The following is a 543,076-nucleotide window of genomic DNA, read 5'->3' on the forward strand; positions in this document are numbered from 1 at the left end:
TCGATCCCTTGAAATACCCCACGGTTGATTTCCCCCGATTTTTGGCGCGCATTTTTGATCCGCGATTTCTCCGAGCCATGGAATTGTTTCCTCTTTCGTCCCGACGGACTCCTGACGGACGAAGGATGGACAACTTATTGTTAGAACGTAGTTTAGAGGCCGAGGACGGTAAAAAGTTGGGGGAGCTCCCGGCAGACGGCGTTCGCGTGCCGAGCGATCGGCGCCCCGTCCCAGACTAACTTGCGGCGCCTTAAAGCTCTCCGCGTTTCAACCCGCCGTCAGCTTGTCAGTTAGTGCCGCGGCGGCGTCGAGGACGGAGCGTCGATGCGTCGCCTTTTTAATCGAGTCGAGGGTTGCCAAGGATTCGTTTGAAAGTTGTTGTGTTTACGAATGAATTTTCGCGCGTATCGTAATTAATTGTCCGAGTTGCACCGGCGACGATAAATGCGGGGAACAAAAGTGCCCATGGATTTAAACCGGATGAAAAATTGTTTCGAAAATTATTATATCCCATAATCGTGTGATTTAATTATTGTAAATGACGTTGCTGCAAAAGTTATTTCCACACATGTGAAATATATGTGCAACTGAATTAATTCGTTTGGTTTGTTTATTGTTGAATTTTAAATAATTTGCGCTGGTACTTCTTTTTAACGAGTTTTAATTCAATTACGTGTGGGCTCTTTGGATAATTTTTTTATTTTTTTTTTATTTTTACTATTGTGATGAAAACGACGATTATTACCGTGATTTAACAAGTTCGATGTAACGTAGATAACATAATTGTAACAGTGTGTGCGGGATTTGTTATCTTCTTGGCTTTTCGGATACAGTGTCTGCAAAGGTGAGGAATAACATCAATATGGAAAGAAAATTGCTAATCTTATCGATGGCGTTGAAATACAACAATCAAGTTATTTTCAAAGTCACTTTTGAAGCGTCTAAATTTTCTCTTCAAAAAAATTAATTAATACTAACTAAATGAAAATGTCGATTACTCGAACAATGGATCTTCAAAGTCACAAAAATCTAACTGAGAAGAAGAAAAAACAGATTCAAGCGGGTTGATAATCGCCGGCTGATAAAATTCTTCAAATTCTTGCGAAATTGAATTCCGTTCTAAGATCGCGCCGATTTTTAAATCTGGCGATAAATATAAGAATATCAATGTAGCGAAAAAGTTATCTCGTAAATGTTGAGCGTTTCGAAACGACGTGTAGTGCATGCATAAAATCCGGATGCATAATATTACACGTTCCGCCGTTCTCGGTGAAATTGAACATTCTGATATTACGCCAAGTTCCCATCTTTTACATTACTTTTACACCCTTTCGTCAAGTCGAACCCCGCGGTTTGAAGTTGAAATTGCGAAATTTCTTCACCGCGATATGTCGGATCAGTTTTTACATTCGTCAAGCTCGAAAGTAACACCTATCCTACGGTTTGAAAAAAATTCTCCAAGACTCTTCGAGTTCAAGGCGAGGATGGGAAGAAGCATGCTCTCCGATAAAATGCATGTCCTAGCGCATCGCTGCGCCGTCGTTTGCATAAATCAACACCTCGGACTGGTTTACGCAGAGCGCTCGGAATTAATTATATATATATATATATAATACTTATCCATGCAGAGACGCTCCAAGCGAAAACTATCGCTTTAAGGAGGCTCCACACCTTCGCTGACTGAATACGATGCCAAAATCCACAAATTGAAAAAAAAAAAATACATTATTAAAGTTTCGTGAACTTCAAAATGTCAGAATTACAGACAAAATTTAATTCGAATTTCATCGTTTCGCATTCCTAGAAGCTCACGATTTTCTGTAACGATTATAAACACACGGTGTTTCAAAAGTTTCGTTACTTGGACACGAATTCCCTGTAGAAAAAAAAAAAAAAAAAAAAAAAACTTCACATCTTTTCAGCGCTTTTATGACACTCGTTGTACTTGCTACAATTTATCACGGATATACCGTCGTCATTTTTTAGAAGTCGATTTTTTCTCATCAGTATATACATTGCTTGAGTCGTTTTCCTCGACTAAAAAAAAAAAAAAAAAAAAACAAAACGCGACCCCTTCAAGATGCGAGAAATCTTCAGGCGAGCTTTGATCGAATCCATGTATTTTAATGATCTCAATTAAAGCTGAACATTCAAAAAAGGATGCGAATGCCATTGTTTTTCAATTCGATTTATCATTCTTTTTGTTTTCGACTGACTCTTACAGTGAGAAAAAAAATGGCACTTACAAAAAAATGGCACTTACAAAAAAATGGCACTTACAAAAAAAATGGTACTTACAAAAAAAATGGCACAAAAAAAAATGGTACTTGGCCATTTTTAGTTCTCCTCTTCGCTTATATGAGAATAAACGTGATTTACGGCTGCAGACGAACCTTCTTGAATGCACGAAACAAATCGGCGATAATAAGTCGGTATTTGTCATCCATCGTTAATGGAATATCGGCGTGTAGTGTGCAGCAGGTGTGCCGATCTCTAAACACACAGTATAAGGTTACTTGCGTGAAACTGTGCGAAACGTTTATACTCCCTCGTTTGCTAATGCTCGGCCGAACTCGAATCGACTCAATGGTGTATTAAACCGATCGTAAATTTCATTGGCTTACGCCGTTGCAGCTGAGAGTTGTCCGCTGCAATCCGAGGATTTCTTGAGGACCTCTAAGGAGGTCCTTCTTCTTCCCTTCCTTCGGAGCACCTGACGCGAATTCCCCCAAAAAGATGAGACAAACGGTCGTAATTCATCCCGAATATCACCGTCTGTGCTAATTCGCACACTTTTCATAAATTTTATTACGCTGTCTTTTTCGTTTTTTTTTTTTGTTCAAATTTGTCTATGTATTCATAAACTGCGAAGATGTATTCAAAAATGTAGAATTGAAATTATTGAAAGCTTTATGGATGTAAAATATTCGTTTCGAATCGCTTGAAGAATATTTTTAATAATCTGTTGGATGATTGTTTAATTTCATACAGAAAAAACATGTTTTCTACAATTTTATCCAAACGTTGTTTTTCGTCGCTTTGCATCATTTTTTGTCTCGGTATACATAAGCTGCGAAGATATCTTTGAAGATACAGAATTTAAGTTATTGGAAGCTTGTGGATGTTAATTTTTAGTTTTGAATGGCTTTAAAATTTTGGATATCTTTTTCTAGAAAACTATGCTTCCGATCATTTTACCCGAAAGGTTATTTTTCATCACGATCGTATCGTTGAGTAATTGTGATTTTACGTGGTTATGCAACTATTAATGGAAATAAAAAATCAGCTTCAATAACTCTGCGAAATTATAATCTTCCGAATGAAACGAGACACTGTTAAGGTAAAATTGAACGAATTTACCATGTTTTTTAATAATTTTTGTACGATTTGAAACGCAGCAGAACGATATCCAAGCTTTTATTTATAAACACCAATATTTTGTATTCTCATAATTTCAGATAGATCCTCGTAGCTCAGGAATATGATATTTTTACAAACACTCTGCGCAGTATTTGACTGTCTCGCAATAAAGTTTAATAAAAATTCATCGATTCTTGGTTAACCCGTATTTTTAAATCTAAAAAGTGTAAAGCTCCTCGCATGGCGATGTCGCGTCGATTTTCCTGGAACCTACCGTCCATTTGTCAGAATTATAAGCTCGAAACCTGTTGTATGTATATAAGATGAAACGCAGGTGCAACGGATCCGTATTTCAACGTTCAATTAGCTACCGTTCGCGATGCTTTTTACGAAGCCGATATTTTTAATTTTTTATTTATTTATTGACACTTTTTTTCTCCCTCTTTACTTTTTTGCAAACAGCTTTGGTCTCCGGTATAACTGCTACGGTTATTACTCACAATTCGCGAGGATTTATGCGTGCGAAGCGCGTTAGTCCGACTTTATGATCTTACCTGTGCGAATTGATTGGAATTTATGCGTTCGTACCTGCGGTCGGATAAATTTGCAATCAAGAAAGTATCGCATAGACGCAAATCAAGTTTCTCAAGTGGGTGTGCAAAGTGTAATGTGTAAAGTGAGACTTTGTAGCAGGTTGGTTGTAAAGTTATTAATTGTGTACATTGAAACGAGATAAATTTTAATCCCATGGATAACAAAAGCTCCGCCACTTTGCAATGTTTGAACAGATATTCTCGTCATTAAAGTTCCGAAAGTGCCTAATTCCAAATTACTTGATTGCAAAACTTGAGTGAAATTCCGAAAATTAAAATATACTCGCACAGCGTAGTTTACTCAACGAGTGGGTGTAAAAAGATCAGAAAAACCGAAAGTCAGAATGACCAGGATTCCGAACGTAAAAATATCGAAAATAGAAAACAAAGAAAGATCAAAGTGGTGAAATTTCACGGAACTGAAAATCTTCGATCATTCGGAATTCCGATGCTTCGGATTTTTAAATCTTCTCATTTTCGCACTTTTCGAACTTTCACTCATCGGAGTTACGCCCTTCCGAAGTTTTGCCCTTTCGAAACTTTGAGCCTCGGGTTCCGGACCGTTCGAAATTTTGATGTACCGTCAAAGTTTGATTTTTTTACTTCAAGTTTCGTTAGCGAAAAATTCAGAATTTGGCACTTTCGGAACTTTTCAAAATCGGAATTTCAACCCCGTCCCGTCACGTGGTGGAAATTGTTGTATAAAAAATGTTCCGTACGGTAATACCTGCGATGTAAAGTACGACGAGGAGTATAATAAGGAGTGGCACGATATAAATCCAGGCGTGACGGTGAGTGGGAGGCGATTTCAATTTATCTTGAAATTTCAACCTCTCGAATGACCCGGAGTTGATTTTGTAGGCGGAAATTTCTTGCGACCGGGTGACAAAAAATCCTCCGGATTCAGTTTCGCCAGAATTTAAAACTCGACAAGAAGCGAGCTTTTTACCCAGCGTTAGAACACAGAGACCGAAAGGAAACGGAGGGCGAGGAGAGCCTCATTTCGTATTCAATTTCCACACCGTATATTCCCTTTACGAAGGGCTGCATTGCCCCATTGTCTGCTTTTCCCATGTCGAGAAGCGAGACGCAACGGCTTTATAATACGAAGAACGGGCTAATTATCAGTGCGGGGGATTTTTTCATGGCGTTCGTTCATTTCTAAACACACTGGAGGACTAATTGACGGGCCCCGTTCAAACAGGGGGCCCTGTTCAAACACCGTAAACTGACACCCCCAAATGCGATCGTCGCCCTTCTTCGCCTTCGGGTCGATCCGTTTTTCCGGTCATTCGAAAGCACCGCCGGTTAGACCAAAAACTGACACTAATTAACAAAAAAAAAACAGAAGTAATTCACTCTCGTATAGATCTTTGATTATTGCACGATAAGGTTTGTTTTTGTATGAATTTTTCATCGTAAAGTTAAAGTTTGCCGGAGCGAAGAAATTACGTATGTCTTGTGTTACTTTTACACTTGTAAGAATTTACAATTCAATAAAATTGTTTATCTACTACATAAATTCGAATTAATTTCTTGAGTCGTGAATAAAGTTTTGCATCTTTTTCTCGATATCAATTAAATATGCAACATGCATGGTGTAAATTTTACCGAAAATTGTACTTTTTTTTTTTCTTTTTTTTTGGACACTACCCTGGAAAAAACATCAAACTTCGGTTGTTTTTTCGTAAATCCTTGACATAATTCTTTTATCACATAAAGCAGTAGTAAAAAAATTAAAATTTGAGAAGATACGCTGTTTTTTGATTTTTTTATTTTTCCCCACAAAACCCATGTAACTCGTCGAACAAAAAGCATTCTAAGCACGTTTATTTTTTTTTTTTTTTTCCCCGACCGTAATCGAGAGAGACATTTTTCTCGACGGTGAACGATGAATTTTTGAGATGAAAAAATTGGTAGGGAAATATCGCGACAGCATCCGTCTGTGACAAATTTTTTCACGCGTATCACGCGGCCTCTGACTTTCCGGTTCGAATATACGAATCTGTGAGTCGAGTCGAGGCCGTGTAAAAAGCGACCGAAGCGCCGAACGGCATCCTGATCTCATTTATAACCGGGCCAATTACCGACTCCCCCCCGAGTAGGTTGTAGGTTGTACAAGGATGGCGAAGCGGAGCCCGCAGAGAAGTGAAAAAAGCTACCGACCCCCGGGTTACTCCCGTAACTCGATTCCCGGTTTTGCGCAATTACCGCTCCCGGAGCGACGACACCTCCTGACGAGATTACCGCCCCGCTTTCCTTCGTCGATCCGACGACGTGTTTTTAGACGCGCCGTTTAACCTGTTAAACAGATATGCAGGGGGGGGGGGGGGGGGGGGTGATCCACTCGCTGCGAGACGAGTCGCGCCCCGCCACTGGGCCCATATCCCCGCCAACTCTACGACACAATGGGCCCTAAGGCCCCGTCGAGTTGACCCAGCTGCCCGCATGCTCGCATGCTCGTATCAAGGACGGATGAATCGGTACGGATCGAAAGTCAGGAGGAGCTTGAAAACGGTTCTCAAAATCCCCGCACTGAGTGAAATTTTTAGTTCCAGTTACCGCTCGGTCCTTGACTATTTTCATTTTTTACCGCGATCGAATGATATGGTTTTAGGTAGAATAGAAAAGTATCTTTTTGGGTTAGAACTCGTAACACGAATGTTAAAAAAAATAAAATTTCACCAAGTATATACAATCAGGAACCAAACGCATTGTTGAAAAGATTTTTTGTAGGCAAAAATTTCGGTATTGAAATTCAAAAATCTAGCCACGATTTGGAATCATCGGAATTTCAAGAATCGGAGAGTAATTTTTGTAATATATAAGCTGTGCTCACTCTGTATAATATATCGCATTGACTCGGTAATTCTTGAAATTTCCTATTCGTACTGAAAAACGGTTTAGGTCAGTGTTTTTTTTTTTTTTCAAAAGAAAAAATCGATCCTGAAAAAATAAAATGACGAAAAAGTCGTGAAAAGCGAGGGATTAAGAGTGTACGAAACGCGCGGAAACCATAACTTTTTGAGGTAATGATCGGATTCCTTGAGTTTGCAAAAATGTTCAAAAGCCATGCTTTCGAAAGTAAACATACACCTGAGACAGCATAAAAATTGAATCACTTTACGAGGCAATTTCGCAGTCTTCGGCACTTACGGCCCGACGCATCAACGACGCCTTGACACTTGAGAGTGGTTAATTTCCCAAGGAGTCCGTGTTTCACCCTGCACTCGAATGCTAATTCGTTGAAACAGCATGAATTCGCTATCGTAGAAGTTTGAATAACAATTCATCCGTAGTGTTGTTCGGCAACTGCAGTAAGAATAAGAGAATAATCGAGTTATTATTCGACGCCGGGTGGAAGAGAGTCTCTTAAACGGAGTACACGTCGGTTGATGATATTAGGCCAATATGGCGCTCGGTCCCGGGGATATGGATTGATACGTATATAACTTTATAGACCACACCGGCCATATTGCAGCTCCCTTCTGTCGGGGGGATGGAATTGCGCGAGCTGGGGTAGGTACGAGACAAATGTGTTTGTGTGCGAAAGCAGGAGAAGAGAGAGAGAGGGAGAGAGAGAGATTCGCGCCGAGGGTTGCACCGGAGACTCGAGGCACCAGCTGTCCCGTTTAATAGAGCAATAAAGACGAGAATGGCGCTTTGATTTATATCCCACCTATTATTAACAACCGAGAACCAACTGAGCACCGCCGATTTCTATAATACGCTAGCTGCATGCAAACCTCCCCCCTTCTCTTCTCTTCCGAACGCGTACCAGAAATTAACCCTTGCCGTCACCGGTTCCGCGGGTTTTTTCCTTCAACCCCTTTCTTTTCATCCCCCCCTTTAGCTTCTTCTCGGGCAGAGGAAGAGAACGCGCTGGGAAACCGTGGTGGGAATTGTGGAAGATGAAGGTGCGGAGGAAAGGAGAGAGAGAAAAAGCTCGAATTCGGATTCGGAAATCATTTTTGGATTCAGCAGACTCGCAAGTATAATATTTACCAAAAACGTCTCACGCAGCTGAAGAGAAACATTTTTTTATCATTTTCAATATTCAAGTTCGTCAAAATCGAACCCAGCGAGCTTTTTACACGCCTATCTTTTGTTTAAACGGTTCGTACAAACGCCTGTCAGAAATTAACTCTTGCCGTCACCGGTTCCGCGGGTTTTTTCCTTCAACCCCTTTCTTTTCATCCCCCCCTTTAGCTTCTTCTCGGGCAGAGGAAGAGAACGCGCTGGGAAACCGTGGTGGGAATTGTGGAAGATGAAGGTGCGGAGGAAAGGAGAGAGAGAAAAAGCTCGAATTCGGATTCGGAAATCATTTTTGGATTCAGCAGACTCGCAAGTATAATATTTACCAAAAACGTCTCACGCAGCTGAAGAGAAACATTTTTTTATCATTTTCAATATTCAAGTTCGTCAAAATCGAACCCAGCGAGCTTTTTACACGCCTATCTTTTGTTTAAACGGTTCGTACAAACGCCTGTCAGAAATTAACTCTTGCCGTCACCGGTTCCGCGGGTTTTTTCCTTCAACCCCTTTCTTTTCATCCCCCCCTTTAGCTTCTTCTCGGGCAGAGGAAGAGAACGCGCTGGGAAACCGTGGTGGGAATTGTGGAAGATGAAGGTGCGGAGGAAAGGAGAGAGAGAAAAAGCTCGAATTCGGATTCGGAAATCATTTTTGGATTCAGCAGACTCGCAAGTATAATATTTACCAAAAACGTCTCACGCAGCTGAAGAGAAACATTTTTTTATCATTTTCAATATTCAAGTTCGTCAAAATCGAACCCAGCGAGCTTTTTACACGCCTATCTTTTGTTTAAACGGTTCGTACAAACGCCTGTCAGAAATTAACTCTTGCCGTCACCGGTTCCGCGGGTTTTTTCCTTCAACCCCTTTCTTTTCATCCCCCCCTTTAGCTTCTTCTCGGGCAGGGGAAGAGAACGCGCTGGGAAACCGTGGTGGGAATTGTGGAAGATGAAGATGCGGAGGAAAGGAGAGAGAGAAAAAGCTCGAATTCGGATTTGGAAATCATTTTTGGATTCAGCAGACTCGCAAGTATAATATTTACCGAAAACGTCTCGTGCAGCTGAAGAGAAACATTTTTTTATCATTTTCAATATTCAAGTTCGTCAAAATCGAACCCAGCGAGCTTTTTACACGCCTATCTTTTGTTTAAACGGTTCGTACAAACGCCTGTCAGAAATTAACACTTGCCGTCACCGGTTCCGCGGGTTTTTTCCTGCATCCCCTTTCTTTTCATCCCCTCTTTAGCTTCTTCTCGGGCAGAAGAAGAAAACGCGGCCGGGAATACCGTGGTGGGAATTATAGAAGACGGAGGCTTGGAGGGAGGGAGAAAAAGCTCGGGAAACGAGGGACTTTATTAAGTTTCAAGAACTCGGGCGCTCGGCCCGATCTCACTACGTGGATATTATTATTACGCCGCTGCAACTCGCTGCTGCTCCTGCAATGCGTGGGTAAAAGTTATATTAGACGGCTACCAACCCTCGAATATCGTAGCTTGGCTGTTTATTATTGTTGTGATATATACGTAATTGAAAAATCGCGTATACCGAATGCAACGCTGCGGTTTCGCTCCAGCTTATTATTATTCATGAATGCAATGCTTAGGCTGATTATAATATAACGAAGAGAAAAGTAAAAGGAAGAGAACGAATTTCAGATATATTAAGATTTTAATTGAACGAAACTGAAACTTGAAAAGTGATTGGAAATTGAAAAATGCAACTCAGTTTTATCCTTATAATTCTGTAAAAATAATTGGCTGTTCAATGTATTTTAAAAAATATTCATTTTCAGACTTCGATACTTTATTTCAACGAACATTAGAACCTCTGGCTGCTAGTTCTAGCTCTTTTAAATTGATATACTTGGCTCGAATTTTTATTTTTATTTTCTCTTCCACAACTTAACAAAGCTGAATAAAATATTTTATATATACGTATTTAATCTGAGAAGTAAAAAAAAAATATTTACAAATGTCTGGACAGGGTGTAGAAATTTTTTCAAAAATACTATGAAAAAAAAAAAATAAAAATTGTAAAAGTCTGGGTGGCCAGTCGATAATTTGAATTCAGAAGCGTTGATCGGGCGTTTTTTGTATTCCGTAGATAATATCGGCGTAGTATACGTACGCGGTTCGGTTAAACGTTCGTGAATCGAAAAAAACAAGGCCCTGTTCAAGGGAGTGTGAGAAAGTGTAATATAGGTACGTATACGCCAAGGGGCGGATAAAATCGTGGAGCTAAACTTTTTTCAAGTCGCGTCTCCCGTCATCAATCTATGCCCGGGGCATTAAAATGCATTAGGCTTAAAAGTTGAGCGAGAGGACAGAGAGATAGATAGATAGATAGAGAAAGAGAGAGAGAGAGAGAGAGAGAGAAGCTGCGAGTTGAGGAGGGGGGAGGGAGAAAAAAAGGTCTAATATTACGAACTCGAAAACCCATCAGAACCGCCGCGTGGCGAGTGGCTATATATTTATACGAGGGTGAAAACTTCCCTTATTTACTCTTATATTACGAGCTTTGGTGAAAAACAGGAGGAGAAGAAAAAGGGAATAAATAAATAAACGAAGATATAAAGAAAGAAGGAACGAGAGAGAGAGAGAGAGAGAGAGAGAGAGTAAATTTATATAAAACCACGGTGTCGCATAATTTTAACGAGGCACCGAGGCAGTTTTTTTTTTTTTTCTTTCTTTCTTTTTTTTTTATTATCTTCTTCTACCGCAAACCGCAATATATCGCAATTACAGGATGAAGCCGCATCGCGATGACTTGTGGCTGCAGAAATTGGGTGTCAGAACTCGGTTGAGCCGCTCCGAGCTTCCGTAGTGGAAAGGGAAAAGTCAGTTTGCGAGAACTTTGGGTATTCTCATCACGTATATACCAGAAGCCACGCGGCTTCCGCCCGAAGCGATTCGATTCGATGTGAGAAACCCGCGCAAAAGTCGCGTGAAATAAAAGGGGGACACTTTTCTAATCACGTTCGAGAACGTTCTCGTAATTATTTAATTACGTAGTTAATAACACGTGTCCGCGGAATAAAAAATTGCAATTTCTTTTTTTTTTTTTGTTTTGCATACTTCTGCAACGAGACCGTTTCGATTATTCTCATCGAAACAGCGAAGCGCATGATTAAAATCCCGTGTTCTCAGCTTCGCCTCGGTCCGGAATCTCATCGGTGGAGTCTATTTAATTACACTATCTCACCCAACGCTGCTGCGCCTTGCCCTCAGCTAATAAGCTGAGCTATGTATTTTACGGGTCATTTCCGAGCGCTGGAACTGATAGGGCAGAAATCGCTGCGCTCGCTGCTTTTTCAAGTGATTTTTTCAAGTGTTGCATCATCGAAGCTCGATAGCGAGCCGGGAATTTATGTCCATTTAATTGAGTAAGAATCGTGAACGGAAGATTATTTGACATTTTCAATATTCAACTTCGTCAAAGACGGGCGCAACAGCGAGCTTCTAGACGCCTGTCTTTTGTTTAAACTGCTTATTTATTTATTCGAAGTATACACCGACAAATCAAGTGCCCTTTGAAGTTCAAACTCAAAATGTTTTTTTTTTTTCAATGAGAATAGAGTAAAATATTCGAAGAATAGATCCGAAGACTATACCTTCGAACCGTTTTGTGGACACTGGGGATCGTCGAATATCTATTTTAAGATTCCACCCGCTGCATGAGCAGCCTTCAAGATTGTAATATCGGGATCGCATTCGGGGCGCGTCGGGCTGAGTGATATTTAAATGTGAACGACCGAGATAGAGCACAAACACTCGTTGCAAACTGGTCTCTCAGAGCTGCGCCATCGGCGCAAGATCACGACTCGTAGTTACAACAGCTTCCTGGGTTTATACCTGGATCAGGATTTTGCAAGAATCTAATTCTTCTCATTTCATTTTCGTTGTGTACACGTATTCAAGCATATGCACGGAAAATTTCACGTCGATCTGACAAATATTCTCAAAGTTACACGCACATTTGCAAAAACCTCCCGGAGCGTTTGAAAGTGCTGTTGAAACTTTGAACGCGTTTTTCTCAAAACTATGTTCGCACCGCGAGACACCTTTTTTAAGAAATGCTCCCAGAGAACGACTATACCAGCTTTAACAATCATTATTTTTACGAATAAAAAATAACCGAATGAAGTTCAATGTCACCCCAAAATCTACATAAACGTTTGTATTAATAAATCGAAACGTCTCTTTGTAAAAATCCTTGAAAAATCGCATGTTTCCGCCCTTCCGTCCAGGTACAACCCCTTGAAGCTTTTCGCAGCTTTCGCTGTGCTCCAAATACCCGTTGCAGCTCAATTAAAACCGCGACACAATGCCGGTTTAATCCAAAAATTTCCACCACGTTACCAAAAAAATTTACTTTCTTCAAAGCTTCTCACAGGGTGCGAAAAAGCTTCCAAGAAAACTCAGGCCCCGGTTGTTATGAGGATCCTCTCCGGCCGTCAAGGGTGATTAATGCCAGCTCCGGCCCGCGGAAAATTGGCTCGTCGCGTCGGAGTGACAAACGAAAAGGAGAGAATAAAGGCGGCGAGGAGAGGGAAAGGAGCCCGTTTTCCCAGGGATTAATGCGCCTCACGTGCCCCTACAACCGCTCACACTCAGGTATGACTCGCCGGTTCGTCCCTGATGGCCGAGGGGGGAGGGGGGGGGGGGGGGGGGGGGGAAGGGCCAGACGGCGTTACGCGTTGACGCGTTCCCAGGTTGCAATGCGCGTCGTCTCCGGTCATGCGTAAGTGCGACGTGAAGAGTTCGCGCTCTTCGCTCGCTCGCTCGCGTCTGCGCATGCGCAGCTTGAGGGGGACTCACACTGGCGCCAACTTCCGGTCGAACATCCCAGCTCTCAGGCGTAAATGACATAAATATGCAAAACTGATAGAAGACTAGTCATCGTCCTGCTGGTCAACTACAGTTCGTTCCAAGTCTCGCCCTCTCCTTCCCTCTGTCTCTATCTTACTCTTTCGGCTTTCTCACTTTACATTTTTCACGACGCGATCCGTATAATAAGAGCTTTTGTTCGATGATCGTTGAAGGATCGTTTTTCTTTTTTTCTTACGTGGAATCCGAATGCTCAACTGCCGTTCGAATACCTTCCCAGAATGAGGCTGAAGTCAGCAACGTCATTTGCGGCAGTGATATTAATGAGCAGGAATGAAACATTAACATACCCATCAGTATGCATATGGAAAGGAATTTGAATAGGTAAAACAAGCCAAGATGTCAGGATTTTGATAAAAGGTTGTAACCGCGGTTGTAACTCTCGAAACGAATGAACTCCGGTGTCTTTGATCTAATTCATAACGTACACAGGTTACATATAAATCTCCATTATAATTTTTTTTTTTTATTTTTCAAACCGTTTTTTCTCTCTCCTTCTAACTTCTGATTCAGACTGTGGGTCACATACTTCTCATCCTTTAAACGAGTATTGACAAATACATGGTGCGGCCCGGGTTTTGGATACCGGAAGTGCGTGGCGCGTGTCTGTAGCCGAGTAAACAACCGTTCGTAGAACGGAATTGCGATAGCTGCAGCCTGTGGATGAGCCAGATAGCGGAATGGCGATACCAGCGCAGCAGCAGCCTGATGTCACCGTTCACCAGACAAAAGAATCCTATCTGTACGGACGTGGTGGTCGAAAGAACGATTTTTCATTGTTCCAACGGAGGACTGCAGTCATGCAGCCCGTCACGGTGTAACGTTTTTCTCATTCGACGCGTACAATCGCGGCCTGAGTTTGAAACCAGCGGTGGGAAAATCGCTTTTTCAGTCTAGGAACGGGGTCAGAAACCGCCTAGCCAAGAATCTACCCGGCTGTCTTGACGTCAGTGTCGTTAATCAACCGCGAAATGATGCGAAACGGACGCCTCTCCGTCCGATCGGGTCGTTCAACTTCGAATCGTGCGGAAGCGAATTCAGACGGAGTTGTTTGTCTCCCGGTTAGGTAATTAATGTCATTGCTGAATTTTAATCGTGAAAGCAACCGGGACTACAAACCGATAGAAGGAAGATGGCATAAAAAGTTGACGAATCAATGATTCACATTCAATCATAACGCGGTTTCAGTTCCCTTTCAATTTTCAGATCATACGAGGTTCATATGAACTTAGTTTGAAGGAAACAGAACCTAAGAATCCTACATTGATCGTTAAACTGGTAAAATTTTAAGAAGAAACCACACAATGAACTTCCAAATCTTAAAAATTAAAGTACTAAAACCTAATTTGATGATCTCAGTAATCGATTAAACCCATTTTAACGCTATTCAATCTACAGCACCATCATTGGGTCTTTAAGTTTTCCTCTACAAATATATTATTACAGGGATATTCAAGTGTTCACAATGAATAACCCAAGTCCTATTTTGACGTCATTTTGATTCAATAACATTTCAACTGCATTTAATCAACGTTTTTAAGAATAACATTCAAGTTAATATGAGTACAAAATTGAAAAGTTGATTTTTACATTGAACTCTAATACCTCTGGAGGGTTAAAGCAGGTTCTAAACAGACCCTACTTCGATCATGAACTTGGCAAATCTTGGAAGTTTCAGACATTTTTAGCACCAAAGTAGAGTTTAATGTTGCATAGAAGATAAACCTAAATTTCTACTGGTGATGCACATATCATTATGCGACAGGATCGTACTTCACGGGCACCGATCAGGGCGCCGTTGTGTCATCGATATATATTGACCTCCATTGAACCCGCAAACGTTACTGAGAATGGTCGACGCAGCATTACATTGCGAAGATCAAACCGACAATCAGTCCTGCAACGCCGAAGCAACGAGGCAGAATTTTACCGTCCACATTTCTATCTTCATTGTTGCACAGACTCCGTGTGTTTTTCCTCATGCGCGCAAACGGTGCAGGCAATCGAAAAGAGACCCGATATCGAATCGTGGATCCCTGAAGATGATCGATATACTCTGTATACGCCTACCGCACGCAGTGCATCCGTCGAGTGACAAAAAACGCCCAGCGGTCCGACTCGACGCTGCGAGATATCAATCAAGCCCTGGGTCCATAGCAGACTAGTTTTTCTGACCCAGAGTCTCCGACCTGACTCGCATTTCGTTAGCCTTACCACAGCCGAACTTCCGCCCGACTGCGTATAAATCGCTTCTCTTTTCTCCGAGGTATGATTATTCGTCTTGACTTCGATCCTCGTTATCCACCAAGTAATTGATCCGCGAAAAGACAGATGGCGAAAGGATGGACGACGCGGTTGATCTGAAGCCGAGACACGCCGCGGGATCGGAACCCAGCATCGGATTCATCTGCCCTCCTAACAAGTCCTAATTGAAATCTCTCTACTTAGACGCGGCCGAGATATGCCCCCAGTTTCTCACGTCGGGTTACACAATTGGCTCTATTGTCGCCTCGAACCGGCTCTGCATGAACGGAGACTTACTCCAGGCGCCGGGCATCCGCCCAGCTCCGGCTCTCACTGAGCTTTCGTAACCCACCAACGGCAAATAGAAAATTCAAGTACCGTGCCATGCATCCGCTGCATCGAACGTTGTTTCGCTGCTCGAGTCTAGGCCAAATATGTACCCAACGGGACGCGACCTCTGCAACTATACGACCCCGTATCAATATCCTCGGTTAACCGACGCGCCATTCGTGATCCATGGTCCAAAGATACCTACTTGTTCACTGGTCTCCTGTTGATCGATACTCGGAATTACCTTCAAAGACGCGGTCATACTGATCAAAGTAATTGAATTTTTGAGTAGCCTGTCGTCTTTCCAAGCCATGGTAATTAGTAGCTTCTTCAGGTAACTGCGAAAGAACTCCAATTAGTCATTCGGTACGTGAAGTTAGTGGTAAGAAACTGTGTACAGATGTTAATGTTTCAATGGTTCGGTAACAAGTCACACGTCTACGAACCTTGAAGCGTATGCTTGTTCATAATTGAAACTAGTACCATATCCATTGAATCTTGGACATTTTTTTGGTTACTCTGTTAGCGACCCCCCTTGACGGATCCAGGGTCCAGAGATCCATGATCACTCGACTAAGGTTTACAGCTGAATTTTTGAGCAGCGGATCCTCTTTCCAAGCCACTATAGTTAGTATCTGCTCCATGCGACTTAGAAAGAACTACGATAAGTGATTCGACACGTGAAGTTAGTGGCAAGAAACTGTATACAGACGTCAAAGTTGCAAAATGGTTCGGTATCGATTCACACTTCCGCAAACCTTGAAACGTGCTTTTGTTCATAATTGAGACTAGTACCATATCCATTGAACCTTGGACATTTTTTTGGTTATTCTGTTAGCGACTTCCCTTGACGGATCCAGGTTTCAAGAGTCCTTGATCACTCGGCAAGGGCTTATAGCTGAATTTTTGGGTAGCCCATCCACTTTCCAAGCCGCGGTAATTAGTATCTTCTTCATGCAACTTAGAAAGAACTCCAATCAGCGATTCGACACGTCAAGTTAGTGGCAAGAAACTGTATACATACGTCAACGTTGCAACGGTTCTGTAACAAGTCACGTCTACGAACCTTGAAGCGTGCGCTTTGTCATAATTGAGAATAATACCATCTCCATTGAATCTTGGACATTTTCTTGGCATCTCCGATTACATAGATGCGATAAAATATACTGCGGCTTAAACAGCGTCGAGCGCAAAAGGAAGGGAAGTAAAGAGTTCGGAGTACAAAGCGAGCCGTCGTAGAGATAGCGCGTCGGTTGTGCAGGAACGGAGACAGCTAGTCTTAATTCAACTGACGTCATGGCAAGAAGACGACAGCGGCAAGGAATCACGAAGGGTGACTAATAGACTCGGTTTCCGAGCGCGGGTTATGTGTGTATAATTTATATGATCAGCAGTGTTCTCTTGTGTTGTTACACGTAGTGCGACGCATAGTCGACTCTACTTGACTCTAACGACCGACCTTTGAGATTGAGCCCACCGGCAACGGACTTACACATTAGTACAGTATAATATACGTTGCAGCGAATGCATAGAGAGAGAAAGAGAGAGATAGAGAGACTTGGTACTGAATAGTTTTCGACAATAAAACACCGCCGCCGTCTCTTCATCAATAGAAGTGATTCACTGCACCCGGTCTGTTGGAGTATCATCAACAAAGTACTGCGAGCCGCTCACAGTCCTCTACTGATTTATTCCTCGAACAGATATCACGTCCGATATGGTTGGTACTACTTTGAAGCTACGGAAGGCTGCTGTGTAGGTGTACGTTCTCCGTTCGATTCGTGATACTTTGGGTACCAGCTGCACTTTTGGGGTGTAAGAATCTGGAATACGGGACGAAGACTGGAGAACAAATTACGGAGAGATGCTAATAAAGAGGAGCTTGCTGGAAGCGAGGGAGCGGGTTTCATATCCTTCGCTACAAGGGCAGGCACTTCATCGGGGGTTGCGCGCTGATTAGCCAGCAAAGGAAGCAAGAGTAATTTCATGCGGCTGCTCGACTTCAGACCAAGCTGGCTCCTGGATGAGGGCATCCTGGAGCCGAGACTCGCTTCAGGATAGATATGACAAGAGTTAACCCACGCCGTCGAGATGCGTGTAATTACATCCAAGTTTCGGCGAGTTCGCGGGTTCCGCATCCTGTCCAACCCCATCCCATCCTTCCAACTTCGTCCTCGTCTCTCCCTCCGTCGTGACGTCAGAGACCACGTCCCTCCTCCACCCCCGACGTTCTCATGGTTTTCCGGACGTTGTTTTTCATCTTTCTTCCAAGGAGTCTTGCTCGTCGTTTGGTTATCAGTAATTCGTACAGATCTTCGTCGAAATTATGTATGTACCTATCGTCAGGTTGGGTCCTTCGACTATCGTACCTCTCCTTTTAACCTCCTTTTCCACCTCTGACTGCGCATTTTTATGATTGTTTATTCACGAAGCAGCGATAACAGCGGAATACGGGCTGAAACGGAAGTGTTTTAGTACATTCGCGCGATTTCTATTGGAAGGATTATCGCCAGTGAGAAGTGGAACGTTGCATTGTCATGGTGGTGTTATCGGTGTAAGTGTGCGCGTGATTGATAAGCGGTGAAGTAAAAATTGTATAACTTATGTATCGGTGATAAAAGTTCACGCTTTACGAAGCCGCCTTTCCGCGAACGTTCCGCTGCAGGGTTAATCTCTGTGTAAAAACGATGCGAGACTTTTCTGCCGTATGGCCAATCAAGAATTACGTCGAGTTCACGCTCTACTGACGCAATCGGTGATACCGGGGTGAAAGAAGCCTGCACGAAAAGAAAGTGTGAGGAGGACATGACGAGGGATTGAGAGGGAAGGAAAAGGAGGGAAAGGAATTCAACAACGCGAATGTCTGTTCATCGCCGCAAGCTGTGATTCAGCTTCTCGCCCTCCGCATCTAGTCTCTGTGTATGAGACTATTCACAGTCATTCTAATGTCGACTTGTAGACTCGAGTGCTTATCTTTTTCTTTTTTTTCTATCATTCGTAATGACAACCGACGTCGATCAATGTGTCCAATTAGATTATCGCAACTGTCGGGAATGCTCTAATTTTAATAACAACACTTTCCTGCAATGTCTTATCGAACAGAGTTTGCTCTTTGCGTGAATTTCCTGCCGCGGAATTGTAGATCGCAAAGTTCTAGATAAAGATGACTATGTTATGATTCCGTAAACGGGGCCAGCTTCGTTGAATTCTTTTATCTGGTTCGAAAAATGGGAAGGGGAAATAACGAGAGAGAAAGAAAGAAAGAAAGAAATAAAGAACGTGTAAGTCGTCGAGGACATCTGTTGCTGCCGCTTCTCAACAACGGCAGGAATCTTCATCGTTGTTGTTTTCCGCCTTCTTTTTATCGCTCATTGTGCCCTTTTTTTTATGTTTCTCCCTTTTCTCCGCCTGCATACAACGCGGCATTTGCATAATTATAATCTCGCCTTCTTCGTAAAATCTGTTCAAAACCCGCGGACGCGAGACTCGCGGTTAAAGACAGAACTAATTACACTCGCGTGCGTGAATCTCCCTTCGATAAAAAACGAACTGTACCTTAAGGCTCTGAATATAGGTATAAAAGAGTGGGAGGGCGACTTTTTCAGTCTTTTTATATTAACAAGCTGCGCAAATGGCAGAATCTTGTATTCTTTGTTAAAAAATGTTGAAGGGTGAAGTTTTTTACGGTGAAAATTTCCGCAGGGTGATATATCGCGTTTATCGTTGATTTTCGATTATTCACGCGAGCACCGGAAGTACCGAAGTGCTGAAATTGCGCAGCCGAATCGTTATACGCGTGAGAACAAGCAAACTGCAAACGAGAATATCGGACGTAATTTTCGAAGCGGTGATTATTTAGGAGGCTGAAGTTTGTGGCGTTTATGTATCGGAACGTTGATACAAAAATCACCATTTTTCACATTCAGAATACCGAAAGAACTTGAATTTACAAAATCTGAGTTTATCGACTTGCCGTGTTAACAATTTACACCAAATTTCAAGTAATCCTAAAGTTGCAAAATAACGATTTTTTCCAAACACGCGTTAACGTTACAAACTTTTACCCTGATGATTATTATTTATTACATCGGCTCCGCGGATTTCGCGATCTGACGCTGTTGAGACGAAAATCCCCGTGGTGAAGGGGGGGAGGGGGTGGGGGGGGGGGGGGGCGGAAATAAATATACCGGAATGAAATAGAATACAAGAAGGGAAAGCCGGGGTTGATTCGGATTCTCGACGGGTTAAGCCGGCTGTCGGATCGCGTCCGAACCTTCATTATTTCGCAGCCAAAGACCGCAGCAGCCTCGTTTTCGGCCCTCGAAGATTTCCGGCTATTTTTTTTTTCTACCGCCGGTCTTAAGGGATCGGCCGTCCCTTTGATATAATTCTTCTTCTCGCCTGTCTCATTCTCTGATCCCTTCAAACCACCCCTCCCCCCCCCCCCCCCCTCCATTCCCACCCCCTCAATGGCCGACAATGGCAGTGATTTCTATCCATTCAATTTCTCCCACGTCTCTGCTCTTTTTCTTACTCTTTATGATCGCTTTACTTCGTCCGCGGGAAGCTGCTGGCGCTGGTCTATCTAGTGTCAAATGATGCGCGACGAATCGACTGGAAAGCTTTCTAATATCGATCCGAGACGCCGCGACGCTCGAAGACGCCGGAAGTCGAGGCCTCTCGCGACTTACTTCTTCCCGCTTAACAATTTTCCCTCACCTCGTCGGCTTGCTCGTGCTCGAATTTAACCGTCCGAGTCAGTAGGCTGCAGACTAATTGAATTCACTGCACTCGGTTTCACCGGAACTTAACACTGTTAACAAACAGGCCGCGGCTTATCAGCTATTCGCGATTTTGCTTCGTACCGTTAAATCGTCCTGAAACGCTGCGAGATTTCAGGCGCAGACGGATATTGATATAAATAATGATAATAATAATAATAATATACGTGGGCTGGGGTTGAAATTCCGAATTTGAAAAAAGTTCCGAAAGCACCAAATTTCGTATTTTTGGGTGGCCAAACTTTTGTCGTTTCTTCAAAGTTCAATTTCTTCGCTTCAAGTTTCACCACCGAATGATTCGGAATTAGGCGCTTTCGGAGCTTTTCAAATTCGGAATTTCAACTTCAAATCTGCGTATATAACCAGTTAGCGCTGCGCTTAGCGGCTAAACACCTTTTATCAGCGCACACGTCTCTTGCGCACCGTGGATCTCGACTATAAGCGAGGGGATTGAAGGGGATTGAATCCAATTAAGGCCGCGCCGGCTGCCCGCCGTAACAGTCTTAATTGAAATTAAACCGTAAATATTTATCGCAACGCCACCGTGCTTAACACGCGTCCACGGATCTTACGACCCGATCCGAATTGCGCAAACTTTTGGAAACGAACCAGCTGTCCACTCGTATCTGATCATCGTAGAATTTTTATAAAAAAAAAAAAAAAAATGAAGAGCTTTTACTTTTTGTTGTCAAAGTACAAATTCTTGCATAATTATTCCGCTTGAATATTTCTGTTGCAAAATATCAAGTGAATTATTCGTAGCAATTGATTTTTTATACATCTGTATGCAATCTACGAAAAATTTATCTAGGATTTATCAAACAACAAGAAACAAAGAAAGGAAAAATTCATCCCTGCAGGTTCAACAGTGCAGAATTAAGTATATACGACAGATGCAGCGTTTACGCGGGGGATTTTTCGGCAAATTTATTACGCCTGATTATATTATATACGTCGCAGGATAGATTTCCCCACAGACAACGCCCTCGAGAAAATACAAGGGTCACGTTTAATGCTTGTATATACGTGTGCTTACCACCTTTGAGCTCATGTGCAACAGACGTTTCGTGTACAGGACCTTTGACCCTCTCTACCGTTACAGCACCGAGAACACATATTGGATTATTATTATTAGGTCCTTGTGTATACACGGATAGACGGATAGTGGAGATCTATGCGTGTAAACAGACACCCGGTTACGTCCAATTTATTTATTAGGGTCGTTCATTAGTTTACTCGATACACGCTCTCGGAGAAAACGAACGTACATTAATTCGTTTGCTTGAAGTTGAGTCGCGATTTTTTCTATTTATTCTAGTATCAATTGGAATGTTCTTTCCGTTAAATTTTTCGTATATTTATATGGTCGATTCGTGATCTGCGATGTGACGTGCGTAGGGAAAAAACTGTCTCGTGGTAACAAAATTCTATTCCATTCTCTCTCTCTCTCTCTCCCTCTCTCTCTCTCGCTCTGTTTCTGTAAAATAACCTTTCAGACGAACCATTAACGTTATATAGCTTGTCAACTTGTGTGTGTATAATATTGTTGAGAAGTAACACTTGAGTTCGAATCGAGTTAAGGGGTTGAGATTCGCGCGCGCTGCGAACGGCGGGCTAATTTTCGCGTCTCATTTGATTATTATTCGCGCGGTTGGCTTCGGTGTGAACACAATTACCGGGCTGCATTTACCTGCAGCTTTACTGACTGCCTGCCTGCCTGCATGCACGTCGGTACGAGTATCGAATAACACGTATTAAGAGGCTGCAGTGCTCGGAGGGTCTAATGAGCGGCTTCTCTCGAGTAGAAAGAGACCGAGAAAGAGAGAGAGAGAGAGAATAAGAGAGCCACGGGGCTTCTTCGATCCCGCAAAGGCGCCCATCTTCGGTCATTGATCGCAATCTTCTTCTTCTCGCTAACGAGCTTAACGCAGGGTGTGAAAATCCAGCCTCAGGCTCTGAGGAGCTGGATTCTGATTCGTTGGGTGGAAAATCCACGGTGGCTTCCGGTTTCGCGGTATCCTTAATCATTCGGGTTCCGGGACTGCGTATCGCTGATTATAATCGATCCTGTTTTGCCAAATATCCCCCAAGGCAGGTTCGATTATAGTATATGAAAATTCGTGGCGAGTGACCGAGCCGATCAGGCTATGCGATCCGATTCGCCACATTGATTAGTCATTAATCAACACCGAGAACCCTCGAGACGGGTCCTTACGGGATAGAATATTATCCTCGCCAAACCTTCGCTTCAATTCCTCCGACCGCGTGAAATCCCCCTGTGGAATATATTGGATTATCAAATGCGCGGATGAACTTGATCGGAAGAGGATATCCCAAAATGGAGAGTTTCCAATTATTAATTCGGATGATTTCGTTACAATGATGTACGAGTAACGAGATGAAAGCGCGAGAACATTCTATCGGGGCTGTGTCTACGAAGATGAGGAATCGTTCGACAATTCAATCACCGAGATTTTTAGGTGAAGCCGAATACGTGGGCGTATTATACCGGGACAATCTCTTGAGACTTGAAAATCAACCGCGCGTGCGTCAAATAATTCAATCTCATTGGTCGGCGAAAACTTCCCGCAGCGATATTCTTGTCCGCGATGCAGGCGGGCCAACCTACGCAAAACGTGGACGTTTGAATTTTCAAAGAGTTCTTCGAAGAATCAACTTTCCGACCAAATAACAAATGCTTTCCAAACCTTTCCGAGTCACCGCCTCAATTATTCGAGATTCTAACCTCGAAAATTCGTATCAACTACATCGCTGGCAAAAACAGTTTGACAGCTGAAAACTCGGGACGGCAAGCCTGCGCGAAGAGCCGATAAAACTCGCGCATGCGCGGTTGATTTTCAAGTTTCAAGATATTGTCCCGGTTATATGTGCACCATAATAATCGGCGGGTAGTCGGAAAGAGCGGCGCTCCGAAGCTTTCAGACGTGGTACGCAGATGGCACGACTCCATAGTAGTTAATTTCCTCAGTCCAAACAGAACTAATCCTCAGTGACACAAGCCAACTGACGGACGGAACGACGAGCCGCCTGCAGCGCCCTTGGCCTCCTGATTTTACCGTCTGTCTCTCCTCCTTCTTCTCTTTCTCCTCCACCTCCTCCTCCTCTTCTCGATTCCCCAGGGAGCCGAGTGCGTGCATAGCGCAGCGCTGGACGTGACGCAGTGTCATCCCATTACGGATTATTGTAAGCCTATTTGCTTAGGATCTGAACAGTTACGAGAGGCGGTCGTATTGTTGTCTAATTGTTGGACCGTGGGGCAGAAGGGCAGGGGGGGGGCGAGGCCGGTGAACAAGTTTGGAAATAGCGTGGATGCGCAGGAAAGTCTTTTGCCTGTAGTGGGAAAAGAAGGATGGCGGGTCGGGGGGGGGGGGGGGGGGGGGGGGGGGAGCCGGGAAAAAGTATTTACACAACTAACAAGGTGAAATGGTTTCGAGGAGAAGACGCAGAGGAAGAAGAAGGAGGAGGAGGAGGAGGAGGAGGAGGAGGAGGAGGAGGAGGAGGAAGAAGAGAAGGAGGAGGATGCGTCCCAACTAAATATATAAACTCTTCTTCGGCCACAAGCTGCATCTAGGGCGTTTTCAAGCAAGTTGGAAGAGACCTGTAACACGGTATGTTACCTACCTGCAGGGTGAGCCGCGCCTCGAGTCGCGTTGGTGTTAATTAATATTAGCCTCGAAAGCGTCGTTTAATAACCGACGAGGCGTTGCTGCTGCTGCTGCTGCCGCTCATGTCGGGAAACCTCCTCCGCATCTATTTCCGGACGCACGAAAGATGAGGAATCGACTGTACGCCGTAAAAAATGGTTGTGTCAAAAATCACGAAAATTTTCCGACGGGGAACGCTGTAAAACAATTTTCGATGTCGGTGCGGAAAGCCGGTATCGTACGTAGCGTTGGATTGACGTCGGACAGTCTTGGATTGACCACAGAAATGTTGTTTTGAACCGACATCGGATTGACTTGAATTGACATCAGACTGTTATGGACTGACAGATTGGATTAACAATAAATTTTCCAGAATTGACATCAAATTTTCTAAAATTGACATCAAATTGGCTCGAATTGACATCAGATTGTCCTGGATTGACATCAGATTGTCTTGTATTGACATCAGATCGTCACGGACTGACATCATATTGTCTTGGATTAACATTAAATTTTTAGGATTGACATCAGATTGTCTTGTATTGACATCGGACAATCTTAATTTGGCATCGGAATACGGTGTTGAAATGTCGCTAGGCAGCATTCGATTAACATGAAATAACATCGTACCGACACAAATCTTACATTGACATCAGGTAGGTTTCAATTAACGCCGAATCATAGTTCGAAAAAATCGTTTATTCTCACAACGTAGCCATATCTCCCAGTTTCTCCGGATTCTTCGGATCCTTCAAACCCCGGAAAATCACTAGTTACGCAGTTTGGCGTTTTTCGAACTCCGTGGTAAAAGAGGATGGAAAAAAAAAAAAAGGTTGAGGGATGAATCAGTCGGAGAAAGACGGTAAAAGGGGTGAGGAATTTCTCCCAAAGAATAATGGCCACGTTCCGGGTCTTGTAATTATAATCCCTTTCGTCGTAAAACTTTCCCGACGACTCGACTCGACTCGACTCGACCGTCTCTGCATCCTGCATCTGCTATATTTAAATTGGCGACTACCGTGTACCGCTGCATTACGGCAGTTCGTCATTGTCCGCGGATCCTCCGCCCCTGCGATGTTTCCTGCGAACCGAGGAACGTGCTCGTCACGCTCTCCCGGCTCTTTCTTAATGGAGACCCCAGCCGTGTTCCCGTTGATCCTCGGTGTCCTCCTCGCCCCCTGAAGCCCTGGGGGTGATGCAATTCCGGCGTGCAATCTTCGCACACTTTTACCGCGACTTCATTATGACGCGCGGCTCGGGTTTCTCGATATTGAGGAAGCCCGACCGCCGTCACCTGCTGCTGTTTCCACCCGTTGAACACCGTCGAAAATCGTCGAGGGGTCGACGAGAGTCGAATCGGCGAGGTGGAAACTACTCCGAGGAAGTAGTTTCAAAGTGGCGAGCACGGTTATATAAGGAGTTGACTTTACTCGAGTGCCGCAGAATTCGCTGAAGCTACCTACGTATTAGAACCGTACCTACGTCTAGGTACCCTCGAACCCTGGGGGAGGAAAGCCGAGGAAGTGGAAGAGAGTTAGTCGGGCTACGGGGTGGAGGTCGGGACCCTTTCCTTATACTCGCGAAGCTCTCGAAATAAGGGATGTCTATGGCTGGTCATGCGAAAAGCGAGCGAACGAGATTGCCACGATTCCTCGAATGGGCCTGTCCTCCTCCTCCTCCTCCTCCACCTTCTACTGGTCTATCCATACGTCATCCCGCCGTCTCCTCTTCCGTCAAACACCGATTTCTTCATCAGGCAGAACGTCCGGATTATGCGATAAAATTCTGAAACACCGCAGCCCTGCCAAAATGAAACCTCCAAGATTGTATCCCGGGACTAATTCGACACACTCCGTATGTCAGTTCAATCCATTCAAAGCAACGCTGTGCAGCAATTTGGAATCACGCCAAGTCATTCAAAGTCTTTGGAGCTCATTTCCGTCACTGGGATTCCGTCGTAATGACACGGTTGAAAAAACAAGTCAGCATTTTCAATTAAACTTTAATGTTGAACGACTAGTTTTTAACCGATATTATATAAGTTACCATGCGTTTCGTTAATACTTGAAAACCAATGAAATTAAATCGATCAAATTATTTCCATTCTTTATAACTGAATAACGTCTTTAAATCAACAAACGATTTGATTGGTTCAACCTGACCAAACAATTTGACCAGATCAAAGAAAGACTTACTAATTTACCGTACAACAGAAAATGCAACAACGTATTCCATCGACGCAACAAAATTTTAGCTGATTGGTTAGAAGGTCCGTTTGCTGATTGTGATCAATGAATTCAATCAATCGGGTAATCGAATCGAGGAAACAAATTCGAGCAATATGCGAATGAAAATAAAAATAAAAAATCACTCGATTTCACTCTCGTAAAATCTTTCTCTGCACCCTTCGCGTATATTCTCTGCAGTTTCGAGCTTTTACCGCTACAGTTCTCCGACTTCGAAACGGCGTTTCTTCGATCCGTTTTCCCGACGTAGGACGCTGAGAAACGTTAACCGAGGCTGCTGTAATCCCCCCCCCCCCCAGGACGAAGACGGTCGGTCGGTCTTCCAGTCTCGTCAAGCTCGCGGCGCCGCGGGGTTTGAACCGGGATGCAATTACGGTGAGAATTCAAGGCACGCGTACTCTGAGCGATGGAAAGCTCGGCGCACGCGGCCTCGGAACCAGCCGAATTCCTACCGTGATATAATGCAAAAAGCACTCGGCCATGCCGCCTGCAACCCTTCGTCGGGCGAATATCCTCGGGGGCGCGTTAATCGCGTAATCAAAAATCGTGGCTCAGGAAAGCTCGAAAATCTTCCGTAGTACGTAATATATTTTGTGACGTAAAGAAATGATCCAACCGGCACAAACAAATTAACCAGTGAAAAATGATTTGACGACGAAATGCGTGTTTACAATTTAAAATCAGAAACAAGACTGTTTTAACAATAATATTATAAATAAAAGGGGTGATTTCACATTTTTTTACAACATTTTATTTTTTTGGTTTTTTTTTTTTTTATACAAGCGACGACCAAGAAGCTGAGATTAATTTAAATTTATTACAATTTATCGTTAAAGGATGTTTTGCAGAGATGAAAATCCTCGAACGGTGAGGGAGAAAAGGAGAGATAGGAATAAGGAAAATGTGTAAGGAGAGAATAAGGCGGGGCAGAAGCGCTTAATAAGAATTCCAATCGCAATAAACTAGGATTTGCATCTGATAACCATAACGAAAAAAACGCAGCGCAAGGTTATTATCATCCATTCCGGTAGCTCGACCCACGTAAAAACCGCGAGGTTGCGTTTATATCGTATACATATTATAATAATATGTACATACATGTTGGCATATTACGAAATTATTACTATCAGTTCACCAGTCTCTGCAATTCTCTCTCTCTCTCTCTCTCTCTCTCTCTCTCTCTCTCTCTCTCTCTCTCTCTTTCTCCCTGCAGTTTCTTTTTCCGCATGCAACGCGAGAAATTGAAATTCACCCTCGAGTTTTAAGCCGAATATTATTCCGCACTGCAAGCTTGCTCCCCGATTTATACTACCGACAATTATATTATACAGGTTAAAGTTATGATGAAAATTTTCTTCAATTCCGCCATGAAATAAAGACTTTTTAAAATAATGCTTCGTTATTATAAATTATACGGGGCGAGGGAGGTTGGGGGGGGGGGGGGATTATTTTTCTCTTACAATAACAATAAAGAATTTCACTGAATCACGAATGAAGCAGAAAATAAGAAAAACTAATTTGCAGCTCGGTGACGTTAATGCATGTAATTATATACATTGCGGGTAGTTCTGACAGCCCTTTTTGTTATCGCAGAGGGTGGTTTGCTACCGTTTCGTTGGGGGTGCAAATATTGGTACGCTTTTCATTTCTCCGCAGCAACAACAACAGCAGCAGAAGCAGCAGCTGAAACGCGAGGCAAAAAGTAATTATTGTGCACGCGACCTGCAGCCAGCGTAACGTCAGGTACATTGAGACTTTGTGAAGTGGAAAAATATCGCGGATAGAATTTTTTACTCCTCGTGCACACGGTCAGTAGCCGATCTCCCTGATCGCGTGGAAATCTCGGTGAATGTAATTTTAAAAAAATTAAAACAAAAAAAAGAAGCATGAAACAGCAGTTGTAAAAGTTTTTTCGAAGGAAATAAAAATATCGGATACTAACGTATAATAAATCGGTGGGAAAAAGACACGAGTCGAAGCTTGGCTCCTACACAATTTCCCTCCATCTCTCTCTCTCTCTCTCTCTCTCTCATACGCGTAAATAACGTATGTAAATACTGTCGGTTCACGGATGTAGGAAGTTGCTCGCATACGCAGTGCACACTTATAAATAACGCGCAAGTACGTGTATGTTGCGTTTTCTCTCTCTGTCTCTCTCGTTTTTGTTTTTTTATTTTTTTCATGCTTCGTTTTTTCGTACTCCGAGCACGTCAAACGCAGACCTGTTTCTCTTGTCGAGTGTGTAAAATTATTACTAGAGAGGAATCCGCCTGTTATACTACTCCCCGTACGTACATACATAACATATATATACACCCTCCGAACATCGTGCATACCTGCGGTGTATTTTCAGCCCCTCCCGAATCTAACCGGTGACTCGAATGTACGATTCCTCAACTCTGATCGCGACCACGGATTCCGAGCAAGACCGTATCGATAGAGTCGAAAAATTTTAAGTCAAATTTGAAAAAAGAAGATCTTCAAAGTTTCGATGCTCTGCCTCAATGTTAAGGGTTGCCGGTAATCTTTTTTTTTTTGTTTAATTTTTCATTCATTTCTCTTCTCGTAAAATAAGATCCTTCTTTCATCTCAGATCTTGATCTTTTTCAATCTTATATAACGATACAAAAAACATCAGACGTGGTAGGCAAATTAATCTGTGATTGAAAATACTTTTTTACTCTTGACGTTTTCAATTTTAATGGTTTCAAAACTTTTGGTTTTTTTTCACAAATTTTCAAGGTTAACTTGAGATTTTTCTACTTGAAGCGTGAAAGTTTTTTTTTCAAACGGCCAGTCCAACGTGCCTATATGTACATAAATTTTTGAATCCCTCTCATCTGCACCTTCATCTTCTTCTTCTTCTCTCTGCTTCTCGTTTTTTTTTTTTTTTTTTTTTTTGACGCTCGTTTTTGAACCAGTGCCAGTAGAGTAGGCCGGGATACTCGTTGCTCCTGTTGCTCGCCCATCCCGGGAGTAATATGGGCGGGTGCTTCTTTTTCGCTAATAACATGCACGCGACCGAGGACCACACGCGTGTCGAGGGACGCGATGCGGGCTCTAAACGTGGGCGTGTGCCTGCGGTCCCTACATCTGCTCCTTGTTACTACCGGGAACGCACGGGACCAGGAGTTGTTATTAATTAGTAGCTGGACCGGGAACGGAGTAAGCCGTAAACGCCCTGACCAAACCAGACGGGCTCCTCGTCCCAACCCGACTTTGCGAGGCAGCGCTGACTCGCCCCTAAAATTAAGGGTGGATTCCGAGACAAATGTTGAAGGTGACAAAAGCGTTGAAAATAACCTCTAGCAATTTTGTATTTCCGTAAATGATGGTGAAATAGAATGAAACCGTTCCCTTTTTACGTATCTGATAAACACCAAATTGTTTAATCCTTTCAGTCACAGAGGCCACTGTTATGGTAACATCTTTGTTGCTTTTCTTTTTCTTTTTTTTTGTCATTTTCGGGTATAAAAAATATTTAAACTTTGGAAAGATTGGGATTTTTTGAGAAACCGTAATTGTTTGTAATTGTTGTAAGTAAACATATGCAAAAAAAATAAATAAATAAACGTATTTTCGTGAATGTAATTCGTTAGCGGAGAAATTTGATGGTATAAGTATACTAAAAACGCTTGGAATTCATTGGTTGACAAACAGAGATCTCGGAATGGACATTAGATTTGCAAAATTCAATGCAAAGGGGTAGTTTTCACCCTCCTTGGAGGTGCTTATTGATAGTACTGGGGGTTGCACCTATTCTCGGCCTAAAATCGTACTACCTCAAAATAAATATTAGTATAAAACACTGTCTAATTGTATGTTGACAATTCACCCTGTTTTCATCCCATTTTAGGGTTTGTTTGTAGTTTTAGTAAATTTTTTACATCAGTATCGCATTCAGCGTGGAAAAATTGGTAAGAAACGTATAATTGCATTTCCATGCATAAATAAAAAAAAAAAACAAACAAAACACTGAATTGCGTGACTGAAAAGGTTAAACAAAATTTTCACCCTCACCGTCATTAGTGCAGTTGAAGAACAGCGCTGGTGATTTTGTAAACGATATTTTTCTCCCACTCTGTTCCTACAAAAGCTTTGATTCTGACAGTTTGATCCATTCTTTTTCCTTAATTAATTCCTTCGAATCGTATCAGTTTCTCTGTTCATCAATGATATAATTGTAAAATCAGCTCGCCTTAATTCCGCTCGAGATATCAGCGACGTTCGAAATAAATGTTCGTAGAATCGACGGTGGGATTGATTGATAATCAACCGATGCTGGATCGATTGAAGGGGGAGAAATCTCAGTGGCATGACGTGGTGAAACCTTTCATCGTGACGAGCTTTCGTTCCATTGGGGTTCTGGATCCGAATGGACGGTCAGAAATGTAAATACCAGTTGGCCAATCAGTCCGATTGGTCCCGTTCACTCGGGTGAATTTTACTCGCAACGAACAATGCCTGCGCCGATGTTTCTCCGACAGTAAAGACAAGCCGTGACGAGCATCGTTCTCCCAAACATCGTCCTCTATTCGACTATTCTTCAGCCTCGATTCCAAGCCCCGATTGAATTCTCGCAGTTTCGTTCCGTCTGTCGAATTGATTTCGATAAAAGGGCTAATCACCGCTTTGAAAACGACGCGCCCTTGCATCGTCGTTCGAACAACCTAAAGGGGCCGTTAAGGGTCGATGTACGTCCGGTGGAAGAAGAAGCTTGGAAGGCTTATCCGCGTCTCGAAGAGTCGAGCCAACTTATCCGAGATACCGAGAGAGCAAAGTTTCCGGTTAAATAGCGCCTTTGACCGTTGGTGGTCTTCGGTCATTCAAAGATGGCGATCTCTCTTCGACGATAAGCTCTCCTACTGGTAGGTACTTTTATTTGCACTCTCCTCTGCGGGGACGGTCTTTCAGAATATACTCGACGCCGAGACGCGGCTGCCGCGCGTTATCTCGCCGCCGAATGAATGGCCCCGAAAACCCTTTCCAAACCCTCACCCAAAGTCCGTCCGCGACTTAATGGTCGATTGAATTTTCCACGCTGTCTGATACCCCTCGTATCCGCGTCGCCGGCTGGTTTGTCTGGCGACCGACTTCCGGACGTTCAATGGTATTTGATGATAACGATGATTGGAACCTACACTCGGACCAGAACCAGGACCACGTACTCTTTGAACAAAGATGCGATCGGACAGAGATTAGCAAGTCCGACTCCGAAGCTGTGAAATATGAGCATAATCGTTCACCCGACCTTGGTAGTAACGAGTTGTTTACAGTTTAACATTCTTTTGTCCGGACTTCTTTGATTCCATTCAACTTAAACCACCCACCCTCTTAACTAGCTTCAGTAACACTTTGGAAACCTTTATCTTGACTGGATTTCATCTGGTCCTATTACTTGACTGCACATCCGATGTATCTTCAATTCCAATCCGAAGAATTGTAGCGAAGAAATTTTCCAAAGACCAAAGAAATCCGTCGTCGGTTAGGAGTCTAGGTACAAGCGAGGTGTTGATGAAAATCTTGGGTCCTGTTCGTTGCTATAAATCGCACACACGTGCAGAGCTTACGAACACCTCGTAATGGGAGTATGAATAACCAGTCTGGGCACTCGATAGGTATGTTACGAAAATTTGTCAGAGGATTAAAAATTCCTGAGGTGTCTGCACATGCTCTTGACAAGCATGATCTTCGAAGCGCGTGCGGACTCGAGTGACGACCCAAGCAGCTGGCCTTAACCTACAGTCCTCGTCTTCTTTTCCCTCATCTCAGACTCCTGAGAGTGCGATCCAAAGACGAGATGCATTTCGTTTTAACGAGGAGTCAAGCACGCCCGGGGCTGGTAGCGTTGCGGTAGCTTTTTTGGATTCTTCAAATCGTCCGAGTTCCGAAGTTCGAGGAACCCGAACCGACGAAGAACCGCAATTGCAGCAGGGATGGATGGAGGGGGGAGGGAGGGAAATGAATGTCGAGCGATATTTCACCCGGTAAACCGATCTCCAAGAGGGATAGGGGTTCCACTTTGGTCCTCCTTCCTTCTCATCCTTATTCTCCTTTGAATCCTGAGAGGCGACGATGACTCGCGTGCCTGGTTTTCGTTAAAACCCTGCTGAACAGCCTCTGGCCGAGTGTTTTCTTAGGCACTCGGAGCCCTTGAAATATTCCCAAATATTTACCCTCGAAAAGGACTGTAACTGTGCAGCCATGCGGACGTAGGGACGTTTTAAAAAGGGTATTTTTCGGCGACATGCGATTACCGGCTGCCGGTGAAGTCGAGGTTTTTCCCTCAAAAATTTTCTGCCAATGACGTTCGGAGCCAACCCGAAAGCTTTTCCTTGTTCACCGCCGCGCTTTCGCAGCCCTCTCTTTTCCGTGCCGCGGTAGAAACTTTCCTCCTTGGAAAGCTATTTTCACACCGAACTTTCTACGCTCCTTAAGAAAATTCTACCACCGTCGTCGTATTGACACCCTGCATTAAACATGGATAAACGATTTATGGAGCCGTCAATTGATCCCGGTAAGAATACGCAACGCCCCAGATTTCTTCCCCTTTTCCGAACAACCAGGTATAAACTTTCCCCCCCCCCAATTCCTTACATCGACGAATCCACTTTGCGCACCACTTCAACGACTGTCTCATCCTCCTCCCTTATCCAATCCCAATCGTTTCCACGTCGTTCTTACATTCCCTTGGCTTGTTTGCATTTGAAGAAGAATTCTTTCCTGCCTTCGTACACTCGACTCTGGTTTTTCAATACTTTCTTACACCGCGGAGCGGACTTTGGAACCCATACGCAAGTAGTTACCCATTATCAATGGATTCAGGGTCCGGTGGATCTGCTGATGGGACGATAATCGGCCGATAACTTTTCTCCGTGTGTAATAGGCTGTGGGTATAGGAAGAACCGAGGAGAGGTATATTCTCGACGATGCGATCGCTCATCCTCACGCAGCTGTGCAAATACCTGATTATACCCTCAAACGAGCACGGATATGTGTGCGTATGGGTTATACCTGCATGCCCGAGGGCCTCGGTTTTCAGACGCAATCTCACACGCCCGTATAATTCCATCGCTTCATCGATACCCTCGTTCCAACCTGTACGCGGCGCGTTCTTTTCCTTCCTTTTTACCCATTTGTTTATTTTTATTTTTTTATTTTTTAATACTTCTCAAAGCTAATAAACCTCTCGTTTCATTTTTACCTCATGCATATTGTGCATATATGTATATATATATATATATATATATATATATATATATATACATATACATATATATTCACGTACATTTATACCTGTGTATAGTAATTACAGAGGCGTGGGCTCAACCCACTTAAATATCTTTTACACCCATCGTCCGACGATGCAAATTCCTCGATCCGATGATACAGCGAGTGAAGATAATTGGCAACCGGTGTCAGAAGTGTTTGTTGTAAGGTTGGAAAATTTATTACGAAAAAAAAAAAAAAAAGAAAAAACTTTCCCACTCTCTTCTGTTACCCATCTACGTTTACACTGTTATTCATCTCTTATCGTGGAATAAACGTGATTCCGATTAAATCCGAAGAGACATTTATTTTTCTCTAAATCGTCTCGAATTCTTATCTTACTTACAACTAAAATAATTAACCAAGAAAGTTGAGATCTGGATGGCGAGACGTGCCGGAATTTCAAGTTAAACAAACATCTCTCGTTTCCTCGACGTGATGCCGGAATCTGCAGGGTGTAATCTAATTATTATTATTATTAGTGTGTTCTTTTTTTTCTTTCTTTTGATTTCTACATTTCATTTGCGACGAGCTTATCACGTGGCGATATTACGCTTGTAATACCGATACGTCGTTGACCCATTTTTTTTACTATACCTCTATTTTGACAATTTCCTTTTCATCCCATAAACAGAGAGAAATTTTTATTTCCGGTTACCGCTCAGTCCTCAACTATTTTCATCTTTTACCGCAATCGAAAAATACAGTTCCAGGTAGAAAATGAAAATTAGTTTTCTAGCCGTTACCGGAAAGTCTAGTATCCGACACTGTTCTTTCTCATTACGATCGTTGTCGCTATATTTTCTTGCAACTGTTGCGAAAATTTAACGCTTGTGTAAGAATAAATTCTCGTTAAAGCCTTGTTTGACTAAAAAAGTAGAGTAAACCGATGAAACCGATTCAGCGTTGCAATAACCAAAAAAAGATCGACGATAGCGCAAAATGTCTACGCGTACCTCGTTTTTCGTAATTCCAACAATATTCAAACAGTTTTTTTCAACGATACCTGTTTTACTCAATTTTTCTAATTACCGTAACAAATGAAATTTTTCCCAGTCTACGTAATATCGGATATAGAACAAGCCGCAACTCGGCGATGGATTCTCCAAGCCTTCTGGTTACCAGTAAAAGCCGGCACGTGCAGCACAGTGTGTACCATATATTAAAAATCTTGACGGATGTGGACCCTCGTCGAATTTCATCGCCTTCAGTTTTTATTCATTTTTTTTTTTTTTTGTTTCTATCTCTCTCTCTCTCTCTCTCGAAAAGAGAGAGGAGGACACCCGGGTCCGGTTTCCGTCGAGTGGCAACGCGCCGTTTTCTCTCGAGTCGATCACTCGAGCCCTTTTCGGAGTAGGTATGAAAAGGACAATATTTCCGAACGGTCGTTTATTGGAATCCGGACAATTCTTTCCTTCCTTTCTTTTTTTTTTTCTTTTTTTTCTTTTTTCCACCTACTCTAATTCCCTTCTCTCTTCTCTTCAACGTTTCCGCTTTCTTTTAACCGCCGTTTCTTGGCCCCGACTCGAGCTTTTTTTTCACCGCGTATTATACGCACTCGTGTGTATAGGTATACGTATACACACGACTTCCTCGCTTCCCTATCTTCCTTCCAAATCCGGAGTCACGTTCCCTCCCTCCCTGCCACCCTTCATCCCCTTTCTCTCCCCCCCCCCCCCCCCCCCTCTTCCCTCGTCCTCCTCTCGTACTCTAGGCGGCTAGATTGAACCCGAGATCATAAAAGCAGCCCTGTCTCAACCCGCTGCTGCTGCTCCGCTAACGTTCCACCATCCACATCCTCCGCGAATCGTTGAGTCCCGTTAATTGGGCGAGATTTGATCTTCTAGGAGATTGCTGCTGCTGCTGCTGCAGCTTCTACTCCTCCTCACCCTTCGACATTCAACCTTCAACCTTCGCCCCCTGTAACACCGTCGAGGGACGCACGCGAAGAGAGAGAAAAGCTTCGCAGTCGTTTTGTTTCCTTTCCTTTTTTTTTTCTTTTTTTATTTTTTTTTTTTTTTTTTATTCACTCACGAATAAATGAATTTCCCCGATGCGTCCTGCATTATATGCTGCACGGATCGAGTAAATTCCCTGTCATTGACGGATGTTTTAGTCCGTAATAATCTGCTTATCTTCGCCCTCTGTGACTATAAACCGACGAGCGTTTTTCGGTCCGTTACGAATTTCGATTTTCGAAGGGGTTATACGCCGTTAGGAGGACGAAGAAAGCGATTTTTCAAGGATTTTTCACGAAGAGATATTTCAATTTATTGATATAAAAATATATACACATACTCAAGTAACATTGAACTTTGTTCTGTTGTTTTTTTCATTTGTAAAGATGGTGGATTTTTATACAGCTGTTGTAGTCGATCTCTGAGAGCAGTTATAAAAAAAAGGCGTCTTGCGGTGAGCAAGACATCCTGGACTGGATCATCCGAAATGAAAAAACAAAAAATATTTAGTTGATACTAGGTATTATCCGGTCCTTGATCGAAGTAACAAGCAAAATATTAATTTTTAACAAAACGACCGGTTGTCAAACAAAAAAAATGTCAATCTTCCGGAAAAATTTTCGCCCTAATTTGTTTATCAAAATAGAAAATATTTATCGGCGAGAAAAAACCTTCGGTCAAGGATTGAAAGATATATTCATAAAGCTCGAGTAAAAATTTGAGACTGATCGGTTCAGAACTTTCCGATAAATCCTGCTCATCGACTTTGAAAACATATTTTCGAAAAAAAAACGCGTTCAAAGTTTCAAAAGCACTTTAATATTTGTCGTATCGACGTGAAATTTTGCTGTGCACGTACTCGAATATATACACATTACGAAAATGAAATAAAAATAGATAGATTTTTGAAAAATCCTTACTCCGTATCACCCCTTCAAGCCAGACACGTGGCCATGTGAAAGTTTCGATCGCTTCTGGTTTCGGCCACGCGTGCAGCAAAGAATGGCGAAGACTAGGGTGCAAGTCAATGCCGGCCCCTCTCTTTCTCTCCTTCTCTCTTTCTCCCCTTCTCGCCGTCTCTCCTTCTCTCTCTAGACGGGGTGAGCTGCATAATTCATGGCCTCGTCTCCTCGCCGCCCCGCATTGCATGCATTGTACGTCACCGCATATACGTGGGGATGAAGTTGAGCCGCTCGGAATATAACCCGTCGTCTGCATCGCCGAGTTCGAATCGCCTTCCTTGTTTCCTTCCTTACGCCGATGCGTTTCTTTATGCAATTTTCCCCCCGATGCAGTGTTTGTATTATAGGTACTTGTTGTTTGGCGAGCGAAGATATTGTGTAAAATTATATGACACTCTATACAGGTTTGAGAAATATTTTACACAGAGTCAAGGTTTTTTTTTTTTTTTTTTAGGTATTTTAAAAAAGTCACGTGTTTCCAAAGATTGCGAAAGGTAAATATTATACGTCGATAAGCAAAATCCCCGATGAATCGATATACCGAAATTATGATTAAAAATTTTCTCCTTCCCTGAAACAGACGTGACGATGTCAAAAAGTGACAAAAAAATATGAATAAGATTGATCAATTTATCGGATATATTTGTGAAATTAAAGAATTTTAGATTTTATTACTAATATTTGTAGTTCGACTAACTGTTATTTTAATAAACTAATTCTTCTCGTTAGGAATATTTGCTGATATATTATAAAATTACTTGAGAGATCATTGCTCGCTTTTCAGCCACTTGACGAATTAAAATTAGTTGATTCATTTTAAAGTGTAAATTATTGTAATTCTTTCAATAAGAATTGGTATAAATCTATGATTAACTCTGCGCAAATTTCTGAGCACTGTCCAAACATTAATCCTGGCCGTTTATTTACGAAATTGCATCAATTTTTTTTTCCAATTCTACGGATTGTTCAAGAGTGAATTACGTAATTTTATGTAACAATTATACGTAGTTGGGTATTTAATGAAAAATAATCAAAAAGAATGAAAAATAATAAAGAATAATGACTAGATAAGGAGACAATAATAGATAAACGTAAATAGACCGAAAGAGAGTATGTGCAGAATAAAGACAGAATAATAAATAAGATGAAGAAATTACGAGTTGAAAGAATAAATAAATAATTAACGAGGTTGAAACATGAGCAAAAATATAAGACAATAGATAAAAGTGACATAAAATTAATCAGAACAGAAAAATTTATATATCAATTGGTCAGGTGTAAAAAAATAAAAACATACAAACGGCATTAGCGAACGATAGAACAGAGTGAATGACATAAAATTAGTACATACCGCAAAAGTATTTGAGCATCACACTCGGAAGACATTAGAAAAACAAAATAGAAATGTAGATGAGTGAATGAGTGACAGAAAAGTAATGAAATAAATAACTAAAGTAAACAAATAATTAAATGAATAAACAAACTGGCCGGGGCGAATATTTTATCTCGTGCAATAGTAAAAAGAGAGAGAGAGAGAGAGCCATAGCTACCCTCTTATAAAGCTCGGGGTGTTTTCACCACCCACGAGAATACCGAGCGTACATTGTAGGCGCAATATAATCGCGTGGTTATATTTTCCGCTAGAGGCATACGTGCACTTATACACACGGAGCTTGCACCTAACCAGAAAAGAGGAGAGAACTCGGCACCCTGTGCAGTTTCACACGAAGCCTTGCGTGATCGTCGCGTCTGGCCGAGCGAGTCGGGGTGCAGCGGCGGCGCAGGGGTGAAAAAAGATATCGCATGTTTCGACGCTGTTCCATGCAAGCTTTGCGCTTCGCGGAGGTCGAAGGTGCGCGTTGAGCCACTGGCAAAGCCACTCTGGGTACGTTGCAATCTACACGCAGGCTGCGCGGCTTTAATCCGGCTTCGCCGATCGAAGGGAGGAATTATGTCGATGTGAAATTTTTAGAATTTGCGAATTAGGGATGGAGGGAGGAGGGGTTTGCTCTGTTTGTAGATTTTTTTGGGCGGGGTTGATGTTCCGAATTTGAAAAGCTCCGGGAGCGACTAATTCTGAATTGGATGGTGGCGAAAGTTGAAGTTAAGAAATTGGAGTTTCGAGAAATGATAAAGTGCGAATGGTCGTTACGAAATGCAAAATTACGAAAATTCAAGTTATGATTGAGCAAAGTTTCGATAGAGGGAAATTCCGAAAGTTGAAATATACTCACACGGCGTAGTTTGCTCGACGAGTGGGTGTGCAAAAATTAGAAAAACCGAAAATCGGAATGACCAGGATTCCGAACGTAAAATTATCGAAAATCAAAAACAGAGAAAGATCAAAGTGGGGAAACTCAACAAGCCAGAAATTCACGGAACTGAAAATCGTCGATCATTCGGAATTTCGATGTTTCAGATTTTTAAATTTCCTCATCTTCGCACTTTCGGAACTTTGAGCGTCGGCTTTCGGACCATTCGAAACTTTGATGTATCGTCAAGGTTTGATTTCTTTACATTAACTTTCGCGACTAAGAGAATTCAGAATCAGACGCTTTCGTAACTTTTCAAATTCGGATTTTCAAATCCGCTCCAATTTTTCAAAGCTCACCTTGTTTCAGGACTAAAATGACGACTCAACGAAGGAACCCAAAATTCAGACTCAATATGCGACCATCCTTTCGCCGTTTGAACTTGGTAATACCAAAAAAAAAAAAACTGCAAAATAATGAAACCTAAAATTCCAGGGACAATTTTCACCCTGCATAGGCTGTGAGATAAGGATCGCAGGATGAGTCAAAGAAGCTCGAGTCGGGGTTAATTAGCCAAAGAGTATAGCCGAGCCGCTTTTTGCCCCGCCGCAAGCTTCTCTTTGGATTCTCCTTATTCCTACCGCGTTTTAATTCCCTTTGGCTTGTGTATTTTGCTCGTTTATTTTTTTCATGTTTCTTCGTTTTATTTTTTGTTTTTTTTTCTTTATATTTACATACAACAGCGATCGCGACTCGGTAGTTTCGGTTCAGCTTCCGAGCTGTTTCTCTAACGTCGCCGTCAGGCAGCTACTACGATCCTAATCTCGATAATGACGCGTAATGGCTCCCAGGCCTGAATGTAACTCTTTGTCCGACGGACGGTCCGCACCCTGATTTAACATGGCCACTGGGGCGGGTGCGCGCTATTTCACTTGCAAACGTCGGCGGGGAGAGAAAATGAGAGAGGAAGAGAGGAAGAGAGAAAGAGAGAAAGAGAGAGGAGCACCGAACACAAGGGAACCATTAACCGAAATAAGCCGCCTCCCCCTGCACTATGGGTAATAAGGCTCCTCTCCTCTCCTCTCCTCTCCTCTCCTCTCTTCTACTCTCTTCTCTTCTCATCTCCTCCCCGCAATCTTTTTCTCCGATTTCCTCCTCCCATTTTAAAATTCCTCGATCTAACCGAACGCTTCTTCGCGCTCGTATTTTCCAGCACCCGACATGGATCGTCGATGACTGTTGTGGCCCTTCAGCTATTCTTCGGAATCAGCCGTCTCTTCGTCATGGGCGAGTCGAGACTCAACATGATTTTCCTCGTCGTCTTTATCCTCTGTTTCTGCGGAGCAGGTGCCATCGACATATGTAAGTACATGCTTGAATCGTTGTCCAAAATTTATTAACGACGTTATTTGAACACTAAACGAAGTGTTGCCGAAGTTAGTAACGTAGGAAAAAATCATCATCGCACAATTTTTTAACGACGACTTTCAACGAGTTGAATTTTCTTTATCATAATTTACTCAATTTCGTACCTTACTAACTTCATTCTCATAAGACCAGTACACGGTAAATACCGGGACAATCTCTTGAAACTTGAAAATCAACCGCGCATGCGCGAGTTTTATCGGCTCTTCGCGCAGGCTGGCCATCCCGAGTTTTCAGCTGTCAAACTGTTTCTGCCGGCGATGTGGTTGATACGAATTTTCGAGGTTAGAATCTCGAATAATTGAGGCGGTGACTCGGAAAGGTTTGGAAAGCATTTGTTATTTGGTCGAAAAGTTGATTCTTCGAAGACCGGTCGGAATTTAACGCTTACGCTCTTTGAAAATTCGAAACGTCCACATTTTGCGTAGGTTGGCCAGCCTGAATCGCGGACAAGAATATCGCTGCGGGAAGATTTGGCCGACCAATGAGATTGAATTATTCGGCGCACGCGCGGTTGATTTTCAAGTTTCAAGATATTGTCACGGTATAACACGACTCAAAGAAGACCGAGATTTTGTTGTTTTTATTTCTCGCAATCGGATGGATTTGGTTGAACGCAAAGTCATCGGTGTTACTGAAAACTGTTAATTCGCTTCGTCTCCACCTTTTCAAACCAATCAATAAACATCGCAACCACATTCTAATAATACCACGCATTTATCAAACCCTACTTCTCGACTTCCGGTTACTCTTAAGCGGAAAATCGATGTTTAAAACCAGTCGCACTTTATTCCTTACATAATAAATAACCAAGATTAAACGAGCCTCGAGTCGTTACATCGTTTAAAAAATCTCATTCTAAAAACACGGTTGGAGTTCAAGTTTCTCTCTCAAACATCCGCAGGAAGTATATTAATAAATTTTTATTAAATTCCCGCAACCTTTTCGTAAATACTTACGCATCGGACAATTATTCGCTTATTTCGATACCGGATATCGATAATACGCGGACGTCGTCTTAACGAGACAACAAACAAGAACAATGAATGATAAAAAAAAAAGATTAAAAATAAAAAAAAAAAAAAAAAAACAAGGATAAAGACTGACGAAATTTGAATATCAACTGTGTATAAATAGTATCTCTAGCTGTAATAATAAAGCAAGTCGAGCCCCCCGTTGCGCGCGGTGAATTTGCGGTCGTGTAAGGGTTTTGCACTCGGCATAAATCGGGATGTTAATGCTCGCCGCGGTGCATAAACATATCTGACGCGTGTGGATACGGGCGTCGGGACGCCGCCGGAACGAGTCGCGTTATCGCCGAATTTTCTCCCTCCGGGATCGCCGTACTCGACGTCAACCCTATTTTGCAATCACCCCTGCGGCTCCGTTAGTTTGACCGAAAGGCTGGAGTTATCGCTGTAAGGTATGGATACAAAATGCGAGATATCGTTTCGATCGAAATACCTGTTTCAGTCGTATTTCAATAAAATTTATCATAATTTTTCACGTTACATTTTGTGTATTTATTGAATTGTATTTATTGATGTTCGAAGAAACTTTGTGAATTTTTCGACGAGGAAATATTGTAGAGAAACGAAAAAACAAGTCTAGATATGATGTATCGAGAAGCAAAGAAACAAGAAATTAGATTCGTATTTTTTTTTTCTGTTCAGCTCGTAAAACAAAAACTATCGAAGTAATCATGATTAATTCTAGTTCACGTGATTGTTATGGATGTAATAAAAATGCTGTTAAAATTTTAACAGGATCGGTTCAGTGCTTTTTGAGATATCGTGTCTACATTTTTTTCTACACAAGTTCCTATCGAGCAGTGTGTTTTAGGTTATGTTCACATATTTTTCCTCCAAGAAACTAACAAAGTTTGTTTACATGTCGATAAATATAATGTAAAAGTCATGAGAAATTTTATAAATTTTATTTCGACGGCTTGTCTTAAAAGAAAAATACTCGTAAAAAACTTTTAAAAAATAGCTTTCGCACTAGATGACACCGTTAATCGATTAATCGTAAACTTCGATTTAGCTTTTCTTCGATTAACCGTTTCCCGATTAATTGAACGAGATTCAAGTTCCTGATGACGTAAGAATCTAGACGAGAATCGATATTTTTACCGTTTTTAACCACAACGAAGAAATCAAGATTCCGAAATATGTGCATAAATTGTGTTATTACGATTTAGTCTGTATGTGTATTAAAATAATCCTAATAAGTTGCGGGAATAATTATTAATTTACCAGTAAAATTCCGTCGTTGAATCAACGTTACGAGCCATTCAACCTCTCAATACAGAAACGTCAAGAACTCGGATGTCAAAATTTGTAAAAAAAAAAACTGTACAATTTCAATTCAATCTTCTAAACTTTTTTTATTTTTATTTTTTTTTTTATCGTTCATCCAATCATTTGATTTTTAATGTGACCGATGAGGAATGAAGAAACTTTTTCAACCCTCCCTGACGCATTTCTAGCCTCGGAAATGAAAAGAAACCGTTTCTTCTGCAATTTCGACAAATCGATTTATACGCAGGATGAAATTTGATTGTTTCTCCAAAGATTCCGAGACCTCGTTCCATTTCTTCTCTTTTTTTTTTTATTTCAATTCCTATATCCCAAGATTCAGAGTGAATCAGGTATATATTTTAAGCTCATCTCTTATTCATGCAGCGTTACAAACCGGCCAATGTACGTTACAAAAAGAAAACGTTACAGAGGGTTTTGAAACACCTGCGGGGATCATCGAGCGCCACTTTCAATCAATTTTCATTCAATCAAAAACGCGTTTATCCCGGGCACACCGCCAACTGCAGCATTGCCACAGCCATTTTCACTCCCCCGCAGCATCGAACGTTTCAATTTTATACGTTTTTATTTCGGTTTATATTTCCGCGCGAAAGTTGTTTGTTTTTTTCTTTCTTTCTTTCTCTCAGTTTCCCCGCATTCGCCAGTTTAGTTTTCTCGAAAAAAAAATAATTCTTTTTTTTTTACTCTCATTTCCTCCATTTTCATCCCGTTTTTTCTCTCTCTCTTTCTCTCTCTCTCTGATCAATGTTACAATACCACGTTCTGCGGGAAGCGTCGAAACCGTTGAAATTGAATTTAAATTGCCTATTTGCAAACGATGTGTTTTATACTAATACACCTGTGTATAGGTATAGTTATACAGATATACGTATGGATAACATCTACGCCTAGATATATTGCATAACAGGCGCGCGAAAAAAAATTTACCCCCTTTACATTTTTTATATCACTGAGAGAAATTTTTAGTAGCGGTTACGGCTCAGTTCTCAACTATTTTCCTTTTTTTACCATAAACGAAAAATATAGTTCTAGGTAGAAAATGAAAATTAGTTTTCTAGCCGTTACCGGAAAGTCTAGTATCCGTTGCTATTCTTTCTCATTACGATCGCTGTTGCTATATTTTCTTGCAACAGTTGCGAAAATTTAATGCTTGTGCAACGATAAATTGACGTTAAAGCCTTGTTTAACTAAAAAAGTAGAGTAAACCGATGAAATTGATTCAGCGTTGCATTAACCAAAAAAGGATCGACAATAGCGCAAAATGGTTAGCCGTACCTCTTTTTTCGTAATTCCAACAATATTCAAACAGTTTTTTTTTAACGATACCCGTTTCACTCAATTTTTCTAGTTACCGTGACAAATGAAATTTTTCTCAGTGTAACTCGACGTGAATCGTCGAGGTGATAATTTTTAAACCGAAGCTTCGGGCGCGGAAGGGTTGCTCGCCCTCGTTTTCGTTCTCGTTCTCGTTCCGGCGTCGGCGTCGTCGGCACCCTAACCCCGCGATATTCCGACCTGCACGCAACTTGAGACGAGAGGTGATTGCGCCGTGAGCTTATAGAGCTTTCGGGGCTGCGGCGGGGTGCGTAAAAGTAGTACTTCCGTTACGCCTGCAGCCTACCCGGCGCCGCGACGCCACCGACGCCACCGACGCGGCGTGCACACCTGCACCCCTCTTACCCCCGACACCTAAGACGCTCTCGGCTTTTCGCCTGTTTATTTTTCTTTAAAGACCTGGAAACGGCTTTGTACCTAGCAGCTCAGGGACTCGGAGAGACAGGGGAAATTAAGAAAGTCGTAAGGATGAGGATAAGGGCGATGTGAGGGAGGGGGGGGGGGGGGCGAGGGAAAGGGGAAGAGGAATCGCTCGCGACGCCTAATTACCAGATTCACTACCGGCAGTTAAAGAACCTGAAACAGACGAAGCGGAAGAAAGAAAGAAAAAGAAGAAGGTGAAGAAGTTTATTGTACTTCGGGACACGGCGGCAGTGTTCTCTCTAAAAACAGATACCCGGAGAGAGATCACAATTTGCCTACTGCGGGGCAACAACGAGTCTCCCTGCACTGAATTGTTGACGAGTTAGCTGGAAGCGAACGCCCTTGTCTTACTTCTGTCTCTCTCTCCAATGACTCAATCTCGAGAAAACAAAAAATCAGAAAATCGAGAACGCTTATACAACTAACAAGATAGGTTGGGTTAGGTTAGGTTAGGTAAACCCTAGAACGGTATATCGGGGTAAGTTTGTAGCCCCCACGGTGATTTTAAATCTTCCGCCAAAGTAGAGATCGTTAGGAATTGAGTTTAGTTCAGGTCGAATTTTGACACACTTTTCCGAATTTTTCAAAAACTCAAACGGTACAATCGTTTTCTTTATCATATATAGAAACAAAGAAAATACAAGGGAAGAAAATTTTTTTTTCCCCGTTCATAATAATGATAATCGTTATCGATCGCGAATGGGTTAACTAGGGGGTGGCATCATCGAGAAAAGGGTCAAGGCAGGGATGGGGGTGGAGGTTAAGTTACGTTAGGTTAGGTTCGCGATGTCGATCGCCGCACGGAAAAAAAGAAACTAGTTCACGTCAGAAGAAATGATAAATCTCTCTCGTCAATTTCAGTTGGTAATGAGATTCTTTTTATTTTATTTATATATTTTTTTTTTTCAATTTTGAAAAGGAAAGGAGATGAATAGGTCAAGAAGCAAGGATACAATGTAATAATTTGAAAAGAATATATTAGACAACCTGCATCGGGGAAACATTGGGTCAATTAGGGGTGGGATATTCGAGGAAAGGGTGAAGGGATGGATGGTGGTGGTTGGGGGTTAGTGGCAGCACGTAGAATAAGTAAGTCGTGATTTATGGTTTAATATCCCGGCGTAATAAGGTGCCTCTGCATAATATGTTTTTCGCTAAGGGGACCGGGGAGTAATTAATTTACATTCACGCCCGTGAACAAGAAAAGTGGCAGGCAGGCCTAGATTCGGCCAGGGGAGGGGGGGTTAGGAAGAAGAAGAAGAAGAAGAAGAAGATGAAGATGAAGGGAGAGGAGAGGAGAGGAGAGGAGAGGAAAAGGCACCCAGTGTTTCTGCTGCCGTCCCGCTTCCTCGCCGCACGCAGGCAGTCGGTCATTAATAATAATCATTGAAATAACAAAGAAGGGTGGGCGAAATTAAATTTACCGAGCAGAAAATCTTCTGACGTAGATTTATGCGCATTTCCTGCGGTCGGCGCGGTCGTCGGTTCCTGGGCACCCTGATGATTTTCCTCCTCCCTGATATCATGTTTATAAGATACACTCTGATTTCTAAATCACGGATGATTTAACAGCGCAGATTACCTACCGCGACGCTATGAAACGAACAATTTTGCTCTGCAGGTATAGTCGGTATTTTTCGGGTATTGTTTACGACAAGGTTTAACCACTAGTCAATTCTTTTCTACAACAGGTTTGAAGATCGTTACACTTACGATTTCAAAGATTCCAGAGACTTATTTATAAGGTTTTTAAAAATATTTCTAAGAATTTCGTACGGTATTATAAAATTTCAATATAATTTCGTATAATTTATCGTTATTTAATTTAGTAACGCCATCGTAACGATTAATGCGGATGAAAAACCGTGGTTCCACGATCATGGAATTATCCGACATTCAGTAAATCACTAAACCATGACATAACAAAAAACGCACATACATACTTCAAAATCATAGTTCGTTACAGATAGTTTTAAAATTAAAAAAATAGCAACTTTTTTTTTCCCCAATATTTCCTTCCGATAACGTTACTAACTTGAACCTCGTTGTAATTTTCAAGATTTCAATTCATTTCACACGATTCCCATGTAAATAAAAAAAAAATCAAGGGTGATCAATCCCTCGCATCCATGCTTTTTCCCCGTTGTTAGAATTCTTGAGAAGCGTAAAGTCGCATGTGAGCGCGCACGCGCGTCGTTACCGTAAATCGAGGACTGCTCTCAGGTGCGGCACGCGGCGGATCGCTCGCCTGGAAAAAAGCGGTTATCAATTTGACAGGGGATCTAGGGAGTGGATGGGCGGGGTGGGGGGCTCGCGTAGGCATTCAATTTCCCTCCCCCTCCTCCTCCTCCTTCTCAGTATTTCCTCTCGCCATCCGCCCTCCCGGCTCTTCGAGTCGTACACACCCTTCCGCTCCCGGCTGTCACTCCGGAGAGTTATGGACCCCGAATGAGTGGCTGCAGGGGCGGGCAAATGTCGCATAAGTTACTTCTCTTACTCACTACTTCTTCTTCTTCTTCTTCTTCTGCTAGTTCTGCTTCTTATTCTTGCAGGATGCAGTCTATAAATATAAAATCGAACCGAGCCGGCATCTCGGCTCCACTTCCCCCCCTCTTTCAGGCATGTGGACGCGATTGATCATTACATATGTATCATCGGGCAAACGGTGATCTAGAAGTTCCAAAAAGGGGGAGAAAAATTTCATTCAACTACTTATGTAAAGAAAACTTGGTCTGGATTAGTCTGATTCGTTTTCATTCATGCTTTTTTCCGTCATGTTTCTGATTACAGCTCAGTGCATCGCTCCGCTGGGAATGGAGTCTGGGGAAATTCGTGACTCTGATATAACGGCCAGCTCCAGTTTCGACAGTGGAAACGTCGGCCCCCATCGTGGACGGTGAGTCTCGTAACTTATACCTTAGATGCCTATATATATATAGTTTATATGTAATCATCAAGAACCTAGAAACTGATGGAAAAACAAGAAGAAGTCATCGAGTCTATTTTTTGTGAAAACCTTGACCCTTGCAAGCATACATTTTTCCTTGCAGTTAAATTCCTTGAAACTTGGTATGCAAGGGATCTCGAGGACGTTGGTTTAAAAAATGGGTTCAGAACTGAGAACCTTTTAAAATTCAATATGGCGGATCTAATGTGAGCGATTCGGATCGATTTTTGTACTTTCAGTCCTCCATATTGGAACCTCCATCTTGAATTTTGAAATTCTGACCTTGGATTCGCTTTCAGCGACCCCGAAAACTCCCGGGTAACAAATTTCAAGTGAAACTGATCGATTTTTGTATCTTCAGTCCTCTATATTGGACCCGCTATTTTGAATTTTTGAATTTTTACGCTGGTTTCGTTTTTAACGACCGATTAAAAAAAGAATGTCTCATGTACGAAACGTTGCACTGGGAAGGGTCAAACTGCAAACGCCGATCCATCGAGGTCTAAAATTGCCGAGTGTGACTCCAACGACGCTTTTCATTCGAATCGTGCATTAGTCAGTTGGGTGGTTGGTTCGTTAGTCAAGATGGGTGAATCAGGTAGATACGCCCAGGTCGCGTCGTCCTGGGATAAGGTCCCGGGTCGGGATGGTGATTGCCTTTTAATCTGAGTAATGAGCGGCGGTTAAGTCGAGCTTCGAGCAGATAGTTGGAAGCCTGCCGCCGCACCTGTAAATCACTCGCCACGCGGTTCTTGACGCTGTTATTTATATATATGATGCGCACACAACTCCGGACTTGTGTATAAATTTAATCACCCGGTATACGCTCGAACGCCTCTTCATCGCGTGTGTGTGTGAATTGTAAAGTGTACGTACATCCCGAGCTAACGATTCAATCTTAACGTAACGATTAACGGGCGGGCAGAGTACAACTCGTTTTATCGCAGTCCGTTTAAAAGCTTTTAGAGTTAATTAAAAGTTTGGTTTAATCCGTATATACGGTTCTTATTTAGCGCTATATCGGGTATTAATTTGCGAGACACTGTATAAGAACGTTGTCACAAATCAGCTTGCGACGAGTCTCTTCGTTATAACTTTCATTCGCGATTCTTATTGGGATTTTCACTTTGCAATGCGACATCTGGCGGGGAGGAATTAACCTTATACAAACAGGCTTTTTTTCGTTCTTTCGCGTGTGGATAGTAGAACAGGAGTATTATTGATTAGGTTTCATTGATTTATGTGATATGAGGAATTCGAAAACCCAAAGATTACGATTTCCCTTCGTTAGGAAGTTATAACATACCCAGTCGGGATTATTCAAAAATCGATTTTTTTTTTTTTTTTTAATTTCATTCTCGTTGTGTACATATATTCAAGTATATATACAGAAAATTTCGTAACGATCCGACAAATATGCTCGAAGTTACACGCACGTTTGCGAAGACACCCCGGAGCGTATTAAAGTGCTTTTGAAACTTTGAACGCGTTTTTTTTAAAAATATGTTTTCAAAGTCGGTGAGCAAGATTTCTCGGAATCGTCTGAACTGATCAGTCTCAAATTTGTACACGAGCTTTACGAATGTATCTTTCAGGCCTTGACCGAAGGTTTTTTCTCGCCGATAAATATTTTCTATTTTGATAAACAAATTGAGGCGAAAATTTTTATGCAAGATCGAAATTTTTTTTGACAACCCGGCGTTTTGTTAAAAATTAATATTTTGCTTGGTCCTTCGATCAAGGACCGGATAATACCTTGTATCAACTAAATATTTTTTATTTTTTCATTTCGGATGATCCAGTCCAGAGATATCTCGCTCACCGCCAGAGGCCTGTTTTTATACATGCTCCCAGAGATCGACTATAGCAGCTTTAAAAATCATTATTTTTACAAATAAAAAATAACAGAATGAAGTTCAATGTTACCCCAACATATATATAAACTTTTATGTTAATAAATTGAAATGTCTCTTCGAAAAGAATCCTTGAAAAATCGCTTGTTTTCGGTCTCCTGACTGGGTATAACACCTTTAAATCTAAAAACTTAGGTTACCCGGTGATAACAGAGCACCGACAACCAGGCTCTGACGTCACGATCAGATTTTCCAATAGTTATTGATTCCCGTTGCTATAATCCGCGGTATAACGTAGTCGAGAAAGGAAAATATACTGAAGTTTTTCGATCCGAAGACCATTTGTCTCGGCGCGTGGCGTCGAAAATAAGCAAAAGACGAAGCAGTGGTGCAGAGGAGGATGCAGCAGAGAGGAGACGTACGCCCCTGGACAAGATCCTCGGGTTGAACGTGGCCGCCCTCTCGGTTTTGGTGAGAATTTATCGCCTCTTCCTTTCCACCACGTTCTTCACTCGAAATTGTTCCAGCATCTCCAAGGAGGAGATGCTCAACGTCCAAGGACCGCGAGTCGTGATTCATACTTTCCTTATCCGGTTCGTCTTACCGTAGTTTCCGGCGTGTAGGCCGCCATCTTTTGGTCCTTCCTCGCTGGTCATTACACCGTCTTAGTTTGGTATTTATTTTCGCGTTGAACGGAGCCGATTCGCAGCTGCGAGGTATCGCGGAATCCAAAAGCGAGCCGCGAGCGATCGTTGCTCCGAGATTTATTGAGGACACTGCTAACCGTGGAATGTCTTTGATGCAGTTCTGTATCAAAGTAGCGCTGAGGCAGTTCCAGCTCTCTTAATGGGGTATGAGTTATGGACCAAACTGAATCCGTGCTCATCCCAACTCCCGGTTCCACGAGTCTAGGCTTCTTCCTTGCCATGCCTGCTCTCACTTAAGGGATCCCGTCAAAGCCACGCACTATGCTCCGTCATTCCCGCCCCGACACTTCACAGGAAAACCTGGCAGCCACTCCTCCTTTTTCATCGCAAATTATACTCTCCACGCTTTGCACTCACGGATAGACTACGCCGCACGAGAAGACGACTCTCCTCCGCACTGTGCATCTGGATATATCCGAGAGCCAAGGCTTTCCTGCACTTTCCATTTTCCATTGCAAAACACCCGGTGACTTCTCTTATGCTGGTGCACATTCATGCCGGGCACGTCGCTAGCGAAATTAGAGGATTCTATTCACATGCCGGGAATCCTTCACCAAATTCTCAGACCCTCCGTTTATAAAGGATAATAATAATAATAATAATAATAATGATAACAATAATAATGATAATGATAATAGCTCCATGGTTCGTACGTTTTTTATTCTTACCCAATTGAAACGATGAAATATGAGGTATCTAACTGATATCGCGGGGTTTGAACAAATCGTTATTACGCTCCTCTTTTTCTTCCTATTCAGTTATTGCGACTCCTGCGGTAAACAATTATTATTTTACAAAGTGAACGTCGGACCGGCAAATTGCTAGTAATAAACTTCCATTTTGCAGAGAGGGAAAACAATTAGCCGGGACCCAAGGTACATGGTGTAAGACCGCAGCAGCAAGTTCCTGTCCCAAGTTGCTCCCGGTGGGAAACCCCCTCATCTTTAATTCATATCATCCGGTCTTTTAACTCGATCAATAAATTATCATTTCACCGCATATTATATTTTACTCCCCTCGACTAACCGCGCACAAACGCTAAGTGGCGGTATCTTCCTCCGTCTCCGTTGTCTGCAGCCAAAAACGCGTCTTTGGCCTCGTTCCCCAAGCTCCTTAAACCGACCCTCCCTGATTTAGATGAAAAAATCCGATTCTGATTACAGGTTACGCCAGGAGAGCCTGGGCGGTGCGTGGTGTCCGAAACAGCAGATCACAACTGACTCCAAAGAGTGGCTTGAGATCGACCTTCACACTGTGCACATGATCACAGCCACGAGCACTCAAGGTCGATTTGGAAACGGACAGGGTGTCGAATTCGCCGAAAACTACGTCCTTGACTACTGGAGACCGCGACTTGGAAAGTGGGTTCGTTACAGGAGCGCTCAAGGAGACGAGGTAAGAATGAGACCAGAAAGAAGGGAAGTTGTAGTAGAATCGGAACGATACTGCAACCGTGCTAATCCATCCATGCTATACTTTCTATCAGGGTGGTTAATTTTTCAACTTTTATTTTTTTTTTCCACAAAGTGTGACAAAAAAGGGGGTAAGGTGTACACATAAACATAAATTTTAATATTACAAAATTTGGTAGCGATCTCTAAATATTTTCCTACCTCCTCCATGTTTTACGAAAGTCTTCTTTTTTTCCAATATTTGTCACAAATTTTTCGAATTACACCCTAAAAAAAAAAGTTAAAAAATATACCACCCTACTTACTATACTTGATACTATACCTATCACGTTTATGGACTTTTGATACACCCTTGATTCCAAGGGAGAAGACTATTCCCGAAATTCATTTCTTCCACACCGTTCCGGAGAACTCGTTTTCTCGAACTTTGAGCAGTCGTAACTCGGCCGTTCAACGTCGGGTCGAGGAAACCCCCTCAAGGTAGAGCCGGAAAGAGATAGAGAGGGGAAGGGCGAGTTGGAGCTTATTTGTATAGGAGGGTGGATCAATAGAGTGAGGGAAGGTCGTCGCGTGCTCGCGGGTCAAACGCGCGGCTCCGTCAGCCCACGACGACCATGACGCCTGAGCAGGGTGAACCATTATCCAAATAGTCGCTCCTCCAGCTCGATCCTGAATAATACCATCGAACCGGTCTTTTCTATAGACAGCCTCGTGACCCGGATGATTGTGCCCTTCGAGGTATTTTCGTACCCCTCTCTCTTACCGGGGATCTAGCTTCCTTGTGGAATCGTGGACGTCCTATGAAACCAAACTTCGCGGTGAAAATGCAACTAATAACTCGAGACCCGCGTCTACGAGTAATGCAAACACCTGAAGATGCTCGCCGGCCTTTTACCGGCTCCCGTCGGCCGAGCACGAGCCAAAGAAACGGTAGTCGGTCTCGTCAGTGAGAACTATTAACACCGTCCATTAACATATAACGAGAGTTGGGCGTTGGCTCTGCTCTTAACACTGTTCTCCACGACGGGTAGACGGTACGGTGAGGCCGCACCCTTTTGGTTTCGGTGAACCGAGTTATACCGTACCTGACGTACCTCTACCAAAGGCATGTGTGGCGGCAGCGGCACCTTCCGAATAGGAACTCGTTCACCACGAGCTTTTCCATTCTACGGTGTTGGCTCTCCGTTTAATGGACTACGCGGTCGCGATGAGGTGGTGAGAAATAGAGACCCTGCATCCGGTGTAATTTATAAGCAATTATGCGTCGCTGTCTTACCTCACGTCGTGAACCTTGTCAAGTGTTCACGTGTCGTCACAACCGGTAACGTGGGCGGATGAATAAATATTAAGATATGCATGACGACGGGAGAAGAGTAAACTTTGACAAATTAGGAAAGTGCTGATTCAGTCACGGTCCCTGTGTAATCAATTCACGTGAAACACTGGAGGTGAAGAATAAATCAGTGACACGCGGTAACAGGATTCTCTTGGAACTCTTCTCGAACCTCAGATTTTCCTGCAATTCTCCTTCTCCGAATAAAACTAAACGTTTCCACAATTTTACTACATCGAAACTACTTTACACCGGTAAATGGTGTGGAATTATCTTTTTCAGGTGATAACCGGAAACACCAACACCTATCTCGAGTCCAAGCGTGAACTGGAACCGCCGATTTGGGCCAGCAAGCTGCGCTTTTTACCCTACAGCTTCCACCGACGAACGGTCTGCATGCGCGTCGAGATCTATGGCTGTTCATGGAACGACGGTATCGTATCGTACTCCATGCCTCAGGGTGACAAACGCGGCAACTTGGAGTTCTTCGACGCTACTTACGACGGCCATTGGGACGGAGTCCAACTGCTCCGAGGTCTTGGTCAGCTTACGGACGGACGCACTGGGGCCGACAAGATCAGGATGGGGTACTACGACGATCGAAGACAGGGTTGGGTCGGGTGGAAGAACGACACCAGGTCTGGACACCCCGTTGAAATCAGGTTCGAGTTCGACCAGGTCCGGGAATTTTCCGCCGTTCATATCTACTGCAATAACCAGTTCACCAAGGATGTTCAGGTGAGGAACATTCGATGTTACCGGTATTTTATCTCGTTTCTTCCTCCTTTCATCTGCGTTTCGAATTACAAGACACGGGTGCATTCGATGTAGTCAGTCCATGTGTGTCAGGTATCAAAGATGGTCAATGGTACCATTTGGTGCACTGGCAATGAGCTCGGTTTATTTCTCGCGGTCCAAGTTAGTAACTTCATCGTAACGAAACGTCGATTTTGATGGTACTCGCATTGCAAAATATGTTTACTGACTTGGACAAACAGCTCAAAAACTACGGAGTAACGTTTTTTCCTCAGAAAGAATCGCTACGATAACGTCACTAATTCCAATATGATTTCATTTCGACGCTCTAAATAATTCGGAACGGATTCTCTTCGCGAATGATCTTGGAATAGTGATGTAACTTCAGAGACTAGACTCTCTATAAACTACTGGTCGGAAGAAAGTCCTCGAACGTAACATTTGCCGCATGGCAAGCTGGTCTCAAGAATCCGAACTGAAAGGGGACTCGTTACATTGTATAAAGTCAGGGGTCGAAGCCGCGGAGTGAATTGCCGGTCGAGCTGTTGAAAAAGTGTACAACGTTTCGGGGAGGAGGGAAGGAGGTAAAAAAGTCGAAGCGTATAGTCGAACAATGGTATCACGCGAGGAGGAAAGAACGGCCAGAGAGAGCGAGAGAGAGAGAGAGCGAGCGAGAACGATGGTTGAGGGTGAAGAGTGGGGTGGGCGCGTTGCACTCCGCGCTTTTCATAATGGTCGGTAAAACACGCGGTGGTATCAAGATTTATTTGAATGGAGCGCCTCATTACCCAGCTCGGCAATTGTGCCCACTACGCGGAGCTTTTTCCAGCGACGAGAGAACGCTTTTGACAATGCAAACGGCGTTCGGTCCTCGCGATGTAAGCACTGGTACCTGCCCCAGCCAGCCAGCGCAGCTGATACGCCACGTATATTCAAATACAATACACACTGTGGCGGCTGTCTGCAGCGACGAGTCGGCACGGGAGGGGTTCGACCCTTTCTATTAACAAGCACCACAGATAAAGCACGCCACTGCCTCCTGAAAGACAGCACTTCAAAGTCGAGACCGTGCCTCCAGCAGCCGCCAACCACCCTCGGAAATCCATACGGAGTCTCCTTCACCCCGCTTGAAACCAACGGAGTCGAGATCCGTCCGTGAAATTCCAGCGGTGATGCTTCTTTAACCCACCCCTCGCCAACAGTTTGCAGCTCTATTTCTCTGTTCCAGATCTTCGCCGAGGTCAGCGTGCTCTTCAGCATCGGCGGAAAGTACTATACCGGTGATCCGATAGTCTGGACGTCGATGGAGGACAAGATATTCGAGACCTCGAGGAACATAACGGTCAAGCTTCACCACCGAGTAGGGAAATTCGTCAAGCTCAGATTCTCCTTCGCCGCTAAGTGGATGATGCTTAGCGAGATTACCTTCGATTCCGGTGAGTCGATCAACCACCTACCCACTACCTCCCTTCCAACTTTGACAGAGTTCGTCACAGTCCAATCGTTTGATCACAACCAGCCCGGAATTCCAGGCTCATATACATGTAACAAACTACTCTTTGAACTTCGCCAGACGTTGTCGTAGCGACCTATCACGGTGACTTCGGGCATCGAATCAGCCGACTGATCGATCCCCGGACTAGTCACTGGTTCTATTGTTCCCCGAAGCCCCTGCAGTACGTCGTAAAGCTCTAGCCGGGAGTCGGGGTCGATGAATCGAGGTGTCATTTCGTATTCTTTCCTTTTTTCACCCCCGTCACGCAGACGTCGCCCACGGCAACTTCACCCCAGAACCACCACCGCCAACGGAGGCCGCGCCGCCTCTTCTCCGCGGCAATTCCGCGCGAGACGTGCCACCCCAGGTGGAAGTTCCCGTGTCGACCGCTAAGCAGGACGACCCTACCTACATGGCGGTGATCATCGGCGTTCTCACCGCTGTGATCCTGCTCCTGGCTGTGGCGATATTTCTGATAGTGTCGCGGCACCGGCAACGCAAGAACTTCGCCAGTCCGCTCGGAGCCAAGAGCTCGATTCCCTCGGGTAACCAGCACCTTTCTCCCGAGTCTGCTTACGGCACCACCGAGAAGGATCCCTCCCTCATGACCTACAGGGTCGAGGAAGTATACGACAGGTACGCCGGTGCCAAGCTTACCACTCTTCCGCGAGAGCTAAACGACCGGCTTCTCGGCGACGTCAGACTCGACGAGTACCAGGAACCCTTTCACGACAAGTACAGGGAACCCCCTCACGCCGCCTACTACGGCTACAGCACCGTCGTCATCGACAGCAAAGACCTTCACGACAACGTTGAACATTCCGGTGAGTACCAAGGTTCTCTACCAATTTCACTGGTCAGCAAAATTTTTTTTCACAAGAAAGGTGCTCGCTCATTTTGAAATACCTATATACCCCCATTGTAAAACGATATTCCTTTCGATTCGATCAGGTCTAATTTTTGTGTTACAGCTACTACCAATAAAATTGAATGTTTATCGTTTTGACTTGCCTTTTTTGATTCAGGGTGTTTGGCAATGTATTGTAGAATTGAAGATCGAATTATACTTTTTTCAAATGATCTCTTCTCCACCGATGAAAATGACACTAGTCCAGGATTCCTCTCGAGGTTCTAATCGATCGCCTCTTTCGCCGTTTGTGTTCTCAGATGCCACGTACGACTACGCGGTGCCAATGCCAGTTCCAAGTGTGAGCAGTGACCAGGACAGCGTATTCTCCAAGTCCTCGTCACGAGGCAGCGCAAAGGTATCACTGTAGTACTATATAAACCATTTTCTTTCCACTCGAATCATTTCGCTTCCCTTTGACGTGCGGCTCGAGCGTGAGAAATCACGCCACGTGTCTCCGTTCGAACAGCCCTGCGATTTTTCCGATAACAAAGAAAAGGGAAATACATAGAAGTGGGTCAGGGTCAGCCGCCCTTAGAGGCCTTTAAGCCCGCTCCTGAGGCTCACAAGGAAGGTATCCAAGGTCGATATCTCAGATTTCATTTCTTTTGTAATATGTTACAGTAGACCGAAGACTAAGCGACACATATTTTTTTAACCTGCCATTGAACACATTAAAGGGGTGAAACCACCCTCGATAGTAAGACATGTCAAGGGGTGACTTGACGGTTTTTTTTTTTTTTTGTTAATTGTTATGAGAAAACTTTTCCAGTTGAACCGGTTAAAAAATATTATTTTCTTGTTGGTGAAACTGCCAAATCGCCCACTTGACATGCCTTACTTTGTAGGGTGGTTTCAACCCTTCAAAGTGTTTAATGGCACATTAAAGAAAATTCGTGTCGCTTAGTTTTTAGTCTACTATAACATAGTAGAAAACAAATGAAATCGGAGATACCGACCTGGGACACCTTCCTTATCAGTGGAACGTTTCGCGCTCTCTAACGCGACGCATGCGCGTTCCGCAGGCATGCTTACAGAGCTTCTTCCCGCCGCCACCGCCGCCGATGTCAGCGCCACCACCGCGAGGCTCGAACAATCTCACGTACTCGAGTCCCCCGAGTCCGGAACCGATTTCGGAGCGCGAAAGACGGGGAAGCAAACGCAGAGAACACTCGCTACATCGGTACGCGTAGAGGAAAAATTTTAACCCTGAGATCCGGATCGTCTACGGACGGTCCCGAAGGACGAAGATGGATCTGGACGAGGATTCGGACGTGACTGACCGAGTGCCGCTTATCCTTCTCCTTTCCTCTCCCCCTTTCTCAACCACCAAATTGTGACTTCCGAGGAAAGGTAAGGCATGTACGGTGTTAGTTCGAAAACCCTCTTCGTCGTCGTTTTCCTCCTTTATAATAGCGAAATTATTATCGATGTGGCGAGAATCATTCAACAAAGACTGACGTCGTATCATATAATAATTAGCAAGCGTATTATGAGATATAATTACGCGTGATTTTTCTGTTCGAATTTTCTTTCCTCTTCGCTATAACGTTTTCATATTATACCTGTAATATAGGTATTTATATAAGAGAGGCGCGGAGAAATTAATAAAAGTAAGATTAACATTATCGTATAAGAATAGTAAAAGTTATGTATCGACGAATAAATGTGTTATATTTATTCCGGCATGCGCAATCGCGTCTGCATTTAGCCTTTATTTTTCACTACAATCTCTTTTCTAGATCTTCGACTATTTTTTATTCATGCCCCCCCCACCCCATCAATTAAGCTAGCAAGCGATATATGAATTACTGCGTAAGATTTTAGAGCTATAAATATATATATATATATATATATATATATATAAATCATGTATGTGTATATATATATATGGAAGAAAGAATCGTGATAGAGGATAAAATTCATAAAATAATCAAAATAACACGGTAGTAAAAAAAATAAATAAAAATAATCGATGATTTTGACCAATTTCCATTGAATATTATAAAACTACGCTCCGCGTAAATTTAACCGAGATCGCCTTGAAGCAACGAAGTAAAATCCAAAATCCAATGTATAAGGATCGACAATACAGGGATGAGACAACAATAACGAATAAACATTATGATATACGATTAATAAAAATGAGAAAGAAACGAAGAGAAAAAAAAAAAATATTAGCGACAAAAAATATGATAAAAAAAAATAAAAAACAAAAAAAAAAAAACAAAAAAAAAACCAATAACAATTTGTACGTGTAATATAATGTCTACGTGTACATGTTATATTGTATTATAACCCGACCACATTGTGATAACATATAAACGCGTATGTAACGGTGACAAAAATTCGAGCTATAAAAATATGTATTATCGAACGCGTGATCTAAAAACTTACAATTATTGAGAACGGTTTGAATAATTTTTACAACGATTACAGGATATTGTATAATAAAAGAAAAGTGACGGGATAAAAAAAGAAGACACTCCGAGATAAGATAGAAAAAGATAATTCCCCAAATGAAAAATGGAAAATTGAAAATTAAATGCACATATACATATATATACATGTATACGCCAATTATCGGTTCACCTGAGAATAAATTTTCTGCGTTTCTCAATTATTATTGAAATATAAATACGATACACGCGACGCGTGCGTGGGATAATCTGACGCGGCTTTTAAATACGCTTTTGTGTAAATATTTATGCATATGTATATATCGATCAAACGAGAACGCCCTGCACGATATTTTCGCGAAAATATTCCGATACCGCATAAACGTCGCAGATACGAGACGGTACGAGACGAGAATACCGCGATACACGTATCATTACGATAATTGAAGCTTATCAGTCGACGTTCGTTCGCCCCAGGCGTTAAGTCAAGCCTCCGCAAAATAAAGCTACGTATGCAAATTGCGAACTGACTGATTGTGAGGACTCGTCGCGCCGACTGCATCGCGCATACCTGGATATCTGCACACGTATACATACGACATGTATCAAGCAAATAATAATAGTGATAACGATGATGATGATGATGATGATTTTATCGCAATAATCTCTTTCTATTCTTTCACTAGATATTTGTATATATATATACGTGTGAATATTTTACGTACATCCGTAATCCTTTTAATTATTAATATTGCATTTGAATATTATAGCGCGGTAATAATATTTGTCAATTTATCCTGTGCACACTAATTAATCGGTAATAATACACGCAAAGCGACGAATTTGCGATTTATATCGTACACGAAACGATGTAATTATTAATTATATACGCGAATAGTGATGATAACAATAATAACATTAATAACAACAACAATAATAATAATAATAATAGTAATAATAACAATAATAATAATATTAATAATGCTCGTGTCAATAAGAAGTAGTATTACATCGCAACTGCAGTGATCACGCCAGAATGAGGATTTTTCGTATGCAATCGTATCGCCTTGAAACGATCTCGCAGTTCGGGTGAAATTATCATGCTGGTTAACAACATAAATGATAATAAAAATAATAATAATAATAAGAACAACAATTATCATAATAATAATATTAATAGTGATAACGCTAATGGTAATAATAATGATAATGACATAATGATAACGATAAGAGATAATAATAATGATCATATGTATAGATTGAATATGGATACTGAAAATTCATCTATTCCTTTTTTTGATCTTGTTTTTTTTTTTTTTTTTTTTTCTTGCAAAAATTGCAAAGTGATTTACACCAACAGCCTGATTAAAAAGCATCTTGTAATTGATGTATTACAACGCATGCAGATGTAACACGCGTGTTACAAATTATATATCATGCAATACTGTATGATTTCACAACGTATTATTTCGAAAATGTAAATAATAATGTATAATTTGAGTGCGAATAATAATTATCATAGCTGATGCGTGCTGCGAGAGTAGAGAAAAAAGGGGGAAAAAAAAAAACAAGAAAATCTTATCAATAATCGTATTACGTAATAATATAAAAATACACGACGCCCAAGAAAACGATTATTTCTTTAATCTTGTAAATAATTGTATTATATAATACGCGTAACGAGTGGTATACATATAAATATAAATTTAATTGAGTGTAATTATATATATTAAACGAATTTCAGGATGCATATTTGATATTTGTGTGCCTGTATATCCTTTTGTATGCTATCGGAAATAGAAAATGTTATATTATATATAAGTATATATTGAAAACTGAGGAAAGAAAGCGAAAATAAGAATGAAAATGTAATAATTATCAGTACTGTACACACATCAAATTATTATTACTATAATTATACTAATTGTCTGATGATACACGGTCGAATAATTATACGAACAATAAACTGCTACGGTGAATTATCATTAAGTTTTTCACGCATCGGTCCGCGCGTTAACAATTGATCATGAAAAAAATATCACGTAGAAAAATCGGTTTATAATTTTTTCCCGAGAAAAAGTAAATCGTCGTTGGGTAAAAAATATCTTTCTCCGAATGAAGAAAAAATTTCTTGCAAAATTATTCAATCTCCAATCATACGGCAGAATAAGAAGAAAAAAAAAAATGTTTCAATAAGTTGCAAAGCAACGCTATGTATAAAATGACTGAAAATTTTCGCATCATCGAACGAAATCGAATGAAAAGTACCTACAAGAGAAATTGGAAGCTTCGAAAACTTCGAATATCATCATCAGGTACGTATTGCGAGAATTTACTAAACGCAGGATAATGACGATGATGCACTGAGAGAAATTTTTACTTCCGGTTACCGCTCAGTCCTTAACTATACTTTCATTTTTTACCGTAATTTGAAAAATATAGTTCCAGGTAGAATATGAAAATTAGTTTTTTAGATACGATAATTCTTGCTATATTTTCTTGCAACTGTTGCGAAAATTTAACGCTCGTGCAACGATAAATTGACGTTAAAGCCTTGTTTAACTAAAAAAGTAGAGTAAACCTCAGAAACTGATTTTGCGTTGGAATAACCAAAAAAGGATCGACGATAGCGCAAAATGGTTAGGCGCACCTCCTTTTTCGCAATTCCAACAATATTCAAACAGTTTTTTTTTTTTTTTAACTATACCTGTTTCACTCAATTTTTCTCAGTCTGTTAGAAAACACTCAACATCCGCTACGTCCGATTCACGATCACTGTTTACCCTCCACGAATAGGACAAGACGTGGGACCTAACGCAGCAGTTTTCCACCGTGTTCCTCTCCTTCTTTCTCTCCCGAAGTGCCAAGAGCAAACAGACAACATACAAGGTACGCTTATATCGACGTGCCATCCACTTGTTCCATCGTTCCGTGACGCGGCTCATCCATCACTCTTGCCGATTACCGGTGAAGTATATTAGGCATTCGCACCCTCCGAAATGTTGCTCTTTCACATCCAAAATGACGCTGATTGTCAGTGGGACCACGACTTCGTCCAGGACCTTCCCAGGAAGTCCGAAAATCCATCCCCCGTAACTCGTCGTCAGGTTAAGACGGATACGCACGGTATTGATCGTCCTGTTCGCCAGAATTCGTCATCTTTTCTTCGTTTTTTTTTTTTTTTTTTTTTTTTACAAACGGTTTTACAGCTTATTAATTTAAGACCAGGACATCTGCAGTCCCGAATAGATGAGCCCCTTGGGGATTCCGAAGCGTGGAAGCAAAGTTGAACGGGTCGTTAGTCGAGGACTCATTTTCTAACCGGGCGGGTCGAGAGAGTTTTGCCGCGAGTGCAGATGACGAGTACGTTGTTTCTTTTTTGTCTTTTTTTTTTTTTTTTTTTTTCATTACCTCCGCATTTTTTTTTTTTTTTTTGGGGGGGAGGATTATTTTTAAACAACTTCGGTGCAGCGGCGAGCAACGCTTGTAGCGCCGTTATACGCCCACACCTTATACTCTAATTGCTTCAGGAAGTCACTACTCAACGAATACATAACTGCTATTTTGATATTTCGCTGTCTCCGGAGCGTGTCTCACTACCGTTTAGTGAGTTGTTGTACTTGTACTGCGACGGTATAACGAGAGGGGGAGTAATCGGGATGCGAAAGAGAGAAAGAGAGAGAGAGAGAGAGAAAGTATTTTTATTTGATCCTGGAGCGTAACTCTCCAAGGACCACGAGTATAAGTTACAAAAGACCAATGATAACCTAAGACTAATTAATTGTAATAATACTAGATGAAAAACAAAAGCTGAAACAAATTAACTAGACGGAAATAAATTCAAGAATAGCTAAATGAAAATAAGATAGCAAGCGAAGAATGAACAAGAAGAAAATAATACTGATCAAAAGTAGAGATAGATGTAGTAAAATATTAAGTATTATAAGCGCTACGGATACTCGAGTAGAAAAAAGCTGAAAATTATCACACACTTATACATAACCATTCGTCGTAACCATGCTCTGCACAATTTTATAAATTATAAAATTATAGAGAGAGGGATGAATCACTCCATCTCTGAAGTGAGCTCAAAAAACGTGGCTGTGGATTCTCTCGTTCTTCGTTATCCAAAAAGCGAAAACAAGAGCGTTGAAATTGGTTGATTAAGGAAATATTCGCAACTATTGGAAGTATTGCAAAGAAAAAACGAATAAAAAAAAAAAAAGAAAGAAAGAAAACGATAGAATATGGTGAAAATAGAAAAACGTCGAGTAAATCGGACCGGATGGAAGGCGCAATTGAGGATGAGAGAGAAGCCTGGGACGAAAGCGAGGCGTCTGAAATTAGATTGAAATTGTTCGCGGAATTGGTACCGCGGTGCGGAAGACGTCTGAGAGCAAGAGAAAGATAAAGAGAAAGAGAGAGAGAGAGAGAGAGAAAGACTTGGTCACGTACGTCGGATCTAGCTAATGATCTTAAACGTGTCCCAAGTGAGTCACGGTCCCGGGTTCTCGGGCCTTTTGCCTCTCGCTTCCACCCTCGGACGACCCTCGGAATATTAAACCGACCCGGCTTCTGTTCGACGTCAGCTTGCGGCACAAGAGACGGAAAAAAATACCGATTCAATCGCTCTGCAGAAACTCTTGAACCTTTTCTTTCGATCTTCGCTACCTTCGCTTCGAACAAAATTTATCGCAGAGATTAGAGATCTTGAGATGCATCCGACAAAGCTGGAAGAAAGGACAAGGTCAAAGCTCCGCGACAAAGATCGGGAAAATTCCTCATAAATATGCACGCGCTTGTTTCAAGCCGAAAATCTAGGCTCGTCTACTCGTTCAATAGGATTAGATTTGGGCTCTGGTTTGGATTAGGATTGAGCTAAATCTTCGCGTTTACACTTTAGAAAATTTTCCTGTAATAATCAGATACTAATTTTACATAAACTCGTGCAAGTTTTACTCAGGCTTATAAAAATTTACAACAACTTCACTCTGGACTCGAATTAAATCAAGGAAATTAAGTGTTTAGCACTAGAACGTGGGAAATTTTACGGTAAAAGTATTAGAAATTTTTAACAATATTAATAATCGAAATCGTAGCAAATTGTGATGGATTTTTACCGCCACAAAGCGGCCAAAATCAATACAAATGTTTGCTTAACATTTTCATGCATGCATTTTTTTTTTACATGCGATTCTCTTGAAATTTTGCATACACGAGATTTTGGCCTCACTGATTACAAATTTCAATTCGAAATTGAAAAATTCAAAACGGCGGAACAAAAACAAGTATAAATATTTTTTTTTTAGTTTTGTATAATTTTTTTGTATGTATTAAGTTTTTGTAAAAGTTGGCACTCCGCTTTTCATGGTAGATAAGCAGAAAATGCTTTTCCTTGGTAGAAAAGTAGGAATTTCTACTATTTGTTTGCATGTGCTATTTTTGCAATAAGTAAATAAATAAATTTCCGCACCGTTTCTAGACTGAGCAATGTTTCAAGGACCACGTGGAGCCAAAAGACTCGGCAGTTGTTACCAAAAAAGTAGTTCGACAATTAAAAATCTGCAAAAAAAAAAGGTGGGACGTTTGAACGTTCCAGCGTGAATCGAAGGGTCAAGAGTTTATGCGAACCGTTCTCGTATTTTTCAATACTCGTAGAATCGAGAACGGAAAGAATACGTAACAACCAATGATTATGAACCAGATGCAGCGAGATGGTCAGAGTTTATAGGCGTTGGCGAGCGGCGGGTAGTTCTAGAGTAAATATTGAAACACCTTCCCAGGGGGTAGCTTCGCTAACTTTGCCCCGAAGAAGAATCCGGAGGGTTGAGAATCGGCGAGGCGGGGCGCGACGAAAACGCGCCCCGCGGCGACACCGCACGCATAATCTAATTTGTACCCACTTCCCAAACTAGCTGCAACGCGGGGATGACAAGCGGCAACAACCCCCGACCGACCGACGGACGTCCCTCGAGCAAATTGGCTCTGTTTGAGAAAATAAAAGCCGACTTCTTCCCGTCCTCTTTCCGCACCACCAATCCTCCCCATCTCCCTCCCTTTTTGCTTACATTCCGTGCGGAAGTAATTGGCTAATACCAAAGAACCGGTGAATATTCGTCACCCTGCAGAATCAGCGTGAAGGGATTAAGCTCACCGATTTTCTTTACACCAAATTCTTTCCTCCCTTCGACGCAGTTGATGCTGATACTGTGACAAAGTGACGATTCTTATCGATTTGGTTACAGAATATCGAGTTATGTAATCTGACGTTATAAAATTCACTTATACACTGCGACCCGTCTCATATTTGATTATCGATATTGTTGTTCGTCGTATATTTAACTCTCCGTCGACTCAAAGTATCGAAACAAAGATCTAACCACTTGCACAAAATTTTTCCCCGCTTCGTTTTCGCTCTATTCAGCTAAAACCGAGGTTTAAACGATCAGCTGATCGTCCGGCGCGACGCCATGCTGCTTCGGAGCCGAATAACCGTAGAGCGTCTCGTGTCTTGGAGTGGAGAAAAAAGCAGAAGCAGAAGTAGCTTGTACAAGAAGATATCGCGAGGTCTATCAGCCGGGATAAAATCTCCGTCCATCAGTTTTCACGCTACCGGACCGAGCTCTGCTACCTTTCGAGACTAGATTGTAGAGATTTGAACGTGGCGGTCGGACCGGCGGCATCCAGCCTCCGGTATCCGTTGCTTCGCTGGGCTCTGATTTATGCCGCACTCGAGCTTCGCGACGAGGCATTTCTCTGTCCGTAAGCTTGTCCGTTTATCTTGCGTGAAACGATCGTTAGTTAAAATTAATCAGAACAGAGGCCCCGTGACCCGGTGTAAGCGGCATTAATTCCCTTTGATTTCCATCTTCGTTAGACTTGTTCGTCATTACTCTCCGCTGCAGGTCTCTGTTTTACGTGGTAAATAAAAGAAAAAAAAAAACTGAGACCAGAAACGTAAGTATCAAAGAGAGTAAAATTGACGCTTAGGGTCGTACGAAGTGCATCGTGTCCATGTAAGAATAATACGAAAATAATAATGTCAAAAACGACATCGTCTCTTGTTCAGGTCGTTATTATTACATATATACACATATATCTGTTACACGTACGTACGTACAAACATATATGTAACGCATAACGCATCTTCTACCCACTGTACATATTTAATACCGAGGTTTTATGCCTCGCCTCGTTTTCTGTTTTACGAGCGATGCATACGCAGCCATGTAACGCGTACCTTATTCCCCGAGCGTGTCCCTTTCGTTTCATTCGAGCATCCCTGCAGCCTGCATGCGTATAATAAGTCGCGAGGCTGCAAAGTCCTCGAGTCGGTCTCTGCAGCCTTGAGGAGAGCTTCGGAGGTTCGAAAGCCTGCGGGAAAACCTACGGAGAGAGCTCAGGTCGGTTTTATAACCCGACGAGTTTAATGATCGCATCAAATTTTTAATTACTTGAGTTACGTTACAAATTGCTAACAGATGGGTACCTACCTCGATCCCTCCCCCACCCTTTACCCGACTCACTTTCACCGTCGAAACCCGCTTCGTATTTTCTGTCTAAACGATCGGCGCAAGACAAATAAGGCCGTCGGTAAAAAATACCGTGATAAATAAACTCGTATATATACATATAATCGAATTACGAATTCGTCCACCCTGCATTGTTGAAAACAATTGACGTATTGTAGGCACGGTAGAACCACGATTATACGAATTAACGAAATTCAATTTTTATCTTAAAGTATAATAATATGGACAATGCAAAATTAAATCGACAAACGATCCGTATTAAACATCTCAAAATATATTAAACCGTAGAAATCTAACCTTGGAATACGTGTCAATCCAACAAGTCATTATTCTGGCGGTATTCTAAGGTTAGATTCGACGGTCATGGGTTACGTTACGTTTACTGAGATCGAGTTAGTTTCGCGCTCGGCCGACTGTGGCGCTGCAGGTTTCTCAGTGCTGCCAACGTAACAGTCTAGTGTAAAAAATTACCCGCCTCATATTCATTGTCCCCAAGTGTACCTGACGTACGTTACACCGCAGCTTTTGAGATAATTTAAGTTTACGCGGCGTGTAAGATCGCTGTAAATCCGATCCTCGAAGGGGCGTTTGAAGAACGCCGAGTGCGAATCGATAAATCGGGCAAAAACCACAGAGACAAGGCCCCCGGGGCATAACGACGTTGACATCCGAGATTTGACGCGAAACACGCCTTCGACGCCCCGCGTGCCGATTCGCCGCTCGGCGTCTTCTTCCTGGCGGGAGGTCAGAATCCTTCGGTTCCAGGTCGACGCCGTCGGGGGTCGAGAAAACGGACCTGACGAGGCGCCGGCACTCAACACCGAAGAACCCCGCTGCGAGGCTTATCGTAAATTAGTGACACCGCGGGAATCCCAATGTAAATATAAAAATCGGTGAAACCTGGGAACCGGGGGCGGAGAATAATTTACCGATTCATCAGCCGCGATTCCTTCATACTTTTTCCGTTAATTATCGAAACCTCTGGATGATTCATCACGTTACGATAAGCCTGATTCATTGTTTGTAAAAAAAAAAAAGAAATCGACAATTTTCCGATCACGATTTATACCTTTGGCCGATTTTTTTCTTTTTTTTTTCACAAAAACTCGAGCTTCTCATTCAATTGTTGGATAATAATAGAGGACATAACAATCGACGCGAAGTTTGAACCAAAAATCGTTGAACAAAAATCGGCATCAGTTATTGAGAACTTATTGTTGTTGATAAACGATTCGACTTCATACTTTCACTCCTCTATTGTTATTGTTGTTGTTGTTGTTTTTGTTGTTGTTATTATTATTAAAACCAGGTACATTACATATATCAGCATACAATACATGCCGAATCTACCGGAGGTAAAAGTTATCCGTGAAAAAGAAAAAATTATAAACCAAAAACTAAAACTAAGACTATAAAAAAATGTACAATGGCATAATATCGTTTGGTTATCTTTTAATTACTTATAGCATAAAACATGCAATTTTAAAAAATTCTTCAATTTATATTTTAATGTAATTTGTGGTATAATCGTAAAAATTTTCGTTTGCATTGAAGAGGTGAAGTTTTTTTTTACATACTTCAAGAGTAGGCTTAGGAAATTTAACGTTTTTACTTCTCGCGCCACTTGTACTGGACGCATAAATAATTTTCAATTTTTCATAATTTAAAAAAAGCGCACCAAGTACCTCAAACTATTATACATAAATAAATACGTATATTTTTTATTTATTTTTTTTTTTTTTTTGGGCACCAGACCTTTGCTACGACAAATGAAAAGGTAAATTTCGAATTTCGGAGAGCTTTTGTAAAAGCGATGTACGAGCTGCAGCCCTGAAAGCAGCGTCGCTGGTCAGTAGCTTGTTGGTAACGAGCGGGTATATAGAGTGTCGGGCAGTTGTCTCTAATCACCGTCTTCCAGGAACGAATTTATCGCTCTCGTTTAAACAAGTTAATAGTTAGTTACTATCCTCGATGCCACAGGGACGGACTCTCAGGATTATTAACACGGCATTGCAGCTGCGCTTTCTCAATCCTAGGAAAAGACCGATCGAATTTGGCCGCTGCATTGCAGAAAAAATATTAAACGTCCGATTTTTTTTTTCCTACCTACCTAAAACATAGAATTGTTAGAAAAAAAAGAAAAATGGTCCGCCAGGATTTTTACTTCTTTCGTTAAAAACAAGTTTAACAACGAGTTTTTTTTTTTTTTTTTTTTTTCGAAAACGCAATTGAGCTTACCTGATTTTTTACGTCACGTCGTTCGACAATTTTCAATCCATCTAGTACTTTCCAATTTTTGTTGAAACGATACCGAATTAAAATCGATCGCTTAGCCTGCAACGATGAATAAAACTGGTCAGAAGAAATGATGTGTGGCAAAATCTCAACTTGTAGGTATATCGTTTAATTTGCGGAGGCGATTCGTCGATGCGTATAAAATGGTTGTAAAAAAAAAAAAAAAAAAAAAGAGAGAGAGAACCACAAAAACAGAGAAATCATCGAACTAGACCGTGAAAGAGTGAAACCGAGCTGCTTGTTACAACGTTTCGCGTGCATGGCGTGTCTGAATTGAAGATAGAGTGAGTTGGAATAAGGTTGGATAAAGAAGTGAAACGAAGAAAAAAAAAATAAATAAATAAAAAAAAGAAAAAAACATTCTTCACATCCCGAGTTATCACGAAGGGGGCCGAGAAGAAAGATGGGGAGTTGCGTTGAATAAACGCGAATTGCGGCGGCACTCGAGTCCCAGGGAGAGAAGAGCCAGCCCATTAACGAGGAGGAATCCAAGAAACGGGAATCGCGATAATACGCCCTCTTGCACGTTAATTAAATTTAATCAAACGCCCGGAGGTCGTCGTGCCTACCGGAGACGATAAGGACGACAAGGACGAAAAGGACGACAAGGACTCGGGGTCGAACCTTACGTCGATCATCTCCATCCCCCGAGCTTGGGGGAGGCGAACATGCGAGGAGCGAGTCGCTGGCCTCGCGTGATCGAAGCCTTCGACAAGCGAGACGTGAGGACAAAAACCTTAAGGAAAAGGAAAAGGGAAAGGGCTGGTGGTACCGGGTACCGAACCACCAGGCACCAGAGGCGACTCTTCGTCTCGATGTGATATTTATGCCTGGGGTAGTCGAAGGACGGGACAAATTGCTGAGGCAATTTTTGACAAGCCTCCCCCGATCCGGAATTTCGTCGAGGCGTACGGACGGCGGAAAGTTTGTAAAACACCCTGGTTACTGGGAAATATGGATATTTTCAACCAGGCATCAAGTGATCGCGGTGTTGGTTGCAGGAAAATAACGTGCAACGATAAATTGACGTTAAAGCCTCGTTTGACTAAAAAAGTAGAGTAAACCTCGGAAACTGGTTTTACGTTGGAATTACTTCTCAGTGTATAAGAAGGAATTTTTCTCGGCTGGAACGACCGGAAGGACCGAACCTTCGGGACCCCGTGCAATATTGATTGCGGACTGCAGCTGCGGGGAGCGAAAACCAACCGGCGGAATTTTTTTCACCGCCAAAAGCGCCGGCCAAACTCGAGACGCAAAGTTGATGCATATTCATAACTGCTTCGGGGGAAAAGCGGGCGGCGTGGCAGCAGACAATTGCCCCTGTCATTTTCGTCCCGTCTTTGGGCTCGACCTGCACCGATGGACCAGAGAAAAGAACAGCCGGATTCAAGCCGCCGGTTTCGCTTGCTGTCTTCGCGTCTTGCCGACCCTTTTATCCGGCTGCGAGAGGCGGTGAAAAATTGAAATGCACGCCCGAATGAACCGTCGGAGCCGCGGCTCTGAAACCAATCGTCTCGACGTTTCGGGGAAAACTTTTGACTTGCGGTGACGATAATTTAAGCGCAGGATTGAAAAATTAAGGCTTGAAAAGTGCATTTTCCTTTCCTTTTTTCTTTTTTTTTTTTTCTTGTCATGCAAAGTTTGAAGCGATGAATAACCGTGCAGCGAAGAAGAAACTGTTTGTCTTCGTTTCTTTAATTAATTCTTCGCAGGCATTTATTTTACAGCACTTTTTCACTTTAGCGTATGATTAGATGCATATTTTGGGCAGGATTGAAGTTACGAATTTTAAAAGCTCTCTCGTAGCTTGAATTTTCGTAATCTTTCATTTCGGAACTTTGAGCGTCAGGTTTCTGTCCATTCGAAACTTTGACATTTCGACAAAGTTTGATTTATTTACTTCAAGTTTCGCTACCAAACAATTCGGAATTAGGCGCTTCCGGAACTTTTCAAATTCCAAATATCAACTCCATCCCATACTTTGTTCATACCTTAACCCTGACTTGATTTCTATTCCGTAATCTTATTAATCAAATTATCATATCACCAAGCTATAAAGCGAATCTGTTTAAAAACAGGAAACCAAAAAATACTGGAACTATAAAAAAAAAGCTCAGGCATATCGAATCTCCGTTTCAAATAGTTGAAAATTGTCAATATCATCTGGTAGACAATTCGTTCGATTCAACCGTCACGCGACGGCTTATATTTTGTTCAAAAAACTATTTTCTTCTTTTCCGTATGGTCGATTCGACGTTCGTATCTTTAGTCTGCGATTAACTAAAATTACTTTTCAATTTTTAAGTATTAATTTCGGCCAAAAAAAAAAAAAGAAGCAACCAAATAGAAAGAAAATTACGGAGTTTACTTTCAAGTCCGGACTCCGGACGGATCTTGGCTGCAGGAGGGATAGAAATTGAAATTGAAGTATGGGATACAGGGAGTGAATAAGATATCAGGCGAAGAAGTTGGGGCGAATGGTTCGCGTCACGTCCTAGTCGTAGGAAACAATAAGCAAGAATTGTAAATAGATTCGACAACCATCGACCTACACAGACACGTACGCAAGTTTCGCGCGCAGTTCGAATCCAACTTTTCAAATAAATATTTACGGTAACGGCACTTTTATGAGGAATTTATTCGACGAATATACGGTGAAGCGGCGAGCCAATGATCCGGCAACCCGTAAACAAGACCGCTGCATGGTTCTTATATTCCGATCTCTCATTCCTCTCAGCGCCCTTTTTTTCCAATGAACTTTACCGCCCCCGTATTACTCCGATTTTATTACCCTTATCCTACAATTATTTCGCTTGGTAATCGTTAGACGAAGTTCGTCTCTGTATGCGATAGACGCAGGAGATGTTTCAATAAATTGACAAATTTTACAGGAATAAATTCGCTCGAAATATCGACAAGTTTAACCGGATTTTATTCGCGAATTTTGCGAATTTCTAAAGTTCTGGAAACGCCAAATTACGGATTTATTATTTACGTTCGGAATCCCTTTCATTCCAATTTTCAGTTTTTCTCATTTCTCACACCCACTCGTCGAGTATATTTTTATTTTCAGACTTTCCCTCGATCGAAACTTTATTTTCCAAAATTTCCCTCAATCGAAACTGACGAATCCCACTTAACAAATGATTCAACAAATCCTCGACACCCTGCAAGACTCGGAACAGTAATAACAAGAAAAACTCGTAAGACCGCGAAAGGCAAAAGCATGCAGTTTGTTAAATTGATCCTGTCCTCCCGGGGGCGAAAAACGCCTCTCGATGCCTCGATCATCTTCTTGTAAAGCATCGGGTGGATAGCCGTGTTCTCCATTCTTTAAAATAGTCCGCCACTTACCGGCAGGTGGCCCGAGGCATCAAATCAGACGTGTTACGTTAACTGAATTTAAATTGCCGCCGCCAGTCTCGCCGTAATTTATGCGCCCAATTGTGCGACGGTCTTGAATTTACCCATCAAGTGGCAAGATACGCGCAATAAATGAGCAAAAATTTCATCATTATATCAGTGCATTTTATTTTCACTGCAAAATGAAAATTAAAAAAAAAAAAAAGACCAAAGTCCCTTAAATCTCTCTCTCTCTCTCTCTCTCTCTCTCTTTCTCTCAAGTTAACTAATCTTAAGTTCTTTCTGTACCTTGCTGTTATCTTTGTCCAACATTGCTATGGATAATAATAAACCATATTCTATTCTATTCTATTCTCTCTCTCTCTCTCTCTCTCTCTCTCTATCTTAGAAGTGAGGAAAATCCCTGAGCATTTTTTTTTTTCATCCGTTAAATCACCGCCCGGATAACGAGGACTGTCATTTTTTATGCATCTACAGACATTATACACGCGTTGTTAAAAACGCGTCGCGTTAATCACTCTTGGATTTTTTTTTTTTTTTTTTTTTTTGGATCGGATTTTTGAATCTCATGACTTTAACGAACCGAGAAGAGGTAGCGAGAGGAATAACCAGGCTTATTTTACCGATCGTGGGGGGTCTTCGTCGACCGGCAGTTTATTCTTTTCTAAATGTCCTTTCGACTGCTCGTGCATCACACACGGCTCTTTGACAACGGAAATTAACCGCCGCTTATATTATACGTGCCTTATTCCCATGGGTATAAAATACTCGTGTTTAACTCGGGAATATTGTCAATTAAAATATTTGTAATACGGTGATTATGTCGGCACACATTCGGGTACGTATAAAACGTGTTTACGAAGTCTGACGACGTTTTCATTTTTCTACGTTAAAATCTACCGCTACTCTAATCGTTTACCTTCGTTTTCTAATTATTCTTCTGCATTTTCTATGTCGGAGAAGGAATAGGAGGAAGGGAACGAAACGTTGGGAAAAACTCCTTGAAAGTCGAATATCACTCGACGATGCAAATAAAACTCGTCGGACGTTACAAGCAACTCGTGCAACGTCGCTTTTATACAGTGACACAAAGAGAATTATCAACGGCGGAAGGCACGCAGATACGTCGCGCGTGGTTTATTAATTAGAATTCCCTCTCCTTCTCTCTCTCTCTCTCTCTCTCTGTCCCTGAAATACGTGCAAGAAACACGTGGAAGTGACGCAGAATTATTCAAATATATATATATATATATATAATACATAATGGTCAGCAAAACTGTGATGCGTCACAAATTTCAGGCATATATCTAGGAGGAATTTTTCACCAATTCAGCGAATTTTTTTTACCCTCTCGGATCTGTTCCATGATTTTTTGTATAGTATAGTACTAATTAAAGGTAGTCGCTGTGAATTTTTTCGGATTTTTTTTTATTCACTTGTTTCGGAAATGTTTTTTTCTTTTTTTTTTTTTAAACACATACGCATCATGGAAGATTTAAGTAGGACGAACCAAATTTAAACAAAAAAGTTGTGTTTTTCCATGAATTATTTAATGCTATACATGTATAGGTTCTATTTTTTCTAGCATCAATATGACTATTTTCGGTGAAAATGAATGGATTTTTTTTTTTTTTCTTCCAATGCGACACCTTCAACGTACGAAAAACTGGCAGCGTGGAACTTGAAATTCCTGCCAAGTAGAGAAAAAAAAAACATTTATGGGGAAATTAAAGGTATCGCCTTTGAAGAAAGAGATAAGGTTAATTTTTTTCAGTGAAAATAACTTTTTTGATGCTATCAAGAATATACATATAACATGTATTGCATTTAATAGTTCTTGGAAAAACACAACTTTTTTATGTTGAAATTTTTTTTCCGACTTCAATCTTCAACGATTTAGAGGTTGAAATGATAAAAAACGATTTCCATAACGATTGAAGAATCGGACAAAACTCCCGGAAAGTAAATTTGAGTAGTACTAAGTATAACCAATTATGGAACAAATGCGAGAGGATAAAAAAAAAGTGGCTGAGTTGGTGGCAAACGCCTCATAGATAAGTATCATAGAAATTTGGTAAGATCAGAAAACAGAAGGATCGCAATATCTATGTTTAAAAAACGTGAAAACCTGTCGTTGTGGAATTTTTTAAATCTAATGAGTCGTAGTATAATAAAAAAGTGTAAATTTGTAGAAAACTCGATCGTGCATATAAATATGCCGCAATAAAGCAGGATTCTAATAATTCAATTATTATAGTTTTTTTTTAAGTGACATTTTTACCCGCCTTTTCTAAATTTTGTGAACGAGATTTTGATATGTTTGAAAATTCTATACCGATACCTTACCTAACCAAATCTAACCTAACCTAATTTACCATAAAACTATTTTTACCCTCGCCCGCTTTAACCTAACCTAACCAAATCTATTTATAAAACTATTTTCACCCTCGCCCATTTTAACCTAACCTAAATTAATCTAGCTATAAAACTATTTTCACCCTCACCCCAAGCATTGCATTGCAAAAAAAAAAAAACAAAGATAAAGTCCAAACCATGCAGATAGATATTCGTTTACCCGTGGCTTGGAAAAAAAGCGGTGAATTTTTGGGGTGGAAATTTTTTTTTCGCAAATCCCCGATTTTTTCGGGACACGACCGAGGGTGAGGGGCAAAGGGCGGTCCAACAACAAACTCCCACTCGTCGTTATCACGCGCGTTCTCCCCCAGGACCGTTCCTATTTGTCCTCCTGAGAGCCAAACCGTGTTGCAGCTTCCGGGACCGGCGCCCCTTCCCCTTCCACCACCCCGATTATACACCTTCAGACGAGCCTAGACTCGGGCCATGCGTGATCCCCGATTTCACCCTCGTCTCGGCCGATCCTACGGGTGACAAAAAAAAATATAAAGACGAGACGAGAAGAGAGAGAGAGAGAGAGAGAGAGAGAGAGGGAGGGAAAGCGTCTGGGAAAAATAACGGGGAGTTGAAAAATTGGCGAACAAATATACAGAGAAAATTGGAGAAATTTTTTCACCTCGTGTTGTTTCGTCCGGAGGGCGAAAGATAAAATTTACACAATCTCTGCGCCATTAACATCCGACACCCCTGCAGGAAATATAAAAATGAGAGCGAAGAATGGAGTGGGAAGGATATTGGAATTGAAGGTAATAATTCTCGCGTTATATGGATACATTTCCTGTCGATCCTCATGAATTCTTTATTCTTCTCGTCAATTATCATTTCGAACTCGACTCAATCCCGCCGATCATTCTTTGATGCAGAATTTTCAACTCTGCAAAGCACTTGACTAATCTCCTCGCTTTTCCGACGCTTTTATAACGAATCGACGTTAATTATATATCGAAGGATTTTAGGCATCACGGTTTTATAATATTGTTGTTATTACTTTTAATGGTAATCTCCCTGAAAGAAATGTATTGAATAAAATAACGGTAATATTGACTGAACGAATCAATAATGAGGAGATTTTCGCCGTGTTTACATAAATCTGAGAGGAAGTTTCTCTCAAGCTTTTTTCTTTCATTGTCAGTCTTCTCGTATATCGGACGAGATGCTCCTCAAATAATTTACGGTAGTGAAAACGCTTTTTTCTTAACCAAGTGCGCAAAATTCGATTTTGCGTACCCAATTGAGTGCGCAAAATAGTACATTACCGCACTAGTGCGGAAATGGTCTCGTTTTTTCAGTGTAACTTGGCCTTAGATTTTTTTTTCCCCCAACTGAGTGAACGAATAATCGAAAAAAGCTCCCTAGTAAAATTGTAATAAATGATAAAAAAATAGAAAATATGCTTCAACTCTACGTGAAACTTGAAGTAAAGTACTGGGAGTGGGAAAAATGGCGAAAAGGATGAGGAAAATGCCGAAAATTTCAGGCGAGACGCGGCTTCCAAGCTCAGACGTGATTTTGCCGGCAGCGGCGCGGTTGTCGTCGTAAAACATAATCGTGTCGGTACACAGCCTCGGAGCACCGAATTCCCTCGTAAACTCGAAAGTGATGAGACTTATTTACACATTGCGTAGACATGGGGCTCGTCAAAATTGGCAAGTTTCCTCCCGGCGTTCGTTCCCTCAACGTTGACGTTGTTACCACTGTTACTTCACGCCTTACATTATGCCCGTGTTACACCTTGTACACCTCGGTGCGTTACGCCTTCCTTAAAGCTCCGTCGACTTCCCGTTTATCGGTTTTCAGAGAAAAAAGGAAGATATCGCCATCGCCGCGAAAATGAAGTGTTGAGCTTTCGCTGAATCTTCACATTTTTGAGCTTAGAGAATCATCTCCAATCACTTTTAAATTGACGTCTTTGTGTGTGTGTACGTATGTCGTGAATTTTTTTTTTTTTTTTGTCCAACGATATGTCGAGAACGAGTTACCGGATTTCAGTGATTTGAGTCTCAATCGACGCGGTTTTTCCAAACTTAGAACTGATTAGATAGAACTGATAGATAGAAACCAAACACATTTGGATTTTGATGAAAACTGTTACTCGTCGGTTTGTTGGGTGGCTGATCGCGAATCTCAAGTCAGATTACGAAATCCAAAATGGCATGAAAACAAAAAAATTATCCGCTCGAGCAGAAAATTTGTATGTTTGAACATGTTACAGCAGAGGTTTAGCAAGCATTGCCAAATGGAGTTTCAATCTAACGAACCCGTTAATTTAACTTGCAAAATTCTAGCTACCGTAACAAATTTTCTTTCCGTTACTATACTAACATTAAAATATGCCGGTCCAGCGAAATATTTTGAAAAAGAATCCTTTTCTCGAACAGCAACAGCTTTTCTCAAGTATATAGCAAGATTTGGCTTCAACTTCACAAACCGTCGAACTGGGTACTGGACTTTCGTCATTTCTGTGCATAATTAAAGATTAAAACATAAAATATGACCGACGTTTGGGGCTGCATTTCGATTTTTTTTTTCTCGTTTCCATTTCCAGTAGAATCGTAGTCGTCTGTTTCTGTCCTGCCAAAGGAAGGAATAAAACCCGGGAGTGATATCCTTTTGGGATAGTGGCTGCGCACAGTACGGAAGAGCGAAGACACGGGGTGAGATTAGGGTCCGTTGTGGAAGAGGCAGGCATCTGTTGCGCCTTCGCGAACAACATTTACATAATCGCTGGTCGAGCCAGCCAGCCAACATCTCACCCTGTTCCTCATCCCTACTTTTCCCTTTCACCCCGCGGGGGGTGGGTGTCCTCGGGTAAAAAATTATTCCCCAGGAGTTGCCGCCGTTGAAAACGCAGCAGGTAGAAAGAGAGGAGAACGAATAAATAGCAGAATTAAAAAAGCAGGGTTTCCCCATCGCTCACAGAGTTTTGGAAAACCTGGAAATGTCATGGAATTCTGAAATTGTTGAATAGTCAAGGGAAAAAAAGTCGGGGAATCGTTTACCAAGTTTTTTTTATAGATTCAGATAAATTAGTTCGAATACAAAATTTTTTTACCATTGTCGGAAGGTTCTCTTCAAACTTTGAATATTCCTAAATATTACCTCACAAACGATTGTGCGCGAGTAATAATTCGTACTATCATTAAAATGAAAAAAAAACACAAAGGAAAAAAAATCGTATGGGAAAATATAATGTATTACATATTTTTTTAACTTGCTATAACCAGATGAATAAATCAAATTGTTCGGAAAAAGATTATAAGATTTTTGTCTGGAAAACCTTGAAATGTCGAGGAATTTTGCGATGGAAATTTAGTGTCTGCACCTTCAGAAAGCTGTCGAAATAAAAAATAAAAAAATCACACTTATAGGGTAATTTTCAAAAATTATCACAAGGTCAAAATTCGATAATCGCCACTCTTCAATTCCCGCCAATTCTTCGTTTTCTTCCCTTTTTCCCGGGGGCTGTTAAAGGATCTTCGAGTCGTATTACAGGGAGATTGGGGGGGGGGGGGGAGGGGAGGGGGCGGAAGTGACGCGAAGTGGACAGAGTTTAAAAGTGTCGGCGGACAAGTGTGGGCGAAACTTTATGTGAAAAAAAAAAGTCGATCTCGTCTTCCGGAAACGGAGACAAAGTAAATTCTTTCGCGAACCAAGTGTCGAAACTTTGCAGTGAAACTCCGAAAGAGAAGAATTTGGCCGATCGGTTTTCGGTGTCTAAAATATCTTTAGGGCCAATCAGCTGAAACCAGGGAGTTGTTTTCGCCTTTTAAAATCGTTCGTACATACCCACTTTGTCCCAAAAAAAAAAGGCCAAAGGCAGAGAGGGAATTCCGACGGGCCAATTCTGTCAGAAACTCGGGAAACGTCGCGATTTGCATATTCTCGCAACGACGTGTCTAACGCCGCGAACGAAACGACGTGCTGCGACGCCGTTTCGCATCGTCGACGCTTTTGTTTCTCCGCCTCGAAATTTCCTAATTCACCGCGAACTACTCCTGCGGATATCGCTGTAATTTATTCACCCAGTTTCTCACCCTTTTGCCCCGGATTTGTGTCAAGTCGTTTCAACGTGTCGAGTTCCCGTGTATTTCTCCCTGCTAATTAATGCAGTCAGTCTCAAAATCCAGGGTAAGTCGACTAGCGGTGTTCGAATTCACCGGAAACGTTTCGCTGGATAGAAAAAAATAAGCGATTCGGGAAGATATTCGGAGGATGATTTTTCACCCTGAGCTTTGGAAACGCGACGCGAATTTTCAATCGCTAATGAAGAAGCAACCTCGGCATCGGGTGGCTGGGGACTAATCTCCGTTGACCAACAACACGCGCCTCTGCAACTGGAGTCTCAAAGGCCGAAAGCCAGCTGCAGCTGCAGCCCGCGAGCCGCCTCTTTACGCCCCTTCGATAATGACCAAACGCTAATGCAGAACTGCTAACGAGTCGAAACTCCGTAATTATGAAATACCTATATTCCCGTCGCGTCTAGATTCTAGGAAACACAACTCATACCGCGGTATAATATCACGCTGCAAGGATTTCGTGTATAATTAACCGATGCTGTGTCGCGAAACTTTTATTTTTGTTTCATTCCTTTGTTGTGGTTGGTTGTTTTCGTTTTGATTTTTTGTTTTATTCATATCATGTGTTCGCTACATGTTCGCCGTCGCACGTGTCGTCAGCATTGTTGGAAATATAACAAGCCAATGACGGAGAGGCTAACTATAAAGATAGACTTAAGAGAAGGGGGGTTACAGCTTGGACCGTCTAAAATCACGCCTATTTTTAGTGGTTTCTTTTTTTTTTTTTTTAGGAACATTAAAACACTTGGAGCTATTTTTTAGAATTTTTTTTATTGAAATTGATAACAAGATGGTCGCATGAAGCATATAATTAGCGAACGACTCCGAACTCGAGGGCTTTTGCGGCAGCGCGTTTCCTGACGTCACTTGTCCAACTTGTAGCAGATGGAAAACATTTTTTTGAGTTAAAAACGCCTTTTCGGGTCAAAGCTCGTAGCACAAATGTTGCAAAAACATTGTTTTCAAATATATACGATCATGAATGAAAAATTGTTAAAAAGATTTTCGATAAACAAAAGTTTTAAAGATTGTGTCAAAATTTCACGACTATCGGATAAAAATTGACCGAGGAATATGCGCCACAGGATTGAAAACGTGGTCGTTTGCTACTCGTATGCGCCTTGCCGCCATTTTGTTATTAATATCAATGAAAAAGTTCTTAAATGTTCTTGAAACTATGAATAATAACAGCCCTTAAACCTCAAATTGCTCCAAGTGTTTTCATTTACTTCAAAAGAAAACTGTTGAAATAGGTATGATTATAGACAGTCCAAACCGATATCTCCCCCCTTCTTCAGACATAAACAGAGTTAACCTTCCAGAGAGTTGTTATTCTATGGTCTTCTTCTCGCGAGCTCTGTACATTGTCAGTACGCGACGATCGGTAGAGCTGAGGATAGACGCTACGCTAATTGTTTGAAGTGCTGTTTCTTGTTACGTCGTAATAAATACATTCTAAATGTTGAAAAATATGCCGTGAAATAAATATCGTCCCATAATAATCCCCGCAACAAGAATCGCTCGCAACTACACGCGGCAGAGGCAGAAACATCGTTCATCGATATCACGAACGAGGCTGCACGGCAACGTTCCATTCAAAATCAATCCAATTGTGAGGAAGCTTTGTTGAAACGTCGCTCCGCTGTGACAGCCAGTCGGTATGTAAACTGGTTCCAAAAATCCTGATCGACTCGAAACTGTTTGCCATGTAGGGTATAAAGGGTAACGTTTGCGGCCTAATACGGAGAGAGAAATTATTTTTATCGGGTATGAATGGAAAAAAAAAAAAAAAAAAAAACGAAGAAGAAACGGAAAATGACAGGCGGATTTTTGTAACGAGTAGTAAAGCGAATATGAAATAAAATAAGCTCAACGTAGTTTACTTGGTATAACTTTACAAGTTGGACTCGAAGAGCTGAAATTTTCCTTATAAAGTAACGAGAAATCAATGAAATAATTGTCGATCGCTCGAAGTCACGTAAATCGTTGCAAGTCTTGGGATGAACAACGAATGGTTAGAATTCATTGAAGTTCTAATGATTTTTGTCCGTAACCATCAACCATATCTTCACTTTTAGTTAATTTCCAATTTACCAAGTGATTTCCATTAATTTTCAACCGATTTTCCCATCGTTCTAATTAATCTCCCGCGATTTGTCGTGATTCTCAGTGATTCAATCGAGTCTGGAAATCACTGAAAATCGTTCCATCAATGAATTAAGATAACTGATTCGATTTCCAGCCCCTCGATGCTGCACCGCAAATTACGAGTCTTCGAACTGATCCCGTCCGAATGTTTCCCAACAACAATACTGCACTGCAGCCATTGGAACTAGACAACAGCGACGGGAATGCCGAGGACTGTCCACTATCAACGACTGGCGACTAGCCAAGGTGTTCCAAAATCGTTGGAAGGTGCTACGGCTGAGTCGTTACCGGCATGTATTAATGTTTACTCGAATTGTTCTGCGGATATCGTGGAGAACGGAAACCGCAGCAGGTATATTCCCGCGTATAACGATTTATATCTATATATATATATACATATGTGTGTGTGTGTATGTATGTATGGGTACATATATAACAATAACTCCGCAGGATTTTGCGGAGGAATTTCGAACTGCGTTTCGGTGATATTCAAACACGCGCGGTTGCTGATTGTGGATAGGAATTTTGACTCTTGTGTGTGTGTGTGTGTACGTGTGTGTGTAAGGGAGAGAGAGAAAGAGATAGAGATAGAATGGCGATGGCTGGCGAAGGAGCATTCCGTAGTTGGCGGGCTACAATTACTTAAGTCGAGCAAACAGCATTGAATTCGGGTCGCGAGTGCAGCTGGCTGCCGGCTAACTCCCGAGGAATTCCCCGTCAATTACTTACCTCTAATTGTTCCTTTGCCAGAGTAGAGAATTATTCAAACTTCCCGCCTTCCTATTCCCCGCGAGGCGGGAAGTTTGAATAACGAATTTAAGTGAAAAGCGTCGGTATGGAGAAAAGATAAGGAAACGTCGATACTTCGAAGCGTTTTTCGCAAACCGTTCCTGCCTAGGGACACGTGTGTCGTCAGAAACGGAGGTCTTGTAAGTAGCGAGTAGCTGTCTTTCGCATTAAAAAATCAATCCATCAACTCGCCCCGCGCCTCCCGGTTGTGACAACGTCGACGTTGCTGCAGGGTGGGGGGGGGGAGGAAGAGGAAAAGTGGCTTTGGAAAATGACTGAAGGTGACTCGGGGGGATGGAAGCGAGGAATGAAGGAAGAAAGAAAGGAAGGAAGGAAGGAAGGAAGGAAGGAAGAAGCCAACCAACCTTGGAGGCATCCTTCGTCCTTTCCTCATCCCGCAGGTTCGCGAAGCATAATCCAATTTGTGGTCTCCCCCGAACGAAGGAGGAGACACGAAGCGTCACTTTCAGCGACGTGTGCCGACTCCCTGATGAAATAACAATATTGTTTTTCTATCTCGCGATATAAAACATTGATATCTGCTCTCCTCGTCCTTGCGATATCTGTACATACGTACCAACACGCGTATGCAGACACACGGACGCGCAGTTAGAGAGGAAGTTAACTTCTTACAACACATGTTTGTATGGGGCATTCCACGCCGATTCAGTTAACGGTTGATCGTGACATTTTTTTTAATCAACGATTCTTCCTACTTTAGAACGATTTCTGAAAAGCTTCTGAAAAATTTTCAAATACTTTTTCAATCACTCGTCTTTACCCTACGATTTTTCAAACCCATCGCAAAAACGTTTTTTTCTATTTTTTTCAATCGATTTTTCTGTTTTCATACATGTCGAAAATCTACTATAAAATTTTGAAACAAATCGTAAGTGTGTTTTATAACCGGAGAAACAAATTGATAAATCAGCACTCAAATCGGAGATACGGTATGTATTGTGATGGATTTTTAACAGGTACGAAAATAGAAAAAACGATTCAAAAAATAGAAAAAAACGGGTTCCACTTTGAATATTACCGTGAGAATGTTTCGTTTCGAGGACGAAATTTTTTTCCTCCTTGTTTAATAAAAATCGATTTGGGTGTTCTTGAGATGGGTTTGAAAAATCACAGGGTGAATACGAGTGACTAAAAAAATGTGTAAAATTTTTTTTAAAGCTGTTCAAGAGTCGTACTAAGGTGAAAAAAATCCTTGGTGAAACTGAAAAATGTCGTGATCAACCGTTTGCTGAGTCGGCATGGAATGCCTCATACGTCCGTATAGGTGTAGTTGCGCATCGAGAAAGTATTCTACCAATATTCTGCCGGCCTTCGCCCCCGTGTAGCGAGTGGACAATGGGGGTAATAAAAGTGGCGTCGACGATGTTGCGGCATGGCAATGGAAGCGGTGCACAAGTGCCGACAACCGTACGAGCCTAGGGCGAGTATAATAATACGGGGGGCGAAGGGCATCAATAGGAATGCCATTTGAAGGCGGTCTAAGAAACTGCTAATAGAGCCTCGCGGGTTGCGAAAAGAGCCCGCAACCTTCGGACGATGATGCCGAGGGGCGGAAGGGTGGAACGGAGGAAGGGAGAAAGGGTGATTGAGTGCCCCGTCCACCCCTAGACGAAACACAAAGGGCACGTTACGTAGCGGCCACCGCGAACTCCTCGCCCATTAACAGGATTCGATTGGCCCTCGAGTCCTGCTCCTTACGCCTCCGGTTCGGCGAACGTCAGCAGGGACTTGACTTCGAGCTTTTTTTTTTTTTTTTAACAATGAAAATGACAACAGTCTAAGCGATTTGAGTTTGAGGGCCTGATTGTTGTAACAAAATGACGGCATGAAGCATATAAGTAGCGAACGACTCCGAACTCGATCTCCTGACATCATTTGTCCAACTCGTAACGGATGAAAAACATTTTTTTGAGTTGAAAACAACTTTTCGGATTAGAGCTCGTAGCCCAAATGATCAAAAAAAAAAAAATTCAAATATATATACGATTACGAACAAAAAATTTCACATTTCGACGAAAAAATTGTTAGAATGTGTAAAAAAAAAAATGTTGGGATTGAAATTCAAAAATTTAGTAATAAGCTCGAATCGATAAACAAGTTTTTAAGATCGTGTCAAAATTTCAAGTCGATCGGATAAAAATTGAGCGAGAAATCTGTGCTGACGAATTGTAAACGTGGTCGTTCGGTACTTATATTCCAAAATATTCTTGAAGCTATAAATAATACAGCCCTCAAACTCAAATTGATCTATGTGTTTTAACTTTTTTTAAAGTAAAAAAATACTCCCAAAAACAGGTATGATTTTAGACCATCCAAACTTTAACCCCCCCTTAAATGTCAAATTTTGCTGCCTCTCGTTGATACTTCGCCGTTTCTTGAGCTCATTGCGAAACGAGCCTCATCCCATCCCTTAACTCGACGATCATATTTTGTTTTTTTTTCATTCGCTTCAGTTGTATATTATCTTACGATTCACGGATGACTGAAAGACTAGTTTCTTTGCTGTACAAATGCCATCGTTCGACCGAACCAAGGGGTGCGTTTCACTCTCAGACTCGGTGTCGCCATCTCTGAGGAAAACATCGAGACGCGCAACCCCTGTAATTTTATCTCAGACCTGAACCCTACCTGAGCAGCATATTGCGTGAACTGCCATGAAAGAATTTTCTTGAATTTATTAACAAAAGCTTCCTTTACTTCACCGTTGATACATTTACGTGAATGACGAAAATTTTAAACAAGCATCGAACATCGCACAAGCAATTAACCGACTTGGTTTACAGGGGTTGAAATTTTACTTCCCAGAGGTTACACTCTTTAACCCTTTCAGCCACGCAATTCGGTTACTTGAAAATGCAAAAAAACGAAGGATTTCGTATGGTATGTACAAAAAAGAGTGCCACTACAGTGGCTTCTGCGATTGAAAGGGTTGAGGTGGTTAAAGCATGGATTCCTCGGGGCAAAGATATGCCGATTTTCGAATAATTCAGCCGGAGACTAACCCGCGAACAGCATAATAAACTTACATCGAGTAGCAGACAGCGAATGGACAGGTTCGAGGGCGAGGGGATGAGAAACCGGAACAGGGGGTTGGGGTTGGGTCTGTTTCAGATCTCCCAAATACCAATTAGAGACGGAAACTTCCCCTTTCATGTTGATTCCTGCTCCGAAGTTATCTCAAAGTTCGCATTGTTCTCCTCTTCGCGGGATCCCAACCCAATCTTCACCCCCATCCCCCGTCGTTTTCACACAGCTCAGGTACTTCCGTACGTCATCAACACTTAGTTCGATACTGCACGACGACCAATTCGCGAATGGTGGTTTACAGAGTTCTCGTCTTCACGCAAGATCACTTTGAAAGTTTTCCCGAACAATTCTGCAAAGAGCAACCCCCTGATACCAGTTTTTGTTCAATTTTTTTTTGTTTGTTTTTTTTCGTTCCTTTTCTTTTCACACTTTTATCGCGAAACAAAATTTTTCGATACATCGTCAGAGCTGTGATCTAAATACTCGATAAATTGTTTCAAATTTTCTTCAACAATTTTGTATCACAAGGGGCGAAAGAGAAATGAAAAACTGAGAAATATACAGTCCAGCATCAAAGTGACGTCTTGCGGCCAACAAGGGTTGCAAAGAGTGCTTTTCGCTTCCACTCAGCCCGCAAAATTAAGGAGCGCTAATCGATCGTGGAACGGGTTTGCAAATATTGAAACCGGTTGTTGAGGGCCTGACGACGCAACGGGGGGATGTTTCGGGCAAATATACCCTTGGTAAACATAACTTGTTCTTTCTCGAACCGCAGCTGTCACCCCCTCCGCTGACCGTACGATCGTGAAATTTTCCCGCGGATAGATTCCGACCCGGCTTAGAGAAATGAAGATTTTCATTTCGCCGGTGTGTTTGTGCCTGTTGGGGGATGAAAAAGGTGGGGGTGAGGGGTGGTGGACCGCCAGACATCGAGGGGTGGAATCGGTTTATCTGAAAATGCGGAACTGACGGAGGTGTTAAATTCCGCCGACCGTAAATTGAATTAAATCATTTAACGGCCTTATGTTTCGAGGGTGCGCAACCCCCGCGAGGCTCGGCCTCGTCGCCGCCCCTCGAATACCCGGGAGCTGATAAATGTAACGAACGTTGTACCGGCGGCTGGGGTGAACGGGGGTCGTTTCGACGGACCGGAACTCCATTTGCACTATCTTTAACTTCGCCCCCGCGAACTTTAATTATTCACGCCTCCCTTCCTCCCCCTCCGCCCCCCCCCCCCCCCTCCCCCGTCCAACAGCTCGGACCCTAATAGCGACACCCTGGGAAAATGTTTATCTCCGATTTCACCCCGCAAATTGACACCCCTACTTATTCGGCGAAGATTCCGCGCGTGTATAATAACGCGTTTTGCCCGCAGGGAGCGTAGATCGCGCCTTTCTATATCGCCTCGCTTTTCTCCGTTTATTCCTCCCTCCCTCGAATATTACAGCCGTCCCGCTTATCGCCAATGACTTCCGCAATTGTCGTCGCCTAAATGCTTCAATAGAGGGCGTTCCTTCTAATTAGACGCTCGGTGAACTCTGCTTTACGCAAGAGGGAAGAATATCTCTGTTACGAAGGTTTTTTCGCGGTAACTTTTTAACGCGAATTCGATTACGCTGAAATTGTCGTTTTGAAAAATAAAAAAACACGTCGATACAGCAGACGTCGGACGACGAGTGATTTTAAGCGCTTTAGAAGGAACCTCAAACATATTTTTGCGAATTTGAAACCAAAAGCTTTTTGCTCGCAAAATCGATTTCCAGGACCTTTTTAAGAATAATTTTTACCCTCGGAACACTTGAAAAAAATATTTATTTCAGAGTCGATTATAACGTATACTTTTTTTGACCTGAAAACCGGGACTACAAGTGGAATATTATTCCCTTTCAATTTTTTTTCCTCATTTGCGGGAAACATGAGATCACCTTGCTTCGCTGAGGTAGTAAATCTATCCGCGTGAATAATCTTTGACTTTATTCCCTTGTTGCATAATGTAATATTACACAGGACTTCTAAAATTTTTTTTATTTCAGCTACGTGGGATGTTTTTGGTAAATATTATGTTTTCGAGTATGTTGAATTCAAAAATTACGTACGGTATTCTTGCAAAATACAAGGTGTTTGTATAAAAAAAAGCATAACAATAATGAATAACAACACCATTTTATCGCAATGAACTGAACAATATTTCTCATAAAATTAAACAAACAATTTCTTTATGAAATGTATTTAACATTCCGTGTTCGTTCTTTTCGCATACGCGAAACCTTTTCTTCTTCTCTTCGATACCTCTCCGAACACGCTTCCGCTTTCCATTTTCTCTTTCCCTGTTTGTATTTATTCTCGAGTCACACTCTAATACACATCAAATAAAAGTGAGAAATCACTTTTGCATAGGACTTTTATAATCGAGAACAGGATACCAGATTACGAATTAAACGTGAGATTCACGCTAAACGAAACCGCAAACACGACTTCAAGAAAAAACCTGACGCGATGAAACTTTTCGAGTATTTTCCCCGGTTTCAGTGTGTGAAAATCTGTAAAAAACATTATAATAAACTTATCCAATTTTTCGTTTTCAGACCTGCGTTGCAATGTCTGCATAGTTTAATTCCCTCGTTCTCATAATTTATCCTGCAAGTTATCCATCACCGGAATGCAATGTTCGAAGGCATGTCGCGTGAGACATTCGGCTCGACATACTTTTGCGGCACATTATCTAGCACAGATGCCTGTCGAAGCATATACGCGTCACACACGTCAGCCCATAATTCTCCACGTTTTATGTACATCGATACACTCGACGGCTTGTACAGCAGCTCCGTGGCACCGCTGCTTCTTCTTTTTATCCCTCTTCCTCCTCCTCCTCCTTCTCCTCGTCGTCGTGACACGCGGAGTAAAAATTTATGCAAAAATCAATATACCTTACACGGTTACGTGACGGGCCAGAAGTAACGACATCTGAATATCCGCTGCAGAGTTCCGTCGCATCGTCTAGTCGGTGTCGTATTTTATTTTTCAAATTTTTCTGTTCATTTTTTCTCTTATCAATCAACGAAAATTCCTCAAAAACATTCCCGTTTCCGGTTTCTCACAACGAAATGTCAATTTCCATCTGCGGTTCAAGAGAATAATTATATTTTATAATTCAATTTTCCTCTCTCTCGTTCCCTCAATTCGATAGATAAGTTAACGTTTTGAATTGAATCTGACAAATTTTCTACGATCAAATCATTGGTTGCTTGATTTTGTTTTTCCTACCAATAAGAATTAATCTCAGATTATTCAAGGAATTCTTATTTCCCGAAATGTATTCACTTCATTCTAATAAAATTTGTAAGTAAGCGAATATTGTTGTTACTGGAAGAGTCTCAATTATTTGAATAATCCTTAGACGATGTTAACTCTATTTTAGTAAAAAAAAAAAAGACGGATGATTAAAAACCTGCAATGACTTGAATAAAAAAAAAGGGCTTATCGAATGAAGCATCAGAAACAAAGTTAAGGATGTACTAGCTATTCATTCTCAAACAAAAGTGAGTCTCATCAACAATATTGAATGGTTTATGACAAAATAAAAATCCGAAAAAATAAACCACAATAAAGGTGATGAGAAAACTGAATTTGAACCGTAATAATGCTTAAAAGTTATCAATGAACTGTTTAAGCAAAACATTGTTCAACAAATTTATAGGGAATGTTTTTTTTTTGTGATGTGAAATAAATTCTTTGATTTTTCTGAATATACATGAATTTTTAAAGAATTTACTCGTTATTTTAAAATTTCTGTTTTCGAAAATTAGTAAAGTCTGCATTTACGAAACTATTCGTTAGATGCCCCGGAAACTTCTTAATTGTAACGAACAACGTTTTTACGAAAACGTATCCAAAATCGACGATTTTTCCTCTATTTTAAAAAATGTTAAATCCTCGAAAACGGAACTTTCAAAACAATGAGAAAAGTTCTTTAAAAATTCACGTTTACTCAGAAAAATCAACGAATTCATTTCACGTGACAAAAAAAAAAAAACATACCCTAAAAATTTGTTCAACAATGCTTTCTTCAAACAGTTTATTGATAACTTTTTGGCGTTATTATTATTGAAATTTAATTTTCTCACCGTCTTCATTGCGGTTAATATTTTTCCGATCCTTATCTCATCGCAAAGTACTAAACATCGTCGACGATATTCACTTTTGGTCGAGACTGTACAGCCAATGCACCCTCAAATTTTCCTCTCCTTTACTTTTCGCGACCCCGTTCCCCGAATGAGTCAACGCGCCAAAGTCTCGGGGATCTTCAGGGTTCACTTGCGACCCCCAGAAAGGTGACCCCTGACCTTGGCGCAGTTGCATCGGTGCAGTTTCGAGTCGGGGTGGTTTTAGGGTAGACGGGAGTCGTGAGAGACGAGCCACGTGGCGTTTCGAGAGCCGGTGCAATTCTCGCGCGTGCCACGAAGACGCGGATGGTTGGGGAGGGCGAAAGGGGGCGAGGGGAAGCCTGGCTCACGCCCTCGCCCTCGCCCTTTCCTCCCTTTTCTCCACCTTCAACCCTGCATCCACTGCCTCCGCAAGCGCATATCTCATACCGCGGCGCTTTCTTTAATGGACCCTCTTAATAATGTATCAATCTCGCTTACGCGCCCCTGGGTTTCGAAGCATGCGACCCTTCGCCCCTTGCGATATTCAATTTTACCCCACCGCATGTATGCACAATATGTACATGCCCCTGTTTCTGCCTTCTTGATCGATTCAACCTGGCCTTGGCGGCTATCGCCACGCGAACACGGCGAAACTGTAACGAGATGTTTTAAGCATGGATGGATTTTTAGTGTGTGGTATGGTACGTATCCTCCGGAGCCGAAATATTCTCTTGGACACAAATACCGAAAATCAATAGTTTCCGAGATACAGGCTTCGTAAGGGGGTGGATGGATTTTTTTTGTATCCTATGGATTACGCGATTTTTGCGAATTATAAAGCTTCGCAGAGACTCCGCAGACGCGTGATAAACAGGACAAGTCGATTGTTGCAAGAGTCGGAGGGTCTCGTTCTTCGTGCGAAATCCGACGTTTCACCTCCTTCCGGTAAACCAGCGAATTCGTGGATGAAATCAACGCGTCGATGGAATCGATCACAGCCTTCTGCCATCACAGATTTCGCGTCCACTCGAGGCTTCATAATTGACGAAAACCACGAAATCCATGGATATCAAAAAATCTGTACACCTTTCTTCCGAAGCCTGTATCTCGGAAACTACCGATTTTTGAGCGGGAAGAAATGTACTATGAAATACCGAAAATCCATCCGATTTGAGCGGAAGCCAATTTCCATAAGGACTCTGCAGGATCCTCTCCTCAAGATTACACAGTTATAGAAATAACCATCGAATATTAAATTTTTTTGTAAATACACACACACATGTTTTACTTGTACGATTTATTTATCCGCCACATCGTGTCACTTTTACTTATCAGAAACAGGGACAACTGCCTCGTGTCAACGTACCGTCTGCCTGAGACCTTATTTTGCTTTATGGGATCGATGGAAGAGCGTGGCAAAGGACGCGGGCGGTTTTTGTGGGTAAAAACATCGTTAACGTGACAACGCGAAGGCAACGAAAGGCGACGGGAGGAGGATGAGCGAGGCTCGGTGCTGGAGGAGGAGGAAGAAATTCTTAATACAGCTGCCTGGGGATGGGGATGGGGGGAGGATTGAGAGCGCATAGCGACGTACCTGTATTACAATTTCAAATGAACGACCGACTATTGAATTAACTTCATTCATGGGAATAATAAAGCTTGTTTTCCCCGAGAATTCTCCGGCTCTTCTTATTCCGAGGAAAATTATTATATACCGCCTCGACTAATTCGACTAATGCGATGCGAACAAGCAAAAAACTTCCCACCGTCCCTTCGGCTTCCTATACAAACTCCGGAGACAGTCGACTCCGGATCCTGGAACTCCGCCAAACTGCACTTTGCTTCTTCCTGCTGATCCTGTAAGGATAGTGACCGAAATTAATCCCACTCGAGGGTCGACGGTGAATTTACTTTTTTTTTTTCTCAAAAAATCAAGTCCGGATGTGAGTCTTTGAAACTGTACCAAAGTGACGGGACATTCTCGTCAGAGGCACCAAACGGCTAGTCCTTGAAGGGTTAGGTGCGTCCTGAACTTTCAAGGAATCCATTTTTTCTATAATTTAAAACAAAAATATAATAACAGAATTGTTTTAATCGTAGTGGAGTTTTTGAAAATTCAAGATCCACCTGACCCCTTGAACCCCGTTTCGGGGACGATTAGCGGGTGGTCCAACAGCTCGGGCAGCCCGGCGCCCGTTAACGAGCGGCCAATGCCGATGAAAAAAAGTGAACAAGGATAAAAAGGCTTCGGTTCGGAGCCGGCGCAGCGTCCTTAAACGCGATCCATCACTCGGTGCTACTTGGCGCAGCTTCAGCGCCATTAACGCGCGAGTATTTTGAACGATTTCGAATTCTCCGTCCATTTCCGCCCCTTAGATTCTTATTTACAACACTCTCGTCCTCGAGGATTCCGCCGGACGATTCCTGCGGGATTAATTCCTTGGGGTTGTCGCGACGCGCTCCTCGACGGATTACCGGTGTTTTCTTAGGTAGTCGGCTGCTGGCGTCCCGGCAATTTGTATTCCAGATAAACCGTTATTGATGCTGCCAATATTTCTTAGTCTTATAAAATAGATGCCGCCCTCGAGGGTGCGTTACTTTATTTATTTCGACGCGACGCCCGCCGACAAGATCGAACGTTGTCCTCGACTCTTTCTGCTCCCGAGCTTTCCATCCCCTTCCGGACTCTCGTTTCCTCAGCTTTTCGCTATTCGATTGAAGCCTGCCGATCTGATGTCGACAGTTTCGTCGTACATTTTTCCAAGGTTTCAAAACCATCTTCAAGGTTCGTTTTTTTTTTTATGAAAAGAAAAGCCGCGATGAGTCTGAGCTGAAAAATATAACCGCGTATGAATAAATAGCGGAACCTGAAAAGGCCGAGAAACGGGATAAAATTTATTCGAACAAGAACACTGGTCAACAAAATTTTGTAACAAGGAAGGTGCTGACTAATTTTGATAAATCTATATACCCCCGTTATAAAACCATATTTGTTTTGATTCGATGAGGTCTAGTTTTTGTGTTATAGCTATTATCAGTAAAATTGAATGTTTATCCTTTTGACTTACATTTTTTGATTCAGGGTGCTTTATTAATTACAATAAATACCAGTTAGTTAGTTACAATAAATAACAAAACACCCTTTTTCGAGAAAACTAAAAAAATCGTATTAGAAAACTATTCGAATCTAAAATATCCCAACATCAATTCTATATTACTAAACCTTGTTCCTAACTCAATCAATTAAAAATTTTCATCTCACACACAAAAAGCGAATTTTTGTTGCCCTGTGTAATCAATAAAAAAGAAAAGGAAAAATCCTTCCTTCGAATTCGAAACTTTCTTCACAAACGAGCGTTTGAATATTACATAACGATCGCGTTACGCGGAAAGAGACGAAACTATAAAGACGGTAACACATTGGTGGGTATAAAAGAAAGTACCGAACGAAGCGAAAGCACCCCTCGAGTACTCGGATGGTTCGATATCCGGTTCCCGGGAGTTTCCTCTCGGGTTTCCGGTCGTCGCGGAAAACCATGGAAAGCTGGAGTCGCCGCATGCAGCCGTAAGTTGTAACCGAATCCGCAACGCGGCCGTCCTCCGGATCCGCGCAACGCGTTCGAAACGCGCAGACGAAGAGTCCCAGGGAGATACGGAGGCCTTATTGGCTCACGCCCCTGACTTTCAGACTTAAGCCGCGCAGTTTTATGCGAGGGAAGAACAGGGGGGCGCAAATCCTCCGCTGCGAGATGTGTATTGGATTACAGTGATTTTCAATTATATCCCCGCGGTACGACATGTGTGGGATACGTTGGAAAAACAACCGCGACTTATCTCGAGACGACTCCCGGGCTTTGCCTCCAGCTGAGTATGATTCGATTCGGAATTTCGCCCAGAGCCGTTATGGAGTTGAAACGCGTCGGTCTGACTCTGTTTTAGACGGCAAAACGACCCAGCGACTATTTTCAGCAGTAGTAGTTGTGGTTTATTTTTGCAAAATTATACATGAATTACAACAAAGTTGTTAATCGAAACATTTTACGATCTTGAAATAGTCTGATATGATTTTTAGTGATTTTTGTACTGATATTTTGAAGAGAAAACAATGGTATTTAATAATAAATAATATAAGACAAGTTTCAACAATCTTATATAAAAATTTATTGAATCTAGTATGAGATGGATTCTAGAATTTTTACGAAGAAAAAAAATATTTTTAATCCTATAAATTAATTTTTATTAACTCTAATTGGTCACTCTGGGTGAAATTCATCACAAACATCTTTCAAACTCCTCGCAGAATCCCTTAGTCATGGTGATTTTGATTAGGAAAACTGGCTTTTTCTGCGATCCTTAAACAATACCTAGAGATATTTTTTTTAGATTTTTATAACTCATCATTACAGCTGGATTTCGATTTTTGGAACTGGGGTGAATTTAACCCCGTGTGGCCGTTATGCGATTCTACTGAAGTGTGACCAATTAGGGTTAAACATTCAATCGTATTGCAGAGAAATGGTATTAATAAAATTGAAAATCTTTAATAACATTAATGAGAAGAAAATGAACAAGTTTTCTTCCTTGAGCTTCTGTGAGGTTGTTGAACATTTGTAGAATATTTTTATAAAATTTTCGAATTACGATCCTACAATTATAACACATCCAAATTGCAGGTAACTAGAAATTTCTACCCTTAAAGAAGCTGGGAAAAATTGTCGGGAATGGCCTACATATAACACGCATTCAAAACAGCATTAAATCACCGTCGGTGAATAATTTTACAATTCCGTGCAATTCCGGGTTTTTTTTTTTTTTTTATCCATATAATTGTACCGATAATTGGTTGGTATAACGAGCTCGATTCGTTGTGGACCAAGATAAAACGAGCGAATGAATAAATAAATAAGGGTGCATAAATAGTAATCGATAAATAATTTGTCCGCCGCATATATGCGGGCTGTTTTTGCGGTTTAATTGCCGCCCGCTGGTGTGGCCGCAACCCGCGTGAAACCGTAATCGAGATTGAATATTCCGCAAGCTCCTTTACCCGAGTTCGGTGTTTAACCGAGAGATGGCGCCACCGTACGGGAGCTTTATCTTTAAACGGTTCTCAACCGGAGCTTGCGACGCAAGGCTGGATCAATCGCGTCGTATCTTTGGACGATTTCAATTACGCGTAATTTATTCGCGGTTTTGACGAAGAGCTTTTCGAACATCACCGAATAAATTGACAGGTAAATAAAATTCGCCGTCGAAGCTTACGGCTACTTTTCTGACATTTTTTCGTCTATACCGAGGAGAAGAGAAGAGATGCGACTGCAGCCCCCGAATGCCGCCGAGGGACCGAAGCGCCGAGGGTAAGAGACGATAAGTGCTGCTTTCCAAACATTCAATTTGTCGAGTATCGTCTTTCCAGGAATTTTAAGACGGGAATAAAATGGAACCTTAGAAACCACCCGCGCCCCGTTTCTTCATTGAACTGCTCGCATCGCCGGAGTGTAATATAATACAACATCGAAGAAAGCTGCTCAGCGTCTTCCCGCAGGAACACAATATCATTCTCGCTCCAACGAGCTTTCGCCGATCCCCCAAAGGAGTCTTGCCTTATACCCCGAGTCGCTATTATCGACAGGAGCTAAGTCAATTTCGATCCCACTTATTTCTCGCGAATGATCGCTGAAGAAAATTCCCTGGTTCGAAAAACGGCCCGGATTTTACGAAAGCACGAAAGCTCGCATCCTGCGGATCGGTAAACCATCCCTGACTGATTGTAATTCGCGTTTCGCACACCGATCGCTTTGCCATAATTACTGCAAACGAATTCTCCGACCGACCCCCCCCCTCCCCTCAAACGTTGAGTGCAATTACGATAAATGAAATCAGGATGACCAAGGACGAGTAACCTAATGAGCTGAGGAGCTGACGTCGAGTCTACAGAGTGGCGAACATTAGCTGAGGCGAACCTCAAATTCCGACGGTCCGAGCTTTCCGCTCTGCGGCTCTGAGGATCCTTCCTTCAAAGACATCTTTGAGGAGCTTGCAGCTGCGGTGAATGAAGGGTGGGGGGGATGAGGTGAATTATTGACCCTGCTGCGAGGTAAAAACGCGGCACAGTACAAATTTCGAACGGGACCGAATGACGGAAATAAAAGCGCGGAACGAGTGGCAGTATAACCCGATTAGGAGAGACCGGAAGCGGGCAATAAAACCGCGTTTGTCTGTGCGAAAGGCGGGGAGTCGTGACGTAGGCGCGCATCCTTCGTGCCGGAGCGACCGAGGGATAGAAAATTAAATATTAATCTGAGAGAAGGGGTGAAGGGGGAAGGAGGAGGAGAGAAGCAGAGAGAGGATGGAGGGAAATGAAGAGGGGGAGGGGGGGGGGGGGGAGAGGCGGAAGCGAGCCGGAGTCTCATCACACATGCCGGACTGCCTGTTCGAATCAAAAAGGCAAAACTCATTTCAGCCGGCACGCAAAAGGGATGCGGAACCTATCCTGTTTCAAATTTTAATCAACCCCCGAGCTTTGCATAAATTATCTTATGGCAACGGAATCCGTTACGCTAGGGGTTAAGTTCTTCGGGGATTTCAACCATCGGTTTCGGTGTAGATATATCCTGCAGTCTTTCGGGGAAATCGAACTCCCTTAGATTCTTCTCTCGTCTTACACCTACAGTAGGTCAGTTGGGATGGACGATGTTGGAAAAAAAAATATCGAAATCGAACTATCGATGTCTTTATGAAAACATCGAAGCATCGATTCTTAACGTAGATGGTGAAAATAAGAGCGAAAATTTTGAAAAATGAGCGGAAAAATTTGAAATTTGAAATTATTATCATTGTTAAAAATTGGCAAAAATACATGAGAAACGTATAATTTCACTCCCGTGGTAAAGAAAAAACTGAATTGCGTGACTGATAGGTTTAAAAAACACATCGCCGTATATCGCCCATCCCCCTCCCCCCTAACCTACAATACTCAACTTGTCGCGACGTTCTGAAATCATCCCGGGAATTCCTTGTTTTCGACGTTTCGCCGTTCCTTTTTCCATTTCTCGTTCTCCCCCTTGTTCCCCGCTTCGGAAACTCACCGGAATCGAGGAATCTGGACCTATGTCTCGTCTTTTGTCAGCCCCAACGGCTGGCAGAAAGGGCGGATCGCTTCTCCAAGGTCTGCGAGGACAGGTCAGCCGTGATCCATCGACCAGAATTCTTCTTTGTCCGCCTTTAACCTGTCCGTCCGTTCTGCGACGTACAAACGTCGCATTCATTATTCGTGCAGCCGCAGCTGAAGGCTCTGCACAAACTTTGTGTAGCAAAAAGTGAAGACACAAAACAATCCGTTTAAGCTTTTTTTTTCGTTTTTTTTTTTTTTTTTTTCGCCAACGGATCAATTTATTTTCCTTTCTTTCCTAGCACTTGAGATTCCTCTTTTCATTGCTAGGGAAAACTTTTAACCCTCTGACTTATATCTGCAGGTGAAAATTGTTGGACAGGTTGGGAAAACAGGAAATAAACTCTCAGGTATTAATTTCGACGCATATTTTTGTGATTTATTGTGACGAAAGAAATCTTGGCGTGACTTCACACTGCGAGCAAGAACGCTATAAACTGAAAAGACCATAGACTATAAAGATGTAACGTACAATGCATGGTCACAGTAGTATCTCTATGTCTAACTGTTGTGGCTACATATTTAACCCTTTGAAGTATACATTTTTACTTACTTAACAAATTCCTTGAAACTGGGTGTATAAGGGTTCTCGAGGTCGCTGCTTTCAAAAATGGGGTCAGATCTGAGAAGTTTTCAACATTAAAAATGGCAGGTCTAATATGAGCGAATAGGATCAATTTTTATATTTTCAGTTCGCCATGTTGGATCCCCCATATTGAATCCGTTATTTTGAATTTTGAAATTTTTCCGTCAGATTCGTTTTCAGAAATGCTAAAAACCAAAGATTACCGAGTTCCACTTTTATAGTCCCCATAATCTTCCCGCAATTACATTCATTCTGTAAAACCAGGCATTTTCAACACTTTGTTTATTTATATCGCTCACTATATTCGCGAAGTCATCAACGTTACCTGTTTTACTCAATTTTTCTGCTTACTATAACAAATGAACTTTTTCTCAGTGTGTCTGATATATATGACACACCGTGCCGCAAAGGGTTAAAAGATAACCCTGTCGGTAACGGCACTTCCGACAAAAATTGATCGGGCAAAATACACAAAGGCGTCGGAATAAATTTCCACTTAGATTAGGAAACGCGTGTTTGTTCCTCCAAGGCACCTCGGGCCACTTTTTCTGCAGGTGTAACTGCGGTATCCCGCCCACTAGGGCCAAATTTCCTTTCGTTATTTCGTCCTCTATCCCCGCGTCGTAACCTTTATTCCAATTGTTATTGTTCCCAGTTACCGTCAAATTGTTATCACGGCCGCGGTCCTGCGGCTTAGCATCGCGTGAATGGCCTCTTGTCGCGTGTCCCGATGCTACGCCCCTGTTCCCGTGGTTCCTTGATGCACGCGACGCGTCACCCGCGTCCTCGACACGCACCCCACACCTTACAAGAAATCGTAAAAATACATGAAAACGAGTCCCCGCGATGCGATATAATGCGGAAGTAAAATAACCGCGCTCCGTGCACCTTCCAAATTTTTCATTCTCATCGGGAGCTTTTATCTCCCCCCACCCCACCGACGTTTTATTGAAAATTGTACTACCGTCATCTCTAGCTTCGAGGGTAAAACAGATCGTCAACGACTTTACCGACTCGACGAGCCAAGCCGCCCACCGATCTGAATTCCTGAGAGAATTTTCAAGTTTTTAAGGAAACAATCGCGTTAATGGCGATAATCAAAGTGGCCATACTTGTTTTCAAAAGCTTCGCATTTCTACTAGCTTCGTAGTCTTACTGATACCTGTACCAAAAGGTGTTTTTTCGATAATCAGGTAATAATTATCGAAGAACTATTCAAGGGTAATATCATTGTAAAAACCTAAAAGAGCGCTTTCTAGACTTTTTTTTTTTTAGATGGATGAAAAAGTAATGTGATAATAATATTTAAGGAAGTTATTTGGCGTATATTCAAGTATAATATACGAAATTATTATTAGGAAATATTCAAACCTGGCGACACTGAAGCCATTCTCGCGAGAAATGTTGAATTCTACTATAGATCCTTAAAAAAAAACGAAAATACTCTATCTACATGTTAATAGCTAGTGAAATACGTCGGGGATCTTAAAAGTATTGATTTTTGTGTGATTAGTGAGGATCTAAATAAAAGAAGTTAAATTTTTTATGAAAAAAAAGGGCAATCGTTTGTTGATAAATAATGTTAAAACTAACTTATCGAAAATCCCCAACGTATTTCACTAGCTAGTAGATTGAGTAATTATCTCTTTTTTTCAGAATAAAATTTGCCTAATAACTTCCTGAAACATGATTATCTTATTACTATTTCTTCCGTTCGAAAAAAAAGAATTAGTCAATAAATCGCTTTTTTCAGATTTTTACATCGGCGTTACCCGAGACGTTAGAATTTTTTATATCCTGCAAATTTCCTCGCGATTTTTATTCCATATTACACTAGACGCATGTTAATAATCTCTCTCCGCCTGGTTAAATAATGAATCGTAAATAGGCGTGGTCATTAATCAAACAAATAAGCCATTTCTCAGCCCCTTGTACATATTATATTTCCCCTCTCTCTCTCTCTCTCTCTCTCACCCTCTCTCGGAGCAGAATAAAAATTGTTCTTGGGTATAAGTATACGAAAGCAATGCGTGAGATAACAATAAATAGTCGAGGCCGACTCTCCCGCATGACACGGTGGTGCACAATGTCCAGGAATTGCCAGGGCAGCCCGAGCAGCGTTGGCGACGATAAGAAATGCCGGGACTGTCGCGTGCTTCGTTATTTTATACATATACCCAGAGCCAACCAGCGTCAACCTAGCCCGTCGACGTTGTTCCGTGTACGTACCTGCTATAATGCGATGAATATTTATAAGGGAGCCGTCATTCCGTAGTAGAATAAAGCTGCGTCCATTTTCGTTTCAGAAGTTACATTGCTGTCGCACAGCTCGCAAGCTCCAGATTAGATTCAGATATAATAACTGAAATATTAATTCCTGGCTCGATTTTAACAGCCGGACGGCTTTCGAACACACACACACGATATATTATACTGTTCGTGGATTGTTCTTACTAATCCCTTTTTTCTCCCTTCCATCCCTTCGCACTCTCTTTTCCACCACCCCTCTCGGGACTAATTAGGCCAATTGAAAAACAGCCGCAGCATTAACGCAGCGTTGGACTTGTAAACGGAAACTTTGTACACTTTGAACTGCGGAATGGAAGTTAAGAGAAAAAAAAAAAAAAAGAAAGAAGAAAATGTTTTTAGTTTCAATTCCGCGGGATAAATATCGTTGTATTAAAAAAAATATCATCCATCCTCTTCCAATCTACAATCGATAAAAATTATTTATAATTACAATGATCAATTTTTTTTACCTATATGTAACGTTGCGACGATACTCAAATCGGTTACTTTTACACACCTGTGATAATCGAGTCAATTTATATCTCGAATCACGCGTCCTTTATTCCATGACTCGGAGAGCTGGCTCGATTATTTTTCCTTTTTTCCTTCCTTCTTATTCCTCACCACCACCTGAGGACAATAACGTCTCGACGAGGATTTCTTCACGATGAACAGGTGTGACTTTGAGCACGTGGGTACCAACAGATTTTCCAACGCTCATCCCTGCGGCTGCTTTCAGGAAGCGTTTCCGGAGTCGTATAAATGTTTACAGGAACTCACTCTATCTCTCTCTCTCTCTCTCTCTATCTATCTATCTATCTCTCTCCGCGCATCCGCGTATGCTCAGACTTTTAATCGTCATCCCCTCCTCCCCCCTACTTTATTCACTTACAGTTATTATTGTGTCTGGTTTCAATTTCTAACTTCGTATTATACAGAGAGATCACATTTTAATTCCAACAAGTAAAATATTACGGTATAAACAATTCCATTCGTAATAAGACGGACCATCGTTATAAGAGCCAAGTGGGGCTTTAACCGTGATCGAGGATCATTCATCAGCGTTATTCACGGTCAGGAAAGCGGGTTTGTAAGAGGGGCCCAAAGGCTCGGGGTGTGAAGTGATTAAATTCCTTATGGGAAGAAGGGAAAAGGGAGGTGATGCAGCCATCGTTGATGCAGCAGCGTCGAACATCGCGGCCGGTGATTTAATCAGCGAAAGTCGTCGACTCCGTTATACATAACGTTAAAGTTCCCGTACGTGGTTGTTTTTGCGATGGGTGAACGGGGTCGTAGAATCTCCCTTGAATTTTATCACCGAAACGATTATCGACGCTGCATTGTTCCCTCCCAAGCGCTAATTGTGTTTATGTTAATTAAAAAGGGACCGACTTGATTTCCCAGGGATATCAGTTCCGATAAGAATCCAAGGGATGGTGCATGGATCCCCGGTGTATACGTACATCCAGATGATCGTCACGTGCACTCCGCACCCCTTTCGCTCTTTCATTATAATATGCAACTACCGTCAGAAGTAGCAACACGACAAGCGAAGAAGAGCCGGAGCAAAGAGGGTGCAGAGTTATCTAAATTGCTTTGTGAAATAAATTAACGCCCCGGTAATTCCTCCTGTAACCGGATCCGTAAGCAAAGTTTCCTTTTCACGGACCAACGCCTCGACGTATGTTTTTCTGCATACATTACGTTAGAATGATCGTAACAACAGTCGTAGAATTCGAGGAGAAAAAAGCGACGTCCAAGTATTAGAACAGCTGAAATCCGATAGGATCGACATATGGACCCGGAGATTGATGAGGCGGTCGGATGAGGGGTATGTGAAATGTCCATTGGTTTGACGAGACCTGTGCATATGCCTTGAACACCTATGCTCACTGTCGCCTCCGGAACGCATTACCAAATTAGACCAATGCGGTGGCCCCGCCTGCCCAATGGTCCGTGGATAATCGTTCTCCACGATCATCGGGGTTCCGGGGCTCGGTTCACCCATCGTGACTCACTTTATTCACTTAGCCTAACTTTATAGCGCTCACACGCTAATATAGTCCCTGATCGAAGAAACGATTTGTCCTACCGTAAACTTGACTTGTGTACATTGGATTGGATTCCATGCACCGATTGTGGGCACCAAACTAGGGGTGGTTCGTTTTATAAACTTTTTTATCTAAGGTGCCACTCGAAATATTTGTGACAATTACTGAAACAAAAGACTGTCGTAAAACCTGGAGGAGGTAGGAAAGTATTTAGAGATCGTTACCAATTATTGTAATTTTTTTTCTTTACTCTTATTTGTACACCTTACGGACTTGTATGTTTGTTTATTTCTTTCGTATCGTGGTCCAATTGATCATCGTTCATAAAAATTTGAAAAATGAACCGCCCTACTACCGCACTATATTGGTACTAGGTACCAACTGATAGTGGATTGTTGTTCCGACCAAGTATAATCGACCAACCATTAATAACAGCTATACCTTCTATATTGTAGCATCGATATATATGAGAGAACAATACGTGAGAGTTCCTACACTCGCATGTGCCATGTGTGTGTGTGTACGCGGTTATTTCAAAAGGGCGAGAGTTGTGGGCCAGATGTCGACCAAAGTCGGCAAATCGAATGGAGAACATTGACACGGGGTTGCTGCTGCCGCTGCTGTTGCTGCTACTACTGCAGGGTCTCCATGTTTTTTTTATTTATCATTCTTTTCACTCCGCCTTTTCACCTTTTTTTATCCCCTCTCCGGTGTATTGTTTCCATTTTTTTTTTTTTTTCTCTTTTCCTTTCATTTTGCAACGATAGCGGTACACGCTGGCGTTCCGCGTGCATGACGAACACAATGGCAGAACGCGACGGGAATAAAAATGGACCAAAAAGAGATGTAGAAAGAGAACGCGTAATGCAACCGACACACGCGACACGCGTGCAGGCGGCGGGGTTCCCGAGTGAAATTGTTCCTGCAGGGTGCGTAACGGGAGAAGAAGGAACACGCCGCTATGGACCATGGACAACCACTCAGACCAATTGCAGTCGAGGGGCGGAAGGAGCAGGGGTCCGGTTTATTGTAAAAGTGGTTTTCCCTTTCACCCGGGCATCGATTCCGACCGTTTCTTTTTCCCCTTCGTATCCAACCATCGGACCTGAATTTTACAAGCGGTCCTACTCGCGGTTCCTTCCAATAGACCGTGTCGGTGAAAAAGCGAAGAATCTTTGCTCTCAGCACGGTTCTCTATGTACGCATTGTTCCCTTACGAAGTTGTGTGAAAAATTTCCACAACTAAACCGAAACGCATTCAGCATTTATTTATTATACACCGTTTCAGAAGCCGGATCTTAGAACGACGGCGATCCGTTGTAGTCCGAAACGTAAACTACAAGGAAAGTGACAAAAACCCGTTTGAACAGATATCCAGTGATGTTATTTGAGCCGATGATGTAGTGAGTACGAGTTATACAGCATCTCTTTTTTTATGCGTATGGATGGAAATGAATTTGAGGAAATTCGAATGACACAGAAACTGAGGTATCGACAATTTGAGAAGTTAATCGAAACTCGAAGACATTACAATCTGATAAAAGAAAGAGAGAATTTTGTCATTTCGAAACTCATGATCATAAAACCTTTTCTCAGATTGTTGATATCTTAACTTATTTTCATATATTTGTGTCATTCGAATTTGGTCAGATTCATTTCTGCCACACCGTCTACCTATATATTATTTCACATCTATCTATCTATCGATATATCTGCCTATCTATCTGTCTATCAAACTATCTATCTATCTATCTATCTATCTATCTATCTATCTTTCTATCTATCCACGTGTCTATCCACCTATATATCTATCTATACATCTATCTATCTATCTGTCTAACTTTATATCCATCTATCTATTACATCTCCGTTATAATTGCCGCGGATAACAATCCTGGAGTAGATTATTGAAAAGGTTCGTTCCCTCCTGGTAACATGTGATCCATTCATCCTGAGGACGTCGAATGCCTCGGCAATGGGAATTACAGGTGGCACTCGGGATCTGAGAAGCTGATGGCTGATGGCTGATGGCAGACGGTCTGTGCAGGGTTCCTCGATATGCCGGCAAGGTTTACATGCTTATGCGACGTGAAGGCGGACGAGTGTGCCGTGAGTACGTAGACGCGGTACGTGCATGCACGCCAGCCAACCAGCCAGGCAGCCGGCCAACAACCAGCCGGCTAGGCGGTAAAAGTTAGCCCCGGCTGAAAGCTTTTTATTTGAAGGGTTGCAAGGAAGCGGGAGAACGGGCGATGCATTATGCAGTACTGTTTGAAGTTGTTCCTTTTTGGCGACTCGCCGCCTTGCCTTGGGCTAAAACCTTTAAACAGCGAATAGCTCGGGGGATTGTTCGAAGGTGACTTGCAGGAATGGCTCCTCCCCGCCTCGCATTCCGCCGATCGAGGTGTCGAGGAGACGCGTTTTCCGGAAAACCTTTCGACGCGCTTTTGACCGTCGCGCGGGATTGTGTCCGCGGTGGAAATTCACTTGTCCGTTGCGGAGCGGAGTTTGAATGGAAAAGTTCAGCAGGGAGGAGAAAACAAAAGAGACGGAAGTGCGGGTGGTGGGAAAAATCCGTTGATCCTTTTGAAGCTCTCCCTCTTTCTCTCTCTCCTCTCTCTCTCTCTCCCTCTCTCTTTGCGAGTGCGCGACGACGCTCTTCTCTCCTAATGCTTTTATCTTTATGATGTACGGTATAATTACAGTGATAATTTAAGACCGCGGAGCTCCTCTGGCCGAAGACCCAGTCCTCTTTCTCTCTCCCTTGGTAATGGCTGACATTATTCTGGGCTAAAAGGACCAGTCCTCATCCTCGTTCTACACCCTGCATTTCATCCCAGGCCTTGTAAGGCCTAAGTAAAATGTTTGGTGTTACACACGGCTGACGAAGTTGCGGGAGAAAACCGTCTGAGTTTGTCAACCCGCGGGAAGATTACTCCCAGAAGTATAGTACGTTATAGTCGAATAGCCAAGCTGTTCTTTCCTGAAGCCGGTCATTTCGAAATAAAATTCGACGTCATTCGTTTATACGATGTACGTATAATCGTCGGAGGATGAATATCTCGAAGGGTGAAAGAAAAAACTAACAAGAAGAAGTGAATGAAGAAGAAGAAGAAGAAGAAGAAGAAGATGAAGAAGAGACGAATCGATATGTATTATTTGTCGGAGATCATTAATCAAGCCCCGATTCGTTCCCCCCGGGGGATTTTTCGTTTCGTTCAAGTCTTCACCGCGTCGAGCGAGTTAATGACTCGTTCATTAATCAACTCCCCCGAATGTGTTTCGGCTAATTTCGAAACATGTCCGACCTGGCGCTGATCCTTCGCCCCCGAAACCATTGTCTCTTTTTTTCTGGTGACATTCAGCTCGCGTTCCTATCGTTCAACTCGTCCCGCAATCGGTCGCTGAATATCAGAGCGCGACGAGACGCGTGTGGCCGCCTAATTGATCGACAGCCGAGCTACCGAATCCTTCGTAACTTCTGATCCGTCGAAACGCTGCGGGGAAGACCAGAAATACGGGAAAGTTCGCAGCGAGATTGGCACAGAGCTCAGCTATTCAAAACGAAGAGCTTCTCGTGCCAAAAGTTCGTTCCAGAGCTCCGATCTGTCACCTTCTGATCCACGAATCATGATTCATTCGGATTTGTTACGGGCAAAGCTCTGAACACGCTCGTTTCTCTCTATAATTCGCCGCTGCTGCAGGGATCGAAGGATTAATTGCACGGTTGAAATGCAAACCAGAATTTTTTCTTCCTTTCTTTCTCTTTTTTCTCTTCCCCCGAGCAGAGATAATAGATTCGCGGTCAAGGCGAACGATCCATCACTATCTTTCTCTCTCTTTCCCTCTCATTCTCTCCTTGGCTCGATGATCGAGCGCGTTATATTTTTCAGCACAGACTTCTCCGCTTCGCGCGGTAATTCGTTCGATAGACCAAACCGGCTGTTTGCTTTTCACCCCATTTTCGCGTCAGCTATCCTCCCTCCTTTTCACCCCCTCGCCCGTAATATCTTCGATCTCTCCGCGGTAAACTTTGACCGATAAACTCGACCCAACCTTGACACTAATCCGAGAAAACTCTGCCGCGGTTGTTTTTCCACCCCTCGTGGATATACGCGGTAAATAATATTTTCATACGCGTGAAAGTTGGAGAACGTATTTCATTCGACTCCCTGGGAAGCATATATCGATCCAAAATTATTATCCAATGGTGTATAAAATATTCATAAACCGTATGATACTTTTACAGGAAGCTTGTCGGTGATTTTCACAACAGGAATCGTCGTGCATAATATTCGTAAAGCCGCGGTCGATCGAAAGGCAATTTGTCAGGAGCTTGAGACGTACGTCGGTAAAAATCGCGTGTTGTAAAAGATGAACGATTTCTCCTCGTTCCTTTACAACGTATACATGTAACCGTACAAAATTTACCTCCTTATCCCCTTGTTCTTATTCTTCTGTTTAATCGAATCGTGCTTCCAAATTGGCTCCGAGCGACGCTTTGATAAACATTCAGGGAGAGAAGAAAATCTCGAGATATAAAATGAAACAACGTGGAAGGAGAAACTGGAACGGGGCAAAGTGGAATTAGAATAACGAAACGAGAAAATAATTTCATTTTCAAATACACCGTTGCCTCGGCATGGGATATATATATATATATATGCGTGTGTGTGTGTGTGTATACACGCAACGGCCCTCCTTTTGCAAAAGAATTTATTTAAAAAACAGCTATTTATACCCACATACTTACAGAAATTACGAACGTCAAGCGCGATGCTTTTTATTCAGCGAATTTGTACAGGTACTGCAATTACAATTCACCCACGTAGCGTTAACCGCTAATTAATTAACGATGAATAAATAATTGCGTTTCTCATTTAAATTTTCATTTCGTTCGAACCTTATACCTCAAAAGTCCACGACGTATATAATAGGTTGTAAGTATTATACCGGGTGTAGAAATTTCATCCTTTTATATGCAAAAAAAAAAAAAAAAATAAGGCACAGGCATACTTTGCAGAGATTTGCAAAGGGCGGCGGTGCTGACGGTAAATACGAAAGGCGTCGCCATGATGACGGTGCAGCTTTTTCTCTGTGTACGTATACGTATACGTATACCTACTTTCTTTTGACGATCGGTAATTTTCCTCAGCCCGGCGGCTCGAGGGCGCGTATTTATCCGGTGTATAACACGCGGATAATGTGTCTCCATCTGAAAAATAGGGGTAATAAATTCTCCTCGTATACACCCCGCACCCCCCCCCCCCCCCCCCCCCCCCCCCCCCCCCCCCCCCCCCCCCCTCCCACTGAAATGGTCCGCAGGCTCGGCTTCGACGGGGCTCGATGTTATATGACGAGGATCCCGGACGAGAGCCCCACAGCGTGCAGGACGCATCCTTGGGGAGTGCTAGAGGGCTACCCTATCCCTACCCACATCTCAAATGTATTGAATATAAAAGCACCTAAGTAGATAGTTCGCCGCGATCCTCCGGCAGCGGTTCTGTTCCTCCCTCCCTCTCTCGCTCTCGCTCTCTCTCTTTCTCTCTCACCGGAAAATGGGATGGCTCCTGTCTGACGACCCATACAACGTATATATATATATATATGTATATAATATACACTGCACGACATTTGCCACGTCTAGGCGTCTGGGGAAAAATCTATGAGGAAACTGGAAACTGTTTTTATACCTAATACAGTACGTGGGTATTTATTGTCAAATACAGAAATTTTTTTAGGGATTTTATCAAATTTTTATTTTGAATTGTTGTTGAAAGTAATGGTCTTCCATATTTTTGTTTATAACATATGGAATAGTGAGGGGGAAAACTTCTTTTGTCTGGCCGTTTTTTTTTTTTACATCTATTGGAATTTAAAGAACATGCCGTAATATGCTGACGAAAAACAATAAAAAGATGTGGAAACGACAATTTTATATATAATTATTAAAATATAATATTGCACAAGTTATTCCTTCATACAATCGCCATCCCTTTCACGCTTAAATATAATGAGGGAATGACGAATGATAATTCGAACAAAAGCTATAGAAAATACTGGCCCAGAACTGCTCTTACGGAGTTTTTTTTTTTTTTTACATACGTTCCGATGATCGGCGATGATCGTTACATACGAAATAAGTAGCCGGTGATTAGATCGTAGAGCGGAAATCCGGTTGGAGGGATTAAATTGCTCCTCACACGCATGCGGATGAGGAGAAAAATGAAGGAAGTAAATATTCTAGGTAAGGAGTTTTATTCATCGAGAGGAAGGCTCAAGGCGGAGGTTAATAACCGGGGATGCACCGCAGGGTTCGAGTCTAGCTCGGCTAATGGAGTCCCATTGAACAATATCCGGAACGCTTAGGCACCGGGCATTGATAAGTGGCATCTGTTTGTCCGAGGTTTATGGCAATTACAAACATTAATTGCACGTTAAGCAGACGTGTGTGCAGGTGCCTGCTCCAACCGCATGCAGTTCACTGTAGCCGGCAATCATGCCGGAGTATAATCTCTCCGCCACTCGCAGTATCCATGCCGGTAATTCCGCTCCGAGGGCATGCGAATGCAGTCCATGGTGCAGCGAAGATTGACGCCACGGCAGCTGTTTCTCCCCCGTAACTCTCTTCATCTCTCTTTCTCTTTCTCTCTCTCTCTCTCTCGGCCTTTCTTCAACTGCCGTAAATTAATTGAAACTTGGTCTCATAACGCGAACTTTACTACTGCGATTGTTCGAGAAGGAGCAACGCGTGCAAAATTGAAGAGATCCATGGAGGGGAATGATTTAACCGCCCTGATTGCCCCGCTTATGAGTTCCGATCCTGTTTCAGCTTCCCTGAAAAGCAGAACAGCCCTGAATCTTCCAGTTTATTCCGTCTATGTTAGGTTAGGTTAGGTTGGATTAGGTTCCTATCCTGTTCCAGCCTCTCTGAAAAGCAAAACAGCCCTGTGTCTTCCATTTTCTGCCGTCCAGGTTAGGTTAGGTTAGGTTAGGTTCCGTTCCAGTCCTGTCCCAGATTCCCTGAAAATCAGAACAGCCCTGAGTCTCCCAGTTTCTTTCATCTAGGTCAGGTTAGGTTAGGTTAGGTTAGCGTCCAGTCCTGTCCCAGCTTCCCTGAAAAGCAGAACAGCCCTGAGTCTCCCAGTTTATTCCGTCTAGGTTGGGTTAGGTTAGGTTGGGTTAGGTTCCGATCCTGTTCCAGCTTCCGTGAAAAGCAGAACAGCCCTGAGTATTCAAGTTTCTTCCGTCTAGGTATGTGCCTCTCGAAATCCGCCAGAGGCAACGAGCCGGAAAGGGATTTCTCTGGTTGAAAACTGGAACGCAATGTGCAGCGTTAAAATATCTCAAACGTAAACTACTCGACCTTTCGGAGGAGCGGAGAAAGAGAGGAATAGAGAGAGAGAGAGAGAGAGTGAGAGGGAAAGGAGTTTGGGTTAGAACCACCTCGTTCGAAAAATATATGATAATTGAATCGTTACGTGCTCGTAATTGAAATATATCGTACATAGATTCACGGCGAGGTTCGTTAAGGTTCACAGTGAATTATTACCGCCGTTATGACAGTCTGCTTGTGGTTAATATAATACGCTGGCCACCTAGGCGGTCTGGTCTTTTATTGTCAGGATCCCGTTCCTTACTTTCGAACTTGATATCATGCATACCCGTACCACTGTAACCAGTAGACGTATATTTTTCCCCGCGAGGATCTCAATTTGTCGTAAACATCATCGTGGGCCCCGTAGGGTCGAAAAACTTCTTTTGGAATCTTGTCACCCGGAGAGTTATAATTAATAAACTGCTTTCGTCGTCCCACCGAACCTTTGGCAGGGTCGAAGTGCATGCAGCACTGGAGGTCATGTAACTCTCGGGGTGAGAGAGAGGTGGAGTCACGTTCCAGAATAACCCACGCGTATAAGGAAAGTTGGCCGGCTAACCCGGCCATAATTTGAACCCCGTGCCTGTAATTATACCAGAGAAGCTGCTGAGTGACTTTCGGAGAAAGCTTGCCCGTTTCAACTTCCACGATGTTAGACTCACCGCATGCTCAACACTTCTCGCCCAGACATCATACTTCGATAGTTTAGGATTTACTGGCAGTCTCGCTCAGCACGGGGGCGGAAAACTCCCTTGGAGTCACCCCCGTTTATGGGGTTGATCTTGCGGTTGACGCCCAGCTCCGCCAATCCGCCAGGTCATCCTCTATTAATACATTCCATTAACCCGACCGCGAAAACGGGCCTCGTATAGCCGGGATTTTTCGATTACAGTAGGGAGAAGGATCCTGCGGGACATTCGCATCCCCTGTTTCATACGGCGACGGGCAGCTGACGACACGCCAAAAGTTCTCATGTCGACTAAATATTTATACGCGTTCTCCGACAATGATCACATTAACGCGGGTCTAAGGATATCAAAGCTCGTGATTCACGCCCGCTCGATCGTCGATCCTTAAGCATCGCTGAAGGTTATCATTTCGACCCCGTGAACTCGGGGTGAACCGACGAGGCTGCGGTCGTCTGCTTAATCCTCCTGATCGGCAACACTCCTTTCAATTTTATGCCGCGTGTCGAGGGCGACCCCTTTTCGTTTCGCGTTTCTGTCTTGTGCTTATTTCAGCCGCGAACAAAATCACGGGCCGGATCAGCCACTCGGTCGTGACTTATTCAGCTGTGTAATTCCATGCTTCGAGAACAACACGTGATCCGCACACTGCTGCCCCGGAATCAAACCCTCGAGAACTTTCCAGCGGGGGACCGAATTCGACTTAGGGATTCGCATCTGTGAACCACTCGAAAAGGGCTTTGTTACCTATACCGTCAAAACTATGAGCTCCGGTTTTTTTTCACCGTGATCGACGAAATTCGATCCCTCTTAGTCATCTGCGAACTTGCAGAGATTTATTCGTTTCAGCATTGGTGGTGATGGACGTGTCATGATTTATTCTACACCGTCAGCAGAACACTGAGCTGCCCCGATCTTTTTGGCTCGTTAATAACAATCGCGAATTAACAACTGAACGGAAATGGTGAATTTTCAGTGTGTAGTATAGTACATATCCTCCCGATCTGAAAAGTTCTCATGGACACAACGCCCAAAATCATTAGTTTCCGACACACATGCTTCGGAAGGGGGGTGGATGGATTTTTTTGATATCCTATGGATTACGCGATTTTTGCGGATTACAAAGCTTCGAGGAGCAGTCGAAATGTAATATATCAATCAAAAACTGCACAGTCGATTCGCAGAGACTCCGCAGACGTGTGAAAAACAGGACAAGTCGATTGTTGCAAGAGTCGGAGGGTCTCGTTCTTCATGCGAAATACGACGTTGCACCTCCTTCCGGTAAACCAGCGAGTTAGTGGATGGAATGAACGCATCCATGGAATCAATCACAGCTTCCTGCCTGTCTTTGAGAATCGACCGTGCCGCATAACAAAAAATCTGGACACCTTTCTTCCGAAGCCTGTATCTCGGAAACTACTGATTTTTTAGACTTGTATCCATAAGAACTTTTGGAATCGGGAAAATGTGTACTCTAACGTACTGAAAATCCAGCCAATTTCCATAAGGATTCTACGGGGTCCTTTCAAGTAAGCTTTGTAAATCCTCCGAAATTGACAACAGATCAATTCGTATATCCTTGTACCGCAGATCATTTCGTACTGTCTACACACACATATATAAATCAGTAAATGTAGCCTGATTTATCGACGCCATAGGAGGTAGAAAAAGATAGAAAGCGAGAGAGGGAAAGGAAGGAAGAGAGAATTCAGGGAGATTTATGAAAATTCGTGAAGAAAAGTTGCCCGAGTGAGGCGGTCGAGTCTTGTATATCGACTCGGGTTGCCTGCGCACGAAGTCGTTGTAAAATTAATAGCGTTTTCTAATACCCTTAAAAGTGATCGATCGTTTCTTGTTTCACGGCCCCCGCTTATACATAATATTATACCTATATACAGCCCATACAACACGGCAGGTAAGGTGTGTACCTATATCCATGTACCTTTCCACCCACTCGACGGGTGAGACACGTGAGTCTCGCGTTCTTATCGAAGGGACCTTGAATATTAAGGCACGTGAAAAGCTCGTACGTTCGAACTTTCACACCCAAACTGAAATTTCTCTGCACTTTTGCGAATATTAATTCTCTGGGTATCTTGTCGAGATGATTTTCGCCACGTTTGAGCCGCAGATTCGTAATCCTATCTTCATTATTCAACCAGGGGATGATAAATCCTGAGCCGCTTGACCTCCGATGAAGGATCTGACCGACGTCCTCCTCGCGAATTCAGTCTTAAAGCTCCGGCCACCCGTCCCTAATAACGGGCTGCGCGGCTTAAACCTGCATTGCTGTTTGATTAAATTATTAGCCTCGGTTCTCGGGTGTGAAGGATGGGGGCAGCGGGCCATGCTTGCCCCTAATTGCAAGACCTTTAATAATGCACCGAACGCGGCTACCCTGAGTGCTCCTTGAATAAACAAATACCGAGCTCTACGATCATTATTAACTACCGCCGAGTCCGTCCGTCCGTCCGTTCGGCTGTCCTTCCGCCCCCGGCTGGCCGGAAATTCGTGGACAATCCGGACGCGATGTTCCGCTTCTACCTCGGCGAGCTTTTAATCCGGGAGAAAATTTATATCTGACTGTAATTTGGATGTATTAAGGGGTTAGGTGGGTCTTGACTTTCAAAAAATCCATATTTTATATAATTGTTTTTTTAATATAATAATAAAAGAATTATTTCAATCAAACTTGAGGCACATGAGAGAACGATATTTGAACTATATTCAGTAAAATTTTTATCATAACATGTTGAAAATTCAGTCATTCCGAACTGGTTTTCGAAGACCAAGTACTACCGTGGTTGACGCGATAACTCCTGCTGACTTCATCTGAAATCAAAAAACTAAATATTTTCTGTTAGCAGGTGAGTATAGCTGATGAATGATCGAAGGATTTTTTTAAAAATTGTAATTTGAATTTTTGGTAGAGCTTTTTGCAAACAAAAAGTACGATTTTCTGTACACCTTACACCATGCATTGTCTTGTAAAATAAGCTGTGATCTAAGAAAAAAAAATATCCTTCGCTTACAGCACGAGCCAGATGGCAAAATTTTCAGCCCTAAACGCTGGTCGGAAGTTGTTGCAATCAGACCGCGTGTACAATATTTCACTGGTGCGTTTCTCGAAAGGCATGCACGCGAGGAGAAATTGATAATTTCACTGTTGGCTAGATTTTTTCGTGTAGATTATTTATACAGGTATTATACGCACAGGTATAACATGATATACAGTATCTACATCGGTGCGATAGAATGAAAAGCGTGCGGTGGAATTCTCGTTGAAAAATATCGAACGCACGGTTCTCGGTAATGGCGACTGGTCGGTGTGTGGGTGCAATGGAACCGCTTTATTGGCAACACGGAAAGTCCATTAATAATTTAATACGGTTAACGTGTTGCCCGCTCTGTACGTTCGCTGAATTTATATTCGCCTTCTGGAATTTATTCGATACTAACGCGTAACAACGTAGCTACGTAACGCAGAAATCTGAAGTGCATCGGGCTGCGCTCAGTCAGTGTTCGGTGAAACTGCTACCTGCAGCGAGGCGCAGCGCGCATCTCGCCGTCATTTATACCGACCCAATCCTGTAGGGCTGCGTTCGTTCCTTCGGCATGTGTTCTCATTAAATTGGACATGAACCGAAAACATTACTTACTCTACCCACAGATTTATAACGTACAACTCACTTTGCTCGGCTCATTCAAGCTTCCTTATGGCTTCCAGAACCACACTCAATCGGCCGAAAACCCTACCGACAATACTTGATTCAATTTCTCACGTCGCAAGGATTCACGGTCACGGTTCGACGCTCTTATACAAACTGAAAAAAAAAAAACAAATTACTCTCACGCAAGTAAATATGTTGGACTCGTCCTTCCTGACTTGCTTCATTCGGCTGATTATTTCCTTGATCAAATTGATCTCTTCGGACAACAAGGACATTAAAAAAAGAAAAAAAAACCAACGGTACTGATACAATTTTAGGTGTTTTAAATCCTCGAAATAATCGTAATTGATTCAAATTAAATGTACCGGAATCGAGTAAATATTTTACGGATTCAAATCACCCGAATTGTTTAGATATTCTTTAGCCAATATTTCATACTTGTTACTGAAAAACAAACATCTAATCAATCAGCAAGCATTTCATATTAATCCTAGTAAATTTATCGGATTGTATTGTTCGTGCCTTATTTGAATCAAACATTTACTTGTAAAAGGTAATATACTTTTTTCCCGACGTAGGTAGGTACGGGAGAAAGGTTTCAGATCACGCGATCAGATCGGACGCATGTCACGTTGAAATCCACCGTGGTAAAAAAAGAAAAAAGAAGGAGAAAAAAATATCTCGGCAAGCTTCGTTCCCGGTTCTACTGACCATAACTCGATTCCTCGCGGCGTGTAAGGTGTCGGTTAATCGATAGCTATCATCAGTTAACGGTGATAGGAGGCCAACAGCGGTCCTGCTGCACTGTAATTGATTCATGCTGTAAGCCATCATCTATCGGCGCTAGTCGGTTGCGCCCGAAGCACCCGGCCGGTTGTCGAAACGCAGTGTCAACCAGTCTCTTAAATGAGTCAAACTGCATGAAAGGGGCCGTCTATGTACGAGCGACGAAGAGGTGAGACGGGGATCCGGAATAAAAACCGGCTGGAAATGGCCTGCAAGCGTTTAACCGTCACTTACGATGAAACTTCTCACCTTCGATGAAAGAGTCCGTGATATCCTAGAACTTCAGTGCATAGTTCGGTAGAATCGGAGTACAAATTTATGGTAGAATTGCCCTAAAATGTCGATAAGAAAATCTGTTTTCAGAACTCTCTGTTTATTAATTGCCCTTTGATTGGCTAGGCTGATCAGCCCAGCGGAGAATTTACTGCAAGGACCGTACTGACATTTTACCACCACTTAGCCAAGACACGAACCTTCTGGGATCTCACCAAACGGCCGTACATTCTAAAAAAATGTTTTCGTCTTGGCTAAGTGTCGGTAAAATGTCGGTAAGGGGATCTGTTTTCAGAACTCTCTTTTTAATAATTGCCCTTTGATTGGCTGGGCTAATCAGCCCAGCGATGAATCAACCGCAAGGACAATCGAATTATAAAAGGGACTGTTTTATTGTACAAGGGACAAGAAGGTCTTCTGATTCTTGACTCATCGAAGCGTGTACAATACATATAATTAGGACCGTGAGCACAAGACCGTTTTATGAATTCCTTTCTCAGGAAATTGGCAATCGAATTGCGGTGCAGAGCTATGAGAGTCGAAGAATAAGAATAAGAAGAAAGAGAAGAGAGGATATTGGCAACCCGGTTGGTTATATACCTACATTTACTCTCTCGGGCATAAGCGAGGAGAGCTGTCTGCGGTGTAACGAGGAGAAACTTAGATCGTCGAAACGGAGGGGCGAACCGAAGGAAAAATAAAATAAACAACCGTTGGTAGAGGAATAAAAGGAAAAGAAACAAACAGGCCGAGGGGGATAAATACGACTTAGGTGACTTAGCCGGGTTTCGGGGGTGCGGATCAGGACGAGGGCGAAGCCCGACCCACCCGGCGTATCCGCCTTGCACATCGGCCAATGCGGTATATCGAAATTGGTTTTCACCCCGCGGTTCGGTCGCCTATTCGTTACCTCGTTGCGTCCCCTATCTGCGCCGTTTTGCAAGTCAGGTACACACATGCAGAGGTAAATACGTAGATATGTCGTGTTATGCACGGTGCATTCATATTCCGGTGGGAGAATCGCGCATTTCTTGGATGTATGTACACCCATTCGTATAGACAGCTTGTATATTGAAAAGTAAATCTCGGCGAATGTCTTATTCCCTATGCACGTTTCGATATTATAGGTACCTACTCGTATCCATTTTACAACCAGCTACCCGGATACAAACCTCGTGCAACATCTTTCTTCGCTCTACTTGTGCTCTCAATTGAAGCCTGAATTTCTGGGATGGTTGTTAAATCAGTGCATTTACAATACGTCACATACAACATATCGAATTCCCAGCCCGGTCGAAAAATGGGTTGAAACGAAGAAATTGCAAAACAGTGAAACGAGTTTCAACCTGATACGGTAATAAAATTTTCCAAGTAACTTTTACGGATGCCTGACAATTCGTAGTTCTTCCAATTTCGACTAAAATTTAATAACAGCTTATTTTGCTCGTAAATTTTATATTTCAACTCAAATCACTTGACCTAACGATAGCAATGAAAATTCAAATACAGCTGCTCATTTGTATATACGTTTCTTTATTACTTTGTAGACTTGTATAGAAATGTTACAGCAAAAGGAGTTATTGAAATTTCTAAGTAATATATTTATAAACGAAATTAACTGCGATTTATAAAAATTGACTGATATGTATAGTAGGTACGCTTTTGTATAAGGAAAGGCAGAATTGCATGATTTCTAAAAATTTGTCGACCATTGATTTTTCACTCAAACTTCTTGTTAGGTTTTTTTGGTCTTTCCATATTGAATGGGACATTTTTTCGGACAGATTTTATCCGATAATCCTGAGTTGCTCTTGATCGTTTTTCATTTTGTAATTTCGTCATTAGTACATTGTTCTTTGATTAGACTACATCAGACCTGATGGATCGTTGAAACCTGATTATCATCAGATATAATTTTTTCAGCTCGTTTTTAAGACGGGAAAATTTTTCACTTTCCATTTTATTCCGTCCTCGAATTCACACTGTATAATAAGGTGATTCTGCTACTATGATTTAAACCTGGGCAATTTACATTGTCCGTCGACGACTCAACCCGACTCGACCTTGCGTGTTTCCAAGACGTAAAATTTTACGCGGAGAATGAACGATCGTAACTTCCGTGTACAATATTTATCATGACGGTCTGTAAGGTTAACCGTCATGCCCTCGCTTTTTTTAGCGGATATTGTATTACACAAGGGAATATTGCTGCGTATGGTTACATAAATACGTCGATGCGAATTGACATTAGGAAGATCCTGATGCGGGACTTCGGGGTGAAAATGAAAAAACAATTTTCGGATCGACTTTCTTTTATCGTTGAAAGAGAATTCTCAAGTCCCGTATATTTTTACCACACGCCACCCCCTGCATTTATAGGTGAAACTACATAGTGTATACCCAACAACGAGCGATGAACAATCAGCGGTTGATGCTGGCATGAGCAATTAGCGCATCCAGAACCGCGCCTTTGAAGAGTTAAACGATTTTCATGCCGTTCTGCACGCCCAGCAGGCCAGCAACGCGGTTGTCTACCGACTCTGAGGTAAATATATCTGCCAGAAGCAGAGAGGCTCAGGTCTTTGATCGCGGATCCCTTTGATAATTAACCCCTCCGTAGAGTTGGCTGCTGCAATTTGACTGGAAATATACCAACCCGCGTCTATAATGATTCTCGGTTGTTATTGTGCAGTTATCTCGAGAAGTAGGAAGCTGCGAAAGCTCGTCTGCAATTCCCTAAAAGGGACTAATCGCTATCCATCTCTTCACTCGCGCCGATCAACCACTCATAACAAAGACAAATCGACCAGCAGCTATAGTCGCGAAATTTTCGGTACCGGGCGCATCTGCGGAGCCGATATGGGGGTCGGGGTGACGGCACCCCCGGGAAATCAACCGATCAACTTGCACTCTCCCGCGATGTGATTGCTGCTTTAGTTTAATGCGGCGACGCGCGACGTCGACGTGCCGACGATCCGTCGCTGACCGCACCTCCCGTAAATCTCATCTTCGCGCCAGAAGCGGTGCTGTCCCTTAAAATCCGGTAATGGATTTCTTCCGATCACTTACTCTCAGGCACCACCAGATGCTATCGGGACTTGCAGAATTGATAATCATCGGCTCACAGGCAGTTGCTAGAGTGCAAAAATTTTTTACGAAGAATTTGTACACTTGAAATCGTGCAAATTGACATAAATTTCGTGCGAAATCTTGAAAGAAAAGTTGTTGAAATTTTTAACAGCTTAGACAGTAGACAAATTCCTTTACCGACATCTTACCGACGCTTAGCCAAGACACAAGCCTTCTGAAATATCCCCAAACGGCGGAACGTTCTAGAAAAACGTTTACGTCTCGGCTCAGTGTCGGTAAAACGTCGATATAGGAATCTACGTCCAGAACTTTTCTTGCCTATCCACTTTAGAACTGAGATCATTTTCGAAAGGGACCAAATGTCAGAGAAACCAGTTTTTTTCAGCCTTGCAGTTATCCTGTATTTTTACTGGATAAAAGGGGAAAAATCGACAATATCGACTCTCGCAGGTTCAGATGCCATTGACGCGGTACATTCGTCGTATTTCGTGTTGTCCCCTCTTTTCGTTAACATGACGCACAGGACAGAGGAACGAGAGTATTATACGTATAGTGCAGCAACTTCACAACGTCGTGTGAGTCATACGTGTGCAGGTGGTTCGACTCCTGCGGCGCCGAATACACATTTCGCTGACGGAATCACCCGGAGAGGATTTGCTCGTCCGGTTCCCCCGGACTCCAGGCTCGAGGGGACATTCGATCAAGGAAGTCATAGGTTATGTACATTCAACAGCGATGCTGTTGGAGATGAAATCGTAAATGAATGTAAGCGAAATAACGAGAAATCAATCGAGATAACCGAAGTCATTGGAAATCGTTGGAAATCACTTGAAATTAGATTACAGCGATGAAAACATCACCCTGAAATTTATGGAAATTGCTGATCTTGCGGTAAATTTTTAATGATTTCTTTAGTATATTCTTACCTTGATTTCTAGTTTGCAAATGATTTTCCAACGATTTGTTGTGGATTTCTTGTGACTCTGGTTAATCCGTGAATCCCTTAAATTCCCCTAGAATTCTAGGAAATTATTGGAAATCAGGGGTGAAACAGAAACTGAATGAAAATCAAGCGACAAGCTGCAAATCGATAAAACGAACTGAAATCACTGATTCAATTTCGTATCGGTTGTTAAATGGTCTTGCCTTTCCAATGATAGTCATCGATTCTTCTTCCATCTTCAACTCGAGTTTTTTTTTTTTTTTTACTAGACGAACAAAAATCGGCATCGCCACAATTCGTCGAAAGACACAAATTTCAATTCGTCACTAACGTGAATTTTCATCAGAGTTTAAATTCCGACTTTCGAGGAGCTGGGGAATCGGTGCTGTTCGAAATTGTCGGCCATTCTCCTTTCGTTGAAGGGATTCCCGACTTCGGATGAGGATGAGGGCTTGATTCAATCGCTTAATTCATCCTCTTGTGCGGCGTGCGCGCGATGAAAACCGAGTGACAGTCGGAATGAGATTATATTCGAAATATATTTATTATCAAATTAATGTCCCTGACAAAAAGCCGTGATTTGCATTGAACCAATTCTCCGGAGCTTTTATGCAGCCACTCGGCTCAGAGAATTTCCGTAACATTTCAGGGCACCCCGCACTTACATTAAATATATATATATATATATATATATATATATAAGTGACGATCATAATTTCGAGATATAAATTAGGTGCAGATATCAAGTAAATTGTCGAAATAATTCGGCAAAGGGAAGGAAAAGGACGTAAAGCTCGTCATGGCCGAATGAGAATTCGGTAAAAGACGTGTAAAAGTGAAAAGCGTCGGTCACCCTGAGGAATAGAAAGTCCTGGTTTTGCGAAGCAGCGTTAAGGCGCATAGCGAGACAGCGACGAATTTGTACAAAGCTTGAGCTATTAGTCAAAGCTCTGGTAAACTAGCTGCGCGGCTACACGTTACGGAGTTTAATCCGCGTCAGGCCGCTGTCCGCCCTCTTTGTGATATTTTGTCATCTCTGTGGAATTGTGGAAAATACCAAAGCTCGCCAACCGCTCGTGTACTAAGTCCGAAACAAAGGGCGGAATGAATGTCGGAAAATTGAAGTGAAAAATAAAAACCGCGCGACGGATACTCGATGCTCGGGCAAGAACGGATAATAAAAAAGAAAAATCGAGGGGTCGCTGATTATTTTAGCAATTCTTTTCTACTCTCGGGCCGGGAGAATCGGCGACACCGACCCTCCCGCTAAAAATATTCATATCTGGCAAATCTGCTCGCCAACCCAAGCGGAGCTTTAAACGAGCTTTGACCCGCTACTAGCTGAAGGTGAATCCTAATGCGAGAATAATATTAAGATTAACCCTTAACGCTCGTTTTGTTTTTCCCGAGGTTACTTTTATGGACTGCGCACATTTCACCCCCTATCCCTCGCATTTCTATGAGGCGTTCCCTGCCAATTCAAGCGACGCTTCAACCTATTAGACATAATTTTAATATATTCAAACACGTAGTACAGGGCAAACGTTTTCATGAATAGTATTCACACGGCAAATTGTCGGGGAGAAACAGGCGGGGACAAAGAATGGAAAGTTCACACGGTAGAAAACCTAATTTATCATACCGGTTTGAAAATTTAGATCAGTGAGAATTTCCGTAGCTCAATTCTGTACTTCCGTAAACTTGTTTCAACTATTCTGTATTCAGAGCTTTTTACGTTTCGAAATTCTAACAATTAATTAAGCGAACAGCGTATAAAAATATGGTCAAAATTTACTGTAGGTGGGTGGAGTTTTCGGCATGGAACACCCCATATTTTTCCTCCCTAAAACACGCAAAACAATACCGCGCGTGAATTTACTTTCATAACGTGGATGTTGCCTAAGGATTACACGCATAAACCTTGCGCTGCTGTGTTTTCGTTCCTTTTTATCCCGTGTAACCGCTGATGGTCTGACGTACGGGAAATTCTGAAAGCATGGAGGATGTTCTCTCAGCTCCTAGTCGGGAAAAAAAATCGTTTGAATTATGGTACAAGCCCAGCGGCACAGCCTCGGAAACACATTTTTTTCTTCTCTCTCTCTCAATCTCTCTCGCAGGATTTCTCGCATACGATATAATAATTCAATACACGTGTATTCATTTATGCCAAATTTGCACTCGTCATATTTATTTATTTTTTTTTTTTGTTTCTTTGTTTTTTGGGATCTGCTGAGATTCATCTCTCGAGACATTTTTCGATAAACAGCGGAGGAAGAAACGTTGGCGTAAAATTTACAGAAGCACCGAAATAAGGGCTGAACGGGCAGCTTTTGTACATCAGAGCTTGCGGATCGGGGCGAAGGGAGTTCCGGAAGCCGGAACGAACCCCATCCGGGATAAAATCCGTTCGCGGCAACGGATGAGCTCGACGGAAGACGCCGGCTGGCTGCTCCATAAACAGAGCTTACGTGTCTGGCTGGCTGGCTGGCTGCGAGGGTGGGTGGTGAGTTTCAGTTCCGGTACAGGAGGATCATCATTCGATGCACCGAGCGGCGAACCCGTCTCTCAAGCTGATCTCCTGCTGCTGGGAAAAGGAGCCTGTTTTTAGTCCCTCGAAACACAAACTGTGATCAGGTTCCGTCGACGCGCGAGACGAAGGGCTCGAAAAAGCTCATGATCCATTAAAGTTGTGTTCCTAAGTTACATGCGTATAAGGTAGTGAAAATCAGTCGAGTCGGTCTGGAACGGGTATTTTTCTTACCATTAAATTCTCGTTTTTTCAAAGCTTCTTGTTTCTCTTTTATACCTGATTCAGCATCCCCGCGGTTTCAACCCCCGTCGATTCGTGCTGCCACCTTTTCGCGAGGGTTGAAAACACTTTTCCCAAACTTGCGCGGAATTTATTTTTTTGGATTGTGTGTAACATATAGAATTTATTTTGATTCATATTAATCATGGACACAACATAAATATCTATTTGACAAACGATTATTTTATTTTTTTATTATGATGACGATTTGGAATTTTTTCGAAGTGTGAAGAGCTCCAAAAAAAAAAACAAAAAAAAAAAAACACCGACACAAAACCTCGGTCCGGTTGTCGAGAATTTTCCGCGCGCATCAAAGCCCGAAATAATTCATACTTCGGGATTCGGGGCACGTGCTGCAGGGGGCGAGTTGACGCCGTGAGGAATCCTCGAGGGCAGGGGCGGCAGGAGCGCAGGTGGAGGCGGAAGTGGGGGCGATGCATCGATCCGTCGGTGCCAGGTCAAGCCGGCTTTTCCCACCCCCGGCTATGACTCGCGCCGCTCCGGCGTTCCGCGTTATTTTGCATCGCTATTATTTATGCGAACTGCCTCCCCTCCGGGTACCCCCACCCCCACCCCCCCACCTGCCGTGCTACATTCGGTTGAATAATTAGAACAGGGCTTAGGGAATTAGAAGCTTGTATCCCGGCTCCCGCCCCAGACTGGAATTCCCTACGGTTGGTATACACGGATACACATACGTATGTGTGTTATTTTTACATGTATGTATGTATGTATGTATGGATGGAATATGCATATACATGTGTGTGTACGTACGAATACGTGCTCGTGTGAAATATCCAACGAAGCGTCAATCCCTCTCCCCCCCCCCCCCCCCCCAGATGCAACCCGTTCTTCGGACGCGGTTTTGTCTTTCGATATTTTTTTGTATTTCGTCTGTATCAATTTGTTTTTTTTTTTTTCTTTTCTATTCTCTTCCCTGGAGCGGGCGGATTTTTTATCGGCCAATTTCGCGGCGGGACAATTTTCAATTTCAATGTTTTTCGTTTTTTTTTTTTTTCACATGTTTTCCAATCAAATCGCATGCAAAAGTTATCATTCACTCGCGGAATAAGCCCTGGCCAATTTTTTATTATACGTATAGTTGCGAAATATTTTCAATCGCGCGTGCTCTTGGAATATATATATATATATATACATATATGTATATACACATGTCAATTTTTTTCACCGATCGTTGAATTATTAAATAGTCGATTCAATTGGTGCCGTTACTTTGAACCTGACGAATTACATACCGGAGAATAAATCTGCTTATTCAGGTTCTCGACTTCCTCGTCAGCTGTATTAGGGGGGGGACACCTTGGACGGTCTAAAATTTATGTACCTATTTTGAAGAGTTTTTTTGTTTTTTTATTCTCATAGTTTCACGAACATTTTGGAATTTGTTTTTCATTTACTGTTTTCATTTTAAAATGCCTCCATTGTGTTATTAATTTCTCAACGGAAAAAATTCGCAAATGTTCTTGGAAGCTATGATTAATAAAGCCCTCATACTCAAGTTGCTCCGAGTGTTTTCGTTTTCTTAAAAAAAATATTTAAAAAAAAAAAGAACAAAGCTCGTAAAAATATGCACGATTTTAGACCGTCGAAAATGTAGCCCCGTCTTAACTTCGGTTCGTAGTCGGTGTTTTGTGGCAGTAAACGAAAGTCGAAGCTTGCCGAACTGCCAAAGCTTGCGGCGAGCTTTTGCCGTGCCCCAGATCCCAAAAGCGATTAAATCAGAACGAACTTGCGAAGCGCATTCCTCGGCTCGAAGTGGGAAAATTGGAAGAAGAGAAGGGGAATTAGAAAGAGCCGAACATTTATTCGTCGCTGTCCGGATTCGCGGTGCGAATACCCGATTAATCAGTTCGAATTCATCGACGACTCGATATCCGCGATTCATGAAACCCCGACAATTAATGGTGATTGAGACTCGAATTAGCTTCCCCGCGGCTTGATCGAATCGCTGATTTCCTTTGTAATATCGCCTCGGAAACTCACTTCTCACTTCCAATCCCTCCCCATTTCTCCACCCCGTGCTCGTTGGGCCAACCGCGGTTATTCGATTTTATCAATGCGCTTAACCTAAATTCTCTCGGTGAGTTGGAGAGAGGAGAAAAAATTCAAAAGAGAGAACTCTAAGAGAATAGTGCGAAAAATGAGGACTAAAATTATCACGAAATTGAAGAGAAACCACTAGAGTATAAATAATAATCGAAAGGGGGTTGTATTTTTCAATGACAAAAACTTCGAGAAATCTAAAAGTTGTCTACGGAATCAAATATTTTACGGTAGCCGATTTCTAACCATCGTCCAGCTGTTGAAGAAGATTATGTGTAAAAAAATCGGTACTTTTCATTAAATTTGTTACGAAATAATCTTGAGTATTTATCAAGGTGATTTTTTTGATGCACGAAGACCTTGTTAAAATCATCAAAACAGGAAAACACCGGAATTATGAACAAAAGCTCGTGAAACAATTAATCGTTTCGAATCGTTTCAAAACGATTGGAAATCTAGTAGAATCGTTCGATTTCACTCTACCGGAAGGGATATTTTATTGGGAACACTATTTGCCAAAAGTTACAGTAACACTTTTTATCGTAAGGTTTTAATTTTTAAATTAAAGAATATTTAATTTTACAACACTGAACCGATATCGATCACAATCATTAAATATCTGTGTTGAATCGACTACTAAAACTGATAATAATAAAATCTTTTCCACTGCACTTTGTAGGAAATAATTTTCCGAATAAACGAACCCTGGTAGAATAAAATAGAACAAATCTACGAGATTTTTATCGATTGAAAAGTGATTTGAAACAATTTATCGATGTGTCTACGCTTTCTTTTTTCCAATTCCAGCATTTTCGATTTTCGTATTTTTCAAGCGCGATCTTCGCAGTTTGTAAATCTGAAAAAAAAATCGATGATCACGATTTGAAAGAAGAATATCGCAGACCTTATATTTGGCTAAAAATATGGAGCTTCTCATATCTCTCAATTTAAAATAGATCAGATTATCGGAATATTTGCAGTTTATATTCCACTATCGATCTGAAATGATAACGAATTCGTTTACAGTTGAATCTGTAAAATCCTATCAACCAAACTTCATCGGAGAAACAACGAAAATTGATATTTACGGCAAAACTACACAACATTTGTCTCTTATTTATTGTACCATTTGACTCATTAAACTGCTAATGCAGTACGATTTCTCCTGAACTAAAAAGAGGACTACGAAACGAAAGCATAGGCTTTATATTTCAGTGCAAGAAAACGGCCCTAGATATTTGAGCAGAATCCATCTCCTTATCGGCTTACAACTATCTGGCAAAAAAGTTAACAAGACGCGTCGATATCGGACTAACAATAAGAATCACCAAAAATAATCGATTTTGGATTAAATCGATTGTTTTTCAAACTAGATTTTTATATTTTTCCTCAGAATCGGTCGCTGTTTTCTACTCACACGAAAGTGGCAAAATCAATATCAATTTATGTCATTAAATTATCAATGATTACACCGGCACACAAAAAAAATTGAGTAGAATGTGCATTTGACCGGACCTACCTACGGGTACGTATTTTGGTCCGCTGAATCCGAATTCGAGGTCAGTTTGACCCCTACACCCCCAAAATTTCGAGAAAACTTCGAAAAACCGTAAAAATGATGAAAATCGGCATAATTATATATAAAATTATTATATATAATATATAAAAATTATAATTTTTACAATTTTTTCGAATTTTTCCAGCTTTAGAGGGTGAATAGACTAAAAAAATTAAGATGCGAATTGAAGACATGAAAAGATATAAAATTTTATCTGAATTGGACCAGAAAAAGTTTTTTTATCGTGAAAACTATATTTTTTCGGAATTTTGGAGGGTTTGTGTGATTTTTTTACATTTGAAATGGCTCTTGGTCTCAATAAAGTTTCGATTCATATTCAGCAGATCGAAATACATGAAAATCACGCTTAGTTTAGTTCCACAAAATTTTTTTTATCATTAAAACTGCCGATTTTCATCATTTTTACGGTTTTTCGAAGTTTTCTCGAAATTTTGGGGGTGTAGGGGTCAAACTGACCTCGAATTCGGATTCAGCGGACCAAAATACGTACCCGTAGGTAGGTCCGGTCAAATGCACATTCTACTCAATTTTTTTTGTGTGCCGGTGTTATCATTGTTTCATTCATTAAATACCAATCCGATATAACAAGTGAAAGTTAAATGAATATTTTTACCTGAAATTGAAAACCATTTCGAACGAAACTAGAAGTTATCTAAAAACATTTCCGCCATCAAGAGTACGGTACAGAAATTTACAAATTTTTACTTTCAAATGCACAGTTTCGCGCAAAAAAAAAGAACACAAAACAATCGATCGATCGATAAATTTTAACCGATTAAATCGAATCCTCTTCGATTAATCGATTATTCTTATCTCACCAACGCTCCTAGCTGAATATCTCGGTCTTCTGATCTCAACGGTAAAGATTTCACCTCGAGCGTTGAATTTAATTCCCTGCAAGTACCTACCTATCATATCTCGGTCAAATTGATCATTATACAGCCCTGCAGGACAAGAGAGCAAGACGTCGTCGAGGGTGAGTTGGGTTACGATGGAAGATGGGTGGGCGGGAGGGGGTGGGGGGGGTGAGCGGCAATTCAGCAAGCTACTAAATACTAATACAAGGGCGGTGGGGGTGGGGGTGAGGCGACGCTGGTTTCTCCTCGGCAGCGCGCGACCCGCTCGGATAAGCGTTAAGAGCTACGCGCAGATGTCGGATCGCGCGGTTAGTTTTAGGCGCTGCCGCCGGGTCACGGCGGCGCTGTCAAATCCCGTTCGGCTTCAGTCTGTCGCAGGGTCGCGAGGGGATTGGTTATCGCAGATTGGTGCGTCGCCGCCGGCAGCCAACCAAACACCCGACGTACCGCAAGTCTGCGGGCTCTTTTAAATACGCGCTCGAATAAGCACGCGTTGATAAATAGATCGATAGATCCCCAACCCCCCTCTCAACGTCCGTGCGGATGCTCGGTGGTTAAAATCGTCAGCGATATTACCGCGCGTGCAGTTCGTTTGTTTGTTTCTTGTAACTAAACTTGTATTTTTTTTTTTTTTTTTTTCAATTTTTCCTATCTTATTGCTTCACAGATTTGTCAAGTTCGTTCGTTTCGCGGGGGTTAACCGTTGGAGTTGGCATAATTAATTGAGCAGTGAGTGAAAATCTACCGAACGGATCTACCACCGCTTCTCTCGTCGCAGACGGTGAGTACATGGAATTTGATCTTTTTTTTTTTTGTTTATCACTTTTGATTAAACTTCTCCGTGTCACGTGAACCCTCCTCTACACCCTTCGATGCATCGCCGTCGTTCCACGGACTCTTTTTTTTTTTTTTTTTTTCACTTCCACACGTCTTCTACTCGACGGCTGACCCGTCATCGATGCTACTACTTCGTCAGGCTAAACGGGAAGCGTGCCGTAATCGTTCGATCCGTTATCACGCATCCATCTCGCGATTTTCATCCCTTCGATTTATTCGCTTGATTCTTGGAACTCGGGGAGAATCTTCGGCAAGATATAATAATGATAATCGATTCTTGATATTTATAACTTCATCGATTATATTTAAACGGTGAAATGTGTAGAGGAAGTGTTTAGGAAAGAACGTTTTTTTTTTTTTGTTTTTTTTTCTCGGTTCAAACTCGATCAACGGTTGTTGAAAATCCACGAGACTGAAACTATCGCTTTGCAAAAAAACAAAAAAAAAATTAACCTCGGAGTGTTTACTTACACTCCAAATGAACATTCTGAAGTGTAATTATTTTTAGACACATCGAACCGCTAACTTTTGTTTTGAATTTAGTTTATTTCGTGCTTGTTTATTTTGTGGTTAATGGCTTACCGCGTTTTCCAAAGGTTAAGGGCCGATACGTGTGCCACGTGGATTTGGATCCAGATACCGCGATTCTGGATCCTCGTTCCAAAGCACGTGACCCGAAATATTTCCCCCTCTCCCTTTTTACTCGTCTTTTTAATCCCCACCTTATTCTCTCATATTCTACCCTACTTTTCGCAAAGTGGCCAAAGCAGAGATCCGGGACTGAGTGGTATGGGTAGGGGGAGGGTGTTTTACCGGGCTCGAGTAGATCGAAGATGGGAGGAAAATTTGAGTTCGCGATGCGGATACAGAGACAGATTGATTTATGGAGCGTATACAGCTGCCAACCCTTTTCATAAGACCCGCGGGACTCTGCGGTTCTGCAGCCTTGTACTCACCCAAAAGCTCTCTCTCTCTCTCTCTCTCTCTCTTCCTCTAGCATGCCACTGACAGGTGGCCGCCTCCCTCGTTTATTCGAGTCGCTTTCCTCCTTTTCCGCCTGGTGTTTACTGCGAGCCCTTCAACTCCAAAGACGACAACGAGGATAAGGATGACAACCGTCTCCGCTCGCTTTTGCGATCTCTGACCCGGAATACGATATGACCTATACCGAATTCCCCCGCGTTGTGAAATCCGTCAGACGTTGGTATGGAAGATAGATCGATCGTAGTATCGATCCTTCACTCGTATCAATCATCGTTGTTTCGATTCACACGAACGAGTTTTACTTTCCTCCCAACAGTCCGGACTACAGAATCCATATGGATTTCTGTATGTGATTCTTTTTTTTAATGAAATTCATCACCCAGGAGATTAGCTAACAAAGTTACATTTTCAATGCGATACGCAGCGGTACGTCAAAATGTAGTTTATGTATCTACTGAGCGGTGAGTTTCACCGAAAACTCACGGAATAATGCCGAATCCCTTGTCAAAATGGAAATTTCCATCGGGAACTTAATTGCAAGATCGGATGGATGGATTATCACTCAGCATTGTTCCTATTTTGATTACCCGTAATCACCATGAAATTCACAACAAATACCGTCTAAACCATTCATCGTCCCCTAAACCGCGATTTCCAAGACGCTGCAAGTTGTTGCTAAATTGGCACAAAAACCCGTCACGCTAGTCGTGATTCATCAATCATGTACCATTGTACAAATGTATGGTGAACTTTGACGAAATTATGGGGAGGGGGTGAATATCAATATTGAGTAGATACAAAGAGGGTCGTCTGGCTTTTCTTATCCATTCTGATATACAAAGAAAAACACATGGCGACACCATGAATTATATCGTTCTCCCAATACTCTCTCATTTCGTCAGCTAATTCATGTGGTACAAAATAAAAAATAAAAAATGAGTCGACCTCTGTATATATCCTCTCTTTCTCTCATCATCACTGAGAAAAATTTCATTTGTTACGGTAACTAGAAAAATTGAGCAACGGATACCAGACTTTCCGACAACGGCTATAAAACTAATTTTCATTTTCTACCTGGAACAATATTTTTCGATTGTGGTAAAAAGTGAAAATGGTTAATGAAACGAGCGTTAAACGGAACTAAAAATTTCTCTCAGTCTACTATTCACCCCTCATTCTCATCCCCGACGGAGTCCAGTGTCCACATACCTATGTAACACCTCGTGGTCGTTTGGTCGGCAGAAAATTGGCGATAGCCACGAATGTAGGTACGAAACGGGAAGCGAAATCGAGAGACAGGCTTGTACGTTGGGCAAATATTTGTTCAGGATGGAGGGATGAGAGAGGAGAAGTAAAGGATCGAGCAGGCGCAGCGCGATATAGCCGATAAGATAACCGCTCCTGAGGGATACGATTTCCTCGAAAGTATACGTATACATGTATGCCCCTTTGCCTTTTGTATATACAACATACGTGACGAGGTACAACGTATACATTTTATATATCTGTGTATATTACAATTTCGACAACAACTCACGAGCCCCGAGTTTATTATTGAAAATTTATTATACCCAACGTCGGATCGAGATGATATCCAGTGTTTACCGACGCTGTGTTTGGTCGGATAAAATTTATGAAAATCGAGGAAACTGTTTGACACGGATCCGCCGGAATTTCGAAGATGATAATAATAATAATTCATGTTCAAACATGGAAGATAAAATATCGATCGCTAATGAACTTTTTGTAACGAACTCTTCGTTCCGAAATTATCTTTGTCGCAATTTCATGATGTACGAATTAATGCATTAGATGACAAGTGATTGAAGATCAACAAGAACAAGAAGGAAAATAATAATAATAATAACAATAATGATAATAATGACAGATACATAAATGTAAAAAAGTAAAAATCGCAGGTTGTGAATTATACCTATAAATATACTTTAGGGTGGTTCTTAATAGGGTTGTTCATGAATTTTTATGCTTCCCGGGCTTAAGCGTTTTCAAAATGATGAAAAAAAAAATGTCCTGAAAATTTGAGCTCTTTATATATCAACTCTAAGATAATCCGCTTTGCGACCCTTTTAAGGGACACGTTTTTTTAAATAAACAAATTTATAAAATCATAGCTGATCTATCGGACCTCGAGGTAGGTGATTACAATTCTAAAGCGATTGTTCAGAATTACGAAATTCAAAATGGTGGAAAAAAAAAAATTCACGTACGTCATGCGAATGCGATGCGCCATAGTCAGAAAACAAGGGACCTCTGTATTCCCGATTCCTCGACTTTGAGGTCTAATCGCAATCTATGAATTCGTGTCGAAAAATGGCAAAGAGAGAGAAGGAAAAAAAGAAAGCAAGAAAGAATGTGAAAAGGAAAAATTTACGAGACGTCGCGGTGTTTCAGCAACGATCGTAAATCAAACGTCGCACGATTCATTCGAGCAGACCGCGAATAAAAATGTTTTTAAAAATTGCGAGACTGGCTTATCGTGAGAGTATGAGAAACTCGTTCCTTGAACGCTGATAATATAATCAACGATCCATTTTAACACGTGCGCTTGCGATGTTGTACATATTGTAACGCAACGTGCATATCTATTATTATCGTGTGAGAATTTGTTTGTTTGACTTTTTTCTCGATGTGCGTAATATAGAGCGAAACAAATACGCGAGATAACCGCTGTGATTTATTAGAATCTACCGAACGGTTCGCGATTGCAATGCAATATATTTACACGATCAAACGTTGAATTGCCGCAAACGCGGATTTGATTAGACAATTCACATTTGTCGGTAGTTAACGACAGCAATAACGGTAATAATTCAGTGATTATCGCATGATTTCATAAGCGTCGAAGAAATGTTGTTCCTGTATCGATTAAAAAATTTTGAACTTTTAATCGAACAGTTTTATTTTTACAAATGTGGGGGGTTGAAATGAAAATTTGACAAAAAATTGCCTGATCGTATACAGAGATACTGGATTCGGTTTTATCAACTTGAAAGTAAGAAATGTGTAAGCCTTAATCTGTGACGTAATATATTTCGAAAGAAAGCGTGACGAGAATGGGATGTAATAAAAAAAAAACAAGCCCAAAATTCTCGCTCTCACACTGCAGGTTTCAAGTTCATAGAGGAAAAAAAATTAATGATAGCCAATTTAAATTTGAAACTACAAATTCAGATTCGTGATTAACGATTTTGAAGCCCTTGGATACCGTGTTACATGAAAATATGACGATTTTTTTTTATTTTTCACCACTTTAATGGATCTACCATTACAAAGTTTACAAAACCCAAAAAACCTCACGATACGAATTTTGATTCAAATCCATTAATCCACTTTCAAGAAATCATCATTTTTAATCCAAAATCCAAAATCCAATCAGTTCTAAGTTTACAAAATCCGCATCGCTTGAGACTAAAATCATTGAAATCCGGTAACTCGTTCTCGAAATATCGTCTGACGAAAAAAAAAAAATCATCACACACACAGACACGGACAAAAATCCGTTTGAAAATGATAAGAGTTGATTCTCTAAACCTCAAAACGCGAGAATCTGGTAAAAACTCATCTTTTCATTTTCAGTCATTGCAATGACTTCCCATACCACCTTTGAGAACAGAGAAACTGTGACTAAAAAAATGAAAAAAAAAAACAAGAAGACAAAGGTGAAAAATTGTCGAGCGAATCGAGCGTTTATTTCTTTTCCACGTACCTCAATTACCGGAACGTGTACCCAGAGTCACTGACACTGCATTCTGCAGGAGCTGAACGTGCATCCAAAGCATATATGTATACATACAGGTGTAATATATCCAAGGGGTTGAGAAACTCTTGTATAAACGTACATGTACAAAAACATAACGTGACGCCGTGTAAAATCGTCGTGCACAGGCGAACCTGCCGCCCCTTTTCACCCGCGCACTTTCACCTGCTTCCCTCGGGAGTATTTTAGCCCCGAGCTCGGCAAGGGGTGAGGGGTTAGAGGGCAGGGGGATGATACCAAAGTACAGGTATTTCATAACACCGACATGTATCAATCAATTGCCCCCAAAACCCCGGGGGTAATCTCGCCCCCCACCCCCCCTCATCCGAACCTTCCAACCCTCCAACCCCTATTCTTGATTTCAACCCCCGTTTTACCGAGTGACGATAATAACTTTATACCCGCGCAGTGGCAGGTGGTTGGTAACGATTTTTGAAGAGGAATTATTTATTTAATCAAATGTAACGTCGGTGAGACGGTTTTTTTTGCTTTTTTTGCTTCGCGGAAAAATTTTACTTTCATTTCGATGGTGTTTTTTTTTTTTCATTCTCGGAGAATGTCGGAGATCTTTTTCTAGAATTTGAAAAAATAAGGATATTTAAACACCGGGGTTTACAGTACGGATAAAATTTTTAAACATCGATGAATCGTTACGAATTTTTTTGAAAATAGATTTTTTGAAAAAAAAAAAGAATGATCAAAAATTTACACATCTTGAAGTGAAAACGGACAAATCTACGAGATGTTTGTAAGAATTTCAAACGGATTTGTAAACGAAGCATCGATACGCGATCGTTTTCTTTTTTTTTTTTTTTCAAATTCCAATATTTTCAAAAAGTTCCTCGTACCTCACGGATATAATAATTCGATACACACTTTATACGTCTATATCCGACTTTCTCGTAATATAATTAACAGAAATGATCGATCAGACTGCACAACCTCTTCAATGCATCGCGTTTTATTTTATCGACGAATTTGATTCGAGTGGGGTTAATAATAAAATATAAGTTTTGTTTCGTAAAAATTTTCTGGAGTAAGAATAAAAAGCTGTTGAACTCATACGAGTCGTTTGAACGCGGAGAGTAACCTAAAAGTTCTGGCACTTCTGGGTTTTTTTTTTTTTTTTTTTTGCGCTCAAGTGTTCCCTGAGGTCTAAATATTGAGAATTTTCATCTTCTTTTTTTTTTTTTTTTTTTTTCGTTCTCTCCTCACTCGAATAACGACTGGTTCCTGTTCGCGAGCTAAATTTTGAAAATTAAACGGTGTTTTGAAAAGAAAATTCTTCTCCTGGCGAAGAGTCGACAAGTTTTCTGGATGAAAAATTCATCTAAGGTAGTGAAGAATATCGAAAAACTGGCATCGAGCTGTTGAAAATTGTAAAAAAAAAAAAATCGCACTTTTTCGCTAGAACCCATTTTTATTTATTTTTTTTTTTTTCTATTCACTGTCGGTAGAACATTCAAAACAAAAAAATCACTCTCTTACCGGAAGCGCTTCTTTTTTTACAATTTTTTCAGTCGTTTCTATTTTTTTTTTTTTCTTCTCATTCTAACAAAACAGGCGCTTGCAGCGAACGGGTGATTATTTTTATGTTTTTTTTTTATTTTTCGTATCCATCTTCCATCCCCCAAAAACTTGTCGACCTTCAGCCGGGAAAAGAATTCTCTTTGAATACACAGTTTGTTTTTCAAAAATTTGGCACGCGAATCGGAACTGCTGGCACGTTGCACGATTTGACGCGGGAGAGAGAAAAAAAAAAAAAGAAAAAAAAAAGAAAATTCTCAATACTTGGACCTCGGGAAATACTTTGGCAAAAAAAATGGAAAAAAAGAAGCGGAAGTGGCGGAACTTTCGTTTCGACCAGCGTCCAAAGGACTCCTGCACAGTGTCGGACATTTTTCGGGTAACGTTAATGCATAGAACATTGGTGAAGTTATGAAATACCAATGCCCGTATACCCGTTTAACTCCCGAGCGACGGAATGCGGCGTTGATGCAGAGAGTTGAAGCTTTGAGTGTTTTCGGATGAATGTAGTGCCATTCATTGTGAGTCTAATTAACAACTTGGGCTGGTTTCTCAACGCCACCCTTCTGCAGCAACAGCAGCAGCAGCAGCAGCATCATCATTGTGCAGAAACGTCAAGTCCTTTGCAAACTCGTCCCGGACATGAAGAGCGTAGAATTTAATTAACTTGTTCTGCGCCTGATGGACTGACATCGAGACAAAAACTTCGCATTCTATTACATATATTCACCTTACGGTATATAGTTGAGGATAATTAATGCGAATGAATATTTTACCGTTCGATTCACGCGTCAATTTGTTTAATGCAAATTTAAAGCGTGCTTAAGACAGGAAAAAAGGGGGGGGGGATTGCCTTTTTTTTATTTGTTTTTTTTTTTTTTTTTTCTCAAGAAAATGAAAACACTCGGAGCAATTTGAGTTTGAGGGCTTTATTATTCAAAGTTTTAAGAATATTTTTGAATTTTTTCATTCAAATTAATAACAAAATGGCGGCATGACGCGTATAAATAGCGAACGAACAGGCTTTCGATCCACCGGCTGAGATTTTCTCGGTCAACTTTTCGTCCGATCTACTTGAAATTTTGACACGATCTTAAAAAAAATTTTCATCGATTCGGCCTCGTGGCTGGATTTTTGAATTTCTGTTCTAAAATTTTTTTCAACAATTTCGTGGTCGATAATTGGGTTTAAAATTGCTTCCGAACGTGTAAATAACTGGTAAATCTTTTCTTAGGTGATAAAAATTTCGTTCGGTATAACACTTTCATCCGTTGAATGGAATTTGATGTACAAATAATGGAAGTTATTTGTAATTAATCCACATCGCGTTGTACAGCGTTTGTAAACTTTCTACAATTAATTATTTTGCCAAAGTTTTTAATTGTACGTGCCACATTATCCAGCAACATCTGCAGTTGAATGTGCTCGCCGTGGAGAATTGCAACTTCGTGAGAACGCTTGAAAATATGAATTGAATATCTATGCAGCTAGAGGATTGGATAAATTTTCGAAAACTGCTTTACAAAAAAAAAAAAAAAAAAGAAAACAACAACCCCTAATTATCGAATGTCGTCAAAGATTCTTACAATAACCCATCTGTCTTATATGTATAACTTTGATTTTAGATTATTCTAAAATCTACGCGATAAAATAAGATGAAGACACAGAGAGAAATTGAGTATTTAAGATGATTTTTTGGATACTTCTATTTTATTTGTCCGTTCTTTCTTAAATTCGTTATTTCATTTTCACAATACAAAAGGTATCCTACTCGTCGCAGGACTAACAAACTCAGCCTGTTAGTTTAAAAACACAGACAATGAATAACAAAGAACACACGTAGGTAGAAAAAAGAGATAAAACAACGAGTGAGGAGAAAATTATCCGTGAAATATAATTTATACGAGCTAGGATTTCGTTTCGGTGTAACTGGGAGAAATTTTTAGTAACGGTTACCGCTCGGTCCTTAACTATTTTCATCTTTTACAACAATAGAAAAATATAGTTCCAGGTAGAAAATGAAAATTAGTTTTCTAGGCGTTACCGGAAAGTCTGGTATCCGTTGCTATTCTTTCTCACTACGATCGCTGTTGCTATATTTTCTTGCAACTGTTGCGAAAATTCGACGCTTGTGCAACAATAAATTGACGTTAAAGCCTAGTTTAACTAAAAAAGTAGAGTAAAATTCATAAAAAAGATTACGAACGAAGTCTTTGTCCTCTCGGTACTATATTCAGTTTAAAATTTTAAAAAGTCGTTACACGTCTTGTCTTATTGAACTACGTCGATCGACTCCAGCCTTCGCCCTTCTCGACCTAAGCTCGTCTCTCTCTCTCTCTCTCGCTCTGTCTCCTTCTCTGTCCCTTCTCCTATCTCAAATACAAATCGTCATAATCAAAACTGATTAACTAAAAACATAAAATGCACAAGGAAAGAGTTTATAATACATACGACAAGCGAAGAGAAAATGTACGACGAGACGGATTGAGAGAGAGAGAGAGAGAGACAGATTTTTGCGAGATGTGAAGAAACGGGAGAACAGAGAATGGATGGAGGAACCCCGCGCGTGTATAGTCGTCTTTTAATTCCACTTGCTCAGGGGAATATTATTATACGCATGGAGAATTCCTACCCCGCTTTCACCCTCCCCCCACCTCACTCTCTCCCTCCACCCCCAACTCCGGTCCAAATCTCATTTTTATTATTAATTTCACGTCAAAAGAAACTTGGCGTACAATCACATCGTCTTCCCCTTTCCGCCTCCCACCCCCCACCCCCGTCCTTTCCCCTCGCTCTTCGCGTCTTCAACAAAACCTCGGAGAATCCCGTATTGTGTATATATATATGTATGTATGTATACCTGGTAGGTACATACATGCATACGTGAACGAATAAAATACGGATATAAACGTTCTTCGATGGTTTATAACTTAAGCTCGAAAGAAGCTTTTCCTTTTTCTATTTTTTTTCTTTTTTTTTTTTTTCTCCTTCTTCTTCTACTTCTTTTTTTCGAATAACCGTTAAGGGATGACAAGGAGAGAGAGAGAGAGAGAGAAAAGAAAACGACGAATTCATTTGGTACGCGTTATTATTAGGGTGTTTGAGTGAAGAGGAAAAAAAAATAACAATTCGCGATTTTTCACCGTAGCACGTCGTAAAAAGTTTGTTCGGGTCGAATGAAGGAATTTTTTTTTTTTTTGCGAAAAGAAGGCGAGCGTTGCACGTTTTGCGGAAGATCGCGTTCTTATTTGATTTGTTACTTTCTTTTCAGTTGTTCATTCTTTTTATTTATTTATTAATTTTTTTTTTTTATTTTATTTTTTTTTTTTTTGGTAATTTACGGAGAAACGCGCTTTAGCACTTCTATTGTTACTTCTTTCCTGGCTTATTTATATTCAAACCACGGATCACGATCGATAACGCAACAGTGTATCAGCCGAGAATCTTATTCGCCGGAATTAAGAATCCGTATTACATTATTGTTTAAACCATTTTACGAGATTGAATTAATAATGAAAAAGTCGTTAGATACGCTTCTCAAACGCCAACCGGAGATATTCGATATTAAAAGTTCGGTTCTTCTCTGCGATGTAAATTGACGTTATGATTGATGCGAGGGATAACAAAGATCTTTTATTCACGATAATTCATAAATTCAAAAAAACAAATATATATAAAAAAAGAGATAAATCAACTGAGCGCGATCTTCCAAATAACGTAAAACGCTCGTCTTTTCACCGAATATATATATTTTTTAACCTTAACAAACTTTTTACAGAGTGCCGCGTGGTGGATAATTACAAATTGTATTTGTTTGCAAACAGTGAATTCAAAATTTATCGATTTCGGAGAGGAAAACTAATTGTAAGATAATCACAAGCAAGAAGGCAAAAAAAAAAAAATTTTAAATTCAATTTACAAGTCAACTTTTTCGTGAAATAACAGTATAGAATAATATAAAAATAATTACAATTGTCAACTGTGGTTTTGTTATAATTGATATTCGAGTGGTCTTGGTAATATTCGATGTCAACAAGCCTGAGAATAAGCGTAACTTTTTCGAAATTTACTCTAGTCATTTGTTTCATCGAAATTTTCATATATATATATGACTCAAGAAAGCAATATTCAGATAAAAAATTCGATCTCGTTTGATTTCTTTGTTTTTTTAATGACTCAAATTTATCAAAAAAAAAACAAAATAAAGAAAAAAAAATTTCATCCCTCCCTTGCAATACTACTACAACATAAAAACTAGAACCAATCTTAATCTTAATATATATAAATCTCGTGTCACGACGTTTGTCCTCAATGGACTCCTAAACCACTTAACCGATTATAATAAAATACGCACACCATGTGCAGTTCGATCCAACTTGAGAGATAGGATAGTTTAAATCTCAAATTATAGTCGCAATTTTAATTTATTGCTAATTATTTGTCTGTTATTATTCGACAGTCACAATTATCTGTTAACTCCAAATGATTCTAACAGATGTCGATACCTTTCGACTGGGTTGAGTAAGTAATCAATAGATGGCGCTGCTATGGTAAATCTACGAACGTGTCATATAAGCTACACTAGCAACCCATCCCGGCTTCGCACGGGCATATAATAATATAATAAAAGAAAATACACAATGTTTACAGTGAGTTTCTAGAAAAATAACATTTATATTATTACTTAATATTATTATATGCCCGTGCGAAGCCGGGATGGGCTGCTAGTATACTATAATTATGATTATGTTCATAAATTCTACGTTCTAAAGCACCGAATTTGATGGGAAAAATCGGGAGAACAAAAAAAAATCTTTTTTTTTTCATAGAGCTTTGTTACATGCAATAAAACGTAATAACACGTCTTACGTATCTTACGCGCTTTTAAACTGCCTGAACGAAGTCTTATCGCCTATCGCGTCTGCTTGTGTAAAGTTTATTGCAAGATTGCTCCTTCAATGAAGCATTCAACAAGCTTATAATAACGAACAATACCTGCAACACTGTATGAATTATAATCGTTTGACAAACGCGTCAATTGAAAGAATTGCATCCATTCTCAAACCACTCTCTTTTTCTCTCTCAATTCTAGATCGTACGTTCGACTAATTGATCGTAATTTCTTCGCCTAATTTCTAATAATATTCTAAATTTTCCATGCGGTTTTAAAACGGCACAAATAAACGTTCGATCCATCAATCGATCAATCTCTCTCATTATTCAAGCGCGTTACGCTCTTTAAACCGATTTGTCTATAAAATAATAATACGGATAACTTGATTATCCCATTTTCTACATATACCGAGTATGCAAATTGGGACGATTAGAGGCGTGATCGAAATTCCGCTGCACCATTCATCTCGATCTCTCGTCCCGCGACACGCGACACAGAATCCCACGGGAGCTTTTCACCCCCTGCAATCGCCTTCGGGATATTTAACCCCCTGTATATACACCAAAAACGTCAATCCTTCGTACGGACAGGTTAAGATTTTTATTTTATTTTTTTCAAATTTTTTCTCCCTTCTCTTAACAGTGAAATTTTATTCGTGCATCATTCTCGAGTTTCGATAGCTCCAATAAATAAGACAATGATAATAATCGACACTTTAATCACACAAGTTGGTATTTATTTTGCCTCGTTCATGGACGTAAAAGACAAAAACCGATTGTGAGGAAAAATAATCGATTATACTCGGTTAATCGGGCAAAAAATAATCGATTTAATCGAAAATCGAGAAATAGAAAAGAAGTAGGTGAAAAAATGGGAGGGGGGGGGGGGGGCAAATTTTTTTCTCGCAACGTCGAACAAGTGACTTGCACTTTCGGACTTAAACTCGGTTCATCTCATATTGCATCCCTGCTGCAGGCAGTAAAAGAACGTCGTCGTAAAAATTTTAATTTGACAAAGAAAATCCGCCACCTTCGCAGTCATTTTACAAAGACTGCCTCGCTGAAGGTATCACGAAATTAAATTCCTTCACTCTTGATCCGTATTCCGCAGTTACCAAATAGCCTTTATAAATGTTACATTTTAAACGAGGAATTAAGTTGGTGGGATTTTTTTTTTTTTTTTTTTTTTTACCCAGTCTCGATTACGGACTCTTTGTGCTTTAGATGCGACGCATTTTCTCTGTAACTCAGAAGTAATTATACGCGATCTCGATTTGATTTTGCGAAAATCGATTCGATCCTTCGCGCTTATAAAACTTACCGCTCGGTTTCGTAATAAATTTTAACCAACATGGGAAAATTCTAAATGAATTTTCACGCTGAAACTGAATTTTTTTTTGAAAAGATTTTCGCGTTGCATTTACAATCAGATATCGTGTAAAATTTTATAAATATATACATGTATTGCAAAAATATTGTGTTTGTTTGAGACGATTTGAATTTGTGGTAACTTTTACAACCTCATCTCTCAATTCTTTGCGTTTTATTGTATACGTGCTGGCGAATAATTATAAAATTTTAATTATTACCGATGGTAATTTATAATCTTGAAAGAATCGATTTCCTTGTCAAACTGCACAACCTTTCTCAGGTTTGTATTTTTAATGCATGTCAGCGACGCGGATGGCGGGGAAAAAAAAAAAAAAAAAGGGGGTAAACGAGAGACGAAGACTGGAAAGGATGGGAAGGGGGATAAGAGAAGAGAAGAAAACGAAGAGAGCGGTGATAAAAGTAACGGAAAAAAAGTAAATTAATCCCTGGAGCTTTCTTCGGGTGGAATAAATTCGTTATATTATTCAGTTCCCGGGGCTGCAAACGCTGCTACCTGTATATTATATATATATATATATATATATGTGTATAGGTATACAGGTTAGCTTTCGGTCCACCACCCCCTCTTCCCTGAGGGAGGAGGGCGGTGAATTAAAGAAATTGAAAATAAACAATTTATTTTGACATCTGAGGAATATGGGATGCCGTCGCAGTTATGGGTAGACATGCGCTTCCAGGGGTGAAAGGAAGCTCGCACAGGGAGCTTTATCGGATGCTCGAAACAGGCGTTCGGGTATCCCAAAGGGGACGGTACAGCTTTTTCTTGGAAATACACCGGAAAAATGAACTTTTTCGGGATACTTTTGATCGCCGTGAAAAGGAAAGGGTCTTCATCGACGATGATCGAGAAAACGACCGAACGAAAAATCTGAAACCGATGGGACTTGGAAGACGAATGAAAAAGTTTTTAAAGAAAAATTAGCAAGAAACATGTGTGAAGATGAAAAAATTTTTGTTTTTCTTTTTTTTTTTTTTTTTAAAACGCTGTACGACAAATTCCCAATTTCTAAATCGTCCGATCGGTTTCGCATTTCCTTCAACGTTTTCTTTTTCGAATTCTTCACTAGGGTAAAACTCGAAAGCTCGGAAACGAATCGCATTTTAATATACAACGCCTAACCGCGCCTGAATTTCGATTGGACTCAAGGCTTCGCACCCTTACAGAGGTAAAAAAAAGATACACACCGGATGAAACCGTGCAGGAGCGTCATTGGGGCCGACGCCCCAATATTTCGTTAATATTTTATCGCGTACCGGCCATCAAGCCTGACTCCCTCTTACCTTACATATTTATACCTACCCCGGCCCTTTTTCGAACGTCGACGAGGTGAAAGAGAAACGTAGATATCGTAGGTACGAGGTACATGTATACATATATACTCGGCTTTGTGACGGTGTCTTATTAACAATTTAACCCAGCCGAAACGAACAAAGAACCAAAAGACGCTGTGCGAGGAGAGAAGGACTACGAGTCGCAAGCTTCTGTTTGAGACGAAACTTGTAATACGACTGAATTTATCCGTCTTTCTCTTTCTATCGTTCGTCCCGTCCCAACTTTCTTCCTAATTCCGTTGTATATCTTACTTCCTTACTTCCTTCCTTCACTTACTTACTCACTTCCGCATTTCTGCTCCGCAGATCAAACTCAAAGCAAGAAACACGACGTGCAGACGACGCGCCGCGTCTCGAGTCTCACGGTTATCAACCCCTTCATAACATCCCTCGATTCAACTACGAGCTCCTTGAGCTTTGTTTTGAATTACTTATCAACTTCATGCCACCTGACGAATAATAAACAACTCTCTGATAATACCGTAACATCTTCGGCGAGTAATCGCCTTCGCAATTATATCATAACTATGAGAGAAAACCTTGTATTATTCCACCAGGTCATTCTATTCGCCAACGTACGATTTATTTCACGCTCAAAATCTCGATAAAGTCGATAAAAATTTCAGCGTAAAAAAGGAAAAACGTCTAAAGATAGACGTAGGTTTGGAATATGATAAATCGTATTTGCATAAAATTGAAACATATTCTCCGACACGTATCGTATCACATATTGGGTATACACAGATTTTGCATCTGACAGGATTGTTACCGGGCTGGTTGGACCGGTGACCATGTTCATATTATACGCACTGCAGAGGCAATATGTACCTATACGCTAGGATTTTATTGAGGATTGCACATCTGCCGGGGTGGTCACAGAGATGGACGAGGGTGGTTGCATTGTGTTGCACGAGGTACTCATCCGCGTCATTGGATCCGAACTGTGGACCCTCATCCCCCCCTCGCATCTCTCTCTCTCTCTCTCTCTCTCTCTTTTACTTTATTCAATTCGTACTTGTCATCCACCTCTGTTGTTAACATTCTATTTTTTCTTTACGTATTCATACTTGTGCAATTAGTTTCACCTCTTCTTATTTTTCGGCGAATTCTTTACTTGTGTCTCTGATTTTTTGTCCAAGCACTGGCATGGGCATAATAAACCTTATCTGTCTATCTATCTATCTATCTATCCGTCTATCTACCTACCTTTCTGTCTATCTATTAGTCTGCCTATCTATCTATCTGTCTATCTATCTGTCTGCCTATCTATATATATATATATATATCCATCTGTCTATCCATCCATCTGTCTGTCTGTCTGTCTATCTATCTATCTGCCTAGCTATATATCTATCTATCTATCTGTCTATCTATCATTATGTCTGTCCGTCTATCTGCCTATCCATCTACCTATCCGTCTGTCTATGTATCTAACTGTCTATCTAGCTATCTGTCTATCTATCGATCTATCTATCCGTTGAATTTTAGTGACCCATTGATTGTAATCAATCCTTTTGTTTCACCGGGGGAGGTCAGTAATGAACTCAAAACAATTGATTATCTATCTATATATCTGTCTATCTATCTGTCTGTCTATCTAATTATCTATATATCCATAAATCTGTCTATCAATATGTCTGTCTATCTCTGTCTCTATCTCTCTCTCTCTCTCTCTCTCTCTCTCTCTCGTATGCGTAGGATGCGTAAGGTATAAGGTGTACGCAAAAGAAACGTTGATACATCCTTTGCAGTGTGAAACTATCGTCATAGCTGCCATACATGCGATACGTACGAAGCCGGCAATAAATCTGGCAAGCCTTCGCTATTGTGAGGATCAGATTTATGAAGGAATTAATATTAGATCTAATAAAATATCACCGATATTGGATTTCGTCCCGGCGCAGTGGGGCTACCCTTCCTCCGTACGATACGTATACGTGTACCTATACTACCTTCAACCTTCAACCTTCAACCTTCAACCCTCGCCGGATGTTCTCCTGACACACATTCTATATCCAACAACGACAATCCTCGATGTTTCCTTATCGCGTTTAATCAAAACGGTTCAGGTCTATTTCCTGTCTTAGATTAACATCCGGTGTTCGAATCTAGATGATGAAAGAAACTAGATTCATTAAGCATATGATTTCTCGATTTTTTTTTTTTTTTTTTTTTATGAAACGAATATTCTGTCGTAACGAAAAATTGCCTCGTCGTTTTAATTAGTAATTTGATTCAGTTGCTATAAATTGGGCACTACATATTTACCTCATACATATAATGCCAGGATTTTATTAACTAATTCCCTTACATATCTACTTGTTAAATTGATTTCGTCGAATGATAAGTCTTTACGAATCGAGAAGAACGTGACGATAAAAAAAGAAAAGAAAAAGATTAACTTCGCGTCGTTTAACTCTTAAATTCACGCTGGTGAATTTTCGAATTTCGAGTTCAGTTTCGTAATCAGTGACGCCAAAAACCGTGTGACAATAAAGTTTTATCAAAATCGAATAACTATTTGAATTTACATCCGCCGTTTTGAACTTTCGAATTTTGAATTCAGTATTCGTAATTACGACGTAAAGAGAATCGTTCAGTTTTATTTCGTAAAATTTTTTTTGTTTTTTTTTTTTCTAATCAATTTAAATTATTTTGTCGGGGTAATAATTAAATTCGATATACCTTTAATCTCATTTTGCATTTGTTAGTAAATTTGTCATCCTAATTTTTATATCAAAAGATTAAGTTACTTTAGGGATAACAGGGTTACTTTATATCATTTATTCTTTCTTTTTTTTTTTGCAAATTTTTGATGAAGTTAAAAATTATCCTGGATTCGATTTCCCTGTATTCAGGATGCTTCAGTCGAGCTTTAATTCGAATAGATTCGTCGGGTTTTCCCTTAGCCGACAATTTTCGATCCATCTTTCGTACCTGCAATAACAGAGACCACATCGGAGTGTAGCGATAAGGAAGAATGAATCGGGGGGGGTGGGGGGGGAGGGGGTGCAAAAGGGAGTATTTGATGCGACGCGAGTGGTTCGAACCGAGTCGTGAATACCTTTCGGGAGGTTTTTAAGTAATGAAAACGGCGCTGGTATGCAGTTTAAGAAATTGACAGGGGTTTCTGCAGATTTGCGTGGTATGCCAGATGTGACGGGCGTATTTCGTTCCCTCCGAATCTACGGATCTAAAGAGGCAATGCCAACCCCGTTATATCGTACGCGATGCAGCAACCCGGTCCGAATGTCATCCAAACAATATCCTCGAAACAGCAGTTATTTCAACGATATTACATTCCGAACACATGCGTGCACACGTGTTTGTCTATCACTCCCGATTGAATTTGCAAGGATATTGCCATATGCAGCCGGTCTCAGTTCCTGAAACGATTCTGGTAAACGTATTCATATTTATGATGCTGCCTTTTTTGTACGACACTTTTGGACGACACCCGGATTGAGGGGAAAACGCATCGTAAAATTTCGTACGTTTTCAGAGCGAGTAAAGGTGAAAAATTTTCATAATTAAGCTCAGGGGGTGGGGGACTAGAAAGAATGAAAATGTGTTAAAAATTCAATTCAACTTTATACACTAGTTAAAATAAAACATGCGAATTTTTTTTTTTTGTTATTTCTAAATGATTTGTCTGATATTTTTTTCGATGAAAATCAGCGGTACATATTAGTCGCACATGATTGTGTTTTTCTCTAAGTAACGTTTTCTCATTAATTTTGCCACGACAACTCAAAAACGCTCCAAGATACGACGTTGATTTCTGTTTTTCAAAAAAAGATGTCAAACTTTCTCTACAAAGCGAACCAACGTCCGTGTCAAAAAAATAAATCTTTTATTCCTGCGTCAATGAAACAAATATCGTCCATTTATCCAAGTTTTTCAAATTTTAGCCACCATTTTTTTTTAATTTCAAAGTTTTGCCAAGAAAATAAATTTCAAAATTAATCACAGACGATTTTGCCAGCGTTAAGACGTGAAGAAGAAAAAAAAATGAAATAAAAAAAAAAAAATGGGTGCGTGTACTTATGTACGCGCGTGAGAAGTTATACTTCTTTGGCATCATTAAAAAACAATAAAACAAATAACGGATGTCTTACATTATATTTAAATAATCTATTAAATTTTTGTCACGAACTTTTTATTAAATGTTCTATTAAATTTATTTCTTTATTTTGTAAATATTAAATAACCAATAATAAATATTCAACATTGATAATTTAATAATATTTAGTATTAATTATATTAAATAATGATATTTTAATTTAAATCAATAAATAATACATACGGATAACTAACCTCAATTATATTGGAGCACTTGAAAAAGTATTTTAGCACAATTTTTTCACTAATATTCACAAATTTTTTGAGACTTAATGAATTCGGTTGAGTGGGCAACTTCATCCTGTTAATTTTATGTTACAGTGATGCGCGCGCATCTTGAAATTTCACTCTCATCAGTTTTTCATAACGCGCCTAAAGAAGTATAACTACCCTACAGAAGACTATTTCATTAAAAATTTAATTACACAAGAAGAATGTTGTAATGAAAAATGTTTTTCTTAACTTTATTCGATTCAATATTCCGTCAGGACTTTTTAAACTAAACACGGCAACTGGGGACGCCGCTACTCGTAATTCGAAAATTTACTTATCCTCTCTTTCTAATATGCCGATCATAGATATCGCCGAATTTGCAACAGCGGTTTTCAAATTTCAGTCAGAGAAAATCCCGGAAATACTTTCGACTATAACTTGTAAGTTGTCACCGTGGAGGTCTAACGCTCTGCCAATCGTTATTCATTCACCGATACATATTAATACTTGTATTTGAAAAAAAAATTTCTACCAGGCTCTCTAGATTTTCCAAGGCATTGACGAGGGTTTGGTTGAGAAGGTGCCCTTTAAGGGTGCCGTCGGATGAATTTCCAGAAGCCGAATGCGGCTCAGCCGGGATTCAGGCCATATTGCTACCGATACGGGAGGCAGGAACTGGCACACGTTTTCCGTCATACGTTATAAGTACGTACGTGTGTATATACACACACACACAAACATGTACATATATATATACACATATACGTATTATGCGGCTTGACGGCGATAAATGTCGGCGGTGTGCCGGTTAAGATGAATATTCCTGACGGTTATACATTCCAAACTGTATTCATATTGTATACGCGTATATTCGCGAGATGAAATGTGGCTGCCTTACGTATACATATATATATGTATATATTGAAAGTCTCAATATTGGAGGTGAAAGGAATATTTTTACCCTAAACCTTAATTCTAGCGTTAACATTAACCGTGATCCCCGTTTCCGTTCATTTCTTATTTCCTTTCTTGACGGAATTTTTACAAATTAAGATACGCAAGTGAAATTTTTTGCCCTACGATTATACGTATATGCTGCAAAGCCGCTGGTTTTTTTTTTTTTTGTTTTTTTGTACACGGTTTTGAACAAGAAATGATGTACCATCTCCGTGACGAAAAATAATTCAGGAAAAATCTTCGCTGTTTTCGAAATTGATATTTTTTGATACAAACAAGAGTGTCGGAAAATCCATGCGCGAAGTTGTTCGAAATAGTCGACAGGAGATTTGAAACAATCTGAGGATTCTGATTGTAGTGAATTATTGTCTGGTTGACATTTGTGTAATTAAGGAGTTTACGTTTACGTTTTTAAATAAATTAAAACCACTAAAAAGCCGTTTTTCGTACTACTAAAGCTCTTCAATTTCATGTTTTATGACGTCTACGATCATGAAATATAATTCCAGAAGTAATGAAAGTAGCAGAAGTGAGACAGAAAAGTAAACAAACTTTCTCGGTAATGTGGTTTGTATATTCGTATACATTCCATTCTTCTTCGTTAAAAAATATCAATTTCGAAAAAAGCAACGATTTTGCCATAATCATTTTCCGACATGGGACGTCACACTTCTTATCCAAAACCATGAAAAAGAAAAAATCATCGGCTTTCCAGCATATGCGTATGGTAGGGATAAAATTTGACTTGCGGGTCCCCTTAAAATTCAACAAAATCGTTGAATTCTCGCGTAAGTACGAAAAAACGAATAACAATTTTAATTAGCTGTTTTTTTTTCCACTGTAAATTTGACAGATTATTGTTTTTGAAAGATAAAGTGCATCTGTGTTGCTTTCCGCAGTATCGTTAGCCTTGACTTAATAGACGGTGTGCACTTTATACGTAAACGGTGAAATAATACACGAGAAGAAACAAACGGAAACAGAAAAGCTGCAGACGAGTGTTGCAGGTTTTTCAAAGTGAAAAGATGTAAGCAAATAAATCAAGGCGAAAAAGTAGAGGAGGTAGAAGGCGGTAGAAAAGACGTTACGACAATATTTAAATCTCGGTTTTTCAAACGGAGAAAAAGAGAAGGAGATATTTGGTAAAAATTATTCCGTTCTCAATTATTTGTTCATATTTTTTATTTATTTATTTTTTTCTATTTGTTTTTTCTTCTCTGAACGGTAAATCATAAACAATTGTATGTTTATGTTATACGTAGCAAGTGTAAACCCCTGCAGTTGGCCCGTTTGATAATTTACGCGTAGGGAGGCATGCATTCGGTGTTTTTCTTGGACAGTGAAAACATCGCACCGGAAAAACGTCTGTGCTTACACGATTAAAGGAGAATGTATGGACCTACATCATGTCCTATAATACATAAGTAGAATACGAGAAGCGAGTGAAAGCGTAGAAAGTCTGTTTTGTATTTTTCCCCAACCTGTTGTATTTCATAGACCGCGGATCGCTGCAAGAAAAGCACAAGTTTCTGCTAAGAAAAGAAAGAGAGAGAGAGAGAGAGAGAGAGAAAATAAGGGATAAAAAAAGAGGGAAAAGTTGATTGCGAAGTGGGAGATGAAAGATGAAAGGTGAAGGATACGGGGGGTGAGGGAATGGAGAGATCGGAGTAATAGATAACCAGACGAAAAATACCCCATGGCCCGCACTGCTTTATTCGCGAGAACGAAAATGGTACGCCTGTAACTTCGAGACGACGTCTCGTTACCTCTCTAATTGTCATAAAAACGTCAACAGTTAATCGACGTCTTGAGGTCGTGAATTTTTTCTTAAATTTTGAAAAATTTAGGGCCGTTGTAGAAATTCGAGAACCGAGTTCTAGGGAATTTTTGTTTTTCCCTAAGTGAGATCAGGACAGAAAACAATCAGCTTCGAATCCCTTTATACGAAAACCCAAATGTTCTTTATAATTGTTCATTACTGAAAATCAATCACCGTTATTAAAATCGAGGACCGTTTTAGAAATACGAGAGCCGAGTTCTAGGGGATTTTTGCTTTTCCCCGAGTGAAATCAGGGCAGTGAAAACAATCAGCTTCGAACCCCTTTATACAAATATCTAAAATGTTCTTTGTAATTTTTGATCACCGCGATATCGTCGAGTGAAAAATATATATATATACCAGTAACATATACAGGAAAGTTCGCAACTGGGACGGAGATTTTTCACTCGTTTCAAGAAAGGGAAGAAAGAGATTAAAAGGTAAATAAAGAAAGGAATCCTCTTGTGCATTGCGTGGATCAGCATCTGGATAACGTTTACGTTTAGAGAACCATACAGAGCGTAAGTGGGTTCATAGACGTATTTGTTTATTTTACGTTTTTACCCTCCTTCTTCCAACAGGGGGTTGAGAGGATAAAGAGAGGAGAACGACGATTCCGGGGGTGGAGTAAACAGCTCGTGAGTCGAGCAGCTCGCGTTATCTCATACAGCAGATGTGTTACGAGTCGCGCGTATAATATAAACGTGCACCGGTGAACGAGGGTGTACAGTGTGGACCACATCCATGTTTTATGACCGGTCTAATGCATAATGCCGGATTATTTGTCTTATCTACCATGCATCGCGCGTATGAATATTATACACAAGTTGTTACAGCATATACCATGGAACCGTAGTACCATGGAACGTCTCTCCAGCTACCCATAACAACTCGTCATCTGCCGCGTTCCATACGCAACACACACACACACACACACACACATACACGAGGCAAAAACAAGCCCCTGTTACACCGCATGTGCTTCGAGTACCGCCATTGCACCATGAGAACGCTTTGGGATTATTTGTACACACCGTAGGAGTATTAATTCAGGCCACGTACGATCTGCGCTTCGTTTATTGACAGTCCTCCTTCTACGCATACCTACTTTCGAAAGTATCCAACCGTCCGCTGAACTCCGTCACTATTATCGACGTTATTGCTTGTTTACCATCAATTGTTCACGACTCAAAAAGACGCCAGGTGCAGCACGGATATCATCGAATCTACCGATGACTTTTATACATTCGTAACAAGTTCACATGGTCTTCCAATTGAGACGCAGGACGTTGGGTTGGTTTATAAGCTTCTTTTCGTCGAGGTCAATGGTAGAGCTTCACTAAAATACGATGTTTCTGACCATGTATACGACCGAGCTTCAGACATTTGACAAAACTTCCATCACTTTGCAGACCTTCGGAAGTTTCCTTCATTGCACTTCAGTGACTGAACTGCAAACGTCTTCCATAAAATGTACAGACCACATGTCAACGGTCCTGATGTTCCAATTGAGAAGCAGGACGTTGGTTTGTTTTATAAGCTTCTTTTCGCCGAGTTCAATGGTAGAGCTTCACTAAAAATACGATGTTCCAGACCATGTGCGACCGAGCTTTTGACATTTGACAAAACTTCCATCACTTTGCAGACCTTCGGAAGTTTCCTTCATTGCACTTCAGTGACTGAACTGCAAACGTCGTCCATAAAATGTACAGACCACATGTCAACGGTCGTGATGTTCCAATTGAGACGCAGGACGTTGGTTTGTTTTATAAGCTTCTTTTCGCCGAGTTCAATGGTAGAGCTTCACTAAAAATACGATGTTCCAGACCATGTGCGACCGAGCTTTTGACATTTGACAAAAATTCCATTACTTTGCACACCTTCGAAAGTTTTTCTCATCGCACTTCACCGACTCGGTGTGTGAACGTCTTTTACAAAACGTAGAGTCCTACACGTCAACAGTGCTGATTGTCAGACTGCGTGAAATGACGGTACGCGTTCGGTGGAGAATTTCTGAGGGAATTTTGGCTGCAGTGTAGAACCGACGTGTGGGTGCGATATTGGCCATCGTGCTGGATTCGCGAGCGTTGGTCGAACCGGCTCTAGCTCACGTCAGCGTTAGGGACCCATTAGCTAATGGCCACACCGCAAGCCAGCCATCTGCCCGTATATATACCTTACCTATACTCGCGTCGCTTTTATTCGACGATTACCACCGACGCGAACCTCGTCCTGGTACTACGGTGGTGTTCTATCGAACTGGCTTGTCGCCTGGCCCACCTGGCGCACATTTTTGCCGAGATGATGCCCAGGTGTGTGGGTACGTGTATTATGCACAGTTGACAATTTACTTTTCAACTTTGACTGACTTTTTAACCACAATTATTATTATACTTTTCCCATCTACACGTTCCTTTTTCATCCAGAATCCATTCTTTCCCATACGTTACAAGCAAATCCCGTAGCGGATCTTTGTAAATTTTTTTTCATCAATTTTTTCAACTCGTTACGATTTTGCGCACGATGAAATTGAACGGAGCTTCTTTGAAAGTATCGTTAAGTAAGTAATTCAAAAGTTTTGTCAATTCTTTTTCTTTCGTGTCTCTCTATCAATATCAAAGTTCTTGGAGAATAGTCACTTTTACTTAAGAAACGAGTTAGTTAAAAGTTTGCCCTTGTTGCACAGCGAATGCAGACTTGAAATTTTATAAGCCTCTGGAGCATTGAGCTTTGGTGGTTTTTGGTAAGAATTTTGGTAAAATGTCAGTATTCAATTCTCCCACTACGAAAAAATTCTCAAATAAATTCTGGGCCTAATCATTCATCTTGCAGATAACAAAACGACCGAAATTTTCTTTTTTCTTTTTTTCTTTCTATGTCAACGCCAGAACAAAGTGCTCGAGCATTCTTCAAACTCTTTTTGGTCCGTCAATCGTCGGTGAAAACGATTGATCCGGCATATTTTCGTTTCTCATAATATCCTTCTATTCGAGAGGGATAATTTTCGCTAATTTACGATTCAAAAAACGTCGTCGGCGGTCCTGAGACGCAGGTATAAACACGCGCATCACGTGTATTTTCATCTTCTTTATTCTTGATTGGGTAATTTCGAAGACTCGTTGAAAAGGAGATAGATTAAAAACACGAGGCGGAAGGAAAGTGGTAGGAAAGAAAAACAAGAAAACGACCATTCCCACGACTTTAAACGTTACATGGGGCTTTGGGTGGGCTTCGAGGCGCGCGCCGCATATAAAAGCACGCGGTTTGATGGAGGACATCACCATTTTTCTCCTTATTCCATCTCCTCTCGGACGGTTCTCCTCTGATCGCAAAGAAAGCGAACGAAGGAGTCAATTCCCGGATCCGAAACTCGCCGAGTCCGAATGCTCGTTAACGTCTACCGAATAGATAGTAAATTATATTCCCATAGGACAAGAACATAACTTGCATATACATTACGTATATAATTATAATGTAATTGCGTAAATATATATCCTGCATTAGAAAACGCACGGGAATAAACAATTAATTACGCAGCCTGTTAAACGGCCAAAGAATTATCGATAATAATCGATTATTTTTTCCCGATTAATTTTTCGGATCTTACAAATTCGATTATTTTTCCTCACGATCTATTTCATTAAAGTGTCAATTATTATCATCGCCTTACTTACTAAGTACGAATCTGATATAATAAGTGAAAGAAGAATGAATATTTTTGCCTGAAATTGAAAAATATTTTTAAACGAAACTATAAATTATCGAAAAACTTTTCCGCTATTCGGACTACGTACTAAACTTTACGAAATTTTGGATTCAAATTCATAGTTTGAATTTTTTTTTGGGTTGGATTAATCGACGCATCGTTTATTTTCAGCTCAGTGTGCGATCGCTTTATAATAAACGTATAAAAGTTATTTCACCGAGATTTTCTCTTTCGTAATCTCTCGTCGATTCTCGATCATAATTGGCAGGCAGAGGCATTTAATGCCAGGACTGCCGACCGACTGACTGATCGTTTGATTCCGAGACCTTTGAACGTGTCTGTACGTACAGCTCACGCGTCGATCATTGATCACCCGGGTTTTTGTATGATTTCACAACTTTGGCCAGCAGAGAAGGAGAATATAACGCGCGTACTACTAGAATGGTAATAATAAGAAGAATATGCGGCCGGATGATGAAGTGGAAATGTTTATTTCTCAGAAACTCGGAGTCACCGACCGCGCAACGTAGGTTCAACTTGGAGGGCTCAGCTCTCACCATTCATCCGTTCACTATTCCCTAATTATCGTCCTGCATCCCGTGCCAAGCGGACGTTCTCGAATAAATAGGTATCTGACCAACGCGAGCTAGCGTCGTTAGGCGATAATAAAAAATATACGACGCTGAACGAGCTTTGACAAACGGGGACAGCCTGCGTTCGCCCATTTTCCCATCATCGTCGTTGTCATTATTATTATTGTTGTCATTTTAATAATTCATGCAAAGCGCGTTGGGTGAAGGTTGGAGAAAAACGGAGAAAAATGGAGAAAACCTCCCTCTCTGATATTTTATATCTATACCAATATACAAAATGGATAAAAAAAAAAAAAAACACGGTAAAGGCCTTGTGAAATTTATACCTACATTCTTCGTTGCTTGTAACAGCTGTGATACACAAGTTTTTGAAAATGTCCCTCACAACGTCAGAGCCTGGTGTTGTCGGCGCTATTTTGTCGTCACGTAACTTAAGTTTTTAATTTTAATAAAGGGGAATCTCAATTTTTTGTGTTACAAACTAATCGCGTCACGTTAATTAATGAAACACAATCGATAATGTATATCTGTTGCCTTATCCGCGTGCGAAAAAACGTGGCAAAAAAGTTAACTAGCTGTTAGCCTGATTGAATTGGGTGATGTTTTTTTCCACCAGAGGACGCATCGCTAAGTGACAATCCCAATAGTCGTTGAAATGAATCTTTCGAAAAACTCATTGTAAGAAATAATGAAACTATGAGACAAGAGGGTTTATAAAAATTATTAGAAGGGAACCTGGAATGAAATAAGTCCTGCAGGATGATTCGCGAAAGTGCAGTCGTATCGAGGTTTGAAAGTTGGCTCTGGTTCCGCTCTTCGTCTTCTTCTTCTCCTTCTTCTTCTTCTTCTTCTTCTTCTTCTTCTTCTTCTTTCAGCAGAGCATCCCGCCGTCGTCTGAATAGTAAATAAGAACGCGGGTTCCTATCTTCTCTCTTCTCTCGGCGAGTTGTGATCCAGCTCCGTAGCCGGTCTCGCGTTCATTTTAACGAAGAATGCCAAGAACGAGGCGCCCTTCGCATATAGCGCGACATTGTTCAAATTGCGGAGAGTAGAGACATCGATCACGCCGCGGTTCTCGGCCTCCGGGGAGCCGCTCGACCCGACGGTGAAACGTACGCGTCGCGACGCCGAAGCCGACGTCGACATCGAGGAGGACAGCAGGTGGGGAAAAACCCAACGTCGGTTTTCATCCCCCCACCCCCCACCCCCGAACCACCATTGTCTCGAAGTCGCTATTGCTCCCACACATATATATATATCGGACAATTTTTACCGCCGAGACAGACTTCGCGGATCACGAAGGGCGAAGGAAAATGGAAAAAAAGCCTACGAGCTTTTGTGTAGGTACTACAGCTTTCCAAGTCCGTGCGAACGGTTGCGTTTCTTATACACAGATATACATGCTCAACCTACGAATGTATATTCTTCGGGGAAAGACGTATTCACTGATTGCTTTTTCACTCCGGGGTCATACTTTTATGCAACGAGTATAAGAATTTTGTTTCCATTTAATTTTTTTTTTTTTTTTTTGTTTCTTGATTTGTTTTACAGGACTATTACGTAGACCGTGGAAAATCGCTAATCATCTACCGAGGGGTTTCATTTTACGGTATCCATAATCAGTTGCTTTCTTTTCAGGACTCTTGAACGACTCGAAATTGCGTTTCACGACGAAATGAAAAGAGTTCGGAAAAAACTTGTAGCTCTACATTTTGCCTGGCTTCTAGCATATGATATAGATATTAAATGTTCTTTTACTTTCATTTACCTTTTCGTTGATCGGTTTTTTTTTTAATATTTTTTTTTTTTCTGCGCCTCTCTCCTCCTATTTTTGGAAAGAAACGTTCTCGAAGGTAATGATTAGAATTTTACCAGCCGTTCGACCTTTAACCTGCTCTGGTCGATTTCGACCTTGTCGTATATATATCTCGAAATATCAGATTCCACGTATCTGAAATGCGAAACAGGATTTAACAATAACGTTCTATACACTATTCTGAAAAAAAAAAAAAAAAACACCGCAAGAAACGTTCATTCGAAACAGAAATAAAGAAATGCATTGCAGTGTTTTTGTTCAAAATTGAGTCAAGCCATTTTTCGCGTTTGAGATACGTGGAATTTGACATTTGGAAATATATACAAAAACGTGTAAAGCGACCAGGGCTTCTCCTTAAATCTCTCCATCTCTCTCTCTTCGAATCTTTGTCCTCCGCAACTTTCATTACCACCCAAGATATGGCGTGTGCCGTAGGGCTACAAAGCCCAGCAAAGAGGGGTGCAAATTCTCTTTACCAACCCTCAGCCGAGCTTCTTCTTTCCAGAATTATACGAGAATCGCGGTGGAAGTAGTATAACTAATTAATCCTTTTAACAACGGTCAAATTTAATTAATCCTAAAGTTATGCGGTTGGAATAACCCGACGAGAGCCGCGCTTCCAACTTTTCTCGCCGATCCTCAAACCCCCTTTTCATCTACAGAATTTTGAAAACCACCTCTGTTATAACGTCGCGACGAAACTGGCAGTAATTTTTGGTATCTCTAATAGTGGTTAATCGCCCGTCCGATTAAAATAAATATTCGCAGGAGGATTCGTATTGGAACAAGTAATATTTAATAACGAATACAGAGCTATTAAATATCTTAACATTACGCGTCTTCTTTACGAATTGACGCCGGCCATAGAAAAGGTTGGTTATTCAGAGATAATATCTCACGCACGTATCCGTGTGTCTAACTTCTCCAACGGACCTTGGTCTAACTATTTTTAAATTCATGCTACTACGACACATTTTTGTCCAACGACATATTTCCTCGAATTTTTTTCCCCTTTACTTTTTTTACCCGCCACCCTTACAATTCGGGAATTACCCTTCGCTGTGTGTTGCCCACCGCAAACCGCCGACTAAGAGACCCGCGTCTCGTTCCGGGGGATGCTGAGCTTGCGAACACGTGTATCTACATCCACCCATACATGAATGCATTGCGGCGGGTCGGTACATGCAAAACCAACTCGGGCACAGCGTGCCGCCCTTCCTTATATTCCCGCCCTCCTTCTCGTTATTACATTATATTCCCGTTGTTTTACCGCTATTACTATTATTACAAGCGTGTTCGAGGGGGCTGGGCGTTCCGGCTGCTTTAGCCCAAACGGCGTCTATTCATTAATTACGAATGTACAGGTATAACGTATGTATGTACACATTGGGACAATAAATCTGAGATCGATAATTTTTTTCACCAGACAGTTATGTTGGCAACACAGAGAAACCTACAGCGCCACAGTCGGCCGAGCGTGTAACAAACTCAATCTCGATAAACATAACATAACCCATGACCGTCGATTCTAGCCTTAGAATACCGCGAAAATAATGACTTATTGGATTGACACAAGCCCTCTTTTCGGATTGAGGTTATCCCCACACTGGTCAACCTTATCGATCATCGATACTCGGTAAGATGTCGGTATCGGGATCGATACGCAGAAGCGGCTTTATATATCTACTTATTGGATATGTTGAATTATAAGCACAATTATTTTACACGGTTGAATCTAAAATGCGAGAAAATATGTATAACGATTAACGTTCGATCGGATTTCAATTTTATAGAAGCAAAACAATTACCGGATTAAAAATAGATAGAGGATGGTACTCGGATTTCAATATTTGCCTTTCAAGATCTACTCGTAGATCTTTTTTTCTGTAGTTTTAATTCTCCGTCGTGTCGTGACTACTCTAATTACACGTATTCGTGACAATCGTATTGCACGTCGTCTGCTAAAATATAATCCGCAAGCACTGCAATCCGAAAGCTGCGGTTTAGCAGGGTGACCAACTGTTTCTAACCTCAAAAATATCGACAGTTGTCGGTGGTAGTTGTGCTCAATTCGCAACTGTCGAAATTTTTAAGGTTAGGGACAGTTGGTCACCCTGGGAAACAGCCGCTTTCGGATTTCAGCGCGTGAGGGTTAAATTTTAGCAGAGGACGTACACCATGCAGTCGTTAGAAATTCACTCTGCATACATCTTTTGATGAAACAGACTTTCTTCTCATGTCAATTTCAACGAGGACAAGTGTTTCGTGACTCGAGTCACGTAGCGTGATAGAAGCACGGGGCATATTCTGCGGTCAGGACGCGCGAACGGTAAAATCACCGTACAGAAAGAAGGCGGAGGAGATGGCGTCGGGAGTATAATAGCGATGAAAAGAATGATATCGTGCGACTGAATAACCCATCGTCGTTAGCGAGACCGAGGTAGACGTCGGTGGTGAGCGTAAAATATTATTATAACAAAACGCAGGCAGACTCGCCCTTCTCAAAATCCCCCCTTACCGCCTTTACTCGACTAAACAGTAATGAGTTCCATTTCAGCGTTTTGCACCGCGCTTCCTTTAATACCCTCGGAGCCGGGTTTTCAACAAGTGTTAAGTTGTACGGAGGGCATAAGGCATAAGGCGGCATAACGAGGTCGCCGAGCATTGAAAGCGGCTCGCGAAGCGTCGGGGAACAACGAGAACCGGCCAACCCTCCGTCCTCCTAGGAAACAACCGGCGAAACCGTAAAAGTTAATGAACGAAGGAAATAACTGTTACGAAGAATCTCTCCTCCAGTCGGTTCGCCGACTCCGGCTGCAGAGACGCTATAACAAACGGATTGAATTTACTCCGCTTGGAGTGATATTAACAGGGGTGAGGAAATCGAGGCTTTAAGCGGCGCCGGTTCTACTTCGATTTCTTCGAGTCACTTCTAGCCGTGGTGTGAATATACATGGTGTACCTAGAACTCCTACGACACGCCATTTTCTTCGAGATCAGAGCCTTCAAGTAATTTTGTACCAACTGTCTAAAGAAATCCCTATATTGTTAGGGAATTTTTTTTCTTGTCCGAACGCTACCATGTACGGAGTTTAAAAGACCCGCTCGTTTTTTTTCCCACGCAGATCTCAACGTCACAAAAATTAATCACCACCGATCTAGGGTATTTTCATGCCGTTGGTACCGAATTTACTTAAGGGGGGAAATAGGTTTAGGACTACGTTTTTTTAAGTACCTAATCGTCATTCCTTTCTTGCCAAAAAAAAAATCATGAAAATCACCAAAAAGAACGTAGTCCTAAACCTGTTTCCCCACTTAAGTCCACTCCAGCGCGAGAACGAAACTGTTTTAGAAAAAGAAGTTGCACGCCCAGGCACACCATGTTGGACCATACATAACACCTGGAATTCAGAGGCTTCGCCGAAGCCGCAAGTATGCCAAGTAGCGCCCTCTGCGCGATTCAAAAGGAAGTTCAACAGAAAGTTATTCGCTATTTTTGCAGTATCCCAACGGCCGCCGTACTTCGCGCAGCGACCTTTTAATAGACGCTCTGCAGCAGCATTGCGATACATCACAGGTGGTAGCCATCAAGACCGGCGACCTTTGATAATGGATGCAATAAACGTACGCGGGAAAATCTTCTTCGTACCAGCGATAAACCGCGGCGCAGGCTTCCTTGGGTGGGTGGATGGGCACTTGGTGTGTGTATACTGTATACGTTATACTGGTGTACAGTTGGAGGTTTTATGGTTTCGTGACATACGGTTATTACCGGCAGTCCTCTCTCTATCCCTCTCGCAAAGGGCGAACGACCATCTCGAGCCACCCCCATCCGCCCTTCTTACCGTTTCACCTTTTGCTTCGCTTGCCTAGTTTGTAGAGACCTGGCAAGGCGGTTGCTGATAAGAAACTTGCTGCACATGATACGGTTTTCAACTAGGCAACACGCTGCCGAATCTACATTCGGAAAAATGAACACAGTTGTCTAGGCGTTTTTGATTCATCCAAGAATGCATTTGATTGATCCGGTACCGGGGGGTTGAAAGTTGAGAAGAAAACATTACGTATAAAATCCTAGTTTTAAATTGTCAACTCTTGACTTGAAATTCTAATTCAACGAAGAGAAGAAACCCCTCTACAGTCTACACCATGTCATCAAGATTATTATTCGTAACAATATCGTTGCTTCTTACATTTGGGTTTCTCTGTATCTCGGATGTTTTCTAATGTTTAAAAATTTCTATTTATTAAATAACTAAAAATGTTGTATTGCAAACTATCGGATCATCAGGTAGAGATGTTAAACTGATTCCGTGAATTTTTTTAATAGCTTTTGGACACTGCTAAGCGGGGTGTGAAAAATTGCCAAGAACGATATCCTGATAGACGGCTGATTGCGTAATCAAAAACACACGACACAGGGTTATAGAACAGTGTAGACTTTTTTGATTTTTCGTCAGTCATACTGCATTTCGGGCTATTTTAATCTAGAGGTCCGAAAAACGAACCAATTCAGAGTATTTAAAAAGCGTTAAAAAAAAGAATATAAAAATGTGTGCATAATTGCGTCAAAGTATACCTACAACCAAGGAAGAGATTGATTGCACGGTATACTGAGGAACCGGAATTAAGAAGGCTACAACGAAGCTGAGAACTGGATACCGGAAACAGTTGAGTGCGGTGTTACACGTACTACGTAAACCAAGAGGATTTTGGTAGTGGTGGTGTGGCGGGGGGATAAGAGATGTGAAAAAGGGTGTAACGTCGAGTCCGGAAAAATAGAGGATCAGAAACGGAGACGAGGAGAGAATAAAGCGCGTGTAGTCCAAGTGATAAATGGTAATTGCGCGCGACCTGCAGCGCAGCGCGAGGAGAGTTCGGTGCTCACTTATGGAACGGAGGCGAACACGATGAACACGACAAACACCCGTTCCTCATTAGAAGCTTGTTAGAGCGCGGGTGACGGAAGGACCGTCTTCCTCCTCATCGTCTTCGTCATCGTCGTCGTCGTCGTCGGTGGGACCGCGTCTTCGAGTCCCACCAGGTCGCCTTCGTCGTCGCCGTCGCTAACGGCGGCGATGACGGATTCGCCGCGGCCCTCGACCCCTGCTGCCTGGAGGTAACGAACCCAACGAACGATCTCCGGGACTTTTACGACGCCGCTTGGCCGTCGCAACGCCTTTTCGAATGCGCATTAAGGACGAATGGGATCCGTAGTTTGAATCGAAAGTTAAGAGGAGGAAAAAACCGTTTATACATTCTCCAGGAAAGGTGTTTGCGATCGTTGTAGTGAATACGAACGAAACAACATATCTTCTGTGCGATGGAAATGGGTTTGAGCGAATTTACACGACCTATGCTGTGATCAACGTCAAATGCTTCAGAAAAGGTTTGTCACGGTTCGAACGTTCAAACTTTTTAAATTATGGTATTTTTCATACGATTATAATAGTTTTCGGATTATTTTTATCGACGTAAAGGTATCCAGTAAGTGACCGAAATAACATTTCGTAAATAGTTACGTCTAGAGTGGTTAAGAATAGATTTATAAATACTCGTCAATGGTTATCAACGATACCTAATGTAAGGTTTCTTGAATATTTTTGTACAATTTGCAGAGATCTGACCAGTGGGAAAAACAAGTCCGAAAACATTTTTCGCGCGTCAAAAGCACCAGAATTTAATCATTTGAAACGTTCTAGCCATAAACTCCTATCTCGAATTCTCGATATCTTAGCTTCTGTTGTTCGAATTTACTCAAGTTTACTTCAAAAAAATTCAAATTGTGAATTTCTCGATGACTAAAACCAATTGCTGGATGGTGCGACACTACACATTTATTTTTTGGTAATTTTAGAACCAAGGTTCAAACAGATACAACCAAAAAAGGTCAATAATTGGTACAGGGTTAATAACTGGTATACTAATCTTACCGGATATTTTTGATTCAAGCTTGAAATCCCATTCGCATGCTTACACTCTATACTCCTTTTCTTTACTTGAGCACCACTGCTCAAGTATATTGTAAAATATTTCCCAGTTTTGAATTGCACCGATTTCTCTTCATCCTCGGTGGAGCCTCGGTCAGATTCGGATTTCCAGACATTTCCGATCCAATAATCGAGCGAAGCTCGTCGGCCCGCAGGACGACCGAATTTCGTCGATATCGAGAATGTCGAACCGAGCTTGCAGTTTGCGGAGCCCTACTAATTTCCTCTCCACGTCCCAAATCCCGGCCAATAATAATACAAACGTGGGCCATAAACACAGCTCTCGGAATTATGGGACGTTACAAATTTACCAGGCACGCCTGTAACAGAGGCTCCGTATAATATCCTGCCACGGGGAATAAATCATCGTGGAATTGGCTAGTTACGCCACATGGTCCTTCGGCTTTGGAGCACCGGTCTTAGCAGGACTTAGTTAGCATCCCCCGGCTTCAGTTTCGCACAAATTGGCGATCCGGCGCGGCCTAAGGTGGTGGGTAATGGAGACAGCGAACCGTCCGGCCGTCGAGATCAGTCAGACTCGTTGGGTAGAACAGACTGCTGGATCATTGGGAGGCATTGTTCTCCCGTCAAAACCTCAAGACACCGGCCATCAGCCACCCAGACCGAAATTCGAAAGCTGGACGAGGCTCTGACAGACGTTATTCTTGACGGGCGGCTCTCCACCTTCCTCGAGTGCTTTTCATCCCGAGCAACGACTTCGTACAGATAACGAACCAGCACACTCTCAACGGAGTCTGTCATTCTCCCACGGTGAACGCGACCGGTTGACCTGAGATGAAGACTTCCAAGGCAGAGTCTCCCGATTCAAACTACGCGCAAAATATCACTCCATCTCTTCGGAGCCTTCCAAATTCTCTTAAACACTCCAACGTTTGTTCGTCTCCTTATGCTTACTTGAGCAAGATCGATGTTACGCTGCACCGTATAATGATGCCTGGCTCCAAGTGGAGGCTTGTACCGTCAGGTTGCCGCGTACTCGTCGAGTTATTACTCCTCCGTTGAAATAGATTCGAGACTCTCGTGCTTTCATTCGGATACGGTAATTGGACCGATGGAGCATCGGAATCGCATTCGGAAAAAGAAAACGTTGAGGGATCAACCACAGCCAAAGAAAATATCGCACTTACAGTCAACCGTCGCGGTAAGAGTGACCGGTGTTACCAGTACAGTAGGTACAATTATACTGGATTCAGTACTTTTCGCTCCATTCAATAGATCGGTACGCCTTCCGTAAACCTCGTACGATTGTGTGGTGGTGGTCTCTTCAACGTTTATTTTTTATAAATTTTTTTGTAAAGGTACAAAGCACACACCATAGATGGTCTTGGGATGCATTGTTCCATCTAGCCGACTATGAACATGTCTTCTCTTCTCCTTGTTCTTATTGCTCGTCACCGTCAGCACCTATCAATGAGACGTTGCTTTTTACTTTCCATAGTCAACAGATATACTAGCCAACCACAGTGACACATGCCCTTAGAGAACAGTAATCCAGCCAATGTAGAAAGCCTAAATAAATTAAGAGAAGAAGAAGAATAGCCAACCACTTTAACAATATTGTTTGAACTTGCCACTGTATTTAGTATATAAATCCCACTTTCAGTACATTTTGGCGCTGCTGTCTAGTACGTAACGAAATAGAAGCAATTGGTTCTAGTCGTCGATAAATTCACAAAGAGTGCCGTCAATTCATAACTTTGGAAAATAAATGGGTCAATAGTTAATTGGGTCTAAGCGTGTTAGTAAATGGTACGGTTACCTTACCTCCAATGGAGTTAAGTCCAAGGCTAGTTCCGTGCAAAGTGAGTTCGGTCAGGCGTGAGATACCCTTGCTGCCAACTAGAGCGAGGCTACTGGTGAACGCTATGCGTGTACCAGTGATAGGGTAACATAAATTTATGCAGGAGGATCAGCGATGTGGTAATCGACACTAGCCGAGAGACCTTTAAGCCAATCTAGAAGCTGTCACCTCGTTTGAACCATCGGACGAGTGCCCTCCGATACACATTTGCGGAGACTCGACTCGACTCGACTTGACTCGATCCGTATTTCTTCCCACGACTTGATCCCGAGTCCTTGGAAGGTCTCCGGATCCACGTGCATGAGTTCGATCGGGACGCGCGAGTTAGGAATCGTTTTGACTAATGGACGGTCGGTTGGACGCGTGTACCGATAAATTGGGCTCGCCTTGTACGCCCTAGGAAAAAAGCTACGTCGAAGCTGCTGGTCGGTGACTCCGCGACGACTTAATCTTCTTACATTTTCACGCTCTTGACAATAACGAAAAAAAAAAAAAATCTACAACAAAAACGAACCTCCAGGCTTAGCTAAGAACGGATTTACGCGCACTTCCGAAGCTCCCGCTTATGATACCTAAATCTGTACCTACAGGAAGATCCCCGGATCTGATTACGAATCAACGTTTACTCAACGTGTAAACTGAGCAAAATATCACTTGTTGCAATAATTGTTCCTAACGGAAAATTATAGCTCAATGAGTTTGTTGATTTATAGTTTCGGGTAATGACTTTCCTTGTACTTAATGCCGTGTAATTTCTACTTAATTGAATCACGAGCGATAAGCTGAACAAACTGATACTTCGATGTTTTTCTTGGCGTCTTTCCTCCTACACTTTACGAAGCACGCATTCCTTTCTAAAATTCTATGCATGATGGATTAAATAAATAAACTTACTTACTTAGTTCCGGGTAAGCACAATGAGCTTTGATCTCTGTAACCATAAAATCTATGAGTAGGTACATATGTCATACTGTACTGTACTTTTTTCACCATAAGGTTACTTCTACCACATTTCCTTGTAAACTATTCCGACAATTTCATACCGCAGTTACATTTCACCAACTATACTAGATTCAGGCAAACATCCGAAGCAGAAATTAGCTTCTGTCCACCTCGCAGAAACGCGGAGTGTAACACAAACGTAATCAAAGGGGGAATGTGCCGTGATGCAGAAGCTTGTACGGTTACCAATTTATAGCCACAAATCGTGATCCCCGGCGATTCATTATTGAGACAACGCGTCCGCGGATCCAGTAGCTCTGTCCAGTAAACAACAATGAGACTCTTACGTAAGAGTCGTGAGCTTTTGCTCTGCAAGCTCGGTCCAAATCGTAGTCCTGGTAAGAATCCCGGGTGCTTGCGGAGTTCGTGCTCAAAATCGCGGTTTCAGGATCACCGAGGATCATCCGACAAACAGAACCAACCACCCCTCATCCCCTATTAGCCGGGCATATGTACGCATACAAGCAGACGGTAGAACACCGCCTCTCGCCATTTCTCATCGATTCTCATAGGATCAGATACGAGATGAGATGCAGCAAAGATATCGCTCAGCCGACTTAAGGGGGAAATAAAGTATTATACGGAGAAAGGGGACGGACTTTGAATCATGTTTGGTGATTCGGGACGCCGAGTGATTGTGCAGTCCGGGAGAAACCTGGACCACCAGCTCACCGCGGGGTTTCCCCCTTTTTATAAATCTTCTTTTATTCCCCCCCTCTGCACTTTCGGCTTACGGGTAATTTTCAGGTTTTCCACTTTTTCATTTTGTATTTTTAATTCCCTTCTTCTTCATTTTTTTTTCTTTTCTTTTTTGATTCTTTCTTCGCTTCGACGCTCCGTCGCACATATGTATGTATGTATATATAGGCATATATTCATATACGTATATATTCGTGATGCAGGAAATTTACGAAATGCGAGCCCCTCTCGCATCTTCGGATAATTAAGGAAAGTTAACATTCCTTGTGCTGACGTACACGCTGGTTCTTAACTCTTGAGGCACGTAACCGATGGATGACTATACTTCACCCGCTTCGACCTCCCCGTCTCACTCACTCACTATCCTATACACGCGTAATTCCATCTCTTACATTCGTCTCATCTCGCTGCGACAGTGGGGGATGTGTATTTTTAATACGAGGGATTGAAATCTCGGATGCGTTATTTTTCGCGCTGTAGTTGCTTTTTACGCTCTTCTCTTCGATGTAATTTCCCCCTTCTTCCTTTCTTCTTCTTTTTTTCTTTTTACTCGCGTTTCGCTTCAATCTTTTTCTCTCCACATATTTCGTACCGTGTAAATACGTTTAAGTACGTATACGTATACCTTTGCAAATTTTATACGTAAAATACATACGTACAACGTATGTTATACGCGAGAGAAGAAAACCGCGACCCGACTGCAGAGTTACAGTATTAATTTTTAATTAGAACCACCTTCCCGGCTTAACCCGCGAGGGATCTTACGGACTTGTTTCATTTTTTCCCCCCCTTAGTGTATACATATATATATATATCTATATATAAAAGTTATACATCCTTCAGAACTCGGTTTTATTTTGCCTATGGTGCCCATGTCGCAGTTATTCCGTTACCTTAATTTTTTCTCCTCACCGAAGGTATTGTACACACTTTTCTAAATTAAAACCTTAATTAATTTTCATCGGTGTAATTTTCTGGTTTATATTGTAGAAGATAAAAAAAAGGGGGGGAGGAGGAGGGGGGAAGAAAAATAAAATAATAAACAAGCAAATATAGGTGAGATATATATATATATATATATATATATATATATATATATATATATCTGAATTTTTTTCATAACCCTGTAACATTGTTTGGTTTTGATGTTTTATCATTCAAGTCTTTTTTTATCGTTTTGTTTTTCTTTAATTTTTTTTTTTTTTTTACCCCGAACGATTAAACTTCGTGCGGTGAAATATTTACAAGTCAGGCAATCTCGAGGCAGGAAAATTATATTGAACTTCACGAAGTGCCTATTATAATATATATAGACTTCTTTCAGGCTTCACGTTACACTTGTGAGCGTGATTCTTGTAGAAATGCATGCACAAACACCGAAACACGTACGAAAGAGAGTAAAACCAATTTTACATACTTTGAATAAAAATTCAATTCGAAAAATCTGTAAGGTAATTATTATACTTTGAGGCTATTTTTAAGTGCCTCCGAATACGGTATAACCGTACATAAATTATACAACCATGCATTATGGTTGACACTGAGCACCGCATTCGTAGGGAAATAACACGGACGATGCCGCAGGAGACTGCGATATTAAACGATTACGAAACCGAAATCGTCGGGATGAAATGAGACCTAGAAAGCGAAAGAGAAAAAGGAGAAAGGTTAACCGCGAATAATGCGAGGTAGAGAAAAAATTTAAGAAATAAAAATGAAAAAGGAAGGAGTGAAAGAAAGGGTGATAAAATGATATCAGCCACGTTGTACTAATTAATTTGAGCCCTTAATTCCAACCTCCTCCTCCTTCTCTTCTTCTTCTTCTTCTTCTTCTTCATTTTCTTCTTCTTCGCGGTTCAGGGTGCGCAATATTCATTTTAATCATGATGATATCCTCGAGACCTGTACCAAGGTTGAATTAAGTGCTCACCGTGGTAGACAGAGAGAAAAATTATAGTCTCCCCGGTTATTTTTCATACACGGATTATAATATATAGCCGCAGATTCTGATTCTTCTTTTCTGGTTTAATCTCTAATAATATATTTTAATTAATTAATAAAGTGACGCTGCAGGAAGATAAACGAGTATCTACGAAGCTCGTAACTTTTTGGTTAAAAGACTTGGCCGGTCTTATTTTATAGTACTACGCAGTACATGCATTACGCACTAAAAGTTGACTTTAAACACCTTCGTATCTTGCGATCGATGTTATATAAGCGTATAGATTATGTACACCGCGTAAATACCTGCGCCTACCTAAAATCATCTGCATAAACTCATTCCCATGCAAATGAACATGAATATCGACACGGCATCGACTCGAGGAGGTTCGGGTTCAATGCTACTAGCTGCACGAGAAACTCCTGCGAGTGTCCTTCTCCTAGGAATCGAGATCCCCGGATCTAGATGTGCTCCCTGATTACTCGAAGATACCCTTACAATGAGAAAAATTTCACTTGTTATAGTAACTAGAAAAATTCGGTAAAACAGGTATCGTTAAAAAAACCGTTTTGAATATTGTTCTCGATCCTTTTTTGGTAATTGCAACGCAAAATCAGTTTCTGAGGTTTACTCTACTTTTTTAAGTTAAACAAGGCTTCAACGTCAATCTAGGAAACTAATTTTCATTTTCTACCCAGAACTATATTTTTCGACTGTGGTAAAAAATGAAAATAGTTAAGGACTGAGCGATAACCGGAAATAAAAATTTTTCTGAATATATTTTCGCGCAAATTTCCTCCAACGCGCGTTACAGAAACGCGAATTTCACAGATCTGCGAAAAAGTATTTGGGATGTTTATCGTAAATGTTATGTTTCCGATTCCTGTGAATCAAAAAATGACTAAGACGTTTTTAAGACGAATTTTTTAAGTCGACTGATAAATTTTTGAAATCTAGTCAGAGTGTTCGCGAAACAGGAATGTATACAGGGCATTGCACGCCAATTCGACTAAGGTCTGACCTGAACCCTCTTGGACTCCGTCCACGATTTTTTATATTGTTGTTCCAACTCTAAAAATCATTCTGATTTTGACGATATTTTGACAGGATATACATTTATTTTTTTGTTTTCTATTACACAGATTTTTTATTACAATTTCCAGAGTGGTGTTGTATCAGCGAAGACACATCGAATGCTATAAGCTGAGTAAAAATAATCAAAACGACTAACAAAAAATTATTAATCAGCTTAAATATGAATAAAAAAAAAAAAAGAACTGCCGTTTTGTCCGCCCGCGTCAATTTTGGTTGGAATATTTTTGGTGCTAGTCGCAGAATTTATGTAATTTTGTTGATAATTTTTAAAAATGCTGCATTCACTGTCAAAATATCGTTATTTAACGACCTCTGGGGGCGGCAGGGGATGCAGGGAAAATCTGAAAAAAAAATAAAAATTACTTTAAGAGTTGTAACGACAATATAAAAAATCGCGAACCAAATCCAAGAGGTTTCAGGTCAGACCCTGGTCGAATTGGCATGGAATGCCCCATACATATAGGGGGCATTCGACTTCCTAATAGACGTTCTGTTCGACGGTGAGCATATTTGTTGAAGAAAAGCACTTTTGTTCGTAACTGCCATAGAAATGAAGGGAAAGACACGGGGCCTCGTAGTCTGATATTATAATTGCTTGGCGAGATGAGGAAACGGTAAATCAAAGATTGTGACACGGCGTAAGGCCGTCGGCTAGAATTGCTGCTGCTGCTGCTGCTGCTGATAATGATAATGAAAATACCGAATCATAAAAACGGGAGGTTATTAATTAGCTACGTGCCTCTAATTAATGATCCCTACCATCCGTTAACCGGCGTGGAAACCTCAGAAACTGTCATTACTTAATTACTTATGGCAGGCATTAACGTGAATCACGAGACGTTTACTTTCCCATAAATATCAACTTTCAAAATACCCAAATATATATGCATATTGGTATACATACATACTACGAGTATATATATATGTGTGTGTATAGTGCGTAGACACTTTGACAATTTTGGTAGCTAGACCGGAAGAATCGAGGAAATTCTTTCGCTTTCTACAATTCTATTATACTCATGACATACGCTGTGAGAAATTTTATTCGTCATACTTACAATGTTAGATACTAGAGAATTTGCTTTGAATTTCATTCGAATCGTAAGAAAAATTTTTATATGAAAGCGACTGTTTAGTGTAATTACTGTTCTGAATTTGTACCCGGAATTGTGTATTTGGATTATTCTTTGCAATTCTTTTTAAACTGGCCAGCAGCCAGAAAATGAATAATATCCAATTCGAATTTCGAAATAAAAATTCAGATTCGTAATTGACGATTTTAAAGCCTTCGGATACCATTTTACTTGAAATAATGACGATTTTTTAAATTTTGAAACACTATAATGGAATATTTTTAGATTTTCTCCCACCATATTGGATCGCTATTTTAGATTTCGCAATCTGACTTCAGATTCGTGATCAGCCACTCAACGAACCGAAGAATACCAATTTTCATCAAAATCCAAATGTTTTTAGTTTTTTTTTTTCAACTTATCGAATACGCTAATTATAAATTTTGCAAATCTGACCTTAGTTTCGTGATTAGCGGCCCAAAAAACCTCGCGCTACCAATTTTGATTCAAATCCATTGATCCATTCTTAAAACATCGTTTTCATTCGACTTTTTGGAATTTTGTGATTTAAATAATTGAAAAAGTACTGAACCGATCATACCCAAAATCTAATCAGTTCTAAGTTTTGAAAATCTGCGTCGATTGAGACCAAAATCACTGAAATCCGGTAACTCGTTCTCGAGTTATCGTCGGACAAAAAAATTGATCACACACATGCGTACATTTGGGGACAATGAGTCTGAGACGACTAATTTTTTACACTAGACAGTTATGTTGGCAACACAGAAAAACCTACAGCGCCATGATCGGCAGAGCGCGAAACTAACTCGATCTCAGTAAACGTAACGTAACCCATGATCGTTGAATCTAAGCTGAGAATTGACATGTCAATCCAGCAAATCATTATCCCCGCGGTATTCTAAGGTTAGATTCGACGGTCATGGGTTACGTTACGTTTACTGAGATCGAGTTAGTTTCGCGCTCAACCAACTGTGGCGCTGTGGGTTTCTCTGTGTTGCCAACATAACTGCCTAGTGTAAAAAATTAGTCGTCTCATTGTCAGATTCATTGTCCCCAAGTGTACGTGCAGACGTCCATCCGAAAATGATCGGAGATGATTCTCTGAACCTCAAAAGGTGGAGTAATCTAGTAAAAACTCAACTTTTCACTCTCAAGGAAACTGTACAGTAACTGCAACAAGAACAACACCTTATAAAGTACAAAAATAAAGTCTATCATCATGACTATCGTTCTGGTAACTATCCAATCATCTCCACTTCCAGATCGGCGCGGAAATGACGGAGGTCGAACGGTGAACCATCGGGCCTAGCCGTCTGCGATGAGGGGTGCCCGGAGGATTTCCTCCGGAGGTGCGTCACCTGCCCTCATCCTTATATTCCCGGTCGTCCTGGGCAGCCTCGTAACCGTCGCTCACGGCGTTGACCTCTGTGAGTATGAATAAACAAATTAAAATAAGACAAACGCAGACACTTTCCACCAACTATTTATTTCTCCTCGCGTTTCTGCGATTCTCAGCCACCAGTGCACCGGTGTTTGTGCCACGTGCGTTGAGAGCTTTTCTAAGCTTTCCGCAGCGCGGTTCGATTTACAATCAAAAGACGTCGACGTCGCGAATATCGATGTGTGTTCCGGATATTCTACAAACATTTATATTCCTATCCTCGGCCGATGTTGTAACGGAGCTTGCATAAATATCATATCTTCGAGGCTGTTGAAGCTTATCTCGAAAACGGATATCGAACACTCCCCGATGTTTATTACCAAAGTTTCTCTGATCGTACCGCTACTGTCCACCGGTCACCGGAAGTCGAACGATAGCTTCGATATCTACTATCGTCTACTAACGGCTTGGTGCAACTCCCGTTAACAACTATTGCAAAACAATTCACCGCTAAATGCCTTTTCGAATTTACGAGCTTTTGTTTGAGCAAAAATATCGCCAAAGATTAATCTAACCATCTAATTTATACTTTACTGTATATATATATTACATCACCGAATATACACGATCAGCTCATCTCTCTGCAACAACAACAAGAACAACAACAAGAATTCACCTCAGTATTTAACAATAATCTACAGGCTCTAAATCACTCGAAACGCGAGAATTGATTTCTATTAAATCTTTTCATACGGTTATGATGAGTTTTTTGATTTTTTTTTTTTTTTTTGCTATATCACCTGAAAAATGTTCAGAGAAAGAGGTTCCTTGTTTAAAGGAGTTTAAAAATCGAAAACCCTGTAAGTTTTTGAATGTTTATACGGGTACATTTTTTTTTTTTTTTTTTTTGCCCAATGATTTTGTTTGCTTTTTATACAAATTTCTTGCCAGAATCGTTGCATCCAATTGTAAATGAGAAGATTAAAGCTTGCGATTTCATTGGAAATTTGGCACTTACATATCATGCGATAAGTGTTGGGATGTGATTATTCGAAGCGAGTAAAAATTCGTCCCCGGAAAAAAAAAAAGACAAGAAAAAATGGACTGGTTCGAGATAGCGAGAAAAGTGGCTAAGAAAAATAAACGGGAACATTAAACAGATTATGAAAATTTCCCAGTAGAATCCAAGCGTATAATATTATATTTGTCTGATCCTCAATCTCGCTACTCGTCACATTATAATTACACGTGAAATTTATGCATTACATATTTATACCTACGTATATACGTATACGTATACGTGATGAAAATTCGCCGGGTTGTAATATAAATATATTTCCCTTAAATATTGTTAAAACTTCGCCGCGAGGTAAAAGCCTGATAACTTTCGGTTCGTGTTTCCAGTTCGCATCTTCGGAGGCCTGCAAGCGGGGAAAGAGACGCGATAAAGCAGAAATTTAAAAGCTTGAAGAGGTTGGTTGGCTGAAAATCGATACTTGTTATTAATTTTCTTGCGAGATGGTCGTACGTTGAATATTTATGAAATTATCGTAACAACTAGCAGCAAAAATTTATTTAAAAAATTATACAAAAATACTAAATACGATTAAAAAAAAAAAAAAACAAAGATATTTTCCAATTTTTAAGCGATTTGAAATGAATTATCCATCATGTTCCAGCTTTTCTTTATAACTCTGGTATCTGGTCTCTTTTTTTATTATTATAAATATAACTTTAGGTATCGATTGCGGACATAGTAATTTTACAAATATTCAATATTCGACTGTGAGTATTCTACAGGTGAATAAAATTGGGGCCAGGTCGAAGTTACGAATTTGAAAAGTTCCGAAAGCGCATAATTCGGAATTATTTGCTGGCAAAACTTGAAGTAAAGAAATCAGACTTTTACGGAACAAAGAAGTTTCGAATGGTCGGAAAGCCGACGGTTCAAAGTTCCGAAATGCAAGATTCCGAAAATTCAAGTTGCGATAGAAAAAATTTCCGAAAAGTAAAACTCTGATGGAGCAAAATTACGAAAAATAAACTTTCGACAGAGTGAAATTTAAAATATTAAAATATATACTCAGGCATTGTAGTTTACTCAACGAGTGGGTATAAAAAATGAGAAAAACCGAAAATCAGAAGGACCAGAATTCCGAACGTAAGAATATCGAAAATCAAAAACAAAGAAACATCAATATGGTCAAATTTCACGAAGCCAGATATTCACATAACTGAAAATCTTCCATCATTCGAAATTTCAATGTTCCAGACTTTTAAATTTTCTCATTTTCGCACTTTCGGAACCTTGACTTTGTTCCGAGTTACGCCTTTCTGGCATTTTGTCCTTTCGGAGCTTTGAACGTTGGGTTTCGACCTATTCAAAACTTTGACGTTTCGCGAAAGTTTGATTTCTCCACTTCAAGTTTCGCCATAAAAAAAAATTCGGGATTTGCGCGCTTTCGGAACTTTTCAAATCAGTAATTTCAACCCCGCCCCATAAAATTGATAAACAGTATTTATTTTCGACCAAACAGCCATGTTAATCGAAATCGTATCGCTTGTCCTTCACAGCTTTTAACCCCGGGTTTACCTGCTACGAAATAATTGTTATACGGGTCCGGTGATACCGAGGTGGAAAAGCTCTCTCCGTGCTTTCCTTTCCTTTCCTTCCCTTTCCTTTCATTTCCTTTCCGCTCTACCCGCGGGAGTTTATCTTTCCATGGCGCACCTTCGTTTGCTCGTTTACACACCCTTTTCATCCCTTTTACATAATTATTGCCGTTACGATCGTCTCCTAACGCCTCATCTTCTCGCTTGAAATTTTCAGCCCAATGTATCGCCCCTCTTGGCATGGAATCGGGGGCCATTCCGGACGCCGATATCACCGCAAGCTCAAGTTTCGACAGCGGAAACGTCGGTCCCCATCAGGCTAGGTGAGTTTCGTCCTCGTCCAAAGTTTTTACCTTTTTTTTTTTTATTTGTTTTTCATTTCTTTTCATTTTTTCTTCTTTTCTTCTCTGCGTCAAAAAATATTTTATAATACAGGTATACCTAATCGTTGAAGAAAAGTTACGAAATTAAACACCCACAATAGGTATACATATTATAAGCTGCAGTTTCGAATTGTACTCGAACAATTTTCAACTATTTTTTTTTTTCGTTTCTTTTATTAATGTATATACTTGTACAAAAAAATCTTCGTGAAAAAAATTCATCACTCGTTCTCTGTTTTTTTTTTTTGATTTGATTATATTCGCAACATCGTATCTTCAACATTTGAAAATAAATTTTTTACAAAACTTATGAGGGAGAAAAAAAAAAATTGACGATCCACGCCGAAAATTGTTTGAGCATTATGAAAAATAGGGAGATGCAGCTATATTTTTGTTTAATTTTTTTTACCTTCCGTCTCAAATCACTTTCTCGAATATCAACGAATCTTTGCGTTTTCGAAACTCTAGCATCCCAAAAATAGATTTTTAGAAAAAATGTCGGTCCGTCGGTCTGTCCCAGAAATTTCAGCGACGTTCTCTGAAACGGCTAGATGAAAAAATCTAAAACTTACAGGATTTAACAACGAAATGACGGGGATGAAAAATTGCCATGTCCGATTTAATTGGACCTTCCGGTTCTACCGGAAATAAATCAATCTTCAACGTTCAACATTTTCATTCGTCTGCCAAATCCTGTCGGTTTCAGATTTTTCATTCGACCGTTTTCGAGATCATCGCGAAAGAATAGTAAACGGATAGCAGACTTTCCGGTAACGGCTAGAAAACTAATTTTCATTTTCTACCTGGAACTACATTTTTGGATTACGGTAAAAAGTGAAAACAATTACGGACCGAGCGGTAACCGGAACTGAAAATTTCTCTCAGTCTATCGGGAAAAAGTTGTTTTCCGGCTTGTTATTTCTTTCATTTGTTATCTAATTCGCCCGATTCCACGCTTATCGTTACATCGTACATTGACGGGAAACCCCGTCGAGTCCCGGACCAGACTCGAGCTCCTGCTGGACCCGCTCGTTTCGCGATGCAAGAGGGGGAGAGCCGGGTCCCTCGGGACTCGCAGACCAGAGCCGGGCCGCTCCGATATTAATACATTCCATTACCGCAGACAATGGTCGGCTCAATGGGCCCCTAACTCTGATGAGCTCTGGGCCCCCCGAACCCTCGGTGCCGCGGCACGCGCTTCGCGGTATAATTTAATACACACCGTCGGTACCTGCAGCAATCCGCCGGATTAAAGACATTCCGAGTCATTGTTGTTTTCAGTTTCTTCACCGTTCTCACATCCTCGTTACTTTACAGCTTGTATCTTAGCTTATGTATTAGCTGTAATGTTAATTTTATAAGAACGAATTTTTTTGTCATATATAACGTAAGGGTAAGGATTTTATTCCTTGCATAATTGTAATTAATTGAGTAGAGTTTTGAGGAATAGCCGGAAATTGTAATATGTGCAATTTTTTGCTGCGTTTTTCTTTTTTGCTTTTTTTTGCTGTTAAGTAACAAACCGCGGTTATGTTCATTTTGATGTTTATTTTCTAAGAACGAATTTCATCGACTATAATGCAAAGGTATAGATTTGAGGTTGTAATAACCGGAAAATGTAACGCCGACAATTTTTTATTGATTTTTTTTTTTTTGTGTTCTTGTAATTTCAATTGCGTCGAATTTATAAACCGCGTTCAATATTATTACAACGATTATTATCACGCAACGTAGAAAATGTTTCATCGTTGACTTCTATGATATACGATTTGATATCAATTCAACACTTGTAGTATAAGCTTGATGCTAAATCTTCGAATTGATCCCCAAAAAAATCTTTCACCCCGTCAAATTTTAACCGTAAATTTTCTTCCCTAGTGCATGCATGTATGGGTGTTTTTTTTCACCATTCCCATTAACCGGGGGGGGGGGGGGGGGGTAAACCCCAACCTCGTAAATTCCATCTATCGATCACGTCATATCGTTAGGTTCCGTTTCTTCGTTTTTTAACAAAGAATCGCACGTCGGATAAGAAATCTTTTCGCCCGAGTTTAAAAAAAAAAATTGAATAACGCTCGGTTTCCTCGGGTCCCAAAAAACGTAAGGCGTTCTCTTGCGGCGGGAAATTTAAATTCGCGCGTGGTGTTTTTTCACCACACCCGTTTTACGTTCCAGGGTTTAAGAGATAGGATTGATTATCGCAACAATCTTTTATTATCATCCACCCCCCCCCCCCCTCCCCTCCCCCCGAGAAACGCACCGCAGGTGTCGATCTCACCCTTGCAAGGTACGTGCGTTATATATATATATCGTACGTATACCTATACTATATACCTATATACGCAACCGGGAAATCAATGCTGTGCTTGATGATAAAAATTTCGCTTTATTACACCCACTTTTAGACGCACAATGGGCTCACCACGTCGCCTCTCCTTTTATAACCCCAACCCGGATCAGTTCGACGTATTGTATATACGTGTAAGGATGTATATATAATATCCCATGTACTCTAAATATATGGTTACTATATATAACGCGGTATTGAACAAACGATAAAATATTACCTCGTGGTGGAAAAATAATTTCATCATATCGTTGTAGAGTATTTTTTTTTTTTTTGTTATTTTAATAAAGAATATTGTTATTTTAATAAGAATTCGAATTTCATTCGAATCGTAAGAAAAATTTTTATATGAAAGCGACTGTTTAGTGTAATTACTGTTCTGAATTTGTACCCGGAATTGTGTATTTGGATTATTCTTTGCAATTCTTTTTAGACTGGCCAGCAGCCAGAAAATGAATAATATCCAATTCGAATTTCGAAATAAAAATTCTGATTCGTAATTGACGATTTTAAAGCCTTCGGATACCATTTTACTTGAAAATATGACGATTTTTTAAATTTTGAACCACTATAATGGAATATTTTTAGATTTTCTCCCATCATATTGGATCGCTATTTTAGATTTCGCAATCTGACTTCAGATTCGTGATCAGCCACTCAACGAACCGAAGAATACCAATTTTCATCAAAATCCAAATGTTTTTAGTTTTTTTTTTTCAACTTATCGAATACGCCAATTATAAATTTTGCAAATCTGACCTTAGTTTCGTGATTAGCGGCCCAAAAAACCTCGCGCTACCAATTTTGATTCAAATCCATTGATCCATTCTTAAAATATCGTTTTCATTCGTTACGTTACGTTCACTGAGATCTATTTTATAATCCCATATATATATATAAACTTGAATTTTCATTTATATGTGTATGTTCGTTCTACGAGAGGAGAATATACACGTCTTTTCGAATCATATTCTCGTTCTTATTGTTTTTTAACTTTCATGCATCAACGTCATTTCGTTATTACATAAATATTCGTCAAGCTTTTGTCGCGCATCTGTAATAACCGTTGAACTTGGATGTTTTGTTAGGCTTGAATAGTTTGCATGCGATTCGCGCGAAATATGTCAGAGGGAAAGATAATTAATTACTCGCCTGACACTTTCGCGTTTGTGTGCATATACGTTGCATATATATATATATATATATATATATATATATATATATATATATATATATATATATATATATATATATATACATATATACATATATATATATATATATATATATATATATATATATATATATATACATATATACATATATATATATATATATATATATATACATATATACATATACTTAGGCGTATCGTGTATTGTACACCTATAAACGTACCGTAAACTTTGGCGTAAACTTCGTCATTCCGAGTACACAACCCAACCGGTTATAGTTTTCAGACGTTGAGTAGCGACGTGAGTTTCTATTTGTCTCTGCCGGCTAGCCGAGGGGTTAGACTTTAGGTAAGGGGTTGAAACGAGGTGAAGTTGAGATACGTTACTGGGGTGCAAGTCTATCGAATATTCAAACCTTACATACGTCAGTAATATAAAGTTGGAAATAAAAGAGAGTGAAGAGAAAAAATCAAGGGTGGAAATTATTGTGGGGGTTAAAAAAATAGTGTCTGCGTTTATCGGGGTGGTCCTTGGTTTGGGGGTCGGAAAAATTTTCGTTGGGATTTGTTTCGAATCATTGAAAAAAAATCTGTATCAAGCTTCGAGCTTCTACGTCAAAACTGGAACATGTGTCTCTAAGCTCTGAAAGTTTTAAGTGTGAAATACTTGTAGTTTTAATAAACAGTTGTTTCGTTTTTTATGTTACTTTGGTATAAATTTAGGGACTGAATTGAAAGTTTACAGCGTTGTTTGTTATAATGATATGAACTAAGCCTGAAAATTTTAAAATTTCGTAATTATTGTTACCTTGTTATATATAAGCCTAATAAAAGTGACGCTATTAAGCTTATGTATAAATTAAGGTTTGTTCCTACCCTTATAAGCAATAAGTCTGCCAAGTTTCATATCGCTACCTTAATTTATACCGAAGTCCAGTTTTCACGCAGAGGTTTGAAACTTTACACAGATTTTTTTTTTTTTGTTATTTAGAACCGATCCTGATGAAAATTTTTTCGACCCGCAAGTTTAGACCACCCTAAATTTTACATAGCAATTATATTACCGTTTCAAATATTGAATTTACACCGGTACAGATAACTTTGACTGTATTTTTCAACTGAATATTTTGACCTGAATTTTGTTAACCGAGGGAATTTTTGAGGTCACTGATCACGAATTTGAAGTATGAATTTAATAATTTCTAAATCCAAAACACGGGGAATGTAAAATCGAAAAATAATACTACAATATCAGAATTCGTTTCTTCCATATTTCAACAGTCAAATTAAAAAAGTAAGAAAAATCATTTTGAGTTGCAAATAAACTGAGTTAAAGCGTGAGGAAAAGTAGGGGAGAAAAAATGGATATGCCCGCGAGATTTCCTTCTTTTTGAAAAACGATCCTCTCTTCATTATCGCGAAGCAACGTCCTACTTGTTCATCTCGGCGTATATATTCTTTATTATACCAGGTATAAGGTATAACCCTCGATATTCGTCGTCGACGAAATTTCACGTCGACACGGACGATGCTGAACCGGCACCCCGCAATTAAGAAGCTGCCTCTTTTTCCCACCTTCTCCACCTCATCTTTTATTCACTGGAATCCCCCTCCCGAGATTAAAACCCGAGTGCTTTCAGCTTCAGGCTAAATCCCTGAAATCCAAAACTTTTGCCCGACGATGCTGACCACGCGGTATAAATCCAGAAAATCCATACCGTCATTTAGCGTGCAACGGTTTCCACACTCGGTCAGAAATACCGTGGAAATATGCATTCAAGCTTCGTTCTAGCACTCTCGAATCGCTTTTACCGACTCTTTGACTTTTTAAAGCTCTTTTTTTTACCCGATTTCAAAAACCTTCATCCCTTATCAGCTGTTTAACCCTTTGAGCCACAGTGGTAAGTATTCTTACCACCTATTTTATATCCATTTTTTGTATATTCAGAAACTTTGAAAACATATTTCTTTGCGGTTTTTGTTATTTCTGATGAGGTTTTCAAAACTCGAGAGTAATTGTTGCTATATAATGCAAGTTATTATTGTTAGAAGCAAATTGATTGAAAAAAATTATGATCATTGACGGATTTTAAAAATTCAAGATGGCTGATCCAATAAGGTGGTAAAAATTTTTAAATTCGATCGAATCCGGTGAAAAAACCCCGTCCAACGGTTTTTGGGATCATTGATTACGAATCTGAAATCAGATTTTGAAAATTTGGTAAAGCGAATCCAATCAGCGAACCCGAAAACCTCTGCATAGAGTTTTTTCACCGCATTCGATGAAATAAAAAATTTTCGTCCGCCATATTAGATCCACCGTCTTAAAGTTTCAAAATCTGATATCGGATTCGTAATTAGCTATCCCAAAAATCATCGAATACCATCTAGTTATAATAATTGACTCAGCACAATAATGTGTGACTCAAAGGGTTGACCATTTTTCAATTCATGCACGGTCCCTCAGCAAACAGTGAAAAAAAATCAATCTCGAGCCGTTCACGCAGGATCTTATGCTCGATCAATGTATTCTTTTCCTACAATTTCGTCCTTGCTATGTGACTTCTTACTCAATACTGGTGTCAGAAGTGAGATCGCTGTCTAATCGACAATATGTACCGGAACAATCTCTTTAAAGTTGAAAATCAACCGCGCATGCGCCAAATAATTCAATCTCATTGGTCGGTGAAATCTTCCCGCAGCGATATTCTTGTCTGAGATGCAGGCGGGCCAACTTACGCAAAATGTCTACGTTTGAAGTATCGAAAAGCATAAGCATTAAATTTCGACCGTTCTTCGAAGAATCAACTTTCCGACCCAATAACAAATGCTTCCGAAACCTTTCCGAGTCACTGCTTCAATTATTTGAAATTCTAACCTCGAAACTTCGTATCAACTACATTGCCGGCAGAAAGAGTTTGACAGCTGAAAACTCGGGATGGCAAGCCTGCACGAACAGCCGATAAAACTCGCGCATGCGCAGTTGATTTTCAAGTTTCAAGAGATTGCCCCGGTATATATATGTACATATAAGACTCAAAAATTTAAAAAAAAATTTTTTTTTCTTGCTACATGTCTTTATTGAATATGCGGATTGGGATTTTTGTTCGTTTGCAGGTTGCGGACTGAGAATCAGGGCGGCGCCTGGTGTCCCAAGGAGCAGATAACGACGGAGCCTCGGGAGTGGCTTCAAGTCGATTTGCACACCGTCCATCTGATCACGGCGACCGGAACTCAGGGCCGATTTGGAAACGGAGTCGGCGTCGAATACGCGGAAGCGTATCTGCTCGAGTACTGGCGTCCCCGACTTGGAAAATGGGTTCGTTACAGGGACGCGAAGGGCGAAGAGGTGAGTCCCGAGACGTGTCCTGGTCTCTTTTGTTCTCTTTATTTTTTTTTTCTATTATTAACAAATTAAACTTATCAAAAACGAATCATCTTATAAGCCTGGTTACGATTTATTTTTTTTTTCAAATCATTTATCTCATCGCGAAGTGTTCAATATTCTCAGCGAGACTCACTTTTGGTTTTGACTATCCTTTCAGTAATATCTTAAGGAAATATGACCGTACACAAGGTGTGATAAAATTGACTCCGCGAGTACGAAAGATAAAAAGTTTTTAAATTTCCTATTGAGATCGGTGATGAAAACATAGTTAAAAAAAAAAGAAAAAGAAAAACAAAAACTGCATGACGTGAAAAATGTTTTAAATCACGTTTGTCGCATATTTTTTTTTTTTTCAATTAATTTTTCTTTCTTCCTTTATCCTTGTCAAATGATGCCGATTCGGTGAAAAAGCCGATAAAACGGGTCTCGCTCATTGTTCCGACTGAAGAGTGTGCGAAGTGTTTTTTTTTTTTTTTTTTTTTTATATCATCTTCGAAATCCGCCAATCCTATAAGCCGCGCGACATCTCATCCTTGTAAATATGTTTGATCACACCGAGGAGCTCGCCCCGCAGCAGTAGTGAAAAACGCGACGGGTGCGACATTCGTTATTCCCACGGGACGAGGAATAATTGCTCTATAACGGCGATAAATCTTCCCTTATACGGCCGCGTGTCCGGCTAATTCAAACATCCCCCACCAAAAAAAAAAAAAAAAAGAAAGAAAAGTGTATCGCAATTCGACCGAATCGCATTTCAAGGAATGCGATACAAGCGTAATAAGGATAGAAGATCTCTGGCTCATCAATGTTAAAGGGAAACTGGGAAGGAATGATATTGCGAGGGTTTCGAACGTGTGCGGTACCGAATATATTGATACAAATGTGTTCTATTAGCGTGATTCACAGGCGTAGGTATCGGGGCTGCCGTATCTACTTTACTTTTGCCATTGTGCTTACTTTAAATTCGAATTCTGGCCCCTGGTGGAGTTTCGAGGTTAACCTGCAACCTCTGTAAATAGAAGCGGCCGGTGTTACGGCGATACCGGCCTTAAAATAATAATTCAATTACGATTAAAGTATGCGCCGCGCGTTTATCTGTGTACGTACGTATGTTTGAATTTGTGTATGCGTGTGTGTGTGTGTGTGTGTGTATAAAGCTGAGGCAAGAGGAAGATTATTATTTCTGGCATCTTTGCGCTGCATGGCGCGCGTTTAAGAGCAGAGAGCAAGCAACCCGCCGAGTTCAAAGCAGTCAAAGCAAAGAATTAGAGAATGGATTACTCCCGACCCTCTGAACGCGCGTAAGCAGCTTATCTTCAACCTGGAAAGCAATTTTATACCCTCTTCGTGCTTTGATCTCGCACCTTCGCCACTTTCTCGTTTAGTACCACCGCTCGCCGCCAGGCCGCGAAGAGTCGCATCGGTTTCTCGTGAGCCTGAACCGATCTCAAAAGGCGGTCAATTTTCTCACTGGTTAATCAGAGACGGGTGAAAAAAAAGTCCGCACTTACATCTCGAACAACGATTATCGGAATCACGAAATTTGACGTCATTTTTTCATTCTCGCCGGCATAAATTTCTGGATAAATTTTGAACGCACTGCGGATTTTCGAACCCAGCTATACGTATAGGTATAATACACACGTATACAGAAGAAGGACGAAACTTTGGACAGTTTGATTTATGGCTACCGCGAGAATTTCCCGAATACCGTATATTATATGTATAGGTACTCTGAAGTTGGCCTGTGTTTCATCGTTTCAACCCTGATATGTCCCCGCAGGGTGAAAATACGGGTTGACTCGTTTTTCGGTCGAGATTTGACGCGCCCCCCCCGTATTCAAGCCTGCCGGCTTCCCTCTTTTTGAATATTTCAATGGGGTTAAGTTATCGCTGATTGACAGCCGATTTCCTCCGAAAGGCGGAGCCGAGGTTGGTTAGGTATATTTTTACCCTCTCGATCGCTCTCTTCTCCTTCTTCTTCTTCTTCTTGGCTATTGTAACGCGGCTCCAAGAGCCATCCCTGCCGTTTTTTTTTTCCTTCTCCTTCCAAAAAAAAAAAGAAAAAAGACACCACCCCGTTTTATACCCAGTCTTAGCTGCTTGCCTGCATACCGAGTCAAAAGTCTTTGACGGCTTCATCTTACCTCTGCCACAAAATGAAAGAAAAAAAGAATAGAAAGAGAGAGAGAGCTAGGAAAGGAAAGAAAAATACGCCCTCTGAATGGGTGACACGGCCTTTCGGCTCTTTTTTCGGTAAAGGACGAACCTTGGAGGCATGTCTTCTGCTATGACGTCATAAGTTTCTATTTAAAATTCAGAATATTCGTCTCAGTGTTATATTTAAATACGCGTTCGAAGAGAAATATAAAACAGTGGCAGTAAATGTCAATTAGCAAATTAAGGGAGACACTTCGCAAGTGGTTTGAATATAAATTGTGAATCTTAGGGTGCGGGTGTGAAAATTTATTATACTAACGCGAAATTATTCGCGGTGAGGAATTTAAAAGTAGTATAATACAAGAAGGATAAAATCGAGTTTAATGCAGTACGTTAAATAAGCGTATGCGTTGGTCGTTTGAAACGAGAGAGAGAGAGAGAGAGAGAGAGAGAGAGAGAGAAAGTCGGCTTACGTTAGCGGACTCGCTCGCGCTTCAAAAGAGCTGCTCCAGTGGTAATTAAGGCTCGAGGCAGAGCCAAAAGCTTTTTTTGGGTTGCGTTAATAATAAATAGGCACGTCAAAAACCGCGGTGCAACTGCGTTCCCGGGCCTCATTAGCCGCTTTACCTACACAACGCCGTTTCTCTATCCCGGCAACATCTGGACACGCAGGCATATGCGTATCTACATACCTACGACGCATAATGGCACCATGGAATATATAAATACACTTATTATACAACATATATACATATGTCGCCCTGTTGCTGGACGTACGCTGTTGAATGTGCAATATATATAGTATACTAGCAGCCCATCCCGGCTTCGCACGGGCATATAATAATATTAAGTAATAATATAAATGTTATTTTTCTAGAAACTCACTGTAAACATTGTGTATTTTCTTTTATTATATTATTATATGCCCGTGCGAAGCCGGGATGGGTTGCTAGTGTAGCTTATATGACACGTTCGTAGATTTACCATAGCAGCGCCATCTATTGATTACTTACTCAACCCAGTCGAAAGGTATCGACATCTGTTAGAATCATTTGGAGTTAACAGATAATTGTGACTGTCGAATAATAACAGACAAATAATTAGCAATAAATTAAAATTGCGACTATAATTTGAGATTTAAACTATCCTATCTCTCAAGTTGGATCGAACTGCACATGGTGTGCGTATTTTATTATAATCGGTTAAGTGGTTTAGGAGTCCATTGAGGACAAACATCGTGACACGAGATTTATATATATTAAGATAAGATATACACATATATATATATATATATATATATATATATATATATATATATATATATATATATATATATATGTGTGTGTGCCTAGGTTGAATATATATAATGCAGTACGCGGAAAACGAAGCGACAACGGGGAAATTGGTCAGCTACAAACGGGGTGCGGAGCTTTCACGGTATAATGCAAGCTCCACAAAGGCTATCGATTCGTATGCATGTGTAGAGGTGAAGGCATAACGCGTATTAAATCACACCGATTTAGTCTCGCATGATGCTCGCCGATTATGCCAGCTAAACGATCCGGCAATATTCACATGCATATATATGTACAAATAAATAATCACTACTCAATACCCTTTTCATCTAACCATGGATTAACTTTTTTCTTCCTTCTATGTTACTAATATATTAATAATTAATATTCGAATCGCATTGATTGTATGGTCGAAGTTTGCTTTGCGAAGTGTTCAATTGTATTTACATTATTCTAGTTTGCGAGTTTCAGTTCTTTTTTCTATTTTTTTTTTTCTCTCTCGCTTTTAACATCGATTTGGAGAAATTTTATATTCGCGTAGTTTAGAATAAAGTTTTTTTTGAAATTTATGAAATTGTCATTCAGGAAGACAAACAGAATTTCATCCACTCGTCGGTTCGTACACTGTTTTAAAAAAATACGATATAATCGATTAATCGATCACCTGCCTCTTACCGATTCAATCGAGTCGTGCGGTTTGGATGAAAAAGGGTGAAAAATCGTGGAAAAACACTTTTTTGTTTTTTTTTTCTTCGCTCGCGACGGATTTTCAATTTTAATTCGTTTCGCGTCCTTTCATTCTCGCGGCACACTCCGGTGCGCACGATTATCGCGGGTAACTTCGTGGTTAAAAAACTTGTTTGTGAAAATGTGTAATATATTAGGCGAGAGAACTCGTCACGCGAATTTTCTCTTACCGAACGCGAACCAGCTGCAATCAGGCGTCGGGAGCTTTTTTGTGACAATCAACAAGCTGTGTACATGCCTTGTACACACACATACGAAGGTTGTCTGGATCACCTGCGTAATCAGCTACAGAACGGCTCGAATATTACATACAGCGAAGAGAACGACACGCGAGGCGATAGAGAAACGCGAAGAACAGGCGGGACAAAGGCGTGACCACCGAGAGAGAGAGAGAGAGAGAGAGAGAGAGAGAGAGTGCGGATGAATTGCGTTTTCTGATCTTTTTTTTTGGTCATTTTTTAACACACTTTCCTCTCTCTGTCTCTATCTTTCTCTCTCACTCTCTATACCAATCTTTTAATTTTATTACATTTTTCAATTTTATAACATGACGTGTACCTACAGCTTTGTTTCCCTACATTTTCTACGCGATTTATTGAAGCCGGAACAGTATTTGTTGCATAATGTTACATATATGTGTATATATATATATGTATGTATATGATTGCGGGGAGGACGAAAGAAGAGGAGGAAAATGGAGAATGAAGAGAAAGACTTTACACACACACACACACACACACATACGACAATACACACATATATATATATATATATATATTGTCGTTTCAAATTTATATGGGATATCGTAAAAGTTTTATAGATTCACGTCACCATCCTGCGGGCCCCGCGGGTATTTTACTATCGAATTTCACCTCCTTTGTACATCGGTTTCCGGATATATCGTGATGCTTCTTGCGTCGTATCTTGTATTGCACAGCGATGTGTGAAACTGCATTTGTTTACAGATGATGATCTCATATGCACGGTATACGATTCAATAATACAAAAATGTTAAAAAAAAAGATGCGATTTTTTCGCAAGCACTAAACTACTGCTAAAAGTTTGCAAAATTACCAGCCTCATCCGAGGTTGAATTTTGTTCATTCGAAGCTCCGAATCAAACATAAACCTTTTTCTCGTAATACCGAGCAATTTACGTCGACGGAATAAAAATTTGATAATCTGATGTGGTTTTCTATAGAAAAAAGAAATTTTGATCTCACCGTTTTGTATGTGAAATTCATACTAGGATAATTTAATTTGTTCGATAGTTTTAATCCTGTAAAATAAATTATTTTTATGTTTACGCGTAACAAAAGTGGACATTTCGGAGTATGTTCCAAATGTATCAGAGTGCGTTAAAAAAGTGTGATGATATAATTGAATATTTTCTTTTGAACATATTTTACATACCTTAAAATTCATAGAATTTTATGCCATAAAAAGTTGACCGAAAATTCGGCGAATATCGTTTAATTTACACGAGTTGAGAGAAGGTTGCAACGAGGCGTTTAAAAGCGACGAAATCCGTCGTCGGTAATTTTTCGTCGTCGTCGTCGTCGTCGTCGTCGCGACGTTTGAACGGCAACTGCACGCGCCTCCGCAATTACTCGGTGTTTAACGCGCGAGTAACAGACCGAACGAATAGCACCAGAGGCTGAGAATGGACGAGATAATTGCGTTGGGGTTTCTCCGGGTGCGGAGAGATGGAGAGAATTTCTATGGGGTGACTAAGCAAGCTATACTTCGGTCGAGCTTGCGGTGAAGAACCGGAAACGGACTCGCAACAGGACTCTCAGGATGCACAGACACAGACACAGAAAGTAAGGAATCTCCCGCAGGTCGAAAGCGCCCCGGGTGTAATCGAGAATAACACCCAGCCTTATTCGAGGTGAAATGTATACGCGAACGAGCCCCGACTTCACTTCTTTCCCGAGTCCCAGGTGCGCGCCTGGAATGAGGAGGAATCGACCCACGCCTCCGGGAGACCGGGAAGAGGGTGCATTCCCGTATCCGAAGGGCGCTGCAGCGAAAAGCTCTGACCGTAACTGGATGGAAAAATCCGTCACGCCACTTGCAGCGTGGCGTTTTTTGCTCGCAGATCCATTTGCAAATATTGAGAAAGAGGGCTTGCGGGACAGAAAAAGCTGGAAGCACGAGCAAACCTGCGGCTTGCGTGATCGCGGCGTCGGGTTGAGTAAACGGTTTATTTTATTCATAAATCGGTAACACGGGATCAATATTTTCCCTCGTAGCTACAGTGTCGTGATACCGCTGAAACGGGATTGAGAAACACCATAGCTGCAGGAATCATCGGAATATAATGGCGGCACGACGATGTTTGTGAAAAGACTCGTTTTACTATTTTCCTTGGCAAGCTATTATCGATGATTTGATTGAAACGCGTGCAGATTGATTCCGACGCGTGTAAATAAATGAGCAAACAATTACGAAAAAGCTTTTCCCTGGAAGCACATAATTACTCTTTACGACGGCGCGGTCACGCTACGACTGGAAATAAAAAATCATGTTCTATGTGAGCAGAGATTGAAAATTCGGGCCGAAAGCACGGTCGGAAAATATGTACATATAAGAAATTTGTACGGTGCGTGTATAATTTAGAAAAACGGATAAATTGAATTAAAAATGTAGAATATATATTCAAACCGTTTTACCTAATTTTGTAAATAAATTCTGCAAAATTTCTAAATCCCTGTACGAATTAAACTTTCGTGCATAGTTGAATATTCGATATTATATCCATTTATAGCGTGTCCATTTTAATTTTCGACCCCTAACCATGCGGCATCCTGTATAAATGCTTCAGCCTGACGAAAATCGTTCAATAACTGTTTCAGGTTATCAAAGGGAACACGAACACGTACCTCGAGTCGAAACACGAACTGAAACCGCCCCTATGGGCGAGCAAGGTCCGTTTTTTGCCGTACAGCTACCACCGTCGAACGGTCTGCATGCGGGTGGAACTCTACGGATGCTATTGGTCAGGTGCGTATAATCAAGCAGTGCTTCAGAATCTAGATACATAGTCGCAGCCCGATTAACGATTACTGATTGCCGATTACCGATTGCCGATTGCCTATTACTGGTTACTGAATTCTGGTTACTGATTGCTGAATGCCGATTGTCGATTACCTATTGCTGATTACTGATTACTGAATCATGATTGGTGATTGCTGATTACTGAATGCCGATTGCCGATTGCCTATTGCTGGTTACTGAATTCTGGTTACTGATTGCTGAATGCCGATTGTCGATTGCCTATTACTGATTACTGATTACTGAATTGTGATGGGTGATTGCTGATTGCTGAATGCCGATTACCGATTACCGATTGCCGATTACCGATGAGTTTTCTCGTTGATTTCTGCCACCTTCAGACGGCGTCGTGTCGTACTCGATGCCCCAGGGCGACAAGCGAGGCAACGGGTGGGAATTTTTCGACGCGACGTACGACGGTCACTGGGACGGAGACCTCCAGCGGGGCCTTGGCCAGCTGACGGACGGGCAGACGGGTCCTGACAACTTCAAGATGGGCTTCTACGACTACGATCGTAGCCAGGGTTGGGTCGGTTGGAGGAACGACACAAGGTCCGGTCAGCCCCTCGAGATAAAGTTCGAGTTTGACCAGGTGCGGGAATTCTCTGCCGTTCACATATACTGCAACAACCAGTTCACCAGGGACGTACAGGTCGGTATATCATGCCACATAGATTCCTTTACTTTGTATTACGCCCAACCCCTATCTCGTGTTCCCGGCTCTACGCGTTTACAGACTGCACGGTGAAACAAAATACCTTGAAACCTTCTGCCCCTTTCCACGTGTGTGTAAAACGCGGAAAAACTTTCCAGACAACGCAGAGCCGACGCGCCGCCGGTCAAAAAGCATTCTTACAACGCTCAGCGTGTGAGCCTTTCTGTACCTATTTTATGGTGGAGGTAGGTATGCCTTTGAGAATCGGTGGTGAATCGAGCGATGTATCACATTCCCAAAAATCACCTTTAGGCTAACTCTTAGGAAGAAGCTGATAGTCAAGACCTTACCGACTGAGTAAAATCCCACTTTTTTTTACTATTATCGAAGCCTGCGCGGTACTGATGCAAAAATTTCGCACTAAACGTAATTCTACATGCAATTGCATGAAAAAATATATTACTGCGGTAAATGGTAATTTGATTACAGGAATGAATTTTTTGACATTGTTGTTGCATAAGAGAAAACTTTTTATTTTTATATTACACTGAATGCGGTATTTTCACATCAGCGATGCGTAGACTTTGATAATAGCGAAAATACGTGACATTTTACTCAGTCGATAAAGTATGACTAATAGCAACCTCTCAATCCACGGAGTTTTGCGAATCTCTCACAAGTCGAATATTAATCCCAGATTTAATTATGCAATAGAATTCGACTCGAGAGACTAATCGGGATTCGGGTCTCGGTTAAGCTCGCGTAATAAGTAGCCATTATCCCGGGGTGTTTACTCGCGGCTAGTCACCAGGGCCCCCCAGCACCTCTGAGGGGGACTGACCGAGTTTGTGGAGTCGAGTGGTGGATTCGCCGGGGCCCGTCTACTGATCCCGAGGCGAAGGCGAGCTTCGGTGTCCGCGCGGCGGACTCGGAATACCAAAGAGGCACAGGCGACGATCAACAGGCTGTGATCCTGCACCAACTCCGGGGGCATAGACGCCTGGACGACGATCCCTCGCTACGGGTTGATTGAATATTCCACTCGACGCTTTATCAAGGAAGCACCTAGCGAATCTCAATGTCTCCCGGACGCCTTGTATACCTACCCGCGCGCCGTGCCTCGTCCTGCAGCCTTTATTGTCGTTATATCCCATTGTGCCCCTTGACGCGTGGCTCGCTGCCGATCCCCTCTTTCCCACCGGCCCCAAACCCCGCCCGCGAAATCTCAAGAATTAAATCAGGAACCTCGTGCTCGCGATCCTCGTCGAGCCTAACCTAACCAGAAATCAACCGGCGCAGGGCTGAATTATCTGCTCCGAAGCTTCCGACGGGGGTGAAAAGACGCTCTAACCGTTCTTGCCATCCTTTAGCACACCCTGATATAACCCTCGATCCTGAGATGCCGTTGGAACGATCTTACGCCCGAAACTAAATCTCAGGCGCGTCAACGGCCGCCATCTTGACTATGCGTTAGCTACTGTGTAAGTTTGTTACACTAAAAATATCTACACGCACTTGGACAATTTCAATTCGAAATAGAGTCTACGTGGTATAAATATGATCGTGCAATGAAACGTGGATACCGTCACTGTTATACCCGTTTTGATATAAAATCTGACAGTCCCATTTCCGACCGGATCAACTGACCAGACATTTAATTATTATTTCCGTTATAACTGAAATGAGACGATGTCTGTCCGAGTCCCCCAGCACTGTTTGCGCCAAACGTGCGCATTACGAATCGAGCCGCATGCAGCGCGAATGACATCCTCGAGAAAAGCGCATAGAAGGCAAAAGGTATAAGAGGAGAGAAAATTAACTGGGAAAATCGAATGTAGGTGTGTGTGTGTGTGTTTGGGTAGTACACATGCAGCGCTCCGGATATTGACGGTGTCCCACGATCTCGTAACCCGTTTTCGGCGTCAGTTGACGGCCCTGGGGGCCCCGGCTCATGGGGCTCACCTCAGAATCCACTGCCACACGGATCCATCCCATTCCCTTCCTCTCTTGGTCTCGTGAGCCTCTACCAGACCACCAGTTTTATGCCCGCTCTCTCGGCGAGCTCATAAACCCACCCTCACAATAGCTCTGTCAGGGTTTACGGGGCTTTGGCGGCGCATCTTTGATATCCAAATAACATTTTCCCCTTCAACGGAAGCCACCGCCGAATGAAACATGGCCGCGTTATGCGATAATAGACCGTGATGCCGGCGACCCGGGTGACCCGGACGACCAAATCTTTCCCAAACCCCGAACCAAAACGGCGGACAACCTTTGGGCACGTTGACCAGCTTAAAAACGTGCGAATATGCATTTCCACGGTCCGGAACAGATGCTGCTTCTCTCTTTCCGCGAGGTTGGGAATTCGAAACCTTGTCGGTGACGACTATCCAAGAGGAATGAGAAAGAGGAGAATACCGAGAAATAGCCGAAAGGTGGAAATTATGTTAAACTTATGATTTAATGGAAAACGATCACGCGTGTTACGAGATATCGAGAAGGTATTTTTCTACTCGATTTAACCAAATTTTCACAGAAAATCTACTCCACAGCTTCAGAGCTTAGATCGGTAGAATTTTTCGCGGAATTTTACAGCGACTCAGAACCCTTGCTGCTCCCCTCGCATATGGAAATCGTCGGAGTTCCAGTATCCATTCGGTTTTAATATCCGCCTGCGATCCTTTGGAAATACCGTCTCAACGTGCAGAATCTTTATTTCTTATATACAGACATCCGGTATGATATTCTCGACTTCATATCTTTTGAATGTCAGCTCGAATCTAACGTTCCATTACACATCCATAGGTGAGGGTCGATGCATACCCACCGGTTTTCTTCACTTTGTTACCAATTCTGGGCATGTTCAATACGAAGTACTTCGATCTACTGTATAAACACGGCTTTTTACACAATAAATCCATGCACCAAATGTCAAAACATATTTATGAAAGCTGCCCGAATTGGGCAATTGAAGAGATCAAAAGTCCCATTAGGATGTAACAAAATTTCATTAAAGTGGTCACAAATGGTACATGGAAATTTATGAATATTGTCCGCCATGGAATACTGTAGAAGATTAACACCAATTAAGTTATTATAGTCTATAGAAGTCTACCGTACAAGTGAACAGTGACCACAAACGGAGCATCAACCCTTATAGTGTACCGTTTCCATTTCTCGCGCCAATGAAACCGAGAACTCGTTTCGTTTGTCCCTCGTAACGAGTATCGCTCATAAAGTGGACAAGGGCCGCGTTCAGGACAATAAGAATCGTATTTCCAAGCATCAAAGCCTGGTCCCCACCAAACAGTACGAGCATTTTCTACCGTGGAGAACATTTCGTTGATTGACGGGACCGTAATTCTAACGCACTCATCGTCAATGAGCCGGGTTTCAGCCGCTGCCTGGTACCTACCTGGATGACGTGAAAGGCATCCGAGTCGCGTGTTGTCTCTACCCATCGTGGGTTGATCAATCCGTTTTTAATTATGCACGCACTGGGCGGCGGGCTTCATGCACGTTTCTCTCTCTTTCTCGCTCTCTCTCTCTCTCTCTCTCTCTCTCTCTCTCCCCGTTCCTTCAATACCCGCCCCGTTTTCTCATGACGATACGTCGCGTGTCTGCCAGTCGTTTGTCCCGCGACTGAAGGTCCGTCCAGTAATGGTGATCCAGTCCTTCTTGCCTTCGTTAGGGTATAATATCCCCAAGTTGTACCTACATCTACTTTGGTACGTGGGCGACTCCACCTTCGGTGCATCTCGTCCTCCTTTACCCCAAGCAGCCCGCATTGTGTACCCAATTTACCTCCACCGGTTATTCAAATTGCCGTTTTCATTCGCGGTTTATTATCGAGCACGAATCACAGTATCTTCAGGGTTTTTGACTCTAAGCTCGTTAAGCCCGATCTGCACGATGGAGAACCCCGCAAACTGCACAACCACACCATGGTTCCAACCGCCGGTCCTTCTCGCTGTAAGTAAAATATAAAGAGGCCTTTCGCTTTCCAACACCGTATACACGGTGATTTAAACTTTTGTGTTACACCTCGAATATCCGTATGCGAAGGAAAAGTGAGACCAGCTGCCGGCTGAGGCCTGCATCGGCTCGGATAACACTCTCTGATTTATAACCGGATCACATACCCCATCAAACTTTAAAGACACACTAAACTTTCATACGCACCGCCGCCTATTCATGAAGTCTCTCGCATACGTCCAGGTACCTACCCGTGGTGCCCATGCGCCTGCAGTCATTCCCGTCATATCTGGTCTCGCCTGGGATCCATCACTGTCGATTGCCCGAAATTTATTCGACCAAGGCGATCAGGCACGCGACGATTTCCGCACCAACCTCATGCTGGGGTTCTCTGATTCGAATCTCTTCTCACTTTCGTTCCAGGTCTTCTCCCAGGTCGATATCCTCTTTAGCGTCGGCGGAAAGTACTACACCGGCGAACCGATCACCTACACCTACATGGAGGACAAGATATTCGAGACCTCGAGGAACATCACCATCAAGCTTCACCATCGAGTTGGAAAGTTCGTCAATCTTAGACTCCACTTCTCCGCAAGGTGGATCATGCTCAGCGAGGTGACGTTCGATTCTGGTGAGTGCAGATCCTGATCAATCCTCATTTTTTTAACCTTCCGAAAATAACATGAATAGTGCGATGCAGACGCGATATAGGTGTACACCTGTCTGTTTATATTCAACCGCTCGCATAACGTGGTGGGCAAAATTTTCGGCGCTCTGTAGAATCCCCGTCAGTCCCCCAACGGTGATAGCTAAAATCCTCTCGTCGAGTGCAGGGATGGACAGGATAGTCGGCAGGGAACGAAAGCTTACTTTTTATATCGGAGATGTGTCAGTTCGCGTACTGTGATATTTTTAAATTAAAAACAATAGACGCGTATGTGTTATACTGTGAACTACGTTTTATTGAATAGACATACGTACATACCTATCCACTTGTAGTATATATATGTACATACATATAAAAGCTGATACGTACATGCACGCGAATGCAATGATTAGTTATCGACGTCTCATCTTGAAATGAAAAAAAAAAAAAAAAACGTATAAAACGAACCAGATATTTGATTGAGAACAGAATTGAAAAATAAAGTTAATAGAAAGAGGAAAAAAATATGGAGTTCAACGACGGGCTCTCTATCCGCACCATTGTAGCAGGGATCAAAGTTACGTTACGTACACTTGGCCCTTGGGGACAATGAATCTGAATCGGATAATTTTTTTCACTAGACAATTATGTTGGCAACACAGAGAAACCTACAGCGCCACAGTCGGCCGAGCGAGAAACAAACTCAATCTCAATAAACATAACATAACCCATGACCGTCGAATCTAACCCTAGAATACATGTCAATCCAACAAGTCATTATCCCCGCGGTATTCTAAGGTTATATTCGATGGTCCCGGGTTATGTTACGTTTATTGAGATTGAGTTTGTTTCTCGCTCTGCCGACTGTGGCGCTGCAGATTTCTCTGTGTTGCCAACATAATTGTCTGGTGAAAAAAATTAGCCTTATCGGATTCATTGTCCCCAAGTGTACATACGTATGTATGCCTACGTATTTACACGCGAATTTTATGTTATATGTATAAATAAACGAACGTGGGTGTACCTCCAGAGCCGTCACTCGAGCCTGCAAATTGACAGTAACAATTACGTCCAGAGATTAAATTATATCCCGCTATATCATCCTTGAATGGCCGTTAGGCACACACATATATGCATACGTTGGTTACAAAGCGTTCATACCTGCCCACATTTCCTATTGTATACGTATAAAGGTACGTATGTATATGTAGTATGGGTATATACACATATGCAACAACCGACGCTTTAGCGCCGCGTTCTACGTACTTACGCCCCGCGGCGATCTGTAATGATTAACTGCGACTGGCCTGTAATTGAATTAACCTGAAACTGAGCCCTCAGCTCAACTCGGTTCGTTCTCTCCCTCTCTCTCTCTTGTTGGCTCATTGGTCCCCTTTCGGTACATAAACTCCCGCCGTCCGCCTCCGACAAAGTGCACACCGTATATACATATACGTACACGTGGAGTCCGGTTCTATATCAGATGAAATTAGAGCGAGGTACAGAATTTTCTTTGCTTTACGATTTCGATCGTAATTTACTATACGGAGAAAGGTTTTTTTTTCTCACCTCATCATCACTGTGATACGTTTGAGTCTCTTTTTTGGACCAATTATGGATTCACCGGTCTACAAAAAAAACAAAAACTCGTTGTTTTCTCCTCATTATTATTACGTTTTTCTTATGCTTATTAAAATGTTTGAATTTGTGAAAAAAAAAAAAAGAAAATAAATCTCATGTTCTGCATACGTATTTCGAAGGGTACCTCCACTAACACTTTATCCGAGGGAAATTTTTTTCTCGCAACCGAGAAGACGAAGTGGGTAGTCTGCAACCGTTGAACGAGATGATAAAAGTCCGGAGGTGGTTTTCGCACACGTATAATCTTTGATGTGCGAAAGGGGGTTTTGGAGTAGGTACTCTGCTCGGTTTCCCTTATTCCCTCTACATTGCTCCAGTCCAATTGCTATCAGTCGCTATATAATACATCCATTCCCTTGACGAGCCGAGAACGTTTGATCTTATATTGTATGATGAAATTTCAATGTTTTACCTTTTTTTTTTCTCTTCTTTACCCCTCGCGCGGTGGTACATTAATTAAATGATTAATAATGATTTGAAAGAAGAATGACAATAATAGTGTGTGTTTTTAGCATGCATGATGCTATCATAAAGTTGCAGTGTTTGCAACCAAAAAATTGCACATGTTTTTCATGCTGTTTTTATACAGATTTTTACTCACTCAAAGCGGGAAAAATACTCAAAAAATTACATCACGTCAGGTTTTCTGCTTGAAGTCGTGTTTATAGTTTCATTTAGAGTAAAATTCATATTAATTCGAAATCTGGCATCCTATTCTTGATCACAAAAGTTCTATGCACTAGTGATTTCTTACTTTTATTTAATGTGTATTAGAGCGAGACTCGAGAATAAATAAAAGAAACTCGAAAAGCGGAAGCTCGTTCGAAGGTGTATCAAAGAGAAGAAGAAAAGGTATCATAGGCGAAAAGAATGAACACGGAATCTTAAATACATTTCACGAAGAAATTGTTTGTTTGATTTTATAAGAAATATTGTTTAGTCCGTTGTAATGAAATGGTCGTTTTCTTCATTATCGTTGTATTTTTTTTTTTTATGCAAACACTACGCATTTTGCAAAAATATTGTACGTGACGGAGGTTTACCAAAAATTTACCAAAAACATCCCATGCCGCTGAATTGAAATATTTTTTCCAGACTCGTGTAATTAATTCGACGTGGTTTAAAGTTACCCGGTTTTTGGGGGATGGAGGCCCTTCGCCTCCGGGGGATGATAATCGAATTTCCATGCCTTACAAAGCTCATGAAATCCGAACTTATGCACCGTCACCCCCCTCCTCTCCCCATGACTTTCCGACATTACACTCCGCAGACTTTCCCTCGAACGCTGTGCAGAGGCAACCCAAGAGAGACCAGCTTCTCTGCGAGTAAGTATCGATTGCCACCGTGCACCGACAGAAACGTACAAAAGCGAAGAAAAGGAAAGAAGTGTATGAAAGAGGAGAAAAAACTAAAGGAAAAGCAAAGAAAAGAAAAGAAAAGAAAAGAGGAAATAACCGCGCGCGCGCGCGCCTTAAGAAATCGTCGATACGGTAATTGCTCGAAACGCTTACGCAGTAAAATTCAAAGGACCGTTGGAAGCTCGCGCCCCGAACTTGCACCGGATTATATATTTCAAGCTTTGATGCTCGAAGGGCGGAAGTGACGCCTACCGTCTTCTTTGTCCCGTGACCAGGGGCGGGAGGGAGGGTGAAACCTGGGTTATTATATTCGGAGCGAAAGAAAAATGAAAGAAGGTTAAAGCTCCTCTGTTTACTCGGTAGCAATTAGCCGGTATAGCGGTTCGTTCAAGAATTTTTTTTTTTTTTTTTTTTGCAAACGAGTAAAATAAAAAGAAAAAAGCGATTTCAATTCATCCACTCCACCCCCCCCCCCCCCCGCGCTCTTCTTCTTCGCGATTCCGTGGAGTTTTCTCCGTTTTCGACGAAGACGCGACTCGTTTCAAATTCTTATCCGATATCAACGAAGGTATCGAACTTCCGGTCGACGTTGCGATAGTCAAGTATATATATGTATATTTTTTTTTTACAACGTCGTAAGTCCACGCGGAGCCGGATTTCACCCTCTTCATGAAACGGATATAATTAGACAGTGAAACAAGAGATCGAGCGGAGAGTTTCGAGAACGTATAACGAAGTTTAAGTATAAGGTAAGTAAGCACAAGTAATTGAGCAGACTTACGACGCTGTGCGGAATCCGGTTACGGGACGGGAAAACCGCGTACGCGTTATAATGCAGGACCTTACGCTTTTAGAATTGCGATTCTACTTCGATATCAAGCCTCGCGATATTCATAATATTATGCCTTTCGGTATGATTTATCACCACGCTCGGTGCTTTTCTCAACGCCTAGGTTAACTCTCGAACCCTCAAGATGCCTACTCGCGATTGTCGGTCAGACTGACCCACTTCCGAGATTGTAAAGGTACGGTAGCCGGCGGTCAACCCTCGCCAAAGGAGCCATTCTTTTCGGCGAAAGATCGGGATGGAGCTTTTTTTTCCTTCTCGTTCTCTTTGTCCCGCGGACAAACCCTTCCAACATGAGCTTTTCTCTTTCCAGTTACCTAAACCGTTTTTATCTTCAACCCTTCACCGCGTTTCATTCTTACGGCCGCACGGTTTTGCTCTAGCTTTATCTTCTTTTTTTTTTCCATACGCTTTCACGCAATCTATACTGTTTTTTAACTTCCCGTTTCTATGGTTTCAGAGGAAAAAAAAATACAGAAAGTTGTCGCGATCACCAGGGAAATGAAAAGTTGAGTGTTCGGTAGATATACACGTTTTAATATAAACTTCGAACCTGCAGTGCGAGAACGAGAAGTCCGAGGGCTGGCTCGTCAACAGTCTAACAATGAGACTGTTTATGCTCGGGCCTCGTTATAACCTGATTTTCGCGAGCTTTTCGTGATCCGGGCGTTAACGTAACTCTGACTCTCCGATAATTTTTTCCAACTACGTCTTAAGTGTTAAAGAATTCCAAGGAATTATCTTACATCGTGTATCGTTCAAGTGTAAAAAGTTGTTAAATTTCGGGTACAAGGTATCTATAGCTTTCCAATTTCGATGACGGAAAGAGAAAAAGAAGCTCTCGCATCCTTTTCTTCTTCCTCTGCGGTGCAGTGCAGCGATGCATGTCCGTGCCATGCACTTATTTATTTATCCATTGACTGAGAATTCTATGTTTTTCCTCTCTCTATTTCTCCCTCTCTCTCTCTCTCTCTTCTCCTTACGCTCCTCGCGTTCTAAACACGAACATGGATCATCCGCACGATAAGCAGCTTTCAAGCTCTTTGTGCGGTGTATATTTGTACAGTATACATGATGCATCGAATGTTTTACCCTAATCGAAAGCTCGATCTTTAAGGCGGAGGCCGCGTTTATTTTGAATAGAAAATCCTTTTTAGTTTCTCCGGGAATAACGATAGGGGAATCAGCTCTTCTCTCTCTCTCTCCCTCTCTCTCTCTCTCTCTCTCTCTCTCTCTCTCTCTCTCTCTCTCTCTCTCTCTGTCGTTCCTTTTTCTCCCGCTCGGTTCTCTCGGGCTTTCTCGGTTCAGTTCCTCGGTCATTACACATCGCTGCTGCAAAGCCTCACACCACCGCTTCCAATGCCAGTTATTGCCACTGTGAAGACGACGCGGTTTCTCCTCGGCGGTAAAAGCACGTGCATCCGCAGCTGACGGAGAACGTCAAGTGCAACTAGCGACCGCCTTGATCTCCGGGGCGAGTGCTTTTTCTTTGCCAATTTGAAAACCTCCTTTGATTTACCGCTAGGAATGGAAATGTACCGTAAAGCTCGTTTACACGCTCTCTCGTTTTTGCCGCTTTTTTTTCCACTTCTTGTTTCACTCTATCTCTCTCTCTCTTCTCCTTTCTCCATCTACCCTTTTTAAAGACTCTATCTCTCCGCAGTGTCAGACATTTTAAACGACGGGACGTGACCTCCGCGTTTCATCCGTGACGTCGATACGCCGTCACAATGCGGAGGAAACTTCTCTTGCAATTATTTAGCCTGCAGGGGAAGTGAAAAAAGAACCTCGTGGAGATGAGGTATAAAAAGATTTAAAAAATTGTTACCTCGTGAACAAATTTAACAACCTTTACTTACACCGAAACCCGTACTTTATACAGAATATAAACTGATCTTAATCATCCCTCGATTCTACGTTTGCTGTTCGAGGGAGAAAAAGAAAAAAAGAAAGAGAGAGAGATGAAATGAGAGCTTGCACGCGGCTTTCAATACATATCTATTCATCTTTAGGCGAATTTTCTCTCAAAGTAGGCCATGTGCCGTATTATATGCATAAATAAATATATATACATACATATATATATATATATATATATATATACATATATGTATTCGTGAATACGGGCAAGGCTATTTTGGTCTACGGAAATTCAGGAAGGAAGAGGAAGGGTAGAGGGTGGGAAACAGGAAACTAGAAGGTATAAGGTAGTGTAGGATATACATTCGCTGCAATATGTTTTCATAATATCCGAAGCTTCCAGCACGAAGCCAGGAATGAAAAACGGGGAGAATCGATATGCGGCGGAATATCAGAAGCTCTCTCTCTCTCTTTCTCTCTCTCGGTCGCTCTCTCGTTTCGTCCCTGATTTTTAAGTCAAATTGAAAAAAAAAATGTCATTTCAAAATCGTAAGTGACATAGGTATAGCTATCATTAAGAAATTCCAAGGATTAGATCGAAGATTCAATAAAAGAATCGAAGAAAGTTTAAAGGTTCTTACACTTCAGGACGAACAGTTGGTATTTTCAAAGATAACGAACGGTGAAAGAGAAGTGAAAAAAAAAAATGTTTGATCTAATATCGAGAAATTGTTCGTCTCGCGAATGACGGCGAACGTGAATTTTACAATTTTCAAACGCTAAAAACTATGAAACTCTATTGTTTTTTTATATCCGATACTATAAAAGTCTTTCATCGTCCTTGAATGACTCGAAATCCAACAGTGACTCTCGACTTGCATGTCTACAGATTACGAATTTTTTTAACGTTATTTCAGGGCAAAATATATAACAACGTCGTTAGATGAAATATTGAACGATATCACTGCTGGGCTCCTCGCTCGGTTTCGTTTCATTTTATTCCCCTGCCTTCTCTATGCCTACTTCATCGCAGAATATTCTCAGTACACCGTACGTACGAATAACTCCTGTGTAATAAAATTTTTCCCTTTTTTTGTGCAGCAATGGCAAAAACGACGGCTGGTTTAACAGAGAGAGAGAGAGAGAGAGAGAGAGAGAGAGAGAGAGAGAGAGAAAGTAGATAGAGAGTCTGGCTAAAGTCTGGCCGTGTCACCTGGAATTCCTATGGCTCGTGGCTCGTGGCTCCCTCCCTCCCTCCCTCCACCCCTTTCGGTTTACTCTACATCGTCGAAAGAATGTTTAATATCAGATTTCATACAGTATGAAGGGTATGAAAAGGGTGAAGGGGGACTGCCGCGTAAAAGCAGATATCAAACACTGTGCGACAGCTTTGTTTCTCATGGATAATCCCGTCATCAGGAATTTATAGGCGAATACCGTTCTCTCCGGCTCTCCGTTCCCTTTCCCTCCGTCTACCTCTATCTATCTATCTATCTATCTATCTATCTATCCGTTCCTCCCTGGAATGGTTGTAAAGCTGAAAACTTAGCCGCGCAAGCTCATCCTCACGTGCATCACTTTCTTCGTTCACGGTAGAAACGGGTCTGCAGCATCCAACCCGCCTATCAAGAAGTGAACCGAGCAACGCGTCCAAATAGCGGGAGAGAATCTCGCTACAGTTCCAAAGACTGATGCGATATGATTTAGACATCTGGCCACATGTTTCACAGAATTCTCTTCTTCTATCCCCTCCCTTCCACACACCTTGTTCCTCTGTGGGGTTCACTGCGCGAGCTTTCAATCTGGTAAAAAGCTTGGTGAAACGCGGAAAAAGTAATGCGGGGGGGGGGGGGGGGGGGGGGATAAGGGTAAAGGAATTAAAATCACAGATGGTTGAGGTGAATTTTATACACCTATTGAAACAATCTTTATACCAAGCAGGCTGCGCATGGAATAAAATTTAATTTGAAAAAAGAAAAAACGAAGAAGAAAAAAAAAAACACCTTGCTCGGTGGTCGAATCTGCTGCAGTCGGTTCAGCCTTCAGGATTGAGCCTCGATGCTTGAGCCTGTGGTGAGGAAAGGGGGGTTCTCATCAATATTAATGTCACGTCGTATCCTTAGTGGGCGATATCTGGAGTGCAGATATGGCCGAGCCGAAGGCGGCCGCGGAGCTTTAGAAGCTGCTTTTCGGGCCCCGGTCCCGTTTCAACGAATATTATATATATATATATATATATATATACATATTGAATTAGCAACTTAATTTATCCGACGCCAAGGGTATGCAACTTTGAGTAACGTCGAGTTTCAACTTGTTATATACCTACCCTCGTATATTATAGGTATACTCTCGATGCCGTACCCTATGCAGTTTAAGCCGAGTTTTGGTGTATCTGAGCTTATTTTACTTACTTACTTACTTACTTACACACCACTCGAGCTTTCAGGCTTTCGAGCGACTTTTTACTGCTTATTTCTCACTTCTGCTATACTTCGTTACACGTTTAGCAAAAACGAGAAAAAAGAACGTGAGGTAAATAGATGGAAACTTCACTGATTATCGACGTAGACCTTTGAACTTTACTTCATTCTCCCTCCGAGCGACCGAATGAACCCCAAATCCAACGCGGGATTTTAAGCATTACAATTCTTCTTGGAAATCTTTAACCCTTTGATTATTCCGCGAATATAGTGAGCGTTGTAAATAAACAAAGTGTTAAAAATGCCTTTTTCTACAGAATAAAGGTAATTGCGGGATGATTATGCGGAGTAGAAAAGTGGAAATCGGTGATCGTCGGTTTTTGGAGACGCTAAGAACGAATCCGACGTCACAATTTCAAAATTCAAGCTGGCTGATCCAATACGGCGGGCTGGAAATATAAAAATTGATCCTATTCGCTCATATCAGACCCGCTATTTTGAATTTTGAAAATTTCTCAGATTTGAGTTCATTTTTGAAATCAGTGACCTTGAGAACCCTTACATACCCAGTTTCAAGGAATTTGACTGCGAGGAACAATGTATGCTTCCAAGGGTTAACGATCATGTCATGCAAGAACAAATCCTCGCTAAAATGTAAACAGTTTTCATTTCCAAGTTGAGAATAGTATACGATATTACATCCGAAAATTTCTAATCCTTTCGGAACGACACACGAACGCAATTTTCTTCTTTACAATTACCGCTCTGCGCACACTTTGCACAAATAATACAAAACAATGGTATCACAAAGTAGATACAGCGCTTTGTGCGGAGATCGAAAATTGGATGAAACTAACGTGAAACCCTCCGGTAATCGAGGTCCTGACGAGGTTGTCCGAAGCTCCCAACGGGACCGGTTACCCGCCCGTTTTCCAGATCGAGAATTACGACCGTGTGTGTAATACCTAACAATAAGACGAGGTTTTTCGACCGGCCGTACTTCCGGAGAAAATTTCGGTGCGTGCTTATCGCCGGCTTGATAGTCCTCTCCTGCCGCAATTAACACTCGTATTATTGCAAACCCGCAGACGTTGCCCACGGCAATTTCACCCCCGAAGAACCACCGTCGACGGAACCGCCACCTCTGGGCGACGTCTTCGTCGAGAAGGATGCCGCCAACGACGGCGAGCTGCCCGTCTCTACAGCGAAGCACGACGACCCGACCTACATGGCCGTCGTCATCGGCGTCCTCACCGCCGTTATCCTCCTTCTTGCAGTCGCCATTTTCCTCATCGTATCCCGGCACAGGCAGAGAAAGTGCTTCGCAAGTCCCATGACCGGCAAAGCACCCTCTCACCTTGGATCCACCTGCGCCACAGTCGAAAAGGGCGCAGCCCTTATGGCTTACACTCTTGAGGACGACGAGAGGTGAGTTGAGCTGCTTTTTTTTTTTTTTTTTGAAAGAATAACATCGTTGTAGTTAAGGATTCTTGTTTCCCCTTCAAAGAGGCGCTTCGCGGAACCTCCGAACTTTTTCGATTTACATGAAATTTCAACCGTCAAATCACTACTAGACATTCCTCATTCAAATCACGTCAACAAAAAAAAAGCCTGTATTCGTTTGCTATGCATTAAACTTTTTATAAATAAATAGTATAATTTTACTCTTGATAATCAGATGTCAAGTTTTGAAATTGTTTGGAATTTTGATGAATGAAGAAAGGTAAAAAACTTTTTTAAAAAAGGAACATCAATTATTGATCTTCGTTTAAACCGATATCCAGAAACTTACCGAATTCCATCAATCGTAAAAGACTGAAAAACACTTGTCTCACGAAGCTTTATGGACGATTATGAACCACCGATCACTTCGTACATGAAAAAAGTTAGCGTCCAATTGGTTATCAAATTGATTCGTAAGCTCGTTGAACTTTCGATTGCCAATCGGCAACGACTACAGTTACGTGGGTCGCAGGTACGCAGGAGGATCGCTGCCAACCCTTCCACGGGACCTGGGAAACCGACTGCTGGACATCGTGAAGCTGGACGATTACCAGGAGCCGTACAGGGCGTTGAAATACGCGCCTTACTACAGCTACAGCACGGTGGTGATGGAGATGAAGGACATGATGCTTAACAACAAGGGAGGAGGCGGTAGCATCAATCAGTCAGGTAGGTTGCGGACTGTCGCCGAACGCGGCTTCGACAAGTGTCGCATGTAAGATCCAACCCCCAATGGATCAATAGTCGCCCACCCTCAACCTTCCCCTTCCTCTATCTTTGTCGCAGTTTACGCCAACGGCGGCGTCGACACGTCCTACGACTACGCGGTTCCCGAACTTGGCACAGTACCACTCCTGAACCCCGATGGAGTTCCGAGGATCTTGTCGAGCGGAGCGAGCGACCAGGAAAGCCTCTTCTCGAAGGAATCTTCCCGCGGAAGCAAACCCGAGGATAAGAAGGTCAGACTCTTCCCTCTTTTGCACACCATGGAGGAAAAGGGTAGACCGAAAGTTCACGTATGGTACGGTGACGGAAGGATTTGTCCTCGCGGTGTGAGAACCAGTCTTGTAGTGTACGGAAGGGTAGTTGTTTAGTAAGAATGTCGTTCGAGGATTGGAATGATTATCACAATGTGAACGCAAGTCCATCTGTTACTGCATCAAATGCGAATTTTCACAAATATGTCCTTTTGCATTTTCCTCATGAGTGTTACGCACTTTGAAACCACAAGACTTGATATCTCACAATCAGCCAAGCCAGCATCGATGTGGAGAACATTAATTTGGGTCACACCGTTTCTCTGATCGGCTCTTATTCTCTGACTTAGGAGATCATTTCCCGGGAATCGAAAGGTGTAAAATCGACGAACCGAATCAGCGACTGTCGGTGGATGCAATTTGCGATCAGTTACCAACCAGTTCTGCACGATCATCAATGCCCCCTTACTCGACTCGCCTCCGGATCTTTATTAAAACCAATTCCAGTTGAAGATCCTCGTGCATGCTCGTTGTAAAGCATGAACGTTATCCCACAACCGTTCCGTCATCAATTTGCCAAAATGAATCGATTCGTCGGTGTTATAACGCGTTGTGATAATTCTTGAAAACTTATACTCTGCATACGCAGAAGGGACGGGGCGAATGTATCGTCATTTCGCGGTCGAAGAACGCCCGTTACCGTTTAAACTCGGGTCGTTAAATAGCGAGGTGGGAAGTGTTAGCGGCGTATAATCACTTGGCCGGTTTGTATCCTGGCCGCAAACGGCGCACCGTGTACAAATACGCTACACGTTGTGCAGAGGAACAAGCGTATATCACCACCGATGAATTCCTGCCTCTGGTTGAAAAAGAATAAAATAAACTAAACAAGGTCGTCGTTGGGGGGTGAGCACCCTCATCCTTCGCTCCGACAATACCGGCCCTTTATAATGCCAAATGGAGCCATTCGGGTCTTCGGATTGCGGGTTACAATACCGAATCTGATTGACGTCACCGTGCTCGAAACAGACGAAGCGGAACTTGATTCGCTTCTGCAGGCCCTGCAAGCTGCCGCGTTATCGTTATCGTTCCGTTATATGCCGCGTTGCTTCTAGGCACAGGTATGTACAATTCTCACGGTGCGTGGTGTCTGTGCCCTGGGATTGGAGACCAACCGACCAACCGACCGTATTCGTGACCCCTGAACGCGAACGCGTTTCTCTTTGAACCTGAGGGTTGCCCATTGTTCCCCGAGTCATAGAGTGAGGCACCTACCGACCCTCCAAGGGGTCTCGGTTTTGGTACGGGTTTCCCGTTCTTGATTCAAGCTTCCTCGGCCTTACGCCTCTATTGAACCATCCGGACTTGCTCCGATGTATCCCTGCAGACTGAAAATAGATACTGTTTAACCCAAATACTCGACACTGTGCGTGTTTCTTAACTATCTGTTTACGTTGTCTCAACAGATCCGTGCAATAGTTAGCTACCGATCATTCCCAGCCCGTGGGGAGCTGATACTACCCGGTGATAATGACACTCGACATTCGTCACGAGATCCCCGATTCTTATGGTACATGAGGTATCTAACCACATAGCGTGTACAGGATACCCAAGCCATTCCAATCCATCGTATCGTCAATTTCTGCGGTAGTCCTTCCGACACTGCCGCCGATGAAAGTGTCGATCAATTTCCTGAACAGCTCATACCTGCAACGTTAGAAACCGCTATAGCGTCTTACGACACTAATGCTCAATCCAAGCTTTCGTCATACTCCAAGCAGACGTTCCACTGCGGAGTAACGTGTTGACCAGTACAGCTCGTTATGCTGATCGCCGAGCAAATGCTCAAAGTGGTTTTTGGTACGGGCAGCGTGATACTCCGATGGGTCCGATAGGGGCTGGAATGTATGATAATGATGCGGACACGTTGCGTGCAGTTAACTCTGAATCGTGCATAGTGGGAGTGGGTCGATTGTAACGACGTTAGGAGGCAGGCATGGCGTGATGGCCGATCGTGCATTATTAGAAATGTGATTAACATTTTCAGTCGCCGACGCAACAGGAGGTTCTCTCGGCCCTGAAGCGACGCCTGGAGCAGACCAGCGTGCCCCTCTTCCCACGCCATCGACTACGCATGCTCTCAAAGCTGGCCGAGGGCGCTTTTGGAACGGTAACTATGTGCGGTAGACGCAACCCTTTCCATCACTTCTCTCTCTCTCCCTCTCTCTCTTTCTCTGGTTTAGTCGCTAAATTCGATGAATTTCGAGTAACACCTACATACCCACGCAGACTTGGTTGAAAAAGTTTTCAAACGAATCAACGGCTGTCTGTGAACGCGCCCACGCGTACTCTCGTACCGTTTTACCATACCATACCATACCATACCATATATTCACCCTGTGAACCGGTTACGAAATAGACCAAACACAATGATCAGGAGAAGCAGACGTCTGACCGAGTGATGCAGCTCTTGGAAAGGATATATAGTGTATATGTAAGAACGTGGCCACTGCTATTGCTGCATCGGGTTGGTTCTGGAACCAATCCTGCTGGCTTCTCTTACATAAGGATATCGTCGACGAGTCGATGTTCAACTACAATGAAGAAAATAACTGCTTCATCATCGCTGTATAATAAACACCCGCCTTCCGCGATGGATCTTTAATAGCAGGTTTTGAACGGGTTAATGAGGTTAATTGTTTCCCTTTCTTCGGGACCCCTGAATCTCCGCCTATACTCCAGCTCTGATCCCACTAACAAAGGATAGAAAATTTCATCCGAGGTGCTTAATCGGTTTCACTGCGGAGCTCTGAGCATCCAGCGCTTATGACGCGTGTGAATTGGAGGAGGAGATCATCGGGAATCGGAGAGATGGGGTGAAAATGTTGCAGTGGTCGACTTTGTTCGTTTTCTATTATTATTTGAACCAGGGTAGTAGGTATATGCCTAGAGGAGAAGAGGGAGAAGAAAAAAAAAAGAAGAAAATTCAAACAAAACGAAATAAAGAAAGAAAGAAAGGAGAAATTTGTAGCGTAAAATGCAAGCCGATTCCCCTGGTCGGAATTGGCCTTTTGTTAAATCCTCCGGAGGGGCGCAGGCCTGCATCTTGTGCCCTCTTCGCCTTCCCGCCAAGCTTCTCTTTACATGTATATATTGAGGTATATATTCAGTTTCAGTTTATGAAAGAGAAAAATTTATGCTTATAAAGGTGTACGTCGCCGAGGCCGAGGGCATACCGGAATACGGGACGACGGCAACCCTCGGTAAAAGACTCGTGGCAGTAAAGTTCCTCCTTCCGGATGCCAACGAAAAAGAGAAGTAAGTATGCAGATTGATATTTGCATTATTTCACTACCGCCGCCCACTGTATCGCAAGATATGATATACATACACTCCAGACGCCTGTCTATCCTTCCCAACCCTAAAGGACCCTTCGATTCCCCTTGCACTCTCGACCTTTGCTCTGCTTTACCTTACCTTTGTAGGGTTTATCTTTTTCCTCTTTTTCACCAAAAGCCGAATCGTCATTTATTTATTCGTTCAATTTTTCTTTCATTTTTCTGTTTTTTTTTTTCGATTTCTGTTTTGTGTTTTTCGCAATATCAAGAAACAATGCTTTTTACTCACCCGAGCGTTCTGCGGAACGTTTTTTTTTTTTTCTCTTTTCCAATACACGTCTCACAGGATTACCTTTACTTTCGTCTCGTACTCGGTCGTTCGTTTTTTTTTTTTTTTTTATTTTTTTTTATTCTTTTTTTTCATTGTCATTCTTCTCTTTCTTCTCGCGTTGTTGAATGAAATTTATTCAACGGTCCAGCGCAACCCTTTGAACGATCCGTCAGAGAACGTCGCGTCCCTGGGCTTCTGGATATTTTTTTTTAATCAAATGTTTTTTTTTTTTTGGACTTTGTGAATAAAAAAAAAAATACCAGGAGCCATTTGATCTCCGCGATGCCCCTCACGTGTCCATTTATGTAAAACTCAATATACGTATACACGTAGATATTTATACCTATGTACAGTACTAGAATATACATATAAGATGTAAGGATCAGTTTCGAAGCGCTTTGAGAACGCCGCGACGAAACCTCACGAAAGGACATTAAGGGGGTGTCCTGGTCGATTTCGACGTTAACGTATGTATATATCCAGATATCGACGCTCACGTATCTCGAACGCAAAAAAAAAGGTCTTAACAGTTCCATTCTATACGCAATTCTGAACAAAAACATTCCAATACATTTTTATTTTACGCAGAAATAAAAGAAACGGTATGAATTCTACGAATCTACTATTGCCATTTCGTAGAATCCGTGCCGTTTCTTTATTTCCGCGTTTCAGACACGTGGAATTCGATACTTGAATATATATATATGTATATACATATATACGTCAACGTCGAAATCGACCAGGGCACCCCCTTAAATTAGGCTGTAGATTATACATTATACGATACACACAGGGAGTAACATTATTGTATATTTATACAATGCTACCGAGCATACAACAATTCCGCAATGACAGACTCGTCGAATAGTGGGTTACGTATGTACAATGTGCGTATGTACACATACGTGTGTTATACAAAGAATATCTATGTACATACGTACATGCATTATATACCCGTGTATATAACATTAAATTTCATATTTCGATGTACATAAAGGATACAAAGCGTCGCGACGCGGTAGCGAAGCACATATCAGCGGCTGGTTTACAAAGGACACACGTTTTCGTCTCTACGTAGGTAAACACACACACACGTATGTGTTACATCGGGACGGGGATTTTTCGTGGTATGAGTTAGCGCAGGTTTCGCAGTCCTGAAAGTTCAGCCGTACGTCCATTGAACGTGGACACTGCTCGTCTGCGTGAATCCGATTCTCGGACGATTATTCGCCGGCCCAGAGCTGCCTTATGCCTCTTCTCCAGTATCGGGCTAGACATCAGAAAAAGGCGAGTTTGTCGTTTCTTTGAAAAGGAATGAATACATTTGCATACAATGACCGGGAGATAGGGAGGAACTTCACTGAACTGCGGAGCTGGAATCTCTATAATAATACGGTCGCGATGACGCGGGATCGAATACCTTGTACCAACTATTCTCTGCGACGTATGTGATCTCTCTACTTTTTAAACACGTCCAGCATCTTTATAATCAGCAAAAGACGTGGAATTTAGGAGAATGATTTTTCGCGATTAATTACGTCGCTTGAAAATAGTTGGTTTAGTTCTCGTACTGGAGCGGGGTTGAAATTCTGAATTTGAAAAGTTCTAAAAACGCCGAATTTAGAATTTTCTAGTAGCGAAACTTACGGTAAAGAAATCAAATTTTGACGAAACTTCAAAGTTTCGAATGATCTGAAACCCGAGGCTCAAAGTTCCAAAAAGGTAAAATACCAGAAGAGTGTAACTCAGACAAGTCAAAGTTCCGAAGGTGCGAAAATAAGAAGATTTAAAAATCTGAAACATCAAAGTTCCGAATGATCGAAGATTTTCAAGTCCGTGAATTTCTGGCTCGGTGAAATTACACCACTTTGATCTTCCTTTGTTTTTCCTGGTCATTCTGATTTTCGGTTTTTCTGATTTTTCACACCCACTCATCGAGTAAACTACGCTGAGTGTGTATATTTTAATTTTCGGAATTTCACTCTATCGAAACTTTATTTTTCCAGTTTTTCTTACTTTCCGGAACTTTGCTCTATCGTAACTTGAATTTTCGTAATCTTGCGTTTCGGAACTGTGAACCGTCGGGTTTCCGACCATTCGCAACTTTGTCGTTTCTTCAAAGTTTGATTTCTTCACTTCAAGTTTCGCCAGAAAATAAATCGGAATCAGACGCTTCCGGATGTTTTCAAATTCGGAACTCCAACCCCGCCCCATGCTACTCTTTTTTTTTCAATCGCTTATCGGAAAGTCGGGACTCCGTGCGCCTACATCAGCTGCTTCCGTTGTGTCCGCAACACCTCGCGGGTCTCTGACGTGAGCTGTTTGCTTTTGGCGAGATTATAGAACCTGGGGGATGTAGACACGCGTTTGCTACCCTGCGTGCAGGTTTATACGCAAACGAACGCAACGCCTCGCCTCGCCTCGCCTCGGCATTGCTGACACGGGAGATAAGGGTGTTTTATGTGTCATAGTCGGTATCACGTCCCGCAGGCCAACCCTCGATCCTCCACCATCACTGAACTCGCTTCGTACCTACTATATTAAAAATAACAGAGCACCCTCTGTTCCGAGATCGTGCTCCTTATATTCCTTTGCGAAAAGAGCACAGCTCGAAGGATTCTCACCGAAATCACAAAGAGTTTTCCATCTTCAAGGTACGTATGGCAGGAATCGGAATCCTACGATCATGCCTACCACTCGGAACTTTAAAACGGTGGTGGATTTTATTTCAGGTGTAATTTGTAAAACAACCAAACTTCGCAATCTGCAGTGTTCAGAGTGTTAAAAAACCGAAAATGTTCAAAATGAAGGAAAATTCTTTAGTGTTAGAGTCCTGCTGGTTTGTTCAATTCATCGTATGCAAGATCAATTGACGGTTTGAAATGAATTTTCAACAACGCGGTTGTTAATACGTGTTATGTACCAAACCAAGCGGTAAAAATAAGTGAACAATTATTCGGCAGCGGCAAGTTCGCGCGTTTTTCCATTCAATATAGTGCCTACTCGATGTCCGGTATGGTGCGGGTCAAAATTTGCAATGTAAAACGAGGGTGAAAGCCCTTTTCGGCCCACATGCGGGTCGAACAAAACTTGCGCGGAGGGTGAAACGGGGAAGGGGTCGTAATGACAAAGTTTAACGGTTTATCATACCCCGTAGGTACTCGACGTTTATAGCGAGAGAAAAAAGACTGAAACTCAAATGTCATCGAATTACGCGTTTATGGATAAGTATACAGGGATATTGAGACAAGATAAGATCCAAGCGACCGAATACAAAGTGTCCTTCGTTACGAGCATTCATGCATAATCAAAACTGCGGAAGCAGAAGATTGAAAATTAACAGGCTTGTAGGTATTATTTGTCGGTTATGATGTTCGTTTTGTCTCTTTTGGAAATATAATAATCCAATGAGAGAGTGGCTAACTATAAAGGTAGACTTAAGACATAGATTGAGTTGATCCTCTAGACAGTTTTTGTTCTATGGTCTTCTTTTTTTTTTGGAGTCATGTTGTCGTTACTGACGCCATCAGTGCAGCGCTGCCAACCCTAAAGAAATTTCTTTAGATCTGTAGAAATTAAGAGTCTGTTCAATGAAAAAAGTAAAATTGTGTTCTTATATGCAAAGATATTGTCGTTTAGGCTCGAATATGAAGAACATCTGAAGGTCTCCGACGAAATCTCAAGACTGATATTTCAATCTCTAAAAATGGTCTGTAAAATCGAAGAAATAGACTAAGAATTAACCAATTTTGAGGTTACTGAGAAAATATGCACCAATTAGATAGCGTCTGCAATTGTATGGCTAAAAGTTCCGAGTATCTTTATACTTATAATTCAGATTGTAGGATATAAATCTGTCTTTGTTACCTAGTTCGGTAATCATCATAACATATTTCTAGGAAAATTTACCACGTTTTAAAACGAAAACACGAAATATATTACGTATGTCCTGTATTTATTGAGTTTCAATACCGTCAAACATCACTCCTGAAAATGATAAATATAAAGAATTATTGTAGCGCCATTTAAAGAAATATTCGTGTGATAGGTTGGCAACACTGGATCGGTAAAGCTAAGATAGACGCTATGCTAACTGTACGAAGTTCTGTATCTTCTTGTATTGTAATAAATACATAACAAAGGTTAAAGCACATGTGCCACGAAACACAATCATGTCCCATAATCATCTTTGCGACAATTTATGCGTAACGACGTACAATTTATAGGCACATCACGCATACAATATAGAAGCGTAGTAGCCTAAGTGCGGTTATCGCTGCCAGTGTACGTCTCTAACTCAAATAGAATCCATATATGCCTTACCTAGGAAGGACGGCGGTTCGTCTAGCTGGTGTACAGGGTGAATCGATACCGTGTACTTTTCCCGACAACACAGTTATTAAGTTATCACGCGAGACAGCCATTACTTCCAGCTTGCCCGGCTACTGCCCCTCACCCTTATTCACCCTACCCCCCGCCTTCGGCAATACGGCGAAAGTATCCTTATACACATCTGGTATCGTCGTAGCGACACTCGCAATAAGCTCCGACAAGTCCTGGGCCTAAGTACTCGACCACCCCTTAAGTGAGTCGGTGTTATTATAAGAACCATCTTGCAAACTGACGAGGTATTATAACTGATCTGGTTTTCGTGAGCTCGAAACTTTGTTAACGATGAGTACCTAGAACGCTGAATCGCTACCGCATCCCATGGTATCAAAAGTTGGGAAAAGAGAAGAAAGAAAAGTCGGCGAACACGAATGAAACAGCGTAGCATCTCATATAAATGTTTGAGAAAAAATTTACATGCAACACAAGTTGAGATACAATCGACAATTCGAAAAGAGCTTTTACTGTAATTACAGAACATTTAACCCTTTCAGTCACACATTTTTCAACTCAATGTTTTGACCTGAATTTTGTTGATCGGGGGGTTTTTGGAGTCGCTAATCAAGAATCCGAAGTCAGAATTTGATAATTTCTAAATCCAAAATGGCTGATGTGTAATCAAAAAAACTATCAAAATTGACGAAGGGGTTAAAATAATGAAAACTCTTCTGTTCTGTCATCCAATACTCTAACGTTTTTTATTTTTATTTTTTACAAAAGCAAATTAATCGAATTTAGCAATTATTACTGGCTATCAAATGCGGCGAAAAAATATTTCGTCAAGTCGAATAAATTTGGTTTCAATCGGCAACACAAACTGTTGTTCTGGTGACTATTTTCGTTGTTTTCTTGGATGAAACAACACTTTTACGAACGGTAAAAGGAATATTTTCACCACATTTGATAAATTCGAAAACTCCATTCTCCGAATGCAGCAAGCAATGAAATTTTACTCAGTGCACAGCGTTGATTTTTCGCAGGCTCGACTTTCAGCGTGACGTAAGGATCCTCGCAGCCCTCGAGGATCGAAACATCGCCAGAGTCCTCGGTGCCTGTTGCAGAGAGGAGCCTTTCTGCGTGGTTATGGAATACCTGGATCACGGTGATCTTTGCCAATTTTTGAAGACCCACATCACGGCCGAAGACGCTCATTCGATGCCGATGGGAGTGAAGACGCTCAGGTAAGTAAAATAAAGATTTTTCTACGAATGATATGGTCGTCGTCCAATTTTCCACCTTTAAAAATCCCCCGGTCAATGAACGAACCTCTACCGAATATCATATCTGACCGTGAAACTTTCCCATTAAACGGACATCGAGGGAAACCCAACTGATTTATGTCTACACGGTGTAAAAGTTTCGATGCGGTATTAAACCGGTGAAATATAACCATACGGGAATGAGGCCGATGAATAAAATACAACAAAAAAATTAAAAAAAAAAAAAACTCATATGACGTACGAATGTGAACAAAGACGGGAATCTGAAGATCTGGGTAATAAGAAATACGCGTGCAAGGGATGAAATTAAAAAAAAAAAAAATCAATACAATTGAATACCTGAGAGAGGTGAATATAATAAATAAATAAAAAAATAATAATAAGAAGGTAAAAAAAAAAAAAAAAAATGAGAAAAGAGAAAACGTAAAGAAAGGAAACGCGCGAACAAAAGACTTTTATTCCTTCCCCCTCTGTGTGAACTCCCGGCAAACAGCGTTATCCACTCGAAACGTTGTACGCGCACAGTTCATATATTATACATATATAGAATATGAAAATATGTGTGCGCACGTATGCATACACGCGTTTACGTACACGTACAGTCATGTATTGAAGAAAGAGTTTCCCTCAAAATGGATTTTCCAACCAATTTTATTACCCTGCCTACCTCTGCTCGTTTTCTCTTTTTTTCTTTCTCCCTAGTATCGCTCTCTCTTTCTCTCTCTCTCTCTCTCTCTCTCTCTCTCTCTTCATCTCTGAACCCTCGAGTAGATTTTACCTGCAAAAATCAGATCTTCCTCGTTACCCTCCCCCCCCCCCCCTTCCCCCCGTCTGCATTTACGAAGAGTTACAGTCTTATTCCATGTATATTCCATAATAAATCCTGTATGGAAATTTGTACATACGAACGAGCATATCCGATGATTCAGTTTGAGTTTTCGGTTCAGTGAAAATCAAGTCATTTCAAATTCTAACGCTGGTATTATTTTTTTTTTTTTGTTTTCACTCCTTGTTTTACACTCCCGTTTCTGCCATTTCAATTAAATTTGTCCGTATTTACTTTTCCCTTTCAACGGCAAGTATTTATCATACATTATAGGTATGTACATCCGTGCATACCTATATATACATACATATATATATATATATATATATATATATATGCGTGTGTGTTATGTGCGTACAGAGCAGAGTGAAAACTCGTGTAAAGTTCGATGCAGGTATAAGTATTTTTTCCTTCTCCCTTCACCCCCCCCCCCCCCCCTCGCTCTTTCGGTTTTTTATATTCCATTTTTCGTTTTGGTTCACTAATTGGAGAGAATTCGCACGATGCATACGCATATAATGATAACCCGTATACCGGAAACTAACGGCTGGACTGCGATGAAACAAATATTATACATATGATATACCTATACCAGTACTCAGTTGATTAAATAAAAATTCCTCGACCTTTTTTCTCCCCTATATCTCTGTTCCAATATCATACCCTTTGAAATATTGAAAACTATTGATACTCCCGCGTACGGTATTCGTTATAAACTGACACAGGTGTATTTAGCCACAGCTAGGCGAGTATCAAACGGCGAAATAATTAATTGGAAACACGTTAGAACTTCGCGTCGAATCGGGATATTCGAAAAAACTGAAATAAACGTATATCGAATAAATTAATAATAATAAATAATTGTTATTGTTTAATTTATTTTTTCCACCTCTTTTCACGCAGTTTCAACTGTCTCATCTACATGGCAGCCCAAATAGCTTCGGGGATGCGTTACCTGGAGAATCTCAACTTCGTACACCGGGATCTGGCGACGAGGTGAGTCGATATAAACCATGTTTTTTTTTTCCTATTCCATTACCAGTTTTTGTTTTTGATCTCTTTCTCTCTTCTTTAACCTACGTTATTATTACCGGATCGAACTTATCGAACCCACTGGCAATGAGAGAAGTTTTTACTAGCGATCCTTTTACTTGTGTTTTCCTCGATTTCACGGTCGCCAAAAAAAGTAGACACCCTCGCCGTTTTGAGATTCGTAGGAATCGGGGAGGTAATATGGAAGGTAGGGGTGAGGTTTGAATGTCAGAGAGGCGGAACTCACCGCTTCGCATCAATGCCGATAAAAGTATTAATTTTTGGTACATCAAATCGAATATTATTTTACCCTGGAGTGTATTTCCATAAGCCGAAAACAAACATTCGTTCGTACCGGTTTGATTCGGTTCGGTTGGGTTCGGTTCGCTTTTCCGTGGGTGTAAAACAGGAGGAGTATAAGACGAAGTGGTGGAGGAAATCGAACGATACGAGGGATCCACGGGGAAATCAGCGCCGTCAATTCGTTAGGCCTTAGCACTTCTGCCGACTGTCCGAACACACATCGCCCTACCGACCTCGCTCGTACTCTTCTGGGAATAAATTCACCGGTAGCTCGAATCACCCGTGGCAATTAGACCTCCGCTGTCATTTGGTCTATATAAATAATAATAATAGTAATAGTAATAACGATATACGTCACATATTGACAATGAGGCCTGCGAAGTTATAATTACACATGGCAAATATTTGCGCTCCCGTTTATGCTGGTCGTGGTAGCCGCAAACTGTTTTGTTCTTTTATCCTTCATCTGCACGGTGTATAAAATACAAGAGCGAATGGCTAACGGACAAATTAAGAATGACCAAAAATAATCGATGATCGATTAGATCGATTATTTTTCAAACTCGATTAATCGATCGAATCGATTATTTTTCCTCACAATCGGTTTTCTTTTTCTTTTACTCCCATATTAACGAGGTAAAATAAACATCAATTTATGTAATTAAAGTATCGATTGTTATCATGTTCTTATTTACTAAGCAACTATTTGATGTAATTAGTGAAAGAGATGAATGAACATTTTCACCTGAAATTGAACAATATTTTTAATGAAACTAGAAATTATCAAAAAACTGTTCCACTGTTGAGACTACGTATTGAAATTTACGAAATTTTGGTTTCATATGCACCGTTTTTAAAGAAATACGAGATAATCGATTAATCGATTAACTTTAACCGATTCAATCGAGTTGTGTTCGATTATATTTTTGGATTCGATTGATCGATGCATCGATTATTTTCAGCTTAGTGGCTATCGGTCGATTGATCGAGTTTGAAAACTAATCGATGATACTCCATTAATCGGGGGAAAAATAATCGATTCAATGGAAATTGTCCGAGAGGTCTTTTTAATCGAAAATCGATTATAATTATTTTTGGTCATTCTTAGAGAATCTCGAATTGTGTATAACAAATCCTTTGATCTCGACCATCGTTATAGACATACTCGTATATACCTAATTCTTGTCCGCGGGAACGTTCACGTTTATACGTCTACACGTTTGTACGTCTACACGTATCTACCTACTTAGGTATGTACGACATGATCGTGGAGAATTGTTCAGTGTCCGTGGCCGCGTACCTACTTATGCGAGCCAGATGTTCAGTACCTATACCCAACGGTAGACACGACATACACGACCTTCCCCCGCCGTAGTACAAGATTTCAGTTATTGAAATGCGCCTATACTCTGGTTTCGGAGTGAAATCGATACCGACGAACACCCTGCAGCACCGCAACCAGCAGGCAATGGTCGATAACCGTGGACGGAGATTGTATCGAAATAATCAGAAATCAGGAAGTTACGTTTCACTCGCTTCATGAAACAAGACTGTCCAATTAACTCGAAAAATGGATTAAAACGCTGGTGAAAATCATTTCTACAATTTTCTACGAATTTTTAAGGAAATTTTGACATTTCTTACGAAATTGTAAATATGCATATAGTTTCTTATAGATAATTGTAGATTTTCGTGACAATTAACAATCCGTTGCGGAAAACTATGCCATGTTTGCAATTTGGTAAAAAAACAATACGAAATGTTCCGATTTTTGTGAAAATTCGTAGCAGCAGAAATTTTCACTTGAACTGAGAGAAATTTCATTTGTTATAGTAACTAGAAAAATTCAGTAGAACGGGTATCTTTAAAAAGAACTGTTTGATTATTGTTGGGATTACGAAAACCAAGCTACGCCTAACCATTTCGCGCTATCGTCGATCTTTTTTTAATAATTGCAACTTAAAATCAGTTTCTTCGGTTTACTCTACTTTTTTAGTTAAACAAGGCTTTAACGTCAATTTATCGTTGCACAAGCATTAAATTTTCGCAACAGCTACAAGAAAATCTAGCAACAGTGATCGTAATGAGAAAGAATAGTAACGGATACTAGACTCTCCGGTAACAGCTAGAAAACTAATTTTCATTTTCTACCTAGAACTATATTTTTCGATTGTGGTAAAAAAAATGAAAATAGTCAAGGACTGAGCGGTAACCGGATCTAAAAATTTCTCTCAGTGTGGAAAGTGTGCGAAATATCGAGTGCAGTATGGATTAGCTTCTTTTATTCAATCATCCGTTTTCAGGAGAGGGAAAATTTCGAGATCGATTTGTGAAAATTGTATTACGCCTATAATTGGGGCAAACTTGGGGGATTACGGATGGTTAAAAATGCTTTTTTGAACTGCACAAATGAACGCCCTGCATACCTACCATGTGTATGGTCGTAAGGACAAGAGTTATTAAATATGAACCGTTGGTATAATTAAAGCCGTTTGTCAGAGCGCGGTAATTACACGGGGGCTTAGGTTTAATATGGTTTCAACTAAATTTCAATGCCCCTCCCTGTCCCCCCCTTCATACATTTTACGCCTGTCGGTTTGGTTATTGAATATAATGTGGGACGAGTTCATTTGGGATTTAGCACTCCGATTATATAAACTCTTCTAACGTTAGATCTGTGTTATATTCACGCATCGAATGGTCGCAACCCTCAAACTGGTTCGAAGTAATTCAAAACAAAATTCTTTTTTTATCCCCTCAATATTTACTCATTCATAGAAAACCTTACTTTTTCTCATAAGAGAAGCATCGATTTTTCAAAGTTTCTAATCACAAGTGCGTAACGGGTCCAACAAAAAATGGCAAAAAATTTTCTATAAAAATAAAATGAAGGTGAATTTGTCCCCTTTAATACGTCGATTGAGAAATTTCGCTGTATCTCTATCTTTTACTCCGCTTTCTAAGTTTTAGTGCGACAAGAAATTTCGACTTGTGAATCGAAACTTTCGAGTACTCAAGAAACCCAATGAGATTGGTCATAAAGAAAAAGGACATTCTTCGCTAAAAATATTAAATAGAAGTTCAAAACGTTTGATTGCCTCATCTTCCTTCTTATAAGATAAGATAAGATAAGATAAACATACATCAGACGTACCAGATCGAAAATCATATATAATCATCAATACAGTGAAGTATATCTAATTTATTACGTGACTTCTAATATATTTTGTCAAATTTACAAGATAAATCATGTAATAAATTACACGCCAAGTACTTTCAAAACATTTTACTATTCAACGCGTGAACATTTTCATCAGGTTAGTATTCTCTAAAATTTCCCGTGATGAAAATTACTTTTTTCGCTATCAAATTATTTATAAAATCTAACCGCCGCTGACAACGGTGAATAACTGAAAGCTCAAAACTGGGAAAAACGTGACTTTTCAGACCGCATCGTCGAGAGGTCGAAACCCTCGAGCTGCCCGAAGCTGCGGAGTTCGTCGGAATGGATCTTGAGCCGGGAGCCGAGCCTTTGTTTCGACTTTGGTTACAAACGTAGAGGAGAACCGAGGACCCCCTCACTCTCTCTCTCTCTCTCTGTCTCTTTCTCTCTCTACCAGCTTTCCGCTGCATCTCACTGGACCATTTGCCTACCTCTGCAGGACCGCCGTTACAAATCCTCCGCTTCCCCCCCCCCCCCCCCCCCACGTCACCGTGCCTGAATACCGACTATACCTACGACTCGTTCATTATGCATTCATATGAATATTTGAGCCCCTGAATTCAGCGTTACCCCTTATATAATGCTCGAGGCTATAGTCAAGGTCCAGTCCGAGTATGCAATTCGCACTTATATTTATAATGCCACACGTGCAGGCGAACAGGGTGGCTAATTATGCATTTATGCCACCTGAAAGTACGCCACGGAGTGACGTCGAACTACTCGGTGAAAATTGCCCGAGGGTCTTCCAAAGTGGAGGAACGAACGGTTTCTTTACTACTGTTTTCGACGGTCGCAAGGACGCTGAAAAGCTACAACGCCGACCAGTCTTCTCGTACATATCCAACCGACCACAGGCGAAGCTCTCCCGATACAGATGTACACTTGGGGACAATGAATCTGAGACGGTTAGTTTTTTACACTAGACAGTTACGTTGGCAACACACAGAACCTACAGCGCCACAGTCGGCCGAGCGTGAAACAAACTCAATCTCAATAAATATAACATAACCCATGACCGTCGAATCTAACCTTAGAATACCGCGGGGATAATGACTTGTTGGATTGACACGTATTCTAAGGTTAGATTCGACGGTCATAGATTATGTTACGTTTATTGAGATTGAGTTTGTTTCTCGCTCGGCCGATTGTGGCGCTGTAGGTTTTTCTGTGTTGCCAACATAACTGTCTAGTGCAAAAAATTAGCCGTCTCAGATTCATTGTCCCCAAGTGTACGTACTCGCACCGATCCATAAACAATTCACCTTGTTAAGTGGGAATTTATCGCGAACCGCATGCCTATACACGCCACCTTTATGCGGGACCTGGTTTCTCGCCGGTCTTTTATCTCGCTTATCTCACGATTAGGAAACCCTGAGGGAAACTTGTATACGGGCGGTAAAAACGCGACGATTACGTTTGAATTTCAATTATCCTCGATCAATGTGGCTTGAGGTATTCGAACGGTCCCTTTTCATCTTTTGGATAAATTTATTGCACCGCGTTTTGCTCCGGAAACTTGAAAGTTGACCTAGAAATCGTCGTTACGAAATGTATATTTGTAGATCCTCTTTACCGTGCATCTGGGCCGCGGACTTTGCCAGATACGAAATGATGAGCGCTGAGGGTGACCTGAGAGCAGTGCCATTCGTCGGAATACCGTGTCAAAGTCCGCGAGCCAAGCAAAGCCCAAAGCTAAAGCCGGAGCTAAAGCCAAAGCAAAGCGTCAAGGCAGAGCCGGAAACGGGGCAAAGCATCGCCGAGTTCTGCGAGAGGGTGCCGAGAGTAAAGCATGGCGGAGGCACACAGAGAGACCGGTGTAGCCAGCCAATTTCGATGATCGATAAAGCCCCACTAATTACCGAGGCTGTACCTCCGAATTGGAGCTTTGTTCGCTTGGCAAAATTAATTGATTCCAGCAATTCAATAACGCGCCCTGGACTCGATCAGGTCCGATGGTGTATGAAGGAACTGTATGTATGGGTAACGTATCCTGTACCCAGAAACCAAGTACCGAGCTTCGTCGGGACGATGTATCATTAACTTTGTCCGCCGCTCTCCTACTCAAGTTACAAACTTTATCCGGTATCTGTTATCACTGCCCGGAATGGTTAGGTATATAGATCTACGTTAACGGAGGGGGAGATATAGCTTGGACAGTCTCCAATCATACTTATATTTAGGAGTATTTTTTTTTTTTTTTTTTTAACACAGAGCAATTTAAGTTCGAGGGCTTTATTATTTATAGTTTCAAGAACATTTTGGAATTTTTTTATTGCAACTAATAACGAAATACCCTTCCTTAAAGCTCCTGATTCATTCCGTTCGAACTGCCTAACTCGTCGTTTTTTGTATTTTATAAAGATTCAGAGAACCTGTGACGCATGTTATTCAAACTTTTTCGAAGCCTCAACCACAGTTCGGAAAAGGCGACTATAACCTTCCGAGCTTGTCCGAGGAATTCGATATTTATTTACCTCGTATAATAGCAGCGTGAGCGTGATTGTATAAGGGATAACCGTAGACTAATATCAATCTCTCCTGGTTGCAGGAACTGCCTTGTGGGAAAAGCTTACCACATAAAGATCTCGGACTTTGGAACGGACAACGAGCTCTACGCCTCTGACTACTTCAAGGTGGATGGTAACATGCCGCTTCCGGTCCGTTGGATGGCCTGGGAGTCGATCTTTCTGGTAATGCAATCCCATCCTGGTTTTAACCGACCCCGGCACTTCAATGATTTTATGGTTCCAGGGAAAGTATACGACGAAAAGCGACGTCTGGGCCTTCGCCGTCACCCTCTGGGAGATCCTGAACCTGGGAAGACGCGTGCCCTACGAGCATCTTAGCGACGACGAAGTCGTCGCGAGCCTCGGTCACCTCCAGCGGATATCCGACGGCGATAACTCCTCCGGCGAACCGGAGGAGACACCATTTGTCTACCTGCAGCGGCCCGCCGCCTCCTCGAAGGACATCTACGACCTTATGCTCGAGTGCTGGAGACGTGAGGAGAACGAGAGGCCGACCTTCCGTGAGATATCCTTATTCCTGCAGCGAAAGAACCTCGGCTATGCTCCCACTTCTTGATATTAGGTAATCGGGGCTCCCGCTCTCATAAAGCGCGGTCTCCTCCTTTCGCCGGCTAATCTGCGGGCGGCCACCTAGCGGTTTTGTAATTATAAACGTTATACGCAGTTACTCCAAGCATTCCTCTTGGTGGTTATTCTACCCTCGAGACACGGACATCTCGTTTTTTTGTTTTTGTATTTTTTGACTAGGTGTAGATACTAGTGCTATGCGATTAATCATTTTGCCGATCAATCGATTAATCGAATTTTTCGATTAATCATTTTTACGATAAATCGATTAATCGTCGATTTCAGTTAATCGTTTTTCCAATTAACCTATTACTCGATGGTTTCGATTAATCGTTTCTTCGATTAATCGTTTCTTCAATTAATCGATAAATCGAAGTTGCCTCAATAATTCTGCAGGTTAATCGGTATACGAATCGAAACCATGGATTAATCGATTGATCGATATCACCCAGTACTAATAGGTACTCTTTCGCGGTGCAAGGTACAGCACGATCCGAGTCTCGAACTCGCCCAAACATCGATAACCGCTACTAATTACATCCACGTGTATCATCGAAGCTCTACCGATATTGTCGTTTCTTTGTATCTACCATATTATCTGTACTAAATCCCGAACGACTCACCACTGTCTGATCGTAGATGTATGATTGCACTAATTCTCAAACGTTGTACTCGTGACAGTATTCGAGGTTCGTTAAAAAAAAAAGTCATTCACAAGGTCTTGTTGTCCTGTTGAATATCAGACTTCGGCACCGTGAAGACATATTTTCCCGTCATTCTACATTGCAATACGTTTCTTCCGTAAATTTCTCGACGAATATTTGAAGAAAATGATGACAAAGAAATAAAAATTAGTAATATCGAGCAGTCGAAAACGGTCCGGTTCCTGCACACAATTTTCTGCTTGATATATGAAATATTGGTGCAGCAGTGAACGAACCGAAATCGCAACGTTGCCGGGAAATAGTGCGTGGATTAGGTGCAAACTATCTTATAGCCTTATAACCTAACTTTATACTACGACACTTTTGTATAGAATAAGACTGGTTGTTATGATAACCCAATGATTAGTAACTGTTACTAGGTAATAAGAGCTGTGAAATAAGTTACACAACGCCGCGAAATTAAGTCGCCGTGTATACGTTGTAATATTTAATATACATATTATAAACTTTGAATTTACGGTTAAACGTAAATCTTCAACGATCAATACAAATCGACTTTATTATAAAAAGATAAGGAACAACTCGTGTGAGAAAAACAAATCCTGAAGAGACACAACGAATTGCATTATATGATTTCATGCGGTGAGTGCGATTATAATTAAGGTTCGAGAGCTGATTAATTAATTAAAAAATTAAGTTAGCGATTAATTTATTTATTTATTCCCTAAGCAATAGCTCTATTCTATGTAATAGATCACCTGTAGGTACATGAAATTAATATATATATATATGTATATACATACATCCATATATATATATATATATATATTGTATGTGTATACTACGCGGCCTATTCGAAACACTTCGAGTCTCTAGTATTCTCTTATAAATATTAGTTATATTACACCTATGTTTTATAAAATATATGAATATACACACCAATGTGTATATACGTATATTGTATAGAAACGCATTATTATACGTGTGTATATAAATACGCTGCGTACCATGGCTATGACACATCATAATTATATTAACTTTATATAATAGGCGGGATCAATAGAATTAATACATTATATACATATATTTATTGTAAATATAGATATAAATGTTGAAGCATATGTGACGTAGTGAATGCAAACCGTTGATATATCCGGAGGAAAGTGATGGGAAAGAAAAAACGGTAAAAACGTAGGAAATAAAACATACCGATAGTACCATTTTAAGAAAATCATGATTAGCAGCCTCGAAGCCTCGAAAAATTGTTGATATAATCCTGTAGGAATATTATACCATATTATAATATGCACATAAATTCGTTCGTCGCCGATAATTTTGATAGTTATGTAAGTAATTTGATAATTTATCTCATCGATATTGCAACATAATCGATATCATTAGCATTACTACGACTCCATCACTGTCATCCAATCATTTTCATTATATTTTTTATCGTTGATCGAATCTCATCGATCGTTACGCTTGAACTATCCAAACCGCGGTATAAATTCCGTGAGGTTTTTTCTGCAATAACAGGATTATGAAAATTGTGAAAAATAGTAATTTCTTGAATGTAAATTCGAATATTTTTCTCTTTCTGCCGGTATTCCGAAACCGTGGCCTGCGATTTGACAGTGTCGCATGACGTCACCCGCGGACATTTTGGCGCGACATTCAAATTGTTTGCCGTTTAATTTCGTTTGATTGACTTGAGCAGTGGTTGAGGAAAGTTGAAAAAATAGGAAGTTGAGTGATCATTATTGTCGTAAGAATTATTTCATCGCTGGTATCTGATCGAAAAGAAATTTAATTTGAAAATATCCACGATCGCGGATATAATCAGCATGGCGAATCATATCAGAAACTAGAATAACTCAAAGTTTTAAAGTTGACATATCGTAGAATTGCATTTACGAAAGCAATAAGTGAAGCAAAAATCGATACTGACTGACTGCTGTTTGAAGTGTATTTAATCATTCGTAAAAAGTTCATATGCGCGAGTTATCGCACTCCCTCAAGTATTATGCTTTCCTGCGAGCAAATTTATCCCCTACGAAACAACCGTGCCCGGATTTCATTATCGTGCACACCCATAACAGCGGTCGCAAATCGTGCGAGCTTGCAGAATCCAACGAATGTAGAAGTCGCAACGACGATAAACCCGATGCAAGTTTAAAAAATTAATCCTATATATGCCGATATTATTATACTTTATTTGAAAAATCCAATTATGAAAACAACGAAACGAAACGAAACGTCGCTCGCGCGAATTCAAATTTTAATTAACAAGTCACCTTGGCATGGTTGTTGATTTCGTAGAGTACTCCAGGCCCTCAAGGGATTGAGCAACGCGATCTCTAACAGGAAAAATCTCTCTGGATTGTATTAATGCAAATATACAATATATGTATACGTCTCGTAAAAAAGCTGGTGAAATTTACATTTTCTGCAAAATTTCTCTCATTTATTTTACCGCGCGAAATATTTTTGCTGAAGAATCGCCGAGATATTCAGGGAAGCTATGAACTCTAGCAAACTTCCTCAAAGTTTCACGACGTGATCTTCGTTCTTCTAAAAGAGTTATAAACAAAATAGTTTTCAACAAAAAAAAAAAAAAGAACCCTACAAGCATTCCCAGAGCATCGTGTTATGGAAAAATGAGAAATGAAATTTAATATTGTCTCTGGAAAATTATATGCGAGAGTCATGTAGAAAAAAAATAATCTATGAAGGCGGACTTTTTGAAGAAAACAAATGTCACTAGAGAATTATATACTGTACAGGAACATGAACACTTTGATCTCGCATCACCCGATATCTAAATAGGTGTACTTCGGTAGACGGATACATGTTGCAACATAAATACCTACAATATACCGTTACCGTTACAACATCAAAATTAAAAAACGAACTATTTATGTAATTGATATAATACATATATATATAACACAATATATATTTAATTATATACACCAACGTACGGTGCGTGTCTACGGTATATGTAATGTATAAAATTCGTTGAGCAAGCAGGAGTAGATATTGTTGAATCGATTTAGACTATCGTGGAATTAATCGTGTAACTATATATAATTTACTCGAATAAGGTAATTAGAATCTAGGCCGCAGGTTAGTATCTACGACGTAAGCATAACGCTGCCTTTGGCTATATTGCTGCCCCTATAACTGCTATACAATACCGAGCTGTACTTACTTCGACTCGTATCACTTTTCTCCCTCACCTTCGCCTTCCTTGCAACCCTGTCTCATGTACCTGTTTCGCAACCCGATCACCGCACATTGGGATACCACTGTAGTCCAACATATGACGGTGGCCGAGCAATATGGCGGCTGAAAAAGCGAACAGCTGATCGCAGTTTCGGGTTGATTATTCTATTGTCGGAGCACAGAAAACTCGTGCAAACTACGAGATTTTTTCTTCGTCACATTGAGCTAAAGCGATTTAAAAAACCAGTGAAAATACGACTTTTACAATGAAATACAACCGCCGCGGAATACTGCGCAGATTCTTGTAACATCAGATTCGGTCTGCCGACGTGTTGGTATCCAGCTGGTATAGATTTACATGTAATTTAATTTGCCTGCTGGTGACCCCTGAACGTTGCATGTACCACGTTCGATTTCAGTATTCTTCAACTACGTATAAATGTATAATATACGTAGGAAAAGGTATAATATCATTGTATTTGACATGCAGTCTATATCTACCTCTGTTAGATGCTTGGAACCTTGAACTTTAAGCCCTGTGTAGCCTTCAAAGTTAAAAGCGTGAGCAATTGTTGATGAAAAAAAAAAAAAATTAAAAAGAAAACATTCATGTTATTACACTTCGCGTGACGCCGAATAGAACGGTGAGCTCTCCTAGATGTTTTCTGTCGGTGAGTTGGTACGATGTTTTAATCGATTGATCTATGTTTAGTGGTTTTCTGTGAAAAATTGATTTTCTCTTTTAGGTTCTTTTTCGTGTTTATGTAAATTCAATCATCTCAATGAACAAACCCCCTTAACTTCATTTACAATTATTTTAATGTGTGTAATATCGATATTCGATTTGTGTGTTAATGCTACGCAGTACGTATTTAAAATCTTTTCCATTTTATTAAATATTATTAATTATTGTTCGACAATCATACCTGAGCCTTGAGACTGAGTCGTTATTCCGTTGTCCCTTGTGCTATTCAATTATTTACAATTGTATACTGCAATAATTCGAACGCGTCGTACTTCAATGTTACTCAAGTCGTATACTGTTATCAAGTATAACGCGATAATCGTACGCGGTGTCAATGCGTGTTAGAATTCTTCATTCGTTCTTAACTTTACAGATTTGATTTTCGACTTATTTTATTATCGACCCTCAACGAAATTTTTCAATAACGATTAAAAATTTACAACGTAATATGATCGTTGTAAGGTCGACGGACAATCTTAACATTATACCTACTCGGATTTGGTAATTCTAATTCAATGAAAACAAAAGATACAAAAAGAGAAAGAGAAACACTTGAAAATATATAGAAACTGAAATGATTGAAGGTATTATTTTATTTTGAAAATAATCAGTGACGATGGAATTGACAAATGCCGGTAATAATTGTAGAAGACTGTGCAGAGCTCACCATATGTTACCTTCTACGCTATAATTACCTAATCGTTATAATCGTAAAGTTATTTTTTACTAAAAACTGTTTATAATTTTGTATCTCAATTCTGTAAATACCAAGTAAGTTATATACATATATAAATATAAATATCTACGATATCTAAGTATATATTAATATATACACACATTTGAGGATAATCGTCAAAACGAATAATTGAGTAGTCTCTATAATATAGTATAATATATATGTATATTATATACACGATATATTTTAATCCGTATAGCAAAAATGATCACATATTATAATGATATTGAATACGTCTAATAATATGCAGTATAAGAAGTAATCTATTAACAATGAAATGGTATAAAATATAACAATGTACAACGACTTAGATTATACCTGTATATTATACATTACGATTAATTTCATTATTATTATCAATATCACGGTTATAATTACAGAAACGGTGAAGCTAACAAATTATCAAATAACGTTAGCGTCATTGAAAAGAAACTATGAAAAAACAATGTACACCTGCAATTATAGGGCAATACGTGTTATTTGGTAGATGTATATATAACACAATATTATATTGGTAATATCTGATTACATAGTTTATAATTAGTCATTTATCGTAGCTGCATAACATATTACCATCATTTAAAATGTATCGAAAATACATACACAGGTATAATATTCTCATACCTCCTCGTAGGCAACAGAAAATTCCTTCGATACTCGCGCAATTGCTGGACACATATCGAACATCACCGATATATTTCATATCAGTACGTATGTAGTGAGCTACGTCAAGTCTGTATATCAGTTTCTTGGAATTTATTTTTCCGCTCAGAATGCACCGTTACATAAACCAAACATTAAAAAACCTAATATCATTGTGCCGTTTCAAATTTCGAGAAATATGAATAGATGTCACGTCATATCGACGCAGTACGGTTGTCAATGTCTTATATTTATATTGATCATATTTTCATAATCCGAAATTCTTGCAACCAAAATTATGCTTCTTTTGGCTACAAATGTTGTATGTTTAAAACAGGAATTCCAAAAAATTGATCATCGTTATAATTAATATTAATTCCACTGTGTAGTACGTAGCGTGGAATGGCAAAAAGAACTTGACCAATTAAGGGTCCTGCGCGTAACAGTTGTGGTGTAACGTGATTGGAATCTCCGGTGTATAATAATGTTGTGATGTTCATATCACCTCTTGACGGTTTATCAAAACATCAGGTTCATACGTATACAAATAAAATTACACTACGATTATAATAATCGTGAAATTATTAAACATTACGTTATACATGCTGAGTATTTAGCGATCCGGTAGTGTATTACTATGATTATTATTATTATGTAATAAATTGTAATTGCAATAATTAACAAAGAGTAATAAATGAATTGCTCAAACAACGCCGGTTGTACACGCTGCAGTCGATCCGTAAAAATTTCATAAATTTTTGTTTGCCATTGTTTCATATTTATTCGCTGGTATTTTAAATTAGATTCGAAGCACCAATTAGTGAAAATTCAAACAAATTTGTCTAAACGAATCTTCGTGACAAGACCGTTGGACCGTTATTATGTTTATTTTTAATAGAATTGAATTTCTCTCTCAAATGAATTCATATGTTGGCCACGTTCTAGTGATGAGGCACACATTATCGATCTTAAATAATCAACCAAATACCCAAGACTTATACGTGTCATTCAGATCAATAATGCTAGCATTCTGGCGTGCCGGTGAATAAATATGCCGACGGAGAGATGCATTATCGATAATATGATTAGCTTGCATTTTACATTGAGATGGTTTGAGAAAAGTCGAAACTTGAGATTTTCCTTCTAATTTTATTTCATTTTCACGCACATCTTGTTCCGCCAGAACTCTTCAGTCGTTGAAAAAAAATCAAAATACTTCTTCAAGCCAGAGTTCGTCAAATTCTAGCGTACGCCTGACGTGCGGGCTGCGGCAATCCGGCACACATTGGTTCGCGGCGCGCACAACTCGCTCCGACTAGTCAATACACACGCCAGAAATTCTCATGGTGTTATTTGGTTTAAAACAGCACGTAAAGAGCTGTAAAGTTCGATGCTGCAAAATTCAGATCGTACCGTTCAAACTGAGTGATATAATTTTATAAGTTTCAACTCCTACCAATAACTAAATTTACAGTAGGTAATTAATACATAAGCCACGGACGCATGGCCGGAAGAAAAAACGAGTCTGTTAGAAGCGTTCTCTAAATATTGAAGTTAAATTTCGCTTCTTGCTGCTATCGTAGTGAGGAAATTTGCTCTCTGATTTCTTTAGTGCTTGCTCGCGAATTTTCAATATTTCTTATGAATTCCTACTTAACCACCCGTTAACTTCGTGACAGCAGTTCGGAGAGTTGCCGCCAAAGCGCTCCGCATAGACTGGCATTTTCGCCACCTGAGCAGCATGATCGTAAACCAAAATAAGATGGCGAACATTTGGACTATCAGCTGCCAACAGCGTACCACCCGTCGTATCATTTCTTTGATGAACTTTTCTCATATTTATCACAATTTAAAAATAAAGACAAAATAAGCTTTAGATTCGTGCCATATGTTGAGTAAATTCTAGATCATACACATGTCTGGTATAAGGATTCAAGGGAAGTAACGAGGGACTGGAAATAGTTGAGACAAAGCGTTGAAAAATCCATAGACAAAAACACGAAAAAGAATACGCTGAGTTACATTCCGTCTTTTTATATAACTGTAAATTGCGTCAAGCAGCCGAGTATACAAAGAGAGAAGAATAAATAAAACTAATATCGCCGAAAGTGAGAAGCCTGCAGTGAGGTTTAGTGATTGTTGAACGGTGCGGTTGAAAAACGACGATGGAATATGTGCAGATAAAAGATATACGGCCAGGGCAGAAAAACATAAATGTGGTATTTATAGTTCTGGAGGTTGGCCACCCTACAATAACCAAAGAAAACCGCGAAGTACGAACGTTCAAAGTCGCGGATAGCACGGCGTGCATGAATGTGTCGATTTGGGACGAACCCGGTCAGCTTCTGGTGCCCGGTGACATAGTTAAACTGACGAAGGGCTACGCCTCGGTGTGGAGGCAGTGTCTTACCCTCTATTCGGGTAAAAATGGTGACATACAAAAGATCGGCGAATTTTGCATGGTCATAAACGAACAGTTGAACATGAGCGAACCAAACCCCGCTTTGGCCCAGCAGCTTGTCAATCAGGGGACAGGTTCCGGGCCCCCGTCAGCGGGTAACGCGAACAATGCCATAACGAACAACGGGAACGCAAACAACGTGGCCGCGGCTCCTGGAAGACAAACGCCGACGACGCAGAGCAACGCGACAACTCCAGCAACCGGCGGCACGCCGGCGAGCAGCTCGACGACGGGGAAAGCCGGTGGAAACGGCGGCGGAGGCGCGGCCGGTTTACCCGGAGGATCGGCGAGATTCTCCGGTGAAACGGGCTCCAAGTCTTCGACCACCGGAAAAGGCGGATCGCGTGGTCGTGGGGGATACAGGAACGGGGGGAGGAGCGACCGCAGATAACATATTTCGAACCGTCAGAACAAACCGCAGTTGACGATTTGTTTCGAGTTTTCTTTTTTCATTTTGTAAAAATTAATATTAACACTAGAGTAATTATAACAATAACGATAATTATAGTTGTAATACGAAGTATGACATATGAAAAAAAAAAAAAATTGTTAACAGGGAGACGTTGAGGGAAAAAAAATTAAGCGAGAGGCAGATGATAGGGGAGAAAGTGTGAAGATAATTACGTAAAGAATAACATTGAGGAACAATTGTGCGAATTTCGCAGGTATATGTGTAACATATTATATGTACATTGATGATACATTTTTACAATCATATAAATGATATTTGTGTTACTGTATAAAAAGAACATGTGAAATAGTAGTACAGGAAACAAATTCATTGATTATTAAATTAATACACAAATTTTTACTCAAACTGTGTGTTGTATAATGTTGTTGTATACTTTTGTAGACGGTAATAGTTTCATTCCGAAAATATTCAATACTTGTAATTAACTGTAAATCAAGGAAATCCGTCGGAAATTTATTGTCGTCTAGATTTTCGCGGATTTTAATAAACTTCTCTAGACGACCGTGAAGGTCGCGAATAGGTTCACGTTGCTGGTTAAAAAACAATCAATAAACAGTCGACCGTGGTAGGGATAAATTATAATCGCGATATACCGTGAGAATCCTTGAATGATTAATCATGCACGCTTGTAATTCCGACGTAATTAGACGTCTAGTTTCAAGACCGAAAGAAAATTTTTTGAAGGCACCTCTCGCGATAGATTTTACATTTGTTTTTGCTCCGATAAAAGGATAAAATCAAATAGTTTTAGTTTGATACTATAATCCCAATCGAAATCTTTGTGTGATTATTCGGCGAGTTGAAAGTTAGTAGTGAAAATATACCTGCTCACAATGCCAGATAGAAATTGATAAATTCTTATGAGACGCGGAAAATTCAAACAATATAGCAAACTCGGTTTTCGAATCCGAATCCTTTCCGTATCTAGTACGAATTATTTAATTTCGATCTGGCATTTTTATCAGGGATCGCAGCAATCCAACATAGGGAAGTCGAAATATGTCTGCAGAAACTCCATAAACGCTACCGCAAGCATTATTCTAATCTCCAACGTTATCCCATGTAGATGTATACATTTCTTTCTAATTAATTAATCGTACATATGTTTTCACTATCAGAACCAAACGCGACGTTTTAAGTACAAGATAAGAACGTATGGGATAAATATAAACGGACGTTTATAACAATCGTATTCAAGTTGCAGGAAATTAAAGCTTAGACCGCGATAAGGAATTGGTCAATTTCATTTCCTTGTACACGATGCCAGCCTTGTAAAGCAAGCTATTGTTTGTGAAGCACGATCCGTACAGTAAACGAGTCGACTGTCTTTAGATATGCACGTAAATGAATCGTGCATGAATACGACTAAAAATTTGTGACAATATTCAGAGCGGAAAATACAGTCTCGGAATGGACTGAGTTGCTTTAAATTTGGAGAAGTCATCTTGAATCGCATGCGCGAAGATAACCGCCGATTAGAAGTGTGACGTGTTTTTTATATGCTGTTTATCAATTACTGATGATTGATCCATATGCGATTCGAAATGAATGTCTAAGGATTCGTCAAAAGCTAGTGTGTGATAAATGTCCCGTGATAAATTTCAGACGACGACAACGACTGATTAACACTGGAAAAAAAAGAAGAGGATCATAGTGAAGTGTGCCGTTTGACAGCTGGCGATAAGTTTTCTTAGCGAAATTTATTCCTATGAAACGATGGACGAACCTTCAGCGCAAAACTGCTGTTAAATAATAGACCTGAGGTCATATCGATGCGAAACGTGAAACTGCTGGCTCGCGTAATGTGGGTTTGAAATTTTGTGGAGTTTCAGTTTCGAGGTTATGTTTACGCTTCGCGACACTGTTTCCAGACTACCCCGTAATAACAAGAATATGCCGAAATCTAACATTAAGTATGAAATCGCTAACCAGGAACCCGATGTCCCCGACTACTTTTTACAGCACGATACGCAATTCAAAAATACACCGACAAAACACTTGTCCTTCTGGTGGGGAATCCTCCTTACATCCCTTCTCATTCTTTTATACTTTGTTCTCTCGGTAGGACTCAGCTTTTATCAACAATGGTTACTTAAGTCATGGGTAAGAGTGCCGATCAAACATAATTCCAAGTCGCACCGCAAAAGTTTCATCGTTTGAATTTATCACCAATTATTCTTACAGGATTTTCATTACCCACTGGGCGTAGTTCTCTGTCACTTGTTTGTAAAGTTCCTACTTTCCGCGCTGGTGCGATGTGTCCTAGAGTGCAAAACTGGGCAGCAGAGGGTCATATTATCTTGGCAGAATATGCTAATCTACGTTGCGCCACCAGGTATAGCGAGCGGCCATGATATTGGCTTTTCAAATTGGGCTCTGGAGCTACTCACCATGTCGGTGTAAGTATGATTTGTTTTTTGATAAAACAATATACAATCACAGTTCAATTTTATAAAGAATTCATCTAACGCCTTCGCTGTATTTCAGGTACACAATGACTAAGTCAACAACGATCATTTTCATTCTTGGTTTTGCACTCTTATTCAAACTTGAAAGAAAGGTAAAGAAAAAAACTCCTACCATTTACTGGAAACTGATTGAATTCACTGCAGTAAAAATTCCACCTGATATTATTTTTCGCTCAAGAAGATTATTTTTTACAGTCATGGTCCTTGGTGGGAACCGTTATGATGATATCAGGAGGTCTGGCAATGTTCACATATAAATCGGCAAAGCTCGATAGCCTTGGATTAGTTTTTGCTTTGCTAGCGTCATTCTCAAGCGGACTTCGTTGGACAATGGCGCAGCTTGTTATGCAAAAGTCCAAACTTGGCCTTGGAAATCCAATAGATATGATGTATCATATGCAACCTTGGATGTTTATATCTATAATACCCGTGGCATTATGGTTTGAGGGTATGAATCTTTGAAATTCACAACAGCATTATGACTGAGGTTTGAATAGGATTTGGATGATATCTGAAAATGAATGACTTTCGTACTTAATGATGACTTGAGAAATTTGAAATCCTGTTTATTAGTTCATTGAAGTGTATTCCCACAGGGACCACAATAAAAAATGGTTTGGCGAACACGAACTGGACCAACACTGGATCTGTGTTAGTAACCATTGCCGCTGTGCTTGGTGGAGCTATCATAGCATTTTGCATGGAACTCGCTGAGTACATGGTCGTTACACGTACCTCTAGCCTAACGCTATCTATATCTGGAATATTTAAGGTAGTTTTGTTGGAAAAGATTAAATGCTGCATAATAATATCTATAGAGCCAACTAATGTTACTCATAACTCTTTATAAATTCACAGGAAATCTGCACGTTAATCCTAGCGTTCGAGTGGAAAGGGGACGAAATGAGTAGCCTTAATTTCGTGGGCCTGCTGTTGTGCCTTGGCGGAATAATCCTTCATTCTTTTCAAAAATTTCGAATGACCAGAAAAGATAAAATTGAAGATCTTGAGCTGGAGCATAACTCTATGTTAAATAACCGTACCAAATCCGATGATGGATTTGACACTAATTTACCGCTACTGTCAACACAGAAATCAACTTCGTTGACAAATTTACTCAACGAATTTTTCAGTTCGGATGAAGACGAAAATAAAAATGAGGAGAGCTCATCGCAGGTCCTCTTTAATATTTTACATCGCAGGGAACAGTGATTCGTATTGACGACGTAATAATGATAAGGCATATTATTACCAACTTTAAGAAGTGTGTTATATTGCCAAGACGTAAACTCCCAATCTAATCATTTTCAAATACCAGTTAGATTCCAACTGTATTGGAATTTCTTAGTTAGTTTTTTAGAATTGCAAATCATCTTTCTGCAATGGCTTAGTTCGTAGCTCATTTTTTTACTTTTAAATTCCATGTACATGAATGGAAATTATCGCTGTATATTTTTTACTGATAATTTTTAGCCTTTGAAAGGTTTTAATAAATTATTACTATACATATAATACTTTCCTACGCCTAGGAATTTGATATGTAATATCGTTTTGTATATTCAGACTGGATGGCATAAAATTAATGATTCATACCTGCTTGCCATTACACAGTAATGCACATTAATGACAAGTCAGTTAATTCGGGTCTGCCTTGCTGATTTCAAATACCCCACTGTATGATCTGTCTGTGCGTTAATAACGAGTCGCGAATTTTTCCAGTAATCACTGTATTACCTTTGTTAAAATTTTAATAACTACCGTAAAAAGACTGGATAAATTTCACGAACAAAGATCATTTACACTGTCATTTTTTACCCATGCCGCCACAGTGTCTAACATTTCACTCGAAATATATTCTATTTAAAAGAATGGTTTCCTATTTTATACCGTACATAGAATATGAGTGTGATTTATTGATAAACAAAGTTTTTGAATAAAATGATATACATTATATTTCGTATAATGTTACAATATTAAAAAACATTCCAATGTAGCTATCACTAGCATGCATCACTAGGTGAACACAATGCGTATTGTTTGACGAAGCCCGCTCGTTTGTGACTAGATAATAAGGCCATAGAATAATAATGTTTTTCTGTTACATTTATGATAACCAGTATTATTATGATTGGTTTTGTTTATAATCAAGTGAGTGATACTTACGTGTATAATTCTATATAAATTATGTTCTTCAAGTTCCGATCAGGGCGATAGTGATAGATTCGCATTAATTGAAAATGTATTAGATTAAAGTGGAACTAATCAATCCCAACTAAATCATTTTAACATCATACATTGATACATCACGGTAAAAAAGAACCGCGTCTCAACTTGCAATTTTTCAGCAGAAGATAATAAATATTTTCTCAAGCTAAAATAGCATACCAGTGATTAGCAACGTACTTACAATAAAAACATTGCAACTCGATTGCTTCTAGAATGTCTAATACATTTTGATGCAGAGTTTTATAAAAAATAAGCATGCATATTTTTCCAATTGGAAGAAAATTTGAAAGAACTGGATCATGTACCGTCAATATTTAAAATTTATCATTACACGTTACCTATAACATTTGTGAATATGACTAAAAAAACATTCTCAACACGAACACATCTTTATTACGGAACGATTTGATGGCATTGATCTCTCGATTTTTAATAAGTATAATAATATAAGACAAATAAACTCCCAATAATAATGAAAACCCCTTTTGTTCTCAATGAGCACTTCCAATCAGCACAGATAGTTATTCGTTCTTTGTAAAACAATCGGAACGACCAGAACATTATCTCAAAATATGGTCATACATTTTCATACCCTTTGTATATACCTACAGTTAGATACACGAGTGAGTACCTTTTACTTCAAAATTCAGTTTCATTCTTACTTTTAACTGATGGGAAATTCAAACAAGTTTTAGAACGTGAATAAAATGTGCAGTAGTTTTATTCCAAACAGTAAATAATTTATATTACGTACTGAATAAAGTTTAAACTAAATATACTGAATTTGGAAAATGAAAATCCATACAAATATAGAAATAACAAAGTTTCTTTGAACGGGTAGAAAATATATAAAATTTATATCAGATATTTCACTGCTTATGTACACAAATTGGTACTGTAAGTTTCTCAGCGAATTCGTTTTTTTCTTTCCAATTACACAATGACGTTAATAATTACAGAAATATAAATTTTCTAATCGACAAAAAACTCCTATATGCGTATCGACATCAATTTGGCACTCAATAACTATACAGAGAAAGCCTCGTCACTTTTTTTTGCACTAATTATAGCATCACGTATAAATTCATCAAATTTGGTTGTAATTTAATACATTAAGGAACTACAACTATCGTTTTGATTAACCGTTTTAAATTTCAGTATTACAGTTGGATAAATTCGGACTACTTAGGTATGGACGAGAAAGAAAATTTCTGCTCCTTTTCACCCGTTATTATTTGTTACGTAAAGACTGATCTACAATATACTAATTCCCTACAGTATTTTAACTCGAATAATTTGACTTTATCGTGTGAGTAGCATAACGACACACTAATTTATAAATATATCAAATTAAAATATGACTACAAAAACGGAGACACTTCAGTCAAACATGAAAGTTGAGAAATTAAATACATCAATTTTATCATTAATTTAATTTTCTCCCTCTCAATAGAGTTATTTATAAATTGTTGAACTTTAGTACTACACGATCGTTCAGATGAAAAATCTTGTGAAAAAAAATTCGATCGTGATGCACGAAAAATATTGTTTAACAGTGATCTGCGCCTTGTTATATGATGGGTACCTATTTTTTCTCTCGTGTCAAAAATCACTCGTCATCTTTTAATGATTTTATAGAAATCGGCATTCCGATCTCGGAGTATTTGTGATGTCTAACAAAACTTTTTAAAATGCCATACCAGGCATTATTATCATTACTATTGCTACTATTTTTTTCGTCAGTAAAACAATGACGTAATAAATAATGTATAGAACTAATCATGGCTTCAACCTTAGAAAATATTAAAATAAATTGATAAATAATTGCCTATGTGAAAATTCTATCAAATAAATATAATATCACTACAAATTTTTTATCGCCTATTTAGCTTGTCTCATTTGATTAGTCTTCTTAGATTTGGCTTCGATTTTATCCTCCAATTTATGTATGAGATCATCCAACTCCGCCTGAAAATTAAATATTCAAGAAATATACGAGACCCATTACAGGAACTTGATTTTAATTCATTGTTACGGATTTCATATGTCATACCTCACTATATGTGTACATAAGCGTAGAGTGTTTCAGAAGCTGTTTTTTCCTCGTAAGTATCTGACAAGCATGTGGAAGACAATAGACACAATCATCCTGCAAGTTGCTCACTAGTGAAACGAACAGATTGGCACGACAGGTTTCGCACTCAAAGTCACTGTCGTCTTCCTTAACTTTTTTTCCTCTTCTTCGCTTTCCACTATCAGGTAAGGGTAGCCTCTCAGTATTCGTTAGACCGGCATTTCCCAGTAGTCTACGATATTCTAATTCTCTCTCCCGAATATTCATCACAGTTGGTAATATCTACAATGATAAGTAAGGAAGTAATAATTACTACTTGATATTCATTTCAAATACGATTACTTTTGACAAAAAATTCTTACCTGTTTAAGTACATCGACATGGGATCTAGTATCATTAATAATACTGAACAACAGTCTTTCAAATGAAAATATTGATGGCTCACAGCTTTCCTGTATATCCTATAAGAATTACCAACCACTGTGAAATACGACACAAATAGTAGGTGAAAAAATAAAAGATACGGATTTTCAATTCTGAATAGTTACCTTGAATACTTGTTCCGCAGTAACGAGCCAGGACGATTGTGCAAAGTATACACTTTCAGAAACAACATACCCAGTGCATATACTAGAGGTGAAGGCTTTAGGAAATACAATAATGAACTGTCCGGGCTCTTGCACTGTCTGGCATAGGGGAACACCATTTTTCACAAGCAATTCTGGTGGGACCATAGCCGTGTCCGACGGTAACCAAATCGTTTTATTCTTGCAATATCGTGGTACCATTTTAGCCAAAGCATCTCTAAAGTTGTCACTGTGCTCATCAGGAATCCCGTACCAAATTTTTTTAGCCCCTGTATGCAAATATTCTATCCACGGCAGACCGTGAGGATCTCTGTACCAGCAACATGCACTGAACAGCATTCCAACATGTAGCGTTGGCACAGTAACACCTAGTAACGTATTGCCAATATAAAAAATAAAGTACAATGTAAGGTATTTTTACCCTCAAGTTACTTGAGTTCAAAAAGTATATGCCGTACCCATTAAGGGCCCCAATGCTCTGAGTACCGAACCAGCATTATTAGTCAATACTTTAAGATTCCAAGGATGTCTAGCAAACGGACTGTTTTTAGCAACAGAAAACCCAAAACCCCGACCGCTCGAGTCAATACTGGCTGCGTGAACACAAACGTGTCGTTTCCTCTCTGCGACATGTTTCCAAAATGCTGCTTCAACTTCATTTGCTGCTGCACCCTCAGCTTCACCAGATGGTGGTTGACTCTCACCGAACCACATACGTTGTGTATTTCGTGCGATGCGGTAGAATGCATTTAATGGCATATTTCTCCCCTTTGAAAAGAATAGTTTAAAGATTTTCAATTCCGAACTATGCATTCATAATTGTTCAAATCATAGAATATTTATTTCAGATTAAATTTCATATTTGAATAATCATTTATCAGAACAGTCTGACTTACTTTGACAATACATTCCTCAGTTTCATCAGAACTATCCTCGTCGTCGTCTTCAGCGTCATTATCACTAGAAGGTGCAGTCTGTGTTTGCAAGGCCTTGCTCTCACGCTTGGCCCAATCAGTTTCTACTTCATCGAACAGTTTTTCTCTCTCCTCTGAAAAAATTCCGTATGAAAAATGTAAGACCAATACAACAATGTCGATTGCCAGCTTGCATGGAGCCTTATCAGCACCCGAAGAAACCGCTTTCAGTTCGATCTTACGAAGGTAACTATAAGGGAATTATTAAGTGTTGAAATTACCCGGCGAAAGCGTGTCATACGGCAATAAATATTTACAGTAGATATCATCCAACTTAGTAACTCGGTCCTGAGCAGATTTTGGAATTTTCATCCCGTCAGCCACCTTCTGCCATTTTTTTTTCTCAATCACCTCCTTCAAGCCACCTAGACTCTGCACCGTTTGATACAAGTGTGGTAAATCTACCTCCATACCACCAATCTAAGAAAATTACATTTATTGTAGATTCTTAAGGCTTGGAGTAAGTTAAAGGATATTTACAAACTACTCAAACTGTGTATGTGTAATGTAGTGTTTAAAGTCCGACGAAAAAACAAATTATAAGTAGAATTGTAATTCACACAAACCCAGGGAGGATGAGTGAGAGTGATACTCTGTGTTGCCAAATATTTTTTAATAGCCATCATTTCCTTAACATTGGGTCCCCACCGATGCAACATCCGATGAACGTATTGATTATAAGCTGTAAAACGCATGTCATCCGATACTTTACATTCAGGCTGCAATAAATAAGAGAAAACATTAAAAGGAGTGAAACTGCTACATCTATAGAATGAATAATTAACAGAAAAGTTTTCAATTTAGTGCTCTACTCACTTTAAAGTTTACCGGTGGAACTACACGACAGATTCCAAACTTCTCAGCAATAGGGCGTATTTTATCAATGTACTCCAATGGGTCTTGAAAATCTTTCTCGGTTGGATGAAACGTAGGAGCTTCGACAAGACGAGCCTCTTCATCCGCATTTTTTGGGCTCGGAAAGGTAGTCGGATTGCTAGGTGAACAGAACTCTGATGTTTTTGGTTTAGACTTGGATTGAGATCTGGACATAAAATTACAAATGCATAATAAATGTTCATAGTCCAGTATACAACGTCCTCATCTTAACAGTGAAATGCTTACCGTTTACCGCTTTTCACGGAATCTATAGATGTTTTTCTTTCTCTAGAGGCTTTAGGAGACTTTTGAACTTTGTCCGGTACTACGCTAGTTCCTGTTGCAGTAGAAACATTTTGATGCTGTGTTGTTTGCGTGAGTGTAAAACTTTTGTTGGATAAGGGATGCTGAAAGTTAGACGTAGATGGTGTAGGTACTACACTCGTTGAAGTTGACGGAGCAGGATTGTCAAGTCCAGAAGTTGATGAATTCTGCGGTACACGAGCTGTTGGCTGAACCGTACCTACGGGTGGACATCGAGCTACTGTAGAAGGTGGTTTAGTAATTAGTTTCGCTCTTAGTAAAACGCGTTGGTTTGGACCAGTTGGACCCTCGGTGCCAAGTTTGACAGCAACGCCTTGAATCAATTGTTGACCCTGCACCAAATTTGGACCATTCCTGGTAACAGCTTGTAAGGGTATATAAAATAATTGACCTCCATCATTGTCATCTTCATTATCATTGTTACGATCCGTCTGAGTTGATATTTCAGTACTTTTCAAGATCGATTCGTCTGTCGTAGTGGTTTGCGGCTCTTGCGATTGCTCATCGAGATTCACTTGCACAGCTATAGAAGTACTGCAGCCAACGTTACTCCAGCTTGTAGTCAGTTTGTCGATTGGCAAAACCTGCATCGTTGCTAGATCGGCAAAAATCTTTGGGAGTTCGAATTGATTTGCCGGAGTATCAGCAGAAGCAGAATCCTGGTTCTGAACATTCTGTGTCTCTTCCTCAGTTTTTGCGGCCTCCTCTTCGGACATCAAAGGCACACTATCTGGTTTGTTGTCAGTGTCCTTAAGCCTTCGCCGAAACGGTGTACTGATTGGAGTTTCATTGTCACTTTCAAATGCATATACGCTACTTTCGTTCTCTGGAGAAAAGGCATTTGCACTCGGAGTGATATCTTTACGTTCCTTTACCTTGGGCAAAAAAGGTTTTCGCGGCTGAAAGGATTTTTTGTCTGGCGATTTTTTATCCGGCGAACCATCGATAGAGTTATGATCAGATTTAGAAACAGCATCACTGTCCTCGCCGAAGGATGAATCTTTGCTAGTTTTCATATTTCTTCCTTTAATAATTTCTTTTATATCGGCATTTATTCTATTACGATTTGTTGGTATTCCTTGCTGCTTAGGTGGAGAATGTTGTACGTGAACATTTAACATTGGTGGAATTTTATTCTGAACTACGTTGTTATACTTGTAATTATTTTTTTCAGTTGTTTTTGAAAAACTTATATTTACTGGCCGAACTAAGTGCTGAATTCTAGTAGATATAGATATATGGCTGACGTCATTCTTTACTTTCACCGTATCTTCAAATTTAAAACCAGAAACGTTTTCCATTTCTGCTTTACTCTCTTCTTTTGCCATGGAACTTTCATTTAACCATTTCTCAATCTGTTCAGTAGACATGTTCACTCTTTCTTTTCGTACCAGAGACGATGACCGAGGCATGTCAATTATATTAACAGTAGAATCGCTTGGATTATGATTATAAATTTCATGTACATTCATTGACACTACAGGTATAACTGGTGGTGCTGATTTGATCTCCGATAAACTCAAGTCTTCAGGAATAGGTTTGGTTGATGACTCATTTACATTTATAGTCACAGGTAAAGAATCGCTTGTTTCTACATCAGAAGAAGGCTTATTTTTTATATTCATCGCATCCGTTTCGGGCAAACCATGTGTTTTAAGCACATCTAATTTCCTGCTGTCCTCCTCAGATGCAAGCAGATTAGCCTTAACATGAGTGTGACACGAGTTTAAGACCTTCGATATGGCTTTATTAGAAAACCCTCGAAAAGATTCTTCATCGTCTGATATTTTTGAAGTGTCGTATATGTCATCAACATTTGGAGGAGGTGTATTTTCGGACTTTGCTTTATCAACTTTCACAGACTTGATCGGCTCATTTTTCTTTTTCTTTTTCATCATTTTATCAAGCAGCATTCCTAAAGTTTCTTCATCCGATTCAGAGTTGTCACTTTTACTCTTAGATTTGTTTGATTTTTGTTTAGGTACGCTAGTCTTCACAAGGCTTTCCTTTAATCTTCCAGAATTTTGATCCCGCTTTCTTTTCACCATCACTTTTTCTTTTTCAGTTTTCGTACTTTTTTCTGACTGCAATTTAGAGGGCACGTTTCTCGGCGATGATCTGAGGCTTCTGCTCGTTGACTCAGCTAACTTTCCAAGACTTCTCCTCGTCACAGGTTTAATATTCTCAGATTGCACTGAACATGCCGAATCGTCTTCGCTGTCCAACTCGCAATACTTTTGTATTTTTAACGGCCGCTTATTCTTTACCATGCTCCTGTCAACTTTATCTTTGGAAAACCGAGTGCTGCTTCCCCTGCTATTCTCAGATTTGGCATCTTTGTTACTGTTTAGTTTCGAAGTCTGTTTTACTTTAGCTCGTATTTCACTTTCCCTCTGCGCTATTCTTCTGGCATTTGGCAGTTCGGGAAAACTATCAACCGATAAATTATCTTCATTATCTAAATCCGGACTGACTAATTTCCTACCAAGAATTTCCATATACACCGCAGCTGCTTCTTTGGTCTTTCTAGATGGGCGTCTCGATAGAACCTGAGCCTGTATTGTTTCTCGGTGAGATCTAGTTATTCTTCTCGTTTCTGACTTGCTTCTTGTGCAAACTTTTTTTGCATGTCTGGTCTGCTGTTTTGAACGTAGCATCGCTCTAATAGTTGGTGAATTATCGTCCGAAGAAACGTCGGTATTTGAAGAATCATTACATCTCTCTCTGACAAGTGATCTCTTTTTTGCTTTGGGCAACTCTACTTTTCCTTTTATGATTCCAACATTTTTACTTTTATTAGCAATGGCGCTACTCCGTAGACAGTGTCTCTTTGTTTCAACCTTGGGTAGAAACTTTTTGGGTGGAACGATACTTGCTGTTTTCATTTTGGCTCTATCGGTAGATGACCGAGTTCTCATTATGCATGTAGGTTTAAATTTGTTCTTTATCCTTTGCTTTGCCAGACGCTGTTCTTGGTACTTTTTCTTCAAGGCCTCAACGGCAGATGCTGCCATTTTACTTGTTTTAAACTTTGTCATATTTTTCTCACTTGTAGTTATTTTTTTATCGGTGGAAATACTACTGCCTTTCCCATTTGATTTCTGTGTACTGGTAGTTGATTTAGGTGTTTCTGTTCCAGATGTTGAAGTTGGTGGTATAGGCTTTTTAACAACGCTAATTGAAGATTTTTGGCCCTGCTTTACTTTCCGACTTCCAACATTGAAAAAATCTAAACTGGGAGGCAGCATTGGCGTACCTAAAAGTAAAAATTATATTACCTTACATTACTGTAATGTAATTCAGCAGATTTATATATTACTGTTATTTAATGTTGAGTAAATAAATAGAATATCAATTTTAATTCATATAAGATAACATGTTATTAGATTTATGTATTGGATGTATATATATATATCTTTATACATATCAAGATAAATGAATGTCTTTTTAAAAACATGTATTGACCTCGGAAGCATAAGAATGTTAAGAAGTCTTCAGTGTTCGGACGCCCATGAGTTATCAATTCTGTAATAACTGCAGGCTTAGCCTTTTCCTTTTCCTTGATAGAAGATTGCGTGGAACCAAATATAGTCGCTACACCCTGGGCAAATTTTCTTTGCGCATGGACTTTGGTCCTAAAATAAATGATGAATAGTACATGCACAAAGGTATAAAAAAACATAGAATCTGTTACTTTGATTACGAGGATAGTTCATGGTTCATTATTTTGCACATGCAATAAATAAAAAAGAGAATGTTGATGTTCAAAAAACTTCAGCTGTTCATGAGACATGTGACAAAACAAAAAGACAAGAAAACTAAGAATAATAACTGCTGAAGACCCGAACAATGCTTCTCTTGAACTACAATAAGTAGAAGGCTGAAAAATCAATACATTAATGAACCCTGTGAAATTGTTGAACAATGAAAGCCTGTGATAATCAATAATCTTAGAGAGTGGCAATTACGTGTTATGCAAATAACGTATTTGTAGGCTAATTTCATGGGAGTTTCATTAGCATCTTTTGAAAATGAATACTAATGTCTATTGGGTTTCAAGGGATCATCCCTATTCTGTAACAATTATTTATAGGTGCTGAAAGCAATGTGTAGCTGTCAGCTGCGACGTGAGTTGATTTAAATACGTGCAAATAGATCATTTTACCTTTTCGGAGATTCTGAAAGAGGGTCCATGAGGTCAACAAGATCACCTTCCCTTCTCTTCCTTTTGTCATTTCTACTAAGGACCATTTTCGTGTCAAAGTGATTGAGTAAATTTTTTACTATGTTTAGCGCACTAGATTAGGTTTATTTATTGGTAAAGTTGGGCACAACGTCGAAACTTAATTAATTATTATTTTATTAACTAGATTAGCATAATTAATCATAAAGATATTTATCAGCAAAAATCAAACTAGCTGTAATTTGTGTACAGTGGTGGACGATGGGAATGGCCAACAGCCCCCGGTTGGAAAACCGATACTTGGGGCCGCTTTATATGTTTTATACTCTTTAAACCACTCGGTATTCCCATCTGCTTTCCGCACTTCTATCAACATCATAAATGTGTATGTACACAGTGATTACGATGGGGACTACTTCTTTTTTTAATGGATTTTATATCTTGAAGAGAACATAACTGTTTATTCTTCGTATCACAGCAGACAATCGTGAACTTTAAATCACTGAATCACAAGTGCAATTACTAGTCCCGGTACACAAACTGTGGTTGCTAAATTTACTAGAGTGATCGTAGGATAGAGGTTGTCTCCATACTCGGAACAGCAACATCGAAAAAGGGGCTCTAGTGGCTGTTTGAAAAAGCTGGTTATGCAGTTATGACGTCATAACCGGCACTTTCGGACAATTCAAGAGTTAGATTGTAAATTGAGTCGCGAAAATGTAATGGAACGTAACAATCAGTACTTTGGGTTGCCATTATCAATTAATTGCTAAAGTACAACAGGCAAACGTAAAACAACCGCAATACAGGACAATAGTTAAAATGATATGTGACGAACGCAACAAAAAAATGCCACGCATCGTAACTCAATTAGTTAAGTCAATGGATATGGTTCAATTTTTTTTCCAACACTTTAGAAATCCAGGATTGTGAATGAAAGTGTGAACTCTTCATAGACTAATCGGACTTCAAGAATTCCTAAAAAGGTGTTTGATTCGTTTTTGAACCAGCTGCTAATATACTGCAAAATAATGAGGGAAAATTCAACTTTTTATTCACCTTAATCTAGGTTACATAAAATAGTAAAAATAAAATATCGTATCCTGCAGAGGTGCGTTGAGCTTGTAGGCAAGCTGGAATTAGAATTATACTTACTAACTAAGACAATGACTATCTGATAGAATATTTTTCATAAACTGCTTAAGATAATGTATACTGCGTTTCTGTGTCCCGTTATATTAATAAGAATTTTTATGCAAAATTTAATAAAACTTTTGCATTTTGTCTTTCACATACTTTTGTACTACTTGGTAACTCGTTGAATTACTAAACACTGACACCCAAACACTTGTACAGAATTCAGATACACTGAATAAACGGATAAAAATTAGTGGGTATAAATTTATCTTCCCCACCTTTCCGAATAGACAGTGCAAATTTCGTGTATTTTAGCCGTAATTCTAGATCCATTATTGACGAGGATTGGCCTTACTTCTTCTGCGATATTTGAACCGTAAAATTTTTTCTCTGGAATTGACGTGTACAACACTACTTGGGCTAATTGGACCCCGAGGAACGCAGAAGATGCACCAAAAACACCTTTGGACCAACAGCTGAGAAATGACGGAGGAAATCTTTGGTTCTTTGGCTGTTACTTTTCATCAGTTGATCGCAGCATATTGGGACTGCACTTATTCGATTTCTCGCGTAAAATTATGTCGGAATATTGCATCAAAGAATTAATTCCAGCACTTTTCAAAATCGCCAAAATTTTAACCAAAAATGCAAAGGGGTTAGTCTTAGTTTCTTCATTTTTGGAGCCGAAAATTTATGGTCTCAGAATCGATTTGTATGACCCTCCCCTAACTAATTGAACCCTCAGGAATTGAGAAAACGCAGCAAAAAGAGCGTAGGACTAACGGCACAGAATTTACAAAGGAAAGAGCACCAGCTGAAAAATGTCAAACACACAGGTTCTCGTTTTTTGGCTGTGACTTTTGATTCGTTGGCCACAGCGTATTGAAACTGCGCCCAATCGATTCCTCTCGCAAAATTATGCCGGAATAGGGCATCAAAGAATTAATTCCAGCACTTTTCAAAATCGCCCAAATTTTCGCCAAAAATGCAAAGGGGTTAGCCTTACGTTTTCTTCATTTTCGGAGCCAAAAATTTTTGGTCTCAGAATCGATTTGTACGACCATTTACTGACTAATTGGACCCCCAGGAACTCAGAAAACGCAGCGAAAAGAGCGTAGGACCAACGGCAGAGAAATTACGAAGGAAAGAGCACCAGCTGAAAAATGTCAAAAACACAGGTTCTCGTTTTTTGGCTGTAACTTTTGATTCGTTGCCCGCAGCGTATTGAAACTGCGCCCAATCGATTCCTCTCGCAAAGTTATGCCGGAATAGGGCATCAAAGACTAATTCCAGCACTTTTCAAAATCGCCCAAATTTTCGCCAAAAATGCAAAGGGGTTAGCCTTACTTTTTTTTCATTTTCGGAGCCAAAAATTTTTGGTCTCAGAATCGATTTGTACGACCATTTTCTGACTAATTGGACCCCCAGGAGCTCAGAAAACGCAGCGAAAAGAGCGTAGGACCAACGGCAGAGAAATTACGAAGGAAAGAACACCAGCTGAAAAATGTCAAAAACACAGGTTCTCGTTTTTTGGCTGTAACTTTTGATTCGTTGCTCGCAGCGTATTGAAACTGCGCCCAATCGATTCCTCTCGCAAAGTCATGCCGGAATAGGGCATCAAAGAATTAATTCCAGCACTTTTCAAAATCGCCCAAATTTTTGCCAAAAATGCAAAGGGGTTAGCCTTACTTTTTTTACATTTTCGGAGCCAAAAATTTTTGGTCTCAGATTCGATTTGTACGACCATTCTCTCACTAATTGGACCCCTAGGAACTCAGAAAACGCAGCGAAAAGAGCGTAGGACCAACAGGAGAGTAATGGCGAGTAAAATTCTCCGTTTTTCGGCTGTAACTCTTCATCAGTTGATCGCAGCACATTGGGACTGCGCTTAATCAATTTCTTTCGCAGAATCACGTCGATATAGTGCATCGAAGTATTAATACATCTGCTTTTCAAATTCGGCCAAAGTTCATCTCGAAAAATTCAAAGGGCCTTTCCTTGCTTTTTTGCGATTTTCAGAGCTCGGAAACTTTTTGTCTCAGAATTGTTTCGCAGGACTCTTTCTTTGCTGATCGGATTCTCAGGAATGCGAAAAAGACATTAAAAAGAGCGTAGGACAAACAGCACAGAAATTGAGAACGAAATCTTTCATTTCTGGGCTCCAACTTTCGACACGTTGCTCGCAGCGTATTCTATAGAGTTTGTCTATAAGCTCTGTGAGTAGCTGTTCGAGATATGGAAAAATAATCCAATTCCTTCGCATCGTTTTAGAATTATAATACATGTAATGCATTAAAATAATCATGCTGAATTATTTTCTCATATCTCGAACTAATACTTCATCTCGCTTCTTCAATTTAACCATTTTTTCACACTTCCAAGTAATCATCAGACTGAGCGCATTGGTCTTCACCTCGCAAAAATACACCAGAAATGCGTCTGACTTATTGGATTCTGGCATTTTTCAAGGTGGTCTGTATTCGAGCCATATATATGCAAAGTCTTGTCATATAATTTATAAAAGTAATTTGATATAGCATTTCAGACGGGAAATTACGTCATGACGATTCTTGCTTAAAAAAAATTATACATTTTAAAACTTCCTCAAAATTACCATTCAAGTTCATGAGATAAGTTCAGAAATGTACAAATCATCGAAGATTAACTTTCCTTATGATTATTGAATAGTTCTGCATTTAAATATTCGCAGAAGAGATAATGACGATGCAGATTGTTGATGAAATCTATTTATTTAGGGTTTCTAGAAGGTAAACAACACTGCATAGTAAATTATAATAAATATGCAATGAATTTGCATGTGCGAACTGAGATAGAACCTATGTATATTTACACGTGACGAATTTGATTTAAAATTCATTCTAAGAACTACAGAATACTAAGGCCAGATATTTTATGTTCAGTTATTAAAAATTATAACAATACCTTACACATTAAAGCATACTATTATAAATTCCCGTATAATCTACTACACAAGATGACCATGTCACATAACGTTAAAAAGTTCAAATTAGTTCTGAGAATGTTTTTACGCTAATTTTCAATCATAAATTTACTCATTATTGTTTACTTTGCCCCCTTATAATCTATAAATGTTATTTATTTATTCCCCTATTATAGAACTTTTCAAAAACCACTGCATTAAACATTTTAATTTACGAGATGTAGTAAGTCCGTTTGCTCATGAAGTCGTATGAGTAAGTTTCTGACTCCATGTAATGTTTTATCTCTTACGATCGTTAGATCCACTGCGGTGTGAACGTGAGCGTCTCCCACGGCTGTCACTCCTTGAACGTCTAGATCTGAAACATGTATTTTCCCCATACAGCGAATTAGTCACACCGCAAAATACAAATTTATCAAACATTGAAAAGAAATCATATCATCAGTTAATACGCTTCCCGAGTATTATCACGATGTTTTCGAAAAAGAAGCCATCTTGCGAGGCTCAACTTTAAAAAAAACAACTTTCAGCTCGGCCTTTGCATTTCATCACAAATTATTCGTTCATCAGAAACAGATAATAATGCAATACTTCCTAAGTCAACCCTCCTCACCTTTTGCCGCGGCTACGGCTCCTGGACCTTGACCGTCGTCTATCCCGACGGGCACGTTCGCGGTCGCGATCGCGATCTCGATCGCGTTCTCTGTATCCAGTACTCAGCCCACCACGACTTCGATCCCTGTCCCGATCTTCACGTTCCCTGTCCCGCTGTCTGTCCCTGTCCATCATAGTCTCTCTTTTTTCTTTGCGCCTATCCTCGACAGTTTTTTCAAGCTCGGCAAGTTTTTCCCTTATCTTGATGAAGCCCAAATGGAGTTTTCCACCAAAGTGATCGGCCAGTCGTCTATCGTTGTCATGTATACCAAGGTATGCACTGCAGACTTCACAGACTCTTAATTTTTGCTGCTGGTAGCTCGAAGCTGGCATGCTATTTCGGTATTCTTGTTCAGCCTCGTTTTTTTTCTTTCTCAACTCATCAATTTCACCCATAAGCTTCATAGATTCTTCTACAAACCCTTCCTCGCCAAGCTGCTCTGCCTTGGCAAGTTTTTTACCAATTTCTTCCGCAAGAACGTGAACGTTGTTAGCTTTTGCTGCAACCTCTGCACTCAACTCTTCTTGAGTCTCTGCAAGACGTTGCTTAGCTTGTTCAGTTCGTCGGTCACAATCAGCAATGAAATTTTGAAGGTGTTCCATTGCCTACGAAATGAAAACGTAAGTCGTTAATTAAAAATTAAAAAATTAAAACGTAAATTTGTAATATTATTGGCAATAGTAAAAGCTACGGAAATAATGCTTAAACTTGAAATCTTGATCAGAAGTTTTATCTCATTTAACCTCGTATAATAGATATCTCGTTATTAACTTACGTCGATGTCATAAAAATGATCTCTTTTCTTCTGTGCAGCTTCGTAGTCGGCCCGCAGAGCCAGGTCGTGAATCTGAGGGCATTCGCCCAAGTCCATGCGCTGCGATTTACAAATTATAATAAATTAATGACCTTCTTAAGTGAGACTCCCCTTTGACAATTCCTAAATATTACCACCATCCCAAGAACTGTTACATACTTCTCATTTCATATGAATAAGATCGTCGGTAACAATGATATATTTGTCTGTACAAAATTACAGGAAGTCTACCATCTTTATTATTTTTTCGTCAGTTCACTTTTTTTAAGTTAATTTAAGTGCGAGCCTGTCTTTCAATTTATCAAGATCCGGTCAAACACAGTGTTCCGTAACGGTCAAACTGCTAGATACGCTATCAAAAAATATACATTTAGGAACTGATGCTTTCACATATATTTATATAATTTCTATAGTTAGATATTTTGTTGATTTCACTTACAGAGCGGCAACACCTCTCCGCCTGACGCGACAATGCGATGGCAACGACGCTACAATCAGCACACACCTTAATTTACATATTCTGTTCTATGACACAACTTAATAACTTATTATGTTAACTATTAAACGAAATATTATGAAAATAGTGATTTGAATAATTTTCATTTTATTTATTTAGAAATCGAGTTGAATACGTACATCCGGTGATGAGGGGAATTTTGTAACAGCTGTGTCGTGCGATCCTGCCTATAATTGAGTCCTTCCTTCGATCTTTCACGCATGTTACAAATTGCCAAAATTAAGTGTGAAATTGAGAAAATCAAAAGCTAGATTGACATACCGTTACAAATGGAAGCAAAATCCTTTAGTAAAACAATCACATATTCTAATCAAAAAGTCTTGTTAGTTAAAATAGAACCTAATGCAAAAAATCGTAATCGCAAAGGACATCATTTCACGATACTATATTACACAATCTAAAACTGATTAAAATATTATTGAAACAAATGAATGTTGTGCTCATCCTAATTTGGGCAATTAGTAAGTTCAGACAGCCTTACTTACAGATCTGTCCTTCGTTTCCTGTCCCCAATCCAAAAAAAGGGAAACTACTTTGTTCACGCATACTCACAGAAAACTTTTGGCCTATTATCCATTATTGACGAATATATTCATGACAAAATGATAATTATATCAAGAATCCTTTCATGAATACTACTCACCAAAGCGAACTAAGTGAACAGGCCTCTGGCGGTTTGGGCAAATATATTTCTAAACCCCGGCACACAGCCTCACAACTGGGCCGAGGCTTTGAATAGGTAGTTTTTAATTAAGTTATTATTTATTACGTAAAATATCTCAATGGTAATACGTACGTCTTCTTTTGTTTTCAGTACTTACAGTAACGCGCGTGTGATAGTGAGACAAACAACAATATGATTGGACAATATTCGCAACAATATTGTACATTGGATTGGTTTTGCATTTTTCAGACTCTCTGGAAATAGAACTGCAGTCGCATCGGTATTAGTGAATTCAGTAACCTTCTTGTGATTGGGTTGTTTGTTTTTAATGTTTTTTTCTTACATATACATATAATACCCTAACAACTAGTAATAACACAAATGCCCCATACCAACTTGTGTTACAACTTTTTCACGCATATTAGGTACAAGAACATACTCTAACAGACTTATCTGTATTGAATAAAGTTAGAAAATTTTTTACATCAAATTATTCAGCCGAACAAAGTCTAGAAGCTATGCAATTGGAAACTTAGCTATTGCCTGTCAATGAAACAAAATTTGCTGCGTAAAACCATAGCTGTGTTTGTTTTCATACTTCTAGACTTCGTAACAATCAATTGATGAATAAAGATGATGAAAATTATACAGGAAAGATTTCAGGATTGTTGTAAATTGTCAGTAATTAGCGGTTTTGTCTCAAGATGACATAGTACATTACTGTATTGTTATGTTACTGCCATTTACATTTGTTTCACGAAGGAAATGGGATTCATTATTACTTGTAGTTGAATGCAAAAATAGGAACAAAATACTGAATGTGGATGAGTTGTCTATAACAAATAGACATAAACTTCACGATCATTGTTATGAGAGTGTAAATGGTTGAGTACAATCTGATGAGTCTGTATTTAATGGGAAATGATAAGATATCTTGTAAATCAACATTGTGAAAAATTATTACACAGTAACGAAACTTGATTTATAAGTGTGCTGGAGACTAAATGTCGTTTAGTACATTCATATCTATGATACGAGCTCACATTGCATCGAACTATTATTCAATAAGATTATTATGAAAGAAGTACAAGTGCCGATCTCTTCCATCGATAGCGTACACATTTTAAATCTGTATTTAAGAAGTACAATGTCACGTCGCGTAATAATATTAATTAAAATACTTAAGAAGTAGAAGAGAGTAAACAAAAATATTTTTAAAAAAAGAGGAGGAAAAGGAATTTTTGTTTCTACAGTATACTCACTGTCGATGAAAGTATCTCGTGCGGGCAGCAGGCGAGGAGGAAGCTCTTGCAGACCTTCGGATCCGAATATTTAACTTGAAATTTGTTATTCTCACCTAAAAATATTGAATAATTGCGGTTCTTTAGAATCTAGGCCAATTGATTAACAATACACGAGTCACTTGATGTTATGTCGCGGTCGATATCACTAGGTCACCATCTTGTTCCAGCGTTGGCAAAGAACGCTTATTTATACGATTGTTCAATCGATGCCCCCGTAATTTTTTATACAAAATAACTCACCGTTTCGTCCTGTCCCCATCAGTTGATCGAGCATAGCTCGCATTTGATCGTGAGCTGTCATTTTCGCCGATTATTTTCCTCTTTACGGCACTCTCCGTGTAACCGCGAGCCAGCCTCTATTTGCAGTCCACTGCCTCTATCACAAATCACAAACTCTCTACACATCCATGTCACATACGTGTAGATATAGGCTGGCACGGTGTATAGGCGGGCTGTGAACCGGGTTGTTACCAGCTTCCAGATAAAAAATATTCCGATGCCGCCCCCTGGAAGATCCCTAGAACCGAACGAAGTAGCCACGGAGTAACCAACAGACGCAGCCTGTGTAAAATTTTGCGCAGTAAAGTGAAGCTTAGGGAACGTCCCGATATTAGCTCCCAATGCTGACAACAGTCCTTTATCTCTTTCGCGCTGCCGAGTTCGTGACTGGCTCTACCTTTGTCTTAGAGAGTTTGTAGCGTTGCCAGCTATTTTCGGAACGCATCCTTCGGATGGAGATGAAAGTAGTCATTTTTTTCGAACGCATCATTCCGTTTAAAATGCGGAGTACCTAATTTTGTTGGTTTAGGAACATTATTGGGGGCGGCGAGGAAATTGCTGTTCAGCAGGAAATAATGTCGATGATGGTTTTATAAAATAAGAGGGATTGTGGAGAGGAAAATATTTCGAAAATATTATGAATATCAGAATTAAGAGGTCGTAGCTGGTTATAATTATGTTGATAGTATTCAGCTAATTTTACTTATTGTATGGTAAGTCGCACACTTGTATCGACAAAATAAAATTGCTATATTTACACAGATTGTATATAACCCTTTTACTTTCTGTCAATATGTCAAATTGCCAAAAAATCATTTTTGTAACCGTACAACTATTCCGTCTGCTTATTGTGAACAACTTCATTGAAAACAATCTTGACCCTAAGTCGCATATTTAATCCCATTACGTACGGTATTTTTTTTTGTTCAGTATTACATGAATATCATTTTGACAGCGATTAAGGTTGACACCAAGCTTGCCTTGCTCAATTATCTCCCTGTTAGTTAAAATAATCTGATGATGAACTAATGTCGCAAATTTACATTTGCATCTGTATGATTATAACTTACTTCCAGATCAATATTTAATGTACGAAGAGACACGGCACATAATTACCAAGGGCGGCATGTTTGTGAGAGTTTTTAACGCAACTCTAACGTGGGATGAATGAGGAAGAATTATTGAAGCGGTCAGCTGCAGAGCGGGATAGAATTTTCAGCTGCTATGACCGAGGTAGAGAAAGCGGAGCTCAAATTGACCCTTGGGAAGATCCGGGCTTTGAAGTTTATCACACAACGGATAGATATGGATTCATACAGTAAATATCAGTCTTATCTTCATCCTTCTTTTACCACCTGTGAACAGAACATTCATTAATCCATGTATTGTTATTACAGCGACAAGCGGTTACCACAGAAAGTGGATCCGAACGAAGTTAAATTACGGCACGTTGAAATGGAAAGGATAAAAAAATGGATAAAAATGCTACGCCAATGGGAAAGTCCCGCAACTGTCGAAAAATTACGCCGTAGGATATACAAGGGCATTCCAAATAGTCTCAGAGGTCAAGTATGGATTAAACTTCTTGGTGTTCAAAATCTGAAGCAGCAGCATGCCGGAAAATATGACGAGATGCTCCAGCTCGCTCGCCAGTGGTCCACAGAAATAAGACAAATTGATGCTGACGTCGCTAGACAGTACAGAGACCATATCAATTACAGGTAAAAAAATTCAGTAAGTCAATTATTAAAAAACGGGATAGCATAATTATTTATTCTTTCGAAATATTTTTTTAGGGAAAGATATAGCATTACACAAAGATCCATGTTCTACGTCTTAGCCGCTTACAGCATGTATAACATGGAGGTCGGTTACTGCCAGGGTATGTCTGTATTGGCAGGCCTTCTGCTGTTGTACATGAATGAGGAAGATGCTTTTTGGGGGCTATCTGTACTTCTTGCAGACAAAAAGTACAGCATGCATGGTAAGAGATACTAGTTTATTCCATTCGTGCTATACTGTTGCAACATCACAAACCGAGTTCTTTAACAATGATTATCTTGTATTATTCATTGCAGGATTTTACGTCGATGGGTTTCCGAAGCTAAATCGGTTTATTGAACACCACGATAAGATTATGTCTAAATTTTTACCGAAGCTTAAGCGCAAGCTTGATAAATGCGGCTGCGATTCTATACTGTATGCTCTGAAATGGTTCTTTGTTATTTTTCAAGAAAGGGTAAGACTTTATTTACACAATAACAAGGAACGTGTTCTGATTTGAAACTTTCTTTTGGAGAAGAAACTAATGTTGTATTTTTTTTTTGTTCAGACTCCGGTCAGTCTTGGTCTTCGAATATGGGATGTATTTTTACTGGATGGTGACCGTATTTTGCCACCAATGGCCTACTCAGTAATGAAACTTCACAAACGTTACCTGATGCCCATGGAAAGTCTTGATGAATTTTGTGGCTACCTTCAGATGAAATTGGAAAAAAACTTTGGTTTTGATGATGACACAGTAATCAACGCTATGGAACGCAACATGGAGGAACTAAAACGAGCTAAACTAGATTACCCCGGTCCACCTCTGCCACATGAACTACCAAGGCATCCATTTGGCATATTCAAAGAACCCTCCTTTTCCAGCAAGGTGAGATTTGGACAAGGACATCTGCCATTTTACTTTACTGTACATAAATTATTTATATAAAAAATCTGTCAATATATTTATCATTGAGAAGAAAAAATTTTAATACCTATCAGTAACGTTGAATGTTATCAGTAACTGAAATTCTTAAATGATGATTGCGTTTCCAGGTAGGGAGAAGGAGTGAAGAGTTTAGCGAAGCTCAACATGTCATGCGGGAGTCTGTGGCACAGCGTAGGGACGTTGCAAGTTCAGAGGGAACCAGAGAAAATTCAACCCCGGTTGACCCTGCTGGTTGCGGTGGCCTTGGGGGTGAGTTTACAGACAGTGAAAGTGTGATATACAGTAGTACCAATCCCAGTATAATTTACTCAACGCGTGGTAGTACCAGCGGAGAAGACGAGACTGACGATGATCTAGATTCAGATGAGGAAATGGTCATTTATAATACAAGATTATAGAAACCACACGTTCATACAGTAGAAAAGTCTCTTACAAAGAATAAACACGTACTATCTATAAAGTTGCTCGAAATATTGAATCTAAATTTTATTAATTAGAAATTCCAGGATACGGCTTATCCTATTTTTTACACGTCTTGCCAACTTGGTGACTCAACATATTACTTAATTTTCTGTTGACTAACAAACTACTATAACAATTCCTTTATACTGTATCTGTAACACTCATGCGTATTGAATATGTAGTAAAAAAGGTAAATTAAGAGATAATTGTATTCAGTAAGTGATGAATCACATTACTATGTTACGGGGCTGAAATCTCTTAACACGCAAACGTGCTTCCTCTTGCCATGAAATATAATATTAAAATTTTTTTTCTAAAAACTTTTTCTTAGCCAATTCTTTTGCTATTCTAATCATTAATATGACGTGGATATGGGCAAACTATATGATTTGCTTACTGTCTAGTCGATATATGTTTAACATTGTTATATTAGAATTACTAGTTCGTAACTTCAATTATAATCATAAGTTTTAGATGAATATGAACATCCAAACCAGCTTATCACTGTTTCCGTTATTCTTATGATCACGTAAAATCGTCACTTGACCTAATGTTGGAAGCAATTTTAGTAACATCTCTAAAAAAATTATGTCATTTTGTTCAATTAATCGCCCTCTAGTTGGCAGATTACTAATTATCATACTAATATAATCGAATCATCGAGTCTTGAACATTTTTCTTTTGTGAAACTATCTTCACTCAAACTCGTAGGTCAAGGTTTAAATATCATACTCATCAATAATCCATCCTCGCAGTATTATCATACTTACAGATAAGTATATATATATATATCAACACGATATATGGATTGTAACTTTGATAAACTTCATACATTTGATACATATATTTCCAATATAGTCACAAAAAGACGTTACAAGTACAATCGTCCAATTTGGAAGATATTTAAAAACCTGAATAATTTTTCAAGTAACATCAAACTGTAGCTTAGCATGGGTCAACACATTTTCATGCAGAAAAAACAGCTTCATAATATCGTAACTTCAAAGTGCGTTCCTTCGTCAGTATGTACTTGATCACTTTTTGCAATCTTAAACACCTGTAGACACCTAAACTTTCCTGCAGTGAAGATATGTAGGCTATTATTATTGTGTCGAATTATTTTCTTTATGAACTGTACATGTAATGGGAGGGGGTCTGATTGGTGATGTGATGAAAATTAGCAAGCCATGGTATTTTTGTCGTAACGTTCCTCAAAACTATTATGTAACGTGTAAATATTCGAAAAAGCAATGACAAATCAGACTGTAGTATTGAATAAACACAACTTGAAAATACTCTTTTACGTAATAATATGCATAGGTAGTATAATGTTTTTTTCTTGTGTGTTTTTAGTTGTCGTTTTTTTTTTTCCAATGGTACAAAATAATCCTGATTCATATTTTATGTGGTTCCTGCTATGCCTCCAATTAAAATCCACAAATGGGAAGGCTGTATACATCAATTTTTTTTCCAGTGTTCAAAGTCATACCAATTCTACATAGCCATAAAAAAAACAAATCAAAGAATAAATACTTGTATGAAGATTTAAGGCGTGGATATCCGTTATTCAGTGTTAGATATGTCTTTCAAAGCGAGACCTTCCATCGTATTGTAAACATGAATACTACGCATATTTGCATGCGCATTATTTTCTAAAATTTCTCTTGCAAACAAACAATTAAAAGACGTTAATAATTTTGGTAAAATACTCATCATTTATGGCTGCGTTAGAACTTGATTTTATAATTACCTAATATCCGAATTAGCCTACAGTTTACTTTTATTTCATTATTATGTAATTTATACTCAGTTCGTAATAAATATCTAATTGTTAACAATAATAATAAACAAAGAAATATCCACTTTAATAGAATTTCTGTTTTAATTTCCTTGCATGTCCTATTAAGTTGCACAAATTTCCTACATTATCATTTTCACCTCAGTGTTATTTTCTTGTTGTGCTCCTTGCAGGAATACTTTCGTTTAGTTACTGTTAAAACGTCGAAATATCGCTCATTAAGTCTCCCATCATCACTTGGTACTTAAAATTATATTTTCTTCTTTCTTTTAAACTCTGACTATCGTATATTCTTTTATTTCTTCAACACTAATTGTGTTAGAACCATTCTGCAACGAACGTAGATATTGATTTTTGGCAAAAAACTACTTCTCAACATGTAAATATATAAACGTTTACCTTCTCTCAGTTTATTTTATCACTAAAGCACAGCACCAAATCAACGCTGATATTACTTTGCTCATATCGATTCTTATCACTTTGGACTAAACTATTTAATGCATTTGATAGCAGATGTAAAATTGAAGAGTAAAAGAAGATTCAAGGGACGGTGCATGACTTTACCCAATTCGCATATCCCTCCACTATTATTGGATAATCATTTGTCGCACGAGAACCTTCTCCATCGGTTAATTTCCACTCCTGGCACAACAGATTTACACGCTCAGCATAGAAATCTGATGTCTGCATAATTATGATATCTGATCTCTTGAAATTCCTCCTTGAATTGATGGACTTGAACAATAAAGTTATGGCCTTTGATCAATTAACTTTGTGTAATACGATAGAAAAAGCAAAGATAAGCTGACAAATGTTTTTTTGGTCATTAATTTGAATATGGGTGAATTGTCCCTTTCTACAGGAAGCAAGTTTTCGTTTGACCCAAGCATGGATGACGGAGGCTCACCCAATGGATCGCGCCGTTCGTTAGCTGATACTTCCGTTACATCGACGGCGGATCTATCGGTATTCAGTTCGGCAACTCGCTCCCAAGCCCTAGATAATAGCCTCGATACTCAGAGCAACGTTTCAGATGGTAGCTCGGGGAGCGGAGGCTTACCTACACCGAGAGCAACTCCTCATCAGCCAAGTCCTGACGTTGTAAGAATCTATGTACCGTATACACATCCATCCCCAGCTTCGTACAAAGATGATCTTCCTCGTACGCTGCCTCGATCGTTAGAAACTAATAAAATTCGTATACGTGTTGATCCTGATCAAACGCCTATAGTTGAAAATCTGAAACCCTTTACTTTGGAAAGTCCAGAACTTGAGCTGGACTTGAAGTAACGTAATTGTCCAACTTTGTTCTTAATATTAAGTGTTCTATAATATATGGTATATAACATTGAACATAGTGTCGTTGGAATATTAAAATTATTGAAAATTAAAGCAAAAAGGAAGGAAAAAAAAAGACTAGAAATACGAAAAAGATATTGGATATATTGTAACATAGACGATCGCGAAATACTGTTGAATAAATATTATTATAGTATTATTATTTTATAGCTACATGAGAAAGAATCGTGACAACATTATACTGCAACGTTCCAAAGTTTAGTCAGGATAAAATTGACTAATCGGCGTGAATAATTACCTTGAATTATATTATGCCTGCATATTGAAATTTAACAATCTGTTCTAATCGTCGCAATGATTCTGTGTGGATGGAAATTACAGTGTACTATATTGAGACAGTCAGAGTCAGATCAAAACGTGAATGCAAGTTAATTGATACGATCAAATTGCAATAAGAATCAAATGTATTAAAGAATGCAGAGAAAAAATTTAAATTCAATATGAATGATGTTAAATAATACTAACTATATCGCATACATTTAAAGTGCATTTTAGAATCTCCACTTTAGAAAAATGTACCCCACAGAGATGGTTTTCCAACAATTTAAAGTTCATTCTTGCCACTGAGTAATGAAACGGGAACTAGATCTGAAATTAGATAAGATGTAATAGATTCTACAAATTAATATTTTATTTTTATACTTGTCTGGTTTACTTATCATTTAGTTTTGCGTTTTTTCTTCAAAGTTCCAGTAGTTATCGTCTGGCGCAGAAGCATACTTTCAACTCAATCTGTTACAGACGAATCTGTGCAAACAGACACGTAGGTTTATTTACTTCTAACTCTTTTTTTATCCGTTACAAGCTAATATAAAAAACAGAGTAAAAAAATAAGTCAAAAAATATTTTCCAAGCCAGCAAGCATTAATATCGTAATACTGATATAAATTCAAAGATTAATCATATATCTACTATTTAAGAAATGAAAATAAAAAAATGTTCAAATATACTTACTCTACGGTAAAAGTAGATACTACTCAGAAATACTTTAACTTCCGTTTGAAGCGCCTTTTTTACGCTTCTTCGATTGAATAAACTTATGATATTTTGTTAGCAAAAGATACGTGTAAATAATAGGTACATATATACATATACATATATATATATATATATATATATGTATGTATGTTTCGTTTCCTTTTTTTTTTGTACCAGTTCCGATTCGTCACTATGTGAAACCCATTAACAGCTGATTATTACTCGATATTCGATTTGAATATGTGTTAGATATTATGAAATATAAATTCATCCTTCTCTGATAGCAATAGCAATAAATAGATCAATGTATAAGACTCTATCTTTATGTCGACACGGTTAATAAACTAAGAAATTAGTCTCGTGTTTTACTGCAAAAATTGCACATGTACTAGCTCATATTTAATATAGATACAATACTGGAGTGTAGTTGATAATTCTTGTACATGTATCTCGGCGAATATTCATCGTTTCTTTTCTACCCCGATACCGTCGTATACTCTTTTCCTTGACGGTACAATTGAGCTCTATTCCTGATTGTCATGAAAGATTATAAACTTTAAACGTAAATGTATTATGTTGCGGATATTAACACTGTACAGAATAAAAAAAAACACAAAAACCAAAAATATCCGACACCTAGGATTCAAAGATGTCAACAAATTATCATATCGAAAGCTCTGAATAGACAATAAAAAAGGTAGCATTCTAATAGAGTCTTTAAAAATAGATGGACGTACTGAGAACACACAGTTTTTACGTTTGTCAAGTATTTAGCCAGGTAATGCTTTTCGCTGCTACTAGAATATTCTGTTTCACAGACAACATGGTAGGTACATGAAATTTTTTTGGCCTAAAATTTCAGCTTTTGATGTTAATTCATCGACATCAATTATATGTACGGATAATTCATGCATTTATGTACATATGTAATGTATGCATATGAACACACAATTCTTGCATATTACAACAATATTCCACGATATATTCGATATTGGCATCAATACTGTGTTGTTACAACCGCAAGATATTGTCAGATCTGATTTTAAAGTTACATAAACATCGTAAAAAAAAAGATTTTTCGTTTTATTTTGCCTGATTAAAAATTGTCTTTCATCGATTCACGTATGTACTTTTTTAGTATGTTCATATCTTAGAATCATTGCTCAATATTCGTCGCTATATATTTTTACAGATAAACGTAGAAGAAATCGTGGCTCGACCAGTAGGGAAATTTCATTAATTAACGTTCCGACTAGATCATGATTTAGTTTTTATACAACTTCTAGTATTTTTTACGCATTTTCTGATCTCCGAATTCATTATTTTCATACAGAAATTTAACCCACGTGAATCTTATCAAACCACTGTATATTGTACTTTGAAAAGCTTAGGCAATAAAGATTAACCAATTTTTATAAATGTTTAGTATATAGAATATAGATATAACCAGATACCTATAATAAAATGCTTTTGAGTATGGCGATAAATTATTACTTACAATTAATTACTCGTTAAACTAGGAAGAAAAATATGTTATACATTATGTATAAAGAAGAATTTAATGTTTCCGAATGCTTTAAAAAGTATATAATTAATTATTGACTTGTCGCTAATTTTGTTCGACACTTGGAAGAAGAAAATTTAACAAAAAATAATATAAAATTGAAGGAAAAGAATATGCAAAATTTGTATTACATATACACACAAATATTTTGCTCGAGAAAATGTATCATTCAAATTATTATTTTGTTTAAGTGAAGAAATGTTGAATAAAGTAGTAGGATAAGCTTTTTTAATAAAAGAAATTGTTCAGTTTAAATCCCTTCGATTTCCTCCTGCCCCTCGTTTAAACAAATTGGTCAATCAGTAAGAGCCGCGAAAATTAAGAAATCTCTATTAAGACTGTTCCTTTTGTGTATCAAAAAATTTTGTTTAAGTTTCTACAGATTTTTAATAGACTCTCTTTACTTGAAATGCTCCTATTTTATACAGGTTTGACCTAACACTGTAGAACTGGCAAAAACAACTGTATAAAATGGTTATCGTTGATTTAAAGAGATACCTAATATATTTGTCTAATAAATATATGAACATTACAGCATAACATACACAAAATTCCTCACTATACAATAATTTCAAGTCAATGTCAGGCAGTTCTGAATAATTTTTCTTAAAATATGTTACTGACATTTCAATATCCAGTACATCTATCACTGCACATTTTATGAGTGAAAATTATCCTTATTTACATATACCGCAGTGCCATTTATAATTATAAATGGTCCAGTATAATAGCGCCATAAAACGCTATTACCACGTTTTAGCTGGTTATTTGCAGCTAGGTGAGCCCAACAATGTATCCAGCTTCCATAGAGCGGCATTTGCGGTGGGTAACCAGCCGCCAATCTGATCATAACAAAAGTAGTTATGAAACTGAACGAATCCGTATTTACTGTTGTAAACGGCTAAGATTATATTTAATTAGCAGTAATACTATAGGTATGCGATGTAAATCATCCCTACTTACCCACAATCATTTACGGCCATACAGTGGGAAACAACCAAGAATGGGTACGTTATGGCACTTGCAACAAACTGCGGAGCAACATGAAAATATAAATTTTATTTAAAGTGCACTACTGTGATGATTTTAAGTTATTTTCATCAAGAAGAAGGTGGTACATATACCGTCATGCTTGCTGCAGTGTAGCTTCGCATTTCTCTATCCTGAATAATGTACTTGTTAATAGCGTAGGTAGCCGTGCTAGCCAGTATTAGCGATGCAATATTTCCAATTAGACGCGGCACCAAGCCAGCAAAGTAGCCAGATATTCCGTTCTGTCTGTAGATCTGAATTATAGACCTCACCAGTCCACTGTAAAATAATTCAATGATCACCAAATGTACAAAACATCGTATGAATTTGTCGTTGTATTTGTTGGAAACATGACCGAATATTCTGAATTGCCGACGAACTATCGTTGGTAGTAAAAATGCTTTGTGATTATGTTTTTCAGGCTTGTTGCTGATCCTCTTAGAACTTACTTATACTTAGTTTCACCTCCAACAAACTGTGCCATCATTCTGAGTGTAATTACGTCGAAGGGATGACTAACGACAATGGCAGCTATTCTACTGGCTAAGTCTCGAAGAAGTTCGTTGATGCGCCTAATTCGCCTATGAAAAACAATTACCTCGTCAGAAAAAAATAGATACATAGAAGTATCAAGGATCTGATTTAATATGACATATTCTGAAATATAGCGGTACCTCTCACTGTCTGATAAATCATCTTCATCTATCTGCTTATCAGGTTCGTTAGCGAATGTTATATTCTCAGAAGTCTTCTGAAATGCAAGGGCACTGATGGCATTTGCACAGAGCTTGGGAACGAGTCCGCGATAACAACCAGCATAACCATCAACAGTCTTGATGTACTTAACTGCAAAGGTACAATAATTAAATTAGGGACGAACTGTAGGTGACCGATATTATTGATTGTAAAAGTTATCAGTGGCTTAGGTTGATGTAATTTGGAATGGTATAAATAATAAAATAAACAAAACGTGTGTTATCATAATTTGCAGCGATACACACCATACTGGAAAATGTTGGGCAGTGCTAGCGCTGGTTTGCCAAAAACAGTGATCGTTGGTCGAGGTGGAATAGGTTCGTAGCCAATCTGCAATAAGGGTTAATTTGTTTGCAGGATGATTTGTAGAGTATGAAAAACAGCGTTAACCTGTAAAGGAAATCAATTCAACCCCCGTAATTGTCGGCGTACCTGTATCAAAACTTTGGCATATTCTAAAGGGTGCGATGCGGTGTTTACTAATATTCGTAATGCTATATTTGACCATATCGTCTCCTCTTTGAAATTAGACATCTTATTTGTATTATCTACTCCGTTTCCCCAATTCCGTATCTTCCGTCCGGTTTTTAACCGTGTCCGTCTGGTCTTATCAGAAAATTAAATTGTATCTAGAAATTCGGTAGAGGGCGCGACGATGCTTTGAAGCTGGCAAGAGTCTCGCCCGCATCTCTGGATATAAATCGTTAGAAGGAGATAAATTCAGCGAGGTCATATCAAGTGCAAGAGAGATACTGAATTTTATTTTACACCCGTAATAGTGGATCTGACGGCGTTTTAAATTGGCTGCGTTCAGTATGTTTTCCCTAGCTTTTCGCCTTTGCTGAATTGGTTAAAAACTAGAACAATCGCACTCTGTGCAGCCAATGGTGCGTTCCGAAATTAACTCCCCAGTACCGTCAACCATCATTTATCTCTTTTGCGCTGCCAAGTTTGTGAGTAACTCTGTCTCTGTTTTATGGAGTTTTTAGCGCTGCTAGGTAGTTTTGGAACGCACGCCAGCAGTGCTGCGATTTGGAGACACTGTAAGCGGATCCTGTAAGTTGCTTAGTATAAAAAAATCCCGCCACTTTCTAAATACACTTTTTGTAAATTTTTACTTATTGTACGATTATTATAATACTATCACAGTTACAATGCGGTAAAAATAAAGCATTTGCTCGTGATCACTGTGTACAAGTTTCACGTTGAATATAGAATGAGTGGGAAAGAAGCTTTAGTTTTCGTCTAACTAAAAGTTAGTCGTCGGTAAACGAAGAGGCGTATGCGAGTCATGATTGACATTTTTCCTACGGTAATTTTCGATAATCGCGACTATCGCGATCGCCAGTTAAGCGCAACTGGAATCAGGAATAGTGCACGACGTCTAGTGGTGGTCTTTCTGCTCTTCTGTTAAAAAGTGACGTTTTCGAGCTGACTGTTCTGCAAAAGTAAATATGAAATAATGTATATTCAGGGTCTGTAACGGTGCAACGAACGTGTATTACCCAGTACCACATTTCGGTGTAAATGTTATCGCGATATTACTACCGTTTACAAAGACGTGTTACACGCTCATTTCTATCGTTTCAGCAGCGTGTTATTAATGCAAATGATCCAATTTCAATCGCATTACTTCTTTCCACGATAATCGACGAATACCAGACGATCTTATCAAAGTTGATGTAGCAAGAACGAAATCATCAACAATGTTCTGGACGAATAATTATGTATCATCACCTCACATCGATGCCTTGCTCAACAAAGAGGTAATATCTACCTCTGCGTTCTCCAATTATATTTCCTAGTGAGCCTGGACGATACTTCAAAAAAATTTTTGTCGCATTCATGATAAATTTGTCATGATCTCTTTAAGGAGAGTCTCCTATTATTGCAGGAAAGTTTCCTCCAAGATCCAGGAAGTTGACGCACTTCTGTAATCAATTGAAAAGGAAAATAAGTGTATCGTCTGATAATTCTAAAATTTTACAAATATCTTCTCGTTCTGATTTCAGAATGTTACACTTCACGAGTTAATGGATGAAGAAGATATCTTGCAAGAATGTAAAAGCCAGAATAAAAAGCTCGTTGAATAGTAAGTGTCCAACTTAATTGTAATTTCTTAACATTACATGCACATTAGGGTGGTCCTTAAAAAGGTTATTTCCGAATTTTTATGCTCCCAACAGCCTACGCACTTCCATATCGATCACAAAAAATTGACAGCCCTCAATTGCGATCCTAAAGTTTGTCCCACGGGGGCCAAAGTTTTTACATCTAAATAACATGTAAGTTTTTCGTATTCATGTTCATTTATATGTTACTCGGCTGCATCTTATGCTATCGCTTCGTAATTAGGCTGGATTTGCACATAAATATATGCTCTTTAAAAGTGTCCATGGTATTTTGACCGTTCTTGAACCATTTCTCTGGGATAATTATTGAAAGTAATTATTTTCTGCTTTTTTTGAGTAATAAACGGTTAAATTCTCAGCTTTTTTTGAGTAATAAACGGTTAAATTCTCAGCAAAAAATAATTACTTTCAATAATTATCCCAGAGAAACGGTTCAAGAATGGTCAAAATACCATGGACACTTTTAAAGAGCATATATTTATGTGCAAATCCAGCCTAATTACGAAGCGATAGCATAAGATGCAGCCGAGTAACATATAAATGAACATGAATACAAAAAACTTACATGTTATTTAGATGTAAAAACTCGATAGCATAAGATGCAGCCGAGTAATATATAAATGAACATGAAGACGAAAAACTTACATGTTATTTGAATGTAAAAACTTTGGCCGCCGTGGGACAAACTTTAGGATCGCAATTGAGGACTGTCAATTTTTTGTGATTTTTTTTATCGATATGGAAGTGCTTAGGCCGTTGGGAACATAGAAATTCGGAAATGACCTTTTTAAGGACCACCCATGTACATGCATGTGAGTTTCAGTACATCTACGTTTTTCAGTATTTGAGAATCTAGCACCAAAATATCTGATTTGGACTTTGATCTTTCAGTCTGACAAGACCTGAAGTAATGGAGGAGTTAGTAATATTAACAACGAAGGAACCTTCTCTAGAAGTAGAAGAGCGCTGGCGGTATAAATATCCAAACGTTGCTTGTGAGCTGCTTACGTGCGACGTGCCTATGCTTAATGAAAAGCTAGCAGGTATTGAGTTAGAATTTGGCATGGTATTTGAAATCTAGACAGGATAAATAATAATTCAAAAACAGAGTTAATTGTCAAAAATATTCGTGGTTTAAATGTGTTTTATTGTTTCAGGAGATGAATCGTTACTTACTAAGCTCTATTCGTTTATAGACACAGAACCGCCGCTCAATCCCTTGTTGGCATCGTTTTTCAGCAAGACAATAGGTGTTCTTGTAGCGCGAAAGAGTGATCAAGTAAATATTACGTATTTATATACATGCGCTCCCGTACCAAATGGGTAACAATGCTCGCTAGCTTTCCAGTCCAACTGCTTTCAGACTTTGCCCCCTATCAGACGATAGCACATCACAACTTCAACATGCACAAAAAAATCCGTCCAAAGATACTCAATCTCTTTAATCATAATCAGTGGTTCCTTATATCCAGTCTTAAACGGAAGACATATCATCTCCTGTAATCTTGTTGCTTACAGGTGACTTGAATCAGCTCTGTTTTTTGATATTTTACTTGAAGATGAAATGCTGAATTGCTGCTACGCTTGACTATGATTAAAAAAAATAGGTTTTTGCCAGTTTTCATATACTACTTAAAAATAATACGAGATTTTTCTCTCTTCCTCTCCTTTCCTTATTTTTCATCTTTATCCTTCTTCCACTTCCTATCTATTCCACCAGCATTGGTACTCCTATCAGTTCACATGCTTACAGGTTCTGGAGTTTCTTAAAAGCCGACAGCATTGTGTGGATCTGCTTTTACAGCATTTAGAAACTTCGGCTATAATGGATTTGGTGCTGAAACTTGTGACACAAGTTGAGGGCAGTGAAATGAGACAAAATATACTTAACGTAAGAGTTTCTTTGGCGCATTCACTTTCATATCTATAAATACATCCATCGTTATTTCAGTTCTTATTTACAAAACGTAGAAACTTGATGAACATGACTCAACTTATTTATTACAACTGCTCAAGCTTGAATATTTCGTTAACAGTGGCTTGATGGGCAACACTTGGTCGAAAGATTAGTGAAATTGTTATCACCGACATTAGAGATTGGCAGACATGCCAATGCCGCACAATTACTGTGCGACATGATCAAGGCTGGTAGGGAAAATTGCTTAGCAACAACTGAGCGCAGTGATCCAGATCCTATCCTGAATAGATTGGAATCGTAAGTACCATGAAGCGCGATTGAAAATCCTGAACGAAATCATTTCAGAAAAAATGTGAAACATCGATCAACTTCCACTAATTATCAAAAATAGTTAATAATTATGTTGGAGTAAGTATCCCACAAAAATTTACCTCTAATAATTTTTTATTTCCATTCTCAACACAGAACTGAAACCGTTAGTCTATTACTGGAAACGATACTGTCTGGAGAAAAATCTGAGAGCAGTATCGTCGGTGGTATCGAGGTGCTTTTGGTGCTATTGGGACAAAGATCAAACAAGTATGTATGATCGATGTTCATTATATATCTACATGTGTAGACTGTGTCGAAGTAAGATACGCTCATCAAAAATGTAGCCAGATCTCATCTTAGGCTGTTTTCTATTCCAGCGCTCTGAATGTAATGGACAATCATGGTAACGGTGCTGGCGAAGATTCCAACGACAATGAGCAGCGCATTAAAATCACAGTTGCGACACTGCCGTACCTTGGACAGCTACACAACTTACTTATAGAGCCTCCACATGTAAGTACAGTATGAATAATATAATACAACAAATCAGACACAAATTTTTTTTATAGCAATTGTAATTCCACTTAATATATTGATATTTTTGCATAGAAACCCGCGGTTAAAACTACAGCAGGTCGTTTGGAATTGCCACTTGGAAATACTCGACTTCACGTCGCAAAATTACTAGTTGCGCTCTTGTCTACGGAGAATGCTCAAGTTCGTGAGACATTAGCTGATTTAGGAACGTTTCAAGTTCTTTTGGTGAGTGCATATTGCGGTGTGATACCTTCTTCGAATCCAAGTATATTTATCAAAACTCAAGTATTTACTAATTTCATTTTTTTTATTCGCTTCGTAGGATTTATTTTTCAAATACGCGTACAATAATTTTTTGCACACGCAAGTTGAACAGTGTATAGCGCTGGCAATTAACACTGACGTCCAAGAAATGAACAACGTTATTTATGATCATGTAAGCAGATATGTAAAACATCGATATCCATTGTATTGTCACAAAAGCAACTTACACATAACTTGAAACTTTTTTATTTCCGTAGATATTTATAAAATGTAAAATAATTGAACGGATATTGGGAGCCTGGCAGGAAAATGAGACGAAACAGTAAGTTTTAATGGTTGTTCGGTGATCTACTCAAATTACAACCTGAACTAGATAAATAATGTATTATTTTTCTGTACTTCTCAAGAGGTGAAGAAAAGGGTATACGGCAAGGGTACATGGGCCATTTAATCAATATAGCGAACAATATTGTAACACAATGTGAAAAGAACAATATCCTGCAAAGTTTTTTGAAAACCAATCTATCCCCGGATTGCCTTACAAAATGGGAAGCACTAGCAACGAATCAGCTTGCTGATATCAACAAGATTCATAAAATATATCTGGTATTTATAACGCTCTAAATTTACTTTCTATGTGTACACATGTACGTATCTTGAGAAAAAATCAGACTGATTTGATTTAACATCTTATACTTCATGATATCATTATTTAAAGGGCGGACAGCAACAGCCATACATAACTAGTTCAGAAGAAAATAGTGATGATTATATCTCTTACCCTCACAGTGTTCATGTGCAACAGGTTGGTACTTCAAGGATTCATAAAAGTAATAGATTCGTTTACGAATTGCTTAAATGTTTCAGATGTACGATAACTATCAAACACAACAAATGACTTCCGAATTTATGGAGAGCTGTACGTTCAACGATGATAAACTCAACGACGGCGAAGAAACCCTTCAGTACGTACAGAGATTTACTTATGCAAATAGACGCATAACACGATAGGACCACTCACCAAAATACATTTTTTTTTTTTTGTTGACAAGTTCGACGTTCAATCTTTCAAGATTCATTATTTGGAATCTCTGCCTGTCGTCAAAGTATAATAAGTTTTCCTTCCATTATTTTAGTAACTCCGTTGATGAAGTCCACTCCTTTGGGTTCAACCTAAATGAAGAAGACCTGGACAAAGGAGAAGAAATGTTCAACAAAGTGATTGAAAATTGAAATAAAATGAAAATAATTTTGACAGATAAAATAAAATTGACAATGTTATCTTACGACTTTTAGGTATGCGAACAAAAGCAAAAGGCTGGACTTGATGAGAGCTGTGGCGTAGGAGAGTGGGGAGATGAAGGCGATCTCACCTTCCAGACTGTGATCGACAAGCGCAATTGGCCATCTAAACAGTTGCGACAAAATTCCAACTCCTTTTCAGATGACGATGAAGACGAACCGCAGGATCTACATATGGAAGTTGACTCAACAGATCGTGAGTAGTACCTGAAAATATAAAATAAATTAGAGCATGAATAATTGTATTAAAAATAATGATTGATTACAGCATGGGATTCAGCACAGCATCGGTGCAGAGACCTAACGATACCGCCGAGCAATCCATGGGATGTAGTGAATCAAGAAGAAAGCGAACAAACAGGCTGGGCAAATTTTGATAACTTTGAAAGCACTTTAAATATAGATGAAAATGCTGGAACGATTAATAAGCCGACCGACGTAACGGAGAAAGTACAAAATATTACGGCTACTCCTATGGAAAAAGATATTTCATTAGAGCATACTATAGATACGAAAGCTGTAGGAGCAGGAGACACGCCCAAAACTGATGCTGTTGAAATCGCTACACCACCGCCAACAGAGGCTATTATCAATAACAAAGTTCAAAGTATTGATTCTATAAACACAGCTGACGATAATGCAAATCCCAATGAATTACTCGCAGACAGGTATTTACATAGATGTTTGATGCATTTGTTTTCCCCGATTTTTTTTTAAAGAATATGTCAGGTGTGGTATTTGTCAATTGTATCTCAAAGCGAACAAAAAATAATAACGATTCATATTTCAGGACAACTTTGCCCGTCGTAGAAAGCAAAGTACTAGGCAAAGATGTCAAGAATATAGATGAACGCGAGGAAGGGGTGAAGGCAGATAATGTAAAACAACCAACTGAAAATTCATGCACACCATCAGAAAAAGTAACCAATATATCAGAGGATCTAAAATAAAAAATATATTGTAGATTTGTAACAGCAATAGCGATGATGATCCATATCAGAATGACCTTACAATTTTCCGAAAATATGCCATTACTCTGATTAATTGATTAATTATTGATTGATTGATTGATTGATTGATTCTATTAAATTTTATTTACGTTATTGAATTTGTGCAGCTGGGTAGTAAAGATTATTACGATGTTTTCTTTAGTACCATAAAATATTAATCGAATAAAATGGAACAGAATTTTATAATGCTCAACTTATTATAGCTGGTAAATAATAAAACTGTTCTCATATTATTATTATTATATATATATAAATGAACTACCTTCGTTGTATCCCAGCTGCTAGTGTTCATACATATGTATTAGTGAAAAAAAAAACTAAAAAAAAAAAAAGGAAAGAATAATTGAAATTACCTACTCACTGTATTTTATGCTATTGTTCACAGCCTCGTATATAAATTTTACATTATACATATAAGTGATGACTAAATATATACATTTTTTAAACGATTGTAACTAGAAAAGGTATCTATTATATCCACCCGTTATCGCCTGATAATTTTATACACGATAATATTATGCAAAAGTATGATGTACGCAGTTGGTTGTGCGTCTCTTCAATCTCTTTATTTTATTCTGAGCTAAGGTCTCTTCTGATCGCTAAAGTTGGCAATTGGTTCTACTGATTAAAAATTAATTTTAAACTTTAGTATTGTATTATACAGAATTGTGTAACATAATGTCGCCGTAGCGTAACAATGTAGAATATACCACAGCTGTGAGAGTTATATCTAAAAAGAAAAGTGTAACCATCACTATGGTCCGATATTCTATTACATAGAATATATAGTGCTTTTGCTTTTCGATTTACGGAATCAAAGGCAATTTTTTTTTAAATCAGTGCCTAGAAATCGGCTAAACATATATGTATTACCTTCAGAATAGTGATTTGAAGAAAAAATTCTGTATATTTTTATGTTGGTGAAGTGTTTAAGTGTCTACAATGATCGACAATTTAAGAATTCCAATTTACACAAGTATAAAAACCTTTTTTTCATTCCATTTGAGATTCTGACAAAAAGAAAATAATTGCAATTATGGCAAATAAATAGTCGTTATTATAAATATCTCTTGTATTATAGCTACTGTTTATCAAGAATATTCTCCAGTTTCCATCCAAAATTCATCATTACTTATAATCATTCAACTTACGCTAAGATGTCAAATGGACGTTATAATTACAACGTTTATTTGGTAACGTCTTACGTAAAGAATGATATTTAAACTTGTGAAGTTTTTACTGAAAGTATAATACAAAAATTAAAACATAAGGTAACAGATATGATAATAACTTTATTTAAAAACTGGATCTTAATCTACAGCAGCTAACGAGCAGTAGTAAGATATTATAATTAATACTTGTATTTACTATTTACCGCAAGACTTTCACATAAAATAAAGTCGAATTTGTAGTACTGTTAATTTTACCACTGCTACTTCACAGCCCTGAACATCCGCAGTATATCTCAACTGGCACGGTAAATATGTAATTGAGAGAAAGAAAAAAAAATGTACAATACTTGTAACAAGTATATTCAAATAGCAAAGTAAGCTCAGCAAAAAATTTCAGCAATTATATAAGAAACTCGGAACAAAAGAGAAATGAACATGCGAAATCCGCGGTGTTTACTCGGTTTCACGTAATTCTCTAAAAGCCGGTAAATTACTAAGCAATTTTTCTCAGACTTTAGCAATCACAGCAAAAGAAAGATATTCAATGTGTATTATACGTGTCAGGCATTTTCAGTTTTTAATGTAGCAGTTTATACGTGCAGACATGCGGTCGATTATTGTAATGAATTATTTCAACGGTAGCACGCAGTTTTAAACGATACCGATTCATAAGAATTAAGAGAGATTCAGATAATTACATTAGGATATCACCGAGCAACGACATAAAACGAGAATACAATGTTGGTACACTTTATTTATGTAATCACTAATAATTCATATAATATTGTACAAATTGTTACAATAAAGTATATATATTCCTGTAATTATGTCTATGCATTATTTTTTCTCCCTTACAATTCTTCACCAACATTTTTTTTTCTGTTTTTTTTTTTCTTTGCAGTAAAAGTCATTGGCAACTTATCAGCCAAGTTTAAATAATACAGCCTTCCAGTGCGCCAGAGCACACTTTATATTATATATTCATTGAATATGACGTTTCTTTTGTTTTTTTATCAACTTTTTTTTTATTATTTCTTTTTTTACTTTTTGTTCTAAAATTATTTCCTATAATAACGTAGAAAAATTAGCGGGACAAATTGAAATGATTAAATTAAACCCGTTACTCTTTATAACGTCTATCTACATATAATAATAATAATTATTATTATTATTACTATTATTATTCATGTATGCTATTATCATCTCATTAAAGTTTGTACGTACAAGAGGAATATTGTCGATTTCCTCCGGCACTACACCACTGCTACTACAGTTATTTTAATTATAATAGATACTTATGCATACATATATATTTATTACAAATATACATGTATAAATATATACGTGTTCATATAGTTATAGATTTATATGTATAGTAGATTCGTGCGCTAATTAGAGGTCTAATGCTTGTCGGTTTGTTTGTTTTTGTTTTTTTTTTATTTTACTTACTTCTTTTAAATATTTATACCATTGGACAGAAATGAAAAATGAAATGTTTATTACACTCGAGTATCTGTGTTTGTATGTGCCATTCTATATTATTGATATATATTTATTTATATTATTCCCTATGTTAATGTACATTCTTATTATTCTTCCATTTTTTTTTAAATTTCTTTTTTTATTTTCTTATTTTTTTATTTCGTAATTAAAAAGAGCGCAAAAATAAAACTGGATATTTATTTTATCAACTATAATATGTACGAGGACCCTACGATAGTCCAACTTATAATAGTAGGTACAATTTACAGCTCCATTTACCCCATGACATTACACATCCATAAATTATTCCATACACAATTCTATGTAATAATAATATTATCATCGATATTATTTTCTAATTAAGCGCGAAGGAAAAATAATAAAACGGGGGGGGGGGGGGGGGGCAAAAAAAAATTGCTGTTATGTCATTAAGATAGAAAAATATACTGGTGGAATTAATGAAAACTATCAATGATATTAGAGTTACCGTAACTCAATCATTTGCAGCAATAGCAGCGCCCTACGTATGTTGAAACACGTTTGTCTTAACGTTGGTCGAGACACAACCGACTGACTGTCTTATACCTAAACGATTTTTCATACGCAGAACATATTTCATGCACCGACGATTCTTTCAAAGGTAAAGTAATCAACGTGGGACTATACTTCCAAGATTACAACTGAGATGTTTACCACTTTTTTTTTTTAACGACACGACTCCGTTACTTTGAGTATATTTAGACTTCTTCTCTGATAAATCATTGACACTGATTTATTTTTATTTATTTTATTTCTTGAAGATATATTCCTTCTTGAGAGAATGTCTTGCATTGTTCTTCGTTTTCTCAGTTTTATTTAACTATGTTTTAAAATCGATTCATAGGTAATTATAAATATAACAGATGCGCACATTGGGAATAGACGTCTCCAGGATTAACCAAGGAATTTTATAGTGAAGGCCACCCTTTAATGTTAACTTTTTCCTTTTTTTTTTCTTTTTTTTTTACAGTCTATTTGATGCATGTCCGATAACAACAATGAAAATTCTTAAATAAATATTTCGGTATAATTATTGTTGGAATATTATTACGCAGTCAACTGGGTATTATTTCGCCGAAAGAATGGTTGTAGATTTCATCAAGTGTCATAATAATTTCTGTGTATCTTCATAAAGCATGTAATGATGCATTATACGCACGTATACACGGGAACGGTGGTGATCCTCTGCCTTTCCCTCAATTGTGTACTACAGTAATGATCGTTATACATGGAGTTCCACAAATGTTATATTAGGTGAAATCTGATAAAATGAGATGCATATATCACTCCACTGATCATTGTTATTTGCCTCTAGTTTGAGCAGCGCCGGACCTGGTCGTCGGCTTTGCTGGTTGTGGAATAATAGTGATTTCGTCGTTAATTTTCAATGGTTTTAGAAGAGAATCGTTCGACCTAGACGACGGTGACGATGGAGTATTTTTCTTATCCATCACTCTTTTTGCAACGACACTGTGTGCTGAATAAACGTGGTTCTCGAACTGCTTATACATTCCAAATGTCGCTGTACACACTGTGCATTTATAAGACAGATGCGCAGGTTTTAACGTCATCCCATGATCTCGAGCTACATGATTTAGCAACTTCCATTGATAAACCTGGAAATAAATATACTTATGAATTCCATATCCCATAAAAAGTTTTTCTTTGCTCACCGGAAAAACGGAAGCAAAGTTATTAATTAATAAATAAAAAAAGAATTAAAAAACACATTTATCAAGTGTGTGACAGTTGAATGTGAAAATATACAGAGAATTTTTGACGCTAAATTTAATTTCGATTTATGTTTACCCTGCCACAAGCTGGGCAACGTCCAGCATCTTTGCCCTTGTTTGCTGCTTCCTGCATACTGGATGTTACAAGTCCGTGGGATCCGAGCAAATGTCTTTCTAATCCCTGAAAAGTAGTTTATAGAAAACGTTAGAAATTGTCGAAAGAAAAAATTTAGGACAACGTTATTACTCCAAAAAACAGTTTCTCAACTATGAAAAACACAAGTGAGCACGAATCAATTGACTTGTATTGTTTAAAAGAGCGAATTCATTGCCTCACCTGATCCGTGAAGAACCGAAATTGACACTTTTGGCAGTTCAATGGTGGTCTGTTGTAAATCATTTTTGGATGTATTTTCACCTTGTGAATCCACTGCATGTGATTTCTGAGCTGCTCCAAGTCCTTAAAACGAAACAAGTTTAGAAATAATATCGATGCCTTATAGTCAGCAAAAAGTTAAGTTTAAGGAATGAAACTAACGTTGTTTGATGGTGAACTTACCTTGATATATCCATCACATATTTCGCATATAACAAATGTATTTTTTCCACCAGATTTGGTCGAAGTGCCCGAACCAAGACTTGGCGTTTGGTTCGAGGAACGAGGCAGTGGTGTTATCGATATACTCGGTTGACTTAGAAGTTTGGCTGCAGGACTTTTTGAACTACTTGATGTGTTCTGAAACAAATATTGTACATCAATATCATTGTAAAACCATCCGTGTAGAACAAATAAGTCATTAGTCAATCACATCGCCACAGGGCAGGAGGGAAACAAACAACGTAAAAATAACAATTCTCCTCGAAAATAGATGTAACATCAGTTTTTAATATGACGAAAAGAAAATCTCGACGAAGCAGTTTTCCCAGCTATCCAAACTATTATTTTCTAGCACGTTAGACCTTGTTGTAATTTATCACTGATAGTGAAATTAAATGCAATTTTATTTAACCTAGGAAACATTTTATAGCAAATGTAATAACACATGTGTAAGTATGTTTGTCAAAGAATAACATTGGAATTGAGGGAAAAATTAATCGAATGCTCATCATTTTTAGTAGATGTCTCTGCTACGAGTTGGAAAAAGTTAGAGCTAGAATTATGTGAACAGGATTAAAGAAATTAGCGCTACTGTACAAACAAGGTGCGCATAATTCGTTATATAATACATGGTATGCACAGTTAGCTCTGTTAGATGTCAAAAGAATATATCCGCGGACCAAGACTTTGAAGAGAAAAAAAAAAATCAAGATTGCAATAGATTAGTTAGATTATTTTCTTTCTTTTCTTTTTAGTTCTACTTGCATTACGAATTACCAGCTTGCCAACGACCACAGATTATTCCGAAAAAGCTTTATAAGACATCAGTGGACACCCTGATTACATATTATACACATATTTAGAAAACTTTGGGATTTAGTAAAAGCTCCACCTCTATTTGGCAATTACTATTTACCTGTAAAGAGAGCAACCTAGACTGAGGAGTGGCTATGTTGGGTACAAGGGCGATGGGTGTGGGCCGGCCAGAACTGCTGCCCTCACTGCCAAGCACCCCCACAGCGGACGCTGCAGTCCCAGAGCCACCCATTACCTGTCACCACCGACACATTCTCATAAACTATATCGGATATAAGTTTCAACCTCTATTCTCTATTTAGGAAAAACTAAACTGTGACTGATGGATCCTAATCCTGTATCATCGAATATATCTGTTTCTGAATTTATTTGGCATTTCGACGATAATATTGAAACACTTTTACTGATCATTCAAATCAATTATGAACCTCGATTAGACAATGATCTTAAGTCGAATATTTTGGTTTACTCCTTTCACGGTACAGTGGTAATGAATCTACATAAACTTGTGTGATGATTTCCTCCTCGTGTTCCAACTTAGGAATTCTAGCTGAGAGTAAGAATACTAGGAAGATAAAAAAAGGATGCCCACATTGTTGTAACATAAAAGATGTCGGTAAAAACATGCATACCAAACGACTACTTGACCCTTGTAAGCTTTCAAAATTTTGTTTACTTATTACAAACAATTTCCGTGTTCCAGAGTTATATCCGCAACTCGAGATATAACAGAATGGAAAAACGAAAAAAAATAATCTATTGAAAGTCCAATCTTCTAAACTTTCCTCTTGGCCTTTGTGACATTTATTGCCCGTAGTTGAAAGGAAAAGAGATATCAATTTCATGTGTCTTAGACTTGTAACATTGATATATATATATACAATTTTAACGGCACAGAGATTGAATCAATCTATCGACATTCAAAACTGATATTGCTTGGCAAAAAATTGGTCAACCTTTTAATATTCAAGGTAACAAGCCAAATAACTTCGGCAAAGTTTTTCTTGCACGTCGGATTACAAACCCCTAAGAATTTGACATCGATGTAATAGTTTTTCTTCTTCACTGTATTGAAAAAACTATAATGTCTATAATATAATCAGTGTGTCGATTGGCATTAGCCATAAAATGTGTCAACATATTGAACTACTGATGGAAGAAAGAAACTTATGACTACTGACCTGGAACAATTGATTATTTCCAAACTGATAGGATGTTGGTAGTAAAAGTCCGGAAGATGTTGGGCGATACATCATCCCTGCAACATTATCTAAAGAATGTATAGATTAACAAAAAAATTCATCAGCGTCAAAAAGTAGGGAAATAAAATAATTGTAAAACTTAGTTTAAATTCCAGCCGAGGTTTCAAACACAAAGTCTTAGTCGTAGTTGTAAATTTTTAATACCTTGTCTAATGGGCGTACTCCCTGGCCTCAGTTTCAAATCTGGATATCGCGGCTGCATAGGAGGTCGCCCTCTTCCTCGACCAGTGATTGGCGCAGGAAGGAGTTTGGGTAGAAGGGGAGTCTGGCCCTTGGCACTCATCGCCATTGCAAGAGCGTTCGAACCGGAAGTGCCGACAGGTCGAGCTCTGTTCATTCGAGGTATTTTAGCTGGGGGTTCCCAGTCAGTGGCAGGTTCCAGGTTTCGTTCAGGTCTGAATTTCTTGTTACAGGCAAGAATATGCCTGGTTAGTTTACCCTTTTGGTTATCCTCAAACGGACAATTCGGACATTGGTGAAAAGCTGGACCACGTTCAAGTCTACCTCTCGTATTGTGCTCAGCTTCCATGTGAAATAGAATGTCGTGGGGACTGCGTACTTCAAGGGGGCAAAAGTTACATTTGTAAACGTAATTCCGCATATGAGGCGTCTCAAGGTGATGCTGCATAACAAGGGCTGACTCTGTTTTAAAATTACAGAACTCGCACTTCTTCATTTCTAAATGGAATGGCTCGTTATTTTCCTTACTAAATTCTAGATTCTTGATTAGCGAATTTATAGCTATCTGAGTCTCAGTTGATGTACTACCCTTTCCCCGTTTACGTTTTTGAGTTCGCAACAGATCCGTCTGCACGAATTCTTGTACGAGATTAACTCCGATTTGCATAAAAAATTTACCCAAAGGTAAGTCAAAATACGTTGGTATTTTATTTATTTTTTCATCAGGTTTATCGTCTAACGTTATTGTTCTTTTGTCGGGTGAATCAGCTGATTCTTCCAAGGTTCCATCTTTCTTGCACTTCATATCACCTTCGTTTTCACTAATTACATTTTTGTCATCTTCCTTGTTCTCAACTTCTTTTTCTTCCTCATCCTCCTCCTTATCTTTCTCCTCCTTTTCCTTGTCCTTAATTTCTTCGCGTTTTTTCTCCTCCTCGAGCTTTCGAAGCTTATCCTCTTTCTCCCTCTCCTCGATACTCTTCTCCAACTTGGTAACAAAATCTTTGAGAGGTTTAATAGGCGGCTTCTCATACACGTAAGGTACAATGAAGGACGGTGCTTCAACAACAAACATGTCGTCGGTAAGCGTCGGTAAGATCTGTGGGATCGGTGTCGCTGTAGCATTTGTACAGCTGGTGGGTTTTGGACTGCACTGTACATTTTTTGGTGTCATTGGCACAGGGGTGATGGTTGCCCTCATATTGGGATACATGGCCTGTGTCGGGACACCCATAGGCATGACAGAAAAGGAACTGGCGGAGGAGGTGGTGGCCGAATGGTGATGATGATGATGATGATGATGATGAGACTTTGTGCCAACGGGTACACCGCCTCTCCCAGAAAGTATTGAATTTGTATCGATAATGACTAAAGTGGGTTCCTTTTTGCCTCCCTTAGACACTTTGCTACCAGCCGCTATTTCTGCTAACCTCTTAGTATCGTTAACAACGATGGTAGTCTTATTATTATTTTTAATTGGTGATTTAACCTTAGAATTCTCTTTATCTTTACTGTCTATACCAGCGAGGGGATCCTCCGGTTTAATTTCCTCGATGTCGGAGCCGTCATCATCAACATCCTCCTCCTCAAGCTCTTTCTCAATATAACTGGTCCTCTTGATATTCCTTGAACTCCGCCTTGGTGTGATATTACTCAAGTCCAAAGATTTTCTCACCTTTTTACCTTTGGTAGTGCCATTGTTATCTTTCAACTGCTTATCATTCGATGGTGGCGAGTTACAACCATTGCTTTTTGTTTCCGTTATCTCCTCAATATCCGGGCTACTACAGCTCCCATTTTCTTCGCATGTAGCAATATCTGAAGTACCCAAGCTGCCATCCACTTTACCGCCGTTATCGTCGGCCATTTTCTGATCCCCGGACGACTCTTTGACGTCATCACCATCAGCCTTTTTTACTCTCGATACATCCTTACAATCGGCGTATATCTCAGTCACAGACTCGTCCAGGCATTCTACGTCCGAGGTATTATTGTGATCATCATCAATTTCCATCCGATGTTCGCTTTCAACTCCGTCGCACTTATCCTCAGATTCAGACACTTCACTAATATCGTCCATCTCACTTATATGATCTGCAACATTTTCAGTGTCATCCAGTGAATTGTCGACATTGTCCCCACTCTCAGTTTCCATTATCCTAACAACGTCGCTGCTTTCCTTGGAATCTTTTTCATTAGGCTGTTCCTTCTGGGTTTTCGTTTCCAGAAACTCTTCAGCCTGATCCTGTTCTTTTTCTTTAGCTTCGTCAATGCCAGCATCAGCTTCAGTTTCCATCGGTTCTACCTCATCCCTTGGGTCCTCCTGCGGTGTTTCTTCCACCACATCGTCGGTCGCCTCATTGTCCATAACATTCTTGGATATGGGTTCGCACTCGTCGTTGGAGTCATTGTGCTCCTCGACAGTTTCATCAGGTTCGCAGTTACCATTTAAACCGTTTGTAATGATAGTGTCTGAAATTACATTATCAAAGGTTCAGTGTCAATTGGCCGTCAAGTACGAACGAGGTACAGTCAACCATACCTTTGACAGTCTTAGCATCAGGATCGTCCCGAGGTAGGTCCTTGACCGCAGACTCTTCTAAAGCGCCTTCCATGTGGCCACTTCTGATTTAATCAATCTGCGAAAGAATAAAAGAAGCAAAGTGAAAAAAAAAAATAGTACCAATGTTTACATGAAAAAATTTATGAAAACATAGTTTGACATGTTATGAGAACGGTTTGAATATCGTTGGTCTCTTTTATCACGTCCAGATTCTAAGCACCGTCCGCGATATTAAATTATATGACGATGTGCCTATAGAAGCAAGATAATTGAGGTAGAGAAATTTTTCCAAAATGGCGCTGAAAATTCTTATGGCACACTCCTATTATTCGAATAGTACATAGTAAAACATACATTGTACGTATGCATTATCCGCAGCTCAGCTATACGTTGTTATAACCAATAAATTATTACTGCCGAACAAGCAATGGGGTTAAACTCGACGATTTCTCTCTCTCTTCTGCACGCATACACGAGACGTGCACATAGTACGGTGCCGACGAAAGTTCGGAGACGCGCCGCCACGCTCTCGAGTCTAGACAGCCTGCATGGTAGGTGAATTTGAGAAGTAAAAAAAAAATATATATATATACGTATATATGCATACATAGGTATACGCATAGAATGTGTGCGTTTTAGGCTACAGCTCCATGGCGATATTGTAATTCTTACGTGAACTTGGGATGCAACAACGGAGTATATGCGGCGTTGTCAGTCGGGTACGGTGGGTGCATCTGATGCGATTTATTGAAAAAGCAAATTTGACGGAAAAAAACTTGGAGATATCCGTAAGCAGGTACTCTTGTGTGCGTGTACAGTGTGTATGTGTACGTTGTTCGAAACGACTGCCGTATATAAGCGTCAGTCAGTCACCTGCATCTGCGAGCTGGCCAGCCAACAGCCGCGTCTCCGAGCACAAGCCGAACCTTCGTCGCGTACCTCTCCTCAACCTTCGCCAACCAACACAACCAACCAACGACCTAGCAGTGGAGTATACCTTATACCTACACGCCCCGCTGACTACGACGACTCGCTCGCCTCTCTACGCAACCTACGAGGTGGAGGCAACCTACCACCTTCTACCTTCTACCTAGTACCTACAACCTACTACTAACTGCCTGTTACCTACAACCTACTGATCGTCCTCTGCCTAATCTCTCCCAAACATAAACTTTGGCGTACTCCCGCCGGGTAAAAGGTAGCAAATATTATGTTACAAAAAGTAATTATTAACATGTAAGAGAAACTAAACGGAACTTGTACGGCGAAGGAGGACTTCAGACGTTCCAGTTTAGTTTTTTGAATTACAACGCTATACGCATGAACCCGGGAATGTGTGTGATATGCCTTAAAATATGTAAGCCGTATCGCACGCGGTCAATGGCAACAATATCATAATATCGTTGACTTGGCCAACGAGCAATAGATTTTGCATTTTCGACACACGATGCATTATTCTACAGCTGTTTGTTTTTGTCTTCTCTTTTGATTGATAAAATAGCGGGAACAAGAATCAAGGGTTAATACGTAAGATTCGTCATCTGTGACGTGGTTCGCGGTCAGAATTCGGGAGACAAACATACCGTCCAAATATACCGACACGTATGGCAGATAATGGAAAATATAGAATAATAGGAAAGAGATGCGGTTATGCGTTTGCATGTGTGTGCGCGGAGTACGGGAAAAGCTGTAAATAGTGAATAAATATTGTTGAAAATTGAACACCAGAGGGCAGAGCTGTAGGTGAAAATTTGGTACATAATACATATAGGTGGGTATGTGGGGTTACGTTTTGCACTGCATACATATAATACATGGCTCACGACGTAGGTATGTACACGTATATATTTGTCGTATAGAATATCCTGTACGCAGGAAAAGAAAACGATGTAAAAGACGAGACATAATAATAACAGCAACAACACCAAAAAAAAAAAAAAAAAAAAAACAGAACTGAAAAGAGAAAATAGAAAGAAAAAGATGTGAAAGGAATAAAAATACCGTCGCGCTCAATGCTGGCTGATTCGTAGGAAGGCGTTTTTTTTATGCAACGGTGGTTAGAATCTAGTACTTTTTTAGCATAGCTAGATATTGTGTTATAAGATTGCGTTTATGATAAGGGGGCGGTGTTGGTGGCAGCCGGTTGTCATCGCTCGATCGCGTTCGATGTTAATGTGAGGTAATAACGTGGTCTTGACAAGGTACTCCCGCCATTTCCGTGGTTCCCTAGCTTTGGCGAGTCGCGTCATTCGGACCGAGCGCGACCGAGTCCGAATCGCGGCACGGCAAGCGACGAGGAGTTCGGTAGGTATGCACACGAGATCGGAGAAACAGCGAGGGTATTAATGAATCTCTACGACAACAACGACACCGAACAGCTGCGGCCTCAACACGAGCCGCTAGCTTATGTCTGTGACCGAAACGCGATAATACGTTTGTACGTACGCTGATATAGGAATCCCCCCCTCGTTTTCTCACGAGCGGAGTAGGACTGAGACGACGACGGAGAGGACGACGACGATATGTCGATTCCCTATTATCCATCCATCGTAGTTATGTTTGAAACGCCGCGCTATTTAAATTCACACGATATCCCTCTTTATAACACTTTAACCAGGGTACCTACGAGTACACTTTATTCTTTACAAGCGGCCGACCCACTGTTCCTTGTGTAAAAATTTATTTCACATATATTTTATGTTTATTTGTGTGTTCGACGTCACGGATAACACTCCTTCAACGCTACTATCCCCGTCGCCCTCGAAAACTGCCAAGATGGCGTCCGTCAGGGGTCACGTGACCAAAAATTTTGTGACGTAGACAGTTTCGGTGTTAAAGGGGCGAAACGCAACCAGTAGCATTTGCCCGGAATTGTCACGTGACAATATGCACATGCGGTGACCAATCGGGCGGGCGATCGACAAAATACCGCGATCCTCGTCGACAACAATAGGACAACAATTACTCCATTGAACAATAAAAAATAGCCCGATTTTTCACCATCGAGACAAGTTCGCTACTCAACAGTTTCAAATTTCGAACGAAGCTTTCTGAACAGTGTGCAAGATAGACAAAACTAGCTACTCTTGAGATCAAGAGTTCGAAGTCACTGGGCGAAAAAGTTCATTTAGAGACTTATCGATAGGTCTGCCAGAGATTTCATCTCGATATTTTATGCTTCGTGTAATTTTACAATCGTCGTATATTACCATTCTACGAACATCATATCGTACCTCAGTTGACAATAAAATGTATTGAGGTGATCGATGTGCTTACTTACGAATTTGAAAAAATTTGCTTGCTGCAACGTGATTCTTTTTATTAACAAGAAAAGATATCAAAGCGAGATGTGAATACACACAAAGTCTCCTTTATCACATACACATCGCTGCAAATACAATTACGTAGTTCATGAAGTTGACGTTATTAATCCAAAATCTGCAGTTCAATTATCAATATTCATTTTTCTTTCAGGGTAAAACCGCGCTGATGACTGTCGAAATTCAAAGTCTCTAAAAATAAATAAAAAATTCCATTAATAGTTAATCTTGTCATACAATAGCAATGATAATGATATCAATGAGCCAAATTACAGAACATTAATGTTACACAAACTAATTTAAGAAATTGCAATCAAATATCGTTGAATCCAGTTTTGTAGATTCATGCTTTGCATCGCAATAATATGTGTGCGTACCTAGTTCATTAGTGCGGCATAAGTAACATGATATTGCCAAATTTTTATCATGATCGAAAGTTTAAATAAGAATATCATCTGAGACATTTTCTACATATATTTTCTACTTACCACTTTGGTAACTTGATATTAAAGCTGATCACCCTAGTCAGTAATATTTCATAAAATATTGTCAATCCTCTTCATCTTCATTGAATGAAAGAATAACTTTAGTTTTCTTGGATTTTTTGCTTTTCTTGGGAAGCGAAGATTCAGTCTCTGTATTTTTTTTCGAATCTTTCGGTGCAGACTTTGTTTTTGTAAAGATTATCTTCTTGGACAGATCTGCTGGGGTTTGAGCTTCCTCTAAAAATAAATTTGAAGTAACGATAGATTATAAATTTTTTATGAATTTTACACACAGATTGAGGTATCATAAACAAAAAATCGTATCGTACATATAAAGGTTGAGAAATCTTTTCTGCCATCCATTTTGCATTGCAGATAATTTCATAACTTTTCATCTATAAATTTACCTTTTTCTTTCGCAAGTTCGAAAGCAGCTGCTTCTTCAGCAGTTAAATCACCATTGTTTAATACAACTACAGTGGGTAACTCTTCATCACGATCTTCGTAATCCTCGTCTGTGGCTGTTGGCAGAGCTTCTTTCTAGACAATAATACATCAATTCTATCTCATCGAATCAGGGAAAAAAATTAATGGAAGAATGAAAACATGGCTCAACATAATACCTAAGTGTAATATGATTAGTTTAAACTGACACGTGCAATTTAACTTTATCGATTGCCAAGAAAGTAAGGAATCATTTCACCTATGTTACATTAATATGTATCGGTTTGATTTTTTTCTCACTCACCTTCGTCTCAATAGAAGGTCTTTCCTTGTAACCGGCCTTAGCTTTTAACTCTCTTAAAAACTTTGGCTCGTCCGGTTTTATGTATGCAATGTTATGCTTTCGTTTTGACATTTCCGGAAAATTGAAGTTCCAAGTCAATCAGGTAACGTTTGTCAGATGATTTATCCAAATCAGGCACAAGATCTTTCGTTGTGAGTGCATATAACCTCTCAGCTTTGGAACGTTGCGACAATATTGGTGAATTTTGCAACTTTGTCCCAAATGTAACCTCAAAATATCCGCACGTAATCTATCGTCGCTCTATCATCTACCAGCCCTCGAAACTCACTAAAAATCCACTCAAGTAATAACGCAAAACACAACAGCTGACACACACAACAGTGTCGTAAACAACACTGAACACCGATACGTCAAGGAGTGGAAATTGGGTATCTACCAGTATCTACCTTAAGGCATATACTAGTGTAGATAACTTCGCGTGTACAGAAAGAGTAGCGGTGAAGGGAGAGAGTGGGAGAGAGAAATATATGTTGGTTATATTCTGTCTCTCTCGCTCTACACCTGATTGGCCCCATTCGTTTCCTCTCAGCCGATCAACTCCAGAGTGAGAGAGACGGAGTAACACTAATATGGAGAGTCTCTCTCTTATCACTTCGGCTGTATTTCTCACGAGGCCGTTGGGAGGGTAGCCCTCTTTAGTAGTATTATGCTCTAAGGTATCTACCGTGCTGCTACTCAGTCAATACTTTGAATACTCCTGGGCTTCGGAAGTATTCAAGTGCCGACCGATATTTGGTGATTTTTATTCCATCCCTTAGATGTCACGACTCTCGGCGTTAAATTTGAAAACCCGGGAATCACAAATGACAATTTTATTGTGTTACATTCGCTGACGAACATTGTATAGTCATGTATGCGCAAGTTTACAAGCATTGAGATGCATATGGGCTACGTAAATACATTTAACGCAGGTTTGATAGGCGTTATACACTGTGTGACAACATTTTGGAAAGCCGTTTTGTTTACATGCATACAGATGTATCTGAACTTTAGAGAAGTAGAGAAATTCTTGCGCGCAACTTAAACTCTGTATGTATATTTACATTGTTTAGATATGCATACCATCATGCATGTAATCTCTACATAACACATGTTTTTGTATGTGGAAATAAAATTTAGTACCTGGATCATTTTCTATTATAGAATTATCTCTTGAATTTTCAAAGACTCAAGAGCCATGCATGACTCTATCGTTTCATCATTCAGTCATACACTATATGTGTACGTATACGTATTGGTATACAGAATCGTATGAAGAGCACATTAGTGCTTGTATACATGTACTGTATGCATTTTTGGTTCAGGTGTGTTGATTAAACATACGCAGTATATATGAGAAATTCTTGCTATCGAGGGATCCACCATCGAAAGTAATTATTTTTTCTACCGCATGCTTATTATACAGTCTGGAAAGATTAAGCCACTGAATTTTGTTTCTTCAAATAACTGTTTTTGAGATTTTAATGCGGAGATGCGCAATTGTAGAGATCCGAAGATGGCTAGTTTTGAAAGTGATATTCTATGGCGTGAAAAACCTCGTAAGAAAATCGATGTATATTGAAGACGTAATCGTTGTCTCCTTGCTTTTCTATCAATATATACGTTGATTGTACGATGGCTTATTAGGAATATATTATTGTATTTTTAAAAACGCGAACCCTATAATATATTATACATTATACATATACATAACAGCGTTGGCGAGCCGCATTTCACTAACGTCATTACATTCATTTATTGATAATTTACTGTTGGTAAAAAACTGTTTAATGAATAACATCGCGGAGTAAAAATTACGTAAATCGGTTCACAGATACCCGCTCGAAATTCCTAAACAACATTATATAATCACCTAAGCAAGTATAAAAATCACGAGACAAGCGAACGTTATGAGCTTTAGCTGAAATTCACGCATTCTCTGATACAGACAGTAATTCGGCCTATCGATAACGATCTCTCCGACAATTAATCTAATACGTTATATACGTTACAGCCGAGTTACTTCGGAGTTATTCACAGCCGATCTGAGCTTGGCCTCGGAATGACTGGCTCTCCTATGCCTGGCCTGAGCGTGGCTAACAGCGCTGCTGACATAGGCAGCCTCCTCTTGTCTCTTATGTTTCTCCAGCAGTACTTGGACAAACCTGGGACTTGGCCCGTCCAGGCATTCGCAGCTGTGACTAGCTGTGTCCAAGTCCCCCTGGAGGTAGGCCGTGGGAGGGAGAAGAAGACTCTCCGTGGATTTAGTGGGTTGAAACTGCCTGCCTCCGTGGGCCGAATGTCCCGCCGAACCATGCTGCGGATGCACCGCGTAAACGGTCGCGGCAGATCTCCCTGACCTCTGCGATGTGGTTGCCGTCGATCCGGCGGAGGGCGTCTTGGACCTCGCGTGAGAACCACTCTTCGGCGGTCTTTCGGCGCTGTGGGTTTTTATGGTACCTGTGTCGAGATATCCGTACCCGAAGCCGTAGCCCCCGAAGGCTTTAGTTGTTAAGTTGTCCCATGACTTTGGTTTCGCGTACTGAAGACACGCCGGCGGACGCTGATGCAGGCTTGGATCCCAGTAAAGCGTGTCTGTGCTCAGAGACGTCGAACACGAAGCTACGCTGTCCGCCACTGTTGAGACCTCGCTGCTCGTTATCGAATGCAAACTATGACCTGAAGCCCTGGAGCATGCGTGGACCGCGTGCTGCTCCCGTTGATGCTGCTGTTGTTGTTGCTGTTGCTGCTGCTGCTGCTGCTGTTGTTGCTGTTGCTGCTGCTGTTGTTGTTGTTGTTGTTGTTGCTGCTGCTGTTGTTGTTGCTGCTGCTGCTGTTGGGCGTTTTGCTCGTTTCTAGCGCGCCGTTGTTTCTCTCTCCGTCTCCTACTCGGCACGCAATTGGGGTCACAGCAGGGGATTGCTAGATCGTAGGCGTCGAGGCTGCCACCCTCGGACGGTTCCCTGCGACCCCCTGATCCAGGAATGCAGGCGACGCATAGTCCATTGCTGGAGGAGGGATGTTGCGTGCTTTGAGATTCAGAACCTGCTGAGCACTGCTGCTGTGTTTGCTGTTGAGAAGTCTTAGGAAGCTGCTGGGCTTGGCTCTTGGGGCAACCACCACCACCGGAAGTGATCAGTCCGTTTGCTTGGTGATAACTGTACCGGGACGATACTCCGATTTGGATCTCACTCGTACCTCCTTTGGATAGGAAGTGATGATGGTCGCTGCGAGATCTTGGCGGGCCAATAGTCACCAGACAAGCCGCACTCCGAGGTACTAGACATGGCCTTCCATCGGCGTACTGAACGGAAATCAGATTTTAATTACGAGAACAATCCTTGCTTACTTCGTCGATATAACAAAGAGAATTGAAAAATTCTAAAAATGTCACCAATCATCGACTCACCACGCTGTAAAGAAGAAGGTGTTCCGTCGATGCTGCTGGTCTACAGCAAGATGTCGGTGGCGATACAAAGCTAGATGACGGCGAAGGTTGACTTTGGTTGCTCGTCGTTGTTGTGGTACTAGGGGTTCGTTTCCGGGCTGGAAGTGAGTGAGTTTTCCATCTTCCCATAAGTATAGATCTTTCCCGTTCGCACAAGCGTTCCAACTCGCTCAATCGGGACTGCAACGCGCGCTGCAGCTCGATGTATCGCATGTGCAATTCGACCTGAAGAATAAAAATGTATGATTTTTATTTTGTAAATCTTGCATTCACCTCCAAGTTAAATTAATTCCATATTCACCTTTTTTACACAGTCTTCAAAGAGCACGACCATGCGCATCCGGGCGTCGCAATTCTTGATAAAACTGACCAGAGTCTTGTGATCAGCACGATCCATTTCGTGCCCGTTTATCGAAAGGATCACATCACCCTCCCTCATTCCAGCTTTGAAAGCCGGCCCATCGTACTCGATATAATCGACATAAGTTACCATCTCTATTTCCTGCTCTCGTTTATAGTGGATGCCGTAGCTCTGTACGAAATCAACGCGAGAATATAATATGGTTATTAAAATAGCACATGTCTACTGCTGCAAATCTGAACAGTTGTGTTTAGCGAAAGATGATTTTTACCTGCAGCGTGAAACCGTAAGTGCCATTTTTTTTCTCAACTATGATAGTTCTCCGTCGTCTGTCTTCATCGGCACGAGGTATTCGGTCAGATTTCGATCTTTCAAGAACCGCCTGAAACAAATAGATTAACTTGATTACAGCACTGAGATTCAAAACGTAATAAAACCGTTGAAGATTTTATTTATTCTGTATTCAGTTACGGGTTGATTTATCAAATTACTTCAGTTTTCAAATTCATAAATCTGATATAAAATCACGTATGATACCTTTGTATCAAAATTTCATTTCTATTTTTATGAATAGCATACGTGGAACTGAATACTTGCGAGGTGACGGCAAAAAATCCGAAAGCGTTTGGCACTGTACGAAATTATAACGATAACTATTCAACTATAATATCGCCCCCTGTAGATCCGCACGCATGCACGCGTAACTCAATCTATGAACCTATTCCGTATGCATGAGGATCACGTGTTAGACCAGAACAACGGGTGTGGCGAAAGGGGTGAAAATACAGCCGACGAAGACAAGGGAGAGGTGGATTATGATTCTGAAGGTGAAAAAAAAATCAATTAATCACGGCAAATATGATGATTTGCAAATATAACGTCTACAGAGTTACACCGTATATTCATACATTAAATAAATAAGCAGGGGGCAGGGGGTGATTTATTATGATGTATAATAAAATCGTATTTAATGAGATGAATTGATGGATTCACAAAGTTCCATGCGTGTGTATAGACATAGGTATGCAGTAGGGTGGTTCATCTTTTAAATTTTCTTTTTTTTTAAAGTGTCATTCAAAATTTGTTACAAATACTGGGAAAAAAAAACCTGGAGGAGACAGTAAAATATTTGGAGGTTGCTACCAATTATTGTAATATTTTTTATTTATTTTTATGTGTACACCTTACGGATTTATATTTATATATATATTAGCTTATTTTTTTCGTATCGCGGTCCCATTAATCATTGTTCGTAAAAATCGGTACTTGAAACGAAATCGAGACATTGAAGTGATGCGATACTCGTCTTTCGGTAACAAAAACTGTTATCCAAATTTCACCGAGATGATTAATATTTTAGATAAAAGACGCGAACAGTCAACTGCGGAATTGTTAGGCTTAGTTTGCCGTTGACTGGTGAAAGATTAATTGGACTGTGATACAAAAAAAAAAAAATCAACTGATACACATATAAGTTCGTAAGGTGTACAGAAAAAATAAATAAATAATATTACAATAATTGGTAGTGACCTCTAAATATTTACCTACCTCTTCCAGGTTTCACGAGGATTCTTTCTTAAGTATTTGTCACAAATTTTTCAAGTGAAACCTTAAAAAAAAAAAATTAAAAAACGAACCACCCTAGTATACAGACATTATTCATTATATTCATACCCCGCTCCATTCCTCCTCGTCACTGCTGTCTAAGCCAGGGCGATGAGTTACCACAAGCTCCGTAGTGTTTTGCGGTGAGTTATTCATTTCACCCGGATCGTCTTACTCTCGGATATTCTCAACGTTAGGGAGGGATAGACTGGCGCATGGTTTCGACTCGCCTACGTTTCCAGGCTCGAGTCGATGTCGCGGGTTTTTATCATGTTTGACAGAAACGACGATATTTTTCACGGGGAAGGTAACCGGAGGAGTGCGTTACTCTCATTCCACACTATATCCCGACATACGCAGGCGCAATATTACCGACTCTCCCGTTTTCAGCCCCACTTTTCACCCCCGCATAAAACCCCTTGCGTGCGCCTCGCCGTAGGCAATGCAGCGCGCATGTTGGCCGAGTTGCAGATTTTCAGGCGGTGAGTTCGATGCCTTCAATGAAGTTTTAATTAATACTTAATCGACGTTTATTCGTAAAACTTAATTTTACACAGTTAAAATAAACGCATACTACATAAAAGATGTTTTGGCATCTGATGACTTTCACTTTTTACTTTGCTCAATAATTATACATACTGTAAATAAGATAGTTATACATAATACGGTGTAAAAATCGTGGGTATAAGGACCTCACGGGAAATTAAACAGATATTATAATGGACAGGTTTTTTATTTACATAATTTATAAACGCAAAGGATTGAAATGGACATAATTGAGTATATGTATTTTTTTAAAATTAAAGTTCTGACCATGGTTTGCAATTTTGATTTTCTTATTTTTCTTTTATTATTGTAATTTACGACTATGGAAAATTACTCCGATGTTTAGTTACCGTATCAATAACGCGTCGTGTTTATAGTGATAATTAATTCTATTTTGAGGCACAGAGTCTGGCGTGCTTGGCTCTACTCGACAAATTTGCAATGCCGTAAGATCAGATGCCCTGACTGACGTTTGTTTGCACAGAAACTTGCTAATTCAATAAGCGAGAGATCTTTGAAATAACGACTTCGCGTGATAACGCCAATTGCGCAAATCCCCTCTCCATTCAAAGTTACTATATTACACACAGTTACATGCAATTCGTTTAACCGGAGTTCCATATAAAGAAAGTTGATGTTGGGTTTCTCATCATCAATCACGTTTCAACGTTTTCTCAACATTTGTACTTCAATACCCGTCATTTGTATCATAGATAAAAACACTGCGCCATTAGTAAGACCTTTACGAATGATTTACAGATGCTGAAGCAAAGGATCGGCGTATGTGAATTATGCCTACATAGATGTTTTTCAAGAAAATAGACTCGTGTAGTGGGGAATAATAGATCGGCAGCTGTTCCCTGTTTCAATGATAGCAGTTAGCTATAATGATAGTGCCAATGTAAATTGAGAGAAAAGAGGGAGATGGGATGAGGAAGTAGGGAGATGTTATTGTTGCACAGAGGATACTGGGAAGATGAACGAGAGAGGAATGGTGGGAGAGGTGTGATAACGAGGTGTGTTGACAGGTATAAGAAAGAGGATAGCGGGGTACTGGATGTCACATACTCTTTGCAATGTCGAGTTGTTGGCATCGACTCAGTTGGACCCAGCAAATTTCCGTTATGACGATTACCGATCCACGTTTCGTCTGTGCTCTCCTTATCGTTTTCGTGGCCGCATTGTCAACTGCAACTCCGCTTCCGCTCTCGCTGCCTCATCTGAATCAATCCTCTTCTACGACGGTCCAGTCTTTGCTTGCGGCTCAAAACTCATCAAATTCCACGGAAAATGATTTGTAAGTATGCAAATTAATTTCGGTCGAAAACGCAATTCGATTTTCAAAAATCCTCACAACTCTGATTCTACCGTCATTTCAGGTACGTGATAAAGGCCGTTGTATACGAAATAGGAATATTAACCGACGCCGACAATTCCACGAATGATACGACGGAAAGGTGAGGCTGATCGATAAATCGCTGTGAATATTTTATACTATTTGTTTATACATAGGATTTATATTAGAATTTTTATGTTATAAATTGCCGTTCTTTTTCAGACACGAAGAGGTAAATCTATCTTTCTACGATCCTCCTCACGAAAATAACGGGCTTTTGGATCTCAGTGGAATCCCGTTGCCCCAAGTGGTCGCATCGACGACCAATACGGAAGAATGATTTGGGAGGAAAAGTTTGAAAATAGGCTCATTGATTATCAAGTATACCTTTCGAAGGGTTCGAACTGCATAATGTAAATAACACATGTACAAAACCAAATTTCTAAGCTTTTCGCTATATTTAAATATTATTATTATTATTATTATTATTATATTTATGTAGGTGTATACTAATATGCGATATATACCGCAACATATATACCCATTTGTAATGATGCATAACTATCATAAGTATCTATAGGTACGTAATTGTTCACCTCTGACATGATAAATTTACGGTGAATTTCTCAATAATGTTATAATATACTGTAATTTACTATTATAAACAGATCTGTTTTACCATCGAATAAAATGGTTGTTATATTGTAATTATTTATCATCTCACCTTTTTACTTCCTCGTGCGGTTTTCCGTGAATCTCCATGTCGGAAGAATTCCAATTAGACTTGTTATTTAGGGATTGTACCAGGTCATTGATCAAGTCTGTATATCCGCGAAGGCACGTAGAATTGTAAAATACGAGTAGGAGTTGCTCAGAATCTGTAATTATAAAAACGTGTGCGTCAGTTTGAGTTTGCGGACAGTGTTTTCCACTGTCATTGCGATTAGAGGATTCGCTGAAAAATTATCACTATAACAAATCGCTTCCTCGTACATTTTTGTAGGTCTCCAAAGACATGACGTAGAACTTTCCGGCTGTTATTTTAAGCGGTTTCTGAGAGCGTAGAATGATCATTTGCAAATGTCGAGGGACGTTCGCAAGTCGGTGATAACGGCGACGGTTGTTTTCTAAACTCAGGTTCATCAACTTTCCATAAGCTTCGTACGCCGCTTGGCCTACCATAATCGACTGTAAGATGTGTGCATAATCAATAATATTTCGAGTAAACAATGAAGCTGTTCCATAAAGCAGTCATACGCGCAGCAGCAGCGGTCGCAAATATTTATCACGTTTAAATTAGCCAACAACAAACAATCTGGGACTCACTTCTGTTTGCAAATAGTTTGCCGACCAGCAGAATATAAAGAGCTGAAACAGAGATGCTGCCCAGTATGATACGTATTTTCCCAATTCGTTATTCCCATCAATATCCTGAAAGTAAAACGTGATCTGTACGAATGGCGGGAAAACCATTTTTAAATACTTGTAGATGCATCGTGCAGTATTGAATGAAGGGCGGAAATAGGTTTCAGACAACGTTTTTAGTGATTATCATGAATTTTTTTTTTTCTGGCACGAAAGTAATTTATATAGCTTATTGAAACCTTAAGAACATTATGTACATATATTCAAATAAATATCGTAATTTTTTACATGTTTCCTCGGAAAATATGTGCCCCGGATTCTCACCGGGACCTGATTGTCGGTGACGCTTCCACAAAGGGTCAGGTCACTAAGGACCTCTCTAGTCATCGACTTAGCACAGTTCATAGTGTTAGAGAGCCGCGGTTACAATTAAGGATATTTTTGGTCTTGTTCAAATACTCTTTTATTTATTCTGCGATTCATGACGCTTTACAATTTGGCGTACACACACGTCGAAGGCAGGCGTCCTAATAGACCGCAATGCCTCAAAATACTTGATTTAAGTCGACGGACTTTCCCCTTCACGCCGCGACTGCTTAGAAGCCAATATCGATTCAACTGCTCCGAACGCTTCTTGTCTCCACCATGTCTGGTGAGCGAGTGAGAATTTTGAAAGCCAGCGCGCTACTCGTGCCGTTTCCACCCGATTGCAGCGCTCGACTCCAGTGGCGAATCCAAGAAGCTTTTGCCTGATAACACCATCGACACATAGTATGGACCTGGCTTAGGCCGGTAGAATCAGGGCGATTGACCGATACCTTGTTCCCTCTTTGTCTAACTCTAGCGGGCAATTTGGAGAGCCTTCATATTGGGATCGAGCAGTCCACACCGTGGTCCACACCATACATCGTTGGATAATACGAGATTCGTTACACTTACATGCCTCTTACGCAATTCAAACCGCATCTCTACCTGTATATACTGTGACGAAATATTTTTCTTTGCTTATTTCAACTAACCATTTTGATTTGTATTAACATTAACGTAAACATAGTTATCTGACATCGTTTAAGCACATTAATCGAAATTAATCACTTTATTTTCACTTAGTTGGCGACAATATGGAAGATGTCAAACTTCCGACGGGTGACATATATTCCATATTTTCCGCAGAAATGCTTAAAAAAAATTACGACATTTATTTGAATATATGCATAAAATGTTCTCAAAGTTTCGATAAATTATATAAATTCCTTTTTTACCTAAAAAATCCATGAAGATCACAAAAAAAACAACTTATTCCTAAACCTTATTTCCCTTCTAGAATCGGTTTAAAACAATTCAATTTCCAAGTGATTAGCAAATCTTACAATTAGACTTTTAGTGAGAACCCTATAGTATTAAATCAGATAACCGTAACCTGTGTCAATATTGAGCGATTAATGTTACTGAGTCAAACAAAGGGAACTTACTACTTTAATTGAGAGTTATCATCTTGACTCTAGTAGATCGATGAGATTGCTAGTTTAGTTCGTATCAGTGCTAAAGATTGAAATAAATAAGATCGAAATCGGATCGTGTCTTAATAAAGGGAAAAAAAATATTATTAAAGATCCATATGGTTATTCAATTGAAAGATAATAGCTTGCCATCTATACTCATTCATAAACGCAAGTGATTATTGTAGATTAAATTTATCGAGACCAATCTACATGCACTACCAAAAACAATTAATCAGATATTTCTAACTGCTGCAAAATACCAAACCAGGATCAACAAATATGTTGTGTAACAAAGAGGCAAACTTGGTCTTTTCGGGCCAAGCTCAAGTTTGTAATATGAATCGTATGCTTTTGAGAGCCGAAGACGAATATTACAAATACGGAAGACGAAAACATCGTTGTCTCTTTGTTGCACACGATTCTTTGTACAACAAGAGCATATTACAAGTTTTTTCGCGAAGCACGAAATTGAGGTTAGGGTCGTGTAATGTCAGATTTGATAGCGACAACGCATGCGCGCAGTACAGAAAACACCACCTTCAAATCCTCCGCGCATGCGCATTCGCGGACTCACTCTACCGCCATAGAAACAGATACTTTGCGTACGGAAAACGGGTCTGAAAAAACGCGTACAACATGCTCGTGTTATATAATGGTACTTGTGGCAAGTTATACTTTGCCACCGAGTAAAACTGATTCGCTTTAGGATTCAGCGTGCACATACCCTGCTCATCAAGAAGCCGGTCAGACAAATGGTCAGCGTACTGGATGTGGTCTGGATAAGAAGAAACATGCTCAAACAGTTTTCCAGCTCCTTGGTATACCTAAAATTCGATGAAAAATGTAGGCGTTGAGTAAGAATATTGGCATACCTTGCTACAGTTAGCATAATTCTTAACGAGCATCGACTCACTCGATGAGTTTTTGGAAGGTTACGGCGCAGCGGATAATTCGCCCTTCGCTTTCGTCCTCGTTATCAAATTTCATATTTCTGAGATGTGCAACTACGGCTCGAAGGTTGCCGCAGACGTGGAGGACCAGGACGGCGAAGAGGCAATCGTAGCTGATGGAAGCTAGGGAGGCGACGGTCCCGGCGATGACGTGGCAGACAAAGACGACGGCGAAGGTCGAGGTCGACCGGTGATCGACGAGATTTTCCCATCCATTAAAGGGCAGCCGGCTGACGACGACCGTCGAAGAATTTTCGCGACCGGCAGCGAAGTACGAACTGAGGAATGGCTGCCCGGCGAAAAACACGGAGCTCAGACCACCCAGAGTGAAGTAAAAATTGGTAACCGATTTTCCGAACCTCGCGTATCCCGCCATCGAGCTGATTTCCTCGCTAGTCGCTCCTCGCCAATATTCGGACATTTTGGAGAGTAGATTGTGGACCTGATTTCGACGCAGGACGATGTCCATCGTCTTGCACAAGACGACGCTCGAGCTGATCAGGAGCGAGAGGATTTCCACTCTGGTAGAAAGGTTTGAATTTTGCGAGAAATTATCCTGCACTGCTATCGCGGCTGGTATGAAAATAAACAACACCGAACCCACGGTCAGCGATCTCTGGAGACCGTAAATGTTGTGGCGAAAACGAGAAGGGTTTTTCTCCGGGTGCCAAATACCGAGCACCCGAATCGCCCAGAGATTAAGGAGGACGTATTTTTCCATGGTCGTGAAGATTATTAATATACAGTTGTCTTGGAATTTTGATTAATGTAATTTGGTTATCTTCTTTTGTAGTTTTAAACTTTCAGTCAGCGTGCACGATCGCCTGGACGTTTGTTCACTGGGATTGATTTAAGGGTGCAGAGAAGGACCTTAAAGAATGTCACATTACGCGGATGAAAGTCGAATTATCATTATCGTTTAAACGTCTCATCGCAACGACGTTTAGCTAATGAGCGACACATGTCTGATATTATCCGTCGTAAAGGTGCTTGATGGGAGTTTTTTGGTAGTAAATCCACTGCGTGTAATCACTCCGTGTGACTAACTGCTAAATCGATATAATTAGACTGATGTAAAATTCAAGGACGGCCAATGGTTTATAACAGTGTGTTTAAAATAATGAGGATGGTATGCGATTTTTACTCTGCTGGTTTCCTTTGTGACCTTATCATTGATTCAAAGGAAGCTCACGTACATTATTATTAAGCAGTTAATCTCATACCTAAATGCACGTACGCACAATTGCATGGCTGGATGGAAATTATAGAGAAATAGGTCAACTCGTTTCCTTATTATTCAAAGATTTGCTAAAAAATTCTCTTTTCTTTGCTCCCGCACGGTGCGGAAATAAATGCGAGAAAGGAGTGACACTTGACTCGTTTCCTCTCCATTCTAAATACTAATCAAGAATCGAGTGAATTGATAATTACGTATGTATGATCATATTGTAAGCATAATATATACAGCGATTTTCGTAGAAAGGAAGATCAGAGATATGACAAAAAAAAAATAAATAAAAATTAGCAGAACATGCTTTGCAGATATTGGCACATGTGAATATACACCACATACTATGATATTAATTACCGCTAAGTACCCTCTAAGTGGCGTTACTTCAATTAAATTCATTATGTACTTATATAGACGTACTACGCCATTTCCTGGTTATCTTCATCCAGACTTATTCGAAGCATTACGCGCCGTCTCTGTTTAATCCTAAAGTCGAAACGAAGATTAATGCGTTAAAGAAATAACAACTTTTCAAGTAACAAAGCGAGTGAAATTTGTACTAATTCATGGACATGATAATTAACTCACCCTGCGCAGACCTGCTAGCTAGTGTCGAAAATTCGGGCATGGCGGGAAAATCAGATTCGTAATCAGGCGCTGGAACCGGCTGATTTTCATCTGTCGAATTAGAAGATTTCAAATCATCAGACTTTTTCTCCTGGTGTGCTGTTATCGGCCAGGCTTTCCTGTAATTCAATGGAAACGTTAATGCGCATCACTCCAATGAATGATGAATTTTAAGATTGAAAAAAAATTGGTTGCTTGGAAAAACAGCAGTTAATCGGTATCCCAATCGATTCTTTTCAAATTTCACTTACAGTTGGCTGCCTGATTTGCTCAAATACAAATCTGCAGTGACTTAAGGCACGTAACTTGTACCAAAGCATGGCTTGCGATATAAGAACATCAGAGTAGCCTATCAGGCTCTACCTGTAGTATTAACGTGCAGGGAATGCGCAAGTTAATAAGAGTATTCTTAAAATACGTATTTCATTTCCGTAATTTTCGCAAATACATACAGCAGACTGCACATACGTGGTAGTCGGCACCGCGCCTATCGCGGGGGTCGGTGGCTCCGAGAGTATATCATCCATGTAATTAAGCTTAGGGGGATGATTCGCGTAGAACATGTACTGCTGGTAGTCCGATTGTTTCCTCTTTCTCTCGTTCGGGGGAGACGGGACTTTTAGCGGCTTCAGAACCGGCAGTTCGGACCGTTTTCGCTGGTAAGGGTCCCATTTTATGTCAGGGACCGGACCCACCGTTGATAATTTCTTTAGATATTCCTTGTACGGCTGACGGGGCTCTGGAACGGTGGGAGGAGGCGGCAGCTTCGAAAAAAAAACCATAACATAAGTAACTAACTTCTTCTCTTTTCACCTCTCAAGGACTTTAGCAAACTTGAGTGGTTAATATCGCGTCACGAGTTATTTCGGTAAATGTCCCATGGACGATTTAACACAGGACTATGCCGCTTGAATTCATGCAATTCGGAACACATATTACCAAAAGTCAACCGATCGTGAAAGTGATCGAATGTAGTAGGAGTTGCATAAGTGCAGGCGAATTTAATCATCAATTCCGTTCGCGGGTTAATCCGTACAAATGCAGTACCGGTTGCATAAATGCAGGCGAATTTAGTCATCAATTGCTTTCACGGGTTAATCCGCACAAATGTAGTACCGGTTACATAAATGCAGGTGAATTTGCAGAATACAGAAGTAAACGTGCCTATACTTCGTCACACACCTCACGTTGCCTGGTATCTTGAGCTACATGGACAAGTATTGTGAGATTTAGCGTCCAGCCGATGATTCCCCTGGAGAAAATGATGAGAGCAATGATGGAGGGTGCCATCGTGAAATATTCAAATACCGGACTAGTCGAGGACGAAGATATCGTGTCGAGCATCGGGCCACCAACGAATTCCAAAAGGCCGAGCAAATCCTGTAAGGGGTTGTTCTCGATTATTTACAGTTTAGTCATTGGTGATTTCTGTTTAATTTGAGTTATGGTGCAATGGTATAGTACATACACTTGTGTACGTTATGTCGATTGCGTACAGAAGTGACGTGATCACGTCGAGGACCAGGAAGATACTCGTCAATACTAGCCATGGCCCTCGGAGTTTCAGACCTTTCGATCCCCTCACATCCGACCATGTCGCAACTAGAAATAATAAAGACGAATCAATCGGTAGTATAAGTCATGTAGGTAGCTGTGCTGTTCTTCATATGTTTTTTTTTTTCAATAACATATGAATATAGTGAAATTAGATCTTGAACGGAATTCATCTCATTATACAATATAGATGATTGTAAATAATAAAATGCTGTTTTCGCATTCGAAAAAATGAAAAATCATACCTGATGAATTATTCAATTCTCTTAATGCGCTGCAATTAGTTACGAAATCTGATATGTATAATTATTTCTGATAATATACCGCGATATAGCGAGTGTAAGAACAATTGATAAACGCGATTGTTCTGATATGAGTTTACGCTTACTGAGGAGAAGAAGGGCCGCTATAAACCAGAACAAACTGAGCACCAGGTAAACCACTATCCATGCGTAAGTCCTTCTCGAGGCTGACGCGCCACTTTCTGGCCATGCAAGGACGACCGTCCCGTTGTCAGTCTCGACCTCAATTTCCGCAGAGCCGCATTCGCCACCAGTACAAAACAAGATCAATGAAAATTGTGTCATTATTATCATTATTATCGCCATCATTACTGCCATTATTATTGATGATGTGGAAACGAAACGGTTGGAGAAAAAAAATAAAATGAATCGAAGTCGAATCCTTTAGGGCTTACAGTTGTCGTTTTTTTTTGTACAGATCTTATGGCTGTAAAAGATTTTAACGATATCGCTAAAATATACGCTACAGGTGCATACATATAATATACGATGTAGCTCAACTGGACAATTTATTGATGGTTCGATGATAAACAATGCGATCAACGTCGATCAATTTCGTATGACTGTGTAAAATGTATAAAGGTGTTGATTTTTACATGCGATAACCGTTTGATTAGCTGATAAGATAGTAAAGTGTTATCAGACTCTCGGCACACTCATTTCTCTGGATAAATAGACTAATTGATTGAAAATTATATCCGCTATATGGGATATATCTGAATGCGTGATAGCGTGAAATCCATGAATCGCAAACAGAAAAGTTTATGTACGAAATGTCAGCAATGCAGTTATGCAACGTAAGTTTTGAGAGAATTAGTATTTTTCAAGCAGATGAAACGCTGTGACGATTTTTTGCATGAAAAAAAGAATACATAAACATTTGATAAAGATATTTAATTAAAAATACAACAGTCATGTTTTCACTTACTGTAAAGATAAACTAAGTACAGCCGGTACGCCAATAGAGTTTCTGTCGTTACGTAAATTTTGCAGGAATATACGAGCAGTGAAATTATCCCCAATATTATCCATAACAAACTCTGGACCTGCAATAAGAAGATTTAAATAAATATATTAAGAAAACGTAACAGTTGCAAAAAACGCGTGATTGTGATTAAAAGAAATCGAAACCGACGTACACGAGCTGATAACGCGGCGGGATGATTATTTCATACCAAAAGAGTGAAGTCACAATGCCTCCTTTGTGTTATAACAAAATAGGAGAAACGGAAAATCCCGATAGATAACGCGATTTTGACACATGAAGTTGACATTGACTGACGAGCCGTGTGATAATTATTATTTCATAACTGGATTTTCGCACGGTGAATTACAGCACAATATGAATTAGAGGAAAATCTAAACTACAAAAGAAAACAGCAATACTGGCGTATATCTGTTCCTTACGCTCTTATCCAGACGGTGGTTCACCCAAGATTGATAATTTGTCTTACATTATCTACGTTAAATAAAGATTATAACGATATCACGAATAATTATCATCCTGTTTCCTTCGATTGTAAAGTTATCCAAACATAGTGATCCCTGCTGACACACAAATCGGTTTTGTCCTAGATCGACGAAACCGATGCTCAGTGAATAATAATAATAATAAATGACAATAACACGTTTCGTTGGCAATTTCCAAAATGGCAAGGGAATAATCTTTTCATTCGATTGTTAATTAAAGACGACTTACCAGGGTAAAAAGTCCGGCAACGATCGCTGTTACTTTCGGCGAACAACCGTACAAACCCATTTTATAATAGAAACGCGGCGATTATGAACCTGCAGTACCTTTCGAATGAGCAATCAAAGGGAGCCGCATGTGATGCCGGACTCGATGTATTGCCGGATTGCACTAACTATGAGTACGATTATTAAAATGTCGAACCTCCGGCTAATCCAGAGTCGAGACTGCCGGAGAGGCGGCAAGGTGAGGCTTACGCCGAGGCCTCCGATCTTTCAGGATAAGATAGTCGTATCCACATCCATACACGTTTGATCGATCATTGCTAAATGTTGTTACCCGGTCCCACTTGTTGCCATAGAGTAACAAACTCTTACGAATACGTGGAAGCGGGGTTGAAGTTTCGAATTTGAAAATTTAATCCGAATTATTTGGTGGTGAAACCAGAAGTGAGGAAATCAAACTTTGAAGAAACAACAAAGTTTCGTATGGTCGGAACCCCGATGGCTCAAAGTTACGAAATACAAGATTAAGAAAAGTCAAGTTACGATGGAGCAAAGTTACGAAAAGTAAATTTCCGATAGAGCAAAATTTCGGAAAATAAAGTTTTGATGGAGTAAAATTCCGAATATTAAAATATACTCAAACAGCGTAGGTTACTCGATGAGTAGGTGTAAAAATCAGAAACATCAAAAATCAGAATGACCAGGATTCCGAACGCAAATATATCGAAAATCCAAAACGAAGAAAGACCAAAATGGTGTAATTTAACCGAGCCCCGTCCTAATACGTGTGCGTATTTTTGCAATATGCATATCTATATATACCTATGTACAGAATTTTGTCTCCCTTTTTTCGTTTCTTTTCATTTTGTGTCTCAGTATTGCACAACGCACATTGCGAAGATAAACGTGCAATTGGGATACACTGCAGTCACATAATACTATTTATCACCCAACACTTTTCGATACAGAAGTTTGGGATTCATTAGAATATGTATAAGCTTATGCTTTATAGCTGTGCAGCTTTGATATCACAATCATTTGGTAAAATGCTTTTCTGAAATCACTTTTTACATGTAATTTCTTATTGTCGGTAAAAATATTGGTGACAGATTGAACGTTTATTTGAATGAAAATTGACCGATCCAGGAATGTAAAAAAATTGGAATTTATTAAGTAAAACATGAACTGCATTACATCTTACATCATATAATAGATAGAATTTACATGGAACGCGTTACGCAAAGATTTCTACCTCAATTTAAGGTTGACCTGCCTATTTTTAGGAGTCCAGCAATAATCCGTCGACGTATATGCATTTGTATGTATGGCCGTTAAAAAATTATTGCTGCAATTACACATTGTTGATGAATTCGAAAGAAAAACGAAGAAAACGGAGAAAAAAAAAATAAAACGTTCATTTTGAGCGCTTGGGCTAAATTTACTCTACTCGAATGATTACTCATTTGGTACATTGCTACTATCAACAACGCTTCTCGCAAACGGAAAATTTCACGATTGATGAAAGTAAAACAAATGAGTGAAATAACGCAACGCGTTATTTTATGTTAGGCTATAATATTGTTTTCATTGTAACGTTTGATTAATCACTTTGTGTAATTTTTTTCTCTATTCTTTTCCATCTTGTTTCATGTTCGATTTGTTTCGTTAATTGTTCCTTCTTTATTTTATTTTTTTTCTTGTTTTCTTTTACTTTCTTGGTATCCTCCAAAAGTATTTTACCTGCAATTTTTCCATTACATACAATAGTGTGGCACTTATTCAAGTTAGTACAAAACTAAGTTTCACACATCGACGATGGATCAAAGGATTAAAAATAATACGGATATGAATGATATTAAATAATTGACCACCGCAGAAGGAAAACATGGGTATTCACTTAGTCCATCTTTCTTAGAACAACCTTAAAGTAGTAAAGAGCGAACTCAACACGTTCCTCCCGTTTGCTGCTGATAAACTTCTATAGTGTCTCCTTCCTCCATCTCCAAAGTCGTTGGTGTATCAAATTCGTTAATCGGTTGTCCATCGAATCTAAATCTCACCGCAGCTATTGCAAGGCCCTGAGGAAAAATTTAATAAAAATCATGTTTGTGAAAATCAGAATAAGAAAGAAGGCTAGAGTCGTCGTCAAATCGAATCAAATTTACTGTCTTCAGTCACTTGTCAATTTCACTGTGCAAATGTATCAATAGTCTTAAATAATAAACAATGATTAAGAGTGAAATCTGATTATTTTGTTTCAATCATCTGTAAATTTATTTTCATTATTGCCCCACTATAATTTAATCTGTGTTATCAAGGCTATTGTAGATTAACATAGTCGAATATTTACCTAATAAAAGGATGTTTCGATCCAATGAATTTAATGAGATGGATGTTACGTAAGACGCAAAAAGTTGGGTATATTGATAAAGATGCATCAGACTGGGTTCAAAAATATATTTTGACTCTTACCACACGGTCACAATAAGCATTCATTAGTTTGCGAAGCGGGGTATGTTTCTTGATTTTAAACTGTACTACCGCACTATCCTGTCCCAGTACTTTAAGATTAATGTGCTCGGACTCGGCCTTATTCGTATCCTGCAAGTGAATATATGTTTATGTAAAATATACAATTGAATTAACATCCGGTGTGCACTACGTGATGGCATTATGCCGATTTTTAGGTTAGAACCAACACTCAACTATGCATGTACCATACCTTCTTCTCGTCGGACATGTTTATTATTTTAATTCGACAGAATATCGGACTAGAAGTATTCCGTTGTTATTCAGCACCTCAATGAGACTGAATTTTCGATGAAGCCTTCCACCTTTTTTTTATCAACTTCACAATCTCAAGACTTCCTCAATTTCTTTCGAGAGCCTGAATCCCGCTCTTTGATGTATTATGGCTGGCAGCAGCACGCAACCCATCTATATCACTCATCAGGACGCCGCTCGTTCTTACCTAGGCTCCAGATGACAGCACCGCGATATGCGTTATCACGGTCTGCCATCTACCGTTGTCTGACTGAATCAAAAATTTTCTACAATGGTCGTGTAACCGATAGCTGGTACCAGGCCACGTGGCATGATCGCGCTCATCGAATTAACGTTAACTCTAAAAACCGAATCTTGAGAACTGAAATGTAGCGATTATTGCACGAACGCCCTGTTTAATATCAACCAAAGGAAGTGAGAGACGTTCAAATGACTACAAATACGTAAAACTGGTTCAATTTGTGTCTTCTTAAGAGATCGATGTAAAATTAAGATCAACAATAATTGACGTACTACCGACAGTACGTCTTTCGGCGATACGTCAACTAGCTCTGGCGGAACGACAGAACGCTGATTGATTTGACATCTCATCCATTGGAAGCACGCGTGATTCATAACTCGAAAACTTGATTCTGTTTATCGGTACAGTTTGCCAGCAGACTAGCAGGTGCACTTAATTGATCTGTGGCTGGATATTATTTGGTCTGCACCGTCTGCACAGCGAAGAGAGAGGACAACTTGTCACATCGTCAGATAAGATCAATGAGATCAATTTCTTTATCAATTAAAGTCACCAGCTCGGTGAATTCGGTCAATTGGAATTCTGTATCATTCCACTGTCCATTGCCAAGACAAGTATTTTATAAGGCTATTCGCTGATTTGCTGAAGGTAAAAAACTTGCGACGGGGTACACGTGTTAACGTCAGCACATTTTATGCATATTTTTTGCTTACCTGATGTGATTAAATCAATGATACATACCTCTGATCATAAATTTGACCAGTTCTTTAAACCTAAAATTCAATTTACACAAATATTTAATCGCCGGACGGTGTTTTCTTCGATATAATACCGACCCACTTGCATGGGGGTTTCTACTGGATATAATCAACCAGCGAAATAATGTTTGAAAAAGTGAACAAGAAATTGTTGCCGATAAAAGGGCATTATTTCTTATACAATGCTGGTATGTATGCGGTTTTTGTTCCTTTTTCGTCCACTTAATTATAAACGAACACTTTAGAATACGAAAAAAGTTTGTCCCAATTATCAGTTTTTTGCGAAATGTCGTATAAAGTTTGGTGGCGGAAAGAGCGAAAACGTTTCATTTTTGTTTTCTTTTACAGCAACAGGACCCATTGTTCCATTTTTACCAACAATTGCCAAGCAGATAGGATTTTCTAATACCCTTGTTGGATTGATTTACGCTATACTTCCATTGTCTGGATTAATAGCGAAACCACTGTTCGGAGGCTTGGCTGACAAATTTAAACTGCACAAGACATTTTTTCTAATATTTCAAGTTCTTTTGGCTGTTGCATTTTTTGGTATATATTTTATACCAGAAATTGAGTCATCAGCTGAAGTGGAACTAGCATGCGACTCAGGAGAGGCAACTATAGAAATTCAATCAGCTAATGACTTCAACCCGCGGCTTCTGAACAATTTAAAAAACCCAAGGTTTACCAGCACCGATTGCGAAGTGAGTTATGAATGAACATTTTTCAAACCCATTGTTATAGATTGATCTGCAGAACTGACCCGTGATTGTATGTAAATAATATAACATCTGCACCTGCTTTCTTTTAGCTTTCTTGCGCTGGGTCCAATGAAGCTTATAAAAAACTTTGCACTGACTGGCACGCAGTGCAATTTTGCAGCCGAGCAAATGCAACAGACCCTGAAATCAGTCGGTTTAACTTCACTGCTGGACTTCATGCCACGTTTCTTTATGGGGTTTGTCTATCGTCGACTCATTTTTCTTGCCTTGACTTACATTATTTCTTTGAGAAAAATTATAACAAAAGCTGAAAACATAATCTTCCTTGAAAATTTATATGAAATTTTATATGTTCTAGAAAAATAATTTGGCTTACCTCATTGTGAAGAACGCTACCTTTTCGGACAATGTTGTACATACACCTGTGTGCATGTCGCAATTGAGAACAACCTGTTCAGCAACATGCCCAGATTCTTCCACCTTTACTCGGCTACTAGAAGAGTCCAGCGAACGTTCCAGCTTGTCACAAACATCTACGTATCAGTTTCATTTGTTTATATGGTTTGCTGTTGTGAGTTGGATTGGAATGGCCGTTGTAGTGAGCATAGGCGATGCTATATGCATGGGCTTGCTCGGTAAGTATTTGTAATAAATTTTTGTTTTATGGTAATATGTACACCGTACCAAATTGCCCATTCTTTTTATTTAAATTTTTTCCTAATTTCGGATCAGGTGTAGCTATCCGTTCACTGGTTCAAAGTTCGAAAATATTATCTACTTGTGGATAACTGTAATATTAATTACTGTCGATTTCTTCAGGTGAAGACAATGAGAAGGAGTATGGAAAGCAGAAGATGTGGGGAAGCATTGGCTTCGGAATATTTGGTATCAGTGCTGGATATCTTGTAGATTTAGCCAGTATTGGTAAATTGGAGAAAGATTACAGTTCCATATTTTATATAATGCTGATTGCCATGGCATTGGATGTGATAGTATCTTCGACCCTGAAAAAGGTACAAATACTTATATTATTGATATTTAGCAAATGTAAGAAATAACATTGTGGCCGCAGTTATTGAAAAAATGAACTGATTTGTGTGATAGAAAGAGTGCGCTGATCGCGAGCCTTCTGTCCTATGGGAAATATGGAATGTTGGAAAAGAAGGTCGTGTCCTAGCATTCATATGGTGGTGTATTGGTGCTGGAATCTGCACAGGTGTCGTTTGGAATTTTCTGTTTCTGTACACAGAAGAAATCGCGACCGGTGACCAAGTAGATTGGCTCAAAACACTCCAGGGGCTGCTCACAGGAGTCCAATGTTTCGCTGGGGAAATGCCTTTCAATTTTATTTCAGGTGCTATCCTACAACGGCTCGGACATGTCAACGTCATGAGTCTAGTACTTTTGGTTTATGCGATCAGGTAATAAAAAAAAGAAATAAAACTACAACTATTGAAGGAAGAAGAAAAATCCAATGCAATTTCTCTTCCGGCAGATTTATGGCTTACAGTGTTATTACCAATCCATGGATATTCTTGGTGATAGAAATATTGCACGGCCCTTCTCTAGGCCTTTGTTGGCCTGCAATGGTCTCATATGGGGATAAAGTTTCTCCGTCTGGAACAAAAGCAACAATTCAGGGATTGGTTGGTGCTGTATTTGAGGGCATAGGTTAGCAATCTGTTTTATTTTTATTACATATTTATATCACTTTCATAGTTGTACAATTCAACAATTATGGTATGTATACATATACTATATACTCTACATAGGTGTCTCATTGGGCAGCTTTATTTGCGGATTGCTTATGGACAATTACAAAGGTGTAATAACATTCCGTATATTTTCTGCTGGTGCGCTATTCTGGCTCCTAATTCACTGGCTAGCACAGTTCCTATTGATGAAATCAAAAGCCAATCCTGTTCATCAAGGGCATAATCGTGAGTAGTCTAGTAACATGAATGCTACAGGAAATCGCCTAAATTCAGTAATAATAAAAAAAAACGGAAAAAAAACAGTCTTGTAACTTTATGTAATCATTCACGAATTTATTTAATCCTGCATGCCTGTAATCAAGAGTTCTTAAATCCTAATCCAACTCAACTTTGATCCACTCGTGTGATAAAGATCTATACTAGAAGCACAATCGAAACATTTGGGTGTGTGCATGTATACATGTTTTTGTGTACAAGAGAAATCAAAAGAGTTGCATGGTTAAATAGTAGAATGCGTATAAAGTTTTCATTAGAGCATGTTTCAGTATGTTCAAAATTTTTGTAAAACTACAGGAAACGGTATTGATCAATTTTTGGTTTCTACTTAGTCCGGTCGTAAACTTGTGAATATTTCATTCTAATTTGTAAGAAGTTGCGAACGTTTTTATCAAGTAATATTTTCAATTATATATTGATTACAGATTTAGCAACGTATACAGCACTTGATGACGGGGTTTACACGACTGCCAATCAGGAACTGCAAACCTATTGAACAAAGGAATATTGTATGAACTAGATGTTAGAATTATTTAATATTAAAATTTAGAAAAGTGAAAGCACACTTACCAAGTCTGCAGTCAGGTAATGACTGCCAGGATGGAAACGGCAAGAAGCATTGGTTTACCTTCAAGAGTTACCTACTATCTTATCTCCTATTCTGTTCTTATTACTCTGTCGTAAAAATATACAACTGGACGTGTTGCAATCAGTAAATAATTTTATACATATACACACACACACAAGTACTTGAAAATATGGCAATCACTTGGCATCTTCGATGGACACGTTTATTTGCCGTACATGCGAAAGAAGACGTTTGATATACATTCAGTATTATATAAATTAATTTTTGTATATACACGTGTACCTATTAATATATTTTGTTTATTTTTATATTCCTGACTTGGCCTTTATTTATTTGATGCGCTAGTCATGTCCGGTGATAAAGTGAAGTTATCCAAATATGTTTGTGATAATCCGAGTAGAATGCTGCATACTTCATTTGTGAGACATATTCAAAACAGAATTTCAAATTTTTTAATTGTTCACGAATCGGACAGGGAACGCGTCACTAGATGTGAAACTGTGAACAAGCTGTACGCTGCTCAATTGATAAATAATTCTAGATAATGTCAAACTTCTTGGCAAATTAATGGGATTTACTCTAATCGGCTAATCATAAGCTCAGATACCAGGTTAACGTTGAGAAAACTTCTGAGTAGTTCGAAGCTATTGAGGCCGATCGTATTGATAAGGAGCTTAATCGTTTGCTCAAAGCTTTTGGTATACAGGAAATTGGCTGGGGTCTATAACAAGAACGTTATTCATTGTAAGATTGCTCACAAAATATTTCAATTTTTTTTATTCATATTGATTCGACAGTAAGAACCTTCTGATTAATTGTAGAGACTGCAGTACGCCAATATTTCAACAATTAGCGTGTTTCCATCAGTATTCGTAATCACTTGTTATCCCGTTTCAGCGGTCTAGCAGAAACTCTTGGTGTCTACGTGATAATAATAATTATTTGTATTATACAACACTGACTTTTCATTCATGAATCATGATTAATTGTTAATAGCTATGAAAGATATTCTTTTAATTTTAACCGCACCATGATACCATCGCAACAAAGTAAAAATTACGTGGTCAAGAAAAGATGGCGTTTATGTCTTGGCATTTTTCATTTCAAGCAGGAGGTTGCTGTTGTTGCTGTGTTTGACTCTCATGCGAAGGACTTGGTCCGGGATCAACTATAGCTTGGAGGTTTGTTATTTCACCAGCAGGATCACAACAGTCGCTCATCATGAATCCAGTTCCACTGCCCGACTGCATAAAGGCGAGACTGCCCTCGCTAGAGGAGGCAAGGCTGACGGATAGTGGAGGAGATCTTTCCTTCGGGGATGCGGAAGAAACCGTATTGGTCGTGCAAGCATTTGTTGAAGATTTATCCTCCAAAGTACCAAGCAGCTCTAAAACACGTTCCTCCAGATGTAGATTTATCGCTCGCTGTGCTTTGTACTTAGATTCTAAGGCCTCGAGTTCCGCTTCATGTCGCTCCTTTGCTTCTTGTAAAAGCTGATGTTGTTCTGTAAGCAAAGCTTCTCTTTGTGCTTCTCCACCTTCTAATTCCATCAGTCGTGCTCGCAGTGCTTCAATAAGTGAAATTCGCGACTCCAGTTGGCGTCGCAAGTCTGAAAGAAAAATGAAGATATATTTTCAAAATTTATTAGTCGCTTAGCAGATTGCACACATTTTATGTAAACTTAATTCATTACTCACTGGATAATTCTTCTGAGTACGATCTCTGAATTTGTGCAGCTTCTTGTCTTGCCATTGGTGTTGGACCGACCATCTGTTCTTGCAGCTTCAATTGTACCTGACGATTGTACAGAGGTACATGGGATCAAGAAAATAAAACGGAATAGAATTTCAAGCTATTCAAAAAACCAACGTGGCGAATTACCTCGCCAAGAAGCAGGAACCGCTTTTGCAATGTATCTAGGGCGCATTTCAACAATTTCCCTTGATTTGCAGCTTTGAGGGCACCCTTCAATTGATGAGCGGCGTCAAAAAGAGCTGCTTCGGTTGCACGTAGTTCCCGTAATCCTTGATCTACTTTCGCCCTTTCCTCTTCCAGCTCTAGTTTCAACGCTCCGTTGAGTTCGTTTAATTCACGAGATCGTTGCTGCTCTTCTGCGCACTTTTGGAGGAAAAATTCCTTTTATTATTACAAATTGAATTTGAAAAAAGTATGAAAAATAGAGCCTTTAAATCAATGAACAAAAATTATATTACAATTTCAATGAGAAGTCCCAGACTGCTGGTGTCAGTTTTCCAGTGTGAATAAAAATTACTTACATCACATCACTGTAAATAAAATACCTGTAACTGAAGCTGGTTATGTGTTTCGGCATGTCTTCTCTCTGCCTGACGTGCTTCTTTTTTCGTGCGTTCTAACTCGACTCTAAGATCCTCGGTTTCATTCTCAAGAATTCGCAGGCGGTCTCTCTGTTCATGATTTAGCCCAATATAAATTTTATACAGTATTGGTAGATTTCTTTATGTGCTTGGACAGAAGGAAAAAAAATAGTTACGTAGTATCATTTTGTTCGAAAGAAAACCAAGATTACCAGTGCAGCGTTGTGCTCTTCGAGGGCTTGAGTGTCCCGTAATTTTCCGAGCAGCCTTCGATTCCGTTCAGCATGAACTTCCCTACGCTGTCGCTCGAATTGCAGCTGCATCTGTGTCAACTGCAACAGCTGATTCCCACTGTCCAAATTTATGTGGATTACATAATCGACTCCATCTTCGCTTACTGCCTGGACCGATGGATCATCTTCTGCACCTTTCTTTTTCTGTCTTTGGTGCTGCTTGTGTTTAGCAGTTCCGGCTGCAGGAAAGAATAAAAAAAATAACTTTCTTAAAAGCAAAACAGAATTGAAGGTACAATAATGTACTAACTTTGTTTATTATGATTGCTGTGGGTGATGCGTGCACAAGCCTGGATGTAACGTTCCAACATAAAATTCGGCGAAATACAAGATTCAGTGTTCGATTTGTTTGCGAGATCAGATTCCTGCACCCTGCTTGAAACAACTCCGAGTAGAAGATGTTCGTACGGTACTAAATCATGTGTCTGAGTACTCGCCTCCTCTGTACTTTTTTCATGGTCGTTTTCTTCGGCATAAAATGGTTTAATACTTCCCAAAATTCCATCATTCTGAATGTTCATTTCTGGGCAGGAGGTGGTTCTGCGCACCTGAATCATTAGTCAACATATAAATTTCATAGCTGATATCAATATATAGCGTTAATCATTAGTTTTTTCGTCTTTTCCTGTCGCTACAGTTTTGTAACTGGAGCTTAAAACTAATTTTTATACAATTACTTAATTGAATACATGGTTCATACACCTATTAAATACCTTGTTGTAATAATGTGAAATTTGGTGGGACAGTGGTGCTTGGCATTGCGAATAAAAACGAAGACGTTGAACTTTCTGGGACAAGTTTGCCATCGCGGTTTCAAAAGATGAATTAGTATTTGACGTCTCTTTAATTATATCTTCTATGGATCCAATATTTTTCTGTGAATCTCCAACGATTTGAAGGACCTGTTTTGCCAATTTTTCATTCTATTAGCATCAAAAATAAAATAAGTAAAACAAAATATATAAGAGTAAACTCTTATTCAACCGATGCGATTCCCAAGCATTTTATTTTGTAGTAAACTTGTGATAAGAATACAGGCTATAATAGTGCCATACAAACCTCTTGATCATCTTGCCAATCATCGCTACTTCCGTTTTGACCCAAATAAACTTCAGTGTCCCTTATACTCCTCAGGTTACTATTATTTAGCTCGAATTCTTGGGACACAGAAGTCTGCGAGTAGCTAAGCTGGCTCGTTTGTCGTTCAGCAAATAATTTGTTAATCTTTTGAGATAGAACCACATGTGAATTAGTATTGTTTGAAATGTTGTCGATTGTGCCAGGTGTGCTGCTCATTACTCCAGCTGTGGAAGGATTTACGGTGATAGGAGTCGATGGCCGTGATTCATTCGATAGCCCATTGCCAAAAGAGCCCAAAGCTCGAACTACAGCCGAGCTAGTAGGAGGTGCTCGAGCCGGTTGTTGCCGCAAATCCTGAACATATATAGGCCGAAGTATAAGACATCGTCGAATAGCATAGCTTAAGCTTAGAAAATTCAAGTCTCGATTTTTACTAACTTTCAACGACGTACCTTAACTGGAGTCGTTTCGGGTGTTGCTTCGACAGCTGCCTCAGGTGGAGATGCCCCAATTCTAATATTATTTGGCGTTGAAGGTGTGGAGCGAGTTTCATGTGGTGGAGGACTATTGGGAGGTATACTCATGCTTGGTGACCAAAATCCCTCCTCTCCAACAGGTTTTAATCCAAAACTACTTACACCGTCTATTAGATCGTGAGAGTGAGAGGGAGGTTCTGAAAATTTATTCAACGAAATGTTTCACTAATGTTATCTCCATAAATTGAAAGAGATTTCGCTTCATATTTGTTTGATTTCCTTTTCAGAATTTCTTGAAACTCCAGAATGATGGTGTACAATTTACTTATCCAGTAGTTCGTAGAGAGTAATCTACCTATTATGGGATGTGTGATTGGTGGCTGATACCCAGTATTTATTGGCACATCCTCCCGAAATTTGTCAAGTGCAAATCGGCCACACTCAGCCACTACGTCGTGATGCTCCATTTTTTTCCACCTTAGACGCAATTAATGATAAATTATTAGGTATTTTGTCGACTGGAATGGGGTACGAGTAATTTGACTACATGTGTGACACGCAAACATAAATATGTTGAAAGCTGGTGCGTTTCGATGCATAAAAGATTTGCTTGAGAACATCAGTCCTACAATGGTATACATTTTTAAGTTTACAATCCATCATTCTGTTAACTAGAGTACACTGTAATTCACCTGTTGGCAGAAGTCTCGATTTCTTTGGTTGCCGTAACAAGAAGAGGATGCATCCGCACTAAATCCAACATTGGATTAACAGTGTATGAAAATGTAGCAAATGAATCACGCTGCATGTAGTGCTGTCGAAGGAACGACAAAAAGTTGCACGGATACATCGCGTATAGTCTGTGAAACAAACTTTCCAATCCAACCTACAGTTCGATAAAAGTAACGTTAATAGGTATTTTGCATTTCGGAGGCTCAAAGTATGTGTCACAATGAATAATATTATTCTTGGATATGAAGGTCGGGACCATCAAAACAATTTTTTTGTGTTAACATTTCAGCCCGGATGGGAGCCCTTCTCAGAACAATTTATTTAGAACATCTGATGATGAACGGACACTTTCAATTATTCAACAATTCACCAAGGTCAAGAAAAATCGTCTTCATGTGTGCCACAATCTTGAAATAAGTGTTTTTTTTTTCAGGAATGAGCAATTGTACGAAAAAGAAGAATGAGAAACAATACTACTCATTTCTCGTTTACCTGTAGATGAAAAATATATAGTCTGTCTCTCTCCATTTCTACGGAAGGTGAAGCAGAAGTTGCCAATGAAGCCTGGGATGATAGTTGATGGTGGTAGGAGGCTAATCTAGCGAAGACTTCGAAGATATCATTGAGGAATGGATTTAGATACGCCGGCAGCATGGGCAGTAACGTTACCAGCAAAAGCAGGGCACTCAGTAGTGGTAAAATCTCCCCATCGGTCTTGAATAATTCCGTTTGAAGGAAGTTATTGATAAGATTTATTTTTGTTGGGAAAAAGAGAAAGAACAGTACAATGTTACCTTGAGAAGCTTTAGTAGTCGATCGAAGAGGCAATGATTGGGGAGTTTGTACAGCCAAGTAGGATGCCTTCGTACTACGTGGCTTAGAAGTGTTAGAGCTTGTACCCGCTGATTTTGCCCATTGCTAGTATGTTTAGTTAGTGCCTCCGCTAGCCGGTCCAACAGATGCTTATCATGAGGTTCTCGGACTCCCACCAATACCTCGATGGCTCGGAGGGAGTTTGTTGAGAGGTAATAATCGAATAGTCCATTCACAAGCCAGTTATCTTTAGCTGTGATAGAAAATCAAAAGAGTTCAATCTCCAATATTAGTTTATATGCTTCTTAGCATGTATTGTGTAGCCTCATTTCATTGATTCTATTAATTTCCTTTGGTTATTTCAACTCACGCATATGATTTTTGTTCAAATTACACTACGCCAAGTTTTGATTTCCTAATTACCAAACGTAAGCTTGAAAACAATCGCAAACAAAGAATTTGGCAACAACGTTGATTCACTTTTATATCTAAAATTAGAGTAAAAATACTTACTAATTAGGAAATGATCGTGAAATACTTTCTTCATCTCTTCCACGGCTCCGAGCTTGTTGGACTCTAAGAGGTCAAAAAGCTCGGTTACTCCCTTTGCGCTAGAGCTCATTTTGAACCTGTCAGAGTTCCCTAAAATTTCTGATGATCAATATTTCGGTAGCCGTCTATCGTTTGGTGGTGAAGAAAGAGAGTCAGTCTTGTGGTTCGCACTTTAGCTTCTCCCATAGCCATCTGTCAGCCATCATATATGACCATCTAATCGTAACAGAGAATATTTATTCTTTGAACAATTTATTAAGCGATTGGTAAAGCGCTGGTTGGAAAGTTTGAAAAGAGTTTAGTGACGATGCGTGGCTGAACGTTGGAACAACATTTTGAAAAACCAATAAGATGTTAACCAAAAATATGGAACTGTAGCTACGTTGATTTATGTGCGTGCCATTTCATAGATAATTATTATTTCTAGCTATGGTACGTGTCAAGTTCGAGCTTGGAAGTGTATAAATACAGTTGTTAGCAACGAAAATACGCAAGTATTCGATCTGTCAGAAAATGTGAAAAATACATTGGTATTTAGATTACAAATAGAGATTGACGTATTGTGCAATATTGAGATTTGGAATTTATGTGAAACTTTATAGATTTTATTACTTTTCTGTCTACACTATTAATTCCATACATTCATTTGAAACGATCGGGAATACAGGCTCTGAAAAAACTCACCCGAGTTTTAGGAACTCTTTTGGGGCTATGGCGGCTTCATCTCTGTGTGCGCTGGACTCATCGTGTATGTGCGATACGCGGTTCGAATTATCAGCACGTCTCGGATATGTCGCTGCTGTTGCTCACACCTCACCATTTAAACGAGGAGATTTAAAGATCCCTTTAAACGCACAGGCGTTACAACATGTGTAACCATTAGTTATCAGTGGTATTTATCTGAATCACGTTATTGATTACGATTAAATTCGATCGAAAATTTTTACGACATAATTAAAATATAACCATTTTATCAACTTCATGTATCGTACTTATTTACATTGTATGTATGTAAAACGTTGCTTCATGACACTTTTTAAAAATGCGAACCCAACTGTCTTCAAAAAGAAGAAATGTAGAAATAAAAAAACGATTATTTGAGTAGGTCAAGTTGACATGCATATCACTGACCATGGATACCGCTGTTTTTGTTATTTTATTTATATTATTGCTGCTTACATGTATATATTCACAGTATATAGGAATAAAAAAAAACAAAAAAAAAAAAAATCATTTTATGTTTGTGCCTTTCGAGAAATTGGAGATTTTTTTTAGAGGTGAGTGAATGATATAATTTGTCTCGCGGAGCCTATGCTATTGCAATTATTAATAAATAAAAAAATTCGTAATATATTCTACCCTATTCATATTTATATTCGTTATTTTATGTTACAGCCTTTGGGTTTACGTGAAACATTAAAAAAAAAAAACTGTTAAATAAAAAAATATACATACAAGCAACACACAAAGTTTTTCAAAGGCTCTCAAATTGCCTTACGCAATTTGAAATCGACGACGTCCCAATTGGCTAACGACTCTATTACGATATTTACAATAACGTTTGTAGTTTCTTAAAAAAAAAAAACACCAATCAAAAATCGCAACCAGTCAAAGCTAGGGACGGTGTTGTTTCGAAGGTAAAAACATGAAGGTAAAATAATATCTATCTTTGGCATATTATTATCCCTTTTTTGTAGCCACACGTATTATTCGTAGGTAGAAGTAATTCAAGAGATTTCAAATTAAGTCAAAAGCCTTCTCAGAATTTGATTAAATAAATAACTCAATGAATAAATAAATAATTCTGAAAGATTTCATGAATTTGAAAATTCTTAGAAACTTTTATCAATTCTAATGGTTTTATTGTAACAGTAATATATTAATTATCTGATTTGCATCCAAATTGTTCACTTTGTAATAATTTCAAAAAGCATAATTACAATATCATTTTTTTTGCAGAAACGTAGGCCGTGTACTTGGAATCAAGTAAGATCGCCAGGAAATTTACCAAACGGAGCAAATTATGCACGTACAGCGGAATCAGTAGGAGGAAAAAGCAGGAGCTTTCACGAGTTAAAGAAAAGGCGTATACAGAAAAATGTTACAAAAGTACAGCAAACCAGAAGTAGCGAACTCAACAATGATGTGGAACTAAGCAAAGAATTATTTGGCTCGCTAGAATCTTTATTCGACGTAAAGAAACCTCTGCGCTTACAGGACCTACCCACATTATCACAAAACTACGCAGAACAAGGAGATACCACTAACTCTACGCCACAGTCTAGGAGCCCGAAAACTCCTCGGTATTCGTTAGATCCACCAGAACCGCACATTCTTTTCGAGGTATATAGAAACTTTACTACTCTGTTAATTGTAGGTGAAATACCATAATTTTTATAAAAATTTTTATAATTTTGATCGAGCGAAAGACAACTAAAACGAATTTCATATCATAAAACCACTAAAATTTAGCCTCTTTCTATTGAAGAGTGCTTTATTTCATAAATAAATGTATGTTCCGAAATATTCTAGTCAAAGAGCTTCATCAAGTCAACAGAATTTGGATTACTAGACGAAATAGTAGAAGAGTCTCTGCAGGCTGAGTCCAATAAAACTAACACCGAACAATTTAGTAAATCACAAGAGTGTCTGAGGTATGAAATAAAAATGAAAACTTTTCTTACGTGTGTCAACTAGATATTGTCAGTCGTTTTATGTATTTTTGCAGAATTATAACTTGTTGTAAATTTATAATATTGATAATAAAAAATGATTAAAAAATTTGTCCTATAGTATGGCTGATGAGGAAGATAAAACTGAGACTCAGGGTGAAAATGAAGGTGAAAGTGAAGACAAGGGTGGAGATGCAGGAGAAAATTCAGAAAATGGACCACCACCCCACCCAATGCCACCAGGGATTGGTGAAGGTATGAAAATGGACCTAATGAAGACTTTTTCTTAGTGTAAATGAAATTTTTGATGATATTCTTAAAATCTTTGATCTTTAAAGGAGTGCCTATCAAACCCGGAGGACATCGGGAGTCTACGATGAGTTCATTACCTTTGACGGACACTGCAGTAATGAAGGAAATGAAGGAAGCGGACAAAAGATGTACCGCAATAGCAGCTGAAATAGAACAGTTGAAAAAAGAGCTGACGGAATTAACGAACGTAATCATACTGAAACAATTTGGATAGTTTTAGCTGATTTGATTAATTAACATCAGGACTTGAGGCATGACGTTTGTTTCCCCATCTAGAAAAAAGATCTGACTCAAGAGGACACGCTAAAAATTAAAGAGAAGCAAGAAAGCGTTATGACCAAGCTTGGAGAGTTCGAGAAAATTACTAGGAAACTTCAACGGCTGTTAGGCTTGGCTGATCCTTCGAGTCAAACCTTTGCAAAAATGTTTGAAATGCTTCCGTATCCACATGGAAAACGAACATCGGTACAATTTTACTACTTTCAAAGTCTAATTGTTTGTTTCTATCTCTCATTCCATCTGTTCATATGTAGGATGTGACAAAGGAAAAGGGTGAGCTGTTCGACATCCCTCAGATGGAATATCCCGAGGACAAGTATGTTGTTTTCAAAAATAGCGTGGCTCAACATAATTACTATTTACAAGATTATAAATACTTACTATGATTAAATTCCACTGCAAATGAGCTTGAAATTCAAACTATATGAAACCTGTGTAAAAGTGGGAAATGAATTTCTAGAGCCTCCAAAATATGGCAGGGCAATGTGTTATGTTTTACCCAAGTGTAACATAATATAATATGACTCAATTCTTCACAGACTTCCAAGGGTGATTGTTTGCGGTAACACAGAAGAGAACATACCAAAGATAGTAGTTGGCGACAGCGAGCGAAAGGGGAAGAAAAAGTGTTTTCAAAATTTAACAGGAAAGTTGACCGAGTCATTGAACATGCAGGAGAAACTCGTCAAAGAAAATGCTCAGCTCGAAGGTGGAAGGTAGCATTCTTTATCTTACTAACGTTTATATTTATACGATTTCAGTCAATTCATTTCCAAATATGGATTTGCTATAATTGTGATTCCAATTTGCTTGAATTAATGTTTAAGATTTTTCGACCTGCACATAAGAGGCTTTGCCAATTGTTGTAGAGATAAAAAAAAGATGAACGTATGAAGGGAAAAAAAAAATGAAATGACTATTTGCTTGGTGATGTTACACTTTTGTCATTTATGGAGACAGTTTGATTTTCAATAGGTAATTGCTATCAAGTTACAGATATATAATTTGCCGCACAATGTGCTTTACGGGCTTGATAAACTGAAGAAAAAAATCTGTGTTCATTATAGAAAGAAGTAAAGTGATTCCGTTTAATATTTTAAAGGTATAAGTTGGAGGAAGCTTTGTTGGAGAAGGATAACGCGGTGGACAGCCTGCAGCGAAAGGTGTGTGGACTGCAGGCTGAGATGCGAATTGTAGTGAAAGAGAATTCTGAATTGAGTCGACAATTGGCTTGCCTTAATCAGCGCATCTGTTCGCCTCGCCAATCACCACCTCCCCCGCCACCATTACCACCACCAGTTCGTCCATATACAAGTAATCGTGGAATTTTCTCGCAAGACGAAGACAGTAATTCATGTGCTTGCAAGTGTTGTCTGCAACAAGAAGGCGGAGACACATGTGCAACGAATACGCGCACAGTTTGCGGTGACTATTTAAATACTTGAGCAAATTTTACAACATTTTTTAGTTTTTAAATGTTGTAAATTTTTTTCATAACTGTTTTTCACTTTCGCTATTATTTTAGTGAATGACCCATCAAAGGTCACTGGCAGTTACAGCAGCAACGGTAAGCTATCGTTTTATTGTAGCAGATTTAATGATATGTTCTATAACATTGATAACTCTTGGTAAATCTCACAGAACGCGTTTTTGCTGCTTTAAATTTTTAGCAAGGAACATATAATTCTGTACACAGGTTTGCCGTGAAAGTTGCAGGTTCCCCGAGATTATCTGGTGGTGCTTGCTGCGGTAACACATCAGGGACAGAAAGCGAAAAAATGTGCTGTAGAAGTCCTGCCGCGAACCAAATGCCACCCCCGGCACCAAGGGGAGCATGCCCTGCAGAGCTGGAAAACAAGCTGGCAATGTATGGAAACAACACTAAACAACTGGTAATTTCTATTGTTTCTTCTATAAAGAAACATTTGATTTTCATTCAGTCTCCAATTTCCTCTGAAATAACTGAACGCTATTTTATGGCTGAAAAAGTATTTTTCTTACAAGTTTGCATATTCTTTTTTCACATAAATGTCTGCAAATTTCTTTTCAGGAGCAGCAATTAGGCTGCATGGAGTCAGAGGTCCGGAATATGCAGATGGAACTTGCGAATGTCCAACGAGAAAGGCAGCAGCTTGAGCAGCAGAGAAAACTTTTGAAGTGCACCGGACCCTGTGCGCCTTGTTCCTGTTGCCCGCCCTCGCAGCAGCAGTCACAGCAATCGCAGCAGCAAATTCCACAGCTGAAAAACATGCCTCCGGCAATGCCACTTGCCAAGGTACCCATAGAATTGTTCGATGCGAATGATTCTCATTCTGTCCAGCATTACCATGACGAAGTCAATTTGTACAAGAATTTTATTGATCGAGGGTCCACTAAAAACGCAAACAATTATTCATACAAGTACGACTGTTTGTGATAATCAGTTGGGAAATCCATACGCTTTGCAGAAATTGTTGAAAATATTTAACTCTGCAGTTAATTCGGGGATAAGGGCTCAACAATTATATTCGTACTTATCAATTAGCATTTCAAAACATTATACACTCTATGAAAATTATCTCCGACGCAACATTACTGATCTGCATTTTTTTCTGCATTTGCAGTCAGTTTTTCAAGCAATTTTTCATGTCAGAATAGCGTCGCATATGTTGTCCGAAAGCTGTGTTTAGACGGAACTCGTGCATATCTCCTGTATAAGTAAATGCGATGGATAAGGATCCACATTATGCTATCAGTGCATTAGACTAAATAATTGCGTCATCGTCTAATATGATTTGAAGTATGAAATGATGGAAGAAAAAAAAATATCAAATATGTCACCCATCAGTAATTTTGTATGAAATAAACATATTTATATACATAAAAAAAAAATTGCCTAAGTGTTGGGACTGATTAAAAAATGCTACCATTATTCTGTACGTAATTTTCAAGCACGAACTTGAGTTGAAAGAATACTATTTTAAATATGATTATTTCATATGAATTTCTGTGTAATCCATGGTTAAAAAAAGTCATGAGTATTTCGTTCTATATAAATTATGTACAGTATAGTGTAGGCATACATCTAGATAGCTTAACTTACTCTGAGATCGGTCAAGGTTTTAAAGGTTTTATATATTAATCTATGGAACTGGAAAGCCAAACAAATGGTACTTTTGGTCATATGCAGATGAATCCTCAACAAGTTCCATCGTGTGCTGGTCCATGTACAACTGCACCAATGGTGAGTTATTTCTGTCACAGAAACTTTGCCATTCAATTATCAAAAATAATAAGTCATTAATTCCAATGCCAACTGTTGAGAATAACTTTTTTTCCTAAAATAGCAAAGTTGAAGTAGAATGAACGATTGGAACTCGTTGATATCTATTTATATAGCATTCATGATTCAAGGGAGGAAGTAATTGTCCGCAACAACAACTACGAGATTTAAGGGAACAGTACGCCAGACTACAAGATGACTATAAAAGCAAATTATGTGAGGTTTCTGTACTGAGAACGGAATCAGAAAAGACTAAACAGGAAGCAAGGGATGCCAAAGAGGATAAGGAGAGGGCAGAGAATAAACTTATTGACTTGGAGGAGCGTTTAAAACTCTGCGAAGCTGAAAAGAACAAGTTAGCAGGTAACGTAGTTACTTGGAAGAGTTTTTTCACAGGTTTAGAGATCAAATTCAATTTACTTTAATGTAAACTGAAAACAGGAAGTAAGGAGCAGCTTGTGGAACAGGAACAAGCACTGCTGGTAGCTAAGCAACGATTTCGTGAGGCACAAGACGAACTAGAGGAACTACGATCGCTGATTCAGGATCAAGCAAGCCAGCTTGAAGATTATCGCAACAAATACTTGCAGGTATTTTACGTATTCGTTACTGTGCTGGAAACAATACGAAGAAAACTAAGTAAAATATATGATTTTGTTTGAAAAAATAGGCACAGCAACAAGTCGAGGAACAACGTCGACAATTGGACCTTATGGAAATGGATAATGCTCGAATGAACGAAAATGTTACTTTGGAAATTGGCCGGGTTAAGGTATGTAGATGAAAGATATTTATTTTGTTTATCACAGTGGGTTGAACCGATAACTATTTTTTACTATCTCGTCAACAGAACCAATTTCAAGAAAAACTTGCCGAGCTTGCCCCTCTGCCTGACTTATTGAAACAAACACAGCTCAAATTACAAGAATCTCAGCAAATGCGATTATTGGCCGAGCGAAACTGCGAAGATTTATCACGCGAGGTTTTAGTTTTCAAAGACAAAGTGGGTACAATTCAAAATCAAATGGACATACTTCGCGCCGAGAATCAAACGTTACAGGCAAGTTGTGTTTCTTAGACGTAGATGAGATTACACGTCTATTCAGCAAATTTATCGCATTCAATTGTAGTAATACGTAAACTGATTAATAAACTACTCCGTTTACATAAAACAGGATGAAAAAGCCTCAATCGCAGCGAAATGGGATGAGCTTGAAAGAAGGAATGCAGAAATGAGGAATGAGAACGAAAGGATGAAGAATGCGTCGGCAAGATTTGAGGAGCACATTGCACAGATGCAAAAACGTATAGATGAAAAGATGCACGAGGTCACCCAGCTAACAGCGATGCTGGATCAAGTAACTTGAAGAACGTATTTGAAGAGTAATTCAAGGTATCTATTTACCTGTAATGTTATACTGTAGGTGCGTGAGGATTCAGCCCGTCAAGTAGCCAGAACAAAAGAGAGATGCGAGACGGTAAGACGTTCGATGCAGGGACAGATTGCCGAAATGGAAAGACAGCTGGCACAATGTAGAGCGACAGCAAGAGCAGCTCAAAAAGATAGGGACGAGGTGACGTATATTTCTTCTGCAATTTATGTAAAAATATTGAAAAGCAGGTTCAATTACAGTCGTAAGAAGGCAGAGATAAATGGTTTCAATTGAAATCAGTAATAATCATCCAAGATTTCATTTCGCTACAGATTCGTCAGAAAATGCAAGGGCAGATCAACAATTTGAATGAGGCCTTTGAACACGCTCAAGGACGCATCCGATCACTGCAAGGACATGTAAATTATTTGAAAAATTCGTACAGCAACATTTTCCGGGGAGGTCAGGGTCAGGGTCAGGGAGAGACGCCACCATTACTGCCAGGTGAGCCTGGACAGGGCCAAGGATATGACTCCTGCGACTGCAACTATTAATTACTGATATTACCATTAGGAATACAGTAATTGTAGCGATAGTATAAAAGTTTCTCGACGTCGAGTAAAATTTTAGCGAGCCAAAGTTCATCTTTCGATTTACGTGTACTTTTGTATCAATTTTTCTATGTGCAGTAAAAATACTGAGTTAGATCATAGATTTCGATGTCAAATCAAGGAAAATTTTTAAACCTAAACTACGACTTAAATTCAATCTACATTACAGATGAACAAAATTTCTGCAATTTTTTTGTTCCCATGTCCTGTTGATTATTGCAACTGGTTTCCATGTAAAGGAATATTAATATTGTTGTCTATTTAGTATAATTTGATAAAATATACGTGGAAAAAAAAAAAGAGGAAAAAGTTTTGTAAAACCTAAAAAAAAAAAAAGAAATCAACGGAATAGAAATAAAAATCGCGAAGTCCAAACCCGGTAGAAGAAAATTCTTCCAGTCTTCTGAAGGTAACAGAGCTCTTGGAAACATTTACTGCGCATATACATACATATATTTATAATAGTCGTACACATGTTCATCATTGCAATGGCAACAACCCATAATGACCACAACCTGATGAAGTAAGTGCGAAATAAGGAAAAAAAAAAAAAAAGATTCAGAAAACATAGAAATTATATAATAGATGCATGCGTATGTACTCCATTTAATAAAACTATCATGTATTTCGTAGTCTGGATTATAATTTGGAGGAATTAATTTTCAAATTTTCAACATTGATTTGCTCCCATTTTTAAAAACATCGTTCGTCAACCAAATCTTACTTCATATTATTTGCTTCCTTGGAAAATAAATAGTTAACATATGTAGGATATTTTTTTTCATACGCAACCAAGGTTTATTTTGAAAACGACGAAATTCAGTATCAACGCCGTTCTCTTCAACTTTATTATATGCATTTTTTTTTTCGTATCCACTGTTTTTTATTCATGGAATGTTTGCCCCCCCCCCCCCCATAGTTCGTCACTGAAACTAAGAATTAAAATAATGAAAAGTAATAGAGTCAATAGAAATAAAGAAAAATTATTAAAAAAACTAATCATCAGTATAACAGTTGATAGTACGGTAAAGCAAAGTAATTTCTGGAACAAATGTAATGAACCATCAATGAAATATTCGAAGTCTTTCTCTTTATATGTTTTTCAGCAAAATGTACGAACAATATTGCTTTACGACACGAAACATTTCAAAGACACTGCAATTCATTTGCACACCACAAATAAAATCTACATTGATAAACTGAGTTACTCAATAACACGTGAACAACGATATTAAACCTAATGATAGCTACTTTTAACGGGTGAGAAAAGCACAATTCAGATCTTCATAGCTTGGCTGTTCAGTTTGTTGTATCTGCGGAGTGTAACGTGTTCAACATTCCAAGAACTGCTTGCGATCGAGAGCGTAGCCTTTCCATTTCTGCTCCAAAAATTTCCAGCTGGGCTTCTATTTCTGCAGCCATTTCTAGTTTTCGGGCACATGAAACGCAGCATTCCGTATGATTGCACCTGTGCAATGCATATTTTAATTAATTACCTTATATTTTGCTGCTACAAACATGCTGGGTCAATAGTCACTAAGACTATCCTCAAACTAACACAGTTTATGAAACACGTTGTTGTAACATCAGGTTCGAAAACGTAAGACTTTGAAATTTCACCTTTTCTATCAATTTATAACACACCTAGTATTTGTTGATCCGTAATGAGTTGTCTGTTGTCGACATTGATTTAACAGACTAGGAGGAGGGGTACTAGATCTGACACGAATTTCGGGCACGGTACTAGGTGAAACTTTGTTGTCAGAAATGTTCTTAGCATGACAGTCTCCACAGCCTCTCAAAAAGTCCATGAGAATACCACGTACTCGTTTTCCACTTGAGCGTCGACGTCTTACCTGCAAGAAGTGTACCGTTGTCTCACAGATTTACTTTATAAAAATAACATGGCGAGTTTCATTTTTTCGTAAGATTATCCAGGATATACTAACCTCGGAAGGTTCGTGTGGATGGTGCGACAGTAAGGGATCGGTGGATAGATTACTAAACGAACCACTTCGCGATCTGCAACCCACACTTCTACAACAGCTCTCAATTACTCTTGCATTTGAAGTAGACGGTTTCTTAAATACATCATCGTCGTCATCTTCCATTGTGGTATTTTTCCTCATACTGTGAGAACAAGTTACATTTTCGTCCGTCAAGTTGGAAGTAAAGTGCAACAAATGATTCCTACTTAAGTTCACTTCAGTCTTTGATTGATCGTTATCTTTAGTGTTTTGCAATCTTGAACATCTCCCCGTTTCCCTTAAATTTGAAATGATGGACGCACAATCGTGATCACCATGACAATGTCTCGAAACTCTGTGACGTGGAGAATAATCACAGTGTTCGTGTTCGCAATTACAGCTAAAATAGTTCTTTGCGAAATTTCTCGTATTTTCGTCTTCTGCAAAGTTTGAGGATCTCTTCAATTGATTAACATTTCGAGAATTACTGTGCGCCTCGTACTTCCGACAATTATCATCTCTCTCAAAATTCATCGAATACTTAGAGTTTTGACATTCTCTGAAGTTATCTGTAGCAGATGTCGACTCCTTAGCTATAGTTGGTAAGAAAGAACTATAGTTCTTCAGGTGACCAGATTCACTAAGCCTCAATGGTGGAATTTTTGCCTTTTTATTCGTCGAGCAGGAAAGAGGATCAACAGTTAAATTCCGTGTGTTTGGTGTCTTTTGCCAGCACCCACAAGATCCTCTCTCGTTTGCTTCATCCATCTCATCAGTGACTTCTTCTGTTTCATCTTCAGTGTTTGTTTCTTGACTAACCTGATATCAAGAGAATAGAGCTCAAAATATAGATACACGATTGGTTACAGTTTTGTTATAGGATTACATTCAAACCAGCTATGTATAAATAAATATTGTAAAACACTGACCTCTTTGCCCCAGATGTTGATGGTTCCATTTATTTCCGTCATCCGAACTTCTACATTTCCGAGTAAATAAGGTCCGCACTCACGGACAACAGGTGCAGCTCGTTCACCATCTTTGCCATCTTGACTTTTTGTCTCGTCCTCAGCTTGGATAAGAAAGCTTGTTTCCAAACTATTTTCATCCTCACGATATGTAAAGCATTTCACACCGGAATCCAGATCTTCAACAGCATCATTTTCTTTCGGTGGATCTTCCAAGTTCTCCAAAGGTCTATTAGTGTCATTTGATTGAGGCACAAAGGGTTGAGAGTTAGTCTTTACATAATCTCCTGGATACTTAAATTCGGTCTTTGTCCTTCTGTGTAATCTGTTAGAGCCATCAGCTCTGTGCGGGATCTTTGGAGGTTGAAGAAAGTTTGCATTCTCGGGCATTTCTGTAGCTTTTCTCTTGTTTGAACCCCGATGATTGATCGGTGTATTTAAGCTAGAAACTCCAGGACTACTGAAGCCCGTTCCAAAGGTATTCGCCATATTTGAATTCCCAATTACATTATCATCAGTTTTTGACTTTCGTCGTGTTATGTTTGATAGCATCCTAATTATCTTTGAAGAAGTTTGGAATGCATGTGAAGGCTGATGAGGTGGACGAGGAGGGGTTTCAGATGCTCCTATGAAGCTGTCTTCAGCGTTTGAAAGTGGTGTCAGATTGGGTAGCGGTCTGATGGATCCGTTGGAAGCTGGAAAACTCCCAGGGCTTTCAGTCCATTGCGTGTTGCAGCTAACAGCAGAGCCCATACTGCTAGTGGAAAGTTTTGGATTGGTACAGGCATTAGTAGGTGGATTAATTTCAATTTTCTGGGAATTTGGAGGTGGGTCAGTTTGTATTGCGACGGCAACCAGTTGGGGAGTCGATTTTTGGTTGACAGATAATTTGGATATTGTTTTTTTCAATTCCTCTAATTCTTGTTTAAGCTCAAAATTTTCCGACAGTGTCTTCTCATATGCTTCTCTTATCTCCTTGCACTGGGTTGTTTTTTGATTTAACTGAGTTACAACTAATGCTAACTGTGCTAGTGTTTCGGCATTATTTTTCTCATCAGTTTTAACAGCTACTACCGTCTCAATGTCCTCTTGATGCTCGACTACCTCCATTGGAGTTTCCTTTACACTTTGAACATTCTTAATTACTATCTCGGAGGACGGGGCCTCGCTATGAACATTTGTAATTTGCATTTTCTTGTATTCCGTTACTTCATTGCAGGGAGTTTTCTCATTAGATTCTACATTTACCAAGTTTTTATCCATGCTAGAGTTTGAGCTACCTCTCATGTATTCATCGTAGCCGATCGATCGAACATCCATAATATTCTGTCCTTGTGTCTGACCGTTCAAAGCGTAGTTCACTGTTATTTGTTTCGGTACCCTAATATTTTTCAAATGATCACTCAACAGTTCGCCATTCATGTTCGGTTTTTTCACCTTGGCAATGTCGTTCTCCACATTCATTTCATTTATTGTTGTGTCCTTTTGTCGATGCTCGCGATTTACATTCTTTGCATTAACTTTCGCTTGCGAATCATTTTCATCCTCTCGTATTACGCAGCTATTTACATCTTCATTTGTTGAAGCAATCCCCTCCTCCTGATTAAGCTGTTCTCTTATTTCCAAGTCTTTCAACACATGTTCAGCATAGCCCTTGATACTTTTTCGACCTCTTGTTTTCTGATTATATTTATTCACCTCTTCATCTTGGCAGGCTGTAAGAACAACAATACAACAAAACTATGTACATGCCGGGTCAAAGACCAAATAAAATTTAACTACCTTTTCCGCTAAAATCTGAACGTCTTCTCGATTCTTCCATGGCCATGCGCCTCTCAGCTGACCTCCTATTCATATCTTTTAAGTCCTGAATATAACGTTTCACTTTGCTCTGTACGCGACTGTACTTGTTTACACTTGAGACGGAGGATTTGCGCAACGGACGATATTCGGACAGATTTTGCAGGGACTGACTTCTCTGTTGTTGATTAATCACCTTTGATTTATCGGATCTCAATGCCATGTCATCAGACATAACATCTTCTCTCTCAATTTCCTCTTCCGAAAAATCACCCAACATGTCATCTGCGACTTCGACCTCTTCATCCCTTGGATGAATAACACCTATGTCTAAAGCAGAACCAACATTGAAGTGACAAGTTCTGTGTACTTGGTGGAAAAAGAAAGATCTTTGAGATTAGAACTTTGGGTAAGGAAAGGAAAATTGTGAATCGCTCGAGCTGGAATTGATGACTTGACAATAACAGTCTGCAGAGCGATGTTGAACAAATAGGATATGATAACAGGAAAAAAAGAAAAAAAGATATACACCGTATTCAGGAATGTAAGAAATCTGACAGATTTCACCATGAATTTCCTCCTCGTCGTCGTCGTCGTCTTCGTCGTTATCATCATCGTCGTCCTCATCATCATCATCATCATCATCATCATCTTCCTCCTCCTCGTCGTCCTCCTCGTCTATATCCTCGTCGTAGGACCTGGAGAAGCGATCAACGTCGTCGGCTTCCTCTCCGGAAGAGACTATGCAAACGCTGCCCTCCTCGTTATCATCTTTACCCTCGTCAGCCCGTTCCTCGGTGGTGTGGCTACGGCTCTGGCCCTCGTAATCGTCCGGCGGCTCGTCGGTGCCTCGCAAGGGGTTCACAGAGTTATCAAGCGGCAGGAGTTGCTGGATGTTTTCCCCGGCTGTATACGGCAGGCTAATGTCTTTGCTCGAAACGCTTATAAACGTCGGCATCTCCTCGTCCTCGAGCATTTCACTTTTCCGATCCTCAAAAATCTCGGTGTTATCCGACATTTCCTTCTGTTGTTTATCAAACACGCTATACTAGCGAGGGCTTCATCTAGAGACACGAGACATTGGGTTCAAAGTATGTTTAACTTTAGCCGCTGCCGTTGCTGCGTGTTAACCAGTTACTAGGTATCCCTGAAGTCGTGTCGTGCTTCGTGTTCGCGCACGGTTCGGTACCCCGGATGCCGACGCGCGCGATTTTTACACCTGTCAGCCATTTTCCCATCTCGGAACCGGTTAGCGCGCCAATTTTCAAACTGATCGAACTTCATCGAACGTTTGTGATTGCCTGCGTCGGCGAATAGCGTGAAAAAGCAATAATGCAAGTCTGTACAAACCCAAAAAGTTTATTTTTCAAACTGGGTTTCATTTACACCTTCATATTACCTTGAATATTTCTTTCATCAAGAATCTCCGCTGCCGCCATGAATTTTTAGGTTACACGCTGCCTGTCGCAAGATCGCGATACTCACTTGATAGATCAATTTTTAGTTATGACGTAATTCGTAAGATGGCGCATTTTACATTATGCATTTGACAAGGGTCGATAGCGTAAGTCGATACTATCGAGATTTCTCGAAGCGTTCGACTATTTGAATAAGGAATTGGTTTGGGTTCAATTATTACGGAGTTAGATTGTAAAATATCGTAATTATAAGTATTACGAGATGATGCAATAACCCGAATCCCGAATTAATGAGCTGATAAATAGAGAAAGAAACAAGTGATTGTACAACGCGGAGCCATGCAAATTGACAATCGGGCAATTACAATCAAAGCGCATTATAATCCATGCGACGGCTCGCGTGATGATATTTCATCAGATTCTTTAAAACAAAAAAAAAAAAAAAAAACAGGTTCTTCACACGACGTGCGTGCAGCGTAAGATTATGAGATATTCATAGGTATATACGTGTATTAAATTCGCTGTAAAATACGCACACGGTTTCACTAGGAAAAACTCACTTACATTACACAGGTGTACGACAGGATTGCGCAAATCAACTTTAGTCCAAGCTGCATCATAACGTAGGTATATTGCAGCGCTCTCATATAACAGGCCTGTCTGCCTACTGCAGCACAACAAACTGACAAAGTAGCAAGTTACATAGATACGTGGTAGATGGAGAATCTTAAAAACGTATGCGTTCATGACTCCTCCGAGTATGCGTTGTCCAACGTGCGTGGCGCGCTAAGCCTGCGATATACCTCGATTCAAAATAAGTACGAAGCGAATAATTTGCCGACGGTTTTAAACAACCGTCGCAAATCACGTCGAACAGCTCTCGTCAAGCTGTCATCGTCTCGCTTTGTTGCGTTACGCTACTTTGGATAAAAAAAAAAAAAAAAAAAAAAACACTGTCAATGAAAAAATACAACCATCTCAACGGTTTTCTGCGGAGCGATAAGACGCAATTTCAAGTCTCGAACTGCCGTCCCGATTTAGGTGATCGCAACATTCTACATTGCGCTAAAACGTGCATTAACGTATCAAAAAGATGCGTGGGAGTCAGAGCTGAGCCGTCTGATCCGCACGTCTCGCCTGCCTCGCAACAGCTGTGATCGGATTATGACAGTCTTGTACAGGCGTATACCTGGCTGTGAAACGAGCTGTCGAACCTTGAAACGTACTATCGCTTACATGGAGCGAAGGATCGGCGACATGACTACAGAGCTTGATATAATGGCATGGCTTGTGTGCAACGTTTATATGGCACGAGCGAAATGCCGCCCGCGCCTCTTCTCCATAACCAATCATTGGATCTGAAATAGGTAGGGGGGGGGGGGGGGATAAGTATATTGTACTTTGTTTAGATATTTCAGTTAATAGATATTTCGATCAAAGGAAACACATCCTCCGACTCTCTCATACGTACCCGATTGATAATCACCTTGTGTAAATAATAATAAGAATAATAATAATATACATGTATAAAGAAGAATATCGTGTCGTACGGATTACAATTTTTCATGTACCTTATTATATTTATGCCGTTGTATAATTATATTCTTATTAGGAAGTACGTCTGTCCCTCGCGAGTTTCGCGCGTACCTACAAAGCTCGCATGATCATATTATATACACACCTTCGAATAATTCCGGGAGCCATACCGCGATTAGTTTAGCTTTGTTGGATATCTAGGACTCCTCGTCACGCGCGTGGAGTACAGAGAGTTTGTACACTACATTTTAACGTTGTATTGTTAAATACCTAAAACGGAGGGATTTATGGAGTCGTAGACGGAGCGACGCACGTTGATTATACCTGCAGATGATCAAGGTGGGTGGTAGTTTCGATTTTTCTCGTATGGAATAATCTGACTCGTTTTATGGTACATTGAGAAATATCACACTTTATACGGTAAAATGTGTCGCTAATATTGTATTACCCTACAAATTAGCGTAGGTATAATTAACAGAATGAATCTAACGCTGCACGATTTTTTCTGTTATAATATATTAAATGTTTAATCTTATTATGAATTAATATCGTTTGCGTCATTGCTGTGTATAAACAGAGTATCGGGAATCGGAAGTGACGAACCGGAAGTAGATAGTGTCGCTGCTGGGTTGAAGATTTTTCAGATTTATAAATTACGTCTGCACGCGTATCTATTATTAGCGATATTGTAAGCGCGCCGGCGGATCGCGAGTCGCGCCGATTGAACAAACAGCAACAATATCACGATCATCGTTATCCGAAAAAGCCTGCAAGTATAAATTATGTATACACGAATTCGTTTTACCGATGCCGATGGAAAAAACTAAAAACTTATACCGATCATTAATAATTAATACGTTGCTCCGCACTTGTGCAAGCGGGGTTAAAATTTTATTCGCATTTGTTAAAACCATATCGGCACACCTTTCGTTCGTACATACATACGTGCATATAACTACAAATATGTATCGTACAAGTATAATTATATCGGTAAGATCACCGGGTTGTGTTACGTAAGTAGATAAAATATTTGACAAGCGATTGTTGTATCGCAAGACAATGGTACCTCAAGTAACATACTGGTAAATAAATGATAACAATAATAATGATGAAAAATATGATGAAATTAAATGTAGTCAATATATTTATTTTTATTGTTATTGTTGTTGTTGTTATTAATGTTACCGCCGAACGCGCGTGTCACAATATCGATTCGATAACGATATTATCATATTCTTTATATACGTATATCGTCGTGTACAATGAAATTCGCGGCGCAAATGCGCTGCGCTGATGCTGCTGCTGCTGTCGCCGTGGTTTAAAAAGAATCTCTCGTATGGAGGCAGCGCGCTGGGTATTTCAGTCTTCGTTTAAATGGTGGATATATACATGTATATTCTTACTCACGGTTGCGCTTGCTATTATTAGTTCCTAGTCACCAGAGTAGAGTATAAGCTTCTGTGTATTATACGGTGAAATAACACGCTTCGAAAGTGGTACGCTTCTTGCATAATATAAGTAAATTAAATAATCATCGATAAGCTGCAATTAGGTTGAAAAAGGTTGAAAAACTTCTTTGGTGTCTGACACACGCCTGCCTCGACCAAATTTTAAATTTCAAACTATCGTCATTTCACCGCTGAGTTTCCGAGCGTTAACTTCTCCTACGGATAAACTGCTCTCTGCACTTTTAGACCCTGCTTATTTCAACTGTCAGACGTGTACCAGCGACCATCGTTCACTTTTTTTTTCTTAACAATGATTGTTCACCAGTTATCACCGTGAGTTTAAACATATGTCTGTGTAAACTCGGGGTTATGATCGAACGGGATTTTTCGAATTTGAAAAAAGGAATTGGAACAGAAAAAGCGTTGGAACTGTTACCAAGAAAATATATCGGTGCGTGTGACCACGCGGTTCGGGATCTGAGAGAATAATTTGAATATGATAATACGTGTGCGGAAGGATTAGACGTCGCTGTAAAATTGTTCAAGAGACAATGCGCGCCGCGGTATTTGAACTGTTCGAAAAATATGAGCAATGCTAAATCTGAGGCTGTATAAGTTGACGCCTTTATACTTGTGCATGCATGCGTTAGTGACTAACGGCTAATGGCGTTTCGGAGTTATTGGAGGCGAACCGGTCTCGTACTGTACTGTATTTGAATTACAGATAATCGAAGATTTAATTTTTGTTTAGTGACGAGGCTGAAGTTAGTAACGTTAACGTAACGATACATAAGAAACGAAAAAAAAGTAATCATTGTTGAACAATTTTAGATTGACTTTAAAATAGTTGGCTTTTCAGAATGAGTGTATAATATTTTGCTTGTAATAATTGACTAAATTTCGGAAATTCACAAAGGTGCGAATTGGCGATTTTTAATAAACATTCCTCGTCACAGTAAAGTTACTAACTTCATCCTCATGTTTAACGACACCTTTACCTGCACCTATTGTCATTATTCTCGATTTGCCGAATAATTATTGCAGTCTGATAAAATATAATAGGTGTTTCCTTTTTTTCATTTGCTGCTTCATTAACGACTGCTGCTCAGCTCCAGGGTGCCGGATCCATTGCAATAACAAATCACCAAGCTCTTAGATGTGTTGAATTATTACTAATTGTATGATCCGTGAAAATGTATACGTGTGAAGGATGTAAGAAGCACGCCTCTTTAGTGCTGTAATCATTTTGCCGCTGATAATAAATATTATACACGTATATTTGAGGCATTGTACTAATTCAGTCTGAATCACCTAATCTCTGAAGAACGTGAAGTAAACGTAGGTACGATCAAAGTTTTTATAGTTTGAGTGTTTGAGACTTTAATACGATCCTAACATTTTTTTCGACCTCCGTTATAAAATCAGTATAATTTACCTGCCACCTCCTCCTTCTCGACATAAAACTTCAACATCTTTTCAGATGAGGGATGCCGTTCTGCAAAAACGGAACAGTAGCATAGCCACCCCGAAGACGAAACCATCGATTCAAATATATCGCCCTCCAGGTTTGTAAACATTTACCTATTTTTTCCTGCAAACATTTTTCCAAGTTATTCAAATATTTTCGGGTGAAAATTCGATTCTCTGTTACGTTAGTTATATTTTCAACTTTACAGTTGCTTCAGAAAATATTTAAATACTATATATATATATAGTATATATGATGAAGATAACGGTGACTCAGCTGTTAGAACTTGCAACATACGCAGAATTGTCAGTCACGATAATAAAATACAGCTGTTTTTAGCCTGCGAATGGTTGGTAAAGTCGAAAAATTTCTGTTGCCAGGTGTCAGAGCGGACGGAACGACAAGTAACACCATTAATCCACACTTGAATCCTCACGCCAAGGAGTTTACAATGAAGCAAAACGATCACACACATCCTTCCAAGTAAATATACACTAATCCTAGACGCCTTGTTTTCGTGTGTTTGTTCTGCGACTATTGTTATTTGTTTTTTTTCGAACGACGTTGCCGTTGTTCTTGCATAAATTACGAAACATAGCCTAACATGCACCTAATACCTGTAATCGTCGATATACATATATACAATAATTATTAACGCAAATTAATTGATTGTGAAGAATAAATGAAATAGTGTGACGAATCGTGATGCATATTATAATAAACCGCAATAATTGATCTTTTCCTGTTTTTCTGACCTATCTTACGTACGCCTACAAGTTAAGCCTAATTCGGATAACAACGCTTAATGTGTCCTGCACGTTAATAAAAAATTCACGTATAACTTTCTAATGCTCAAAATGCTGTATTAATAATATCAGTGTCAGATGATCGATGTCCTCCACAACCGTCCAAAACAAAAAGATCGTTTACAGGGGTGAAAAATAAACGGTAACAGATGACTCAACATGTAGTGAAAAATTACGGTACATACACTTATACACGTACCGGGAGAACCAGGCAAACTTGTATGTCGATATATGATTCGTCGAACAGGTGGGTTACCGCCGACGTCATAATTGCTTCTAACCGCTTGGAATGAATTCGATTCGAACTCGACACAGTCCCATTGCACTCACACCAAGATGTCCAATATCCAAATCCCGTTTCCTCCGAGACCAAAAGCCGGCATGTCGTGACCTTCCTAATTCATGTATCTACGCTAATCGCAGGCTTGTAAATGATTAAAAAAAGAAGAAGGAAAAGGAAAGAGACGAAACGAGGGTAAACAGACGTACCTCGGAGCAGAGGACACGATTGGGATCCTTCTATCTCTCGCTGTATAATTTGTTCGCAGAAGTCACGGCACGAACGCAGAACGACCCCATTCGCTGTACAACCTTCAGCACAGTAAATCGAGCGGGAACATCCACCGGTATCTCTACGCCCATCAGCAACAGCAGCTCCAGCAGCATCAGCACCCTTCTTCCTTTCATCCTCATCAGCACCATCAACACCTTCATCACCATCCTCAGGGTGGTTATCACGTCGGGGTGGCAGGAACCATGCTTCGTCAGCCACATGCTCTCAATACCTCTGCCTCCAGTGGTAACATCACGCACGTATGTCAGTCAACGCGAACTTGACTTTCAGTTTCTTTTCATTACCTATCGCGCTTCTTTCTCTCTCGTAAGCCTGTTATTTACCAAGTGAGTAAGCCACGGCCACCTTATTTCCGTTTTCAAAAATTTTCCTAACCTTTTGAGTTATTGTGAGTCGAGTATTCTTACCACCTATTTTGTATCCGTTGATTGTATATTTAGAGAACTTTGAAAACATATTTCTTTACGGGTTTTTTCCTATTTATGGATGGTTTACTAACAGGTTTTTAATACTCGAGAGTAATTTTTGCGATACAATGTAAGTTGTTATTGTTGGAAACAAATCCATTGAGAAAAATCGTGGGAATTGAAGGAATAATTCATTTACGAGAAAGTTAGTCCTCTACACGTATACATGTTTTGCATAAATTACAAGTTTTTGCAGCTGCTGATTACGAATCTGATATCAGATTTTAAAAATACATGATAGTGTATCCAATATGGCAGACGAAAATTTCAAATTCGATCGAATCCGAAGAAAAAACTTGGTCCAGGAGAAATCAGATTTTGAAAAATCAGCATGGCGAATCCAATCAGCGACTCCGAAAACCACTGCATAGAGTTTTTTGACCGGATTCGATCAAATTTCAAATTTTCGATCACCAGATTGGATCCGCCATTTTGAATTTTTGAAATCTGATCTCAGAATTACAATCAACAATCCCAAAAACCATAGAATACTATTTTTTTATAAAAGCTGACTCAGCACAACAATGTGCAACTCAAAGGGTTAAAGTGTGAATCTTTGCCTTTTGGAAAAGTCTGCAGGATTTAAACGACGATATTTTTATTAGTCTGCATGAGACGCGGTGGGTGCAAAAAGAGGCACCGTGAAACGGAGCTTTCCTCTTTACCGATCAGAAAAAAAGCTAAGCCAAGTTTTTTCGAGACACTGTGATTATCGGTTGTTTTTTCCGCCCTCGCAGAGTTCGAGTCGGGTGCACTTCAGCATGGACCAGACAGATTCGAAAAACACGAGTTCCGGCAGGCCGGGAAAGCTGGTAAAGTCCTCGTCCTTCGTATCGACGTACGGCTTGAAGCGTTCGAAAAGTTTGAACTCTGCTGACGCCTTGGCGGCGAAAGCTTTGACGATCTCAGACGCCTCGGAACTCGGCCGATTTCCTATCGGTGTTCAGGACAACCTTGTCAAAGCGATTGACGGTCAGTGATCTTCACGCTCTGTGGCGTCTTATGGTTTGGATAAGAATTTCCTTATTTCCCACCACTCGACGCACTCGTGCGGAGTAAAACTCATTTCATCGCTGCACGCAACGTTCGGATTCTATGACTCATGCGAAAAAACGGGCGTTCAACTGCACCGCGCGGTTAATTTTACGGTCACAGTGTACCAGGAATGTCTTCATTGTTATCACGGACGTGATCAATTCGCTATTGTTCGCGGTAGGGTTGAACTTCCGAATTTGAAAAGTTCCGAAAGCGCTTGATTGCAATTTCTTAGTGGCTAAACTTGAAAGTAAAGAAATCAAACTTTTGCGAGACATCAAAGTTTCGAATGATCTAAAAATCTTCTATCATTTGAAATTTCGATGTTTCAGATTTTTAAATTCAGTTTCGCACTTTCGAAACTTTGAGCGTTCGGTTTTGGACCATCCGAGACTTTGATGTCTCGTTAAAATTTGATTAAATATCGCCACAAAATAAAAAGTCGAAATTTTTCGCTTTCGAAACTTGTCAAAATTCAGAATTTCAACCCCGCCCCTTTTGTTCAGCTGCAGTTTCCTCCCTTCACCGTAGAAATGAAGCGAAAATCATCCTCATATCGCTTGTACAAGATCCATAAGCCACTTCCCGAACTTGAAGACGGATGTCATTTATGCTAACGTCGTAAAATCCTTCTTGCAGATCCCAATCTCCTGAACTCTCGGGCTCTCATGGAACTGGTACGACACATTCTGGATAGAGTCGTTGAAAATCGTCGGTACGCGGAGCCGGCAGCAAAGCTTTGCATCACGATAATCGAGGTACGTAGAAATAAATCGTCCGTACATTATGTACGTGACGTGTCGGTTGTTCGCTTGCACTATTTTCTTTTTTTTCTTTTCTTCTTTTTCTGTTTCTCTCATACACAAGACCTTCGCAAGGTTTGATGTGCGTGATACGGTTGATGCATCAGCAAACGGTGCATAATCGCCGCAATAATACTAATGACAGCTTTTATCGTTCCAGAAAGAAGTGAAAGAAACGTTCTTGGAGTCCCTCCTTAACACGTGTCAGCAATTGTATCAAGAACGTGGTAAGGTCCTCCAGGAGGTCTCGGCCTTTCATCATCACTCGGCCTTCATGACGTTTCTCAACGAAATGTACTGCCAGGTGAGCGAATTCGTTCCAACATCAACCACTTCATCAAAGTACCGTCCAATCGAATCTTTCGCCATTTAAGGATGAATGGGTCTTGTACCGTCTGGATAAAAAACCAGTAAAAAAGACAGATATGTTTAAAATTTATCTAACAATGTTTACGTTAGCCTAAATGACGGTGATCACGAATATGGTAATTGTGTGATAGCTTTGAATCTTGACAAATTCAAATAAGACAATTAGCCAACGTATCAACAAATTGAGAAAAATTTAGGCAGTTTGAATGTAATCTTATTAGATTTCGATACCTTTTTTTTGTTCAGATTACCAGAAATCGCATGAATGTAGTTACTTATCTCCAGAGTGTAGAGTAAAAATAGATGTACGACAGTTATTTGTTAACAATTACATTTCTACACGTTATAACTAGACTATTATGTGAGATTCGTCGAAGTTTGTACAAAAAAGTTTTGGCAATCTGGTCATAGAGTCGAAAAATATTAGAATCGGATGAAAAACACAAAATTTTAAGCATATCAAAATACAATACAATTATAAAAACTTTTTTCAAAATTTTTAATGTCTTAGCTTGTTCTAATAGATGACTTGCTAACAATTATTTGTGTCGCATCCGTAAGGATGTTGTTTCATTCGAGTTCACAATCATTGGATAAAATTACGCTTACCGCTAGTAATTTTTCAAACGGTTTACTAATCTTTTATCAATTTTTGATCCTTGCTTACTTGCCTCGTCGTTTCAGCTTAAACGCAGGCAGCTCCAGCTGAAGACACAGCAGGAAGGCGTGCCTCCTGGACGGGTGCTTCTCACTCTGCTGTGGAAGTGTTGCCAAGACTGTCTCCAGCCGCCAATAGTCAATTCCCTGGCTGAGGTATAAATTCATCGTCTGCAATTCTGATTTAACATTTCATTGAAAAGATCTGATAAGTAAATTGTACCGAATGTTTACAATAATTTAACAACCGGTTATTTAACCCACGAAACATCGATTAATCCTGATAGGTGACAGTTACGTGGAATCGCATAACTTTCACGAGGGTGAAATTCACCCCTGGTTCAACAATGAATTCGAAAAATTAAAAAAAAAAGCAGCATCTAGGTATTTTTTTAAGGATCGTAAGAAAAACTCTCTCAGTTTTCCTAACCAGAATTTGTTCTTTAAATATTGTAAAACATCGGAAAAGTTAAGGTTAACGTGTGTAATGTTTGGGGGTGAAATTTACCCAACGTGACATAGTATATAGAGTTAATTCAAAAGGTCGACTGCATTATGAGGTTTCTACTCTCACAAAAGCTGGTCACGGTGTCTGTAACCTTTCTTTATGTTTCTCTTTTAAAAAAACAATACATAATATATTTCAAGGTGACCTCACACCGGATTCGCGCTAGTCAAATATCGCATAGACTTATAATAAACATACGTCTCTCAGAGCATGAAATGATGGATCGTTTCTAGCTGGATCTTTTCATCGGTTGAGTAATTCATTATGCGGATGATCATTTTGTGTATTATATGTACATGTATAAATTGTACATTCGAGTTTTAAATGCAACACGATCGGGTTCGTAGAAACTAGTCTCGCCGACGGTGTTTGGCATTTGTCAGTGATTTTTTTCTCATTATAGTGAAATAATTAATAGTGTCATTAATATCGTTGACTTACGTCTGTACAAAAGCATCCCACCGCTGCGTTCTTCTAGACTGTTACATAACCGATTTTTTTTTTGGAGAATAGCGCAATAAGATGTTTGAAACAACAATACCTTTATTTTAATAATATGCAAACGTTGTTTTGCGCAAAAATTTATACAGTTTTTGGACTACCATGACCGTTGGTGTTGCATGTTTCTTCTGCTTTCTTTCCCTCAGACCGACTGCCTCTTCTTTATCCTGACTTGTATCGGTAAGGATTTGGACACGGAACTTCCAGCCCAGTTGCAGCAGCTCCTTGGAAGTGTTCGGGACGCTTTTCTCGCCGAACAAACGGTTCTGCCTGCTGTGAGAAGAACGCTGCTTCAGCTGATAGAACTTCACGCAGCTCAGTGGCAGCTTCCGGCTCCAGCAGTTGTCTACTATTATCCTGGTCCTTCGAAATAGAATCGATAGATCGACGATCTTCACGTCTAGCCATGCTAAGACTTTCCCTCCGGGCAGCTTCCTTTTTTTCTCTACACTTCTATGCATCGACGATAAACGAATATTATACACGAATGAAAATAATCGAAAAGAAAACAGAACGAATAACAATTTGACGCGATACGAGCTGGATCACGCGGACGATTGTTATACTATACATTAGATTGTATAAAAAAAATCGAATTTTTTTTTTTTTTTCAAAATTCAAGTCCAAAATATTGTTAGAAATGACGGAAAAAGGACCTTGAATAACTTTTGAAAGAGATAGACTTATCATAAGATGGTAAGAGACCTTTTTTGTAGAGCGTTCGATTTCTTACGAAAATGCGTTCTGGTCTTATCGGTACGCTAATGCGTTGACGAATTATAATATTTTAAACTTTAAAAAAAAATTTCCCCATCTTATTTAAATGGGAAATAGAATATCGCGATTATGCACCTCTAAATATTGATATTAGGAGCTGAAACTTGGACAGCATCTTTTTTTCGTCATTTTGAACAATATTTTCGAGTTGTATTTTTTGAAACAGTCTACTATACATAGCCACAAAGCTATGTATATTAGTATATATATATATACTAAACTCTTAATTGTAATTTCAAGACTGTTTGTACGGTCTTTTTGTCTGTCATTATATTTATTCAAGAGATTTTCGAGAAAAATAAAACGAGGAAAAGAAATTTGCAAAAAATAAACACAGATTTATATTCCTGTAAAAATACAACCTTGGATAATTATTTTTCGCTAGTAGGTATCTACGTACGTATTAATATTGCGAAGTATTGTTAACATTGATAATTTACTAGATATATATAATAACGGCAAATCGAGCTGCAACTTAATCCTTGAAGTTAACTCGTTGCTTGCTTTAAGCAATGCCCAGCACACCGTAGTTCCGTATTTGTGTAACTTACATACATAGATACGTACACAAGGATACTGCGAATACATTTAAAACAGTGATGCAAAAGGTATGAAATGTGCAGAATATGCCAATTACATCCAGCTTTGTGCTGTTAACTCGCAGCGGCATTAAGTATCCGGTGAAACGCGAGGATCATCGCACTCATGTGACGACTAATATTCATTCATTATCTCGTTCTGAGTCAGCGTTTTCCGGTAGCTTAGTTCGCCGATACCTCGTTCTCAATAATCCGATTCCCGCGTGAAAAAGTCGCGGACAAAGAATTCTCGCTTCATTTTATGATGTAAGCAGAAAGAAAATAAAAAACTGTAACAGACACTGATTTAGTTAAATAATATTACAGGTAAAGGTTTTCTTATATCCTGCATGATCTCTGACAATCGGTGAAAGTTTCTAGTATAACATGTATGATATGACGATTAGAGACAATTTCTTAAACGAAACAGTACCGAGCTACGTGCGAAATTAAACGTCTATGAGACGATGAGAAGAACCGGGTAACTTTCTTCAGGTGTGGTAAAGGTTCTTGTCCATTATAATCACGTATTGTAATGCCAACGTGTTGTACGGACAGTGGCGCGCACACGAAACGCACATATTTACACAGCGTGGAAGAGCGCACACAGTGTTTTAGAAAAAGACGCACACGGACAAATTTCTTTCGAAAGTATGAACGATGGAAGTGTCGTCAAAATTAATTAATACGTATATCGGTAACAGGTCCTGGCGTTCAGACGACCTTGGGGGGAAAAAAAACTTTCATTGCTACGCACGCGGCAGGTAAAAAGAAGCGGATGCATGCTGCAGCAGCATCTACATTCCGGAGTCTCTGCGTTTTAATTTACTCCACTTTAAGGGGGGGGGGGGGGGGGGGGGGTATACAGCTTGGGTGGTCTAAAATCATATCGATTTTCAGGAGTTTTTTTTTTTTTTTTCTTCTAAGTCAATGAAAACACTTGGAGCAATTTGAGATTGAAGGTTTTGCTATTTATAGTTTCAAGAACATCTTAGAATTATTTTATTGAAGTTAAGAACAAAATGGCGGCATTGAGGTGAAAACATCTTTTCTGGTTAGAGTTCGCAATTTAATGTTGAAAAAAAAATTTCAGTTTTCTATCAAAAAATTGTTACAAAATTTATATAAAAAATTGTTGGGATTGAAATTCAAAAATTTAGCCAGGAGCTTGAATTGATAAGTTTCTAGTCGATCGGAAAAAAATTGACTGAGGAAACTGCGCTACCGGATTGAAAACGTGGTCGTTCGTTACTTATATACGCCATGCCGCCATTTTGTTATTAATTTCATTGAAAAAATTCCAAAATCATCTTGCAACTATTGATAATAAAGCCCTCAAACTCAAATTGCTCTAAATGTTTTCATTTTCTTTAAAAAAAAAATCCTCAAAATAGGTATGATTTTAGACCGCCCAAAGAGCCCCCCCCCCCCCCCCCCCCCCCCTTTAAACTACACAACTCTTCGATTTGATCAGATTGATAAATCTTGTCCGAACAATTCGGCGTTGCAATTTTTGCATCGACACAATTAGGCAAGCGAATTTATTCTCGGATATGAAAACGTTGACCCATATAAAATGACAGCGCGCAGTATAGGTATATGTATATGTATGAAAAAATCGGTGGATAGATTGAGACATTGAGATTACGAATTTTGCCTGTCGACATTGTTCGCCTGCACTGGACGAAAATCTTTACATTAGCATCAGCCTTTGTTGCTGGGGCAGATAACGCAAACCATCTCAGGGACTACTTGGTAATATTTTTTTCTTCCTTTTCTTTCTTTTTTTTTTTTTTACTGTTGTATTTTTCAACCGTGATCCGCAGGAGAGAACAAGGTGAACCGATCGTGCGGTACGACCGATGTACTTATCTGGGCCGAATTTCTTATACGTGTAATATAAACATTAAACCTTGCTCTGTTTTTGAAAGGTTGAGAGTAGAATATACAGTTTGAAAAGAAAATGATGACGATCATTAGGTGAGTGAGGAAAAAAACCAACATAGACATTTTCAAACTAGGGCAACTCGACGATACTTGTACGCTTTATGTACTGCCTGCAGTATTTTGCTGCACCGTCGGATACCTCAGAAGTAATACCAATTTAATTACCGTACATATGTGCTGCATAAAAGCAAAGGCCATCGACTGTTTTTTCATCTCGATCATTCGGGTGTACGATACAATTAGAATCGCATGTGTTGCGTGAAAAGTGGGAAAGCTGAAACAAAAGAAAAACATTAAAAAAAAAAAAACGCGGTATAAAAGTGAAAATGATGAGAATGGTAAAATAAATAAACCAAGGGGAAAAGTGTTGTGATAATAGTTACACGTATACGTATATCTATATAGGTATAATTTGCGCAACTTGTCCTGCATTATTGATCGCATGAGCATAATTGTTGGCAAATAACGAAAGAGACACGGGCTTCTTGTAATAACGAACAGACCGACCGGTTCCCATTAGACATATTGTCTCCCGCCATAGAGATAGATAAATAGATAGATAGAGAGAGAGTGAGAGAGAGAGAGAAAGAGAGAAGACCTCAAGTGGCATTACATAGCCGTGGAAGAGGCGAAGCTGAGGCCGTTGCGCAACCGTCTAAGGCCACGTTGAACAGGAATTTTGGGGGTCGCTCATCTCCGATCTCGAATCAGTGTTTGAATCGGCGGTGGGAATTTGTTTAACCCTTTCAGTCGCGCGTTTTTCAACTCAGTATTCTGCCTCGAATGCTGTTACTCGGGGGTTTTGGAGGTTAGTTTCTAAATCCAAGATGGCGGATCCAATATGGCGGATGGGAAGTTGAAAAAGCTACAGTGAAACTTCCCAATAGCGAATATCTTCGAGATTAAAAATAGTGTCCGTTATTAAGGATTGTCCGCTATTAGGAACAATATTAACGTGTAAATTGTGCTTCTAGAGATTTCAAGACTGTTCGTTGTATAAAGAGGAATCCGTTATTGGGAGGTGTTCGTTAAGAGAAGTTTCAGTGTATCAAAATTCGTTGATTCTGGTCCAGACTTGCTACTCGACAGTTTTCGGGGTTAACTTCTAAATCAAAGATGGCCGATCCAATATGGCGGATCAAAATTCGATGACGTTGGCCAATAATCAGATTTATCCATATTTTAACAGTCGTACGAAGAAACGAAGATCATTTGAAGTTGTAAATAAACTGTAATAACGCTAGGACATGGAAATTTTTTATGTGCAATGGGACGCTGAGCATTCCACCGTGCCCGAAAGGGTTAGGCGGACTCTCATGTAGAGAAAAACGGATAATAGGAGATTTCCAGACAGCCGAGGGCCGCATCCGGTTCCGGTCGGGAGTCTGCAGCCTCCGTTGATACTGCGGGAGGTTCGCGTAATGGTTGGTCTGCCCTTGAAAGCGGGCCGATCGGTTGGAAGCGCGGGTTTCCTTGGCCGATCTGTGCCACAGGCCTGAAACTAGGCCTGTGAAGTGACGTCGACCGATTATGAATCGCGTCTGCAGGAATGAAGCAAATAGGCCGGTGACTTTCACCGTGTTCCACGACGACGGCATGGCTCTTGCGGAGGTGGAGGTGTGTGTGTGTTGTACGTGTGCATGCGGAGAACGAGGAACGAGGATAGAGAAGGGGGGGTTCGGCTGGTTGGTCTGCCACTCGAAGCCACAGACGAGAACCGAGCGTGGCGAACGGCGGCCACCAGCTTCTTCTCTCTCTATTCGATCTGAAAAATTCCGTTCGATATACGAAAAAAAAAAAACACAAGGATACTCGGCACGCCGCGTGTTCACGGATTCATCGCCGATTTATCGACTCTTTCGCCGACTCGCTTTACACCCTCCTGGATCGCAAATGACACCCGAGTCCGCATCTATCGGGACGATTCATTGCCGCGGCACTTTGTGAAATGCTTGGAACCGACTTACTATGACTTTTATCAGGAACGAACACCGCCGGGGGTTCTTGTGCTCTTTTGTCCTTTACGGTGTCCTGGTAGCAGCTTGGATAAACCCGGTCATTAAATCTGGTGAGTTTTTTCACTGACATTCCTTTTTCAAAAAACCCCACATGCTTCGGGGTGCATGCAACTCGATCGTTAATCGACACGATTTTCGGTCGTTATAATTACGCCTCGAGTTGGATAAGGTTGAAAAAATGTTCACCCTGGGCGATTTTGGTGTTTCACTTTTCACAAACACGTTTTTCTCGCATTTTTTACTAATCGTCGTGTTGTTTGGGTGTATTAGCGATCCTCGACCGATGCTCGGATCGATGTTATTCACTTCAAAAAATCAGTGACAGTTATGGTCACTGCGCTTGCCTCGATCCACGTGGTAACTGTTGTCGCGATATCTACCGTTAATCTGTGTAATATCGGTACCGGGGATCGATGATCGATCATTAGGTACTCCCGGTATTCGTACGAGTACAATAACAGAATACAGACTGATTATTCGAAACTCATCAAACGAATATCTACCTTCACTTTTATGAATGGAATTCTTTCTCCGGCTCACCGTTTACTTTAACTTGGTGCAGAAATTGCTCGGTTCACTGGAGTTGATCGTGATTCGATAGAATCGTCAATTACGACACGGTGTTACCCCAGAGACAAAGGACACCTTTGAAATGAAAAAATTACGAATTGGTCTCAACAACTTGCGGATACTTCCAAAAATAATCAACAAGTTTCGATTCGGGAAATGAAATATCGGCACCAGCTCGCGATCAGGTCACGCATTTACGTTAAATACTCTGCATCTGTGATACAAATATGTATTAAGAATTGCGAAATATATAATATAGAGTTGAAAAACTAAAACGTCGAAAATAGAATCTGCACTTTCTGGCTTCAAGCATAAAACCAAATAAGGAATAAACAAAAAATATTTATTTGCATATCAATTTAGGTCCTACTGATATACTGCAAAAATTGACTTGGCGATAAAAATCCGAGCGTGCAAATTCACGGGGTAGTGCACGAGCAGTGTCTAACTATAACTATACGGCATCCAGTGTAAGGTACAAAGGATCTATCGAACCGGATTTCGATAGTTTACAATGGAGGATTGTTAACGTCGTTATTGCCCTGCATATTGCACAGTTTGCACGTAGGTGCCGACCGATCGTTACCGGTTTCGTATTTTTTACCCGCGTGTTGCTGCAGTAAATATCGATAGCTACGACTAACTATTCATGCACGGCAGTTAAGAACCCGCAGTTTTATACTCCACAGAGATTATAATCGATTTTTTCCATATCGTATACCCTCATCGTCGATTATTTGTTATTTTCATGTATACAATTTCAAGCATTTATCGTAAATGAAATTAGGTGAGAACAGGATTATCGAGGAATCAAGAAATTGAATAATTTATTTTGAAATAAATTTTCTCAACCGTAATTACGTATTACACAAACACGGATAGTCTGTAAATTTTGTATCGAAATTGCCGTTTGTAGTTTCCACGCAGTGATTGTAAATATCCGAGCACCTATCTATAATTACCGTTATATTACCAAAGCTGCAATCTTTTGTCTAAGACTTTTAATAATATACACGTCTGTTTTACTTATAACACTGTGTTAGAGAATCGGCGAGTGACATGGCTGAGTGTACAAAACGATTTCATCATTCGTTGTAGTAAGGAGAAATTAGTCATTGTTAATATCGTAATTACGCTATATATCCTGCACATTTCGCACGGTGAGAAAACCGTCGCAGGATTATATCTCCTAACTATTTGAGAAGCGCATAAAACGGGAGAGGGAAAAAAAAACTGGAAACAATACGAGGAGCAAGTGCAAATGAAAGGGTAATTCAAAAAACAAACCGAAAACAAAGACAAAAAAAAAAAACACCAATCCGAGTGAATTACGATCGTAACGCTAAATTAGCATTTGTAGGTACTAAAATTCCGAAAAATAAAAGTAGAAAATTCTTACGTGTCTTAATTGAGCATTCGGTACTGTTATACAATTCTTCGGGCATTACGCCCAGCGCAATTCGTATGCATTGCATGATGATGCCTTATTTTCTACGAAATGTTTTGACATTCCAGCGCACATATTTCAACAAGTTTCGGTTTTCACGTCTAGGCTTTCAATCTTCCCGCTGTATGTCATGTAACTATACAATACAAGACTGTAATATGTAACGTCTTATTAGGTTACACGATATCATATGTTTACTCGTTAATTATTGCGTATGATATTATAGGCAATGAGAACAAAAAATATTAATTAGCTGAATAATTTCTTATAAGGAAGAAATGCAAATCACTATTATTATTGTTGTTGTTGTTGTTGTTGTTATTAAACGCATACCGATAAAGATGATTAATACAAGGTGATATCATTCAGGTATGCAGAAATGTTTTATTATTTATTTTGTAAATTTTTAGATATCGTCAGATACAATCACACTGAAAAACAGAGGTACGATGGCTGGTACAACAATTTGGCACATCCGGAGTGGGGATCAGTTGGTGAGTGAATTGAAAAAAGTGTATCAAGTGAAATGTTCCGAGTACTGTTTTATTAGGTGTACAATTTTCGAATTATCGATTATAAGGTGCCGAAACTCGTTTTGGACGTTACTATAAAAAATGATTGAATAACAGGTTCGTTCGCCTTTTACATTCGTTGGTTATTAAACTTTTTCGATTATAATGCGGTAATTAATTGGTGACCCGAAAAATCAGCCGTTCAACTATGGTAAAATATTATATTTATAATCGGTAATAACTTTGCGTCGTGTATGTATAAATCCACGGACCTCTGATATGTACAGTTATACGCGGAAGTCAGAAAGAAAAATAAAAAACGAGATTAAAGAACCAAAAAAAAAAAAAGAAAAAACGAATTCATTACGCATGTAGACTCTCGCGATCCTCGGCGAAAACGGTATAATGTAATGTTCTCAAAACTCCGTTATACGTCGAATGAGCCATGTGCACGAATTTCACGATATCTGAATAACGATCGGGATGAAAGTCGAAAGGTGTATAATATTATACATAATATATATATATATAGGTAGGATGAGGAAGTGCATAATAAGAAAAAGTCTGCGTGTATAAAATTTATAACGAGCCGGGAAGATTAAATTATTGAAAATATTAATTTTCCCCGGATTTTTAAATCTCAATAATTTTACGTAATTTATTTCCAGCAACGTGTGTATAATTCGAATTCGTAAGTTGAATGCAACGTATCTTATATAAACGTTGCACATTTTCTGCAGACAGCAGACTCATTCGCAAGGCACCGGCCGCTTATTCGGACGGAGTTTACATGATGGCTGGACAAGATCGACCTTCATCGCGAAAACTGAGCGATCTTTTCATGCAAGGTGACGACGGGATACCATCGGTCAAAAACAAAACCGCCTTGTTCGCCTTCTTTGGTTCGTATACAAATATATGCTAGATATGATTATATGCTAAACGCTATCATTTACAGGAATAGGTTGCATAGTTAGACGTTATATATGCGTGTGTGTACATATTAGGGTGGTTTTTTTAACTGGTTTTTTTCCCACGCACCCGTCGAAAAGTTAATTTTTAGCCTGAAACGAAGCCTCGTGAAACCGGAACTCGGTAGCAAAATTCTAAAGGGTGACTCATCAGGTTCGAATTTTTCAAACACTCCAACCGAAATATCTCGAAAACTATACACGTTGAGAAGCTGTGTTTGTTTTTATTTTGTAGATAATCAAATTTTCTATAACGGAAGTCGTGACCACCTAGTGATATTATTTGTATCAGCTTAGAAGATGGGTGAGATAAAAATTTACAAAGTAATAAGTATCTTCATTCGTTTATTCAAAGCACTCGACTTTAAACCTTCGTATCGAATACAAGATGAATATTTAGGTCTATGGTAGTCTCGACTTTTTTTTTATTACACAAAATTTGATCATCTACAAAATAAAACCAAATACAGCTTTACAACTTGTACAGTTTTCGAGATATTTCGTTTAGAATTTTGCTACCGAGTTCCGGTTTCGCGAGGATTCGTTTCAGACCAAAAACTAACTTTCCGAAGGGTACGTAGGAATAAAAAAAAAAGTTAAAAAAAAAATCACTCTAATATATGCATACAAGTTATAGATTCGAATCGATTTGATATCTCTGCTAATGTAATATGTTTACCTTGTCAGAATATCCGTGTATCGAAAAAACAAACAGGATCAACCAAGTGTCATACGTTTATAAAAATGGTAATCCGTTCCAAACTTGCGTCACAATAACTCTCGCCTTTTCGTAATACACATATTAGGTATATGGACAATATCGTGCAATGCGTATGCGCGCGCGTGTGCGTGTGTGTGTGTGTGTGTGTGTGTAGATGCTTACCTAAACGACAAGTAGGTACACAACTGTGCACATTTACCTTATACCTTTTATTACCTCAAGCCGCAGTCTGTGGTTACCCGGTCCTCAATGCCACTGATCTTGAACTCCCGAACAGAGTGGTGGTACAGGCTTCATTCGTTCGAGACAGTTGGTCTATACGAAAACCGCATCACATTGTCTTATTTCCCGCGAACAGAAGACGGGGTAGGACAGAAAAGAAGAAAGGGAAAACGAGAACAAAAAAATAAAACAACATAAGTAAAAAAAAGAAAAAAGTCATCGTTGTCCTTGGAACAGATTTTTCACTAAGTAATTCATGCCTTGGCGTATCGAATCACGTCTGACCGTAAATGCTGCTTTACATACGTACGAAAGTAATGATCGTTCGTTGCAACGCACGTGCAATGACATACGTACATTCATACATGGAAACCCTAATGGCGGTTGACGTTTTAGGGCAGCTCGTTACTGCGGAGATAATAATGGCCAGCGAGAGTGGGTGTCCGATAGAGTTTCATCGCATCGATGTAGAGAAGTGCGACAAGGTATTCGACAAGGACTGCCAGGGCAACAAGTACATTCCCTTTCAAAGGGCCGATTATGACAGAGAGACCGGACACAGTCCCAACAGCCCCAGGGAACAGGTACGACATCCCTGTTGAACGTACGAATTTATGGTTCCTCGTTAGGGAACTGACAAGGAAGGTAATCCAAGCTCGATATCGCCTCTTGACATGTCTTACTTTGGTTTCATCTCATTAGAGTGTTTAATGGCAGATAGAAAAAAAAAATACGTGTGGGTTAGTTTTTAGTCCACTATAACATGGTAAAAAAAAATCAAATCGTAGATAAGGACCTGGGATACCTTCCTTGTGAGAGTTCATCTTATCGAACAAGAGAGTGGAAGGGAGTTTGAGGGTTGGTAAGCGAGTGGAAAATAGCTGTGAATACGCGAGGTTTCAGATCAACAAAGTGACCAGCTGGATCGACGGGAGCTTTATTTACTCGGGCAGTGAGGCTTGGACCAACACCATGAGGTCCTTCAAAAACGGGAGCTTCCTTATGGAGCCGAAGAAGCAATTTCCGGTTCGGAACACGATGCGGGCACCGCTGTTCAATCACGCGGTACCGAACGTGATGAGAATGCTTAATCCGGAGCGACTTTATCGTGAGTATAAATTTCGATTTCGTTTAATCGTTGATTCTAGTAATTGCCGGAGTAAAAAATTCAGCCTCAATTGTGAAATGGTCTTCTTGAATGAGTGGACCACAACGATCTCGATGAACGCGCACCGAATGAGCCATGAAAGAACCTGTTTCACGTACTCTCGACTTGATTATTATACTTGGATAAGAGAATTATATCCTGGTTGGATTTAATCGGGATAATAATTCGCGCGGTTCCATGGCTTGATAAATGAGGTGGGCTTCCAGACAACAAGGCGAGCCGGATGTAGCTTTGTGGATAATGTCTGCGGGGGAAAATAAATTGCGGCAAATTTATGCCGACCCTTTTATTTTTTACACAGTGCTCGGAGATCCGAGGACGAATCAAAACCCCCCGCTCCTGGCGTTTGGAATCTTGTTCTATCAGTGGCACAACGTAATAGCGGCTCGGGTCCAAAAACAGAACCCGGATATGTCGGATGAGGAGGTTTTTCAAAGGGCACGAAGAGTCGTAGTGGGGACGCTTCAGGTGAGCAAAGCTCAATATTCCCCCAGGCTGTTAGAAATTAGTCTGACGACAAAAGGGGGAAAAACCGACTTCTTAGAGGCCAATGAGTTCTTTCAACTTCTCTTACGATGCCGCTTTTTTGACCACGTGCCCGTAATCATTCATTTTGGTGAGTGGTAATTGCCACCCAATTAACTTCATCAACGTCATTCTCTTCGCAGAACATCATAGTCTACGAATACTTGCCGAATCTTTTGGAAGAAGAGCTGAAGCCTTATTCCGGATACAAGCCTGACCTTCATCCCGGTATTAGTCACGTTTTTCAAAGCGCTGCATTCCGCTACGGACACAGCCTTGTACCACCTGGAATTTACCGTCGCGATGAATCGTGCAATTTTCGAAAGACCAGCATGGGTCGACCCGCCATGAGACTTTGCTCAACTTGGTGGGACTCGAACGTAAGTAGATTCTCCTTGTACAGGTGTGTCTGAAAATGTTATTCGACTTCCGACGTTGCATCGACGATAACGTATTTCACTCATTTCCGATCAGGAAGTACTGGCGAACAGTACGATCGAGGAACTCGTTATGGGAATGGCTTCCCAGCTGGCGGAGAAGGAGGACAGCCTGCTCTGCTCCGACGTGAGGAACAGTCTCTTTGGTCCGATGGAATTTTCCCGTCGGGATTTGGGAGCGCTGAACATAATGCGAGGCAGAGACAATGGTCTTCCGGACTACAACACGGCAAGGGCGCACTTCAAGCTACCAAGGAGGAAGATTTGGAACGAGATAAACCCGGCGCTGTTCAACAAGAACCCAGAGCTGCTCAGGTCCCTGATGGAAATCTATTCCAACAACCTGGAAAACATTGACGTCTACGTCGGTGGGATGCTCGAGTCGAGCGACGGGCCTGGAGAACTCTTCAAGGCTGTGATTAAGGACCAGTTCACACGTTTGCGGGACGCCGATCGCTTCTGGTTCGAGAACCTCGACAACGGGTTAGTTGTACCTAAATTGCCGTAGAATGGAACTGTTGGTTAATCGCAGTGGATCGATTCGACGTCCGAACTGCGATTCATCACGCCGCTGTTAACCCTTTGATTCATGCCGAGACGCTCAGTCTCTCATCTTTTTTTTTTGCAGCTTTTTATTTACTGAACTATAATTTTTTGGTAACCCCTGCCGAGTTTTTTGGATCCACATGGTCCTTGAAATATTTCTGTGCCTGAAAAAAAAAATATATAATACGAAATTCTTACTTGTCCACAAAAAAACGAATGCCAATTATGGCACAAGCTTATGATAAGCAAAAAATTTTTCATCTTACTGTTTTTGTTTGTCCACGATATTGAATCCGCCATTTTGAATTTTTGAATGTCGAGTTTGGATTCGTAATCAGCGACCCCAACAGAACATGCATGCAAAATTTCAAAAGTATCGTATATAAGGAAAAATGTATGTGAAAGGATTAACCGTTCGTCAAACGTGTCCTTTCAGGATATTCACCAAGAGTGAAATTGAAGAGATTAGGAGAGTGAAATTCTGGGATATCGTTGTAAACACAACGTCGATACCGCCGGAGGCTGTGCAGAGGAGATTGTTCACCTGGATGGAAAACGACCCCTGCCCTCAACCCTTTCAACTGAATTCATCGATTCTCGAGTCGTGCATGCCTCTGCAGAGATACGATTACTTCGAGGTATAAAGCGCGATCCGCACTGCGGATTACCGATCTTTGAGGTTATATCGACGATGAAATTGTTTGCTAATTGGTTTTTCCCAATAAATTTTTTCAGGGCAGCGAACTCGTCTACATATACGCCTGCGTTTTTCTCGGATTTATTCCGATACTTTGCGCAGGGGTTGGATACGGGCTTGTTAAATTACAGAACAGGCGACGACGCCGACTGAAGATTCTTCAGGAGGAAATACAGAAGCGTAGCGACGGCAGAATTTGCGTGGATAAAATGGTGGTGAGAGAATGGTTGCACGCCAATCACCGGAGGCTTGTTAAAGTTAAATTTGGACCCGAAGCAGCCCTCCACGTGGTGAACAGAAAAGGGGAGAAGCTCCGGACCTTCAATTTCAACAATCTAAACTCAATCACGATCGAGGAATCACAGGTAATTAATTATGTATGTACAAAAATGGTGATTAATTTTTTTCATAACTTTACGATCGTTGATATAATGAAGAAGTTTCTTCCCATTCAGGAGGGACTTCTTGATCTAGGCCGATTGCGGTTAGTTATATCACACATGTTACCTGTTTTAAATATCCTCGAAATCGTCGCAGGACGATCGGTAATTTATTATGATAATAATTTTAATTTCTTTAGGAGAGCGAGAACAGCCATCGTAAGCCGTTGGTATTGCTGCGAATACCCCGTGACTACGATCTCGTCCTTGAACTGGATTCCTTAAGCTCGCGTAGAAAGTTCATTGCGAAATTAGAGTCATTTTTAACGTCGCACAACAAACACTTTACGCTGATGCGTACCAACCGTGATATAATGCTTGCCAAAGCGGAAACTAAAGAACGACGTCAGAAGAAATTGGAACAGGTGAGCTGGTATTCGGTTGCGAAACGTGTGAAATTTCTTCACCGACAACTAACGATCTATGTTTTCGACAGTTCTTCAGGGAGGCCTACGCTTTGACATTTGGTCTTAGACCTGGTGAAAAACGTCGCCGATCAGAGGACAGCGACAGCGGAGAAGTTGTCACGGTGATGAGGACGTCGCTTTCGAAGAGCGAGTTTGCCAGCGCTTTGGGCATGCGGCCGGATGCTGTGTTCGTGCAAAAGATGTTCAACATCGTGGACAAAGACAGCGATGGAAGAATTTCGTTTCAGGTAAGAGCATTTCAATCCTGCGGAGAGGTATAACACGGTGTCCAGTGGTCCTGGAAATGTCCTTGAATTTTGCTTGTCCTTCAAAAGTCCTTGAAACTATCCTTGAATTTTTTTGTGTCCTAGACGTATTCTTTTTTTTATGTCTTTGAATGTTCTGGAAATGTCCTTGAATTTGTTGCGGATTTTTTACTGGACACCGTGTTACAGTAACGATCGATATCCTCCTTCATCGCGTAATCAGGGTTACCACAGTGTCTTGACTTTCTTCGTCCGTTGCTGCAGGAATTTTTGGACACGGTACTGCTCTTTTCACGCGGCAAAACCGAGGACAAACTTCGGATAATATTCGACATGTGCGACAACGATAGCAACGGCGTTATCGACAAGGGAGAACTGTCGGAGATGCTTCGTTCCCTCGTTGAAATCGCCCGGACAACCAGCCTTAGCGACGATCACGTGACCGAACTGATCGACGGGATGTTCCAGGTGACAAAATTCGAAGATCATCATTCCTCATGACGAGACTCGATCAATTCACTCCCGGCACACATGACAGAGAATTTTTGAAACAGGACGCGGGCCTCGAGCGGAAGGACTACCTGACTTACAATGACTTCAAGCTCATGATGAAGGAGTACAAGGGCGACTTCGTGGCGATCGGACTGGACTGCAAGGGGGCGAAGCAGAACTTTCTTGACACCTCGACGAACGTGGCGAGGATGACGAGCTTCCACATAGACCAGCTTCCCCCGGAGGCTACGAAGAGTTGGGCGCGAAAACAGTGGGACGGGATATCGACGTTCCTCGAGGAGAATCGTCAGAACATATTTTATCTGTTCATATTCTACGTGATCACGATCGCTTTGTTCGTGGAGAGATTCATCCGTGAGTTTCGAAAAAACTGGACTTGAAGTTGACATGCAGTACACTTCATGCTTACGAATGTCCTCTGAAATGCCAAGTGAAGGCAATTCGACTAAACAACTCGTTGTCACCTTATTCCATTTACCACTAGAAAGTCAAGTAAAAAGTTTTCGATGTTATTCAGACAAATAATTGTTTATGTGAGCGCATTCATGTGCCGAATGAACGTCAACATACGGTGACAGTTAGGCTGACTAATCGCTATCTCATACTTTTCGCCAGCTGACCATTAGACCACGTAATTAGCCAACTTTCAAATTATTACCTTTTTGTCTTAACTACTCACAGTCAACTGAAAACCTCATAATAGTTGACGTGGGGTGTTGCCTTTACCGTGACATTTCAGAGGACATTCGCACACTCTTAGTCAACTTACAGTCAACAATAGGCTCATAATATGCCTATTCCCAGTCGACTCGAAATAGTTGACTGAGAATTTCTGTCGAAATCAAGTCAACTGACAGCCAACAATGTGCTACCTGAAGTTGTCAATATGTAGATTTGACCCGCGTGTTTTCAGATTATTCCTTCATGGCTGAGCACACGGATCTGAGGCATATAATGGGCGTCGGGATAGCGATAACCAGAGGATCCGCCGCTGCGTTGTCGTTCTGCTACAGTCTTCTCCTGCTTACGATGTCTCGTAACCTCCTGACGAAGCTGAAGGAGTTCTCCATACAGCAATATATTCCGCTCGATTCTCACATCCAGTTTCACAAGATTGCTGCGTGCACCGCACTCTTTTTCTCCGTGCTTCACACCGTCGGTCACATTGTCAATTTCTACCACGTCTCCACCCAACCGATCGGCAACCTTCGATGTCTCACCCGAGAAGTCAGCTTTTCCAGCGATGCGCGTCCCACTATCACCTTCTGGCTATTCCAGACAGTAACAGGTACGCGAGACCGGAAATGATGGTGTTTAATTGTTGAAATGAGGTTGAAAGATCCATCCAATCCTGCGATGCATTGTACTCAATTCCCATTCTCAACGCGCAGGTTTAACCGGGATACTTTTGTTCGTTGTCATGACGATCATATTCGTCTTCGCTCATCCAACGATACGGCAAAAGGCCTACAAGTTCTTCTGGTCCACTCACAGCCTCTATGTTCTGCTCTACGCGTTGTGCCTTGTCCATGGATTGGCCAGACTAACCGGAGCACCACGATTCTGGATCTTCTTCATCGGTCCGGCGATCATCTACGCTCTGGACAAGGTCAGTTTCGTCACCAGAGAGTAAAAGAATTTTGAACATATTTAACTCCAATGAAGATGTGACTCACGTGCTTCCACCAATCCTCCATCAGGTGGTCAGCCTGCGCACCAAGTACATGGCCTTGGACATAATCGAGACGGAGTTACTGCCGTCCGATGTTATAAAGATAAAATTCTATCGACCGCCGAACCTGAAGTACCTCTCCGGCCAGTGGGTACGTCTCTCCTGCACGGCGTTCAGGACCAACGAGTTTCACTCGTTCACGCTGACGTCAGCACCGCACGAGAACTTCTTGTCGTGTCATATCAAGGCCCAGGGTCCTTGGACATGGAAGTTGCGTAACTACTTTGACCCTTGCAATTTCAACCCCGAGGACGAACACCCCAAGATAAGGATCGAGGGACCGTTTGGGGGCGGGAATCAAGACTGGTACAAATTCGAAGTCGCCGTTATGGTCGGCGGTGGCATCGGAGTCACTCCGTACGCCTCGATGCTCAACGATCTCGTCTTCGGTACCTCGACTAATAGGTACTCAGGAGTAGCTTGCAAGAAGGTGAGTGATGAAGGTCATGTCCAATTTTCGGTCATGAGACCTTTTCGTCAAAAGACGTTATTGTTGCGCAGAATTGTCATATTCGGTTCCTTTTTTCTTATACGCCAGGTATACTTCTTGTGGATCTGTCCTTCTCACAAACACTTCGAGTGGTTCATCGACGTTCTACGCGACGTCGAGAGGAAGGATGTTACCGATGTTTTAGAAATACACATATTTATTACACAGTTCTTTCACAAGTTCGATTTACGCACAACTATGCTGGTCAGTATATCATCGTTATATGATGCGCGAATGGCGTTTACGGAAATTTCAGGAACTTAGAAACCTCACGTCATTTTTATTTTTTGTTTCAGTATATATGCGAAAATCATTTTCAAAGGTTGTCGAAGACCAGTATATTCACCGGATTGAAGGCCATTAATCATTTCGGCAGGCCGGATATGACGTCGTTCCTAAAATTCGTTCAAAAGAAACACAGCTACGTGAGTATAATATCCGTGAAATATTTTTTCATTCAGTATCGAATGAAACTTCGCGGTCTAGCTTCTTTTTCTTCTTCTAATTCTTCGTAGACCAGCAAATCAGCATGAAAGGCAGTTCTTTTTAGTGTGAATCCGGAAACTTGATCTAAGGGTAATTCAACGACGCTGAATCGAATGATTATAATAATTTTGCAATCAACCCTCCAGATCATTATAAAAAAAAGGTTCAACCGCTTAATTCGGAACCTAACAACTTTATCGAAACACGTGTCAAACAAGAGTTGTCGAGGACAAAAACGTATTTCAGCGTCATCGAATTACCCTTAGATCAAGTTTTCGGATTCATACATAACAAGTACTAACTTTAGTTTACTTTCTTGGCCTATCGAGTTACATAATACATACGCGATTTATCGTAACAGCCTGTAACTTCCTGTAACATCTGAACAGCATCTGGCATATCAATGGTTCCGATAAATATTACTTCGCATCAAATGTCGCGCTGTTTCGGAGAGTTGATGAAGTTTTAATCGGAGATCCCTGCATTTCCCGGGAATTAAATTTTGCATTTAATACGCACCTGGTACAGTGCCAACCAGATGTTTACGGTCTATCAAAAGGCTTTCCACGTTTGAACAACATGTAAACCATCTAATTTTGGTACATGAATATTCTATTGACCGAGCTGAAGATATTTTTAACCAGTTTATAAACGTCCAACTTTACAGTGCAGCATCAAAGATCGGCGCATTTCGCTTAGTTATTTTTGATCCCAATTCTAAACGCTCTCTTTGTTTTCTTTCAAATTTCATGCAGGTGAGTAAAATCGGGGTCTTCAGCTGTGGTCCTCGTCCTTTAACGAAAAGCGTGATGCTGGGTTGCGACGAGGTGAACAAGGGGCGACGTTTACCGTACTTTATACATCACTTTGAAAATTTTGGCTAGAAAATTACGTAGTGACAATTCGAGGCCGACTTTCAGACCGAGTTACCGTTTCGGTATCTATACTATATAGCTATAATTATATGTACACTGTGTACAAGCTCTCGCATTCGCCGGTGTAAATATAAACGAATATTCGCGAATAATGAGCATTGAGATACAAGGCATTACACAGCTTGTATAATTGCGTATAGGCGAGTTTTTACAACTGCAGATTTATAAACAAATCGCCTTAATGTATACACAGCTGGTTTACATGCATTGATGCATATGTACATACGTGTACAGTACAGTGAGATATAATCGTATAGACAAATGCTTCTCGTGATTGAAAATGATAAATTAAATAAGAAAAAAACAAAAATTGTATTATATATTTATGTATCGTATTGTGTAGAAATTTATTTGTACGTTATATATGTAATATTATTATACCTCTAGGTCAGTAATAAGTTATTCATTGATAATGTCTTCTGTTATATACCGTAATAATTGACCTAAATTCCTCTCCGTCGTTTATTCCTATCGTGCCTGTCACAATAGAAAATAAAACGCGAAATCTTAAATCATATTCAAGCTTCGATATTTATTTACGTATAAAACTTTGCATCGACAATGAGAGAAACTTTTCTCTAAATTTCATTTCCAGCTATATTATAACTTTGAAATATCCAGATGATATTTAAAGTAAGGATATTGATTGGCGTTTCATTGATCTTCCGTATACAACGGTTACGTTATATTTATCCATGTACATTATACATTTACACAACCGACTTGCATAAATAATTCATAATTAGCATTAGTAAATATTGGATAGATCGCTACGATTAACTTCTGTTAGTTAATCGTTCGTCGTGGCGACGGTGGAAATGGATAAGACCAGTTCTGATTCTTGTTCGGATCTTCTTCGGTCGGTTGAGCGAATTCCAGCTGTTCGGTGCCGACGTATCCCTGATTTATCACGCCCTTTGTGTCATCCCTGCCGTTACCTAGCTTGTGGGAAAGCTGTCTGAAAGGTAAAATTCGCACAAGAATTGAAGGTCGATAAAAATCAGTGTTTAATTAGCTGTATGTTTTTACAAATTGCAGTTAAATCTTTGCAGTTTACAGATAATTGCTTTCATCTTACCTCATTATACGTTCGCCAAAAGCGTCTTCAATTTTTGGCAACTTTCGCCTGGTGTTCCTGGTGTCGAAACTTTCCTCAATAATTACGTGACGATCGTACGGTGTGTCGTAATCCACCTCTAGGATCGTTGAAAATTGATGGGGAAATATCAGATCGATAGCCGCGATCACGAGACCGGCGAATAGGCATCCGACTCCTGTTCCAAAAACGGATAGACGATCTTTTTTTAATTTTTATTTTGTTGAATCTTATTTTTATCACGTCGTCGAAGCTGTGGATTGTATAAATACTGAAAATATTTTTGAACGTTATCGATTGACGATTAAATGGTCGAATTACAAATAAGTTGTCGATGATTTTCATATTTATGTATGGAGGTTCGTTCCCTTTTTCGCGTAGGTATAATACTATAAGTAAAAAAATACGGTCAGTTATTTTTGCATTCCCTCACCCACGATTTTACCTCCCCTTCCCTCCCTTTCATTTTCTCTTCCATTTAGTCGCGTCTGTGCGTCTTGTTCTATCCCCGTAATGGGCTCATCGCCAAGAACGTTACATGCCTATAGGCATGCATATATATACATATACATAAGAGTAGCGTCTGAACGATACCGAACAATTTTTTCCATTTTCTTTCTCTCGCCCACAAGACAGGAAGGGGAAAAATATTCCGCACAAAATGTGTCGCGAGTGATCGACACTTTTGGAATGGAACGCGGGAAACTGTCTTCAGATTATAGATACGTCGTAATCATTCACCGAGTTGCTGTACGCGGCCGACATATATATAATTTTTTTTTCTTCATCTTGAAATTCTTATTTCTGCAATAAGAATGTCGAAATGAACTCGCGTAGGAGTTTGACAAATTGACGCGAGTCTGGTGCATCGGATCGTAAATTCTAAAATATCCGAAAAGCAAAATAATCGAGAACGTCTAATGACTTCACAGAATATCCACAAATAACGTACCGATCAAAATCACGCGTCGTTACGTAAATATGTATAGTGAATAATGTAAATGAATTTGAAATACAGCCGCGTAAACTTGTGCGAGGATATAAATCAGCGCGGGGTTTTTCCCGCATATCGATTCGATCAAAAGCGCGAGAAAAACAGTTTCCACGAAATCGAGTAGAGATATGAATCTTCGAAATAAGGAAAAGTCTGTTCCGTCGGTAACTGCTCGAGTTTCCACGAAATCCAGAGGAAATATGAATTTTCAAAATAAAGGAAAGTCTGCTCCGTCGGTAACTGCTGAAAAAAAAAAACACACACACACACAGAATATCGATTACAGACAAAACCCACCGGCGACTAGAACGAGCCAGTAATTCCATCCCAAATTGAAAATTAGAATAGATCCATCGACGTGCGCGACGAGAGGTTCGCACGGCAGGAGAGACCAGTAGGTGAGATTGGTCAACAGCATGCAAATTCCAGTGCAGACCATGCTGTAGGCTCCGTATCTAGGCACAACCATCAGGAGGAGGTTCATCATGGCCCAAGAAGCGAAGGAGGTCCTATAATAATGGGGGTGGGGGGTAATCGTTTGTTAAAACAATTGAGGTTAGATACCACAGTCTTACATATAGGTAGGTCTGGAAAATCTGGTGGTGGGAGAAATTTGAGGTTCTGTAACTCAGCCCTACTAGATAGTAGCGACGCAGTGTCGAAACCGTAAACTACAAATTGATTCAATATCTCAGTCACTCCTAGCCTATCCCGTCCAATGGAGTTTCCAGACCTGTATGTAAGACCGTGTTAGATACACTGTTCGAAATTCAAACGTCAGGCTAGTTACCACAGCATTATCGACGAGTAATACCCGGCCTCCCTGTATCGGCTGCCCCAGGAAAAACCCTCCTGATGAAGACTGAAGTACTCGGCTACCGAAAGAATCGGGAAGGGGGCGCCTCTGTGCAGGGCTTCCTTGAAGCTCTTCGACATCTCAGTTGGACTTCGCCACCAAAATCGTTCGTTGAATTCGACGTCGTTGTGACCCTCGCCGCCTAATGATTTGGCGTAAAATCAGTTACGAATGTCGGATGGTATTCCAGTTTTTTTTTTTTGTTTCCTCTATTCACCTGTCCTTCGTTCCCTTCCTGCGTACATACATACCTGTGTAGGTGATGTTGATGTGCATCAGGCCGATGTACCCACCGACCTCAGCGGTCATTTTTTCCCTTGAAAAAGCACTGTAGGAACTGACGACCGTTGTGGAAGCTGTGTGCCATGTCGATCCGTATTGAGCAACTGCGACGCGGTCGTTACAGGTTCGCAATAGAAATAATGTAATTTAAAATAAATTGGCGTAATGACATTGCGCGGTTGCACAATGATGATGGAATTACCGCCGCATTATATTACGCTGCTTTGCGGCCTTAAGGCACGCTAAACTGCAGCCAATGACTTTTCAAACTGTTATACGAACCTTGAATCGTTGTTCCAACAAAAAGGCTGAGGGTTACGGTTAGGAATGTCGTTAGCCTCTGCGGAACAAATATTTGCACTTCAAACGATCGTGTTTATCTGTCCAGGTATATTGTACATTTGTATATTATACACACTGTGAATTCGTCACATTTAACCCTTTCATTCAAACATTATTGTGCAGAATCAACTTTTAGAACAGAATAGTACGCTATGGATTTTGAGGTCGTTGGTTACCAATCTGTGATCAGATTTAAAAAATTCAAGATGGTGGATCTAATATAGAGGACGACAATTTCAAATTTGATCGAATACGGTGAAAAAACGCTATACAGGAGTTTTTGGAGTCGGTGATTGGATTCGGCATACGGAATTTTCGAAATCTGATTTGAGATTCGTAATCGACGAACCCGAAAACACCTGGGCACAGTTTTTCCTTCAGATTCGATCGAATTTGAAATTTTCGTCTGCCATATTGGATCCACCGTCTTGAATTTTAAAAATTCGCTTTCAGATTCGTAGTGAACGACCGCAAAATCTTATGATTTTGGTATAAATGGCAAGAAACCACAAAGAAATATGTTTTCAAAGTTCTCTACATATACAAAAAGTGGATATAATAGGTGGTAAGAACACTTACCAGTATGACCAAAAGGGTTAATGTATGTCAATTAAGTGCGTGTGATTGTTACTTTAAAATGGAAAGACTCTTCCGCCTAGAATCGAAGCAAGCTTCTCCATCCAGTTGCAAAATACGATACGTACATACATAACTTAACGTCGATCAATCGTATTCAGGAAATCTTACACAGTGTAGCAAAAAACGAGAGGAGGAACAAAAAAATCCCGTTCAACGAATACACATTAATTATATTTACCCAACGTCATCGCGCCGCCGCGTCTCTTGCGAAATATTATACGATGTATGTATAATTTAGACGCGTACACATTTCTGGATGTAAAAAGCTGCGAGGATAAAATCAGATCCAACTAAACAGGCTTCGCAACGCTTGAACGATTTTATTAATACACCCAGGCTGACTGATCGCGCTGTATCAGGAACCTTCAAAGTTTTCCGGTTCACATCACAAGTTGTATTGGTCAAATTATAAGAGGCGGATGCTTTACGCGTGCGATTTCACAACGATCACTTAATTTACAAAACGACGAAGTCGAACGAGAACCGCATCCGCAATTTGATTCCGTATTTCATTACTTTTCAAAGTTAATTCGACGAGACGCTGCAACATGACAATGCTCACGTACTTATAATGCAGGTGTCACTCGTCACGACGTGCTGCTTGCAACATATTGTGTGTTAGAATAGCAACTACATTGCGCATCTGCGATATAAATACCAATTAAGTAACAAAATCACCATCATCATCTCACCTCCTTTCGTATTCCTGGAAATATGATAACGAACGCCGTGAATATCGTGCAAAATATAACGAATATCGTTATCAGGTGAACGTCCCCACTGACTGGCGTCCGGTTACTGTAACTGTACAGCGTCGGTCCACCGTCGCTACGAAATGCGTCGAACCAGCCCCTCATTTCGCATTCTGAAAGAAAACGAACGAAAGAAGAATTAAATTTAAAAAAATCCCAACGTCATCCCCTTCACTTTATCGTTGCATAAGAATTGTTCCAGACGAGAGAAATGAAAAGAGTTCCGCCGAAGCATCAACGCCGAACTCTAATCGTTATGAATGTTGGAAAGAATAATATTCCGTTCAACAGTTTGATTCGACATGAATTAACGTTCTCCGTTTCGAATTGAATTAAAATCAAACGACGCAATTGGGCCAAAAATTTTTCGAGAAAGGAGCATTATACGTAGATATAATATCGTTCGGAGTCGTGGACGGTGTTGGATAATGAGAACATGAGTGTACCTGTATAGGTATACAGACTGCAGTGAGTCAGGTCTTGGTAGGATATTGGCCTCGAGAGGAATGCGCGAAGAGCGTTTCAACAGCCTATAACAATATTGTGCCGTCTGCCGGCACAGCGTACAATGCGTTGAATTTTTTTTTCTTTTTTCTTTTTTTTTTTTATTGAAAACTAGAAAGAAGAGAACAAACTGTTGTGGGATACCATGAATATACTTGTGATATTCGCGACGCGGATATGTCTGGAATAAAAAAATAAAAAGGATAATATTTATTGTACGTGAAAATAATCGGCAGTCACGTCACCCCGGACTTTACACATGCGAACAATTCATGTATATGTAAAACCGGTTGTGTCACAGGTGAACTTGACGTTATGAAAATGCCGTAACAATAATTCGTTCGAAATCGGAACGATCCCAATTCGCGCAACATCTTAGAAACTTTATACAGTGTAGAGGATTGACACTTGAGTCGAACTACAAACTGCAGAAGAGTGTGACGGGTATTTTAGTTTCGGAAAAAATGATTGCTCCGCATCCGGTTCGCGACCTAAAAGCAGCACAAAGTGCGTGCGTGATCGTTGAACGAAACCGCCAGAGGATAATAATTCGGAATGATTTTTTATTTTTTGTTTGGTTGTTTTTCTTTATTTTCCTTACCACAATAAGATTTCGCAGCTGCAGCAGTGCCGGAGGAACTAAACCATAAAGAATAATATCCGCTCTGCTCTACTTCCACCGGTTAATTCTACTACGTTCCAAATTTCCAATCGGTACAATTTCAGCGAGGATGGATCTGACGCACTTATCCAGTCTCCTCGTTAAATGTTATATACTAGATAACGAGCGCATGTGTTCGTTGTTGTCGTAATCCAAGAGAACAGAGTACTCGACGAGGTCCTGGAGCCGAATTATTGTTCTTCAGTATCCGGAGAGGCTTTAACGTTTCACGAAGAAGCGAATCCTCCATCTGGTGCTGACCATTTCCTCCACGCACCTTTCGCACCTGAGGTGTACACTACGTGTCTTGTATCACAGCCATCATCAGGTAAGGACAAAAGTGGCACAAAGACTGCCGTTAAGTGGGTTAACAGGTTTCGAATTGAAAGTGGCCTCCGTCGGTTGCTGCTGCTGCTACTGCAGGTTGTGGAGAACGGAGAAGGGAGTCTCGAAGTGGGAGACCGCTTGGAACTTTAAATGTCGACGACTGTACCTACGTCGGTAACGATGAGAACGTCGTTCACGTGCCGTAATTAATCGCCAGCTAGGTTTGATTGTGGAATAATTTTGTCAGCGTCCGCTGCCTCCTGCCAAATAATCTCCAAGTCTTTCCTTTTGCTTTAACGGGTAGGCTGGATGTTTGGAATTTATTGGATTTACTTTTATGCATTCGACGAGCAATACCTACTTCGGACTGTCGCAATAATTAAAAGGCCAAGTGATTGCAGCATGGATCAAACACACGGCACGCGATATCGGTTCTTAATTGATAATATGAGTACATTTGTTTTTATTTTATTTTTTTTCTTCCATGCTCACATTATTTCCGACACGCTCGATGCACGTCGTTAATTATGAACATAATTGTAACGCGTCTAAGGTCGAATATTCGGTGTCAATTAATTTTCATGTTTTTTTAGTTTTCTCGTCAAAAAAACAGAAAAAAAAACAACACGTCGTTTATTTTTATACCCACTTACGATGGGGTAACGATGGTGTTTCAGCAAAACAGTCACGTATACTGATTACAGAATGAAAAGTGTTCAACGAGGTGTTTTTGTTTTTTCTTTTACGTAGTCACGAAGACGTGTGCGATACCGTCTTTTCTCCGATAACGATTTACCAAATAAAATGAACGAACGAATCCGTCCGTCTCTCATCGTGGAAATCACTGTAGGTGACAATTTGTAATTAAAGGTGACTCAGACAGAGATTGAACTCTACAATACCGTTATGTGTCATGTATGTAGCTAATGTATTCAATTATTCCGGTATACTAAATGTCAATTGAAAAAAGCAACCGTGAATCGATTGACTCGAAGACACAGCGAAATAAATTTGAGAAAAAAAATTAGGTACAATACATCAACCACATAGCTTAGATTTCGTTTACATTTTGAGAATCTTTAGAAACAGTTATAACAGTGTAAGCGTAAGTTTTTCTTTTTTTTTCTTTTTTTACTCTTGTAATTCTCCCTTCACGGTCTGCACATCTTCCTCTTTCTGCACCGGAAGTCAATAATTCAGCAAATGTACAGCGCTGCTGCGATATAAAAAAAAAACAATACGAGTTCGACGACTGCTGAATCGGTGTATGGTACAAAAGCTAAAAGAAAAAAATGGAATGAAAAGGGGGTTTTGGATCGGAGAGAGAGAAGAAAAAAAACGATACCGCGCGCGCATGTGTTCGATTTGGCAAATCGATGGTGGGAAATTAAGGTGTACGCCGACAAGATGTACATACATGCAGAGAACAGACGGCTAAGGTTTGAGGTAACAGCAATAACTCAGCTATTTCGGTAGCGATCTAAATCCGGCAGCGTGATGCCATACTTCGGGAGCAGCAGCAGCAGCAGCAGCATTAGAAGTAGAAGAAGCAGAAGAAGAAGGAGAAGAAGAAGAAGCAAAGGCAGCATCGTCTCAGAGTCTGAGGCTTGGCGCGCAGTCGCCCAAACACATCGGCCCCAAAACCACCACCACCACCACCACCACCACCACCACCACCTACCTTAACACCACTGCCTACCAACCCTCGAAGGTAACAACCATACTCTCGAAATTTATCCTAACTAACAAATTCAAGCATCACCAGCATCACCATCAGCAGCAACAACAGTGGCAGTGGAATTGTAGGGATTTGCTTTTGTCGTTGGTCCCTTCTTCGGTCACTGATCAGTACCAACCGTCAACTATAGTCGACTACGAGTGTGTTATATAGATTGTGACGTGATCCGGGGTTGCGGATGATGCGAAAATTTTCCGGGAGGTCGTCGAGTCTCGGTTCGCCGCTGGTCGTAGTCGTCGTCGTCGTCGTTACTCGGTGAATCGGCGACCGCGACCACATTTGGAGTCAGGGCAGTCGGCACAACGGCCAATTCGACACGCGCGATCCTCTTCCGCGGATTACCTACACTCGACGCCCAGTGCCTACCGGGCTCTCTTACTCGGTTATTACACATACCCAAGAGTGCCGGTTGGTTCGAGCGAGACCGGAATTACATACGGAATTCATAATATCTCGTATAATATTCACCGCGATTCTTCGTACTCGACGGTCTGATTGCTCTCCTTACGGGGTCATGAGACCGCCAAGTTTCACGGCTTTATAGCCGCTGTTGCTGTTGCTACCGCTGCTGCAGGTGATAACCAGAAGAATTACTACCTGACACTAGTCAGTCCACTTATCGACGATTCCTCGAAGACCTGCCACTGCTGCTGCTTGCTGCATATCGTAGCGCGTCGCGCTCATCCATTTACGTAAGTCATTTTTGATCCGCTTCTCTCCGAACGGTCTTCTTTCGCGCTTTCGTCACCTCCGGCTCTCTTCTCCCTCGTCTTTGTCTCCTTCGTCTCCTTCTTCTTCTTCTTCTTTTTCGACTGCAGTCATTGCAGCTCGTGCAGTCGACCGATAACCACCGCTCCCGGTTATCTTCGACCGATGTAGGGAACATGGGGATTCCGTATGGATAGGGTTCAGTTCGAATTCGGGCTTCCCGGAGTCCCCGCGTTCCTTAGTCTCAGACGTGCGACTGACCGATCTATTTACGGTAAACCCTGAGCCGTCTGCATCACCGTTTTCAATACCCGCCTTTTATCGGTCCAACATGCAGTGGCTTCATGTTCTACAAGAGATAGCCGTTTTTACGTTCGAAAATGGGAAAACAACGCGTGAAGTTCGATTAGATCTAACTGAGAAGCACGTGCAGTAAATGATCGACATCTCGGAAAAGTGTTCGTACATACATACATGAATACAATATATATACATGTAGGTATATATATGTTCTTGTGACTAAATGAGGACACCATATTCAAATTGCAAGTGCACGTTTTTGATCGAATAACATGCGGAACCAAATTTGGATCTCGGAAGCTCTTCTATCGGGTGCCAAGTGTGTTTGAAGTTGGGATTCGGTGAAGTTGATCAGCGCAACGCGTTGTGCTGGAAATCTGGACGGAGGAAACGAACGTTTGATATTATCGAACCTGAACCCTCGGCGACCTTGTTTGAAAAGTTTCATTTCCGCGTGACGAATCGGTCAAGTATCACAGGTATAGGTCCTTCCTATACTCACTCGTCGCGGTTGTGTGACGCCCGCATTCATAGACTTGTTATACCATTGTGCTGCACGATATACAACCACGTCACCGCAGGGATGCGACGACGACGACCTGCAGCCAAGCTCTCTAAAAGCGTGCGTCAACCTCCTAAATTTATCGTGTTAAACGTCGATAAGTCTCGAGTCCAAGTCTCGTAAGAATAAAAAAATTCGGTGTGGATTTCTAGAGAATATTTCACTATCTGACAAGTTCAAGTTCTGAATTGACCAAAAAAATTGTTCTATGGTAGTTCGCATCAGCCGCCATTGGTCAATTTTAACAGCGTAAATTTTTTACATCGATCATGAAAGGAAAGTATAAACAAGGCTTGCTTGAGTTGGTAGACTGAAACCATTCAAGGAGCGATTGAACGACACTGGAATTTTTATATCGCGGGTAAAAAATTGGCGGGTAGTGTGCAAAGTAGCCTGACTGTGCAGCTTTGGTGGTTGGTGGCTGCAGATGAAGGCGGCGGCGGATCTTTCGGTCTAAATTTGCTCCTCGGGTTGATTCTATAAGAAGACCGTTGGGGTTATCGCTTTGCTGTAAACGGGGGTTTTCCACTTTGCTGTACCAACTTGTTTCGGTGTAGGTATCTTTATCTTCTGAATGCGGTATATCATTCCTACACCGAAAGTCGCGCGGCTCGCAAATATCGTCCCTCCAACTTCACCGACTCGGCTATGTACGCACAAAGAGAATCGCATATCCGCCTTGTGGGAGACTCTTTTTGAATAAAAAAGCTACGTGGGTAAGGTAACGCGACGTACAATTTCATCCCGCAGCATACAGCTTGCGGTCCTTACCGTGGTACGCTGTCAGTGTTCCGGATTCGACCCTGACGGTTATCCGGTTAGCAAATGTTCACCAGCGTCTGAACGACCATGAGCAGAAAAATAGGTTGAAGTGAGTAACGTTAACGTCACGAAACATCAGTATCATATTCATTATTTTACAATTTTACTATGACTTTCAAGGAGTGGACTTTTAAAAAATATCGGTATCGTTTACCAAATTTCAGACAATTCCGATGACGCGAAGCAGAGATTTTTCTCGAACATTGGTCGTTACTAACTTTGATGACGTAGCAGCAGTTAGACACGAATGATCACGATTTCTATGTCCAAATTCTAAAGGGAAAGAGGTTCAACCTGTAGGTTCGCGAGTTCGATTATTCGGTTTGAAATATTATATCCTTTGGAAAAAACGTAATGTGTATGTGAAAGAAAAATATTGTGAGGGGATACCGGCTGGAGGTGAAAGAGGGGGAGGCTAGCCGGTCGTTTATACTTTGTATACTGTGGATATATAGTTGTGTTACAGTGTTATATTGTGTGTGATATTATTTATAGACTTCGCGGCCTCGTGGGTAGTGGCCGCGGTAGTACCGGGTGCAGTGATCAAGGCGTATTATACTTGCTTACATACGCACAAACCGCTACTACAGTCCAGCCGAAACAGATCTGAATAAAAAAATTTTCGTAATATGGGTGCATTTTGATGCCGAAAGGGGTTTTCGACCCCAAGAAACACAATTATGAAGTCATTTTTGAGCCGCATTGCCGGCGTTTCGAGCAAACAGGAAAATTTTACGTTTTTTGCGTTTTCCGCAAAAACTGCTATCGACAGATGATAAACGACTTGACCATCGTGTATTGCGGAAAATTCTACATCGAATTATATCCGCACATGCCGGAAACGGAGTCGGATTAACAAATTGAGAAAAATGTCATCATTTTACCAAAATTCCCTAGATTCCGTCAATAAGTAGAATTTATTCATCCTTAATTTGTTAAACCAACTCCGTTTCCGGCATAGGAGGACGTAGTTCGATGTAAAATATTCCGCTCTACACGATGGCCGAAAAGCAGTTTTTGAGGAAAACGCAAAAATCGTCAAAATTTCCTGTTTTCTCGAAACGCCGGTTATCCAGCTCAAAAATAACTTCAAATTTGAATTCCTCAGGGTAGAAAATCCCTATACACAAATTTTTCCAGCCATATCCCGAATAGTTTTAATTCGGGCCTATTTTGGCTCAACTATACGCTTCCAGCCCTTTCTCGCTTTGTACTCAAAGCCACGTATTATAGATACCTACACTCGTCTGCAAAAGCTTTATTGCGACGTCTCTCTCCCTCACTGCCGATACAGATCCAATGTGCAAACCAAGTTTGTATTCGCCGCGTCTCGTGCCAAACACGCCTCGTACTATCATGCCTACAGAAGGTGTCTTCTCGTCTATTTTTCCGATTTCACTGTAGTTGTGTGTTTTTATACGTATTCATCTTTCTCCGTTTTGATGGAACCTAAAGTCAGATGACTGAGAGTGCCTTGAATTAGGATCACGAAACTATGTGAATGGGACAAAGTGTTTTTCCTTCGACTTGTATGGTCTAGGCGTAAGATACTCCTAACGCGAATCGTCGTAAATATGCCGCGGAGGAAAATAATAGCAACCCACTCAATACCAAAAAAAAAAAATAACAGGGTTGAAAGAGAAATCTTTGCATACGTGGTATATGCATATAAGTATTGGAGACACGGAATTAGCAAGAATTTGCGGTTTACGTTAAACAGGTCAAAAGAGCTATTTTCGCGTGTAAAATAGCAAGCTGCCAGAGCTGCGTGTATGTGTGCGTACATAAAGCAAATGCGAAACTGAAGTGTTTGAAATCCTACGCATTGATTTTTTAAAAACGTGTCTCCCGTTGTGCGCAGAAAATTTGAACTAAATGACGGTACTACGCGTCCATCCAACATTAGAAATGGAAGAAGAAAAAAACATCATCACCGTCGCCATGGGTTAAAATCGCGAAAACCGTTCATACCCATTGTTTGGCGAGAAGAAATAAGATAGAAACGAACCGACAGCAATGATGATTTTACTTGCTATAGTACCAATATCACGTTTTTTTTTCTTTTTCTTAGAGACAAAATTATAGCGATGGATAGACTAGACCTTATTATATACCTATATATGATGTTCTATTTATCCGGCAATGAATCTTGAGTGATTCTTAAAACTTGTACGTCGTCGTCTCAGACATCCAGGTGGTCACGTAATTTTTTCCTTTTCTTCTTCTTATTTCTTATTTTTTTTCGTTCTCCGTTTTGTTTTTATCTCGTCAAGAGCGTCAAGCAAGCATTCCTCGCGATATAAGCGGTGATAGATAAACTAACTTATGCACTGCGTTAAGCAAGTTATAATACGAAATGCATTATGTTGCACGCGTAGAAGGAACATATGCATTCCACATATTCAGACTGCACTCTAGATTCATTCGCTGTCCGTTGTTCAAAGTGGAGTGAACTTTCTTTTTGCTTCTATTCGAATTATTATCATTAGTAACAAAATTTTTGTTCTTTCTTTTTAGGCGTCCCCATTAGCGAGGTAAGATGTCGGAAACTGAAGGTACGACAAATCACTAAGCACAAATAATATATATATATATTAAAAATAATTCAATATATGTAATACGTAACGGAATGAGAAAAATAATATGCATGAAGTAGCGAATAAAGAATCGTCTGGAAATCGGATCACTGTCTGAAACGTTATATACGATTACAATCGATATTCCAGGCACACCGTCGGTGCAGGACGACAACGAGGAAGCTTCGATCGATTCAACCGATGTCGCCAAGTCGGAAAGCGATAATGATGCCGAAACAGAAGACGTGAAGATTCCTCCGGAAGAAACGAAGCCCACTGAAACAGGTTAGTACGCCCCTTAACTTTTGAGCTGGTTAATTTTCCTCCATTTCCCAGACTCGGAGTTTCGAATAATTGATCCTCACATTCGTCGCAACCTGTTTCAGAATCGAAATCGACGCCGGTTAACTGCATCAGCAGCGAAGAAGCACCCCCGACGGCAACAGCAGACAAGAAGCCGACGAGTGATTCAGAATCAGTCGAAGCGAAGAAGCCGACATCGCCGCCGTCCGATCAGAGCAAACCGGGTGAGTGCAATTTGTTGCCTGTATTAGTAGAGCGGCTTCGTTCGGCGCTCGAATTGTCCTGCTCGAGTCAGAGCAGCGAGGATCCTCTGCCACTCGAAGACTCGGGTATCGACTCGGAAGAAGACCTCCGGATGTGGGCTTCCGGTCTCTGCCATTCCATAGAGCAGCAGAGCAACCAGAGTCCAAAGCCCTTAGATTTAAAGTTCCTGGAGGACCTTCTGCTGTCGGATATTCAGACGGCGCTTTCCCGGCTCCAGGATACCCTCAGACGCGTCGACGTCGGCACGCTCACAAAGTACAACTCGACCCTAGACTCGACGAATAAGCTTCACCTGCTACGGCTGATATCGAATCTCCTTTCGAGGCTGAAAGTCCCGGAGGAGCTTTCGGTCGAGCCATCAGAAAAGGCCTCGAAACCGGCCCAAGGCACCGGCGGTAAACGACGCCGGGCAAACAGACATACCATCGGTGTTTCCGCTGAGGAAATAGCCCACGCGAGGCGGCTACTTGATGAGAAAAACATCGGTAATGAGGTCCTGCCTAGTCCTTTGAGCCCCTGCACCGCGCAAGCCAAACCCGTAATCGAGGCCCAGGTGCAACCACCGGTGGAAAAACCGGCGGAGGAAACTTTTGTCCGCAAGTCTGGAGCTCAGCAGGTTCCACCTCCACCCCCGCCGAAATTAAAGACTTTTGAACAGGTTCGCGAGAAGCACATCAAGGACGCGATAAACCAGCAACAGACTGCCTACTACAACAAGAACAAGGATTTTTACAAGGAGAACGTATACTGTCAGCATTCCTCCTCACCGCCTCCGGAAATCGGATCAACGGAAGGGAACGTGGTACTGTTGGAAAATGTGATCAAGCGAGCGGAAATGCCGAGAAAAGAGGAGCGGGAGTTTCAGCCAGCAGAGGATGAGGAATACAGCAATCATCAGGTTCCGGCCTTTTACCAGCAGCCCGTTGCCTCGAAGTATAATAAATTCGTGGCGAAGAAGTCGAAGATCAAGAGAGCGAACACGATCGACATACCGAGCTACCTTAAACTGCAGGCAGAAAACTTTGGCCAAAATCAATCGGCGGCTCTGAGACGACCGATAGACATCGGGGACAAAAGTTTGGGAAGCAATGCGAACATCATTCCAGCGTTCAAACCGAAAACGGACAACGACCGGAAGTTCCTAGCTCTGATCAACAAAAATAACGACACAGCGCCGAGCAACAGCAAACTGCCGTTCAAGTCGTTCAACTACAGACAACCGGACAACGTGGACAAGAATTGGAATAACAGGTTTTCCAACATAAAAACAACCTTCGACAAACCTGCCTCGCAACTCGTCTCACCTGCGACCGATGAGAACTCAAGGGTTACCGGCAACTCGGAGTCATCCTCAAGACGGTCTTTCAGCGGCACCTCGGACAGCGGGGAGTCCGATGAGGTGGTCGTCGGAACGTTGCGACTGCCGTACACGACTCAACCAAAACCGAAACAGAGTGGTTTCACCCACGCGCCAACGTCCCCGTTTCAGAGGATCGAGAAGCCCGCTAATCGGAGCGAAAACGCGTCGATATTCAAGTCGGGTTACCTACCGAAGGGGGGCAGCAACTCCCTTCAGGCAAAGGTGAAGATATTCAACCAGGAGAACGGAGGCCAGACCTTAGCTGCACCGATCTCGATCGTCGCGCAAAACAAGAACAAGTTCAACAAAATGAACGACCTGCAATCGCGGTACGAAACAGCGGAGCGAAAGGTCGCGAAAAATTTGAACCCGCAGCATGGATCAGCGACGATTTCCGACCCTCTGAATCTGAGCCAATCGAGGTCAGACAATACCGTGCGCTCCTATTTGCCCGGGAACCGAAACGTCATTTCCTCAAAATTGATAGTAAACGCCAACGTGAACGGCGACGAACAGGCTGCGGTTAAACATCAGTATCCGTACATCGGATATCCCGGAAATACGACAAAGATTACCAAGGCAGATAAGGTCCCGAGGAACGAGGAACGGACCGAGTATTACGGGCAGTTACAGAACGTGAATAGCTACCCGCCGAAGAAGATCGAGGAGGCCGAACCGCCGGTTCGGACTTCCTCACATTCGTTCATGATGCAGAAAATCGCGAACGAGCATAACAACTACGAGAATAAACCGAAGGTGAATCAACGGTACGTGAACGAAGCATTAAGACTCAAGGAGAACAAAGAGGAAAAACCTGGTCATATTCATACGCCTCTGAAATCACACTACATAAAGGCTGCGGGTACGCGTGAAAACTACAACAATTCGAGCAACATCGCTCCTCTACAAAATCATCATCCCAGAGTGCAGATCGTGAAACGGCAACCTCCGGTGCAAACGTTCAACAACCTGAACAGCAATCAGAATTCTAATAAACGACTATCGCAGGATTATTCCTCCCCGGAATACAAACCTCAGCAGGTCATTTATCCTCAACCATTAAACGAAGCGGTGACTCGTCTAAACAGCATTCCCGTTCAGTCCAACATGGCGAGCAAAACTCAAGAGAATTCCATTGTTTACGAGGATTCCATGACGCGAAACTTGGCCAGCCGAGCGAACGCAGTTTCTAACCAGCTGTCGGAAGCTAACAATAAACCAGCGTCTTCCATCATCGAGCCGAATTACCCGAGTCATCCTCACGGCTTTTACAGACCAAGCAATACCTACAACGTGCAGTATTCGGCCCAGCCGAGAAGAGACACGACGACTCACCGTCAGCCTGGTGACTATACGAACCAAAGTAATTCGGTGAAGATCGCGAAGCTTCCAGAGGAACATACGCATGCAGATGATCCTCGGGGCTTATCAGGGTCATACGAAACCAATACAAGCAGGACGATGGCGAAGTCTCAGCAGGATAATGAACATCTGCAGGCTAATAAGTTACCGACGAGGAATAATACGTCGATAAATTATAAGGACTCCGATTACATTCCTTATCAGAGTTACAAAACGAGGAAGGAATTCGGCTCGAACATGGATGCCAATTTGAGGAACTCGTACCCGGAGACGAAGCATTACTACAATCACGACCACGCTCATAATCCGACTCAGAACGAACGAACGCACAACGATCAGATGGTTTCTTCCTCTTCTTCTTCGTTGGGTGAAAACAACCCTGATAAGGAAATCCAGATGTATGTAACGGAGCCGGAAACACCGGATGTGGCGAGCATCGAGGTGTTCCGGGATCAACGGATGCTTCTGGAAGATGAGAACATCCAGAACCAGGACATCAGCTCGGAGGGAATCGTGACGAGGTATCAATGCGCGATTGCGACTGTCGCCACGACTCCGGAAAGCTCCGAACCCGACCTGAGCGAAGTACCTTTCCCCAATCCAAAGCTGTACAACATGGAAGTGTCGGCTTATCCCTCCTCGACGAATGACCACATGTCGGTCAGCTACGGTGGATATAACGATAGGAAGAAACCATCGGTCGAAGTTAACGACGAGTCTGCGGACGCTTTCGATGAGATACAACGGCACAATTATCTCCAGCAGCAAATTATCAATAAGTTACAGAACGACGCTGATAATTCGAACAACAAGAATCAGGATTACCCACGGAGAAAATCGCTGGAAAAGTTCAAATGGGATGACAAGAAGTCGTCGGAAGTTGATGAGACTGTAAATCGGAGATCTTCGTACTACGAGAAGATAAATCCCTTGTCCCATTTTCCATTCGGCAAAAGTCAGCCTTCACCCCCTGCAGCGGTTGTTGTTAAACAACACGAGGAACCGGTCATCGAGAGCAACAACACACTCGAGAAGATAAACATGTTCGAGGAGAAGAGTCTTCTGCCGTTATCGTCTACGGCTAGACAGCGATTCAGACCGTTGAGCATACCCAAGTTCGAGAAACCCAAGGACTTTCCACCGCCAAAAATCAACGTTGTCACACCGTCTAAGGTCGTGCAGCAGCTCAAAAGCGACAACAAAGATTCGGGGATAATAAGCAGCTCGACGAACATGATCGATTCGAGCGACGAGTACCTGATGTCCTGCGCAAATAGACAGTCTCGTTCCATAGTTTTGTCCAAGTCCGAATCGTGGCATCAACTGGCTTTGAGCAGAGGGAACTTGCAGCCACCTCAACCAGGGGCACCGAATCCTCTTCTGAAGCCTCCCAAGTCGAAGTCTCCGGCTTCGCTGAGACTGTCGAAGCAGTACGAAGCTCCGTTGGCCTCGGACAACATGAAACGAATGGAAGAAAAGATTCAGAGATACTTTAACAGTCCAACGAACGTACCGAGTTCGGAATCATCCAACAACAACAGCAGACGAGAGAGCAAAAGTAAACGGCATTTCTCGTCCTCGAAGAAGAATCACAGTAGCACCGGAGGAGGAGTTGGAGTTGGTTTAGCGAGGAGTCAAACGATGCCGCATTTGTACGAAAATGATAAATTACTGCTCGACGAGAATACCGACGTTGAAAAAGCGTTCGATAGCCTATTCAAGGAAGCAACTAGAACCGATAACCGCCATTAAACGTGGATAAATAGTCTATAATAAAGCCATAAATTTGTTTTTAATTAAATAGTAACGTTTACAAAAACTAAAACTGAGTCTGCAAGAGTTTAGAAGCTGTGATAGCCAAACGCAGTTTTGTATGTCGTGTCTGATGTGTGTTTCCGAAGCCCTGGGATAGATCATGGACGGTTGTTATATTTGAGGCAGCCCTGATAAGCAGTGAGTTCTTGTTTCATTTTTGTACAGTATATACATTTACTTTATTGCGTTGTACACTAGGGTGATCTTGAGAAGGTCATTTTTGAATTTCGACCGGCTAACCCCCCCAAATCGGCTCCACATAATTCAAAAACATTTCCTTCATTTTTTTAGATTTTCATCTCGTCTCTAACCCATGCCCCAAAGAGGGTGGATTTCTCCACTCAAGCCTTTCAGGCGAACATCAAATCTACCGAACGGATTTAGATGAAATTTAGTATAGGGGGATTTTTTTGGTCGCTGATTACGAATCTATTCTCATAATTTGAAAAAGCAGAATCGCGAATGCAATATGGTAGACCAAAACCCTAAAAAGTCACTTGATATTGCCATATTGAATCCGCCATTTTGAATTTTGTAATTTCAAGTTCAGATTCGCAATCAGCGACCCAAGGAACCCCCGTCCAACCAAATTTCATCTAAATTCGTCCGGTAGATTCGATATGCCCCTGAAAGGATTGAATGGAATCCACCCTCTCTGAAGCACGTGTTAGAGTTGAGATAAGAATCTGAAAAAATTAGGGAATTATTTTTGAATTATGTAGAACAGGAGGCATGCCGACCGAAACTCAAAAATTATCTTTTTAAGCACCACCCTATTGTACACTTAATTTGAAAGAGAGCGAGGGAAAATAAATGAAAAGAAAAAATATTTCATTAGAAAAAAAAATGAATACGTGATATTACAATATACATAGTATTCTTCAATTAAAAAATAGAATAGACAATATTAACCAGTAATTGAGAGTGTGATTTTTGGTTTTTCAATCAACGTTCCACATTTACCTATTTTATACTCATATTAAATTGCCTTGCAAGATTTTATATCCTAACTATGTAGTCCTAATAGTCCAATTATTTAACAGAGTTGCCCATTACCATTATCACTATTATTATTATTATTATTATTATCGCAAATGGTTTTCACACATATTAATCTAGTACGTCGACTTATTATTCATGTCTACATAATAGTCTATATTCACACTTTAAATATACGTATTTCCTACTTTTATAAATTATTTTTTTCACTTTGCATCTGGCATTTGAATTCATTAGAATTTATACCTATAATTGTATACTTTTTAAATAACTTCGAATGTAGGATTTGGCCAAGAAAATTTCGTACAACAAATATCGTTTCTCATCTGCCAATGGTAATGATAAAATTTTATAAAAATGAATAGTCAAATTCGTGAACTAGTCTGAGAATCCTTCCACAGAAGTCGAAAGTTTTTCATCGTTAGCGTTTAATGTTGATCCCTTTTAAATCTGTTGTGCAACAAAATTAAAAAAGCAATGTCTTTTCGTATACTCGGTAAAATTATTGGACGTTGTTTTTTCTTTTTTTTTTTCTTTTTTTTTTCTATGTTATGAAATAAGGTTTAACAGAATTCTCCAATTCTTGTTCTTACAGTATAATTAATTGCTTTTGCCAACCCATCTTCGAAACACGCACTACACAGCACACATCAGGCATTTGCAATCAGTATACCTGTACCTACGTATACATAAATTATATAACATACCATATACACATAATTATTGCAGACAGCACGATCCTGCACTGATGTGTGCCGATTTGAAATTATTGTTATTATCCGCATATCAGTAATCCCAAAAAAATCCAAACTTACTACATAATAATCCTCTACTATGATGATTTGGTAATATTTTCCGTGTAATTTTGATCGTGGTCAGATAAATCAGTGCGCTATGTGAAGTTTTTCCGTTTTTGTTGTTGTTGTTTTTTTTTTTTGTTTACCCCCATTTTGTCACGTAAAAAATAATTCAGAGTTTAGTTTGATCTACGCATTTTTTTTTTTTTTTTAGATGATTTTAACGTGATGATGTAAAGTTAAAAAAATCATTTTAATCATTAGTCAAGTGATATTAATGATAGAATGTAAAAATTATTGCATGTTCATAGTCAATGCGTAGAAAGCACTGATGTTTGAAATAAATTTTTCACATATAATATAATAACTTTAAATATAATTCGTAAAGGTAAAACCGAATGGTGAGCATCAGGTAATTTTTCAGCACCCAAGAAGCCCATATCACCATTTGCTAAGTTTCGTCAACTTGATCGTCAGAATAGTGCTCCAAAATCACCAAGGTACTTATATATAATTCAGTGTGAAATTAAAATTATTTTATCTAAAATTCCTCGATTCGCAATCATTATTGGAAATATTTCTCATTCGTTATCGTAGCACACCTAAATCAGCTGGGAAGGACTTTCAGTTCAAGTTCACCGACCCTGTGGTACAAAATAATGCTGCTCTAATCAAGGAGAGACTATTGGCATGGTGTCGCGCCAAGACCAAGGAATATGAGGTGCGTAATAACAGTGAAAGAGAAGCCTTGCGCAAGTCAAAGGTAAAGAATTCTAATCTCTTAATATGTTTCGCAGAATGTTCAGCTCGATAACTTTTCGACAAGTTGGAACAACGGATTGGCATTCTGTGCGCTGCTTCATCATTTCAGACCTGATGCTTTTGATTACCATAGTCTTCGCAAGGAGGAACGTAGGAAGAATTTTGAATTGGCTTTCACCAAAGCTGAGTAAGAACCAATTTATTCTACATAACTACGAAATTTTACTAAAAATTCCTTGACTCGAACTGCTTTTCTATAAAAGAAACTTGTTTCTTAGAAAGAAGCGATCGTGCAGTGTAGTCAAGATGATACTGAATATATAATTGATTTATAAAATTTCAGCGAAGTTGCAGGTATCGCACCGTTACTGGACGTCGAGGATATGGTTATAATGCAAAAACCAGACTGGAAGTGTGTTTTTACCTATGTTCAGTCTATCTATCGCCGCTTCAAGGATGAGGATTGATTATTAATCTAATGATCGTTGTTTTGTTATAAACTTTTTGTTACTCATTATTTTAACAGACGCGTATTTCAACCTCACAAATAATATATATATATATTCATAAATAAATATATACATACATATATATATATATATATATATATATTGTGATTAACAAGCTAGAATAGTATTGGCAGGTCTGTGTACCATATTATTTGTATAATAATGCTGATTGAACAGATGAACTTTGTAATTTTTATACATATATATATATATATATATATACCGGGCATTTTATTTATTTGATTTTTTTCTTTTTCTTTTTGCGTATACACATGCAAAATGCTGATTAATTATATACACAAATTTACACATTCAAGAAAAAGTCAATAGGCTTTTTTTTCTTTTCGTATGATTTGATATGTAACAGTAGCGATTCGTAGTGTAACAATTAAAATGGAAGCATATCTTCAATGTGAACTTATTTATTATTCGTAAGAAAATTCAATTCCTGATAAAAATTACTAAAAATAGAAAGAAGTGATTCTCTCTGTGCAATCGTTAATAGTATTTTTAGTACAATTACGTTCAAGCTGCGTATCACAAAACAAATTTTATGATAGCGCGATAGGATTATTTGTACAAGATATACCTATTTTTACTACCACTTTTTATTTGAAAGTTTTATCTTGTCATTAATTACCGTTTAATTTATTCACGTGTTTCAAAATTGGAATCTCAATCTCGATTTGTAATTGTGCACCGATAAGAAATGAAAAATAAATGTTATACTTATGGAAAACAAAGAAGATTGTAAAATATTTACACGAATTGTGTAAATATCGCAATTGAGCTTAGAAAAGTGGTTTGTACCAACTCTTTGTGATTTTTGTTATCAGTCATACGCATGTTATATTGTTTTACAATTTTATTTCATAAGATTTTACATTATACTTATATTTATTTTATGTTTATAATATAGATATGAGGAAACAATTCGCGATAAGTATCAGATCAGCGTATTTTTTTTTTTTTTTTTTAGGTTTAGAAATCAACATTGATTGATGAATTTCGCTGTCAAATACAGATTTATATTGTTATATATTAAATGACGAAGAGTACTTATGGTTTAATACTATAAATGATACAAAAATAAAAATGATACTTTATTCTACGTTTAATTACACTGTTTAGAATAAAGGTAGACGTATTAGCCAGTCGCATCAGTACATTATAACGAAATGGAAAATTGAAAGAATCAATGCATTTACTGCTATCTAGTCTCATCGTAAATAGCAGTTTATAGAGTATTCAAGTTGTGTACATCTTTTGCTTTGGGAAAAACCGTATGTGAGAAATAAAATGATATATTTAATTGATGAATTGTACTTAGGAACACAGTAGCTGCAGGTTTGATGGAAAATAATGAACAGAGAAAAATATCTATTTTAAGTTTCCAGTAGTTTTTCAGCGATGCGAAATTTAAATTTCAGATCTTCATCGAATCTGTCATAATAAAAACCAAATTCATTAAGTTCTGTTATCTTCGATACAATTACATGGCTGGTAATTGAGTCATGGTTTTAAATAATGAATGCTGATGTGTTTTGAGGTTATGCAGCTTTGTAATAAACCAGAATTTAAAAATAAGATGATACACCCTAGCTCAATATTCCAATAATCTAAGCATATTACATTCATAAAGCGCTGTCATCTAAGGAGTTATTAATACCGTTTCCATCCTCGCCAATCATTTCCTGAAACACATAAAATATGCTGAATACTGATCGACGTAATTAAGCCTAGAAAATGGATTAATAACGAGTGATCGCAGTTGTAGGTAAATGGTTTTACCTGTAACACTTCGACGAGTGCCCTGGTCTCATCCAACATTTCATTGCAGACGCGATTTTCTTCTTCCAATTTAACAATACGTTCAGTTAAGGCACTGTTCTCCTCCAGGGCATCTTCGAGCGCAATACGTCGGCGTTCTGCCAAAACTTCCCAATAATTTTCACTTGGTCCAGCTATAGGAGAAAAAAAATTACCGACATCATGAAAAGCAAATTGCCGTAAGAAGTAATCGTAAGATTAAGAAAAACAGTTACTGTAATTACCTTCAGAGGTAAGATCTTCAACTGATACCTTGATTTTTTCCTGAGTTGTTTGGATACCTTTGTGATGCACTTTTTTGCGCTTAACTGTTTCAGTTTTTGCAGTCTTCTCAGACATTTCACTGCGACAAAAAAAAACCATACAACAAACGAAAGGCTAAGTATTATAGTGAGGTTGAGACGTCAAAAATTTGTTTACAAATTTCCAAAGACTTAAGTAGTCCTCAATTGAAAATTGTCACGTACGGAAGATAACGCGTAATATGTAATTTCTCTGGCTTTATCAACCTCGGATGACTCAAGGTCACATGTAATTTTTCAAATAAAATCATATTTTTCGTAGACAGACGTAACAGAAGAAATTTGGACAAATTGGACGTGTTAAGAATGTTGCATAGATTGGATATATTCCCCAGATTCATGCTAATCGTACGTTGATATCTGCGGTACGTATAAGGTATGTATTGGAAAATTTAGGTGCAATTTACTTACTTTTTGAGAAGCTCTTTTGCAGAAGCTGTAGATCTGAGCGTTCTGCCGGCACCAACCAGGTTCTCCTTATCTTTCGCAGCTGGCTGCAAAACACGTAAGGATTTCCTTACCTTTGTATCCTATTTACAGGGAACAGAAAGTAAGTAAGTAACTTATCATCTCTCTGTGTTGCGGAGTTTTATCAATGAGAAAAATTTTAAAACAAATGAAGAGACGAAGTAAAACTTCTCTGCGTGAATCTAGCAGTACTATAAAAGATTTACTAAACCGATAAACTGCGATTCGTTTGACTCTTGCTGAATTTAATAAATTGATAAAAAAAACAAAAATTACGACAAACAAGTAATAATACGGACTATCTAGAAGTGATTATTTGCCTTAATTTCGGACGCGACCCGTTAACATTTTTTTCTTATTAAATTTAAGCTTAGTCGGAGAGGAAATTGGCCCTAAGTAATTCTATCTAGAGGAACTAGGTAATGAAATTGTGATCACAGACAACTAACCTCTGAAGCCGCGGTTTTGGCGGCAGATACTTTGGTGGTACCTTCGGGCTTCATGATGCAAGCTTGGCGGCTCGAAAATGTGTTCTATTCAAGCTGGGAATGAAATACTTAAATTTATGAAGATTTCGGTAATCTTGTACCCTATTAACTTCCTTTGCCGTTTATTTTTCTTTGAACATAAAACCACAACCGTCGAATTCAAACAAAATTTCGACGCCACAAACGGTGATCTACGAAACAGGACAGATTGGCAACTTGTGCACGTTTTACGGCTGCGTAAAGGTAGACGGTTTCGAGAAATGTTTTTACTGGTAGTGGGAGGACGCCAAAGCATTTTGAAAAGACAGTTGAAGTTGCCAATTACGTAATCGATGACTGAACGGAGTGACAGCTTGCAGCAGAAAAAAAAAGACGTCTGCAGAGAAATGATTGTGTTCAAAATTTTTTATTCACAATATTGAGAAAGGGTGGGAATAACGGTATGTGAAACAGTGTGTGACATGAGCATAATGTAATGATTAATTGATTAATGGTCTGTTTAGAATCTCGTAATACGTACGTGTATCGTTGGACTCGTAATTGTAATACGAAAAACATAAGTTGGAATTATTTGAATGATAAACAATGCGTCTACGACAGTCATATTTTGAATAACAAAGGGAGTATAATTATAGCAGTTGAATAGTCTGGCATATACCGAATAATAAACGACAATTATACCGTCTCAAAATGAACAGAAATCACGTCAACGTTGATAAAAAAATGTCCCAACTGCCAAGCTGGTTGTGGACAACCTCAAATTTGCTGCCGCCGATATATCGGCAAATCTGGGAAGATGTGAAGGAGAGTAAACCGGCCGTCTACGGAGGGTCGAGCGCAATAAACGAAGTCTTGGTTGACACGAACAAGGTGTTTCCACTCCTGCTCACTAGTCAATTACCGACCGAAGTTCTTGGATATATCTGGAGTCTCGCCAATCACAAGTATGCCGGACAATTGACTGAGCAAGAGCTGTACGTAGTTCTAGCCCTGGTGGCCATTGCTCAGGCTTCATATACCTTCAATAGTTTGGACGTCCTGCATCTGACGCCGTCACCACCGATACCAAATTTAAATATGTCACTGTTGGGTGGAAAGCAAGCAGTTCCAGCAAAGCTTGAGGCAAAATCTCAGTCTGAAAATATCTCATTTGACACGAATGATGAATTTTCAGACTTCCAAAGTGCTCCGGCTGTGAACAGCCAGTCGGTACCAAGCGTTCCTATGATCGACTCCAGGCAGGGATCCGCAATCGGAAGCCGGCTGGCCAACCATAATCTAGGGGTGAAGAAACCCATTGAAAAACCAAGGAAAGTTAACAACGGCAAGCCGCACGCCGGCGGTAGTCAGGCCAGAAATCCTGGCAGCAAAGAGCTACTGGGAAACGATCCTATAGCTGAACTTTTTCCAAAATGTCCAATAAAAACACAATCCAAAGTCGTCATACTCAAAGACACTGCCATACGGAGCAATGATCTACCCAAGGAGAGCGGAGTCGGCCCTAAAGAAAATGTGGTTCAGTTTGTGGATAGAGGGACTTCGTCTCTGGATAACAATAGTTTTTTAAATATGCAAGGAATTAGAGACAAAGTAACAACACCAAAGAAAGAGATTGAGGAAGGTCGACTAGACCTAATGAGCGTTCAGTCGACGGAGGACAAGTACAGCGCGCTGAGAGTATTAGTTGAAGAACCACAGTCGACTACAATTGCAACAACGCCAAGCATTGACGTTTTGCCAACGGATGATTTTGGGGACTTTGTATCCGCCGAGCAACCTGAAACGAAACACAATCCTGTGCCCTCGCAAGAGCCAATTGATTTTTTCTCAAATTTTGACTTCAAAGACTCTAATGCGGATTTTAGAACAGAAAATATGTTTGTTCAAGGAATTTCTAACTCATTTAGTAATCTCAGAATCGAGAATGCTACTGATCCTGCTGCAGTGAGCGAAAAATTCGATGGTATAAGTGAATCAGGTCAGTCAATGTATGAAGTTATACGAAGTTTCTTCATACCATTTCTTTTTTTTTTATCTGTTTAATCAATCATCTATTTTTTTTTACTATAGATAAAGTAGTCCAAAAAGAAGATAACATCTCAGTAAATAGCATAGAACTGGGTATTGGATCATTAGGCTGTTTACCCCGATCTGGCTCTGTTCCCAGCCTTGATTTAAAGTGTTTCTTAACAAACAGCCAAGACGATGATCATCAGGTGGAAAGCATGCATCAGGTTTGAAAAATGCATGTCTTTGTGATAAAAAATTACTTTTTACACTTCTGAGACTCGCTGACCAAATTCTTCATAAACTAAAGTTACATTTGTAAATATTCATTGACAGGTACTTTTATATTTTCACAGCTAATATATTGGGAATGGAAGCAGTACATGGAAGGCTGCATACTTCTGTTACAAGTCGCAGCAAACATATTTACCAGCATTACCTCGGAAGATGTTTTACACGAAGTTCTTGCTTCTGCCCAAGGCTACAATTTTCTCTGTAGTAAGTAATTTATTTTCTTATCAATACATATCCTCTACTTTTGTGTGTATTGATTAAAAATTTTGTAGTATAAAATATCTCATTTATTCTTGTCCAATTAACATTCTCAGATTTAGCTGAAGTAGCAGCTGTTTGCAGAAGAGTAAATTTCTCTCATAAAGAACTAGATATTAATATGATGGGATTCGACGATCTTCTAATGGATATTGACCGGACTTGGGCCGAGATGGAACCGTTTTATTCCAATATCCCGGTAATTTGTTAAAAATATGTTAATATATATAAAAACTCATTGTAACTTCAAGATCATTAACAAATCTTATTTATTAACTGTTGAAAGATAATTTTAATCTACATTGATTTTTTTCAGATCGTCACAGAATTGCCAGTCTGGCCTTTACATCATGGTGAGAATATCACTTGTTCTCTATGCTTAACAGTAGTAACAAGTGGTAGAGTTATTTACAATGAGAGCAGCTATCACGTGACCTGTGCTAATTTGTGGCTAAATTGCATAAGTAACAATCTTCCTGCTTTATCCTACCCTTTGTCTCAACTTTCTTCTACATCGTTGAATAATAGACAAGTATGATTTTTTTATTACAAAGATTTTATTGATCACACTCCATCACTCCATATTAATTTAAAAAAATAAAAATAAATAATGCCACTATAAAGTAAATAGATCTATCTATCGTTGACTTGTGTCACGTGGCCTGTACACGATCCCTCTACTCTTCATTTCCCTGATGACATTAGCTGGCAAACGTCCGGATACAGAAATCGCGTACACACCTTTGCAGAAACGGTCTGAAACATAAAATTTGAATCTCTTTATTGTACTTAAAAAACAGGTATATATTCCGTTACTGGTAGACTAGTTATTCCAATAAATCTACTTATAATTGTTTTATCTACGATAATAATCCTGATAACTACAATGCATCTCAATATTATTTAGTAACATGCTGAATAGTTTAACTACTGAACAGTTAGCGTCTGTACGCGAGGACTGTTCATTAAGAATCTAGGGTCTTTTAGAACCATAAGTGATTCATATCGTATCACCCTATGAATTCTCTAAAAAGATCTTCACATTTATGTTATTCTATCATATTTTATGAATTTTATCTATAGCATAGACAAATCATATACACACATGTATTTATTATTTATGCGATGAAACAATGAGACTAGTTCAATGGTACAACCAAAACTCTGTTTTGCCTCGAAAATCTAACAAATAAATAAACAATTGTTAATAAAAAATAATGAGAACTTCATTGCAGATTCTGAAGAAAAAACATTAAAATTGAATTGGTTCTCCCGGAACAAAGTGATCGTTATGTTGCTGTAGATGAGTAATCCTGTTAATTACTTGTAATTTTCATTTCTACTCACTTATTCTCTGCCATTTGCAGACCCAACTATCTTCAGGGCTCATTACTGCAATCATTCTGAAACCGTACAAAGAAAATATGTAAACGAGTCGAAAAAATTATATAGGGCTTAAAAATTAATATCAGCTAATTAAGACACTGAGAAAAATGAATATTGAACTTACCCATCAAAATTTGAGCTTGTGCAATCAAACACGTTATCCTTGTTGTTTTTCATGCGAAGAAATTCGTCACAGTTATCGCAGCCGTCAAATTCAAACTGATCGAACGTCTGTAATATTTCAAAGCAGAAATAAGTACTCAATGTGAGATGGATTATATAATTATTGAAATTTGCAGATTTGAAAAGGTAGAGGAGTCTTTCTCTGTAAGTTGGTGGTGAATTTGAACAGTCTCCTGTCAAGTTCATTTTTAAATTGCAACGAATGAAAAGACACCATTAGTTTTGTATTATAATATTGGTATTGATTTTGCCTATTAAATATATATAATATAGTACATTTTTGTAAATATTTTTATATTATATTTTAAATCGGCTACAAGGGACTGTTTTTGAACCCTTGGGATACTTTTTAAATCATATTAGGACAAAAACTAAATCAAATCAAAATATTATTATGAAGAAATATGCATTATACAATACACTTCCAACGTCTTATAGAAAAATCTCGGTACATTGCAACAAACGGCAAATATTTTGTCTTATAACTCTAAACCTGAATTCGGGCCACATCAGGAAACTGTTTTCCGAGGTGTTACAAAAATTGTAATAAATAAATTAATTGAAATTTGGTAGCGAAGTTATCAAATCCATAAAAATGACTGTTATATATTTCGAAAAATAACTTTGTTTAATGTTTACTTGAAAACTTTTTGCTATAAAAATGCCTGGGACAGCGAGTTGCCTACTTACAGAGAAAGACCCATTATATATAGACTAGATAGGATAGCTTTTACTGGGCTCAAAGTTTGGTTATGTTTGGAAGAGATGATAACATTACCTTAATCAGTGAACAGACTAAACATGCTCGCAATCCACGTAAATCTTTGGGTACAGTCTCCATTGACATGATTAATCTGCGGCTGCTTCTAACTTGTTGAACTAAATTAATCTCTTTTTAATAAATTAACTTCAGAACGCTCAATATGGACGCTGACAGGTCGTTCGAGAACGTCAACAAAGTACTGAACTGCACTGAACCAAATACTGAACTGCACTGAACCAAGTACTGAACTGCACTGAACGAAGTACTGAACTTGACTGAACGACACTGAACCAAACACTGAACTACATGTATATGACCTATATGATTGAACCGGGAACCTGTGCTTGCTATTCCAATGGTGCATTCCGAAACTAGGTGGCAGGGTTAGAGCATATACAGTAGGCAGTGCTAAAAACTCTCTAGGAAGACCATGATAGAGGGTATGTTCCGATATACACTGCGAGCACTGTAAGGTATGACGTCAATTTAGTATACTGCGAAGCCGTTCCTTTATAGTTAGCTATACTGGTTACTGTTTAAAACGGAACGCAGTACAGTATACTGTGATCGACATTTTTCGGCGTTACTTTCATTTCATACATAATATTTGTCTCACACTGCAATAGATAAAATTTCTTCAAATTTTCCATTTTTGTTTTTAACGGCCGGTATTTTTAAATGACAATATTCAATAATAATAATTATCAATAGTGGAAGCTGTTAAATTTCTGAACGCTGTTGATAACGTGATCAAAGCACTGAGAACACGTTACCTCGAAAACACCAGTGTTCACAGCAGAAAAATGGCGACAATTTATGACGTCATACATTTCCCTAGGATACTGCGACTATACTGTCAGTCTATAACGGAACGAATTTCTCCCCAGTAAGAGCACTGAACAGTGCTCGCGGTGTATATCGGAACATACCCAGAGTGAGTCGCTCACATTCGTCATTTTCACCCAATCCGAGAACCGTAATATCCTGCTGGACGTTCTTTGGATCAAATTTCCAATCTACCTAACCATCGCCCATCTAAAATTTCTATCCTCTGAGGCTGATCGTGTCATTCCAGCATTGCAAAGGAGCGGTTAGCGTCGGACACTGGTTTTGTGGAGTTGATCGATCACGTACTTGTTGTGAAGCAATTTGCGGTTATATTACATTGCAAAGTAAGTCAGTGAGGAAAGAAGAAGATGTCGACAGATTTCTATATACGCTACTACGTAGGCCACAAAGGTAAATTCGGCCACGAATTTCTTGAGTTCGAATTCAGGCCAGACGGAAAATTGAGGTACGCCAACAATTCGAACTACAAAAACGACACGATGATCCGCAAGGAAGCGTACGTTCACAACTGCGTTATGGAAGAACTGAAGAGGATAATACAGGATTCGGAAATAATGCAAGAGGATGATTCTCTATGGCCGCAACCGGACAGAGTCGGTCGACAAGAATTGGAAATTGTCATCGGAGACGAACACATTTCATTCACAACATCTAAAACTGGTTCGCTACTAGACGTCAATCAATCCAGGGATCCGGAAGGACTACGATGCTTCTATTACCTCGTCCAGGACCTCAAGTGCCTCGTGTTTTCGCTCATCGGTCTCCACTTCAAAATAAAACCGATATAAACGGTTGCCATCATCGTATATCCCCCCCCTTTCCCCCGCCAGTCTCGATGGTTATGTGTACGAGTAATACAAATAAAATGAAAACAATGTATTTATTATTCTGTTGATAACTTCATGTTTGTTTTCATCTATAAATCTACACTTAGTCTTTCGTACAGCAATTCCATCACTATAAAAAATACATCCTTAAATCGTGCTTGAGATCCAGCTTAAGTTTATTGCTAAGTTAGGTTATGTTGGATATTGCATATCATTTTTCTCGCATATAAATATTGACCGTCAGAGCAAAAGATTATTGTGTATCAGTTGGGGTGCTTGAAAGCTTCATGCGACAGTTAAACGTGATTTTATTTTTATAAATTTTGTTCAGATGAAATAGTGATTCCATTTAAAACATTGGAATGGAATTAATTATCGAGTCGCGCACATACATTTAAATAAAGATAATTGGGCAGGAATATATCCGAGAATTGAATAAAAGAATTTCAAATTATATGTTCTTATTTCTAATATGTACTTTTCTTCCCTTCGTTAGTCTCACAACGACTTTATACATTGATGTGTTGATGCACAGGACTGATGTTTGCAGCCCGGAATTTAGAACACAACTATCTCTCTCACACCGGCCCCCACTTCGTCGCGTGCGGTCTAGTCTGTATAGCGTTCGTGGCGTAAGGCATGTAAGGTGGTGTTCACGGTCCACGGAGTCACTCTGTGACAGTCCGTGAATGACTGTGTTTTCACGTGTTTGAGTTCATCTGAAATTTCCCGGGTTTAGTCAAATTGTGGAAGGTACGCAAATCACCCATATCGATTGTACATTACGCTTATTGTTCAAATATCTCACGCTAAACGATTGCACGCAGTATGTAATTTGCTGATATTTTTGCTATTTTATAATAGAAAGTGAAAGTCTTCGAATGCCTCATTTTTCAATTGGTTTTGAGCCTTACCGTCTTCCATCTTTTTTGGCGGGATGACCAAACCATTGAATCAAACACTTGGCTATATAGGCATATTTTGGCGAGGCACTGGTATAGATACCAAAATGAACCAAAGTGTACTTACGTGAAACTCAAAATTGTTCTGGCATACCTTGGTTGCTACAGCAGTGGCTCGCAAAAACATGCCTCATAGTAATTTCAAAAGACCCAGTGCACTACAGTTGAAAGCATGCTTCACCACATTTGTGCATCTCAATTTAATCTTATTCTTGTATGTTGGCTAATCCAATAATCCAATAAGCGAGAAATATCTACCATAACTGTTAAAAATATATCGTGAAATTATTTTTTTTGTTAATATATGGTTTTTCAATGCCCAGATTCGTCATGAACGATCGTGTCGCTACGGATGCAGTACACGAGAGGTTTAGATCACCTGAAGTACAGTGTCTAATCTGCAACGAGCGCTTTCCATTCAATAAGTTGAAGAAACATTATACCCAGAAGTTTCACGCATCTAAAGATTCCTGTGTGTATTGCAAACAACCCACATACAAATATATGATGTCTGATCGAAGAGAGCTGGTGTGGCATGAATGCTCTTAGATTATTTATTTATTCCCCGGCAAATATTTTATCTACCATATATGTAATATATTATCTAAACTAATACTTGTTGCACTACAAAATTGGGGATCCCAAAGGCGTAGATGCGCAACTGGTTAATTCATTCCGTAAATCCAGATTTTGCCAAGCAACATAGGTTTACAGATCCTATGTTTTGTAAAATACAAATACTTTACCATCGGAAAGATTATGAGAAGGACGTAGGGCTATCTGAAGAACTTGTAATGGAGCGACGCTCGATAGAGGACGCAGTCAAGAGTTCAATTTACTTATATTCGATTCAACTCTATTCGATAAAAATAAGATAAAAAGCAATCTCAAAGTAAAGGTTACTGCATGAATGGGCTTCGTATTGAAAGAATTAAGACAATCTAACGTGAGAATAATTGTAGTGTCATGACATTCTTTCAATATGCTACAAACGTAAATATTCAATACAAAATTATTGTTAAATCTTTGGTTCTTAGCAGTAAATAACTTGCATTCACTCATGTGGTATCTGTAAGTTAAGACAAGAGGTGATCGACTGTTACAAAATAATTAATATTTCATTCTTACTCGTGTTTAATCACAATGAATATTGGTTGTGTAAATAATTCGTCTTTAAATTACTATTCATACCACATTGTGTGACTGAAACTAAATTTCAACCAGTGATGCAGATATTAACGCTAATATGAAAGTGATCACAGACCTGAAATGATATTTAATTTTTTCCCAAGTGTAATCGACACTCAAATAAAAGAAATATTTTCTGAATTTAATATTTCTAAGGTACACCTATTATGCTCAATTTACAAAGTATAATATGAAAAAGCTGTTGGCAGAAAATAACTAAATGATACAAAGGTCAGATGTAAAAGTATGACAAGTTTTGCAAAGGGTAAAAAAAAACTTAAACTAGTAGTTTATTAGTACTTGGAATTTTTATTTTTCATAAATAGTTGCAGTAGGTATGTTTATGTATCGTTCATTATCCAAACAACATTGGAGCCGAAGCATAGTTGTACATTTTTTATACCTATACTCAAGCAGTTGACAATGCAGTTACTCGGTCTAATGTCTATTGGTCCCAGTATCAGTTTATCTCATGGATAAAATGCAAACGGTTTGGTTCTAATGAATAAATGTATTTCAAAATTTATCTTTCCACACAAATTGTACATATTACATACGTTGTCACTGACTCATCAAAAATCGAGCGTCGAAACAGAGTTCGTAGCATATATTAATCATTGAATATGAGTAACAAAAATATTCAGATTGTTGAAGGATCCGTATTGAGTATTTGACAAGATCAAATTTCAACCGGATACTTAAATGAGAAATTTGTACTTGAATAGCAATAAAATGAATAATTACTTTTATATCATTTTCGGTCCAAGGCAGATAAATCTTCCCATACCGTAAATATTCCATACCATATTCGCAAATATTCAATTACCTTTATTTTACTAAAAAGCAAGATGCTGTTACTAGAAAAATGTTTATCGAATATTTTGCTTTTTGTTCATACAGAAAAGCCTCTATTACCTTCATTACTCTGTGATCATTAAAAATTACTAATACAATTAGGTAAGCTTGATGAACTAACACCTAGAAATTTGTAAGAATAACACTGAATATTAATTTATAAAAGAATGCAATAGGAAATCTTTGGCCAAAATAAATGCTATCACATTTGTCACAATTATATTCGACTTTAAGTCGCTACAAGTAGGATTAGAAATAACGTTAGTTGAAAGTAGTTTTAAGGACAATTATTCATTGTGTAAATTTGCACAATACCACAAATAAAAATGTTTACACGTTACTTACAATTACAGTAAATGTAATTCATAATACCCACATTTCATCGAATACATTTGCTTAGCGAAAAAGTTTAAATACTTAAATATTCAATCCACTAAGCAGACGCAAGTATTTAATGCAATGCAAGCTGAAAATAAGATAACAACTGGGCCCTTAAGCTTATCGGAAATCACAGTTTGTCACAAAAGTACAGTAGTAAAATTTAATAAACTAGGGAATAAGTAACAGCAAAGAGCAATACTCTCAATAGCAAAGAAATAATACTTGCAAATGCACTTTTAGTATGTAACACAAAAATAACTCACGTTTCCAAAAGCTTATTGTAAGAAAATCTATGCATTTCCAATTTTCAAGTCACAGTCAAATATTGAAATTTGACTGATATACAGACATTTGGAAACCTGATTTTGGCGTTAATTACGCGTATGTAATTTTTGAAAAGAATTATAAATTTATACGTACAGGGGCAACTTTTTAATTACAATAATTTGTTTTTTTTTTCCAACAATTTTGTATTTTTAGGAAAATTTTGTCCAAGACAATTCGTACAATCGATACTACACCAAGAAAGTTGAAGATAAAAAGAAGGATGACTGACACCATGTACGTATTTTGAATAAATCGTGATGCTTATTTAGAACAAAAAAATAATACTTAGGTTTTAAGTATGCTATAACAAATAAATTTATCGAATACGAATAATAATTCATAATTTTTAACCCTAGGAAATAAGTAATAGCACAAAACAACAAAACATCACTTATTCTCATGCTATATTTACAACATCTTTTCCGCTATTATGCCTATATCTTGTAGCGGCTTTCTTACAACCTGAATCTAGGTAAAGTAACTAAAGCTTATGGCACTCATTTTCAAAGACCTAGAAAATTTGGCTCAAACAATGCTGTCTCAGTATACGTGTAGCTTGGTAAATTCTGTGTTTGACAAACAATAATTAAGGCACCGCTTAACTGTTATTGGTATATATATATATATATAATACTTTGTGTAATACATTCTTCTTCCGTTCCTTCAAATGGTTAACGGGATCCGTTTGAATTTTAACGACCACTTTTGTAATATGTACCAGTGATCTTACAAACAAAGAATTTGTGTTGGTAAACAATCTCCGATACAGAGACACGTATTTATAATATTCGATCGATATTCAAACCATTTGTTACTACATTCTAACAATTCCGAAGACAATGAATACCCAAATGATTTAACTAGAAGTTCCTCGCGTCTGAAATGGTCCGGTTAAAATATGAATTTGAAAACTCAGTTTGGCGATGCCTCAAGCAATTGACTAAGAACTACCCTACCCTATAAAGCTTATGATAGATATAGATACAATTTTTCTTTGACTATTTTCTGTTTGGCAACGTAATCGAAGCAAATTTATCACCGCGAATAAAATCTATTCTATGATATTAATCGCAAACAGCCCTTTCCTTTGCATTTCCATAATTTATCCGAATTTATATATTATAACGATTATAAGTCTACAGCTTAGCATATAAAATTTGCAACTTTATCGTCGCAGACCAGTACGTTTGTGTATATAATTTTTTTTACGAACAGTAACAGCCTTAGATTTGACTATATGGCTCTTTTAAAGTAAAATAGTATGGTATCACTGTACAGTACTGTGGCAGCAATTTTAAATAGTTATTTACAGCAGCAGCTTTATAGTTTACAATTATCGTCAGACTTGACTGTGTAAAAGAAAAATATTTTAACTATCCTTCACTTACTCTCTGTAGTGTGTAGTAAATTACTTTCAAGTATATTTCAACAGGGATTTATCAGTCTCGGCGATGAAAGCTTATTTGTCATAATTACGATATTCATTTTGACAAACAATGAAAGTGTATTGATAAAATGCCTTCAAATTATAAACTTCGTAGAAAGGTTGATCTTTAATGAACAGCGTGTCTGTCTTTGAGTAATAATTGCGTCATAGATGAAAGTGGAAAACGTACTGAGTTAGTAGAGTATGCTTAAAGATGACTTGCACCTTTTTTCTAAATACATCTAAATAAATATGAATTTTTCAAACTATAACATTTTTTCACGATCTTGTGATGAAGTTAAGTAAACCAATTAAATAGAAAAAAAAAACGTAATCTTCGTCTGTTATTGTGATCTTAGGTAACGATTCTGAACTCAATAATCTGAATGGCTAAGATTAAAACCAGGTGAAATCTTAGCAAACCTTACAAATGCTTTATGCGTATACAAAAAAAGTGTGTCTGGTATTCCGTACTTCGATAATGTTAATACACGTATGTTTGATTTTTATTCAGCTCTTTAGATTGAGTGTAATGTAATTCAAACTTGTATGAGCTCGCAGATCTTTTCTTTTTAGTAATTAGCAATAGAATTTAAAATGGACTAGATTCAAGCGTGCAATTCAGCAAGAGCAATCTTAAACGTGTCTTAAACGTAAAAATTATTAATTCGTCAATGATTAAAAAGAGATTACTTTTTGCGAAAAATTTGCCGAAAATTTTGACGTACGTATCGACACGTTGAGTAGCAGAGTTGATTTTAGACCAATAAATTTAACTTTGTCGTAGCAGAAAATACTGGGTAAAAATGACTTTGTTCCAAACTATACCTAACAAATGTGGTGTGAACAATCCTATTAAATTATCTTAGAACGCACCATTTTGTAGAAATAATTTTAGTTTTGTGGGATAATCCGTCATCACTCCTGTGGCACCAAGTTCAAATGCTTCTTTGAACTCATCTTCCTTATTCAATACCCAAAAGTATACCTAGCAAATGAAAATTGATTAGGCACATGGGTACGAAAATTATGGCTTTAATGAATGTACATTAAAACACGTGTAGTTCAAAACGGTAAGGAATTATTCTCAATACTTACATGTATTCCACGTGCTTGCAGATGATTAAACAAACATGGCCTCATGAGTAATAAGTTTATAGAGCGAACAACTAGTTTCTCCAATGGAAGAAATGTTGGAATTGGACCACCTTTGCGCCTGAATTACAAGAAAATTATGGCTCTCTAAGTTACATTGGAAAATTAATATAAACCCAAATTTTTTTCACTATAATACTTGAATAAACAATCGTTTTAGATAAATTTTACTATGTGAAACGGAATTTTCGAAATTTTTTTTCAGAAGTTTGTTTGAAAAGTGAAAAATGCAGTGTTCTTTTTTTTTTTAAACAAGTTTTACAAGCGATGTAGTTACCTCAGATAGATAGACGGTAGAAATATTTCCAAATGAGTCTCTTTCAAAGGCACAAATGGTAACAGACCAGTGTACATAAGGAATATGAGTAAAGTAACACGCTGCATAGAGAACAGCAAGTTCACATTTGGATTCTGCGGATGGAAAAAGAAAATTCGAGGTGCTAATTAAGATTCTATACAAATATTAATAATGATCAGTAGGAGTTAAAGTTCGACATCGCGTACCGCTTTGTAACATTTTTTAGTTATCTCGTCACTGAAGTTTCCCCACACAGTATATTCCTCGCGATTATACTCTTTGATGAGATCTGACACCCTGGCGATGAGGCGATCGTCATTGACTTTGATGTCAATGTTGATAGGCAAGTTGGGAAATGTATCGAATACTTCCTTCAACAGGGCAAATCTTCGCTCCTCCTCTTTCTCAGATCCCACAAATTCCATATCTGTTAAACTTTACTTTTCAAATGGATTTTAACAAAATATACGACAGAGGGAACAGCGAGATTCAAATACCTGGGTCAAAGTCAATAGGGAGATTCCTTTTCAGTAATGGCAAATCTTTGTAATCCAAATCCGATATATTCATATTCCTACCAGTGCTGCGCAATAGATTATGGTCATGCGAAACCACTACTTGTCCATCTCTTGTCAGATGACAATCCAACTCAAGCATTTCTGTTCCAATTGCGACAGCCCTGAAATTGAAACCTCATTAAAATACAGTGTAGACTGAATCAAACTGATTAGATATAATTTCGCTATTTGTGCGAGTACATAATTAACATTTTTGGAAATAATTTTATGTGCATAACCGAATGGTGTGCAAATGTGAAAAGTAAATAAACTGATAAGTAATGTACGAGAAAATGAAACAAAGGAAAAATAAACTTCATACCGTTTGAATGCACACATTGTATTTTCGTAGCTTTCGCCAGCACCTGAAAGACAATTATCGAATATATTAGCCGGATTAATTAAAAGCTCATGATATTTAGTAGGCGTTATGAATTTTTGTAACAGGTGAAACAGAAAATCTGCATAACATCAATATTTAATAAGAATTATGCGCTTACCACCCCTGTGACTGATGTGATGACACATGAATTTCACCTTTTTTTTCTTGTGTATCAACGTTGGGTATTTGAATAAAATCATCGATGTCAATACGTAGCCGCCGATCAAAGCGTAAAAGAACATTTTATTTATTTTTATCGTTACAGAGAACGATGACTGATCAAGTACAAAGGCATAAAGTGACAGGTAGAACTATGGTAGGCAACGCATTATGTAGCAGACGATAAATTAATATTATTATTATGTTTGCACAGAAATATTGATACCAACTATGTAAATGATTAACAAGATTTAAATGGAACTAGATATGAAAATATGGTGAAAATGACTAAAATAGCCCTATAATCTCGTTGGCACTCGCCGCGAATATTCCAACAATTTGGGCACGTTAATTTGCGTTAAGCGAAATCAACAAAGCGAAATCAGATTCTGCAAACGATAACAAACAATTACAAAAGTTTTTCATCTAAGTTATAGTAATATTGTCTTTAAAGGTTGTGAAAATCGTCAAATTTAAAAGTTCAATGGGTTGGCCCAACTGGCACCTGTAGTTCAACGCGTTAGTGGTTGGTGGCGCTAGCGCCGACTGTAATCAGTCATCTGTTTTCCGCGTCCCCACCACATTCCGCAGTCTGCTCTATGGTTCGCTGAGAGGTATGGTGTGATGTGTGGAAACAGTTATGATAGGGCATGACAGAGTACGGTTATGTTAACTCGGGTTAGCCGCGGGATGTGATTTCAGCATAAATGAGGTATTAATTAAGTGTGAAAAATACACCGATTGCGTCGATGACTAAGACCGGTTGATCTATATAAAGTGAATTATGGAAACGACAACGAGGATCCCTCCGAATTTGTCTCATCAGCATCTAATGGGTGAAGAGCATCAAAATCCCTTAGGTGGACAACCGAAGCGGATTACCCCGGTGGAAAGGGTTGTCACATTACGCGAATGGTTAACCGTACTTGTATTATGCTTCGTTAATCTGATCAACTACATGGACAGATTTACTATCGCAGGTACGTGCCTAAACATCATGCCTGCGCAGTTGCGCACTTTTGTCTGTAAGTATGTACATACGTATACGAGATTCTCACGATTACAAATTAAATTAATATCTCACGAGATAGCCGATCATTTTTCATAACCAATCAGCCGGCTCTGCTCGTTGACGCGTCATATCGAATCATCTTTCATAGACATTCTTCTTTCAATTAACTTAACGGACAATTTGTCTGAAGCTGCATACCTACCATAATTTATTCATATCATCAATTCAAGTTTCGTTCTTCGTCTCATGTTCTATGACATCTGACATTTTTATCCAATTTGATACCTGGGCTCGTTGGCATTGCAAATTTCTTTTTTCAACTGTGGGATTCAAGTCGATTATTGAGTAAAGGACTTGAAATTTTTTTACAGCTTTCTGAAGCTGTTCACTTTTTGCAGAAGTTACAGCCGTTTATTCCACTTGCAAAGAGACCGTTTTAACCAAGATGTTGATCAAAATGTTTGGTTTATACCTCCCAATTCCTTGCATAATCATGACGAGTCATTATTGGTCACTTGTAAAGTAAGAGGTCAAATTCGTGATAATAAGGAGTTATTTCCCAAATTTCCCACAGGAATTTTGACAGACATTCAAAAGAATTACAACATAGGAGATGACTTGGGCGGCTTGCTTCAAACAGCCTTTATAGTAAGCTATATGATCTTTGCACCTTTATTTGGATACCTTGGAGATCGGTACAATAGAAAATTCATCATGAGTTTTGGAGTCTTTCTTTGGTGCCTTACAACCTTTATTGGCTCTTACATGCAGGTAACTGGGGACTACTAAATATTCGTAGTTTTTTTATATTCATCCCCATGATTATTATCAGATGAAGATTTTTCATTTCAGAGTTTCGAATGGTTTTTGGTATTTCGAATGTTCGTTGGTATTGGCGAGGCTAGTTACTCGACCATAGCCCCTACCATCATAAGCGACTTGTTCGTCAAAGACGTTCGATCAAAGATGCTAGCCCTGTTCTACTTTGCCATACCGGTTGGAAGGTGCGTCCTTGGCCTCCTTACTGATACAGAAAATACTTCAACGACCGTCGATCTTTCCTTAGTAAAATTAGAAAATAATATAAAAAATTGTGCATCATCAAACAGCATGAACAATAATTAATTTATCGTAAAACCACTTTCTGGGATAAGGTCTTCAACAGGATCTACTTTGTCTCCATAGCCTATCGATAAAATAATTCAGCTGTTATGTTCTAGTGGCTTAGGGTACATAACGGGGAGCAAGACTGCAGAATTTGCTGGTTCCTGGCACTGGGGGCTACGCGTTACCCCAGTATTAGGTATACTGGCAGTATTTCTGATTCTATTAGTGGTACAGGATCCTGTTAGAGGCGAAAGAGAAGGAGGGAGTCATATTCACAGCACTTCATGGACAGACGATATCAAATCCCTGTGTAGAAAGTAAGACTGAATAATTTTCAATTCATTTTCTTAATCGTGTCAACGAAAATGTTTATTCTCATAAAAAATAGAGGTATTCCTGTAATGAAAATTTATTTTTAGTCCTAGCTTCATGCTATCCACCGCAGGATTCACCTGCGTCTCGTTTGTCGCTGGAGCATTGGCATGGTGGGGACCTTCGTTTATTCACTTGGCCCTCACACTCCAGCCTAATGGAGGAAAAGAAATTACCTTATCCGAGTGAGTTTTCTTACTACCTTTCAAAATTGTATCAAAGTCGTGTTTCTGGCAGTTAGAAAACTTGTATTTAAATTTCGAACATTGTTTAAACGCAGCCAGTATTATGTATGAATACTACTGTTTGGGTCAAATAATCATTTATACTTTTTACTTATATTTGAATACTTCTCATTCCTTTTGACGCTGTAACCTTTTTTTTATGATACATGACTTATTTTCTTCTCTTTTACAGCGTTTCATACAAATTCGGAATCATAGCTATGATTGCGGGGATTATTGGAGTCCCGCTAGGATCAATTATGGCACAACGATTAAGGGTGAAATGGCGAAACGCGGATCCACTGATTTGTGCTGTTGGCTTACTTATTAGCACGCCTTTTCTTTTCTTCGGAATCATTACTGCCAGTACAAATTCAATTCTTTGTTATACCCTCATATTTTTTGGACAGCTCGCATTGAATCTTAACTGGTCAATTGTAGCTGATATGTTACTGGTAAGAAATTTTCATCGAAACATCAATAATTATCCTAATTTCAAAGTCAGGAGTATTATTTTGTGTCAGCACGTGAGACTTGTGTTAACTTTCTATGCTTTTTTTTTTTTATGTTCACAGTATGTCGTCCTACCGACAAGAAGGTCAACTGCAGAAGCTTTTCAAATTTTAATAGCACACATGTTAGGAGATGCGGGAAGTCCATATATTATTGGATTAGTAAGTATAAGAAATAATATGAATATCTTCTCTTGAGAAGTAACCCATTTGCAAATGACAGACCTCTGTAGATCGAGAATAAACAAGATGACACAATTGCACCGATTTAAAATCATATCATTTCTCAATGTAAACATATTGTAATAATTTATCGCTTGTAGGTATCTCAGGCATTGAAAAAGGCACTGAGCCCAACGACCCTCGTAATCGGCGATGAAGATAAAAATGAATATGACGCAGTGACTAAATTTCGTAGTCTACAATATGCGCTCTTCATAACAACATTTATCGAAATAATTGGTGGCCTTTTCTTCTTTTTCACGGCTCTGTACATACAGAAGGACAAGGCTGTAGTCGATCTTTCAATCGCAGGTAAGTGATGACTCAATCTTATTTCTGATCTTATTAATCGATATACAGTTATTAATATCTGACATGATAACTCGAGTGGCAGAAAAAACGGTATATACTTGTTCCTATTAATTTTCATACAAATACTCCAAGTAAACATAGAAATTGAATTTCAGTCAAATTCTCTTTTCTGTTAGTATATGTGTTCTACGACTATGCAGTTATGAGTCTTATACCTGATTGGAATAAAATATAATACTTTAAAACTCTCGCCTTTACTATATGAATAGCGTCACTATCGTGCTAAATATAAACTTGGCATTTACTAACGCTGCCTATAAGCATAATGCAAAATACTTTGCACACATATCTTGAGCAATTCGTTCTATATGATTAATGTTACAATATTATATTAGTCAAGTATGGTAAAATATATCTTTTTTATGAAGCTTTTGTAACATTTGCCTTATTGCTTCGAGTGAGCATTGTGTCTTAAATACGAGATTGTCAAAGTTGAATTTCTACAAAATGAAACCCAAGTAAAATATTTTTAATGATGGTTAGTTGAGTGTATGACAATAAGCTCAATTTATAAGTATCATTTATCAGTGCAAAGCTGAAATAATAAAACAATGTCATTAATATATCTCACACATGACGGCAGACCCATGTTTGATGTACAAATAGTGTACCTAATATAGAAAAAAGATCAATTATCGAATGAAAAAAAATTAATTTAACAATAGTAGAACTTGGTATTTCTTCTTTTTTTTCTTTTTTTTTTCAATTACAAAGTATCGAACATAAAATATCCTTTGGTTGTGTTTTTTCTGGGTGCGTATTGTTGTGAAGGAAATTGAAAACGAGAACATTCCTACTATCTGTAACTGCATACTGTGTAATTTGTGATCATCTGAACAAGTTGGAATATGAAATAATTATTTTTAACTTAAAAATCATCGTTTATCAACTAGAGTAAAACAAAGGAAATTACTCTCGGAGACGAACATGCAGTAACAGTGTTATCCGTGTATTCCCTGAATAAGTAACGAACGGGATTTTAGTGCATTATCATTTATTGTTTTGCACAGTACACGGGCTGGTTTCAAGTTTGCAGTTATCACAATCTCATACCGCTGTTTAACCAAGGTAGAGTTACAATGTATCATTTGGATTCTATACTTAATATACCCTAGTTAGTTTTAAACTTTTCAACTGTCTCAGTTCCATTATTCAGTTGGCGCTCAATTTATTTTATTTTACATGACAATATTACCCGGTTCTATTTTATTTGCCTGCTTAATTATACTTGATGTCATTTTTTCATTATACTGTAAATTTCCACGTATGTGCTGTAAACCATAACGTCCTGTAATGCAGATATTTTATTTTATTCGTACATTAGGAGCAATAGAGTTGAATCACACTTCCACCACGCGCTTCTACTAAATGGTGCATTCATTATTATATCCATTACTAAACCTGGCTTAATTGATATGTAAAAAGCTGCACCTGAGTTTATAAAATAGCCAGATATCCTGCTACTGAAGTCAAGCTGAAAAATACTGCTATATTTTTTATTATTTAGTTTCTTGTGTATTCTTGCAACAGCGATGTTGATAGTTTTTAATTGTTATTTTATGTTCCAGCATTCTAGATATTTTTTATTACTTATTCTTTTCGACGTTATTAAAAAATTATTTCAGAAATACAATGATTATCAACAAAATTAATCTCAGAGTTTGACGTTTCTTCAATAATATTCTTTGTTATATTTATACCTAGGTGGCAGATTTTCATAACGTCTGATCGCTTGAATTCCAGATTAACGTGTCGTTTCTTCTCCAATAATGCAATGTATAATGCTAATTATTATAGGAATTTCTTAAAATAATCTCATTATTTCACTTTTTGATTAATTTATTGAATTCTATTAATTTTTCATAATCTTCCTCCTGAATATCAGCATTTTTGTCTTTCTGTATGCTTTGCATGTCTTTAATGTCTTACAGGTCTGATTTGGTGATTAATAGACAAGATGAATGTAAGAACAGAATTTAATTCTTGCTTGACGCCGAGAACTCAAAGGTCAGTTATTGAAAAACTACTAGTCAATTCTAATCATGGTTAAAACAACATTCATCCAACATTGAACTAACGATGATATAATTCATCTTGTCTATTTAATCACTTATATTTCCTAATCAGTGTTTTAACACTGTACTCGTTAAGGCTCTTAGAATGTGAACAATTAATGAAAAAGAAGAACGAAAATTTAAGCCGACAATGAACATAATATTTACTTTCACATAAAAAGTTTTAATGATTTAATAACGGAGCCTTGACAGATATAATGTATCAGCTTGTTTGTTACGCTTATGACTTTTTTGATTGAAAGAATAACGATGTTTACACCGGGGCTTGTTGTATGGACTTTGGCAGCTTTAAACAGTATCTGTAAATGGTATATATAAATCGCAGCAAAGTTTATTACAAGTAGATACTACTGGGTTTTAATTTCAGTGCAACAAATTATCATTCGTTATATTATACTACATGTATAAAATTTTTTAATTTTTTCATCTTACGGCTTCCATGTTAGTTTGAAAAATATTTACCAATCAGATTTATCTAACTTCGTGAATAAAATTGATCACAGATAATTTCTCGACTTATTTTGAATCAAAATTAGCTTGGCAGGACTTGAATTGTACCAGACGTCAAGACAAATTTTGCAACAATAAATTAATGAGTTTAACGTTCTAATTTTACAAGTAAATTGATCCTTTTTTATTTTGTTGTGCTGTTAAAGTGAATACATGAATAAATTAAAAAAAAGAAAAAGAAACCGCTTCAATACAATTTTCTAATATGGTTAAAAATGCATGTAACATTTTATATAACATACAAACATCTTTCTTACAGAAAAATGTCTAGACACTAAGAATAATGGGCAGTCAGAATCAACGCGTTTATAGATCATCAGAGGGCTGCCACCTGATAGTGTGCTGTATATCTGGTATATAATTTATTTTCATGATTTCATATAACGCCTTATTAAGTGTTGATGTGGCAATCAATTTAAAATTAAGTCTACTTTTGTATCGAATTTCAAAATGATTTAGATTATAAGGAAATGTTCATTCCTGTCTCTGTAATGATACTTCTTTTTTCATCTCTCTATCTTCAAACGATAATGATTTATTATAAAGTATTTGCGACATTGTCAAGATGAAGGTTCTACTTTTGTCGTTAATAGAATATTCTTTTCTAATCATTAAATTGATTACCCATTGCACATCCACTCGACATCATTTTTACGCTTATTTTGTTTGGTTTCTGTAAGTGTTTTTTTTTTTTTTTTCCCCATATGGTGTAGTTTCATGTGACTTTTGAGTTGTATGATCCTCGGTCAGTTGTCACGCGCACACTTGCACTAACTTTAAAAATTTACATCAACATATAATTACTTATTCAGGTCAGCAGTTCTGTACTATTTTAACTAGACAAAATTTTAACTACTGAGAACACGGGGTAGCATGGTGAAATATATTTGTTTAGTTGTTTTTTATCCAATAAATCTGGGCTATACATATATCTAAGGTATAGGCTTACAAATTTTGAAGCGTTAAATGGCTGCAGGTTTGAGTGTTTTTGGGCATGCAATTACATATGTTTATTTTGTTTGTCAAAAGTGTCTGTCTCCTAAGGTCGCCAGATAGGTCGTTCTGTCTTATGTCCTTAAGTTTTTTTTACAAACGTAGTATTTGTTGTTGTTATAAATGAAATCTACCGTCACCGAACATTTACTTTATTTTTGTAAGATATTTTTAAAACCAAAGTCTGGATGTTATATAAATGTAAACAAAACAATTTGTTTGACTCATGAATGTGTACAATATAATCGTATCATTGTCTCGTAGAAAAGACTGAAGTATATATTTGATAATTAATTAAACATAGAATTCAAATCAATTTCATTTATCATACCTAGTATTTTTTTCTTTCTTTTTTTTTCCATCCCGGTTGGCATGATTTTACATTGTGCAGAGTCTCATTCGTTATTTTACTTTACTTTTGTCAATTGTCTTTTGTTATTCAATAAGGTGCTCTATTTTTGCGAACCGTCAGTTGTGCTTTTTGTGCATGCTGCATCCCCACTAATGATTCATAACGTAAATTACTACGGGAATATTCATGTTTCACGGGACTATTTCATTATTTTCACGAAACAATAGATATGTAGTGCTTTTATAATTAACAGAATTATGGTTTTGCAATGTATCATTTCTTAAGTCGTAGTCACTGAGATAATTTATTGTCCTATCAGCCAGTGAACTTCAACGTGCAAATCAACCCCTCCGCAATGTTTGAAAATAATATTATAACGTCAACCGTATTTTTTCCATCGTTTCTCTACTTCAATATACTTCATTTCCAATTTTCTTCAGATGGTTGAACAGAAGAAATGGTATGCTCATATATGACAGAGATCATTATCGTATTTGTTGACTGATATTTATTAGGAAGAACACATTCCTCGTCGTTCGAAAAGATAACAATCAACTCGAACTATTGATAGAAAATGTTCTTGAGGTTTTTTCAATAAAGAAAACAATAGTATTTCATAAATCACATCATTTGAAAAACGGTATAACTATTGAATTACTCAATAACTTTCATTTCCACAGTATAGGAAATATTAATTAATCCACGTTCTGTTGCAGATGAAACAGTTTCAGAAACATTGCAATACTACGATGACGAGCTTCCAAATAGCACAACAAATTGAATGGAAAAACAGTGATTAAGAATTTCGGTTCTGTACTAACGAAGTTTTTTTTCAAAAAACTAGCCTCTGTTTTGTTATAGAATTTTGTACAGGCTGGACTCGCCTTGAGGAGAAATGGAACCCAAAAAATGTTCGAGATACGTATGTTGAATGAACGGATCTTTGAGTATTGAATTGATATAGTATTTTTGTAATTTCTAGCGGGTAACATTTACAAGGTATTAGTGGCTTCCTCTGTTGTTTATACATCACTAATCTTACGATGCGATTATATTTAGCTGTAAAATTTGGAGGGGGTGTTAGAAAGAGACTTAAAAAAAAAGATAACGATAGACTTACTTAAACCATGATCTTTTCTCAGGTAGAGTAAAACGAAGAAAAAAAATTCATGCGAATCATGTGAAAGTATACTTTCACTGAACTCACTATTTATCATTATCGAATAAAACAATCAACTTTAATTTATTTGTGCAAAGTTGTAATTATTCTGAGATTTAAACAATATATTAATATTAGGCAATGGCATTTAATTTTTAAGTGGTAATTGTCATGAAATTGGTTTAGCGTTTGCAGTAAACCAGGTAAAATTCACATTGATGTTTTGCCTAAAATGATCGATTAAAAATTTATAAATGTGCGTTATCTGTGTACATGTCAAAATTAAGTTTAGGATAATTGAATTAAATTTAAAATTCTTTTACTGTTTCTTAGCAAATACGTGAAATGCATATTTATTTGCTTCAGTACAACTGCGTTGCGCAAATAATATCAGCGGACGGTAGATCAAACATGTAACGATATCATGTCTAGTCTACTGTATGAGTTTCTAGTATAGTGAGAATAGATATCAAGTACGAAGGTACAAATTTAATGCAGATGAGGAAATTTTTTAGATACAACAATGTATACTTATTGTTAGTTCCGCAAGTTATCTGTTAGTTAACGACATCACAAAGTTAGAAGTAAATTATAATTGCTCGATACGCAAAATAGACAAAAGTTAAAAAAACAAAGTAAAGAGATTTTCAGGAAAGACAATTAGGTATACGTGTATCTAGATGCAATACAAGACTGGATATTTGTTATAAGTTTGAAGGAATATGCAACTTTGATACATTACCAAATTTTAGGAATATTAAATTCCGATTAAAGATGAAGAACAAAAATCATTGTATTAAATGGTAAGTGTTGTAAGGAGAGTTGGTATTTCAAACGAGTTTTGCAAATGCATCTCTACCTGTTTGGAGTTTGCAAAAAAGTACTAGCAGATTGTATCTTTAAGCCATTCAAAGCGTAACTACTGTACTTCATCTTGCCATTATTTAACATACTGTACATACAGACATAATTGAAACATTACTGCATGATTTTAGGATCTTCTAAAAATACTTTGCGCCATGTTTTTTTTTTGCAGCATATAGGTAGATTCCTAGTCTGAGGATTGTTCGAAGGTTCTGTCTATTTATTTAATCATCAATACTTACATCACTGTTGTTTTTTAATGTATATTAAGGCTGGATGCTTTCTTAATTTTTGGTATAATTTACCAAAAACCTAAAACATATCGTGTATTTTTCAATAATATTTTTTTTCATTCTACGAATGAATATTTATTCTTGTCAGATCCTATGATCAAATGAATTTTTCTTGTTTATTGTACTTTTGCCGTATTTGTATATTTGCCACAAACATCCTTTTGTTTCCTGTATTTTTAAAGTTTCGCCTCACATTTCTAAATATTGTTTAAACTCTAGCCATATGTTCGGCTGCTATAATACTGGAGTTTCCATGTATGTATAATAAGGTTCTGTCACAATTGGCAGATAGGCATTAATGTATATTTGAAGTATTATCGTGCAACTGCGCTCATGGCATCACCACATGAATTGTACAGCAAAACATAATACCCTAATTACATGCGAAATATGAAATAAGAAACTGCCTCGAACTGTTAGATTTATAAAATATTGATTTCGGATATATGAAAAAATAAAATTAATAAAAATTTCGGTTTTCATAGAAAACAGTTTTATTAAATTTATTAAAAATTCATCACTGTAGATAGCCAGATACAACTGAAAAATGCTCGTTAAAAAAAATAAAGGTCAATGTACACGACTAAAAAGCTGAATTGAATGGAATTGTAACAAGTTCTGAAAAATGGTGATATAGGATCGCCAAAATAACATGATATGTATATGACTAGGATAACTAGAAGATAAATTGAATAAGTTATTCAGAAATGATATTCACTCATCGTCGCACATGTTTAATTGGGTTGAAAATTGACTGATGATATATGAGTACATATTAATATAAATTAATCTTCTTCGCTGTCACTGTACACATATATGTAAGGATGTTTCTCTATCATATCAATGTCTTTCTCAAGCTGTTTCAAAGCATCTTCCATCTGTGTTTTCCGCGTAATTCTGGGTAGCGTATCGATCACAAAAGGCAGACACTGGAACTCTTTTTGCAGTTCATCCCACTTCTTCTTCATGCCCTGCGATACAGATGAGTTAATTTTTTTACCATCAGTTATCACTATTACTGTAAATTACATAGAATTTAAAAATAGTGCTAATTCAACATTTCGTAATTATGTTTACAGCGAAATGTTACCATTAACTATTGAACTTACTTCGAGAAGTTTTGCTCGTTCAGTTGCTGTAATATAACGACAAAGGGGTTGAACTCTCGTCTCGTCGTTCTCCTCCTCCTTCTTGATATTCCTTGACGACACAAAACTGGGTATCTTTCCATAATCCTGAAATTTAAATATAGTCACATTGAGGTAACAGTGATTCAATTATTGTTACAGCCAACGTTTATATTTTTTTTTCTTAACATTTTTCAGAATTCTATTACATTATCATTACGAACCGCTCTGTGAATGTAAATGGGCAGCAGACCACTGGCTTCTAAATCATGTACCGAGCCATATCTTGTGTCGACGTAACGTTTTTTTGGCTGCTGAGGCCGCGATCTTTTTACATTAACAATATTTTCTAATTTGAAGTTTTTTCTCGCGTTTACAGTCGGATCTTGAGGTAATTCTGGTAATCTAGATTTTATGCTTCGTTTCACTGGCACCCAAGCTGGAAGTGACTTTGGATATCCGGGTCGTTTATAATGTACGTGTTTAATTTCGGGTCTTGGTGGCTCAATACGGCTTTTCTTTTTCAAAAACTGCGTAGGTGGGGTACGTGGCACACAGGCCACCCCAAAAGTGCGATGATCAAATTTCTTTGGTTCTACAGACTCCTCTTTTGTGAAATCTAGTTTTATCAAATCTTCACCCTTGAGTTTTGCAGGCTTCATATGATATTTCGAACGGTATCTGGTGAAGGTCAAGAAAGATTAGCGATTCATATTGAATATTCGTACAGTTGTACAGGCTAGAAGCAGGTTCTCTCTCATTTACGTGATAGATGTCAAAAACTTGATGATAGAATTGACTTTTGTTAATATGAATATTCAAAACACTTTGTGCATCATTTTCTTCCAACTTACATGGGACTTTTAATTCGTTCTTCGACAATTTGTGGTATAAGATTGGTGACATGTTCAGTGTGTTCCTTAATTAAAACAGTAGACATTTTCGGGCCCTGTGTTAAATTCTTATATTTACTGTAATTTTAGATATTATTGCAAAGTATACGCAATTTGATCATTGTTGAACGTATTTTTATTTAGAATGGAATTCAAACAGCTGTAGCCTCTTTAAAGGAAAACTATTCATGTCTTCCCGTCATCCGCGTTTCTTCTCTGTAACAAAACGTGGCTAAGTAATATGTTTGTGTTGTTTCCTTAGCAACGTATATAAACGAAATTTGATGTTTGTTCAATACTTGGATGCGTATTGTCTTCAAATTTGTTATAAAACTCACTAGAGTTATGAATTCAATTATTGACCCTATTGTTTTCACAACTGCTGAGGTATTACCAATTTTTAATCAGCATTCTCCTCACAATTTTCGTTCGATTTATCTGACTCCTGAATTTTTTGGTGTTGTAATGTTGTAGCCCGTCGTTTAGATAAATTTCTAACAGGCGATCCACACTTTTTTTTGGTATTCAATACACGACTGTCGTACACAGCTGGTACTTCACAATATGGGCAAAGTGGTTCGTCGTATTCTTCATCCAAGGAAGGATGGAGTATTTGTGCACAAATTGGGCAGCTTCGATAGGTTACTGTAGATACTTGGAGCAGAGTTATAGCGCATCTAGGTAGTTTATGGCCTGATGGGCAGCTGGTTGCTTTCCACGAAATATCTGTTATTATTTCGCCACATATGTCACAAAGTTCAAGTTCCATTCGACTTAGATGGTCTGTAAAGCTCAAAGCTTTCTTTGCGTTTTGAATAGATACAGTTTCAATTCCTCCTTCCTGTTCGTCTGCTTCTTCTCCAGCCAAATAGACCTCGATATATGAGCGCAGTAGACTGGCGCAACGATATTGCATTGTCGACAAATCTTTCTTAGATCCTAATTCCAACAGGCGTCTGGTCGCCAAGCGCAGGAAAATTAAGGGATGAGCATCTGATGTTTCTTCTACAGTTCCTGCGATTCTTCTTGGAAATTTCTTCTTCTCATAAGATTCTGCTATCATAGAAGTCCACATGGCGATACGCAGATGGTAGTCCGATAATTTGTCCAAGTTTTCAGTAGCTGAAAACAACATGTCAGGAGGATCTTGGGACTTGAGAACTTGAACTCTGATCGATTCCAGACAATCCCAATATCTCATTATTGATCTGCTTTCATTCTTCATCAGCACATCACGAGCATTCCATTTTGGATTTCCTTCCATTGTAAATATACACAGTGTGCTGGGTTCTCGGTTGATCAAATGATCGTGCATAATGTCTGGACTTGTTACATTGAAAAATAAAGATTTGTTGTACGAACATGAAAGGCCCAAGTACTGAACACGAGCTGATGGTAAATTGTTTTTAATATCAATGTAGACTAAATTTTTATCCTCAAAACTAACGGCAAATAAGCAACCATCTTGCGTTGTAATTAGTAATACTCTGTCGCTTGCTTCAACCACACCTGAAACAAAGAATTCATAAAAATAGAGTAAATATGACAACTCTCAGGTCTCATGTAATTTGTTGAGGATAAAGATAGACCGTAATAAATAAGTCAATTACCTGTTATAGAATAGCCTCTGATATGAATATCATATGTATCTGTAATACTTCCGTTATGAGATGGTCGCAGCACACTCAAATAAGAACCCTTACAAATTACAACTAGCATCCCATGCTCCGCGCTATTCCAAACTTCGATGCAGCTAACAGGAATGCGATCTGCATCAGGCCAGTATTTGATTACTGTACAGTTTCTGGACTCATCATCAATGGCATCAAGTAAAACTGCGTCAACTTGGCCATCTGAGTACCCCAGAACAATAAGTACTTCTTTTTCCCAATGAATCCACTTTAATAAATTAATCCTTATGTTGCAGCGCATAATTTTTTGGAAGGCAATGGAAGGTTTGAATTTTTCATAGTCGTGTCGCAGCTCGGGGATACGCCACACAACTATTTCTGAATTACGGTATGCTACAACCAAATAAGCAAAGCATTCCTTCCCTGATTCATATAATTCACTCCAACAAATTGCGGTCGCTTGTAAACGCCTTAGGTGATCTCTCAGCTCAGTAGGTGGGGTCGTCATCAATTTGGCCCTAACTTCGCCACTGGATTCACCATGAATATTAGCGATCCAAGCCGCTGAAAGATCGCAAATAGAAAACCAGTTCTTTGACACTTTTACAAGAATATCAACAGCTCCGGCTGATGTGACGGTTGCCAACAGGCATTTATAGGGACTCGTCAAGCGCCAAGGGGACCAGCCCAAGCTCAACACTCGTGGCTCCATGTCTCTTGCTCCATTTATACTTGGCGTTATGGCTTCTTCCATTAAAAATAGGTAAAATTCCACTCGTTCCAACTTCCATAATACTGTATCAACTTCTTCATTCAACGATTGCGCCGGCAGTACTTCCGATGGGTGAATAAATGAACGTGAAAAATTAAACGTTGGGTACACGGATGATGGAGCAGGTATCAACTCCTAGAAAATTTGAATCGCGAAATTCTTGGCATTGATAAAGAGAATAAAAATTAGATGACAATATCAATATTTATTTTTTACTAAAAGTGTTGTTACTCACAAATACATGCACTCCTTTTTCAGTAAGAATGGATGTGTGGTTATCTGCAGACCATTGTACAGAAAAGGGTGCTGTAACTAACGGTGATACTGATATGCTGCACAGCTCCTTTGCCTGCATCGTTATTTTCTATACTTTGCTTTCTACGGCAGATAATTCCACTTCCACATGATTTCTGTGATCCAGCAAGTAGTTTGTTACTTTGTCCTCGTTCAAAATATCTATTACGCCATGAAAAATGTTACTACGAGACGAACTTCTCAATATTTCTAACACGAGTTAGCATAATTTCTTCTTGACCGATCTAGGATGATTTTACGGTTCTATTATCAATTAATTGACAAAAAATAAAAATAAGAAGAAAAAACTGGATATTGTCCTAGTAAAGAATTGAAACGCGTGAATTGTGACCAAAATCTGTTGAACTTGCTTTGGAATACCAACGATAAAAATAAATGACGTAATACTGACCTAACCCTAATATTTAAACCTTAGCGGTTTTGCGAACGCTCACGGGTACTCGCATTCACATATTATTCATGACCCGTATTACAAAGTCGTATCGGTCGTATCATTGCAGCGTTGACTGAAGATATTGAATGAAGATTGCGCTACTGCTTATATTTTACGTTCGTATTTCATGCAATCGTAATATTGTTGTACGTACATACGATACATACAAAGCGAGAAAAAATGAACAATCAAACATTTATCAAATTTGATCGAAACAGTAGTCTAGTGGGAGGATATTAGATATTATCTGTAAAACAGCTTGGCAGAGCAATGCGTGGAACGTGAGTTTTAATAAAATGTACGCAGGCTTGTTAAATTAACTTTGAACACGTTTTAAAAATGCGTTCTAAGGTAAACGGATGTGTAATGTTATCATCAAATTACGTTGACCTACAAATTATGAGAAGTCTAGTGTTGGAAAAATAAATGCGTTTGCATGAAAATAAAAAAAAAATGTTAAAAATCACGAGAAATGTGCGTACACAGAAAATAACAGGTGCAAATTGATTTCAAATAGTGAAGTGATGGCGTTGTATCGTGAAATACTAAATAATTATTGTTGCTGAAATTGAATTCGGCGACAATTGGCATGATGCAAAAACGATGCCATAAGGAAAATTCGCTGGTTTGAAGCGCACAGACGTAATCTGTTATCTCTTGTTCAACTGACAAAGTTCTAATGAACTTTGGCATTTTGATTCGCCGAAAATTGGCATGATGCAAGAGCGTTTTTCTGCAAGGTAAATTCGCTGGTTTGAAGCGCACAGACGTAATTTCTCATCTCTTGTTTAACTGACAAAGCTTCAATGGACTCTGCCAATAACATTTTACCGGATCGTGTTTCATGGAGCATACGGTATTGCTGTGTTTTATCTCGAAGAGGAGCGCATGTAACCTAACTTTTTAAGAGGTTTAAAATTAACTGTCAGATATATAATTATCCGCGTGTGAGAACGCCCTCAAAATGACGTATTTTCGATTTTACATCGTCATCGCTGTCGTCTTGCTATGTGGTCTCGCTGAAGATCTACCTGAGGTAAAGGACAACTATTATTATTGTTTGACTACGCTTCAATAGTAAACAACTCTAGTATGTAGTGGTTCACCGCAGCTTTCATACCTGTATCTATATATTATATAAATATTACAGACTCACAGCACAGGGCTGATTCAAGAACAAGATGATCCGTTACTGATGATATCTACACTGAGTGGATCATTTATTGGTATAGGTCAACGATCCGGGAAGATACGCTGGCGTCAAGATGATGGTAAATAATATTTGGAATCTAAATGATGAGCACTGGACTTTTCATAAGTTATCAAAATCATTTTACATTAATTTGTAGACAAACAAGACTAAGTCGACTTGCTTACTTAGATTAAGAACCCTGCGAACCAGACTCGCATACAATGCACAAGAAACAGCACTGCCTTCTGTTATGCTCAAGTATATACAAAGTAAAAAGTCTGTAAAAGACCAAAATACTTTAACTATATAGTTTGCTTTATCCCTAGTTTAGTGCTCATAATTAACATTCATTTCAGAACCAGCCGTCAAGGTGCCAGTCGATGTCTCTGAACCAGTTGTGTAAGTTTAGTGATTCTTAATTCGTAATTCTTACTAGCTGCTCGCACAATCTATATTTTCAATAAAAAGTCACACTAATGGACCTGTTAACTCTGTGGACTATGCTATTGTTTTTTTCAGGCCGATGTTTTTGCCAGATCCAAAGGACGGCTCTCTTTATGTATTTTCGGCTGAATCAGAGGCAGTAAAAAAGCTGCCGTTCACGATTCCCCAATTGGTTGCTAGTAGTCCATGTCGTAGTAGCGATGGGATACTGTATACAGGACGTAAAACTGATACATGGTTTAGCATAGATCCTCACACTGGTGAAAGGGAACATCTGCTTGGTTTCGACAAAGTGGAATCCACCTGTCCTGTTAAGGTTCAAGATGCGGTGTTCGTCGGCAGAACAGAGTATAACATTATGATGGTCGACAGCAAACAGAAGGACAGAAAGTGGAATGTTACTTTTTACGATTACTCTGCATCAAAAATGAAGCCCGAAGGCACAGATAACTATGGTAATTGCAATACCATATTTAAACAGCTGGGTGTTGTCTGCAATGGAAGATCTCATCGCTAACAATATTTCAATTATGCCCTTCCATAGAACTCATACACTTCAGTACAAGTTCTACGGGTCGAATAGTGACTTTAGATCGACGACTCGGAGTTGCGTTATGGGAACTGGATTTAGAAAGTCCGGTAGTTGCTGCTTACACCGTTAGTGACGATGGCCTAGTATCGGTACCATTCACAAGTGTTGCTGATGGAACTTTGGATCACCTTTTAAAGAGATTTAAAGCACGGCCCGGTGATATTCAGCTTTAGTAAGTCTTGCTCAATTACTTTCATCAATCATACTACCAAACCTTACCAAATATCTTACTCTTACTATGTCTAGTCCGACACTCTACGTGGGTGAACATAGACATGGATTATACGCTTTGCCATCCTTGGTTGATTCCATGAGTGCCACAATAACTACGAAGGCTGGCCACCTTCTGATTGAAGGACCGCTGATGTTGCCACCAGATTCAGACAACGAAGATGGTTCCTTATCAGAAAAACATATTCCAGTACCTCATATTTCAGATACGGATAATGATTCTCATAGCATTCCAGTGCAGAAAGGCGTAATTGTATTAGGTAAGGATTCTAGACAAAAGAGATGCAAATTAGCTCTGTTCTAATATACATCTATTATTTTATAAGGTCACTACCAAGTACCTCCTGAATATCAAGTTCAAAATCAACCGCTGCAGATCACGGGTCGTTCAGATCCTGTTATTCAAACCACTCCACCAACTCTTAATGTTACGAGAAAACAGGTGGTTGCTGTTCAAACTGAGAATGATGTTAACAGTACCATTGAGTACAAAGGTATGCGAAAGACTGTTCGAACGGTCTACAATGCCACGAAACTTTGGCTCAATCAACAAGAGAATAAAGGGCTCAAACTTGCCTTGATCATACTGATGGGGTCCCTAGTGGCTATGTTTTGGTATTTCAATGCACAATTTAAGGAATTCCAACAGTTGTCTCAGGTGATTACGGACGTGAACTAAGCCTGTGAATTATTATTTAATTTGATATTTCTTGAACAGAACAAAAAAACGTTAATTTTTTGATGATCAGTATGCAATATATCTCGTCAATTTGTCCAGGGCTCACGAGAAAACAGCCGAACGAGCAGTAATGGCAAAAGTGGTTACACTGCGATACCCGAAGATGTTGGAGAGGGATTGGTCAGAATAGGAAAAATCACTTTCAACACCGAAGAAATTTTGGGCAAGGGATGCGAAGGTACATTTGTGTACAAGTAAGTATAATCTTTCAAAATACAAATGCACAGTCGATGATAACCAAGTGTCGTTAATTTATTTCATTATTATTATCCAGAGGGGAATTCGACGGTCGCTCAGTAGCTGTAAAACGATTGTTGCCGGAGTGTTTTACATTCGCCGATCGGGAAGTAGCTTTGTTGAGAGAATCGGATGCCCATCCAAATGTTGTTCGATATTTCTGCACTGAACAGGACAGGATGTTCCGATATATTGCTTTGGAGTTAGCTGAAGCAACTCTGCAGGATTATGTTGCTGGGCGATACAATGTTGATAAAATATCTGCTAAGGGTATTCTGAGACAAGCCACCGCAGGTCTTGCTCATCTCCACTTCTTAGATATAGGTATGTATATCGAACCATATAAAATAATTGAATTGACAATGCTAGATAATGCATATCAGCTGTCATTACATATGATTGATTATTCCAATCAATTCTTTCTGGTTACTTATTTACTTCCGTCATTACATAGTAGACACTCAAGTACCTCGAAATCTACTCACTGATAATGATCTGGATAAGTCTATCTTATTTACCGCGATTTTCTGCTGCAGTTCACAGGGATATTAAGCCCCACAATGTACTCCTCTCTGTCCCTGGACCTCGCGGAGAGGTCAGAGCCATGATATCGGACTTTGGACTTTGCAAAAAACTTCAGCTCGGTCGTATGTCTTTTTCGCGAAGGTCGGGAGTGACGGGAACTGATGGATGGATCGCACCTGAGATGCTCATTGGAGAGAGAACTACTTGCGCAGTTGATATATTCTCGCTCGGATGTGTCTTCTACTATGTTTTGTCGGGCGGGAAGCATCCGTTTGGCGATCCATTAAGAAGACAAGCAAATATTTTATGTAAGGAAAATTGTCTTGAAACATTTTTGTAATAAGACCCGAATCTTGAATTTCGTGACATTCTTTTTTCACTGCTGCTACTCAAATTAGGTGGAGATAGCGATCTTTCAGTTCTTCAAGGGATATCCGCAAGCGATCGTGAATTAGCTTTGATTTTAATCAGGGCTATGATTGCTGGTACACCAGCTGATCGCCCACCGGCTACTGCCATTCACCAACATCCCATATTTTGGAGCGCTGCACAGATACTTGGATTTTTCCAGGTTGGCTTTGCACGAATCATCTAAGATACATAGAACAATGGATGTCAAATCGTCGAAATTTATTTATTGCATCTTAAATGTATGTAGGACGTCAGCGATAGAGTAGAAAAAGATGACCCAGACAGTCCAGCTCTGCTTGCTTTAGAATCTGGAGCATCTGCTGTTGTGCAAGAAGATTGGCGCTTACACATAGACGTCGAAGTTGCTACCGATCTTCGAAAATATCGAAGTTATCGTGGAGAGAGTGTCAGAGATTTGTTAAGAGCTCTTCGAAACAAGGTGATTTTATTTCTGAGTCGTGTCGGATTAGATATCAGCAAGAAAACTAAATCCACTTACTATACGTTCTTTTTTCTTCATTGCAGAAACATCATTATCGAGAATTGACACCGCAGGCTCAACTAAGCTTAGGACAAATTCCAGATAAATTTACAGCGTATTGGTTGAATAGATTTCCAGCTTTGTTGAATCACGCGTGGTGTGCGATGCAGGGTTGTCGTGATGATCCTAGTTTAAGACAGTACTATGATCCCGAGTTTCAATTTCCTTTTGAGGTTGATAGTATAGACGTTTCACAGAAGTTAGAAAAATCATCTGTTCCGTCATGGAGAATACGTGATGCGGTCAATTGGAGTCCAAATCGAGGAAAATATAGGGGACAGAAAAAAAGACAAGAACGACGAAAAGCGGTGGAACCTGTCCCCTGGACGTTGCCTCCGGTGAGTTAAGGTAATAAGAATGTTAGTATTCTCTAGTTACGAATAGGAATAATATTACAAAGCTAATTTTTAAAAATACACTACCTGATTTGAAATAGATTATGCACATAGAAGAGATGGTCTACTATTGAACTCAAAATTTATTTATCGATACTGCTGCTCAATTTTTGGCTCTGAAGAGAAAATGTGAACGGTTTATAATAACGACCAATCCACAAGGCGATTTATTTTCTTAGTATTAAAGTCCGTTATAAAAAGCAGTGCCAAAATTTCAGTACTTAGAGTACATAAATACATTGTATTGTTGAATGGCCTTAAGGAATGCCGAATAGTAGACTAAGCATGCCGAATAGTAGACTACGCGATTTTTCTATCTTTAAAGATACCCTTTTGGTCTACGAATTCATAAATTATGCGAATCGAAAATTCTTACAATACAAACGTCATAGAACTTTGTTCAAGAGTTTTTGTATTCCTTGGGGGTCACTGACGTTTAAATTAAATACGTTTGAAGTAAGAAATTAATACAGCGAAATTCTAAAAAAAAAAATATCTGTTCTCCAACAGTAGTTAGTTGACTTACTTACCTACCTAGTTACTAATAGGGTGGGAATCAAGGGTAGTTAGTAACTCAGACTTTGAATAAATATCCAGGATCGAGTAGAGTGTATTTTTTTACCTGTGATCACTTTATGTCTGTAGTGAAAAATTATCTGCTGATATATGAACTGAGAGCTGTACAATGCCGGGTTTGATTGCTCAGACATTGTGTAAGTACATATAATAGCATGAAATAAAGGTAAAAGACAGGAATTAGCGACTTAAAACAATAGTGAAATCTCATTGAAAAAATTTCTCTCTATATCAAAAAAAAATAAAATAAAATAAAAAGCAATACAATGCAGTACGAATATACCTGACGCAACTGTTTCAAGTATTAGAGTTTACCGATAAAAACGCTCTGATACGCTCAACCGTGGCATGATGTAAAATTATGTGCTCATCGTCAAACGGACATTGTTTTTATGTATATCACATTTTATATCAACATTTTCAATCTTGAAAAACAAATTTTAAGTCATGCCAACTTGTTGCACCGATAGAAATCGTTGCAAGAGTATGTAAAAAAGTATCAGTAGTTTGATTTAATGTCTATGTTGTGATTATGGAGTTGGGGTAGTCGAAACATTTGAATGAAACAGAGTTTGCTTGAGATTTTATAGATCGTTGATTAGTTAAAATTGTCCGAATTACACAATCGACAAAAAGATGTCTGGTTTAACAAAATAAAAGTACTCTAGTGATCTGTTGTGATAACTCGGAAAAAATTGTATTATAAGTTACGAAAAATCTAATTAATCTATGCGTAGAACAAGTTATGTATCTTTTAACGATTTTGTAGAAATGACGATATCTATTTATGTATTGTTTAATTCATACACATACAAGATACACAGACTCAAAAATAGTTTTTGCATGTATACAAAAGCTTGGATGTGGCGAACTGCGACGGTTTCGAGTTTTATACGATTATTTACTCAAATTATTTCTAAAGAATATAAACTTGGATATATTGATAAGACACATTTTTTAAACATTCTAAAAGCCGCATTGAAAAACCTGTTTTAACGTATAGAAGGGGTCAATTAATTTATAGCTGGCAATCAGATGTCAGGATCCATCAAAGTGTGCAATGCTTAAATCTGTTTCTGAATCAAAATATCTTCACAGATTTTATCATGAGATATTACATTTTAACTGATTGTGAAGCACAATTAGTTTAGATTAGATTATATTTATATCAGTGAAATTTTATCCAAACATGGAATGTATATTTTGAGGATGACCAATTACGTGTTAATTGATTACGAATAACAGTCAATAATGACAAGCATAATATATATTTAAGTAACATGTTTGCAAATACCATATAAAACTGTACATAGCAAAAAAATGGTATATTATATATTATATTTTACACGATTCATACATTATTGTATATACTATACATATTAAAGTTTGTGGTAAAATAAAAACTAAAGAATCAGTCTAATTATTAATGTTTGTCGTGATTTCATTATTCATGTGTAATCTGTAATTTGTAACGAAATTTTGGTACGCATGCATTATTGCTTATGTTGACTTGTACTTAAGCTCGTGAACTAAAAATTGTAGCCTATCAGCGTGATTCAAGATATAAAATAACTTGAGTATAAACTACAGCTATTCTTTTTCATCTTTGAGAGCACTTTCTTCAGTGAACTGTATTCACAAATGTTAAACACTGGTAATAATACAAATTTCAATAACGATTGTTGGTTTCTCAAAGACCATGGCCATTTAGTGACTTTTTTCACGAATATTAAGTATTAATATAAACATTGGTACTGTTTATTAGGCAACATGCGTAGTCTACTGCTTTGGTATGTAATTTTTATAACAGCTGCAACAAATAGCTAAGTAGAAACAGCGGTTTGTTCATTCAGTATTCTAGCTATACTGACCATAACTTTTTCTTCAGCTTCTTCTAGTGCAGTGATGGCTTTCGAATTACGAATCTTAGGATTAGCTCCATGTCTAACTAACAATTCAACAAGTTTTGCATTGCCTGTCCTGGAAGCTAAATGGAGCGGAGTATCTCCAAAATTATCCTTAACATTGACATCGCATTCTCCGCTATTTAAAAGTATTTTTGTTACAGCAAGTCGACCATTTAAACATGCGAAATGCAACGGGGTTTGCCCTCTGGACTTTGTTTTAAAACCAAGCTTTGCACCTGCGTCTAACAGTAACTGAACAAACTCTGCACGACCAGTTGCGCTGGCAATATGCAAAGCAGTCTGGCCATCACCACCACGACTATTTATTCCTAAGGCAGGCTTCCGCTGATGTTCCTCGGGAACTTCTTCTATCAAGGTACACTGTTCACAGTTACAAAGTGGGTGGCACATCGCAGGTGCTGTAGTTTGTACAAGCTTCTGATCAGGTCCCTCTAAGCCGAGATAGTAGTAAGCCAGTCTAAGATCACCTACAGAAATTGCTGACAAGAGTCTTTCAATTCTGCGAAGTCTCTCTGTGGAATAAGGTGGCTCAAATTGCTTCTCGGTTTTCAACGACTGCGTCATTGTCGGTGAAGATTGGGTTGGCACCAGGCGAGGTGTCGAAAAAAATTCTCTGTGCGCCGCAGTTTCCAATAACTTAGAGATGCTAGTACTGTGTGCTAGCACCAACGGAGTTTGGCCTCTTCTGTTAACAGCTCTGGGTTGCGCTCCGTGTTCCAGAAGGATTTCCACTATTCCAGTATAGCCCCATTTTGAGGAGTAATGAAGCGGCGTGTCTCCATTAGTGTTTGATGAATTTGGATCTATCGGGCATTTAGTGTGCTCCAAAAAGTATAAAATTGCCTTGACACAGGCTTCGTGACCATTATCAGCCGCTAAATGGAGGACAGTGTTCCCGTGAGCATCTGTGATTCTCGGGTCGGCATCAGCATGAAGTAATAAGAGTAATGTATTCTGGTGTCCTCTGGCAGCTGAACAGTGCAAAGCAGTAGTACCATCCGCATCAACTTCATCAACATTACTTCCGTGATTTATAAGCAGGTCCACCATGTTAGCCTGACCGTATAAAGCTGCGATATGAAGGGCCGTTAATCCTCTGTCATCTCTGGAATTAACAGTAGGTAAACTGAACCTTGCGTCTCTGGCTAAACTTTTTTCACACGATTCACAGCAGCATAACGGATGACATAGCTTAAAATTTGGCGGTCTAATTTTATCTATAGTTTCCTTGGACAGTATTCTCTCAACTTCTGACGTATTTCCCTGTTTTACTTGGTCAAAAAAATGACTGATTGATACTTCATCCACTCTGTTTTCTTCCAGCTCGTCTTTACCAGACACGTATTCATACGTGCCGTCTGCCTCAGGGTGGACTGATCCTGTCAACATTCCAGATTTGATATGCTCAACGGCTGCCTCAAGAGAAGTAACCAAAAAGCCAGCTTCATCAGTTTCATATTCTGAGGTCGATGAAAACCTAAACTGTTTTATAAACGTTAGCTGAGCTATCCAATTAGGCAGACCCGCTCTTATCACCAAGAATATAAGAACTGGAAGCAAATCGTCTGATGAAACTGAACTCTCACCTTGCGATGCAAAGCGAACCGCACGTTTAAGGCAGCCTATTTTTCCCAGAACCGTTGCGAAACCATCGAGCCTTGCCAGCTCCAATTTTCCTCTAATTGCGCCGCCGTAAAGATCAGATCTGACGCCCAGGTCCCGTAGTTGCAATTCGTGCAGGTTTTTAATCGTTTTATTAAGACACGCATCATCAAAGGCGGTGCAAGCGGAAACATATTTTGGTAAGAGGTTCCTCAACCCGTAAAGAACATATGTTTCCACCGCGACTTTTATACCGTTGAGAAAATGCCTACTGGCAGTTGTTTTCTCCCTCAATCTCGAGTCCCTGAGAACAATGCGAAGGCTTTTCGCGTACAAACCAGCAACAAGATCACGCTGAGTTTGCAATGGTTTATCTTCAAGCTGATCCTGGTCAGTTTGTTGATATTCTTTAACCGCATTATCCAGCTCCTCGAGCACCTCCTTGTTCAATATCTCCGTCCAGAGAAAATCTACGCATTCTCTGAGATTTGTCAAGGTGGGCAGGGACTCGTACGAAGTGATAGAACTTCGCTCCAGAATCCGCTCGACACACCATATTCGATACTTCTGTGAATCTTCGGTATAGAAGGTTTCCTCGAATAATATATGCGCTGTGCATGGCTTTGCGATGTCGTAATCTACAGTTAGGACCCTATTGCATAGCCTCACTTCCTTGCCAGTCAATGTTCGGAAGTGAGTAGCTGGCAGCTCTTCGCTTGGTACCAAAATGTGTCCGAGGAAGTCGTCGGCCACGAGAGAGCCTCGGGAAAAGCTGCCTGAACGAGGAACGCAAATGACCCAACCCTCGTTCACCGCCTTTTCAAATACACTCGTGTACTCATGCTGCAATTGTTGAAAAAATATATTCACGTTCAGATCCTCGTCGTAATTTGATTCCATATCTTTTATATGATCCCATGCGTTTGTCGCTGATGATGAGGTGTCTCGATTTTTAACGAAATATAAATTACTGTGCAAAGAATATGCGAAAAATATCTTGTTACGACATTTATTCGATTTACGTCGAGGTTGCTTTCGACGCCAAAGGCCTAAAGGCACAGGAACGTCAAAAAAGTGCGAAAATAAGGTTAATACACAACGGCACATCAATGAAATTTATTTTATTCTTCGAATCCGTACACTTTTCGACAAAAGTATCGACTCTCCTTCACGTATTTCTTTCATTGCGTTTTATCGCTTTCGATTATAAATAATTGTTATTGTAATTTTTCTGCTTTCGCTGCTGTCAACGGTTACTTATCAACGACTTTTTGCCTTGTCTTATTTTACTTCTTATTTTTTTTTTAATATTGTTCACCAGTCGATAATTGACGCCTCTGACCCATACTGTTGCAAATCGAATCCAACAGATGGCAAGAGAGAAAAATATTTACAATCGGATAGATTGCATCAAAATGCATCGCTTTCGTATTGTTCTTTTTTTTTTTAATTACTTGTTTTTTATTTTAACCTTCATTTTTAGAATTATTTAACGCGATGGATTATTAGAAACACGCAGACATCATAAATATAGTATTATATTGTAGTTTTATGTTTATTTGTAATATAATCTGCTATTAGTTATGTCGATATACGCTCAACAAGATTGCTTTAGACTTCTACGAATTTGTAAGTTGGGAATATTTTTTATCAGTTTATTTTGCGTTAGATACTTATTTTCTTTCCTATTATATACAAGCGACTTATGCAGCAGCTGCATGGTGATGTGTAAATTAAATTATATTACAGGACTCTGTGAGTGATCCAAATTGCTGGATTTTTCTCATTCAATATTTTTCCCCCGTAATAAAAAATTATAATTTGACCAGCCAATCGCGAGCCGTAAAATATAACGCGAATATGTAATATTACGATTTTTTTTCATTCAACGTAAAAAGTACGATACTGCAGAAAAAATCCGATGATGGTTATAATAAGGTCGAGTTGAAAGGAGGCTCAACATTTCCTTCATTATAATTTGCCAATACTATCAGATAGGTAGCTGTTATTGTGATATTACGATCTAGTTTGGATAATTGTGAATTCGGCGCGTTGCTTCTGCGTGCATAATTATCAATCTAAAACAGGAAATAGTTATATATGCCATGGTCCCCATGCTTGATATAACTTGCACATTTTTCTGCAAATATTTTTGGAAATAGTTGCGATTCTTTATAATATCTTTAAATATCCCAGTAATTATATAAATTTTCAATCATTGGATAATAATTACTATTATCTCAATGATGTTTATTGACCGAATCAATTTTGCCGGCCATTTTGGCGTCTACAGAAGTTTCGTCGCTCGATAGCTCTCGAAAATCGAAAACTGTTCACTTCCGTCATCTGGCTGTTCGCTACGCCGATATTCCGATTCTAAAATAAGGTGTCACCCGTCGTGTTACGCATAGTGAATAATTGTGATATTCATTGTTGTGAATAGTATCGCTGTTTACGGTTTTTCACAATGGGAGAGGACTTCAATGGAGGTGAGAATATCGTCCCTAAATCAAATACATATTCAGACCCCGTACTAACCTCCTCGGCGGTGGTCTCCTGGCGGTTTCTGCAACCTTATAATAAGATTCAGTAATGGCGGCAGCGTCTATTACACCGAGTAAACACACGGATTTTATTTCGCAACGTATACTTACATTCCAACCTTCCAACGATTTTCACCATACGAAATTCGAAATTTAAATGGAATCTGATAAGCCTTCGAGCCGCCTTTCGCTGTCGGGATGAATTCCATGTTTGGCCCTATTATACTGGCAATCATTGTGGGCAGGGTTCTAAAATCTCGTCACAGTCACAATGTCATTTATTTCAGTTGTTAACAAGTCAGAAAGGTTCACTAACCCTCGACTAGCGGTGATTTTTTCTTGACACTATTATTGTAAACTAATCAACTTGGTTATGATCCCTTGCACGAAAATTACTCCATACATTGTTTTTTTTTTTTTTTTTGCCAATTTGCATTTGAAGTATTCATTTCGGAGAAATATATTATGGCTTGGGTAACGATGTTTGAATTTGAATTTCAAGGAACAATCCGATACTTGATAATCGTTTCATTTATTCGTTCCCTTTCTTTTTCTAAAATAAGTTGAAAACAATGTGTCTGCTTCCTTTAGTAAATAATTCCAAGATTAGATTAAGTTCAGAAATTATTAAGGTAACAACATTTATGGTAAAAGTAGATAAGGCTAAAATTAGTTGAGAAATGACTTGGGCAACAACATTCATGTCAAGAAAAAAAAAAAAATTAAACTTTCAATAATTCTATTATCATGACATGTGTACTGAGAATAGAAATAATAAAGCATGGATATCATTTTATTCACCAGAAGAGTCATTTGCAGATCGCGAGCGTCAGGAAAGAGGACCAGATAGAGAAAAGGAGAGGGAAAGAGACAGAGATAGGAGACACAGATCTAGGAGTCGGGACCGTAGGAAGCGGTCACGGTCTCGTTCAAAAGATCGTCGTGACAGAAAACGGAGCAGCTCACCTAAAAAGGGTCGCAGTTCTCGCAGGAGAAAACCCTCTCTTTATTGGGATGTTCCGCCACCAGGTTTCGAACACATCACGCCATTACAGGTGATACAGTAATATAAAATTGTTTGTGGTTTTTGAAAATTCAAACGCCATTAGTTTCAATTTCAGAGCTTAAATTGATTCCAAATCTTATTCAATCTTTTTGTTTTTCATAGTACAAAGCTATGCAAGCTGCAGGACAAATTCCAGCGAACATTGTAGCTGATACCCCTCAGGCAGCAGTACCTGTTGTGGGCAGCACAATAACACGTCAGGCTAGGAGACTTTATGTCGGAAACATTCCATTCGGAGTTACAGAAGAGGAAATGATGGAGTTTTTCAACCAGCAGATGCACCTTTCCGGCCTTGCACAGGCTGCTGGAAATCCCGTACTCGCCTGCCAGATCAATCTTGATAAAAATTTTGCTTTCCTTGAGGTATTTACTCCGCATTTACTGGCTTTGATTAAATTGATTCTACCGAACCACTATGTCATTTGATGTATATTTCTTACAGTTCCGGTCCATTGATGAAACGACACAAGCAATGGCTTTCGACGGCATTAATTTCAAAGGACAAAGTTTGAAAATAAGGAGGCCGCACGATTACCAGCCGATGCCTGGCATGACAGATAACCCTAGCATGAACGTGCCAGGTACGATTCCTGGTATGTGCTTCTGGTCAGATTTAATGGCGCGTCAGAAATTGAGCACAACTTTTTTGGTCACATGGAGAACTTCTTTCTTTTTACAGATTCACCACATAAAATTTTCATTGGCGGTTTACCCAACTACTTGAACGAGGAACAGGTATGTCAGCCAGATGTTTTAAGTACAAACTCAATATTTACTTGTTTGGGTTCATTATCATTTATTATCTGTGCATATTACGTGGGATGCTAATTTTTTCATAAATTTTTGTTGAGAACGTTGGTTATTGCTTTGTGCAAACATATTTTTTTTTCTCGTTTGCTTTTGGAAAATTAATGTTGTAAGTTAGTCGCTTTAAACATAGCTCTTTCTCAGCTTTTAAGATTCAATGTGAAACTGATGAACTAACATACCGAATGCAAAGAAATTTTCAAATCGCTATTCCTCGAATCATGATAAGACGGTAAACGCAAAATCCAGACTTAAAACATCCCCGTAATATTATTTGAAATATTTTTTAGTGAACACTGGTGGGGGTTTGAGGATCGGTATCGTTTCAGCAAATAAATGTATATTACGATATCGTTTCTCACCGCTACAAGTGAGAAGAAATCATTAAATTGTAAACTAGGTATTTAGCGATCTGGCAGAGACTCTGCGTACAACACCCGTGTGTGAGAGATTCCTGAGAGGTATGTATTGTTCCGATTTCAGCGTCGTTTAGGGTCGTTTAGCTAGCATAGAAATGTAGGGGTTCATTTTTCATTTTGCCTCTTCTACGAGATTTCGAATGAAGTTACGCCTGTGTATTTTTGTCCATCCAGGAAACTCATTTACCTTCGCATTTAATCAATTTTCCGCGAATTTCGAAATCAGATAAGACTGTACTTGAAAGGTGTGTGCAAAGATTGTCGATGTGCAAAAGATTTTTTGATTCATTCAAAATATCGAGTATTAAGCATATCGTACAATTAGGGCAAAGAGGCTAGTGGCGTTACAGCTTTTAGGTGGCACGCTGTCGCAGTGACGTTTTTCTTTTACAGCCTTTCTAGGTACATTCATTCGTTCGTACGGTGGATCCAGCCGATTGTAATTTTTATCCTAAGGATTTAGACATTTTTTTTTTTTTTTTTCTATCGAAGGAAATGGTCAATCTGAAGCTGGCAGGGCGGGCAGGGGGGTCATTTCAGCCATCTCAACACGTCTGGATATTCAATTGTAACAAAACAAAATGAATAATTGCTTTCAATTCTTATTTGCAAAAAAGAAAACTCTACGAAATGTTTATTCACAAGTTGAATGAGATGAAGGGAGAAATGGTACAATGTTGGTCATATAACTTGCTTTCCTTTTTGAATCGTATATTTTTTGTTTTTTTGCTCATAAGCTAAAGTTGGAAGCAATTCAATTCTGGTATTTTGTTAGAATTTCATGTCCGGCTGTTGAATATTTTTTTTTTTTTTAGGTCTGCGGGAGAAATGAGTGGACAGTCCATAGAGAATTGGGTATTTTTTTGGGTGGGTTTACAGGTATTTTTTTAGGTGCATCTGGTTATGACTACAGATTTTTATCCAGTATCATATATTTCAGGAATACTTTTTTTTCCTTCCTATTGCAGCTGTTTTCTTTACAGGCACGTTCTACGTATTTCAGGCATTCAACTTTTACAGGCCAATAATTGTATATTAAACGAAACTAATGTTTCTTTTCATGATAAAGTAAGGATTTAAAAAGTCAAAAAAAGTGTCTTGTTAAATTTATGATGAAAAGCATAACAGTGATCTTATAACCGTAACATAACAAAAGAAAAAGTACAAGAAATCAACAACAAAAATGAAAATCGTTTGGAAACATAAAGAAAATGTGGACTGATACCAGTGCTCTTTCTCCCCATTTCTTAGCTTAGGGTCGTGCCGATCAAAAGCATTCGCTTACCACTACCACTACTTCTACCACTACCACTACCACTTCTACTACTACTACTGAACATGACAAAATACTACACTTGCCGGAGTGCGGGTAGTCTGGTTTCTTGAGGCAAGTATTCATATCAGTTTGCTTGTTTTCACATTTTGGAAAGAGACTTTTGCAGCCACTTGGACGGCGACCGTTAAATGGCTTCTGAATTTGGTGCGTATCTTAGATTTTTAAGAGTTTCACGATGACAGCACATGATCCATACTTGTCAGACCTGGCTTTGGCCTCTATGTACAAATGTATATGGAATTTAACTTTGCGCATCTTTGGATGTGATAGTTATTTTTTTTGTATGAAAAGAGATGACTTACTTGGTTGAAATTGTATAATTTACTGATACAAGTTTAACGTGCTGTTATCAACAAAAAAAAAAAACTACAACGTTTCCAGTGTCTCTGACAAAATGTCAACACTGTAAGTAGACAAAAGGTATGGTAGTGCGCATTAGTGGAGTAGACAACCCACGATTCTGTATTTTTATGTGTATATGCATATTAATACATTTATCACAAACCCTCACCTTAACGCACTTCGTGTTGCATTTGGTACAAACTTTATATTCACGAGTTTGTATTTCATGTATCGAAATGCGTTATCTTCTCATGTACAAATTTTATCCATATCATTTAATTACGTTTAAAAATAGATAGACGAGCGCATTGGCGTGCTAAACATTCAACATTCTACACATTCAATTTTTTAATGATTATTTCGAAATGCAAACTTTGTCAAAACAAAACATTGAAATAGTCGATTTATTTCTCTCAGTGGAAACGAAAATCCCTATTCAATTTATTTTCTACAAGTGTTTGCCTGTAGTTAATAGATTGTAACGATACGCGATTTCCATTTAAATTGGTTTAACAATCAGTAATAAATTCCTCCTTTTTGTTACTTGAACAATAAACTTTTTCCATCACAATTTATTTGTAATTATCTTAATAGTATATGATACATCATCAGTAAATATAAGTATATTGTGACATTTATGAAAGCAATGAAAGTAAACAGAACACTTGCTGGGGCTAGTGGTTGTAGATGATCTTAAAAAATTGCACAAGAAAAGAACAGGTGAACAACATAGATTATAGATCAATTCTTCAATTCTTTTTATAAATAAACAATATACGCGAAAAAAAGTAGATTGCTATTGTACCAGATTCTTGCCATTGATATACGAAGTATTTGAATATTCATAATCAATATAGAGCCAATTTTGTTTCTTGTTTTGCGTTCAATTCGATTCGTTGATATCTGCTGAGAATATGCCAGACTTTGACAAAAAAAAAGTGAGCAAAATCGTTATGTTTCAAAATAGACATTCCACCTTCAAATTTAATCAGGATACCTTGGAATTAATACTTGAAATGATTAATAATGAAATAACAGGTGAAGGAACTGCTGATGAGCTTTGGACAACTCCGGGCATTCAACTTGGTGAAGGATTCAGCTACAGGATTATCGAAAGGATACGCGTTTTGCGAGTACGTTGATGTCACAATGACCGATCAAGCTATAGCTGGGCTCAATGGGATGCAGCTTGGGGATAAAAAACTTATTGTACAACGGGCCAGCGTCGGAGCTAAGAATCCAATGATCGGCGCTCAGGCTCCAGTTCAAATTCAAGTTCCTGGTCTCTCGATGGTTGGCACTAGCGGTCCAGCTACCGAGGTACAGGGGACATTTGTTTTTTTGAAGAAGTTCTCTTTTTGTCGTGATCGTCAGACCAAATTGAACCTTTACTTGAACTACTTCAATAAAATTTTTCTAGGTGTTATGCTTACTCAATATGGTAACACCTGAGGAATTAATGGAAGAGGAGGAGTATGAAGATATTCTTGAAGACATCAAGGAGGAGTGCAACAAATATGGAGTCGTTCGGTCAGTAGAAATTCCTAGGCCCATCGAAGGCGTTGATGTTCCTGGATGTGGAAAGGTTCGGCGTTTTATCAATATTTATGCAATTATTTACAGCATGATGAATCGTTCTCCGAATTTCATCGATTAACTGCCATATTGTCTGTAAAACTATGTCTAATCAATGATTAACTTCGTTCCAGGTTTTTGTTGAGTTCAACAGCGTGATAGACTGTCAAAAGGCACAGCAAACGTTGACTGGACGAAAGTTCAACAATCGAGTCGTTGTAACGTCCTATTTTGACCCTGACAAGTACCATCGCCGAGAATTTTAAATATATATGAGTTCCATTCCTCGTAACAGTCAATAAATAATCAGAAGTTGAACGCAATTGTCATTGTAGCAAAAATTTTGTCTACTTGTATGTTATTCGTTAATTGATATGCTTTTAACTATGATCAAGTGCTACTAAATCAGTGTATTGATATTATTTTTAAAGTATTCTTAGTTTCCCACTTTTCAAATGATTCGAAGAAGTTGTATCTCATTTAAATTTAACATTTTTTTTTTCTTTCTATGCTGGACCATCCATTGGGCGTTTCCCTTTTTTTTAAATATCTCTCTGCTTTTGCTCTCTCTTCTTGTGAATCATATACAAAAGCAACATTACTACGGTAAATATGGCTATGGCTAACAGAATCAGTACCTTGCGCGATAACATGAGATTAAACGTTGCCTTCGATATTTCCCTCTTCTTAGTTTTATATAATTATCAAAGGCAAAGTTTGTGCTTACGTGACAATGGTCTATTGACGATTTTCAAGACGTATCCAGCGTTCTTCACAACAGAGTAACAATTATCTACTAATTATCACGAACTTTGAGAGCAATTCATTTAATATTGAAGCAAATACGAGCAGAACTCTTATAATAATATTGTTTCTTTGTGAGTCGCAAAATTGTCGTTTCGTGCTTTAATTTAATACGGGCACAAGGTACGGTCTCTTTTTTATGGCTTCCTTGTGATCTGTACGGAAATCAGCGGTTACCTTTCCGTATGAATATAAGGTCATTTGTTTTTCATAATAATTTCTTTCAAGTGCAACCAATGCTCTTGAGAGTTGAATATTTGCTTCAGCAAGTCGACAAATAATGATTGATTGAACATTATTTATAATGAATAATTAATACCTATGTGTCCCCGAAAAGTAGGGGCAAAATCTTGCGCAAAATATGTTATTTATTTAATATATACATGATTTATGGTGAATTTTATTAATATGCCATGCATTATTATTTGCAAATTAATACAATTGGTAGAATATATTACCTAGATTTTGTCGCTACTGCCTAAAGTATAGGCTAACGTCCAATCAGTATAAATAAAATTAAAAGAAAAAAAATAATGACTACATTGAAACAAAGAATCCTAATTTTTCGCTCTTTATTGGCAAAGACATACATGTAAATATAAATATAATATAGAAAGGGTATAAATAAAATTTGTATCATCTTGAGTGGGAATAACAAGTTTTTTGTTTTATTGTATGATGTTTAATCAGAACGCCACAGAGACGTAATAGAGAATTTTTTAGATCGGATTCAAAAAAAAAAAATTTCGTTTCTTCGCCAATAAGAATAACATTATATTGACGTAAAATTAAATGTATCAAGACGATGTAATAAATGGGTGATTATTTGAGTGTGTTAGTAGAAATTAAATTTCTTGTTGCAACGCAGGCTGGTAAGAACTGTCTGTATCCACGCTGTCCACTACCAGCCTTTTTAGCAAGCCGTAAAAACCAGCACCGATAATCAGCATTCCAATACCGGTCATCAAAACTATTGACCAAGCTGGAATTGCGGTGCCTCCTGAAATATGATCAGAGTTTAGTTTTCAATTGTATTTTTCTATAAAAAACGTAAAACTTGTCGTGATTGTTTGTATTTTAATTTACTTACTGTAGTAACGTCTGGTTATTGTTTTACGTCCTCTGAGAATTTTACGCCTTGCTTCAACTTCTTCCATGAACATTCCCATGATCACTGTATTACATGAGGAGATCAAACGTGTAGATTAATGGATGAATAATGATTTATTGATATCGGGTGAAATACTTGGTTAGCATTTTTGCGAGTTATATTTTTTATTTTACTTCGTTAGGACGAAGTTTGAGGACGTGAAATTGTACAATTTTTATTCTAATGTGACCGTAATTCGCAAAATGAGAATAACTGCAACAAAATATCAAACAACATTGGATCATTGCAAGATATTCGGTAGTTTCATTAGAACATGAAGAAGAATTGACCCACAGCTAGTTTTCGGTTGACGAAGAAGCAATACATTGCCTTGCTATCCTTTACATTCAATAGCGAATTAGCACTTTGTACAATTTTAAAAAAATTGTTACATTGATCGGACAAAATTGTTTAGCGTATAAGTATCTTAGGAGTAATCCTAAGTAATATAGAGTAATTTTGCTTATATATATAAATTATATAAATTATCGCAGTGATGAACTTACATAGACCAATGGCAAAGTAGTACAAAATACTTTTGACACGCATTTTTTATGATTTTTCTTTTCACTTTTCACTATTAAATTCTACACGAATTGCACACAATCCAGCGTTGAAGGCTGCTTCTCACCGAATGTAGCACGCCTCTTTTTACCAAAGATAGCCTCATGAATCAACAGATAAGAGATACCGGTAATCAGGTACTTTATCTGGCTGACACATCCAGATAAGTTATTCTACAGTAGTGTGTGAGAGGTGTTGTGATTCTACGTAGATTTCGAAACTGTACGTATGTGTTTCAAAGATTCCGCTGCATGCGAGCGATTGGAAAAGAAGTCATACATGTATATTCTATATACTCATCTACTTTTTATATTGCCAACATTGACGATATGCATTGTGATGAATCGCATAAGTGACTTTTTAGCTGTCAACGAGTCTGATCAGGGGTGACAGCCGGAAAACTAAGATAATTCTTCGCATCTACTCAACTGTTGGTCCTACGCTGTGCCGCATGTCTTTTTTGCAACCCTGAGGGCCAAATTAGTCTGGAAAGGGACGTTTGAAACGATTCTGAAATGGAAAATCATTGGCTCTGGAAAAGTAGTAATAACCCCTGTGCGGTTTTTCGGTATATTTTTGGATGATTGACAGAATGCGATGATGTTTACATTGTTATCCTATACCGACGTAATTTTGCGAGAGGATTCGATTGCGCGCGGTCCCAATACGCTGCCAGCAACGAATCATTAGTTGCGGCCAAAATACGAAAGAGTGTATTTCGACATTGCAGTATGTACTGCTGGTTTTTTCCATCGTCGTTTCTATGCAGTTGGTCCAACGCTCTTTTCGCTGCGTTTTCTGAATTCCTGAGGGTCCAATTAGTCAGAAATTGGTCGTACAAATCGAATCTGAGACCAAAAATTTTTGGCTCCGAAAATGAAAAAAAAGTAAGGCTAACCCCTTTGCATTTTTGGCGAAAATTTTGACGATTTTGGAAAGTGCTGGGATTAATTCTTTGATGCACTATTCTGGCATAATTTTGCGAGAGGAATCGATTGGGCGCAGTCTCAATACGCTGCGAGCAACGAATCAAAAGTTACAGTGAAAAAACGAGAACCTGTGTTTTTGACATTTTTCAGCTGGTGCTCTTTCCTTCGTAATTTCTCTGCAGTTGGTCCAACGCTCTTTTCGCTGCGTTTTCTGAATTCCTGAGGGTCCAATTAGTCAGAAATTGGTCGTACAAATCGAATCTGAGACCAAAAATTTTTGGCTCCGAAAATGAAAACAAAGTAAGGCTAACCCCTTTGCATTTTTGGCGAAAATTTTGACGATTTTGGAAAGTGCTGGGATTAATTCTTTGATGCACTATTCTGGCATAATTTTGCGAGAGGAATCGATTGGGCGCAGTCTCAATACGCTGCGAGCAACGAATCAAAAGTTACAGTGAAAAAACGAGAACCTGTGTTTTTGACATTTTTCAGCTGGTGCTCTTTCCTTCGTAATTTCTCTGCCGTTGATCCTACGCTCTTTTCGCTGCGTTTTCTGAATTCCTGAGGGTCCAATTAGTCAGAAATTGGTCGTACAAATCGAATCTGAGACCAAAAATTTTTGGCTCCGAAAATGAAAAAAAAGTAAGGCTAACCCCTTTGCATTTTTGGCGAAAATTTTGACGATTCTGGAAAGTGCTGGGATTAATTCTTTGATGCACTATTCTGGCATAATTTTGCGAGAGGAATCGATTGGGCGCAGTCTCAATACGCTGCGACCAACGAATCAAAAGTTACAGCCAAAAAACGAGAACCTGTGTTTTTGACATTTTTCAGCTTGTGCTCTTTCCTTCGTAATTTCTCTGCCGTTGATCCTATGCTCTTTTGGCTGCGTTTTCTGAATTCCTGAGGGACCAATTAGTCAGAAAATGGTCGTACAAATCGAATCTGAGACCAAAAATTTTCGGCTCCGAAAATGAAAAAAAAGTAAGGCTAACCCCTTTGCATTTTTGGCGAAAATTTTGGCGATTTTGAAAAGTGCTGGGATTAATTCTTTGATGCACTATTCCGGCATAATTTTGCGAGAGGAATCGATTGGGCGCAGTCTCAATACGCTGCGACCAACGAATCAAAAGTTACAGTGAAAAAACGAGAACCTGTGTTTTTGACATTTTTCAGCTGGTGCTCTTTCCTTCGTAATTTCTCTGCCGTTGATCCTACGCTCTTTTCGCTGCGTTTTCTGAATTCCTGAGGGTCCAATTAGTCAGAAATTGGTCGTACAAATCGAATCTGAGACCAAAAATTTTTGGCTCCGAAAATGAAAAAAAAGTAAGGCTAACCCGTTTGCATTTTTGGCGAAAATTTTGACGATTTTGGAAAGTGCTGGGATTAATTCTTTGATGCACTATTCTGGCATAATTTTGCGAGAGGAATCGATTGGGCGCAGTCTCAATACGCTGCGACCAACGAATCAAAAGTTACAGCCAAAAAACGAGAACCTGTGTTTTTGACATTTTTCAGCTTGTGCTCTTTCCTTCGTAATTTCTCTGCCGTTGATCCTATGCTCTTTTGGCTGCGTTTTCTGAATTCCTGAGGGACCAATTAGTCAGAAAATGGTCGTACAAATCGAATCTGAGACCAAAAATTTTCGGCTCCGAAAATGAAAAAAAAGTAAGGCTAACCCCTTTGCATTTTTGGCGAAAATTTTGGCGATTTTGAAAAGTGCTGGGATTAATTCTTTGATGCACTATTCCGGCATAATTTTGCGAGAGGAATTGATTGGGCGCAGTCTCAATACGATGCGAGCATCGGATCAAGAGTCACAATTGAGAAACGACAAAATTTTTCAGTATTTTCTTGGCCGTCTGTCCTATACTGTTCTACATGTCAATTCTGCACCTCTGTGGGACTAATGATTCTTGAAATCTTGCAAAATAGCAAGGGTTACCCTATGAAGAACGCATCAAAAGTCATAGCTAAAATACACGGAATTAGCAACGGCTCTTCGAAAAGCTGGGCAAGAGAAATAAATCACAAGTTCACAACTCATAGTGTTTCACTTTATTCAATATTCTTTAATTCTAGTACAAGTGTTTGGGTGTCAGAGTGTAATAATTCAAAAAGTTGACATATAGAACTAGAGTACAAAGCAAAGCGGAATACATAATTATAAGTAACCCTTCGCAGACACATTTATTTGTCGTCTTATGAGAAACACATGGGCTCTAGGGCTAAATATGACACAGTGCGACCGCGAAGGGTCAATAACTACACAAGAAATCTAACAAATATACGCAGAAGTAGGTGTGCAGTATGCATTGTCTCAAGCACAATACAAAAATACTATACCAGATAGATATTAATCTAGATTTAACATATAGCTTAAGTTTGACCCTGCGTATAGGTGCAGCACACCGATGCCAGGATACGTTATACGATGTATGATATTGTATTATCTCTATTTGATGTAACCTGCATTAAGATGAATAAAAAATCAATTTCCACCGCATTACCTTTGTATTTCCTCAATTATTGGTCGTTAGCTGTTCTACATCTCTTTTTCGCACTTCTTTCAGTCCATTTAGTCGAAAAAGTATCATACAAATAGATCTGAGACGAAAAATTCCGAGCTCAAAAAAAAAAAGAATAATAATAATAATAAGAAGAATAATAATGCTTTAATAATCACAATTATGTTTGTAATACATGAGAGTAAGAGTAAAGTAGAGTAGAGCGGGGTGTTGGCAATGGTAATAAAAGCACCCAAGTAAGGCTTTACTCCTTTGGATTTTTTCAATCGGAATTCGGCCGGTTTTCAAAAATGGTTCAACTAATTCTTTGATGCACTATGTCGACGTGATTTCTCAAGAGTAATTGATTTGACGCAGATCGAATACGCCATCCGTTATTACAATTCGCTTTTCGCTCAATAGTTCTTCAAAGCACGAGTATTATCCGAAAAACAGATACGACTGTTCAATCAATATACCGGGTCTAAGCGTCGAAACGAGCTACGGCAGGGCCTACTGATAGGCAACTGGACTTACGTTAGCCATCCCGTGAACGCCGCTGTAACGCCCGGTTGCCTATCTGCAGGCGCCAAGATTGCTTGCTTCAACGCTCAGACCCGATATGTTCCCGTAATGATTCTGAATTGCAAACTTACGATGTGACGACTTGTGTATTGATGCTTCTTTCAAGAATTTCTCGCGTTCCCAGGTATATACGGTCTAGTAAGATTTAGGAGTTGTGCTTTTTGAATAATTGACACAGTGTCAGCGCTTTCGAGATTCCGTTGCGTAAAATTAGTTCTTCGCTAACAATAAGTGGATCGCCGTATTTCACAGAGACAGCTATGGATTTTTATAAACAAGATTTCCAATTTTCTTTATCCAAAATACGAGTATACAATACAAGAATTGATTTTTCGGTAATAGAATTTTAATAAACGTATTAAATATATTAAAAAATTCTTCTTCTTACTTATAGTACTCTAATACTATTTATAGGTATATGAAAGATATGGTATCGCTGAACGCATATAGCTGAGGCAGCTCATTACAGCATACGGTAAATAAGACCTGCAGTTACGAGGCTCATGAGTCCTGCAGTTGTGCTCGGAGCTCCGCTTACGGAGTCGCAGGCCTTTGGCTTCGGAGAATCCATAATGTACTTGCACAAGACAGTAAGGAATGATTTCTGTGCAGTGTCAGAATCTGCTTTGTTATATCTCTGTGAAAAAATATTTTATGTTTTAAACCATCGTTTGTCATGAGTAACGAACCAACAGTTGAAGTTGATTTATTGTATAGATTTTATGTTTAAAAGTCCGATACGAGTTTTGAATTTTAATGTGAAAATTCGAGTTTGAAATCTGTCAAGACTGTCATAACGTTATTATTATATCAGTTGTTAATATAGATGTTAAGTTGCACGACAATTCGACTACTTTTGTTACGTGAATTAAAACTAACAAATATACCAAACAATTCGAAAATAAGGCTCGTATGTGTGACTCGGAATAGGACCTTATACTGCAAGAAAAATATTATTACTTACGTCGTTAAAGACGATCGTTGGGACGGACTGCAGAGGGTTTTGTAGTGCATTTGTTTTGTTCTGATTCATTTCATATATCGAATTTCCTTGTGAACCCTCAGCGCATCCTTTCAAATTATTCAACGTCGCAGTGCTGGTATGTACTGTCAATGCACACTGTAATAAGGAAAATATGCAAAATTTATCTAAAAATCTGGAATATTGGGGCAGGAAGGAGCGTGAATATACATCATCAATGGTATACATTATGATATTGACCCTTGGTAGTTCGGGGATCGTGTTTATTTACCGTACGCAATGAGATCTTTGGTTTATATTTTCGAATACTTACGGTATCTGCAGTCGTCATGTAAGCTGAGCTCTTGTCAGCTTTACTCATGAGACAGTCTATAAAATCGACTTGGTTTTTAACTGTTAGTGCCGAGGACTTGTCGATAATGCATGACTGAAACTTATTGCCGACACACTCTTCTCTTCCGTGATGGCAATCCCACCTGTTATTCGGGTCGGACGACTTTGGGATACTTTTTCCATATGGGATCAACGACAGGTTAATGTAACGTTGTACGTCTTCATCTCGCCATGCTGGTACAAATGATTTTGTGAAGAAAGCCATGCTGTCCTCGCATAGTGACTCATAGTAAATCTTCACCGAGACCTTCTGCAATGTGTGTAAAGTAAAAGTAAAAGAAATTATTAACAATGAATACGAATGATCGTAAAGGTCAGTACTTATTTTCCCATTATGGTGCTGTAAAACATTCTGAAAAAATCTCTGGATGTTCCACCATGGACATAATAAAGTCAAGATCATAAAACATATATTAGACATTGTAGTGGTTCGTTCATTTTACGCCCGCGGTTTTCGAGCGTATTGTTAGATTCATAGAGATCCGTACACGCATTCCTTCAGCTCTTGCACCATAAATGGTTAGAATACAAAGGACTTCAGAAAGTAGGTTACAGTCATTGCGGTACGTATGTACTTCATCCGGCGCGAATTTGAATAATATATTATTGCATTTGTTATGAACAGCTGTGGTGAAGTTGAACCGGTAAACAAATGGATAGCTTCAAATAAAATACAAAATGAGTCTCCCCGTTTCAGGCACTTTTAAAATCATACCACCAATAGAAATTGCCCGTATTTACTCAATATCAACTTCAAGATCTCCTAAACATATCCTAAAAGCAGCGAGAATTTTATCAGATCGTTTAAAATGACGTTAAACTATTTTCCAAACTATCTTCACGGCTCAACGAAGCAATCTCAAAGTGACTGGTAAAAAATAACTTTAATAATTAGGAGATCCATCATGTATCCCATACACTTTCTTTAGTGAAACGCGATAAGTCTTGAATCCCTGGATGCATTCTAAACATATTTGTCAAGGTGCCGTACAAAAACGATGTAAAAATCTAAAATTACTTAACGTCGCAAGTATTTAAAAATAATGCGTCAGTTTAACGTTATTTTAACTTCAGTGATATTAAATTCAAGTTATTGTAATTTCAGGTAGTAATATTCTCTTCGAAAAGCTACACAGGAACATCATCCTCGGCAACAATGGCGTTGAAAACATTGAATAAGTCATTTTCAAATTAATTATTCTATTTTACTTCGAAATTATAGTGAAACATATTTTATTATTACTGAAATACCGATGTAAATTATTACTAATACTTTTGTGCTTCAAGTACTTTGTTCAAATTGGACGCTTAATGAGTTTGTCGGGATATAGCTCATATAATACCGCAGTTCTTGTCTTCGCTTCAACGTAGCCTGATAAATAAATGAAATAATTCAAATAGCGCGAAGACTGGTAGATAAACAGAGAGAAATAAATGAAAGCAATGATAAAAATCAAGGTATAAAATATATGCGACACAACAATGATTAACGAGTAAAATATCAAGCCGATAGTTTATAAGGTGTGGCAACGGCCATCTTGATTTAACGGTTTCCCGGGCGCGGAGTTCCCGGGACGCGGTATTACGAAATTCAAGTTTGAACTGTAAAAAGTTCTCGAAATAAGTCAGCCAAGTGGTATAGTCGCGACTAAACTGCGCGGCTAAACTCGTCTTGTTTTCATATCATCGTTAGGTGGCGAGGTACATCGTATAAAGAGTAAAAACTAATTCGTAGAACCGGTTTTTCAACATGTTTCGGTAGAGCGGTCGCAAACAATGAAATTCATATCCTCACCCAATACAACAACTGCGTAAAACGGTAAATTATGAAAATCGAATAAAGAGTAAATAAAATATACCTGCTGAGCAGTGACAGCACCGATAGTTATGAGCAACAACACCAAGTATTTACTCATTTTGTACGGATGCACTGATCCCAGATACGACTGTGACAATGACGAGCTTTAAAATTAGCGATTATTCCGCTGACTCTGGTGGCTGACTAAGGACTGACCCAACAGCCATAAGCACCCGTTCACGGGCTCCGCATTTTGACCCACACTCTGCAGTGTAAACACGTGTATGTACATTGTACGTGTGACCACTAACACAAATCGGACAAGAATGTTTGTATAAAGGAAAGGCATAGTGAATTCTTTGATGGAGGGGAGTTTCTACGACCAAGATAGGCACCAGGGGCGTTATATAGCCGGCAAACACGCAGCGTTATTCGCCGTACTTTCTATACCATCAGGTGTAACGGTGTACACGTACAGACGACATTACATGGTAGGCATAAAAACAAGACTGGATACATCACGTGACACCGGCTAGAGACCGGCGAGGAATATCTACCTTAACGGTTTTTTGACTCCGTAGATCGAATTTTAGTTAACCGCAGCCAACCGGCTCTGGACACCTTCAATTCGGGCTAAAAGTCATTATACAAGGTGCTGAGCGATTGTTTTCGGCTAAAACAGCGGACGATTTTTGGAAATGAATATTCTTAATAACGTGGACCTGATAAAACAGTTTCCACTCACTGTATAAGTTATTACGTGTAACGTTGCTTATTACCTTTTAGTTACTTGGATAGAAAAATAAAACAATAATACAAGGCAGAAACTTGTTTCGTTTCTTTATCTCTCCCGCTTCTAAACCGCAAGTTTATCTCTATGTAAGAGGATAAATTTTCTTTTACGTGGGAAAATCCTTTATATAGTTAGGAACGTTGCACGAACGGCAGCTTAGATGTGGCATCCGATTTTTAAGTGATCTTAACATTTGGAAGCCATGCCGTTTTTGCGTCACACCCAATCATATTGATACAAAGGGTGAAATCACCCGTTTTGTCCCCTTTTTAATGATCTAGTAGTCATCATAGATAAAAGAGGTTTATAAACCTCTTATGTATTTCAAAAGAATAAGGTTGCTGCGTCAACCAACATTATTGTAAAAACAGTCTATCTCGAGACTTTAAAAGGAGAGCTTCGTCACAAAATAAATCCTTTTCCTCTCTTAATTATAGTCCACCGTCGCATCGCGAGTTTTTATATAGTTTGGTATTTTTCCGCTGACATACCTGAATGGATGATGCGATCTTGGTATGATCTTGAACAACATTCGAAGGTGGATAAAAATAGTATACCGGTAGGATAAAATGCATCGATGAACAAATAAATGAAGTTATCTTTAAACGGTATAGACTCGCCCAAGAATAACATACTTCATGAATTACATTACCATTCCAACGCCAAGCACCCGCTTGACGTGTATTTCAGACCGAGAAGTGATACGATATATCTATATCCATGCACGTATGTATACATAACATGGTTACGCATTCCGAAGTGTATTCATTCGACATTTACGCATGGTAGAACACCATACAAATATTACATAGGTGTTATAAATATACATCTGTACATGTGCGTCTATAGGTATATATGGTGAACTATCGCCCGTGTCTTCACGTCGGTTAATCAAGTATACAACGCTTCATGAAATAACTTTGAAAAGAATATACTAAGAGAGCAATAAATGATTGGACACCTCATTGTGACTCACGTATAAGAAAATACATGTATGGTGGTCCATTAGACCCTAATTTATATAAGTTATACGTACATCACGTTTAGTTTTTTTTTATTACCACCCAGCTATTTAACTCGTGTGTTTCCCAGCTATCTTCGTCACAGCTTTACGTACGCAATGATGACGCAATGCGGAAACTGTTTCGACTGCGCATCGAACGTTCTCACAAGAATTGCCCGACGGTACAAACAGTGCCTTCATAGCAGAAATATCGACGTTTGAATTTGAAGTATTATCCGGCGTAGAGATTGCATTTTATAGATTAAACATTTCATATTACTGTAGAATACAGACAAAATACAATTGTAATATAAATTTACACGTATAACAGCTTAAGCGTTGTATGCATGCAGTGAAGAGGAACTGATCTTAAACTTCATTGTAAGCAATAATAAATCTTGCTTATTTTCTTTTATATTATACATAAATATGAACCTTACCAATTGTGGTTTCCGTACTATTGCATCATGATACATAGGATGTTGCCTTAAATGCATATCCTCTCTGAGTAAGTGGAAATTTATCCGACTCCAAGATCTGTGGCGAAGCGTTATTTATCGTCGTCGATGTTGTAAGCTCGATGAGTGTGGCAAGAAAAATGTGGTATTATGAGGTTTACCCGTTGTTTGCGATGTTAGTTTGAAACGAAATTAAAATAACTTGAGTTCCTACGCCCACACTATGAACTGAGATCAAACGCGGTTCATTAGTTGCAATTATCGCTAATTATCACTTGTAAGAGTAGACACTTACATGATCATGTCTCCAAACTTCATGTATATACATTTGTTTTACTTCATACAACTCTCAGTCAGAGTATCTACATGGAAGGACTCGATACAGGTTGAATGTATTTTTTTTTCATCCTAGTCAATAATATTCAAGTGAAAATAAACATCCTGCATCGTTAAACAAGTTCATAAATTGGAAAACGATCGAAACATATAAACCACTCGCTCATGCGCCTTCACTCAATCAGTTTATAAGTGTCTCGTAGGAGTTGTGTGGTCGGTAAGATAGCCTGCTTCATTATAACGAATGATACAACCATATTGATCGGCAAAAAGAGCTGGCAGATGCCGCCACTGTGTCATTTCGGCACGCACATTTTACTCTCGTGGCTAACGCGGAGGATTTATGACCTGCATCAGGACGAGACGCAATGCGGTCTAATAGTGATAAAAATTTAAAACCACGCCTGAGTATGGGCAAAATTACCCGAACGCGCGTTTCAAGTTGACGGAAAAATCGGGCCCCGCATCGAGAAGTAATTGCACAGAATACACTGTACACCGCTATAAATCTGTTTTACTCTATTTTTGAACATGGGCCTCCACGGGTTCATTACTCCGGTATTGATCTCACAGGCACGCGGCGTGATAGCCAGAAATAAAATTCCCTTCTCTTTGACGAAATGAAGTGTGTGTGCTTTACGTTGACATTGGATCTTTTTCCGTAAGATGAGAATCATTAGACGTTGCGGACTATCTGTTCATCAACACATTGTGAGTTGGAATATTTGTGTGTTCTGATTACACGTGTTTTTCGAGGCTAAATTAATCGGAATTCGGTCATGAATGAATTACGTTGAATTCGATCAGCTATCGCTTAGCGTGCCAAAGGCAGGTGCGTGATAAAATACTGCATGAATTTTTCCAACTGCATTAAAACGATCGAGTAAAATCTGTGAATAAAAAATCCTCAATTAATAATCTTTCAGTATTTTGGCATTATTTGATGCGAAATTATTATTGTTAATTCGCATTTCCTATCTATCGATACGTAAGCTTACAATTTGGACTTCTGGCTGGTATATTTTTGAAAATTTCGTAGTTTACAGATCTTATTCAACACGTTTGTACAGGATATACTTGCCATTCTCGAGTGTAATCCCAACATGATCCCCGAAGCGTAAGTCCCACTGCGCCTGAAGAACTCATTCAGCAACCTGCATTACGCGGGAAAATTGAGTGACGCTGCAGGAGGTAGTATTTTCGTGGTGGAAGAGGAAATCAAGAGGTATCAAGGGAAACGGTGAGTTTGATCACGTAAAAATATACCAGGCAAACCACATGTCTATATCATAGCAAAACGATTTTAGAAAACAAGATACGTTATGAGCTGGGTGTTTCCTCCCGCAGATGTACACATGCGAAACGTTTGACTGTCTGATTGCAAGTGTTTAAAGTGCATATCAGAGTAACGACCATATCATAAAATAAAGATGAACGTTCCGGAAAATTATCGTCGACATCCGTGATAAGGAAAAAGGGAAGCAAGGAAAATTAAAAAAGGCAATAACTAACCGAACGAAGAAAATGGAACTAAGGAAATACTTTTGGACAAAGCAATTCATCTTGTTATCATTTTTCGTCACAACTTTTATCTGGATCACATTCAAGTACAACGGATGCCTGCTGGGCGGCTTATCGCGAAAATTAACACTTCAGAGGAGCCAACATGCGGACTCTTATTCCGAGACGCTGTTGCTGCGGTCACCCAGCCAAGTAAAGGTTGAGGAAATCCCGTTGGACAACATTGCGAGCCTCGATCCACGCACGACGAAAGTCCAGCTGGTTCCCTTATGGTCAAACAACGAGACCCTGCTTCGAGAGTTGATCGATGTTTCTCCGAAGTATCAAATCCTCAGACAGCAGGGTCTTAGACCCGGAAGACAACTGCCCGTAGCCCTGATAATCGGGGTAAAGAAGGGAGGCACCAGAGCACTCCTGGAATTCCTCAGACTCCATCCAGACATCAGGGCCGCCGGTTCCGAGGTCCATTTTTTTGACCGACATTACTCCAAGGGTTTTCATTGGTACAGGTGAGCGATGATTATGCCTGATCTACACGCTATGATTATGTTGGTACGATTGTGTCGACAAATGATAATACGCACGTGTAGATAACTGCACTGTGTCATAATGTGGAAGTATACTTCCTAATTACAGGTGCATTTCGAAATTAGCTCTCAGCTCTGTTAGCAATCTCTTATCTCTTTTGCGGTGCAAAATTCATGATTACCTTCCCATCAACTATGATAAGTAAACTTTTATCTCACCTGCAGGCATCGCATGCCGCCGACCCTGGAAGGGCAAGTAACGATGGAAAAAACGCCATCGTATTTCATAAGGGAGGAAGTGCCTCGTCGAGTGCAGCATATGAATCCAGGCACAAAGCTGATTGTGGTGGTTCGAGATCCGGTTACCAGGGCGATTTCCGACTACACCCAGGTGAAAAGTAAGCGCGTGAAGATGCCGCGGTTCGAGGAGTTGGCCTTCCTAAACGATTCCCAAGTCGTCGATACCTCCTGGGGACCGCTGAAGATCGGCGTGTACGCGAAGCACCTGGAGCACTGGCTCCTCTACTTTCCACTTTCACAGCTCCTGTTCGTCAGCGGTGAACGTTTGATCGCCGATCCGGTAGCCGAGATTGCGAGGGTCCAGGATTTCCTTGGCTTGAAACGGGTAATTTCGGAAAAACACTTCTACTTCAACTCGACGAAGGGATTTCCCTGCCTTCTCAAGTCCGAGGGACGATCCAGTCCGCACTGTTTGGGTAAGTGAATTGAGAGAGGCTCAGTACAAAGAGAAAGAATAATTTGATTAACAATTTTTTACTACCGTTCTTTAAAAAGGTAAAACGAAGGGGCGAAGCCATCCCCACATAGATCCAGCGGCGGTTCAACGTCTCAGGGATTTTTATCGGCCTTTTAATCAACGTTTCTATCAGCTAACAGGAATGAATTTTGGATGGCCGTAGCTAACTATTCGCAGAGGTTGTGGAGATCTTTGGCCTGAATTAAACATAGACATATCTTAGGATTATAGCGAGGAGGAACTCAGTCAATTTTTAACACTAATCTCGTAATTATATTTATATAACAAGGCGACGCGTTATTACTGTTAAAAAATATTCTAATACCAATCGCCGGAATTCGTTTCCTCAAAAAATAACTCACCTATACTGGTTGTACCTAACAATAATGTTTACATATATACTTATGTAGACACAGTATTATATACGTAACGAGAAATCAGGTTCCGTTTGACGATGTTAGAGTGAAATTAAATTTTTCTTCAAATGCACGCGTATGAAGAAATTCTTCGATAGTCGGTTCAATTGTATAGTTATTAGATGCAGCGCGACGGTGAATTCGAACGCGGTTAATATGCGCTGTTTTTTTTTCCCTTCTAAAATAAGAATTATCGAAAAATACGGTTGTAATATATATATATACTGTGTTTAGAAAGTGCACGTCGTTATACACTGAAATATATAATAAGCACGTTGCTTTGCTCAACTAATATTTAATAAACTATACACATACCTATATAGTTCAATGCCTATTGTTAATTATTGTAAGAAGCACGCTCGCGACTATCTTCATAATATATGAATAATGTGTACATGTAAACGTACACACGTGTATTTATACGCCAGTAGCCCTTCAATAACAATTAATACGTGCATAGATATATAATATTTGATTATAAAAAAATGTTATTGACGTCTCAAAGCTGACGACAAAGATCCACGGCAGGATTAACGGATGAAGTCAATTTTCAAGCAAAATATTCAACCGCATAAAAAGCGAGAAGCAAAAGTTTGAACGAGTGGCTATTGGGGTATAAAAATACACTGATATATAATTTTAGGGCACCTTGTTGGATAAATATTTCCTACATGTAACTATGATTACCCAACGTTATTACCGAACGATAAAAACAAGCAATATCACATTTATAAGCATGTATGAAAAGAGACTTGAATAGTTTACGAATTGCGTCTATTATAAAGTACACTATTAATACAACAAATAATACTCAGTCTTAACGTAATTTACTAATCTTCAAATTCGTTATCTTAAATATCTGCAAGGCAAAGAGCTTCGTTTATGGGTAAACACACATGTTGGCCTTTTTTGTGGCAGTTGATCATTCGTTTGCTTATTTATTTCGTTATTTATTTATTTACTCACTGATTTTTTGATCAGTTTTTTCTTTCCTTATATAAAATTATCACAGTAGTATTCATTAATTTATTAATATATCTATAATATGTACATGCTGCCAATAAAATTAAGTAATCCAATAAATGTACCACCATGTATATTTTACCGTAGCTACTCACGATTCATTAAATTTCCATAATTTTCATTTTCTTACAATAATACTCTTTTCCCATCTGCAGGTCACGACGAATTCTGCATACCAAGAACATGATTCTACGCAGTAAACACTTTGAGCGATCAATGGTTATACATCAATTGTCATTGTATCATTTATATTAACATTGGAGTTTAATAACGACGAAAAGAATAAAACAAAGTGCGTAACTGTACGATATGAATATACATGGCGTTTATGAAACTGTGATGTCTAGACATAATGAGGTAAGTACTTATGTTTATATTTATTTATATGAAAATGTATGCACCTATTTAATACAACTATTGCTAATTAATTTCATGAATATTTCTTTTACAGAATGTGTTGTTTGAACTTTTTGTTCGGAATTGTGTATCGTTAAGCTTGTCCACTTACCATAATTTATAATCCCGACTGAAACAAAACATACTGCAAAAGTGTATGATTTGCAACAACACGTTACTTGTATGACAACATCGATTTAATTACAATTTGCGTTTAAATAATCGTACAGGTTAATACTGCTTTTGGTTATTACCATTACTATTATTATCACTATCGTCCGACAGAATGAACCTGCAATTGTGAAAAGTGCAAGAATGAAAATGGAATATTTAATTACAACCGAAAGAGCTATTTCATTTACAAATTTTTACACGCAGGGCTTTTTCATTAGATTTACTCGCATTGATCCTTTTTTTCTTCGTTTCACACTCTTCGCGAAAATATCGAACCCGACCGTGTTCACGGATATACCTTTACTCGTGGTTTTAATTTATTTTTAGAATTTACATAGCACAAGGTGTCGCGCAAACGAATTAAAAACATTAAATAAAATCCCCTGTAAAGTAACGAGAATAATTTACAATATTATATCTGTATTAAACTAGCAAAATTATTTTTTGTAACGATTACGAAATTGACATTGTACTTTACAAGTGAGAAGCGAAGATTTTTTACTGAACAAAATACGCGCAACATTTTTCGGGTGTTATTAAATTGCTGATCAGAGTTCTGATATACTTGTATAATGGCAGCTTCTAACGCTGCGCAGTGAATTCGAAAATGTAAATTATACTCGCTTATCATGCCTATTACATTATACGGAGAGTCGAGATTGAATTCTATTCTTATCGACAAAGTTACGCGCGGTATTAATTAATATACTACACATGCAGGCAGACATTAATCCTTACATCATTCTTCCTTCAATACTATTCCGACTTTTTAATCCAGTTTTCTGCTTCACCAAAGAATAAAAAATATACACGTCCGAACAAGAAATCGATACTAGACATGGATCATCGTCATCGGCATGATTTTATTTTTCCTCATCGATCTCGCAGACATCGAGTAACAATACTTACCACAGGCCGACTCTGAGCCTACAATTTGCATCCTCCTCAGGCGGCAGAAAATCCTTTTGGTAATTTTGGAGGATCGTTTTGCTTGAGAAGATCGTCGAGAGCCGACTGTGTGTAATACACGACAAAATCGGTGGGTGCTACGCCCTCGAAAACAGCGTGAACCGACGGTTTCAAATTGTAGAAAAACAAGGGCTGTCCCCTTGCGGCAAAATCCTTGGTCAAACTCTCGATTACTTTGGCAGCTGTGTAATCAGCCCCGTAAATATGCGTACAGTCTATAACAACCGGTGTCTCGACGCTGCGTACGCGGCTGCTGTATTTGGTAACTAAATTTCTGACGTAGTCAACGGAGGGAAATATCAGGCAGCGATCCGGCGTCAGCATCAGATATTCAACACCTCGATGACTCTGCAAAAAATACACGAATGATCGACGATGCAGGTTTGATGTTTCGTCAAATGCTGACTTCTTTACTCCAACTTTAGCCACGAAAAAATTCGGAATTTCGCGCTTTCGAAACATTTCAAATTCAGACTCACTGTTAATTCTTCGACAGAAATCTTTGGCCGCGCAGCGTGATAAAGTATGAATAGAACGTTGATTCCGATTCCACAGAGGATTCCAATCTCCACCCGGAGAACCAGGCAGGCCAGGAAAGTGGCTATTCCTGGTATCAGATCGGACTCTGAAACAACAGGTACGAATGCCGATGTTGAGTGTGGGGGTGAAAAAGGATTTCACATCGCGGGATGTATCCTTGAAATTTTTTTTGTCGCGAATAAATAATTGGGTCATCGATGTACCGCAGCGTGTACGAGTTGACCTTCCCACTTGCCGTTAGTTAAGTCATGATACTTTTGGTAAGTGTGCGATAAATATCTTTGGCGCGTTGCAGGCGGCACGTCGTTGAGAGTAAAAACAAATAAATTATTAATTGAGAAGGAGGGAAGAAAAGGTGTGGAGAAAAATTTGCCAATAAAGGCGAATGATTCTTATCGCAAATTCGTATGCATTCACACATGTGCGTATAAATGCATGCATACGTGCGTGTACCTGATACAAGGCGGACAAAGTGGATCGCGATTGTGGATCACCGAGACTCAAGGTGATCCGTGCATGGATCAGGGCAGCCGAATCGAGAGCCTCGGTCTTTCATAAATCAACGACGATTGTATACCTATCACCGGTAAAAAATTTATAAATAAATATCTTGTTGACAGGTGAATAATTACATTGTTATACTGTCGCGATAGGCGAAAGTTAATTTAAAAATCCTCTTCGCTGATCTAGGCGAAACCGATAAGACCCTTAAGCAGCTATTAAATTAATCATTAATCCTGATCAAAGACCTGAGGTCGTTTATCGACTACGTATATTGAACAACCTTGATTATTATATTTAAGCCTGTATAACTTTTCTCCGACGTATTTGCCTGCATACGCGATATATAGGCGTACCTGACAGGCATGGTCGACTTGTCCTACTTCACCGATAATCCGAATACACGGCCGTGCTTATCGCGCACATGCGTACGTTTATATTTCACTTATCTGCATGCATATGCAACGAATTCGGATTGTAAATCAGAGGTATGTGATACGATTGCTGATATAAAAACCAGTAATCACTAATGACAAATGGTATGAGGAATATTGTACACGCACGGATTAAAAGGACTACGAAAGCTCGTCTACCTGCACCTCAACATATCTCAAACGCGATGGTTTTATGATCAAAAGAGCTGCAAGGACGTTGATTAATTGAAAATTTATCGAGTACTCACTTTTCGCTCTCCACATCGGTCTGACCACCTTTACTTCGACCATGAAGATCACCGCGGCAATTATAATCGCTGCCAAGCTTGCTTTCGGGATGTAGTTAAAATATGGGGTGAGGAACAACAGCGCCAGTATAACCAGTAGACCTGTAAATATATCGAAATTATTTCTTCGCTATTTCTGATAAGGCGAGATGATAAGGAGAATAGACCGACGGTAGTCGACCGAAGATCGAGGGTAATATCTTCGTAGTGACTAGACGTTGTTTATTTATACAAAACAGATCACGACGAGTGTCGTACATATAAGGCAATTGTAAACAGTCAGGTAGAATGAAAAATAACTACTTTCGGATAAGGCGAGCGGCCTGCACGTGGAACGCACATGAGGTAAGACGCGGACAACATAATATATGCTCCATTTAACCAGATATAATTATTGATCCAGATCAATGCTGTGATCGAATGTATAATGAATTAAGCCTGAAGAATTAAACATTGACGGTACGCAATTAATATTACCGCATATGATAATTCCGAGAGGCGTCACGACTAATGGATAAATGCTTGATCTATCGATCGCAGATATAGATCCACCTTTAATTTCTACATGCCTGTGGATAATCGCAATGATATGACAGTAACGCGGAGCTGAAGAAAACAGTGATTATTTTCTTGAAGCACGTATTTACCTGTGTAAAGACCACCCATCGGTGTTCTTACTCCGGACGCATTGTTCACCGCACTTCTGCTGAGCGATCCTGTACTGGGGAATGCCTGAACAAAGGAGTTTCCGATGTTACTTACACCGATGGCGATCAGCTCTTGCGTTGCGTCGACGGTTTTCCCGTTTGCTGAATGGCGCGAAAACATATACGTGATAAATGAAATGGAAAAGATAATCGGAAAGGCGTAGGAATCGAGAGATTCCAAGGGGGAAAAAGACACCCTTAAGAAAATCGGCTCACCGAAAGCTTTGCAAATCGCGATGTTCTCCATCAGAGAAATCAACGGAACGACTAGAATTCCGCTTCCGAGGTTCGAGCACATTTCGAAAAACGAGACGGTGGTGTTGTCGTCTTTTGTAAAGCTGAACGGCGGCAGCTGGGCCGTTGGCATTCCACCGGGTATGTATCCTGTCGGAGGTAAAAAAAGATGAGTCCTGAAAGTGAGCTGGAAGTTTCGCTGGCACGATTAAATGATCGAGGAAGACGAATGGAAAACGTGGAAAATCTTACCGGTCAGTTGGAATGGCGGTGTTTCGGTGAAACTGTAGCCCAGAATTCCGCAGATGACGACCAGAAGCGCGTTTCTCGAAGTTCCGATGAGCCAAATGATCTTGTTGATAACTCGGTGCTTCGTTGTCCGGAGCTCTTCATCTTCGGGCCCGATTTTGATAGAAGCCACCATCTGCAAGCGGGGGAGACGTTAATTAAATTGCGATAAAAGGATTTCCAAGTTGCAGCTCTATTCGGCAGAATCAGAGATTCACTCACCCTCAGAATGAGGAGAAGAGCTATGCACGAGGCTCCGAGGGTGGCGTCCCAGGCCGAAGTGTTGGTAAGGTTCTTGCTGATGCTTTTCCACATTTGTACAAACGTTGATCCAGTCGCGGATATGCCCAGCAGATCTTTGACCTGTGACGATACTATTATGAGGGCAACGGCGGACGTGAAACCGGAACTTACCGGCCCCGAGACAAAGTCTATGAGAAATCCTGGGAGCAGAGAAAACGAGAATTCATAATAATGAGAGCAGGACCATTCGGTTACAGCATCGTTTATTAAAACCTTCGAGTCACACATCATTGTGCTGAGTCAAATTTTGTAATACAATAGTTCTCTATGATTTTTGGAGTCGCTAATGACGAATCTAAAATCAGATTTCAAAAATTGAAAATGGCGGATCCAACATGACGGAGGAAAATTTCAAACTTGATCGAATACGGTTAAAAAACTCTACGGAGTGGTTTTCTATGTCGCTGATTGGATTCGCCAAACGGAACTTTCAAAATCTCATTTCATATTCGTTATCAGCGACTCCAAAAACCCCTGGACAGAGTTGTTTTTCCGGATTCAATCGAATTGGAAATTATCAACCGCCATATGGGACTCGCTATCTTGAATTTTTATAATCCAATTTCAGATTCGTAATCAGTGACCCCAAAAACTGATAATTCATGTAAAACATGTATACGTGTAAAGGGGTAAAATAAATTATTCCTTCAATTTTCACGATTTTTCTCAATCAATTTGACAAAAAATCACAAAGAAATATGTTAATAAGTTCTCTAAGTACACAAAAAATGGATACAAAACAGGTGGTAAGGATTACTAAGAATACTTACCACTATGACTCATATGGTTAAATGCTTCTGTGGAGTTGGAGGATCGTGATTTTGAAATTGGCCGTTAACGATTACTTACCTAGTCCAAAAATTCCCATCAACAGTTCAATGACGCCCGACAGAAAGGTCAACAAAATTGCGTACTGGTAAGGCGAGTCCAGATGCGCAACCGTCTGATAAGTCAAGAGTGAAACGATGGCCGTTGGACCGAACGGAATGTCCTTGCACGAACCGAATATGATGTAAATGAAGCATCCCAAGAAGCTGCCGTAGAGTCCATACTGAAGGGGGCAAACGATGGGTTCGAAATTGATTTACCATTGGAGTAAGAAACAAATGAACGGAAAATCTATGACGTTATATTAACCTGGGGCGCAAGACCTGCGATGTTGGAATAGGCAAGGGATTGAGGTATGACCGTCAATCCAACCGTGATCCCAGCGACCAAGTCACCAAGGGCGTCATGTGTGTTGTAATTCGGTAGCCATTTCAATACCGGAAGTCTTTTGTAAAGCATTTTTTTCGTGCATACAGAACGCGCCCTCCGCCTCGCCCAGCTTACAGATGTTTTGAACGCACCGTCCGGACTTTTTTTCTTCTGCAAGACGTTGCGTTCTTCCACCACTTTTTAAATAGAAACGCAATGTATAGTACACAGGGTTTTCATCGCCGCTTCATTGTTTTACTCGAAAGTTCCCTATTCAAAAAATCCCCAGAAATTTTTTTGCCAGGTAACATGCGGTGTTAAGATTGTCAACTCTGTTCGTTGTACTAGTCATAATTCGTGAACAGGTTGCGAAACTCACTGTTGCAGCATCCTGGCAGCATTGTTAAACGGGAAAACGACACTTTTGATGGTTGAAAAATTCTTTCAACTTCAGGTATTCATATAGGTGGTGGTCGAAATTTGGAAGGATCAATATTGCTAATGACCTATATATCGAAATTGAGTCATCGATTATAATGACTTTCGAAAATGACAGTTTCGAAGAATTCATTTTTCGTTATTATTATTATCGTTTATTTTCGCATGTTTGAAATTCGATATATCGGCCATTCAAAATACTGATCCTTCAAAGTTTTGACCCTCATTCATTCATATTCTTTGTCGTAGAAGAAATATACAATGTCCCCTGACAACGCAATTTGACTTACAGATGAAATCCGAGGAGCCCCGTATCTCGCGAGGCAATTCCCGGATCCCGTTCGAGTTTTCCATGTCTAAGCTTCCCCTGGAACCGTTGAGGCCATGGTTTACGTACCCCTCGTCACTCTCGCTGGTCCTATACTCTGCAGATCCTTCGGCCCCCTTCATATTCCTGGAAGCAGATTGCAAAATAGCCGATTATTTTAAGTTCACTTACGTCACGGTCCATAATTAACTACGAAATAAGTTCTTTCCCCCGACCCAGCATCGAACCGTTTACATATACTACAGTACCAAACAGGCCGACGGCTCATCACGACGCAGCATGACACAACCAAAGGAAAGAAGGAGAAAAAAAAAACATCAACTCGTGATTGAAATCACGTGCTGAAATTGCCTTAGTGTGACTTGACTCCTTCACACGTATTGATTGCGCACCTAGCCGCAGGTCATATACTCGTATACTCATATAATACACATTCCACTAGAGTGTGTTGAATACAGGTTTTCAGAAGTAGACACCGAGCCTGTCTCAGCTCAGTGGTTCTCATTCCAATGTAGATTACCAACGAATTTCTAAACAAACAACGTCTAGACGTATGATAAAAAATAAAAATAACAACAACAGACTTTCAAATCTAGGGTATAATAATACGGGAAAATTCTCAATCGTGATGAAACGATAGAAGTCATCATGCAACAGATATCGATAATCTGTCCTATATGGTGATGAAAGGATCGATCAATGACTGCTTGAAACCTATTGGTTACATGCTATACATAAGCTTGGTTGTTCGATCACGATGAGATCTTGCCCAATCCCTAGATATCACGCATCTCGGAATGGTTAGCGAGAAACGGACCATTAACCCTTTTTTCTGCACCCTTGTCAACGACCTGTTAAGAGTTTTGTAACCGAGGCTACGGACGAGTGACAGAATGGAAATCCGAATAACAAATCGACCCGGATCTTCCATCCACTGAACTCTATTAGTGCAGTCAGAATAGGTCTGAACTAAAAGTATTCGAGATATGGCTGCATATTTGTGTAAGTATAAGGGTTTTCGATTCTCAGAAACTCAAATCTCAAGTCATTTTTGAGCGTTTACCACAAAAACTGCTATCGATAGATGAAAAGTGACTTGAGCATCGTGTAAAGCGGAAAATTCTGCATCGCATTATGTGCTCGCATGCCGGAAATGAAGTCGTATTAACAGTTTAAGAAAAAAGAAATTCTACTTATCGACGGCATCTCGGGAATTTTGGATGAAATAATTTCTTTTTTCTTATTTGTTAATACGATTCCGTTTCCGACATATGAGGACACAATTCGATGTAAAATTTTCCACGCTACACGATGATCGAGTCATTTATCATCTATCGACGGGAGTTTTTGAGGAAAAATGCAAAAACCGTCAAATTTTCTTATTTTTTCGAAACGCCGACTATGCAGCTGAAAAATCATTTACAATTTCAGTTCCTGAGAGTCGTAAACCGCTATCGACACAAAAATGCAACCATACCTGGAAGATTTTTAATTCAGACCCACTTGGATTGCAGGACTATATGCGACACGCAATGCACGATTCAAGCTTTGGTCATTTTGCAGTACAGAACCGTCCTTTATAAGCGCTGCTGCATCGTGCCGAATGAATGAATAGCCATGGGGTCTCGACGGTTCCCGTGCAGAAGCACGTGTTCTTGTTTACGGTGCGTAAAAAAGCCGGTTTTCAACTGCGCAGATACACATATCCGCGGTGCCTTCGTTTTCTACTCATTGTCAGCCAACGTAGCATTGCCGGCTAAGGTCCGGATTAAGTAGAGGATCAAGTATGCGAGGAGTCCAGAGAAGCAGCTAGACGGGTGTGTAAAATTGTAAGGAAGAAGAAAACAAAAAAAAAAAATTGGCTACAGTGTAAAGAACCTTTTAGCAAATATGCTGTGTATACTTTTTTCTTTTTTTTTTGTACGTACATCCGTGCAATTTATCTTGCACGTTGATGATGAACTGATTCGGAATCCGCCATACCGTTAACAATTAATTACGGTACCGTAAATCCACCGTGTATTTACTCGTTTTATTGCATCGTCATTATTATTTCGTCTACGCGAGTCACGATGGTACGGATTATTTTCATTATAGCTCGAGGATTTCTGAGATATGATTTTTTGCTTGCTTTCCTTTTTCTTTCTTTCTTTTTTTTTTTTTTCATTCCGACTATTATTGTCGGGTTTTGATTGTTTTTTCGCGCAATAAAATCCGGTGCTACGTTATCCAATATGACGTAAAAGTCCAGGTAGAGGTGCAATTAAAATTACTACCGTCAGATACCTTGATCCGATAGATTGGAGTATAAATTATCTGCCTATTAAACACCGAAAACACTCCGATGCGCTGATATCTAAAAATGAGGAACGATGGACTGCCATTTGCATTATGAACGCTCTTCAATAAAGCCATACGTAAATTCTGATGATAAATTGATCTAGCAATAAAACAATTAGTAGATACTGATACAAGGGTAAAAATACTCCTCGAAATTATTTCGAAATTATGTATAAAATACATTATGAACTGTGTTATTAACTTTGAAAATATAGTTTTACAGCGTTTCGTACGTTCAAAAATACGCGCGATATATTTCACTTATAAATGAAACTAATCAAATTGAAGACAAGGACTTTTTTTCCGCACATTTCAGCACGGGATTTGATTACACAAAGCAGCGCAATATATAAGATATTGTGAAATTTGTTTTCAAAATGCATGACGATGACTTACACATGGTAAATATATCCTTCCTTGTATTTTATGATAAACTTAATTGCTGTTATTCAGAAGCAATGAGCCACAGCGGCGTGCCGCAATTAATTAAATTGATATTGCATTATACATAAAACCCGTTGAATCAATCTACTTTGTAATTAATCAACGATTAGAGCTGTTTGAGGCAGGTACTTGAGGTGCCGAATATCGCACCTGATACATATTGATCACAAATGGAGACTAGACTGGATAAAAAGATCGACTGGTCTTTTTCAATCTTACATGTTTAATACTCGTAGGAAGACGAAATAAAAGGCCTGTTATAATTTGAGCCCTTGATATCAATATTTAGTAGTTCCCAAACGCAATTTTCCATTTTTCATTGAATTAACATGAGAAAATATCTTAATTATTTCTGAATGTTGTATCTCAGTAACGAGGCGATGTACATTAATGTCCGATACATATTTTTGTAGGGAATTTAATGGTCTGATATGAAAAAAATTAAATTTTTACACAATGTCAACTTTAACCTTGAACAACTTTTGAAATAGTTTTGTTATCAAAAAATTATAAAAAACTTTTTTCGAGGAGCAGTAAACTCCCTACAAAAATATATATATATATCGTGTTAATTAAATGAAAAATGGAAAATTGCGTTCAGGAAGCACTAAATATTAATATTAAGGGGCCGAATTATAACAGACCTTTTATTTCATCTTCCTACAAGTATTAAAGATGTAACATTGAAAAAAAAATCGATTTCCTTGAACCAGTTTAATCAACACCTGCCAATATTCTGATAATACATGTCAAACAGGAAAACACGAATTTTACAAGCATGTAGATGATTTCATCTGTAAGTGTTTACCTATGAATAAGGATGTACATGCATCATTAATTTGTACTCGAATTACCGCGGTCTACAGACTTCGGAATAATGTGATGGCCAAAAAAACTTGCTACACAGAAATAATTATACATATACGTATATATATGTAATAATATATATATATATATATACACATCGTGTGTACAAAATTATTAATTGACAACAAACCTGCAAATACAGAACCTGCTTGCCTTATTATTATTATTATTGTATCGTAAAAAGTGACGATCTGTTCAATACCATACACGTGATTAAAGTTTAAACCAGTTCATGGCTGCGACCGATTTAAATTTCGATTAGGTGCCAAAAGTAATAATTTAATTTCAAATATCAGCCATAGGTGTACGTACCTATAATATGCGAGTGAATATGGAGATGAGTGTCGATCACTTGGATAAACAAATCGTAGGATTTGTCGAAGCGAAGGAACCTACGATAAGAAAACTTTGACCGAGATCTAGTTTAGGTCATCTTTTTGACGAAGGCTAACCGTGCAAAGAACGATAAGTGGCCTTGAAGATACTTGACACTAGGGTAACCTCGTGTTGAAAATTTAACAGATACACATTCTAACCGTTATAAATAATAAGAGACAGAAAATCACGCCGCCGAATTCTCGAGATTGATAATCAACGACGTTCGGTTATAAAAAAAAGCCTCATTTGCTGTCCGACATACCTATTCACGAACACAATAGATTTCATATTAATACAGTACAAGATCAAATACAACCCGCGGTGGCGATTAATTAGTCGTCAATTGACCATTCGTGAAATATCTGTCACGATTAAATCGGTATAATCAATAAAAGCTTGAGATTTGCCGAGTGATAACTTCACGTGATATTGAAACGGGAAAGTGCAAAATCTGAAGATTATATCCGTAATACGTTAGGTACTACAGTAATGTTATCTCTACGGAAGTGATATGATTAAAATTTTGAAATGGCTAATAATTTCTTATAAATATCATTCCAACGCTCTTCAAAGAACGATACGCGATACGATCGCCGCTAAGGATTCGGCCAACAGGAATCTGTCCTGGGCGATTGATTTCATCACGCTGCTACAAGTTGATTCGCTCGAAATCAATCGAACGATTTATATCTATCGAAAGGTTTGTTCCGGTAGCTTTGTATTACACATATTGTTGTAATCTTGAATGAAATTTCATCAGCAATAAATCGATGAACCATTTTAATATCATCTAATGATTGCAGTACACGTCAAGTACACTTTCATAATACATTTTCCGCCTCCATTTCCAGGGTACAAAGGTACCACTCACACCTACAATGTGCATATGTGACGAATAGGTTCCAGGTTGGGAAGGACCAATTCTTGCGTGCTGAATAATCTGGACGTGTATAGATGTATATACAGTTGCATACAAGCAATTTGCATACCTGTACGAGCGTTTGCATTGGTAAATATTTATACGCAATGATAGCACCTAGGCAGAGTACCTATATATTTATGTGTGTATGCAGCAAGGAAAATTGCGTAAACGGATTGGTACAGATATTGAAATTCAACGGAGTGGCTATTTTATGTAAGATTCCCTCTTAAGCTCACGCTGCTACACAGTTTCGTAACTCGCATTACTTATCACCGCATTCGGCTCAGACGCAAATCGATATAGCTGCATTCCGAGATTTTCGGCGTTTCAAGCTTTTATTTATTTTTTATTTTTTTTTATTTTCATGATTGCAGACGCGCGATATATTTATTTAACCAAGATTTGGCGATACATTCGTAAACTGGTTGCGAACACAATATTGTGGCTTCGTAACGTGCACCGCACGAAATGAAAACGTTGACAAACTAATCGTGCCCGGTTTCGTAATGTCATCATAATATCCGTCTCAAAGCGATCGATGAGTGCAACGAGTTATTCATCGATCAAAACAAATCAGTTTTAAAATCAATCTACCCGACTACGTGCTTGAGTTCATTGAAGTCAATCTGTGCAAAAGAATATCGCGTTTAATTTAAGTCACTTATGATGATGTTCTGATTTCATGCGTGTATGGGTTTCGATTGGCCAACGCCATCACGTGCCTCCGCTTTAACAGGGGGTCGATTAAGTTATTTCACTTTTCACCTTTCCCATTTCCCATCATCCAAGCATTCTGATTCGTTGACTAAACTTTGCAAACCAATCAGAATGCTTGGATGGCGGGAAATGTGAAAAGTGAAATTATATAATCTCGACCCAGATGTTCGGAAATGATTCACAGAGAATTAGCGAGCTTTAGCCGTGCAAAAGAAAGTGAAAACTTTGCATATTATATACGTATAGCAAATAACAGTGTTAAGGGCTTAGAATATTAATTTCATTATTATAATATCTGAGAGGTTTGTTTTAGAGGCGGGAATTTTAGGATATTAGAAACTCTTTGTTTCAACGTGTGCATCGCAACAAGAACAGCGTTCTTCTCTTTTTGTACCTATAAGTTTAGCCAACTTATATCTAGGGAATTAACTAGTAACTAAACCGATAGTTAGACATAAGGATACTACCAATTACGAAAATATCGCTGTGAGAAAATAATCATTCGTCGGCTGATCGTCGCGCAAATGATAAACAGCGTGCTTATAAAAGAAAATAAAAAAAAAAAAAAAAGTATAAAAAACAAAATTGCGCGCAAAGAGATTGATTCAACAAGATAAGGCAAAAGCGATCGAAACCTGGTATAAGGACTTTTTTTGAGGTCGAGCCGACCTTTTCCAAATAATAGATTAGCAGGAGGCCTTGTTGTCGTGACGTGATGAAATCATCGGGGTAGGTAATAGATTTCGGCAACCACGTGTGCGTAATAAATTTTCCAACCGCATTTGCGGTTTTATAGGTAAATAATACAGATACGGCTGACTGTAGACGCGGATCAGAATACGGCGATAAAATCGACCGTTGAACCATGCCTGAAGTTATACACGGAAAGGTACAATCGTTGTTAATTATCCATGTGACCAGCGAGGTTTACTACCTATATAAATATCATCGTGTATGGGTATATACAGGTATACATAGTATATACCTATGGAATGTGTTTGGTAGATTATAAAAGTCTTTTTTTGCGGATACATCAGGAATCGACTTCCACCATACGCATGTGGAACCGAATATAATTATGGTTCGCTATGGACATCGGCATTCTTCTCAGCTCTTCCTTATACATGCTTATATACATATTCAAATGATCTTAGTCGACGACCGATAATAAAGGGAGAAATATACATGATATAGGTACTCGATGCTTGATACCCACGTGGAAGTTTGTGGATTTGCTTGACCTCAGGTATCGTCGAAAACAGGTCTATTCAGAACCTTGGCATTTCGTGGATTATACCATTATACTATATGTATATATATACAAGGTTGAAAAATTTGCGACTAATCACACGCGCCTCGCACGATGTGTTATAATTCTTGTTAGTGCGGTACGTTATTAATGAACGAGTCAATTATTTCAAATCGTATTTATACCCTTTAAACAGCATTTACACCTGCACTAACAATCAGTCACCATGCTTTGATATCATTTTGCTGTCAAGAGGAGGAAAAGTCTCGTCAAGAATTTCATTTCGACGATCAGTTCGAAAGGCTGGACGGTAAGGATTACGGATAAACACAGCTAATCGAAAAATGCACGATCGCAAGGAATTACTCGATCGTGGTGAAACGATAATTCCCCAAGTAAAATATGAATGTCAACATGTATTTACCCGACCATGTATAGAAAACGTGAATAGGTGTATAATACGCACCTTATTTTAATTGTACCGAGTCCAGAATCCAACACTGCGCGCTCTTATGTGTATATATATGTATATATATATATATTACAAACTAATTATTACCGATACAAATGAGAATAATGTACAATATAATTAACTATGATAATTAAGTTGTCGTTTTTTTCTATTTTTTTTCACCTACTACGTCCAGCCCAATAATCTACGTGACAACAAATTTACTTCCGAATTTCATCCATCCCGTTTAGAGTCTCGTTTTATTGTTAATATGAAATATACAAGAAGCAATTGGCATCGAGTAAAAGATTTGGTGTTATACTATATTCCGGGTCCTCTCTGTACATTGATACGCGAGTACATTTTTAGGTTGAAATAAGTAATACGCAGTAGAAAAAGAATTGGGATCCTTTCACGACTGGGGATATCGCGAAACGGGGGAAATATCAAAAACTTCACTGACAATGAGCGTTAAAATACGATAGTTTAAATGGGGTGTAACACAGTTTTCGCGACTTTTAACGAAGGCTAAGTAATAACGTACACGTTACAACCACTCTCATCTCTGTGAGAAGAATTCACGTTAAAGCACGTTTCCGTTTAAGAAAATACTGTGCCGTTGCCGGCCGCGTCAGACGGTATAAATGCTTTCCTGGGTAGAAAAACCACCACCACGTGCTTGGCGGAGCTCCGCAGGACTACGAAAACCCCCACGAGCAAGCGAGTCGTGACGTCACTTGTGAACAAACCAATCGCATCACGCGTTTGTAACTACTGGGCGACGTTTACTCGTGTCCGCCTCGATCGGCAACCTGTGCCTCGTTTTCTTTCAATTTACACCTTTAGCACCACGAGACCACCTGACTGTATTCTTTTTGTTTTCTTCTTTTTTACCCTATACAACTTTACTTACTGCAGGCATCTTCCACAATCGCCGTACACTCTAATCTAATCTACATGTAATGAGAATAACGGTAGCAACGTACAAACTCGAAACCAGCAGCGTTCGAACCTGATTTGAATCTAGGACGACGACAGTCGGCATGCGCATTTACCCGGCTCTGTAAGTCGCAAAGCCTCTTTTCACACCTGTAATCCGTGTATCCACGTCTTCGTTACACTAAGTGAAAAACCCGCAATCCTTATTCAATCCGCGATTTCTCGATTGGTGTACGATTTTTCAATATTATTTATTCACTTTTCAATCAAAGATGATCGTAATTTAGTCCGATCAAAGATTTCAACGGTATACGTTTGTTTAACATCGGAGACTTTACTTTTTAGATACCCTAATACTGTACATGCATGGACCTGTATTTTCTCACAATCAGCAGTTCAAACAGTCGCTTAACCATGTAGGAAACAATGTCGCGCTAAGCACAGTTGAAATTCTGCGTTTCACAGTTCGCGGCAGAGTCGAATATGATCGTTTAAAAAAAAAAAAAAAATGAGAGGTAATGAGCCCCGCAAAATTGATACGGTAGACACGTGTACTCCATGTTATAGGGGAGAAGATAAGAAGGTGTACATACATCACACGTTACAACGTTACGAAAGTCTCTCGGCATCGTGTGTCCGCTACATGCTATACTGATTAATGAACTTGACCATGCTCGGCCGTGACCAGCATAGTTTCGATTTCTCGCGTGCGATACACGCAATTTACCTTATACACATTATTGTACGTACGTATACATGAGGTATAAAAAATTGTCTCAGCTGAATTCAACCGGGTGCGCAGGTATTATAATTACTGTGAAACAATATAAGCGCGCCAATGATTTATGTGGGCGCTAAATACCTGGAGTATAGTCGTATAAATTAACTTCATTCACGCAAACAAGTTTACAGAGTTGAATTACCAGCAGACATATGCAGTCCGAGATAAGAATATGATTATAATATACTCTCTTTCTCTCTTCCGATTGCATCTCCGCAGTCATTTTTGATTCTTTTTTGATCTTTGTACGACTGTTACTATTCATCCTCTTTCACGTTATACGGATGATCTATATATAAGTATATAATTTAATCCCTCATGGCCGCCCTACTAAAAATGTTCATGTGTTAAATTATGAAACGTTTTTGAAAGAATTTAGCGTTTAATTTATTACATGCTTTATCTCGTATATTCGATAAAATGTGTACAAGAAATCACAAACCTAATCAATAACAACAGGCCGAATGATCAGATATACCCCATCAAAAATCATATAGTCAACTACATAGTGTCAACTATATTATTTTTAATCTAGAATATCTGGTGATTCGTGGTCTTGGAATTTACAACATGAATCATGTGATAAATTAGATGCTGGATTCTTTGAAAACATTTTACGAATTAACACATGAACAATATCAGTAGTGTTGAAGCTGTTTCTCACTTCTACGGTTAAACTTTAAGGCGGTTCCATCCATGTAGAAATGTGATTCAAGTCATTAAACTTATCGATCGAAGCTTAAAGATATTTCCATTAGTGATAAATAGATTGTACCACATATATTTATGTATGTACATATGTACGAAATATGCAGTAAACAATTAATCATCAAGTCATCTTAATTCGTATGCCTATATACATGGACAATCGTTTGAGTGATTCGACTTCGGATAATTTGGAAAAGTTGATGGTCAAAGATGAGAAAAAATATTCGAAAATTATGATGTAGACAAAATAAAGTATAAGGCACGAAATGTGAAGAAACAAAATCACATGTGTAATGTTGTTGCAGAATATATCCGTTATACAAATACCATATAATACGTATATGCCAATTTCTACCTAGATCGTCGAGTCATGTAAAGTCAATTCACGTGACCCGTAGAGAATCTCTAACAATAAGAAAGCACGTGATTGTGAAAGATAGCGATGACTAAACGGCTTGTTAATTTTTTAATGATTATTACGCGAGAGGTCTCAATTAGATGTGTTTAAATTCCAAGCGTATATTATTCGAACACTACATGATGACTTCACGTGCCGTTATTGTTTACTATGTCGAGTGCGTATTGGTAGAGTAATAAACGCGGAAATCTCTGTACAATGCGCACCTTTCACGGTTCAATAATACCTACCATTTTATCATAAATGCACGAGTTTGTTACTCGCATGTATGGCATATATTCACATTCGTACATACACACACACACACAAACACACACACACACACACATGCGACTCGAAGTGTAAATCGTATTTAATACGTATGTAAAGTTTTACAAGCCTTTGTAACTACCGTGATCCCATATATGCAGTAAACAATCGTGTTATCTGTCACAAGATTCTTGAGGATTGAATCTTAATTAGAAGCGATTGTATCGACGTACTAATAAATATGATAACAGTAACATCATGTGACGGCGTATGTGACTATACGCAAGACAATCATAACGAGGAAGAAAAAAAAGTGAGAAAAAAACAAGGAATAAAAATAAAAACAATTTAAGAAACAAAATAACGAAAAAAAACAAAAACCAAGGCCTGCCAAATTTGATGAGAGGACAAAAAAACATCCTTTCACAATGATGTAACCTCTATATATACATATGTATATACTGTGATGAGTTAGATCCCGGGAAAATGCGGTATGCGCAGCAGTGATTTACAACCGTAGAATTTTTATCAGATATACCTATCACGAGAGGGTTATTTCCGTAAAACGCCCCCTAATTTCAGGCAAATCAGGGTACAAATTCACTCTGAGCGGCTCCAAGTTTCGCCACCTGCTAACAAAAGAGCATCGGAGTTGCTCAGAGTGGATTTGTACCCTGATTTGCCTATAATCAGGGATCTCTAGGGGGCGTATCACGGAAATAACCAGGTGCGAGTTGCGTTGTGAAGAGGTTGAGCACCGATGTGGCGTTCACCATTGGACGTGTGTATGTATGCGGATGGTTTTCTTTACTACTTTTTATCCAACCGGATGATGATGTGACTAGGCAGCTGGACTGGTTTTTAAATGTTTTCTGCCACATCCATGATGCGCAGGTGGTCTTTGGGACTCCCCACTTAATATGAGTCTCACCCACGTTTACGTAAATTATATAGACACGGATACGAGATGTAATTCGTTTGACCGTGAGATCAAGTCGACGAAAGTTACCCGGCTACTAAATCTCTTCACTCGTGTATTTTATTATCAAGGGATCGGAGCAAGTGAAGGGTGATGATGAAAAAAAAAAACCGGGAAAGAAACGTGTCGAGAAGTCATCGCGCCGCAAACAGCCCCAACCTTTTTCGCAAAATAACGTCACGTTCATACCAGCTCTGGTATCTCCGGTACGCAATTTTCAGTTTAGTCAGGCACAATTGGTTCGCAGTCGGCACGTGAGGCGACCTTAAGCGAATTACTTTACTGCCCGCACAATGGTGTCGCGGGAATTTTTACGTTCAAAGAATCTTTGGAACTATTATACAGCGACATGGCGCTATTTGGGTCAAACCTTGCGTATACCGAAGTCAAGCCGTGCACTTTACTAACAATAAAACAAATATTATCTTCATATACGGATAATTTTGACACCAAGTATAGATGAGACTTGTTCAATATTAACCTGCACATAGCAAATTTATGACGAGTGTTTGAATACGTTCAATTATTTTGTATTCTTATTATGGTGTCATCAGTAGTCAATCCTTGAATTAGTCAATATAAAGCTCGGGCGCCAGATATTTGTATAATTATATCAGCATTATATAGAGAGGTTTGTTTAATATTATACAATGCTGAAAATGAAATGGAATAATAATAATTATTATTATTATCCAGAATTTCAAGTTCATGCAAATATCTGATAACTGGTTTCAAAATTTATTATACTTGTTTTTAAGTCTATACATTATTAAATTGTTCCGAGACGAAAAATTTGGGATCCGACATCATAGCCCCAGATGTTTGTGGTATTTGCATCACCGTCGTTTTATTTATTTATTTATTTTTTTTGCTTGTTCTTTTCTTTTCTTTTTATCGGCCCAGTGATTATTTTGCAAGCTTCGCCTTATTCCTGCTCAGCTCAACCTTTGCGTGTAACTGTAATTCGATTCAACCATTGAGGATTCTCAAAAATTACAAAATTATCGATGTCCGGAGGTGTCGATATGAAAAATTTATCCGTCACCGCTCGCAGTTAAGTTTCTGTTTTAAACCGCGACCGATACAACATCATACGAGTATTTGGCAACACGAAACGTACTGCACGTGACCTCAGTATCGAGTTGTGACGTAACTCCATTTTTCTAAAATTATGAAATCGAATACGCACAAAGTATTGCACATATTGGTATTACAGTTAACGCGTGTAATAAGCGAGATGAAAAACAGGCGTATATATGGAAAAGCCTGCACGTATGTCCAGCAATACTATTCATACGCGCGAATATAAATTAGCATACGAATATATACATACGTGTTTCAGAGTCAAGTATCGGCGGTAGACGCATTTATAATAACCAGCTACCGACATAAATTTCTGTTTTACTTTATACGAGGGGAATAAACCCGAGTTCTTCCTCTTGCGTAATATAATACACGATTATCGATCATTAACTCGTGTCTTTCATTTTCAGTTTCGATTCCGCCATGTATTGTTCTGATTATCGTTGCGTGTCAAATTAAATAAATTATCCACTGCATCGAATTCCGAATCGAAACACAGGCGGCAAAAGATTAGGATCAAGTGAGGTTGAGGTCGATCGGCGCGTATATATGTACATATAACGTATATTTTTAGTACAGACCCGCACAATGCATACACATTGAGAAAAATATCATTCGTTGCAGTTACTGAGAAATTCTGGTAAAATTGGTATCGTTGCAACAACGGTATAAATATTGTTAGAATTGAAAGTAAATATCATACTTTTAATAGTAACTATTTAATATGATTGCATAATGTTAAATCAATTTGTTTGTTATGGCACATGTTTTCAGTTAAACGAGGCCTTAACATCAATTTACTGTTGTACCAATATCAAATTATTGATATAGTTGAAAAACAATATAGCTCGAGTGGCCTACATAGTTAACAATAATAGTAACACATACTAGATTTTCCGATTAAAGTTACAAGACACATTTTGATTTTGTACTTAGAATGGCATTTAGTTCTGGTAAAAAATGAGTATATATATATACGAGCTGTTGCAGCAACCAGAACTAGAAAGTAGAATAAAAACAAATTAAAATCTCAGCGTGGAATTCTGGTTCATACGTAAGAAATCTGTTTGCGAACGGTCACATTAAGCACGTACTCTAAATTTTACATAAAAGAGGTAAACACAGGTATGTATGACAAACGGGATCGCCGAGAAAAAAACAATAGACCAACCGATTTGTACATACATTTCGGACAATCTGCAGAATCGCGATTTGCCAGAGTGAAAAATATTTGGGAGATTATAATTGATAGTAAAATTTTATTAAATTTAAAAATGTTAGTAATATTGAAGGACTTAAACAGTGCGTTATAAGTCACGTATGCAGTTAACCTTTTCGTATAAATGACTCGTATACTTTGGCATGATGATTTTACGATCTGGAATGAAGATGGTTACAGGATTTGAATATTCGTGTCGTAAAAAAAAAGTTTTTAATACTGTAAGGCTACATTAAGTTTAGCCTATCAATGTCGTAGAAACTATTGGAGTAAAAAATTTAAAAACAATGGCATTTATGCGATGCGATAAGCACAATACCACAATACCAATTCTTCGCCACTTAATACCACACACCTAATGTATAATTACGTTATATTTATAGAATTTCGTTGATGTGAGTATATACGTATATGTATGTAGATATTGCGTAAGTCACGATGATACAAAAATTCTTTCAACATTGTGTCTTTTTGGAAAACCCCGCTATTCAGGTCTTAAATATAAACCAATCGGTGCGCAAAACGAGTTTCTTAACTTTTCTATAAACGTTGCAAGAAAGGTGGCCAGATCATAAGGTGATTTCCATTAACGCATGTAAATCGCGACTGACGCAGATCGAGGAAAGTACCCGTATCTGTCTCAACCCATTCCAATTCCTGAACTGTTACGAATAACGCAAGTCCGAAGCTGTCCGCACGTCATCAAATCCCCTCACCTGACGTGGTCTTTATTATATTCCCTTTCTAAAGGCAACTGGATTTGTAATAAAGTGTAATTTATCATTCGTATGCTAGGGAAATACCCGGTGGCGAGGCAAGTTGCGGTTTAAAGGTATAGGTATAATAATCGTAAAAGAGGTGTATATACCAACAATCGGAATTATTGCGAGATATGAACGGATCGACAAGAAACCACTCGCACAACCGCTAAAAAGTAAAATGAATTCTACGTTGCGATGTTCTGAGAAATATGTTCTTAAACATGCGACTACAACCCGCTGTCGGCACCGAATGCGTTTAATGCTGCGGCTTATTCAAATCTCAAATTATATAACCACAGCGGGAGTTGAGCTATAATTCATTTTCAAAATCTGTAAAGAATATTCCACGGTACTTGGATAAAGAGAGTGAATTCCTAACGACTGCACGGTCCATCGTCCGCCAAAGTTTGACGCGCATGCGCTGAAATTCGAGAACGGCTGTTTGCCAGGGCGACCAATCGAATCAAGGTAACCTTAAGAATTTTGACAGTTGTCGGTATTGGCAGAACTGCTAACGGCAATTCTTAAAATTTCTGAGGTTAGAGACAGTTGGTCACCCTGGCAAACAGTCGCTCTCGGATTGTATCGCGTCGTGCGCATTAAATTTTAGCAGACGACGTAACGTGCAGTCGTTAGAAATTCACTTACTTCGTTTATAATTTTACATCTGAAACATATTATAAGGGATAGATCAAGGGTAGATATTGTTATACGTATATTTTTCTCCGCGTTCATCACGCAGCGGCTACGTGAAGCGTAATTTGTACGAAATAAAGCTCAAGAGGAGGGTTAGGAAGCTCAATGGTTTTAAAAAAGTAGATTACGTTGCTGTACAGCTGATTACAGCGTACTTGAAAGACAGTCGTAAAATCTAAAGCCGAGCACTGACTTGCGCAATTTTTAGCTCGCGAACGTTTTGGCACTGTAAGTTTACGTTGTTCGAAATTTTCCTAATAAAGCAACGATAAGTCATTTGTTTTTAAACATCTCTCAACTTCACAGACATATTGGGTAACATGTCTTCGCATGTATAATTGTGTGTTTGAAATTATTAACTTTTAATTTTATCGAAATACTTCATATAATTCATTCATTTAATTTGATCTACTGCACCGGCTGTTTTTCATTTTATACACTAATTATTTATGTATTACCACGGTAAGTTTATCCTTTAGTTTTAGAAGCGAAGATTCACACACAGGTAATCTCAAAAAAAAATAAAAAAAAATAAATGAACAAAACAATTAGTTGAGTAAAGATCAAGATACGAGGAATAAGAGAAAAGTAAACAAGAAACATTGTAGATACATACTTACACGAATGTATGGATGGATGAATAGTTACACCTATGCGTATGAACATACAATGTAAATGGTGACAATTGGTATGTAAGTAATTAACGACGTATCGCAAATTTTTTTAAATCTACAAGTGACGCATATTTGAGAATCGACCGATTCAGCGCATCGAAAAACAAAGCTATGAATACTAAATTGAAGGACCGGCAGGTAGCTGAAATAACACGGAAGAATAAATTTACGGAAATACACGATATGATTGATAAAAACTTTAGTAGGTACATACATATGTATATAATTATACGGACAGTGGTTTATCCCGAATGAACCCACCTTACAATATATTAACCACCTAATTCGTACCTAGAAGTAGGTATACTTATACCCCGAAGCGAAACGATTACTCTAATTGAAAAACCGGTAAAGTACCTGGTGAATTACAATAATTGTCATGACGGTCGTGCGATTTCTATCCGAGTACTTTACGTATCCATTAACTCTTGCCCCAAAATTCCGTCATTTCATTAGAACACAAAGATTATGATTATCGAGAGGGATTTCAGTCCATTTGTTTGTTTATTTATCTATTTATCGCCACCTTCATCGCGCGTTCGTAACCGAGATCAGCCACAAGGTCGGATAAAAAGAACTCTTACAATTAGATAGGTACATATGAGGATATATCCTTATTGCTTCGTAATAATTTTCTCAGACCGAAGAAATACGAAGAAATCACAGTAATTCCTACCACTAATTTCCGCTAACGGTGAGCTTGAAATATTTTCCGCTTATCAATTTATTATAACAATAAATAAAACAAAAAAAAAGCTCTTTAATTGATGTTCGAGAATACTCGAAATTCAGTGAATGATTTAATCACTGACCTCTCGCTAATCATCAACGGCAAATTAATCACGCAACAGAGTAATCCAGACAATTGGGTAAATCATAGTCAATTTAAATTCTTCGCTTATAGTCACTCGCGTTTTCTTTGTAAGTTCAAAATTGCATCGCATGGTATTGATATAAATCAATGTACAATTTTTACGTACGAATCCAGTAGTGGAAATTTTTTTGCGACGTTGGACAATATTCTACTTTTTTGAATAGCTTCAACTAGCATATTTGCAATTATATGTAAGCATAACGTTTCAAGAATATACATATGTAATAAAACTGACAATAAGATAATGTCTACAAATGACTTATATATGAATGTAACTTATTCATTGTGTGTATAATACTTACAGTTATCATTAAGATTTATTACCCGGAAACTAGTTTTTCTTATCCTGGAAATATTATTCACATTACACGTGACTTCTTCTTTTCTCTACATATGATGCAAAACTCAACGTCTCTCTGCCTGTGTGTCCGTATGTTCACTTATAATTCCACAACTACTTCACCGATTTTGTTTCATTTTTTTTTCTGTGGACAGCTAGAACGTCTGGCCAGATTTTAGACAAAATTTTTTCCTAATCAGATCAATAGTTTCGGAGATATAACGATATTTGTAAGCCAAGTCGTAACGGGATCACAGACTTTTACGAACTCTTATACAAATTGAAAATATTCGCTAGCGGAGCCGCAACAGGCTGCTATTACTGATGAAATGCAAATTTCCAAAGTACACCGGTTTATTTATTCGTTTATTGCAATATCCTTTCACTTTAAGCCTCCGTTGAATACTGCGGGCTGATAATTCGATAATCCATTTTTCGGAAGTACAGAATCAAAGTAACAAAGTGATTTCTGTGTAAAATTTGACGCCAAAAATAAAATTTTTGTTAATACCGTATCAAAGTTATTATCAGAGAAGAAGCCAAGTTAAACATAACTCTTCGTATCTGATTCATAGAATAAAATCTGTAACAAGACGATGCGTAGTTAATTATATTTTCAAATGACTAAAAATAGACTCTCCGAGAATACTGTGATTAAATGGTAATTATGAAACCGCTGTATTCCTGACACCTATGGTACGGAAAAATAATTTATAGCTCATCTATAGTTGTATAATTACCGCAACCACGGGTATATCCCCTGTTAAAAAGACCGACAATTGAGAATAACAGTCGAGTTCGTAGTATTTACGTAATTCTATAGAACAGTTCAAGATACACGTGACCGCACTTATTCGCCGCATAGAAAAAAATATGCTGGTCCAAGGCAACGAGAGAAACCGCAAATTGTCTAAAAGGACGGCGTAAATTGCTTCTTCACTTCCATTCGCGTTAATTACGGAATTTACATTCTATTTATAACATAAGAACGCGAGCGAGCCGAGAATCCAAGCATTGTTTCCTCGTCCTAAAATAAGATTGTTTAATCAAATTACGTAATTTTCAGGTACATGCATACACGCAATCGGTAAATTATCTTAGCAACGAATAAAATCATCTACCCTGACACGTGTGGGAAGTTAATTTAATTTTCCTTCGAATTCTCACCCCAGATTTCAGGAAACGTTCGAAAAGTTGTCGCTTAAAATTAACCGATAAAATTAACAAATAATAATATTAATCAAAATAGGACCAACATTGCAACAGAACGACAATTAATTTTCGCACAATGACTAAATGATCCTTCGGACAACGGTCTTCGCCGCCTCTAATCCATCTTCATCTCGTTAAGCTCGTCGCGTTCTTCGTTTTCGGATTCGCTCTCCTCGAACTTGAGGCCATCCGGACTGACGGCCATGTAGCATAACACTCCCTTTTCCGGTATCCTCCTGAAGGCGATATAGGCGCAACCGTCGGGAGTTTGTCTCGAGACGATCGGTTCGACGGGTCCGGCACGTGGCAGATCGGGACATTGATCGCTGAGAAAATTGGCCATTGCCTCTGCCAGAGGAGGGATGTCGCTTTCGGGTGGACATTTCAAAAATACACCGTGCAAACGACCGCCTCGTGTCATTATTTTCAGCAATTGAATATAATCGTTTCGATTTTTCGCCTCGTCTATCGTGTCGTCTCTAATTCCGGCCAAGCGACGTGTCCACTCAACTATTCGAACGCGATCTGCATTTAAAAACTGTTCAATTCTTCACGGTTCAAATATCTCCTTTGAATAGCTCGCGTCTTTCGGAAACAGTTTGCTGACCGCAATTTACTACGTATTGATTGAATCGAAATCATTCAAAGTTCATTGTATGTATATACCGTGAGAAAATTTACTTCCATGAAAAATTTCGAATAATTGCATACGCTTCAATTTGTTTTTTTCTCCTCTTTTTTCGTAACGATTGCGAGTTATAAATAGCAAAGTCAGGTAACACAGCGGTACTCAATTAAAACTACATCGTTTGAGATCGCGGAGGAAATGAAGCAGAAAGAAGAAAAAAAAATCGCAGTTATTCCGCAATCTCACTGCTCGTAAAAAAAATACCCGCAGTAATGCTTGATTACGAGCTAATAGCTGTATACCTAAATGAAAACGTTTATCTTTGTAGATTTGCGCAAGCACAAGGCTCCCGGAATTACATGCATAATACAGATTTTTGCAAGACTAGTAATTATCAGTCAGCCTGATTAAATAACCTGTAGTTTTGTCGTGGCGCGTGACTATTATTAAGTGCTTCAGTTATTACAATATAAAAACAGCATTGCAAAAGCAACGATCTTACCGTACGGTGAATTAAAATGAGCCACTCTTTGCGCAATTTCTCTGAGTGCTTCTTTAAATTCTGTATTGTAAAATTTCGCCATTCTATATACGTGCAAGATGTTACAAGAATTATTAAAAATTCAGCGATTCGTAGAAAAAATCACGTGATAAAAATATTTTCGTATAAATTTTCGCCTCTAAATCGACATTTCTAACCAAAAATAATCTTTAACGTACAAATTAACAAAACACGAAAAGTTATGCTTTTGCTCGCGCGAAATATAAGTATAGAAGAAACATCTGTTTCTATACCCTGTATCTAAAAATTACAAAGTACAATCTGCAGTACTGTAAACGCACTAGAAAAAAAAAAAAAAAAACGATTCGAAAAGTTTCATTGGAATGTTCAAGATTTTCTGCTTCTCATTAAGAAAAATATCAAGGCATTGAACTCAAAGTTCTTGAAACATCTATTTTTCGGCACACTTTTTAAACAACAGAAAATGATTTATAAATGAAAATTTTTTGTCGTTTAATCCGGTGAAAATCGCATTATTATTATTCTCAATACTTTTGATATATAATAATAATAATAATAATTAATTAGGTACAGGAACACTTTAGCTTTCGTGATATCAATTAATAATATTTAATTACGTACAGTTAAAAGGAAAAAAAAAAGGAAAAAAAAAGAGGAATTTCATCATTATGAGCCACCATGCGCTGTCCCCTTATACTACCGCCCTACATAAATAGCTGTCAAACATAATTTTATCATCTATAATTCAATTAATCAGTATAATTATTTTATATTTTATTTCAATATAATATTTTGCGGAGGTCAGCGCCCAGCAGCTGCTAGACATGTTATTAAAATACCATTAAACGAAAGACTCCTGGAGATGATTTTTCAACTTGTGCAAAAACCGCACGACTCACAACCCGCGTAACGTATCGAAGCGAGTCCAATATTTATCAATAAGGTCGTTTTTAATTTTTTTTTTTAAACACAGTCAATCGAATCGCTTATTAAAAATTTGACAAAATCGATAAAACAAAAAGAACACTTGTATAATCAATAATAGTCCCTGTATGCGAAAACATCACACATTTAGCGAGTTAAAATTAAGAATAAAATTGCTAATAAAAAAAAACTTCGGACATTCAGAGTATGAATGTTGATTCCGAAACTGAAAAGGAAATTTCAACTACATGCATAAAATGGCGATATCACCGTGTTGAATTTTGGCACGGACAGAAACATAATCTCTAGAAGTCTCCCAAGCTCATAATTAATAAGTATTTCTTAACCCTCGCCTAGATTCGCTTACAATCAAATCTTAAAATACTAAAAAGGCACAAATTTCCGCACCTGATAAAATATTATTACATACTTTGTTCTAATTATTTTCTTCGGTGTTTTTTATGCAAATCTTCTTATGTATGGGGTATGTGTGTATGTTACAATGTTGGATGAATGAGTGATGTGAGGGTGAATCATTCTCGACGATGATAATGATGATGATGATGATGATAATAATAATAATAATATTAATAATAATAATAATAATAATAATAATAATAATAATAATAATAATAATAATAATAATAATAATAATAATAATAATAATAATAATAATAATAAAATCATAAGAAATGTCACTATTATTATTTTCTTTTAATAGATATATAAACTCTTATTACTAATTTGTAATAATAATTTTTCCTACAAGTCTAGGGTCTAGGCGGACCTTAATAAGGCGAGACACTACACAGGCTTTTGTACAGTCGGCTGGAAAACTAAGGGAAGTCTTCAAGGAAATATTAGTACTCGGTTTCCCGTTTTTCTCTTTCATCTTTTGATCACTGTCACTGTGTGTGATTAAACTCGATCAGTGGCCACATTTATGATTATAACGCGAACCATTTTTACGAAGTGTTTTCCACTTCACCTCTCTTATCATTCCCTTCGACAAAACGAATAATAAAACAATATTATTCAATTGGACCAGTCCCCTGATTTGCCAAAATTTGGGCTAATTTGAACGAGCTGAAAATTCGTAATAAAAGTATACGAAAAGAAAATGAAACAAAACTGATCTAAATAAATTGAAACGAATGAACAATGGCAATAATTTATGGCGCTGCTGTGACAAAATTTCATTCACTTTCCGTGATAAAATTACGACTTATAAAATATGGGTGAAAGGGGAAAAAAAAAAGTGATTTGAGAAAATGAACAAATGTGTGCAGGTGTGGGTGATTAAAACCGTGAATAAAATTAACATGATTAATTATCGATGTCTACGCGTAATAAAAGACTAGTAGTTTAGTTTAAAAATGAATGTTAGCGAAAAATAATTTCTGAATCCATTCGACTGGAAATACTTTTGTATCCTTCAAACTGATCTAGAACTGTTTCGATTTCGTTTGTATTCGAACAAATGGTCGCTTCACTCCATCGCTTTGACCTGTGCCATTACTTTGCCTTCCCACAGCGGCAAAACCTCGGAGTCGTTCGTTATTTCTTCCTGGATCACTTTCACATCTAGATCTTTGCATGATGTTTTGAAGAAGTACCTGCAAAGAAAAATGAACAAAATATGATTACAGTTAAGTGATGGGATAAACACGAATATGCACTGCCTGCAAAGTAGAAAATTTGGAATAAAGTAGAAATGTTGTAATATCGTAAAATAAAAATACAAGTGTCACGATTAAAGTTTCGATAAGAAATATCTATCACTTCATAGAAATAATGATTTCTATTGTTTGTTCAAGTTCCCAATCAAATGATTGAATATTCCCTGCAAAAATTAAGTGTACATCAATAAAGACAAAAATAAGAGAGAAATACAATCAACTTGTAGGAAGGATACAAGGTTTTCTTTTTAGTATCTATACGCATGCTTTAGATGTTTATTGCTTTTCTTCGATTAAAATAAACTTACCGATAGCTGCCTTTCTTTAGTAGACAATCCTTGAACTGTTTCAAAGTGATATTACGCCCAGGAATTTTGGTCATATAAGGGAGTTGTTCGTCACAGAAACTGAACACAACGGTGGTGAAATCTGCCGGATCTTGTCTACTCTTCCTCAATGTCGATTGGTTAGATTGGATGCAGGATGGATTTAGATTAGTCGGTTCACACGACAGCTTACCACTATTTGGGTAACGTTGTCTACTACTACCACCTCTCGCTCTGTCCTCTTCCATCAACCTTCTTCTGGCTTCTTCTAGCTGCGTAGCCTGTTGACAAGAATTATATATAAAATTTTCTACTTCAGTGCCTCGTTGATTCATATAAATTGTAAAAATATCATGATATCGGTTCTCACTGTATGTGGTTGCGGCAGAGGAGGCATTCCAGGATCGGCTACAAAAGGTTGGGCAGGAACGCCCCAAGTCTCCCTACTACTTCTCTCTAAAGAGCCGCTTCGTGAACCGTACTTCTTTCCATGTCGACCGTGCTTAGAATCAGGTTTCTTATCAGATTCTTTCAACCAAGACAATAGGCGACTGTCTTTGCTAGCAACTAACGGAGGTGCATCGCTCACCACGCTCACACCGCTGTCAGTTAATTCAGTCATTGATTTTTTAGAAGATGTCGATCTTCTACTTATATCGCACCTTCGAGGTCTCTGATCGTGAGCTACAAAAATAAATAAATAAATACCAGCTATCAAGCATACTCTTGAATAATGATACTTCTCATAGCTCAGGATATTCAAATTTGAGAATTGACGATTTTCAATAAGAACTGAGTAGCGAAAGATTGCCAAAATTAGCAAGGTATCATCGTAATTCAAAGCTTTCGATAAACGAAATATGTGATATAGGAGTAACAAAAGAAAAATAAGAAAAATAATAGAGTGAACAGGTTTTGGTGCTGGTGCATTGATTATATGTTGTTACATCGTTTATTTTTAGTTTATATTCAATATAAATATTTGTCAGGGATCTATTTATTCCAGTAAATATAACAAAAGATTCTTACATGGTGGGTAAAGATCCGGTTTATTCAGTGATTCTGCATAATCAGATGGGATGGATTTAGATTTTGGCAAATGCGATCCTAAAGAGCTCATTGAACCAGCTCCCAACAAATCGCTGCCTTCGGGAAAATCGTGAATATTTCCGCTGTCCGCCGAAAATGTAGATGAACCATCTTTTTCTTTTTTTTGTTTGTATGATCGTTGATGAGGATAATTGTGCAGCAGTCCTCGCCTCCTTTCAGGAGAATGGGGTCGAGGTGAGGCCAGGCCAGGCGATCTCAACGGAGTTAGATCTGACCAAACCCTGGATACGTGTTGATCCAGAATAGCTTGATCACTGTCGTCTTCGACCAAAAGCTTTTCTCTAATGGCGTCGGCCAGCGTTCTTGCCCCGCCGGTTAGAGGCTCCTTCATCGCATCCCCGCCAATTATTTCCCCATCTTGCAAATGCCTGTCTAATTTCTCCTGCGTCTCGCGCGCTCTTTTTACATTTTCTAATTTCTCTATCAAGACTTGGGCAAAAATTTCCGGCTTTAAAGAACGTGTTTGGTCGCGAGGCACTCGTTGCGTTCTAGGGATAACCGTGCAGTGTACCATCGGATCACGGTTCAGATTCGCCGACTCTTTCATTGCTCTGCATTGTCGCATGTATTGCTTTTTACTACTGCGTGGCCTTCCTATCGACATACCATCACTGTAATAAAAAAAAATTATTGTTGTAATACTATACGCTGGAATGCAAGTAGACTGTGACTTGCATTTTTTTTTTTTTAATTTAGTTTTTTAACGACAATGTTTCGTGGAATATCGCAATCTTTCGTCTAGTTACCATCGATGATGAATTCTTAAAAATCATATTTGCTTACACATACTGACAAAATAATTATTATGGGCAGATAATTCTAGTGATAAAATTATAAGCAGCTATAAAAACATGCTGAAAACTAATATACGCGCAGTTTTACTAATTTGTGCAGTAAATATTTACTCAAATACTACCATATTAATGATAGATTCTATCATTAAAATACAATATATTTTATATGTAACGTATTCCGGGCATCTTTCTTGATGCTTCGACACCTCAGTGGCTAAGCAATTCGGGGACCCCTGAGAAATCCGGATTATTAGATTTTCCAGACCATGATGTACAATCCCTATGATGATCCTTATAAATAATAGCATACTTATTTAGATTATACCGTTTGTTGAGCAGCCATTCGACCAAAGCATTTTGTTGTCGACGAGTGAAAACTGGTTGATCCACGACGCACTGAGTAGACCAACCAAAAAGTCTATGAGCTCTATCCATACTGTTCGAATTATACATGTTAATCAACTATTTATTAATGCACTGAAAAATCTTTCCAAGATAATAGGAAAAGCAACTCCTTCACTGCATAATCCAAGCCATAAATCTCTCAACAGCAATCACGGGGTAATGATCAAATACAAACTAAACTTCTTTTTGTCATAGTCTCGCCGCATATCAGTTCTAACGCAACTGATATGTTATCTCTCGCACAGTAAAATGATACCAACATTAGATAACTGGCAAAATCATCGTCGTAGATGAAAAAGAGAGATAACAATTTTTTAGCATGCGTAATATTTCTTGTTTAAATAATGTACTTACCGCTTATAGATATCAACATCCAAGCCTTATCCAGTTTCAGAACACAATCGTAAAGTATAAAAGTTTTGCAACTCAGCTTCGATTAAATTTTTTTTACTTAAAAAAAAAAGCAAACCAACGAAACTTTGTTGAATGAGTTTCAAACTAGTTGTTAATCGGTTCGAATAAGTCGTAGAATTGTGCAAATATTTCTATACCTTGCGATGCGTGTTGTAATTAAAAGGAAAGAAAAAAAGGAAAAAATAAACTTACACAGACGAGTCGGTGAGCGACATATTATCGGATTCTGTCCGGGCGTCACTGCTCAAACTCTGCAGTTCAGAATCCTGCCTTGAAACTGGGTTGTAGGACGAATATTGAGCGTGTAACCTGTTGGCTGGCACGTGGTAGGGACTAGCGCCAGCTTGGAAGTAAATGCTACGCAAACGCCACGCAAAATGCCAAACAAAACAAATGGGAAATTAAAAACAAAACGCGCAAGGTGCAGCGGTATTGACTAAGTAAAAAATCAAATGAAAGGTATATTCTGTACTACAGGATTCTAAGCGGCATCGTGTAAAACAAATTCAAATTTGCAGAAAAAAAAGGGATAATTTTATATGGATGAAAACAAACAACTAAATATATACTTAAAAAAGTATGAAAGCGGTCTATAAAAAAACTAGCAATAAATCGAAGAGGAGGATAATTTACTTGTAGTTCTCGATCTAGTCGCTAATTCGATTATTACCAAGATCTAAAATAGTTTACAAACTACATGTAAAATATACTCCGCTTAATCAGCTTCAAACTTAGAGTATGCAAACTTTCAGCATTGCAAAAGCTCTCACATAAGTGTAACTTAAAAAGAAAAAAAGAAAATAAAAAAACTCGCACAGCATTCTACTTTCAGATGATTGGTAAAAATTAATCATTTGGATATTCACAATATAGATAATACCTCGAAAGGGTATCGAAGCTGGTTTGAAAATGATTAAACGTATGGGCAGATGTAAAAAAAAAACATATTCAATCTTACCCAGCATAGGCCTCTGGCTTAGGCCGCAGTTCCATCGCTCTTGTTTGTTGAGTCGCCATGAGAACATCCCTGGTCAGTCTTAATTCGCCAGCCCTCAATTCCCCAGGTGTTTCACTAGCCGAATGCGAAGTGTGAGCCGAACTAATGAATTCGCTGTCTTCGTGGAGAGTCGGTAGCAAGGTTGGCCCGCAGGATACAGACATTTCCCGACTCGACCCGGAACTGGTACAACTACCAGAATCCGGGTTTTGATAGGATTGAACGTACTGTAAGTACATTTCGGATTTGAGGAAGTTTGGGTAAGTGGTTTCGTTGATAAGGTGTTCGACTTCCATCTGAACATTGTCGAACACCTTTCCGTCGACTCGGCCTTCTTTGACGCGGCGGTTAGCTTCTTTTCTAACATCTTCCGGCACCAGTAGCTGCAAGTTGAGAAAGAATCTGCAAAGGCAGAGTTTTTAGCTGTGATAAAAAAGCTTCCGAACAATTGAACAAATTTATCGATGGATACGCTGAAATCAAACAATCCTAGGCTACCTTCTATAAATAAGTTTGACCAGCTGATGTATCGTGTTCGGATCATGATGATTCTTCAACCCTTCGCAGGCATACCAAAAATTTAATGGTTCCGCATGGGGTCTGCCTTCCTGGTCCAGATACTTTCTGAACAATGCTATACCCTCCGGATCTTGTAGAAGCGAGTGCAAGTTCCTCGCCCACCTGAGGCAGGCTGGTGGCGAAACGCTTTCCATACAAGTGCCGCCGCAGCTTCCCTCTGGTTCAAATCCCAGCGGGGCCGAACCATCGCAAGAAACAGAAGCAGTAGTATAAGCGAGCGAAGAACGCCTCGGTGTTAGGGCTTGACTCTGTTGACGGAGTCTGCTGACACGGCTGCCAGTCTCCTCTCCTAAAACGAAAGAATGTTTGTACACTTTTAGTCTTTTTATATTGGATATTCGGAGGTAACCGCACAATTCATATTTTTCAGGACATACAAGTTGCAAAAGTCTTGGATTGACGAGCAGAAATAATCTAAAGAAATTTTTGTTGCTCTCGATATTGTTGAACTGCGAATTCTACAAATCGATCAATTCTTACCAGGCACCGGCGGCCTTGGAGAGTTCTCATTGAAGCAGTGAGCTTCGCTATGTCGCGGCCCACTCATCCTATCTCTTGCGACTATCGCGGGCTGTTTCTCTTCCTATACTGAATTTTAATCCTCGTCGCCTCTTAGTGGACATGGCTAGTCCAGACCTGAAACAAAGTCGATGAAGACAATTTAATACACAGGAAGTTTACCAATATTTGTACAACAATTGACAGCCAGCATACATTTCCCAATCGATTAGGGCAAGAAAGTTTGTGTCGAGTTCTTCATTTTTCTGATTATAAAAAAATGTTATCTTTCAAGTTCGCTACAAGCTCTCCGTAATAACGAGAACCACTCCAAATTCTCTACGATTAGGTCAGTTGCACAACGCTTGTGAAACCAGGAAACCAAGGGGTGATAATTTCATTTAAATTAAAAAATTATCAGGGAAAATGGAACATCAAAACGTATAATATTTCAATGCTGAAACTAAAAATCATTTTTAGAACCTCGAGGTGGGGTACATAAATCTGATAAGTTAGTCATGTTTCAATTGGACGTTAAGGATTCGAAGTGGCTTGACTTCAATTTCTCTTTCTTCCAAACACAATAAAATCTAAGGGTGGGGCTGCATCGAACAAAGATCGTCCATCTTGTAGTAGCCTGCGCATCGAGAAACGCATTCTCTCTTCAGCGATGAGAATTTCTATTGATCGGTCCGCAGTGTGCTTTGTGTAGTATTGATCGTCAAAAATTCTGACGTAATCTATTGAGTCGTGTTCCCTCTCCGCACCCCTCCAAATAAGGGGGGGGCGAAAAAAAATTTATCCCTGGGTAAGATTCTGTACTATTAATTTTTGGTTTTCAAATGAGGCATAAAAATATTTTCACACAATTATACCACTAGGGTATAAGAAAGACTTGCGTAGGGGCAAAGGTTTAGGAAATAACATCGTTCATTGTTTGCTCCCGGGGATGCAGCCATTGTGAATCAGAACTATAGAAATATTATTTCATATAATAATACCATGGATATCCTATATTAATTTCTATATTATAACCCAAGGGATGCGTTACCTGCACAGCCCAGGTATAATACCATTATTACGATCCATATACCCTATTTGAGTCAATAATAAGTTTAATATAGAGTTTGAAACTGCTTCGACGAACACGAAGGAAAATTTTTCTACCGAAGGATGAACTGCTTCTGATCAACAGCGAGATGCTAAGTTTACATACAAGGTAAAGCATCGATGAGCAACAAGTACAAAATTGAAACATTAGTTGAATTTAAAACGAAACGTGTTGAATACTCGGTTGCAGACTTAAAAAAACGATGAACAATAAATTATCGAATAAGAAAACTAAGGTAAAAATCCTCTACGTGAGCTATATATAAAGAGAATGCAGGCATGCAGGAAACAAACACGTTAGAAGGAACTTGAGAATCTGTTGCACAGGTATAAGAATGAGAGAGAGAGAGGGAGCGGAGAGGGGGAAGAAGAAAATTATGAAATGAAAAGCTGTCATAACAAATCACTTACACCTCACCGAATTCCTACCTGAGTTTACAGGGGTTGTTGAAAAATAATACGTACCATTTTAAGGAGTACCTTCTAAAGATTGGGATGATTTTCTTTTTACCGTAGTTAATGGCTCTATTATGACATACAATGCCTGTGTATCATTATATTTATGAAATACGATGAATAGATTGAACGAAGAGAAATGATTTTCGATGAAGCCAGATGTGAAATTTAGGTATCGTGCTACCGTCGAACTACGCGTCTGGAATCAAACTGAGGAAAGGCAGCGTCCTGGCCAGGACTGACGCTGGATTGATAGGGGGGAGGAGAGAGAATGTAGGAAATCCTAGGGGGTTCGGCGTGCGCTGGTAAAAATTGTACTTCTGAATACAGGAGTCGACAACGATTTACAGGCTGCTGGCTCAATCGACCTAACGTCGAGGCGAAACAAGGGGACGAAAAAACCCTTAGGTAGGTTTCGGCTGGACACAGGAGTTCATTTTATTATACCAAATGCTCAGGTCACGGCGAATGAATTTGATCAATCCGTTCCCTTTTGTTTACTCCAAGTCTCGAGTCGAATGTGTTTACAATAGGTTGACGAAAATTTTATACTCAATAAGTTTGGCGATACGTTTCGCTTTAGAATAACCAGTACGCTAAGAAATTTTCATCGCTTTATTCGACTTTCACGATTATAGCGGCGACGGAAGTGGAAGAAAAGAAAATAAAAATTTGGCGTCCATCCAAAAATTTTTAAACAGCGTACTGTTTGACGATGTAAACAATAATGTAATTTCACTTCAGACAATAACAATATAACAGCAAATTCCCTGGATTTCAACGACATTTCCTTAGCTAATGCGTCAACTTGTAGAAATGTTCACGGGACGCATGAGTTTAGTATATGGGGCATTCCATGTCGAATCAGCAGCCAATTTCTCTTATCACCTTCGATTTGGATCATTTTTAGTAGGACGTTGTTACCAACCCGAAAGGGTGTCAAAATTTTTGTGAGATTATTATAACTACAGTTGAAATTTAAATAAAAATTGAAGAACCATTCCAATGATGCCATTTTGAAAAATCTCAACAGAATTCACAATGATTCTATGATTTAAAATATGATTTCTAAGCACCACATGATAATGGGATCTCAATATTTACTTTTTTTTTTCACAAGTTTTAAGTATTCCCAGGTCGGAATTGGAGTTGTTTTTTTTTTGTTTCTTTTTTTTTTTCTTTGCATCGGTCATAATTATCTCAGATATTAGTGATTGTCAATTTTTCGAAAAATTTTGTGAGATGCCAGAAGCCTTCTCATTCAGACATGAAAAAACTAAAAACTGGAAAGAAAAAAACTAGTATAAAGATTGCGATCCGGTTGTTGTTTTTAGTTTAAAAATCATATTTTAAATCGTAGAATCTGAGCGAATTTTTTAGATTTTAAAAATGTCATTTTTGGTATTGGTTCATCGATTTTTTTCGGATTCCACTGTTAGTTGGAAAAATCTGTCAAAATGTCCGAGATCCTTTTGGGTTAGTAACAACACTACACTAAAAAATGATCAAAAAAAAAAAACATCTAAGGGAGTGAGAGACATGGGCTGCTGATTTGACGTAGAATGCCCCATATGTATATTGAGATATTTATGCAGGGAAGAATAAATAGATTGTAACAAACGTTTATATATATATATATAGAAATACCTAAAATATTCTGTTAAAAGCTCGGAGTAAAAATAAAATCGTCCGCATTTCGCATTATAAGCATTAAGTTTTAACGTAAGAGGCTTTTGCAATTCACAATGGTTTGTCAAAAGGTTTTTCCTTGTTTGAAAAGCTCTCCTAGCCTTCAAAATCTCCGGCTACACACACAGTCTGCATTTGTCCCAAGAGATCCGATTCTGCGTTATGGATGCATTTTATATGTACACCGATTAAAATTTCTACTCAGTTTTATAGTAATAAAAATTGATATTCTGAAAAATATGACAATTCGTACTCTTTTTTCTTCTTCTTCATCGTATTCTTTTAAATATTTAAGGTCGGAAAATGTCACAGTAAAAAATTTAAATTAAACAGTATATGTAATATGTATGAGCGAAGTTCACAAACGTATGAAAAAAACATCATTTATTCTTCTCCAACGTTTTCTCCAACGGTAACAAAGCGACAAAGATAAATGATGAGAGTGAAGTTAGTAGCACCTTTGTCACGATTAACGATTCGTAAAATTGTTATTTCACAATTGTAGGAATGCCTGAAATTCAGTAAATCATGACAAGGCAAAATGTATTCATATTTCGAAAACTTGACTGTTTCAAAGTCACTATAAACTGGTAAAATAGTAATTTTTCTCCCCATTGTTTCGTTACGTCAACGTTACTAACCTCAGCCTCATGATAATTGATAAAAACAAAAGCTCGTGACTAAGTTTCGGCTACACGGCTGATTTACGAAAGGATAAGGAAAAGCAAAGAACGAATGTACAAAAAGTATGAGTGGAAGAAGGAAGAGGAGGAGGGCGAAGTACCAATAAAAACTATCTGTGTTGTTATACTTTGATAAAAAAACGAGCCATTCGGTTGCCTCGCCGTTTCGTTCAAAGAAACTTTGGACGTGGGTCAGTTGCAATAGATGTAAGTGGCAAGAAAGAAAGAAATAAGCAAAAAAATAACAAAAGAAAAAAAAGGCGGCAAAGTTAAGTTGATGTTCGAATTCGACAATATTTTCTTCGGTGGGATGCAGGGTTTTCGTTGAAGTTGAAGTTATAGAAGAAATATTATTTCCAACACACAAGCACCACACGCTCAAACACACTCGTCTATTCATATATAGGTTTTTACGTATAAGTTTATACCCAAGTATATTGCATTTAGAAAACGTGTCTTGTTGAGGCTCTTTCCCCCTCGCAGCAGTTATAAGTGCGTCGGTATAAGACACTATACACGATAAAAATAGATAAAAGGAAAAGGCGCTGCAATGTCTACTAGGATTAGCGTGGGTGGGTAGCACAGACTGAAGAAAAATACTCTCAAGGGCTCCTCTCTCCCATATCTTTTTGGATCTTAGGTTTTACATTTTTCCCGGTTTTGATGCGAGTGTTTTCGTTCGTAAAATGGAGGATTATATCATCTAGGTACAAGATTTGAATACTGTAATTCAGGGCGGCCACTAAATCTCCATCACGAAATTCCCTAACTTTTCCAGGTTTTCCAGAATTCCATAAAATGGAGGATAATATCATCGATCCTACAAGATTTGGATGCTGTGATTCAGGGTGGCCACTAAATCTCCATCACGAAATTCCCTAACTTTTCCAGATTTTTCAGAATTCCATGACCAGTGGCAACACTGTGTATGGCAGTAGCATTATATATAATAATCCATTTGCAACGACGGTAGAATTTTGAAAAGAATTAAATTTGGAGAATGACGTTTGTTAACTCTAACCTCATAAATCAAGGCCCAAGAAATGATACACAGGTAACTTATATCGAAAACGGGAAGACGAAAAGAAGGGAAAAAAAAACAATCAATAATCATGACAATAACAACGACGATCAGAAGATTAAAAATGAACGACGTAAATTATACCGTCCACAAGTCATTCAACCTTCTGAGAAAAACGTGGTGCATGAATGAAAAAGCTGGCGTAGTTCTCGTTTCATATTTCAAACGGTGGAAGGCGACGTCGACGACTCATCGTATTAAGTTTCGCGTATACAATATCTATTTTATAGCTTTCGATGACCGACACAAACTACTTTTCACTTCCGGTTCACACAGTCGTCGCGCACAGCCAAATGAAAACTTGAAATCTTAATCAAATTCAGACGGTGTCGTTTGATATTCAATTACCCGTGTTATACCCGGATCTCATGTGGTGGAATTGAAATTCCGAGTTAAAAAAGTTCGGAAATCGCAAACATTCTGAATTTTTTGGTAGCGAAAATTATCATAGAGAAATCAAAAACTTTGACGAAACATCAAAGTTTCGAATGGTCCGAAACCTGACGCTCAAAGTTTCGAAAGTGCAAAGTTCCGAGAAGACGAAATTCCGAAAGGGCGTAACTTCGACAAGTTAAAGTTCCGAAAGCGCGAGAATGAGAAAATTGAAAAATTTGAAACACCGAACTTCCGAATGATCGAAGATTTTCAGTTCCGTGAATTCTTGACTTGGTGAAATTTCACCACTTTGATCTTTGTTCGTTTTTGATTCGCGATGTTTTTACGTTTGGAATCCTGGTCATTCTGATTTTTGGTTTTTCTCATTTTTTACACACACTCGTCGAGTAAACTAGGCTGTATGAGTATATTTTAACTTTCGGAATTTCGCTCCATCGAAACATTATTTTTCGGTCTTTCTCTCCATCGTAGTTCGAATTTTCGTAATCTTGCATTTCGGAACTTTGAACCGTCGGTTTTCCGACCACTGGAAACTTTGTCGTTTCTTCAAAATTTGATTTCGCTACTTCAATTTTCGCCACCAAATAATTCAGAATGAACCACTTTCGGTACAACATGGTGCAGAAAGAATAAAGGTCAACATTCTTAACATCAATTCATATATTTTTATTTCCCTACGTTATAATACCTTTATTACAGATTCACGTGAAACAGTTTCAAGTTCATCTATTATTATTATGATTGTTGTTGTTGTCGCTATTGTCATGATTATTAAACAACTGTTTTCCGATAATAAGAAAACGAGATAGATATCGATAATTCTGCCATCGTTAAGAAAATTTCCTACGTCATTACGAGCATCGCGATAAGAGAAGTTTGCGAAAATAATCCTTAGATGGCGACACGAGTTTCTGCGTACAAGTCGTCCAGTTGTATATTTGCGTTTGCGTACATACGTATGTAGAGTACATTCGTTACCCTCAAAGCGGGGGAGGGTCGGTAGGAGTCAGTCAGGGATTTATAATGAAACTCTACCATTCAACTTTTATAAATTCATAGAAATAAGAAACCGAGCATTTATATACTAACAGACTGACTAACGATAAGTGATAATATTGTTTGAAAATTTTATATATAAAATAAAGAAGAGATCACACTTTTTTCTTTTCTTCTTTTTATCGGTGACGATAAATATTTTATTTTTCAGGTACGAAACGATTTGAATGAAAATAAATGAAAAGTATAATTTGTAACTTGAGAGCGCGGATTTTCTAAATCTCCTGAAATTTTCACCTGTTTGATAAGACAACAAACTGTATGATGTATTAAAAATTAGTAATAAATAAATAAATGTTTTTCAATAAAAAAAAAAAAAAAAATTAAGTCTGTTCCTCAACATTTTAAATAAACTTTCCTTACTTTTTTTCCACGTATCAATTTGCGAGAATTTGCACGTTGATATCGATTACAGGCACAGAGGTAGTGGTATAATTGTGCAGAGGTAAGGAGGTAGGGAGGAAAAATAATCACCGGGGTGTGTATAATTTACAATTTGACGCTCTGCGTCGGTTCGCTTTCATATTATTGCACCGTAAGTTAGCGATACAGTTGATCGGTGAAGCGATGCGCAAAGCGCCGCCGATTTATCATCATACACGGTATGTTCTGTCTAAAATACGGAAGAACGAAACGCATGTTCCTGAAGTGTTCCTGGATTAGCTTCGTACTCGTGATGATGGACTAAGGAGTTAAAAAAATTACGATAATGATGATGACGATGCCGCAAGGATCAATTACGAACGGTAAAAGAAATACGGAAGGACGGAGTGGGCGAGAGAGAAAGAGGGTGTAAAAAAAGGTAGTGGAAAAAAAAAAAAAAAAACAGTGAACAAAAAGAAAACGGATGAGCCCTGCAGCTCTGCTCTGCAACTCATTACATAATTACAAATTCGTGACGGCCTACTTCAGACTCTCTGGTTCTCTATTCTTCTACACGCGAGCAACGTGAGTTCGGTAACTGTGAAATATCGAAACGAGAAAAATAACAAGCGATAAAAATTTATACTGGCCTTCAGGAAGCCCTCGAACTTAGTTCTCTACCTACCGTTCTCACACTCTAGGTTCCAAGTTTATAGAGTGAAAAAAAAAAGAAAAGAATGATGTGGAATTAAAATTTCGAATTAGAAACACGGATTCGTGATTAACGATTTCAAAGCCTTCGGATACCGTATTACACGAAAATATGACGATTTTTCTTTATTTTCAACCATTGCAACGGATCTACCGTTACAAATTTTTCAAATCCGACATTGGATTCGTTATATCGGTGATCCAAAAAACCTCCGCCTACCAATTTCTACCAAAATTTTTTCCCCACCATATTGGATCGCTGTTTTGAATTTCGCAATCTGATTTCAGACCCGTGATCAGCCATCCAACGAACCGAAGATCACAAATTTTCAGAAAAATCCAACGGTTTTTAGTGGGTTTGTTTTCAGCTTATCGAATACGCCAAATTTAAATATCGCGAATATATGCGATAGACGCAAAAGTAATATCGAAAAATATCGGATCGTTGACTATAGGTAGCGTAAACCCCTCAACGATTCCGAAGAATTTCAACACCGCAATATTATCACGGATTTGAAATGAATCCAAGGAAATGTAACGGATCGATGGCTGTACCTTGCGTATAATGCTTGTATCATATCATATATAGAAGTGCGAAGAATCGGGAGAAATATTTCATTATTTAGATTCGGCGAAGCGTTCGAGCCAAGATATTGCATCTATGTTACGTATACATACATACTGGACTCGCACGAATGTAAATACATATACATAAATACACAAGATAGATGTTTCGAAATATGTGAAGAATTCAACGTCCAAATCTTTCCATCTCAAGATATCAAAGAGAGAGAGAGAGAAATAAAATAAAATATAATATTCAAACCGCACCGCGAATGTTTTCAATTTTATTTCAATATAATACGTACGAATCTCTCATTCACCTTTTCCATATTCGCTCGAGCGGTTTACATCAATGCAATATTACATATATATATATATATATATATATATACAATAATATACATATATATGTACATTGTCATCGGCCCTGATCTGAATAAGATATTAAATGCTTAGGGAGGCAAAAAATAACGCCTTCGCACAGATATCAATGATCAATGTTACCAGGGGTGGGGTATTTCTTCTTCTTGCCGAAAGAAAAGAAAATATTAATTTGAACGATACGTTTACAAAGCGATTTGCGTACTAGATTTTTAATCGTTAACGATTCTTTTTTTTTTTTTTCTTTCTTTTGTTGATATTTTAACGATTTTAAATACATATACACGTTATATTTCGTCAATGTAACGAGACGTTTCGAAATTTTATTTACCACGTATAACGTTATAAAAAAAAATAAATCTTGCAGAAATACATGGAAACATAAAATGGCTGGAACAAAACCCTTATATTATTGTGAGCGTGTAGTATGTATATGTATGGGGTATTCGATGACATCTCGATCAAGATTTTACGTCCATTTCTCAGATAGATTTTATAATTTTTGTATGAAAGTACATGACCAAAAACGCAAGAGCAATTTGCAATGATTTAAAAAAATTTTAAATCTTAAATATATATATATATAATAATATATATATATATATATATATATATATAAAATTTCTCACAAAAAGAGAGAGAGGGAAAAAAATCTTTCAAGTTTTTACCGAGTACACAACATAATAATAACATACACAGTCTATACTGTAATCATCCAAAATGATTTTAAAATTCCAGCAAGTTTCTCTGGACCTTACAATCCTCACTTTGCTTCTCTTCGTAACTCCCTCACTTTTTCGTCTCATCTCATATTATATCTCATATATGTGTAAGATGAATGAGAAGAACAATCCGTTGATATTCCATGTGTGTCTTTTATATGTATATACAATGATAGAACCACAGAAACGAGATTTAAGGTCTAACGAAAAGTATGTGACTATTGGCGGCTCTTTGCGAATCAGTTTTTTTTTATTTATAAAAAAGTAGGCATGCACGCCGAACCAACAGCGAATTCTTGTTTTTTAAAAGAATGTTAATAGATCGGCACAGCCCTCTCTCTCTCTCTCTCTCTCTCTTCTAGTAACTTTATCAAGCCGATCTATTCTTCCCTCTTCCTTCTTCCCTGTTTTACCCAAACACAGCATATATAACCTGCGTATAACGTACAAAGTAACCCGAGTAATCTGACCGAGGGAGAAAAGGCGAAAAAGGAGAGGAGGGATGGTCTTCTGAAAAACTAGTAGCCCCATGGAAGAATGCTGCCGGGCTATGGCGGCGAGTGGTTGCCCTCCTGCACAGACGCACACACAAACGCAGAGACACAATCAAACAAGATGCATCGCGTTGCACGTACACACCTTTACCATGTGTCATTTTTCACGTGCAATAGAGGATGAATTAGAGGCGATGTGAAAAACGTTATATGTAGGTTGAAAATTTTACAACCCTCGATAAAACGAGAAGGAGAAAACCGTGAAAATAAATTTTGAAAGTTTTTATTTGATAAAAGGATTAAATAATGTATTACTTTATTTTACTTTTTCCATCTCTAATCTTTTCTTTATTTACCATTGTCGTTTTACAGTATTAATAAATCCGTCACTTCGTTTTTGTTCGTTTGTTTGTTTGTTTTTTTGAATTCTTTCTTTTATTTTATTTTATTTTTTTTTTATTTTTTTTTTCTTTATCGCCATTGCTGCATCTAATTTGCGAATTAGGTGCAACTTTGGCCATTTATTCGTAAATTAGGAGTTGTTTGATTTATTCTATAACTCGAAATTACAACACCTATCGCAATTTAATTGGGCAGCGAGATTTATTGACAGCGAAAATACTTATAACGCATACGAGGCTGAATTTAATAAACGTCGACGTATCGGAACGGTGAAATAAAAAAATTACTACGTATTTCGAACCTTTAGAATAACTGAAAAACTTGAATTTACAATATCTGACATTTGTTGATCCCGTATTAACGATTTGCTAAATTTCAGGCATGTAATCCTTCAAAGTTTCAAAATAACGACGTTTTTTTTTTCTTCTAAAAATGCGTCGTTACAATAACGTTACAAACTTTTTACCTAAGCCCGATCAATAACGCAGCTGCAATTAATAAATCTCACGCTAACTTATCCTGTACTTCGTTGCAGACAGTAAAAAGAAGAAGTTGAATTGAGATGAAGTAAGCAAAGACTATTCCTTCTTCTTCTTCTTTCGCTTCTGCTTCGTCTTATACAGTAAGATAACAGGTGTTCCGGATTGGAATGCAGTCGCATACAGGGAATAAACAGTCCTGTGCACTCGAATGGCATTCACCAGAGACCCGTATCACACGGATGGATGGATACTTAGATTTACTTCTTCAGGATCATTTAACTATTCGCGTAAAGGTTTAAATATGAATTATGAACGCAGAAATTACGTGTCTAATTGTAAGTATAAATTATTTACAGAGATAGTATGCCATTGATTTGTTTTTTTTCGTAAATTAATACTAATACCTTCGATATTACTTTCCACACTACCTTGCAGTCTGAGTATTAATTTACAAACACGAATACTGCGATTTTCCGTAAGGAAAAAAAAAGAAACGAGAGAAGATGTGATGTGCAAATTTTTTTTTTTTTTGTACTTAAGATCGATAGTGCTTTGTATAAAAACGAGTTTATTTCTTCGACAGAGTCAAAATTTCAGTCTTATTACACAGGTCTGCGAGAATTTTTTTTTCTTTTTCAGCTCTATGGCTTGTTTTCGATAAACATTATGGTTTCGAGTGTGCTAAATCCAAAAATGACTTCTATTTCCATTCATCGCGTACAAAGTATTCTTCGTAAAATGCAAGGTGTTTGTATGAAAAAAAAAAAAGCATAACAAAAATGAAAAACACCATTTTATTACAATGAAGTGAACAATATTTCTTATACAATTAAACAAGGAATTTCTATTTTGATACTTCTCCGAACACGCTTCCGCTTTCCATTTTCTCTTTCCCTGTTTCTATTTATTCTTGAATCTCACTCTAATTCGTATTAAATGAAACTACGAAGTCATTTTTTCATTGGATTTTCAAAATCAAGAATAGAATACCAGATTTCGAATTAAACGGGAGTTTCACTCTAAATGAACCTACGAACACGAGTTCAAGAAAAAACTTCGACGCGATGGAACTTTTTGAGTATTTTTCCCGGTTTCGGTAAGTGAAAATCAATAAGAAACAGCATTTAAAAAAAACCTGTCGAGTTTTTTGGTCGCAAACCCGTGTTTTCGAAATTCCTTAACTTTTCCCTGGTGGAAAGAAATTCTCCAAGTTTTTCCGAATTTCCAGTTTTTAACCAGGAAGAGCATAACGAACTTCTATACGTATAGATATATATACACACACACACACTTGTATGCGGCATCTTACGGTATAGAAATTCTACGAAAACCTACCTCAACAGCTGCTTTTAATACCCACGCGTCTGGTCAATCGCTAACATGCTGCACATTCGAACAACGAAAAGTTTGAAAAATAATAAACAGACTTTGCATTATATGTACACACATAATACGTGTAAATTTATCTTATCAATATTATGTAAAAATTCAATATGATTATAAATATAAATATAAATACTGTGGTATAAATCGTTATGATCACGGTAAGAAAATTTTCTCGTTACAGACGCATACGTGTAAAATTCCTAAATCAAAGCGTTGCGCACCTTTTACAATTGCTATATAATATATATGAAAAAAAAACAACTTACTTCCGCACCCCAAAAATATGCCTAATTAATCATTTACACATGCTTAATACGTCTACTTTTACCTCGTTTCTATCTGTATAGGAAAATCATTGCTGCGTAGGCGTGTGTAAGGTTATATTACAAGGATAGTGTAGGAGGAGGAGGTGGATTGTGTAGCCGGGAAAGATTTTCGTTTCTCTAATCTCCATATTTTCCTAGATAGAAAATATCCAAGGTGTGCTTAGCGCGGTAAATCTACTCTCGGCACGGCGGCACCCTGAGTCGGCATCCCTCTCTCTCTCTCTCTCTCTCTCTCTCTCTCTCCCTTTCTCCCTCTCTTTCTCTCTCTCTCTCGGTCAGATCGTCTCGCGCGGATTGCAGCAGCGTTGTAATAAAAGCAGCGTCGTCTTCCTCTTTACCGCGAGGAAAGAAGAGGATAAGAGACGAAGAGAAGAGAAGAGAAGAGAAGAGAAGAGAAGAGAAGAGAGAAAACGCCACAGGTATACACCAGTCTCTGCGCGCGAGAAGAAGAACGCGGCTGCCATGAGCGTGTATATTATATGCGTGTATACTTGGGGGTAAGAGAAGACCGAGTAGAGAGAGGGAGAGGAAGAGAGAGCGCGGAGGGCGAGAAGAATAGAGCGAGAGGGAGGAGAGCGGTAAGGAAGAAGAAGGCCTCGACGGCGGCTAGCGGCTGGCGGCACCGCTTGATGTACGCCGGGTCCGTAATTACAGGTTTTCGGAACGCCTGGACGCGGCGGGCAAGCCGTGCCGTTCAAGTTGGTGCCCTTCTTCCCTTCCCTTCCCGCCGTCGTCGCTGACCGAGGCACCGATGTAACGGGTGTACGAAACGCGAATCAAGCGAATCTGTACTGTTACCGTGCACACTTTGGGACAATGAATCTGAGACGAACAATTTTTTACACTAGACAGTTACGTTGGCAACACGGCGAAACCTACAGCGCCGCGGTCGGCCGAGCGCGAAACTAACTCGATCTCAATAAACGTAACGTAACCCATGACAATCTAACAAGTCATTATTCCCGCGGTATTATAAGGTTGGATTCGACGCTCATGGGTTACGTTACGTTTATTGAGATTGAGTTAGTTTCGCGCTCGGCCGACTGTGGCGCTGTAGGTTTCTCCGTGTTGCCAACGTAACTGTCTGGTGTAAAAAATTAGCCGTCTCGGATTCGTTGTGACAAAGTGTACATGAATTAGTTACGTACGCTTGGCCGCGGTGATTCTAATTCTGTTGATTGCGTTTTGTTCGACGAGTCGGTTGGGTTGGCGATGCAGAATCAGACCGCAGCGCCATCGACGGACGGTCGCGAAACAGGCTGGATCATTGTAAGCATAAGATAACCGATGACGGTCGAATCTGAGTGAAAAATAAAAAATTCAACGCTCATGTGTTATGAGATGTTTTCAAAGGTAATCTAACCTAGGCATACAAAATTCGACGATCGTGAGTTACGGTGTGTTTAGAAAGAGAATCTAACCCAAAAATACGAAATTCGACAGTCGTGGTTTATGCTAAGTTTACAAAAATAATCTAACCCAAAGAGACAAAATTCGACGGTCGGGCGATTTTTCATTTTTAAACAGTTTTTACCGTTGTGTAGTATTGGACACAATTGTCTATAATAAGATTTTTTTTTTTTTACACAAATACATTCTGAATCACGATGATATAATGAAAAAAAAGAAATTAGAAAGAAAAATACAATTCTCAAGTCAATTACATCATGACAGAGGAACGATTACATTTTACATGTATCCATCTATATCCATCCCGATGATATGTAAAGGCGATTATTCTCTGCGATGTATGATATTGAGAAATATAGTGTGTGTAATACAATAATGTAAGGCTTCGACGTGAATTGGCAGGATTTCGGTTTCAGTTGACTCGCAACGAACCAAATCTCATACACCTACGTTACGTATGCATACAGACATACTTATACGTATGCCGGTACATGCTGGTGAAAGATTTACGTCGATGCGAGCACATTTTGATCCCCCCAGATTAAGTAAAACTCCCCGATTTACTACTGTAATAGTTATAGAAAGTAACGGTAAGAAGTAAAATAAAAAAAAAAAAGAAATATTACCAAAGTATAATTCAATTTCACTTAAAGGAATTATAGATATTCGATGAATATTTTATACAAGCTTCCAAATTATCCGATTATTCTGATAAACTCGTATATTTCAATTTAAACTTACATTATTGCACTGCAATAATATTTGTCTTTTTCAAATTGACGAATTTTATACGTGAGACATGGAAAAAAAAAAATACACAGTAAAAATATCGACTGCGGAAAGAAAACAACAAAGTTTGAATAAATTTTTTATACTTCCTTTAAGCGTACAATTTGTATGCACAATTGGACGGGGGGGGTAACATTTTACGACAAAATCGACGACGAGTTTACAATTTTCTTATTTCGATTTTCCTCTCACAATGAGCTTGGAAAAAGGCGATTAAAATTACGAATGTGTTGTATAACGATCGTGACACCCAAGAGAGAAAGAAAGAGAAATAAAGAGTGAGAAACATGCGGAGTCATGCAGGGTTGTAAAAAGTCACACCGTGTAATTACACAAGTTTTCTTGGGCGCTTCCCTCCTTCGTCACTTCACTCGCCACTACACACGGTCTACGTGGTCCTCAGTGCTTACCTTCCTTCTTTATTTCTTTCCTTCTTTCTTTCCGACTTCCCATTTTTCCGTCCTTCTTTTACTCTATTCATTTTTCGTCAGTTATTGTTGTTGTTGTTGTTGTTGTTGTTGTTGTTGTTGTTGTTGTTGTTGTTGTTGTTATTATTATTGTTATTTACGTCTCGTCTTGTCGTTAGAGTTTCAAAGTCTCAGGGCCGTGCGTGATGTGTCAGGAGAGAGAGAGAAAAAAAACGGGCGCAAACTAAAAAAAATAAATAAATAAATGAGAAAAAAAAAATCTTAACGAATTGTCTTATCGATCGTTTGAAGAATGTGAAAAAAAAAATGAAAATTTATAATATGTATATTCAGAGGAACTTCGTACCTTTCATGTAAACCCTGAAAAAAAAAACACGAATGACTAGCAACGATGAAGACGACGAATCAAATTCCGTGGAAAAACAACGCTGCAAACTCTGGTAAAACACGATTGTTACATAATCGGATTCGCTCGCTGAAGTTTGGCTTCCTGTTGTTACATATGTACTTGGTTACACATGGGACTCACACTTGTATATAATACATAACAGTACGGATCAGAATTGATCCGATTTAAACAACTGATTATTATAAATGATATAAACGAGTGGAGAAGTGGGAAAAGTATTTTCTTTTTTTTTTATTTAATGTTGGACTTTATCAATAAAACAATCACGATTTAAGTGCTTCGATATTTATTAGAAATGAAAGTTTTTGATCGATTAAAATGGTTAATAATATGGAAATGATTGGTATATTGTTATAAATGTTGACTCAGTACAATAAATATGTGACTCAAAGGGTCAATGAAGCGGAAAAAACAAAATTATAAATGTTATGGGTTATAAAACTAAAACATAACGGCGACAAACGAATGGAATGAACGTGTAGGGTGCGTAAAATGTTATTTCTTTTCGAAAGCAAATTTCTTCTTTTTAGGGTTCCGTATTCTCAAAAGGAAAAACGAAACCCTTATAAGATCACTTGGTTTTGTCCGTCTGTCAAGACCATGTTTCTCAGAAACAGGTAGAGGTATCAAGTTGAAATTAATATCAAATACTAAAGTCTACGATCCCTCGTAGGTGTAAAAAATTCAAGTTTCCAAGTCAACGGAATAAAAAGATACATGCATTTATGTCAAATATTTTGACACTCGCAAACTCACGAATCAAAACCTATGAGGTACTTCCGGTTGATCTAGAATCATGAAAATTGGAGTAAAGCGAAGTCTCACATCCAAAGTAAAGTAAAAAGTTCGAAAATACCGAATTTCAAGTTTTATAACGTGCAAAAAAAATTAAATTTGCACAGAACCCTCAAGGCGCGAGTTTAACTCGACTTGCATCCGGTTTTGTTTTTCCTTTTAATTCTTCTCCTTGCCTCAAACGAAAAACGCATATAAACACTCACAGCGCACTCATTGAATCGCTGGGGTAGCCTTCTAGTGTCGGTAAAAATCTCATCAACAAACGAAAAAAAAAGAGAAAAAATGAAAACGTTGCGAAAAAAAAAAGGTAATTAGATAATCAAGGTGGCCACAAATTTTTTGGTAAAAAACAAAAAAAAAAAAAAAAATACAAACAAACAACTCCATGACATTTTAAAACATTTCACAACCCAAGACCTAGTTTTTTCTGACATTTTCCCAGTTCTAGTAAGTTCCTAAAATCTAAATCGTTCAGCTTATCGACTACACTATATTCGGTTCAAACTCAATTCGAATTCAAGAAAATTATATAATGTACAAAAAGAAGTCAGTTTAAGCCAAATTTGTTATCTCGGTCAAGAAAAAACGTAAACTTGTTACAGCAAAAAATCATTTCTAACTCCCATGCCAGAAAATTGGTATTTTCAGTTTTTTTTTCCATAAGCATATTAAAAATCCCCAGACAATTCCAGATTATCCGCTAACCACTTTTAAAATACCCTGACATTTCCAGGTATTCCACAGATTTTCCGAGTCTGTGGCCATCCTGTAGATGTATGTACACTTGCGGGCAATGAATCTGAGACGGATAATTTTTTACACCAGACAGTTACGTTGGCAACACGGAGAAACCTACAGCGCCACGGTCGGCCGAGCGCGAAACTAACTCGATCTCAGTAAACGTAACGTAACCCATGACCGTCGAATCTAACCTCAGAATACGTGTCGATCTAACAAGTCATTATCCCCGCGGTATTCCAAGGCTAGATTCGACGGTCGTGTGTTACGTTACGTTTACTGAGATCGAGTTAGTTTCGCGCTCAACCGACTGTGGCGCTGTGGGTTTCTCCGTGTTGCCAACGTAACTGTCTAGTGTAAAAAATTAGCCGTCTCAGATTCATTGCACCCAAGTGTACGTGTGGACAAGAATAGCGAGAATGTGTGCCCTATACTCGTACCCTACACCCAAGACTCAACATGTGCGCCATATTATAATAACAGGGGTCAGCTACTAGTACATACGACACGCAGCAAGAAGAAGGGTGCATGAAAGAAGGAAGGAAAAGAAGAGGATAGAGGATAGAGACTAGCAATCGCGGTAGGGTAGGTAATACCCGTTGCAGGGTGCATGATTCGCCTGCTTTCAAAAGAAGAGCGAGGAAGGGGGGGAGGGGGACGGGAAAAAAAAAGAAAAAGAAACATATAAAAAAGGGTCGGTGTACACGCACTCTCACCCAGTTGCAGGGAGGGGGGCACGCGCGTTGCATAAGGATATCATTATTCGGTATCCTGCGGTGAGATCCACCTCCTTGATTCATAATTCAGAAAGCGGAGCAAACGTTGTGCTTGCAAGCAGCAGCAGCAGCGGAGGAGGATTCAAATTTATTTATATATTTTTAAAAAGCACAATGTTTCCGGATTTGGAAATTCAACTTTTTTTAAGTAGTTTTAAATTTTCAAAACAATGATTTTGGTTTCAATATTTAGTTACCTTTTAACGTTACTAACTTCAATCTGTTCTGTTTCCCGGCTATATGAAAGCTAGTAGCTAATTTCCATTCGAACCAGGTATTAGTAAAGTTCGAAAAATTAAATTTTGATTACGACACGACTATTGAATCTGGTAACAATTTGACAACGTTTGAAAAGACTTCGTTACTCGGGAGAAAAAAAAAAAGAGTAAAATACAGTTGCCTCGACTTGTCTGTAAAACAAAATAGGAAGATCCGATATTTAATAATTGCAACTCCTTTTAACCAATCGGAATTATCATCTCTCACCATTCTCATCATGATATTTCGAATCGCAGACAGTTCAAATTCAGAATAAAATCATGTAGAAAAAAAAATCAACCTCACACATACAAAGAAAGGATTTTGTTGCCTTTGCCAAAAAGCAGTTATTATTATTCAAATAAGTATCATTTAACTCGGCAGAAAAGTCCTTTATCAAAACGACAATTCGTACTGCGAAGTGAAACCACATTTACTCGAATTACTCAAAGATTAAACAAAGATATATAGAACCAAAATTAACAACAAGTAGAGAAAAAAAATGAATAAATAGTTAAATAAATACATAAATAAATCAATAAAGTAAAATACAAATAAAGAGAGTGAAAGCCAGAGAGAGAGAGAGAAAGAGAGAGACAGAGAAAGAAGGGAGAAAACAAGCTCGAGTCAGAGGTTACGGCTATTATAAATAAACCTTTGCATACATGTAGTATAATGTATATACCTTGCATGGGCATCGGGCATATATTTTTTCAGACAAAAATTTTTTAAATCCCTGAACCGCTGATGCCGCCGCCGAGCGGTCGGTCTTTCTTTTGAACCACCAAGCAGCGCGTCTTTCTCTCTCCCTCTCTCCTCTCAGTTTCGTCCTGCTTGCTTCTTGTCTGCCCGCTTGCCCAGCCAACCCAAAGGTTCGTGTATAACGGGTGACGTGAAATTGACCAAAGCATAAATGACTCGATTCGAACCTCGACAATTCGTCAACGGATTATAAATAAATTAGAAGTGGTAAAAAAAAAAAGAAAAAGAAAAAAAAAACCATCGCATTGATCGCGACGCAAAATTCCGATCGGTATTTGTATTACCTCAGTGTTGCGATAGAGTATAAAAAAAATTTCATTGCACATCACATTTTGTTTAAGATGATAAAAAAAATCAAAATTTCAAGAGATCTAAAACAATGTCTCGTACATACGTATCTTGACATACCGTACTTGAAACACACAGTCGTCATTCCTGACCGCGATACGTTGTTGCAGCATTATCTCGTCTCGATGAGACGAGAGCAAAAAAAAAAAAAAAAAAAAAAAAGAACCAAGGATGAGGAGGAAGGGCGGGAGGATTAGAAAAAAAAACTTGGGTCATTAGCGGTAAGGCGGAAAAGAAGTAAAACAAGAAAGAAAAAAAAAAATACACAAGAAACAACGTCAAGTCGTCGTCAAGACTTGCCGACAATCATCATCATCATCAGCGCAGAGCTCATACGGACACATGCTAGATGCCTATGTACACCTGGCAGCAACTTACGGACATATAAATTTGTGTCTGTAGTATGTACACGTAGATCATACACATAGGTATGAGATCGCATGGACGATCATGTTGTCAGTCTCGAGGACGACAGCAGCAGCAGCGGCAGCAGCAACGCGGCGTGTCTTCAGAAGTTTCTTTCGAAAGGTTTGCGCGTGTTTTACTTACGTACGTTGTGTGGTGCATGGATACATATATACCATATACGTGAATACGTAAACGTTTAAGCGATTGATAGCGTTATGAAATCATTTAAGTCTGATTTATATCACGTAAATTAAATAAAGAAGAAATAACGCGCGCGTGTGTGTGTGTGTGTGTGTGTGTGTGTGTGGGTGTGAATGTATGTATACAACTAAGAAATAGCATCGGGTGATAATTTTTTTTTTTTTCAACATAATATCATCTACTTCGTGAAATTAGGGGAAAAATTAAATAGGTATAAAACCTGTATAGAAGCAGAGATTTTATACTATATACATATGATACATATTTTTAATAATATTATAATGAAAGTTAAACGATTATACATATTTATATACGTTTATATAAGTAATATGTGGATATTTAATGCCGGTATGAAACACGTGCATACAGCCAAACGTTTTTCGTTTTATTCATTCATTCTTTATTTTATTTATTCATTCGTCTCTTGTTTTTCTTTCTTTCTTTCCTTCTTTCTTTTTTTTTTTTTGGCTTTATCTCAGTTTCTCGTCCGTCTCCGTCTGGTTTCTAATTACCGGGCATGTTTACGATTGTAGTTTGCCGCGCGACGCATGCATGCATACCTATAATAATAATAACAACAACACAAGGCGGCGAACAACCGATCGAAGAGGCCGACGGCTCGGCGGTCAGTTCTTCGTCGATAGCGGGCGGGCTTATAGTTTTGTCCGCACGCATGCAAATTACGCACATATATATATATATATAATATGTAATCAGAAAGAACTGTTCGGGTATTAAACCATGAGAGTGCACTTACACGTGCAATCGATCGTGCACGCATGCATATACAGATATTATAAAAACATCATAAAAAAAAAAAAAACAACAGATAGTTGTGGATAAAGCAATAATAACTTTTTTAAACTTCCCGCGTTTCAAAACTTGGGTAACCATAGAATACACGAACATAGATATGTACAATTATATTCATTAATGCCTTCCCCTTTACGGCTAACTTGTTTTCAGTCGGAAACAAAATGCGAGTTCGACTCTACGTACGAATTATGTGACATTGATTGTGGCAACCCATCAAGTCGGCTGCATCGGCAGTCATTGTTACATAATTCGTATAGAATCGAACTCGCATTTTGTTTCGTATTGAAAACAAGTTAGCCGAAAGCCCAATTCATTATTAAACATTGCTCTGTACCTAGAAGTGTTGCCATTTGTTGCTGCGAATGATGATGCGAAATTCAAGAACTCTGCATAGCTGATATTATATATTCATTTTCTCTTAATCAGAACTACAACATGGTTCGAAATTGGGGCGAACGATGCCGACGCTCATCTTAGGTACCTCCATATTCTTTGTTACAACATTACAACAAAGTGATTGATTTGAATCCGAGGGGACAGGGATTAGTAATCGACAATTCTGACAGAAAAGAAGTAGGACAAAGAGAGCGTTGAATCATTTTCAGAAATCAGTGTGCGACCTCGGACGTCGAACGAATTTTATAGGTTATAATACCCGTGCAAACAAAAATGCTAGTAAAGATTGAGTCAAGTTTCTATCAAACCTGTTACAACAGGTAGCCAGTCGGGCAGCTAGCATAAAGACAGATAGATAGATAGATAGATAGATAGATAAGTGATACCTATGGGTATTTATTAGCGATATCGCGTAGATAAAAACGTCAGCTGCGTCAACTGGAATGACATACCTTATCTTTGCTGAGATCCATTGACGGGTGGTTTGAAACGATTAAATTGAGGGTTAGGTTAGGTTGGGTTAGGTTAGTTAGGTTAAAAGTTACACGTTATTCTTGTAAAACAAGCACATTTTAAAACACAAGTTTGACGTCAGGCACAAGCAACTAAAAACCACCATCGCCACCGCAAACAATCGGAGCAACACTAACCAACAATGATAATTATAATTTATATGCCTCCAAGGCGTGAAATGAGTTGTTTTTTTCCCCCTTTTCTTTTTAGTTATATTAATATTCAACGTCTCGTTTCTCTCTCTTCTTTTCTTTGCGGAGGAATCGGTGAAACACAAACGAACACACACGTACACTTGCAGTATCTAGATATAATGTTATAAAAAAATCTCACTCACGATACACGCCACTCAACAAAGGTGTAGACCAAACTTTGTTATTCGTACACTTCCTTGGATCGAATTTATTTAGTTATATATTCCATTTCGTAGTTAGTAATTTCTTGACACGATTTATACATTCTAGCGTGTGTGTTTATACGTATAATATAAAAGAAAGCTGCACTTCTCGCTTAGTACTTATGAACGAGCATAAACGGCGTCGCTTTGACCAGCGTTGAAGTTACCGCGCCTAGCGTTGATTTTCCAACCGGCGTTTTTGTAATTGTTTGTTGCACAAAAAAAAAATCCTCTTTACACGGACACAAGCAGTGACTGGTGCACCGATGAATATGACGAGGGAATTAAAAAAGCACTGCACTGCACTCTGATCGCATTAATAAGAAAAAAAAAAAAAAAAAAACGATTTTCAAATATTATACGCGAATAAAAAAAGAATTGATATCGTAGGATATCTCAATAGTTCAATCTTTCGCAATTTATATGCAACTCTGCACGATATAAAAACTGCACAATTTTGCCCACCCAAACCGTAAACGAAAAAACGAACAAACAAAAGGAACAACAATTCCAACCGCAACGTGAATTTCAATTTAACAAAAGATACCTCGAACGCGATCTTTTTGTTTTTTTCAATCCCTGTAACGTCGTTATATATGTATATTTTAGAGAATCAAGTATTTATCATCAAAATTATTTTGTCAATTTATTAAAGCAACTTGTTACACGCGAATGTAAATTTTTTTTAAATGTTGCTTCGTATTTGGCGGTCGTCGTCAGTGGCAGACTTGAAAAACACTCGTATCAGCGCCGCTGCGTGCCGGCAGTACGTCCTCCTCAACGTCTGCCGTGAAACTGAAACAAGAATGTTGGCTGCACGGTTACGCTGGCTTACCGCCGGCGAACCAACGGCGAGAAAGAGAAGAGAAGAGAAGAGAAGAGAAGAGAAGAGAAGCTGAGGAGGAGCGGCCATGCAGTGACCATGTGACGACGACGCTCTCTCTCTCTCTCTCCCTCTCTCATTCTAACCTCCCTTCGAGTAAACCGAATGATATTCAAGCGCGCGGCAGATTACGAAGGGCGATGAGGTAAGGAAAGGTATCGCAAGATAGAGAGAAAACAACTGGAATAGCCGATTGATAAACGGATCAAAATATCGAATTTTCGTAGACACAAAAATCTTGTTGGTAGAAATTTCAAATTGTAGAAAGTCCAAGCGTAGAAAATTGTAAATTATATAGAAAGTCGTAGTATGACAAAATATGGAACGGTAAGATCGAGAATCCGCATACGATTCTGCATTATCGACATAGAGGAATTCTGACGACTCTACAATTCAGCATTCTATGGTCTGACCTTTCTATTCTTTACGCATACTCTCCTACTTTCAACGTGTTTCAAAAAATGTTTAAATCTAGATTTCGCTTCTTTAAAAATTCTACACATTGCGATCCTTCGATATTTTCATCTTTCTATATTTTTACCTCCACCCGTATCTTGTATGGGTTTTCAACTCATAACGTGTCCACCAAAAAGCGATAAATAGTAGTTCGACAATTCACCGGAATGGCGCTAATAATCAATCACGGTTGAATCCGATTGGCGCTTTCTGAAACTTTTGCTGCCAGCACCGCCATCTTGATTATATTCTATTTCATGGACAATTTCTATATATGGAGATAGTCCTCCTTACCTTTACCCTCCGTACGGTAAATGAAGAATATCGCTGCGCCCGAACTTAATACCAACGTGTACGTACGATTGTATGTATGTATGTATGTATGAATGCATCTATGTATAAGTACACAAAAGAGAGGGGGGGGGGACCCGGTCTATCGCCCAGGTATAAGGCGGAAATTCTTTGGAAGAGCCCTTTAAACCTACCAAGGTAGGCTTACCGGTTGCCCCACGAGTCCAAATTTCTTCGAGGAAATTGAGCATGCCGCTTACTAATTCGGCACCCCTTGAAAATCCATGAGAATCCATTATCATTATTCCTAGCAATTTTACAACCCCGGTGTAATATGATTTATTATCATTATTATTTGTGTAACAGTACCTTTTAATTTTCTTTCGCTTTGATCGTTCAATCAATTTTTTATTTCAACACGAAGTCTTCTCTTAACGGTTCTTACATAATTTTTACTGTATAATAATATGTTTCTCATACTACCAATATAAATTATTATTATACCCAAGTACATACATAATAATGAAAATGTACCGTTTGAAAATTTCGATATCATTCTTACATGGATACGTTATATATGTATACCGGGACAATCTCTTGAAACTTGAAAATCAATCGCGCATGCGCCAAACAATTAAATCTCATTGGTCGGCGAAATCTTCCCGCAGCGATATTCTTGTCCGCGATGCAGGCGGGCCAACCTACGCAAAATGTGTACGTTTGAATTTTCAAAGAGCGTAAGCGTTAAATTCCGACCGGTCTTCGAAGAATCAACTTTTCGACCAAATAACAAATGCTTTCCGAACCTTTTCAAGTCACCGCCTCAATTATTCAAGATTCTAACTTCGAAAATTCGTATCAACCACATCGCCGGCAAAAATAGTTTGACAGCTGAAACCTGGGATGGCCAACCTGCACGAACAACCGATAAATCTCGCTTATTTGATAATAATAAATTTTTTCCCTTCAATTGTTTATTCCTCTGTTTTGTATTCTTTTGAGGATCACTCGCGCGGCCCAAGCCAATGATAAAAAATAAAATAAAACCATGCTGCATAACTGTTTACACATGTGTGTACGTACGCGATCGAATCGAGGCCATGTGTGTTATAGGAAAGAAAGGTAGTAGATAGGTAAGATAATTGGTCCACCTGGAGCACAAAACCCTTTGTTTTACAACCGCTTTCATGCATGAGCGCCACCGCCATTTCAATAGAATTCCCAGATTGGCTGTCCCAGCCAGGCACACTGCCGTTTCAGTACCTGTAGTTAGGTATAACTTATACAAACGAATGGGAATTATTCGGTTCCTCTCTTCAATTCGATAAATTATACGTACAACAAAACTTGCACATGCACACAAATTGTACAGAGGTTTATCCATAACGATTCTCCAAATCAATGCTCCATACGTGTAAAATATATGTGTAAAAGCTCGAAAAAACGGCCACGAAGCTAAAAGTAATCGATGCGTCGATTAATCGAGTTCAAGCAAATAATCTAACACGACTCGATTGAATCAGTAGATTAATCGCTCAATCGGTTGTTTCGTATTTTTTTGAAACGGTGCATTTGAAACCAAAATTTCGCAAATTTCGGTACGCAGTCTTAACGGCGGAAGAGTTTTTTGATAATTTATAGTTTCATTCGAAGATATTTTTCAATCTCAGGTAAAAATATTCGTTTATATGATAATATTTGATACTTTAATCACATAAATTTATATTGTATGGCCAAGTTTGAAAAATAATCGATTATTTTTTATCACTCTTGTGTCTCACTTACGAGTGTAAATTTTAGAATCAACTTTATATCACAAAATAGAAAAAAAGAAAAAAAAAAGAAAGCGAGTCCAAGTCCGTATGACTGCCAAATTTTTACAGATCTCGAAATACCCTGTAATTCGGGTTTATTTATACGTGCAAACACTTGGCTAATAAATAAATCTGACCGTTCGTACCCACAAAGTATTATTTATTAAATATACGTACAACATGTACGTGTGTGTGTGTACATATTATTTACGATGATTGTTAAAAGGATGTGAATGCGAAATAAGAATGTTATTCCCACGTTGTATACAACACGTGTACTTTTATGTATACAATATTTCAGCGTGTTATAATCTACAGAAAACATCAAAAAGTATTGTAAAACGTCGGTCATTAGCGGCTATTGAGTTGTTACACGTTCCAATACCTTCAGATTATATACGTGAATGGATTGTACACACATACGTTAGCCTGAGTTTGTAGGCGAGTGCGTGTTTTCTCATGTATCAATTTTTTTTTCTTCAATTTTTCTCACCGTTGCATTGCATTGCATTGTATTGCATTGTATTGTACATACACAGATACGCTGTGTTTATATTTGTATAAGCAATAATAGATCAAATATAGCAAGTGTGTATATCGTACACACATTATATATATTGTATTATGTGTACGGGATAGGTGTGGAGAAAAGTAACGAATCATATACCTAGCGAGCGAACGAGATAAGTGACAGAGAAAATGGGATAGCATAGATGAAAGTATGTATACACGGTTTATTTTACACACACGTGTGTAAGAGAGCGTTGCTTTGATCTCGCCGCCGCACGCGATCTCGGCTCCGACACACATCGAAACACATACTTGGGTAGGTAGGTACCTACCATCAGAGAGACATGCACACCTACCTATAAAGCCGCATCACCCACCACCACCCACACACACGGTTGTCCCGTAACCGTCAATTTAATATCCCTCTCCGTATGATAAACATCGGACAACTTTGCCATATTATACGCAAGAGACATGCATACGTATAGGAAAACGTACATGAGTAACGTAAAAGTTGTCTGTAATTTTCATTTCAAATATCATACACGAAGGTGTATTATACACGTACACATATACATATAAATATACATGCATGTATAAATATATATTTTAGATATAATTTAACATCGCATAGCGTGTATATAATATAATATCGCGCGTTAATGCTTCAATTATACGAGCTCTTTGCTTGTTTGTATCCAAAACTTTGATCCTTTCCGACGTCGGAGATAATTTAATGCGATATTATAAATGTCTTTTTCTTCTTCTTCTTCTTCTTCTTCTTCTTCTTCTTCTTCTTCTTCTTCGAGGGATAAATTGTATCGTTTATTAATTCATCCGATGGATTTCTATCCAGTGTGTGAAGTGGAAAATGTGCGAGTACAAATTACCGCACGGGCTAAGATATAAATAATACGAGGAAAAGGTTTTATAATTAGAACATTAAAAATACTGAAACTCTTGTGTCTCCGCAACGATTTAAATGTATTTTGCTATTCATTTTACTCGTTGGTCGGATCCCCATAAATCCTCTTATCTATTACCCAACTCTTCATTCAGACTAGGGTTCGTGTAATTAATCCCTAACAATTCGACACTAAACGTTTGGGAAAATGTTGATAGTTTTCTGTAATACTCAAGAGTTTGGACATAATTGCAATGTAATGAATATTTGCAGTTTGATCGATAAATCAGAAACCAGCTCTGGTTTAACGAAGTTCTATAAAAAAAAAAATGGATTGACGGTTAGAAAAAAATGAAAATTGAATAATGGGTACGTAAACATGTAAAAAAAAAAAGATAAGCCAGATAAATTTTTGTCATTCTAAATTGCCTGTGAGCCTAGATATCATTGTAGTATCAGTATTACTGCAATAATATATCGTGCAACAAAGAGCGTAAGTTTGCAGTTATGAGTCGTAGGTGAGCCGAAGACGAATATTGCAAATACGCGAGGCGAAAAGATCGTTGCATCCTTGTTGCAGACGATTCTTTATATAACAAGGGTGTGTTACGCGTTTTTTCCACGAAGCACGAAATTGAGGTTAGGATCCCGTAATGTCAGATTCGTTAGTGACAGCGCATGCGCGCAGTACAGAAAAGAGTACTTTCAACCCCTATGACTTAAAAGTAGTCTTTTTAGTACACCGCGCATGCGCATTCGCGGACTAACTCTACCGTCATAGAAACGAATATTTGGCGTACGTAAAAACAAGCTTGAAAAAACGCGTGAACCATTCTCGCGTTTTATAAACTACTTTTTCACCTTGGTGACAATTGGTCGTATAATGTCGCATCGGTAGATCGCAGATATCAAGAGTCTGGGTTCAAACGCGTTAACGCTTTGCGAATGGTATTATAGTGAAGCACCTAAAGGAGAGCGCGAGACGCTGCGGCGACGGTGACTGACGATGCCGATTGGCAAGAGAAGAGAAGAGAGGGAAGGAGAGTGTGGCGATGCCTGAAAACGAACGAACGAACGGAGGAAGGAGAGACGTTAAAACGAGTGAGCGAAGGAAGGAAGAAAGGGAGAGGGAGAGAGAAAGAGAGAGAGTGGTGTATGAACGAGTGAGAGCGAGGACACACAACCACCAGCAAACGAACTTCAAAGGACTCTTTGATGGTTCCCGCCGCCTGCTGCCATCCCGAGATCTTGATAAGCCGGCATTATAAGTCCGTTGTATCGTATCGCGGCAAACCAGTTTTCCTTCGACTTTATTGTAATTAAATACATACGTCGGGTCAGCGATGCCGCGTGAATATCATCCGCGACGCCATTTCTACATTTACCTTGCAGAAAGAATTCTCAAATTTCATTATCCTCTTCTTCTCAACTCTTTCTTTTATCTTGAAACTAACCCGGTATCGCGAACAGATTTTTCTCATTCTTCTGTTGTAACCTGAGTTTGAAAATAGTTAGACCAAGGTCCGATGGACAAGTTAGACATATATGTGTATGAGATGTCCTCTCTAAACAACCAACCTTCTATGGCCGATGCTAACCGGCGTCAGTTGGTAATGTTTAGCAATGGACACTAAGCTAAAAATAATCGATCTATCGATTAATCGAGTCTAAAAAATATAATCGACCACGACTCAATTGAAGCGGTTAAAATTAATCGATTAATCACTTGTTTCTCATTTTTTGCAAACGATGCATTTGAAACGAAAATTTCATAAATTTCCGTACGTAGTCTTAATAGCGAAAAAGTTTTTTCATAGTTTGGAGTTTTATTCAAAATATTTTTCAATTTCAGGTAAAAATATTTATTCATCTTATCCAATATCTTTTTATTTTTTGTCATTCTTAGTAATGGGACGCGCAATATAAAGAAATGTAAACGTCTATTATTCATTAATAAATATTATTCGTTGTGATACGAACCCCAGTGTGATTTTATTTCGGCCAGACGGGCGATTAAGCTCTTAAAAATACCACACTTCAACGGTCATCTCGCATGGCTTCATCGTACATCGCGATTGATGGTTTTTTTTTCCTCTTTCATTTATGCCGTCGCACGTCGCGATGCACAGGGTATACATGTACGTACCATTGTATAAGGTAATTAGCTTAAAGGCTACTCGCCATCACTCCCCTCTTCGACTCTCGTATCCACCTCACTGCACAAAACGAGACCCCGTTCAATTTGCAGGATATCCGATCGAATCATTGTATGTACCTACATAATATAACCTGCAACACCGCCGCAAGAATTACGCAAATTTTACCGAGGGTGCGACCCTCCGACAACCGCATTTGATTATTACAACCGCGGGTAATAAATCCTTGTAAAAAAGTAGATAAGATTAATTTCCCGATAACCGACATTTTACAAACAAACCCCTACGATTAATTCGATCACCGATTCAATGAATTTCTAGTCTCATTGTCAATCTCATTCACGCTCGGTCGGTAACAGTGATGCAGAATGCATACATGCAGAGTGAATTCCTATCGACTTTACCTTCCGTTTTCTGGTCAAATTTAAAGCGCACACCAGTTACAATCCGAGAGCGGTTGTTTCCCAGGGTGACCAACCATCATAAACGACAGTTCACTACCGCGAGGTGTATAACCTATAAAATTTGTAAACCTTTGAGGACAACTATCACCGACCTCTGTCAAAATTTTTGAGGTTACAATACATCGCGGCAAACTGACGTTCAAACTTACGACGGTTGGTCACCCTGGCAAACAACTGCTCTCGGATTGTTAGCGCGTGGCGCATTAAACCGTTCAATCACATACTTTTCCCCTCAATATTTTGGTTTGAATTTTGTAACTCGGTAAATTTCAGGGGTCGCTGATCACGAATCTGAAGTTTGAATACGATAATTTCTAAATTCAAGATGTCGGATTCGATATGGCGGATGTGAAATAATAAAAAAAAAAAAAAAAATTAAAATTCGATGCTTTTACCGCATGAAGTAACAAAGATAATTTGAAGTTGTAAATAAACCGTGCTAAAAAGCTGGGAGGTCGTATTTTTCAGATGGGACGCTGAACTTCCCACTGTGGCTAAAACGGATTCGATTTTAGCCTACCATAAAACGTGCTGTTGTTAGAAATTCACGCTGTACCAAACGTCGTTCTGCAAAGTCCAATTATATGGTGTATCCTCTGTACCGTTGCTATAACGTATGTATCGACTACGTCGTACACTGTATACCCATGCATATACTCACTACGTATAATAAGGTGCATCATTGAGGATAGATTGTAACAAGCAACGGAAAGAGAGGAGAAAAGAAAAGTTTCCGCTTCGATGAGATGATCCTGATCCTGGTAATGATCAGAATCCTACGGACGGGAGGGACGCGACTCTATGTACCGAGGCACTCATGTGTATATAATACACATCGTACATATACATGTGCACATAAGCGCCGGAAAACCCTGCAGGACACAGATCATCGGCGTCCCGGCGTGAACAATAGAATAAGGCAAATGTCGGGACCGCGTGCGACAGCAGCTGACGATGAAGGTGGTGGTCACTCGGTCGTCTCAAAGAGTGTGTGCAACAGCCGTTCACAAAATTTCTTTCATCTTTGCCGCCCCTTTAGTCGCGCACTTCCCGCACCGGTATTTGAAAAGAGAGATGCAAAAGAGAGAAAAGAAAAAAAAAAAAAAAAAAAAGACAATATCTGCGCTTTTCTTCTTTCTTTGATTCTTTTCTTTTCTTTTTTTTTTTTCGACAAATATTTTTTGGTAATTTTTACCGCAGGACACGTTGCAAAAAAATATAATTATACACGAAACTTTAATTATACGTTGTACAGAATTTATTCGAATGTGTTCGAATATAATACATGTATACGTATATACAATCCGTGTAATAATACAAATAAAAAAAATTTGTTAATAAATGTCATTCAAATGCGGAACTGAAGTTTGTTTCAATTGTTACAAAATTTAGTTTTATTCTTGCAAAAACTATTGTAAAAAAGTCGTCAAGAATTATTCAAGGACTACCGACGTTCGATAACGAAGCCAATCAAAGTTTTAATAAATAACGCCGTTTGTAAATTTTAATTCTATCCTGTTGTATTTTTCAGATTAAATTTTGTATCAAGTTATTTTCTAATTTTAGTCAATTTTAGTCGCCAGTCCGCGTACAGATGCATACGTGCATCTCTGTGAAATACATCACCTTGGTACTGTATTGTTACGACGTAACCTGCTCAAATATATATATATATATTATATATATGTATATACAAATATAAGAGAGTAAAGATCAGAGAGTACGAAATGCGTCACGCCAAAGCGGCGTCTTTGACTTTGTGAAACTGCCCTCTCTTTATAAACTCCCGAAGAGAGCTTAGCTGAGAAGGTTCGCGCATCACTGGGACGATTACGCCTCGATGCGTCTTTCCTTCCTTGTTTCCTCAACTTTTCCCCTTTCTTTCGCTCCTTCTTCTTCTTCTTCTTCTTTCCTACCCCACCACCCTTCAGTACACAGAACCTTAATGCCTCATGGCGAACGGTCGATCTCATACCTCGCGTCCTTTTTAAACACATCGAAAACGCCGAACGTAAATATATGTAATAACAACGGTTTCCCACGGATCGGCAGAAGAACAATTTTAGAATTTAAAAACTCGCGACAATTAATTGGCGAGTACTAGAATTACAGGCTAAAGCTTATATTCCATACGTTTATCCATTTCGTTCTATGTTATAAAGGTACGGATCAGGGAAGAATTAATCACACGTATTATTCTTACGTTTATTTCGATTCAAACAAAGGACAGCTTGGCTTCAATCGCAAGGAAAAACAGGAACATAAACGTGAGGAACATATGACATACAAGTTATGGCTCGTTTTTGTTTCTGTGTCTAACTGTTGTGGCTATGTAATAAAAGATTACTCCGTCGGTATTGAAGATGACAGTATTTCCATCATTCTAGCTACACCAACACGGCTTGTTCTATTGAGAAGACTCGTTTTCTACAAATTGACCGCAACACCTTTTCTTCTCCCGTCATATTTGTATATTAGCATTGTTGAAAATTTAATTTCATCTCTTTTAGCGTTTTCCTGAAAACATTGGAGAGGAAAAAAAAAAAAAAACAGAACCAATAAATCAATGCTAGATTTCTTGACGATTTGAACCGAAGAATCGATATCTAATAAACAAAGTATCGACTATTGGCCAACCGGCTTGCTGTTATTTTACCTTTCGTCTTATTCTCTTCTTTCACAGTGCATGTTATAAATTTACCATTTAAAGATAGAGTGAAAACTTGTGACTATATAATCGAATGAATGCTGGAGTGAGTGTTGAGAGCAAAATCGCGTACACACAACTGAATCATCGTGAATTCCCAATTCTGCTTATATATATATATATATATATATGTGGGTAGAGCGATACGAACGGCAAACGGCTGGTTGGTAAGTTGAAACCTAAAGTTATTTCGCTCGCGGTTCTCTCGGATCGATTTCATTCGCGTTCGCGAGACTGAGTGAGGTTAATATTATATATACGATGTGGTGAAAAGAAACTTGGGCTTTTTTTTTTTAAACCAACACTGCGGAGACGAGGTGAAAAATTATAACTGTAAAGTACAGGAAAAACCGGCTACGTGGAAAAACTGAGAGGAAAAAAAATATCGCGTGAAAAATGATAAGAATAGGAATAAGAATAAGAAAAAAAAAGAGACAGGAACCTAATCACAGTGTCTATTAAAATATTCGTAAAAAATTCAAGGATATTTTCAGGACATTTTCATTCAACGAAAAAACGCGATTCGAGACTGGAATCCACTTTTTAAAAACAGTTACTCGTCGAAGACAAATAAATATATCATTTCGCAGCAAATCTTTAAAATAGAATATTCCCGGTATATTTTAAGGACAAGTAAAATTCAAGGGACATTCCCAGGACCTCAAGGACCACTGAACACATGATATTAAAACTCATTGTCAGTGATATGACCCCCATTTAGAAAAATGAAAAGGGCGAGGTAAGTGAATAAAAAGAAATATTGTAACTCTGATTTTGTCGAAAATTTTCTCATTTCCCTCCCGAACGATACGTTATTATTATTATTATTATTATTATTATTTGTTTATTTATTTTAATTAAAAATTCAATTAGTTGACGTGTATATAATATGCTACGTATTTAAGCTTTCCACGTATCACGAAAGAATTGTTTGTTTTTCTTTTTCTCTGCTTTTCTTCGCTAAATTGAACAATATTACACACTCGCAGCCCGGTATAAATTTATTGCTGCCGCAAGAATTTATTTTCATCCGTTTATCTTTCACTTGGGAAAAGAAAAAAGATTTACAAGAAGAAAAAAAAAAAAAAAAAAAAAGAGAGAGAGAGAGAACAGTGGTCGTTATTTATCTATTTCTCTTGTGCCTCCACGCATCGAGAGTTTTTTTTCCCTTCATTTTTGTATCTTTCTCTATTTAAAATCGTTGTTTTTTTTCCGTACCTTCTTTTCGCTATAATGAACGTCACGATCGATTGAATGGTTTACATTAAAAGACTAGAATAGTAATATCGACGTGGTGTACATGGATATTTGCAGTATATAAATAGAAAGACGTTGGCACATGGTACAATGTATGTACAATACATTGTAACAGCGCATATATATATATATATATAAAAAGTAAAAAGACGACGATAGCTTAACGAATCTTGATATTACCGCAGGAAATTTTTTTTCAACTTTATCACGTATAGTGAAAGAATTGTGGGGAGGGAGAAAATAAAGAATTAGGTAGGGAAGTGTGAAAAAAATTTACATCCGAGACGAAGTTTTCATTGTTACACGCACATCGACAATAAATTGATGGTAAAAGAAAAAAAAAAAAAAAATTTAATAACTCGTGAAAATTTCGGTTATAAACCTGTATAAAGGTACATATGTACATATATATATATATATATATATACATTGTAGCTATGCGAGAATATAACATTTACCAAACAAATCGTGCAACGCCGCTATTACACGTGCCACGAATTACACACATACATACCTACATAGGAATAGCATTATGTACAGGACCCGGATTAATATGTAAATAAATATTTTTTTATCAATACCATTTTCATTCCTTTATTAATTTACTATATAAAAGTATGATGTTTGTTGTAGCCAGAAAATGCAGTATCTATTTTTCGTATTTTACTTTTTGAAAGTACATATTATTTTGTAAATTTTGATACATATTTATCCGGTATTATCGCTAATTACGTATTATGTCCCCGTGTACACAGGTACTATATATACCTGTTACTTATGGAACGTTCATTTTTCACGAACGTTTATCGCCACGCGTAAGTATAATTTATTATACATGCCGCTTGTCCGTCATCGCGACTGTAATCGCGTTTAAAATACGTAAGCAATATAAACGATAACTCGTCGTATCGAATGATACGCACGTGCATCGCGTATTTATACACCATATCTTGGCATATGATTTAAGTGGATATACAATTGGGTATGATGCAAGAGAATGTTAAATAGAGATTCGCGGTAAGAACGAAAAAAGAATTTACGAACTGTAGATTAGAATTTTTTTTTCATTTCGTTTTCATTAATTCTGTACATTTGTAATTATTCGAAAAGTTCATTTTTTTTTAGTTTATTTATTTATTTTTTTTTTTCTTGGGGCACGGGCGAAACGCACGACGTTGTATCCGATAATGTATATGTACGTAAGTAGTGTGAGTGAAATATAAATTTGTACACAAATTTGCGCACCATTATTATACTCATCCGTAACGAATCTCTCTCTTAACCCCCACCGGCGTCTTTTTCAACCGTGTCGCCGGGCGTCGATGCGCGTCAAATTTAGTAATTCACGCTGAATTTAGAAAAGTCCGATCTCTATTATATACGTCGCGTCATTCCCTCTTCCCCTCGGGCCTAAACACCCCCCTCCCCCAGACAAGGTTCCGCACAAAGAATGAGCGGTAGCACGAGAGAGAAGGAACAAAAAAAAAATAAAAGAGAGGTTGAAAAGTGAAAAATAAAAATAAAATGAAAAATAAGAGTAGCAGATGTGAAAAGAAGAAGAAGAAGAGAGATAGATATCCGGCCGCGGAGGTTAAGGAACAACAACACAACCGACGCCGACGACGACCTACAACGGCATGAAGGAAGGAACCGCTGTCGGCAAATTATCACCGTACCTCTGTATTATACAAACATTCACATGTGCCACACACAGGCGAACGAACGATGCGTTCAAAAATTCAAGTACAACACGGCATAACGTATAAGCTTGCGTGTGTGAATGAGAAGAGAAAGAAAAAAAAAAAAAAAACAAAGAAATCTATGGAGAATTATGGGTAAACGAGTAAACGATTAAACAACAAACAAATAGACTATATATTAATTATATTTAACGAATAAATGTAGAAATGAACATCGCATTTAGTATTCGTTACGTGTAACAAGCGATATAGCAAGTAAAATAGAGTTGACGACACTTGTTACAGGGGAAAAAGAAAAGGACAGATGCAAAATACAAAGACAGATCAATGGAAAATTAAAGTGAATATGGAGAGACGGCGGCGGAGCAGTTTGGAACATAAAAGATTCAACGATCTCGTGCAATTTAAATTTCTAAATAATATGTATTGGGATTGTCACTTTGCAATGCGCCATCTGGCGGACAAAATAAGCAAGCTAATGGAATAAGACCGACAGATGACCGTTGATTATATTTTTTCGCGTGCGGATGTTAGAACGGGTATATTATTGATTACGTTTCGTTAATTTTTGTGATACGAGTAATTTGAAAGGGTAAAAATTACGATTTGCATCTATTAAGATTAAAAACTTAGGTTTACGCGGTGATAAATTGGCGCCTAGAACGTGGCTCTGACGTCATGGACACATTTTCCAATATTTCACAATACAGGGTTACATCGTACAACCGGATAATAGGGAAAACTTTTTATGCGCCCGATTTCGTTGGTATTATACACCGTACATTATATAAAGCATGTGATACACGTTAGATACGCTTACTGAATGCTAAAACGTGCAGGATATCGGAAGGGCGCGTAAGCGCGAAAGAGAGACACGCGGATAGAGGGAAAGAGGGAGGTTAACTGTTCGAAGGGGGAGAAGTCCGCGGGCCAGATTGCGAAGAGCACTTAGCCTTTGCGAGCACTTGGCCTTCGGCGGGGTACGAAGGGGGTATGAAGTCCGGGGGGGGGGGGGAGGTGGAGGTGGCTGTGCTCGAGAAGGAAGAGCGGGGGCACTTTGAATCGGCGAGCGTCGGGTGCTCGCTGCTCGGTTGATAATGCAGGTACAATACGAATCAAAGCAATAGTCACTTACGCAGGACACTCCTGAACAATAGAGACAATTATTGTACATGCAGCGCGCGGGGCGCGCACACAATGCATCAAACGGACGGCGAAACCGGCGATGATCAACCCGAGGGATATATGTACGTAGGTATGGGAGTAGTCGGCGGAATTGAAGGGGAGAAACTCACCCCCGTTGCTCCCATACCCGGGCCATTCGGTTTGTCGTGCCGCCGCCGCCGCCGCTCTCGGCTCTCTCCTGCGTTTTGCCGTCTGTTTGTCTGTCTGTCTTTCCTGAACGGATCAAAACAGGATTCGCGGTCTCCTTTTGTTTGCGGCATTTTTACGAGTGCCCTTCTGTTGCAACGTGGTGAGGCCGAAAAAGGTTCGAGATAATCGGAATCGGTTAGGTTAGGTTAGGTTACAAACATAATGTCGTGTGGTCAGTTTTTACCGACCAAGTTGCAATGCGAGACTGTGAAAGGATCGTGATAACCGGAATCGGTTAGGTTAGGTTACAAAGATAGTGTCGTGTGGTCAGTTTTTACCGACCGAGTTCCAATGAGAGACTGAAAAAAGATCGCGATAACCAAATCGGTTAGGTTATGTTGCTAAGATAATGTCGTGTGGTCAGTTTTTACCGACTAAGTCATATTATTATATTATACATACGTATACACGTACGCATCAAAATTAGAGTAACGTACAAGAAAAAGTTTGCGTACCATGAAAAATTGTATTTTGGTAATATTTTCTTTCATTCGAAACTGAATCAGACAGAAGAAACATGTATCCATTCTTATCGTAAATATTTCGCTAATAAGACGCTGTTACAAAGTTCGGAACGACATAAAATTCCACCAATTTAACCATAAATTCGGCAAAATCATCCCGGACTTTCCCGTGATTTGTTACCAGTTAAAACAAAACCCTCGACTAAATTATTCTTGATATTTCCGCAGGTATCCCAGGGGTAGAGTAGAAACCTTGAAAATCATTTTCATATAATCTTATTTTCATTTGTCATAGCTATCCTGTTTAAGTATGTTGTTACTTGCAGAAGGGTGGATAAAAAAAGATATCGGCACTCTATAGTGGTGAAGGATCAATTAACGATTGCAGCGCCCTGCGGATAAGTAAGCGAAACAATAATTATTCCTCAAAACGTTTACTCTGGGAGGGGGGGGGGGGGGGGGGGGGGGGGGGCAATCAGGCGAGAATTTTGCGTGTAATTACCCAAAATCCAACACTGACTGACAATGAAAGACGGGTCGGTGTGAGGCGTGTGCATCCTTAGCGATGCCGTATGACGGATGCGTACAAAGTGCACGGCAGTTGTTATGCATGGATATGACATGCATGCATGTTGTACGTACATACTGTAGATTACACATGTATGTGTATTGTATCTACATACATACATATATGTAAAACAGAGACGCCGCCTTGCCAGGGGCAGTCGTTATACGCCTACTTGAGCTCTCGTGAACCTTTGAGAATTGAGAAGAGAGAGAATGCTTTTGTTTCGCACGGTGTATATAACGTATGTCTGCACGTACGTATATACGTGAATTTAAATGTGTGCATGCGCAATGTATACACATATTTTGTACTTATCTACGTATAGTCCATATATACATACAGTATATACTTATAAGCACGCTGCACGCACATCGTGTACGACAAACCTGCGGATATATTGTAAGGAACCAAGGCGTGCGGTATAGTACGCTTTGTATCGCATATTATGCGAGGGTAGAGGGGAAGGAAGAAAGATAGAAAGAAAGAAAAAAAAAAGAGAGAGAAAAACACCGAGGGAAAATGGTAAAATAAACGATTTATCTTACGCTCTGTGTATTCTCAATTTTGTCAACTTTTCAACGCAATACTGTACGTAAGGCGGGTATGTTTTTTGTTTAACCAACAGAATCCTGACGATCTTTCGATTGACATTAGTTATGTATGGAACGGTAAAGAAGCTACCTTTCAATAAACGGAATTATAATGCAATGAAAATTATCTGCGAATGAATCGCTCTGAATCTGGAAAAGTTGGAAAAATCGAAAATTATACGGTTTAACCCTTTGAGTCAAACATTATTGTAATGAGTCAACTTTTACAACAAGATAGTATTTTATGGGTTTTGGTGTCGCGTATCTGAAATCAGATTTCAAAAATTGAATATGGCGGATCCAATATGGCGGACAAAAATTTCAAACTTGATCGAATACGGTAAAAAAAAATCTAGGCAGAGGTTTGCGGTGTCACTGATTGAATTCGCCATTCTGAATTTTCTAAATCTGATTCAGATTCGTAATCAGCGACTCCAAAAACTCAATCCAACAAGTCATTATCCCCGCGGTATTTTAAGGTTAGATTCGACGGTCATGTGTTATGTTACGTTTATTGAGATTGAGTTAGTTTCGCGCTCAACCGACCGTGGCGCTGTAGGTTTCGCCGTGTTGCCAACGTAACTGTCTAGCGTAAAAAAAACTAGCTGTCTCAGATTCATTGTCCCCCGAGTGTACGTATGATTGAAACTAGTCTCGAGTAAATTGGCATACCCTTTACACAACACCCTTAAATATAAACAATTTCAAACAAGTTTTTTTTTCTTCAGAGTATACGCAACCCGTGACATGTAAGGAAAAAAAAAAAGAAAAAACTGACGAGGATTCTTCCCGGTAAAATAAATAACCTAGTTAGGTTACAGCAGAAAACGAAGACGCGAAGATGCTTGTCGTTCGATACCACGTGTTATTGCAAACGGGGTACGAGGAGGAGGGTCGTGCGGCGAGTTCTCATACATCCTTTGATTTCTATATCATCAAAGACTTTGGCAACGGTTAACTTTGCGCAACATAAGCTCCTTGGGCATGCGACGCCGGGTGAAATGTACATGCATACCACCTGCACCCCGCACGTTACCCAGACTTTCCACTTTCCACTTTCCACTTTCCACTTTCCAGTTTCCAGTTTCCCGTTTCCAGCCTTCCGCATAGCTCACCGATCGCCTCTCTTCTCTGCACCCCCTCCCCGCAAGCCTTACAGCAACCCCTCACCTTTGCGCACTCCACCTCTAACCTTAGGCGCGTTTGGTCCTGTGCTTGTTCCGTTGCTTGCTGCTACTGCACCAAGTTAAAGAGCTTTCGCGTTTGTACCGCCTGCTTTGTGTCTGTCTTCTCTGTGTGAATATGGTAGAGAATTAAACTTCGTTTTCTCTGCCGTTTACCCCCCCTTCCCCCCCCCCCTCCCCCTCATTCATCATCGTCATCCTCATCCTCCTCATCCACCGTCCCTCCGGTTTATATATGTATCTCTACTCCCGCAGAACGGGGGAGAGATGTACGTAAACGTATTAATTAATACTGTACAAAACACATCACGCGTAGATATATTTCGGCATCTTCTGCGAGATGAAAAAAAAAACCTAATATTGTAATAAAGACCTAATATTGTTGGTGTTTTTTTTTTTTTTTCTTTATTTTATCGGTCCTCGACGTTTTTATAATGGCTCAAAGATGAGCTCCGTTTTCTTCGTTCGGTTTTTTTTTTTTTCATGTTTTTTCCCCCGTTGTATGGAAAGTTTACGAAATTTTGTTCAACAAAAAGTGTCAAATTCAAATTTTTATTCCGACCGTTCTTTTATATTTCCTTTACTTTCATCTTTCGCAGGGGATTTGAAAGAATTATTTCAATCGTGTACAATGTACAATTTGGAAAAAGAAAAAAAAAAAAAACAACTTCCCAATGCCGTAATTTCAAATTGTACAAATTTTGTAAACGATTTTATTCATTCAACGATATTTTTGCCGCGAAATTTTATACGAAATTACGGACCCATTCATTTTTACAGGATTACGTGAGAATAAAATTTTTTGATATTTTACAGGACACTTCGCTGCCTCGTTCACTTCACTGGAGTGGTTTTGAAAAACGTGTAATAAAACACATTGTATATGTGTATACATACATAATTCTAATATTTAATCCGGAACTGTAATGAAATCACGATTTCATTCTTCGTCATATATGTATATATAATAATATTCGACATTTGCATATAATACAAGAGACAAGAATTTCCATCCGACCGAACTTTATTTGCTGGGCTTATATATATATATATACACACATACATCACCCTTTGTACACGTATGTAAGAAAACAAAAAAAAAGTGTTTGACTTTCCGTAACGCATATATTGAACTCTGAAAGAGAAAAAAAAGAGAGAAGTGCATATAGAATGAGGCAATTAAACCGTGGCGGCATCCTTTGAGACTAAAATTATGATCATTATTATTATTACTATTAGTAATAGTAGAATTGTTATTATTATCAATATCATTATCATCGTTATTATTATTGTTATTATTGTACGTGTGTATTATATAATACAGACGAGAGGCGTAACATCTGTTCCCTATGGATAATCACACGGACATGTTTTTATTTATTTATTTTATTTTCTTTCAATACGATCGTAAAGCAAAAACGTCACGCTGCGATGCTTATTTCGCCCACGGCCATATTAACACCTAAATACGCGCGGTGCGTTCTGTGATCGCGTAATTTTGTTTTTTTTTTTTTTTTAAATACGTCAAACGCGAGATACAGAGAAAGATTATATTATAATACATGTCTAGACGTCATTGCTCTTCATATTCTTTTGTCATTCTTTTTCTCTGCCCTTCTTTGTTTTTATTTTTTATTATTTGTTTCAAGTTTTCTTCCCGTTTCTCCGTTTTCAGAAAAAAAGAAAGTTCGATCCGTGCGGTGCGTTTTCAGTTATTCAAACAACAAAATTTCAAAAAATCAAATAAAATTGATGATATCTTGGGAATGGATGAATGGATTTAAATGAAAATTGGTAACGTCAGGTTATTTGGTTCGCTAATCGCGAATCTGAAAGATGGATTTGCAAAGTTTAAAATTGGCTTATTCGATAAGCTGAAAAAAAAACCAACAATATTTGGATTTAGATGAAAATTGGCACTCGTCGGTTTGTTGGATGGCTGATGACGAATCTGAAGTCAGATTGCGAAATCAAAAATGGCGATCCAATATGGTGGTATATAGATCTAAAAATATTCCGAATTTGGTTCAAATTGGTAGACGGAGGTTTTTTGGGTCACCGATAACGAATCCAAGGTCGGACTTGCAAAATTTTCAACGATTGACCCATTATAATGTTTCAAAGTTAAAAAAAATCGCCATAATCTCAGGTAATATCATATCCAAGGGCTTTAAAATCGTTACTCACGAATCTGAATCCGTAGTTCAAAATTCGAATAGGATATGATTCTTTTTTTTTTTATTTTCTCTCTCTCTCAATAAACTTGTAACCTACATTGTAAAAACGGGAAGTTCGAGAGCTGGCTCGTGGCCAGTCAAAGGTCGCTCGTGTTTTTTGTTCTAAAAATTTTTCTCTTCATTATTATCATTATTTCTTCATCTCGCGACCCCTCCCAAAAATTGTTTATTACAACCAGCGTCGTAAAAAATCGTATAACGATATTTCATTTCTGCAAAAAAAATTTCTGCATTCATTTTTTTTGTTTCAAATTATTATTCGGTAGGTACGATCATTAGGGGGAGCCCTTATATAACACTTGACGGATTTTCCAGGTTGTTTCGTTGGTGGGTGGTAGACGAACCGACGGATTCATTTTAAATTACAAGTCGTCGCGTCGGGAGAACTCTAACAGCAGCAGCAGCAGCGGCAGTCGACGAAAGTAAAACGTAAAGAAAGAAAAAAAGAAGAAAAAAAAACAACAAATTACGTTACAGCGAAAATAAATCCATGTTCGGAGGAAATATGCATGAAGTGCAGGCAATGTAACGATTATAATTACATGACGCAACAGCAATTATTGTTATATAATAAGTTACAGTGCACTAATTTTGCGATAAAAAAAAAAAAATATAGATATATATATGGTGTAAAACAAGTTTACATAACCGGATGTTAATTATTATACACGGTGCAATAAATGATATTCACAACATGGATAATTGTTGTCGAAAAATATATATATAAAAACTACGGTGTATGTACGATATACGGTAATAAACGAAAAACAAAATGTATAAATAACGGATGAAAAATGACAGTGTAATATATTGATCGAGACACTTATTTTTATGATAATAATTTTGTAAGGGAAATTTTTTTACTGCTACTGTGCAATAATACAGCTACTGTACGTACACGCGTCGCAAAAAGTATTTACCCACACGTTTAAAGTTCTCCTAGTTTTTGAGAAATCTATGATTTAAAGAAACAAAAAAAAAAAGAAATCAAGACAGCTCCTCTTCATCTTTCGCCCGCAAGTTGTGTGATATTATTTTTCTCCTTCGATTCTTCTTCGCTTCCTTCTCAATTTTTTCTACCATTTCTGTTCCGTTGATCGAATTTATTCCCACGTCGACGTTACGAGTTTCCGGATGAAAATAAGCGAATGAGAAAAGGAAGAAGATGAAGAAAACAAAAAAAAAAAAAGAAAAAGAACAGAAACCTGTGCCGACTATTATACGCCCACATTGAATCCATATATCGTGTATGCAAATTTTATATTTTAACATATACATAATGTATGAGTTTTGAATTTTTCTGGCACCGTTATAATTATTCATTGTGTAAAGGTGTAATAATTTACAAGATAGAGAGAGAGAGAAGAAAAAATGGGTATAAAAATTGGAATCGTGACTTCTTCGGTTTCCTTTCTTCTTTTTTTTTCTTTGTTTATTTTTTTTTTTTTTTAAGAAAGATTAAAAGATTCTTTTCAATTTCGGTTATTTCTACTCCTTATCATATAAAGTATCCAAGGTATGAAGTGTAACTTTAACGCACACATAATTCTTCTCTCTTTCCCTTTTCATTTCACAAATTCTAAAGCGACGATCTTGAGGTATAAAATCTCTGAACTGTTATGCCGAGCGTACAAGAAGAAATGAGAAATTTTTACAGAGCGGAAGCGAAAGAAGCTGCAGAACAATAAAAAAAAAAAAGAAAAAAAAAAAAGGTGCGCCCGCGTGTAACATAAATAATAAATCGTTTCTTATTCTTTCCTTTCTTTTCATTATTCTCTATTTTTTTTTTTTTCACTTCTCTTTCCTTCCTTCTTTCCTACGAAGAAGGATTAAAGTTAGTAAAGTTACATGTAACGATGAGCATATTTCGAACAAATCGTTACTCGAAATCCGCACCTCACGTGATTGTAAAAAATGTATTCACCCAACGTAAACAAGAACATAATCACATCTTTAAAAAAAAAATCCAATTCCTGCAAAGTCGTTCGAAAATTGTCACAATGACAATTATTTCTCTACTCTCGATCTTTCGTTACGACTTTCGAACGAGGCTTGAAATTAGCAACGTTACTGTAAACGGAAAAATGATTAATGGTAAATCGATATTCCCTAAATCTTAACAAACAAAACATACTCATACATCTTGTAATAGTCAAAATTCCTTGACGATATCATTCTTAACAAATTGCACGATAATGAAATTTTTTCACCTCATATTACCGTTACGTCAACGTTACGCTTATAATTTCAGCCTCTCTCCTCTCTTCCCTTACACCGTTCGAGAAGTTCGATGAATTAATTAACACTAACGAATCCAGCGTGTTTGGCGAGATAAATAACAAACAAAAAAAAAAAAGGAAAAAAACAAGGAAAAATCAAAGAAAAAAACTACAAATATACGAAACGTACTCGCGTATGAATGAGAGAGAAAAACGGACAGAAAGAGAGAGACAGAGAGGGGGGGGGGGGGGAAGGCGGAGGGGGAGGGGGGAGAGGCAGCATAAAGCAAGGATAATGGCATTAAGGCTTAAAGGGAACTTTAACCGTTACTTTATTGGCGTGAAGGAGTCGCGCAGCGGCGAACATCAAAGCGACCGCTCCCGACTCTGATCTTCCGTCTCGCTTCCCCCCCCCCCTCCTCCCCCTCCTCCCCCCTTACCCGCCCCACCTCCACGCCTTAGTCAAGAAACTCAAGAGTGCAGACGTAGACACCTATTAACATTTTCTGAAATAATTATGCCCCGTGTGCCGGTCGCACCGCGATATTCCCGCATCGAATATTGTACATACATGTAACGTGCGCGCCGCCATTTCATATATATATATATATATACATGTATGTATAACGTACTTTACGCTAATGAAAATTTCATTTGTTACAGTAACTAGAAAAATTGAGTAAAACAGGTATCGTTGAAGATAACTGTTTGAATATTGTTGGAATTACGAAAAACGAGGTACGCTTAAACATTTTGCGCTATCGTCGATCCTTTTTTGGTTGTTGCAACGCGAAATCAGTTTCCGAGGTTCACTCTACTTTTTTTAGCTAAACAAGGCTTTAACGTCAATTTATCGTTGCACGAGCGTTAAATTTTCGCAACAGTTGCTTGAAAATGTAGCAACGGCGATCGTAATGAGAAAGAATAGCAACGGATACTAGAGTTTCCGGTAACAGCTAGAAAACTAATTATCATTTTGTACCTGGAACTATATTTTTCGATTGCGGTGAAATATGAAAATAGTTATGGACCGAGCGGTAGCCGGAACTAAAAATTTCTCTTATTAGAATAGTTATGCCGCCGAATGAAATCCGATGCGACTTTATACTGACCGTGAATTTTCTTTATTGCGACATCATTTCATACTTTACATTTATTTATTCATTTATTATGAAAGAGAGTAAATAAAATATTCTTTTTTTTTTTCTTCAAAGTTGCGTAGCTGTATCTTGCACGTATGTACCTGCATTATTTAGTAGAGAGAAAAATTCCTAACCATACGTAACTATATTGTAGAGGTGTACTAATAACGTTAAAATCGTAGCAATATGCAAGATTAACAAATTACGCAAGATTTACAAATTAAAAAAAATAATTCCTCGTCGGTAAATCTAAACCTTTCCTACATTGTAAGTTGCGTTATTATAAATTTGCAACGTCGCGAAATCATTATTGTGGTTATTATTATTATTATTATTATTATTATTATTATTATTAATATTATACGAGTAATAATTGGCAAGAAAAAAAGTAAATACGATAAACATAACCGAAGCAATAATGTGAAAAAGAATAAGAAAAGGCAAAGCGATAGTCGAATTCGTTGAGGTGAAACAATAAAGAATCCATAAATCATCGTATTGAAGATAAAACGTTATCGCAACGTAATATCAAGATTCTTTAATTGTCCGAAATTCAATGAACCGTGATAAAACAAAAACCACACTCACATTTCGAAATGTCGTTTCGTTAAAAATAATATTGTAAAATTAAGAAAATAATCAATGTTTTCCCCCCTCAATGTTTCGTTACAATGACGTAACAAATTTCAATCTGTTATTAAATCTCGTCTTTCACTCGTACTGCGTGATCGAGGCAATTGTCGCACAAACGTGATAATGAAACGCGAAAATTGTCAGCGGTTCTTCCTCCGCGGCGACTGATCTCGTTGCGAGAGAGTAAGCAAAAGAAAAAGAAAAAAAATAAATAAATAAAAAAAGACGAAAGAGAGAGAAAGATGTGAAAAAAGAAGATAGACGGGGAGGGATGAGAGAGTTTGTTGTTTCAACCTTCAGAAAATTTTCGTTCGTCCGACGCGAATAACCGCCGAGAGAGAGAGAGAGAGAGAGAGAGAGATGGAGGGAGAGATGTAGAGAGAGAATAAATATTGCAAGGCGTGAACAAGACGAAGAAAACGAAACGAAACGAAACTAAGCAGAAGCAGCGCGTCCTCGTCCTCGTCCTCGTCCACGTTGTCGACGCCGTCTTCGCTGTTATTATTACTATCTATTATTGTTATACCTACACGTTATACTCGGCCGATGCTGCTGCTGGTTCATTGAAAGCCAGCGTACGTTCCGTTCAGAACTGATCTTCGCGAGATGCGAATATAAGAGATAATAATATACGCGCGTGCGTGTGTGGTGTGTGTACGTAGTGCACGTATATTGGGATGGGAATTTTTTTTTTTTTTTTTCTTTTCGTCCCTTTTTTCTAATCTTCTTACGTAGCCCTTGGAAAAGTTAGATTTAAGCCTGAAACGAAGCCTCGTGAAAACGGAACTCGGTAGAAAAATTTTAAAGGGTGATTCATCCGGTTCAAATTTTTCAAACACTATAAACATGTACAAGTTGGAGAGACGTATTTTTTTTTTTTTTTTTTTCATTTTTTAGACGATCAATTTTTCTATAATAGAGATTGCGACTACTGGGTGACATTAATTGTATCAGCTTTAGAATACGCGTGAGATGAAGATTTACAAGGTAATAAGAATCTTCGTTACTTTATTCAATGCGCTAAACTTTAAACGCTCGTATCGAATACGAGATGAACGTTTAGGTGTATTTAGGTAGTCTTGACCCTTTTTTTTTTTTTTTTTTTGTAGAAAATTAGATTATCTACAATATGAAACGAAAAACAGCTTCCCTAATTCGAAAGTTTTCGAGATATTCAAACCGGATGTGTGTACCTTTTACAATTTTGCTAAGAAATCTCTCATCGAAAATTTCGCCAATCGTTTATGTAAACGTTGTTCGCAGATGTCGTGTGTAACATTTTTAATATATATAATTATTGTACGTGAGTGCACCGCATTCGCATAACGCGTATCAGCACGTCCGTAATGAATGACAGATGTGGTTAGGCACTGCATTTCAACGGTCAAATAAGTATAATTCGTTAATATTTACGGATATATAAAACGGTATGATATAATAATATGTATTATTGATGTTGATAATATCTGGTTGGTAAAAAGTTTCAATAAACAATTCCAGAAGTCCAGAATTCGGGAAGTCTATGTATTGTCTAAAATATCCTAAATGGATGGATAGGCATTTAGTATAATTATCGTTTAAACTAACTAAACCTAATTGAAGGACAAAATAAAATCACTGTTCTATTTTGCAACTTTATATTATTACGTATAAGGTATAATGTAGAATGTCTCGGAAGTTTTTGAAGATGAAAAAAAAAAAATAATCTCACATATCGAAATTAATAAACATTAAAATGTAACGATATATTAAAACAAAAATCATTGTTTTGAAAATTTATAACTGCTTCAAAGGAGTTTAATTTCCAAAATCTAAATACACTTTGCTTTTTAAAAATAGATTACTCAATTTAAGATATAATCAATCGTTACATTAACGTTACGAATTTCACTCTCTTATAAAAATCCAAGTATCGTACGTAAGAAACGCTTTGTTTTAATTATATAAAAATTTGCCAAATTTCAAACACCATCTCAAAGTCACGATGTAACGATTATTTAAAAAACATCTATTTAGTACGCGTCAGCCTCAAATCGAAAACTCCCGATTCCAACAATTCAATAGACTCTGCGGTTTCTACCCACGTGCTTCGTGCCTCCACACATTTGAATGTAGGTACAGAGACACATGTCGCCGCCCCCCCCCCCCCCCCCCCCCGCTCCGAAATCCTACAATACATAAGCCGATAAGCGAGCGTAGTGCGATATTATTAATCCCCGTGTAATATATAGATTTCTTTCTTCCTATTCATCTATACCTAATTTTATTTTCCCATCATCCGCCTTCTCTTTCTTTGTCAAGGAGAAAATCGTAGAAAAAACTAAAAATAAATAAATAAATAAGAAAAAAAAAAGAATAAAAGAAAAACACACGCCTCCTTCGACACAAATAAATCATCGTTATTATCTAGCAGCATCGCGCACGTTTCAGCGTCGCCCCAAGGCAGCCTGAGCGGCAGTTTTCGGCACAACAGAGACAAATCACTGTGCGTGGCGACGTAAAACAGCGAGAACGCGAAACGTTTCTCGTGCACGAATTAGCTTCGAGCAGTTCTGATTCTGGGGGATCGGGTCATGTCAGCCCAGGTAGCGCAGCTTTATCACCTGAGACGAGAAACGGACGGGCAGAGGAGAACTGCCCGTGGTTGGATAACTTTTTCGGGTCACCGTAGAGTACACACACAGATATTTGGAGAAAGAGAGAGAGAAGGATGGATAGATGGATAGATAGACACATAGATAGACAGGGAGAGAGAGAGAAAGAGAGAGAGAGAGAGAGGAAGAGTGGAAACTCTACGACGACGCAACGGCGTGTGTCTTTTTCTCTCGCTTCTCGTCCCTAGATCACACAACGTGTGGTGGATGAATGCTCCCTACTTATACAGAAGCGCGGTGTTGTATTATTTTTGGAGCCGCCACACCAGAGTGCAGAAGAAGCAGAAAAAAGCCGAAGTCGGAGCAGCGGCATCGAGCAGCAGCAGCAGCAGCAGCAACACCACACGACCACGGTCATAACGAATGTAAGAGAGGAAAACTCGCCCGCCGGTGTGTGTGGGTGGGCATTGTGCGAGAGCGAGAGAGAAATTAGTGTATTATACACACGATGTTCGCCGCGAATGTAGTCACGGAGAAAATATTTGACGATCAAAAACTAAGGGGTTACGTGTAACGGAGAGCCGGAAGAATTAACAAAAGAAAAAAAAGGTCGTGGCTGTAGTGACGTTATCGTAACGATTCGCATTTCGGTAAACCGATCGAAAAAGAATCTCCGAGATGCGGTAAATACTTTGCAATGAGAGAAAAGTAATTCATATTTTCAAAACTTAGCCACTTCAAAGTCACTAAAGAATTGCAAAATAGTGACTCCCCCCCCCCCCCCCCCCCCGATGGATGTTTCGTTACGGTAACGTTACTAACTTCAGCCTCGTGAGAAGAAAAAAAAAGAAAAACGCCACTCGCGATCAGCTCTAGACCTAACCAACAAGGCTTACCTGTTTATTATCGAGAGATGCAGGCACACGGTGGTGATTACAGGTATACGGATCTGGACGTGTGTGACGGGTGTGCTTGTGCGTTGCGTTGTATCGTATTGTATATACTCTATGTTCCTCTGAGGATCGGCTGCTGCTGCTGCTGCTGCTGGTGCTGCTGCTCCTGCTGCTGATGATGATGATGATGATGATTTTCGAGCACGAGTAGATCTCCGCCGCCTTCAACCTCGCCGCCGCCTCCTCCTCGTCGAAACATCATCTCACGAAGAGAGATAGAATATATTTTGTTATCCTGTCAACTGGTCATCGGTAGTCACAACCGGGTCCCTCGTCGTTCCTGATGATTTATAATTTCTATTCAACCCGAACGAACGACGAAGAACCTCCCTCTCTCCGTCTGAGAGAGTGCGATCCCGAAACCGATGTGTTTTATACGCACAAGGCAGTTTCACGATGCACCGAATATTCACTGCCTACCTACCTACCTACCTCTCTCGCTCTCCCTCCCTCCCTCCCGCCGTTTAACCAGGCACGAGAAAACACCAACAACAACAACAACAGCACAACAACAACAACGGCACGCAACGGTGAAAAACTCACGGGGTTCTCTCTCTCTCTCTTTCTCTCTTTCTCAACCACCCAAACACTTCACTTTCGTGTCCCCGTTAACAACCGAAAAGCACACCGTCGCCATGAAAACTTTTCACACGAGTGTCTTTGGTTACTTACTTCTACCCTGCCGCACGATCTCGCGGCGCTTTAGCCAACTAACGTTCAAAGCGCGGCCAATCATCAGGTCTCCTGCCCTCTGGCCTCTACCAGGGCCGTACGCTAGGCTGTTGCGAACCCCGTACTTGGTCGAGATTCAACAAAATTTACTCAATTTTTCGAGAACATTTTTTACACCTTCGGTATTACGAGCGATTTCGCTGAGAAACAATAACACGTCGCATTGATTCCTTATTGATTCTAGAATTTAGCCGTATTACCCTAAATAGATCCATTCGTAAAACACGCCTCAGCAAAAGTCACGTGACGCCATACGTATTTATATATTATATATATATATATATATATATATATTTAGTTAAAATAAACAATATATAATTGTTCGTTCTGAAATAACCCAAAGTATTTTTAATATTTCACTTGCTTCTTATTTTTGAAAAAAAAAGGGTGAGTGAGTGGCTCTACGTCACGTAATTTCCAGGGGAGGCAGGGGGGATGGGCACCGGTATCCGTAACGAAACGTCACAGGGGTGGAAAGGGGTCGAATATTTATAAAATTTGCGTCTCATGTTTTACGAACGGTCCCTAACTACTCTTCATTATCTGTGATACTGTTTGCTTTCACGAGTGCATAGAATACGCGGAATTGATAGAAAGGAGTGCCAGAAGTCAAGTATCCGGGCAGAAGGAAGGGGGGGGGGGGGGGGAGGTTTGAAAAAAAACCCGTTGATATTGACGTTTAACCCGAATTGAAACTGAGGTAGGATGTAATGTGTATGTAGAATGTACGTGAAGGCGTAACGAGGAGCGTTTTACCAGTGTATAGTATTATAGAGTCTCCCCTGAAAATAAACGTTTTAAGTTAATTGCCGGATCGAGTTGACGCACTTCGGAACCCCGTTTGTATAATTGTACACTATATTTGAATAGCGAGGAACTGGAGAGTCGGATGAGCCTGCAGTCTGTTGATAATGATTCGGGTAAATGTATCGCGTATTAACGGTCGTGTAAGGCTGCGTTGAAGCATAACAGAGGTTGAAAATAACGATTCCACCCTCTCAATACCGATCGCGGAATAACCTTCAGATCTGAGTCTTGTTTGCAGTTTAACAATAGCAAGAGAGAGCGGATATCATAGCCGAGGATCCGCAGTGCAGTGGGAGTAATTATAATTATTTTGATGATTCGCGGGAAATCTGCGTGAGGGCTGGGGGGAGGGAGAAATCGCGGCTTTACAGGGAGATATGGAAAGAGAAAGAGAGAGAGAAGGAGGAAGAGTGGAGAAGAACAGAGGCTGGAGGAGGAGCACCTTGTACCTCGACTTGTAGCAAATATCCATTTCTTTGATCCTCAGATCTCTTTGATCTCTCGACACCCCCTCACACAAGTAACTCATCCTCTGCAACCTCCTCCTCCTCCTCCTACTCCTCGGAAACCGGCGATGCCCGTCGTTCGCCCGACGCGGAACCCTCTAACAAAACAATTTTAAAGCCTCCTCAAAGTATACCACAAAGCATTGTGTATCTGCGTCAAATAAAATATAAAGTCTATTGCCTTTTGCCATTCTTCGACGCTGCGGTGAGCTCTCGCCTATACCTGTATATATAATGTCTGCGTAAACCTTCCCTGGAGACGTGCTGGAGGGAAATCTGAGGAACCAGTCGAGGTCTTTCCGCGACGAGAATCTCCCGATATCGGCATGTAAAAAGAACGACGAAAAACAATCGATTATTTTTTCCGATTAATCGAGTAAAATCGATTATTTTTCAAAGCCGATTAATAGCCAGAATCGATTGAATTTTCCTCACGATCGATTTTCGCTTTTATATACACCGTTTGCAAAAAAATACGAAATAATCGATTAATCGATTGAGGTTAACTGATTTAATCGACTCGTGTTCGATTATTTTTTTCGAATCGATTATTTTCACCTCAGAGTGGCCATCGCTAGCTAATGCTCGATATAACGGACACGATTAGTTCTCTGCATTTTTGAAAATCAAGCGCGGTTTAAAACGCGGGGGATCTGGAAGAGGCTCAACCCTTGAATCCCGAGGGACTGAAACATTCCGCGTTATCAATGCCGGTTGAGAGCTGCTACAAAAATAAAACCCACTAAAGCTAGTTTTCAACGGGCTTAAGCGTGTTTCGAACGCGTAGTTTTCAAATGAGTTTAAGAAAACGGAGAAAAATTCATCGGAGAATCGATTTTCGTTGCAAAAGGTTTTCTTTATAAAGGAAATTTACGCGGGCTTGAGCACGGCATTGAAACAGCAATATATTTCCGCGAGTCAGTTTTTTATAATAAAACGAGACGAAGAAAAGAAAATCGCAGCAAATTCAAAGCCGACTATTCGGTCTGTCGAATGAAAATTTTAGTTTGAATAAACGACGCCAGTAACAGCCTCGCGCCTCGATGCGCCTTTCGCACAATGTTTATAATATTCGCAAAAATTTCTATTGATTTCGGAGGGAGCGTGACGTAATTTCCAAAATTCAAAATCAATCAAATTATATTAAAATAAGGTTATTCGGAAAAAAAAGGGAACTACATCGACTAAAGGAAAAAGGAAAAAGTTTCAAAATTGTCGTTGGAAAACCATACACAAATTCAAAAATGAATTACACCGATGAGAGTTTGCGAGGCGGTGGGGGATGTTGTAAAAATAAGAATAAAACAATTACTATCAATTCCACCGATCATGGTAAGCAGAAATATTCTCACTCGCTAGAGAAGTAAAAGAAAAAAAAAAATGTCACAAGTGTAGCAGGTTATGTAAAAATTATTCGATGTGAATAAATTTTTGCCCGGTTCTCTTCTACAGCGGATCAAGACAATTTCGAGCACGAAAGAATCGATCTCGGTAAGCAGCTTGCACAAGTTTCGTGCAAATTTCAGCGAAAATTTTCTCATTATTATTGCAAAAAAAAAACAAAAAAAAAAAAAACAAAAAAGTAAAAGATTGATCGGGTGGTGAGAAAAATGTATAAAAATTTTCAATATCAAAAGAAGGATCGAGGAGGGTGTATTAAATATTCTTATACGATACACGCGCGGCGTGTTTGAGCACCGATCAGCATTCGTTTGATGTGAGCTTATAACCCTGAAGGTTTACAATCAGATCTGCGCGGGATACTTTGGCGCTAACAAAGGCGCCCCTGTTCCAAAAGTGGGAAACCAATGGGGCTGGTTATGCTTGACTAATTTAGTGAAATGCCACCCACGTACACTCGACACGTGTCCCCCTGGACCCGCGGCATTGAAGCGTGTATGTCAGATCGACGGGTTGGATCAATCGACCTTATACGGATAACAACGCAAAGGGAGCGAAGAAAGCGCTAAATCGAGTATGAAAAGAACCGCGTGAAAGTCTGCGTTCGATGCTTATTGGGTTTTGAAATCGTAATACGGTTGTGGATTCGTTGCGTCACGAGTTGACTCTTTCGGTCACAATAGTCGGATGCTCAACGTCCCGCCTCAAAAATTTCCACGTCTTAGCTTTATCGCAGTTTATTTACAACTTCAAATGACCTTTGTTACTTCGTACGGCTGTTAAAGTATGGACGTAACAAGTTTCGGCTGGAATCATCGAATTTTTATGGTTTTTTCGATTTAACATCCGCCATATTGGATCAGCCATCTTGGATTTACGAACCGACGGCAGATTCGTAATCAGCGAATTCAAAAACACCCGGGTAAAAAGATTCGGCCAGAATCGTAAGATTTTTATAGTTTGTTCGATTTTACATCCGCCATATTGGATTCGCCATCTTGGACTTAGAAATGGTCAAACTCAGACTTCAGATTCGTGATCGACGAATCGAAAAGCACCCCAGTGAAACAAAATTCAGGCCAAAATATTGAGTGGAAAAATGTGTGACTGAAAAGGTTAAAGATAATTATTGAAGTCTAGAAAAATTTAACAATATAAGCCTTATTCTGATATCTGCTACAAAACCAATATTTTTTACCTGATTCTAATGTACATTATTTCGTCAGGCCGGGAAAACCATTTTGGGGAAATGGAGGACTTCGAAGATAACAATGAGGAGGATCAGGCATGCTGGAGTAAGAATGGATTTCAATTAATTGTATCGGCTTCGGAAGATTGTCAGAATTACTCAAAATCTGTTATCGAAATTTTGTTTTACAATTTGAAAATGTATAAAACGAAGTTTGGAATATCTGGACGCGATTTTGCAAGTATACGTGATTCCTTTCTTATTTTCAAGATGTCACGCAGGACGATTCCTACACCGTATTGACCGGAAAATACGAATCAATGAATCCCGATTGCCTAGAAGACGAGGACGACGAGCAGAATGATTTTTTAGAAAAATATCGTACGAATTCGTTCACTTTTTGAATTTCAACCTCTCCATTTATCACTCTGACTACGATTACTCTTCTCTCTTTGTACAAAGCATTTGTTTATTCATTTCCTTGGTTCTTTTTTTTACAGTGCTGTCGATGAGTCCGATAATCGAGAAGAACACCGGGGTTCGAGGTGGTTAGTGATATTTTTTCTACTCGCATTACACCTATTTACACTATACACATGCGTGTATACGTTGTGTGTGCATACATATGTATCGGAAGTTGTACGGAGTAAGGATTCTATTTCGAGGTGTATATTTTTGCTTTAATGGTCATCTATTCCACGATTAGAAAAGGGAAAGAAGGGAACGTTGAGAACGATGCCAAGAAGACTGCATGACGTCAGCGTCAAGTGCAGCGATTCGAGTGAGTAATCGGAAGAGGATCATTCCTAGCCCCCCAATGCCTGCGCGTTTTAACATCAACGTATAAACAGAACTCTCGCTTGGTGGCGAGTGACTCAATTTTTCTTTTTTCTTCTTTTCTTTTCTCTCCCTCCCCCGCCCTTCTCAATGAACAAGAATACAATACTCTTCTGAAACTAATACCAAAAAGCTTGTTAAATACAACGCGGAGAAATTTTTCTTTCAGGAATAATCGAATTCTCTTCTAATTATGAACACAAAATAAGTGAACAAGTAAATAAGTAAACGATACTGCAAACAATCATAGGTCAAAATCAGATCAACGAGTAACAGAAATTCCTTTTTCCAGCCGAAGAGATAGTCGGAACACCGTCGGAGGTTGCCTTGAGATTGAGCGATGCGATCCAGCGTTATTTACCGCGGAGAAAGTCAAAAATCGAGAAAGAAGTGAGCAAGGAAGCAGCTGTTTGTCTGGACGAGGAATTCGGAAAAGGTACCGAGTTTTATGGCCTGTTTAAATACGGAAATATTTAACTCTGGCGGGCGTAGTTTTTGTCGCCATCTGTCGAGCATATTTAGAAGCTAGTTTGATTATCATGCGACGTTATCGATAAGGCTGGTAACTGCCTGACCGGTTCCGGATATAATATCTTACCCAGAAGGCGCAATAAGGATTAATTTGGATGTAGAGAATTCATTTTTTTTTCCCATAACGATCCAGACGAAGAATCAGCTGTAAATAATTGTCCCGATGAGGAACCGCCTTGCCCTCCCGAACCTCCTGGCTGTCCGGGAACCTACGATCGAATTCGTAAAATGAATGTTCCATGCGCCGCTGCGCCTACCATACGCGAGATCGCTCTTGGCAGAAAAGTGCGACGTCCACGGGGTGTCGTACCGACCGAGGAGAGCTTCGAACAGAGTTACAGTGCTCAGCCGGTAAGGTGTTCGATAATTTTCTTTCTTAGTACCAAAGCAAAAAGCTGCGAAAATATTTAGCTGGTTCGAATCGATTGAATTGTGAGGATAAATTCGATCTATGCAAAGTCAGTCAACTGGTTTTTCGAATTTCAGATTGACAAAGTTAAACCAAGTAGTGATAAGGATGGTTGTTGCTGTGCCAAGAAGAAGAAACGGGAAGGGCACAAATCACCACCGCCTCCTCCAAAATCTTGCTGCACTACACGGCCGACAAGATCTAACAAAAATGTAACATTTACACTATGATGTTGAAATACTACAAAGAGTTTCAATCGGGGAAAATTGAGTCAACTATTATTTACTCCGTTAACAGAACTTTGCTCTCTTATCTAGAGAAATATTATTGGATAAATGTGATAAATTTTAAAGATCAACTTCGGTGTAACATATCGTTGCTCTGTTAGCTGGAAAATACATTATGAATATATCATAACCACCGTTGATCCTATTTTGTTTTGTGTTGAATAAATTCTGACAAAAGTTTCAGTCAACTTGACATAATATGTAACCATCAATATTGAATCCAACATCATATTTTCGACAAAATTGCAATAAGAATTTAGCCAAAAATAATTTTAGAAAAATATAAAAAATAAAAAAAAAAATAAAAATACAATGTCAGAGCGTTCTTTCTGTGGTAATAGGCCAGGATTGAAACTTCCTCCCAGTCCAGACATTGAACCCCCCCACAGTTATGTTACCAATATGCCGTAAGTCTACGTTTTACGAAAATAATATATCTCGAGAAGTTTGTTTTCTGATAATTCATTGTTCATCTCAAAATCGTATCTAAACTGTAATGGTCCTGAAATAAATGAGAAGAAAGGAATTTTTTTTTTTTTTTATACTGCAGTCTCCGTGGCCAAGTGTTTGGCCTTTCTTCACCGAGCAAATATCCACCGTTTATTCGTAAAAAGTTGACTAACAGAGAGTTAAGAGATGGTATTGACAAACACGAATTGTGGTTGTACGTTCCTCCATGGCAGGTACCCAGAGTTAGTAACCTATCTTTTGGAATTAAGTGTGAATCGTTCATTCGACGTGCTGTGCCGATGAAGAAAATCATCTGTATGGCAAAGAAAAACAAAACTCTCGACGGGTACATAGGTAAAGACTGTCGGTGGTAACTGGGCAAGAATACTCAAAATACTAAGAGCCCACCATTACGATATTCAGTACATTTTAGTCAACGGTTTTTCCTCAACAATTGTTAATATTTGTGTAACGCTGTTCGTCATATTTTAGGAAAACTGAAATTGGCGTTCCCACATTTTGGTAAACCCAAGTTGAAAAGACCATGCGAAGAAACGGGCGTACAACCAGAACATCCAGACGTCGATAGAGTAAAGAAACAAATTGTACGATACAACAGGCGAAACGGTATCAAATGTAATAAAACGTCACCGGTAAGAATCAGAGAATCTAGTTTCACACAGAGGAATTAAAGCAAAGAGATTCCTTTGGTTCTACCTTTTCCGTCTATTTTCAGCAAGGAAAAATTTAATCCTGCGGAGAAACTGGACTTAATACAGTTTCGAAGATGATGAAGTGTTTCAGCATTCTTTCTAAAAATTATTGCCAAGATCGTTAAATAATGTTTCGCAACAAGGAGGACCACTCCAGTTGCAAGAATTGCAACAGTGTAATCGGATCAGCTTATCCTGCGTGTTCGGTGTTCGAGGATAAGTGAGTGATTCAAACAAAAGTCGAAGCATTCAATGTTCACGGTAGCCTTCTAATAAATGCTTGGTAAACTTTTAATGTCAGACCATTTGGCCGTGAGATGTGCAATGGACGAGGAATCTGCGACACATACCCAATGCCAAAGTACAAGATCGAGAAGCCATGTCGTAGTGAGATTAAGAAATCTGTGGCTACCACGACAACGGATGTTTCATCACAACGATTCTCTGCCATTGGGGGACAGACTTCAGTCACTATATTTGAGCGGCGTGATTATTTGAGGGAAAACGATATCGAACAAGAATTTCTTAAGGATCCTACGACTTACGTTCCTCCGTTTGGATTCAGAACATTGGTTGCTAGCACATCGCAAGATCCTGAAAATGGACCTCAAGATCTTTGCGGAGAGAGAGTGCGAAAAGTGAAAGAGAAGCCAGTTAATCATTGCGACGAAGATTCATCGAGCACTAAGAAATTGCCAGGTATTTTTACCGGCTTTATGTGTTCCGAACAAAGATCAGCGGGATCGTTAGAATCATTTGATCTGAGGAAAATGGCGTAATTGTTTTTTTCAATGTAGAATCGAGCTCGTCTTCGCAAATGGAGAACGACTGCTTCATTGCGGACTCAAAGTCCCTGTATAAAGTGCCACTGAAACAAGATCGTCGAACGCATCGTTGTAAGCTTTTAGGCCCTCTTACGGAACCGCCGAATCCTGGAAAGCAAATGAAACTTGGAGTTTATTGTCCCGGAAGAAGCCGCGTTGAGAAGGATTTTTATAAAGATTTTTAAGCCAGCTAATAAATCAAATCCAAAATATGTTGAGGCTTTTTGAAAAACAAATGTGCAATTTTATATGAACTTAGAAATGAAAATTCCTGACTATACGAATGACGAAAGAATCGTAACTGTAAGCATGCAATTAATTCTGAGCAAGATCAGATCAGAGTATAATGTTTGTGAAAAAAATGTAATTGGAGCATTTCATGTCAACGCAACCAATGATTTTTCCTCGCCCATTTTTGATTTGCTTTAGGATTTTTCATACGATTCTCTGGTCAGTAAAAATCACTTCTTAATTTTTTTACATTTTTTCCTACAACCGTTAATTTTTTATGATTACTCAAACCCATCTAAAAATTGGCATTTTTGTTTTTTAAATTCTTATTTTTCATCTCGATCATTTTTTCCAGCACTTTAAACATTTTGAACAAACCATACACCGTTTTTCAACTTTCAGAAAATTCTCGAAATATTACCAAAAATTCTGCGTCCTTGCAGCAAAAGATTCAGAATTGAATACAGAATTTTTGTTAACTATTTGAGAATTTTTGGAACGTTGGTGTTTGGTTTGTTCGAAATGTTTAAAGGGCTGGAAAAAAATAGAAGAAAAAATCGCCCCATCATGGGACGGGTGTCAGAATGATCCGGATGAAAAATAAGATTTTTGAAAAATGCGTATTTTAGATGCGTTTGAATAATCATAAAAAATTAACAATTGTAGGAAAAGTTTTGAACGAATTAAGAAATACTTTTTCGTGACCAGAGAACCGAATGGAAAATCGTGGACCAATTAATTAAAAATGGTGCGGGAAAGTCATTGGTCGAGTTGACATGGAATGCTTCAACTGATTTTCGACTGTCATAATCCGTCAATCGGCAGTTAACCAGTCATCAAAATCTCTTAAATTTCGGTCTCAAACACAAAATTCCCTCACGATGAAATAGAAAATTCAAAATTAAGACAAATTCAAAGAAACGTTTCATCGTCATGGAGTAACGCTTAATGCAATGTTTAAACCGTTACCAAACGTGATAAAAACGTGAGCGATTTGTTTAAAAAATGTATTTCACCTAACTTTACAAAGCGTGCAGTGACAGCTGGACGCGATGAGCTATTTCCATTACTTATTCCAGACCAGAATGTGGGAATGTACAAGATTCCAATTACGTTATCGATTGGGAAGAGATAGCAAGATGGGCTTTGGAACACGGAGATCTAGAAGATACAGGGGATCAATGCGATCCCGGAGAAAACAGCGCGAGAACCATTGATTGGTGCCTTGTAAGTGATGGAAAGCAATATGGGCTCAATTTTTTAAGCTCGCTTCAGTTTTGAATGAACAATTTTCAACACCTAGGTCGCCGAATCATTTATGCGCGATGAAGCAGCCGACAATGTGTCTGACATCTGCGACAGTGATGCGATTAACGAATCGGTGCAGGCTCACGATCAGCATATTTCTTTCTTAGATACACAGCAAGAACAAAGGTACATTGAGATAGACATAGAACTATATTTTTCAATTGCGGTAAAAAATGAAAATAATCAAGGACTGAGAGGTAACCGGAACAAAAAGTTTCTCTCAGTGTATACGACGAATTGTGTCGAATTTCATGGGAAACGAATCAGAGAATTTAAACGAACTGTTAACAGCGAAAACTTTGGACGTCAAGCAGATCGAGGATCTTCAGCGGGACAAAGCAGAGGAAGACTTATTCGCACCCCTGAACAACGTCGTCCAAGACCGCAAGCAGTAGGGAACTCTAGTTATATAGGCAATTCTGTCCGTAAGTTCGAAGTTTTATTGAACATTAAGGATTTACTGGCTATACATTCTTGAGCAAAAGTGAATCTCGCCGACGATATTTGAATACTTTGCGATAAGATAAGAGTCGGAAAAATAATCAACCACAATCAAATTGATACGAAGATTAAATTTTAATAATAACAATGCCGAAAATGTTATCAATGAATTGTTTAAACAAAACATTGTTTAACAAGTTTTTAGCGAAAGTTTATTTTTTTCACGTGAAATAAATCGTTGATTTTTCTGAATACGCATGAATTTTTGGAGAATTTTCACATTATTATGAAACTTAAAATTTTCAAAAACTGAGGAAAAATCGTGAATTTTGGATACGTTTTCACAGGGAAAAAGTTTTCGGGGAATTTGACGTACAGTTTCGTAAGTATAGCCCTTGCAAATTTTCTAAAAAGTAAATCTCAAAATCATATGAAAATTCTGTAAAAATTCATGGGAATTCGTTTCACATGACAAAGAAAAACGTTCCCTAAAAATTTGACAAACAATTTATCGATAACTTTTGGGCATTTTTACCGAATCTTATCTTATCATAAAGTATTCAATATTGTGGACGAGATTAATTTTTGGTTGAGAATGTACAGCCGGTACATCCTTAAGAGTTCCTAGTTTCATTTGTAGACTACATCTGACACAACTTGATCCGTCCTTTACATTCCAGTCAATCGCTCTATACGTGAATCCGACTTCAATGGTGAGTAATGAACTGTGAATTGTTTAACCCTTTAACCTATTAACCTTTTCTTTTTGTAGCTTTTTATTTATCGAACTACTTTTCTGCAAACAACTGCCAAGTTTTTTCGTTCCGCATGGTCCCTGAAATATTTCGAACCCTAAAAAAAAAATATCAAATTTATTTATTTGTTTATTGTAAAAATGGTCGAAATTTCTACTTTTCGATGAAAGAAAAGCATTTTCAATTAATCTACCACGACAATCCGATTGCCAATTTTTACACAAGCTTAATACACGCGAAAAAATTTTACAGAATTTTTTCAACATTTTTCTTGTTGTTTTTATTTGTGCGCCATATTGGGTCGGCCATTTTGAATTTTCGAAATTCGAGTTTAGATTCGTAATGAGTCACCCCAAAACTACGAAACATGAAGTTTTATCAAAATCAACTAACCTTTCGAATTTACGTCCTCCATATTGGATCCGCCATTTTGAATTTTCGAAATTCGAGTTGAATTTCGTAGTGAGTAACCCGAAAAACCACGAAACATAAATTTTCATCATAATCAACTAACCTTTTGAATTTACGTCCGCCATATTGGATCCGTTATTTTGAATATTCGAATTTCGAGTTTAGACTCGTGATCAGCGCCCCCAAAAGTCCACGTAGGTATACTAAATTTCAAGTGAATCGCATGTAAGGAAAAATGCGTGAAATAGCTAAAGCTGCAACTTTTCGGCAAAGAAACAAACAATCAAATTTATTATTCTTCTCCACAGATACGTCGGGTGCCGATTGGACTCCGTTAAGTTCAATAAGTAAGTATATTCTTATTGGTTAGTTTAAAAAAAAAAAAAAGTAAGATTTGTTACCGGTGGAATTAGAGCAACTATTTATCAATTCCCAGAGGATTTTTCCTGCATGGAGGCTGACTACATGCACGATTCTACACAGGATTACGAATCAGACATAATGTCGTATCGTGAGTAATTATGCAGCTCTGCGGTATTCTCTTTACTAATTTTTACCAAGTAAATTAAAATTAACTTTATCGTAATCGGAATTTTTCAAGCCAAGGAATAAAATGCCCTGACTCTGCAACGAGATTCTCGGTTTCGAGTGTCAGGCCTAATACTTTAGGCTAGAATAAGAATCCAGCAAACGTGTTTAACACCCGACTCCGATTACGTAAGATCGTATAGAATTACATAATTGCTTTGTTTCAGTCGAAAACAGAGCTGAGAGAAACCGACCAAACAGCATGGCGGAAGGTTATCATCTTCCGGGTAGCACCTACGGAAGAGCAGAAAATAGCGGTAAGCCATCAAGCTACCCTGGTGAAAATGATTGCTACAATTTTCTACGAAATTTTTCCGGAAAATCGGGTCATTTCGTACGACATTGTGCAAAAAATTGTTGTCGTACTTGTAAAAGCTTGTAGATTTTCATGAAACTATCTGTTGTTTCAAAAAAAAATCTACAAGCTGTTACGATTTTTGACGAAAATTAATAATTCTTTACGAAAAATTATGCATGTTTACAATTTTTATAAGATATAATACGAAGTGTTGAAATTTCTGTAAAAATTCGTAGTAGTAGAAATTTTTTTTTGCTTCGAGAACTAATGAAAAATGTTTTTCCGATTCAATAGATGATTACAAAATGTATACAAGTACACCGAAAAGGAATCAAAGAACAACCAGAGCAGAAGCCTTTGGTAATTAATGTTTTACTCGGAATTCGAATGTTGTTTGAAACGGATGAAGCATGAAAATGATGAAAATAAATTGTTTAGAAATGCCTGACGGGTCTAAAATGTTCAACGTAACGTTCGAAGAGTGCTTGAAATTCGGACGAAGATTGAGACACACCAGTGATGTCAGGGACAACGAGGGGTGTCAAATTATGCAATTGGATCGTAAAATTGATGAAAAGCCGAACGGAACAAGGCACAGAATCGACATTGCTAGGAGATGGCTTGATATGGACGACGACAACGGAAACGGGTTTTATTGAAAATTGTAAAACGTTGATAGAAAAAAAAAAACAATTCAATTATCAACAGTAGAACGTCTCTGTGACAAGGAACGTTTCACGATGATAATAAATCGCATGAATTTGTCCATTTACGTATATCCTTCTTTATTCATTATATCACCAATTACATCCGTATGTTGTGTATAAAAAACTAATGAGTTTCTATCACGATGTAATTACTGATTTGGTTACTTGATTGGAGGATTAGGACGAAATCGAAAATACAAATGTATATAGAAACCGAGTAGCAATGGTAAAAAAAAACAAAAATGATCTGAAAACAGATGTCGTGTTAACAGCTTGGTATCGATGAAACAAATTTCTGTCTCCAAATTCTAAACTAACCAAATTCCAAATTGATGTAAATATTTTCCAGTCTTGAGATTATTAACCCAGGTTGAATAAACAAAAAGAAAAAAAAAAAAAAAAAAAAAAATCACCAAGATATTAAAACCAAGAATGAAGAGATCCGGATGTGGAAGTCAGGGAAAAAAGCACGGTAAATTAAAGGGACGGAATTGCATCGCAATTGATTATGGAACTTTGAAGATGATCGTATCAGAAAGTGGCGAATGTGATGTGTCAGAAATTGACTATTAAAATTTCAATGATATACCGTAATTCAGTTAAATGGAATTGCATTGTAGCTGGTGGTTCGTTCTGCATTGGTTATAACCTTGCATTTCTCTTTTCGAACTCTAAACCCGCGTTTAGAAGCATCGAAACCATGAACAATGATTTCCGTTACAGCCGCCACGATCGGCCCCCAAAAAAGGGAAGATATTTTTTTATCTAACTTTTTCGGTGCAGTTTAATCCCAGGAGTTTTTCCTTCACTCTTCAATTTACAGCCAAAATGTCCGCCTGCGACGTAAACGAGGACGAATTGGAAGTGGACATGGAGGACTATCGTAAGTCAAGCCTTGTTTTATAATTGTTAGTGTAACTTTGCGGTACGTTTCGCTAAGTAAATCACTCGAAGAGTAAATTTGAACAAATACCGTTCTTCAGTGATGAATATGACGTCTCTATCAACCGTTTCCAAAGGAAAGAGTTTTGGAATACCTCACGACACTACCCTGGATACATCGAAAATAACATCACGACCACTTATGGAAACGGTGGAAAAAGGTGATGTAATAAATTTCGTGCCCATGTGTTATAGTTGCTAACTAATCGGATCCGAGTTACTGGCTTGTTGACAAAGTCCAGTAATTCTACAGGTGCAAGACTGACGAGTGAAGTTCGTGCAGAGTAATATAAGTATTCGGTTTAGATAATAAACGTTGATGTAATTTCCAGAGATATCACCAGACGTTAAGCAATACAACACAAAAATAACGGAGGAAGATCCCTGCAGCGGAAAAAGGGCTGTGATGCATATGTCGCATGTTTTGAATAAGAAAACTGGAACGATTATCACTGTTCGAAGAACCGATTACACGGGTGGATGTCCTGTGAAAGACAAAAATTTGGGCTTTGCTGAAAGTACAAGACTTTCATCAAAACGTTAGAAGAAAATATGCACGGAGAATGAAAAATGAATAACGATAAAAATCGAAATTATGGGCATATAAATTTGGCATAATTTACTTGCCTAAATATTGTTAAACATCATAGGTCGCGTGATGAGAAAAATAAATAAATAAATAAATAAAAATAGCATAAATCTGAAACAATCACGGTATTTATGCTTTCGAATCGTCAAATTCGATACCTTAAAAAAATAATAAGACTCGTTTACCTTATTTTATAGACGTATCCTCGCCTCATTTGAAACACCTTATTTCGATTCCAAGCTTGGCAATTAAGTCTTCGAGCCACGTTCGTTTTATTCGAGTCTCGAGGGCTGCGTAATAATTTTTTTTCTGAAAGATATAAAGAGAGAAATGTTAGGAAGGAAAAAGTAAAATTAGTTCAAAAATGGTGCATGGTAATCACGTCTCGCTTTACTGTAACGTCCGAGACTTTGACAAGTTTTTGTACTGAGCACGAGATGATCAAAAGATTAAAATGAAAGGTAATCGAAATTTCGGGTACTCGAAGTCGGGTTCGGGTCGGGTTTTTTGGCAAACCGGAAATCTTCGGGTAATCTAAAAACATCGGGTAATTTGAAAACTTCGGGTAATCCGAAATCTTCGAAAATCTCCGTTCACTTTAGAAATCCCGATATTTTTGGAGAAGCGAAAATAGATGCGAGCAAAATTTTCGGAAAACCCAACATTCTTGAGGAACTCGGGATTTTCAGGTACACGACCCGAAAAATTTCAGTACCCGCACACCTCTAGTGACCATCATTATGCAGCTGCAGCTGTCCAAAGGTTCTTAATAAAAATACTTGCATCTGCAGAAGGGACAATGAGAACTGCAGAAGGACTTTTCCAGGTAAAGCCGAACCACGTTAAAATTTTTAGCCGCCAATTCAACGATCTTTACGAGCTGCCGCTCAGGGTCAAGATAATGTGATTTCACACTTCCTACCAGGCAAGCGTTCTCATTGGTTTGCAAAGTTTAATCATCCAATCGGAATGCAATACGTTGTTCTCGTTTAATGTCAATTCTTTTAAAGAATTCGAAATTGGATGGCAACGCTGAAAACTTCTTAGGACAGAGGCAAATCTCCTCGCGAACTGCGGCGCCAAAGAGATAAAAGATTGCTGACAGCACTAAATGGGAGCTAATTTCTGCATTCGTTACATATTTACACCAGATGCCGGGATGATTACGATTTCGCATGTTTCTACGACGACTTGAATTATCCCAATTTGCGGAAAACTCCATAGGTGAGACATTAAATGATGAAAAATAAGCTGCGATGTGAAAAGGAATTAATATTAATAAAATGTAAATATTGACTTGCGAAAGTTCTCGTGTATGCTTCTTTCATATTCAATCTCCTCGTAAAAAAATTCATTTTCAGTTTCAGGTTATCCTCCATCGTCGAATAGTAATATTTCACCGTACACTTAATATTCGAAAATATTTACATCCAACAAGAATAAAGCATTGCATATTTTCATATAATTTCCAACTTTTCCCAAAGGTACCTGAACGCATACCTGGATGCGACGTCCTTTTTTCCCCCACCACCAAGAGGAAATTCTGTGTTCGCAACCTTTTTCAGGTCAAATTGGGCTCTCACTTCACCGTTATAATCGGCAATTATCACTACGAATTGTAGACGGAGGCCTCGACAAAGTCCGACATTTTACAATCGGGAGAGAAATTATAAAAATAACAAACTGATTATTTTCGATGAAAATTAATTATGAAATATTAATAACTTGCAATATCGTAATACGTCTGTTTTTAGAATTGCGTAGAGAGTGAAAACATGAAGAAAAGAAAAAAAAATTGTCGGTAAAGAGATTCCATACAGAGCTGGCGATAATTAAGTTTACCGTTAATTTGAAAAGTGCAACGTATATGAGTACGCACAAATTTTCCTCATTCGATTTTCTCGGAATTGTCTCGCGCCTTACTATTTACAGAGAAGTTTGTGCCGAATACAAACAAAATCTTTATACGTCACACAATAATTATGCCTTGCCTAAACTATAATGTATTATCTGATTCCTGGATGTTATTACACACATTTTTTACGCACGTGTATATTAAATATGGTAGGCATGCAGAATAATATAGCACTCGATTCTACTCTGGGAAATATGCGCTTTGCGTTGTAAAACATGATAATTGTTAGAAAAAACTTGTCACACGTACATACATATATACATGCATACATACTGGGGTGAGCCAAAAAAACTAACCTATCCAATCTTTGGTCTTAAAAGGACCTATTTACCGAGAAAAAAATTGAAAAAAAAAAAAATATACAACCGGATACGTTATATTTAGTCAGTTGATTATAATTTCATTCCCTCCCAGAGGGGTCGCAGATAATGACATGAAGTACTAAAAAATTTGGGAAAACTTCTGTTTTTGGAAATATATATTGCGAAGAAGAAGCGATTACCCATACGGGAAAACAAATTCCAATGCAATTTGCAGTTCAACGAGGAGCTGCCGAACGTTAGATGTGCCAGAATTGGACAAACTCCCGGGATTAATACCTAACTACAATTATGTTTCAATACTTACGAATAAACGATCGACTATCAAAGATCGGTATTGCGTTATCAAACATTCACAAGTTTGGACTCAAAAATAGTATTACTGAGTGTTTAAATAAAATAATAGAAAATGATGAGATGATCAAAAATTCTTCAACTTCGAGGAATCGAATCTGTATGAATACGCGGAAGATATAATCTCCTATAGTCATAATCGGATTCCTAGATCTCAAAAATACGTGAAACATATGTTGTCAAAATTCACCTGACTTACCCAAAAAGATTGAATTACTTTGAGACGCCATTTTGCGATTTTTGGCAGTTGCAGCACGGACACGCTTGACGTATCTATGAAGCCTTGGCAGTTAAGTTCAAGTGGTTAATAATGACTCAACTAT

The 543,076-nt window shown here is 39.1% G+C and overlaps 45 protein-coding genes and 1 long non-coding RNA gene across 108 annotated transcripts; 23 read left to right on the plus strand and 23 right to left on the minus strand.

The window, feature by feature from the left end:
* The first annotated feature begins 303 nt into the window (after nt 1-303).
* On the plus strand, nt 304-59,906 carry LOC124297414 (discoidin domain-containing receptor 2-like). Of its 2 annotated transcripts, none has more exons than XM_046748414.1 (9): nt 304-844; nt 39,790-39,938; nt 46,871-46,976; nt 50,751-50,982; nt 52,615-53,070; nt 54,317-54,632; nt 54,853-55,407; nt 55,751-55,848; nt 56,516-59,906. In XM_046748414.1, the coding sequence occupies exons 2-9, from the start codon at nt 39,809-39,811 to the stop codon at nt 56,681-56,683; spliced, it is 2,061 nt and encodes a 686-aa protein (XP_046604370.1). In that variant the 5' UTR covers nt 304-844; nt 39,790-39,808; the 3' UTR covers nt 56,684-59,906. The 2 variants fall into 2 exon arrangements, with proteins under 2 accessions (XP_046604370.1, XP_046604371.1); XM_046748415.1 differs by having other exon boundaries at nt 54,317-54,524.
* Nucleotides 59,907-78,954: 19,048 nt separating this feature from the next.
* On the plus strand, nt 78,955-222,175 carry LOC124297413 (epithelial discoidin domain-containing receptor 1-like). Of its 4 annotated transcripts, none has more exons than XM_046748409.1 (17): nt 124,328-124,527; nt 124,601-124,714; nt 166,809-166,973; nt 169,758-169,863; nt 176,562-176,793; nt 183,893-184,040; nt 184,433-184,743; nt 189,145-189,352; nt 198,585-198,924; nt 199,457-199,668; nt 199,786-199,958; nt 202,024-202,146; nt 203,185-203,294; nt 209,015-209,215; nt 210,984-211,076; nt 217,187-217,328; nt 217,390-222,175. In XM_046748409.1, the coding sequence occupies exons 3-17, from the start codon at nt 166,865-166,867 to the stop codon at nt 217,720-217,722; spliced, it is 2,841 nt and encodes a 946-aa protein (XP_046604365.1). In that variant the 5' UTR covers nt 124,328-124,527; nt 124,601-124,714; nt 166,809-166,864; the 3' UTR covers nt 217,723-222,175. The 4 variants fall into 4 exon arrangements, with proteins under 4 accessions (XP_046604367.1, XP_046604365.1, XP_046604366.1 ...); XM_046748410.1 differs by lacking the exon at nt 124,328-124,527 and adding an exon at nt 143,547-143,716 and having other exon boundaries at nt 124,557-124,714; XM_046748411.1 differs by lacking the exons at nt 124,328-124,527; nt 124,601-124,714 and adding an exon at nt 78,955-79,228.
* Nucleotides 222,176-225,493: 3,318 nt separating this feature from the next.
* LOC124297188 (SOSS complex subunit B homolog) lies at nt 225,494-227,089 on the plus strand. Its single transcript, XM_046747934.1, has one exon. It carries the CDS (start codon nt 225,912-225,914, stop codon nt 226,596-226,598), a length of 687 nt encoding a protein of 228 aa, XP_046603890.1. The 5' UTR covers nt 225,494-225,911; the 3' UTR covers nt 226,599-227,089.
* Nucleotides 227,090-227,929: 840 nt separating this feature from the next.
* On the plus strand, nt 227,930-232,879 carry LOC124297187 (solute carrier family 35 member C2). Its single transcript, XM_046747932.1, has 6 exons — nt 227,930-228,782; nt 228,864-229,078; nt 229,167-229,239; nt 229,343-229,595; nt 229,744-229,919; nt 230,006-232,879. Exons 1-6 carry the CDS (start codon nt 228,522-228,524, stop codon nt 230,357-230,359), a joined length of 1,332 nt encoding a protein of 443 aa, XP_046603888.1. The 5' UTR covers nt 227,930-228,521; the 3' UTR covers nt 230,360-232,879.
* On the minus strand, nt 230,287-240,904 carry LOC124297186 (uncharacterized). Its single transcript, XM_046747931.1, has 12 exons — nt 240,374-240,904; nt 239,674-239,843; nt 236,131-239,464; nt 235,825-236,050; nt 235,575-235,727; nt 235,230-235,428; nt 234,931-235,082; nt 234,493-234,802; nt 233,996-234,402; nt 233,810-233,908; nt 233,427-233,729; nt 230,287-233,341 (listed from the first exon to the last, which is right to left on the minus strand). The coding sequence occupies exons 1-12, from the start codon at nt 240,457-240,459 to the stop codon at nt 233,255-233,257; spliced, it is 5,526 nt and encodes a 1,841-aa protein (XP_046603887.1). The 5' UTR covers nt 240,460-240,904; the 3' UTR covers nt 230,287-233,254.
* A 3,355-nt stretch (nt 240,905-244,259) lies between these two features.
* LOC124297527 (putative RNA-binding protein Luc7-like 2) lies at nt 244,260-248,867 on the minus strand. 5 transcript variants are annotated; one of them, XM_046748665.1, is made up of 7 exons: nt 248,685-248,712; nt 248,403-248,497; nt 246,596-247,406; nt 246,399-246,447; nt 245,921-246,019; nt 245,104-245,750; nt 244,260-244,848 (listed from the first exon to the last, which is right to left on the minus strand). In XM_046748665.1, exons 3-7 carry the CDS (start codon nt 246,676-246,678, stop codon nt 244,770-244,772), a joined length of 957 nt encoding a protein of 318 aa, XP_046604621.1. In that variant the 5' UTR covers nt 246,679-247,406; nt 248,403-248,497; nt 248,685-248,712; the 3' UTR covers nt 244,260-244,769. The 5 variants fall into 5 exon arrangements, with proteins under 5 accessions (XP_046604621.1, XP_046604620.1, XP_046604619.1 ...); XM_046748664.1 differs by lacking the exon at nt 248,685-248,712 and having other exon boundaries at nt 246,596-248,269; XM_046748663.1 differs by lacking the exons at nt 246,399-246,447; nt 246,596-247,406 and having other exon boundaries at nt 248,685-248,867.
* A 394-nt stretch (nt 248,868-249,261) lies between these two features.
* Nucleotides 249,262-255,556, plus strand: LOC124297522 (USP6 N-terminal-like protein). 2 transcript variants are annotated; one of them, XM_046748654.1, is made up of 9 exons: nt 249,262-249,436; nt 249,800-250,041; nt 250,121-250,444; nt 250,520-250,707; nt 250,802-250,962; nt 251,056-251,376; nt 251,544-251,685; nt 254,559-254,662; nt 254,730-254,936. In XM_046748654.1, the coding sequence occupies exons 2-9, from the start codon at nt 249,887-249,889 to the stop codon at nt 254,799-254,801; spliced, it is 1,467 nt and encodes a 488-aa protein (XP_046604610.1). In that variant the 5' UTR covers nt 249,262-249,436; nt 249,800-249,886; the 3' UTR covers nt 254,802-254,936. The 2 variants fall into 2 exon arrangements, with proteins under 2 accessions (XP_046604610.1, XP_046604609.1); XM_046748653.1 differs by having other exon boundaries at nt 254,559-255,556.
* Nucleotides 255,557-256,171: 615 nt separating this feature from the next.
* Nucleotides 256,172-260,125, minus strand: LOC124297528 (mitochondrial carrier homolog 2-like). The gene is made up of 7 exons (XM_046748668.1): nt 259,818-260,125; nt 259,631-259,715; nt 259,304-259,475; nt 259,079-259,210; nt 258,722-258,908; nt 258,561-258,628; nt 256,172-258,439 (listed from the first exon to the last, which is right to left on the minus strand). The coding sequence occupies exons 1-7, from the start codon at nt 259,917-259,919 to the stop codon at nt 258,256-258,258; spliced, it is 930 nt and encodes a 309-aa protein (XP_046604624.1). The 5' UTR covers nt 259,920-260,125; the 3' UTR covers nt 256,172-258,255.
* Nucleotides 260,126-260,570: 445 nt separating this feature from the next.
* Nucleotides 260,571-282,814, plus strand: LOC124297518 (serine/threonine-protein phosphatase 6 regulatory subunit 3). 7 transcript variants are annotated; one of them, XM_046748648.1, is made up of 19 exons: nt 260,571-260,833; nt 260,976-261,151; nt 261,398-261,477; nt 262,409-262,560; nt 262,675-262,796; nt 263,238-263,408; nt 263,554-263,732; nt 263,901-264,014; nt 264,125-264,260; nt 264,357-264,509; nt 264,607-264,720; nt 264,806-264,870; nt 264,956-265,154; nt 265,267-265,353; nt 265,416-265,513; nt 265,685-265,766; nt 265,845-266,046; nt 266,119-266,579; nt 282,804-282,814. In XM_046748648.1, the coding sequence occupies exons 2-18, from the start codon at nt 261,092-261,094 to the stop codon at nt 266,565-266,567; spliced, it is 2,463 nt and encodes an 820-aa protein (XP_046604604.1). In that variant the 5' UTR covers nt 260,571-260,833; nt 260,976-261,091; the 3' UTR covers nt 266,568-266,579; nt 282,804-282,814. The 7 variants fall into 7 exon arrangements, with proteins under 7 accessions (XP_046604604.1, XP_046604601.1, XP_046604603.1 ...); XM_046748645.1 differs by lacking the exon at nt 282,804-282,814 and adding an exon at nt 266,641-268,856 and having other exon boundaries at nt 260,578-260,833; nt 263,271-263,408; nt 266,119-266,518; XM_046748642.1 differs by lacking the exon at nt 282,804-282,814 and adding an exon at nt 266,641-268,856 and having other exon boundaries at nt 260,579-260,833; nt 266,119-266,518.
* Nucleotides 269,472-279,461, minus strand: LOC124297515 (uncharacterized). Of its 7 annotated transcripts, XM_046748632.1 has the most exons (10): nt 277,378-277,562; nt 277,060-277,249; nt 276,685-276,781; nt 274,107-276,614; nt 273,882-273,970; nt 272,801-272,935; nt 271,846-272,022; nt 271,624-271,746; nt 271,363-271,467; nt 269,472-271,169 (listed from the first exon to the last, which is right to left on the minus strand). In XM_046748632.1, the coding sequence occupies exons 3-10, from the start codon at nt 276,755-276,757 to the stop codon at nt 270,855-270,857; spliced, it is 3,525 nt and encodes a 1,174-aa protein (XP_046604588.1). In that variant the 5' UTR covers nt 276,758-276,781; nt 277,060-277,249; nt 277,378-277,562; the 3' UTR covers nt 269,472-270,854. The 7 variants fall into 7 exon arrangements, with proteins under 7 accessions (XP_046604588.1, XP_046604591.1, XP_046604586.1 ...); XM_046748635.1 differs by lacking the exons at nt 277,060-277,249; nt 277,378-277,562 and adding an exon at nt 279,332-279,461; XM_046748630.1 differs by lacking the exons at nt 277,060-277,249; nt 277,378-277,562 and adding an exon at nt 279,151-279,461.
* On the minus strand, nt 279,999-281,716 carry LOC124297529 (uncharacterized protein KIAA1143 homolog). Its single transcript, XM_046748669.1, has 4 exons — nt 281,259-281,716; nt 280,918-281,050; nt 280,514-280,747; nt 279,999-280,217 (listed from the first exon to the last, which is right to left on the minus strand). Exons 1-3 carry the CDS (start codon nt 281,367-281,369, stop codon nt 280,575-280,577), a joined length of 417 nt encoding a protein of 138 aa, XP_046604625.1. The 5' UTR covers nt 281,370-281,716; the 3' UTR covers nt 279,999-280,217; nt 280,514-280,574.
* Nucleotides 282,144-287,032, minus strand: LOC124297520 (uncharacterized). Its single transcript, XM_046748650.1, has 5 exons — nt 286,781-287,032; nt 285,378-285,488; nt 285,047-285,277; nt 284,707-284,970; nt 282,144-284,601 (listed from the first exon to the last, which is right to left on the minus strand). Exons 1-5 carry the CDS (start codon nt 286,865-286,867, stop codon nt 283,306-283,308), a joined length of 1,989 nt encoding a protein of 662 aa, XP_046604606.1. The 5' UTR covers nt 286,868-287,032; the 3' UTR covers nt 282,144-283,305.
* A 1,274-nt stretch (nt 287,033-288,306) lies between these two features.
* LOC124297530 (uncharacterized) lies at nt 288,307-289,170 on the plus strand. The gene is made up of 3 exons (XM_046748671.1): nt 288,307-288,554; nt 288,637-288,714; nt 288,816-289,170. The coding sequence occupies exons 1-3, from the start codon at nt 288,334-288,336 to the stop codon at nt 288,931-288,933; spliced, it is 417 nt and encodes a 138-aa protein (XP_046604627.1). The 5' UTR covers nt 288,307-288,333; the 3' UTR covers nt 288,934-289,170.
* Nucleotides 289,171-289,257: 87 nt separating this feature from the next.
* Nucleotides 289,258-293,711, minus strand: LOC124297525 (odorant receptor Or2-like). The gene is made up of 5 exons (XM_046748660.1): nt 292,374-293,711; nt 292,185-292,284; nt 289,920-290,024; nt 289,587-289,781; nt 289,258-289,471 (listed from the first exon to the last, which is right to left on the minus strand). The coding sequence occupies exons 1-5, from the start codon at nt 293,129-293,131 to the stop codon at nt 289,409-289,411; spliced, it is 1,221 nt and encodes a 406-aa protein (XP_046604616.1). The 5' UTR covers nt 293,132-293,711; the 3' UTR covers nt 289,258-289,408.
* Nucleotides 293,712-293,921: 210 nt separating this feature from the next.
* On the minus strand, nt 293,922-298,580 carry LOC124297526 (uncharacterized). 2 transcript variants are annotated; one of them, XR_006906624.1, is made up of 8 exons: nt 297,824-298,580; nt 297,053-297,170; nt 296,211-296,375; nt 295,737-295,870; nt 295,451-295,648; nt 294,721-295,032; nt 294,230-294,387; nt 293,922-294,127 (listed from the first exon to the last, which is right to left on the minus strand). XR_006906624.1 is itself a non-coding variant. In XM_046748661.1 (8 exons), exons 1-8 carry the CDS (start codon nt 297,881-297,883, stop codon nt 294,105-294,107), a joined length of 1,152 nt encoding a protein of 383 aa, XP_046604617.1. In that variant the 5' UTR covers nt 297,884-298,577; the 3' UTR covers nt 293,922-294,104. The 2 variants fall into 2 exon arrangements, 1 of the variants encoding a protein (XP_046604617.1); XM_046748661.1 differs by having other exon boundaries at nt 294,737-295,032; nt 297,824-298,577.
* Nucleotides 298,581-298,968: 388 nt separating this feature from the next.
* On the minus strand, nt 298,969-301,092 carry LOC124297532 (small ubiquitin-related modifier 3). The gene is made up of 3 exons (XM_046748672.1): nt 300,542-301,092; nt 300,292-300,420; nt 298,969-299,897 (listed from the first exon to the last, which is right to left on the minus strand). The coding sequence occupies exons 1-3, from the start codon at nt 300,557-300,559 to the stop codon at nt 299,763-299,765; spliced, it is 282 nt and encodes a 93-aa protein (XP_046604628.1). The 5' UTR covers nt 300,560-301,092; the 3' UTR covers nt 298,969-299,762.
* A 105-nt stretch (nt 301,093-301,197) lies between these two features.
* LOC124297521 (major facilitator superfamily domain-containing protein 6) lies at nt 301,198-305,212 on the plus strand. 2 transcript variants are annotated; one of them, XM_046748651.1, is made up of 9 exons: nt 301,203-301,790; nt 301,951-302,306; nt 302,414-302,560; nt 302,683-302,959; nt 303,144-303,337; nt 303,429-303,745; nt 303,820-303,995; nt 304,097-304,264; nt 304,741-305,212. In XM_046748651.1, the coding sequence occupies exons 1-9, from the start codon at nt 301,727-301,729 to the stop codon at nt 304,809-304,811; spliced, it is 1,770 nt and encodes a 589-aa protein (XP_046604607.1). In that variant the 5' UTR covers nt 301,203-301,726; the 3' UTR covers nt 304,812-305,212. The 2 variants fall into 2 exon arrangements, with proteins under 2 accessions (XP_046604608.1, XP_046604607.1); XM_046748652.1 differs by lacking the exon at nt 304,097-304,264 and having other exon boundaries at nt 301,198-301,790.
* Nucleotides 305,213-305,666: 454 nt separating this feature from the next.
* LOC124297517 (hamartin) lies at nt 305,667-311,991 on the minus strand. Of its 3 annotated transcripts, none has more exons than XM_046748641.1 (15): nt 311,871-311,991; nt 311,148-311,402; nt 310,616-310,887; nt 310,314-310,535; nt 309,782-309,975; nt 309,445-309,566; nt 309,066-309,286; nt 308,593-308,967; nt 308,247-308,435; nt 307,784-308,081; nt 307,453-307,712; nt 307,205-307,330; nt 306,786-307,022; nt 306,602-306,698; nt 305,667-306,513 (listed from the first exon to the last, which is right to left on the minus strand). In XM_046748641.1, exons 2-15 carry the CDS (start codon nt 311,254-311,256, stop codon nt 306,008-306,010), a joined length of 3,228 nt encoding a protein of 1,075 aa, XP_046604597.1. In that variant the 5' UTR covers nt 311,257-311,402; nt 311,871-311,991; the 3' UTR covers nt 305,667-306,007. The 3 variants fall into 3 exon arrangements, with proteins under 3 accessions (XP_046604597.1, XP_046604595.1, XP_046604596.1); XM_046748639.1 differs by having other exon boundaries at nt 308,247-308,456; XM_046748640.1 differs by having other exon boundaries at nt 308,247-308,456; nt 311,799-311,871.
* A 626-nt stretch (nt 311,992-312,617) lies between these two features.
* On the plus strand, nt 312,618-320,233 carry LOC124297516 (uncharacterized). Its single transcript, XM_046748638.1, has 20 exons — nt 312,618-312,837; nt 313,146-313,529; nt 313,719-313,840; nt 313,980-314,113; nt 314,197-314,357; nt 314,447-314,635; nt 314,704-314,765; nt 314,989-315,165; nt 315,552-315,874; nt 315,975-316,016; nt 316,166-316,341; nt 316,500-316,724; nt 317,619-317,672; nt 317,843-318,074; nt 318,153-318,301; nt 318,382-318,483; nt 318,562-318,771; nt 318,887-319,069; nt 319,136-319,285; nt 319,417-320,233. The coding sequence occupies exons 1-20, from the start codon at nt 312,832-312,834 to the stop codon at nt 319,636-319,638; spliced, it is 3,303 nt and encodes a 1,100-aa protein (XP_046604594.1). The 5' UTR covers nt 312,618-312,831; the 3' UTR covers nt 319,639-320,233.
* Nucleotides 320,234-320,513: 280 nt separating this feature from the next.
* LOC124297514 (uncharacterized) lies at nt 320,514-326,152 on the minus strand. 2 transcript variants are annotated; one of them, XM_046748629.1, is made up of 6 exons: nt 324,998-326,152; nt 324,413-324,760; nt 322,592-324,345; nt 321,645-322,481; nt 321,340-321,551; nt 320,514-321,163 (listed from the first exon to the last, which is right to left on the minus strand). In XM_046748629.1, exons 1-6 carry the CDS (start codon nt 325,446-325,448, stop codon nt 320,995-320,997), a joined length of 3,771 nt encoding a protein of 1,256 aa, XP_046604585.1. In that variant the 5' UTR covers nt 325,449-326,152; the 3' UTR covers nt 320,514-320,994. The 2 variants fall into 2 exon arrangements, with proteins under 2 accessions (XP_046604585.1, XP_046604584.1); XM_046748628.1 differs by having other exon boundaries at nt 324,962-326,152.
* Nucleotides 326,153-327,375: 1,223 nt separating this feature from the next.
* Nucleotides 327,376-337,129, plus strand: LOC124297523 (uncharacterized). 5 transcript variants are annotated; one of them, XM_046748655.1, is made up of 9 exons: nt 327,376-327,723; nt 330,313-330,397; nt 330,681-330,783; nt 331,655-331,919; nt 332,885-333,119; nt 333,822-333,940; nt 334,146-334,289; nt 335,039-335,167; nt 336,167-337,129. In XM_046748655.1, the coding sequence occupies exons 1-9, from the start codon at nt 327,715-327,717 to the stop codon at nt 336,392-336,394; spliced, it is 1,317 nt and encodes a 438-aa protein (XP_046604611.1). In that variant the 5' UTR covers nt 327,376-327,714; the 3' UTR covers nt 336,395-337,129. The 5 variants fall into 5 exon arrangements, with proteins under 5 accessions (XP_046604611.1, XP_046604612.1, XP_046604613.1 ...); XM_046748656.1 differs by lacking the exon at nt 327,376-327,723 and adding an exon at nt 328,611-328,761; XM_046748657.1 differs by lacking the exon at nt 327,376-327,723 and adding an exon at nt 328,778-328,880.
* A 3,893-nt stretch (nt 337,130-341,022) lies between these two features.
* On the plus strand, nt 341,023-354,942 carry LOC124297468 (dual oxidase). Of its 6 annotated transcripts, none has more exons than XM_046748544.1 (20): nt 341,023-341,390; nt 343,768-343,851; nt 344,610-344,771; nt 346,180-346,367; nt 346,687-346,891; nt 347,253-347,419; nt 347,620-347,856; nt 347,951-348,396; nt 348,896-349,097; nt 349,195-349,533; nt 349,737-349,961; nt 350,033-350,251; nt 350,534-350,737; nt 350,824-351,136; nt 351,696-352,070; nt 352,174-352,391; nt 352,483-352,944; nt 353,053-353,208; nt 353,301-353,429; nt 354,246-354,942. In XM_046748544.1, the coding sequence occupies exons 1-20, from the start codon at nt 341,291-341,293 to the stop codon at nt 354,372-354,374; spliced, it is 4,560 nt and encodes a 1,519-aa protein (XP_046604500.1). In that variant the 5' UTR covers nt 341,023-341,290; the 3' UTR covers nt 354,375-354,942. The 6 variants fall into 6 exon arrangements, with proteins under 6 accessions (XP_046604500.1, XP_046604501.1, XP_046604498.1 ...); XM_046748545.1 differs by having other exon boundaries at nt 349,195-349,521; XM_046748542.1 differs by having other exon boundaries at nt 352,483-353,208.
* A 129-nt stretch (nt 354,943-355,071) lies between these two features.
* Nucleotides 355,072-363,299, minus strand: LOC124297478 (dual oxidase maturation factor 1). Of its 3 annotated transcripts, none has more exons than XM_046748565.1 (9): nt 362,735-363,299; nt 360,492-360,837; nt 359,327-359,499; nt 357,936-357,993; nt 357,623-357,757; nt 357,306-357,513; nt 356,813-357,024; nt 355,504-355,699; nt 355,072-355,383 (listed from the first exon to the last, which is right to left on the minus strand). In XM_046748565.1, the coding sequence occupies exons 3-9, from the start codon at nt 359,489-359,491 to the stop codon at nt 355,212-355,214; spliced, it is 1,146 nt and encodes a 381-aa protein (XP_046604521.1). In that variant the 5' UTR covers nt 359,492-359,499; nt 360,492-360,837; nt 362,735-363,299; the 3' UTR covers nt 355,072-355,211. The 3 variants fall into 3 exon arrangements, with proteins under 3 accessions (XP_046604521.1, XP_046604520.1, XP_046604522.1); XM_046748564.1 differs by lacking the exon at nt 362,735-363,299 and adding an exon at nt 362,560-362,693; XM_046748566.1 differs by lacking the exons at nt 360,492-360,837; nt 362,735-363,299 and adding an exon at nt 359,833-359,947.
* On the plus strand, nt 360,355-367,869 carry LOC124299170 (uncharacterized). Its single transcript, XM_046752169.1, has 4 exons — nt 360,355-360,397; nt 360,709-360,879; nt 362,396-362,589; nt 367,735-367,869. The coding sequence occupies exons 1-4, from the start codon at nt 360,355-360,357 to the stop codon at nt 367,831-367,833; spliced, it is 507 nt and encodes a 168-aa protein (XP_046608125.1). The 3' UTR covers nt 367,834-367,869.
* A 248-nt stretch (nt 367,870-368,117) lies between these two features.
* Nucleotides 368,118-375,133, plus strand: LOC124297469 (uncharacterized). Its single transcript, XM_046748548.1, has 3 exons — nt 368,118-372,826; nt 374,909-374,984; nt 375,082-375,133. The coding sequence occupies exon 1, from the start codon at nt 368,243-368,245 to the stop codon at nt 372,623-372,625; it is 4,383 nt and encodes a 1,460-aa protein (XP_046604504.1). The 5' UTR covers nt 368,118-368,242; the 3' UTR covers nt 372,626-372,826; nt 374,909-374,984; nt 375,082-375,133.
* LOC124299171 (smoothelin-like protein 2) lies at nt 374,883-375,713 on the plus strand. The gene is made up of 4 exons (XM_046752170.1): nt 374,883-374,896; nt 375,082-375,205; nt 375,282-375,433; nt 375,590-375,713. Exons 1-4 carry the CDS (start codon nt 374,883-374,885, stop codon nt 375,711-375,713), a joined length of 414 nt encoding a protein of 137 aa, XP_046608126.1.
* Nucleotides 375,714-376,104: 391 nt separating this feature from the next.
* LOC124297481 (geminin) lies at nt 376,105-379,064 on the minus strand. Of its 4 annotated transcripts, none has more exons than XM_046748572.1 (6): nt 378,954-379,064; nt 378,805-378,897; nt 378,299-378,381; nt 377,810-377,928; nt 377,547-377,719; nt 376,105-377,449 (listed from the first exon to the last, which is right to left on the minus strand). In XM_046748572.1, exons 2-6 carry the CDS (start codon nt 378,856-378,858, stop codon nt 377,390-377,392), a joined length of 489 nt encoding a protein of 162 aa, XP_046604528.1. In that variant the 5' UTR covers nt 378,859-378,897; nt 378,954-379,064; the 3' UTR covers nt 376,105-377,389. The 4 variants fall into 4 exon arrangements, with proteins under 4 accessions (XP_046604528.1, XP_046604526.1, XP_046604527.1 ...); XM_046748570.1 differs by having other exon boundaries at nt 378,299-378,417; nt 378,954-379,063; XM_046748571.1 differs by having other exon boundaries at nt 378,805-379,043.
* A 26-nt stretch (nt 379,065-379,090) lies between these two features.
* On the plus strand, nt 379,091-381,940 carry LOC124297474 (synergin gamma-like). Its single transcript, XM_046748556.1, has 5 exons — nt 379,091-380,821; nt 380,914-381,077; nt 381,207-381,348; nt 381,459-381,601; nt 381,719-381,940. The coding sequence occupies exons 1-5, from the start codon at nt 379,534-379,536 to the stop codon at nt 381,938-381,940; spliced, it is 1,959 nt and encodes a 652-aa protein (XP_046604512.1). The 5' UTR covers nt 379,091-379,533.
* LOC124297484 (transcription elongation factor SPT4) lies at nt 381,655-384,082 on the minus strand. Its single transcript, XM_046748575.1, has 4 exons — nt 383,750-384,082; nt 382,913-383,019; nt 382,750-382,805; nt 381,655-382,158 (listed from the first exon to the last, which is right to left on the minus strand). The coding sequence occupies exons 1-4, from the start codon at nt 383,816-383,818 to the stop codon at nt 382,040-382,042; spliced, it is 351 nt and encodes a 116-aa protein (XP_046604531.1). The 5' UTR covers nt 383,819-384,082; the 3' UTR covers nt 381,655-382,039.
* A 698-nt stretch (nt 384,083-384,780) lies between these two features.
* LOC124297483 (protein mago nashi homolog) lies at nt 384,781-385,864 on the plus strand. Its single transcript, XM_046748573.1, has one exon. The coding sequence runs from the start codon at nt 384,931-384,933 to the stop codon at nt 385,369-385,371; it is 441 nt and encodes a 146-aa protein (XP_046604529.1). The 5' UTR covers nt 384,781-384,930; the 3' UTR covers nt 385,372-385,864.
* Nucleotides 385,865-387,886: 2,022 nt separating this feature from the next.
* On the minus strand, nt 387,887-393,285 carry LOC124297479 (lysophospholipase D GDPD1-like). The gene is made up of 7 exons (XM_046748567.1): nt 393,060-393,285; nt 392,882-392,924; nt 392,500-392,681; nt 392,209-392,429; nt 391,982-392,115; nt 391,648-391,765; nt 387,887-391,537 (listed from the first exon to the last, which is right to left on the minus strand). Exons 1-7 carry the CDS (start codon nt 393,181-393,183, stop codon nt 391,415-391,417), a joined length of 945 nt encoding a protein of 314 aa, XP_046604523.1. The 5' UTR covers nt 393,184-393,285; the 3' UTR covers nt 387,887-391,414.
* Nucleotides 393,286-393,672: 387 nt separating this feature from the next.
* Nucleotides 393,673-401,684, plus strand: LOC124297475 (protein spinster). Of its 4 annotated transcripts, XR_006906619.1 has the most exons (11): nt 393,673-394,080; nt 394,687-394,883; nt 394,965-395,116; nt 395,333-395,536; nt 395,639-395,776; nt 396,009-396,270; nt 396,391-396,489; nt 396,651-396,861; nt 398,853-398,928; nt 399,766-399,859; nt 401,568-401,684. XR_006906619.1 is itself a non-coding variant. In XM_046748558.1 (10 exons), the coding sequence occupies exons 1-9, from the start codon at nt 393,885-393,887 to the stop codon at nt 399,816-399,818; spliced, it is 1,512 nt and encodes a 503-aa protein (XP_046604514.1). In that variant the 5' UTR covers nt 393,673-393,884; the 3' UTR covers nt 399,819-399,859; nt 401,568-401,684. The 4 variants fall into 4 exon arrangements, 3 of the variants coding, with proteins under 3 accessions (XP_046604514.1, XP_046604513.1, XP_046604515.1); XM_046748558.1 differs by lacking the exon at nt 398,853-398,928; XM_046748557.1 differs by lacking the exons at nt 398,853-398,928; nt 399,766-399,859 and having other exon boundaries at nt 393,674-394,080.
* Nucleotides 401,685-403,875: 2,191 nt separating this feature from the next.
* LOC124297480 (enkurin) lies at nt 403,876-405,289 on the minus strand. The gene is made up of 4 exons (XM_046748568.1): nt 405,149-405,289; nt 404,519-404,975; nt 404,277-404,402; nt 403,876-404,138 (listed from the first exon to the last, which is right to left on the minus strand). The coding sequence occupies exons 1-4, from the start codon at nt 405,232-405,234 to the stop codon at nt 403,953-403,955; spliced, it is 855 nt and encodes a 284-aa protein (XP_046604524.1). The 5' UTR covers nt 405,235-405,289; the 3' UTR covers nt 403,876-403,952.
* LOC124297473 (uncharacterized) lies at nt 405,266-408,392 on the minus strand. 4 transcript variants are annotated; one of them, XM_046748554.1, is made up of 4 exons: nt 407,826-408,290; nt 406,798-407,725; nt 405,608-406,696; nt 405,266-405,403 (listed from the first exon to the last, which is right to left on the minus strand). In XM_046748554.1, coding segments are annotated over exons 1-4 (2,139 nt in total). In that variant the 5' UTR covers nt 407,946-408,290; the 3' UTR covers nt 405,266-405,401. The 4 variants fall into 4 exon arrangements, with proteins under 4 accessions (XP_046604510.1, XP_046604508.1, XP_046604507.1 ...); XM_046748552.1 differs by lacking the exon at nt 405,266-405,403 and adding an exon at nt 408,297-408,392 and having other exon boundaries at nt 405,588-406,696; nt 407,826-408,046; XM_046748551.1 differs by lacking the exon at nt 405,266-405,403 and having other exon boundaries at nt 405,588-406,696.
* Nucleotides 408,393-408,519: 127 nt separating this feature from the next.
* LOC124297471 (serine/threonine-protein kinase/endoribonuclease IRE1) lies at nt 408,520-415,748 on the plus strand. Its single transcript, XM_046748549.1, has 13 exons — nt 408,520-409,374; nt 409,489-409,609; nt 409,887-409,929; nt 410,050-410,429; nt 410,519-410,738; nt 410,813-411,057; nt 411,124-411,455; nt 411,576-411,730; nt 411,811-412,097; nt 412,310-412,606; nt 412,697-412,869; nt 412,957-413,148; nt 413,235-415,748. Exons 1-13 carry the CDS (start codon nt 409,303-409,305, stop codon nt 413,595-413,597), a joined length of 2,880 nt encoding a protein of 959 aa, XP_046604505.1. The 5' UTR covers nt 408,520-409,302; the 3' UTR covers nt 413,598-415,748.
* Nucleotides 415,749-415,754: 6 nt separating this feature from the next.
* Nucleotides 415,755-419,973, minus strand: LOC124297472 (ankyrin repeat domain-containing protein 27-like). Its single transcript, XM_046748550.1, has one exon. It carries the CDS (start codon nt 418,856-418,858, stop codon nt 416,045-416,047), a length of 2,814 nt encoding a protein of 937 aa, XP_046604506.1. The 5' UTR covers nt 418,859-419,973; the 3' UTR covers nt 415,755-416,044.
* Nucleotides 419,974-420,081: 108 nt separating this feature from the next.
* On the plus strand, nt 420,082-426,250 carry LOC124297476 (splicing factor U2AF 50 kDa subunit). 4 transcript variants are annotated; one of them, XM_046748560.1, is made up of 8 exons: nt 420,082-420,240; nt 421,099-421,349; nt 421,463-421,723; nt 421,803-421,953; nt 422,040-422,095; nt 425,303-425,584; nt 425,685-425,849; nt 425,974-426,250. In XM_046748560.1, exons 1-8 carry the CDS (start codon nt 420,219-420,221, stop codon nt 426,103-426,105), a joined length of 1,320 nt encoding a protein of 439 aa, XP_046604516.1. In that variant the 5' UTR covers nt 420,082-420,218; the 3' UTR covers nt 426,106-426,250. The 4 variants fall into 4 exon arrangements, with proteins under 4 accessions (XP_046604516.1, XP_046604518.1, XP_046604519.1 ...); XM_046748562.1 differs by having other exon boundaries at nt 421,803-421,941; XM_046748563.1 differs by having other exon boundaries at nt 421,114-421,349.
* Nucleotides 426,251-426,350: 100 nt separating this feature from the next.
* Nucleotides 426,351-428,434, minus strand: LOC124297485 (uncharacterized). Its single transcript, XM_046748576.1, has 3 exons — nt 428,300-428,434; nt 427,734-427,817; nt 426,351-427,643 (listed from the first exon to the last, which is right to left on the minus strand). Exons 1-3 carry the CDS (start codon nt 428,340-428,342, stop codon nt 427,489-427,491), a joined length of 282 nt encoding a protein of 93 aa, XP_046604532.1. The 5' UTR covers nt 428,343-428,434; the 3' UTR covers nt 426,351-427,488.
* Nucleotides 428,435-432,643: 4,209 nt separating this feature from the next.
* Nucleotides 432,644-435,773, minus strand: LOC124297003 (GILT-like protein 1). The gene is made up of 4 exons (XM_046747548.1): nt 435,613-435,773; nt 433,674-434,003; nt 433,343-433,498; nt 432,644-433,015 (listed from the first exon to the last, which is right to left on the minus strand). The coding sequence occupies exons 1-4, from the start codon at nt 435,667-435,669 to the stop codon at nt 432,842-432,844; spliced, it is 717 nt and encodes a 238-aa protein (XP_046603504.1). The 5' UTR covers nt 435,670-435,773; the 3' UTR covers nt 432,644-432,841.
* Nucleotides 435,774-436,674: 901 nt separating this feature from the next.
* Nucleotides 436,675-437,762, plus strand: LOC124297004 (uncharacterized). The gene is made up of 2 exons (XR_006906496.1): nt 436,675-437,070; nt 437,437-437,762. It is a non-coding gene; the product is annotated as an uncharacterized LOC124297004 (long non-coding RNA).
* Nucleotides 437,763-438,405: 643 nt separating this feature from the next.
* Nucleotides 438,406-441,906, plus strand: LOC124297001 (heparan sulfate glucosamine 3-O-sulfotransferase 6). Of its 5 annotated transcripts, none has more exons than XM_046747544.1 (5): nt 438,406-438,852; nt 439,181-439,381; nt 439,449-440,171; nt 440,415-440,905; nt 440,985-441,906. In XM_046747544.1, the coding sequence occupies exons 3-5, from the start codon at nt 439,666-439,668 to the stop codon at nt 441,107-441,109; spliced, it is 1,122 nt and encodes a 373-aa protein (XP_046603500.1). In that variant the 5' UTR covers nt 438,406-438,852; nt 439,181-439,381; nt 439,449-439,665; the 3' UTR covers nt 441,110-441,906. The 5 variants fall into 5 exon arrangements, with proteins under 5 accessions (XP_046603500.1, XP_046603499.1, XP_046603502.1 ...); XM_046747543.1 differs by having other exon boundaries at nt 439,489-440,171; XM_046747546.1 differs by having other exon boundaries at nt 439,188-439,381; nt 439,489-440,171.
* On the minus strand, nt 441,537-458,090 carry LOC124297000 (sodium-independent sulfate anion transporter). 5 transcript variants are annotated; one of them, XM_046747539.1, is made up of 12 exons: nt 449,430-449,455; nt 449,144-449,307; nt 448,356-448,612; nt 448,068-448,269; nt 447,138-447,358; nt 446,880-447,051; nt 446,610-446,777; nt 446,334-446,495; nt 445,648-445,788; nt 444,404-444,549; nt 443,865-444,272; nt 441,537-443,073 (listed from the first exon to the last, which is right to left on the minus strand). In XM_046747539.1, exons 1-11 carry the CDS (start codon nt 449,447-449,449, stop codon nt 443,901-443,903), a joined length of 2,025 nt encoding a protein of 674 aa, XP_046603495.1. In that variant the 5' UTR covers nt 449,450-449,455; the 3' UTR covers nt 441,537-443,073; nt 443,865-443,900. The 5 variants fall into 5 exon arrangements, with proteins under 5 accessions (XP_046603495.1, XP_046603498.1, XP_046603496.1 ...); XM_046747542.1 differs by lacking the exons at nt 441,537-443,073; nt 449,430-449,455 and adding exons at nt 453,145-453,224; nt 458,082-458,090 and having other exon boundaries at nt 443,794-444,272; XM_046747540.1 differs by lacking the exons at nt 441,537-443,073; nt 449,430-449,455 and adding an exon at nt 456,565-457,198 and having other exon boundaries at nt 443,794-444,272.
* A 9,248-nt stretch (nt 458,091-467,338) lies between these two features.
* Nucleotides 467,339-468,694, minus strand: LOC124299172 (uncharacterized). Its single transcript, XM_046752171.1, has 2 exons — nt 468,613-468,694; nt 467,339-468,007 (listed from the first exon to the last, which is right to left on the minus strand). The coding sequence occupies exons 1-2, from the start codon at nt 468,692-468,694 to the stop codon at nt 467,598-467,600; spliced, it is 492 nt and encodes a 163-aa protein (XP_046608127.1). The 3' UTR covers nt 467,339-467,597.
* A 532-nt stretch (nt 468,695-469,226) lies between these two features.
* Nucleotides 469,227-540,463, minus strand: LOC124298947 (axin). Of its 6 annotated transcripts, none has more exons than XM_046751662.1 (9): nt 540,350-540,463; nt 476,342-476,497; nt 475,781-476,150; nt 475,244-475,684; nt 474,478-474,642; nt 472,592-473,283; nt 471,933-472,246; nt 471,545-471,843; nt 469,227-471,173 (listed from the first exon to the last, which is right to left on the minus strand). In XM_046751662.1, exons 2-9 carry the CDS (start codon nt 476,406-476,408, stop codon nt 471,047-471,049), a joined length of 2,475 nt encoding a protein of 824 aa, XP_046607618.1. In that variant the 5' UTR covers nt 476,409-476,497; nt 540,350-540,463; the 3' UTR covers nt 469,227-471,046. The 6 variants fall into 6 exon arrangements, with proteins under 6 accessions (XP_046607618.1, XP_046607614.1, XP_046607617.1 ...); XM_046751658.1 differs by lacking the exon at nt 540,350-540,463 and adding an exon at nt 525,152-525,873; XM_046751661.1 differs by lacking the exon at nt 540,350-540,463 and adding an exon at nt 525,752-525,866.
* On the plus strand, nt 528,724-532,161 carry LOC124298957 (uncharacterized). Its single transcript, XM_046751695.1, has 8 exons — nt 528,724-528,744; nt 529,881-529,949; nt 530,114-530,224; nt 530,344-530,391; nt 530,550-530,624; nt 530,973-531,116; nt 531,345-531,562; nt 531,698-532,161. Exons 2-8 carry the CDS (start codon nt 529,904-529,906, stop codon nt 531,848-531,850), a joined length of 795 nt encoding a protein of 264 aa, XP_046607651.1. The 5' UTR covers nt 528,724-528,744; nt 529,881-529,903; the 3' UTR covers nt 531,851-532,161.
* LOC124299178 (uncharacterized) lies at nt 535,079-538,662 on the plus strand. Its single transcript, XM_046752179.1, has 11 exons — nt 535,079-535,110; nt 535,205-535,352; nt 535,429-535,559; nt 535,622-535,630; nt 535,725-535,858; nt 536,555-536,587; nt 537,349-537,387; nt 537,477-537,551; nt 537,796-537,885; nt 538,221-538,286; nt 538,365-538,662. The coding sequence occupies exons 1-11, from the start codon at nt 535,079-535,081 to the stop codon at nt 538,583-538,585; spliced, it is 978 nt and encodes a 325-aa protein (XP_046608135.1). The 3' UTR covers nt 538,586-538,662.
* Nucleotides 540,464-543,076: the final 2,613 nt, after the last annotated feature.

Source organism: Neodiprion virginianus, chromosome 2 (assembly GCF_021901495.1).
Source record: "Neodiprion virginianus isolate iyNeoVirg1 chromosome 2, iyNeoVirg1.1, whole genome shotgun sequence".
NCBI lineage: Eukaryota > Metazoa > Arthropoda > Insecta > Hymenoptera > Diprionidae > Neodiprion > Neodiprion virginianus.

Excerpts from the sequence above, each read along its gene's own strand:
- LOC124297468 (XM_046748542.1), top strand. The coding sequence starts at position 341,291 with ATGACTTTTATCAGGAACGAACACCGCCGGGGGTTCTTGTGCTCTTTT. Across the intron at positions 347,420-347,619 it reads TCGTAGTGGGGACGCTTCAG|AACATCATAGTCTACGAATA; the intron begins GTGAGCAAAGCT and ends TTCTCTTCGCAG. Across the intron at positions 348,397-348,895 it reads TTCGAGAACCTCGACAACGG|GATATTCACCAAGAGTGAAA; the intron begins GTTAGTTGTACC and ends GTGTCCTTTCAG.
- LOC124297527 (XM_046748663.1), bottom strand. The coding sequence starts at position 248,745 with ATGACAGCTCACGATCAAATGCGAGCTATGCTCGATCAACTGATGGGG. Across the intron at positions 248,498-248,684 it reads GATGGGGACAGGACGAAACG|GTGAGAATAACAAATTTCAA; the intron begins GTGAGTTATTTT and ends CAATATTTTTAG. Across the intron at positions 244,849-245,103 it reads AGCCGTAGCCGCGGCAAAAG|ATCTAGACGTTCAAGGAGTG; the intron begins GTGAGGAGGGTT and ends TACATGTTTCAG.
- LOC124297474 (XM_046748556.1), top strand. The coding sequence starts at position 379,534 with ATGAACAGAAATCACGTCAACGTTGATAAAAAAATGTCCCAACTGCCA. Across the intron at positions 380,822-380,913 it reads CGATGGTATAAGTGAATCAG|ATAAAGTAGTCCAAAAAGAA; the intron begins GTCAGTCAATGT and ends TTTTTACTATAG. Across the intron at positions 381,349-381,458 it reads AGGCTACAATTTTCTCTGTA|ATTTAGCTGAAGTAGCAGCT; the intron begins GTAAGTAATTTA and ends TAACATTCTCAG.
- LOC124297187 (XM_046747932.1), top strand. The coding sequence starts at position 228,522 with ATGTTTACGCTTCGCGACACTGTTTCCAGACTACCCCGTAATAACAAG. Across the intron at positions 229,079-229,166 it reads GAGCTACTCACCATGTCGGT|GTACACAATGACTAAGTCAA; the intron begins GTAAGTATGATT and ends GCTGTATTTCAG. Across the intron at positions 229,920-230,005 it reads CTATATCTGGAATATTTAAG|GAAATCTGCACGTTAATCCT; the intron begins GTAGTTTTGTTG and ends ATAAATTCACAG.
- LOC124297522 (XM_046748653.1), top strand. The coding sequence starts at position 249,887 with ATGAATGAGGAAGAATTATTGAAGCGGTCAGCTGCAGAGCGGGATAGA. Across the intron at positions 250,445-250,519 it reads AGAGACCATATCAATTACAG|GGAAAGATATAGCATTACAC; the intron begins GTAAAAAAATTC and ends ATATTTTTTTAG. Across the intron at positions 251,377-251,543 it reads AACCCTCCTTTTCCAGCAAG|GTAGGGAGAAGGAGTGAAGA; the intron begins GTGAGATTTGGA and ends TTGCGTTTCCAG.
- LOC124297517 (XM_046748639.1), bottom strand. The coding sequence starts at position 311,256 with ATGAGCTCTAGCGCAAAGGGAGTAACCGAGCTTTTTGACCTCTTAGAG. Across the intron at positions 308,457-308,592 it reads ATTGGCAAGATGATCAAGAG|AATGAAAAATTGGCAAAACA; the intron begins GTTTGTATGGCA and ends TGATGCTAATAG. Across the intron at positions 307,023-307,204 it reads ATAACCAGCTTCAGTTACAG|TGCGCAGAAGAGCAGCAACG; the intron begins GTATTTTATTTA and ends TTCCTCCAAAAG.
- LOC124299171 (XM_046752170.1), top strand. Across the intron at positions 375,206-375,281 it reads CCAAGACCAAGGAATATGAG|AATGTTCAGCTCGATAACTT; the intron begins GTGCGTAATAAC and ends TATGTTTCGCAG. Across the intron at positions 375,434-375,589 it reads TTGGCTTTCACCAAAGCTGA|CGAAGTTGCAGGTATCGCAC; the intron begins GTAAGAACCAAT and ends ATAAAATTTCAG.
- LOC124297473 (XM_046748552.1), bottom strand. The coding sequence starts at position 407,945 with ATGCAGGCAAAGGAGCTGTGCAGCATATCAGTATCACCGTTAGTTACA. Across the intron at positions 407,726-407,825 it reads AAAAAGGAGTGCATGTATTT|GAGTTGATACCTGCTCCATC; the intron begins GTGAGTAACAAC and ends CAAATTTTCTAG. Across the intron at positions 406,697-406,797 it reads CAGAGGCTATTCTATAACAG|GTGTGGTTGAAGCAAGCGAC; the intron begins GTAATTGACTTA and ends TCTTTGTTTCAG.
- LOC124297481 (XM_046748570.1), bottom strand. The coding sequence starts at position 378,858 with ATGAAGCCCGAAGGTACCACCAAAGTATCTGCCGCCAAAACCGCGGCT. Across the intron at positions 378,418-378,804 it reads CCAAAACCGCGGCTTCAGAG|GATACAAAGGTAAGGAAATC; the intron begins GTTAGTTGTCTG and ends CCCTGTAAATAG. Across the intron at positions 377,450-377,546 it reads CACTCGTCGAAGTGTTACAG|GAAATGATTGGCGAGGATGG; the intron begins GTAAAACCATTT and ends TATGTGTTTCAG.
- LOC124297514 (XM_046748628.1), bottom strand. The coding sequence starts at position 325,448 with ATGTCGGATAACACCGAGATTTTTGAGGATCGGAAAAGTGAAATGCTC. Across the intron at positions 322,482-322,591 it reads TCAACATCTGGGGCAAAGAG|GTTAGTCAAGAAACAAACAC; the intron begins GTCAGTGTTTTA and ends TCTTGATATCAG. Across the intron at positions 321,164-321,339 it reads TACGGATCAACAAATACTAG|GTGCAATCATACGGAATGCT; the intron begins GTGTGTTATAAA and ends TGCATTGCACAG.
- LOC124297475 (XM_046748557.1), top strand. The coding sequence starts at position 393,885 with ATGGAAACGACAACGAGGATCCCTCCGAATTTGTCTCATCAGCATCTA. Across the intron at positions 396,490-396,650 it reads GTCCATATATTATTGGATTA|GTATCTCAGGCATTGAAAAA; the intron begins GTAAGTATAAGA and ends TATCGCTTGTAG. Across the intron at positions 396,862-401,567 it reads AGTCGATCTTTCAATCGCAG|ATGAAACAGTTTCAGAAACA; the intron begins GTAAGTGATGAC and ends GTTCTGTTGCAG.
- LOC124298957 (XM_046751695.1), top strand. The coding sequence starts at position 529,904 with ATGGAGGACTTCGAAGATAACAATGAGGAGGATCAGGCATGCTGGA. Across the intron at positions 529,950-530,113 it reads GGAGGATCAGGCATGCTGGA|ATGTCACGCAGGACGATTCC; the intron begins GTAAGAATGGAT and ends CTTATTTTCAAG. Across the intron at positions 531,117-531,344 it reads GGACGAGGAATTCGGAAAAG|ACGAAGAATCAGCTGTAAAT; the intron begins GTACCGAGTTTT and ends ATAACGATCCAG.
- LOC124297413 (XM_046748411.1), top strand. The coding sequence starts at position 166,865 with ATGAGGGGTGCCCGGAGGATTTCCTCCGGAGGTGCGTCACCTGCCCTC. Across the intron at positions 189,353-198,584 it reads CGAGGTGACGTTCGATTCTG|ACGTTGCCCACGGCAATTTC; the intron begins GTGAGTGCAGAT and ends GCAAACCCGCAG. Across the intron at positions 209,216-210,983 it reads ATGGGAGTGAAGACGCTCAG|TTTCAACTGTCTCATCTACA; the intron begins GTAAGTAAAATA and ends CTTTTCACGCAG.
- LOC124299172 (XM_046752171.1), bottom strand. The coding sequence starts at position 468,694 with ATGGCGAAATTTTACAATACAGAATTTAAAGAAGCACTCAGAGAAATT. Across the intron at positions 468,008-468,612 it reads TCATTTTAATTCACCGTACG|ATCGCGTTCGAATAGTTGAG; the intron begins GTAAGATCGTTG and ends TTTTAAATGCAG.
- LOC124297530 (XM_046748671.1), top strand. The coding sequence starts at position 288,334 with ATGTCGAGTTGTTGGCATCGACTCAGTTGGACCCAGCAAATTTCCGTT. Across the intron at positions 288,555-288,636 it reads AATTCCACGGAAAATGATTT|GTACGTGATAAAGGCCGTTG; the intron begins GTAAGTATGCAA and ends CCGTCATTTCAG. Across the intron at positions 288,715-288,815 it reads ACGAATGATACGACGGAAAG|ACACGAAGAGGTAAATCTAT; the intron begins GTGAGGCTGATC and ends GTTCTTTTTCAG.
- LOC124297532 (XM_046748672.1), bottom strand. Across the intron at positions 299,898-300,291 it reads ATGCTTATTGTGACCGTGTG|GGCCTTGCAATAGCTGCGGT; the intron begins GTAAGAGTCAAA and ends ATTTTTCCTCAG.
- LOC124297000 (XM_046747539.1), bottom strand. The coding sequence starts at position 449,449 with ATGAGCCGTCGGCCTGTTTG. Across the intron at positions 448,270-448,355 it reads TCGCAGGTCTTGCGCCCCAG|TATGGACTCTACGGCAGCTT; the intron begins GTTAATATAACG and ends TGCCCCCTTCAG. Across the intron at positions 447,052-447,137 it reads CTCTTCTCCTCATTCTGAGG|ATGGTGGCTTCTATCAAAAT; the intron begins GTGAGTGAATCT and ends CCCCGCTTGCAG.
- LOC124298947 (XM_046751662.1), bottom strand. The coding sequence starts at position 476,408 with ATGAGTGGGCCGCGACATAGCGAAGCTCACTGCTTCAATGAGAACTCT. Across the intron at positions 475,685-475,780 it reads GTCAAACTTATTTATAGAAG|ATTCTTTCTCAACTTGCAGC; the intron begins GTAGCCTAGGAT and ends CTGCCTTTGCAG. Across the intron at positions 473,284-474,477 it reads TCGCTCACCGACTCGTCTGT|TGATGGTATGTCGATAGGAA; the intron begins GTAAGTTTATTT and ends TTTTTATTACAG.
- LOC124297529 (XM_046748669.1), bottom strand. The coding sequence starts at position 281,369 with ATGTCAAAACGAAAGCATAACATTGCATACATAAAACCGGACGAGCCA. Across the intron at positions 281,051-281,258 it reads GACCTTCTATTGAGACGAAG|AAAGAAGCTCTGCCAACAGC; the intron begins GTGAGTGAGAAA and ends ATTATTGTCTAG. Across the intron at positions 280,748-280,917 it reads CGAACTTGCGAAAGAAAAAG|AGGAAGCTCAAACCCCAGCA; the intron begins GTAAATTTATAG and ends ATTTATTTTTAG.
- LOC124297523 (XM_046748655.1), top strand. Across the intron at positions 330,784-331,654 it reads GATCACACACATCCTTCCAA|AAGTCACGGCACGAACGCAG; the intron begins GTAAATATACAC and ends ATTTGTTCGCAG. Across the intron at positions 331,920-332,884 it reads CCAGTGGTAACATCACGCAC|AGTTCGAGTCGGGTGCACTT; the intron begins GTATGTCAGTCA and ends CCGCCCTCGCAG.
- LOC124297478 (XM_046748565.1), bottom strand. The coding sequence starts at position 359,491 with ATGAGGGGCTGGTTCGACGCATTTCGTAGCGACGGTGGACCGACGCTG. Across the intron at positions 357,514-357,622 it reads CATCAACATCACCTACACAG|GCGGCGAGGGTCACAACGAC; the intron begins GTATGTATGTAC and ends CCAAATCATTAG. Across the intron at positions 357,025-357,305 it reads TACTCGTCGATAATGCTGTG|GACCTCCTTCGCTTCTTGGG; the intron begins GTAACTAGCCTG and ends CCATTATTATAG.
- LOC124297521 (XM_046748651.1), top strand. The coding sequence starts at position 301,727 with ATGTTTGAAAAAGTGAACAAGAAATTGTTGCCGATAAAAGGGCATTAT. Across the intron at positions 303,746-303,819 it reads CTTTTGGTTTATGCGATCAG|ATTTATGGCTTACAGTGTTA; the intron begins GTAATAAAAAAA and ends CTCTTCCGGCAG. Across the intron at positions 303,996-304,096 it reads TGCTGTATTTGAGGGCATAG|GTGTCTCATTGGGCAGCTTT; the intron begins GTTAGCAATCTG and ends TACTCTACATAG.
- LOC124297528 (XM_046748668.1), bottom strand. The coding sequence starts at position 259,919 with ATGTCTAATTTCAAAGAGGAGACGATATGGTCAAATATAGCATTACGA. Across the intron at positions 259,476-259,630 it reads GCCCAACATTTTCCAGTATG|TTAAGTACATCAAGACTGTT; the intron begins GTGTGTATCGCT and ends GTACCTTTGCAG. Across the intron at positions 258,909-259,078 it reads GGAGGTGAAACTAAGTATAA|TGGACTGGTGAGGTCTATAA; the intron begins GTAAGTTCTAAG and ends ATTATTTTACAG.
- LOC124297480 (XM_046748568.1), bottom strand. The coding sequence starts at position 405,234 with ATGTCTACTGTTTTAATTAAGGAACACACTGAACATGTCACCAATCTT. Across the intron at positions 404,403-404,518 it reads CCATTTACATTCACAGAGCG|GATTATGGAAAGATACCCAG; the intron begins GTTCGTAATGAT and ends TTTAAATTTCAG. Across the intron at positions 404,139-404,276 it reads AACGAGCAAAACTTCTCGAA|GGCATGAAGAAGAAGTGGGA; the intron begins GTAAGTTCAATA and ends TCTGTATCGCAG.
- LOC124297414 (XM_046748414.1), top strand. The coding sequence starts at position 39,809 with ATGACTGTTGTGGCCCTTCAGCTATTCTTCGGAATCAGCCGTCTCTTC. Across the intron at positions 46,977-50,750 it reads GTCGGCCCCCATCGTGGACG|GTTACGCCAGGAGAGCCTGG; the intron begins GTGAGTCTCGTA and ends TTCTGATTACAG. Across the intron at positions 53,071-54,316 it reads AGTTCACCAAGGATGTTCAG|ATCTTCGCCGAGGTCAGCGT; the intron begins GTGAGGAACATT and ends TCTCTGTTCCAG.
- LOC124297476 (XM_046748560.1), top strand. The coding sequence starts at position 420,219 with ATGGGAGAGGACTTCAATGGAG. Across the intron at positions 420,241-421,098 it reads GGGAGAGGACTTCAATGGAG|AAGAGTCATTTGCAGATCGC; the intron begins GTGAGAATATCG and ends TTTATTCACCAG. Across the intron at positions 425,585-425,684 it reads CTAGCGGTCCAGCTACCGAG|GTGTTATGCTTACTCAATAT; the intron begins GTACAGGGGACA and ends AAATTTTTCTAG.
- LOC124297516 (XM_046748638.1), top strand. Across the intron at positions 314,636-314,703 it reads CACATGGAAAACGAACATCG|GATGTGACAAAGGAAAAGGG; the intron begins GTACAATTTTAC and ends GTTCATATGTAG. Across the intron at positions 314,766-314,988 it reads ATGGAATATCCCGAGGACAA|ACTTCCAAGGGTGATTGTTT; the intron begins GTATGTTGTTTT and ends AATTCTTCACAG.
- LOC124297518 (XM_046748642.1), top strand. The coding sequence starts at position 261,092 with ATGTTCTGGACGAATAATTATGTATCATCACCTCACATCGATGCCTTG. Across the intron at positions 261,152-261,397 it reads ATGCCTTGCTCAACAAAGAG|AATGTTACACTTCACGAGTT; the intron begins GTAATATCTACC and ends TTCTGATTTCAG. Across the intron at positions 266,047-266,118 it reads GGAAGTTGACTCAACAGATC|CATGGGATTCAGCACAGCAT; the intron begins GTGAGTAGTACC and ends GATTGATTACAG.
- LOC124297520 (XM_046748650.1), bottom strand. The coding sequence starts at position 286,867 with ATGAATAACTCACCGCAAAACACTACGGAGCTTGTGGTAACTCATCGC. Across the intron at positions 285,278-285,377 it reads CTTACGGTTTCACGCTGCAG|AGCTACGGCATCCACTATAA; the intron begins GTAAAAATCATC and ends GATTTCGTACAG. Across the intron at positions 284,971-285,046 it reads TTGAAGACTGTGTAAAAAAG|GTCGAATTGCACATGCGATA; the intron begins GTGAATATGGAA and ends TTTATTCTTCAG.
- LOC124297479 (XM_046748567.1), bottom strand. The coding sequence starts at position 393,183 with ATGTTCTTTTACGCTTTGATCGGCGGCTACGTATTGACATCGATGATT. Across the intron at positions 392,925-393,059 it reads TCACATCAGTCACAGGGGTG|GTGCTGGCGAAAGCTACGAA; the intron begins GTAAGCGCATAA and ends ATTGTCTTTCAG. Across the intron at positions 392,116-392,208 it reads CTAAAAAATGTTACAAAGCG|AATCCAAATGTGAACTTGCT; the intron begins GTACGCGATGTC and ends TTCCATCCGCAG.
- LOC124297525 (XM_046748660.1), bottom strand. The coding sequence starts at position 293,131 with ATGGAAAAATACGTCCTCCTTAATCTCTGGGCGATTCGGGTGCTCGGT. Across the intron at positions 290,025-292,184 it reads CCGGCTTCTTGATGAGCAGG|GATATTGATGGGAATAACGA; the intron begins GTATGTGCACGC and ends TTTTACTTTCAG. Across the intron at positions 289,472-289,586 it reads CTTTGGAGACCTACAAAAAT|ATTCTGAGCAACTCCTACTC; the intron begins GTACGAGGAAGC and ends TTATAATTACAG.
- LOC124297515 (XM_046748635.1), bottom strand. The coding sequence starts at position 276,757 with ATGGAAGGCGCTTTAGAAGAGTCTGCGGTCAAGGACCTACCTCGGGAC. Across the intron at positions 276,615-276,684 it reads TGATGCTAAGACTGTCAAAG|ACACTATCATTACAAACGGT; the intron begins GTATGGTTGACT and ends ATGTAATTTCAG. Across the intron at positions 273,971-274,106 it reads GAGTACGCCCATTAGACAAG|ATAATGTTGCAGGGATGATG; the intron begins GTATTAAAAATT and ends TACATTCTTTAG.
- LOC124297186 (XM_046747931.1), bottom strand. The coding sequence starts at position 240,459 with ATGGTCCTTAGTAGAAATGACAAAAGGAAGAGAAGGGAAGGTGATCTT. Across the intron at positions 235,083-235,229 it reads GTATGACACGCTTTCGCCGG|AGGAGAGAGAAAAACTGTTC; the intron begins GTAATTTCAACA and ends GAATTTTTTCAG. Across the intron at positions 233,909-233,995 it reads CTGCGGAACAAGTATTCAAG|GATATACAGGAAAGCTGTGA; the intron begins GTAACTATTCAG and ends TAATTCTTATAG.
- LOC124297003 (XM_046747548.1), bottom strand. The coding sequence starts at position 435,669 with ATGAGTAAATACTTGGTGTTGTTGCTCATAACTATCGGTGCTGTCACT. Across the intron at positions 433,499-433,673 it reads ACATGACGACTGCAGATACC|TGTGCATTGACAGTACATAC; the intron begins GTAAGTATTCGA and ends TCCTTATTACAG. Across the intron at positions 433,016-433,342 it reads CAACGATCGTCTTTAACGAC|AGATATAACAAAGCAGATTC; the intron begins GTAAGTAATAAT and ends ATTTTTTCACAG.
- LOC124297001 (XM_046747544.1), top strand. The coding sequence starts at position 439,666 with ATGGAACTAAGGAAATACTTTTGGACAAAGCAATTCATCTTGTTATCA. Across the intron at positions 440,172-440,414 it reads AAGGGTTTTCATTGGTACAG|GCATCGCATGCCGCCGACCC; the intron begins GTGAGCGATGAT and ends TCTCACCTGCAG. Across the intron at positions 440,906-440,984 it reads ATCCAGTCCGCACTGTTTGG|GTAAAACGAAGGGGCGAAGC; the intron begins GTAAGTGAATTG and ends TTCTTTAAAAAG.
- LOC124297471 (XM_046748549.1), top strand. The coding sequence starts at position 409,303 with ATGACGTATTTTCGATTTTACATCGTCATCGCTGTCGTCTTGCTATGT. Across the intron at positions 410,430-410,518 it reads CGAAGGCACAGATAACTATG|AACTCATACACTTCAGTACA; the intron begins GTAATTGCAATA and ends GCCCTTCCATAG. Across the intron at positions 412,098-412,309 it reads TCTCCACTTCTTAGATATAG|TTCACAGGGATATTAAGCCC; the intron begins GTATGTATATCG and ends TTTCTGCTGCAG.
- LOC124297472 (XM_046748550.1), bottom strand. The coding sequence starts at position 418,858 with ATGTGCCGTTGTGTATTAACCTTATTTTCGCACTTTTTTGACGTTCCT.
- LOC124297188 (XM_046747934.1), top strand. The coding sequence starts at position 225,912 with ATGGAATATGTGCAGATAAAAGATATACGGCCAGGGCAGAAAAACATA.
- LOC124297484 (XM_046748575.1), bottom strand. The coding sequence starts at position 383,818 with ATGTCAATGGAGACTGTACCCAAAGATTTACGTGGATTGCGAGCATGT. Across the intron at positions 383,020-383,749 it reads TAGTCTGTTCACTGATTAAG|ACGTTCGATCAGTTTGAATT; the intron begins GTAATGTTATCA and ends GAAATATTACAG. Across the intron at positions 382,806-382,912 it reads ACAAGCTCAAATTTTGATGG|AATGATTGCAGTAATGAGCC; the intron begins GTAAGTTCAATA and ends GTACGGTTTCAG.
- LOC124299170 (XM_046752169.1), top strand. The coding sequence starts at position 360,355 with ATGATTGCTCCGCATCCGGTTCGCGACCTAAAAGCAGCACAAA. Across the intron at positions 360,880-362,395 it reads TGTATCACAGCCATCATCAG|CAGCAGCAGCAGCAGCATTA; the intron begins GTAAGGACAAAA and ends CTTCGGGAGCAG. Across the intron at positions 362,590-367,734 it reads CTGCCTACCAACCCTCGAAG|GCACACCGTCGGTGCAGGAC; the intron begins GTAACAACCATA and ends TCGATATTCCAG.
- LOC124297469 (XM_046748548.1), top strand. The coding sequence starts at position 368,243 with ATGTGGGCTTCCGGTCTCTGCCATTCCATAGAGCAGCAGAGCAACCAG.
- LOC124297483 (XM_046748573.1), top strand. The coding sequence starts at position 384,931 with ATGTCGACAGATTTCTATATACGCTACTACGTAGGCCACAAAGGTAAA.
- LOC124297526 (XM_046748661.1), bottom strand. The coding sequence starts at position 297,883 with ATGGGTTTGTACGGTTGTTCGCCGAAAGTAACAGCGATCGTTGCCGGA. Across the intron at positions 296,376-297,052 it reads GTACTTAGTTTATCTTTACA|GTGGCGAATGCGGCTCTGCG; the intron begins GTAAGTGAAAAC and ends TGTTTTGTACTG. Across the intron at positions 294,128-294,229 it reads AGCTAGCAGGTCTGCGCAGG|GATTAAACAGAGACGGCGCG; the intron begins GTGAGTTAATTA and ends TTTCGACTTTAG.
- LOC124299178 (XM_046752179.1), top strand. The coding sequence starts at position 535,079 with ATGTTTAAACCGTTACCAAACGTGATAAAAAC. Across the intron at positions 535,111-535,204 it reads TTACCAAACGTGATAAAAAC|ACCAGAATGTGGGAATGTAC; the intron begins GTGAGCGATTTG and ends TACTTATTCCAG. Across the intron at positions 536,588-537,348 it reads ACGTGAATCCGACTTCAATG|ATACGTCGGGTGCCGATTGG; the intron begins GTGAGTAATGAA and ends TCTTCTCCACAG.
- LOC124297485 (XM_046748576.1), bottom strand. The coding sequence starts at position 428,342 with ATGCGTGTCAAAAGTATTTTGTACTACTTTGCCATTGGTCTAT. Across the intron at positions 427,818-428,299 it reads CTACTTTGCCATTGGTCTAT|TGATCATGGGAATGTTCATG; the intron begins GTAAGTTCATCA and ends CATGTAATACAG. Across the intron at positions 427,644-427,733 it reads AATAACCAGACGTTACTACA|GAGGCACCGCAATTCCAGCT; the intron begins GTAAGTAAATTA and ends ATCATATTTCAG.